This window comes from Siniperca chuatsi, linkage group LG14 (assembly GCF_020085105.1).
Source record: "Siniperca chuatsi isolate FFG_IHB_CAS linkage group LG14, ASM2008510v1, whole genome shotgun sequence".
In the NCBI taxonomy this organism is placed as follows: domain Eukaryota; kingdom Metazoa; phylum Chordata; class Actinopteri; order Centrarchiformes; family Sinipercidae; genus Siniperca; species Siniperca chuatsi.
The window spans coordinates 12,441,307-13,018,022 of record NC_058055.1 but is presented as its reverse complement, the minus strand read 5'-3'; the positions used below and the strand labels follow the sequence as shown (position 1 = coordinate 13,018,022).

The 576,716-nt window shown below is 39.7% G+C and overlaps 25 protein-coding genes, 1 long non-coding RNA gene and 5 other non-coding genes across 84 annotated transcripts in view; 18 read left to right on the top strand and 13 right to left on the bottom strand.

Annotated features, from left to right (window-relative positions):
* si:dkey-71l1.1 (uncharacterized protein LOC569883 homolog) overlaps positions 1 to 1,467 on the top strand; it is a 4,478-nt gene extending 3,011 nt beyond the window's left edge. The window contains exon 10 of the mRNA XM_044222308.1: positions 1 to 1,467. This exon is cut by the window's left edge and continues 62 nt beyond it. Coding sequence (XP_044078243.1) covers positions 1 to 78 — 78 coding nt within the window. The 3' untranslated portion in view covers positions 79 to 1,467.
* Positions 1,468 to 2,807: 1,340 nt separating this feature from the next.
* Positions 2,808 to 8,857, bottom strand: bicdl2 (BICD family like cargo adaptor 2). Of its 3 annotated transcripts, none has more exons than XM_044222305.1 (10): positions 8,723 to 8,857; positions 7,477 to 7,999; positions 6,275 to 6,490; positions 5,895 to 6,011; positions 5,119 to 5,265; positions 4,772 to 4,918; positions 4,447 to 4,521; positions 3,537 to 3,619; positions 3,310 to 3,424; positions 2,808 to 3,191 (listed from the first exon to the last, which is right to left on the bottom strand). In XM_044222305.1, exons 2-10 carry the CDS (start codon positions 7,720 to 7,722, stop codon positions 3,021 to 3,023), a joined length of 1,317 nt encoding a protein of 438 aa, XP_044078240.1. In that variant the 5' UTR covers positions 7,723 to 7,999; positions 8,723 to 8,857; the 3' UTR covers positions 2,808 to 3,020. The 3 variants fall into 3 exon arrangements, with proteins under 3 accessions (XP_044078240.1, XP_044078241.1, XP_044078242.1); XM_044222306.1 differs by lacking the exon at positions 8,723 to 8,857 and adding an exon at positions 8,535 to 8,655; XM_044222307.1 differs by lacking the exon at positions 4,772 to 4,918.
* Positions 8,858 to 8,937: 80 nt separating this feature from the next.
* mia (MIA SH3 domain containing) lies at positions 8,938 to 10,757 on the top strand. The gene is made up of 4 exons (XM_044222311.1): positions 8,938 to 9,467; positions 9,676 to 9,809; positions 9,926 to 10,036; positions 10,117 to 10,757. The coding sequence occupies exons 1-4, from the start codon at positions 9,350 to 9,352 to the stop codon at positions 10,138 to 10,140; spliced, it is 387 nt and encodes a 128-aa protein (XP_044078246.1). The 5' UTR covers positions 8,938 to 9,349; the 3' UTR covers positions 10,141 to 10,757.
* Positions 10,758 to 10,882: 125 nt separating this feature from the next.
* On the bottom strand, positions 10,883 to 14,962 carry LOC122888210 (alpha-crystallin B chain-like). 2 transcript variants are annotated; one of them, XM_044222310.1, is made up of 4 exons: positions 14,828 to 14,962; positions 12,758 to 12,946; positions 12,249 to 12,371; positions 10,883 to 12,164 (listed from the first exon to the last, which is right to left on the bottom strand). In XM_044222310.1, exons 2-4 carry the CDS (start codon positions 12,935 to 12,937, stop codon positions 11,973 to 11,975), a joined length of 495 nt encoding a protein of 164 aa, XP_044078245.1. In that variant the 5' UTR covers positions 12,938 to 12,946; positions 14,828 to 14,962; the 3' UTR covers positions 10,883 to 11,972. The 2 variants fall into 2 exon arrangements, with proteins under 2 accessions (XP_044078245.1, XP_044078244.1); XM_044222309.1 differs by lacking the exon at positions 14,828 to 14,962 and adding an exon at positions 14,560 to 14,690.
* On the top strand, positions 14,550 to 48,437 carry LOC122888213 (cilia- and flagella-associated protein 54-like). Its single transcript, XM_044222312.1, has 58 exons — positions 14,550 to 14,698; positions 15,335 to 15,440; positions 16,024 to 16,173; positions 16,415 to 16,580; positions 17,022 to 17,080; positions 17,289 to 17,432; positions 17,851 to 17,964; positions 18,453 to 18,554; positions 19,034 to 19,226; positions 19,408 to 19,479; positions 19,622 to 19,734; positions 19,888 to 19,999; positions 20,375 to 20,460; positions 20,572 to 20,709; positions 20,958 to 21,105; positions 21,312 to 21,367; positions 21,558 to 21,686; positions 21,873 to 22,113; positions 22,402 to 22,535; positions 23,046 to 23,243; positions 23,356 to 23,448; positions 23,562 to 23,750; positions 24,050 to 24,168; positions 24,269 to 24,416; positions 24,643 to 24,798; positions 24,939 to 25,061; positions 25,150 to 25,266; positions 25,449 to 25,566; positions 25,882 to 25,971; positions 26,061 to 26,187; positions 26,428 to 26,530; positions 27,040 to 27,128; positions 27,247 to 27,444; positions 27,607 to 27,779; positions 27,870 to 28,024; positions 28,262 to 28,471; positions 28,758 to 28,957; positions 29,098 to 29,233; positions 29,586 to 29,715; positions 29,981 to 30,142; positions 30,253 to 30,462; positions 30,704 to 30,791; positions 30,960 to 31,130; positions 31,239 to 31,305; positions 31,518 to 31,703; positions 31,799 to 31,885; positions 31,977 to 32,096; positions 32,476 to 32,523; positions 32,989 to 33,130; positions 33,636 to 33,796; positions 33,962 to 34,110; positions 34,196 to 34,319; positions 35,479 to 35,605; positions 35,931 to 36,088; positions 37,490 to 37,503; positions 45,823 to 45,955; positions 46,094 to 46,205; positions 47,085 to 48,437. The coding sequence occupies exons 1-58, from the start codon at positions 14,550 to 14,552 to the stop codon at positions 47,258 to 47,260; spliced, it is 7,719 nt and encodes a 2,572-aa protein (XP_044078247.1). The 3' UTR covers positions 47,261 to 48,437.
* Positions 37,366 to 37,438, bottom strand: trnar-acg. The gene has a single exon. It is a non-coding gene; the product is annotated as a tRNA-Arg (tRNA).
* Positions 40,032 to 40,104, bottom strand: trnar-acg. Its single transcript has one exon. It is a non-coding gene; the product is annotated as a tRNA-Arg (tRNA).
* trnah-gug lies at positions 43,706 to 43,777 on the bottom strand. Its single transcript has one exon. It is a non-coding gene; the product is annotated as a tRNA-His (tRNA).
* Positions 45,037 to 45,109, bottom strand: trnar-acg. Its single transcript has one exon. It is a non-coding gene; the product is annotated as a tRNA-Arg (tRNA).
* On the bottom strand, positions 45,350 to 45,421 carry trnah-gug. Its single transcript has one exon. It is a non-coding gene; the product is annotated as a tRNA-His (tRNA).
* A 739-nt stretch (positions 48,438 to 49,176) lies between the features above and the next one.
* LOC122888563 (dixin-A-like) lies at positions 49,177 to 60,981 on the top strand. 7 transcript variants are annotated; one of them, XM_044223173.1, is made up of 21 exons: positions 49,177 to 49,486; positions 50,216 to 50,345; positions 51,597 to 51,722; positions 52,116 to 52,347; positions 52,638 to 52,739; positions 54,662 to 54,756; positions 54,870 to 54,973; positions 55,537 to 55,620; positions 55,892 to 55,945; positions 56,103 to 56,153; positions 56,274 to 56,378; positions 56,515 to 56,598; positions 56,709 to 56,780; positions 57,076 to 57,117; positions 57,256 to 57,321; positions 57,631 to 57,777; positions 58,179 to 58,242; positions 58,337 to 58,433; positions 58,673 to 58,781; positions 59,060 to 59,129; positions 59,222 to 60,981. In XM_044223173.1, the coding sequence occupies exons 1-21, from the start codon at positions 49,424 to 49,426 to the stop codon at positions 59,281 to 59,283; spliced, it is 1,959 nt and encodes a 652-aa protein (XP_044079108.1). In that variant the 5' UTR covers positions 49,177 to 49,423; the 3' UTR covers positions 59,284 to 60,981. The 7 variants fall into 7 exon arrangements, with proteins under 7 accessions (XP_044079108.1, XP_044079106.1, XP_044079105.1 ...); XM_044223171.1 differs by having other exon boundaries at positions 49,180 to 49,486; positions 50,219 to 50,345; positions 57,628 to 57,777; XM_044223170.1 differs by having other exon boundaries at positions 49,182 to 49,486; positions 57,628 to 57,777.
* An 803-nt stretch (positions 60,982 to 61,784) lies between these two features.
* On the top strand, positions 61,785 to 69,948 carry dlat (dihydrolipoamide S-acetyltransferase (E2 component of pyruvate dehydrogenase complex)). Its single transcript, XM_044221498.1, has 14 exons — positions 61,785 to 62,394; positions 63,683 to 63,784; positions 63,864 to 63,988; positions 64,431 to 64,587; positions 65,679 to 65,805; positions 65,921 to 66,102; positions 66,254 to 66,383; positions 66,494 to 66,561; positions 67,109 to 67,222; positions 67,548 to 67,655; positions 67,760 to 67,878; positions 68,416 to 68,578; positions 68,714 to 68,850; positions 68,945 to 69,948. The coding sequence occupies exons 1-14, from the start codon at positions 62,161 to 62,163 to the stop codon at positions 69,072 to 69,074; spliced, it is 1,896 nt and encodes a 631-aa protein (XP_044077433.1). The 5' UTR covers positions 61,785 to 62,160; the 3' UTR covers positions 69,075 to 69,948.
* A 2,959-nt stretch (positions 69,949 to 72,907) lies between these two features.
* Positions 72,908 to 77,565, top strand: zgc:165604 (uncharacterized protein LOC792578 homolog). The gene is made up of 7 exons (XM_044221499.1): positions 72,908 to 73,198; positions 74,236 to 74,390; positions 74,766 to 74,832; positions 74,966 to 75,097; positions 76,332 to 76,487; positions 76,963 to 77,085; positions 77,179 to 77,565. Exons 1-7 carry the CDS (start codon positions 73,135 to 73,137, stop codon positions 77,376 to 77,378), a joined length of 897 nt encoding a protein of 298 aa, XP_044077434.1. The 5' UTR covers positions 72,908 to 73,134; the 3' UTR covers positions 77,379 to 77,565.
* A 1,175-nt stretch (positions 77,566 to 78,740) lies between these two features.
* LOC122887868 (pecanex-like protein 3) lies at positions 78,741 to 105,073 on the bottom strand. 3 transcript variants are annotated; one of them, XM_044221495.1, is made up of 36 exons: positions 104,665 to 105,073; positions 103,279 to 103,766; positions 102,579 to 102,787; positions 102,378 to 102,483; positions 100,461 to 100,500; positions 100,197 to 100,292; positions 98,165 to 99,919; positions 94,274 to 94,403; positions 93,742 to 93,911; positions 92,736 to 92,793; positions 92,475 to 92,616; positions 92,164 to 92,321; positions 91,832 to 91,985; positions 91,540 to 91,572; positions 91,245 to 91,416; positions 90,898 to 91,008; positions 90,655 to 90,746; positions 90,429 to 90,538; positions 89,712 to 89,817; positions 89,508 to 89,600; positions 89,239 to 89,389; positions 88,422 to 88,566; positions 87,824 to 88,001; positions 87,428 to 87,536; positions 86,963 to 87,092; positions 86,797 to 86,855; positions 86,481 to 86,696; positions 85,651 to 85,904; positions 84,980 to 85,210; positions 84,644 to 84,747; positions 84,382 to 84,529; positions 84,046 to 84,276; positions 83,681 to 83,955; positions 83,414 to 83,583; positions 82,442 to 82,848; positions 78,741 to 81,889 (listed from the first exon to the last, which is right to left on the bottom strand). In XM_044221495.1, the coding sequence occupies exons 2-36, from the start codon at positions 103,429 to 103,431 to the stop codon at positions 81,737 to 81,739; spliced, it is 6,849 nt and encodes a 2,282-aa protein (XP_044077430.1). In that variant the 5' UTR covers positions 103,432 to 103,766; positions 104,665 to 105,073; the 3' UTR covers positions 78,741 to 81,736. The 3 variants fall into 3 exon arrangements, with proteins under 3 accessions (XP_044077430.1, XP_044077431.1, XP_044077432.1); XM_044221496.1 differs by having other exon boundaries at positions 87,824 to 87,998; XM_044221497.1 differs by having other exon boundaries at positions 92,505 to 92,616.
* A 3,716-nt stretch (positions 105,074 to 108,789) lies between these two features.
* On the bottom strand, positions 108,790 to 224,648 carry nrxn2a (neurexin 2a). Of its 9 annotated transcripts, XM_044223024.1 has the most exons (22): positions 224,034 to 224,648; positions 199,942 to 201,087; positions 198,922 to 198,942; positions 193,231 to 193,260; positions 192,977 to 192,988; positions 187,081 to 187,382; positions 182,269 to 182,430; positions 177,963 to 178,392; positions 176,910 to 177,293; positions 175,836 to 176,039; positions 172,984 to 173,010; positions 168,061 to 168,180; positions 167,588 to 167,969; positions 166,356 to 166,546; positions 165,220 to 165,393; positions 163,979 to 164,098; positions 126,086 to 126,267; positions 119,582 to 119,753; positions 116,398 to 116,487; positions 114,718 to 115,046; positions 112,604 to 112,688; positions 108,790 to 111,355 (listed from the first exon to the last, which is right to left on the bottom strand). In XM_044223024.1, the coding sequence occupies exons 2-22, from the start codon at positions 200,642 to 200,644 to the stop codon at positions 110,553 to 110,555; spliced, it is 4,923 nt and encodes a 1,640-aa protein (XP_044078959.1). In that variant the 5' UTR covers positions 200,645 to 201,087; positions 224,034 to 224,648; the 3' UTR covers positions 108,790 to 110,552. The 9 variants fall into 9 exon arrangements, with proteins under 9 accessions (XP_044078959.1, XP_044078961.1, XP_044078960.1 ...); XM_044223026.1 differs by lacking the exon at positions 172,984 to 173,010; XM_044223025.1 differs by lacking the exon at positions 192,977 to 192,988.
* A 10,270-nt stretch (positions 224,649 to 234,918) lies between these two features.
* Positions 234,919 to 245,243, top strand: pygma (phosphorylase, glycogen, muscle A). The gene is made up of 20 exons (XM_044223358.1): positions 234,919 to 235,276; positions 237,235 to 237,336; positions 237,486 to 237,564; positions 237,684 to 237,787; positions 238,020 to 238,151; positions 238,263 to 238,374; positions 238,467 to 238,549; positions 239,779 to 239,922; positions 240,147 to 240,239; positions 240,490 to 240,636; positions 241,167 to 241,330; positions 241,512 to 241,626; positions 241,715 to 241,816; positions 242,318 to 242,465; positions 242,655 to 242,713; positions 242,819 to 242,960; positions 243,087 to 243,294; positions 243,890 to 244,024; positions 244,281 to 244,347; positions 244,765 to 245,243. The coding sequence occupies exons 1-20, from the start codon at positions 235,034 to 235,036 to the stop codon at positions 244,906 to 244,908; spliced, it is 2,523 nt and encodes an 840-aa protein (XP_044079293.1). The 5' UTR covers positions 234,919 to 235,033; the 3' UTR covers positions 244,909 to 245,243.
* Positions 245,244 to 252,581: 7,338 nt separating this feature from the next.
* slc22a6l (solute carrier family 22 member 6, like) lies at positions 252,582 to 257,473 on the top strand. Its single transcript, XM_044221521.1, has 11 exons — positions 252,582 to 252,956; positions 253,061 to 253,586; positions 253,676 to 253,779; positions 254,050 to 254,204; positions 254,327 to 254,495; positions 254,612 to 254,735; positions 254,836 to 254,951; positions 255,054 to 255,268; positions 255,365 to 255,473; positions 256,549 to 256,752; positions 256,938 to 257,473. Exons 2-11 carry the CDS (start codon positions 253,182 to 253,184, stop codon positions 257,023 to 257,025), a joined length of 1,689 nt encoding a protein of 562 aa, XP_044077456.1. The 5' UTR covers positions 252,582 to 252,956; positions 253,061 to 253,181; the 3' UTR covers positions 257,026 to 257,473.
* Positions 257,474 to 259,325: 1,852 nt separating this feature from the next.
* LOC122887875 (pro-neuregulin-2, membrane-bound isoform-like) lies at positions 259,326 to 334,313 on the bottom strand. Of its 9 annotated transcripts, none has more exons than XM_044221512.1 (11): positions 333,581 to 334,313; positions 299,922 to 300,087; positions 298,591 to 298,709; positions 276,525 to 276,645; positions 272,863 to 272,921; positions 269,430 to 269,453; positions 267,602 to 267,704; positions 267,142 to 267,265; positions 266,870 to 266,997; positions 266,408 to 266,629; positions 260,734 to 262,494 (listed from the first exon to the last, which is right to left on the bottom strand). In XM_044221512.1, exons 1-11 carry the CDS (start codon positions 333,987 to 333,989, stop codon positions 261,840 to 261,842), a joined length of 2,130 nt encoding a protein of 709 aa, XP_044077447.1. In that variant the 5' UTR covers positions 333,990 to 334,313; the 3' UTR covers positions 260,734 to 261,839. The 9 variants fall into 9 exon arrangements, with proteins under 9 accessions (XP_044077452.1, XP_044077447.1, XP_044077455.1 ...); XM_044221520.1 differs by lacking the exon at positions 333,581 to 334,313 and adding an exon at positions 311,983 to 312,000; XM_044221515.1 differs by lacking the exon at positions 333,581 to 334,313 and adding an exon at positions 310,291 to 310,522.
* A 1,871-nt stretch (positions 334,314 to 336,184) lies between these two features.
* Positions 336,185 to 345,639, top strand: puraa (purine-rich element binding protein Aa). The gene is made up of 2 exons (XM_044221522.1): positions 336,185 to 336,355; positions 341,322 to 345,639. The coding sequence occupies exon 2, from the start codon at positions 341,402 to 341,404 to the stop codon at positions 342,257 to 342,259; it is 858 nt and encodes a 285-aa protein (XP_044077457.1). The 5' UTR covers positions 336,185 to 336,355; positions 341,322 to 341,401; the 3' UTR covers positions 342,260 to 345,639.
* Positions 345,640 to 347,872: 2,233 nt separating this feature from the next.
* On the top strand, positions 347,873 to 363,486 carry zgc:100829 (uncharacterized protein LOC445149 homolog). Of its 2 annotated transcripts, none has more exons than XM_044222963.1 (8): positions 347,873 to 348,022; positions 348,734 to 349,312; positions 352,770 to 352,914; positions 353,175 to 353,277; positions 354,314 to 354,352; positions 354,452 to 354,505; positions 355,880 to 356,177; positions 362,280 to 363,486. In XM_044222963.1, the coding sequence occupies exons 2-8, from the start codon at positions 349,126 to 349,128 to the stop codon at positions 362,489 to 362,491; spliced, it is 1,038 nt and encodes a 345-aa protein (XP_044078898.1). In that variant the 5' UTR covers positions 347,873 to 348,022; positions 348,734 to 349,125; the 3' UTR covers positions 362,492 to 363,486. The 2 variants fall into 2 exon arrangements, with proteins under 2 accessions (XP_044078898.1, XP_044078899.1); XM_044222964.1 differs by having other exon boundaries at positions 347,874 to 348,022; positions 354,452 to 354,493.
* Positions 363,487 to 388,106: 24,620 nt separating this feature from the next.
* LOC122888555 lies at positions 388,107 to 407,753 on the top strand. The gene is made up of 3 exons (XR_006380722.1): positions 388,107 to 388,296; positions 388,544 to 388,699; positions 405,023 to 407,753. It is a non-coding gene; the product is annotated as an uncharacterized LOC122888555 (long non-coding RNA).
* On the bottom strand, positions 407,546 to 426,932 carry cxxc5a (CXXC finger protein 5a). Of its 5 annotated transcripts, none has more exons than XM_044223156.1 (4): positions 426,797 to 426,932; positions 426,609 to 426,670; positions 418,314 to 419,332; positions 407,546 to 407,810 (listed from the first exon to the last, which is right to left on the bottom strand). In XM_044223156.1, the coding sequence occupies exons 3-4, from the start codon at positions 419,106 to 419,108 to the stop codon at positions 407,766 to 407,768; spliced, it is 840 nt and encodes a 279-aa protein (XP_044079091.1). In that variant the 5' UTR covers positions 419,109 to 419,332; positions 426,609 to 426,670; positions 426,797 to 426,932; the 3' UTR covers positions 407,546 to 407,765. The 5 variants fall into 5 exon arrangements, with proteins under 5 accessions (XP_044079091.1, XP_044079089.1, XP_044079092.1 ...); XM_044223154.1 differs by having other exon boundaries at positions 426,613 to 426,670; XM_044223157.1 differs by having other exon boundaries at positions 418,314 to 419,126; positions 419,230 to 419,332; positions 426,609 to 426,875.
* Positions 426,933 to 435,263: 8,331 nt separating this feature from the next.
* On the top strand, positions 435,264 to 463,877 carry ppp3ca (protein phosphatase 3, catalytic subunit, alpha isozyme). The gene is made up of 14 exons (XM_044223645.1): positions 435,264 to 435,698; positions 441,441 to 441,641; positions 447,139 to 447,263; positions 447,376 to 447,487; positions 447,946 to 448,091; positions 448,190 to 448,329; positions 454,464 to 454,541; positions 454,670 to 454,764; positions 456,389 to 456,514; positions 457,022 to 457,099; positions 457,516 to 457,600; positions 457,814 to 457,911; positions 458,977 to 459,027; positions 460,862 to 463,877. The coding sequence occupies exons 1-14, from the start codon at positions 435,644 to 435,646 to the stop codon at positions 461,038 to 461,040; spliced, it is 1,569 nt and encodes a 522-aa protein (XP_044079580.1). The 5' UTR covers positions 435,264 to 435,643; the 3' UTR covers positions 461,041 to 463,877.
* On the top strand, positions 463,827 to 472,324 carry dnajc18 (DnaJ (Hsp40) homolog, subfamily C, member 18). The gene is made up of 8 exons (XM_044223646.1): positions 463,827 to 465,967; positions 466,966 to 467,134; positions 467,493 to 467,638; positions 468,449 to 468,655; positions 468,886 to 468,998; positions 469,337 to 469,446; positions 469,565 to 469,737; positions 470,360 to 472,324. The coding sequence occupies exons 1-8, from the start codon at positions 465,841 to 465,843 to the stop codon at positions 470,482 to 470,484; spliced, it is 1,170 nt and encodes a 389-aa protein (XP_044079581.1). The 5' UTR covers positions 463,827 to 465,840; the 3' UTR covers positions 470,485 to 472,324.
* Positions 472,325 to 472,651: 327 nt separating this feature from the next.
* Positions 472,652 to 485,632, bottom strand: brd8a (bromodomain containing 8a). Of its 7 annotated transcripts, none has more exons than XR_006380780.1 (20): positions 485,177 to 485,632; positions 484,639 to 484,735; positions 484,088 to 484,157; positions 483,906 to 483,955; positions 483,633 to 483,755; positions 483,442 to 483,522; positions 483,267 to 483,328; positions 481,658 to 481,800; positions 480,959 to 481,150; positions 479,578 to 479,668; positions 479,010 to 479,159; positions 478,489 to 478,649; positions 477,830 to 478,310; positions 477,667 to 477,710; positions 477,270 to 477,538; positions 476,937 to 477,029; positions 476,750 to 476,818; positions 476,147 to 476,481; positions 474,702 to 474,746; positions 472,652 to 474,419 (listed from the first exon to the last, which is right to left on the bottom strand). XR_006380780.1 is itself a non-coding variant. In XM_044223639.1 (20 exons), the coding sequence occupies exons 1-20, from the start codon at positions 485,217 to 485,219 to the stop codon at positions 474,360 to 474,362; spliced, it is 2,607 nt and encodes an 868-aa protein (XP_044079574.1). In that variant the 5' UTR covers positions 485,220 to 485,632; the 3' UTR covers positions 472,652 to 474,359. The 7 variants fall into 7 exon arrangements, 6 of the variants coding, with proteins under 6 accessions (XP_044079574.1, XP_044079577.1, XP_044079575.1 ...); XM_044223639.1 differs by having other exon boundaries at positions 476,199 to 476,481; XM_044223642.1 differs by having other exon boundaries at positions 476,199 to 476,481; positions 484,699 to 484,735.
* A 3,246-nt stretch (positions 485,633 to 488,878) lies between these two features.
* Positions 488,879 to 490,597, top strand: gng8 (guanine nucleotide binding protein (G protein), gamma 8). The gene is made up of 3 exons (XM_044223650.1): positions 488,879 to 489,010; positions 489,736 to 489,849; positions 490,271 to 490,597. Exons 2-3 carry the CDS (start codon positions 489,766 to 489,768, stop codon positions 490,397 to 490,399), a joined length of 213 nt encoding a protein of 70 aa, XP_044079585.1. The 5' UTR covers positions 488,879 to 489,010; positions 489,736 to 489,765; the 3' UTR covers positions 490,400 to 490,597.
* A 382-nt stretch (positions 490,598 to 490,979) lies between these two features.
* tmem45b (transmembrane protein 45B) lies at positions 490,980 to 495,966 on the top strand. The gene is made up of 6 exons (XM_044223649.1): positions 490,980 to 491,124; positions 493,334 to 493,531; positions 493,622 to 493,834; positions 493,945 to 494,129; positions 494,629 to 494,771; positions 495,728 to 495,966. The coding sequence occupies exons 2-6, from the start codon at positions 493,342 to 493,344 to the stop codon at positions 495,837 to 495,839; spliced, it is 843 nt and encodes a 280-aa protein (XP_044079584.1). The 5' UTR covers positions 490,980 to 491,124; positions 493,334 to 493,341; the 3' UTR covers positions 495,840 to 495,966.
* Positions 495,962 to 505,889, bottom strand: nfrkb (nuclear factor related to kappaB binding protein). Of its 2 annotated transcripts, none has more exons than XM_044223637.1 (26): positions 505,789 to 505,889; positions 505,242 to 505,392; positions 504,918 to 505,119; positions 504,685 to 504,812; positions 504,439 to 504,610; positions 504,018 to 504,122; positions 503,854 to 503,927; positions 503,701 to 503,782; positions 503,411 to 503,606; positions 503,220 to 503,331; positions 503,006 to 503,132; positions 502,833 to 502,910; positions 502,660 to 502,736; positions 502,484 to 502,530; positions 502,174 to 502,237; positions 501,897 to 502,071; positions 501,673 to 501,779; positions 501,369 to 501,492; positions 500,880 to 500,959; positions 500,450 to 500,646; positions 500,067 to 500,337; positions 499,820 to 499,984; positions 498,584 to 499,315; positions 497,830 to 497,936; positions 497,219 to 497,354; positions 495,962 to 496,894 (listed from the first exon to the last, which is right to left on the bottom strand). In XM_044223637.1, exons 2-26 carry the CDS (start codon positions 505,365 to 505,367, stop codon positions 496,754 to 496,756), a joined length of 3,825 nt encoding a protein of 1,274 aa, XP_044079572.1. In that variant the 5' UTR covers positions 505,368 to 505,392; positions 505,789 to 505,889; the 3' UTR covers positions 495,962 to 496,753. The 2 variants fall into 2 exon arrangements, with proteins under 2 accessions (XP_044079572.1, XP_044079573.1); XM_044223638.1 differs by having other exon boundaries at positions 502,174 to 502,234.
* Positions 505,890 to 506,242: 353 nt separating this feature from the next.
* On the top strand, positions 506,243 to 555,872 carry LOC122888781 (ryanodine receptor 1-like). Of its 15 annotated transcripts, XM_044223623.1 has the most exons (109): positions 506,243 to 506,292; positions 507,046 to 507,118; positions 511,050 to 511,169; positions 511,267 to 511,365; positions 511,547 to 511,567; positions 512,300 to 512,374; positions 512,524 to 512,602; positions 512,683 to 512,795; positions 512,882 to 512,981; positions 513,069 to 513,165; positions 513,790 to 513,864; positions 513,969 to 514,125; positions 514,234 to 514,398; positions 514,553 to 514,674; positions 514,789 to 514,975; positions 515,115 to 515,250; positions 515,389 to 515,484; positions 515,897 to 516,015; positions 516,192 to 516,325; positions 516,454 to 516,695; positions 516,963 to 517,155; positions 517,268 to 517,484; positions 517,553 to 517,657; positions 517,764 to 517,867; positions 517,951 to 518,034; positions 518,146 to 518,305; positions 518,438 to 518,585; positions 518,702 to 518,907; positions 518,992 to 519,166; positions 519,278 to 519,486; positions 519,591 to 519,949; positions 520,070 to 520,199; positions 520,458 to 520,618; positions 520,708 to 520,870; positions 520,953 to 521,039; positions 521,166 to 521,392; positions 521,495 to 521,933; positions 522,008 to 522,568; positions 522,665 to 522,865; positions 523,106 to 523,217; positions 523,330 to 523,473; positions 523,959 to 524,232; positions 524,352 to 524,466; positions 524,628 to 524,760; positions 524,850 to 524,944; positions 525,027 to 525,162; positions 525,274 to 525,460; positions 525,587 to 525,698; positions 525,824 to 525,944; positions 526,191 to 526,360; positions 526,470 to 526,690; positions 526,778 to 526,868; positions 526,966 to 527,106; positions 527,195 to 527,358; positions 527,456 to 527,534; positions 527,766 to 527,855; positions 527,947 to 528,087; positions 528,185 to 528,262; positions 528,341 to 528,416; positions 528,522 to 528,645; positions 529,205 to 529,320; positions 529,448 to 529,515; positions 529,599 to 529,720; positions 529,860 to 529,909; positions 530,081 to 530,141; positions 530,250 to 530,376; positions 530,509 to 530,620; positions 530,720 to 530,801; positions 530,892 to 531,022; positions 531,120 to 531,440; positions 531,535 to 531,775; positions 531,918 to 532,005; positions 532,095 to 532,187; positions 532,700 to 532,714; positions 535,533 to 535,703; positions 535,865 to 535,924; positions 536,035 to 536,169; positions 536,804 to 536,916; positions 537,031 to 537,127; positions 537,202 to 537,311; positions 537,430 to 537,481; positions 537,584 to 537,676; positions 540,794 to 540,893; positions 540,999 to 541,078; positions 541,179 to 541,255; positions 541,371 to 541,444; positions 542,634 to 542,651; positions 544,353 to 544,433; positions 544,554 to 544,642; positions 545,058 to 545,186; positions 545,263 to 545,367; positions 546,837 to 546,842; positions 549,696 to 549,777; positions 549,879 to 551,200; positions 551,477 to 551,559; positions 552,009 to 552,168; positions 552,281 to 552,367; positions 552,568 to 552,840; positions 552,966 to 553,096; positions 553,216 to 553,258; positions 553,336 to 553,469; positions 553,567 to 553,627; positions 553,753 to 553,899; positions 553,982 to 554,116; positions 554,200 to 554,356; positions 554,564 to 554,628; positions 554,711 to 554,811; positions 554,901 to 554,952; positions 555,050 to 555,872. In XM_044223623.1, the coding sequence occupies exons 2-109, from the start codon at positions 507,071 to 507,073 to the stop codon at positions 555,143 to 555,145; spliced, it is 15,264 nt and encodes a 5,087-aa protein (XP_044079558.1). In that variant the 5' UTR covers positions 506,243 to 506,292; positions 507,046 to 507,070; the 3' UTR covers positions 555,146 to 555,872. The 15 variants fall into 15 exon arrangements, 14 of the variants coding, with proteins under 14 accessions (XP_044079558.1, XP_044079561.1, XP_044079557.1 ...); XM_044223626.1 differs by lacking the exon at positions 506,243 to 506,292 and having other exon boundaries at positions 506,921 to 507,118; positions 537,584 to 537,658; XM_044223622.1 differs by lacking the exon at positions 506,243 to 506,292 and having other exon boundaries at positions 506,921 to 507,118.
* An 846-nt stretch (positions 555,873 to 556,718) lies between these two features.
* LOC122888788 lies at positions 556,719 to 562,103 on the top strand. The gene is made up of 5 exons (XM_044223647.1): positions 556,719 to 556,833; positions 557,883 to 558,141; positions 558,987 to 559,020; positions 560,226 to 560,400; positions 560,530 to 562,103. Exons 1-5 carry the CDS (start codon positions 556,791 to 556,793, stop codon positions 560,871 to 560,873), a joined length of 855 nt encoding a protein of 284 aa, XP_044079582.1. The 5' UTR covers positions 556,719 to 556,790; the 3' UTR covers positions 560,874 to 562,103.
* A 2,682-nt stretch (positions 562,104 to 564,785) lies between these two features.
* The window catches only part of sms (spermine synthase), a 12,666-nt gene continuing 735 nt past the window's right edge, over positions 564,786 to 576,716 (top strand). The window contains exons 1-11 of the mRNA XM_044222981.1: positions 564,786 to 565,054; positions 567,976 to 568,096; positions 570,211 to 570,298; positions 572,393 to 572,457; positions 572,565 to 572,740; positions 573,007 to 573,161; positions 573,316 to 573,405; positions 573,727 to 573,841; positions 575,017 to 575,096; positions 575,584 to 575,699; positions 576,237 to 576,716. The exon at positions 576,237 to 576,716 is cut by the window's right edge and continues 735 nt beyond it. Coding sequence (XP_044078916.1) covers positions 565,009 to 565,054; positions 567,976 to 568,096; positions 570,211 to 570,298; positions 572,393 to 572,457; positions 572,565 to 572,740; positions 573,007 to 573,161; positions 573,316 to 573,405; positions 573,727 to 573,841; positions 575,017 to 575,096; positions 575,584 to 575,699; positions 576,237 to 576,291 — 1,107 coding nt within the window. The 5' untranslated portion in view covers positions 564,786 to 565,008 and the 3' untranslated portion in view covers positions 576,292 to 576,716. The remainder of the gene's footprint in view (positions 565,055 to 567,975; positions 568,097 to 570,210; positions 570,299 to 572,392; positions 572,458 to 572,564; positions 572,741 to 573,006; positions 573,162 to 573,315; positions 573,406 to 573,726; positions 573,842 to 575,016; positions 575,097 to 575,583; positions 575,700 to 576,236) is intronic.

Here is a 576,716-nt window from a genome sequence, read left to right as displayed (position 1 = left end):
GCCACCCTGATCATGGGTGCCTTCGTAAATCACAGAGGTGACAAGCTGCAAGTGGGCCTAGGCATCAACGTGGGATAATTCTCCAATTACCCCAGCTGGAATCACTACCTGCTGTCAGGACACCCATCCAGAGACCTATTTCAGAGGCTTCATGATGACCTGATCTTCCAAGGTTTATCAGCGTCACTAAAATGCTTACTACAAACACCTGAGTACCGTGGATTGTGTCGGGGTTGGAGCCCAAAATGTTTCCTTAAATCGATGCATCTCATCTTGCAACCTACCTCTCAAAACTGAGGTGATGTTTTCTGATTAGGTGACAATAAGATTAAACAGGAAAAATGGATGAACATTGTGAGAGGCTCAACTGTGACTGGAGATGTGTTACTGTCCCCTGGAAATCAGACTGCACATCACCTTCTGGACAATGGAAACAGAAAGGATAAGAGGCATACTGTACTGAAAATAAATAAAAGTTTTATACTGTAGGTAGTCATAAAGAAACTTAATGTATATTGTATATTGAAAGATAGTAGTGTTTGTCATGTTACAGCCCATTAACTATAATTCTTGTATACCTGACCTTTCTGTCGACCATTTTCTTAAGCACACCATCGTCTGTAAAACTCTTACATGATTTTTCTAATCTTCCTGGCAGCCATTGGTTTACATTCATGCAGTATCATTTGAAACTCAACTTGTAGAAACAGGAAACCTGCTTGGGACAGGTAATACAAATGACCAAATTATTCTTTTCTCAATGTCCATATTGGTTTATTGTTTTTCTTGTGCGTTTTATTCAGCATAGCTCACCAATGCATCTGTCTCCCAAATCTTGAATGTGGGGGCTTCTGATTGCTTGAATGCACCAACATGGATGAGGTTTGGAAATATGGCTGCCCTCAGCATTACCTCATGATACTAACAGAGAAAAAACACTTAAATTGTCACTTATCTCAGGCCAGTCTCTGTGAGCTGATTTTCACACAAACTAATGCCTAAAGGATCAATCTAAAAAGTGGTCGGCAGAAATGTAAAACGAGTGAAATCATGCTAAAACGCCAATATTATTTTTAAAATATTGTGTGTGTGAGTAAGTGATTATGAGTTTGATTGTGTGCACTTTTTTTTGCAAGCATATAAAAAGTGTGTGAGATACCACACAGCCTGTTGACTCTAAGAGAAAAGATGCTGCTCCATATATACTAACCTCCAGCTGAGGGATATGAGAGCAGCTATGCACTGACACTACTGAGCCAGGACTGTACTGTATGTATATAGATAGAAACACTGACCTGTATGCAACCTGCACTACTCACGCTGCTTCTGGGTATTTCCAGTCCTGTTTAACATAACAAATGTTGCTTATGTAGTATTTATACATTGTGTAATATAAGCATAGAGAGAAGTGGAAGGGAGTGACTGTCTTTTTGGACTTAATTTATTAAAGATGTTATTTCTATCATAGTTACTGTTTTAATTTTTTCTTCCCCATTAGTATTTGTCATAATACATTGCAGTTCTATAGATATAACACTGTGCATTCATTGTGTTTTAAAGGAGCTAGGCTATAGGTAAGAATTGACCACCTGTCACATTCATACTCCAAACAAATTAACATTAACAGATATTTACTTTCCAGTCTAGAAGAAACATTGCGAGTTCAGCATCAGACTTCATCGCTTTACTCGTCAAGAACTGTCTCCAGTGGTGGAAAGCAACGCCAGTGATAACTCTTGTTCTTGAGGTATAAAGTGGTATTACAAGACAGGACTGGCCAGGGATAACTGGTTAGCATAATACCTTCAGTCTGCAACACATAGACGTCTTTGATATAACGTCAAAACTGTTACTCTTCACGTTCTGTTGATAATTTTAGTTAATTTTTGAATGTTTTAAACTAAAAATTCTTACATCTAGCTTCTTTAAATTTCTACTAATGAATATTTTTAATATTAACTATGGGTCAAATGACTACATGTAATACGAAAGGGGTCACTTATAGGTGAATCTGAGGAGTATAATGCTGTTTATTATGCCGATAAATAGGCTAACTGTTGGACTGTGAGAGAGCTATGGAGCAGGGGCGCATGCAGCCCCACTCCACAGGCACACCAGCTTTTTAGTTGTCTGTACCTGTAGCGGTGCGTGTCTGTGTGATCGCCCCTTAACTCTGAACTTACCCTCAGCACCAAGGTGCTTTTATCCTCCATCATTGTTTTGAATCTATGTACATAGTTTAGCATCTTGCAAGCTAAACAGCCAGATACATTTTTCTCAGGAATTGTTAATGACCAAAACAAAGCTAAAAGGAGAGTGAATATTGGACATTTATCGGGTGGCCAGAAACACCAGAGACTCCAAATGAATGTTAATGTTGCTCCAAGGCTGCTGGATGTTTAAATAGTTAATAATATCAATAGTTTGCTAATATCAACAGCTTTATAAGGCCATAATATGTCTGTTTTGTATTCAGTTCAGCTTGTTGTGCCTCAAGGTGTGTTCAGACAGAAAGTGAAGCAAAAGTTCACCTTGCGTCATTCGCGCAAATTTGACAGTTGGACTGTTATGATGTGTTTTTTTGGCACACACAGCCAACGTACTGTACAGACATTAGCTGTAAGCTAGCTAGCAATGAACACACCGACTGTGTCCCTGGGGGAGTGTGCCTGTGTGTTTGTGTTCAGGTCAGCCTCTGACTGAACTCAGAACTCACCAGAAGCTGTTATTTTCCTCCAGTTTCTCTCCTTTTGTGACCAAAAAAATAAAACAACCAACAGATTATGAAACACCCAATAGAGATTCAATGGTGGCTTTAAAGTTTTAATACAAAGTCCTAAAAACTGAAATTACTGATATACTGTACATATATATATACAAATATATTCAAATATGAGGTATGTAAACATTTCATTTGTTGATGCTGATAACAGATTACACTGTACATTATCTGGCAGAATAAGCTCACAGTGGCAAAGATAAAGGCTGATACTCCGTTTAACCGATGCCTCTTTTCTTTGTCATTTGTCTTTGAAAAAGGAAGAGAAGAATCCTTTCCCTCCTTCTCCTTTCACTCTCAAAGACTTGCTTCTTTGGAATCCTACTGTGTTGTCTTTCTCTTGCTGTTTTTCCCTCTGTCTCTCCTCCTCCCTTTGCTGCACCTGTTGATTGATCACCAACCGCATGTCCTCCTGCAACAAGATGAAAGGTTCACATGGAAATGCAATATTCTGCTTGTACACTGAACTATTTTAAATGTGTTGCCAAAAGACAAGATTTAGAATTGTATATCCCAGCACACAGACTCACCTGCCAGGCCTCCAGCTCTTGAGACAGCACCACCTTGTGTTTGATGGTGTTGAGAAGCTGCTGAGTTAGTGTTTCTTTCTCCTGACGCATCGTGGCCAGTTCACTCTCTAAAGAACTGGACATTGATATGATGATTAGCAAAACATACTGTAAATTGCCACTGTGGGTTCAAATGAAATGCGATGAATTCAAATCAAATAAACAAATATGTTGTTGTGTAGCGTTACCTGTAGCTTGGCATTCCAGGACTGCTTCTAAATGGCTTGATTTCTTCCCTCAAAGACTCCAGCTCCTCTCGTTGAGATTGTAGCTGCAAAGTGTGAAATTGAAAGGCATACATATTGTAATGATCATGACATTTTATTTTTCCTAAAAATACTCCATTATGTCCATACATTTTAATGATCCCCTCCTGACCTGTCTCATATGGTTTTTCCACAACATAAATTCAATAAATTAGTTAAAAATTCTTACAATTACATATACTCCTCCTTTATTGAAAAATCTAGAATCTATGAATATACAAATATTTTTCTAGTACTGGACACAGGATGTCTCCTACTTCACTGAAATGTCAGTGTATATGATGTGGAAGTTTTACGTTTACACATCACACAGGTGTAAATTGCATACTGGACCACGATTGGCTCCAAACTAGTTGTGATGTCACAAAATAATCTCAGATTTAATGCGAGCACAAAGAAGCTTTCCCCCTTCAACAGATGAAACAGTCTTCTATCAAACTCTGCCCACACATAATATTACACAGTGAAAGTCAAACATCCAAATTAAGTAACAATTAGCATTTTTGAGTGGAGGGGGACTTTAACTGTAGCAAGATGCAAGTGGTCTGATTTCATTGATTAAAATTTAAATATATTGATGTTAGGCTACACTCTGTTCTTCCCCTTTTAAAGTTTAGCCTACCTTTCTAATATATTTAAACAGCTAACCACGCTCCTCGATTTGTCAGGCATGTATATTCTAGATATATAGAACTATATACATAGTAGCAAGGATTTTCACCCATTCCAGGCAACCTTAACCCACTGAAATGGAAACCAGCAACAAATCGCAGTATGTCCTCTAAGTGTGTTTGTGAAAAGCGTATGTGTGGTTGTATACAGTTCAACAGACCTCCTCTGCGAGTGCTCGTATCTCTTCATCTCTTGCTTGCAGGACTGTGGAGTGAGCTAGAAGAGCTTCTTTAGTCTGGTTAGCAGGAGAGATATACACAACAACACAACAGATAGGAAGGTCAGTAAGGTCAAAACACTTATTACTAGGTGTTTGTGCTTTCGATGCAAATTTGGCTACGAAGTGGTTGGGAATTTTGGAGACGGGTTCAGTCTCAAACTATCAAAAGAAGGATGTCAGAAGGCTACAGGGTCAGAATTAGTACACACTAGCACATGAAACTTGTCAGTGCAGTTACTCAGTGTGTGTATGTGTATGTGTGTACCTGTGATTGCTGAATTTCACTAAGCAGTGACAAAGGTTGTGTGTGTCTACTGTCCAGAATGTTCTCTTCTCCTAGGTTCAGAGCGTTCTGCTGTAGAGAGCGATTCACGGTTCTCAACTCAAACACCACTCCCTGCTCCTGCTCTATCTACATATACACACAAACACACACAACCACACACACAGTGAGCAACAGGCACAAGCACACACACACAGATCAAGAGCTTAAAAGCAGTCGTGTTAGTGGCTTCTGTTGAGTAATATCTCCTGCAGCACATGATTCTCCCTCAGGCTTTATCTTTCAATGCTGCAGTTCATCGTAAATAGTAGCCAGTCTCTGATCCTCACCTCTGCTTCTTTCTCTCTCAGTTTCGTTTGTAGTTCTGACAGTCTATCTCTCAGTTGCTCTCTCTCAATGTAGAGTCTATTGCTGTGCTCCTGTGATCCTTTTAGTTGTGCTTCCATGTGCGACAGCCGCTCCAGCAAAACTCTGTTCTGTACGGGAAGAAAAGAAAGATGGATAAACATAAAATACTGAATAAATGGTGCAATGAAAGAGTGGTAACTGAAATTATTGCCAACATTTATAAATGTTCAGCATAATAAATAAATGTCATTTATTTCAGATAGAGTAGAATACATGAATCCTATTTTGATGCTTTATATGGATACTTATGTCTACAAGTCGGGCAGGCGGGCCTTGGATAGCACATCTTGAATATTTAAATATTAGGCATAATTCTTTGAAAGGACTTGGTTTTACCTATATGAAAACACTGTTAACACAGCTTTGTAATTAAAATGTTTAAATGCCATGTTATTTAATGGTCAGTATACAGAGACCTTAAAGGCGGGCAACGGACTTGATCAAGGACATGCTTTGACAGGACTTGAAACTTGACTTGGACTTGCCCCATAAGACTTAAAACCAGCTCTCCTTACTCTCACTTTGTATTATAATTTCATACTATTTGGCCATATTGCAAATGTAATGCTTTTTGTGTGTGACCTACTATCCTGCAGCATTCAAGATAGCATAATATGTTTGTGACTGTCACACTAAAACTGCGGCAGTTACTTTGGCATTGAATTACTTGTGCAAAACAAGTGACTGTTAAGTATACCTCTGCATGTATGTTCTGTAATTGTGTGAAGTTGATATTTCGGCTGAAAGATGATTCTTCCATCTCTTCTCTGAGGGAACGAAGCTCAGTCCTCAAGGTGTGTTCCAGTGTTACAGCCTAGATGGGTGAGAAAAAGTTGAGAAATGTATCTATTGTTCAATGAGTGACAAAGGTGGGACTCCCAAAACCTGCTAGCCTGCATTGTTCCTGTCTGTGTGACAGCGACACCAGACACACGCAGACAATTCCTACACATAAACAACACTCATACGCCTAGATTCTGTTTATTCTAACAGCATAATTGCGATGTTCTCTTTGGTGGGTTAGCAGTTCATTAAGGCAGGGTTCAGGCTGCCTATTCTCTGGTAGTATAAGCTAACCTCTGCTAGCTGCTCCACCAAGCGTTGGTTATGGTTGGCTAACTGAGTCAGCTGTTCACTCTCATCCTTTCGTCGGTCGCGTCCCTGGCTGTGATGTCGCTCCAGCTCAGCCCTTAAGGCAGCTAAATCTGCTGTCAGCTCTGCCTCTCTCTGCCCAGATGTCAGTTCATTCATCTCCAGCTTCCTCTGAAGAACATGCTTCTCCTGCTGTAAAGCCTGAGACATTAAACACAACATTAAGTGGCTTCAAGGCAACATGATAATATCAAACACTAAAATACATGGATCATTTTATGTCTGTATTCTTGTTACTTTGAATGTGAAGTGAAATGTGTCTTGTTGAGGACAAGATTAGATTCAGTGACACTGGTCCTTAAAAACCAAAGGCCCTTTTCACAGCAGACATTTTGACTTGTCATAGTCGTAAAATCACAGGACATTTATGTAATTTATGTTTGCACTGATTACTGACTGAGATTAATTCCACCAGCCTAGCTGTGTGGTAATAAAATGCATTTTCACTTGTTACTAATAACATTAACAATGGCTCTGTTCTATTCAAGTGTCCCTGAAACCGAAGCAGCTAAATGGAATTCAGCCATCATTCATTTTATTATTTACACCTGTGCTTTTCCTATTGCAACAAGTCAAAATGTCTAGAGTGAAAAAGGCCTATCCTGTTAATTTTGACTCTATATCAGGGACAGATTTATACCTGCAGTGTAAGGAATGAATTTAAATAACTTAGAGGGAAAATACTTACAGAAAACCAGCGGTGTTCAAAACAACAACAATAAAAATGCTAACATTGCTGCTACCACTTTTTACAGCTTCTAATAATAAAAATAATATCTAAATACATTTAACTTCTTTCTGCACGATTCTCGTACTTAACTATAGTCCTCTGACTAATTGTTTTATGTTTATGTGATATGCAGAGACAAAAGTGAGGGACTATATTAGGATGGGAGAACTGTAATTTCCATTTTTTAAGGTGGAATAAATTGAACCTTGATCGTTGTTAGTTACAGACTTACAAGTGTTTCCACCTTTATAATGATTGCCCTGCAGGCTAGAATAACTCAAATGTAATTTGCTTGTTCATGGTAAAATGTTTTTGGTGCTCCTTTTGTTCCCACCTCACTATATTGTTTTGTTTGCATAGTTACGAAAAACTGTGTTTACAGCAGCTTTATCCTTACCTCCACCTCCCTCTCCCTCTGCTCCACTGTGGTTGCCAGCTCCTCATTCTTCTCCAGTAAAGCCTGTCCCAGCTCTGCAGCTAGTATCAGATCCGTCTCTATCCCTCCTCCGCTGTCACTGCTGCCAGGGGACGATGTGGATGAGGGGAGAGCAAAGGAGAGTGAGACTGTGGAGGATGAGGAGAGAGGGAAGAAGGAGTCCTCCAGGCACGGGGAGGGAAGACTGTTTTTCTTGGGGGTGAACATTGTTGACAGTTGCAGGCTTGTAGGAGTCAGTTAGAAAGCATCATCCCAGGTCCTTGGACTTGTAATCCACACTCACACAAGTGGCAGGTGGACAGCCATGAACTTTTGTAAAGTCCTTTTCTGTTTCTTGACGGTCTGGTCTGTGGTGGTTTGATGAGTTTATTTTCCAATTTTGTAATCCGGAGTATGTCTCTGCTAAACTTGTTCCTCACTGTGGTGCCAATGATCCTTATGCTGGTATCATTCAAATCGACTTTTCTCTTCTTCACAGATAACTCTGTGGGCAAGAAAAGACCTTCAATAACACAGAGTAAAGACTATAAACAGATTAACTGTAACTGTGAAATTCAGGACATGTATGATAACCTGTATGAATGTCAGGTATGAGTTTTTTCTAGTAATATAATCTCACATGGCCTTTAAGGAGGTCTTTTGTCTGACAGGTGCTTTTGTTACTCTGACCGAAATACCAGCTCCACTATTATCTTTGTTTTGCTCCCCTCCCTAAATTCCTAAGGCATTGTTCTCCACAATTTCCCACAAATACAACAATGTCTTGAATTTGAAGTAATCAATTCTAGCCAAATCATTGAGAAACAGTTACCACCAAGCTCGTCTTAAAAAATGTTTTTTTTGCCCAAAATAAGGCTTGATAAGACGCTGTTACCACACATTGTTATTTCCAGTCACTGCAGGATCACGTCTATATAAATTCTGTGTATATAAACTAAATTTTGGTCACAATATAGTTGTCCTCTGAAATCTCAGTCTCCCATGACATTTAAATGTGACGTCACCATCTGCCATCTCACCTGTTACCTCTCGCTACCATGAAACCATGCTGTCATCCGATTTAGAATGTATTAAAAGCAATGTAAAAGCAAAGTAATGAACTCATTCCTACTTTAACATCATCTGTTTCCATAACAAGAACTAACAGAACCTGTGTTAACTCTTGTTCGTCCTGACTTCGAAGAAACAAAAATTAAGTCTTTCTTACCTGACAGCTCCCAGCCAACTCACACCAAACAGGTAATAGTCTTCCTGTTTGGTGAGTGTGTGTGAGTGTGCAAGTGTATGTGTGTGTTTGGGAGTGTTTGCACAAGAGAGGCTCAGCTGGTTTCCTTGACAGTGGAAACATACAGTATGTAAATACAGCCAGTGGCTCCACCTCTTGAGTTATAAAGGTAAAGAGAACAAACAGAGGGAGGAATACACCGAGAGGCAGAGCAGGGAAGACGGGAACAGTCAGTGGCATGTTTGCAGTAACATAGCAGCTGCTCTGACATCTCGTGACTGAACAAGGCAGGGAAAACACTGATTAACTCTGAGGAATGTGTTGTTAAAAAAGTCTTAACACTCCGTGTGAGAGATGGAGAGAGGGTAAGGTTAGGACACAAGCAGGGGTCTGTCTAATCTGGCCCTCCTCCTCATCCTCCATCTTGTTTACCTGCTTGAAGGGTTTGAAAGGGGCTCTGTGTGTGCTGGGGGGGAGGGAGAGTAGAAAAAGGGACTGCCGTCACTACACCTCCTTCTCAGAGACGGCAAAAGGGAACAAAAAGCCTGCAAGACGTTCACCAAGCGTAAAACAAGGCCACTGGATCATTAAGTGCGTTCACATACAGACATGCCTTGCAAACTCTGGCTTGCTCTTTCAGTGTGGCTTTTGTTGCCAACCTCTGAAGCTGGAAGGCAGATGCCTAAACTCGCTGACAAGAAACTCTGCGCTGACTCCGAATGCAGCCGTAAGTAGCACACCCACCAACTTCTTTTTGCTGCTAAACTATGTTGTGATTATGTTATACAACTACAGGTAGAATTGAAATGGTCATACACATGCTGAACTTTTCGAATTTGCATAAAAGTATGACAAATATTATAAACTGCAAAAGTCCTCCATATGATGCCTTCCTTCCCCAACTCACATCAGTCTCCTTCCGTACTCCTGCACAGATCCCATCTTGATAGCTCGTGCACTGCAGGACTACTACCCTGGAGACTGCAGGTTCATCCCCATCAGACAGGGGCAGCTCATTTATGTCTACGCAATGCTAAAGGACAGAGGGAACCTCTTCTGGGCCGGCAGTGTAAGTAAAAAAAAATATTTAGGGGATAATAACTATTTACTTTGACATAGTTCTTAACCAAAAGACCTGAAGAAGTGATGTTTTCAGTAACTTATGTCTATATCACCTGTTTGCAGGTACAAGACTCCTATTATGGACAGCAGGAGGCTCGCATTGGCCACTTCCCCAGCAGTGTAGTGGAGGAGACGCATCCTCTCATGCCAGCCAGCACCGAAGTCAAGACTACTGTAGGTGAACACACACACAACCACACACGTATGCATTATGTGGTGCTTTCTCCTAATTCTCCCTCTTTTCTTATTTCCAGAAATGGGACTTCTACTGTTACTGATAAAGAGAACACCCTTCTTGTTAACTACATTAAGAGATAACTTCATAACTATCATATGATCTTACATACATTGTTGACAATATATATGTAGGTTTGCATATTGACACTGTAGATAATCTGCACCTTAGAAGATGTGGACAAGAGCTCTACACAGCAACAGCTCTGAAGAAAGAACTACTGTTGCTTAACGCTCCATATTTGAATTGTTTATTCTGTAATAGTCCATCATACTGTTTATATCTGTTTTGAAGGTATGAAACGTATTTGTCAAAGTATTTCCTGGCCTAATTCCCCAATATTATACTGAGAAATTTAAGTAAAAATAAGTACATTTTCATTGCACACGCAAGAATGCAGACAACACAGTCTTCACAGTCTGTTCAAACTATTTGCATGTTTGATAATAAGAAAATAAAGAAATTATATTGAAAATAACATATTTTTCATATTACATTCCTTAATAAATCCACAAATGACATGCTGACAAAACTTGAATTTGCTGCTTTTATGTTAATTCTTCAAGTATGACACTGAAATAAGGTATCTGTACCTATTTTTGACAGAATGATTGTTATGATCTAGACCTGACAAAAACAAATAAAAACCTCTATGCATAATATGTGACAGTTATTGCTGTAAGTAAGAATGCAGCTTGATTCATCAGATGTAATGTATGAAGTTATGTGAAGTTGTTTTGAAAGCAGAAACACTACACACAAAAGAAGAACACACAGCAGGTCTATGAGTTTGAGTTCCAACATTTATTCTATTGTTGTTTTCTGTGTTAATATGCCAGAGAGTTGTTCCCAATATGAAGGAATGATAGAGCTGTAATTCTTGCATCTATGAGCTCACTCTCACATAAATTCACATACTTTCCTTAGCAGCTCAGAGGCCATGCATCCCCTGCAGAAAAGGAGCCCAGTGATAAAAGCTGTCTGTCTCCAAACATCAGTGCCTCCCATGTCCACTACTTTCCCCTCATTCACCCTCTTTCTTCCTCTCAACAAATACACACCTGGTCCCAAGTCCTTTGGTGGCTTTTTCGTTTAGTGAACAAACTAAAAATGACTGTATATGCCTCCAGAGAACTACCTCCTCCTCACACAAACAGAAACCAAGACTATTCTCAAAGAAAAAACAAAGCATAGTTGGCATCTTACTTATACCCACTCAGACAGTACTGAGTACTGTAGATACAATTCAATTTAACAAGTTTAGTCTGTTATCATCTTCTGTGGACAATTTTGAGCAGAAGTCTTTACATTTCCACTCCCTTAAACATTTAAGCATTTCCCTGTCAAACTAATAGGTTCTGCAAGCTAGTTTGGGTTCAATTAACAAATGCTTACAATTCTGTCACTAAACTGCAGGGCCAGTACAGACATTATATAACATTCAAATGCCTGATCCAAGTAAGGAAATGCCTTTCAATATATGATTAGATGTCCTTAATGTGTCATTTACATGCACAGTGGTGTGAACGTTTTTGGCCGAGAGGTATGGTTTAAAGAGTGATTCTGTAGGCTTGTGATAGGGAAATTAACTCTCATTATCCTGCACCTCACCCCGTGTGCTACTCTGTTACATGGGCTCAACATATTAGCCTTTGGTTTTAAAGCACCATTGTCTTACAGAGACATCAGAATAACATTGAGTAAGAATTTAGATACCGGTTTATTAGAAGGCACTTGCACTTACAGACATCTAGACTTGTATGCACCGCCTACTGTGTGTACTGAACTGCCAACAAAACTGTAACAGGTTAAATATAAAAACAGGCAGCACTTGGGGTTAGTAGTGAAACAGTGGCAGGAGCGTCAGACTCTGCTCTACATTTTCTGTTTTGGTGTTCCATCTTCACAGGAAATAGGAATACTGCGCTCTGGGCCAGGAGATGACCGAGGTGCAGTGATTGTAAGCACACCATCAAATGACAGACTGGAGGTGACGTCAGCACTTAACACGCCAGCAGGAAGCCTGTACTTTCTCAGAAACTCTCTGGACACAAATCCGTGGTCGTCCTGAAAACAGAATTAGTGTATCAGTAAAGTGTCAGCAAAATCTTTTTTTTTATTATTTCTACAGATCTCTATAGTCCCCCTAACCTGTCTGTCTTCATGCTTGGCGTGTATCGTGATGAACTCATCACTGACACTGACAGACAGCTCGTCAGGTGAGAAATGCTTCACATCCAGGTAAATGACGTAGCGATCCTTTTCAATGCGCATCTATACAGACAATACAGCTGTTAGGAGCAGTACTAACAAATTTGGTTGCATGCCTGCAGCCTGGAGTCGGCTGCAGCCTGGAGTCAGCTGGTCACACAATAGCTTGTTATTGTTATCTCAGTGCAAGACTCTCTTCTCTTCAAGAATTATACAGAGACCTGCATCAGTGGAAGACTCAATAATGTAAAATCATACATATCTTACATTTTAAAGATTTCTGTGCATCTAATGGTCTGTCACATCATTCTACACACTACAGTACATTAGTTATTAATACTGATTTTATGTTAAGTAGTATTAGAAGAGATATTGGTAATAAGTCAACTTGTGGGTATTTCATACAAGACAAGTTAATTATTTAAAGACACAGGTGAATTTTACTTTACCTCACTGTGTCCATTGTCGGACCAGTTAAACCAGCGCGTGAACGAAGGGCGCATCCAGGGGAAGGACCAGGGCAAGGGCCAGATTAGTGGCCAATCAGTGAGAGGTTCTGCCAAGGCGAGGTCAGAGAGTCGATGTGGGAAGGCCCGACGGTACCAGGGATACTGGATGGGGATGTCCATGATGAGATTCTAGAGGAGATGTAAAAACGATGGGTAAGAGGGAGGTTTGACTTGGACTGAGATGGGTGGTGCTGTGCTCTCCTGCACCACATTTATAGGCCTTTCCCTCCCATCCCACCCGGGCTCTGTCTCTGTTCACGTCCTCTGCATCTCCCTCCCCTCAGCAATCTCCAATGCACACTTGCATAGTGACCCTGCCAACAGGCTGATCTTTCTGGAACAATGATGTCAACTGTTTATCCCTCCATCGCCCTCATTGTTTCATCTGTCCGACTGGGACCGGTTGTCTCTCTCTCTCTCTCCCTCTCGCTCTACAACTCTGTGTTACTGTCTCTCCCTTCTCCCAGTCATGAGGTGACATTGGCTCGGAGTACTGCTGATGCCCCCATACTCATTCCCCAGGAAATGCTCCCGTCTGGATCTCTGTGTGTCTGCGTGTGATTGTGTGTGTGTTTGTTTGAGGGATAGCTGCCAGAGCATTAGCCTGCTGTGCTCTGAGTGCCAGAAGCTTTAGGTTTGTGTGCAGAATGGATGTGAGCTTGAATGGGAATTGATGAGTTTGTATGGGACAGCATTAGGTGACACTCTAAGCATGTATCATTTTGCCATGAGCTCAGTTGTAAAATATGAAGTCTTTTCCAATTGTGCAACAGTTGTGCCAACCAAATTTCTGTCAGTCTCTGCACATATTAAATTAGTGTTATCTGCAAGCACTGAGATTCTACAGAAACTTTTAAACCATCATGCAACCACTGTTATAGTGCCTTCCACCCCTTTTTCAGTCACCAAGCACTGGCATTGTGCCAGACTAGCACATCTCATTTTTACTTTTCAGTACTGAACCAGAGAGCCATCCAGTGGAAATTACTGACTTTTTATCATCAACAAATTGTGTCCTGCATAATTGTCCAAAATTAATGTAAGGATACCGGTCTGTCATTTGGACTGGCCAAGATGAGTTTGGTGACAAAGCAACAAACTGTGTCACTGCAAAGTGCAAAAGCTAGCTTTAAAGCGAGACCTAGCAACTATATAGGTATCTGACAACTATGTAGCTACAGGATAATGGTAAATACTAAAACATAGTGTAACAGTAGCACAAGTAGAGAAGAGTCATCACGTTAGTGAACAGATTTTTAGCCACAGCTAACATTAGCCACCATTGGCTACTAGTCATACCAGACCAAGAATGTAGCAGTTAAACAACCGACTGTATTGAATTGAGCAAGTGTGTGTTTTATTGATTATAAATGCAGCTTTTCATTTGTAATAGGAAGAATGTGTTATTTCTTCTTTCAAAAGTTATAAGGTCTTTTTTAATTTCAAACATGATCGTGCTTTTGTCTGATCTTTGATTTTGCAAAACTCTGCCCGCAGTTAATACTTTTGAGTTTTTTGGGTATCTATATAATTTTGTGTAACTGGGTGTTTCTGCATGTGCTGGGTAACCTTATGGTCCCTAACGTTCCTCCTTTGCTTCCTGTCTGTTTAGCGTTGTTACCATGGTGATGTGCCTTGCCCCAGTCGCTTTGAGCAGTTTGTTGTTGGATATGTAGCTAGTTAGCTATCAGAAATACCATAGTTGGTTAAAATTACCGCTGTGGCAAGAGAAATGGAATTACCGGCTTCATATTATGGGAAACTTGATAAAAGAAACCCAGTTATTTCCGCCTTTGAACGAGACGTTAACTTGTTTATAACACTGATGAGACGAGTCGCTTCTCCGACCAGCCAAGACAACAACGGCTCTTATGCCAAAGGGTGAGGTATTAAGAACCAATGTAGCGTCAGCTAACGCTAATTAAAGTTAACTTAAACTGGCTATCTTAAGGCAGTTTATTATCTGCGAAACTAAACTTTGTAGTCAGCGAAACAGTTAACCTAACTTACTTCAATGGCCGCTGTAACGTTATGTCAGAAGAAAAACGTTGTAACGTTAGTCTATATAGCGAACTACTTATAAGCAATTTGTTTATGTTAGGGCGTTTATTAGTCATAGCAAACAGGCAGAACAGGCTTTCCTTTTGACTGCACGTGCGTAACGTTAGCTAAATTTGAAATTGGGGCCCCACATATGTCATCCTTAACTCCACCTTTCAATCACAGCAATGGAGTTTGTTAGTCATTATAAACCATTAGGGGCACCCATTTTTGGCCAATTGTGAAAGCAAAATTTTTGTTTTCTGAATAATTCAGTTCAATAAATCAGTTGAGTTGATTGCTAAGAGTGCTTGCTGTCTGATAGTGATACACATGCCTACGCCTACGGAACAGGTGCTCCAATTTAGGAATAGGTTTTATTTTACAATCACTGTGAATTAACTATATGTTAGTGTCCTCTTGCCAGTCTGGTTACATTATCAATTTTAACATTAGTCTGCTTTTTTCATTTTGAAGGATTAAAATCCTGGTGGAGATATGGAAAAAGTACAAACATCGACTGCCTTCGAAGTTGTACCAGGAGCGCATGTTGCAGATTGCAGATTTTCTCTTTGGGATAAAGGTAATTCACAGTAGCCTAGATAGGCACAGCTGTAGTTGATTGCTTTTCCCAACTGTATTTTATCAAAAACTAATTCAGTCCTTGCTTCATAATTTTTATCAGTCAGTATAATGAGGGTGGTGAAAGGAACCCTAGTCAGTGTTTTGGGTGCTGTGCATAGTATGCTTACTGGGATATTAGCCAGTCAAATGAAGCTGATGCCAAATGCTCCGGGTTCATAAAACATAATAATAATTCAGAATTTAGGTTTAAACAAATTTAATTAATTAATTAAAGTAATTTATGTCATAATGCCATACATTTAAGAATTCTTTGAGATGGAAAAGAGAAATTGTTCTGTTGCTTGTTGGGTCTATATCATTTGCCTGGTTTATTCTACATTAACAACCTCTTGTCCCTTAATGTTGTCTGACATCAGTGGATTACTGTTGTGGCACCTGAGTGTTGGCCCCATAATTAGCCTATTTAGTTTTTTTACTCCTACAAACTTGACTGTAACAATTGGCCAAGGTGTCCTCTGCCCAACACACATTCACAGTTGCCAATCCATTCCATCTTTCTTCCTTCTCCTCTTCATCTGTAGTTGTACCAACTGGCTCTTTGGCAGGGCTACAGTCTCCACCTCCTGCAGTTCAACTCAGTGAAAATAACTGACATCACAGATGTGGACCACTTCATGACCTGCTTCTTCCCTGAAGGTTTTGATACAGACCAAGATACGTTTTCCATGAAGGTACACTGTACTATGTGAGCTTGTGTGCAGTGAGTCTCTGTTTGTGATGTTTGACTGTTCACTGTCTGAAAGCATGAAAAGCATGCCATGCTTGTTGTACTTTGTTGTTTTATATAACAAGAAGTTTTTTCATGTGAAGAAAGGTCATTGATATTTTGAGATATTTGTACCTGATGTAACTACAGTATGTATGTTGTATATGTCCGTGTGTGTGTGTATGTGTGTGTGTGTGTGTGTGTAGATCCGTGCAATGTATGGTTGTGCCCTGTGTATATTTGAGCAGGAGAAAAGGCACACTGTCCTCAGCCAGAAGGGACTCTGTAAACTGCTGCATGTGTTGAACTTCATCAGGATCATGATGCAGGCTTTTCAGCAACATGAGCAACTCTGCTGGCAAATATATAATGGTATATTAGCACAACTTATATACATTTGTCCAGTATTTGCTTTTTGTCTGACAGAAATTTTAGGAAGAATGAGTTGAGTTGTCAAAGTGTGAGACAGGACAGGAGGATAATTTGAACATGTACACAAAAGGGAGGATGTGTGAGGTTGCAAGGCTCCTATCCACTAAGTTAACTTTGTGAACAAAGCCAATGTGATTTCATATAGTCAAAGTAATAGGTTAACTTCCCAATGGTACCCTTCAATTCCCAGAAATATGTTGGCACTTTTCTTCAAGAGCAAGATTTAGTGAAAATTACATATCATTCATCATCTGAGTATGATAATTCATCCATTGCTTAAAGTGAAGTGAGAAATTATAAGATTCTACTGTATTTAATATTATATTGTAGAACTAACCTCCTACTGTATAAGTTTCTCTTTTTCTTTCTCATCTTTTCCAGGTTCGTTACACATCTACACCATCTGCCGTTACCTGATGACCATGAATTGTAGTGCACAGGTACTTAGAGATAGATGATAGATGGAACTTAAATGATACTACTGCCTTTTCACCCTCAGAAAAGAGAGAAAGAAAACATGCAGCTCCTAAAATTGAGTGGCACTTTTACCAAATTAGCGATGTGATATAACCAGAAATTTGTGTGATTTATAATGTAGATATAATTGTGTGTGTGTTTCTTTATACCACCATTTATGATCCTATCCAGGCACTGGAGTATCTTCTGTGGGCAAGCATCAGTTTAGAGCTCTCCATCCCTCTGATGACTGCTAACTATCTGCCATGGATTGTCACACTCTACTGTGCTGTCTGCCACTGTTACTATGACAACCAGGCTGCGTTGCAGGCGGAGGTGAAAGACACGTCATCTGCATTTAGACACCTACAAACACACAATCATCGGGATGTCAGACTATTCATAGGCTGATCTAATAAGTTACCAGCTGTCACCTGTTGTTAATCTGTCTGCAGATTACCCAGGACTATATAATAAAATTCTGCTTTGATGTTTATCTATTGGCTGTATCAGGATATTACTGTTCCAAACACAGGTTAAATCATTTATTCCTCATTAGCTTTCAATGTGTTAAAATTTAAATACTGGTGACATGTTTATAATGTATGGACATATATGGAAATGATGTATGACATTTAATCTACATATTGAAGTCACATACTGTAGATAATGTTCTTAAACTGAATTTCTGACTTACTCTGAAAGTCCTATTCCTCATTTGTTGTGTTGTTTGTGTGTCTTCAAATGCTTTCAGGAATTTGCCAGGAGAGCCCTTGGAAAAATTAATGAGCTGGCAAAGATGGAGGAGCAAAATGAAGTTCCTACCACCAGAGAGACTCAGAGAGCTTACAAAGAAGCTTCTATAAAGGCAGGGGACTCCTCTCATCGAAATAAATGTTTAATGCTGTAATTCACACATCTCAGTGACACAGTCAGCAGAGAAAACATCAAAAGGATGCAAGGAACATATAGTACATGCAAATATAAAACCACGCCAATCTACATATCTAATTAGTTAAAGTGCCATTTAAAGTCCAATCTACACTGCCCAAGCATGAGAAGCCACATTTCTTTTCTTTAACTACTCGTGCCTTATAAGGAAACAGTGGTTCTACATCATAACAGCTCTCAGTGGAAACATCTCTCAGTGTGTAAGACTACAGCAATGTCACTAATTAGATAGCCACCACAGTGTGTATGAATACAAACACATACAGATTATTGCCTTCTGAAGATGTAGGAATTTTCATGTGTCTTTCTGTGCCCAAATTAACAGTATGTTGTTTTGCCTTCACAGTGCTGATGTGCTCTTATTTGGTTTATCAAATTAAAGGTGATTCATCCTTTTTCTTTCAGCTGGCTGCCATGATGTTCAAACGGGCGGTGTTTGAGGCCAGAAGGAGACCCAAAGCCATGTTCAGAATCAAAACCAAAAGCACCCTGAAGGACATAACCAATGTAATAAGATCCACTTTACTGCCAATCATCATATTCAGTGTTAAATCACATCAAGTGCACTGTCGCTTTAAAGAGAATACACTACACCAAACGCATGCTAACTCATGTTAAATTGGTAAATAAACAGTTTTATTATTGTTAAGTTGCATTGCTGCTGTTTGCTGTGTATAACGGTACACTTTCTGTTGCTGTCTACTTATTTTTAAACTGTACTGGACTTAAAATGGAATTAATTGATATTTGATTTTTATATTTTTTTGTTAGATTTTGTATAATTAATCTAATTGTTACAACTTTCGTTTATTCTTATAATTGCTATTTCCGACCTGTGGCTTATCGCAACCAAAGAGGTCTCTTTTTGATTGTATATCAGTATTAATTGTGGGAGGCTATTTGTTTGGGTGGTCAACTAATTTTGTGAGTTAATGTTGTTCTTGTAACTTTACCTAAAATTGTATGCCTTTCTGTATCTACTGTAGGCGCCATGGCCTCGTACTACAACAGAGCGCATGCTAATGGGCCTGTTTGACAGCAGCGCAGCACAGTTCTTGGGTATCTTGGAAGCACTTTGGGACAGCACCAGACGCCCACTGCAGACGAGGATGCCAGATGAACCAGAGCTGCAGGAGGTGATCCTGGAACTCCTGTCTGCTGGCATCAGTATATTATCTGGTTAGTAAAAGAAACACATAACAGAAATACACTCTGCAGTATTACAGTAAGTGCACAATGAAGAAGAAACATACAGGTGCTGCAAATGCTTTAGAATGTTTAAAATGTAATTGGGTAGTTAAGGTGAGGAATCCTCATTTTATGTATTGAGTAATGTGATTTTATGTTCCTTTGTGTGAAGGAGTCGCAACTACTAGTGAGCCTCTTAGTGCACTGACACCAACATCCACTCTAATAGATTTGGCCATTACAGGTTAGGCACTGTTTTCCTTGTCCTTTTTTTCTCAAATTACAATCAACATGTACACCACTTTATCCTGTGCTGCAAGGTGTTTATTTTGTGTGCAATGGTTTGAAAATCAGTGTGAAGTAATGTGTATGTGTTGTGTTGCTAGGAGAAAACAAAGTACCCATCATGTCTGCAATGAGGTTCATTAAGCTGTTGTTTCAGTACAAGCAGCAAGATGCATTCACTGAATTTGCCAGAGCGATGCTGCAGGTTTTGTCTGTGAGTAGCACACAAGCATCTACTGCAGTTTTCATTATTCAGAAAAGGGGAATACATTCCATTTCTATCAGTTCTCACTTGTGTATTCTTGAGTTTAATGTGTGCTGTGTCTCTGAATGATCTTGAGTGTCACTTTGTGTTTCTCTTTGTCAGGGTGTGGAAGGTCAGTCATTCAGGAGGGCTGAGCTGGAGCTTGCTTTACTTGACAGTTTCAACAGTCTGCTGTCTTCCCAGAGGACCCGTCCTAGAGAGAACATGACTGATGGTAGCAATAGTGAAATTGTGCCTCATATGGACCAATTTAGATCTTCAGGCCTCTAAATCTTTATGTAGATAAATGGATGAATAGATACTGAGTTTTATCCATAAAGGAAGCTATTTATTGATGTTATCTAGACTTCACTGATCCTTGAACAGCCTTCTGGCTTCTTTTCCTTGTTTCCTTGAGGTTGCCTTCAAACAGAAAATACTTAAAATGAACAAAATTATGGACCACTGGTTTTTTCATGTTCATAACCCAGCATTGATTAGATACTAATAAGAACATTTTGGCCTCAGTTACTTGATTACAAAATATCCAACACTGATTTTAGTTATTTCTGAATTATAATGTTGCCGTGTTGTTTGATGTTTCCAACAGAAAGACACAAGTCTTCATTCTCAATAAGTGATGAGTTCATTGGCCTGGTAGACACCCTGCACAAGTCTGTTTGTGGCTCTACTCCTGTAAGTTGTTGTTTGTGTGTATGTGTTGATCTGCCAAGGATTAGGGTTCAGATTAAAGTTAGAGGTAGAGTTCAGAGGGAGTGTATACACTGTATGTGTGTGTTTGTGTAGGAGGCGCAGCCAGATGGGGACCTGGTTTTGGATGTTGTGTTATTTCTGTGGGGTAAAGTGAAGGTGGTGATGCAGAGGGATCAGCTGCAAAACCTAGAGTTTACACACTACCTTGAGAAGGTAGATAATTATGACAAGGTATGTATTTAAAAAGGTAAGCATTACTGAAACTGCTGTGATAGGAGCACATTATTGTCAAATATAAAACTGCCACTTTTATCCTCCACAGTGAGATTTTTGAAGTGAACTGTGAACATTTATTTTGACAGGATAAAACACATACAACATAACATCAACAACATAACTTTTTCACAGTATGTTTAATGTAGATGTCCTACTTATTTCTGTTCATGTGTATGTGTTATTATTTGTGAACATGTTTGCAGTGGCTGTGGTGTCTGTCTATGCTGTGTGACGTGGCCTTTGCCTGTGACCTGGCAACCGTTGACTGCATAATGACGGCAGAGATGATCCACACATTGGCCATACTGCTAGAGAGTGCAGCTGAACGCAGTAATCAAACACAATGTCTAGGTGAGGAATTAGGTTCTACCATTTTTCAGTCTGTAGGAAAGCTGAAATCATGAATCTATTGTACTTGAGCTTGTGTTGTTTTATAGAATATCTCTGGCTTTTGATATTGGGTAAACTCCAGCCACAGTCACATACACACACATACACATGTCATTTTTCCAAACCTTAGCTGTGACAATATTATTATTATCATGTCTTGTGTCCAGCAGCTGCTGAAGCAGACAGTGATGGTGTGAAGTCAAGCTCTTTCTCTCTTCTTGGGGTATGTGAATGGATTGACTGTCTATGCATATCATCAAATGATAGTTGTGTATATTCTAAAGTGTATGCATGTGATGAAAAATCTAATTTCACATATAGTGCCAAAATGTGCAGTACTCTGTCACAGGTATTTCAAAAATATTGCAAACAAAACTGCATTGTGCAATGTGTGTGTTTGTGTGTGCTTGAAGAGTTCAAGTATAGAGCTGCTTCAGAAGGTGTGTGAGGTAGTGGAGAGGGGTCTTAAAGCTCTGGCGAAGGGTGTAGCCACACTGCTGCCCCAAGATTGCTCAGCAATCACTGACTCTGCCTTCATGCAGGTAGGCAGTTAACCTGTCACACATATGTAAAAGAGGTTGGTAAAAGTTCAGTTGCCTTGATTTAGGATCTCAACACTATATTTTAAGATGGGAACACATGCAAACAAATTAACAGGTAATCAGTGTAGATTGAGAAAACACAGTGGCTAAGTGTTGCTAAAACCTGTTTTCTTCTTGTTCTGATAGAAATTTAGTCCCCTCCCTCCATCGACTCATTCCCTATCTTCTCCGACATCATCAGAAGGGGGAAATGAAGAAGATGAATTAAGTAAGAAAGAAAAAGAAGAAATGGAAACTAAGGCATCAGATATTAAAGGCTCTCCGCACACTCAGTCCACACGTGTGTCTCTGCTGGCCACCGACCTTCATCTCGAGCTAGACATCATCCACCACAGGGCTTCCCTCAAGTTACTGCAGCTAAATGCAGGTCAGACTCACTGCCACACTGACAAATTTACTCATTTGGGATTTTTGAGAATGAATTAGCCTTTTGCCTGCATTGAGTTTGTAGTCAACTTAACATTGATAAAAATTGTGAAATTTCCTGATTTCCTGAACTTGCTGATTTACGAACAGAAGTTGAAATCTCTGACAATAAATCATGGCTAGTTAGTGTAAATGTTTCAAAAGAATATTGATTTAAAAGTTTAATGTCTGCCAATAAATAATGCTTAATTATAGACACTAAATATGATGGTTTGTCGGTTGTGTATAGTCGCAGAGTCTGAACTGTTGGATCGGATCAAAAAGAACAAGGTGTCCAAAGCTCTTTTCATGATCCAGAAAGCCTTGCTGCTGTACAACAACATGGAGCCAAATAACAGCAACAAAACCAAGAGTCTGCTAGAGGTAACACATGCACAAACATTCACACGTTCTTAGACACAGTCACAACTATGCATGTCATTTAAAAACTTATATATCTCATCCTGCCTACTGATATGTTATATATTTCCACATGCACTACAGTAATGTGTACATTTATCTGAAAATGTATACATGTATATTTGTGGGAAAACATTCAAAATATGCTAACTTTTAAATAAAATATGATTATTCAATTAATAAAGTATTTAATACTGTATAACATACCTACACAGAGCCAATATCCTGTTAATTAGGATTAATTGTAATAAATACTCTCTTGTTTCTCTGACTGAAGGCAGTGAAACCAACTGGTGTAGTCAATTGTTTGTTTAAACCTTTTACTTCGGACCGCAATGGCACAATTCATTTCTGTACATACTGTATAAGTGAAAGGACTCAGATGTTGCCACTTTTACTGATGACTGGTGATTGAGGTGAGCTTTCATGAAGGGTAATGAATATTCAACTGGTTTGTCCTTGTGCTCTTGCCAGGAGGCCTACACCCTGATAGAGAGAGCAGGTGTGGAAGAGAGAAAACTGTATATCTCCACCACCCCTAAGACCCCTTCTGAAAATGAAGACAAAGGGATTAAGGAGGAAGAAGAAAATCCTCCACCTCCCCCGATCCTACTCTCACGCACTGACCACTCCTTAACCTTTGTCCCAGCACCTTATAACTTGGAAGGACAAGTGAGATTTACTTGTAATTATGTTGTTAATTTACTAATCTAACAAGAAGCAAATAATCCAACGCAACTTCTATACTTTTCATCTGTCTCTTTGCACTTTTGTTTCTTTCCAGGTGTGCTGGTACCAGCTCTGTGGCCGTACAGCTGAGGGCATTAACCAGAAAGTCCGCCTTGGAGACTGCAGCCTGCCAGGAACTGGAAATATGGTACAATTGATCTCCTTCAGAGAAGAGTGTCAGGTCTAGTGGGACACATTTGCGTCATCTCATATGACCTGGTATGTGCCCCTAATATTAGGTCTGACTTTGTATGTTTACAGGTACCAGCAGTATCTGGTGAGTGTGTGCTGAGGGTGGATGGGCTGGAGCCCAACCAGAAGTATGTGTTTGCTGTTGCAGCCTACAGTAGCCAGGGAAAGCTACTGGGCAACACAATAGGGGTGACAACATTTCCACTGCTGGCAACCATGCCAGTACCACTGCTCTCCACGTGGGTTCACTTAGCACAGGTACACTACACACTAGTGAAAACTAGTACCAAGTAAACACTTGGTAACACACATTTGCAAATGGACCTCTGAGCTTGCTAGGCTAAGAGACATTGAATAAAGTTCAGATAAAGGTACTTATACATTTTCTCATCCTTGGCAGGTGGAGAGCCTGTAGGCATTATAATGATTAACACTCACACAGCTTTTCATTGTTGGGATTTTGGCTCATGCCAAACCGATGGACACCGTCATACTGATGCCCACAGAGCCAGAGAAAAAGCAGGATTATTATTGTAGCTTTTTGACTCCTTCCTCAGGTGGCATTTCAAACAGAACAGTATACCGTAGCAAAGAGAGCCTGCAGGGAACTGTGGAGCCACTATACGTACCCCGACCCTGGGTCACACAGCACACAGGATAGACTCGCTACCACAGGGTGAGGCGGGAAACACGTCCACACAGTTCAAGTCAAGGAGTTTGTATTTCTTTGCTTTTGCTAATCTCCTTTTACTCTATCCCCATTTACCACACTGAAGGCTCCGTGTCCAGACCCTGAAACACTCATCTCGTCACCTGTGTCAGTTGTTTCTCACTTCCATCTTCATTGAGACAGAGATCAACATTCAGCAGGGATCGCTCTACTGTGACTCATTCAGTGACAGTGGACCGTTTATCTGGGAACAGGTAAAAAAATTGATCTGGATAGAGAGGTGTGTATGTACAGTCAGTATGTATTTTCCTAATAGAATGCAACATATAAGAAGTAAGTAGTTTGTTGGATAGTTGTTGTTGTTAGAAGCATCACAGCATGGAAGTTTATGTCCCTTTTTTGCTTGTATTGATGTGAATAAAATATCTTCTAAATTAACATGAACATAAATTAATGATATGTGTACGTGTGTATATGCAGGAAGCCAGACTGGCAGAGTGTGAGCGAATGCTGGTAGCCATGGACCTGGCGTTGTGGTTGAATGATGATAGTGCTGCCGTGCAAGCTGTAGTATGCTGTTATGGCCTCTTGGCACCTCTAATCTTCCATCAGATCACTTGCAACCCTGTGGTACAGGTATGCAAAACCTCATCCATACAAGTCTTAATATTCTGTCCTAGGGCTAACTTTACTTTGTTAACAATGTAACATAATACAAACTGTAAATAATTCACAAGTATGTGTGTTTTTGTCTCTGTCTGTGTTCTTGTGTTCAGGTGCTAAAAAAATGCTTGATAGTTTTGGAGGAGAATTCAGGTCTTCTCAAACAAAAATGGACAGGAAACACCTCAGAGTCATTTATGCACATGATAGCCTGCATCACCTACTACTTGTCAAAGGTGTGTCTGGATATGTGTATGTACTGTTTATACTGTTTATGTGCGTGCTCACGTAAATCATTTCTCATCATTCATCCTTCCTGACCAGGCATTACGTGTGCTAAGGGAGCATCAGATGGCGTCTGTGGTGATGGACTGTGGTCGCAGGCTGCTCCAAGAGGTCTATGATGTCCAGCTGCAGATCAGTAGATTTGCCAATGAAGCTGTGGGTATAAGGAACAGTAGAAAAGTGTAGATTTATTTAATGATTTATCCTCACTCTTAGAATGACATTAGATCATGAAATTAAATTAATGATTCCCAGTATATTTCCAGATTTTTACAAGACTGCTATATTTTTAGAAGAATATTTTACTCCACTGTTCTAGTATTTCTCTGTGTGTGTAGTCTAAGACAGATCATGCTGCAATCAAGGGTGAAATGAAGACAAGTCTTCAGCTGAAGGCACTGCACTTGAATAACAAGAAAATAACCACATCTGAAGCAGCTCTCACAGCAGACAATGGTAACACACAGAAACACCCACAGAGAGACATGCACACACAGATTTTTAAAAAATTGTACGTGTGGTGAAAACAAGGTGGTGTGTGCCTTTTTATTAGTAATTAAAGCCATTTTTGTTTACTGGCACTGGCATGTAACACATCTCTTTAGGAAGACTTCATTTTAAATATTTCATTACATTTTTGTTTTAGTCTCATCCATTTTGTGAACAATTACTACACTCTGTCAAGCATAATCGATGATATCGCAGTTACACGTAGATCCAAACAGTATTATTAGTAATATTTTTTCTTTGTATACATTGTATTTTCTGTAGAGATTTCACGCCCACTAACCGGGTGTGATGATCCCACTATATTGTATGATCTGATCTCCAACAGCACATTAAAGGATGCCTATCAAGATGGTAAGTGGCACACACTCACATACTTTTTTTAAATGAATGATTAGTCTTGTTCATTCACACCTGTGTTTTTGTGTGTGCGTTCTTGATAGTGATGAAGCTCAGACGCAAGGCACATTTTATAGAGTTTGCAGCACTACTTCTCCAGAGAACCATGGAAGAAGGCCAACCAGACCTTGTGTTAAAGTGGGGGCAAAGCATATTTGAATTTCTTTCCAGGTGTGCTTTTACTATATACCTCTTTGCTGAATTAAAAAATGGTAAAATTAACAATTTCAGATTTAATTTCATAATCATTGTGTCCTTTCATACTCAAATTAATACTGTTACAGTCAAAACGTCAAACAAAGCAGTACTGTCCACTTACTATGGATCATGTTGCAATGTATTATAGATAGTAGCTGTTTTGCCTACGCTGATAAAGACTTGACAGTATGTGAATGGGTCTCTTTTTGTCAGGCGTGATGAGGTGATGGGACTGTCCACAAAATGTTTGGAGGGAAACGGTCAGAGTAAAAGAAGAAGTAGTGCTCAGGCTCCGAAAGGAAATGAACCACCCCAGGTGAAAATACAAATATGCCCAACACATACATGTAGGTACGCAAGGACATACAGTACAATATCTTGAACAACTATGTATCTGTGTGTGCGCGTGTATGTAAAACTGTTTTAAGAGATACTGTATATTAGCTCTTTTAAAACTGGTTCACACGAAGACACAGAGAACCAGTCTTATTATGTGGAAGAAAGTGTTCTGATTTCTGATATTGTAAGGTAGCCCCAACCTACTGTGTAGCCATATGTTCTACAAATTCCTTGTGGATTGCTTTTAATTTTAGTGCCTTATGTATACTGTAGACACCCATCACAGCTATCTTAAGTACAGCACATAAGGTATGTACCCTAACCCCAACCACAGTTCATAGGGAATTTGAGCTTGAGATAATAAAATAGAATGTACTATTTAATGATAAATGAATTTAATTTTGCAGAAAATATATTTGCACTATTTGTTGCCTTGTCTTTTTATAAAATACAAATATAAATACCTTGTGCTGCTTTTTGAAGCAGAACAAGAACACACCTTCTCTTGATGATACAAGAAAGAAGCTAAAGCAGAAAATGCCACACAGCATGCTTCAGAGAGTGAGAACTAACAGGTATAGTGTCTGTGTGTGTGTTTATCTGTGTGTTGGTGGTGCCTGTGTTTTTGTGTAATTATATGTGTGGATTAACCACATAACCACATGTGCACTGGACGTCTATCTGTGTGTGTAGGGATATGCAGGCTGTGGAGAACCTGTTAACCATGATGTCATCTGTAGTGCAACGCCACAAGAAGCAGCTTCAGCTGAGGAACATGTGCTGTGAGGAGAGAGTGTGGAAGGCTCACCTCAACTATAGCTTGGCTCAAGCCCATTTAGCATTGCTTCATCAGGACCTGGACCAGCTGTATGGAAGAGCCCTGCAGCACAGGTTCACTCACAAGATACCAGCTACTTTACTTCACCTTTTCTGTGTTTTTCTCGGTTTGGGGGAGAATTTTAATGTTGCTTTGTGTTAGTGTTAAAACATAAATTACTGTATATTCATGAGTGTATGCCTATAATATTATGTTCTGTATGTGCTTTGTTGCAGGTACAGCCAGTTAAATCCCCTGTGTTTCTCTCTGGCCTACTCTGGTGTCCTAGTGCGAAGGAACTCACAGCGACAGCAGTCTTCTAAATACGAGGCTGTCTCAGAGAGAGACTCCTCTCACTCCGGTCTTAGGGATTATGTGGCTGTACACAAAGACAGGAGCAAAAAGGAGGGTGAGGAAAATGCCACACACACTGAAAAGTTTGTAGGAAAAACTATCACCTGGTCTGTGTTTCATCACTGGTCTCAACCTTTTCTTCCAGCAGTCAGAGTTGATGACTCTGTTACAGAGGAGAGTTGTGAGGAGGGAGAGGACTCCTCTCAAACTGTGGAACAGCAGATTAAGATGCACAGACGGACTGCTGCCTTGCTGCTGGACTCACTTAACAAAGCTGCTTTACATCTCCGAAGGGCCATGGTACTGTATGCATATACATGGACATACACTCCCACACAAGTACAGAAATGCTGACATTACATGTGACCATACAGTGTAAATCCGGGCTTTGTTAACTTGAAAACCCCAAATCTTTTTCACAGTGTGTTCATTCTGTTGTTCAGTCACATACTGTACAATATGTTCTGGATGTGCTATTGATTTTGCTTTAATAATTTGTGTGTATTATATATTATTTTATCTGTTAATATTTTCCAGGTGTTGGCCCATCGTGGCAGCCACTGGACCACTCTGCAGTGTGTTTGTCAGACTGTGTGGGACCAAAGCTGCTTAATCACCGTCCTAGTACAGAGAGCTGCTCAGCTTGACCCTCCTTCTCCCATCACAGCAGACCAGCTGCATACCATCTTCACCCCAATACTGGTGCTGGCTACTGACCTAATAATGGACATGCTGAACAGACTAGGGGTAAGTATCACATACAGCTATATACACACGTACATATGTATACACATAGCTGCTTGTTTAAAAAACTCACACGTAATTATTCCTTTCTAATAAATTATAAAAACAAAACCTCTAAATTGAAGTGTGTTGTGATCTATAGGCTGCAAATGATTGCTATGGTCACTACAGCATGCAGCTGCATCTTGTCATCTGAACAAAAACACATTTACAGCTACAAATGGAAGATGGCACGGTCCTATTTGTGACTTTCATCTTTATATTTTATCTTCATCTTTGTCCGTACTAGCTGTGGAGTTTGTATGACAGCGACTTGACTGAGGAGGAACTAGAGTCCAGTCTCCACTTCTCAGCCCCACTAGATGACAGCACCCAGGTGGACCTGCGTTTGGTCCGCACCTTGGTGCTGCACACTCTGGAGCGTCTCCATGACAGTGGCAAATGGGAAAGCCTGGCCCACTTTGCCTTGGTTTTCAACTCATACACGCGGTGCATAAGATAAATCTTTTTAATAATAATCTACAGAAATCACATGAGAAACATTTAATAAACATATGAAGTGGATTTTCACACAAAGCACTGCTCTTTTTTATAACTTAACATTGTGTGCCTGCATCTGTATGTCCCAGGGAACGTTATGCCTTGATCCTAAGTCCTCTACTAGTCCATGCTCAGAGGAGGCTGCTTGAAAGGATTAGTTCTTTTGGAGGACCTGCAGTCCCACAACCACACCATGTCAAGACACAGAAGGCCACTGGCAAGGAGGTAGCACATACCGACACACAGAAACATGTTCAAGCATTGTATGATACTATAGTCAAAATCAAAGTGTAACAAGGAAAACCAAGCCAATAAAACTGTTTTATAGAAATACTGTGGGGTATATGATTACCTTGCAAGATAAAAGAAATACCCAAATTGTTTTCAGGCTTTTCTTTGTTTTTTTTTGTTTTGTTTTTTGGCTTTTGTTGGTGATGCCATATAATATGTCATTATTCTTCCAAAAAAAATTTGTTAAAAAGTAAAAAAAAAAAAACTGCATGAAATCGAATGATAATGTCTTGAATATCTCATACTGTATGTGTATATATCTGGTGTTTTCTTTTCTATATTTCAGGTAACTTACAGGAGCTACGGAGGCTCCCAGCTGCTCAGTGGGTGGACCCCTCACCCTGCACAGCAACCGCTCAGTCGTAAAAAAGCAGCACTCACAAACTCCACTCCTCGAGACGCAGTTGATCTTAAAGGTTTGAACAGCCGGCCTCATGTCACGTCATGTCAAAATATTTCAATCACACAGTCACATTGTTTGTTAGCAGTAGAAAATGATGATGGTTGCCCTACAATTTAAATGATCCAAATATAAAAAAAATAACATAGGAAGGATGGAACGGTGTGATACTATGGTATCAATTGTGCAAAATTACCAAACTGTTAGATTTAGCCGAAAATACAAATACAGGTTGTGTTTGCATGTATAATGTTTTCTTGCATATATGTTCTGTGTCTAAGGTGCAGAGATACAGCACTCCATGTTCCTTGTGTGCGTTCCTCTGGATGTAGAAGACACACTGAGCTGTTACCGTCAAGCTCTTGAGCGAAGACCACATTGTCTTCAGGTCTTCCAGCATAGTCGCTCATTGCTGCTTCTGCTCCTGGCATACACACAACCCTGTGAGTTCAGTGCTGATTGAGTGGACACACACTCACACACACACACACACACACTCACACAACAACTGGTTGAAACTCTCACTGTTTGCACTGCTCATGTCTCCCTCCAGGCTTTGCAGCACAGTTGCAACACTGTCAGAGCAGAAGTCTCAGCCATTGTGCAAGCCTGGTTGATTTCAGTCCCATAGTTATGCGCAGTCCAAACATCCAATCTTGTGACCTGACAGAGGAGGACTACAGTACTCCAAATGCTCTCTACAGCCTCCCTGTCAGCCCTGATCACATGCCGACTGTCACTGCTGCATACTCCACCTCCATTAGTAAGAGCACAAAATACTTAAAATACCCAGAAAGACCTCTATTAACAGCACTCTTTACATAAACAAGGCAAGTATTGACAAGTGGTCAATAGGTGGGACACTGAGTTAGATGTGTTATAGAGAGTATCAGCAGACTAAATGACAAGATAATAGCATGGAATATCTGGATGAAGTATGTGTCAGGCTGTCAGGGTCATAAATTACTTACTTTCCTTCCCATTTCCATCCAACTTTTCTTCAGAGTATCTCCAGGCCAACGGTCATGACTCCCTCAAAGTTCTGGCACTGCATGAAATGGGAAACCTACAGTTCTACAATGGAAACACACGGTTAGAATCTGTTGGCTGAGTGTGTATGTGTGTGTTGAAGCAAGCCTACAGGCTTTTATTTGTATGCATTTACCTGCAATTATACAGCAAACGTCTGCAAGTTGAGCTTTTCATGTTTTTCCTTACATTCTTATAATAATTTCATTCCTGCCTCTGTTTTATCTCTAGGGCAGCACACTCGTACTGGAGTAAAGCGGTAGATTGTGCCTTACAGAGCTCAGGCACTGTAGAGAAATGGGATGGCGTGTCCTTTGGGGGTGGCACCCTGCAACAAACCCTGAAAAAGGCTGGCATTTGGGGATGTCTGCAGGCTGCAGGGCTTACTGCTAAGATTGCACAGTAGGTTTCAATGAGGTTTATCATTGATTTGATGTGCTTGTTCGTGTGTGTTGCCCGCATATGCATGTAAAACCTACCTGCTCCTGAGGGATGTGTTTTGATCTACAGGTATATTTTAACTTCTGATATCACCCAGAGGACCAAGTGCTGTCTCCTGTCTGCTCACCTGTTTAAGGTAATAATTCCAGGGGATGTTAATCTCTCCTCACAAACATGGTTTTTACTTTTGTTTCTAAGGAAATGATGACAGAGGTTTTTGCACTCATGAGTGTACAGAACACTGTAAGTTTTATTGTTTGTGTTTGTGTGCATTCTGGCATGCTTGTGTGTATGTGTGTGTGTGTGTGTGTGTGTGTGTGTGTGTGTGTGTGTGACCCACTTTGCTAGTGTGTGCTGTGTTGCTCCCTGGCTCAGCCCCAGGCCGACTTCCAGTACGCCTATCACAGCATCAGCGACGAACTGCTCCCTGGAGTCGACCTTTTCTCTGAACCCCACAGGGCTCACCTCGGCACCACTGTAACCAGCCTTAACTTCATCTGCCACTGGCTTTTCACCACAGGCTACTACATTACGGTACACACATAAACACTGTCTGTCTGTCCTCATTTTGAACTGCATTGCTCAAGATAATTAATTGACTTAGTGTTAAATCATGTTTGTAATTTCAGCTACTGCCCATACTAGCCCTTTACCTATATTTTGTGGGGACTGTGTGCAGAGATTTGCAACGCACTGTTGAGGGCAAAATACTTAAGGTCAGCATTTGTGTGGTCTTTACGTACATGTAAATGTTTTTCCTCTCATGGTTCTGGTGGAGTTTTTAATCTGGCTTGGTGTTTTCTGCAGGTACGTGCCCTTACGGAACTGTGTCTATTCACTGAAGCTGTAAAAGAATCCGTTCAGCTCACACAAGGAACAGGAGTCCTTCGCCCTTATGGACACTTGATCGCCAAAGACAATCTCCAAGTATGAACACACACATATGTTCCCTCTTTGCCTTTTTCTCTCTTAGCCTGTTTAAACTGGTAATGTTAAAAAGTGTTTGCTATTGTTGACATACTCTATATAGACTTCTAGTTACAATTTTGACCTTGTGTTTATTAATCTGTAAATCTGAATCTTTCATGGAATACATGAACACATAGATTGTTGCCTGCCTGCCACCCTCTTGAAGAGATCTGTGTACCCGTTACTTCCGATCTAATTTAAACATTAGTGGCAGACAGACTGTTCAGTATTTCCGGAGAACTGTCGTGTCGGCCTTTGCACAGTATTGAAAGCATTATTATGTTGTTTGTTTATACATCCCATAATTTGAAAGACATAAATTGTGCTTATTGTACAGCCTGTGAAGACATTCTACAGCAACAAGTCTCTCCTGGACAATGCTGAGGTACTTTCTATGTAGGATTTCTTTAGATTTCTGAAGAAGATCTGGGGGCATTTCATCAGTGTAATTCTGTCAGATATTCTAATTTACATGTAAATTTAAACGTTACATTGTTTTTGGTGGAAGATTGATTACATAAATCATTCTTAAAAGGACTAATCATACTTCCAACAGAATCACCTAATCTCCCCAACCCACCCCCTGCTATTCAGCCTTACCGACATATTCGAAAACATCAGTCCAAATCAACCAAATACACTCATATGAGTGCACTGACACACCCTTCCAGCAGTACGCAAAAAAATTCTAGATTGACCTGTTCTCTGTCTCTGTGCTGCTGTTTCAGCTATGTTTTTGACAAATTAACAAATACATACAGTTTATTTCCAAAAAGATTCTTACTAAACTTGCTTAACTAAATTGTTTTTTTGTAAATGTATTATGTGTGTATGTGGTGCTTGTGGTTAGGCTTTGGAAGGACTTGTGAACTGTGACTTTGCTCCAGAGGTCCGCACGCTGTATGGATCCACATTGTGCCTCCGATTCAACCTTGCTCGTATTCAACTAGTCCTGGCACTCAGTAACACCGTAAATGGCCCTCCTGTGCCAGGTCTGTAAGCGAGAGCACTTTCCTCTTATTTATGTTGGGTTTATGTGAATCTAATTGGAGTGTAATGAACCAAATACGTTTCATTTGTGCAATAACATTAGGGTAGGAGACATACTATTAAACTGACATACATTTAATTTACATAGGAACATACGTGTCATGCATGTGTCTTCTTGAGATAGCCTAACTACTTTAAAAAATAGAACCAATTTATCTTTAGGATTGCTTATTTAGTGGGTCATATAGTTTTTGGATGTGAGTAACCACCTTTAGTTCCATAGGGCTAAATGAGTTTCTGTCACTGCATCACAATGATGCATCTGCATAAAACACTGGCCTGTTAGACTAACCCTATTTCATTATATTCATCATTTTCATAACACTGGGCTTTATTTGTGTACTAAAGCTTTCACATTCACTTCAAATACAACTAATTTGATTTAATTCTAAAAGAGTCACTGTGGATCAAACAGCTTTTTTAGTACAAACTGGGAATGTCTTTCAGATTCTGTTGAAGGAGGAGCTTGCATAACAAGTTGTTCAGTGAACTCAAAACACCATGAACAGGACAGACTGGACACTGAGGGCTCTTGTCTAAAGACAGAAGAGCCAAAAGTGCTGACTCTTGATACTGAGAAAGAGAATCTCACTCCAGAAAAGATTAAGGTGAGTCTCTTTGGGAATTTTTCAATAGATCTTTACTTCAGGGGTTTGCCACTTACTGTAATTTCTGCATTGAACTGTTTTATTCTTGGCACCTTACCGTAAATATGAAGCAGCTTTTTTTCTAACTTGTTTGCATTAACTTATCTGTCATCTCCTCTGTTGTAGTTTCTTTTGCTAGAAGGAGCGTCCTCCTTGTTGCACTCGCATCAGCTCATGTCTCAGTCCTGTAGCGAAATGGAGAACCTGGAACTGGCAATAGAGTCCCATCTTCTAAAGGCCAACTTATACCTGCAGCAAGGACATGCTGCACTTAGGTACGGCAGCCTTAACCATGTGTACTGTGTGTGAATTTACATGCTTATGTTTGTATTTCCTAACCATTTTAACATCCTCCTTCAGCTCTGAGATTGCAGTTTCATCCTTGGTGCTGCTGCAGACATCTCCTGTAATCATGAGAGGATCCATACCTGTCTCTCAGAAACCTGCGTCTGAGCTCCCACACGCCAAGACTGAAAGTGAACAGGTAGCATGTTTAAATAAATTAGTTGCAGAATCAAATAAGTTGATTTTTGAACAAAACACAAGCAAATGAAATCCCTATCTGTGTACTGTGTCGTAAACATTACAGAACATAACATTATTACAACCAACATAACCACCTGCAGTGAAACTGCAGACAACAACAACAACAACAACATAAAAGTGGTACCTCTGAATGTTTTAGCAGCTGAAATGTTGCTAATTGGTAACACACATTTCTCTATACTGAGTTCACTTTTTTATAATTGTTCAGACAGTTCTTTTTACCAACGTGCAGCTCGGGGTTAACCTCACATCCAAAATGCACTTCATACACATCTCAGGGTCAACTCTTGTACCAGAATAGTAGTAACACTTTGTTTCTCATGACACAATGACCTAAAAAAAACACTAACAACAGGTAGCATTACAATATGTGTCACTATTGTCTTTGAAGTATCTTTTATTTATTTATTTAGCATAAACCAAGATTCCATTACAACAAAAATAAGATAACACTTCTTTACTGCATGGATTGTGCTAGCTTACAGTATGTCACAGAAATTAATCAGAAATTCTGCAATATGCTTGAATAATTTTGCCATTTTTGCATAGTGTAATTTCAAGTGTACATAATGAAACTAAAGTAATTCCAGTAATGCAAAACAAAACTATACATATTCACTATACATACTTAGATAGGAGAGCTATAGATATAGAAATACAACAGTGCTTGTCAACCATTCCTTCTTGGCCAAGTTCTCATCCACATCACACCTTCTGTCCTCTTTTGCAACACACCTTGGAAAGAATCTTTTTGCATGTCTGATCCATCCCTGGCAATCTTCTGTAGATATGTCCAGACATCCAGCATTCATTCTGTCCAAGAAGGACATCTAATCATGTGGACGGTGGTCATAAACGTTCCATCTCCATGAGGAAAATAATTCTTCTTTGGGGTTGAGGAATGGAGAGTAAGGTGGAAGGTGAACTCAGTATTGATAAATGTGTGTTACCAGTTGTAAAACAAACTGTAAACTGTGCACATCACCACTCTGGGGCAGTAGAATGGTGATTGATTGTACATGGTGTGTATGCATGTGTTTATGTGGGTTATATCCTGTCTATGGTGTACTAAAGATTACAGTGTGTCAAACCCCCAGCATGGAGACTGTCCCAGAACAGTTGAGGCCAGTGAGAGAATTGGAGTTTCTCTGTGGCTGCGTTGCCGCCTGGCTCTGGTCCGTAGCCTGGCTGCACACATCCCTGGCACTGCTGCCCTTTTCCCAGGTCTGGTCATATGTTGTGCTGCACTTTCTTTTTTTTCTGAGTGGTGTATTGTATGCTAAAACAGTTTGACTAATACTAAAAGAATTACAAAAAATTTGTTAATTTTCCCTCCTATGCAAAGTAGTACTGGGTGTACACTTGAAAAATACATGGAGGACTACTTTACCCCGTTCCTTTACATTGTTTCACAAAACAAGGCTTGGTATATTATAACCAATGACATTTGCTGCATATAGGTATATATATAGGCATATATATTTAATCTGTGTGTGTGCGTGTGTGTGTGTACATATAAATGTGTGTGTGGGGGGCTTGTCTTTTTAAGGTAAGAACATTAATGAGGAGACAGCTCGGGTGATACAGGAGGGTCTTGATGAATGTGCTCTATGGGGAGACGTCGATATTCAAGCCCTTTTGATGGTCGAAGGTGCAGAATTGGAAGCACAGAGAGGCAAGACTGATGACAGCATGGCAATGCTGCAGGTACCAACACACACACACAGACACCTTTTTTGTCACTTTTTATTTTACAAAAAATGTAGTATATTTTACAAAGAGAGAGAGAGAAACATTAATAAAGCATGATAACCAAGTGAGTTAAATGTTTCTTGGTCTACTGGTCAGACTTGTGGTATTATTTTGTAACAAATGGAAAATTTTAATTTCTATATAAGATAAAGCAAAGCAAATTAAAGCTTATTCCAAAAGACCCAAATTGACCAAGAGTTAAACGAGAAACCTCCTGATCCGTTATCACAAGTGTGGAGAACAGCGGTCAAATAAGCGTACTACAATTTTATCTGTATGGGTTTCCTAAATGATTTGTGAGTTTATCTAGCACTGCTTTCTATGTCCTTTTGTTTTTCAAAGAAAGATGAGTAGCAAATGACAATAAAAAAAACAGTAGGCCTCATGATTGCTTTGAGGGACTGAAAGTGAAGACTTCAGACACCTCTAACCACATGTTGATTGGCAATTTCTCTATTATTTGGCTCCATTCAGATGTTAATTTACTTTGAAACACAGTATGTAGAGATAAAATATTGGATTTACAAGCTAAAGTACACAACGACTTAGCCGGGAGTCGAACCTACAATCTGAATGGAGCCAGTCAAATGACTGGGTCAAATTGGAAATTTGTAAAAACGTCATATTGGAATCGAGGAACAAGTGATTTACAAGCTAAATATCATATCGAGCTAACCAGGAGTCAAACATAGAATCTAGGACAAGTAGTCAGACGCGTCATTCATTGCAGATGTCAATGTACTTTGATAAGCAGTATGTAGAGATGGAATATTGGAATGGAGCTACAAGTGGTTTGCAGGCTAAAGGTCAAACCGAGCTAGCCAGGAGTCAAACCTGTTGTTCGCTGTTGTAACCAGGAGTGGAACATAGAATCTTGGACACGTAGTCAGACGCGTCATTCTGATCATTCAGATCTTTAGTCTGCGGCCACAACGCAGAGTACTAACCACTATACGATCACATAGAATCTTGGACACGTCGTCAGACGCGTCATTCATTGCAGATGTCAATGTACTTTGATAAGCAGTATGTAGAGATGGAATATTGGAATGGAGCTACAAGTGGTTTGCAAGGTAAATATCAAATGGAGCTAACCAGGAGTGGAACATAGAATCTTGGACACGCAGTCAGACGCGTCATTCATTGCAGATGTCAATGTACTTTGATAAGCAGTATGTAGAGATGGAATATTGGAATGGAGCGACAAGTGGTTTGCAGGCTAAAGGTCAACCCGAGCTAGCCAGGAGTCGAACCTAGAATCTTCTGATCCGTAGTCAGACGCGTTATCCATTGCGCCACTAGCCCTGCACGCTGCAAAGTCTGGGAACAGGTTGGTTCAGACAGCATTGCATACAGAAGGCTGTGGTCTTGTACTTCCTAGACAAGTGTGGAGAACACACTGGTCGTGTTGGAAAATATGGGGCCTCGGAAAATACGGGGCGTCACACAGGAGAATTAGGTTGAGCTTTCCAATTACAAACTATATAAAGTAAAAGAGAGGTTGGAGTACTTTGTACAACAGCTTGAAGCAAAGTTGGCAACTGCTGCCGTGACCCGGATTCGAACCTGGGTTGCTGCGGCCACAACGCAGAGTACTAACCACTATACGATCACGGCCACGTGGTTTACTGGGTGCCTCCTTGTTGTCGTAGGATATTGTGAGCTCTCAATATCAAATGCACCACTATTTTATCTGCATGGGTTTCCTGAATGATGTGTGACAAAAGACAGTCAAGTTCTACAGATGTTTTTCTAAAAACAACAAAGGCCTCATGATTGCTGTGAGTGACTGAAAGTTTTTTTTTTTTTTTTTTTTTTTTTTTTTTTTTTTTTTTTTTTTTTTTTTTTTTTTTTTTTTTTTTTTTTTTTTTTTTTTTTTTTTTTTTTTTTTTTTTTTTTTTTTTTTTTTTTTTTTTTTTTTTTTTTTTTTTTTTTTTTTTTTTTTTTTTTTTTTTTTTTTTTTTTTTTTTTTTTTTTTTTTTTTTTTTTTTTTTTTTTTTTTTTTTTTTTTTTTTTTTTTTTTTTTTTTTTTTTTTTTTTTTTTTTTTTTTTTTTTTTTTTTTTTTTTTTTTTTTTTTTTTTTTTTTTTTTTTTTTTTTTTTTTTTTTTTTTTTTTTTTTTTTTTTTTTTTTTTTTTTTTTTTTTTTTTTTTTTTTTTTTTGGGGGGGGGGGGGGGGGGGGGGGGGGGGGGGGGGGGGGGGGGGGGGGGGGGGGGGGGGGGGGGGGGGGGGGGGGGGGGGGGGGGGGGGGGGGGGGGGGGGGGGGGGGGGGGGGGGGGGGGGGGGGGGGGGGGGGGGGGGGGGGGGGGGGGGGGGGGGGGGGGGGGGGGGGGGGGGGGGGGGGGGGGGGGGGGGGGGGGGGGGGGGGGGGGGGGGGGGGGGGGGGGGGGGGGGGGGGGGGGGGGGGGGGGGGGGGGGGGGGGGGGGGGGGGGGGGGGGGGGGGGGGGGGGGGGGGGGGGGGGGGGGGGGGGGGGGGGGGGGGGGGGGGGGGGGGGGGGGGGGGGGGGGGGGGGGGGGGGGGGGGGGGGGGGGGGGGGGGGGGGGGGGGGGGGGGGGGGGGGGGGGGGGGGGGGGGGGGGGGGGGGGGGGGGGGGGGGGGGGGGGGGGGGGGGGGGGGGGGGGGGGGGGGGGGGGGGGGGGGGGGGGGGGGGGGGGGGGGGGGGGGGGGGGGGGGGGGGGGGGGGGGGGGGGGGGGGGGGGGGGGGGGGGGGGGGGGGGGGGGGGGGGGGGGGGGGGGGGGGGGGGGGGGGGGGGGGGGGGGGGGGGGGGGGGGGGGGGGGGGGGGGGGGGGGGGGGGGGGGGGGGGGGGGGGGGGGGGGGGGGGGGGGGGGGGGGGGGGGGGGGGGGGGGGGGGGGGGGGGGGGGGGGGGGGGGACAGTTAAACGAAACCTCCTGATCCGTTATCACAAGTGTGGAGAACACGGTCAAATAGCGACTACAATTTTATCTGTATGGGTTTCCTAAATGATTTGTGAGTTTATCTAGCACTGCTTTCTATGTCCTTTTGTTTTTCAAAGAAAGATGAGTAGCAAATGACAATAAAAAAACAGTAGGCCTCATGATTGCTTTGAGGACTGAAAGTGAAGACTTCAGACACCTCTAACCACATGTTGATTGGCAATTTCTCTATTATTTGGCTCCATTCAGATGTTAATTTACTTTGAAACACAGTATGTAGAGATAAAATATTGGATTTACAAGCTAAAGTACACAACGACTTAGCCGAGTCGAACCTACAATCTGAATGGAGCCAGTCAAATGACTGGGTCAAATTGGAAATTTGTAAAACGTCATATTGGAATCGAGGAACAAGTGATTTACAAGCTAAATATCATATCGAGCTAACCAGGAGTCAAACATAGAATCTAGGACAAGTAGTCAGCGCGTCATTCATTGCAGATGTCAATGTACTTTGATAAGCAGTATGTAGAGATGGAATATTGGAATGGAGCTACAAGTGGTTTGCAGGCTAAAGGTCAAACCGAGCTAGCCAGGAGTCAAACCTGTTGTTCGCTGTTGTAACCAGGAGTGGAACATAGAATCTTGGACACGTAGTCAGCGCGCATTCTGATCATTCAGATCTTTAGTCTGCGGCCACAACGCAGAGTACTAACCACTATCGATCACATAGAATCTTGGACACGCAGTCAGACGCGTCATTCATTGCAGATGTCAATGTACTTTGATAAGCAGTATGTAGAGATGGAATATTGGAATGGAGCTACAAGTGGTTTGCAAGGTAAATATCAAATGGAGCTAGCCAGGAGTGGAACGTAGAATCTTGGACACACAGTCAGACGCGTCATTCATTGCAGATGTCAATGTACTTTGATAAGCAGTATGTAGAGATGGAATATTGGAATGGAGCTACAAGTGGTTTGCAGGCTAAAGGTCAACCCGAGCTAGCCAGGAGTCGAACCTAGAATCTTCTGATCCGTAGTCAGACGCGTTATCCATTGCGCCACTAGCCCTGCACGCTGCAAAGTCTGGGAACAGGTTGGTTCAGACAGCATTGCATACAGAAGGCTGTGGTCTTGTACTTCCTAGACAAGTGTGGAGAACACACTGGTCGTGTTGGAAAATATGGGGTGGAAAATAGGGGAAAGGAGAAAGGTTGGTTTCCAATTAAAATATTAAAAGAAAAGGAAGGTTGGAGTATTTGACAACAGCGGCAAATTGGCAATGCAGTACCCTTAACCGGGTTGTGGGGAAAAAATCAACCACATTCAGGCCGGGTTTACGGGTGCCCCGTTGCTAGGATTTTGATCCTATCAAAGCCCCTATTTTTCCATGGGTTTCCTGAAGTTGGAAAAACAGTGTTCACAGTTTTTCAAAAACAAAAAGGCCTTGTTTGTATCTGAAAGTGGAGCAAGGCCTTTAAAATGGTGGAATTCGTCAAAGGGATTAAAGTTAAGCCTTTATACAATATTAAAAGAATTTGGAATGGGTACAAGGTTTGAAGGAAATTCAAATGGGCTACCGGATGGAACGTCTTGGACAGCAGTCAACCTCATTCAGCAAGTTTACTTTGTGCTTGTGGAGGAATATTGGTGGAGCTCAATTTTGCAATAAATATCAAATGGGTCCAGGAGTGGAAAAGAACGGCAGGTCAGAGGTTTCTTAACAAGCTTTGATGCGTATGTAAGTGGAAATTGGAAGGGCTACAATGGTTTGAGGCAAAGGTCAATGGCTCCAATCAATAAATCTTTGATCCGTAGTAGGGGTTATATTGGATGCCCTCAGGTAAAGTTAACATTGGTTAGCAGATTGAACAGAACTTGGCGTACCCTAACAATTGGAGAAACCATGGTCTTTGGAAAATATGGGGTGGAAAATGGGGACACAGGGTTAGGTTGAGTTTCCAAACAAACTAAAAAGAAAGGATTGGGAATCTTTGACCGTTGAAGGCCGTTTCCAATTGCGCCCTACCCTTCGCCAAAGGGTCTGGGACATGGTTCAACACATTATACAAAGGCGTGGTTTGACTTCCTCCTGTGGGTGTCGTTTGGGAAATATGGGGCCTCAAAATCGGGCACACAAAATTGGTTGGGTTTCCAATTAAATAAAAAGAAAAGGAAGGTTTATATTTGTTTTTCAATTACAACAAAGGGGGCCTTTCCCAATTGATTTTGGGCCCTTTGTTGGTGGAAACCTAAAAATGAAAAGAGGGTTTTTTCAAAGGAGGGCCTCTTAAACATTTGATAGGCAATTCGTCTATTATGTGGCTCCATTCAAATGTTAATGCACTTTGATGCACAGTATGTAGAAACGTCATATTGGAATCGAGGAACAAATGATTTGCAAGGTAAATATCAAATGGAGCTAACCAGGAGTGGAACATAGAATCTTGGACACGTAGTCAGACGCGTCATTCTGATCATTCAGATCTTTAGTCTGCGGCCACAAAGCAGAGTACTAACGACTATACGATCACGGCCACGTGGTTTACTGGGTGCCTCCTTGTTGTCGTAGGATATTGTGAGCTCTCAATATCAAATGCACCACTATTTTATCTGCATGGGTTTCCTGAATGATGTGTGACAAAAGACAGTCAAGTTCTACAGATGTTTTTTCTAAAAACAACAAAGGCCTCATGATTGCTGTGAGTGACTGAAAGTGAAGAGTTCAGAGGCCTCTTAACACATGTTGATAGGCAATTCGTCTATTATTTGGCTCCATTCAAATGTTAATGCACTTTGATACACAGTATGTAGAAATGTCATATTGGAATGGAGCTACAAGTGGTTTGCAAGGTAAATATCAAATGGAGCTAGCCAGGAGTGGAACATAGAATCTTGGACACGTAGTCAGACGCGTCATTCATTGCAGATGTCAAAGTACTTTGATAAGCAGTATGTAGAGATGGAATATTGGAATGGAGCTACAAGTGGTTTGCAGGCTAAAGGTCAAACCGAGCTAGCCAGGAGTCGAACCTAGAATCTTCTGATCCGTAGTCAGACGCGTTATCCATTGCGCCACTTGCCCTGCACGCTGCAAAGTCTGGGAACAGCTTGGTTCAGAAAGCATTGCATACAGAAGGCTGTGGTCTTGTACTTCCTAGACAAGTGTGGAGAACACACTGGTCGTGTTGGAAAATATGGGGCCTCGGAAAATGGGTAAGGAGAAAGGTTGGTTTCCAATTAAAACAAATATAAAGTAAAGGGGGGGGGGGGGGGGGGGGGGGGGGGGGGGGGGGGGGGGGGGGGGGGGGGGGGGGGGGGGGGGGGGGGGGGGGGGGGGGGGGGGGGGGGGGGGGGGGGGGGGGGGGGGGGGGGGGGGGGGGGGGGGGGGGGGGGGGGGGGGGGGGGGGGGGGGGGGGGGGGGGGGGGGGGGGGGGGGGGGGGGGGGGGGGGGGGGGGGGGGGGGGGGGGGGGGGGGGGGGGGGGGGGGGGGGGGGGGGGGGGGGGGGGGGGGGGGGGGGGGGGGGGGGGGGGGGGGGGGGGGGGGGGGGGGGGGGGGGGGGGGGGGGGGGGGGGGGGGGGGGGGGGGGGGGGGGGGGGGGGGGGGGGGGGGGGGGGGGGGGGGGGGGGGGGGGGGGGGGGGGGGGGGGGGGGGGGGGGGGGGGGGGGGGGGGGGGGGGGGGGGGGGGGGGGGGGGGGGGGGGGGGGGGGGGGGGGGGGGGGGGGGGGGGGGGGGGGGGGGGGGGGGGGGGGGGGGGGGGGGGGGGGGGGGGGGGGGGGGGGGGGGGGGGGGGGGGGGGGGGGGGGGGGGGGGGGGGGGGGGGGGGGGGGGGGGGGGGGGGGGGGGGGGGGGGGGGGGGGGGGGGGGGGGGGGGGGGGGGGGGGGGGGGGGGGGGGGGGGGGGGGGGGGGGGGGGGGGGGGGGGGGGGGGGGGGGGGGGGGGGGGGGGGGGGGGGGGGGGGGGGGGGGGGGGGGGGGGGGGGGGGGGGGGGGGGGGGGGGGGGGGGGGGGGGGGGGGGGGGGGGGGGGGGGGGGGGGGGGGGGGGGGGGGGGGGGGGGGGGGGGGGGGGGGGGGGGGGGGGGGGGGGGGGGGGGGGGGGGGGGGGGGGGGGGGGGGGGGGGGGGGGGGGGGGGGGGGGGGGGGGGGGGGGGGGGGGGGGGGGGGGGGGGGGGGGGGGGGGGGGGGGGGGGGGGGGGGGGGGGGGGGGGGGGGGGGGGGGGGGGGGGGGGGGGGGGGGGGGGGGGGGGGGGGGGGGGGGGGGGGGGGGGGGGGGGGGGGGGGGGGGGGGGGGGGGGGGGGGGGGGGGGGGGGGGGGGGGGGGGGGGGGGGGGGGGGGGGGGGGGGGGGGGGGGGGGGGGGGGGGGGGGGGGGGGGGGGGGGGGGGGGGGGGGGGGGGGGGGGGGGGGGGGTTATCCATTGCGCCACTAGCCCTGCACGCTGCAAAGTCTGGGAACAGCTTGGTTCAGACAGCATTGCATACAGAAGGCTGTGGTCTTGTACTTCCTAGACAAGTGTGGAGAACACACTGGTCGTGTTGGAAAATATGGGGCCTCGGAAAATACGGGGCGTCACACAGGAGAATTAGGTTGAGCTTTCCAATTACAAACTATATAAAGTAAAAGAGAGGTTGGAGTACTTTGTACAACAGCTTGAAGCAAAGTTGGCAACTGCTGCCGTGACCCGGATTCGAACCGGGGTTGCTGCGGCCACAACGCAGAGTACTAACCACTATACGATCACGGCCACGTGGTTTACTGGGTGCCTCCTTGTTGTCGTAGGATATTGTGAGCTCTCAATATCAAATGCACCACTATTTTATCTGCATGGGTTTCCTGAATGATGTGTGACAAAAGACAGTCAAGTTCTACTGATGTTTTTTCTAAAAACAACAAAGGCCTCATGATTGCTGTGAGTGACTGAAAGTGAAGAGTTCAGAGGCCTCTTAACACATGTTGATAGGCAATTCGTCTATTATGTGGCTCCATTCAAATGTTAATGCACTTTGATGCACAGTATGTAGAAATGTCATATTGGAATCGAGGAACAAATGATTTGCAAGGTAAATATCAAATGGAGCTAATAACATAGAATCTTGGACAAGTCAGGAGCTTCATTGCAGATGTCCTTTGATAAGCAGTATGTAGAGATGGAATATTGGAATGGAATCTTGCTAAAGGTCAAACCGAGCTAGCCAGGAGTCGAACCTAGAATCTTCTGATCCGTAGTCAGACGCATCCATTGCGCCACTAGCCCTGCACGCTGCAAAGTCTGGGAACAGCTTGGTTCACAGCATTGCATACAGAAGGCTGTGGTCTTGTACTTCCTAGACAAGTGTGGAGAACACACTGGTAACCTCGAAAATACGGGCGTCACACAGGAGAATTAGGTTGAGCTTTCCAATTACAAACTATATAAAGTAAATGAGAGGTTGGAGTACTTGTACAACAGCTTGAAGCAAAGTTGGCAACTGCTGCCGTGACCCGGTTCGGTTGCTACTGCAGAGTACTAACCACTATACGATCACGGCCACGTGGTTTACTGGGTGCCTCCTTGTTGTCGTAGGATATTGTGAGCTCTCAATATCAAATGCACCACTATTTTATCTGCATGGGTTTCCTGAATGATGTGTGACAAAAGACAGTCAAGTTCTACAGATGTTTTTTCTAAAAACAACAAAGGCCTCATGATTGCTGTGAGTGACTGAAAGTGAAGAGTTCAGAGGCCTCTTAACACATGTTGATAGGCAATTCGTCTATTATGTGGCTCCATTCAAATGTTAATGCACTTTGATACACAGTATGTAGAAATGTCATATTGGAATGGAGCTACAAGTGGTTTGCAAGGTAAATATCAAATGGAGCTAGCCAGGAGTGGAACATAGAATCTTGGACACGCAGTCAGACGCGTCATTCATTGCAGATGTCAATGTACTTTGATAAGCAGTATGTAGAGATGGAATATTGGAATGGAGCTACAAGTGGTTTGCAGGCTAAAGGTCAAACCGAGCTAGCCAGGAGTCGAACCTAGAATCTTCTGATCCGTAGTCAGACGCGTTATCCATTGCGCCACTAGCCCTGCACGCTGCAAAGTCTGGGAACAGCTTGGTTCAGACAGCATTGCATACAGAAGGCTGTGGTCTTGTACTTCCTAGACAAGTGTGGAGAACACACTGGTCGTGTTGGAAAATATGGGGCCTCGGAAAATACGGGGCGTCACACAGGAGAATTAGGTTGAGCTTTCCAATTACAAACTATATAAAGTAAAAGAGAGGTTGGAGTACTTTGTACAACAGCTTGAAGCAAAGTTGGCAACTGCTGCCGTGACCCGGATTCGAACCGGGGTTGCTGCGGCCACAACGCAGAGTACTAACCACTATACGATCACGGCCACGTGGTTTACTGGGTGCCTCCTTGTTGTCGTAGGATATTGTGAGCTCTCAATATCAAATGCACCACTATTTTATCTGCATGGGTTTCCTGAATGATGTGTGACAAAAGACAGTCAAGTTCTACAGATGTTTTTTCTAAAAACAACAAAGGCCTCATGATTGCTGTGAGTGACTGAAAGTGAAGAGTTCAGAGGCCTCTTAACACATGTTGATAGGCAATTCGTCTATTATGTGGCTCCATTCAAATGTTAATGCACTTTGATGCACAGTATGTAGAAACGTCATATTGGAATCGAGGAACAAATGATTTGCAAGGTAAATATCAAATGGAGCTAACCAGGAGTGGAACATAGAATCTTGGACACGTAGTCAGACACGATCACGTCGTGGTTCATTGCAGACTGTCGGGACGGACATGCATGCCACCAGGGTCTACTGTGACACTGGCTCGGGCCACTTTGCTGCTCAGCGACCTGAGAGGAATACGGAGCACCACACTTCTAAAATTGACACAGAAACTACTGAAAAAACAGGTACACAAACACACAAACCTATGCTTGCACACCTAGATACTTACCTTACCTTACCTACATACTGGTACCAGTCCATATTCAAAAAGTAGGCAAAACTTAAAAAATTAACATTTAGTGCTCTTCTTCCATTTCTTTCAGCTGTGTGTCTTTGGTCAGAGTGTGGTGTTGGATGATGGATTCTTTCCTCCTGGACCCAGCAACATCTACCTCCCTTACCTCAGTTTACTGGATCAGACCACTTTGCGAATGGGTAGATAAAGAACTTTATCTATTTAGCCATTTTTGTGGGAAGAGTCTATACCCACTAGTGGCTCTGTGAGGCTGTATCATGGATGTATAATGAGACCTGGATAAGGCGCCGCCGCTCAGCCTTGCTTCCAGTTTTGCCCAGTGGCCACTTGCGATATTGCAGCAAAAAGGTACACGCGGCCCCAAAAAGCATTTTCCCTATAGGCCACCATTATAAAAGAGACGTCTGTAAAACTGTTTTATGACGTTTTGATCCATGGATTTTACATTTTTGTAAAACTTTCCTTGAGCCGAGAAAAGCGATTCAAAAATCTGTGACATCATCACAATGTAAAGTCTATGGGCAGAGCAGGAACTTGTGGGTGGGGCTGCCGGTAGAAACACTACTGCCCATATTCAGTGGGCCGCTCATACCCTGGAAGTAAACCCAGAAGCTAGAAACTTTTTTTGGTATATGCGCCAGGCAAGCAATTCTCATTGGAATGAATGAATGAATAATACATCCATTTTCTTGATTAAGTGATTCATTGTTTGGCGTATAAAATAGTGACAAATGCCTGTCACATTTTCTCAGAGCCCAAACAGTTCAAAACCTGTCATTGAAGACTAAGAAAACCAGCACATATTCACATTTGAGAAGCTGGAACTAGTGAATATGTGGCAGTTTTGCTTTTAAAATGACTTAAATGATTAATCAATTTTCAGAATTGTTGCTGATTATTTTTTTGTCTTATTTTTTTTATTTGATTCATTGACTAATTGTTTAAGCTCTACTCTTGTCAGAAAAGCAGCTTCTCGGCTATAAATTATTTGCAGTGCATACATGCCAACTCAACACCCAGTTATTGTTACATTACTCTATCTTGCATTGTTTCCTCAGGTCACATCCTGGATCTAAGCACCATGGAAATGCCAGTCTCTGCCCAGTCATCACAATCCACTTCCAGGCAGCATTCACACCAGTCAAGCCATATTAAGAGAGACTCTCAAGCACCAATTCTGTCTCTGAGCAACCCAAGCACCTCCAGTCCTACCCCCCCACGCCCAGCCAGATAGCCAGAATAGAATGACACTCATTATGTGTTGCGCTTCGCACTCCTAGTCTTGTGCCTATTGAGAGACATAGAGTTCCTGAGGAGCTTGTTTTATTAAAGCGAGCCAGAAAGTTGTGGGTAACCTGGTACAATGAGACAAGAAACTTAGCAATTAAGAACTGAAGTAGTGTATTTGTTAATAGGGTATTGCAATGGATATTTATAATAAAGACAATTGAATACAAATAATAACTGGACCTGGAATCTCTGGTTACAGTTTGATAGACTGAACGATGTTAATGTAAAGAATGCATATGTTATGAATATTTTCAGTTACTATAAGTTGTCATTGTCTAGAGTTGAAAATGATGATGTTGATGATGATTCTACCTGTTGCACTGCATGGAAAACTGGCCTTTTAACAGTATCTATGGAATCCATTGCATCTTTAATATGTATACCTTTGGGTCAAACAAAATCGAATGATCCCCAACATAAAATAATCCCAACTACACGATAAACTGGGAAAAAACAAACGTCTGTTAACATAGATCTTGAATGAAGGTGCGAATAAGTTAAAATTGGTTGATAGATTCAAATTGCAGTATCGGGGTCAAACAACTCTAAAAATACACACAAAAATGTTTAATGATGAATATGCAGGAGTTCTGTAATACACTATCCATGGTGATCATAATACAGTGACTTCTAGTAAAAGTATTGAGATTTTAGACAAATCTACCCTCTTAATCCTGTCAGATAAGGAATCCTGCACATCTGTGATGTGAAAATTTAAACAGATTTTGTGGACATTGACATTGTACAGTGAAGCCCAGGCAAGTTGTCAGGTTCAGAACCATTACAAAGTAATATATGTCAAAAATAAAATGCTAATACTACAGATAAAATAAATTATTGGGCAAAATACACTCAATGGTACTTAAAACCTTATTACCCCTTTTGTAATTCAATGTTAGTGGGTAGTTTTAAATGACACTTCATGATACACCTACACATTATCCCAATGACATTATTCCATTCTTCTGTTGTGTATAATTATATACAATATAATCTCCATCACTAATGTGTATAGGCATCACAGATGCAAACAAACCATTCACAGTAACAGAAAACATTACTAAATGAGACTTGGCTGCTGTCTAGTGTCAAATTGTGTATTAAAAGATCTGCGAAACACATTTCAGGTTCATTTTGGTGGTGGGGCTACATATTTGTTTACATAATGATAATGGATTGTAGCTGAAGCCTATAATGCTTCATTTTTAATGACAAAAAATTAGATAGCTATGGTTAGTTATAAAAAACAAATCAGTTCTGAATGGTGGCTTTTCACTTACACATGTATGCTACCTTTATAAAACTAAAACTTTAAATCCCATTGTGTGACATAGGCTCATTTTCATTTTCATTTAGACACCAAAAGAGCATGGTGATATGTAAATGCAATTACTGGGGGCACTGTTTTGCTAATTGCATTTGAATATTGTCCACTGTATAGCAGGTTAAGTCTTTGAAAATGAAATGTCAAATGCAGTTTTCATTTTCGTTTTCAAATTGTTAGAAAATTTAATTTCATTTTGACTTAAATGTTTGTCCACTGTACAGTGGGTTACAACTTAGAAAATTAAATGTCAAACTGCTTTTCCATTTTAATTTTAATATAGTCATAGAACCCACATAAGTATGTGAAAATGAACATTGGATTATTGCATTTTAACTTTTACTCAAATAACACATACATATGTGAAAATTAAAATGCTATTGTGGAATTACATTTTCATTTTCAAGTTTACATTATCATTTGAATATAGTCCAGTATACGCTTCCATGGGCTTGTTTATTGCTAACAAAGTTTTAGGCAAAGAGAAGCTAATCTAAACTCTTACGAACTCTATGAATTCCGGAAGTCCTCAAATGCAGTTTTATTCTGAAACCTGCTGCCGGAAGTCATGTATGTGAATATGTTTCGGTGTCTTGACACCGGTCTCCCAGCCAGAGTAACGGTAGTCGTCGCTTCCGATCCATCAATTGTCTCGGTTTGTTGACGTTTGCTAGAGAACAGCAGTAGCTAGTAACTGGTGCCTGTCCGTGGTTTCAGGCGAGTCGTGTGAGAGTCAATGAAGCTAGCCAGCTAGCTAGCTTAAATGGGTTTTCGAGTTAAAAGATGATCGCCTCACTTTCTAGAGGAAGTTTGCTGGATGAGGTTCTTCATGGGGGCTTTAATGAGGTAACGTTTACCTAGTGTTATTAATGTAAATGTTTGTAAAGTTAGGTTAGCTGTAATTTAGCAAGCGGGGGCCAGTTAAATTTGCTAACCATCTAAAAGACTAGCAAAAAATAAAGTGCCATAACTTTAGGTAGAATTTCTGTAGTTTGTCCAACTAAGTTCACGTTGACGCTAATATGTAATCACGACCAGAAACCATGAATTCTAGCTATATAGTTAGGTAGCAGGCGTTAAAGCTAGCAATAACGTTAAGTGCAATGGTTGTCAGGAAATAAGATTACCAAGTAGCTTTATTATGACTTTTAAAAAGCCGTAAACAAGCCGAACATCATTATTAGGTAACGCTAAGCGTTAAGCGAAATTGTCTCTGTTGTGTTCAAAACGGGCGTTCTTTGTAACGTATCCCGGACAACGGGCTGTCACGTGACTGAACGGGACCGGTAAAGGTAGAGTAACTGTGTGAAACACAGGGGAAGAATGCTGAACCACGAACTCTGGGCTGAACACGAAATTATATAATTGACCTTCATAACAAAAGTAACATTTAATAGGCAGTGGGACAATAGACTGACCCTGCCCCCTCTCTCCCTTTCCAATACAATAAACAAAGGAACTCATTTGTTATGCCATGGTCTCAGCCTTATTTGGGCCCCACTCTAAGCTGTGTGTTCGTGCATGTGTTAGTCTGTGGTTTATTGGATTTGTGTGCATCTGATTGATGGATTGCAGCAGCAGCTGGCTGCTTATGTTTCCTGGGTGAACTCTCAGCTGAAGAGGAAACCAGGCCTGAAGGCTATCACAGACCTCAGGCATGATCTGCAGGATGGGGTGGTGCTCACACAACTAATAGAGATAGTTGGTAAGTACACTCATACACATTTACACACACAAATGGCGCACGTGGTGTAGGAATACTGGAGGAAGACTGTCAAACGAAACATTTTGTATTTGTCACCAGTTCAATGTCACGCCAATTTCCATGCCAAAGGCTACATTAGGCCTGGAGTCTGGGAAGAAAGAGCCACCTGAGTGCCTCATCTCCCCATCCACAGCAGTCTTACCATCAACTATTGACAATATTACACAACTCTGTCAAAAAAATTCAATAAGCCCTTATTTACATCCTTATTAATAATGTTTCACCTTTCAGTTAGAACTACCTGAGATGCATTTCCTTCAATGTTACTTCTCTAATGAAATAAAGAAAAATGACCTAATAGCTTCACTATGGTTTTTAAAGCTTTGCTAAAAAATGATGATCTCATGTATGTGGATGCACAGCAAGATGTCAAATTCCATATGGATTAGTATTTCCATTCAAACATATTATGTAAATGTAAGAATGTCCTAACATTGTTGTCCTAATATGAATTGGTTCAGTCATAATGCAGGATACCTCAGCTTGTGCCTTGAATGGTCACAGCATGTCAGATTCTTTGAAGTTGACAGTCTATGGTAATCCGCTGTAACTATGACATTGTAAGAATGAACTAAAAAAATTGAAGTGTGAACAATAGAGACACTTTGTTCATGGAATTCTGTAAATATAAAGAATATTCCCTCTCTTCTTTTTAAATGCAATCATTTATATTTAAATATTATACAGATTAGCATAATATTATGAAATGCAACAACAAGATTTTAAATTCATTTACCAATTATCCAAAATAGTCAGTACCAAGCACACATTTTAAAGAGAACCACAAACTTCTTCTGGTTGTTGTTCATGCTCCTCAGCTCCTCAGCTTTTGATGCTCAGAATCAGAAATACTTTATTGATCCCCGTAGCGAAACTCTTTACACCATTACGTGCAATATTGCAGTATTAGTTGATAATTCCACAAGAAATAAGTGTTTTTTTTACCAGATTATATTGTCATCATTGAACTGATCAACTACAAATCTGAATTTGTCAGGTTTAAGATGAATGCTATGCAGTGGTACCAACTATGAAATGATGTCTGTAACACATTCTCACTCATGCCTGTATACACACTGACTGACATTTGGGCAATAACACAGTCCTGTTATAAAAATGTTCAAATGTAACATTGTGTAAATTTTTCTAAATTATTGTTTTTTTCTCTCTTTTAAATCTTCAAATCGGCAGCCGGGGAAGTGCTGGAGGGAGTGTATGTCGCGCCACAAAACAAAGAAGAAAGCAGGAAGAATGTGGAGCAAGTCTTGCAGTTCATTTCCTCCAGACACATACGTATGACACACATATCTGCAAGAGGTAAATCACAGAAAATCTAGTGTTTTCTTGCTCTCTTTCTCCTCATTTTTAGAATAAGTGTTCCTAACCTTTTCTGGTTGCTGACCCTGTATTGTAGTCAGAGATTTTATTGACCTCAAAGCTTTAAGCACATAAAAATTTTATAGTTCCGATTGTAACAAATACATACAGTATTTCTCCACATGCTCAAGCAGTGTGTCACTTACCAGGGAAACAGTGATCATGTGCATGACAACTTTGTTTCACACCAGATTCTGTGCAATCTAAAAAAAAAAAATCTTCATGTCATGGTTTCTGTTATAAAGCTGCTATCCCATGTTAACACCGTATGTGGCAAATACTGTTCAAGTTTAGTTAATTACTGAGGGACATATGTTCCCTTTCTATCTGCAGACATTGTCGATGGTAATCTGAAATCTGTAATGAGGATAATTCTGGCGCTGGCAGCCCACTTCAAACCCTCAGCCAATAGCAGGGCTGCTTCTGGAAGTGGGAGGGGTTTGTCAAGAGGTTCTGCCAGCCACAACCCTCTCTCCACGGTTGCATTAGCACAAGGTGCCGCTGCCGCCCTGGCATCAGCACGACTTGATGCCTCACAGCCTGCACGTGCCGCACGTATCCACAGGTATGCTGGCTGCAATAATCATAAACATAGACACAAACCCTTGTCCCCCACAAACCCCTGCCACCATCTTTTTGTAATATCCAAATGTTCTCTGCCACAGCTCTCATTTGTTATGTACATGTATATGATACATGTGTAGTCTTTGCTGTCCTCTGGTGGACAAACACCAATTACCAAATTACCATCCTCACAACTGCTGAAATAAGGCTCGTCTATATATCTGTTATTAAAACTGTATGCCAGATCTTATTTATGAATAAATAACCTCTGCTTTATCTGTCATCTTTCAGTGGCTGGGGGCTGGATATGGAAAAGAGTGTGTGTGTTCGTGCGCTGGTTGAGCAGTATGAAAGAGGATCTCCGGATGAACAGGACAATCCTCAGCCTAGCAGGTAATCTTACACAAGCTCAAGTTTCTCATAATAATTAAATAGTCATGCAGTGAATCATAGAATTTAGTAGTTGGAATTGAATTGAAATTGGAATGAAATGGTCTATAGCAAATGCATGTACTGTACATTTCCTTAACTGTGAGATAAAACAGCATACATACATACATACATACATACATACATACATACATAATCTAGGTTTTTTTGTGTCCTTTTCTGTGCATTCTAAATGTAATGTAATAGACATTATACAATATGTTGGTTCAGGTAAACATATATTCAGTGGAAAAGTACATTTTTAAATAACACAGGGCTGTGATAATAGGCTATAGAAATGATAAAACTAAAACCTTCCTTAAAACCATGTTGGCTTTGCTGGCATAAATTCATGAAGGAGGTTGCTGCAGTTTAGTGGCCTAAGGACAAGCGGTATAATTATGTAATTAAACTTGCTATTTGTACATCTTGAAAAAAAGGTATTTTAGCTCAATGTTGTTTGGTTTTTGGGAGAAAACAAACTCCACTTTGTTGCTATTTATACTGTACAGTTTTGCCGGCAGTTAATTTTATGGAAGTTCTCTGTTATCTGCCATCTTATCATTCAAGCTTTGGAAACAGTAGACTACATTCTGTGGTTTATTTGTGCCTGTGTGTACGTGTGTGTGGCTCACTGCCTGACAGAGCATATGACTTTGGTTTTAGTACTCCAAACTTCACCCTGCCGTGTATGTGTGTGTGTGTGGTAGTTCATAGACATCTGGGCAAAACACAGGCAGATGAATGAAAAAAGAAAGTCTTTATCCTCTCCAATCACATGTCCGGTTTGAAGTTATCCTCTGTGGTGTTCTTTTTTAGCATCATTATTTGTGTGTGCTTTAATGTGACATGTGTGACATGTATCTTTTTATAATGGTGCATGCATTGATTATTTGTAGAATGATGATGTGGTTTCGTTTGGATTCAACAGAGCTGTAACGATCTGATGCTGCCATCACATACAGTGTATGTAGCTTAATTAAGTGAGAGATGCTATGCAGTGTCTGCTGCATTGGTTGCCGTGCTAGCTAGCTGGAGGGCGAGGGGCGGGGTGTGTCAGAGGGAGGAGAATCACACACTGTCATGAGTTTGTCGAGATGCTGAAGCCAGAGACCCACATGCGGGGTGGAACTTAGGCTCCTTGGAAGTATTATGCACAGTTTAAACAACCTGTAGCCCACTATGGGGGGGACGCAGATTAAATGGTAAGACCAGACACTGTTAGGCAGTGTGTGTGTGCGGATTCCTGTGCAAGTGTGTGTGAGTTTATGCTTCTTTTACCATAACCATAACAATTACTACGGTACACTAACGTGAAAATAGACTGTAAATTAAGTGTAGCGCCCGTATGCACCGTGCTTTGATTTGCAGAGACATGCAAGGATTAAGGGCTTCTTTTGGTAAGTTAGGATTTGAGAAAATATGTGTCATTATCATGTGTTACTTTTTTCTGTCTGTCTCCTTTCCTTTCCTTTCCTTTCCTTTCCTTTCCTTTCTTACAAGCCCTCCATCCGAGTCAGAATTTCAATAAAAGGAGCATTACTTGCAAGAGACACTGTGTGTCCATTTCCATTTATAAGTTGTTTATGAAAACAGTCACTTTGATTTTGGTGAATGTCTTTGTTTCCTATCACTACTGAGACTGGGCTTCAGTGGGACATGTATTCAGAGTGACAGTTTTACTTAGCGTTCTATATTACTACAAGTATATTACAACAAATCGAGATGTCCAGGTCTCAGCCAGGTCAAAGTAATATGTAGGAGCACATTGCATACTATATTTGCACTGCATGTTTGTATGTGTTTTTGCTTATAAGTGTTTACATGCACACACCCCCATGCTTCTCTGGAATAAATTGATTAATCAGTGTTTTGTCCTCCTCGAGCCTCAGCTCCGTCAGTCCACTGTCATCTCCAACACCTCCACCCAGTAGCCACTCAGACCGACAGCAGGACGACCGGCAACAACAGGAGATCAGTGGTGAGTTCTGTCCGGTTCACAAACCGGCATGTCATTTGATTAGTAAACCTCATGATTTACCGTTGGACTTGTGTAACCCTGTGTTGTGTGTGTGTACATCTGTGTGCATGTAGCCGAGTCATGTCATTCTGTAGCGGAGACGGTGTGGGAAGATTCTCTCAGTGAAACTTTGGAGATGGAGGTGCAGGAGACACGTAAAATGGTGTCTGCTTTACAGGTAAAAGCATATTGAGGTTTGAGTTAGATTCTGGTAACCCATCTAGTGTTGTCCTTTTTTTTTTGACTTCCATATTGAAGTTTAAGTGCTGAATGTATATTATGTATTTTCTCACATCGTGACATAGGTAAAAAAAAAATAGAGCTGGTAAATAAACCGAGCACGAATACTGACGTTAGGAGTCATGTTAGTATGTGTAGTAAAAGCATTCCTCAGGTGTTTTTGAGATCTGTCTTTAAAAGAACTACATGGGAAAAAGCTCCAGGTTCAAGGTTAAATTCCTGTCAGTAATGCTTCTGGTTTAATGGGCAGTGTTTTTGGTTATGGAAGCTGGTGTAAGATCATGTCTGTGTTGCTCCACTGTTGACTCCTACTGGTTGGTTGCAGTATCTGTGCGGGGGGGGATTCAATTCAATTTAATTTATATAGCGCCAATTCATAACATAAGTTATGCTGTGCTTATTATATCATCTACCAACCTACCAGCTTTAACTGCTTTAACACAGCGGGTTCACGCCAAAGTACAAACTGGCATCACATGTTGTACCCTTTGTGTTTTTAAGGCCCTGCTACTGCATGGTTCGCTGCCTGAGGATGAGCAGGATGTGTCTTTGAGTTTGGACCAAGGCAGCACTGAACAGCAACTGGTAGTGATAGTCTCTCCTTTTATTTTTTAGTTTTTCATCCCTTTTTCTTCCCTTCTCTGTCTGCTCTCTCTCTTTTCTGTGTCACACTCCTCTTTGCTCTGTTTCACCAGCTCTTTGTGTTCAGCGCAGATCACATTTCTTTTTCTTAACTGTGGGTTTGTGTGTGTGCATGCTTATGTGTGTGTCAGAGGGTGACACGGGTATCAGTTTCCCTTCTTACTCAGTCCATTGTGGTTCTCACACACATCACCTTTTTTCTTTCTCTTTCCAGGTAGTCATCCGCAGCCGTTTGGATCAGAGTATGGTGGAAGCCCAGGAGCTGAAGGTAAATAATTAGTTTTCTTTTTAAACTGTCAATATATTCTTTTCATATTTTGTTAGGACAAAATACACACTTGTCTTATTACTGACAGAATAAACTCGTGGAATGCACACTGTGTTTGATATTTAAATTAAAGTGTGTTGTTTGCTGTTTTCTTTAGAGGGAACTGTTGCGCTGTAAGCAGGAGATGAGAAACCTGCAGGGAGTCAAGGTAAGACAAAGCCAGATCTGCAGTTAATGATCGTATTACTCCGTTGAATATAATTCTAGTTGTATTGTAGAAAAGTTGCTGGCTATGGTATTGACTTTCTGTTGGTTTGTAAATGTGCAGGATGCCCAGCAGCAGAGGCTGTGCACTCAGGAGGCATCAATACTGCAGATGAAGCAAGAGCTTCTCAGAGCCAGCATGACAAAGGATGAACTCAACAACCAGAACGTACGAAATAGTCTCATACGCAAGTCTGTTTTTATTAAAGTGAATGTAAAATCTTCAAAACACTGTGTTAAAAATTTCACACTGTTTATTTTGAGTGTGTATTGCCCCCCCCCCTGTCTATAAAAATGTGCTATAGGCAGAGCTACAGTGGAAGCTGGAGGAATGTAACAGGCTATGGGGCGAATGCAAGGTGACACACTCCAATCCCTCTCTTTTAATGGTCTGCTTTAACTTAGTCTAATCGTCCCTACTTTTTTTACACAGCATCTGTTTGTTGAGTTTGTGCTAAATAATGAACCTCACCTTTTCTCTTTGGTTGATTGGGTGCAGAAGGAGATCGGACAGAAGGACAGACTGCTGCAGCAACTCAAACACAAGCTTGAAGAAGGCCAGAAAAAGCAGGTATGTTAGCCAACAAACTACAGGGGGCTCAAAATGTTCTGTCCAGCTCAATGCTATGAGGGAAAATCTCAGACCAAAAGTTTTTTTACTTAAGCTTTTATCAGCAAATTAATACCAAATAAATATTACTTTGATGCAGGAGAATATACTTAAAGCACAAGTGTACATTTACTTGTTTCCTGCTTCACTTATTCAATAAACTTTAATAATCTAAGGCATGGACTAGATATATTTTAAGTTTTAAGATCTAGCGGTAGTGTGTGTTTTGATGTCTGATTGTGTGTCTCTTTGGCAGAGTGAATTGCAAAGAGAGTTGGAGCTTAAAAACAGCATTCAGGTAGTACTGTTTCTTTATTGACTCTTTCTGCACTAAAAAAAGTTGACTTTTAGGTTTTATATCCATTCTTCACCAGGCAGTCATGATTTCAGATATATGTTACACAGCTAACACTTTTTTGCTTTGTGCTTTTTTCAGAACCCCATCGGCGCAGAAAACAATGGATATTCTTACTCTGGAAATCCAGCTCCCTCTATGTCAGGCGTAAGTATTGTTTCTATTGATAAGGCTGTTCAGTCAGTGGGCCTATTTATATTGTTCTACATGTTAAGGTGCTAACAAAGCATCACACAGCTATACTCTCGCATTCTCTTGCAGTATTTAGGCCACATACTATAATTTGACCACATGAAACACTAGAATCCCCATTCTAGCTTTCAAGAATAGTAAATTAAAGAAATAACATGGGACAGAACATGCTTAACGTACACAAAAAATAGCACTTTATACAGCTGTACAGCTCGATAAAATAAGCTTTTTGTGTTTAACAGCGTATTTGTGCTCTGTTAGCAGGCAGAGGAGGTTCAGCTGCTCAGAGATGCACTTAGGAGTTTGAGGAACAACTTCAGAGACCACGACCCGCAGCACCATACGCTGGACACCCTGGAGCAGGGCATAGTATCACTCATCGACCGACTGCATGTTCTGCATACACACAAGGTACAAATACAAGCATAAACCCACCTGAATCTTACAATCTGATTTTTCTGTCAGAAAAACTGGAGTTAAAGAGCAACTTTAATGCTTGGGCCCTTTTGTGGGTTAGTAGCCAAAGCCGGGTGGTGTCACATGAACTGATGGTTGAGGCTGCTGTGTAACTGAAATCAGTCTTGAGGCTATGACAAAGATTGAATTGCAAACTACTGACTTGTTAGATTATCAGCCAATAGCCACTTTAAAATTAGATTTGACCATGTAATTGATTGATCAGTGAGCACCAATGAAAGAGTATACTATAAAATTGATTTATACTGTAAAATCTTATTAGACAGGCTTACTTTTGACAAAATGTAGAGATTTAAAATCATGAGTGGCTGTCAACATTTATCCAAATACTGCAGGGAAGGGGGAAATCTCCAAGACGCAAAGGTCAACACACAGACTCTGACACCTGGCCTTGCACAAGTAAGTTGTTCCAACATGTACCCCTCAAATACACTTGCACGCATACACAGAGTATATATGCTTTTATTAACTATGTTTCTGTTGTTCATGACAGAGGTTTGTCAATCCCACAGTGGTTCTTCTGCCTCCACTAAAATCCTTTATTTTACTGGAAAATCCTCAACACCTTCCATGATCAATATACAGAAGAGGTTAGTGTGTGTGTGTGTGTGTGTGTGTGTGTGTGTGTGTGTGTGTGTGTGTGTGTGTGTGTGTGTGTGAAAAAGTCAATTTCGCCACAGACTCCATTGGTTGCCAGCCAACAGTGATGCTGATAATCCTAGCACATACATTTAGGCTAGTAGGCCAAAGGTAGAAAGTTAAATAAATAAAAAATATAAAATGTCACAAGACATCTAGACGAGTGAGCCTTTTTGTACACGTTGTACAGGCTGGGTGAGGTGACTCTCAAGGATGTTAAGGCAGCTGTGGATCGAGAGGGAAACTACAGGTACCACTTCAAGGCCCTGGACCCTGAGTTTGGCACTGTGAAAGAAGAGGTAAGAGAAGGCTGGGGAAAAGGCAATAGCTAGATAATAGGACATTAATAGTAAACTTGGTGCACACTAGTCTGAAGGAAAACTCTGTGGTGTTTTGGGGCAGTAGTTACTGTTACTCACAACATTCGGCACTAACCTGTTTCGTGCTACACTCTGAAAGATGGGGGATGAAACCCATAGTCCTTGTTCAATGCAAAAATGCATTCCAACATACATATGGCACGTGAGTACAGTTATAAGATAAGAGCAGAGTACATGAAGATATTGTCTGTGTGCAGGTATTCCTGGATGGAGCAATCATTCCAGGCTGGGAAGGAAAAATAGTGGCCTGGCTAGAAGAGGACCGAGGTGAGGAAAGGTAACAACATGTTCATTCTGTATCTCTCTCTTCATTTTCCTGACTCTCAGTGGTAAGCAACGCATTATCTTTTGTTTCTTAGGCCATTGTAGGTTCAAGCTGAGGGACCATGACACTTTTCTTTTTTGCTCCTGGTCACTCTGATCCCAGAGGCCCATTGAGACAACTGTTCAGAACAGAGGCACATGTGGACACTTTTTGAGATTCAAATTATTAGCAAAATACTGTAAGACTTGTCAGCAGGAGATTTGGTCAGCTGGTACTAAACCGTACTGATAACCCTACTCGCTCTGGAAACAGTGTTAATCTGTAAGTGATGTCTAGAATATCGTAATGCTCAGTGCCTTACAAAGAAAAGCTATTTCCATCATGTGCTTATTATTGCCAGGCTGTAACTGTAGTATCAAAACTGGACTCAAACGTAGACAGAAACATTGTTTTGAATGAACTGTTTCACAGTAGTGTTGTTGTTTCACTTGTAGTTGAGGCCAGAGATTTGTATTGAGGAACTGGAAAAAATGTACCAAGTCATTTTGAAGCAGTATTGTCTTTAAAAACAAATACCACCAGATTACATGTTAGAAATGTGTATTGTCTATTGTTCTTTAGCCCAGGTCTTACTTCAGTCTTAATTGTGAATGTAAAGTGAATATACAGTGTTATCTACCATAACAAGAAATAGGAAAGAAATGTCTGGAGAAAAAAAATAACAAGATTGATTTTGTTTTAGTGCTGCACAAGTTTTGTCTACATTCTGACCTACTGCTGACAAATACACTGAGCAGATACCAGCTTCTATTGTTATTACAATGGCAGTTACTACTATGTATTATTTACATATAACAGATAACAGTAAAAAGAAGTAGGGTAATGGTCATCTGGAGATGACCAAACAGAAAAGTCTATTGCAAAAAGAAAAAAAACAAAACAGCTGAAGGTATTTCAGACTAACCAGTTTAACTAAATATCACCCAAGTCCCGATGAGGGCTTAAATGTCAGTCTGTAGCACACCAGCATGCATGTAAATAGAGTATGCTCAAACTGAACTGCTGCCGGTGAATAGAAGTGATGCTGACTCTTTGACGTTCATGTAGAAATGCAGATGAGCAGCACTATTGTTTTGTTTACTTTTATGAAATTGTTTTGTACATTTGTGTAAAATATTGTCACTGTACCTTTACATTTTTGAAGTTTATGTCTCTTATTTGTTTAAAGAGAGATTCTTGTGAGGTGATAATGTCTCTGCTCCTGTTAAAAAAAATAGATGCTGTTTATGTGATTTTGACATCAGAGATTTAAAGGAGACTTTTGTACTGGAACAATGGACCATCCCACTATTTATGGTTTGTGTGTGTGTGTGTGTGTGAGAGAGAGAGAGAGAGAGAGAGAGAGAGAGAGAGAGAGGACCTTTGACACGTAAATGCCAGAAGAACAGTGGTTATGACTGTTCTACTTGATGCAGTAAAATACTCAGCTCTCAGTGTTAGGACATTTTCAGACCCCTGAGGTCTGTATAAAAAACACAGACTGAAACTGGCTATCACGTTTTCCTTTACTCTGCTTCTGTCTTCCCATTTGGGATCAATGTGTTTGCCTTCACTAACAAGCCAACAGAAATATGCATCATTCTACTTTTTAACTAAGACCCATTTGAATGCTGTAACTGCCTGTACTGTATAATGTACAATTTGCTGGTGAGATGGTTATTTAGCATTTGTTTTGTTTATTGAAATTTTTACAAAATATGGATACTGTCTGTTTAAGAAAATAAAAATGGCCTTTATTGAATGTTAGAAAAACAGATATTTCGAAATAAAACCTGAGTTTTGTTTTTAAAAAGATATCATTGTTCCAGTTTTTTGGGGGTTGGGAGACAGTGGGGGAAATCAGCTGTTTAGTAGGACCACCCTTTACTTATGAATGACTATGTCACTTCAACAATGAATTCATATCTTTAATAATTATATTAAAAATTTCACCATACATGAAAAACTTCAAACCCTCCGCTGCCTTTTAGAACTTTATTTGAAATTCTAGCTTAGTTTCCAAAGATACCAAATATGTCAGGCTGAATTTTGGGAATGATACAAGAGGCGTCTAGAATATTTCCATTTGATGGAATGGTGCATTCATAAAAACACACAGCTATGCATAAATGTCCATAACAGTTTTTCAAAGCCCAAGGTTTTTCATGTCTTGTTTTGTCCAACCAACAGTCCAAACCCCCCAAAATATTCAGTTAATAATTGTAGAAGACGAAGGAAACCAGCAAAAATTCACATTTGAGAAGCTAGAACCAGAGCATTTTGACATGTATTTCTTAAAAAATAACTCAAAATGCTGATTTGATTATCAGAATTGTTACAGATTAGTTTTTATTTTCTGTTGATCAACTAATTAATTAATTGATTAATCGTTGCAGCTCTAGAATAAACTATGTAACCATCACACAGTGGAGACTAAGTTAATTTTTTCCAACCTTAAAGTTTCTTAAGGTGAAATAAAATGGTAAAACTGGGTGTTAAGGGGCAAATGAATAGGAAGCATAAACTGTATAGTTAATGACAGGCAGCTACATTCACTCTACAATGTGTTCCCACAATCAAATGTTTTATTGCCACTGTGTGGTCGCTGATATAATTGCAGTAAAATATAACCGTGCAGCTCTTGAATAGAGTTTCTAGTGAACCATCAAGCTTTGGATAAATGTCTTATTCTTAATTTAATTTATAAATTTGGTTAGGTTTTTAGTTTTATTCAGAGTGGTGGTGTTTATATGGTATTCGGTAACTCAAATTTGAACGGCCACCGTTTACGACACCTTTTTCGAAGCGACGGCAGGACAAGGAGGAGAGCCGTAAAGCGTTCTGTTTTGGACTGGAGGAGGTCATTAGAAAGTGAGGAGTAAGTACGGGCCGGTTCTCGAGGCACAGAGACATTCGGTACCAGCGTATCTCTGATGCCGGTGTAAGACAAATACATTATTTAACAGCTCTGTGTAGTTTTTCAACCGCTGCGAAATGCTTCGTCTGATCTTGCGGCTCAGGCCGTCCGCCGGGCTCCGATGTCCCCGTGCCCTCCCGACCGGGCCTGCTGCACTCGGCTCCCGCTCCGTGCCCGGAACCGGTTGTCTGAGGCGGCTTCACTGCGGAACGGGGTCCCGGACCGTGTGTTTGGGCTCCGGCTTCAGCCACAAAGGGACTCTGCTGCGGTGTCAGAGCAAGCGTTTCTACAGCCTGCCACCGCACCAGAAGGTAACGTTACCTGACCGGGTTTCCGGTTGCTATAGCACCGACATTACTGCTAGCATGACCTCCCTAGCTAGCGTTAGACAGCACTGTAATGTACCAAGCAGATTTTGTCACTCCATTGAATGGTCAGTCCAGCTTTTGCATGAGATTTAAACTGTAAAGTCAATTCTGCAAAAACCATGTTTCTTTGCTATATTAGCATCAAAACATTAATTATATGTCATTAGTTGACACCATTGGAAGTTGGTCCTTTGGCATTTGAGTTGTTACATCTAGTGTTAAGTTTTAAATGAATTAAAGGCATTCAGTAATGAATTATGAAGTGTCCCCATATCCCAGTAAAATCATTATGGGTGCTGTCATATAGGTCTTTTACATTATTTAATGTCTTTAGAGCTGCAGAGCTGTTTTCTAGCTCTGTCGTACCCAAAAGATGGGCACCACTGGGGGGCCTAGTCCAAACAGAAAAGACAAAACACCTGAATGTATTTCATGCTACTCAGTCTCACTAAACTGGACCCAAATCCAGATGTGGGTTTAAATGTCAGTCTGTACCACAACAGCATGCATGTAAACAGAGCATGCTCAAACTGAACTGCTGTCAGTAAGAATAGAAATTATGCTGGCACTTTGATGTTCATGTAGATATTTCAGGACTCTACATCTTGCTAGATGAGATTTTTATTTTTTCATATATATGTCATGCCTCAGATGTTCCCACAAGTGACTAGTGCTGTGGGTCATTTCCATACCATGTACGAATTTAAAGCAGGTTTTGAGTATGTAGTGGGGTCACTTTGGGAAAGTGACAAAGTATTCTATTCAAGTCAGTATGTATATTAAAAAACACATGATCTTTGAGTTTGCTGTTGATGTGCACTATTGTCCCATAATATATTTCACAAATGAATTGAAGGAGCTGCTCACAACTGAAAAATTAAAACAAATTATAATGAATGTAGATCTGTTTGGAAACCCCTCTCTTAGCCTATTATATCTGTCTCTCCACTGGTAGCACGTGTGTATATCTACTATCAGATGTTACATGACCTTGAAAGCTACTGCAAAGCATCACAGATGTGGTGAAATGAGGTGATGATGATGTAGCAACTGGGGTGACAACACCTGACAGTTGCCAGTATTTGCAGTGCCCTCTCATGAAGCCCCAGTGAGGGTATATGTAGAGTGACAATGGTGATCTTTGATATTTGGTTAACCACCAGGTTAAATATGGCACTCTCTCATGGCTCCTTCATTCTTGAACTCCTGGAATTTGTTTTCTGTTCATCAGGTGGAGCTTCCTGCACTGTCCCCCACCATGCAGACAGGAACGATCGCTCGCTGGGAGAAGAAGGAAGGAGAGAAAATCTGCGAGGGCGAACTTATAGCTGAGGTTAGGAGCCGTGTGTGTTCCCATATTGTTGTAGGAAATTATCACTGCATTATTTTTAAAAATGTTTCTATCTTTGTAGGTGGAGACTGACAAGGCCACTGTGGGTTTTGAGATGCTGGAGGAGTGCTATCTTGCAAAGATCCTTGTTCCTGAAGGGACCCGAGATGTCAGCATTGGAGCAGTAATCTGCATCACGGTTGATAGGTCAGTGTCCGTTCTTTGACAATGTAAAATACAGGCTGAAAACCAAGGTGATAATGAAAGATGTTTACAGAGTAAAATAGGTCTCAACTCCCCTGTCACTCCTTATTCCTCCGATGCTGGAAATCTGTTTACACTTTGTTGCTTTTACAGTGATGAATACGAGCTCGATGGTAGATCACACACTCAAATAATTTTCATTAATTTAGCTTAAACATAACAGCTGGTATTTCTGCATTATGTGTAATTCCCACATGTCAAATTAAGAGAACTGTAGTTTGGAGAATTGGCAGCTGGAAACTGAATTTTAACACTTCTTTTCTCACACTTGGTTTTGTACCAGTAGTTTTCACATGTCACACAATCTCTGGTCCTTTTAGTTTAGATGTGGTTGTGCTTTGCGTAAGTATATGTCTAATAACTGTGTGTATATATTCCCCTGCAGCCCTGATCTCATCCCAGCCTTTAAGGACGTAACATTGGACTCAATTAAAGCAGCTGGTGCTGGTCCTTCACCAGTTGCCTCAGCTCCTCCTCCTCCTCCTCCTGCTGCTGCAGCAGCCCCTGCAGCCCCGGGCAGCTCTTACCCCACACACATGAAGGTAGGGGTGTTCTTACATAAGCAAGGTGCAGTCAGGTGTGGAGTCGTAGCTGAGTCGAGAAGTGTAGAGGATGTTTACAGTCACAGTGTCATGTAGCAACAGCTGTTGTTCAGTCTGATGGTCTGTATGTGACTCGATCATTGTGTGATCAGAGCAGAGAAGCAGAATGGAGTTATTTGGTGACATTTGCAGTTATTTTTTCTTATGGTGCAAGCAAGGTTTTTCTTTAAATTCATCAGCCATCAAGTTTCATCAGAAACCAAAAACGTGAAACATAATTTGTGGTCTTTTGTGCATTTATTAGAGTATGTCTTTTGAGGTTTTAAAGTGCATTACACGAGAATGTTGAAATGTCGGTATTAAGCTATTAGCTCTGTGGAGTAATTCAGAGAGTAGGTTGGATGTCCGTGCCTGTAGCTATTGTTAGTTTTAAGGAAGCAAATCAAATAAATATGCTGCTCTCTAATAGCAACTCTATATTCTTTCTTGCTGAAGTTGTGCTGTCAAGGTTTTTCATATTGATGCAAAACATGATCTTCAGGCAGAGATTCCCATTGTTTATAATAATGTGTTAATGTTAGTAGTAGTAGTTTTTATGGTGAGTAAGTGATCTGAACAGAAAAAGGACAGCTTGTAGCTCCTTGCTTGCAAAAAGTGGAAACATCTGCAATCGTTTGTGGTTATTTCTGTCTGGAAGACCTTTTTTCTAGCTGTATTTGACCTAAGGGCAGCCATGTCATCTCACATTCAGCTGTCCAGGTTGCTATTGTTATCAAGAATAAAACAAAACGTCATCAGTCAAAGTCATTTATTATATTTGGGTAGGAACGGTGATGTTATCATTTAATCAGAAGCTAGGGAGAAGCTTTAATTTGTTAGAGGCTGCTCTAACAAATGTCCCCGGCCACACTCGAACCAGGGATGTCGCAGTTACATCACTTAGGCCCTTTAGGGTTGTTCTGAAGACGTCAATTATCCTGGAGCCTTAACAGTGTTTGTCAGTAGTTTCTTGTACCAAGTGGTCAGACTGGAAGCTATAGAAATTACATCCCTGCCTTGATTTCTGTTGTCCACTTTTGTGTGTGTTACAGATCACACTTCCTGCCCTCTCTCCCACCATGACGATGGGAACAGTGCAGCGCTGGGAGAAGAAGGTGGGAGAGAAGTTGAGCGAAGGAGATCTGCTGGCTGAGATCGAGACTGATAAGGCGACCATCGGTAAACCCAAACTAACACCTCGGTCCTGACACATTTGCTCTGTGCTTTTTTATTTAACTATATTACAGCATGAGAGGAAAAGCTCAACATGTCCCATTCATGTGTTTGTGTGTAGGCTTTGAGGTGCAAGAGGAGGGATATTTGGCAAAAATCATGGTGGCAGAGGGAACTCGGGATGTTCCCCTGGGAACGCCGCTCTGCATCATTGTAGAGAAAGAAAGTGACATTGCTGCCTTCAAGGATTATGTAGAGACTGGAGTCGCAGAGGTTTCCACACCACCTCCAGCTCCAGCACCGGTGAGACACAAATACAGCTTCTACTTTCAAATATAAGTGAACATTGTAGCCAAATACTCACAAAAACGTACTGAATTTGGCCTCCTATTCAGTTGTAAGATAGCTTGTAAAGGTATGATGTGATTTGTGAGCGTTTGTGTTTATGTTCCAGGCTGCAGCTCCGGCTGCTGCAGCACCCAGTCCTGCTCCCGCAGCTGCACCCAGGAAGGGTCGTGTGTTTGCCAGCCCACTCGCCAAGAAACTCGCTGCTGAGAAAGGGATTGATCTGACACAGGTCAGCGGTAAGTAACCAAGAGAAGAGAATTAAGTATTTCTAGTGAAATGTTAAATATAGAAAGAAAGCAATGGTAAAATATTTTACATACTGTACATTGAGCTGTTTACTGTTCAGGCTCTGGTCCGGATGGACGCATCACCAGGAAAGATATTGACAGCTTTGTTCCACCAAAGGCTGCACCTGTAAGTGAAGCTCACACTTTTATAATCCTGTGTAATCATATGTAACAACTTCAATTTCCATAATTCCATAATAAGAATGAAGAAGAATGTAATGCTGAAATTATTTGTTGGTTAACTCATTAATCATTATGTTATTCAGGAAGCAAAAATGCCAAATATTCACTGTTTCTAGCTTCCAAAATGCAAGAATTTGCAGCTTTTCTCCGTTTTTTCTTCTGTTTTATGTTATTGAATTTCTTTGGGTTTTGGACTGTTGGTTGGACAAAATGAGCAATTTGACCTTGAGCTATGTGAAATTATGAAGATTTTTGACTTTTTTTCAGACATTATCTAAAGGTTTCATTTCATTTGGAATTTGGGTTTTTTTGTGGGCAGATGTTGTTAATTTATTACAAAAAGATAAAAGGTTTTGGTCTTCAGGTCATCCACCCTGGCAAAATTATGATTTTTACCACGCTTTTGAACACATTTGAGTGTCATACTGCATGTGCCTCGAGGTTTTGTTGTAATTTGTTTTAAATGCAAATTAAATCATTTCCGTTGGCAGGCTGTAGCTGCTGCTCCCACTGCAGCCGCAGCTCCAGCTGCTCCTACACCTGCTGCAGCTCCTGCTGCACCAGCTGGGACCTTCACAGACATCCCTATCAGCAACATCCGCAAGGTGAGAGCAAAAACACACCTGAATTTTGGTGGTCCATTGTGTTCAATGATGACTTCCTCTCCTGCTCAAACTCCTCTAATAGCAGTCAGGTGTAATTCATGACACGCTCCTTCTATGTAGGGTTTGGGTGCTGGTGTATTGAGTGCTGTGAGGCAAACGTCCGTGAGGTTTTTGTAGCTCTGTTATCTCTAAACTGTACTTCCACATTTTGCCCTGAAGACAGGCACTCACACATTTATCAACACAGACTCGACTAACAACCTCATTCCTGTGCGTGATGGATTATGGATCAAAGCTAAAGTCAATATATGCGTTTCTCCTGCAGGTGATCGCTCAGAGGTTGATGCAATCCAAGCAAACCATCCCCCACTATTATCTGTCTGTAGATGTCAACATGGACCAAGTACTCGAGCTTCGGAAAGAGCTCAATGCTGTGAGTTTTTGCTTGTAAATAGACGTGTAACAGATTGAAAGACGAACTAAGCTAATTATTTCCTGTGTCTTTAAAAAAAAAAAAAACTTGCCTCTTCTCTGCAGGAAGTGAAAGCCCAGAATATTAAGCTTAGTGTTAATGACTTCATCATCAAAGCCAGCGCTCTGGCCTGCCTCAAGGTTCCAGAGTGCAACTCCTCCTGGATGGACACAGTTATCCGCCAGTGAGTAAAGACACATAAACAGGCATATCCACACACATGCACACGTTGTTTGGTTCCAGTATACAGTAAAAAGGAAATATGTTCTCTTGGTTTGTATATCTGCTAATCTTTTCACTCACAGATATGACCTGGTCATAGTACACAAACATTTACTTACCAACCATCCATCTTCATCAAACAAAGTCTTCTAATCTAGTCAACCTGTCTCTGTTGTTTGCTTCTTCACATTCACGGTAACATCCAGACGAATGGCTGCATCAGTGTTCAAGTTCAAGTGACTTTAGTGCACAAGCACACTGGGATTGTTCCACAGTTCACTCAGTCATTTAAAGGAAGAAAAGAGCAACAATGGAGGGGGTACAAGAGAAAAACCTTTTTGTTACATATTAGTCTCTAAAAGTGTAGCTGCATTATTATGCCAGTAGAGGGCGCTCAAAGCACAGGCATTTTTTTCATCTCTTCTCAGTTTAGAAACTCATTCACGTTGACCACATTTTTGTGCTGTCATGAGTATTGACTTATTTAAATTTTTTCCAGGAATCATGTGGTGGACCTGAGTGTAGCAGTGAGCACAGCCAGCGGCCTCATCACGCCCATAGTGTTTAATGCCCACACCAAAGGACTGGCTGCCATCAGCTCCGATGTGTCGGCTCTTGCTGCCAAAGCGAGAGAAGGCAAACTACAGCCGCATGAGTTCCAGGTACACATTATCACATTATATACATTATCTGATTCTGTGGCTACATGTAGTGAGATAGTGAGATGAAATCTGCATAAAACTATAGTGAATCAGCAAACTGACACGGTCCTCTTCAATGTGTGTTTTTTCCACCAGGGTGGTACATTCACAATCTCTAATTTGGGGATGTTTGGCATCAAGAACTTCTCAGCGATCATCAACCCTCCCCAGGCCTGTATCCTCGCCGTCGGGGGCTCAGAGAAACGGTTGATGCCTGCTGATAATGAGAAAGGGTCAGTGACATGACTACAATCCTAGAACACGTTAGACACACTGGATTTCAAAAAATTCAAATCTGATGCAGTGTGTGTTTTGGGGGGTTTGCAGGTTCGACGTAGCCAGCATGATGTCAGTGACGCTGAGCTGCGACCACCGGGTGGTGGACGGGGCAGTCGGCGCGCAGTGGCTCGCTGAGTTCCGCAAGTTCCTGGAGAAACCCATCACCATGCTGTTATGATTGGACTGTACTGCCATTAAACTGCAGCAACAGGCCGAGGCCTCTCACTGAAGTGATCTGACTGGTCTAAACCGGTCTTGATCCTCCTGTGATTGGCTGACCTGCCGCCAGGTCACTCCCAGTTACCCTGAAGGGGAAGAGGCAGAACTCACTCTGCTTACCTGTCTGTCTCGCTGTCTTTCCTGTCTATCTTTCTCTCCTCTCGCTGAGTCTCACTCATATTCTATTTATTGAGGCCCCATCTCATGAAAGACCAGAATTAGGTATAATTTATCCTAGAATAGATACTGGCCACATGTCGCTAAAACACTGATAATATTTTACAAAGGGAAGTGTTACATGTCCAACCAGCGAGAATATTTATCCCAAAACTTACGTGTGTGTGTTTCTACACACTTTCATCTGTGATTTTGTGTGAATGTGATAAAGACAACAGGAAGTGCAGCTTTTTGTGGGTTTAAGGGTTAAAGGGTTGTCACAGAGTCCAGATCTATGCTCACACAAACCTGTCCCTGTTCAGTGGCCACACACACACACACAATTGAAATATTGAGTGTGTTTTCTGTGCGTTGATGCTACAGTGTGTATATTCTTCACTGTGGGATGAACACAGTACTGTGTGTATATATATATATATATATGGTGGTGTGCTCTGATGAGGCCTCACCATATAATGAAAATTCGTGTACAGACCTGAATGATAACACTCTTAAAAGAAATACTGAACGGTTTTGCCAATTCTCTCATAAGTGGGGATGTTTTATTTTCTAGTCTCAGCGTAAAACACTTACCTTTGAATTGTTCTGTATTACACAGCTGGAACGCACAAAGCGCGATGTTATTTGTTGTTTGAATAAATTAGAAGTCAACCTTGTGCCATAGGCTCTTTGGTTTGGGTTTTTATGATTAGACTTATTGTAAAAGTACTTACAATCACAAAACATCTGAAACATTTTGGAAATTTGTTAAAAAAAAAATAATTTAACCAGGAGCCAGGGGTCCAAGAAACTATTGGCTTGCTTCACCCTTGTTTATTAGTGCTGCATACCAAATGGATAAACTAAAGATCTCAGCCTGCAGTCAACCGCCTTGTCTGTATGTTTTCCCATATATCTGGGTCAGCGTTCACTGTGGATTCATGCAGTCCCACACACAATAAAAAATCCACAGCACCTGAGAACAGGCTCAGACTGCCTCCTTATTCATGAACATTTTCTTGATCTGCAAAATTGGCACATTTAAGTGCTGCCTTTAATCTTTTTATCTCAAACTGCAGGTGGAGAAGCAAACCAGCTTGTATCAGTAACAGGAAGATACTAACCTCATTGAGGTGATGTAATAAAAGGTCAAATTTGAACACTTGAAAAGGTCAGATGTTGCTTTGCTGCTCTCACCTCAAGAACCTTTAGTCTTTTTTGGGTCCAGTCTTTTTTAAAGATATTTAATTTCCCGGCTGCTCAGTCATCAAGAAACTCCCAGAATCATCACAATGCTCATATGTATAAAACAAATGTGTTGACTGGTGAAGAGCACTGAACTGGAACATATTTGGATGATCACTGGAGAACTTGGCAGGCAGATCGACTTCTGTGAGTCGCACATTTTATGTAAAATGACAGCATTTTGCTTAGCCCATAGGTCATAAGTGGATGATGTTCTTATCACCAGACAATTTGTTACAAATGCCAAGCACTAATCTTTGAACATTTCCCCACACCAGCGACAGCCTTGGATCTTTGACTGCCTTGAATCCATGAATCACTGTACACAGATAAGTGGAAAACCACCATTTATTTCAAGAAAGAAAGCTGATTTGGGACTCTACCAGGATGGATGGGCATCTGGAGGACTTTTTATTTCATGTTTTTATATCTGTAATACACATTGATGTCAATGTGTCTTTTAGACAAATTATACGTAGTAATCCATTTGAATAGCAAAGCAGCTTTGAGTTTTTAATAATCACACTAACTTAGAAAGGCAGATTGTAGCCATTCAAAGCAAAGTCTACAGCAGCTGATTTTACCTCATCAGTTCCTCATCAGATCTGTAAACTTTTAGCATTGCTTGGAGTACAAATATTAAATTACTTGTTAGTTCACAGTCTTGTAAAACTAACAAGTAGAAGCTATTTTTGTTCAGTGACACAAGCTACAAATGGAAGAAATAAAATGATAGATAAAAAGATGATACAACAAAACATTAATAGGTGTTTGAAACACCTTGTAAACCTCAAGTACATGGAATTAAAAGTAGTGCTGCAACTCTCAATTAATTATCATCATTCAACATATAATTTGTTAGTGATTAATAGGTCAATTCTTTGTATTAATTGATCAGTCGTTTATTCTATAAAATACCTAAAAATGCCTGTCTCAATTTCCCAAAGCCTAAGTTTGGTTGTTATGTCCAACCTACACTCCCACACCCAAAGATATTGAAATTACAGTGATATAAAACAGACAAAAGGATCGAATCCTCATGTTTGGTAAGTTGGAATCAGAAAATGTTTGGCAATTTTGCTTGATAGATAACAAATTAATAATTTTCTGTTGGTCCATTAATCATTCCAGCAATTCTGAAAAATAACTTTTATCATTAAAGCGAGACTATGTAGCTTCTGAAAAAAATAAATAACAGAATCGTCCTCTCAGAAAAGAAAAGTTGAATTCATAAGCAATAAAGTGCTACTCAGTTAATACACTCAGGAGTTTTGCTGCTGCAGCCTGACTTGGTCTGGTATGACCGATAGCTAATGTTAGCTAACTTTTCATATTGTTGTGTAACTGACATCACTAAGCCACTTTGCTGACTTCATGACTCTTCTCTACTTGTGCTACTGTTAGCCTACATTTTAACATGGCCCAGATAAACATTTCAATGATTTCATCACAAAAGCAAGAAGGAGGAAGAAGTACTCAGACCCTTTACTTAAGTAAAAGTACAGAAGTCGTATCAGCAAAATGCACTTAAAGTATGAAAAGTAAAAGTATTTTTTCCACATAAAAATGGCCCCTGTGTGTAATATTCCTGTTATATACTGTGTGTCATTAGATTGTTAATAATGATGCAACAATGTGTAAGTAGCATTTTACTGCTGTAGCTGGTTGAGGTGGATAGTCCAGTGGTTCCCAACTTAGGGGTCGGGCCCCTCCAAAGGGTCACAAAATAAATCTAACATGCCAAAAAGGTTTGGAAAGACTGGTTTAATCGTTAACAATGCATTGAATTTTATAAACTCATCTTGTGTTTTTATGTAAAATAATCTGCAAAGTAACTAGTAACTACAACTGTCAGATAAATGTAGTGGAGTAAAAAGTACAATATTTCCCTCTGAAATGTAGTGGAGTAGAAGTATTAAGTAGCATAAAATGCAAATACTCAAGTAAAATACAAGTACCTCAAAATTGTAAAAAGTTCTCAATCTACTGACTCAAGACAATCTTGGATAATGAAGTGAAATTCAGTCACCCTGTCACAGTGGCCGCTGTGAAGCAAAAGTTACATAATCTTGCTTTAAATTGGAAAAGAAATGTGTGTTTCTCCTATAAAAAAAGCCAGATAGTCATTCATTTTATCGGACATCTTAGCAGCATGAAAGTGTTTCAGCTGATTGGATCAGCACAGTCACTGACACCAGTATATTCACTTGGTGCAGAGTTTGTCAGGAGGGAAAACCTGCAGAACAGGTTTCTGCATCCATGGCAACAAAAGCTAGCTGCTATGCACCACATGCATACATCATGGGATGCTGTCTTATGCCTAATAGGTAATGTTTTATATGGAGCGGCTGCAGTTATTTATGTTACACTCACATGTCCAAATTTACATAGTTAAGTTTAGACAGTTAATGGGACTTAATGAAAAATCCTCCTGCAGTCACTTTAACAGATTGTTTTTACCAAACAGACAATGAGAGGTGAGAATAAAGTGAGAGTGAAAATAAAGGAGGGTGGGGTTGGTTGCATCGCTCAATAGATTAATCATGCATGCCTAGTTTTTTGGCCACCAGCTTGTACACAGGGGGAAGAGAGGGCTGCCTCTGTGTTTCCTCTCAGCTATGGGTTCTTCTGGAAGATGGATGCTCTGGGCCCTGTGTGTGTGTTTCACCACTCTGGAGAATGGTGAGTGGGCCCGTCTACTGTATTAAGCTTTGATACAAATTCAGTAAGACAAGATGAGAAATACTGGTCATTTTGCGCACACTGCTATGGCTTCGAGTTTTTTGAGAGATCTGCTGAGAATGGACGTGTAACACAGTTTCTTTTCGTTAATTCTTTACATGGATTTTGGTGGGGGGGGGGGGATTGTATATTTGTTATTTATATTTTGTTATTCTGTTGTAAATAGCTGACAGAACCTTATAATCTACAGTGTTGACCTGAAGGTACCCACAGTACTGAGAATGTAGTGCTAAAAGTAGGCTGACACGACTCAGCTTTGATTTATTGAATTTTTTTGACAAAATTGTAAACATTATTAACAACTTTTTCCAACTAGAAATGGAAGATTGTATACAAAAAGGGCTTTAATAATACATACATGAGTGATGAGCTTAATCAAATTTATGAGCTAAAGATTACTCTTTTAATCAAAAATTGCTCCTGAAAACCAGCCCCTTTTAAATAAAGCCTATGTTTGTCATATTGAGTGCCTTAATTTGAAAGACTATATAAAGACCGACATTTTAGAAGCTGGTGATCTACATGGAGACAATGCCATGAATTGACAGTATGTTTTCATGAACACATCTCAGTGAAGTGGGCTGTTGTTCCACTCACTCTGTGTTCGGTTTGGCTCATCCTCAAAGCTGTCAAGTGTAATTAACAACTAATATGCATGCAGAATTCACACACACACACACACACACAGACACACACACACACACACACACACACACACACACACACAAAAGGCCTGGGGATGACGGGGTGGGGTGGGGGTGGGGTTGTTCATTATTTCAGTAATGAAGGAGTAGAGGGGGGAACGCTGCAGTCTGCACGTCAACAGGGAAACTAGGGAAGTTAAAATCAGGATAGCAACAATAAAACATGACGGAATTTAAGAAATAAGCCCTTAACTGAAAGGCCTCTCGTATTATGTGACAGATGTGATTTGTCTCATTTTTGTTTGTCCCTTTCTTCCTTGTTAATCGACACAGTTGCACTCCGGGTAACCATGAGAGAATCCAGTCTTAAGGTGGTTCGAGGGGATTTTGTCATCCTGCCCTGCTCCTTCTTCACCTCCAGCCCCCTCTCCAGGCTCAACGTCATCTGGACTCTGGCTCCCTTCTCCAGTCCAGAAACCCCAATACAGGTATGAATCTGAACACAAACACACATCTGAGAGGCTCTCTCAACAACCTGCAGCCAAACTGATTAGATATTTCTGGTATATATCAGGCATTTCATTATAACCTCCATGGGTGTATGAGCGGAAAAACTGAAAAACCTCCTTCAATGTGAATAACGAGTGTTTGGTGAGAAAGTTTTCCTAAAGTTGTTCTGCCTTTTAATTATTTTTAAAATCACTTATTCAACTTCACTGCAGGTGTTGGTAAAAGTAACGGCAGCTTTCCAAAGGGTAACTTTGGTGATTCTGATGCAAACCATTGAACCCACACTCACAGAACAAGTCTGTCTGTATTTTTATGGTCTGAAACTACTTATTAATGGCTGCTCTCACTTCCAGGTGATTGTGTATGACCACGGACAGGTGATTGAAGACCCAGCCCTCATTGGCAGGGTGGGTTTCACAGGTATGACCAGTGAAACCCTTTTTTATCTGAATTGTGATGTTTTTAAATTTGAAATTAAAATGTATTTTTAAGGATGAACTTAGAAATTGAAGACGGGATAAAACCATGATTATTTCGTGTAAACCAACTGCAGGTATTCCCTGGAGTGCAGATATTGTCCTGAATGACACACGTGCATCAGATGCTGGTATTTACCGCTGCATGGTTAATAACCCACCAGAGACGTCAGATCCTGGCATAGGAGAACTGGAGCTCAGTGTCCTGGGTAAGTGTGTCACATATTGTCCAATTCTACTAGAGTAAGCCAGTTCAATGGCACTTACACACTTGAAGCAAGCTCCGTTTAATATACTGTGAGCTAGGGATGCATTAATGTATTTTTCTAGTCTGATACTCATATTTGGTGTATTCCATGTTTGCAATTTCTGGTGTGCATTTTTTGTAGTACAAATAGAGGGACCATACAAGTAGTTTTTAGCAATGCTAGCAGCGTGGATGAATCCTAAATACTTCGGTGATCCTCTTACTTTTCCTTCTAGTGCTACCACGAGTTTGACATTTGTGGTTTTTGAGCAAAATGTTGGATGGATTCCCAAAAAACTTGGTACACACATTCATGTTCCCCTCAGGATGAATTGTAATAACTTTGGTAATCCCTTAACCTTTTCTCTATCATCTGGTCAAAATTTGTATTTTTCCAATGCTTTGGTTTAAATACCTGCAAAACTAAAGACATTTCCATCAACCTCAGTTGCACTTCAGTGCTAATTAGCAAATGTTAGCATGCTATGCTAATACACCACACAAAGATGGTGAACATGGTAAACACTTTACCTGCTACATCAGCATGTTAACATTCCCAATGTGAGCATGTTAGCATGTTGGTTAGATCAAAACACCACTGTTACTACTGTAAGTACAGCCTCAAAGAGCCGCTAGCGTGGCTTTAGACTCTTAGTCTTGTTAACAGTCTGTTAGTTTTGTGTTATTAGAATTTTAGTGTAGCCAATAATGTTGATAGTCTTTCTATATTGGAGCTTCAATTAAAGTATGCACCCAGAAGCTTTTGAGAAAGCAAAGACACAAAAAACATATATTTGTTAAGCAGGGCAAATAAAATCTGTCTCGATGTAAAAATTGAAGTCCTCCTCAGGGCCTGTTGGTAATACATCATATGGATGAAAAAACACTGATGGATAGACTTTTACAGTCCATCCATCAGTGTCTCCCCAGTTTCCTCCCAGACTTCAAAACTGCTTGTAGAGACTAGTTTTGTAGACGTAACATAATTTTAATGGAGAGAGAACAACAATGAGCTATTCTGAAATGTCATTTCAAGTCTGAAGTGCAGGTCAGCCTTACAGTGGAACATATAACAAGACATTTTCTGAAGGAATCTGCAAACGGTCTCATTGATACATACTGAAATGCTTGCATCTATTTGTAAGACTTCCGCTGCATTACATCCTTTTAGAAATTCATCTGATTATTTTTTGCAGTGCCACCCTCGCTGCCTGTGTGCCAGTGGGATGGCGACATTGATATGGGAGGAAGTGTCATGCTGTCCTGCTCGGTGGCGGAGGGCGTCCCCACTCCGGAGATCCGCTGGGATAAACTGAATCCAGAGGAAATTGCACTTCCCATCAACATGGAGGGTCAGTGCCATACACACACTCACGTACAGGCACACAGGGCTCCTGTACATTATGTTAAGTGTTTGTCTTCATTCAACCCAAACAACCCCAGAATTATAATGATCTTACGTGGAGATTATTCTTATTATTTCCATTGAAGATCTCAACGATAGCAAAAAATGTCAGGGAATTGTTTATAAAAGGATGTACAAGACAACAAGAATTCAATAGTGCATGGAAAAATTGTGTTGGATTGTATTGTTTTACTAAATTAGAGAGTGAAGCTTCTCCAGAGCCACAGAAGACATTAAACAACTGTTTTCACAGGCTGAGTAGGACTCGTCGTGACAAGTAAACCAAACTTCATGTGTAAAATCATTGGAGTGCTCCTTTAAGCATTTGTAAGAAGTAATTTACACCATTACACTTTTCTTCTTCAGACACGTTCTCTCATTAGTTCAATTAATGTGACCGTCTGTCTCTCTCTCTCTGTCAGGGGATCTATCAGGCTCCGTCCAAATTGTCAATGTGTCATCTCAGACGTCGGGCCTGTATCGCTGCTCTGTTGCTAACCTCCTGGGAACAGAGAACTGCTATGTCAACCTGTCCATCTACAGCAGTAAGCGCACCTTTGTTCACCCATAATCCTCTCTGCCTCTTTTCACTGCAGCCACCTGAATGATTTTAACAACTGTTTTGTCTTTCTCTGCAGCCCCAGACAGATCCTCAGGCATTCTGCAGGGTGTGCTGCTGACCTTGTCCATGAGCCTGGTGCTGCTGGCGCTACTGGTGCTTGTGCTGTGGCTCCATCGCACAGGACCGGGCGGGAGGTGGAGGGAGGGGAAAGAGGAGGAGGCGTGTTACAATGAGATACGGTACACTCCGTCTCTGATGAAGCGCTCGTTTGTTTGATTTCTCAATATCCACAGGAATTAAAAAAAAAAAAAGAGAACCAGAAATGCTCCAACCCATGTATCAAACAAAAGACTCTTTGTTTCATGTAGATAATGGATTTTCACGGCCTAGCTAGCCCCCCCCTGCATACTACTGCATCACTGTACAGCATCATAAGTTTTGAAATAAATGCCCAAGTTTCCAATTGGTGTGGTATTTTATTTGCAAGGATATACAGTTGTACTTCATATGAGATACTTTCAAGCTTAGGCCATTCAACCTACATGATAAAAACAGGGCTCTCAGGATCCCCTGGATTTAATCATCTATAAGTGCATCGAAAGACAAGCCTCCATCTTTACTTTTTGTATCCTGCTGTTATCAGATGTTAGTACTAAAGCCCTTATTTACATCCAACTCTAAAACCTGATACTCAACTTTGAATTCATCAAGTCTTAAAACAGAATATACTCATCTTCAGTGTTTGTACAACTGATCTTTGTCTCTTTGGGCCAGAAATCAAAGACTAACATGATATCCATCTTTGAACAAGCAAAGAAAATGGTCCAAACCAGCACATGTCCTACAGACAGCATAGTTCACTATGGTTGCACTTACATATCAAATCTGTAATAAAATACCTATTTGGATAAGTACACTCTGGAGGTCAACTGTGTCAATCACAAGTACTGCACGGACCTGCATGTTGTCGCAGCACACCGGCACATAAAGACCGGAAAGAAAACTACACTGTAGACCAGGAATGAGCTCGAGGCCGGTGAGCTGAAGCATAAGGCTGCTGACCCACAAAATCAGCCTGACGTGCTGCAGAGAAAGAGCTCAGTGTCAAGAAGAAACAGACTGAAGAAGGCCATCAGGTCTGTTTACTGTGAGAGGAGAGACATCCCTCTGCCAGCAGAGAGAAAAACATTGACAGCTGCAGAAGGTACAAATGCGACCAACATGCTGTTTGTAACTATTAAAATCGGAAGAGGTGAGATTAAACAGTTTCTGTAAATTTCTGCCATCACATCATTGCCTTTTCCTGTATTTTAAAGTTTGCAAGACTGCAACATAGTTTAGAAAATTACTAGTACACAGAGTCAAAGGTTAAGAAGGTTAATTGCTTGTTAAATGGCAAGTTCACTTAGGCTTTCTGGCTTTTAACCAGCTTTTTCCCCTCCTGTTGAGATGATCCACAGCATATTACTACTGGCTAATTTGACTAAAGAGTATACAGCACTGTAGCACTACTGTAGGGTGCTTAACTATAAATTTTTAAGATTTCAAAATAAGTACAAATTAAGGCAAAGTTTTGAGATTCCATGAACAAAAAACACAACAGGACAAAGAAAATATAAGTAAAATCACTCACAGCAGTTGATTTGCAAATGAAGACACAAAAACCTTTAATTTAAATAGGAGAGAAAAAAAAATCACATAAAAAACTGTACAGAACATTGAACATCGACTTAAAGTTCTTAAATAAAAGACCCCTCTCCCAAAATAACTAAAATAATAAAAACGATAACAAAGTGGGATGGTGTATGATACATTTTTGTGCAAAAGAAGTATTAATTAAGTCTTCCCAAACTGCACATTTCAATGTGAAGAGTGCCTCTCCACTCAGCTCTCCCCTCTGCTGGGTAAACACAAGAGTCCCTCCCCTAAACCTCAACATAGTGTCTTAAATGTAAAAGAACCCAAAATCCAATAATAATAAAATAGATTTATATTTTAAATATATATTTATATACGAAACATGCTGTACATAATTTCAGAGATTAAGAAATCCCTTTTTATTGACACCCAGGTTTGTCTGTGAACTTGTGCTTTCCTCACTCCCAGCAAATAAAAAACAAAACAAAACAATATTACTCCCTGTTGCTTTGGATACAAGATAAATGAGGAGAAAAGAAAAACAGAAAACAGCACTGATCAGAAAGTCTCTGTTTTTCCTGAGTCGAGGGAGTTACTAACGTGTTTTGAGAGGGATACTGATGCACTTTTCACCTGTTGCAGCTTCTTCACAGCCGAGACTGACAGAAAAATCTCAGGGCTGCTAAAAAGATTTTAAAAAGCTTTGTACTGTGTGTGTGTGTGTGTGTGTGTCCCTTGTAAAAAAGATGTAACGAGCTGAACGTAGGGGGGAAAAAACAGCGCCACAAAGACAGTGATTCAACAAATATGTGGCATTAACAGCATGCAGAACATATTTTTATCCAGAGAGAGTAAAACACTGTAAAAGGGGGCATCTTTTGTAATGTCCGTGTGAGCCAGTATTCAACCTGCCTCATAACAGTGACACTTATCCCCTTTTCTGTTTTCTCTCTTTGGACAAAAAGTCTTCCTGCAGAAGAAGTCAATTTCTTTCCTTTATAGACCCTGAGAACGCTGGCCTCCTTTCAAGTTTCCTACAGGGGAACACAGCTTCTGAGAGATTATTTGGTAAGAAAACTAGCATACGAGGCAGTCTTAGGGTACAACAATTAATGCTATAGCGCAAGGTTATTTCAGAATCATTCAACCACTGCAGACGCCTGGACACATGGGGACAAAACCACTGGACCTCGGGAAATATTTGGGGCTGAATTTGGTCGGACTGCCAGCTTCTTTTTCGTGTTGCAGAATTAACTTTAACCCTAAATCGGTGTTTCACACTGGTGAAACACAAGGAGTGCAAGAGTGGGAAAGAAATCAAGTTAAAGTGACTTCTCAAGAATACTTCCAGTTATGTTACACACTTAAAAAAGAAAAAAAAAAGAAAAAAGACAGCCATTGGTGAGATGATACAAATGTGACAACACCAAATAAACTGAGGGAGAGGTGTGGGGTGGTGGTGGGTACAGTTGACAGAAGGCAGATTTCCAATTTGATACATCAGCACACCATATTGACAAACCCCGTTAAAGATATCTGTAAGACAATATTAATCAAATAAATATTCTACCTTTGATTTCAGTATTTATTCAACTTTGTGTATTTCCAACTAAAACGCTGGATTTAACTGTTGTAGAAACAGCAGTAGTAGTGGGTATATTAGTAGTAGCAGGAGATGCAGAAGCAGTAGTATAGTAACAGGAGGGCCCATACTGCAGGCAAAGAAAACAGAGCTCCCCTGCTATTGAGAAAGTCAAGAGCTGAGTGGATCTGATCAGAGAGGACGTCATTGATCGGCCATCCAAAGAAAACAAACTCAGTGCACCACTGAGGAACTTGTGATTTCAAGTAAAAACAAAAAAAGGACATTCCACTCATTAAAAAAAAGGCTTTCAGTTTCTAACACTCCCAGTTTGTAGGTTTGTGATCAACACAATTTTCACAGATTGGATTCACCCTTCGCTTGATGCTGATCCATGGACACCAGCTCTGTTGGAAGTCATCCCACATCTCTGTGTTGCTAGTCAGATTCAGGACTCGTGTCCAGGCCTAAATAGACTGTAAACTAGCGGTAAAAGCACCACGTGTTGGCTGGGATGGAAGGGAGTTGTTTTGTTTTTTTTCCCTGAAACCTGCTCCAAGACAGAACTGTTGAGTGTTGATGTTGTCAGGCACCTCTGTAGGAAATAGGCCAGAGGACAAAGATGACAATTTTGGTGGGATGTGTTTTTTTTTTCTTGTTTAATATGTATAATGTGTAGGGAAGAAGAAGTGGAGGCTCCTGAAATTGGTCAACATGTACTGTTAAATATTGTTTGACACACAACTGTAGGTCCGTGAGGATTGTAAAATGGGGAAAAACAAAACAAGGCTTATAATGGTTTCCACATATCCTTCACCTGCACATACAGCAACATAATGCAGGATCTTTTTTTTTTAAACTGGTTATGCAAAAAAAACAACAAAAAAAACAACTGCTGCTGCAGATGTCAAGTGAGAGAAAGTCAGAGGCGATCCTCTATTCTCCAGTATAGAAAAATAATCAATCCTCAAGCAAAATATCCCTTATAATTGCACTGGCCTTTCACTACTGTTCCAACCAAAAGGTCGTCCATAGAGACACTGAGTGCCTTTGTCAGAAAAAAAAAAGTTACGAATAAGTATATCATCAGGCCTTATGAGTCATGATGAAAGCTGACTTTGGAATAAACAGGTTGGTGGAAATAATTTTTTGATCTGACGTGCATCAGCTCAGCATGCTATCAGATGTTTAACTCCTTTGGCTGAGGAGGAGAGGGGTGGTCTGTGTATAACCAAATTTATCCAGTATTGCAGTGGGCCATTAGAGGATTTACAAATCGCAGTTGCACTGAGTAAGTCAAACGAGGATTGATGGAATGAGTCCCGAAGGCTGGAATGAGTCTGGTCCGGCCCGGCCCAGATCTGACCTGTGCTTTCACTGCAGAGAATGTCACTCGGGGTCTCCCAGTGCAGACTCAACGCAGGTTCTTAAGTAAAGGCAGCTCTGTGGATTCCTCTCGGGGGGTGGGGGGGTCCCCTGCAGTCAGTAGGATTGGATCCATCGTCTGAGTGGCTCCCAGAGGATCCAGTGTCAGACTGGCCTCTTGTAGGGGTGCAGGGGGAGTAGGCTGGAAAAGACAGATTTTAAAAAAATGTTCATTTCAGAAAATCAGCATTGCCATTCCTATTTGTATTTAACTGCAAGAATGTTGAAACTATTCACTCACAGCTATAATAAGCTGATACACCTATTCAACTGTCTGAGTTTGAGTCATGAGCAGGTCAAATGCTATCAATAAAACATGCAATATGGATTCAGTATGTGGGTAAGAGATTCATAATGTTGGTTACTGTGTAGCACTACACAAAATTCTGTTAATAACACATAAAGGCATCCTAGTAGGGCTACAACTAATGACTATTTTCGTTACTGATTAATCTACCTATTACTTGGTTACCTGATTAATCATTTGGTCTATAAAATGTCAGAAAATAGCATAAAATGCTAAACCCATTGTAACGTTCTAAAATGTCTTGTTTAGTCCAAAGTTGTAGTGACCCCAAAATGAGTATCTGCATTTCCTGTATTAACCTTGATAAATTTACTTTTTTGTTCTATGAGCTGGACATGACCCTGACTAAAGTTACATATGAATGAAAAGTAAACAACGCCTCCTCACCTGTGTGCGTATGGTCTGTACTGTTACTCCTTCCCCCTCCACTGCAGCTGGTCCGTTAAAGCCCTTCCTGCCTGAAAAACTCCACTTCCCAAAGTGGCTCTCATAGTGTAGTCCGCTGCCCTGGCCGAGGCCAGCCCGCTGGCCTGACCGATGCCCTGAGTTCTCCAGGAGACTCGCCGGGCAGAAGCGCTCTGGGCCTGGCAGAGGAGGTGGAGCCACAGAGCCGCTGAAGGAGAGCTGGGAGCTGGACAGCTGCTGGCCCAGGAGCCCCTGGATGGAGGATGTACGCTGTAAGGACGTGAGCAGTCCTGCCTCCATCCTGCCCTCTGATTGGCTGAGCAGGGCTAATGGGAGAGGTTGAGGGTGGTGAGGCCAGCTCTGGGTTGGACCCACAGGGTTGTCTGTACCTGAAATGCAAGAAAAGTCATTTCCTTTCCATTTTTACTTTCTTAAAAGGTCTAAATAACATTTACTTGGCTTGCATTACAGCCATGTAAAGGCAAGGCATGAATTATTTCTAACAAATTTAAATCATCTCAATGTCCAGCAGTGTAGCAATCTATAATAACTTTGTTACTACACTGGTTTATAACAGTTTGACTAGAAAGTTGATCAGTTCGTGACATAAAAATAATTTAGAAAGCGTGTAGAGCATGTCAAGACCGCTGTGTATAGGAACCCCACTAACATGGTCTAACATGTTAATTTTAACTCCAGATTGCCAGACTGCCAGAGACCATCTTTGAACAGAGACAGAGGTTATCATCACCCCCCTCGCCCATGATGGAGACTGCTTCGGAAAGTACTACAGTGATCCGCCTGTACTACAGCAGCAACATCTAGTCACCAAGTGTTGCTTTTCCCAAAGCTACAGATCCAGACTGCTCTAAACTGTATGATATGTGTGGCTGTTAGTGGTTGAACAGGCAGTACTGCAGGCTGAGGGAAGCAGTGGTTGGTTTCAGGTCTTACCCATGGACGGCTGCACAGTGGTGATGTGCGGCTGGGGAAGGCTGGAGGCTGGTGTACTCTGGGTGGTGTGAATGGCTGGGTTGGTGGAGATGGAGGTGGAGCCGCCTCCACAGTCCGAGTCCTCAATGTTTCCTCCGCTGTTACAGCCAGCACCACACCCCTTCTGTAACCTGCAGAGAGACATATATTAAGAGTTAAGACGTTCATACTAACATCACTGCCCCTGAAAGACTTGAACATTTATCATATGAAGTTAAGACCAAGTACCTGTCCCAGCTGCTGATGAGCCAGGTGTAAATGTTGTGTGGGCTGACAGGTCCTCCCCACACAGACCGAAGCTGGCTGTGCCCCCCAGCGTATGAGGTGGTGAGGGGGGACACGTAGATGGGGTAGCCGATGGGCTGGTCACATGAGGAGTTAATCATATTCCTCAGGGCCTGTTTGGCGTTTTGAATGCTGCCACGCTCTGGGTTACGATTGCGCAGGAAAACCAGCTCCTGCTGTTGTCCCGCCCACAGCCCACGCACGCACTCTCTGTTCACCTGTAATAACAAAGAAACCAATACAACAATAATCAATTAAACAAGCCAGAGATAACAAGACACCAAGTAATAAACAGGTAGAGCTGTGACCTTGATGACTCTGAAGCTGAGGAACCTCTTGTTAAGCATGATGATCTTGTATTCGTCGCTGCCGTCATCCATGATGTGGCGCAGAGCCAGCAGTGAAGGCATGTTTGCTAGAATAGCGCTGCGCCACACGGGGTCACCCTCATGAGATATCAACATTTTCTCCTCGTTGGCAGTAATGGCGTCGTACAGAACCATAGGATCCTCATACTCATCTGGAGATGTAAAGTGGTCCTGGAGGAAACGCAGATTACAGGGCTGGTCTCAGTTCAGAGACACAAAAAACAGTCATTATTCTAATCTCAGGGCTAGTTTTTCTTCTTCTGTGAGAAATGCTACCTGATGCAATTTGAGGGACATCCGCACTCCTGGTGCCACGACTCGATTCAGCAGGTCCATATCTGCAAACACCCATTCATCCCTGGGAGACGTGATGCGAAAGTCTCCCTTGAAGAGCGCATGGAGGCCATACAGAAACGGCTCCAAGCTGTCAAAACAGATAAACAAAAATAACTCTTGCATATTGCTGGCACATACATGGGTAGTGAAGGGTGGTATTAGCCACAGTGAGAGACATGGTAGTATGGCCTGGGGGTCTTACCTTGCAGACATGCTGTGGGAGGCCGTGCCCAGAGCTCTTCTTCCCAGGATACACAGCCCAAAACAGAGGTTGACAAGTGGAGAATCTCTTTCACAAGTCACCGGCTACAACACAAAAGAGAAGTTAGATGAATGATAAATTATTGTAATTTTTTTGTTCTACAAATACTACTTAGGTGTCATATTAGTTATCGGTAGGGCTGAAAAGGGTAACATATCTGAGTTTGGTAACAGCTCGGCCAAGGATCAGAATATGGATAGTTAGTAGAGGAAAAAGACAACAAAAACAACCCAGACCCATGTGGGATTCTAGTGTAAATGTTGTGAAATGTCTCACCGTTTGACGCCTGCTGTTACAATACTGAATCCAGTCCAGGTAAACCATGCAGAATGACGAGGGGGTAATGCCGGAGGCCCTGTGGTCATAGTCCTCATCGATGTTCAGGTTGAAGGTGGGGTCACTGTCTACATAGTTGGGCCCAAGACAAGGCCGTAGAGCCTCCTGAATCGTCTCATTGGTCAGCCACTCTTCCAGCTTAGAGGATCGACTCACATAGTAGATGATGCTCTGTTCGAGGGAACAAACACGTGATCCAAATTATTCAACCATCAAGCTTATAACATCAAGATCACAGGCTACAATCTCAGTTATCATTTCAATACAACAGGCTGACTGCATAAAAGGGTTGGATGCAAAGTGAGTGCACATTTCACATTGCTATTGGATTTTCTTATTGTTCAGTCCTACTGTGATTGGTCATACCCTGGCCTAAACCAATCAGGCTACAGTATAGGTAAAAGCAATGTGTACAGGAAATAACACATTTTATTACAGCAATGAGACATGTAAACAGACCAAGTCTAGACATACAGAAAAGTCAGCTTATAAAATACAACCTTGAGTCTTCAGCAGCTAGAGAAGAGGCATGTCACCAGGTCAAGTGTTAACAAAGAAGCATGGTGTGAGAACATAAAGCAGAAAAAGAACTCCATTGATCAATGGCTTACCTTGACATAGTATGTGATGAGGATTTTACGGAGGTCGAATACTTGCAACATGGAGGCTGCGTTGTTGTCGCTGATGCTGTAGCCCTCTAGTACATACTTGGTGGCGGCCACCTCCCAGGCCAGCCAGCGCTGTCCAAAGGCAGCATTGAATGACAACATGTGGGGAAGGTGACCAGGTTCACAGCAGCAGCAGCCCTCGTCCTCCTCTACCCCCTCAGTGATGGCCTCTACCTCCCTCTGCTGACAGTAGGTACCTGGACAGAAGTGAAGCAGGTGAGGATCAGAGCAGTGCGAGCATATAGTGGTGAAGTGACAATCTGTGACACACTGAGTCAATTTACATTGAGCATAAATTCAAAAGAATTTTCCATCATTTAACTGAAATAAATATAAGACTACAAGAATAAACATCCTCTGTGTGCAATCCAAACAGAGTGACGCACAACATCTATCTTGCTTTGTCCTGAACAACCTTAAAATAAACCTGCAGCCATGAAACTAATCTTTTTTTCAGAGGAATAAAAATATACTATAAGAACTGGCACAAAAAGTAATATTACAATAAAAAAAAGAAAGTGGGTATATATGAGCAGTACCATTCAAAATACAAGGTTGTTAGATGATTTTAAAGCAATGTTTTTCAAGGTGCACAGTAGCTTGACCTAGTCAGCTGCCATTAACATGAACATTATTGACTGAGCTACAGCGGCCTGATCTCTATAAAGAAATGCTATTCTGTAAGGAACACCTGACAGATACCCAGGTGACATGTTCAAACCAGCAGGTAAAGCCCCAAACACTGTCAGTCCCCATCATCCCCTCCTGCTGACCTCTGAACTCTAGACCCCTCAGCTGGAAGGTGACCAGCCCGTTGCCGATCTCGATGATGTGCACCAGAGCGTTGAGGTAGTCTGAGGCGAGGATGAAGCAGTCGCCTGTGGTGTAGTTGCCCCAGCGGCCGAGCAGCAGGTCCCCACACAGGCTGTGCTGCAGAGAGCGCGTCAGGTGCTCGTAGAAAATGGAGTTCAGATTGTTGTCATCGGCACCTTTAAAAAAAAAAAAAAAAAGGCCATCACCATAGCTACAGAACAAAAATAAATACGAGTCAAAGAGATAACTAGATGGTGAAAAACTGTTATGGCATACCTGGGTTGCGGTCTAACTGAGTGGCAAGTCTGGTGTTGGAATGATCGACACGCTTGGTGCTGCAAACATGACAAACTAGCATCAGAACTAAATGGAAACGCTTTTGATTTTATGAAATGTTTTTTCACATTTGTACAGATTTTTTTTTTTTTCTTCAAAAACATACTTGTAGTCTCGCTCCCAGAATTTTACAGGTCTGGTGTATGAGGTGACAAACACAGCACTGCCTAGGACAGGATTGAGAGGGGTGGAGAAGATGGCAGAGAAGATGGCCTGGACAAAAAGCACAGCAGAGTCTGAAGTAACATGAGTTAAGGATATCTCGTCGACAAAAAAACAAAAACAAACAAAAAACAAAACAAAACACAATTGGTGCAAGGTCAGAGTCCTGTTGACTTATTTTAGAAATGTACATACCAGGTATAGGAGCAGGGAAACAATACCAGCAACACAATAAAGTAATTAAATAAAATAACCCTGCAACAAAAAGTGGCTTATAATATTCACTGTATGTTGAGTCTGTGCCATATTTTGAAGCTATAGTTTGTGCTGTTGTTGTATTAGATTGTATTATACAGTCAAGTGGACACTACATTATTATTGACATAAAATCAAACAAACTGAAGGATACGGGGCACGGCAAAGGGTTGAGCGAAGGCGTGGAAAGCTGAGCCCCAGGTGATCTGCCAGGGTGCGATGTAAGTCAACACGAAGCGCAGCTTGTACAGCAGGTCCCACATCTGAGAATTCAAAAGACAACTTAACTTCTCACCTGGCTGCAGTGATGTACAGGTGTACCCCAGGACCGGATGCAACAGATGCAATGGAGCACACTTCCACACCCAACCACATCCATCAGTGATGCTGGGTGTGGTCTTTCCACCAGAGAGGGCAGTAAAATTCAGCTTTTTAGCCTGGTGTTAAGTTCCTCTTTAACATTACACTGTCAAAATGTGCAGAATAAACTGCTACTTATTTAATATTATATGTGATCAAATTTCTGAGATGATAGGGTGTGAAGCCTAACCTTGCTGAAGAGAATAGACATGAAGTAGTAGTCGATCAGGAAGGTCTCCGAGAAGTGTGGATAGTCAAAGTGGAAGAAGAGCGTGGTGAAGCACAGCGTGACGTACTGCTGAGATGGGGCACAGAAGGACGAACGCAGCAACTTCATGCCTGCTACTGAGATGAAGAGAGCTCGGCTGCTAGAGGGGTTGAGGAAGAGACGAAGAGGAAATCAGTGACACATATTGTCATACACGGCTAAAACCACAGAGTAAGGAATGACGTGAGATCACCAAGCCCAGATGCAAGCGGCTGCTTGCATGTGCTACAGTTTAACTAAGAACGTATTCGTCTTTATGTAGACTACTATACAGACTGGCTGGTCTAAGGGTTGAAGGGGGGGAAGGGAAACGACAGAGAGAATATATTTTATGTATCTTGCGCTACTGAGGACAACCTGCAGAAAGCAATACACCTGGGGGTGGTTCAGCATGTCTATTAACTTTATGTTCTACGGTTCCAACACACAGCTAACAGCACATATCCCTGGGAGCAGAGATGGAAAACAGTATAAAGTATGGATGTGAAATAGTTTGGAGACAGAATGAGAAAAGGCTTACTAGATGTCCAGCTCTTTATGGTTCTGGCCAACAGTTCGAGCTTCTGTCGTTAGGGAGTTAAGCACCACAGCCGGGTAGATGAAATATTTCTCCACACACTGAAGCCACGCATACAGCTTCTCAAACCACATCAACTGAGCAGCATCTGGGGCAAACAGAAAGCAAAACCATCTTACACACTTGTTGAGGAGATCCACATGTCCAAACTCTAGCTGTTCCCACTGAAGTATTTCACAGCTGTGAAATAAATCTGTTAGAAAATTATGTAAACTGAAAAACGTTTTAAAAGATATTTATACAATGGGTAGTATGGTGTACTATTTCCCCAGCTGTTAACAGACTTGAAATGGATCTGCTTAAGAAGACATATGATGCCTGGAAGGAAGGATGTACAGGAGGAGGCAGGCTGCACAATCATTTATGCAGTGTTATTTTACACTGACAAAAATGCCTGGAGATAAAATAAAGCTCTATTGTAGCACTTTTACTTTTAATTCAGCTACTTAAGTACTAGTGTTGATTTATTGATTCTTAGTCTATCGGTGATATTCAAAATACGCAGCTGTTTAATGGTTTAAAAATAATTACATAGTTTGGTGCTGTTGCACTCTGTAAAGCTCCCCAAGAGCTGTTTGAGGCTAAGTGTTCTTCTCAAGAGCACTTCAACTAGAGATCTAACTGTTCTTCATTTACTTCATGCAGCTCTTCCCAATGGGGCTACGTATAATGTTGCAGTTTATTCTTATACTTTCAAGATACTTCCACATGCATGTTTCTGTATATGTGAACGAAGATAAAAGAACAATCAGACACTCACCTCGGACCTCAAACTGACTGTACTCTCTGGAGCGGAGCACAGGGTGAGCTAGGCAGAACCATGGCAGCTGCTTGCGGAGCTGAGGCAGGAGATAGTGTGTAATGAAGCCTACAACTCCGGCCAAGATGTACAAGACAAAGCTAAGAGCAGGCTGTGGATCAAGAGCGAAATGAGGAAAATTAGCATGAAAAATCTGTGGACATTTTTTCACTAAAATCTTCAGAGAAATGTCTTGCAAAAATAGGATCATAAACCCTGCTCCAACTAACTTGAAGAGCGATGAAAACTGTGCTGGCACTGATGGCGAAGGTAATCACAGCCATGAGGGGACACATGACAAGGTCTGAATGAAGGATCTCTTTCTACAAAGAGACAGTGAGAAGGCACAAGATATTAAAATTAATGACCCCATCAAATGGAAAGTGAAACTGTCCCACTGCGGTCTGTGCAGGCAAGCAAGCAGTGATCTTTACCACAGAGTTACGCAGCTTCTCAGGAAGAGGATCTTTGATCTCCACTGGGGGTTCTTCAGGTGTTCGGTTCTCCAACTCTGGGAATAATTTAGACCGGACCAGTGACCTGATGTAAGTGGTAAAAAAAACAAAACAAAAAGCTGAGGTGTAACATCAAAGTCTACAGTAAAGTCTAGTGAAAGTAGGTTGTCAGCAGCAGTCTTCCATCAGTGTCTACTCAGGATGAGTTCAGGCACACTTCTGCGTGTAGGTCACTTGCGTATTGGCATTATTCATAGCCCGTTACATAATCACTGTAGTTATGGGTGTAAAACGAAAGAAAAATGACTTGAAGCCTAAAATTACGCTTCAGATCACACACGGCCCATGTACACAGGCGTACTGATTAAAATTGTTGTTCCGCCAGAAGGAAAACTGAAAAACTCGGCTGAAAGGCCACCTGTGGAGACAAGCCGTGAGACAGTACTTCAAAATTAAAGAGAAAAAACAACTAAAACATATATAGGTTAGAGACAAAATATTTTAATTATACTATTTTTGCAAAATAGTAAAAAACAAAACAAACAAAAAAAACCATATACATACATATATACACACACTGCATTTTATGTTTTAGCTTGTAGCTTTCTTTAGGTGTTAATCTATCATGGACATAAAAAGAAGATTTTTAATGATATCTAAGGCCATTATTAACAATGTGAAACACAAAATACTGACCACAGGATGGTGGGATCGCTGCTTTGGCGGCTGAGGTGGTAGGATAAGGCCAGGAGTAGGCCACAAAACACAGAGAACAGTACTGGCACATGGGCATCCCCCCATGGTGCCTAATGTAAAAAACAAAACAATATTAAATTAGGACTGTCCACATCGATTCTAATCAGAATTTCTCAAACAGAAATACCAAACCAAAACACCACATTCATGTAGTGTCTCCACTTACGTTGATAGCACCGAGGCAAAATCCATACAGCAGAGCAGCCACCAACATGCTGCGTATGAGGCTGAACAGAGATGAGAGGGGGCTGGTAGTGGCTGAGGAAAGAGACGCAAAGAGCAGATCAGGAAGAACCTAAAAACTAATGATTACGTGCAGTTTCTAAACTGACAGTTTTAAGATGCCATAACACCTCCTTAATTTCCTGACAAGTTCATAATAATCCTGCCTGTGTAGACATGTTCTTACCAGTTCCACCAAAAATGTGCATGTCGATCTGCTCCAGCAGACACATCACAAAAGTGTTGACCTGAGGTAGCAACCCAAACAGGAAAATGACCGGGAAACACAAGGCAAACACTGTTGGACAAGAGAGACAAAAATGTTAAAAAGCCAAAAAATATGAAACCACTAATCCATCCCATGCATACTGCAGCCAATGGATAATGAACATGTATTACTAATCATGGCTATTCTCTTATTAAATTACCACTACAATATCAAATACAGACATTGTTGAGGTGGTATCTTAGTAGGAGTGGTGATCTGGACAACTAGTACAATGCTGATGTAAAGAGTCATGTACAAAAACTAACCAACGAGCATATCCCTGACACAGAGCAGAAAGTGTGCAGAGAAGAAGGTGACACCATAGAGGGAGACGGGTTGCAGGCTGCCAGAGCGCCCAGATAGGTCAAAGATCCAGATCATCACACAGCACAAGCAGAAGTAGACCGGCCGACTGTACACAATGATCCAGTTATGGCCCTGTTAAATAACAGACAAAAAAGACAAGCCACAATTATGTGACAATAACAAGGTGAAATTCCTTGTTTTAGTTTGTGCTTTGAGTACATTTTAGCATATAAAAAAGGCGAAACCAGTACTCACGTGCATGGGAGAAGCTGCATCTGGTTGTACACTCTATGAAAAGAAAAAAAAAGGCAGGGAATTTAAGCTTAGATTTCACATACATTTTGCATAAACAAAACAAACAAAAAAACAGAAGCAACACTGAAAGGAGGAATGACTGAAGACATTGTGGTCATGCAGAAAGGGTAACTAAAATGCGTAGTAAGATCAATCAAATCGTACAGTCAAGATGTGTAACTTACACAAGATCAATAATAAATAAATAATAAGATGAGATCCACGTTGCCTATGAACTCAAGAGGTAAGGTACCTTCAGTAAAGAGTACTGGCAGCTAGCAATGACCAGGCAGAACTGGAAAACCCAGATGTCCCTGAAAAAGCCATGGAGCAGCAGTAGGAACCCCAAGAAGGCCACCAGACTGGCCAGCACCACAGCAAACACGTTCTCTCCCACACGGCGGTTCCTGGAAACAGAAAGCAGAGAAATTGATATTTGGATAACTGAACAATAATGTTTTGATCCCACTGTTCCACTGCCTTCTGTATAAATATCACGTTATTTGATAAATATAATTAACATAAAAGAGACCAAAGGGACCAAACATAGTACCATTTCTCCTCTACTCCAACTGTCTGGCTTACCTGTCCAATAAGGCCAGAAGAGCCAATCGATCATATCGAACCCTTAGCCACTTCCCCGGCAGCACCCAAAAGCGATAGTACTGTTTGGGTTTGGCTTTCTCCTCAATCATCAGAGTGTTTTCCTGGGACTCTTGTAGAGACTCGTGATCCAGATCAAACTAGAGAAGAGGTGAGAAATGAGTGATGAATTCAGAAGAAGAAACAACAGGACAATCTGTGATAGTTTCCTCTGAGGTAGAGAGAGTCCTGACTTATTTACACGACATTCTACCTGGAATAATTTATCACATCAAACACCAAAGACTGCTAACCTCAGGCATTTCCAGAGGCACCCTGCGCACCTGCATGCCCTGTAAAACCACAGGTCTGGGCTGGAGCATGGACAGGACTGGTGCCCCTTCCTGGACCTCTGTGGAGGTGAAGCTTGAGGACTGGGACTGTCTCTCCCTTTCCCTGCAAGTGTGACATTTTATGGCATTAATTGGAGCTTTTAGTCATGGCTTTATAACAGCAAATTAACTCTTATAGTCTTGAAAAAAAGGTAACCTGGTAATAAAAACTTTATAACTTACTGAACTGGGTCCTCATAACCGCCTCCAGCAGGTCCAAATGTGTAGGACCTCTTCACTCCTGTTACACAACAAAGAAAACTCAAATGGAATACTTTCGACAGAGAATAATCCACAGACGGATTTGTAGAACTAACAGGTGATACATTTGTATTTTGCGTCTTTTCCCCCTTCACTTTAACAACCTACAAACATAGGAGGAAGAGGCAAACTTGACGGCGAACGGAAACATTTGTAGAGCCAACCAAAACATTAGCTGTTATTAATTTTAGATATGTAGGTCTGGCATAGCCTGTGCAATTAGTAAGCATCTTTCCATGAATTTTGTTTTGAAGTTTGTTTCAATTTTTCTTCTTGTATTGTGTCTGTAGTTTGAGGTTATTGTTTTTTTTGTATTAAAAAAACAAAAAAACAAAACATTTGCACATGCATTTTTGCTACATATTATTTTGAGTCACTTGGTGGCTTCTGCCCTTGAAAGATGCTAGAAACTTTACTTATCTATCCCTGGTAAAAGCCTATTTTTAAAAGACATACAGTATCATAGATGTACGGCTCCCGGAACCACAGTTCAATGATCCTGTTTCGACGTCATCTTTGGATGTTGCCATTGTCACTTAAAGGAATAGGTAGACTTTTTAGGTTTATTCACTTTCATGCCGAGAGTTACATGAAAAGATTGATATCACTCATGTCTGTCCAAGAAATATGAAGCTGTAGCCAGGAGACGGTTAGCTTAGCTTAGCATAAAGACTGGAAACAGGGGGAAAGTCCAAGTCACTGGGCCCGGCCAAGAAATAGTACTGCACACAACCCCCCGCAAAACTGCAACTTGTCGTTTTTACACTTCGGTTTTTGTACGACTACTTAGCTAAGTTAACCATCTCCTGGCTGTATCTTTATATTTCAAAGGACAGAGATGAGAGTGGTATTAATGTTATCATTTAACTCTCAACATGAAAGCGATATCCCAAAATGTTGAACTATTCCTTTAACGCCACTGACTCACCACTCTCGTCAAAGAAATAGTGCACTGCCCCCTCTGATGTGTCGTCGAAGGTGGAGGCCTCATGGATGCCACTGCGGGGCAGTAGGAGTGAGGAGGCAAACTGTAAGGCTGAGGGAAGTGTGCGGGTCCGTGAATGAGAGGAGGTCCGAGCCCGCTGGAGATCCTGAAGGCTGCAGGAACAAAAATACAAAACATGTTGAATAACTCTGTCCAACATTTGCTTTAAAATGTGATAAGCCTAAACTCCATCAGCCCTGCTGAAGCTGGCACGTTCCCTGAGTGGTAGTTTCAATTAATTAATATTCACAGCAACTTTTGGAGAAATTAATAATATAACATTAATTTTGTGGCAAATCCCCAGAAATATTTCCCCTAAAACACAGCAGCAGTTACGAATTCTTACGTCCATCATACTGTAATATTGCCAATAGCTTTGACTAATGCAGGCTTGGTGGAGACTGGGGAAAATAAAGGCACAGTTAAGGCAAGGCGTCAGCTATAACCGTCACTCAGCTCTGCTTAGTCAACTAACCTGGGAGGGGATCCCATGGTGGACGGGGGTGGTGTAGGGTTGCTCCCAGCATTGTGTCTCCTGCGGATGGCCTGGGTCCTCTTAACACTGCTGACTGAGTCATGTTTGTCACCATCCTCTGGAGCCATGGCTGGAGAAGGGTTATCAGTTACATCAATGCAACAGTTTACATTACAGTGTCAATGTACACAATACAAGGCACCATTTGCATCACAAATGGACACCAATATCTAACATCAGCCTATTACTGGATTTTAATTTTGCCATTATAACATCTGCATTTAGGATGTAGTTATGCAAACCAGACATTAACAAACAGGTATCCTGAACTACTTACTAATGAGACACTGTGCAATTGTATGCCCCAAACTGAATAAAGCTATTAATATTAAAACTATTAATCAAACTCTGTTTCCTCAATATCTATCCAGACATGGCATCCCCCATGTTAACAGGAAGAATATGGCTTAATGACACATTAATGTTGATGGTCAACTGTAGTGTAAAAGAATAAGCTATGTTAATAATTACCTCAAATAATTAGAGATTCAAGTACTTGAGCCAAAGATTTTAATTCATATATTCAGGGTTTCCCCAGAAAACTGATTAGTGGAAGTGATGAGTGGCTGGCGGCGCTGTCCTTTAAGCTTAATATTATTTTTCATCAAAGTGTATGTTACTCCTCTGACGTAAGCAGAGGCGTCATTACACTGCGGGAAACCCTGACTTCAATATATACACCTTTGATCACACAATTCAAAAATAGTCCAGTTTTTGTAGAGAGTCATTTGACTTATCTGTTTTTGTTATTGTGTTTTTTTTATTCTAACGGACTTGATTTATGAATTCACTGTTGTATTTCAGTGCATTTTCATTCTGGTTTGAAATTGGAGAAACAAGTCTTGAGTGTTGTTTAATCTTGTTTCTAACAGCTAACATCCTGAATCCTGTCACTTCTCTAATTTTGGACACGCATTCATTCATGGTCCTGTTTAATCCTTTATTGACTTTGGGTGTCTTCCTGCATTCTGGCCTTGAAGGAAAGCTACAATTTTAACTTTTTATTTCAGAACTTAAAAAAGGCACAGGAAACTCAAAATCGTGAATTTGTAGCTTGCCATGAGCTCTTACAAATGTCACCAATTGCTGTAAATTGCTTCTATATTGTTTCTTTATCTAAATTATATTATCTTTATTTCCTGGTTCAGCTCAGTTTCCTCACAGAGAAAAACAGGCCCAAATAGGGATCACAGGAAATCTACCTGGGCACCTTCCTTGGATGCCTTGCCAATTTCAAGTGACAAAGAAAAAGGCTATTTGTGTGGAGGAGTGCAACGTGGAGCTTGTTTTGTCATGTTGGGGGTTGTTGAGTGTATCTGTGTATTGATATCTGGGTTAGTGATATGTCGTCAGCACAAACTTTTCATTTGGTTTCTTGTTGGGTTAAACTTGGTGAAGTTGCTCTGTAGTAGGGCTGGATAAAAAAAAATAAATAAAAAGATCGATCTTAGCATTTACACCTTTTCTGAGTGAACGTGTACACTGATCTGAGCTCTCGGTTTGTTTTTGCTGAAGAGATATTATCTCTGGCTGCGAAATGTGAAGCTGTGGAAGTGGCATGAACAATGTGTGGAATCTAGTGTATTCAGTCTGTCTCTATATATGCGCTGTACTTACTTGAAGCATCTGGTGCTGACAGTCCATGCGTAGCTGTATGAGATAGCATGTATTTATTTTTATTTTTTTTAAATATGCATAATGATGCATAATGACCCTTGCAAGTGGTGCAGGTATTTTATTATTCTTGCTTAAGATGTCTTGAATTTAGTCATTCTGCTTTTGCCAAAGAAAATAAATCCTTGGTCCAAATGTATTTAGCCTATAATGTGCGCTTTTTATATTCAGATAAACACCTTTCTTGCTCACTTGTCAAATGAAAAAGAAATTTAAGTTCCCAGGATAAATTCTGAGAAGCGCTTTATGCAACATTGGTATTTATCTGATGTAAATGAATCATCAAATCAATTCCGAACTTTGTGAATCGAATTGGGAGATCAGTATCGATATTCCTACATATAGATATGGAATAATTCAAAATCAAGTTTCCTGTAACTTTAGTTATCTGAGGATTTTGTTGATTTCTTATAAAGCACTGGATGACATGAAACTACTAAACTGTACTGTATCTTGGAAAAGTTAACTGTACACTGGTCCAGTCTGAAGTCAATATTGTAAAACCATGATACATGATCTTTTGTGTTACACTGTAATTTATTGTCATTTTGCAGTTCTTTTCCAATTATCTTTTTACTTGCTCTTATCTCAATCAGTATTATTACTAGTGTTAAAACAACAACAAATAGAGGCATACAGGACAAACAAATGTTCCGCAGCCAAGTCTGATGGTTAGGCATTGGTTATCAAAGTTGTGAACTCTCTTTCTGGTAAACAAGTCCATAGGTTTTTAAGTTAGGGTTATTGCTTATTTGGCACTCGTACCAACTCTTGAAGCGCATACTGACTTAATTAGACATAACTGGACATGCACCGCTCATAAGAAGTCATGGAAACAACTTCCTTCATGATGCTTTCCTGGGATCACTACTTTATAGAGGTACAAAGATTTATATGTTCCAATATTGTCAAAGGCAATGTTTCCCAGAGCAATGCAAGTTCCTAGTAGAGTCTAGCCCAGTAGGAAGGTTAAAAGGGGAGGTTCAGGTCAAAAGGTGACCTATACTGTGTTGGGTGCATTGCAACCCCATAGCTGGTTGGGGTTCTCCTGCCCCCAGATCAGCAGTGAGGTCAAGACAATAGAGAAAAGAACAGCAATTCTCTTTTTTCACTTTAAATCCATTATCTGCACACATAGCAAAGCTTACTGCCAAGCACCAGTGCTTAGCAACGCAACACCCTAAGTGTGCCAAAGACAGCACACCCCTCAAGGTTGTCACCATTTCTGTTTATACAGTGAGGCATTAATGCAGCTTTTAGCCTGCATTGCCTCCTAATTAAAAGTTGTTTGGTCTTTCTGGCTCCTTGCATTACAAAAATATGACTAATATTTCAAGTAGCCAGGCAGGTCCCTTTTCCTCATCTTAAAATCTGCTTCTCATTTATTTCATGGTTTGTAAACTACAAGGATGAGTCACGAATATGGAAGTAAGCACTGATTTAAGGTCAGTAAATGAAATGTTTACTTTTGTATTTGTGACTCAGACTGACCTTGAAAGGATAGTGACAGCAAATCACAGTCTTTCAAATAACTAAATTTGTTCAGTCAAGGCCGCAAATTTCATACAATGATTATATGTCAGTAGAACTGTTTATACCTTCAGTAAATTTGATCTTTCTTAGTTGCCACCACTTGATTTGTATTAAATTTTAATTAAAAAAAACCAAACTTTGCTGTTGGAAAGTTTAACTTGTTTTTTAAATGCACATCTTCCAATTCATGTAATTTTGCCAATTCTGACCACACATACCCCTATTTTTTCTGCAGTAATGAGACATTCTCCATTGGTATGTTAGAATCTGAAATGCGGTGCAATTCAGAAAATGCTCAACTAAAAGCTGAAGTGGCTATGGTCAAGGTTTGGCTATTTATAATATGACAAGAGACTGCTAAAATAAGGGACATACTTTCTTTGGTATTAACTTATTAACCAAAATAAAATACCAGGTAATATTCTATAATAATCAGAATTTCTTTATCTGTGGATTGCCTTCTTAGCTTCATACTTCAACTCCCAAGGCTGGTTACTTTTCTTAATTAGCTGGATACTCCAAAACATGTTGAAAACACTGCTCCATCCCAGGATTCTGCACCAAAAACTAGGGAGGTGATATAACAAGAATACAAATTCTGATTACAAGGTTACACCAACTCACCTCCTCCCACAGCTCCCTCTTCAACCAGCTCTTCTGCCCTCCAGCCCATTTGGTTGCCAGTCCAAGAGCCTCCAAGAGAATCCAGCCGATGGTGATGAGTTCCAGGAAAGCCGTCAGTATGTATAGTGTGGGCTTCCAAATCAGACTTAGAGATGGTGAGAGTGCGAGGTGCAGGGGTGGAGGTGGAGGGCATTGTAAGCAGAGTAGAAGGCAAAGCCGCTGTGTTGCTCTGGCCTCCACCTGCCCCATCCATACTTAGCACTCTTGCATGAGTCTTAGCACTTGCCGTGCTAGAAGAGCGCTGAGCAGCACGAGAATGTGAGGGGCCAGCAGTTTCAGGTAAATCCCCCTCCCTTGGAGTAGGCAGTTGAGCAGCAGAGGGGAGTGGGGATGTAATGCCAGTGTTAGCGAGGTCCGGGGAGTAGCAGGAGGTAGAGGAACTTGAGTCGTCGTCATCGTCATCATCATCATCATCTGAGCTGTATCGGCGCTGAGAGCCCAGGCTAGAGCCAGCGCTCATGTCACTGCCATCATCCTCGTCGCTGGAATCCTCAAACAAACTTTCACTGTAAGCCTTGGCGCCCAGTCGGTTGCGCACTGGGATGTAATCTCTGTGTTGTCTATGATTGTGGTGACGCCTGTAAGAGCCACAGTCAAAACTACTGCTTCCTGCTCCAGCTCGCCTTCGTGGAGCTTTCCTTCGGCCCGGCCTGTGCCCAACACTACTGCCACTGGCCCGCAGCAGCTTCAAGTCTTTAGGGCGCACAACCTGCTGGGCTTGCAGAGCAGGCTGGTCAGACAGTAAAAAGGGGGTAGAGGATATGGGCAAAGCAGGCTCAGAACACACTAGACCCAGGGCCAGCCCTGAGGGCACTGAATTGGCCTGCCGAGGCGGGGGTAGAGGAGGGACTGGGACATTTCTGTCTAAATCACAAACCTCTGAGTGGCCACTACTTGAAGGGGAGGAGTTCTGGAGTGGAGGGGGCTGTGCAATATGCGCACAGGGTATAGGAGGCAAATCCTCTCCTTCAACAAGTGTCCTGTCAAGGCCCTGGCTGAGGGAGAATTCTCTGGAAGGGGAGCGCAGCAGCACACTGTCTGACAGGTTGTCAGTATCACTGCCACCCTGTCCTGCTGGATCCTCTGTGGGCCCAGGGATGTTGGAGCCTGTCGCTGGTGCTGAGGCAGAAGCCTGTCCATCTGCAGGCCGTGGCTGGCTGAACGAAGGACTTTCCAGCTGAGTGGAATCAGTTTTTTCACTACGGTAACTGCTAACAGTGCTTAGCGTCTCACGGTCTGTGGTGGCTCCACCTGCACTGAAACAGCTGTCCGTGGATCCGGCAGCTAGTGCTACCCCACTGCGGCTGCCTGGGTGCTCAGTCCCAGGTGCAAATGCCACAGGGTCAAGGCCCAAACCCAGGAGATTTTCACTCAGCTCCTCACTTAAGCTGCTCTTTATAAGCGGGCTAAGGGGAGTATCTCCCAGACTCTCAGATTCAGCAGAGGGGCCAAGGGGAGAATAAGCCCCCAACCCATTGTCCTCAGGACTCTGCTGAGACAGCTGTTCTGGTAACTCCTCTACTTCCTGCAACTGTTCTTTCTCGCCTCCATCTTCTTGACTGGAGGGTGAAGGGGGGATAGACAAGCAGACTCCGGGTTCTCCAAATCCAGCTGATACTCCAGATACTCCCATGAGAGCTTGGAAATCCCCTCCCAGAGCAGCAGCAATGCAGGACGAGACCACACTGGGTGCCCCTGTACAGTAAGACAGACCAAAATCAGATTGAAATGCACTAACAGGCTAAAACACTTCTTATCAGGACCCAGAGCTGTTTTATATTATTTTATTATAAATCTGGATGCATGCACTACAGTTCACCCTGATGGACAGAATTAAGAGCCATGCCTAAAATGGGATGCGTACAGTATTAGTATATAGCCCGAGCTCCTGAGCATGATTTGGGACTAGGATTAGACAAGTGTTCAGTGTGTATGATGCTTGCTCCTGGTCACTAAATAGTAGCAGACTTACTAATGGTGTCCTGGGAACACTGGCGTAGGATATCACGGTGAGCTGACGTAACAATCACATTATTGCTTCCTTGTTCCCGCATTAGCTCTCTGATATCTGAGGTAAAAGGAAACAAGTCACTCAAAAAGCAACAGTGCATATTCAACACAGGCTGAACTCTCACCTAGTGCATACATTTAATTGCATAAGGAGGTCTAGGGCAGTGTACGGAAAAACTTCAGATTAGAAATTATATACCACTGTTTTCAGAATTCAGATATTTACCCTTAGTGCCCCCTGTATCCTCCAGCTGAGGCAAGAACTCCTGAAGAATACAATTTAAGAAAAACAAACAAAATATACAGTTAGCGCATTCAAATGGTTAACCCATATCAATATATACAGTGCCTTGCAAAAGTATTCGGCCCCCTTGAACTTTGCAAACTTTTGCCACATTTCAGGCTTCAAACATAAAGATATGAAACTGTAATTTTTTGTGAAGAATCAACAACAAGTGGGACACAATCATGAAGTGGAACGAAATTTATTGGATATTTCAAACTTTTTTAACAAATCAAAAACTGAAAAATTGGGCGTGCAAAATTATTCCCCCTTTACTTTCAGTGCAGCAAACTCTCTCCAGAAGTTCAGTGAGGATCTCTGAATGATCCAATGTTGACCTAAATGACTAATGATGATAAATAGAATCCACCTGTGTGTAATCAAGTCTCCGTATAAATGCACTGTGATAGTCTCCGAGGTCCGTTTAAAGCGCAGAGAGCATCATGAAGAACAAGGAACACACCAGGCAGGTCCGAGATACTGTAGTTTAAAGCCGGATTTGGATACAAAAAGATTTCCCAAGCTTTAAACATCCCAAGGAGCACTGTGCAAGCGATAATATTGAAATGGAAGGAGTATCAGACCACTGCAAATCTACCAAGACCTGGCCGTCCCTCTAAACTTTCAGCTCATACAAGGAGAAGACTGATCAGAGATGCAGCCAAGAGGCCCATGATTACTCTGGATGAACTGCAGAGATCTACAGCTGAGGTGGGAGACTCTGTCCATAGGACAAAAATCCGTCGTATACTGCGCAAACCTGGCCTTTATGGAAGAGTGGCAAGAAGAAAGCCATTTCTTAAAGATATCCATAAAAAGTGTCGTTTAAAGTTTGCCACAAGCCACCTGGGAGACACACCAAACATGTGGAAGAAGGTGCTCTGGTCAGATGAAACCAAAATTGAACTTTTTGGCAACAATGCAAAACGTTATGTTTGGCGTAAAAGCAACACAGCTCATCACCCTGAACACACCATCCCCACTGTCAAACATGGTGGTGGCAGCATCATGGTTTGGGCCTGCTTTTCTTCAGCAGGAACAGGGAAGATGGTTAAAATTGATGGGAAGATGGATGGAGCCAAATACAGGACCATTCTGGAAGAAAACCTGATGGAGTCTACAAAAGACCTGAGACTGGGACGGAGATTTGTCTTCCAACAAGACAATGATCCAAAACATAAAGCAAAATCTACAATGGAATGGTTCAAAAATAAACATATCCAGGTGTTAAAATGGCCAAGTCAAAGTCCAGACCTGAATCCAATCGAGAATCTGTGGAAAGAACTGAAAACTGCTGTTCACAAATCCTCTCCATCCAACCTCACTGAGCTCGAGCTGTTTTGCAAGGAGGAATGGGCAAAAATTTCAGTCTCTCGATGTGCAAAACTGATACATACCCCAAGCGACTTACAGCTGTAATCGCAGCAAAAGGTGGCGCTACAAAGTATTAACTTAAGGGGGCTGAATCATTTTGCACGCCCAATTTTTCAATTTTTGATTTGTTAAAGTTTGAAATATCCAATAAATTTTGTTCCACTTCATGATTGTGTCCCACTTGTTGTTGATTCTTCACAAAAAATTACAGTTTCATATCTTTATGTTTGAAGCCTGAAATGTGGCAAAAGGTCGCAAAGTTCAAGGGGGCCGAACACTTTCGCAAGGTACTGTATTAACAAGGCCATGACAACACTGGGATCCAATGAAAACTTTTGCACAACAGACTGGCAGGATAACTCAAAAATTACTGTTTGTGGCCTACTTGATGTAGGAAATATTAAACATTTTCTAACAAGTAGAATTGGAGAAACGATGGAGGGAGAAGAATGACTGCATGCTGTTACAAAATATGGTAATCCTCACCGACACCTGGTTCAATCCAAACAGAGAGTGCTGGGAGCTACAGCGCACTGGGGGTGTTGAGTTGACCTTCCGAAACACAGTCATCTCTACACCAACATGACTATCTCTGTGAAGAAGTTACACATACAGAAATTTAAAAGGATTTCACACCATTGTGATTTCATAATTTTCTCCAAAATATGCCAGAAAACATCTTCTGACCTGCACTGATTCCCATCATGGGCACTAGAACCTTCATCTCCTTCTTCTGTCTTTGGGGTGTCAGCTGTGAGTGAGGCTTGCTTCTTCTCTACTATCTCCCCAAGGTCAAACATAGTATGAAGCCGGTAGTTCACCACCTTAATGGCTGTGAAAAAGACGGCCACCACTGCAGAGTACAAGCCTGCTACCACTAAGCTAGGAGGAAGAGCCTGAGAGGGAGTGAAAAGACAATGAGAGTAATTTAGACTAAATACATAAATGAGACAATGCAGTCCATTTCAAGGAATGAGTGCCAGGAATTATTTGATAATGGCAGGCAAATTGTAAATCCCAAAAAAACATCAAACTAAACAAAGTGCTATGAAAAAAAAAATATCATGAAGGCAAATGTCCTTTTCCTGCCACCTATTTTGCAAAGGCTGCAGTATTTGAACAGGTCTTCAATTTTGAATGTTTGTATCGTCTCTCATACAGCTTGCATTGTTAGAGAACTAAATGAGGTAATGCTATGGTTTCTCCTTCACCTAAGGTGTCATGTATTGTGTAAATCCCTTGTGCAGTCGTCATGTCTGGTAAATAAGATCAATTCTGCTAGATAATGTTTGAAAAATTGTTTATAAAATGATGTATGCCTGAAGTTAGTGCTTTCTTGATTTATTTGGATACATTGGTGGTCAGCCTGCTGTGAAAATGTGCTTACCATGTACAGCAGAAAGGGGAAGGCCAGGAGAAATATCCAAAGGTAGAGGTGGAAGCAGTTAGAGAACGTGCTCTGATGGGGGTCCACATACCAGCCTCCTGTGAGTGAAGCCCACACACCCTGCCGCAATATCTGAAGAGCTTGGGAACCCATCTCCACCTTCAGGTTCAACCAAAAGCTGGAATGCTTCCTCCAGGGCTGTAGCTCAAAACACCGTGCAGCAGTTCAAGCCACAGTATCTTGTGTCTATGATGGCACTTCCATTGGGCATGGCAGGTTAACCAAGACTGTTTCATCAAGGACAATAGTTCTGTGTCTTGGATATGTATACTTCAGTTGAGGTCAAGAGTCGTTGCATATTCTTGTGCCAGTATGTGCTCTCTCCCTGCACCGACGTTGCCACACTCTAGCCTAATCCTTGTTGGGTAATCAGGAGAGTGACTTTTTGGCACATTGGTAACCCACTGAATGTATGAAAAAACATTCATCTGTAAGAAAGATCAAAACTGGTTTGTTTCCTTGTATGAAGCTACATTCTAAACATGACATTCAGTAGGAAGAAAATTAATACTAGGAACAGCCCCTTCGTGAAATAACACTGAAAATCACAAAATAAGTTTAAATGTTGTAGTAGAAATCTGTCAGCGGTCCACATGCACACATCAGTTGTGGAGATAAGCACCTTAAAGTCTCTTTCTTGTTTGTTTTACTCTAATTACTTCCTTCAATTCCACATGATGGTTATGAAACTATATAATTTCCTCTTGCTTTCCAGCTGGTCTTCAATTAATTTATCAAAAGATCACATGGACTACATGCCACTACGGCAGAGTTGTAGAATATGTTTAACTGATCACTAAAAGCAAAGCTGAGAATGACTTAAACTGACACTGGCACGCAATGACTACTACAATGACTAAAATAAGACAGGATGACAAATCTTAAAACTCATTTTCATGTCTAGGCCAATGCTGTGCCAGCTTGATTAAGTTTTCTGACTGACATTAGCAAGCTAACAGACAATTTAGCCTAGCTTACGAATATCTCTGTGCATTTGTGATCGGTAAAATTCGACCTGTTCAACCACCAACGCCTTCAATCACCTCGGTGAATGTGAAAACATAATAGATTGAAGCAGTAAGTTACACTACTGCAAACTGGCTGACAAACATTTAACACCATTACATTGCTTAGTTACCGGCTAATGCTAGGCCGCATATATCAGCATTTCAACCTGGGTAATGTCCCTATCGTGAACTGGGTAAATGTAACGCCAGCCTATAACAACAAGTTAGCTTAACCGCTGATAGCTAGGTGAACGTTAGTTGTTCGTTACTGGCTAATGTTAGCTTAGGTTAGACTGATAGATTTGATAACTGTGCTCACAGTGAAATGTTTTCCACATTTGGATCCCAGCATAGCTTATAATTAGCATTAGCTCTCCAGCTTGCCTCATATCCTCCTTCCGCATCCAGTCCTTGCAAAATCTCAGAGCTTTCCTTCTCAGGATGCTAGCGAGCTAGGCAATCGCCTGTTCAAAAACTGTAGCTTCACTTTTTGTTGGCGTTGGCTAACTTATCATTGTTCTCTGAGAGTCCATCATCCTCTTTGGCATTAAAGGTTGACAGACGTGCAGCGGGTGCGGTAGTCCTCTCTCATGATGAACGACAGCTGTTTCTTGGCATTAACGGTGTCTATGTTAAAATGTTTCAACAAGCTAGCTAACTGGGTAGCTAGCGCTAGCTAACAACTAGTTGACACACACGCACGGACGCATGCACGCACCGAGAGCGATCAAGCAAGAGAGAGAGATTCCCATGGCGCTGATTGGCCGTGTGCACTGACGTCATATTTTTTTAATTTTATTTTAAAATGATCAAAATATCACAATCATATATATTTTCATAGAAAATGCAACTTAATTAACACCAGAGACCATAAAGCTGTTGAATACACTAAATAAATAAATCAACAAATAAATACAAATACACATACTGCACATGAATACATGACTTTATGCATGTAAGGTGTCCAGCTCCAGCAGTATGTAGACCTCACCTGTGTGAGGTATCCTTCAGCAACAATAACCAATGATTTCTTTTACAAGAAAAAAAGGTGGGGGAAAAAAATTGTTAAATTTTGTTTTAGAAGAAGGCTAGCCTGATATCAGACAGAATTGTCAACTCCTTACACTCCATTTCCATCTTCCAATCAAAATAATCAGTCAACTCAATGGAGTGGGTGGATTCGAAGATCAAATAATAAGCCTCTTAGATAATTTGCTCTGTTGTGCTCGTTGTGTCCCACTTCTGTTCCTTGGACAGTCATGGGAGGTTTTGGGAATCCCAAAAACAAATGTAACCACCATGAGACAACAGTAAGATGTCCACATGAGCCAGATTAAAGCCTAAGAACGCCTTGCCCATCTTGGCCCCATCCTCTGTGGGCTTTGATAGTTTTACACATGGGAAGGAATGATAATAAAATTAGAGAATTTACTTATTTTGTTGTTGCTGTGCTCTGCTTGTTGTCACTCAAAAAAAGCAAATATCTGAGGGCATGTACAACACTTACCATGTCTTGTGTAAGCAAGTCCAAATTTCCTCACTGAGCTTTGGCAACTGCAAACCAGAGACAGAGAGTCACATTTCTGTTCAAGCTCTCCAGCCTGCTGTATATATTCCAAAATAGACGTCCCATAATTTCTCTTATATTTGTGTAAAGCACTTCATTCTACAGCAATGTATGGACAATGATGGGAAGTATTATTTGAGCTAACACCATGGTTGTGGGAACTTGACATTGCTCTCCTTGGCCTTGACAGGCAGCCAGGGGTAAAGGTCATGAGGCAGGATCCAAGGAGAAGCCATGAAACACATTGAAAAGATGTTCTAATGGATTTGACAGAAAACACTTGTACATAAACTTACAGTATAGGTTTCATGATTCTGGGGGTCATTACTGAATTTTTAGGAAATGTAAAAATTCTTTAAAGTTAAAGCAAACTGTAGAGGCTCTGACATATTCACACACACACTTTTAGCTTACACCCAACAATGTGTTTTAATTTGTAACAACCTTGAGCGTAAAGTATATTTTACAATACATAAGCTCAGCTATAGGGCAAATACTTACAATATGAAGAAAACCTGGCTTGCATGTTAGAGGAACAGAGTCAGAGTGGATGTGACATAGCAGTTGTCAGCTGGGCTTCTCTTGTCATAGCTGTTTTGTTGAATTAGGCTCGTGACATCTCAGTGATGCTCGGTAGTGGCTTATCGTATCCTGTAACTACCCTCCTTGATACCCAATGTCAGCACAGATCAGACCTCGCCTACACTAGACCTATACTGACACCACACCTCACTTAGCCCACAGGATTATTCCCCATCAGTCTCAGCACAAACAGGCTAATGGGATGGGTGACCCCGCTGGCTTGAAATACAATCTCTCTAAAGTCTTGTCTTTTGTGATGAACCTTATCTGCTCTCGTAGAAAAATTGATGGCTGCTTAAGAGAGGGCAACTGTAGCCTTTACATCACATCACTCTGGTGTTCAGTGATGCAGATCTCTGAGTTATCCTTTCTCTCCAGCTTACAGTTCGTTATGTTCTCAGCAGGGGGTAGTCAAACAACACAAAACATGTTACTGCTGACAAACATACAACAGATTATTGTTTTTACCCAAGAGATGGTTGAAGAGAATGCTTCATTTTTACTGGAAATAATGAGAAAGTCAGGAGACAAAGCAATCCAGAGGACAAGAACTAATAGAATTACGTCAATACTTTTGGATAATTAGATATTGCGCATTTGACACAATTTCTGCTTTAAAGAATACATATGTTAATGATGTAACATATACTGGACAACACGCACTTATGAAAAACTGATTCATTTGCTATAAACTGAAGTTATAAAATACTGTCAACATCACTATTGATATGGTATGTCACTCTGTGATGGCTGATGTTTAAAATAGTTACCGTATCTAGACTTGCTCCACATATTAAAGGAGTACTCCAGCCATTTAGTATTGCACTTCAGTAAATTTGTGGGACTTGCAAGAGACAGATGGAAAAGAAAGAAAGACCAAAATCGGTGCAGCAGAAACCGAGATATCTTGACTTTTAATCCACTAAAATGGGTCAAGCTCCCAAAACACCTGTGGTGGAAGAAGTATTCACAGTATTCTGCTCATTAGCAATACCACAGTGTAAAAATACTCTGTTACAACTAAAAGTCCTGCATTCAAAATTTTACTTAAGTACTTTAAGTACCAAAAGTAAAAGTACTCATTATGGAGAATGGCCCATTTCAGAATAATATATATAATATCACTGGATTATTATTAGTGCTGCATTAATGTTTAAGCATCACTTTAATGTTGTAGCAAAGGTGGGGCTTATTTTTTTACTGTATATACTGCTGGGTAGCTAGTTTAATTTGCTTAATTTCACCAAGGGATCAATAAAGTTTTATCTTTACCCATAATAATACATCATAATGTATCAGTTGATTTATATTTTGTATCAATGATCTGAATCTGCAAAGTAACTAGTAACTAGTATGTAGTAGTAGTATACTACTATGTTGTCAAATAAATGTTGGCTTCCAAAATGCAGTGGAGTAGAAGTGTAAAGTAGCATAAAGTGGAAATACTCAAGTAAAGCACTCAAAGTAAGTACAGTACTTGAGTAAATTTACTTAAACACTAGCTCCTTCACTTCCCATAATGCAATGTGACAACGTCTTTTGTTAAGACATTCCCTGCCTGGTAGACGCTCTCCTCTTTCAAACTGCACCACAAGTTTGTAACGCAGGTTTTCTGTTCAAAATGTTGTAGTTTCCAAGTCCAGGCCAAGTCAGTCCAGTGATGTCATATTTTGTTTTCAATAAGCTTCATGTGTCCAAGTCAGCCTCGCTGAAATCAATGTTTAATGGCGACCTGAACTAGATGGCAGCAGTAGTGTAAGGTGCAGAAAAACCACCTAAACATTTAATTTCATAATAAATAATGGACATCCAGGCATTACTAACACACCAGAACGACGCAGCACCCGAAAGAGAGAGAGTGTGCAAGAGAGAGAGAGAGAGAGCAAGGTGATGATGAAACTCAAGTGTAAGATGCATTTTTAAAACACATCATGACCTGCAATTTGTGTGAAACGCTGTTTCTTAGCAAAGTGTGACCTTTGTAAAATTACATCATTGTGAGTTAATTGTGTTTCTTTTATCCCAAAAGATTCACAACTCCCAAAGCGTAATCACCCGTAAATAGATTAATGCAATTACAACAATATTTGAAAATCTGTGGCCATGAGAGGGTCACTTGTGTTCATATAATATACTATGATTTATACCACAATTGTTACCTAAAATTCTTATTCATGTCAGTTCACTCTGAATTCCCCTGACCTAGAAACTATAATGTCTGTATTCAATAACAAAAGGTAAATAAAGTGTATTTTCTTTGTGAATCTACAAGAAGCAACACACAACACAGGTGTGTACAAAGTATATAATCAAGTGTATTTTCATCTTTATCCACGTTCTGTACACATATTAAGATCCATTTCACATGAACACTATACAATAGCAATGAGTGAGGAATGGAATATTTTCTGAGCACTGAGCAGCTCATGTTGAATGGCACTTTCATAAAAAAGAACAAGAAATCACAGAGCATGAATAAGTAAATGTAGACATAACCCAACACAGAAAATGGCTTTATATTATCAGATCCATTGAGTAACAGATTCAGCACATATAAAATGCACAATGCAACAAAACAAAACATCCGTTTGTTCCGTCCTTGTGGTTTCTCTGCATAATCTGAACCGTAAATAATGCAAAAACAAAAAGATATTTGCAGCTATCAGAGGAAAGTGTGCTTTTTGTCTGGATTAAAGTAAAAGGCAATCTAAAATGTAACGTGGTTAGAGGAGTGGTAACAAGATACATCGAAATATCAATACAATTCACAAACCTTCAATGATTCATCTCAGAATAGTCTTTTAGTAACTGATAGAAAAAAACAATACATGTTTGGCTGCTTTACAAGGAATATCTATGTCTCAAAGATATGTTTACATTTTCTGTGTGCTTTTGAATTACCCCATGACAGTTTTGAGAAAGGGAAAGATCAAGAGAGAGCCAGCCTCTGGTGAGGTGGGTTGGTTCTCCCTTTCCAAGAAGAAAAACGTGAAAAATGTGATTCTGTGTTCCCCCAAATTCCTGTGAAGTTTGGGCTGCAGTGGTTTTGACGTTGTCATGAAAGCTTTGTGTGTGTGTGGGGGGGGGGGGAGCAGAGCATCTCGGACGTTTCTTCTTCTTCATACCGCTTCCCCTGCGTACACAATGCTTTTTCAATCTGCTAACCTCTATATGTACATACAAGCAATGTTTACAGAGAAATACCTTCACTGGTGTAGATTGACTTGTTCACAATTGGCAAATTGACTGTGATATCTCACATAAATAATGTTTCTGATCCCTCATACTATAAGGCTCACTGGTCGGAGTATGGTGAGTGATTTAATAATCCATTTAAAAATGCTTTATTTTCCACCAGGAGAGCTAAATATCATGCTTTATTTTTGATACTGCACCAGCAACATAATATCATCTCTTGTGGAAAGAGGCAGAGTGACTGGGGAGTTTTAAAACCACATAACATAACATAGAGGCTGCAGAGATGATGTCTTATCCAAATAAAGGCTTTCGTTTTCAGTGTAGTCTGAATTACTGGGCTGCTCTCTGCTCATCTACCATAAAAATTCAATAACTGACCTGTTCTGCCTCATATATCATAATGGGGACATTGAGACTTGAGATAGAGCATTACAAAGAAGTACAAAGAAAACATTTAGGCAAATCTGCTCTGATGGTCTCAGCACTTTCTTCACTGTACCATGCTATATACAAAGCCAAAGTGGATACGCCTCTTCCTAGCTTGTTAAAAACATAAAAAAATTGTACACTAACAAACAATTGGTGAATGTAGACTGAGTGGACGTTGTGACACAGAGGATGAGTCAGATCTCGAGCTGTAGATAAGGATTCGATCACTAATAGGAGCTGGGCAACCTTGACTTTTGAGAAAAATGTAACTGTTAAAAGCAAGATACACTGCTACTTGCTTTGTGCAGTTGTTTTTTGTGGCCTGTGAAATATCTCTGATGGTCGACCCGACAAAATAAGGGAGCAAAACAAAAACATCCTCTCTCATCCTCTTGTTTCAGTCCACACTTGCCTTCTCTGCTTCTCCGTTCTCAGACGTAATATTCTTTGTCTTTGTTCTTTTTTCCCTTTGTGATTGCCTTGGCCACAGAGGCCGTTGCTGTGCTTTTGTCTTTGACCACTGCTCCATTGCCCTCCACAGTAGAATTGTTGGCAAAATTGTGGCTCTGGTCTGACTGGTAGGAGCCCTCGTCCCGGTTGCGGTACTTGTACATGGCATAGAGGAGGATAAGAATGCAGAGAGCAGCAGCAGCCACAATACCAACCACCATCCCCGTGGTGCTACTGGACTCCCTGATCACCTCCACGGCACCGGGTTGGCTCTTTTCATCAGAGGCTGTGGGGTTGGCTGTGGGCACATGGGGAAAATTGGGGGGGTAAGTTAGTCCTGGTGTGTTTCGGGAGGATGGAGGAGCAGGGGGCAGAAGCACCTGGTCACGGGTGTTCATTTTGCCTGCGGGGATGTGGAGCTGGTCAGGGTTGGTGGTGGGAACATAAGGAGGTAAGGGGCGGGGTTTCTGGACTCCACCCTCACCAGCAGTGGGAGGAGGAGGAAGGACTGTCCTGTCAGTGACCATGGGGGAGTTATTATTGTAAAAGTCCTCGTCATCTGATTCCGTCATCTCCCCAGAGCCAAAGGCTGAGACCTCCACAGGGTCACCACAGTCCTCCTGGTCTGGGGGGCAGGAAGGGTGAGGAGGGAGTATCAGGGACTCTTTGGTGGCTTCAAGTGGGGATAGGAGGGTAGGGGGAGGAGGGATGACGGGGTAACGGGTGGCGATGGATGGGGGCTCAAGGGAATCCACTGTTATAATAGGCAACACTAATTCACCTCCTAGAAAGGAAACAGAAAAGGTACGGGACCCTAAATTAGAACAGCATTAAAACGTAAATTCTGGCTGAAAAGTTGTGCTCATTAAAACAGGGGCACAATCTGCTCATTATGTAGAATATTACCAAGGAATTAAAGTAATATTAGCTGGCTTATCATAGGGATATTATTTATAGTGATCACACATATTATGCCAACTTCTATAATATAACTTGTTATTTACATCAACATTTGGCCCATGAAGAGAAAAACAAATTAAAACCACCATGACATTGTTCTTGAACGATGTAATGGAGTTCTTGATTCTTACATGGAGTCAATGTGTGGGTGTGCAGATTAAGAATGTTTGATACCATGAAAATATAATACAATACGGCAAGAACATTAAAGAGCTCACATGTAGACACAAATATACAAGATGACCCATGAAAGGCGGCAGCTGAACGGAGAGCATATAACAAACAGAACACATAACAAACAAAAGAAGAGTAAATTAAATTGCCATGTGGCTGTATGCACATCTGTAGGCAGGGGTTAAGGGGTGACAAGAGAAATCACAGACAGGTTATTATATGTCCTGTATTGGATATAGATTCCTCACCAAATAAATCCCCAATATATGTAGCTGTATATTTATATATATATATGATATATTTTCCTATATATACTATTTATATGAGCTATCATGCCATGCATTGACATTTCACTTTGGTCTGACTCTGAGGTCAGAATGTCTTCTGGCTGAGGAGGAATATTTCAGTCTGCAGAATTGGCCTCTGATCATTATTTGAGTCACACTTTTCACGGCCAGTCAACAACAAACAATTCTGATAAGGTCATATTAATAATTGAGGCAGCCATAATAAGGGCAGACTCCTTCTTAAGCTCCACAGCATGTTTCTGTCACAAACCTGATCTACTGTCTACTGTCCTCCACTCTTAATGAGCTGCAGTACGCTTTTTCTTCCATCCAATTTAGTGAGTTACAGACACAACTTAAAAGCTAATATACAGGAGGAATTGATGCTAGTTGAGCCTGAAACAACTATCCAAATGAGGACAGCTGTTTGCCAGAGCCCCTGAATAAATGAGTGTATGATAGCTGCAGAAACATGAAACTGGAAGGGAAGAGTTGAAAATAATGATGGCTGTCTGAAGTCAGTCAGTGTCTACAATCTTGGGTAAAAGTAACATTACTAGTAGTAGTAAAAGCTGTACGCCCATCTTTTTTTTTTGCCATGGCTGACCCACCTGTTCCTGGTTCACACTCTTCCAGGTCCTCATCATCACTTGGACATTCGGCTGATGCTACCAAAATATCATCAGAGTTCTGCGGCTGAAAGGAAAATGGAGAAAATGTGTTGTTTTGGACAAATACACAGTCAACACATTCCCATCATCTAGATTTGTGCTCACTTCTTTAGTGAGTGTGTTTGCTGGCTGACTGTCCTATTTGAGGAGAAACTGCAGTATGCAGCACTGTGCCACTTTAGAGTTTTTGCTCGGAGCAACACTTGTAAGACTACAAATCCAAAATGTGCCCATATGCAGCTGCTTTTTATCCTTCACCCCTGTGGCTGACTGTGTTTGTGTGTTTACAAACAAAGTACTGGAGTAAATTGGAAAGTAAATTCTCAGTGGGCTAAATGTTGTGCATGTTTTCATTTGATTCTATATAATTTGCTTTTGTACGTTTCTTTTATATTATTATTGCACAAACAAATTCTCAACTGCTAAATCAGGGGTGCACAGTGGACTCAGAATATTTGAGCTGAGCGGGGAATAGATGGTTTGCTAATGGATTACTTGGATAAATTGAAAATACAGAGAAGGCAATATTAGGGAAACTGGACAAGAGAAATGTAATGAAAAATGCACTCTGTATTTTTATGAGGAGACGTAGGGGGATTTTTCTTTAAAACCTCAGGACTCCAAGTACAACTGCTGAAATCTTTCCAGTTTGGCAGGTTTGCAGCATTTGGATTAAAATCAACTCGTTTGAAATGGTGGTTGGTAATGTTCAGCAGTCTGGATGCAATAGTGTGACTGCTCAATGTGTGAAAATCTGTTCTTCAAATGTATTCAACAAAAAGCCTTCTTTGCATAGCTGTACCAGTTCAAAAATATACTGAAGCATGAATGTTATTTTTATCCTCGCACACTTGGAAATATAGTGAATTATGTGATGAATTCAAAATCAGATACGTAAGAAGAGGTAATTATTGCTTGAGACTATGGTGTGTTTTTATTTCAAGCTTTAACAGCAACTTCTGTCTTGATTATGAATAAAAAAAACAGAATAACTTGTGTTCATTTTCAATTCAACCCCTGGACAATACACAGTTCATCTTCCTCTGAGACTCTTCAAATATGAATAACCCTAAAACCAGAAAAAGAAGCTTTAAAGCTTTTTACTTTCAATAAAAAGTTTTCAGTTTTAATGAAGGAACTAGGGATCCTTTCTCCAAAGTTCAGTGCCATGGCCAGTGCAAGTGTAGAGAGGAACTGAGGAATCAGATGTATTATCTGATTGTCCTTGGTTATTGATGTGTTATTTACACAGCATGACACAGTAGGATGTCATGCTTCATGTTAAACTTCGGTGTGCAAAATTACACAACCTGAATGGAAAACCTCCAACTATGAGCAGAATGTAAAAAGCGACATTGGGATAGAAAAATCTTGGAGGATCGAGGTGCGTTATTTTAAACCTGTGCAGGAAACTTTTATCCCTCGTCTTTGGTCAGTTCTGGGGTTAAATGTTTTTTGTTAAGGTACATATAAAGAACATATCAAGTGAATTGATAAATAAAAGGTGAATATCGGCTGAGACCATTAAGAACACTCTCAAATATATTAGCAATAGATGGCTGTGAAGACATGTTCAAAAATCTTTTACTTAATGAAATGACCAAATGATACATAACATGAGGAGTTAGGTGTGTTTGTATGAGAAAATATAGATGGTATTTTTATTCCCTTCTTCTTCTTAAGCTCTTAACATTATATATTTTTTATTCATTATTACTAATATTTGGGTCTACACAATGGACAGAACCATTTTTAATACTTAAAGAAAAACAGACAATGTTTGGAAATGTATATTAAAATATTGTGACAATAAAAAGCATTTTAAAAAACAACACAAAGTCCCCCCATCTCTACAAACCTACTTAATTTTAAAAATGAGTTATTTACTTTGATTGCTAACACTACATATTGTGTTTATTGCCTGCTGTTATTGAACCATTTTAAAATCCCATCACTTTTACCTCCAGGAAAAATAGTGACAGCAACCCTCATCCAAGATATAAACCAATTAACCTCAAACAGTCAATAAATTAGCATCCAGTTCTCTCTCTGACCTTTGAGATGCTCTCCCTCAAACTGGGTGAACGCTGCCTGCGGGTGGTGGTGGTAGCCATAGTGGTGGTGGTTTCCATGATTGTGGTAGACATATCGGACACTGCCAGTGGGGTGGCGGAGGTCGTGTCGGTGGTCAACACGGAGAGCGAGTCTCCGACCAAACGCAGGTTCCCCTCCACCTGTACACTGGGATCGTTTTCTGCTGCCAGTTTGAGCACCTGGAGACCATTGTAGTAGAGCCCTGAAATTTGACCCTGGAAGGGCCGACCCTTGTCTTGACCGCCGATTTTAATGGCTGCCTGGCTGTTAAAGATGGTCAACTGTCTCCCTAAAGTTAGACAGAGACATTAAGAAAGAAAGGGGTGGAAAAAGGGAGAGAATGGTAGAGCAGACATAGAGAAGTCATATGGGAGAGCTTTCACAGGAACATCATTTGAACCAGGTGGGCTTTAGTGATTATAACATTAATAGTTAGTAATTTATATAGAACTTGATTTAGATATTAACTTTAAAAGGGGAAGGTTAGTTTATAATTTAGACTTTACACATGCAGGTTACAACCATCAGAGGAGGCTTAAAGCCTATATTTAGATGCCTATTTAAGTGTTATGATTGGACAGAGATAGTCATTTTGAATTTTCAGTTAGCAAACTGTCTGTAGGGAAAAAATGACAGATGTTTTTCCAGGATATTTATTTATCTCTTAACTCCAGAACAGATGGTGCAAGGATGCGCATCTTATGGCTTCTTTTTACAGAGATGTGGGAATTATTAAAATGGCAGTCTTACTATACTTCAGACTGTGTAAAGCTAAACAGCCCTCCCTCCACTGACTTCATCAGCCATTAGGCCATTGAAACATGCTCTGCTCTGGGTTCCCTGTACAGTTGTTTCACCTCCTGAAAGGGGCAATGATATCTAACAGTACCACTGTCAGTAGCTTCACTGATAAGCAGTGTTACATCAGAGGAGGAGGACTGCAGTAATGGGCCCATCTCAGGAGAATACTTATTAGCAAAGTTAACGGCTGAAAACAGTGATCTATTTTAACAGCATGTCAGGGCTGTTTTGTCGCAGCAAAAAAACTTCAGCTTGGGAGTCTGATGTGGTCGTTGTAGTACAAGGTAAGGCAACACAAGGTTGCGGGGAACAAGAAAGGGAAAAGAAGTTCATTTGGTGCGATCACATCCAGGAGTTATATTTTACAATTTTCAGTTTAGGAGGAACGAGACCTGGTCAACTTATGTCACATGTTACTTTCACTTAATGTAAATGTTACACAGCATTTTAATGATTTTTATGTAGAATAATTACACACAGTATCTAATTACACACAGTGGTTAAGACGGACGATAGAGGGTTAGACAAGGGTTATGTGTTTTTATTTAACTGGTTTAAAATCGTTGTTAAGGTGCAGCTTTTCCACAAGGTGTAAGGATGACAAAGAATAAATGGCAAGTATGCTATACCCCTTTACTTTGACACTTATTTTGAATTCCACTTGAAGCTATGTTGTGGTCATCAAAATTCTTAGCCAATAGAAATTCCAATTAAAATGAAGGTATACATCTGGGTAACTTGAACCTTGTCACCCTTGTCTTCTGGCACTGCACCCCTCATGGGGAAAGGTTATTTACTAGTTATTTCAAGGATTAATTAATTAATCAATTAATTTTTACCTTTATCGAGTAGCCACTCGTCAACTACCCGACCAAGTCTGTATGGGATTCTTTGCCTAGCAATAGCCAGTCGTTCATTATCATAGTGTCCTTCAAAGAATTTGGAGAGACAGATTAAAGGTTAAAGTCTGCAAGCTGAAAGATCACATGGTTAGAAACAGAGTTATAATGGCTAACAGGTTTAACAAGTTATCAATTTTAACCCAGCTGTGAGTTAAAAGAAACTTGTGCTTTACTTAGTGTTATCTAGTTATTACGAGTAACAGTGTTAATGCTAGTTAGAGTAATGTTTAGGCTATTTATAATGTGCTACGCTAGTTAGTGTTATTTAGCTAATTTTTAAAGCAAGGCATAATCTTCAGTAAATACCAATTACAGTAAAATGTCAAATAATTTTATGTACTGTATAAAAAAGAGGTTAATTCAGGTAAACATAAAAAAAGCATTACAAAATCAGCCACTTCAACAAAGACAATCAGGAAAACAGTTGTTGTATTTAGACAGTGATACACATTCTGTAGTTACAGCAGAAACATATATTAGCCTTTGAATATGACTGCAGTCATTATAGAGGGCCAAAGTCTCACCCCGCTTCTGTTCCACAATGTATTTTTATAATATGCTCCATGATATACAACTGCAGCTCCCATGAGATAGCATAGACAGCATGTCTATATCAAAAACTCACGCAGCTGCAGTTGTTGAATTCTGAAACAAATCGTTGTAACATCTTCATAACAGACTTTATTAACAAGTCCAGTAGCGGATAAACATTTAGCTCTAACACCAATACCTCATTTCAGTTTCTGGAAAGATCTATGAAAACATTTTTATGCAAAACTACATTGTGGTATCAAGGCTAATAGGACAGAAGCTGTTCTCAAATGGGGCAGGACTTCAGCTCTCTATTTAACACATGCAAACACAGAAGAGTAATTAATCAAAGGAAAACTACTACAGTAAAAATATACTGTATGATACAAACTTCAACAGTGTGAAGTGCCAGTTTCAAGACAGGAGAGCCCTGTTAGTGCCATAAATACTTTTCATTCAGTCTTGTACTGATCTAGCACTGAAGAATTTCTATCAATCATCAGCCACAAGGTTTCCACAAGGTTCTAACTTGTGGTACATTCTTGTTGGTATTATTTATTAAGAACATGTTATCTGAAAACATGTTTAACCCACATATTTTGTAAATAAATAGATAAAAATGACAAATGACTAAAGAAAGAAATAATAGTTTAAAGTCAGTCATGTTGTTGGACATGGATAGTAATGAATGGATAAAAAGGATTAGGATTACAGCAAAACATGGAAAAGGAGGCACAATACATGACAGTGCATGACAGAGCATGGAGCTTACCTAGACTATGTGTTTACTGTAGGCTTTAATATACAGCAGGTTTTAAAATAAGTGAAGCCTTCATTGAGTCTTTGGAGAGCTGCAGGTGGTGCACATGCACATTTTTGCCTTACACAAATTTTAAGAAATGTTGTATATTTTGCCTCACTTCATGCTGTTTGATGTCCATTTAAAGCCAAAAAAGATAACGTATTGTTCCTTATACTCTTAATTGCCACCCATGCAATTTATTTACAGCAAAAGTACCCTCCTTTATGATTGCGGCAATGCACTTTAGTCATTTACCATTAGAAATGTTTTAAAAACAACTGACTACTGACTGGGAGCTGACATAGAGTGTGCACACTACACACATAGCCAACATCATTACACAATTTTGATTTATGTGCAACTGTGGCATATGTGTGCATGCGTGCTTTGAGTTCCAGCTGGAGGCAGAGAGGGGACCTGGTTTCCTCCCGCTATGCCAGCTGGTGCACCTGTTCTAAATAAGGTTAATTGGTTGATTGGTTCAGAACAGGTTAAAGCACAGCCGGTTGTGATCACATTATGTATGTTTTTTGTTTTTTTGGTCTATGTGTATATTAAGTATTGGTGAGCTTTAAACCTTTTGGACGGTGAAAATGTGTGTCTCAATAAATGGATGGACTTTTGGCAAGATGCATCTGCTCCTTGTGTATTTGTAGATTCTTTATTTTGTTTTGTTTGTCTTTGTGCCTATGCAGATCTAGTCAACATTTAATATGCAATGCCATGAATGTATTTCAACTTTCCAAACGCTATAAGCCAGACTAAAATCTATGGATAATTTTATATGTTGCTAAGGACATGATGACACCTAACACATATACCAAGATAAGGTAACACTTTTATCACTTTTAATTCATTGTTATGTATATGTTTATGTCTATGTGCAGTATTTTACATGACAGCATCTGACAGTTACCTGAACACCAAACATAACATAACATTGAAATGGAAAGCACATGTATGACTGTCTTTATAGAGCTGAGCCCTTTAACTGACAGAATACAATATGAATTCAGCCAAATCCATCAATCTGTTTATGTAAAACAGATGGAAAGGTGACCTTTCCATGATGTTGTTAGCGTTCAGTGGACAGATGAATGTAAAACTAAGCACGTTCGCTACAAAATTGTCAACAAGAATTTATTAGTTGAATTAACAGCAACATATTCACCCTGGTTAGTCAACACTGTCCTTTTAGACCTGGACCAGTTTGGCAGATTAACAACAAATAAATAAATATTTTATTAGACTTATATACTACTTGAACCGCATAAGTATTATGTCTTCTGGAAAAGTCTACAAGATCCTGCTTGGGCCACATATGCATATCCTTAATATACTCATGAAAAGCCTCTTCTAGAGGAAAGGTTAGAAGATCTTTTTCTTATCTGCTACATCCTTCCCCACCTGTCTTCCAAACTGGCTGCAAAAGCGACAGCGGCTGATGAAGATTCTTTCATTGCTAGATATACTTAGCAAGGCATCTTGGGGCAAATATATCAATTTCAGATTATTATATTGTTTATGCAATATGGCATGTCCAATTGTATGTGTGTGGCAACTTAATAGATTTTATGGAGCGATGAAATAACTAGACGGGAAAGCTGAATTAAAATAAGCCACCGGGCAAATTGCCAATCAGTTTTTTGCAAACAGTACATTTCACAACTGCTCATTCGAAGATTTATTTTTGATAGGCAGACATGTAATTCTCTCTCGCTAATCCAAATGTTCCATGCCATCTCTCTATGTATCATATAACCACATAGTTTTTCCCATCAGTCTTACCTGGTGGATAACGCTCAATGACTGGATGGTTGTCCACCTGGAGAGTGGCATTGCCACCGCTGCGTGTGAAGCGTACAACATGGTACTTGCCGTCATTTACTATGACAGCAGGCTCATCAATGGTGATGTCATCTGTCCCCACATTGAAGATGACGCCAATTTTTCCTTGATCCTGCAGGTGAAAAAACAAAGAATGAATGTGACACATTAAATGAATGACAAAACTACTTCTACTTCTACTTCAGGGTTGTCGAGCCAGGAACCTTATTTAAGTGGTAAAAGCATATCTTTTGTGACACGGACAGTATATTTAGTTCTTTCTTTAGGGTTCGGCACCATTCTCCCTCAGCAGCCAGCTCAGGTTTCCTGATGTGGATCACTCTTGACAGAATCTTGCTGCTTCTCTTGTGGTTGACCAACTCCCCTCCCTGTCAGCCTCTCCCTGTTCCTGCCAACCTTCCTCAAAGATTAAAGCTTGTGAGCCAGTCTTTGGGTGGCACTAATAAGAGACATTGGAAACAAACGGTGTGTCCCTTTGTACATTCGCTGCTTCGCAGTCTTTCTAAATGCAACACAAGGTCAAAGAGCTAATGTGGTAATAGGAGACATTGTGATAAACAGCACACAGGAGTACACAGAGTACCCTTTAACTCTGCTGACTATCTACAATGATGTATGATGAAAATACAAATAACATAAAAAAAACAAATTGGAAGGCTCATCAGTCATTACAGTATGACACAGAAAACATTTTGTAGCACTAAAGGTCGGCAAACCAAATTACAATGTAATTTCTTTGTACTTGTTTAATAGGCAGTCAAGTGATTATACAACGAGTGCCTGTTGTACAGTATGTCTCACTTGCACGACAGCATGTTGTGCACATAAGTAAAACCTCATTACCATTACATAATATTAATAATGAGCGGCTTTCAGGCTGTGTAGCTTTCTTAATATAATTTGTCTCTAAGCTGTGTGCTATCAAGGACAAGAGTGTGCAGCTTTTTATTCAAACAACCTCAACTCCAGCAGCTGGTTGCACTACATCACATCTTTAACCAGAAAGAGGAAGTAAACTGAAATTGGCTGGTCTAGTGTTGTACTGAAATGAAATCCTGCAGACTGCTGGTCCTGCATGGCACACGATGTGGACAATATTTACTGGCCTTATAGTAGTGATGTAAATGTCTTCCACAGCGGGTCTTGCATTGCATTTCGATTCTCTGGCTTTACTGTTAGAACTGACGTCCACAGCTTATTACTTGATATGGGCCATTTAATATAACTGATTGTTCCTTTCCTCTCATACTTCCAAAATTGCATTAATGACTAAAAGACCAGAAATTCAAATATGTAGACAGAAATACTTCTTTTCTTGCCTTGACGGTGGCTGCTTTTGTATGATGTAAAACCTGTCTCAGAGCTTTGCTCTCACCCCCTAATCATGAGTAAAATCCTTCCAGAAACCTCTTGAATTTGAAATAATTATTCATGCTGACACAGTTGGTGTTAAGTACAGTAGTCCTACGAGACCTTGAATGTCTCATTTATAATATAATTGTTTAAGTTTGAGAAATCAACTCTCAACTTATTTTATATAAAGGAGCTCTATCTCCAAACAGAGCCTTCATATTGAAGGTCAGCAGCAGGTCTATGGCTCTTTAGATTATCTTTCTGAATCTGGAAGTCAAAAAGAAGATGAAACCCCTTCATGACAATTGTTGACCCACTCACAAATAGTCACTATGAAACTGTGAGTTAATTAAAGTCAGTGTTACTGTTGGTTAGTGGGAGTCAGCAGAGTGTTAGACCTTGCTGTAAAAGAACTGTAAGAAATGTACGAAAAATCTCTTACGTTCCTTGTTTACTTATATTCTGTACATATTTTTCCCAAGAAGCAAACCGATGAGTATTCATTAGGCAACTACAGGGTAATGTGGCCTCAGGTCAAATTCAGCCCATGTCCTCTGTACAACAATTAACATCTCCAGGGCCAAAGCTGTCTGCCGGTGGCTTCATATAGCATCAACAAAAGAGTTGCTTCTATTTTGCAAACTCACTCTTAAGAGCACTATTACAAAACAGCCCTAAAGCAGCTTTTGACAGCTGAAAAAGCAACATTACTGCACCTCAGTTTTAGCAAACAAAAGCTTGGCCTTTCCAGTTCATCTCTTTCTTTTTTTTGCAAAGGGCTACTTAATGCCCATGTGTTTGGGTATAAAGCTGGTCAGGCATATCCTCCTACCACCTAGCTGTTTTGACATCAACTCCGATGGAGAAAGTATTCGCTGTTCCCACAGGAGCTTTCAGTGTGGGATCTCAGTTCTCATCTCAGCTGTAGCCTCCTCTAATTAGAGGAATTAGAGGAAAATGACTGATTAGTATAAGGACATATTATTAGAAGAATTTATCTTTGATGAGATGAAAAATAAAACCCAAAAGGACTATGGCATTGACAATTCTTCTATGATGAGACACCACTGCCACCTGATAAATTTCTAAACAGAGTAGAGTGGACAGATCAATCATCAATCTTTTAAGAAGAGAAGCACATCTGTCTGTCTCAGTGTTTTACCATCCAACAGTTTTTCTCTGTATTGGATGTTTACTAGACTATTGTTTCCTCAGGGGCAGGTGGGAGCTTGCATCTATGGTGTTGGGAATTCAGATACTTCTTATCTTTCCTATTCCCATAGGAAAGTGATAGGCGTATATGACTAACATAAAAGGAACCTAGTAAATATAAACAACTGTAAAGTGCTTTTTTAATCCCGAGTGTGAAACAAGAAAGAATTCCTTTCTTTTTAAAGGAGATTACTGGATGGAAATGACAGATCATTATAAAGAATAAAAAAACTTCAAACTGCTCCGTGTGCTATAACGTAAGCTGTTTTCTAATTCCTTTGAACTTTGAACATTTCCCAAATGGTCAAAGGCACATATTTTCTCTTAAAATATCTAGTTATTACTGTAAAGTGAATTTCAGCTGAGGGAAAAACTCAGATTTGTACCTAACTTATCTATCATACATTTGGAATGAAGAATCCGAACACATGTGTGGAGCACTTACAGTAAGAAGGCAGGTTGAGCTCTGCCTTTGAAAGTGTCCTCCTAAAATATACACATTCATGAGTTTTGTGTGAAGTGCTTCCATTCCTACATAGGAGGAGGCAGAATATTTATTAGGAAAGAATATAATTTTGGGAGCCATTGCCCGATTGATCAAAATGCATAAGAAATCAATTTATGGAATCATCTGTTCTCCTGTAGTTCGAAGCTCTGCTTCTTCAACATTTCTTAATTGTCATCATTTTGCACAATTACTCTCCTATATTTGTTTTGTCTTTCAGTCACTCATTAAAAACATGACCCTTTGAAAGTACCATGAACCTCTCTAATGTACTCTCTGGTGAATATGGTGATGGTTTGTTTCTTTTGTACAGAGTAATTGGTCTTTGAAGCCTGTGTATGTACCATGTGACCATTTTAATGCAGCAATCTTCAGTATGTAAGTAATGTTTTTTTGGTGTGTATGGCATCATCTGTGATTCAGAATCGCTGAGCATTTTAAGCACTGATAATCAGATGCCACATTTGCAGCTGTAAAATCTTTTTCTAAATGATCAGTGGATGGAAATCTAGTGGTAGACTAGACTACTAGAGACTAGTAATAGTGGTAGACTAATGCCACGTTTCATTGTCATTGTCAATAGTCATATCTATTAATCAAGAGTATTTCAAACACAATGAAAGTGCTCTGTTCATACCAGGCGGCCACATTTGTTATGACTTTTAAGGAAGTTTCTTAAGGAATAGTTTTGACTCCTTCATTGCATGATTTACATTTCATGAAGTTGTCATTGTGATTATTCATCATGTTGTGGTTTTGAAGGGAAAGCTTGATATCCGAGGAGGATTACAAAAAGTGAATTCTGTTCTAAGGCACCTCATCTGAAAACCCCAAATCCCTGTAGCACATATAACTCATATATCATTTGTTTCCTTTACTATTTTCAACTCTCCCTTGTGGCCAGTGTTATTTTGACCAGCGTACTGCTTCTCTCTGTCTTCACCTAGTTTTCATTCTTCCTCTTCTTCAATGGGCAAGCAGAAGAAGGAAACAGAATGTGATAACATGTGGAATTAATAATACACGTAAATAGATTACAAGAAATGACAACTTAGGTCTATACAGAACAGGAAGGTGTGATATTATGAAACTTAGTTGGAGAAACCAAAATAGACAACCTCAACACCCTCTGAACCCCCCCCCCGAGCTGTAATAAGGTGTCAAAGTAAGCAATCTGTCAGGGTGCAAGGACTTGGCAGGTGCTGGAAAAAATCTTCTCAGCTGGCTTTGCACGCAGGCAGCAGTCTTTGCATTTACTAGCAACGGTCGAAGGCTGGCAAGGTTAGTTTCACACATTTAAAACTGGAAATACAATTTAAATGAGTGGAGGGGATTTGTACCAAACATGTCTTGTAACTGATAAGACAGCAGTCAAATTCTCAAAAAAGGCAACTTGTGTTTTTTCAAATACAAACATTTCTTGGTAAATGTTACACAATGTATGTATGTTTTAGCTTTCAGTTTTAAAACAATTTTTAGGTATTAGTGTCCATATTATTATACTACCTTAGCTTTCCTCTCTTACATTTTGTGTTTCTATGCTTCCATGTGTTGTCTTTGCACAACTTATATATATTCTTTTATATATTTAATACCTTAAACCTTAGTAGATTTAGATTAGGAGATATTCTACTGTCTGCCATTTTGAAATAGTTGGGCATTTCTGTGCAGATTGGAAATAATTTATGAATATTATATGAAGAAAATTCTAGATCAGGCCTGATGAAAGAAGAATCGAAGATAAAGAATGTACCATTCCTCATGCTTAAAAATGCTTTTGAGGACTGTGATTTTAGGAAGCATATTTTAGGTGGTTACAACAAAATGTCTGCTAATAAGGGTCGAACTCCAGTGCTTTGACAACAGGTGTGATTTTAATTATTACACCACTCGCTGACGTTTGACAGATCTCCCCTCTGGTCTTCATCATGGCACATCTGTCTTGTGGCTACATGCTAAAAAGACTGATTTCCCTGCAGAAAAAGACGCAGTTGCTGGCAGCTGCTGAGGAGTCACTTGGTTCCATCATCAGACACACATGTTTATTACCAGAAAACATCTCTTAGTCTACTGACTCGTGCTCTGTTCTATCTCCTTCTTGTGGTCATAATTTATTTGTTCCTACTTTATCTCAATATTTGGACTCAGATTCCATTAATCAGTGATTCATACAAACTGTGACAAACTCTGCCTGATGTTTTTGTGCAAGTTAGAATAATGGCACAGTCAAGTTAAAACAACAACAACTTTAATTTAAAATAGACCATTAAGAGGTGTATCTATATATCGATTTCTTTTTCATTATATTTAATCAAGATTATAGCACCAGTACCCTGCCAGGAAGCCTTTTTGTACTAATATGAGATTTTTTGCTCGTGCCTTCATCAACATATCTAGGGAGGAATTGTGTTATTTTCCTAATTTTGGATAAAAAATAAAAAACTTTATCTAAAACTTTGTCGCCGTTGCTGTCTTTTTTCCCCCTTTTCAGGGATGTAACATTTACATGACTGCTACTGGAAATGCTTGTATGACACTCAGTTATACTAGCCCAAATTGCTACAGAGCCATCTAAATACTGAAGAAATGTATATTTCTTTTTTTGATTATTTTGTGCTCTTTTTCCCACCAACTTAAAAACAAAGTTTCAATGTTTGTCACCAGCTGCTTACTTGCAAACACTGGAAAATATTACTCATTAATGTTGTTGTTTCCTCAAGCATTATGTAGACAATGTTAGAAAATAATCTAAAAGTTTGTTATCTTGTGTTTGCAGACAGAATGGACTAATTTCCACTGTTCCAGTTAGCTGCTCACTTCACATTGTCCTGATTTTCATGAGATCTAAGGGTTTTGTGTTTTTTTCTGACACTGCATTTATAATCATAAATATAATGTGTCTTTAGGTCCATATTCACAGAAAAACACATTAACTAGCACAATAGAAAGTGCCATTAAGGGTAATTTATGCCTTATTCTAGAATTTGCTCTCAAATACTCATGATTTTTAGCTTGTGGATGTGGGATGCAGTTGGTATGAGTCAATTATCTTGTTGTTAAATCTGAAAGAAACTAAAATATATAGCAAAACATATCTGACAATCTCTCTGTGTAATCATTCTTACATTTATTGTCTATCTACCTCCAAATTTTGGAAATGTAAGTAGTTTCCTGGTTTCCGGATTTGGAAAACAGAAAAGGAATGTGCACAAATATTCACAAGATTGCCTTAGATCATATGAATAACATATTTGATGTTTAATCTCCTTTAAATGTTATCTTTTATCCATCACAGCAGTTTGATACCCCACCAATCTTCCAGTATTTTTGTGACATTTACACTTAAAGCCCCAAACCCTGCTTCCCATCCTTACTATGTGTAACTGAAGATAGTCTCCAAGCCCATGGGTGCTCTCCACTCGCACCAAGATGGCATCCTTCTGCTGAGTGCTGAAGCCCACGGCTAACCGATCGGCTCGGGTGCTTGGCCGCTCATTGGGGGCCCAGGTGAATGTGATGAGAGCCCCCCCTTTCCCAAAGATATATGTGGTCCCAGCTGGGAACAGAGACAGAAAGAGAAACATGAGGAGGCAGACATTAGTCAGAGACATTACAGAGTAAATTTTTATGAGGTAGTATTTATAGTATTAGTAGAATTGCTTTGTTCCAATGTTTATCTGACTAAATCTAGCTTAGTCTTTGCTCTTGTGGTTAAACTGATCAGCTGGTGTTCAGTTGGAGATGTAGCCGCCTTCAAGGACAACTATTCTAACAGTATGTGTTATTTTTAGTATTTAAAGTACCATCCCCAGTATGAAGATGAGATTTAGATTCCTCCTCTCACCAACCCACAGCCAGTCCAACCCCCTCCACCCCACTGCTCTGCACACACATCGTTCATTTTTCAACATAACGCAGTAGACAGAGAGAAGCTCAGACAAGGACGGAGGGAGGAAAGATTTATTAAAGAGGTCAGCTTTACTCATAAATCCCAGCTAAGCAGACTAATTTATAAAGTATGATGAAGCTTTACATTCACAGATGTAAACTAATGGCAACAGTTGAGCGTCACAGTCGCATCTTTTATTTTCATGATTCCACATGGCTCTCACTGCAAATACTGAGGCTCATTCAAAAAATGAGGGCATGCAATGAATTTACAGAATCTAACTAAAAAGGAAGGAGTCTCTGTCTGTCTGTCTGTTTGTCTGTATGTCTGTCCTTCGATTTTCTCGACAACCGTTCATCCACTCGACTTCACACTTGGCATTGCTGAGGACCCAAGGAAGTGCAGAGTGCGAGCTCTTGAGATCTACGGGACATATTTATTAGTAGTGCGTTACTACTGCCAGAAGTACAGATGTCACTTGTTTCAACTGACGTGATTACCCCGGTAATGCCGAGGCGGCAGTGAAGGGGGGTGAAATAATTGCAACAGCCACCAGGTGGCACATGTGAGCAGTCCAGATGCTGTCTCTCTACTGTAGAGTAGTCATGACGACCATGCTCGGCAAGCAGGTGACGGGAACAGAGAAACGGCATGAAACTCTTTGGGAATGAGTCACCGCACTTTGTTAAATTTTCAGCCGGGCATGTACAATATACTTCCACGTTACAGTCTTAATTTCACAATGGACTTTTTTGTTATATTTAAACCAACCATCCGTCAACACAATTTAGACTTATCCTTGATTAATCGTTCAACATTTCTTAGGGCGCACTCTTTGGTGTTCTTTGTCGAGGTGTTTTTAATGCATAGGTTTTTCAGTTATACTAATATGAGGTTTTTAAATACGGAAAAATGAATGTGGGGTGTCCAATTCACTCGGTCAAAGTCGATCAAATAAAGTATGTGCTGATAAAACCATTTGATTCCTATCAAACTTTGATTTGAAGTGGCGTTATACCCAGGGAGCACCAACCGGGATTTCAAGGTTGATTTCTAGGGGAAAACTGGCTAAAATGCGGTTACAACATCAAAATGTCACAAAACACAAATGTATTTAATCATTTTGAATTATTTGTTAAGTTGTAGGTTGACAGAGAGACAATATTGATTAGTGTGAAGGTAAAATGTCAGTACCAGCAGGAAAATGTGGTGGATGAGTGGCATAAACACAGGACCTTCCTTCAAGAGACTGGGTTTTGAGTCCTGAGTTTCACTGGGGACCATAGTCCTTTTTTGAATGTCTTTTCAAAGGAAAAATGGTCACTGGGACCTTATTTCAGCATAGGTCATTATTACTGTAAATATATTGTATAATGTATGAAATTCACACTGTTGAGCCAAAATGTCCCAAAATATGTGCTGGTAAAACTATTTGATTCACAGATCAGCATTATTCCGCAGACTGGTGAATTTTACGATACTTTCAGAAGATAGACTGGCACTTTTCAGGAATGAAGATGTTTGTTTCAATGTAGAGTCAATACATTGTACAATACAATATTTTCCAGTGTTTGCAAGTCAAGTCAAAGTCAAGTGACCTGTTCTGTCCAGTCCTGTCCTACAGTAAACATTCCCAGTTAACAACATGCAAAGTGCATGTAATAACATAAAACTTCTGGTAACAAGTGTGATATGAGTTTGACATCTGTAATCAATCCAAACATTAATCTTTGAAATTAGGGGGAGAAATATTTACTATTTAATGCCGTCTCTCCCCTTTTCCATGAGTCGCTTAGGGATTTGGTTGAATAGTTGAATGAAAATTTTGCACCTCCCCCATGTGCCATGTGTGGCCCTGTGTCAGGCCACATGTTTGGCTTTGTTAATTGACCTCCTGCTGCTGCTGTCTGGTTAAAGTAGGAAGCTAAAAGCTTAAAGAGCTCTCCCAAAAACTCAATACAAAATAAATCACAGAAACCTTAACTTCACTGAAGATCAAGAACTGAACTAATCAAGGCAGACAATAGATAGATTCAAGACATTTACTGAGCTTATAATGTGATACATTTGATGGAGGGATGTATGGAGATTAATTTACATGAAACATTATCACTCTCTCTTGGACGTGTGTATCACAATGTACATGATGGCCCGAAACAGGTCTGCAAGCACGGCCATCAGGTGCACTGTGATACACACATCCCAGAGGGAATGACAATTTTTCATGTAGATTATCACCCTCTCTTGGACGTTTGTATCACAATGAAGTTCAAACCGCTCCAATGCCACTGTGCATTCGTCTGTGAAGAGCACATCATCAAACTTTTCACCAGCACTGTGTAGTGTATTGAGAGGGGACCCCTCTTAATTGTTACACCACCGAACGGCATGCTGGGTACAGCTCACTCCCGCTTTCTACAGTACATTCAAGAACAGATGAACAAAGAGAAACGGGGAGAGACTGGATATGTTACATTGTAGCAAAGTCTTGTAAATTTGCCATTTTGTTTAGCAAAACAGCACATAATCCAGGATGGGACATATAGATTATATCTACAGCTTTGCATATGTGTGGCATTCTGTTTTTTCTTTTCATTATCCATCATAAAAAGCACTGATGCTTTTTTCTTGTCAGGTCAATGAGTACGTAATGTAAGCCTCCTTAAGGGTCACATGACCTCCAAAATCAAGACAAGGCACTTTATTCCTAACGTGAAAAATGTATAATTTACTATAATCATCATTCGCCTGGTCTCTTCATCTGACTTACTTCATTTCTAAGTCAAACACCATCAACAGTAATTACAGCACTTATCAAGCCATTTTGTACATGTGCTTTATATTTTATGAGGCTGCCCAGACTTGTTTACATGTTTTGACCCTGTACCTTTGTTGCTGATACATACTGATGCTTGTCTGGGTATTCTATTTGTGATTTTTTGATCAACATTTTTTTTTACATTTTTACAGACCTTCTGATTTATCAAAAAATCCAGATATATGAGATACATAATAATATTAGCTTTTACTGTCCAATTCATTTTAATATAAAATAAAACTAAATAGTAAGTGATTATTTAAACCTGATTAAAATTAATTCACCTGGTTAGACAGTATGCATGGCAAAGCAATAGTGTCTGCTAAAACTTTTATCATGCAAGATTTTCATCTGCACTCAGAAAGATTCCTGTCTTTTTGAGATGAATGATGCATATAGGTATTAATTCATCATTTACAAGTCTTGCTGGAATTGCTGATACCTGAGAAAATCCATGCAGGCTTGTGCTAAAATCCATTTGCTGATCAGCTTGTAAATCAGAAACCTCTTCATGATACGATATGATTTATTCCTAACCTGTCAGACACCCTCAGATTGTTGATTAAATATAAATTTGCAAAATTCTTTCATTTGTGTGAGAACAGAAAAATCAGAGCTATAATCCATTTTATATAGTCTGTGCAAAGTTGAATCACATCTAAGTTTGCTTTCTCAGGGGGTGAATGTTCTTCTAGAGGAGTTTGGATTGCAGGTGCTGAAAATAGAGAGAGAAACTGCTGTCCTCAGAAACACTGAAAAACAACATGCATAGTCATTATGATACAGATTACACGACCATTACCTTTAATAGTACACCACAAATACATGTTTTTCTGTAGTTGTTTCAACACCTGAAACCTAAGTTTTGTTTTTACAACGGATATTTTTCAATAACAATTTTCTGAACCTCTTAAGTGAAGCACAGAAAAACACTTGAGACAAAATTGTAGCCTCAATTTCAACCATGTATGAAGACTTGAGTACTCTTCTGCTTGCTTTAATGGGCACTCACCTCAAAGGTTTCTTATAGACAGGAACTAACTGCTGGTTGGATGCTTTCTTAACATTAAACACTTATTATGAAGACTTGAAAACACCTTGTACTGTCTTTGAATTTAATTAAAAGGACAGGTTCTTTGACAGTGTTTGTTTCAAACCAAATTATTTCTTACTGAGGTGATCTTAATTACTGTCTGGGATTTGCAGTCAAATGTGAGTCGGTGACATTAGTTACATTAAGGAGTCTTAATGAGTGTTTTTATTGGTTTCTTCCTTTCAGTGAATGTTATCTGCATCTGGCCTCCTAGTCTGCCCTCATTTCTGCTCAATGAAATCACTTTCTTTCTGTCTGAGAGAGTATAGACCTCTTTGATTTTTGGATTTATTTTCAAATTCAATTACTTACTTAATACTTTTTTTTTAACTTATCTGTATCTTCAACATAATATAGGGGATGGACACGACATCATGAACCCATGTATAATCTAATAACATTATAAACATAATAATTAACACTAAGCTTCACACAGGTGGCATGTGTTGAAAGGCTTTAATACTGCATTTCATTATACAACCCTTCATGATTTCTAGCTTTGTTTGTACTTGTGAAAGCAAGCAGAGAAGCAGGCAAGCCATGATGTGGTCAATCACCATATTCTGAGACCCAGTTTCACATCAGGTCTCATTTCAAATATCACTGGGCAATATAGCCTCGAACACCAATTTAAAAGGATACTCAGGAGACTCAAACCTCATGAACTTTTTGTACACAATTTTGGATGCCTAAAAACTGGTCTTGACAGATCATTACACACATTATATTTGGCAATGTAGGGAGTAAAAATGTCACTATTAGAAAAACTGGATAATTTTGACTGTACTGATGAACAGTTTACAAAAACGCACGCAAACCGATTCACATGTAAAAAAATATCAAACATAGACACATGTAGTTTTCAGATATTTCACATGTGAAATGTCAGACACCTCATGTGAAAAAGTATGTTTCATATGTAATATCATGTGTAAAACACACATGTGATAATGCTGCATTCACGTCATATGGTATGGATGGTAGACATGGGAAAGATTCTCATGTTAAAGACTTGTGTGTGTTCATGACATGAAGACAGATGTTGGATTACAGAGTTGGTTGTGTGAGGATTAAAATACTGTGCATTGACAATATAACACCATATCCATTAAATCTGGGTTTAATTGCATTGAACGAAGGTCTTTGGCTTGTGTGAGGCACAGTGCTGTGCAAGTTCACACTTCATAAGAGCTAGCTCAAAGTTCAAATCACACAGATTAAAAATGTTCATAGTTCACAATTTGAAGCGTGAAGTAAGTTCACAGTACCAAAAAATTAACTAGTTCACGTTAATTTCTTCCAAAACACTGGCATGATGGGTGCCGTAAAACACAGTGTGCTCTTGCCAGGAGTGAACGAGGCTTACGTTCACGCTCATTAGTTGCAAATGATACGTTCAGTTCACCGTTCACCAAAAACCACGTTCAATGAATGGCGCTCTTTGAGAGCGTTCAGGCACAACACTGGTGAGGCATACATATGTATTTAGTTTTCAGGGAGTTCCGTATTATTAAGTTCCAAGTCGGATTTATCAGAGTCATAATTATGACTTGTAAGCTGGCGTGAACGCTATTTACAAGTAGAAGTAGAAGTTGTAATTATGATAACTCCGATATGACACAAACGTGGCATAAATTCACATCTAGGCTACATGTGATTTTGGAAATATTACATGTGAAACAATGAATTGCACAGTCTTTTTATGTAACACTGTTAAGAACTTAAAATAATTTCGTAAAGAAACCCTTGACACCTCACTACAAACAGCTAATGAACATGGGAACTGTAGTGTTTTGTGTAGTGCTGTAGAAACATGAGCAGACAAAGAGAAAGTCAAAGGCTGCATAAAGGGCAACATGCACCCATGAAATATGGAATACTAATGCACCTGCAGGAAAACATGGAAGCATTTGTCTATAGATGCCTCAATGATTTGTCTCTTCCTATCTCTTCTTTCTCTCTGTGCATCAAATAAAGCAGGCAGTAAATCAGTCTTGTTAAGATTATTACTATAAACATCACAGTTCTCTCTCTTGAAGCAGCTCTCCTCTCTCTCTGCCGACTATCTCACAGGAGCCCTCTGCTCTTCTCTCATGGCCATACAATGCATCTGTGCTCGAATAATACGGCTCCCTTGGAGATTCTCAAATGCAAAATTTGTGCTGTATAGCACATCATTATTAGCTGGGAACCTTGATGATTAATTATACTGTAAACGAGCATTGTAACACTCCTGGTGCCTACCATATTATCAATGGATATTATATAGGTGGTGTGATAGCACATTCACTGTAAAGATTCAACTGTAAGCATATTAAAGCCTTTTTGTTGGTTTAATACATTACAGAGGTCAGCAGAAGCATAGAGGGATACCATAGATTCATCTGGTTTTTACAGGCATTGTAATGGCGTCAGTGAAGCTCCCAAATTTCTATAAAACAACCACGATTGGCCGTCGTGTCTTAATGGATCTCTACACAACAAATGTAACATTATGGATTGTTTGTTTGTGCCAAGATGCATGCTACCCACTCAAACATCCTGTCCTTTTCATTCGTGCTCTCAGCCAGCTGAATAAGCAAGAGACGAGGCAACATGCTCATAGGACTTGCAAAATACACTGAGACGCTGGAGATAATTTGCATCACACATAACACTTTGGATGTGAAAGCTTGCTGTCATAGAGAATTGGAGAATTCCTGTGGCCTGAGTGAGTGAGTGAGTGAGTGAGTATTAGCTCTCATTACTAATCATGACTTTTAAGAGGCTGAAAAATATCGATGAATCATACAAATGGAAACTAGTATCAGCTGCAACATTATAAACACAAAGCAGTAGAACAAACTGTAAATTACTCATACTCTTATAGCCATTTAAAACATTTCTGGGATTATGAACCTGGCAGAGTATGTATATTTATACTGTGTGCACCTATGGTTGTATATGGACGAGGTTTTTCACAGTCAATAAACATTTCTGAATGGCCTGCCAGCCGTCAGTAGGGCTAAATAACAAAAGTGTCTAAGAGCAGTACAGTATACAAATGCTGTAGGCAAAGACAGTTTGCGTAGGGAAACAAGGGCACTTTACTGGAAAAACAAAGCTGATCGATTAAGAATATAAACTCATATAGATCTCTGAACTGCGAGCAGTTTTGCAAAAATGGAGAGTTTTGGAGAGATATTAAGTCTGAATTTATCGACTGACTTATGGCATCTGAGAAACACTCCTTGCATGGTCTATTAAATACAGCTCAGTGAAATGATGAAAATGAATAGTGCAGGCTAAAGCCTGACAGAGAGTAGTTAAAATATGGTATTCAAATGAGAAAGTGGCATCACATACTTAGTACAGTGAACACAGACTTTAGGAATCAAATTGAATGAATTTGATAAATTAAAAGCCACACTGAAAATCTTGTGAATCTTAAATAACTGCGCATGCAGCTGGCACATGCAGACTTCAGCTGTATTATGGTTGAATGGCTGTTTCTGCTCCCATCAGCAAGATGTATCCAGTCTGTCAGTTCTGAAGCTCAAAGCGCCTCAAACGACCCCCTTATTTTATAATAATGTTAAGGTTTTCTCCCACTCAATTTTCAGATGATTTGGGTCGTGGTGAAACTGATTTGACTCAAATGCAATTCTGAAATACTGCATTAATGCCTCCTTCGATTGCAAAATCACAAAGACATTTCCCATGAATGCAAAAGAATAGCTTTTATGACTATGAGAATACAATGGCCAAGGTTTCCTTGTGGCCTTCATTTTAACAGTGTTTCATATTTATGTCTCTCAGTTTTTACCGCATTATTACTCAAGTATTTGTAAGGCTGTGTCAATTGTCGTTGTTAAAATCAACTGGCGTTTTCTTATATTCCAACATGTGGTCTGTAATTGTATTAGCACAGAAGAGTTGTATATTGAAAATGTATGACATTTAGTTATAATCCTTAAGATTCTCATTAAATCAAACCACATTTTTTATGCTATTTATGGTCGTTTTCTGCAGTAGCCAGTCAGTATATTTACTCATTGATATCGGCCTCATCTTTTACTGTTCACTCTCTTAATGCCGAGTGATGTCACTTGAGTCAGCGTCGGTTGGGGCTGAAGACAACAAGTTTGAAAATGAAATAAATCTCGGGGGGTGTGGAATTAGAAAGAAGTGAGCTTACCAGACCTCTGTAGCCCTCATCTCCGCTTGAGGCTGAAGCAACATTAGTCGCTATTAGCATAACACACCCAAATTTTCAAACGAATTGTTGGTGGTCGAGAAGAATGTGTGGAATAAACTGAACATTTCCTACTGCTGCTGCTCACATTAAAAGCATTCAGCTGGCAAAACACAAGGTGGCATTTGTTGTGAAGCAATCAACCGCAATCATTAATTAAAAATGCATCCATAAAAAACAAAACAATGTGAGTTTGTTTGACTGGGTTGTAAACAGATAGACCAGTTGTTTTTCTGTTGTATTTCTGACAAAGTAGCTGCTCAAGAAGTGTTTGCTGTAGTGTTAAACTACAACTTGCTGTTATCACGGCAACCACCGGTGTTGCCAAATCAACTTGGATCCTTTAAGGATTATAACTTTAATATTAATGAGAACAGAGGACTTTGTATTATATGACAAATTTGATTTCTAAGATCCCAAAATATACATGCGATACTGTGCAGTAATATGCACCTCTATATTGCTTATATACTACAAACAAAGGAACATGCTTGTCACTGTTTTGCATCCTCGCAAAACCAAATTATAACATGAGATTATTTTCTTGAGAACCATGAGGACCTAAATTTTCTGTCTTCACAATGACTATAGAGGTTTCCTAGAAATCATTTTGCAGCAGGTACAATCATTGTTGCTGTTGATGGAGCACTTCTGCTGTACTGCTTACAAGCCAATTATGTATTCTCTTCTTGGCTCAAGATTCTCAGTATGTAACAAGATGACAAGACAACAAAAATATGAGATTATACTTATAGTAGGGAGTTCTCTGTTGCAGCCCCACTTCATGACTTTATCTAGTGATTTACATAAAAAATCTTTCAAAATAAGACAGTGTAGTCCCTCATTCGTCCAAGAGTGTTCTATCGTAGTCACCTGGACACTGTTTTCATAATCGAGTTTCTGTCTTAAAGTGTTGCCTGGTTTAAAGAAAACAGGAACATCGTGCTGTCTAAAGATCCTTTGTAGTTCAAAGGAAAATTAAGACTAAGACTTAAGACAGAAACTCGTTCACCCTAAGGACAAGTTGCCCACACAAAAAAGAGCAATGTAGTCTACTCCATTCAGTGCAGTGAGGAAAACTGCAAAGAACGGTACATAGGTGAGACCAAACAGCCACTTCACAAAAGACTTTATCAGCACAGACGGCACGCTAACTCAGGATTACAGAGCACCATGCATTTGCATCTAAAAGCTACAAACCACACATTTGAAGACAGTGAGGTGAAGATTCTAAGTAGAGAGAAGAGTTGGTTTGAACGGGGTGTCAAGGAAGCCATTTTTGTGAAAAAAGAGAACCCCTCTTTGAACAGAAATGGTGGTCTGAGATTCAATCTGCCCAAAGTCTATCACAGTGTATTATCACCTTGGTCACGCCAATCACATGCTAATCAGGTACTTAACAGTGATGAGGTAGGTGCAGCCAGAAAACAATAGGCCTGATTACTGATTACTGGGCCATCTTGGAAACAATTAGTTCAGTTTCAGGTGAAACTAGCTACGTATTAACAGATACTCAGGTAGATTCCTTATGTAACACAGAGTAGCTTAAATTTCTAGTTCCCGTCCCATTTTTTCACAATTGAGAATGACTTCCGGATGGGAGCCGTCTTGATTCTGAAAACTGTGTCCAGATGACTACGATTAAAACCTTTTCTACGATTAAAAATCTTTCTACTATCTTTAATAGATTTTCATAAAATGGGGAACAATGGGATTAATGTGAGAGTCAAAATCTTAATATCAAGATGTCTGACATGGAAGCAGAGGTTTACAACACAATATAATGAGCAGGGCACCCTATAATGTCCTCTCTGACTTACTGAAAAAAACATGACTCTCTGTAAATAGACCACCATGAATGCCCTTACTGTGCTGGTGTCCATATTCTTCATGCAATAAACCTCAAGTCTGTCCTTTATTATTGATTTTCACTGTATTTGAAGATTGCTTTCAAGTGTTGCATATGAGCAGGTTTATAAGACAATGCTGGTCCCCCATGTACAGTACATCTGCAACCATACTGAACACAGTGCTACTTAATGTGCTAATTAAAGAGTACATGTCCATGTGTTAGAGAAAACAAACATGCAAAAACGGTACCTTCAGAATTAAACTAGTGGTGAGCACACAGTAAGTGATTTTGTTGAGTATTTTTTAATATATCAGTCACAGGGGACATTTTTCTGCAAACCAGGTACTTTTACTTTTGATACTTTACGTAAATTTTGCTGATAATACTTGTGTACTTTTACTTAAGTATTTAAAAAAAAAATTATTTCTGCTTTATTTGATAGCCACAGTAGAGAGAAAGGAAAGGCAGGGGAGAGAGGGGGATGACATGCAGCAAAGTGCCCGGGCTGGATTCAAACCCGGGCCGCTGCAGTAAGGACTCAGCCTTGATACATGGTACACCCTCTACCAGGTGAGGTACCAGGGCACCATGATGGTAGGGTTTTTAATGGAATATTTTTACAATGTGGTATTGGTACTTTTACTTGAGTAAAGGGTTGCAGTACTTCTTCCACCACTGGTTATTTTGCTAAAAATGCAGCCCTCGCATTTCTTTTGTGTTTCAGTGCATTTTTTTTTAATCTATTACAGCAAATGCTTTCCACTCTTCAGTACACATTTTCATTCTCCTGTTTGTTCTGCTTTGCTGCAGATCTAGAGCAGAGCAGTGATTACCTTGGTCTCTGATTTCTGCTCTTCCTTTGCCTTTGTCCACTTGTTTCACCCTCAATGGCAAAAACTCAAAATGACAAGTGCAATCAACATATTTGTATTCAGTTACAGAACTGCAATGGTGATGATGATAATAATATAAGAATATCAGTTATAAAATTCACTAGCAGCATCTGATATTTTTATTGCTTATGTGTGTGTATATATGTATGATTGTACGTGTAAGTGCATGTGTATGCGGGCCTGCATCACTATCATCCTTGAGGGTAATGTAATATGTGACCTGGAGGAAATTGAGCCCTCTCTGATAGACCTCTTGATGCTCCTGTCCCTTCGCTTTTCCTTTCTGCAGCTCTAGTAGCAAAAAATAAACATTGAGTTACATCTGATTGCAGTGAGACACTAGACTAGCATTTTTTCCGCTTAATGGTTTGTTTTGAGGATTTCATTCTGTTGAATTCAGTCTTTGAATATCAAATTGTGCTCAGAGATATCATCATTGAAAGAAGCCGTTTCCCCCACTTGAGACATCTCTCCGGAAGCGTTATCTGCTCTTTGCCTTGCCACAGCCAGACAGTTCTTACACCAACATGGGGGCCTTGGAGAATGAAGTGAAGCAGATTTTCACTCAGTGTGTTGAACATGCGGGTGTGTCAGGAGCACGATGAGGGGTCAGCTACAATGCAATCTTTCTTGCATCGAGTTGAGAGCATATGAGGTCTTTGGCACTGAGGGTCATAGCTCTCTCGCAGTGTAGTGGTTAAGGGGTTAGTTCAACAACAACAACACCACTGCATAAAACCTGTTTTTAAACAACATTGTGTTCAAGAAGCCTGCCCACAACTAGTTGAGGATGATTAGACAAAATCTAAAAACGCTCTGAGTTATCACGGCACTGAATGGTCAGAATATGAACTGAGGAAGACAGTAAGGATGTTAGTTACATAATATATCTCAAGTTGGGATTTGTTTTCCCCTGATATGAGAAATCCTTCAGTCAATGTGTTAACATTCTTAATAATGTCCTTTTGATATCTGGTGCACTCATGTAGGGTATTTTGTTTGGCAAATGGAAACTTAATTTCTTATTCATAACAACCCAGATACAATGCCTAATTGTATAACCCAACTTTAACTGAAAACATGCTGCAGGTTTTTGTGATTAATGTACTGCTGATGTTGAAGGTATGATATGGAGTTTAACTGGGCAGTTCAGAGCTTCATCTGAGGTTCAGTTGAACAAAAGGCTAGACAGAAAGTGAAGAAAATGAAATGCCGAAATTGAAATTACATCAATGTAGAATTTTTCAGTAATTATCTTGATGTATGTTGCTACTGTAACCATTTTCCCATCAAACTGTCAAACAAATTTTGAGCTACATGAATGTCTCAAAATGATGAAATTCTTAAAATTCTAAATTATTATTATTCTTAATAATAATGACTTTATAAGGTAATGGTGTCATATGTCATTATGTTGAAGAATAAAAAACAAAAAAAGTATACTTTGCTAAACTCTCAAGCACCAACTCATGGCCACTGAGCCATAAGAAGTGTCTTATACTTGGACTATTTCTGACATTTTCTGGAGGTGGACATTTTAAAGGTGCATCAGAATTATTGAGCAAATGCATCTGCATTTCAATTTGTTGTGAAAAAAAAAGTAGGGCTACAACAATTTATTACTTTAATTATCGATTAATCTGCAGAATATTTTGTCAATTAATCGATTTATTGTTTAGTCTAAATGTTAGAAAATAGCAAAACATGTCCATCTCAATTTCCCAGAATCCAAGGCGATGTCTTCAAATTGCTTGTTTTGTCTGACTAATAATCCAAAACCCAAAGTTTACAATGATATAAAACAGAGAAAATCAGCAAATGTTCAAATTTGAGAAGCGGGAACCAGAGAACATTTAGCATTTTCATTAAAATGACTTTAAAATCACTTCAACGACTAATCAGAATAGTTGCTGATTAATTTTCTGGCAATCGACTAATCAATTAATCGACTAATCATTGTAGCTCTAAAGAATTGGCATTATTTCACCAACTTTTAGTTACTGTGCATGTGCCAACGTGCATGCTGCCTGTTGCTGTAGTTTTACCTGTATTATAGTGTATTGTATCATATTTTTTGCTAGTATTTTTTCCTGTGTGCACTGACGTAAAGGCGAGCTGCTGTAACAAAGAGTTTCCCTTCGGGGATCAATAAAGTATTTCTGATTCTGATTCTGAATACCTTTTATTAAGTACTAATTCACTGGCAACTGATCCTGCTATTTTGCTTGGTGCGTCTTGATATCATTTTGTACTCATTATTTGAACCTGTCTGTGTGTAAGAGCATGCCACATACTGTAAGCAGTATAGTGTAACAATACATGCAATAACCTGTGTTAAGGATGAGGAGTGTGAGGCACTGCAGCAGGGTAGGTGGCCTATAAATAGCAATAGCCCAGGGGCCTCCAGAAGTCTTTGGCTAGCCTCGACACACACACGCATATCTGTTATATTAAAGCAAGTGTCCAAAAAGGATGTTTGTTGTCATAATTTTGGCATTTATGACAGCTGATAAATTTAAAGTTGGTTTTATTTGTTAAATGGTTTATGCGTCTGTGATAACTGTTACATAACCCAGTACTATAGTGAACATTATGCCAATCGATGTTGACCAATATCATATGCATATGCATTCTACACAATGCATTATGGCACTGTGGACATGACTTGTAAATTCTAAGCACTGTCTGTATCATTTATGTTGCAGTAAATTTAATTTCTTGCTCTGAAGCACATACTTCAGAACAACCTACAGTACAAAATCTACAATAGAGGTAATTGAAAATTTATCAGTGAGTTCTTTGAAGTGTTTTTTTAAATAGGCCTGTTTGATCACAGGCTGTGTCGTGCCTGTAAAAGCCTGGTTCAGAATGATATGGCTATAATAGCAAAGATGTAATTCATCACATTTTTAGCCCTTTTGCAACTGACAAAACTGCTGCGGTGAAAAAGACACTGCAAATCCATCGGGCCTCTTTTTATAGGACATAAAAGTGAGTCTTAGGACAGAAATTTCAAAGTGCAATATAAAATGGAGCAGTGACTCTGGTGTCAGCGCTTAGAAGGAGCCAATTTAAGCAGCATAGTCAATTTGATGTAGATTATTGAAGATAGGTCACTACTTTATATCTCTTAGTTGAACACGTTATTCTCTATCTTATGAAACTGCACGATGAAGAAGAGATTATCAAGACATATTTTATATGAAGTTTGAAAAAAATGTGTTGCCATAAATCCTGTGATGATTATTCTATATCTTAAGCACCCAAGGAAAACCAAAGAGATTGTCTCTATTTCATTGCTCACTCTATCTACGTACATATAATCGCTTTACGTCTGTTGTGATGCGCCACTAATTACAGTGTACTGTAGCAATCACCTGTGACACAAAACCAGGTCCGTTACAGGGAGTGCATTACGTTGCTTAAACAAGAACCTCATAGAAAAAGATAAAGGGGTTTGCAAAGATCAGTCATTACGCCATTGATGTGCATTTGCAGAATAACAAACACAGCTCTAGTGGTGCTGTAGCATCTTGAAAAACAACATGGGGAAAGGGCAACCACTCCTAATACTGATGGCTAGATAAAGGGGTTTAATGATGCACAAATACATAGTTAGTAAGGGATCCATTATCCTACTGTATGCCACAAGAGAGAGCCACCAATGGTGCCACCAATATAAAAGAACAACTAAACCCCTTTTTACCTCTAAAATGCCAAAGTTACCAATACAAATGTGTCAGACAGCAAAAGCATGCTCATATTTAATTCTTATTATTCCTGACCACTGACACTCGATGCAATCAGAGCAAAATGATGCATCAGTGAAGCAGCAAACAGCAAGTTGAGAATGTTGGAGTAAAATGTCTTACCATGGCCCCCTCTGGTAAGAAAAGGCATCCTGTTGATGGCAATAGGAACAGTGCCATGCTTATTGTGAAAATGGTGGACATGGTGAGTGGTACTGAGACTAGAAGACACACGTGCTGTTCCAGTCTGGATGGGGAGTACAGTAAGCAATGTAAACCAGAAGGCTAGTCTTGAACAATAACTTAGGCCCATGCCTAGGCTAAAGCGTGACCAGCTGCTCCCCTGCCCGAGCACAGGGGTGGCTGCAAAGAGTCTACCCATGAATATTAGATCCTCATGGGTCCAGTACAGACAACCTGGCCAAGCTTTGGCCTCTGACGGTTCAACTTGAAGACCACAGGGCATCTCAGTGACAATAAGGGCCCATTTCTTTCATAATCCCTTGATTTGGTTAGGGAGTTAGTAGATGATGGAAAAATATCCTTTGAATTTGTGAGAAAAATAACCAAAAAATGGATTTCAGGAAAGCAGTCAAAATCCAATTAATGTTCTTGTAGAAAAAAGTGAAGAAGCAACCAACTTAATTATTTTTGGTTAACATTTTGCCATGATAAGATGTCTACTGCACAGAAAAACCAGTGTTAAAACCTTACTGAAAACCATCCCAAAGCACATTCTTCAGAAAGTGAGAGTGTATCCAAAATGCAAAAAAGGATACACATCCAAATAAAGAATGGAGACGAATCCTCCCGTAATTTCAAACAGGCATGTTGCTCAATCATGATATTTAAGCATGAAAAGTGGCAGGACGGAGCTTCATGTGACAAGAATTCTGATAAGAGTCTCCATCGCCCACAGGTAGAGCTTGAGGGCAGCTGAGCCTGCCCACTAAGAAGAGTGCCCCTCCACCGCAGTAGAAAACATAACACACTTCTGTGGGAAACTGGATCATTTCATTAAGCAAAAAGGACAAGGAGATAAAAATATGCACAAGTAAAGATGTAGGGTGATGCAGGAACCAGCGCTTTTGTTCCCCTTTAGCCAGGGAAAGGGAAGAGAACAGAGATAGGGAGGGGGGCAGTATCTGCAGCAGCACGGTAAAAGAGAAAATCCAAAAATAAATAAATAATTTCTCAGCAGCGCCTCATTCACTCTCTCACAGAAGCAGCAAATCCAGCGAACGGTAACCTCTGGTGTGGCAGAGATCCACCAGAATGCAGCCGCAGCACAAGTGTTTCTATTTCAAATGAACGTATGATCCTTCTCTCGCGCTCCACCGGCACAGTCTCATGCAGTAAAGGCTACTGCTGCATTCCCCACACTGCTGCTCCTTTTTCCTTTATCCTCTCCCGTTACCTTGTCCAGATCTGCTGTACTGTCTCTGACTGAGGACGGTTAACGTGACAGCTGCGTGTGTGTGTCTCTCGAGGAGGGCAGGTGATTCTCCTCAGATGAGGCTTGGATGGCAGAGACTGAGATGTTGCCTTGGACTGCTGCAGCAAAAATTATGCTAATTAAAAAGCACCGACGTATCATAATGAATCCTGGATGGGTGAAATTCCAGGACAGCCTGGACCCCAGTAAAAAATAACCTTGGCTTGGAGTTGTGCTCTAATGAACGCAAGATAAAGGAGCCCTTCTGAAGGCATACTGTAGTCAGAGGCTCCGATCCAGCGAGGCACAGCATGTGCCTCTGTGTGTGTTTGTGTGCGTGTGTGTGTGAGAGAGTCTGTGAGCAAATGAGTGAGGCGGGGGGGAGAAAGGGTGTGTGAGCGATAGCAGGAGGGAGGGAGAGACATGAAAAGACAGCGAAAGAGAAAACAGGCAGCCACGCCGCAAACACACAGGGAAATAGTGAGACAAGAAAATGGGTTGTGTGAATAAATACATGCTACAGATTCACAGCACACTGGCTTGCAGGTCCTAGCACTAACACGTAGGAATCATACTGCAGAGGAGGAGCTTGATTTAGGTGAGCTGTCAGAGCTGTTACAGAATGAACACAAGGGTATTGGTATGGATGTGCTCCTAACATAAAGACTCAATAGCTACAATAGGCATGAATGACAGAAACACAAATATCTGTCAAAATGATATAATACAGCTCACTGCATTAGGCGGTAATGTAATGTAATCCAATTTTTGAAGAAAATCAAGATCTTGCATCAAAATTCAATCTTAAGCCCCTCTTTTACCAGCATTACATTGCCATACCTTTGCTGTTTTTACATTCCAGATCAATTTGCTCCGATCCCCCTGCTTGCTGTGTTCACCTCATATCTGTATACAAGTCACCCCTCTGTTAGAGAGCGCAGTAGTTCTCTGCTCTCATGCTGCTTAACCATGCAGAACGTATTCCTAGCTATGAGTGATCTCAGTTCAGAGGTATTCTGACAGTTTCAGAACTGCTCTGGTTTTTGTGGTAAGAGGAAATGTGACGGTAAGATAAATTGGAATATATTGACATATAGAGAGGATGAACACATTATCAGAAACAGAGAGACAAAGTGGGGAGGGACTGGAAGTAGAGGAGATGGAGCCAAACAGGAGAAACAGAGAGGGAGCGAGAGAGAAATTGCAGGGGAGAATTAAAGGGAGACTGCAGCGATATCAGCTAAATCACGGTCGATAGAGATATCAGCTGGGATTGCCTAGTCGGTTGAAAGGACACGCATGGAAACGGGGGACAGAGGCAAGCCATGCAGCACCAACTCTCATAGTGACAAGAAGCCGACGCAGGCCATTACTCAAGCAGGGGAGGGGGTGGGGCGTGTGGGGGAGCGAGGCCTATTGAACAAAAAGAACAGAGGAGGGGTGAGTGCATAACACTCTGGAATGGAAGGTGCCCTAACAACATGTAGATGTTCATCTGCTGGTATTACGAACATAAATAAACTGAAGCAAGCTGACTCACGGGGTGATTTAAACCCTTTATGTGTATTCTCTTCTATATGTTTCTCAGTAGATCTTTAAGCCAGCTTAATCAAACAGACAACAGCGATGATGCAGAGCGCTGCTTGGCTTTAACATGTACACACATTTACTGTAATGGTTATTTGGCATGGCAACGCAATGACAAGCATAGAGAATAATCCTCTGATGACGTCAACGGAAAAGTCTGTTTTATTTCTACTGTCTAAGCTTCAGCCACTCTCAGTTTTACAGTCTAACATCACGGCAGTCATGACAAATGATTTTACACGCAATCATGTCCAAATAAAACTATATATTATAGTATTTCATTTCCAGTAAATGTGAGTACGAGAAGTTGGGAGTGGGATGATTTATAGCCAGTGACTTGAACTGTCAGGCTCTCCAGAATGTGAGCATTTTTCTAGGCAGCGATGATATCTTGGTGAGAGCTGTCTAGAATAAGACGCTTGCAATCAGTTGAGGTGCTTGAGGGTTGCTCAATTTGATGAAAGACATGCTACCTGGACAACAAGAAGGGGGAGGCTGGGTGATTGTAACCTTGTATTGTCCTTGGTTATTTAATAAGATGGACATCCCACACAGCTCTTCCTATTAACAAACACCTAAAAACACCTTATAGGATATGTACGTCAAAAACGCATTTGATAAATTAAATCCAATTGACTTATCTTGGATTTTGAAAATGGAATGGGCGTCCTATATCTGCTACTACTACTGCAGTTCCAGTCCAATACACCTTTGATTTGCATTTTTATATCTTCCTACAGGCTATTTTAAACCCTTTCCCCCCACTTAAAGAGCAGTTTGGCAGACATCTATGCATTTACATAATCAAATAATTTTTGCATGTATGGAATAATATATAGTTTATAAACTATGAAAATGTTTAAATTGTAGCAAAAATGACAAGTCAAGGGGCCTGCAAACTTGCAAATGACATGATGTGAGAGGACGTGTACAGCGTTTTAAAGACTTAAGAAACCTAAATGTGCACTGTTTGTTCTCAGGAGGATTTGTGAGAGAAGATTTTTCACAGACATCCAGTCTCGCCCCAGGGGGTAAAGTAGCAGGATTAATCATAGCACTTTCAGATTAATTACTCATAATGTGAGCATCCTCTGAAAGGCATGGCCTGCAGTTGTGATGTTTGGTTGATTTCATTAGGCTAAAAACGACAACACCTAAAATAAGCCTGGCTAACAGGGCGTGAGGAGAGAGAGAGTGAAAAATATGGAGGCACTGAAATGCACAACGGTTCCACCATCAGATGGAAGTAGATGTTGAAACTGTACAGCTGGCAGAATTGTCAGATAATGAGCTAGCAGCACCAGAACAGAACTGCTCACTTATACCATTGTTTTTTATATTGTGTTGTGAGCTGACAACTATTGTAAACTCATGGAGATTTCAGTTGTGCACTTGTGAGAAAAAAGAGGGGCATGAATGCTAAAGGAGATAAGGTTCATCCAGCTACACAAAAGGTTCATACTTCAGTGGTTTAAGGAGAGAGCCTCTGGATGCACAGCCTTACTCACACAGCATTTTCTCCTCCAGATTCACACCTTGATTAAACATGACTTTCCGCTTTTTTTTTTTAGCAACTTTGGTGTCTTGGCAGACTGTATGCACTCTCCGCTGAAAAGACACTGCATGTGACAGTAGGTTGCATATTGTTGGCTGCACATGGCGCAGGCAAAAATAGATTCCATTTGCTCGTTTAGCTGAGCTTACTAGCCACAGCATGTCTCCTAGAAAGGAAGAGCAGCAGCGATGCTTATAATGTGGAGAAAGCCCCCCAAGAGGAAGAGGAAAAGAGCAACAGTCTCTTGAATTTGAACAACCACAATTCCTAAATGCTGTGCTTTGGATTGATACAAAAGACATGAGTGCAATAGGCACTGCTAGAACTGTCTACCCCCCAAATCCATGGTCTAGCTGTGGCTTTCAAAATTAAAAACCTGAGCCAGAACCTGCAAAGGCAGTGGGACATCACTACAGAGGACGATACAATTTTTGCTTGGTTGAGGTGTTTCCGCTCTTCACTCTGGGACCTAAGTTTGATGATTTTGAGCCTGAAAAGGCATCAGCAGGATAACTGGCCATAGAGGAAGCCCTGTCCTTGTTATTGGCTTGTGTCGATCTACTTGTCTTGCTCATTATATTGACATTAGAGAAAGCACCAGCAAAAATGCATGATGGATTTTACTGTTGCTATGACTGCAAATTGTGATGGACATTTGGGCTGTGTCCAACAACTTAACCTCTGTAGGAGAGCCTTAAAATGTTGAGAATGATGATACTTCATGCTGGACTACAATTATCAAGCTTTGCAAACCAGACTCTGCATATTTAGGATTATATTATACATTTAGGCCTTGTAAAATAATGTGTGCCAGTTAAGAAATGGTCTGTTTGTTTTGCACACTGTGGATTTTCTATAGGGATTTTTGCGTGCCTTTTACTGTATATCCACTCAATCCAGAACCTTGGCTTCATTTTCCGTTTGGTGGAAAATTGGGTACTGAGTTCTTGCTTTTTTAATGTCTTTCTAGTATCTAGTCTTCTAGCAAGTTACTACTCAATGATACTTCATACATAAATTATTCCCTTCATTAATGATTATGTGTGATATCATCAGACTAGAGATTTCAGAAATCAGTAGGTCAGCCATTACTGTGAAAAGTTGTACTATCATCTTTGTATCAAAGCCATTTGACGTTTTGCCAGGCCCTTAATGTGAATAAGAAATAGTTTTTGATTGCCATGCCTGATTAAATGAAAGTTGAAACAAAAATATAAATAAATTGACTAAACCAATTTATACCTTTATTACCTTCATTGAGTGATTACACAATCTTTGTAACTTCTTCAAAATTCATCAGTCAGACTTTTAACTAAGACCAGATCATCTGCTTATATTACTTTTGTTTGAGCCTCCTTATACTTGCTCCAAGCATGTTTCAGAATTGTTTTTAACAATCACTTACAAGGGACTGCACACAGTGCCCCGGCCTATATTGTGGGCTTCCTGAAGCCTTACTGTACCTCAAGGTGTCTGTTATAATCCAAGCAAGGACTTTTAGCTGTATCCCCCAAGTAAATTGAAAACTGGTCTTTGCAGCTATGGCCCAAAAGCTTTGTAGTAAATTACCTTATTATGACTGACTGGTTGAATAGATATTTTCCATTCTCATCTACAAAACCTCTTTTATAACTCGTCTTTTTACTATTATTATTTCTGCCGAGGTTATGTTAGTTCAGTTTTTTTGTTAACAGAATATCTCAAAAACTACTGAAAGGATTTCAATAAAAATCTGTGAAAAGTTAGGGCCATGGGCGAAGAAACACATGATTAGGTTTTGTGCAGATCTGTACATGGCATTCCTTGTATTTTGCTGGAATAATTAAACTGGGGAGACTTAAGAATATATTTGAATACTGTTGCCTTGGGTGATTATTTCGGTCATTACTGCATTTGGCCACTGGAGGAGCACAGAGAGAAACATTTATACACAGTCCCTTGCCTTGGTGCTTAAACATTCAAACCATTGGCTATGTCTGAAATCACTCCTCCGTTCACTCATTCAGTATCCCCTAAATAATAAACTCTCAGTAATTTACTCGAAAATGAGCAGTAAATCTCTCTGTGTGTCTCTCTCCATGGTGCTGAAACTTTCAAAGCTGGTCTCTCTTTGCCTCAGTCTCATTCCAGGGTTCCCCAAATTAAGCGCTATCCCAAACCTGGTAGTAGAGAAGGAAAGTGAACTATAAATATCTCCAACAGTACTCCCTAACGACACTCCAGAAACCGCACATAATATCATAGCAACCACCTAAAAACAATCTGGAAATACCCTAAAAACTATGCTATAGACTGGTTAGCAAACATCTAGCCGTACCCTGCCAAACACCCACGATACCATTGCAGCCACCGAGCAAGAACCTTAGATGCAGATCCGGATCCAGATACACAATGAAAATTTCAAATGCTTTACATTAATATCAGATTGTGCAGCCTTGACAGAGGTGTGTACCGCACCTTTAACCTGTTTTACTGTCCTGCTCTGTTCATTTACTGTTTGTATCACAGTGTATGTTTATGTAGGGCGGAGGATGGGTTTATAGAGCTGATCCATGGTAAACTAACTCTCCAAACAAGTCGTCAAGTTGGGGTGTGAAAGTCTTTCGGTCATTGCCTATTACATGTGATAGTCACACTTTTGCACACAATAGAGAAGCCAAAGATATGTAACAGCATTCTACAAAACGTTTCACATAATATACTTTTGGGTGTGTCATTGCATCTAGCATGGTTATATATTGAGTTTATAATGTAATAGCCCGCAGCAAAGTAAAATTAGATACACGTGTGTCCCTAGTCAATTGTAAAGATATGAGACACCCTGCTGTGAATTGACTCTCATTGCAATGAGCACATCTCAGCATACTTTTATATTCCTCTCTGTTAGGTATGTGAATGGTGCATAACAATCCTTCAGGCATGAAACATAGCAGCACTACAATTATTTTTGTTATTAATGACATTTCAAAGGTGAGTCTTCTATCCAGATCCCCAAACACTTATAATGTCATCCAAAACGGCCCCTTCTCTAGCCTGTATATGCTTCAAATGTGGTCATCAAGTGTATTTATTGAATAGATCCCCTAGTTAAGCTCTTCACATAGGGTGAAAATGTAAAAAGAAATGTATATCTTACTGTAAAGTATTTATTGGATGTGGCTAAAGGCACTGCTACTACTATCAATACTATTTATTAACTGGCTTTGGGATAGTCTATATAAACAACTGAGTCGATGAGTACATAAAGTATTGTTCACTGTCAAACAACAAAAGTGTCCACTGTGTACTGAAGACAGACTGTTTATAGAATCAAATCAAATGAGACATGAATACATACATATGTCATTAATATATCATTATCTGCATTGCAGTTGCATCTGAGGAAAAATGTATAAAGGACAGCGTCCCATCTTACTTCACTATAGGAAGGAAGCTTAGCAGATCTTTTTATTATTCATTGAACATAGAGGAAAGTGAGTGAACAATCTATCAAAATGAATTGGGAGCAAAGAAGTAAATGTAAAGGTTTTCTTCTGCTCAGCATACAGAGACTGGGGCTTTGTTGTACAATGACTAGAGAGTGAGCCACGAATAGAGTGGAGGTGACAAAGAGAAGGAGTAGACAGAGAGAAATAAAAAGGAATGGAGAGTTTGTTTGTGTGTGCAGGAGCGATATAGGAGTAGAGAGATCACCAGTGCATTTGCAAAGCATATACATCAAATGCAAAGCCCACTTTCTGAAAAGCCCACATACACTATTATCATGTTGTAAATTAACTCTAGCTTGTGTACTTGCAGATACAGTTAGTGGGGTTGCAAGATAACTATTACAGACTGCATGCTGCAGTACATACAGATTGTAGAATAATGGACAAACACACTAACTCTACTGACCCATGAAGAGGGTTAAAATTGTACAATAATAACAATTAATAATAATAAATAAGTGGTAATATTAGGCCAAATTGCCTAATATATAATATATAAATATAAATAATGTATTTAGGTGGGTGAGTCTCTACACAAGCATATTAATGTGTGACGAGGTCCATATCTCATGACTACCTAGTTAGTCAACATAGGCTTTTAGTGTCACCACAAAATTTGACATGCATGTAAAACCCTTTATTTATCTAAATGTACTAATTACATGGCTTAGTTACAATGGCTATGACTATTACTGCTACGCAGAACATTGCAGCCGTCTGAGTGCCTTGTTATGCTATGTTTCCATCAACTAATCTGCTGAATACCAATTTTATATGGATTGTGAGCTTTAATAGGTTACAGAAGTGGGCTGGGGAGAGTGAAGGATTAGTACATAGGCTTTTATCAGGCCACAGAGGCAGCTTCAGTAGCTGAAGACAGCAGCCAGTTGCTCTGACTGAAGGGAAAAGATGACAGTTGTGACTTCAAATATAGAAATCCATCTTACATTGAAATATATCAAGAATGATGTATAGTCTGCGGTTTATAGTATGCCAAGCACAGTCCCTTTGTATCGACTGCATGTGAGGCTGTTTTTTTGCTTGTGTGTACCATGTGAGTCAGTATGCACAGCAATAATCCAAGGTGACATTGCACAAGTCACACTAGGAAAAAAAATCTTTATGCTACTAAATGTACCATCACAATATAGTATGCAATTGAAATGACTTTTTTTTTTAAATATAAATGACTTACTGTAGGTGCCTGACCTTAATTACATGGCAACAGAGAATAAGGACTTTAATTCTAAAGTAACTATATCACCACTATACAGCTACAAAGGTGAGCTACAATTGGCTGAATATATCCATTAACCCTGTATGTATCTTATGTATTGTGCATTTCTGTTAGATTCAACTTGATCCTCGTTAGTGATTCAGTTTGGTATATATTGACTTCTTCCTGTAAAGATATTAAATCATTTTGTAGTTCCAATGCATCTGTAAACTAAGCACATATGGCTTCAAAGATCTGTAAATCCTCTCATGTTGCTTTAAAAATGTAGCAAAGGTGAATGCCAGACCTGTTTTAGAGCTGACAGATTATGCAAAGAATCTGATATGACCCACCTCTGGAGCAGTGCATGTAAATTATTTTAGAGGTGAAGTCCTATATATAATATATGTAATTCAATCTAAACAATAATGATGATTATAAAGTTGATAATGGACTTAAATATATGCTACCAGTTGTTGCTGATGTTATGTTGAGTTTGAAATGATGTGATGTTGTGTATCCTCAACCCAAAGTGTAGACACAGAGTGTAGTGTAGACAACCACAATGACAGCCGCATTGCATGCACTCTCTCTTCCTAAATTCTTAATTATAGTGGGTTATAATTTATCACACACAAAACAGAGAAAGCTCTGACTTTGTGAGCAAGTGAATGATGTATAAGTGAGTGTGTCTGTGAGTGTTAGAGTGACAGAAAGACAGAAATGAAGCCAGAGAGAGAGAGAGAGAGAGATACTCTGCATCTGAAGGCCTCTGTGTGTGCATTTAGCCTTTATGATGTAAACTGAATGTAACCTTTCTCCTCTCACACAGCCCCTGCAGTAGGGACTGGGAAGCCCCCCCTCAGGAGAAGGCATAGACTAGCATTCATCTGAGGCTCAGCTGGTGCGTGGTCTGGGTGTCAAGTGAAACCCACTATGTTCCCATGCAGAGTGGGGCACAGAGGGACAGTCAGAGTGAGATGGGGGCTGTCCACTTGGTAATCAAGCCTTGCATATTGTTAGTCCCAAGACTAGACAGTGCCTTAGAGACACTGGAAATGGGAAAATGAACATTCTACTTTATCTTGTATTTCTACACACCCACAGCATACATTGTGTGCAGAAGCACCGAGCCTCATGACCCCACTTTTACACCATTTATTGCCGTAATTATATGTGCTCTTGGTTACCGCTCCTGCAGGCATATTATGATTGCTGTTACTTCTTTGGATAGTGACAAAGTGATTTCAAAAAAGCATTCTTTAAATAAACAGCCTTTATATAAATATTATTTCAAAATATCCTCTTTAACAAATTGCCTGTTATTATAAAAAGAAACTCTCCTCTCTCATTCAAATGGACCCTCTATGGATATGACACTCTGTTCTAGCTGCAGATGCAGCCTTCTGACCAGCTCTTATCTTTGTTATTATGGAGTCTGAAACTGCCTATGGCTGTTTAAATCAGTCATCGCAGCAAGGCTATTTCAGGCTGATATACAGCCTTCCTGTTAGCTCTTTTAAGGAGATCTTTCAGTTTTATTGTTTGTTTATGATGCTGCAATAGATGCTTTCCCCTCAGTCTACCTCTGACACACAAAGTGAGATGAAGCAGCAGAATATTCTTCTATCTGTTTTTTCAAACCATTTCAGTTGCTTGAGATTTTACACTTTTCCTATGTAGCACTTGTGTATAATTTGAGGTTTTCACCCAGCCATACCCTTATACATGAATGCATTGGATGAATGGACAGAGAGCTATCTATCTATCTATCTATCTATCTATCTATCTATCTATCTATCTATCTATCTATCTATCTATCTATCTATCTATCTATCTATCTATCTATCTATCTATCTATCTATCTATCTATCTATCTATCTATCTATCTATCTATCTATCTATCTATCTATATATATATATAGATAGATAGATTTACACATAGAAACCTTATTCACACGAAAACGTGTACAAATTACAGTATGTTGCAGATACTGCAAACACTAATGAACAATTCTGAAAACAGTATATACTCAGCAAACCATATAGACTAACCACGACTTACAGTAACTGTGTCATAAACCAGTAATCAAGTTCTGCATTATTAATTCACATAATCTCAGCTAGGAAATAATGAAAATTGCTTTCCAACCAGAAGCACATCTTTTCTGGGGCATCTCTGAACCGGTAGCCTAAATTGCCAAGTCTTGTTATGAACTTGATGTTGCTTGCATATAATTTTTTTATTTAATAAATTGCAAAATTAATTTGAAAGATGGAGAGCTTCTTCACTTTTAAATATGAATTGCACTCCTGATATTGCACTCCTCTGCAAACTTAACATTGTTTCTTATTATTTACCACACACTTACGTACTCTAGAGCCCCTTAGCGAAGAAGGCAATGGTCAAGTACAGTTTTATATTATAATTTCATTCTGATTATTGTTTTCACTTACAGAACTCTACCATGCAACCCATTTAAAGCACAATACTGGTGGTTTTACATGTCTTAATCTATTTAGGGGGATGGGGAGTGAGGAAGCGGCACTCTGTGTTTAAATGCACAAGCGCTACCAGGTATTCTAATTGGCACAGCTCTATCATAAAATAAGTATTTTCTGCTTGGAGGAGCTGTCGAGGATGTTGACGAGTCGAGTTCCACAACAGAATAGAGTCAGTTACTTTGAACAATGTAGGCATTTAATACGATGTGTGAAGATGACACTCAAATCACAGGCACAAAATGAGTAAGTCCTTAATGAGTGCTCTCACTCAATATGTGTCATTTTGATGACAATAGAACATCTTCTCGGAAGAGATGAATTCTCCTAGCGGAAGTATTGAATAAAACTTATATGAGGCAAAATTAGACCAGGGAGAGGATTGATTTACCTGAACAATCAAGTGTATTTGATTTAGCCGTGCAATGATACTGATGCAGTTAGGTTGTACAATAACTGCTAAAATTAAATCTTCCTGTATATACCAGATTATGAGAATCTGGATGCCTACAATAACAATAAAAATAACTATTATTATGGTATGGATGGACTTCACATACTAGTAGTGACAGGATATATTAGATAAACACACAACAACCGATGATGATCTGAACTCTAACTATAAAAAGACTTCTAACCAAATCAGCTAATCACATGCTTCATAGAAAGCTGAGAAATGGTTGTTGTTATGGATTTAGTAAATTGAAGCAAAGTGTTAGGCTTGCTGACAGATTGAAACTCTTGACTGAATATATAGGAATAGAATGGCTCAGCGGAAGATGTATTTAATGTACTGTAATTACTATGTGCTGTAGGCTCAGCAATACAATAAATAAATTCCACAATGTATATGGCATACACAGACTTCTTAGATGATAAAATGACTATGCAAGTACAACTCACATAGTAAACAAGAAAGGCCAGCCCAGCAAAAATGACTGCAGAGTGATGTTAGATTGCATCCTGTAACTTCCAATCTCGGACAATGTAACTGTGGTTTGACCTCCTTGGTGAACAGAGTGACTGAAGTGTGTTTCCTAAAGGTTTGGATATTTCTCTCTAACTCTGTTAGTCAGTGTGACATTGGCAGAAGATTGAACTCCCTCTCCAACTGTCAGTGTTTGCAGGGTGAGTCATAAGAGACCATAACTAATCATGAAATAACCTGTCGCATATCTGAGTGAAACTGGCAGTGTGGCTTGTATTTTCCAATCTGTTAAACATAGCTTAGCACAGCCCGTGTCTGTTTGCATTCTAATGAGCTATCAGCTTGCATTAAATTATCCTGATCCGTGACACTTCACCCATAGGTTGCGGGAGGTCAGGGAAGCAATGTCTTGTGGCTTTAAATAGTGAGCAGGTTTAGTCGTGAAAAACAAATTACTGATTGCTGATGATGTAAATTCTTGAGGCTAATGAGAGCACTAGGTACTTACACTGCGAAAAACACAACTTCAGTCTTAATCCTGAAAATAATAAGGCAAAGTGTCAACAGCTACACTTGTAGCTCTGTGAGAATGTACAGTAATGTTCATTGTAAAGAAAACTAATCTATTATATAGATTAACCAAAGCATTGGACAAATGTACATCTTGACCTGATGATGGTGCTAAATGAAAGTCAGGAGATCGTAAAAGTTCACAAGTGGAAAGAGAAAAAATAATTACTTGTAAGTGAAATTACTGTTTAAAAATCAACTGAGGTAAAAGAAAAAAGTAGTTGATAATAATAATAATGTAGTAACAGCATACAATATGATCTTTCCAATGCAATGCAACAATAAAAAGAAAATTCTTAAATAGCGTAAATGGATATTTTCTACTCTACTGAACAAATGTATTATTTATTTGTGGGATAAATCCGGGCATTTTATGTTTACAAATGTGATTTCAAATGTATGGAGGAATAATGCTTCTGTGGTATTTAAAGCTCCATCATGGAATAGTTTTTGTATATACAAGTGACTCACTCTTATGTGAAAGGGTTACTAGTACTATGAATCCCAATGTGAATCAACACCCCTGTTTGCAGCTTTATGCAGCTATCACCTGCTTTTAGCAGATCAGCAGAGTGTCAAATCGCTTAACACAGCTTTAACCCCAGGGAAGTACAAAACCATTCAGTAACAATAATAAGACCACAGAGCCTGGAAATCTTGCCTTTGCTACACACTGAGTGCCTACAGAAAAAGTGATTTAACATCTTACTCTAGTGCCTTGCTACCACTTTTGAGTGAGGTCAAAAGTGCAGTATGATTGAAACCCACAGAGTAACACTGCCTTTTAGACATAAACGTATGGTGGTAATTAAGTGTGTAAGTAGCGTGCAACATTTTTCTGAATATTGTATTAACCAAGAGGAACACTAATATACTAAAGTGTACAAAAGCATGAGCAGTTCAAGCATTTGCAGCTGAACAGAAATTCATTCAGTCACAGTTTTCTGTTTACCTGAATACCCAAGGGCAGCGAGAACATTGCTATCTAAACAACAAACAACACTGAGTATAGAAGAGACTGCGATCAAACAGTGGTGCTCACACTGAGGGACTTTGTGAGTGCTTGATTAGTAATACTTGGTGGTGTGAAAGGCTCTAATTGCATCTCTGTAGTCTCACGCAGGTTTTGAAAAGGCAAATCATGTATTTCCTCTGTCCTGCTGTTAACTGTTGTAACATTTTGTTATGTCAATGGAGCCAAAAGTAGAAACTGAAACTTGATGACTTTAACATCTCATTGAGTCTGTTAGTGGTAGTGTTTCAAATCTCACCACAATTGCTCCAACGATCTGCAGAGAGTAGGCTAATAAATATGTGTAGAGAGAGAATGTTTCAAATGACACTAGGTCAGCTGGTGGAAACCTCTGCCCAGCACAAGTACATATATTAAGAAAGCTTGAACTGTCATATGTCAAGATACCATAGGACAAGTGAAAACACATAACAGCTACTACCACTACTCAACTGTGACATCACTGGGACAACAGGATTTGTTTGAGATAATCAAGTTTACGGGAAAAATAAGTCAACGATTTCATTTCATTTTGAGCTCCACATTAAACAGGTAATGTACACTGTGATGCAAACTGAATATTAGAAAATGGAAAAAAAACATGTGCTAGCTAATCAGAGAGAAGTATTTGCTGTGGCACTGGTATAATGTCTTGTTTTTTGCTCTTTATGATTTCTTATTTATTCCAAAACTGTAAAACTTTGAATGGCTACGATTAATTCATTACCATTAACCAGTCAGGTGACATAGTCTAAATGCAACACCTGTTTTGTCACATGACTTCACTTGGTCTGAGGTTAAACTTGGTATTATATTTAATCCAGTAATGATTATTTAATTCAGTCATTTTTCATTTCTCTTAATGCCATTCTCTGACATTTAAAGGAGAGGAATTCTCAAATGGCTGAGATCTAATTTGTTGTGGTCTCTGCCTGTTTTGTGTTAGAACAGTTAGTACATCTATGCTCTGTTAAATACCAACCACAAATGGCAGTAAATTTGATGTTTTCAGTTTAGTAAATTGGTGGAAGCAAGCTACTTCAGTAATCTCTTCCCCTATTTTGTGCCTGACCAATGCTATTTATCAAAAATAATTGTGTCATATGAACTCAAATCTGTTATTCGGTTCCTGAAATTCTTATTTGCACAGTTAGTAGAGCAGAATCATCAGTTTTTCTATATACATACGTACTTACAACTACATTAATTCCTTAATAGTGTGTAAGTGTCACTATGAGTCTCTCAACATAATGTCCTATCAAACATTGCTGAATAGATTGAAAAACTAATCTGAACTGATAGTCCTCTAAAAATTGGTAACAAAATGATAAGTAAGAATAGGAAATTATAGATTATATTAAGTTACTTACTAGTGATTTTGGTGCTGCATAGTAATTCCTATGACATAATACTGCCCTTTAGAGAAAAACCCTTAAAATACAACACAAGACAACAAAGATATTTTTTAATGTGAGAAACTACAAGGACAGAGAAGCCAAAATAAGTCAAAGCGGGCATTATTCCCTCAGGTGCTTCACTTCCTTTCACATCTATGTAAATGTCAAAAGTTTTCCACTCATGCCTAAAAGGCTAAAAAGTTGTAAATATGCTGTGAGTGGTCAGACATTGACTGTGGTGTATTTCACTGGATGACAAGTCTGTGTGATTTTGGCAAATTACAAAAATTAAAGCAATGCTTCTTGTAAGTCACAGGTTCACTTTTATAACCACATAAACTCTGCACAGGGCTCAAGCTTTTCTACCTCTGTAATGTAGCTGTGGGGAACTGAGCCATGCAATCTTGGGCTCAGGCTATCCATATGACTCACACAAAGCAGAGATTTGGCAGAGATGAGCATTTATGGGATACACTGTCTCTATGTTGAACAAAGCTGACAAAGCCAGGTGGCTAAGATAATGGCGATGGCAACTAATGGAAAAAGATCTTATTTCATAAGATGTCTGGAAAATGGTGCTTGAGCATGCAAGGTTTCTATATGCATAAATTAATTATGCATGTTGTTTTGAACAGAAAATCAGCTTTGGTATCATGAGTTATCCATCTATCCATCATCGCTTACTCCAGCAGGCACTGTGCAGTGATCTGTGTTTTATAGACTTTTATCTACTGCACTGTTTAGTATAGAAATCCCACCAAGAAGATTAACTCAGATGAATTACAAAAACTGAAAAATAGATGCATGTATCAAAGATTGGCTTTAACTCCAGATTTTACTGTTTGAAATTAGAGCTAACCTATGGCATACAATCTGTGTATACTGGCTCAAAATGGAACCTTTTTATTTACTGGACAATGATAAAATGATGGACTTTGATGGAGTCTAGTACTGTAATCAGTCTGAAAGGGCACCCTGGGAACAAAGAGAGATGATTTTGAGGTCCAGTTGCTAGTCGCTTCCTTAGAGCCTGTGATCCTACAATGTGTTAGTTTGAAAAGTTAACAGCACGATGCAAGTCTGCAGCCAGCAAACACACAAAATATCTTAATTGCCCTCAGAGGCCTTATAGTGCTAAGAAACAGAGATTCTACAGACTGCAGTCACTTCAGCGTGGGTGTTAACAAGGTGAACTCGGCCACCAACAGTAAAACCCTGCACAAGGGGCAAAGTAGACATTTGCCCTGAGGAAGTTAAGACGTTTCATAATAACAGTAACTCTCTACCTAAACTGCATTACAGTAAGTAGTTGATAGAAGTATTAATAATTTCTATATCCAGCAGGTAAGTGTAGGATGTTGTGTAATGGTAGGTGGGATATCATTATGTGATATTAAGCAAGCAAGAGGCCGAGCTCAGTCAGGACTTTGACTTCACCCCCTGAGGTTAAGAATATAGAGAATCAATGGAAGGTCAAACGCTCTTTCATGATGAACTCCTGCATGGACGGCAGTCAAATATAGAGGGTGTTTACATGCTAATTTATAAAGACTGCCATCCAGGTTTCCAAAGGTAAAAGTTGGTTGGGACCGTGAAATGAGTACTCCAGTCTACACTGTGTCTCTACCTCCACTCCCTCATACTTGCTCTTTCAAACACAGTATGGTCTGTTTAATGGTGACAATTCCTAATCAGAAATCCTTAAACTGATGTGAAATATTTATATCCTTTCTGTTTACAAAGTCATGTGCATTTAAGGGATTTAAGAGTATAAGCAAATGACGCACATGCTGTAATTACAAAGTCTGTATACACAACTAACACGTGGATGAGAGCAATGGCTTTTCATATTCCATTCTGTTCAATATGTCAGTCTTAAAATGAATATGTGAGGTCCTGTTTAAAAAGATAATTTATGTTGCCATACTGTACGTCATGCAAGTTTCTAAAAGTCATGTCTGCTTGATCCCAAGTATGGTCCAGTCCAAAGACTTCATATGGCCCAGACTCAGAAGAGTCTCACAAGTCTATTTCGGGTAGGTCACCATGTTATGAACAGCACTGTGTTTCTTGAGCCTCGGTCCCGGGGCGCGAGATTAAGTCTGAACCTCTATCCTGGATTATCCTTGTGGCCTTTGGGACACACTCATAATCGAGAATGACTCCACCTGAAGTGAAGGTCAAAGGAAAATGGGATTTGATTGAGCACTTGTACTTCCAGTTTTGTCACCCTTTATAGTACATTTACAACAGTGCTATTTCTCGTCATGGTACACATACATAGTTGTTTTAGTTATAGATCTACAGAAAGAACCTTTAATATTTCCAAAAATGTACAATAATAAAATAATCTTTAAAAAGTTTCTCATATTTGTAACTGAGAAGAATTCTAAACTAAAGTTTGCTTCATCTTACAACTGTACATATAGTCTGCATACAGGTTTACATAAAGCCTCTACATATGTCCTCAAGTTTAGAATCCTTTGTTAATTACAACTTCTGCTGGATAATACAAACTTCATCCAGCTCTTTTGAGGGAATGGAAAACCATTGTAGTTTTGGAACAAATAAAATGAACGCTAGATACAATGCTTGCTAACGGCCAAGACAGCTGCTGTCTAGTGCTGTGTTACTTTGCCTGCATGCCTGGAGGCTACAGGCTCAATTTACAGTCTGCCTTAACTTCTGTGGGACTTAAATAATTCAAAGAAAATGTTGACTTACAAATTACTGATGAAGGTGGGTTCCACTCTGCAGATAGTTGATGTGCTAGCACTATGGTTAAGTTAAGTAAAAGCATATGTGGACTCACATGGTTTCGGATGGGGTGGGAGGACATAGAAGCTGATTAGAGAAAAAGATGCAGTCACATCAAGTTAAAATCAGTGGTTGCCTATTGTGCCTTTTTAACACTATAGTGTTCACGTCATGTCATGGGAAGTAATACATTTGTCACAGTTGTCGTTTTTTATGGGCTAAATGGACGTTAAGTGAAATAGCTGTTCTGTGTTATACATTTGGTTACGACAGGAATAGTATTGGTATTAGCACAAAAAAATACATACATAGTCACAAAGATACACTAACACACACATTTACAAGGCCGCGCACACACACACAAGCAGGTAACAAATATGCCCCAGACAATCATCTGTAACTGCAGAGGTTAACCAATAATTACACTCTCCATATGTTAACAGAAAGAAGCTCTGAAAATTGAGCACAGAACATCATTATATATCGCGGTATGATGAAATGATCACCTAGAGGTAATTAGCACAGATGTTTGTAGCATACTTGGTAAATTGCTTTCTGTATATGAATATAAATGTACTGAGGCACAAACTAACTAAGCAATAGTTGTATGACAAGCTTCTACACTTCTACTTTGTTTCTTGTGAGGTTATAGTTTTGAATGATAGTCAGGCAGCCAAAAATCAGTAAGGTACACCACTCTCCTTTCTGTTTAATGCTGGTTTCTTGGAATTTGTAGTTGACCTTCTGGACTGGTACACAGACATAGAAGAAGACAACGGTGGGAGGATTATTTGTTAAGCTTTAATGTTGGCAAGATAAACAAAGCAGCAGATTGTGGTATGGATGAGACAGGATTCACCAACTAATACTGATGATTACAAAACCATCATATTTGTTTGTGTTTTCACACTATTGTCACATTTTCCATTTGTTTTAACTATTTTTAGGATGGCGCAATGTCAAAAATGAGGCTTGTTATTTCCTCTGCATCGGACTGATGTATTGGTTTGACCTTTGATATCGGCTAGCCATGCTATTTACCACCCACATGATTGAGATTCCTCCCTGAACAATGCTAGACGTAAATCAAAATGCTGCAATGAAATTATATTTTTCTTGAAAATGTTTTTTTTTTTTGGCTGTAAATTGTTCAATCAAAGTGCAGGAATATAGAGTTCCCCCTACAACTGCAAAAGCACTGCTTTAGTAGGGCCCTGTAATCTTACAGTAAAAGTGTCTCTTTCAGGGCCTTTACAGTTAGAGGAATACATTTCAAGAAGAACTGATAAGTGAACACAGAGAATTTGTGGGGTATAAAAACATTTGCTGTTGGCAGCTTCTGTCCAAAGATTTGGTATTTAAAACTCTTATCGACGGAACCATACTGTTTTCAACACTGAAATCAACAAGGTCGGCATTCAATATCCTTCAAACAGCCAGATCTTGTGTCTCTCTCTGGCAACCAAATATTACTGTACATGTACATGTGTTCATGTCTGCAATACTTTTAATAAAAGAGTGCTGTGAAGGGTTAGCCTTAGGCGGCCATTTGCAATTCTGGCTTAGATGATGTGATATGCATCAAACTAGCTGCAACTACAGAAAAGAAATTCCAAGATGTTTTTTATAAGATGTTGGAAACCGTTTTTATGGTGCAGCCTTTGAATGTATGACTGGGGTTGAACAACTACAAACCAACATGTAATCTGTCTTAGTGGGAATCTTTATATCTTTATCAAGTTCAATAAAAGGTCAACAACATGTTTTTTTGTTTTTTTTGTTTCTTGCTTTGCTTTTACAAACCACAGCTGACAAGAACTATTATCTGCATGGAACTAGACATGAACAGTATAAAAAAAAAAAAAGCAGAACACAGCTTGAACACCATAATATACATTTTATCTGGGTGCAGATAGGGATGTAATGGCTAAAAACTGCAGAGGACAGACTATTGATTTTCAGGTTAGATCAATAGATTACAGTAGCAGGCACATTTGGCTGCGTGTGTAAGTTTGTAACACTGGAAGCAAGAAAATTAATGAGACAGCTTGTTGAAACAAATGGAAGAGGAAAGTAGCCTTTTAATACCAAGCTGATGTGACTGCCAGTAAGTAAGTACTGTACATCTACTCGAGATTTCTCTAGTGTCTTAACTTCCTGAATTCTCTAATTAAACTGTTACTCAAAACTGTAATCAGTCTAAACAACCAAATAAATATGCTCATAATGATCAATGATGAGGTCTATTTTCTTCAAATATTTAGATTCTCCGTACGTATGAAGCTACATATACTGTACAGTAAATGTCAGATATCTTATTCCTGCAAACATGACTTTCTTACACTTACCGTTAACATCAAATTATCCTCAAATAGCCCCCCTACAGAGTTTCCAGAGTGTGATGTCCTTTTCTCTCTTAAAACAATACTGCATAACAGCACATTTCAATAATGATTACCACAAATGCACAAATCTTGCAGTTATTCTAAATGGCTCTGCAGCAAATGAAGCTTAACTCGCCATGACCACTGGGCCAATAAGCTTAATGTTAATCTCTTGCTATTATAAGTATGAAAAGCTTCTGGTAGAAGTCAGGTCTATTATTTTGGACATAGAGGGCTCTTTATAGTGGAAGCAGCAATCAGACTACAGGTTTTTGACATGTGGTGCCATCAATGTGTCCTGTGCAATTAGCGTATTTGATTCGAAGTTAGACATACAGTAAATCATCACATATTCAAATGCAGGCACAATATATGCAAATTTTCTTATTACAGTTAACATTTTATGTCAGTGTTTGAAAATATAGGGCCAAGACATGCAGACATGTTTCCCATCACATTCAGTCTTTCTTTTTGAGTACACGATAGCACTCAAACTACACAATGTCAGTGCTGAAACTATGATAAACAGTGAGTAATACTGTGTGACTCAAACAAAGGCAAGTTATTGTCGTTGGAAAAGAAAAGCCATCATATACTGAAGAGTAGGGCTGGGTATTGTTTAAAAAATTACAAACCAGTACCAACACCAGCACTCTTATAGTGATACCGTTAACAATTGAGTACTTCATTCGATTGATTGTGAACATGGTGCAGCTGTTCACCCTGAAGTTGGGTCCATGCTTAATGAGGTGCTTTATGTTACTCATATTCCCAATTTTTCCTGAAATCCTTCCATATTTTATGCATTTATTTTTATCAGACGCCACAGGCGTGTAGTATAGCCATACTTTTGAACATTTTGGTGGCAAATACACAGAGCTCGACTTCACTGCACAGTGCCTTCTACTACTTGGTACTGGGTTATTTCGGTCAATACTTTAAAGGTATCGAGTACTGATACCCAGCCCTACTGAAGAGTGATCAATCATTAATGTTTTGTATGTAATTGTTGTTTTTAATTGACTATTTTAGTAGTGTTTCGCATGCTTTACTCATTGACTACAAATCACTACTTTGAATCCCTGTAGATCATTTTCCAAAGCATACCATGAGTCTTTACAGGGATTTCCAACCTTCGAGGCAGCAATTGGTTTTAATTCATTTCCACACAGTGAGTAAACTAACTTGCAGATCCTAGAAATTTAAAAACTTAAAATGGGCACAGTGAACATCACGTGTGCACCTACTGTTGTCAAAGTTATGTCACTTTTGTGTGGTTTTGTTGTTGTAAGGGCAGATTAAATGGTTTAATCACAACAATTTAGATCAGTGTTCCCATCCAAAGGGTCCCAATTAAATATAAGAATAAGGAATAAGAAAGTAATATTTCAGCTACACAAAATAATGTTTATGCTTTTTTGCCTCCCTCCCCCCAATTTTTCACTTTTTGTTTGTAAAAAACTACAGAATTTCACCTCTTCAGGGCTCTACCACCAGCCAGAGAGGCCACCAGTAGTAGTACAAGTAGGTATTGTTTAATTTTGTTGGAAACCACTGAGTTAGATAAGCTGAAATTTCTCTGAAGATAAAACAAGACTCTGCTTATTTCTTTAACAATTCAAATTTTGGGGATACAATGTTTTCCTCAACACTTCTGACAGACTGGTCAACCAGTTACCACCAAGCACTCACTGTGAGTGGTTCAGAGCGGGCACAGTTTTATCTACAATGACATCTAGAATGTTCTTTAAGGGAATTTATATTTTGCGGATATTTTACCATTGTCGACCAGTTACTCAATTGTGGCATCTGAACATTATCATAATTTGCCCTGTAGTGACCAGTGAAAAACTAAAGTAGACTTTCCCCACCATTTTACCCATTCAGGCGTAATACACCTGCACTTACGGTCACTGCAGAACGGCCCCCCATAGGTGGTCATGGTGCAGTCACAAGAGAAGCCCTCCCACAGCTGCAGACACACTCCCTGGTGGTGGCAGGAGTCCTCTGTGCAGGTGGTGCTGGGACCTGCAGGGTGTTGACAGCAGATTTACCAGGTGCCTTCTCTCCATGTTATTTATGCATCTTCATTACTATCCAAAAGGAATGAATACATAATGGTGAGCCAGTCATTACTGCAAAATAAGACTTAAGATCTCAATCTTTTGACAGAGAATATTAATGTGAAGTGATTTTATTACTTGTACATGTATAATACAAGCTTCCAAGGAAAGGAGGTTCAGCAAGATGACCATAGCAATTTAAACAAGGCAGTTAAGACTGCTGTTTAGCCTTTAACCAGCTATTGTGTCATGCAACTGATTACTGGATACTAATTACCTCTGCAAAATATCAGAGGTAATGTGATCAACTCTGTCTGTCTATGTTTGTGTCACTGTGACCACCTCATCTAAAAATCTACAAAAATTAAAACATTTTAAAAAATGAATAAACTGACCTTTTCTATTGCGCTCCACCAAGCCAGACATTCTATGACAACAATGTCTCCAAAGTAATAATCAAGGAATTTGCTGTTCAAAATCAGACTCTCAAGAGGTGGATTAATACTTTTTGTATTAATTTTGGAGACCCTAAGACCACTATCAGGTCTTAGGGCCACTAATCATCAAATCTCCTCACGATAATTCATACTGGCATAAAATTGACTTTGCTCATTCATGCTCCAAAGAGGAAGCTGTCTTTTGATTTTGGAGACTCCATGACCTTTATCCAAGTGTCACCCTCGAGCCAAACTTTGGGTACACTTATATAACTATTCTGTCATAACCAGAGTAATGGTTCCTGTAAAAGTAATGGCTACCTGGGGAGGTTACTTGAGATTGTTTAACCTTGGCAGAACTCTACTGAGTGCTTTCTTGTTTGATTAGAACTCAACAAAAGCAGCTGATAGCAGAGTGATATTATTACATGTTAGCGTGTGTAATCAGAAATAATAAAACCGCAGAATGTGTTGACTGGCCAGTGATAATGGAGCATTCAACAAAGCTGTTTAATACCATAACAAATGTGGTGTAATTAGTATTCAGTGAGCAGTCACTCTGAGTTCCTCTGCTTGGAAATACTAGAAAATCTGATTATTGGAATGATTCACAGGTGTTTCATACTTTCCAGTGTGTTCCCTGCCTCACCTCCACAGCCGTGCTCCACCTCTCCCACCTTGTGGAGGGCGTCGGCCAGCAGGTCAGGGAGTCTTCCGTTCAAGTCCACAGATGCCAGGCAGCCCTTGTATCCTTCCCGGGATGCTATTAACCTGGGCAGGCTGCTGTACATGCTCTTCCCGACACCACCAATGAACAGCTCCCCTGTGAGATACAGGAGAAATTCTCTCTAGCGAAATCACTTAATTTGCCACAACCAAGTAAATGTTGGTGTATGTATGTCCTAAAACATAGGCTGACTAAGAATAAAAATAATCAGTAAATTAATAAACAATGCAAAAATACTATATGAGGGTAAATATGAATATGCAAATATGAGTATATCCACTCAGCGGCCACTTTTTTAGGTACACCTGTACAATGTAATGCAATCCAATACAATTGTTCTGCCATAATGTCTACTTTTATGATGCCTTTTATGTTTGGTTTTTGATGACACTGTCACAGAGGTGTTATTTCAATTTTATGTTTTAGCATTAAGGTCATAGTTAGTGGTGTTGTTGTACTGGACTGCGTTATAATCAGAGATGTTTCTAATATTCTGATTCCCTCATGTAGAGGAAGGACAGTACCTTTAGCAACACCTCTCAATAAAATGTAAACCAGTGACCTCAGTAATAAACATATAATTGAATTTACACGTCTGCCAATGTCAACAAAAAACTGAACATTATAAACTTCTTAAAGGTGGAATTTAGAAAACAGATCCCAAATCCTAACACCTGGTCCACCATTTTCAGAGCTACTGATTGTTGCCCGCCTCTCAACTCTAGTTGTTGGTGCATGCTAAACATATGGAGTAAAGACTTCAGTCTTTACACTACAGTCACAGTGTACATTCTTGATAGCAGGATATTAGAACAAAAAAACAAATCTCCACACAAAAGAAGATTGAGATTCACTTTCCAGCCATAACAATTCATATTTCATCATTAAATATTGTAATGATCACCTTCAATAAAATAAAAAAATAACACAAAACTGTGAAAGATAATGCAGTGAATCTGACAGAACGAACATGAACACTGAATGCTCTGTGTTAGTACCTGCAGCAAGTATTCACTGTGTCTTCTAATAAAATGCTTTTGAGTGTTCAGATAAGTTACCTTTTAAATCCAGGTTGCGGGCTCCATTGGCGTGCTGGGTGACAGTGCGGTAATCAATCTTGAGGATGTGCACGTTGTTGTTGTCACGGGAGATCACCACATTGTGCCACTGGTTGTCATTGAGTGGCTTGTCTGAGTTTCCCTTCATTAGTGACGGCCCATTTCCCAAGTCAAAAACATAATGAATGTACCTACAAGACAATGCAGATGTTTACATTCAGTATTTCTTATTTAGTATCATTTCTCCAGTTTTAGGTGATTAAATAATTCTACACCATTATGTGTAGGACTGTTATGTGATTATAGCATGTTTCAAGTTATTCTGAGGGCATGATCTTCCAGTCTCTTTTATGATACTACCACAGAGGGGGCTCAAAGTCAGAAATGTTCAAGAGCTTTATTGACGTTCAAACAGTGAATATATGTAAGCACATACAGTAATGCTCAAGGCATACCATCATGTTGATATTAAATTTGATCAGCAGACAGTGCACTGTCAAAAACTAAATCTTGTTTGAATCAAAGTTAAGCAACATCCATGACAAAGCTGCTACACTTCACACATAACATTGAGCAGCCTGAAAACTATGACAGAAGTGTTGGAAGACATTTTCGTTTGTGTTGTCTCTGCAAGCTTCTGCTGCAGGCTCCAGAGCTGAACACGGCCTCCTGCTGACTAATTGCTTACTGTGAGAAAGTCTGTGCAAGCTTTGACAGTAGGAAGATACAATTGTTGCTTTGCTTGCAACAGCCTTCTTGGACAGCCTTTCTCTGCTATTCTCTCTGTAACAACAATTATTTACAATAAATAAAATATTTGGAACACATTTGCTGCCAAATGTGCTTGAGTAGATGTGAGTGTGAGAAATGACACTGGTGCTTTGGTAACAGCAGCTATCGTTTTAACACACATGCTTCCTCTCTCTGCTTCTCTCACTTTAACAAAATTATTTATAATAAACAAATGATTTTAAAGCTATTTTGTGTCTCTCTACGGTGCTGCAGGCTACTGGTTCATGATTTGGTAATTTTGAGCGCAAGAAAAAGTAGAAAAGCACTGTTCATATGCCTTCAGTTTTGCAAGACAGATATTGCTGCACTGAAACAAAAAACTATACAAGTACAAAATTAGGTATATATAAATAGTTTGTACCCATCTCAAATAGCCCCTTCTATCTTTCCTCAGCCTAGGCCTGTATGTAGATTATAGCTCCTAAAACCCCAGCACTTACCCTTTGACCAGCTCCACCACGATGAAGTCACTACCATCTCCAGAGTTGTAAAGTATCAGGCCGTCGGGACTAGTGGTCTTGAACTGGAAGAAAAGGTGCATGGAGGCATAGGCCTGCAAGGTGGAGAAGGCCAAGTAGCTTGCTTGGGTTAGAAAAGTTACAGGATTGGCCACAATGTGCCTCATGCCGAATCGAGCATTCAGCTCGCAGTAGGAGATGTCTCCGTTCTTGCACTGGTCCAGGTAGAGCATCCCGTTCAAGGAGAGAGCTTGCAGATGGCCGATGAAGTTGGAAGGCATCACAGAGATGAAACGCCGCTCTGTCATGATCCCCGTCTCAATGTTATTAAACTCCAGACGAGTGTGGGCGCCGGTCATCTGGCCTAAAGGAACAAAAAACGCAACTTAAATTGCAAATACCTTTCAATATCTATACCTTTGTAAGCAAGCACAGCTCCTTCGCCCTTACTATACCTTCCACTGTCACATTGTCCACAGAGAGCTGCAAATTCTTCCCACGCCGCACCACCTTCACTGTGTGCCACTCATTGTCATTCAGCTTCTCGCCTACCAGGAGTATCTCTGGGCCCTTGCCTAAGAGGAGGAAAGTGTCAAGTGACTATCATACCACATCACCTCAGTATACACTCTTTCCACATGAAGCTCTCAAGATGACAAGCACTCTCTACTTAGGGTGCATACATCCATTTACTTACAGAATCACTCACACACATACAGCCAAAAACATGTACCTCCAACCAGTAATTTGCAGTCACTCAATACACAGTTAAAGGAGGAATGAAAGAAACCGCAGTAGCAGCTCCAATTCTGAAGGACATGTGTAAATTGATTTCTGTACTGAAACAGCATGAGGCATGCTTCCTCTTTGTAGGGTCTTTTAATTGATGTCTACTGGGGAAACATGGTAGGTATTATCTAGAGGCTTGGCTCAAACGTGCAGCTTTATGTTTCAGAATTTCTGCACTATCCACTCTGCTGCTTTTGCTGGTTTCAAAATAGGTCACAGTGCAGAGACTTGCCACTGCAGCACCGTCATCCCGAATCAGTGCCTATGCAACAGGCCGACACGGCAGTTCAAAGGAGTTCTGACATCGCTTGGGAAACTAATTGGCCATGCCTAAGCTGACTGCGCCTTTAGGGGTTTGTCTGTCTAATTGAGCTCAGGGTGCAGGAGAATTACAGGGGACGTACAGAGGGCAATAAATGGAAAACATCAACTGGTTTCCAAACACTTCACTGTCCTCAGGGAAATAAAACTGCGACTGGAGACTTTGTCCAGGGCTGCATATTAAGTGTCTTTACAGCACACCGCATGATACCACCATCCACCTGCAGAATATCGACTACAGCACACAAGACAGATCAATCACGTCAAATCCTGCTCCCTCTATATTTGATGGATTGGCTTAGATAATGAAAAACAAACCACTCGCCGGAATCCTGTCCAACACTAAAACAGAAATGTTTACCTTGTAAATCTCACAAAAACAGAGGTAGGACAAGATTTGCTGAATGAAAGAGGAGATAAGTTAGTGGAGTGCTGGATAGTGGGGACTATTCATCTTATCTGCACTTCTCAGAGGGGAGCTTCCCTGCTATCTAATGTCAGCGTCTGAACCCAAACATCCTAATACCAAAAATAGAAAAATAGGAAAGTGAAGTATTGTCTTTTATTTTATTTAGGGCTGCATGATATCGTAAAAAAATCATATTGTGATCATTCTGACAGATATAACGATTGTGATATGATTCACAATTAGTGGGAATAATCATTTTTGCATCACAATTTTCATTTTCACTGAAAAAACTATTAGAATCATGATGATGTGACATTTGTTGGGGTCTGTACCAAACAAACATGTCTTCTTACATCCGGAGAACAAGATTTGTAGGCCAGGGCATCTCTGCAGCACTACAGTATTTCATTATAATGCTGTTTTGTCAAACATTTTACCTTTATCAAAAAATTGCAGCTTCTGCGATTTGGATATTGCGCTTGGCTATACTGCGATTTTGATAATATTGCGATTAATTGTGCAGCCCTAGTTTTATTGTATTAAGTTATATATTAACTGAGCACAATTTTGTTTTATTGATACTTGAAGATTAAAGACACATTAAATGGTTGGAACTCCAACTATTTTACAAATTAAAGTCTGTTTCAAGGCTTGGAGAGTACTAACGTTACTAAGTATGAGAAAAAAAAACATTTGTGGTTAAAGAGGGAGCTACGTGACGTCAGATAAATAGCCTCGAGTGATGTCACTTGAGTCAGCGTCGGTTAGGGCTGAAGACTACAACTTTGAAAATGAAATAAATCGGGGGGGGGGGGATTAGAAAGTTAGAAAGAAGTGAGTTTACCAGACCTCTGTAGCCCGCTCCTCAACTCTGCTTGAGGCTGATGCTACATTAGCCGCTACTAGCATAACACACCTAGATCTCCGACCGAACAGTTGTCACGTTGCATTGGGGGTAATGTAGGTGCCAGGTTTTGACAAGGAAGAGGAAGGCGTGGAAGAAAAAAAACTTTTCTTTTGTAAAACTGTCTATCGTGCAATGCTAAATCTGGTGGAGTATTTATTTAATAAAAACATTTAATCATATACAACTAATAGTATTTGTTTCAGTAGTCTTTGATTTTAAAGAGGGGTCATAATGAATTTTGTCTGTGTTTCATATCCGTGGTAGTGATCTATCGCGAACACTACAGTGGGTAGTAAAATGGTGGAATATAATATGTATTCACACAGACATCTGGCTGTAAACCCTTTGAAAGTACCTTCGCTTCACAAGCTTATCTTCCAGAGGCTCCAGAACAAGGCGCACACGTAAAGGGTCTATTTTGTCTAGTTTGATCCTCAGTTAAAATTTAATTTGATTTTAAACAAGGATAACTTCAAAGGCATGGTGCGGTTATACAGGTCAGCATTATGAGTGAGCTGAGACTTTGAAGACAGGATGTGCGTGTTAATCAAAGCATGTTATGGTAATTTTGGAGAACAAATGCATCATTTCAAAAGTGTATAGGGTACCATTATTCCCCAGATTCCAGAGAATTTATCAGGAGCACTGCAGCAACATTTATTCTTACAACTATATTACCCTCCCACTGACAGCTTCCAAGCTGCTGCTACAGATGGGCTGTCTCTTTGATTCCGTCAGAAATAAGCTACACTGGCGAAATACCTCACCTGAGAAATCTGAATTCTTCATCCTATAATCACGCTGTAAGATAATCCTTTTAAGTAGTCAAAACAAGGATGTTTAAAATTCACAATGAGTTTATGGTGCAAACTGTAATTCCCCACAATGATAGCGCTCACTAAATGATGATCATTTAAATCATTTAGGTAGATAATTCTGCAATTTAAAATTTGGCTCCATTTTCTTTTATCCAGCATAAAATCCATTAACAAGCCATCCATCGTTGCATCTGCACTATTAAACTCTTCAGAGGTCACTGGCATAGCATACATACAGTGTAATTGATCAGGAAGACGATTCATTTTGCACACAGAGGCACACATACAGTTTTTCTGTGGACCGTGCATGATGGTACATTGCCATCTGCTGGTAGAGAGGGACAGTTCTTTTGCAGATATCTGATGTGATACAGCCTTTCTTTTAATAATCCATGTTCAATATATTTTCTTTTCTATTTGCATAATTATTTATCTGCATATTTTACTTTCTATTGAGTGCAATGAACTATTTAAAAATGGCTCTAAATTGCTCTTCTGCAGGTGGGTTACTGAACTGGTTTACAGAGACAGTACATGCACACCACACTTCTGTCCAACCATCCACACACCCATGAATGCACACATACTACTCACCTTGATCAGTTCAAAACAATTCAACATAATGGACTGTTGCTTAGGCTTGTACATGTGTCCTAAATCTGTTGCAACAGTAAAGGTGTCCCTCTTAGCTGTATAGCCATTAAATCAGCATCTCTGATCAATAGATTAATATGAGACAAAATTACAGTACTGACTGCAGGTTATTGATTTTTCTATTGTGCATGCTTAAATGTTAAAATATGTTTGAGAGAACATAAACAGTTGTTTATGCATTCCTTTCATCTCAGGTCAGCATAAATACAATATAATGACTTATATTCAGGCTGCTCTGCAAATCATTGAGAAATTGAACATAAACAGTTATATTTTAGAGAATCCAGGAATTATTCATACAGTACACGAGGGGTGGAAATAAGCTTTCAGCAGGCACTCGATTTTAGTGATAACTTTTATAAACATTCGTAAGCCTCCTCTGTATTGGATGATCTATATCAGAGAGCCGTTCATCTCTCCACTGGCAATAGCTTTTATCTATTTCCCACACCGCCGTAGTCTGAACCAAAACTTAAATTGCCGCTCTCTCTTGCTATCAGGTGAGAGCAACAATCTACATTCCAACATAGCCGCGGTACAACCTAAAATACCACTCCATTTCACAAGAGTATAGAATACCAGAAAATCAATTCTGTTGATACAGCGGAAGATCTGCCTTTGACATTCATCTGCCTTTTAATCAATGGAATTATGTTTGCCCATTGTTCATGAAAATGTATTTGATGGATGCTCTTCTCTTGTCTTGAGAGTTTATATCAAGTCATTTTTCATGTTATAATTGTATTTTATTTATCCAGTTTGTTCATTCTGCATTTTATAACGCATCTGGTCCAGGATTCCTCTTACAATTTAAATCTTGAGAACTGGCTGCATCAAACTGTAATCTCTCTAATATGTTTCAACATTTCAGCAAAACAATGCTTTTTGACAGCTGACAGGTTTGTCTCATACTCATCTATTGATCAGATATCAAGCTAACCTTTAAATCAATCTCAGCTCTGCAAATGCAGTGTGATTGCCCAGTAACAAAATCCCAATTTTTTCTAAACTGTGACTGAGCGCTGCTTTTCTCACTACAGATAATTGCTGATTGTACTTGAATTGTGCCCAATTATCAGCTATGTGAGCAAATTATTCACAGGCAAATGAATGACAGACTAACTGGCAGCACAACAGCAGTATGTCAAATTTTGCTATATTAGATTACAACATTATTACATTGCAATAATGAGAAAATGTTTAATTTAAATTGGTACTAAAATATGGATTTCATGAGTGTGGAGCAAAAAGATCCAATTATATTCAACCGTACAACTGCTTGCCACAGTGAAGTCTCATTCTTGGTCTTTTCTTTGTAATGATGCTTGTGAGTAGGATAAACAGTAAACAGGGAGAATTTTGGGGCAGAATACAGAATTATGTTCTGTTTCATAAAGGAATAGAGCAAGAGGCATGTGATTATACCACAGTGCATGCTCTCGAAATCATGGTACAGTAAACAATCATAGGAGACACTTACTGAGATTACAGTCTATCCTGATACAATCTGGTGAGAGAGAGAGTGAGATGGTGAGATTAAAAGAAAACAGAACAGCACAAAAGAGGAGAATATTTCACATCCTTCAAAGGTACATTCTGCAGACAGTTCAGTGCTTTTCAGAGCCCACCATCCGGGGACAGCCTCGAGAGTCTAAACCGCCACTTTCCTCCCTGTAGTGTACATAACATTAGGAAAAGGAACAGTGAGTCAAAGGAGAACCTCAGCATGTGTCTGACACCGCTGGAAGCACAATAGACCAGATCAAAGTTGGGATCAATAAGAGCTTTATTGACGATAAAAGTAGAGGTGCACCAGTATTATTTTTAGCATCTGTATCGGCTCTGATGCGGCTGCTTACGTTCAGCAGCGCCAAATGAATTTGACTGCTTCAGATACCGCGACTGCTAGTTTTACTGACATGTGCTTTGGGGTAAAGCAGATAACAAAAATGGAACCCGTGCTAGATTTAGTTGAAGATTTGAAAATGTGAAACCGAATAAACCATCTTAAAGTCTGTCACCTAAAGGAGCATAATAACTTCACTTCAAAGAACAGGTGAGAGTGGCTACTGAACAGTAGCACTCAAGTTATAGCAGGTACTGGAATTATGCAGAGTTTGCAACTAGTTTCCTGACCCTTCTGACACATATCGCCTCTTGTATATCTTTGCGTGTGTTTCCTGCATGCTTTCAAAAGTGATTGATTGTGACATTAATGTTATTGATTCATTTCACTCAATACTACTGAGAAGGTCATGAATGTGTAATTTGATAAGTTTAGGGGTATCATACTTGGCAGGTTTGGAAAATTTGACCTACTGTACCAATGCACCTCTACTCAAAAGCCCAACGCTTGATCTGTCTTCACTCTTAAACTCAAACTGCCGTTAAAAGAAATGCTGCTTGTTCTGCAGGCCTGATGCTAATATATTTTCCAAGTTAAATACAGAGGAAAAGGGCGATTTGCACAACCTGTAGCCACAATGAACCTTACACTGTGAAAAAAACAACAACAGCGCAAATGGGATGCTTTGCTAATATTTTCTCATGTCTACAACTGATAATATCTTCTAAATCCATGTGCAATATTCACATTTTTGATTCACCCACTCATCATTTGCATGTTCTGAATAATGAAATCAATTTATCCAACTGTATGTAAATATATTGGTTAAAGTCATGTGGCTGAGGGGTGCTCTCAAGCTGTCAACCATCACAGAGCAGTGGATACAGACAGCCAGAGACCAGGGTGACTTTCCTCTGCAGGTGGATGTGTGTGTGTGTGTGTGTGTGTGTGTGTGTGTGTGTGTCCATCACTGGCACCCTCTGTTCAGTGAAGTGAATCTAAACTGGACAAGCCAGTAAATGTGAGGGGAGGGAACTACAATGGTCACATCTACGGCGTGAGCAGTCTAAGTGGTCATATCTCAGCATAATGACGGATCTGGTCTCTGACTGCCTTCTCCTTGAACTGCAGACAAGCCATTGAAGGGCTGAAAGAGCCGAGATGGTCAGATGGAACCTGACCACTGGATAAACCGAGAGAGAGAGAGCGAGAGAGAGAGAGAGAGAGAGAGAGAGAGAGAGAGGGCAGAATAAATACACACCTACAGTTGCTTAAAAAGGCATTAAACCCCTTACCTAGCCGAATGGTTAAGGTGCATACCATATAGGGCCGGGAACCTTTGTTGCATGTCATACCCCTCCCTCTCTCCCCATGTTTCCTGTCTGCCTCTATTCTGCGAGCTTTCCAATAAAGGCAAAGATGTAAAAAAACCCAAAACAAAACAAACAAAAAAAAACCCTGGAAAAACATTTAATCGAGTTTTACCTTAGCTTTTCCATTTTACTTCAAAATTTAAAAAAAATTCTGGTAAAAGTCTTGGGAAATACACTTCTTGGTGGTTAGTTAGATGAGAAGACCAATACCACTGTCATATCTGTATAGCAGATATGAAGCCAAGACTGAACTATTCCTTTAAATCCCATCCATAGATGAACCACTTTTAAATTCCAAGTGATCTTTTTCTAAAATCCAATTGAAAAATGTCATCCGCATTTTATTATGTTGTAGAAAAGGTTTCAGTCGTAGTCATCTGGACACTGTTTTCAGAATCAAGACGTTTCGGCTCCCATCCGGAAGTCATTCTCAATTGTGAAAAAAATTGGACGGGAACTGGAAATTTAAGCTAATCTGAGTTACATAAGCCCTGCCCTCAGGAGGGAATCTGCCTGAGTATCTGTTAATAGCTAGTTTCACCTGAAACTGACCTAATAGTTTCAAGATGGCCCAGTGATCAGTAATCAGGCCTATTGTTCTCTGGCTGCATCTACTTCATCACTGTTAAGTGCCTGATTAGCATGTGATAGGTGATTTTTCTCATGTGATTTTTTTCACAATTGAGAATGACTTCTGGATGGGAGCCGAAACGTCTTGATTCTGAAAACAGTGTCCAGATGACTACGACTGAAACCTTTTCTACGATAGAACACTCCTGGACGAATGAGGGACTACACCGTCTCATTTTATTATGTTATTACTTTGATTTGAAACTGACCATTCATAATTTAATTCACAAATCTCTAGTTAAATAAAACTACACTGGATTAATCTGACACAACCACCACAGGAAAAACTGCAAATAAACTCAAGCAACATGCAAAAGAATCAAGGGATGTGTTTATCTTTTTTTAAGCAACTGTAGTTATTGTGTATGAGGATGGGTATGGGAGAGTTTGAGACAAAACTGATATCATCAGAACTCTAGCTAGGTGACACGTCCTGAAAGGTCAACTGGTATTATCTGCTCGCATTTGTCGCAGCAGCATTACCCAGGTTCACAGTGAGTTTCACTCTGCCTCCGTCCAGCTCCAGACGCAGGGTGTCCGCTGACTGCTGAGAGGTGGTGGCCATCAGCAGCCCAAAGGCCCTCTGGGACATGAAGCGGAGGGACACATCCTCAGCCTCAGTGTGTATCGTCCTTGGCAGCACCACCTTCAGATACATGCTGCCATCATAGCTCACCATGGTGGCCTCTACGGATTTCAGGAAGAGAAAGTGTTAGCAGATGCTGAACCCCAGAAGGAATCACAACACTAAATTAAAAACACAAAGTGGCATTTACGGAATGAAACCTGAATTCTATTTGAGCTTATCTCAGGCACTGCATGATATAATTTTAGATTGCAGTTTTCATCAGTCGCACCAGATGGCAGAAAAAGCCTGGAGCATACGAAGACAGCGGCGAGATTGCAGTAGCAATCAAATTTCTGGAGGATTTATACCCATCATAGTGCAATACAAAGGGGATTTTCATATATCCCTCATACTGTTAGCTGCCAATGGATCTGCGTAATTTGGCCTCTCTGTGAGAAAACCATCTGCCTGGGAAATGCAGAGTGATTCAGGCCGAATCACTCTACCGAAGTAGCACTGCATTTCTAATGAAACACTCATAACACTGGCAACCTCATGATACTGACAATTCATTAATTAATCACTATACTGTAGGAAAACTGTAATGTACTTTTGAATGGCTTAAATGAAAAAAAGCAAAATTTTCTTTTGTCCTTTCGTTGTCAACTAGACTGCATTGTAGATGTGGAGAGTTATTTTAAGGTGGGAGCACAGCTCTCATTTGAATAGATATGATATTATACAGTATGTAGATAAGCATACTGCAATTACAAATTAAATTATTATTGTTTAAGAGGCCTGAACATTAAGGCCTGATAATGAATTTTCTTTGTATCTATATTTTTTCCATCTGTGCAGGCACTGTCCAGCCACTACACAGCAAGTTAATAAATAAAATACCAGCCAAAGTGTGTTAAAAGCTTTGCAGCAGCAATTTAAAAATCACTTATCCTCCCCATCCACCACCATCCGTCTCAGAAACCCTATACCTTTCTCACAGCTGGGACCTAGGTAGCCAGTACTGTTGCAGTCACAAATGTGGCGATTCCAGCCTTCTTTGCAGTGTCCACCGTTGGCACATGTGTCTCTGGCACACCTGACGTGAGTCTCTCTGGTGCAGAAGCTGCTGACACCTGTGGCGCTCTGAACCTCAGCCAGCCTCCACAGGTTACGGCTCTGTCCGTCAATAAAGAGGTCCCTCACACAGCCCACGTAGCCAAGGCTGAGGGAGGCCGTCCATACCTCAGGGGGGAGCATGATGGTTTGGCGATCCTCAGGTAAACCTCCAAGATACATGTCCCCATCTAGGTCAAGGATCTCACTGCCTTCATTAGCGGAAAAGGGGATGCTCTGGCTGTTCACGGAGACAAAGCCTGTAGGGCAGGCAGTGAGTCAACTTATACAATGTTTTTGTTGGAGAAAATGAAGACAGGTGTGTGTGGGATGTGCTAAGTGAGAAGTGAGAACAAACTGTGAGATTGAGGAAGTGGGCACTATTCTTTGCTTGTCTTAAAAAAAGTGCATGTTAATTAGGAAACTGTACTGCCAGTCCTTAGGAGTTTATTTTGTGAGCAAAAGCAGAAGCTAAAACTAAAACCTGCTCTGGAAAAGTGAAGAATTATAAATGACAAATCTGACCTTGTTTGAGAAGGAAGGAAATGTATTAATAGAAGTGTGAAGGAAGAAACAGTGAAGGAACTGTGTGTATTTTTCTGGTTTGTACTAATAAGGCAGACATTTGGATTGTACTAATAAGTGAGTGACTGTATAATTGGCCACTTGCGAAATAGGTTAACACAGATTTCAAAATGTCATACATAGATTATAGCAACTAAAATATCATTGTAATTAAAATCTAATATGCATGCATGTTTCACCGCAGTGAATAAAAAGCAAGAGCATGTCGATGTGACTGTACCCATGCTGGCATATGGCGATTTCACAGCTTGGAACATTTTCTACTCCACATCTCAAACTGGAGATACAGAGTAACAGAAGCAGAATGCTTCCCCTGCCTTTACAAATGCACATAATTCTCTTACCATTGCGCCCTTTCCTCTGGAAGTCCACGTGGCACCACTCGCCATCATCGAGCCTCTTGTTACTGGCTTTCATCTTGATGCTGCCAGAGCCCATATCCATGACCAGGTAGAGAAATCCATCCAGCAGCTCTATGGCGAAGAAGTCAGCCCTGGGCTTCCTGTCGGGCTGCATACCCTGAAGGCTGCCGTGGCTGAATAACAGCAGGCCGCTGGGCTCTGTGGTGCGAAAGTCAAAAGATATGGCGCCCGTCTTCTTTGTGTTCCACCTGGGCAATGTCAAGTAGGCAGACGGCGTGTCGAAGGTGACCGGCTCCAGCGCTTCCACATTCTCGCAGATGAATATCAGGTCACCATGGATACTGATCTTAGGGTCTCGCTGTTCAGCCAGCCGTGACAGTTCCAGTCTAAACTCATTATTCTTGTAGACCACCTAATAAATGAGAGAGATGTCGTGGTGAGATGACAGCTGGAGACAGCAATAAATTCAGTGCAAAGGTTGAACATTACTCATCAATAAATAGTAGAATCGATGTGACACAGCAGCATTCAGCAGAAAACACGTCGAATAATCCCTGAACTCAGAACTTGGATTTCATTTCATTTCCAGAGTTGTGTCAAAGAAACTGGCATCTGTAATTAGATGTGGAACAACTTGATGCATTAATTCCTGACTCGTGCTGTGTATCCATGCAGAGATGGAGGAAGCATGTAGAACTCAACACATTGTATTTTACTGGTACTCAAAAGCTGACTGTTTTTCAATTTGTGAGACCAGAGATTCTTCCTCACCACACCAAATCTGTCTGGTTTGTGATCTGGATGGTTTCAGGCTTACCATACAATTTATTCATTAACTACAAAATTGTTATAATAAAACAAAAAGGCAGCAAAAGCAGAGAAGTGCATTTAGATTTTGATGCAAATGCAAACATTTACATTTCAGCCATTTAGCTGACTCACTCAGGAACGAACAATAGGTCTGACGGTAGAATAATCTTCAAAATTCGGAGTGGAAGATTCCCAGACATAGCACCTACACAATGACAAACAATTATGCGCGTTTATACTAAGTAAACTGAAAAGGATCAAGTCCAAGCAGAGATGATGAGTGGGAGAGACATGGACTCGACCCTTTACAAGCACACAATTTATTGTTTAAAGATTTTTGGTAAATGTAAGATGGCATAAACTTAGACCTCCCTCTGTCTTTAAGGAATGTCTGGCTATTGATTGGATAGTTTAGATCAACCACAGGAAACAGAGAGAAATACAGAAACTTTTTTTTAGGATATTTGCTTATACAAGATATACAAAACCCTGTTTAAACTGTAAGCATACTTTGAGAGAATGCCTGTGAGGGCTTCTTTGTACTGTTATTGTATTATTTTCTACTTTCATTCTGGGTTCATCAATATGCACAGCAGGACACAACAATCCTTGTCTCATTTTGTATCAATTGTAAGTCACCCGGAGCCCACTGTTATCTGCCACATCACTCTGCAACCAGCCACTGCCTGAGGTGACACACCACACTGCACAGAGGACTAACAGCCGAGCTGAGAGGCAATTTGAGCCAATATCACACTTCGCACTGCCTCAGTGTGACTAATTAAACAGCGAAATCAGATGGTGAAACTGACCATCGAGAAATGAGTGTAACAGGCAAGTTTTAAATGGGAAGACGGTCAGTCAAGACAGTGACTTATACAAAGTGGGAACAGTGCGTTATAGCAGTTAGATACAGAAACTGTTTACAACTAGGAACACCACATCTAACAGACATGTGTAGATGGCTACAAAAAAGCACACTGTGACCTCTGCTGGGCTATTTTATAAGCCAAAGGACAATACAGGAAGTGGAATCCTATTTCACCAATTCAGACGCCTGTTGTATGTGAGAAGGATTACAGACTATCCCAAAACACAAGAATAAAACTCTTCTAGTTTCGACTGACAAAGCCCTTGTGTCTTTCATGCTCAAGTGGGGAAGAATAACAACAGTCTGAGAATGAGGACCTTCTCTGCTGCTAACAGCTGTGTGAGCACATTCTTCATAACCAAATCAGGTACAATCTTTGAAGCATTAAAGTAGAGGAACCTAATCATGCGGTGTGGGATATCCTGTGGGCACACATACTACAAACCAATAAGCTGGTGACTCTCTCATCTCTCCTTGCTAGTTGTTGTAGTCGTGACATTCGTCTGAAAGGGGCCATTATTTTTCCTGTACCTGATGAACCTGAAGGCCTCTACCCAGTAGCACTCACATCTATTATAATGTAACCTCTAGAGAGATTAGTCATGGCCCCAAACCTTCGACATTCAATAAAATAAGACAGATATCCCCCTAAATAGACCCGCTGCTTATACAATAAATGTTTTAGTCACTGCTCACTTTTCTTTCCCACATGGATTAAGATGAATATTTATGCGTGAATTCTTCCCATTCACCACAGAGCTTTGTTCCTCTAGTTCATCACCAAACTCAGAGCTCTGGCTTGGACTGACCCATCTCTGAACCTGCCTCTGCCACCACTCACCCTCATTACTGGTTTGTCATCCCATCCTCATGACTCTTTATCACAGAGTCATACTCTCCCTGCATGCCTACAGTGCATCTGTGTGACTACGCACAGCAGTAGTAGGTCTAAACACCACCACCAGCAACACCACCCACAGAGCGGAGGTTGCAGCATTGGCAGCGGTGCTGGGACAATAACCTGTCCATAAATAACATCTCATTTTCATTTCAGTGTATTCACACTGCAGATTAGTTATGTCGACACTTCATTTAAAAATAATCCAGTTAACGCTTGAGTGCTTTAAGATCTTGATGTTATGTACTTTATTAACAAATACTACCAATACTATAACAAATACACATTAATTTTAAATGTGTCTAAACTACTGTTTAATCGGCAAAATTACATATCTGCAGAGTGTTTGGACTATGAGATTCAAAATGAAAAGTAATAACTAAAACTAAACTAAAACATATTTAAACAACATGCTAGTGGCTCTCTGAGGCTGTACTTACATTTGATTTGTCCATAATTTGTGCGATGGGACTGAACTTTGAAGCACAGATTACTTGTTGTGGACACAAATACATCACTCTGAAGATTTCAGTTCTCCGCCATAAATACATTCTGTCATGATACAAACTGGATCCTTTGTGGTCAGGACTTGGCAAATGAAATTGCTTTTTCGACTGGATTCCAATTAGGCAAATTTAAACGGAAAAAGAAATATTTTCAGGTTAGTTCTGGCAGAGCATTGAAGTCACACTGTCTCCAACAATATTTAAACAAGTCATCAATCTACTTTTTACAAGACAATATGACAGTCTTTATAATCTGCCAAGCTGTCACTCTCACACATAAGGAAGCTGGTGCTCGTTATTCTTTGCTCCAACTTGCCGCTGCTGTTACTAGCTTAGTCAGGTTATTTCTACTCTATTTGCCCTGTGCATTTTGTGTATCACATATCTAAGTGATGTGTCTGTTCTGTCCTTGGTGCATTGTACTCCCAGCTGAATCCCATGCAGCTGAATTTAATGGGGATCAAGAGCAGAGCCTAATAACAGTTTATAAGCATTTATGGAATAAATGGTCTTATATTCTTTTTGGTAACTGTCTCTGACAGAAGAAAACTCATTTGTTTGAGGTGGGTATTGACCCCAAGAAAATATATATACACCCACCTGCCACCCTGGCGCTTATGCTACTTTCCACTTCACTATTTTAATTCAAACTACTGTCTGTTTTAGTCATGTCTCCTTCCTTGGTACATTTCTCTAACTTTTAATGCACATAGCATGTCATTTGCTTTTTATGAGATTACTTACTTCATTAAAAAATGTTAAGACCAGGCTGAAATTGGGCATTTACTCATAATTCACTGCTTTGTCTATACTAATTCTAATGCTGAGTACATGATCTTAACTTGCTTGCTCAAGATAATCAATATGACAGGTACAGAGTTAAACATTTTTAAAAATTTGGAAATAGTGATGAAAACTGAGTTCAGACTGTGTTTCAGGAATGAACAGGATAAGATGCATCTGTTTCTTATGTATATTAGTGCTACGTTATGAAAGGGATTCCCGCAGGAATCTATACATGCATATACTCTGCACAGCGCAGCCTCTCAGCTAAGTGTTTCTCCTTCAAACACCCTACAACAGGAGAATCGATACAAATGTGAGGGGTGATTTTCTATACGCAGAACATAGGAAGGGGTAGTGATAAGGAGGGTGGGATAGTATTTCAGTCCTCTGCTGGGACCGAGGTCAAGCTGTACTCACATCTTTCAGACAGCCCATAAAGTTGTTGCTGACTGGGGAGCCTGGCAGGTCAGCTGTGTTTAGGCTGCCCCCTATGTAGAAGAGATCATCAGAGCCCAGCATGGTGTAGTCCTCCTGAGTGTAGCCGGTGGTGGTGAGAATCCCATCCACCAAGATCGTCACCTAGAGGAGCCGTTGGGGGAGGAGGAAGGTAAATGACAAAGACATGGAGAGATTTTAAGTCAGACAGAAAGAACTGGCCTAATTATTTCATGCTTCATTTCTTGATTCTAGTTGAGCTTGTCTTAATGTTGGATATTGAAGGCAATTACAAGAACAGCTTTGAAGGGTTCACTAATCTCAGCTGATCCCTGTTTCTGATATATTAGCAGGATTGCAGTGGCGTCAATATAGCATAAATGTTCCTTCCACTGATATTTTTGCTCCAAAGCAATATGAATGCTACAGCATACTCAATTAATTTGAGATTAAAGATATCAAGATGGAAAGCTACGTTACTTGTATAGTGGCAGCAACAAAACAAGATTATTCTCATATCAGTCTCATCAATACACAGAGACAGGAAATGAATTACTGAATAGGGCTATAGGAGAAAAAAAGATATGCCTGTTGCCATGACAATAAGCTTACAGTTAACATGTGCACAAATGTAACAACTCCCACTTTGGGAAAGTGAAAACAAATACGATTTTTTTGTGGGTGAAAATTTTCAGGAAAGACTAAAAGCTAATAGTTCTTTGTTTTGCTGCCTGGGATCCTTAGATTTGAGGTCAAACATGAAACATGACAGATTCAACATGACAGGGGACATTCATGTTCAAAATTTCAACTAATTGTTCTAAGTTTCAGGTCAATTACAATCACTTTATAAATGCAGGGCTTGGGTGGAAGTTTGTAAAATATCAGAGACCAATTCATATGGAAGGGAGAGGAAACTGCTCTCTCAGTTGCACAATTTAGTCTTATATTCTACACGATTGATAGCGTATGATTTAGATTAATCTTTTTATTTTATTTTGATATTTCACAGAGAAACATGAGCATTTAAGCACTTGCAACATGTATATGTTTAGGGAACAACATTACAGATAATAATGGGATGATTTCTATTAAAAGAGAAGGATGACAAAGATGAAGGAGACACTGAGCTACATTTCTGGACTCGAGTATGGATAACAACTCCACTACCACCACCACCACCAGACCCAACAGACCTTGACTTAAGTAGATAAGAGTACTAAATTGATCATAATCACCCAGCCAGGTCTCAGTAAGCAGACACAAAGCAAATCATTTAAAATGTGGGACCTATGATCAAGCGATCAGGTTTTTAAAAGGTAAAGTCTTTAAATTGTATCTTGAGAATTTAACTTTGTGAAATCTGTGGTGTCTATTTTGTAAAATCACTGTTATGTTGAAAGCAAGAGGATAAGAGACAAAAAGATTGACCTGACATGGTGTGTTCAGGTGTCAGGTCCTGCCTCACCATTCTCTGCTACTGGCAGATATTGATTTCTGTCTATCTAGTGGTGAAGCCTTCAGTATCTTTGGCCTAGACAGTGGACAATGGCAGGGCTTGACTGTGGGTTGATGATACTGCATGCACATCAAGAAACTTGATGCTCTCTCTTTCGCTCCACAACGTCTAGAAAAGCATGACCAATTTCTAATAATGGGTATTACTCCCCAGATAGTTACTTTACATTTGCATTTCAAAATCAGAAGTGTGGGATGAATGGTTCAAAGATAATTATTGAAGGCAAAAACATCATTAATTACATGCACACAGCAGGATAGCATTCAGGCTCCAGTCCTGGTTGATACACTTTGAGACTGATCTTTCATAATAATTTCTCCAGGATTTCTACACAGCTAGTGTTACACTGAACTGACTAAAGTGAAACATATATTTATGACTGTTAGTGGAGCTCAAGAGTTGCAGTGAGGATTGAGAGCATTGTTTGGGAGGAACAACAACAAATAATGTGTGTGCATGTTAGTGTGTTGTGTGTGAGTGTGGTCTGTACAGACCCAGAAATAAGTGAATGCATCATGACTAAGGGTCAGAAAAGGAGAGAGAATGAGCACCAATCAGTTTACCCACGACAGTAAAAGAAAAGACAGATGGATAGGGAGATAGTTATAGAAGGAATTCTACCCTGAAAAGCACCACCGGATCAAATAAAATGTTTCCACCAGCACTCTCTCGGGAGTTACAGTTCTCCCTATCGACATGTCAGTGAGGTAACTTATCTGAGGGGAAAGCAATTTACCCAGGGATCAAATGCATGGCTAAAAGCATAAGTGACGTTGTAAGCATTGAATTGCCGCTCTTCTGGAAGCCAGGGTAAGGAAATAGATGTGGAGGAGGATGCAACTTTATATGCATATTAATGTGACAGATTCAGAATATATTGGTGATGATGAGGGCGTTAGATACAACACGAGTCCTACTTTAGCAAAGAAATCAAACATTTAAATGCATTGCACATAGCAAAGCACATTGTAGAGAAACATGTTCTGTTTAGTTATGGTTCAGGTAAACTGACTAAATGATTACTTTATTTGGCACAAAAAATGCTTGGACCCCTTTTGCCTTTCGAAGCCCAATTTCCTTAAGGTTTCAGTATTGTGCTAGAAATGATCCACAGGGATCTTGTTGGACTCAATGGTGTGACGTATCTCCTGCAGATTTTTTAAATGGACTTTGAAGGTAAGAATATTATGTTGTACCTCAGCTCAAAGGAGCTCTGCTTGAGTCAATACAATTCATGCCTCAATATATTGTACACATTTCCCAATATGTGCCAAGCACATTGGCAGATTAAAGCACAAAAGACAAAAGCAATTCTAGAAAATGTGGCGACACACCGAGTAAATGCTCCAGCAATATTTAGTAAGCACAGCTATAGCATTTTAACATTGGTATCATCAGGTACATCTGCTGAAGATGTCAAAAAAATAAGTCGGAACATATCAGCTGTGCTTAAAAAAGATTTTGAGAGCACTGGCTTACAGTGGATGTACGTTTTGCTAGAACTGATATTAGTGGCCAAAATGTTTGCTGTTTTCAGTGAAAACTGTTGTACACCGGCTCATCACCAAATGGCAGACAGACACAGTTGACTAGCTAGTGCTAAAGAGCCAGATGTTTTTATCAGAGCTAAAACAGAGCTAAAAGAGAATGAATATTGGACTTCTATTTGCCAGGTGGCCACAAACACAACTCCAAAGGAATAATAATGTTGCTTTGTAACTGCTAAATGTGTAAATTAGCAACTCTTTGTTAACATCTTTGCAATATCAACTTAACAGGTGATAAAATGTCAATGCTGTGTTCACAACTTGTTTCAGCTGCCCCCAAGTGGCCAAAACCCCCCAGTTATTCCAGGTTTAAAGTTGCACGAATACAATACTACAAGCTGACAGACAAGTTGTTATAGCTTAAGTGTTAGCAAACAATTGTTTACACACCAGAAAAAGAGGAACATTAGTATTTGCAGTTGTGTTTAACTACATTTGTCAGTTGATACCTGACAAAATGTTCGAGCTTTTAAAAAACTGGGTAATTATCTGTGGGTTTATCGCTGCAAGCAACCCCTTTCACATTACACTTTTTACATTATACATATATTCAGTGTTAATATAAACAACATTGATCAGTGGAGCTTTAAGGTATGTATGTATGAATTATGGAATGACTGCAGTCAAATAAGAGTGCCAGCAGGGTAACATTTAATGTAACAGACACATCCTGGCAGTCTGTAAATTAGTTTGGGAATTCAGCACTGTGCTTTGTCCAGTGGAAAACATTAATGAATATGAAACGTCAGTGCCCAGCTGTCCTTAGCTGGAGTACAGTACAGTATGTACAGCAGTACAATGTCGGACACATACAATGGCTGTATTCATTATATAAAAGCTCTGTTCTTTCTTGCATGACCTCTCTGATATTGCTGTTGCATCGGTGGCTGCAGCCACAAAAATCTGTTTTGGTCTTTTTGTTTAAGTGGAGTTTGTCAAAATCTGAAAATCTGTATGACAATTATTGTTCTGTAAAGGTAGAAAAAAGACCAGGCTGCAGAGATTTCATCTATACTGCAGGATAGGCTACATGAATATGATGGATATTGCTGTATAAGTTGAGTCTTTTTTTCAGTAAGGTAAAAAGACCTTTACAGCAATCTTGTGGGTGCAGAAAAACGCAAGTTGCCTTATTATAAAAGGACTCCACCAAAGCAATCTATTTCATGAGAAAGAGGGCAATGACCTAATATGAGCTTGTAATATCTATCAGAATGTGGAACAAAGGATATCAGGAGTCCAGCTGAGAAGAAATATTGTTGTTTATATTTTTGGCATTTTTGCTTTTATTGGACAGTGACAGCTGTAGATAGAGACAGGAAAGGCGGGAGAGAGGGGATGACATGCAGCAAAGGGCGCCGGGTTGGAATCGAACCAGCGCTGCTGTGGTAAGGTCTCAGCCAGGTGAACTACTGGGGCACCACAGAGCAGCAATATCAAACTCAACAGAAAACGACACAGTATTTGTTAGTGTTTACACTGACAATGGACTTTATCCTAATTATATTAGGCCTACCTAAGCCCTATTAGCATTGGACTGGTATTACCTGGACCACATAAGAATCTGATCCAAATGTTAAAGATAATTACGTATTTATTAAGTGTACCTGACAGATACACCTTCAACTACAGTATAAGATGACTATACTGTATACAATGATTGATTTTTCTGCGACATACATGATTTTAGACCCTTTCTGCAGTCACAGGCTGTGGATGTATACGCACCTGGCGGCGGTTGCGTGTCACTCGAACATCATGCCAGACATAGTCATTGAACTTCCCACTGGCAGGTTCCACAAGGGCCTCGAAAGCACCAGAGCCCAGGTTGATGACCAGCCACAGAGCTCCATTCCTCAGGGACAAGTTGACATAGTCAGCTGACCTCCCTGTGTGAAGCAGCAGGCCATTCCTCTGCAGGGTACGGAAGGACAGCGTGATCTCATCCAAACTGCTCTGAATGGGAGTCTGGGACAGGTTGTAGCTGAAGAACTCATTGCCTTTGAAGGTGGCCACTGACTCCTCCTGCCCTAAGAGGGGAGGAGAAGCATCTTAGATAGTTGTTTCAGTCATCAGGCTTAAGTTTGATATTTCTACTGCACAGTATATTCACTACTTTAGTGACATGTTAAGATAGGTAGGGCTTTGGTGAGGGAAACAAGACTAAAATGAGTAGAAAATATACAGTACATCATTCGACAAATACTTTTTACTATCACCAAAATGAACTTGAACAGACCATGTACGTATCTGTGGAGTTATTCACATATGCTACAAAATCACTGTACAATCTGAAGGACAAAGGTACAGTCAATGGGAGATCACATGATTCTGCATGTTGTTTGCACATTAAAGGATAAGTTGGGTGATATTCTGTATTTTTATTATTGTTAGCAAATCCCATGAAAAGACCAAAAACCAGCAATAAAATTATCCTACTAATAAGTACTGTGTGTAGCCAAGGCCTAATGTAGCTTATTCCTCTGTTCCACAGACATCCATAAAAACACATCAGAGGGCCACAGTGTTACACTGGGTGACATGTTCCTTCATTATGATGAACATGGGCACTGTAGTTTGAGTTGATCCCACATACCTGCTGCTGTGAATACTCACTAGCACACCAAATACTGAAAATAATCCGCAACAAATACCCAACTGACATCTATTAGAGTTAAGTTTGCTAAAAACTACAGTGCCCAGCTGTTTATTTGGCCTTTTTAAAAAATGAAAATATATATTCATGACCCGTTTAGATTTACATCTTCAGTAGGAAAAATTGAGCTCAGAGCTGAGTGTCAGGGTAGGGAAGTTGTAACGTACTGAGAGACTTGTTGGTTTTGGTGTTTGTTGACAATAGGAAAAGTATAGAACAACACCAGCCTTATCCTTTATTCAACAGTGACATTTTAAAAATGCCAATATAAATATGCCAAGCTTGGTTAAACATTTAATTCACACCCACAGTCCAAAGAATCTAAAATGAGTATGTTAAATGTACAGTAAAATCTGATGGCTCAAACAATTTCCTCAACTGTTCCAATGAAAGCAGTTTTCAGGTTTATCGAGAGCAGAAGGAAGATGTTGGTCGTTTCTTGGAATTGAGCAACATAACTTTTTACAAGCTGCACTAATGCACTGATAGGGTTCAAAGTACCTTTGGGGTCAAACATCTCTACAAATAACACAAAATCATTCTTGATATTACAGTTCATTTAACAATTACCAATGTAAGCTGAATGATAACTGACAAAATGACAAGATTTTGAATAAATGAATAAAAATCAATACCTTGTACATAGATAGATAGATAGCTAGATAGCTAGATAGATAGATAGATAGATAGATAGGTAGATAGATAGATAGATAGATAGATAGATAGATAGATAGATAGATTTACACATAGAAACCTTATTCACACGAAAACGTGTACAAATTACAGTATGTTGCAGCAAATTCTTGAAAACTGTACTTGACAGTACAGTGGCAAAATGTCAAACAGCTTTGCGTCAAATATTGTATTGTGATTTTGCAGGCTACTCCTGTGGGATATTTGTCTTGGCCCTATTGTATACTGAATAATAAAACACAGTCTATTTCACTTCATAATTCAGGGTTTGGGCATTTAGTTATTGCTTTACATTGAACCACAGAAGTAATGTTACTATTGTATAATACAGTTGTTGAGCTCATGAATAGGCCGTTTCAAGCCAGTATAGACACCCCTTCCTTTGCTTGTTTATAAGATACAGCCTCGAAGCTACTGAGCAAGCTGTTTCAAGCTAGACAGATAAGCTGTCCCTTAAGCCTATGTTTGCTTGTACAGTAAATGTCGGCTTCTGAACTCTGGGGCCAATTTAAGCCGGCAGGATCAGTGGTCCCATTAGTCTCTATTGTTTGCGCAGCATAGTTACTCAACTACTGCTTGTTAAGCTAGTGTTGTTGAGCCTAAATGTGAAGTTCAGCATTTGACTGATGTTGTGGGTGAAATGTAAACCTAAGTGCAGGTGCAGAGTTAATATAGTGAACACTGAAGGCAACTTATACTGGTTGAGAAAAAATTATTATGAGACACCACACTAGAAGTGTTGTGGTCTAATTTAGCAAAACATCAGTGCTTACGTGTCCAGTTGATAGGCAGCCAGCTACCATTTAGTCTAATATCTAAGAAAGGTTTTCTCATGAGAGATCAGTCCATATAACAAGAGGATTTGCATCATATCCTGTGCAATCATCTTTCTGTCATTACCAGCCTTCTATAAGGAAGACTAGTCACTAGCAGATGACCCTGAAGTCCTATTGAAGGTCTTTGAGGGTCAATGGAAGTGTGTGGGTGGCAAGAAAGGTGGGCCATATCTCTACTCTCCTGCTTATACCAAGGAGGTGGCCCATTGTCTGCAGCAACAATGTTTAACAGCTTGTGGATAAAAATGGCAATACAGGCTGCGTTTGCTCTGACACCAGATAGACTTTGGCACTAACTCTGAGGAAATGCCATCAGAGACACTGGCTGCAGTCAGTACACCAGCTAAGAGATGCTGCTGGAGCAGTTTAGCACTCTATGCATGTTGCAGCTGACTGGGGACAGAGCCATCAACCTTCTACCTTGGCTGCAGTTATAAGACAATTGCACCGAAAGCCCATTTCAGCAGAAAAAGAAGGATCAGCAGAATATAATGGCAGCACCAATAATCTCTACATGTCTCTCCTGCTTCTCTTCTCATTGTCACATCTTGCTGCTTTGTGCTGCTACCCCTCCCTCTCTCTCTGTCTCTGTCTTACTATACATCATCCTATCTCCTTGCACCCCATGGTTTGAAACCATAAAAGGTCCCTCTAAATTCAGGATACTAGTGAGTCCTTGGGCGCTGCTCATGGCCAATCCAATGAAGCATGCAGCAACAAAATATGGAGGGAGCAACAGCATCCTGGGTGTCACTTGAACATTGGACAATTTAACTTTAAAATAGCTGATAGCAGCCACTGCTGCCCTTATGCCCATGTCCAAAAAGTATTATCTGTAAAGGTACTGCCCATAGCTATACATTAGCTGCTAATTGTCACAGCATGATGCACATCAAACACTGTAGAGGGAGGGGGTCTTGCCATCAAGTGGCATCACATTATCTGCTTCTACTACCTGTTCCAGCCTCTGTTACAATTACACTATGCTGCAATGGCTGCACCGACATGAAAAATGCCAACATATGGATTGCTTATTAATATTAAGCTTAACAGCTGATTGACTTCAAAGCGGTCCAACAGCCCGGGGCACAGATGGCAGTTGCTGACTTCGTCTCCTGCACAGGGGCGGAGGAGTCAGTTGTCGGCTGGTTGCACCTAAACCTAAGTCAGGCAGTGTGGGCATGTGCATAGCGGGGCAGCAGTTTACCACTGGTCTGGAGGCAGAGACGTGCATTGGCACTCTAGGTGGTCAGTGAGCCACACCTGTGCCTGAATAATCTCACCATTCACAGCCTATCTGCGTGTACACAGTAGCAAAGCATTCTGGGACTGAAGCACACACAGAAGCAGCCACTCCTGAATTTCCTGAAGTGTGTGAAAAGCTTTTAATTCATTTACAAACTGCTAGACTCTTCCCAGAGAGTGACAACTGTTGTGTATGTTTGATTTGGAATTATTTGTGGCCAAATAAATACAGATCAAATCAGACTGCTCTCTTGAGCATCACCTCAGGCTAAAGGTAGAACATTGTCAAATTTAAAAAGTTATGTTGCCATAACATTAAATGGCTGAATAAAACTTTGTATGTATATCCCATGAAGTCAGATGTATGGTACATTGTTACTAATTGAGTATTGCTTGAAAGCTTATTTCTGTAAATCTTCATTCCACAATTAATTACCAACTTCTCCTTCTTATTGATGCATGAAATGGAGCAATTACATTTAGGCCTCATTTCATGACCGATCACATTGTGGTTGGCCTTTAGGACACACTTACTGTATGACTTAGTAAATATTTGATATAGCAGTTATTCTAATACAGCAAACAGTGTTAATCATTGTTGAGGCAGTAGCTGCATGCAGTATAGCCAACTGCATTGTTCTGTCAGCATACCCATCAATGGCCTTGTAAAGACTGATTGCTACTTCTGTACATGAACAAGTTTGTCCTTAAGCGAGTAATCAAAGAATCCAGACCTTAATCTATAATGTCACAGTCATGTACGGCCTCAAGCTGCACCATTTGTAGTGTGTGAAAAATCATACTGTGAAGTATTCGCTTAAGTCTTTTCATCTACTGTAATTGACCTTAATATTAGTGTTATCAGTTCTACAACAGAAAATGTATATGAGAACGCCCGGGTTCTGCCACACACTCTTTTTTCATCTTCACCAATTTGTGCTCCATAGGAGCAGGAATAACATAATTCAAAGATGAAATATAAAGATATTTCAGTTTACATCTGCATATAATGACATCTTATAATTAATTACATATAGATACTTTTCAGCACTGATTAGGTTGAAAATAAAAACAGAATCTGCTAATGAATGAATGTAGTTTCTATGAACCTTTAAAAAAAAGTCACTAATACAGGACCTGTAATGATAACCAAACGAATATGCTTTTAAGATCAGATCAGTCACGTTTTTAGAAAACCGTGTTCATTTTGTCAAAATTCAACCAAGAAAATATTTTATCTCTAGTTAATAGTCTATGTAACATTTTGCTGATGAGGAAATGAGGTGTGGTGTATTATACTGTCAGAGTGGGTCATCAAAGCCATGTCTCTATGCTTAGAGACAACACTGATTGCCATGGAGACAGGATGGTGACTTTTATCTGAATCTCACAACACGTGACAGAGAACACAAAGCATAAACACAGCAGACTTCAAGTGCCACCCATACTATTCAGTCAAAATGCCCTTTTTTCTGCATTGTCTGAATGTTTTACCTAATACTGCATTGGATGAATGTTTTACATCCAGGGTTGTACATCACAGTACTGTACTTTACTATAATTCAGATGTTATTCAGTACTTGAGTTCAAATCAGTTTAGAGATTGTGCAAAATATATCCTAGCCTTGTGTGCATTCCTGTTTTTTTCTGAATAAGAACAGGCCATCGCAGTAGTGTTTCTCCCTAACGCTTAATTGTTTACATGCAAAAACCTCCTATGTAAAATATCTCGTCCATCAGTAGTTTAAAATCCATTTCCTTGAATATGTGCCGAAGGAACATAATCATAATATATGAATATTCAACACATTAGGCACCACTGCAATGTAGAAATCATTTGAAGGGAATGTTATTTGCAACCCACTGATCAGTGATTATAAACAACCCAATGATCACACATTTGAGAAATCAGTATCATCTTGTAACTTTCTGAAAATCAAAAGTTTGTATGCAACAACCTCGAGAATGCAAAAAATGCAAAAGAAATCCCTCTAATACAGTTTGTTTGTGTATATTTCTGATTATTTTAACAGGAAAAGTCAATAAACTGCTTTCTGTGCGGACCTGAGAGACATCTTTGGTCTGAGATCCCTTTATTCATTATTCCTGACACCTGTGTATTTCCTTTGAAAACACCAAGAAACCAAACCGAAGAGAGACTAACTTGAGAGAGCTATGAGCATAGATGCATTACCTTGGCGAAAAACTGCAGAGGTCAAAGGTGATGTTCCAGTAGCTCAGTCAGTGGTCAGGACAAGGGTTTGACGGACAAAAATTGAGTGAGTAGTGAGCATAACATGACAGGAAGCAAAAACGAATAGGCAAGTATATGAAAAAAGAGGAGAGGAAATATTAGTGCAGCACAGTTAACTAAAATGATTTCAGGGGAAAGGGGAATGCTGTGATCAGGTGGCTGGGAAGGAGAAAGCAAACCAATAGACCCCATACCTTGGCGGTTTAACATCAGGTGCGCCAGACCTTGAGGGAAAGAACAGAAAAAAGGATACGAAAACAGGAAGTTCATAAAGAGGTTTGGGAGAACAAAAGCATTGTCACAATGTTGGACTGCAGTTTGTGACAGACATCCTGGGGTAGGTACGGATGTCAAAGTTGAAACTAAAATATAAAGGGGAAATCAAACTAAAAACAGACAAACATCTCAAGGGAGGAAAGGGAAGGCAAGGAAAGAAAAAAAACATCTTGATTGGTGCAACCCTTACAGGTAGTTGCTCACACAGATGCTTTTTTCTAAATGGAACACATACTGTATGTTTACTTGATGCAGACAGCGTTCGAGATATATCAGATATCCATAAGTTTATATTGCAAACACCTAATGTGAAAGGTAACACATGGTAACACTAGTTCGATGATCTCTAACATCCCTCAGCCACTCATCTCTACGCACTGATATTTTCATGTAAGTGGTCAGCCAATCCAGATGAGCCTATTGAACCTTCTATATGACAGCATTTTATAAAAGGGCAGAAGTGACACCATTCCTTATCCACTAAATCTTTCTATCACTCCATTTCCAGGATTTACCATCTAATGGAACTCACTAAGTTTTGGGAGTTGAACACTGACATAATGACATAACCATTATGTAATATGTCAGCCACTAAAGATCTGCCACACCTAACCTTTTAATTCTGAATACAAAAGCAGAATGGAGCTGCGACCCGTTGCTGCACTGCGTTAAAGCCTCACTGACTATAAACTATCATGAAGCAGGCCAGCAAAGAAGAAAATGCCACATCCCATCTCCATATTCTGTCAAGTTGAAGGTGGAGGGGTTAGCCCAATACAATGGTTGCTGTGCTGAACACTGGGGCTAACTGCATTGGCCAACACATACAGGACTATAGGAGCAAACTGATAATACACTGCAACCTATCAATCACATGATTTTGCTGAGCAGTTGCAGGTGATGGTGTATAAAAGTCCAGCTGGTCGGCCTGCACGCACAGCGGCGATCAAAGCCAAATTTCATTTCGTTCTGTCTACACCACCAGCCTAAGTCTCTCACTCCTATGTCCTGTGCTAAGCACAGACACAGAGAAACAGAGACAAATATCTCAATAGGTCAGCTAGAAATTACATGGCATACCTCAACTGCTCCTCTTGCCGAAAAGGAGATGGGGATGACACAATGCAAACACTTCTGCTGAGCACATGAGCCCCACTGTGCTAGCCAACACAAACAGCTCTCATCAGTGCATCGGCACTCTAAGACTCATATAGCAAGTCATTTGCCTACAGTTCAAGTCCCAGTTCAGTCATTAGGTAAAACCTTACGAAGGAGCAGGTTGGCACAAATCTCCTCCGCACGTCCCACTGAACGTGGCTGTTGATGCTGCAACTCTTGCTGTGGAATGGACACGATTACCCCTGGGAAGGTCCTTTCCTGCCAACACGTAGGCTTTTAATACAGTGTGTCACTGCAAAGCCAGTGACTGAGCCTCTGCTTAGACAGGATTCAACCACAACTCTGTCTACATAGCAGACAAAGAGCTGCTGTGTGCACCCACACTGTGGCTATACATTCCACATGACAAGCCAACATATGTATACACAAGGCATAAACACTACCATTAACCACTAACGTTACCTCCCCTTCATCTTCTTCTGGTGTCTGTATCATCTGCCCTTCTGCTATAAAAGAGAAAGCACATCACTCAGCAGAACTATGACATGGCAGTGGCAACAAGAGGCTAAAAGGGAGGCTTGTTTATCATTAACAGTGTCAAAGACACACCCAGCAGCGCAAGGCTGTAAGCAACCACCAACTGAGACAGGAGGAATAGCTGGTAAAATCGTTTTTTGTCCATTTGGGGAGGTGGAGGGATAGGTTTTCTATTATCCAACTAATAAGAAGAAGCAGTCACAAAGCCAGAGGCCATTGCTCCATCAAGTGGGGAATGCCCAGTCTAACCCTGGTGATTTCTGTGGAGCTGGAGAAAGGAGCTTTGACCCAAAGAATTCACCGCTATGATGACTCCACACACTTCTGATTTTTTTTTCAAGCACTGGGGTGAGGAAAACTGACCAGCATGCCTCACTAACACATCCCTGACTAATGGAGACTGATGCTGGTGACCAAAACAAGCCAGGGCAGGCAGCACTTAACAAGTGCCTCAGCCAGCAAAGTAATCTTTGACTATGTAGTTGACATTCGAGGAGTTGAAGAAAAGTGGATGAGGAGTGGTGTTGTTGCTGCCCTTGTATAGGGGCAGACACCCACTGAATATGCTCATCCTACTTGGCTACTTACATCCAAATCTCAGTGTGTGGAACTGCAGAGATAACTGGCTAGAACCTGTAGAGTCCTATTAGAGGGGAAAGCCTGTATGAAAATAAACTGCACTTCCTACCAGTAATCTATTTTTAAATAAGAGACGACCTTAACAGTATAAGACGAGTTTCAGGGCAAATAAAAATGTATAACCAGGTGATGGAAGCTCATTTTATTCAAATGTTAGCATGTTGCTTTTAGGATCCTTTTGACTTGGCCTTGTTATTTAACAATATTTCAGTATTCAGTAAACAAACACTCTGTCAAAAGCCCACTATTCTAGTCAGGGCTGCTTAGAATCTCTAAATTGGCTGATTTACCTTTGTTAATGCGATGTTAATGATAATTTCATCACGACACTCCATAAGGGATTGTGAACCACAATCGTTGATTAGTAATGTTATTTGCTTTGTTTACATGCGCCTTTACTCATCTACATCTGCTGACCTTGAGTAAATCCATACTGAATCGACTCTTTGTGTTTTCAGACCTTCAACCGTGTTGCACTACTGGCACACCCCAATTAATGATGATAGCGCTGGTTTGAAACCTGAATGATGGAGGTTTGAACCCATAGAGTCCTATGTGAATCAGTGTGGATTTACCCAGTAAAAGTTATCACGAGGAAATTATGACAGATACACTGAGTACCATGATATTCTTAAGGGTGCTGCCATCCCAGCACAAAATAAATTACTTTTGCCATACTTGAAAAATGTTTTTATTGTGAACAAACACTGCTTCAGAAAGGAAGCAAACACTGTGTTGATATATTAACAGGCATGTGTTTCCTTGTGATATGATGATGACCTTAAAACCTCTAAGCCTTCTTCTGCCTTCTTTTTCTTTTCAATGATTTCATCGTTATGTATACCTCTTACACATTTCTAGAATTGTTTCTGAAAGAAACTAGCATGATTTGAGGGTATGACATTTTCTGAAAATAAAATGAGGAAGAGAATTTATGTCAGTGGGGCTACTAAACTGTTTTTCTGTAATTGCTTATGACAGTATGAACTTTTGGAAATACTTCTAACAAGACACTGCTATCTAAGAAACTTTAATTGAACAAATATAGTGAAAAGACAAATGCAGATGTTGAAGGACCTCTCAGTCATTATTGTGACATTAATTAGTGAACATCTAAGAAGAATGAGCCATTGCATGAGGATTAGGATTTGCCTAAATTTGTTTTTCCATGAAAAGTACAGTATTATGGGGCCTGTTGTAATGAGGGATTAGACCAAGGTCACTGCTGCTGAAAGATGCAAGCCCACCAGGACCAGCTGTGTCCTTTCTTTAGAAGATTTCTATGCTTGCTTTGTCAACCCTGTAGTATGTAGTGTGTCAATACCATGTGCTTACACATGAAAATCTGAAGGAAAACAAAACGATGACAATGTATTTACACTTGTGTGTGCTGTGTAATGTTTTTCTATACGTTTGAGAGGTTTCTCTCTGTTCTGTGTCTGCCTTGTGAGGTGGCTGTCCTTATCTCTTGTTCACAGACCAGTCTCTTTTTTTTTTTTTGCTCACAACACATCAGAGGATGCTGCACCCTTTTGGCATTAGAGCATGCCCCACCATGGCCTTTGTCCGCACAGATTGACGGGAGCCCACGTGCTGCATACTGTAGATGAACAACTCACCTGCTGTGAAAAAGGTTTTCACTGCCTTAAAGCAGTTCCTCAGACAAATAAAGATAATTCCTGCACCACTTAAAACCCACAGCCAAAACCAAATATAGCATATGGGTTACCATCTTTGCCATCTCTGGGGAGGAGGCGATTTAGCTAACACATACAGTAGATTCGTCTATTTCGATCAATGCAGCACAACAAACACTTGCTGCCGTATAGCACATGGAGTTGTTTGAAGGATAGAAAAAAAGGCATCTGGTGAGTGTGATTTTGCTGTTGTCATTGTTGTTTTCATGCATTCTGCATTGGGGATTGTCTCCGTGTCAAGCTTTAATCCAATAAACATTCTGATGTGCTCTCTTTGCAGCATGTCATTTAATAATGCCTGCCTTTTTGCTGTGAGCAGAGCCATGCCATCTTTGCTCTTATTAAGAATGATTAATGCTTGTTTTTGGAAATATTGCTGAGATGAAACCTATTAACTATTACTGGAGCGTACAACCATATACCACAGTCACTAAGTCTGACTTATGTGCTGTTTTAACCACAAAAATGAAAATCTATTCCAAAACATGTATCATCTTTAAGGAAATATTACATCTAATATTACGTCTACCAATGTTATTGAATATGTTTTCAGTGTGTTGTCATAAAAGCCATTCTACACTCATGTCTTTCTACTTGTACTCTGCACAGCCACTTTATATGAAGACAATAACATTTTGCAATCTTCAGTCTATTTTGCTGTCATACACCAAATGTAAGTGTCAGATGCAGAATTTGTGAAAGCAGGTGTGCATGGGTTGGTGCATCTTGAGTCAGTAACAGTGATTTATAATGTGCAGTGGTTCGGTGCACCTTGTGCTGGTCTCCTGAGCCTGTTGGCTTCCTTTTCACCAGAACCAGCAATCCTTACTGGGGAGATGGACGTCTCGCTCTGATGCCAACTAAACAAATCTCCCTCCTCACTTTCAATCTTCATTTCACGTTCAGTATGTGCACCTCATTAGAAACCGATCCTGCTTAATTGTGGTCAGTTAAAACGTTGCCAATGACGAGAGTCTCTTTTTCTTTTACTGCCAAAGGACATTTGTTCCTCTTAAGAAAATAATTTTAAATGCACCTATGAAAAAACATCATTGTGCAAATAATATTACAATTTGATGAATGTCAAGTTCTCAGTAATCACTCATGTTATGCCAAAGGATTTATGCCATCATGTTTGAGTTTAATCCACATATTGACCTTTGAGCATAATGGCATACAATGACTTAGTAAAGCTTAACGTTAAACATGAGGAAAAAACGCACTGAAGAGAGAGGAAAAATACAGACGTTATGAATAATAAAACAAAGTACAGTCATTTTCCCTGTGATGCAGTATAAGAATGCTCCCCATAATGTGCGACACCCACGTACTCTGCAGACCTCTCCAGTCACCTTGAGCACACTGATTATATATACAATAAGCATTCAGCATATTAAGCACTTTTTCCTTAGTGACCTCGTGACCAGTGATAGTATATCTCCTTTCAGCTTAATTTGTTGGATGTCAGAACTGCAGTCCAAACAGACAATAACAACCTGATAACAAGCGAACACACTCTCACACGCTGATGCTGTGGTAATAGCCTATGCAAATAAGAGCATCTCAAAAAACTAATTACGCTCATCATTATGCTCATTATATAATGCATTGTCTTACCTTCCACTTCTTTCTGGACAGCTGCAGGAGAATTAAGAAAAACAGACATATTTAATATTGACCTACAGGATATTAAGTATTAAACCACTACCAGTCCACTATCTACAACCAAAACAACACAGATTTGTTATGTTAGTTTAGTTGCAGCATTAACATTACTGACAATAATGGTGGCATTGTATTACATAAATAGTTTATCTGTGACATATAACAGATAGAGTCACAGTCCAGTGTCTTTCAACAGTTTGTTGGTGAGTGTTGCTAGCTTTAGCGATCAAATGAACCAGACGGAAAAACTATTTCAGATTCTCATTAAAGTGGTTAATTTTATGGTGTACAGGTCAGCAATAATCTGTTACAATGCATGCAATGAAAATAACTTTTGTCTTGCAGGTTGTGAGTCCACTGTTTACATGAAGGAACCCCTGACAGGCCCCCTTTTGTCTTTTTAGCCAGAAAGGTAGTCAGGTGTCCCATGACCCCTTGTCGAAGAAGGTTGCAGAGTGTCCAAGCCAAACGTGTATTATTATACGAGGGAAACCTGAGGTCTTTTGGTAAAGTGGAAAACAGCTTTAATTAATCACTTATTTTCTTTTCTGTAAGTAACATGGAGTTTCAAAGCTCATTTTAAAATGCCAAGTTCTGTCCTGACAGAACAAGAAAATAACATCCATTTGGTGGCCTATTAAATGTCCCTGTGTTGAAAACATGCAAACATCTGTCATATTAGGATGCTGTTATCCTCTGTGACTTGAGAAGAAAAGATATTACTGTATAAATCACATTACTGAGTTATTTTGCATGATATGGCTCTGCTCTGACTTAGTGACTCTTCCCTACTTATGCTATTGTTTCACTACATTTTAGTATTTAGCATTATCCTGTAGTCACAAGTCTCAAAAAGCCCTTAATATTCATAGAAAGCAACACAATTAAATACTAAAATAAAGTCTGTCTGTCCAAAAATCATACAGCAAAAAATACATTTAGCTACAAATAGAAGGATGCTATTTTCCTCACCTTCATGGCAGTACCTCCCCCTGTAGCTGGAGTTGATACAGTCACAGAGGACCTCTCCTTGGCCGACCGAGCACAGGCCTTTGTTGCTGCACGGAGAGTGTGTGGCACATATGTACTCCAAATCACTATGAACAGCTTGACCATCCAACAGCACTGGTAGTGCCTCCCCCACTTTCAAATTGGCTATAAGGCCCTGGAATGGCGGCTCATATTTAACAGTGCTGGACGTCAGGGCAGAGAGACGCACATCAGGTGAGATTCCGCCTACGTAGAGGTCACTGGCCACTACCATCTCTTTTCTCTTGGACTTCACCTCGGCCACTTTCTCCTCGTTGTCCACCACCAACCGCGTCTCTCTGTAATCGCGCGAGAGAAGGATTCTGTGCCAGCGCTGGTCGTTGATACGCGTCTCTGTGTGCAAGGAGGCCGGTTCAGCACAGTGGATGGTGAAGCGCATCTGGAGCCTCCCATCTGCAATTAGAAGCTCCAGGAAGTCGCAGTTCCCTCCATCGTCCAGATAGAGCACCAGGGCTTTGCTGATGTTGGTTTTCAGAATAAAGCTGAGCTCACCTGTTGCTTTGGCATCCCACTGGCCATAGCGTGTCCACTGACCAGGAACCCCCTCATATTCCAAAGCTATTCCTGTTAGCACCAACCCAGCTAACAACAGTAACCAGGAAGCCCTGCCTATACACCTGCCCATGATGGTTACTATCTACAACTACTGGATCCCCTGGGGTCTCTAATTCAAATGAATCCAACAGAGCTGCGAGGAGGAAATGTTATCTAGTGTCTTCACTTTTGTTATCACCCTAAAATTTGCAGAAATAAGACTGCAACTCCCACATGGAGTAAAATAGTTTCTTTAGCCTTGACTGCCTATCCTTTTTATTCTTTTTGCCATCTCTCCATGAGGGACACGTGACAGAGTGAACAAATGAGGCACATTGCAGAATACTTTGCATCTACTTTGGATCGGCTGAGAAAGAGAACAAACAACACAAGTGATCCACAATACTGTGTGTTTCCTCGTCTTCGCCATCCAGTGTCTTGGCCTCCATCCAGCACTGTTCCTGTCAGTTCCCCATGGGTTAGCTAGGCACGCAGCTTAGGTACAGCCTCCATTCTTCTCAGCCTACCAACATCCTAAGACATAAAAGAAGAACATGTAATGAATAGCTGGAAATTACTAACAATTGATTGTACAAAAAGAGATAAATAATCTACAGTCATTATGAATAACATGGCAAATGAATTACAAATTTTTACAAATTATTAATCTTACAAATTCGTCATTATGGCAGAGGGGGAAATATGGAGATGAGAGTGATAGAGAGGTTTAATTGTTATGCAGAATTAAGAATTCAGCAGTGGTTCACATTTTTATAGGTCATTTCCAACAACTTGTTGTTGACTGCTGGTTATCATAAAGCCTAGAGTTCCAGCAACAGGCCCTCATCAAGATATTAGGGCCAAGCAGCATCTCAATCCTGGTGTCCCACCTCATGTCTTAGCATTCAGGTAGGAAGGGAAACAGAGGATCTCACTAGTTTGTTGAGACCTATGCTTATTTCCAAAAGCTGGTGGAAAAAAGTTTCATAAGCACCCCCACAGATGTTTTGGTACAATCCATGGCCTCACTAACTTCAGTGATGTTGAGCTCCTTAAGCCCTCTGCGCTCCTGGGCTCAAGCTAAGACATTACAGCTTAACAGCACATGCTGGCCAGAGGCTGGGTGTGATGAAAAGGAAGAGGTCTGTGTTAGAAACAAACAAACAAACAAAAAATTCAATATGTTGTGTTAACAAAAGAGGGTGCGTCTCCCAGGCCTGAGGACACAAGCAAAGTTATGCACCAATCTCTGAATGGGAACCTGCCCTGGCTAATTATTACCATTTACAAAGGCTAAAAACTACAGCTGGTGTCCAGTCATCCTGTAGACAACTGTCCGGGAAAACTACACATATTCTAAAAGAGAACATTTGTATTTAAAAGATAACTGTGGCGTTTATTGATCTTTTCATTATTAACAACAATTTCCCTACAGATAACAAAGCCAATAATGAATTTATTCTAGAGACAAGTACTGTCTGTGTAGTCACAGCTTGATATACAGTAGCTTATGCCTCTGTGCCAAAGAACTCTATTGCTGTCCAAAACCTATTAAAAACACATAAAAGAGCAATATTGTTGTGTGATCCAATTATAAGTCATAAAAAACTAAATCAGCAGCTATAATCTACACAACCAATTTGCACAAAAGATTGGAACAACGCTGTAGATCTCAAGAATGCCTATATACTGCATGCCATACTGTACATCACACATCTGATCAAAATATGTTTGACTTGTACAATGAATGTTGAGATTTCTGCGCTTAACATTCACAAAATGTACCAATGTCACCCTGTCTCCTCAGAAAGAGAAAGGAATACAGAGAAGTTATCATACAAGGTATTGATCCACTCAGAATCATCAATCAGTCTACAACAAATACAAACTACTGTAAATAATTTCTCAAGTTAAAGCTCTATGGTTTGCAATAAACCACAAAAAGAGAAAATTTGTCTGAAAGCAATAAAAAATCTTCATGTTATGTTAAACTGAGTTCTTTCTCATTTATAGGCATTTCTCAACTAGGAGCAGAGGCACCTCATGCAAGTTTGGCCCAATTTCGTCTCTGCCACAGAGAGAAATATAATATGTGTGAGTCTGCAGGGAATTACATCCTCTATTTGGTCTCCTACTGATGAGTGACTGTCACATTTGGGTTTATTCGCTAAAGGTAGATGTTGCAAGAAAGAGCGCATCACAGCAAATAAATCAAAGTTTCTCCCCAAAGTACCAAAAAGCTCCAGGCTGGGAGAAACCCCTTGTGATAGACGGGTTTATCATGGGAATAGCTATATCGTGCAAGGTCATAAAAACTGACACCCTCCTCACAGGATGAATTGCAATTTGCCAGGGTCAGGTATGGTGTGTGAAATGCTTCTCAGCAGCGGTTGCAGCTGTATATACGTGGTCGACTTCAGCTTGTTTTGATTTAGAAAAACAACACATAAGTATTTTTGTATATAAAAAGACAAGGAGGCATGTTGTGCTTTCAGCTTCATGGCCTCGCCACATGATAACTGTCTCACTCATTAAGAGCTACTTGTGCTCCAAGACATCATTGTGAGACATATAATATGATAAAAAATAACATATCCTCTGCAAAGAATATTTTAATATATAGCATATAACAAGTGCACAGTGTGGCCAACCGTATTTATAGACGATTTCACTGGAATTGCTAAGAAAGCTTAAGGACAAGTTTATTTCCTATTTTATGTCGTAATGAGCTTGCATTAAAATATGAAATAATAGGGGCCATTATAAACTGTGAAATATTCTATGTATACATTAAGACACTTGAACTGCATAGCAGAGTCAGCAAACCTATAGCTGGGCAAATTTAGTACGAGCGACATATCTAAACAGTGCATAACCTGACACCTGCAACATTCATATAGTTAAGAAAAGGAGTTGTTTAAAAGCTGACATAAATAAGGTCTAATTAACAGAAAAAGAAAAAGCGTAGATGACCGAGGGGCACACTGACTGAACATCTCCACTGAAGACTCTAGTGTTTTGTTTGTTCAGTATCCTTTATTCTTCTGTATCTGTTTGGTTTTTATCTTTGAAATCCCCCATCACCCACTCCTACAGTAGAGAAGCCCTACAGTTTTTCCCAGTGGGGCTTTGTGATGCTAGTCTGGCAATGTTGTTTCTCTGCACTAAAACAAGTAGGCCTTGTCTTGGGAAATTGGAAGGAAATGTTTATTTTCAACCCATACTAACATCCTGATTTTCTAAAGGAAATCTATATCACAGTAACATTTTGTTTGCTTTTGTTGCTCAAAATTACATTTAAAAAAATTCTATTAAAGTAACTTTACAAAACCCACCAAACATTCACCACTGTAGAAGGGAAAGGGAAAAAGTTGCATTGTCTACAACCTTTTTGATGTTTTCTGGCTTTGACAGGATTGTTTAGCCTACTGAACTGATAGCACTGGTATAGTACTAGGAATAACAATCCAATCAAGTATATGGTAGAGAGCTCAAATTGGGGCCCGCGGTATGTGTGGACTCAGGGTCAGCTGCTCCCGTGTCCACACAGGACCCAATATTGATCACACAATAAGCAAGTATCAACTTGTGAGTAAGGTGTTTACAGTTAAGCTGGTTGTAACATTGCCTTTTCTACATTTAATGGCTTTTCTCACTGGGTGACATGCTATTTCTTCATTTAAAACAACAGGCCAATTACCCATCATGGTCAGGACACTGTACACCCTTGATACAATTACCAGTACCAATGCAAAAGGACAGTACAGTACAGTGTCATTGTATATTCTTTATACTATTCGAGGTTGTAGTATATGAATGATGATCTTTATATCATATACAAGAACTGTGATACATTATTTGTATTGTAAAATGAAATGCACTATGGTAATATACCATCCATATATGATCACAGCACCGTTTTATGTGCAGTATCCTGATCAGTACAAACAATGCAATAGAAAGGATGGTTAGACATACAGTAAAATCTACACTGGTCACTGGGCATGTTACAAAATGCTAGTGCTACTGTAGATGCTAGGTAACTGTGCTTCAGGGGCACGAATTTAATGACAAAACAGGCAGAAGTTGATCCGATCTGATATGTTAATCTATAAGATATGCAAGGTTGTATTGACGCACATGTGATACGACCAAAGTGTAGATGGACAAATAATACAACGTGTGCACACCACTTTACTTAGCATGTGTGCTACAGAGTTATGTTTCTCTGTTAATGTAAATTTAAATATTTTTTAAATGTTTATGGACATTATTACTATACAGCTGGGGACAGGAATTGATGAAGATGATTGAGAAGACACTAGAGGCGAGTGGGACGCAATGTCTACAGGCTCTTCTACAGCTACAAGGAACAATAGCTCCTTGTAAGTGCTGTGCCAAAAGGGAAGCATAGCCCTCACAGTCATAGGGCTGAAAAATTGAGAGGGAAGGGCTCTCCACCTAATACCATTTCAAACATCCAACTTTCTCCGCTCAATCAATATATTCTCTTAAACGGAACATCTTCAGGATCAATCTGTTCAGGACCAGCATTACACTGCTGAGGAGATTCAGCATGAATGAGTTGCTACTACTATAAGAGTCAACCTGTTACCCTGGGGAAGGACAAAGAGGCTGGCAGAGGGGCTGGAGGTCCAGCAGATATCACATAGACTCAACGCTGCAGGGAAAGGGAGGGAACAGTTTTTGCTTGATTTCATGGCTGACACCGAACAACAGGGATCGTACTGTGTAACGTTTCAGTGAACACAGTGGTGGTCTTAAAGAATTACTACGTAGAACCAAGTGGATAAACAGGTGAAAGAGCAAAACAGGAGGTGGACTGTGAACAAAATGACAAACTCACGCAACTGCTTTTGAGGGTTTATTGCTCTAACCTGAAAACCCCCTTGTAAAGAATACCATTGTCCACAGCATATCTTTATCCCGCTCTTACTGATTAAAACACATACAGACATTTATTCCAATGTTCCAATGAATTAGACTGGAGTATGCTCTGTCTATTTTTGTATGTAAAAATATGTAGAATACAGAACATTTACAAAATGTCTTATAGGATTTCATGAACATATTTACAAAATGTCTTATAGGATTTCATGAACATATTTTCTGGCCTTGCCACCCCATATTTTACTAGAGCTATTAGAAGTATTTTACTTGATCACCAGGATCTCCAATGCTCTCTAAACTAGAGCTTTTGGGGTTAGACCCCTACAGAAAAGCACTCTCTTTAACATGTTAAAGATGAAACTCATTAACAATACCATACACATATCATTGGTTGAAATATTAGTTTTTTGTTTATTGGCCTACTTCCAACTTTAAAAAATGCAGAATATAGGCCTACATCACATTAAATTAATAATGTAGGAAATGGTTTCTTGATCATCATCATAATGCTTCCCCTGCTGGTAGTCTGACTGAATCCTACTCTGTAAAGTTGCGCTCCCCTTAAATGCCTCCCTCAGCTCTTTCTCTCGCTAGGTTAGACTACCTATATGTTAGCCAGCTACCTAGCTACTAGCTAAGATTGGTTCATGTGATAGCATAATATAAGGCAATATTGTGCAACGTGATGCAAACGTAACACGCTGCGCATTGTTTGGAAGCATATGTGGAGATTTTTATTCACAGGGCATCCCTTTGGTTATGCCATTCGTCTTTAATCATGTCCACAACATGAAAAGACTCACCGGAGCCCTCACACAACAGCAACAATACCAAGTTTGGATGCTACAATGTCACATGACAGGGGGCATAGGGCTGCCCTGTGGAGGCATCCCTATCAAAAAGTAATAAAAGTTTGGATAATATGGCGATTTAATTTAGTCTAACTAAGGCAGCTCAGCCAAAGAGGGCGAATGGGCTGTTGCTCAGGCAACTTTAGCTCACTCTTGTGTACCTCCTTGCTGGTAGTAACTGAATGTATTTTATGTTTTAACACTGTTTAAGATGCCTAGGTTTGTTGGATTTAATCGTATATGAGATCTTTAATTGCTTGTTGCAGAGGCCTTTTACAGTATGCTGTTTGAGTCTGTGTAGGAGATAGAGCACAAGGTCTTCTTGTCTCGGAGCTTGCCTCTGTTGCATGCATTGGTTTCTGTTTAATGCTTCAATTAACTGCATCATCCTTCTTATCTACAGTTTACCCAAACAGGTTCCAGGCTTACATTGTAGAAGAATGCAACATTTGTACCCAATGTACCACATGGTTACTGTTCCCCAGCTGTTTAGCTCTATTCTTTTCACCCATCAATTTTCCTGTTAAAGGATCAGTGGAGGTTGAATACCCCGTCATTCTCTAAATGGAGCCTGCAAGAGTATGAAAGCAATTCCAATAGGCCTATAGGAGCGAATGTAAGGAAAAGCGAGTTCAATATGCACGCCCAATCAACTAGAGGCATGGGTCTGTCACGGGTCTGTGCATTGAGTAAAGGTTGTGCTGCAAGTAACAACTTCTCACCCCACCTCTGTAATCTTTTACCTCCACAACCTTAATGCTCATAGTCTGAGTGATGGTCAAACCAAAACAGGACATGTTTTTGGGTTGTTAGTTGCCAAGGTGAGGTACACATTTCTAATGAAGTATCAGCATTTGGGCAGTGCATTTATGTGAGCATTGACTGTGTCAAAGCACCTCCCCTAAAAGTCAATGTTACAGCTCTGTTCTTGTTATGAATGAAACTCCACCTGAATTTTCCATGATGCCCTGTGAACTTACTTTTGTTTTCCCAAAACCAGAGTGATGAACAATTATTTTTGAAAGCAAGCAAACAAACAAACAAACAAAACAAGTAATGTTTCAGTGTACAATTTATCTTACTAACTTTGAGCTAAATTGGTTGACTTTTTTACTTTGAAGTTTAGGTCTAAGTAAAATGTTTGTCTGAGAGCAGAGCTGCAGTAGATGGGAATGATTTCTATTGGGTTTGGCAGTACAAGCATACCATTCACAGTCATTTGATTCCATGTTACCGCAATATAAAAAAATACTGCTTAATGCAGGTTTAACTGTCAGACTATTCTGTTGGACTGTTTTTGCTTTTAGTTGGACAAACATGAACATGACAAACACGGCCAATCAGTAAACTTTCAACAGTCTGTAGTCTCTTATCTTCACGTGCTTATAATATTGGATTAATACTTGCTGTCATATAACTCTGTGTCTGTTCTACCCTTCTCAAGTTCACAGCCCTTTGTATGATTTACAGAATGGAAGAATCTTCTGAGTGAGACATCACAGACAAATGGAACAGTCTGTCAAATCATCGTAAAGCATTTCATGTCAAACATGAAAAGAGCTGTAAAATTATTGCTGTTAATCATAGACGGAAACAGTGACTACAATAATGATATGAACTTTTAATCAACCAATTTAAAAACTGAATCTCATTTGGCCTGGTTTGATTAGAGATTAAAGACATAATACATAAGGGCTGCTGCCTTGTCTCCAAACTCAACTGTTTTTTTTAATGTATTTTTTTAATTACATTTTATTTTTTAATGCTTTAACAATTTTTAGTTAATGCTTTCATTAATGGCAGAGCTGCTGTCTCATAATGAATCATTTATGCATCTGTCTAGTTGCATGTTTTTGTAATTACAGAGTGTAACTGGGAATTGATTTCATCAAATAACCCAGAGGCACAGATACATGCATGTTTTTTTTTTCAGAGAGGACAAAGTGTAGGGGCATGTAAGAGTCCTGCTGATAATTCAGAATAGATAACAGACAATAGTTTGGCTGTTAGAACATTATGCTGCCTTCAAATGAGTTCATAATTTATTCACTTCTTCATATTTAATCTGTGTTCCCCAGGAGACAGTACATAGGTTACATCCCAGTTCCCTTAATTGCATCCACATTTTCCTCCTCTAAGGAAAAAAACACATGAAAGTAGTTGAGTAACTCTGTAATCACTTTGGAGGGGTTTTCAGCTTGTTCTCCTCCAGAGGGACCACAGGAGACCCTGGGTCAGCACACTGGGAACTACTGATGCATAGCAGAAAAAGAGAGTGACCAGGAGATTTTCAATGCTCCACCAAACCTTAAGTCCACAGTATGTCAGCACTTGTCAGTCAATTTTATTAGAGATTTGCATAGTTTGGACTTTGAAATTGCAATGAAGTACAGTGAGAATGCTAATAATCTTTCCAACCACCTTTCTAAGTGACTATTAAGTGAGTATTCTTTTTTCATCATGTTGTGTTATACATGCATTGTATTATTGTATTGTACCAGAGTAGATAAATACAGTAGCTAGACACACACACACACACACACACACACACACACACACACACACACACACACACACAGACACATATATATGTATAGATAGATAGATAAACATGACTGGTATAAGCCCATCAAGGCTTTAAAAAGATAAAAGATAAATACCAGGGTGAAGCTGTGTGATGTCATAAATGTGATCTTAATCATGGCAGGTCACAGTTTGTGTGCCTCAAGGGATGTGCCCAATATGTCTTCCCTGGGTCCTGCACTCTTCTCCATGCAACTTCTTGTTCCTCTTACACCACCATATTCAGTCATCACACAAAGTCACAACCAGCAAGAATTTGCATATGACACTATGATAATTTGTCTATTAGTAGAAGGAATGAGAAGGAATATTGCAACCTGGATGAATTAATAATAATTCTGAAGGAGTACCAGGAGGCAGTGATTGCTATGTTTGTTTTTTTTGACATTTTATAGACAAAACGATTAATGGAGAAAATAATCAGCAGATTAACTGACTATTATAGCAATTATTATTAAAATATGACCTACATCTTTAAGGATTTCAAACTGCTTTCACAAATGTGTGTATATTAATGCAAGTTTATGAAGATAAACAATAACATATACCATACATTGAAAAAAGCTGACTGAGAGCACTTTAATATAGCACTTTCTTTAATATATATAAGCTCAATGAGCTGGTCAGTTGAAAAAAAAAGCATGAATTCTGCTGCATTAAAAGTAGAGTATATAAATAGGATATGCATGCAAATATAAGTGAGCGAAAGGCAGCAGGGGGTTGTCACTCAGGCACTGATACTGCCTGGGGACCTACAGCACAGTTACAAGGACAGCACCCGCCCTACACCCTGTAGCACACAGGACAGAGCCACAGAAGGCTGCTCAGCTGTGTGGGATCACTCTAACAAGCTGCTGCCTCAGTCTGGCCCAGTTGAAGCTTCTTACACTTTTTACTAGGCGCCAATAAAAGCGACCTCAGTGAGCTGTTGTCGCTGGGTTTTGGGCTGGAATAAATTCTGTCTGTGTTCTCCATGCCAGCGACTCCTTAGTGAATCCTAACCAGCCTGGAAGAGGAGTTTTCTTTAGCTTATTTCTATCAAAGACTTGAATTGTGAGACATTCAACCTCTTATTTTCCCTCTACCATTTAGATTACCTAAAAATATATACAGTATATGAGGGCTGCAAATTTACCCAAAATACTGCTGAAGTTATGTTATGAACATGGAGCTGGATGGTGTGGCTACAATCTCTATCACAATATAGAAAACATTGTTTTTCTGCCATCATTATGTATCACAATATGACAGATGTATGCAATATATATATATATATATATATATATATATATATATATATATATATATATATATATATATATATATATATATATATATATATATATACACATTGCAATGTAATGCATGCACTGCATTTCATTGTTATACATCACATTAGACAAATCTCTTCATACATCGTTAACTTGTTTGTTACATTTGATTAGTTTGCTTGGAATCATTGATTTAGATGATTCCACTAAAATTTGATATACAATAGTTTTCACATTTATCCAATTATTTATTTTTGCACAGCTCTGTTTGCACATGTACAAGAAGCTGTGATTTGTTTTGTTTTACATTTAGTAATCTCATTCACACAATACCAATTAAACTCATTGGACTGATCTGTCTGTTACGGTATCACAAGCTGTGTCTCAGGATTCACTTCTTTTGAAATCCACATTTCAAGGCAGAATATGTCATATTAGATCAACCAGGCTGTCTCAATCCAATGATTTATCTGAATAGGGCCAAAAAAATGTGGCCTTTAAACTGAATTTGGAGAACACAATATCAATTGCAAGTTACTCTCCTGATAATTTTGTTGAACTATTGTTCTTGTGTGATACTAAAAATCTAACGGGTTTGTACTTTTTAAAGAGAAGAAGTCATGAAGCTGTGAAGTACGGAACCATGTTTGAAGGCTGAAATATTCCATCTAAAATTCCTTTAAATGTTTCAACTGCACCCTTTCAAGTTACACCTGCTATTTCTATATGTCTGCATTTTGATTGCATTGCGTTTACTGGGCGCAACATGCAATGCTGTGTGTAGGTGAAGAATTGTAATCGTCCACCATACTTGCAAGGTCATTTTATATATTATTATAGACTCTGCATTAACATTTTTCAGGCTGAACAATAGTTTTCAATATTGTTGAATGTGAATGCATCAATAGAGGATGCATATGGAAGCAGATTTAATACTCTACTACTATTAAAAATAAAAAAAAAATAAATGCAGCATAAGTCAAGTTTTGTAGCTCAAGCAACTGGCTGAGTGCAAAAGACCAATGCTTGGTCTTGGGTGAACTAATTCTTTGACACAGAGTTTAGGTTAACTAGTAATGTCATAACAAGAGTCTACAGTCATGCTAGCTGCTCTGTGAGGCTGTATTTAGACACAGTGGTACTTTGAGCTAAATATTAATGTCAGCATGCTAACATGCTCACAATGACAACATGCTGATGTTTACCAGATATAATGTTTGTTTCCCATGTCCCATCATCTTAGTAAGTTAGATACAGTAACTAAACACAAAGTACAACTGAGGCGGACCATGACTGTCTTTACAAACTTTCATGGCAATCCATCCAATAATTTTTTAGATATTTCAGTCAGGACCAAAGTGGTGGATGGACTGACCAACCAACAGACTGGGATTGCCATACCTAGAGCCATGCCGCTAGCCTGGCTAAGAATAAAGCTACTATCATTTTTGAGACATTTTAATCACAGCCACTTTAAAGGGGCAATATGAAAGAATTGAGACTACTCTCTAACTGTCGAATTCATACTTCAGATCAATAGGGGGCAGCGTATCACATATCAGGTCATAACTGCTGCTAACTGCCATTAGCTAGTTAGCTCAGTTAGCCATGCAGATAACTTAGTGGTCCTAGCTGACTGAGCACCAGAACCAGAGCCGGGCGAGCGGGCAACGGAACTGGGATCAGCAGCCTCCCAGTGAACATGACCAGACCAGGACTGAACACAGCCTCTGGGACTGACGGAGGCCAGTTTGACAAAAGTGAATATAGTACTGACAGCGGCTCTGACCAGGACTCTGACTCCAGGGACAACGAAGATACGGCGCGTTCAGACAGGGACAGGAGAGGCGGCAAGCGGCAGAGGACCGAGAGGACGGTCGGGCATCAGAGGCAGCGACAGCGCGTAGAGCCAGAATATTTTTCACATCAAACTCTGTGGATTATTTTGACCAAACCAGAGTTGGTGATTGTTGGAACAGTTTAAAGACTAACCAAGACGTACACCAGCTGGAACTACCTGAGTTATACTATTGGAATATCGCCTCTTGAGGTACAAGTGGTATTACAACACAGGACGGGCCGGGACTAGCAGGTTGGCATGTTAATTTCAGTTGATATCTCTGCAACACATGGCATCATAACTGCTACTTCTCCACATTTTGTTGATAAGGTTAGTTAATTTTTTTGAATGTTTTAAACTAAAATTCTGGCCAAATCTTACATATTGTCCCTTTCATTTATTTAATATTGTGGGTTTTATTGCAGCTCTTCAGATCTAAAAAGCAGAGCAAATGTCTTATGAATTTCAACTGTGTTAAACCATTACTGTGTTTGACTGGAACCACCCTTGATTTCATGGTAAATATCAGGTCTATTTCCTTTCAAAGGTCAGTTTAAGTAATTTGCGATATTTGTTTACAACAGTCAATCCAGGTTATTTGTGATTTGTGCCACGCAGTAATTTGACAAGGATGTTGTTTGTTGACCCATTTCTTTTCTCTTACATCTACAGGTTAGGAGTTCTGTAAAGAAGTCTGCATCTTTTAACAGTAAACGTCAAGCTGTCTAAATTTATTTGTGTGATCATTTGCTAGTTAGTTTGAATCACAGCTTAAATCCAAAACATTATAGAAAGTTGGTATTTTATGGTTTAAGAAGAAGAGCATGACAATAAGTAAATTAAAAAGTGCAATTAAATGTAGTATAAAATGACAATAATTTGTGACATTGTTAGATAACAGCATCCACCACATGACATATGCTTTGTTAATGTCATTGTCTATGTCATTCTGTCACTTTATTTTAGTTTGATTTTGTGGTTTACATTTGAGGACATCTTTGTATTTTGTCTTTACCACTTCCACCCTCCTCAGTTAGAGGACATTACAGATTATTTGCATTGTCATCCCTTAATGACGGACTCTTTTTAAACCTTTGGACAGAGAAAGGCCAGCTGTTTCCCCCTGTGTTCAGTCTTTATGCTAAGTCTTTTGTCAAGTAGCTTCTGTTGTATCCTGCGATTCACTTAGTAAACACTACCCCCTTTGCACCTGAGATGTAGGAAAGCATGATTATTTGGCAGAAGCCGTAATTGGAACATACTGATGTTGTTTCATGATTCCTGTGGGCACTTGCCTTGCAGTACCAGGCTCTCAGTGCAAGTAGAGAGACCCATATTTTCCACAGTGCATGACAGTGTCCCAACTTCAAATGTATGTCATGTTGCAAACAACACTCTTCTTCTCTCGGCTTTATGAATCTTACATTTTATTCCTTCAGCTTTTTCCTCTTTTTTGGAGGCAACTTCATTTGAATAACTCAATCTTTTATGATGGGCATGCACTCATCTATAGTGGCTGGTGTGAGACTTGAAACTTTAATTACTTATAGATGACATTTAGTATTTATTTTTTGCTGAAAATGTGTGTTCCTTGATGGGTGGGGTGAGGGAACTGGCTAAGTTGTTCCATCAGTGATGATGGATTGGTCATTTTGTGTGTTACTCTTAAGTGGTGTCAATATTACAGTATGAGTTTTTGCAGTTGGCTATTGCCATTGTCAAATAGAAAATAAAACATTTGATGCTACTCTGGTGGGATCTTGCCCCATGGCAGGTGGCATGTGTTTCTGCATCTGTTTAATGGAAAACTAATAATTTTATACAAATGAACACGGTCTGAAATTTTCGGATATTGAGAATCTTATTGCTTGATATTGAACCTCAAAACTTTTGAGAGCAAGCAAAATGTGCTATATTGATCTAATACTAACTTTAGCGGGTATTTTACAGAAGGAGAGCTCCTATAGTTGCTTCTGTTAAGAAAATACTTAAAGGTGGGGTATGCGATTCTGGAGAAATCCAGTACCATGACAAATACCATGATATAGAGTGAACAACGACACAGCAAGTAATGTAACTAAAATTAGCTTGTAGGTTAGCTTAGCTAGGTTGTGGGTTAGCACACTGGCTAAAGGCCAGAGAGGACGAGACTGTTTTCCAGAGCCAGCAAACCAGCTCCAGACAGCGATACTTACAACTCTCCTGCTACTATAGCTAACAACCATATCTTGGGAAACTAGAAAGTAAGCTGAATGTCTGTGGGCAATTCATTTGACGTCACCTGACACTCAAATCATGGCTGCAATAGTGTTGTGTGGCTCGGTCCAAGCCACTTTGTTAGTTTCCCATTTACAGAGCCAGGGCTGTGTACAAACAGATTTTTTTCAGCGCACACACAGAACGGACAGCTAGCGTACTGTGAGGACATATTCGCTGAATGTGACAAAAGGACATGTATTGGAATCGAATACCCAACCTTTAAAGGAAAAGTTAGACAGTGTGGGCCATATGCTTATAAACTTTCTTGCTGAAAGTTAGATGAGAAGATTGATGGCACTCTGCAAGTCTGTATGGTAAAGATGAATGTACAGCCAGCAGCTGGCTAACTTAGCTTAGCACAAAGACCGGGAACGGGGAAACCAGACTATTTCTTGGTTGGGACCAGTAACTTCCTGGAGTCTCCACTGGTTGCCAGGCAACCGGTCCAGATTTAAGAGAAAGTCTGGCACATAATCCCCTGTAAAACGATGATTTGTCCAATTTGTTTTTCCACTTACGAACAGATTAAATACAATGTGGTCAATTAGTGAGCTTTAGAGGTGCTGGTAGGTGAATTCTGTTTCCTCTGTACAGAGCCAGGCTAGCTATTTCCCTCTGCTTCCAGTCTTTGTGCTAAGGTAAATTAGCTGGCTTCTGGCAGTTGCTTCATATTTACTGGGCAGACATGAGAGTGGTATCAATCTTCTCATCTAACTCTCAGAAAGACAGCTAATAAGCGTATTTCCCAAAACGTTTCCTTTAATACTGCTGCATTGGGACTTTGGCCTATTTTGTTAAATAAAAAGGGTTTTGTAAAAACATGTTGATGTTCCTCAAATGAAAATAGTGAAAAATATGCCATTTTGGTATTGGTACCAAACAAATGTATCTACAGCTCCCGGGAGGGGACATATGGACGTAATTTTTTCATAAAATTCATGCACGCTTTACTAAGGTTTATAAAAAAATTACGTCTATGTTCCTTCCCAGGCTCCGTAGGGATCATATTAGCACCGCTAATGAAAGGTTTCAACATTTGCTTTTAGTTGTGATTTTCTCTGTATTTCATTTTCACAGATGTTTTGCATTTGTGGAATGCTTTTTACTTCAGCTGTAAGCTTAAGAGATATAATCACCGCCCTCATCAACATCTGCATCAGCAGCATCATCACCCCTGCCATCAGGCATACAGTCTTCATCATCAACACAGCCATCATTATCATCATCTTCATCATCCACTTGATCCTCTTCTTGACCTTTAACTCATATCTCTGCATCAGCTGTTATCCTGATGATTTATGTTGCATAATTCACAGAGATGTATAACCCTTCCATTATCTATAGTGCTGAAAATGAGATGTTTGTACCTGCACTCTCTTCACACGATATGCTGCACAAATTGTTTTTATCAGTGACATGAAAGTAGCCTATTGGATTTTAATTGTAAATATTCAACAATAACAATCGTGTAAACTGTTTTTGTAAGATTTATGTACAAGGTTGTGCTGCTGGTGTGCCTGTGGTATTTTTCTTCCCAAACTGCCAATTTGTCTTGCTGGGAGAGCTCTTACAGATACAGATAGATACAGAGAAAAACAGTGTTCTTACTGTACCTGTAGATTTAAGTGTAATAAATATGAGCAGATATGGTGTGGTGGCTTGAACTGCACTCAGGCAGAACAACCAATTTAAAGTATCTATCTACATGGTGGAACAGTATGTAGGCCATACAGTGAGTGCATGTCAACTCCTGTTGATATGAGTTTCTCAGTGGCACAGGGCACTGTAACAGCTGACATTTTCACAAACCAGCAAGCCAGGTAATTAGGTAGCTAACTACATAACACTAGCTACAAGCATAAACATGGTACTGCACACAGTACCCTCATTAAGTAAATGTAAATGTACTGTAGGCGTAGTAAAGGGATAAATGCATGCACATCTGCTTGCTACATAGCTATAACTGTAATACCATTTGAAATGCTTTCCTCAGAGATGCAATTTGGTTGGGTTCCCACAGCAAAAAATGTGATTTAAATGACAAGACAGCAGGCAGCATCCCACTTACATGTTTGCATGCTACAAAATTAACCTGCTATAATCCCCGTTTCCAACCAATCCAGCAGGATCACAGCACCACCATTATCATACTCATAGGTGGAGGTCGGGTTGTGGCTATCATGGGCTCAGCTGAGGCACAAAGGCTCCCAAACATCATTAGAAAGAGCTTAGCCCTGGCATATCTACTGTCAACATTAAATGTATTCACTCATACTTCAGTGTTCGGGGAAAACAGTATGTTTTTAAAAGACTGAGATTGTCCGCATGCCACCCACTCTCACACACTGATATGTGTGGATGAACAGAGGATGGCGTGAGCGCCATTTAGTCAGACGCTGTCAATCTCACACAGGTAAGTCAAAGTAGGAATGAGTGGAAAAATCTTTTGGCCTCATAAATGCATTTGATATTTTGATGATACAGTGTAATCTCTCACTGCATTGATATTTTAGCAAAATGCTTAATTTCTAAGCGGGTGTTCCAACCAGAATCAGCACTGCGTTAAAACAAAGAAAGTATTGGTGGGGGTGTGTTGCTTCAGGTACTAGTGACACATGACATACAATTCAGGAAATTTGAGTAACAGACCCTTGAATTTGAAGGCTTCTCAGATGCCAAAACACAGCACAGTGTTTAATAATCCTTTGAGACCCTATTTTACACCTCTGAATAACTATGACTGTTGCAATTATTTTATCTTTCGTTGCAGGTGAGGTAAACAGTAGAAATAGGGCGTCTACGTCACAAAGGAATCCACCAGAATCCACCACGCTTGCATGTATGTGATTGGCCAACACAGCACCTTTCCGGATGACAACTTTTTTGCCAGATCACTGAGGGTGGTACCAGAAGAAAGGCCATGTTGTTAACTAAATCAAAATGGTTTATCCAGGGACATCTCAGACTCAGTTTGACATGTCTGTACCAAGTGACTTCTTTTTCCTGACCAACAGTCCAAAACTTAATAATAACTATAATGTAAGACTATGAAAATCAGCAAATTCCACATCTGCAACTCTAAAATTTTGGGCACATTTTGAAGAATGACTTAAATGATGAATTATTATTTCAGATTATTTAAATAGTTGCCCATTAATTTTCTGTCAATGGACTATTCGATTAAACTGTTGTAACTCTAATTGAAATAAATATGTTGACTATAATAGTTAACATGTAGCAGAGGTTAGCATATGATGCCAAAAAAACAAAACAACTTAATCAAATGTAATCAAAATATTTTAAAATATTATACAAATATACAGCATTTATTAAGTCAGTTAACATAAGTGTGCTGTAGCTCACAGAAAGCTAGCGTGGGATAACCTCTCCTCGGAAGATTCCTGAAACTTCTAAAAGATGAACTCTCTCTCTCTCTCTCTCTCTCTCTCTCTCTCTATATATATATATATATATATATATATATATATATATATATACACACACACACACAAATTTTTAACTGTAAACATACACTGATCCAAAAGCAATAAAGAGAAAATACACTGTCACAAAGTTAACATTTACTTTACAGATATCAAGTTCAATAAAGCTCTTCTGTAACTGTGAAACTTCATAAATCTGCACATCTTTCAGACTGCCTCTTAAGGACGCTGATTATGCAAATACTCTAAAACATAACCATCATGAAAGCAACTCAAGTGATTTTTACTATAAATGACAGTTCCTTCCCCCTCATATCTCAAAGAAGACTTCAACTGCCGCTGAGATTTCGTCCTTGGCCAGAACACAACGTATCAATGCATGTTGCTATAAATTAGCTCCTCATAAAGACACTTCCTAAAATGTGTGCACAAAAATTTTAATGAGACTAGTCCCTCCTGTGCTTAAGTGACATTACCAGGAGCCATCATTCAGCACTGCACTTGCCCATTTATACAGTATACTGCTAATGATGGAAATGTCTGCCCTTGAAATCTCAGTTAATAAGCAGCTATGCTATGACATCCATGATTAGATCATCCAGTGCTGTCACATCTCATTCTGAGGAGGGTGCCACCAGACAAAACGGAGAGTGGGAGCAAGCAAGCATCCTACTCTCTGATTCCCTTCTTTTTCACACACACACACACACACACACACACACACACACACACACACACACACACACACACACACACACACACACACAAACACACATCTCCTCTTCAGCAGCTATGCAACAGAACAGCCTGGGTTAATCTTGGGTAACAGCTTCTTGGCCAGGATCAGAGAGCTCCACTGAGACCCAATGAATGCTGACATTGATACGGCATGGAGCCTCCTCACACAGGTAGGACACACAAGACAAATGCCTTTATAGATGAAGCTGCCTCGGGCAAGGATAGGATTGATTTTGCAACGCGGTATTAGATGAGATTTCCAATGCATACTATAACGTATTAGCATGAATCTTTTCCCCACGAGAGACGCCTGCAGACACAGAGTGAATTGAAAGAAATGACTGCCCCAGTGTTTACCACACTATCCCCCTTGCTGCAGTCAGTTGGCCATCTAAGTGTAACAGGCCCAGTTCAAGCACAGCAGAGATCAGCGTGATGGATGGACAGCCAAGCAGCTGCTAAAAATCTCTTGATTCACTACCCAGCCTGATATGCCACTCACTGATCAATTGCATCCACGTAAATCTGCCGTCTGACTTAATGTGACAGGATAAGGAAGGAGAAAAGCTCACTGGGCTGTGTGCCTCTAACCTCAACTCTTATAGTGTAATGCAATTTACAATGGCTGACAAGCCCCCCCCACACACACACACGCTGCTTTTCGTGAACTTTCACATGCCTCCCATGCGAGAGTCCTGTGCATATTACCTCGAAAAGATGAATGCCTGTACCGGTGAGAGTAACGTCTGGAATGAAAGAGAAAGATTCATCGAACGATCTGCAACTAAGATAATGTAAGGCCTCAGCAGCCCCATCATGAGTCTCTGGCAACAGATTTGATGCAAGTTCAATCAAAATGTTTCATCTGGCCAAACTATAGTCAGGATATTTTTAATTTTGAAGTTGGCGGCTGCTGAGGTGATGTAGAAAAAGTGCATTATCAGGCTGACAGTCAGCCAAGGTGAATGTTTGACCTTCCTTGTGTCACCTGTGTTTTAGCAGAAGAAACTGTCTTATGCACACGTTTCTTTAAAGATGACACTGATGTACTGTAAAGGAAGCTGCAGTGCTGTCATGAATATAGCTCAGTCTGTTGTTGAACTTGTGATTTATTTTTTTCGTTAACATTCATTACTAAAGCATTATTTGCATTTAGGGATTACAAAATCAAATATAAAACTTGACAAACCCAAATATCACCATATTCTTGATCAAATACCTTACCATAGTTGTACAGTATATCAATATACAGTAATGTGATGATATTTTAGGAAAGACTGGTTCTTTCACAGTCAATTAAGCTCCCCAATTTGGGCCACTTAACTGTAATTTAGCCTTTGGGATAAGGAAAATACACACCAAGTATATCATGATGTTACTGTATGACTACCAAAATCTCAGACAATATCTAGTCCTACATCCCATTGTAAAAATGCATATTCTAAATGATACAGTAACTAGAGCATACAGAGTAGTTGTTATTCTTTACCACCTCTAGATTTTCCCTATCAGCACTGTGTAGTAGATTTGGGCCTTGTTGCGTTGCCGTCTTCTGAGCATAGTAACTGCATAATGTATATCCTGCCAGGGTGATATTGTGTTTTATATCTCTAAGGGCACTGATTATGCTGCCTGGGCACATTTTGGTTAACAGCTGGTTGCAGTTTCAGCTTCCTTTTCTCTTGCTGTCACACAGTAACAACAATGGATGAGCTGAAATACTTACATTTGCAATGTAATGCAACACTTCTGAATGTGCAAAAGACACCTGAGCAGAAAGACGAACCCGCTTTCTTTAACTGCTGGGTCACATACCTTATGTTTAATGGTGAATGCTTATTATAAATATCACCTTCAGGGGCTTTTATCTGCGCTCTAAGAACTCATTATTCTGTATGCTATTTTGGTCGAACTACAACAGAACTGTGCAATGTTAAACTGTGTGATTATGAACACGTACATTACTTAATTTCTGTTTTTCTTCGTTGTTACTGGCTTACAGCCTCTTCTTGTTTCTGCTGTAACCAAATTAACTTTTATCTACAATAACAATGTCAGTTAAGCAGCAGAAAATGCACCAATAGTCCTTAAAGAAAAACCCTGGATGTGCTGCTCTTTGAGTTATCACATGTGAGCCAGATCTTGACTTCATAACTAATAATATCACAGGTTTTAGTTCCCCTCATTCTACTTCCTGCACTGTCCTGGTATTGGGCAGCATCGTACCAGTGAAAAATACTGGGAAAGGAATACACAAGAACCTTCATAACTCCATTCACTTCTTCATAATGGCTGCATTGTCTCAAACTAAAATTTCATCTGGTACATGCACATGCTTAATGAATCACAGCTGAGCTTTTCAAAAAACATTTTTGTCACCACGTCTTCCATCATGACAGGCTCCAATGTAACAACCTTTGCTGAATCCTGAGTAGCACTCTGCTTACAGAAAATTATAGACCACTGTTCGTTTCATTCCACCTACTGTACCACCTGTGGTGAAAATACCTGGCAATTTCCCTCACTATTATTTCAGATATATACCAATATCAATCAAGCTTTCCAAATCAGTTGCCACTGTATATGCAACGTTTATATTTTATTTGTTCAGAAATGTCCATATCTGGACTTTTATACTGTTTTACAACCTAGTTTTACAAGTAGCACAATGTCCCAGATTGTAACCAACAGTGTGCTGCTGGTGTCACTACTGTGACTATAAGGCTCCCAGCTATATGCTTTGTATTGTGTGAAGGATTTCAGTTATTTAAGGATTTCGTTTTCATTAGAAATAATGCACAAATAATTAAATAACCCAAACTCGCCAAAGGTGTACAGAGATAAAGATCTCAACAATGACCTTTTTTTTTGTCTTCACCATCCAGGGACATAATCCTTGTTTGGCTGTGCAGCTGGCATGCAACTGAGTCACGCGTCAGCCCTGATTAGAAGCAGCAGTGGTCCGCGGGCCCCATTCCTCTGCCAGAGCCAGGAGTGGAAAAGGCCAGGGCCACCACTTTCAGTCTGTGGATATGACCTTGATGGGGTATGATAGAGAGGAAGCGACATGATTCGCAATGCCACACAATATCTGTAACCTTCCACTTCCCCAGTACACATGCTGAAGCTATTGAGCTGTGACACACACACCATGTCAACTCTGCCCTGTCGTTATTTCATGCAGTCTCCTCCTTCATGTCATCCAGTCATCCATCTCTCTTTGCATATTGGCTGGTGCTTTGTGTGAGATGTCTTAATTCCAAATATTATTTGCTTTTCATACTCAGCAGCTGCCATGCTGTAAAAGTGCAGCTTTAAGAGATAGATAATTATGAAGCTGAATGTGAAGTAACATGACGTACCATGCAGCTTAATTCTGTTAAGAGCCATAAAATTTTTTGAAAATATAATTTTCAATATTATTACCAGTAGTATCATGTTAGTTGTTGTTGTGGCAGTAGTGAAACCATTTCCTTTAAAAACAAAATGCTAACTGTACCGAAACCCTTAAATCTAATTGGAAGCAGCGATGGAGACAGATGTCTTGTGAGTCAGACCACAGCAACACGAGTGTGGTAAAAATGACACTGAAGGCACCAAAAATACTGAGTGGTGAGTAAAATCTTGGCAACGGCGTAGCCTGTGTCAAAATAGAGCTGATCAGAAATAACAATAAACATGTGAATTGTACTGAGCCGCAAATATAAATGCAGCAAGACCGAGGGAAAATAAAACGCAGTATAACAGAAAGAAAACAAAAAGCCAAGACTGTGACACACCCTGCCGTTGTATAGCTGCATAAAAATATCACCATAACAACACTATATGCACAAAAAGTCATGCTCAGCATTGCATAAGTTCATTGTTCATGTTTTGAGCATTGCAAGCCATGACTTCCTTGTTGTCAATGTGACTCTCTTACAAGAAACCAAGGGGCTTACTAAAGAATGCAACAGTATTTAAATTAGTCTGTCTGCTCAACCAGCAGGGATTTAAGAGTGCAGCCAATGATGATGCGGTAATGAGAGAACGCGCGATGGATCTGAGACGCAACACTTGTGTGCTGTCCACAAGTGAGGTGCTGAAATTTAGCGTGCAACAGCAGCCCAGCGGAGGTGGTCACCTAATTCAGGTGAACTGGAAACCTGAGCTAGTAATGCTCTTGCCTGTTCTCTGAATACATAGATTTCAGTCTCCCTACTCAGAACTCAGTAACAAAATGGATCGTGTTACTGTTGGAGTGGAATTTGCAAAGCAAATAGGTTTACAGGAGGTGCAGGAAGGGCAGCAGTATGTATGCAAGATGTACAGGGGTGTACCTCAGAATCCGAGGCACCTCCCCTCTTTTTTGTTTTGAAAAAATAATCAAATTATTGTGGGGAATATCATGGTGTGAGCCCCTAGATTCGTTGCCATGTAGTGAATTACCATTCAGTGTCAGTACTGAAGACAGTCAAAAAATAAAACAAACATCTTTAATTAAAAGTAGAATATTAAAATTCCATACAACATCAGTTTATGCAATCCAAGAGCAATACATGATGATTAAATAAACGGTCTCCCTCTGTTCATCCAGTTAGAGTGTTCTAAATTAGTGTGGAGGATTGACTTACATTTGTGTCTTTTTTTAAAAAACATTTTGTATTCTGGAGCATAAACTTTAATTTGAACCGCACCACCTCCTCAGTGGTCAACCCTGCTGAACTGGTGCCATATAATCTGCTGGATGGAGGCAGCAGCTTCCCATGGGGGCGTGGATACAAGGGCTGCAGGTTTTAAGAAACATTATCTTATCACACAGGTAAGAAACCTTTTCTTTCCAGCTCTCAACTTTCCCCCTGATTTTAAGGGATACAGGTGAAGATTCCTCTGTTGCAGATGATGTGGCAGCTGCTTGAGTCAACTACTGTTTCCCTCCCTGTCTGTCTCTCTCCTTCCTATCTTTAAACTGGACCAATCCTTTGCCACAGAACATGAAATCCCTCTCAATAATAAATAGGCTACCTCAAGCATTTCAGAGACAAGGGCCCTGCATGCTGCCTGACTCAAAGACCACATTAAGTTCACTTTTATTTATATAAAAAAATTACCAAGGCAACCCGGCATGTGGCGAAATCAAACAATAGGTTATGTAGCTCGTTTCCATATTTCTGCAGCCTTTATTTAAAGGAAAAGCCACCACTGCATGTGCTGTAGCCCAACCACAGGACATGTCTTCCGGCACGCAATTAAGCGACCTCATCCGCAACCGTGTTGAATTTGGAGCCCATACCTCTCCTCCACCCACCTCAACTAACTGTAAACACTGATAATAAAGATGGTTGGTTTGAAATCTGATGATCTCTGGTTACATCAAGTGGAATCTCCAAAAGACACCTCAGGAGAAGTGTCAATAAGTGGCGAACAGCAGCCCAACATCCCTGAATTGGAAATACAAACAATTCCGAACCACTGACATTGAAAAACACATACACATACATACGCCAAGGCTTATCTTATAGCTTTCTACCGCAGCACCCTTTAAAAGCTAATTACCGCCGTGCATAAGGTCGTTTCTGTGTAGGAGGTGTGCGGTGTCATTTACCTGTGCATCAGCCAGCGATCCGACACATGGAGACAGCAGAGGGGGTTTGATTATTCCAGCCAGGCACAAAAGAAGGGGGGAAAAAGAAAAATCCTAGAGCACAGATGAATGCGGCAGATGAATATGCGACCTCTGTCTTCAGAAAGGATAGTCTTCTTATCTTCAGATGCTGCTGTGTCGATGGAGGCAGGCAGGCAGGGAAGCCCGGAGCTCCTCCGTACAGACAAAGATGCTTTCTCTCCTCCGCCGCACCGAGAGCAGCAGCAGCAGCGGCAGCAGCAGCAGCAGAGCCGTCATTCCCCCGACACTTGATGGTAATAGTTTGGTAGATAGCTTATATGGGTTGAGGGCGCGGTCAGCTGCTGTTGACCAATCTTGCTCCCCATCAAACTAACAGCAGCGTTGCCATGGAGGATTAAACGCCGTTTAACCACAGAATCATAAAGCAGGTACATTTTTATTTCCCATCCCAGATATCAAATTAGATCTCAATATAGGAGTGGCATCTCATTTAAAGACAGCAGGCTGGGGACCGAGTGGTAAGAGAGAGACACAGGTTCAAGCCCCCATCAGCAACCCCACCCTGCACGCCTCTTCATGCTGCCGAAGTGTCCTTGAGCAATGCAAGAGGCAAGCTTCACCAGCCGCTGGGATGCTGTTCAAAAACCTTCTCCACGTTTTGAACGACAAATCCATTATTTTTTAATGACTCCTATTGCCAATTGTACAGTGAATTGTAATCTCAACCTGTTTCACAAGGTGTGTCTCCATGATGTAGAGCTGCTTACTCATCCGGTTACCACCTTTGTTTCATCATGCAACTCAACAAACCCACAGTAGCAGTAGCCTGCCATATTCGGCTTGTGTAACTGAGAATTCATTCATGGCTCTGGGGAAATTTTATGTTGATTTCAAGTTTATATTTTGTTTATTCATTGAGACTATAGTTTATTAGAACATTCCTCAACATTCTAAAAATGAAATTACACATATCTCTAGCTGCCATCATGTAAGTGGATTTGTATTTGGTAGAGCATCACATTGGGAACTGCCATGAGACTGTATTGCACATTAATTGTAATTGTGGATTCTGCTGTTTGTAGTGGCCCCTAGTTACAAAGTGTTACAAATGCAGGAACCTTAAGTACTTCAGCCACCCCTGGGGCTCACCTATCACAATAATGGCAGAGAAAAGGGGACAAGGGGATGCTGAGATTAAGAATTGAAGCAGTTAATACATTAATTGATTTAATGTTTTGGATTTTTGATGGAAGTTAGTTTCTTTAGTGGAGTGGGAATCTAAAATGGGAAATCTGAAATGGAAAACATTTTAGGACCAGAAAAATCATGTAAAGGAAGTCCCAAACGTCCCTTAAGATTTATTATTCTTGTAATCTATGCTTAAACTCTAAATTATTTATGAAACATTTCATTCACAAAAGCATTTCTAAAGGCTTTACAATGCAATTAGAAATAAGACATTTAAAACACACACAGAAAGGAAGGATAGAAAGACATTTTAAAAAGAAATTTGACAGATGAAAATGCAGAAATAAATAGGAGAGAGTTCAGGATGTAAGCATAAATCTTTTAACCTGTTGGAGAATATATGTTTTGGATGATTGTTCCAGCTTAATAACTAAGCTGTTCTATGTTTAGTTTTGAACTGTTAACATACCTCAGATGACTTGAGAAGACCAGTTCAAGTGGTAAAAGATAGAGAAACATTTCATACATATTATTACAAACTATGCTTTTACATCCACGGTTATTATATATATATATATATATATATATATATATATATATATATATATATATATATATATAGTCTATGCAATAAAGGGATGTGGATGTGTAGGATATGCTGTGAAGTCAATGTAGAATATTTGACTTATCAGTTGACTCACCCATAAACCCATAAAACCCTGTTAAGGTGAACCGGCACGGGTCTAAGCCTTCCTTGCAAGGGAGATAAAATCAAAGCAATCTTGAATCTGAGGATGACATATGAATAATGTATGTTCTGAAATGTTTTTGCCTGTGAAACAATTCAGCCTCAGTGGGTAAATGGGGTTGAATACTTTTACAGCTACATTTCAAATTCCTAACTGCCAAAAATGAACACTATACCAATGTTTATAATTTAACACTGATGAAAATTTAGTAATGTATTTTCATTTCAGTATGATAGAAAAGAGTGCTTTGTGTGGATTTTTGTATATGTATAAAAACCTACATAATTTATGTACCAAGTAGAAATATTTAGGGGTTCAAGCCCCGAAGGGGCTGAAACCCTTCTATGTATGTGCAGGATTATAATAATTATTATTATTCTTATTTGTATTATAATTATTATTATTCTTATTTGTTGTCTGCCGCTTCGGCTTCGGCTCAAATTCCTGTGAGCTGGAATGAGCTAGAAACATGAAACTTGGCCCAATAACTGGAAATGATGTGCATGTGCTTCCACAGAAATATGAGCCCAATCGGCCACATGGTGGTGTTGTAATGAAGGCCCAAAAAAAGCAATTTTGAACAGGCCATGCCCTTCACACCGTAAGTCCGAATTACTTGAAATTTCTCTCACAAGTTGCTAGAAAAAAGCCTCTTGGACCACTAAAGTCTGCCTAACTAGATTTTCCGCCATTTTGAATTTTTGAAAAAACATCACCTCCTAAAACGCATGTCCGATTGCTACCAAATTTCTGGTGGATCGTTGTTGGATGAAGCTTATGAAAAATTGTATAAAGCTTGTTGATATCTTATTTAGTTTTCAAGATATTGACCAATGAACTTCAAAAGGGGCGTGGTTCAGCACATAAATAGACCAAAGTCAACAGCTGTTGGCCCAGTCATTATAAAACGTACAGGATATGTCCACAGAAGTACCTGAAACATACCCTAAATGTTTCATTTAAATCAACCACTAGGGAGCACTACAAATAACAAAAAATGGGCGTAGCATAACACGAATCAGACTATAAGTCAGAATTTGTTTGTCCAATAATCACAAAAAATATAGCATATGTCCACAGAAGTACCTGAAACATACCCTGAAAGTTTGCTTCAAATCAACCACTAGGGGGCACTACTAGGGCAAAACATGTGTGTGCCATAACACGAATTAGAAATTGTTTTTCTCATTCTGTTTGTGAAAATGCAAAAATTTTTTGACCAGGTCCAGATCAAAATATTTAAACTTCTAACTGTCTGTGTTGGCTTGAACCCCGGAATTGCTGCTTGCGGCTATATTTCAAAATGTTTTTGTAGCATAAGTGTATAATTTTACATACTGGTATAAAAAACAAAAATGTTATCGTAATAACAAAAATCTGGAAATCAAGAAATTCAGGAAACCAACCCAAAGCCAATTTCTGAAGTTAAAGCATGTCCATAAATCACCACAACGCATCTGCCTGCCAGTCACATAGCAGAGACGGTGCACTGAAATCTAAACAATGTCCTCATCAGAGGGATGATTGTTTCAAACCCTCATCTGAAGAATAAAGTTCATACACATTTTAGAGGTTAAATGTCCATGGATGGTTTGCTGCTGCTTAGCACAGAGGTCGAGTGGTTATGAATTTCTTGCTGTCATCTTATCTTACCTTCAGCTTTTCTCCTCAGCCTTTTGCATTTCAATATCTGGACAATGATTCAGCTGTGACTATTGGCTCTGTATTACTATTTGGCAGTGCAGAGGTTTGACTAAAAGAGAATATGTTATGCAATTACAGTACATGCATTGAATTATAAGTTTGAGTTTGTTATCATTTCAAATGTTTTCTCTCTCAGCTAATTGTTAATAGAGTCTAAAAGAGAAAACTAATCAGTGCCACATAAGCTAAAGTTTCTGAACTGCGTCAAGCTGTCAACGACTTTGTCGCAACTAGATTTTAATCATCACATGTGCAGCATGTTGCAGGTACAAATGTGGTAAACACACTAAGCAAAAAGCTGACTTCCTGTGTTAATGTGGGTGTATTTCAGAAGCACATGTGACTTTGCATAAATTAGCTCAACACTCACCGTCTCTGCTGTACTTTTGTCGATTTGCTAAGCAAGTTATTATTCAAAACAATGCACAAATGGTATGGAAACAGGCAGCAAAACATATTTCTAAGACACTTCTCTTCATTTAAAAGCAAAGCAGTCTCAGTCATTTTTGGCCATCTGTCACCTCATTTTTAGCCACGCTAGTAGTGTGGCTCTGTGGATGGCAATGTCAGTATGAGAGTCTGTCACTTGGTTAGTCGGTTCACCGCTTTGGTCCAAACTGAAATATCTTGGCAGCTAATGGATGGATTGTTATGGAATTTTGTGCAGACATTCATGTTCCCCAGAGGATGAAGCCTACTGTAGCATTTGTGATCCCCTGACTTTTCCTCTAGTGCCACCAGCAGGTTGACTTTTTTGGTTTTGAGTGAAATATCTCAAGTATTTGGTGGATTGCCATGAAATTTGGTACATAATTAATATTCATGTTTCTCAGAGGACCAAATACCAGCAAAACTAATGACATTCCCATCAGCCTCAACCATACATGGTTTTTAGTGCTTTTAGAGCTAGAAAATGTTAGCATGCTAACATGCTAAGCAAAGGAGTTGAACATGGTAAAAATTATACCTGCATAACATCAGAATGTTCGCATTGTCATTGTGAACATGTAAGCATGCTGATGTTAGCAATCAGCTCAAAGCACTGCTGTGCCTAAGTACAGCCTCACTGAGCTGCTAGCGTGGCTGTAGACTCTTAGTCTTAATGTTTCATATGATGCCTTTTGCAGTAGGTGATATGTTTAATACAAAGGGTACATACAAAGAGTATACAAATAGGACAGAAAAGTGTACTTTACTTTAATGCACTAAATTATTATTATGTAAGTCACTGTTATCTTTTTGCCCCTCCTTGTGTGTGTGTGTGTTTTAGTGACCTGTCTAAGACAGTTATTGATTTTTGTTCTGGACTAAGGCAGAGTGAAGCTCTGCGGCCTCCATGAGGAAATAGAGGTGCTCATCTGTTGTGCAGAGAGATACATATCCACAATTGCAATAAAATGTTGAGCAACATCTGTATTATGAGAAACCCCTCAGGACTTTCAGAAAGCACGCATGTTATTGAATGTGCTTTTTGGGATTCCAGGAGCAAACTGCAGGTTATTCTTTTGATCTGAAGAACACTCGTCCACCAGCTCACAACATTCCTGTGGCTTGTGCAGTTCTTCTGATACGCTCTGTTGTGCAACTCAAGCAGTTTGCTCAGTACAATTAGCAGTTCATATTCAAAACAAACCAGATAACATACAGTCAGCAGAAGTGTGGTGCAAGTAAACAAGATCTGAGCTAAACTGTGTTTATATAAATTGCTTTGCAATAGTGTGCAATATTATTTAATGGGCAGACATGGATGAAATACTGATGAGTAATCAGTTATTTATGTTAATGTTGGATTTGTGTAGCAAATCAAATTTTAAGTAATGCTAATATATGGTATCATTCATACTATAACTATATTGTAACAATCTTTTTAATAATGTAGTAATCAATCAAACATAACAGTCAGTATTAGCACTGACTCATCTCATTGCATTGGAGATATATATTATGATATGTGATAATAATATGTTCATTCATCAAAGACAAATTAAGATAAAAAATCTTCTTACTGACATTTCACATTTTCACTTTTTTACAAGACATTTTGATATTTCACAGTAGGAAAAGCACAGGTATAAATAATAAAATGAATGATGGCTGAATTCCATTTAGCTACTTCAGTTTCAGGGTCCTGATATTGTGCATTCTGGCTCACTGTCACACTGACATGACTTACTGGGACACTTGAATAAAACAGAGCTATTGTTAATGTTTTTACCTGTGTCATTCCTTCTATGCCAAGTCAAAATGTCTGCTGTAAAAAAGGCCTGTTGAGCAGAACAAAATATGTATTAATTATATTAATTATATATAATATATAAATTATAATATATATGTATAGATATAAAAGGTGTTAGAACCAGCCCCAATTTTGTAACTTATATTTAACTAACTATGTTAGTGATGGACTAAAAGGCCCTGCACACCCACACCAGTGTTTGCAGTTATTCTGGTTGATTAGACCTTTACCTCATTAGGTGGTAAAGGTGTAAGTTCTCCCGCCTCAACAGGTGCAACAGGTGAGTGAGGGATCTGTCAATCAAGCATAATCTGTACACGCCCTCACAGTCACGAGAAGAGGTCTAATCAGGTAAAAGTGAAAACACCTGTGGGCATGCAAATCCTCATCCGTTCCCTTCATATCCAATGAACATTTCCCTGTGCTTCTCTGACAAAAATGCACAAGAGAATTCTATGATTGTCATAAAGAGGAAAATGTACTTTTTCTTTGCAAAAGCTAGAAAAAACTACTAATAACAATGACTGTTTTGGTAAGCTTTATGAAATATTCTGATATCTATAACACATTGATAACTTCCCCTTGTGTTAAAGGTGTACTCCAGTGATTTAGTATTGCACTTTCATATTGTTGGGGGAATCACAAGAAAAAAAAAACAGAATGGTCAAAATCGAAGCAGCAGAGGCCGAGATATCCTGATATTTAGTCCTTAGTATGGGTTAAAAAAACACAGGATCCTACACTTTCCATAATGAAATTCAGTAAAGTCTTTCATTACACATCATCAGGGTTATTTTTTCAAACTTAAGCTCCTCCAGAGCCACAGAAGACATTAGACGTCTGTTTTCACAGGCTAAGTAATACGTTTAAACTGAACTTCATGTGCAAAATCCATGGAGTGTGTCTTTAATTAGTTAATACATCTTGTGGTAATTAGTTAATATATTTAATTAGCTAATAATGCTCACTCCTCATATGTGCAGTTGCTAGTGCTGTTTGTTCCTCTCCAGTCTACTTACTGCAGAACAAAGCTGGTGGTTTTCAATGTGTATGTATCACCAGATGTACCACCAGGTGACAGTATTCTTCCTGTGTTGGCCTCATGTTGACAGGTTCATAGACAAACAAAATGAAGCATTTGATCTGAGTAAAACACTGCAACTTAACAACATCCCTATGAACCAACTCTGCCGTGATTCATCACCAGCAAGAAATACAATGCAAATTAGATGATTAGTATTCTGCACCCTTTTAACTCCACACAACAGAAATGTTCAGTGTGGATGCAATTAAATGCCTTTTTCCACCATCAGAGATAAAACTGTATTACACACACAAAAAAATACAATAATACTTATCTTGTCCGTCACTATTAGAAATCATTACAGGGAAACGAGATAAATGATTTCACTGTTTATGAACATGAACTGAACAAGTTCAGATTTTACAGTTTAGTACAACATAATTTTTAACTATGTAACTTATTTAAATTCAATACATTATAATGAGAAAACACAGATGCCTTGTAACAGTTGCATGCTACAGCCTAATGTGCAGTGATGATCGTATGCCAAGTAGGAAGTGGGATACCTTAAGCCAGAACTTTTGGTGAGATGTAAACAAAGATGCTCATTCTCGTCAGGCAAAGGAGAAAAAACAGCTTTCGCAACAACAGACTGTGTGTAATAATGTGGATGTCTGGGAGTCAATGTGTGAATGAGGCAAGAGAGAGAGTAAAATAGAATTACAGCCAGATCAACTTGAGATGTAATTATTTGGTTGCTGTACTGTGTGGGCAACGGAAGTGTGCTTATGTTGAATGTAGACAAGTGAAAAACAGTTAACTGGCACACAGTCTGAATATCCTTCTGACCTTATTCAAAGTGTTTTTTACAAGTTTTCCCTGAACCACATGCCCTGTACTACCTATTAGTTTGTTACTGTGTTGACCCATATCAACTTCTTTTTTTTTTTCTCATTACTATTTGTTTGATGCTTTGCTTCATCTGGAGCCAATCCCATGGCTCCTGAATCCTGATGTTGTGGAAATAAAAAATGTATTCCTTTCTTTCACCTGGAAAGCAAGCCAAAGTATTCACCAGCAAGCCAAACTCAAGGATACCAAGAAACTGAGAGAAATAAAAGATGCAAGAAAAAAAACGCATTAAACAAAAATCGAATGTTTATGAAAAGAATGCAGTGCAACATGATGTTTAGGACACGGAGGTGTGAGACATAGATTGCACTTGTAAATGTAACACATTATTCTGTGTAACAGCTTTTGGATACATTTACGACTGCGTGAAAGGAGGTTTTGCTGTAATGTCCTCTTCATATTTTGAAGAGTAAAGTATTGACAGAACAAAAACCTCCCCAGTTTTTGTTGTTCAGTGCCAGAGCTCTGGCTGAGCAAAACAAAAAACAGACCTGATCAATACATAATGTAGCCAAAAAAGATTTTAAAATGTGTTTTAAAAACTCAGTTACATATATGCCCAACATACATAAAGGATCTAGATAACTTTATACAAGACACATTTTTAATTTTGATGTTTTTAATGTAGTCATATGCTGCATTATGCTCACCAAACTCTAACTAGCAATGATGGTAGCACAGTCAGAGTTTAAAAAAAAAGCCTGCTATGAAAATGATTAAATATCTGGAAACTCCTGTAAATTCCACACCAAATCTGCATATTAAAGACAAGAAAAAAAAGTGAGAAACTGTAAATTGCCACATAAATCCCAGTTTGCAGCAGCCTGCATTGCTCTTAACAGCCACTGTCAATCAGTTGCCTTTTGCACCCTTTTCTAATGCCTACCAGACAACACAGGCACCTTAATAACTGTAGTTACTGTTGGCCAATCAGAGCATTCATTAACATCAGAGTTAATTGACTTAATATTCTCTAGGGGATAAAATTTTAATTTTAATTAATTAAACATTCATTCGTCTTCCTGATTATATGATGGAGGTTTCATAAATAACTGAAAAGACAGACAGACAGACAAATTAGCAGATATGTTGATAAAGAGATTATTTTTAAAAATCTGGTCACGTTGTGCTGGCACATGGACCTGGTTCAGTGGTGAGACTGTCGTAATAATCCATTCGTTGGTGAAAATTTGCCTTCACATCAAGAATATTGTCTTCTATTTTTTTCACAGTTTCTATCAGGCAGTGAATGCCTTCAGTGTGGTCTTGAAATGCTTCATGTACCATTTGACAGAACAGCCAGTAGACATGTAAGAACATAATTTACTCATCATAATGGACAAATCGGGGGCATGCCAGCTTCAATCTTTGTCATCTGTTGTGTGATGGTTCCTCTATTCTGGGGGTCATTTGACACATAGGAACATTAAAAGAAACATAACAGGAAATGGTGTTGAAAGCATTTATATACTGAGCAAGTTCTAAAAATTCTTCAAATGATGCAGAAATTCCCATGAAGCACGCCAACCACTTCAACTACGACCTGCAAATAGATTTCAATTTAGCTGCTGTCCAACTCTTGTGGTGTTTAACAGTAGCATCTTTTTCTTTTTCTTTTTGCATCTTGTCCAATCATGCAGCAGAGTGGCAAATGGTTGGAAAGACATGATAATTGTACTCCCAGTTCTTTTCCTGTCAACATTTATTCAAAGCACAGTGCAATACAGTACATCATGACACTAAAGTCGCATCCACTCTTTCATCCAGCTTTAAACCAGTTTCAGTCCAAAGGCAGAGACCCCCTCTTAACAAGATAATAAGTGTGCAGTACTGCATCTCTCTAAGAACAGCTCAGCAAACACTGCCGTCCCCTTTATGCTGTGGTCCGACTCATAGTAATATACTGGTGTTGTCTGCCGGCTCTTGCTGACATTAACAAGATATGCCTTTCAAATATCATGGCCTTTGGGACTGGGTCAGAGTTACTATTTATAGAAGGGCAAGACTTCATGATAGTTTGGCTTGCTAGAGTGATAACTGAAAATAGAGCAGGTTTTAGTAGCTCTGCTGCAGCTGATTTTGTGTCTGTTGTTGCTCCAGGCTCTTGAACAGATGTGATCTACACAGACTCTAGAACACTGGTTTATAACTACTTACTGTACAGTACCACTACTTACAGTACTTATGAAGTAATACAGTAGCATGAAAATGTTATACAATGCATACTGCTGTTTGGGTTTTAGAGCAGGCCAAGGTACAAGTGAGTCCTGATCCAGTTTCTGCAGTGCGGTTTGCTAAAACAAAATATGTCCTGTAACTTCCCCCAGAAACTTTTAAATATAGTGTCACTTTACTTACACATATGCTAATTAGCAGACTTTGCAGTGCTTTGCGTTTTTAGGTGTGACAAAATACATTTCAAAATTTGATATACCGTTACTGTTATCTGCTGGCCAAGGCACTCCTGCCAACTATGGGGAGGAAAACAAGTTAGCCACTGTAGCTGCCAGATATTATTACCAGCATGTGTCTCTTCTATAATATCAGACAATACTTTACACAGGGCAGTGGAGTAATTACATGTTGTGAAAGAGAATATTCTGGTTTTATGTCATGTTATTATTATTTTAATGACAATAATAAATAATGCTCACTCAAATCATTGTTGGTTGTCGGCACTGTGAATGTCACATTCATTCTGTATAAGACAGTGAAATACAAGCAATACAAGCATTTTCCCCATTTTTCTAAATAGGAAGATTTAGAATGATCAGTCAATTAGTGGTTTTAAGTAGTGTCAATCAAATAAGACAACTGAAAAGTAGTTTGAACCTTATTGAACCTTCTCATACTGTAAATGAAGTCATCATGTAATGCTGCCAATCTTATCTTTGATCCAAGATGAGTCCCTTAGTTATTCATGTGTCTCATAATTGAAAAGTTACAACCTCTATTCTCAACATTATGCCCCACCCTTTACCTAATACATACAATCTGCTCCACCCTCTACTTAATATTCATAGCTGTGCCTTTAAAATGATGAACCTGAGCCTGTGGGGTGGGTGCGTCTCTTGCCGTGTCTCTGGGCCTGGTGGTGTGCGCCTGCTGTCTTACTGTTTACATTCTTCCAGAGTCAGAGCCCTGAGCTGCTGCAACTTGTGCCACCATGTCTAAACCCTTGTCTGATCACGACAGAAGGAAACAGATTTCAGTGCGAGGCCTCGCTGGCATCGAAAACGTTGCAGAACTGAAGCAAAATTTCAACAGACATCTCCACTTTACGCTGGTCAAGGACAGAAATGTGGCGACCAGAAGGGATTACTACTTTGCTCTTGCCCACACTGTGCGGGAACACTTGATTGGCAGGTGGATCAGAACCCAGCAGCACTACTATGAGAAAGATCCCAAAGTAAGTTCAAGTCATAACAGCACCAAAGACACAAGACTTAAAGTAATGTGAATTGCCAAGAATATATACATTTATTAATTAACTGATAGACTTATTTCTTAAAGGGCGCTATTCTTTTAATGGCAATAATGGCATAAACAGTATCACATCTTGTATTTGTAATAGAGAAAATAACAATACTACATATAGTACTCTATTATAGTTTTCCCCACATAACAGTGGGTCACCTATATTTAATCCAAGAACTGGTTTCGACCTTCAGGACATTTATGGAAGTCTGTTGCATTGTGAACTCATTGCCTGTCCAGTACACAGTGGTCAGTGTTTTCATTAACATTCTGTGCTGCAACCTTATACTGTTTCATGAAATAGCTCTGTTGCTTCTGCACATTGAACACATTTTAAACAAAAAACATGACTAATTTTCATAAGAGCAGGGGCTTAATATTCTTCAACTGTGCTTTCAACAGCCTGGTGTCAGTGTAATGTCAAGTCATGACATTTAAACTTCACCGGGGCTTCTTAGCACTCTCCTGGTATGCTGCCGTTCTTATAGCGTGTTGAAACATTAAACCTCTCCATGACCTTCTGTTCCTATCCTGTCTGACCATAAAGCACATAGCCTTGTGTCATATGAGCACATGCCTCCGAGGGCATCCGAGTTCATATATAAGCATCATCTGAAAAATCTCAGTAATTGCAGTGTTACTGACTAACAGCTAGAGAGAACCATTAAAAGACCAATAGGAAGCTGGCGTTACTAGAATAAAGCAGCAAAATTGCAAACCACACCACATTATTGCTTGAAAATGTCACACAAAACTGTGTGTAATTACAATAGAGGGTTCAGAAGCAGAGTGAAACTCTCGCCACAATTGCATTTACTTAGCAGGGGAAACTGTTCCTTGCAAGATCATTAATAACTCTACTGAATAAAATCGTTTTTCTTTTCTGGCTAACTTCGCTGGGTTATTGTTCTGTAACTTAAGTGCCAAAGCCCTTATGTATTAATGTCAGCATAGGGAGACATTTACTTTTCACATCAAACTAGTTTTCAGAAACTGTTTATTCAGATGTTGATGGGCTGCAACCTCTAACTCAGAAACCATCTGACCTCATAACTGTAGCGCCTTGTTCTGGTGCTCAAGACTGAAAGGTCAAAGGTGAATCTCTCAAAGGTCTTTACAGAAACCCGAAGGAGGGAGGATATCCATGCTCAGTCTAAAGTTTTGTGCTGCATGTAAGATCACGTACTCCGACAACAAGATTCCCTTTTCACATTGCTGATATGCATTATTGGGAAAAAACATAGCTAATCAGCATAATGAGATGAAACAAGGATTGAAGTCAGATAAGATCTGGAACATACAGTCATATATAATTCAAGAGATCCTGTTGGCTACTCAGTGAAATGATGTTTACACATCTATCTGAACCACTTCTCCTATCACTCCAGACTTGAAGTCCACAATGAAAGGCTATCAAGCTCAGGCTGACCTTTACAGCGACCTCTACAGGAGCTATTTTTGCTCCGGCCAAAATGTTGGTGTTATGTAATACCCAAAGCAATCTGTCCCCCAGTCCCTACTCTTCTCTCCTCCCCTCTGCCTGTCCTCCTCAGCCCCTTCATGTCAGAGGAGAAAAAAACCCCAACTAAATGGCAAAGGCTAAACACAGGCTCAGGTGGCACATTTCTATGCACCCCCTACCATGAAGTTAAATAATGAAACTTTAAGATTTCTTTGACAGGCTGGGGTGGATGTTATTGTGACATCTGGCATATAATTTTACAGGTTTTTGGTTGTTGTTTTGGTAACAACCCATCATGCTACTGTGGAGACCTTTCGGTAACCCTGCATGATGCAATGAAAACTAAAATATCTCATGTTCATAAGACAGTTTCTGGCTGTTCATTCAGTATGATATTGATTATTTCTCCCCTTCTTCCCAAATTTTAGCGTGTGTACTACATCTCCCTTGAGTTCTACATGGGCCGCACCCTCCAAAACACCATGGTGAACCTTGCTCTGGAGAACGCCTGTGATGAGGCCACATACCAGGTGAGATAAAGACGCTTCATTTATTCCTTTTATAACTGTGAAATTTCCTTTTCCAACTATTGTAAAAAAATTAAAATTAAAAGGTGGGGGGGCTGCATCTCAAAATTACTATTTCGTTAGTCCATGTTGTGTTCTGTTGTCCTCTGTAGTTGGGTCTGGACATGGAGGAACTGGAGGACATGGAAGAAGATGCTGGTTTGGGAAATGGTGGTCTGGGCCGCCTTGCCGGTGAGCATCCCCCCGTCATATTTGATAAATTACATATTTTTTACCCCTGTTAATGCATTATTTTATATAAGAGCCAGTCAAAGTTTGATGTTTTTCCATGTGCTGTCTCTGGTTTTCAGCCTGTTTCCTGGACTCCATGGCTTCACTGGGTCTGGCTGCCTATGGTTATGGTATTCGCTATGAATTCGGCATCTTCAATCAGAAAATAGTCAATGGCTGGCAGGTTAGAAATGAACGACTTCCATCTTTATTGCTGTCTTCATGTGTAAAAAAACTTTGTTTATTTTAGTGAGCGTGAATGGCTGCTAGTGTTTCACCTTAAATCACCTGCTGGATGAGTTTCCTTTATCATTATCATAATATGATGTTCCTTTTCTGTTTCTGGTTCAGCTTAGACATCACCTCACCTGTAATGTGTTTTTTTCCCCTCAATATAAATGTATGTCATTATCCAGGTTGAGGAGGCTGATGATTGGCTGCGCTTTGGCAACCCCTGGGAGAAGGCACGTCCTGAGTACATGCGTCCAGTGCACTATTATGGCAGGACCGAGCATCACCCCGATGGTGTCAAATGGGTTGACACTCAGGTGAAAACATGATTTTAAATAAATGAATATGAATCATAATAGAAAGATGTTTTCTGAGACGATACTTTTATCTGTTTCAAATGTCTGTCTCTTCCTGTGATGTATTGGCAGGTAGTGCTGGCTCTGCCATATGACACCCCTGTCCCTGGCTATAGAAACAACGTTGTCAACACCATGAGGCTGTGGTCTGCGAAGGCACCCTGCGAGTTCAACCTTAAAGACTGTACGTGTCTGGCAGAGCTCAAACATTCAAAGCATGCAACAGCTGTAAAATGAGAATGAATGAAAGGAGTTAATATATTTTTTTCTTTACAGTCAATGTTGGTGGCTACATTCAGGCTGTTTTGGACAGAAACTTAGCTGAGAACATCTCCCGTGTGCTGTATCCCAACGACAATGTAAGAAAATATGACTATATTACCTTTTAATTCACCAGAACCGCACTCATAGGATGATCATGCATATGTTAACCTGGATTAGAGGACATAGCTGAATGTTGAATGTTATAGGAGCTGTGGACCGTATGGCTCTTGTGTGACTGGAGGGCTTATCTTAACTCAGCTGAGAGATGGATTTCCATAATTTGGACCCCAGCTGGTGTCCTTTGTCTTCAGCTAGAGTCACTGTGTGCTCTTTCAGCTTCCTCTGAAGCTGTCTTTTATAGCTGACATAAGAGCTGACCACCATGTGTGGACTCCCTAAAGGCTCAAGAAGGAGGATTTGGGAGATAACCATCTAGCTCCAGCTATAACTCATGTCAGGTCTGGTAATTTATGTCTGTGCAAGTGAGAGCAGAAACGGTGGTGGTCCTGATATTACTGCTTTGTTTGAATTCAGTTCAGTCAGTGTTACACTGCTGCTCTATCATGTTGTGTATTTCTATTAACAATACAGAGGCACTGAAATAATTAGGTGATTGAATTTCACTCATTAAAAATCAGAAAGGTTCCAGTTCCTCAGTTTCATATCATTGTTCATATCATTGAAGACATCACATTAGGGTTTGGTAACTTATCAGATTAATGTGTCATTATTTATTTTTCAGACTTGATTGATTCCTTAAAAATAACTCATAGATCAATTCATTATGAAAATAAGCAGCTTTACAGTTTCTTTGCAATAACTGCAAATATGCCATAACTGCAAATACACAAAGATGATATTTCCTCAGCTTTTTTCTGTTAAGGGGATTTTATAAAAGACAGATATCACCTGAATACAACTGATAACAAAACCACTGCCTTAAACACATCAGTGGTTACTTCTACTTTTTTGTGGCTTAATAAATATGAAATTAAACATACATTTCAGAAGAAGAAAAATAAAAAAACGTTTGCATTGGTAACAATGCATTAACATACAACTGTATATTATAGATGGGTGTTTGATGTTACGCTAAAATGATTCTAATTGCATGATAATTTCACTACAGATGTTAGATATAGAGCTACAGCAGCTGTGCTACCACTTGAAGTTTGTGTAATTATTTTATTAAAATGAAAAGATTTCATCTGTCCATGAGTGAATACCAGTCACTAACATGCAAAAGGCTATGTTTAAGGAATAAAAAACCCATTCATGTTTGCCTGCAGAACAGAAAGAGACAAATATGTGTCTTTATCCCCAGTTCTTTGAAGGAAAGGAGCTCCGTCTGAAGCAGGAATACTTTGTGGTATCTGCCACCCTGCAAGACATCATCCGTCGTTTCAAGGTCTCTAAGTTTGGCTCCAGGGAGATTTCTCGCACAGACTTCAGCAAACTGCCTGACAAGGTGAAGCGAAAAACTCAACAAAACAGTTTCTGTCAAAAATGAAAAGATTTCCCCCTGATGTGCTCTCTGTGCTTTCATTAAATTGCTTCTGTCAGTATGTTGAACAGGTTGTAGGTGAGTTCTATTGTATCTTATGAGAATAGTTGAAATGAACAGTATCTACAAAGCACTTTGTGGCGTATTCTAATTCTGTATTGACATTTAATAATGTTCTGCATATTCAGGTTGCTATCCAGCTGAATGACACTCACCCAGCCATGGCTATTCCTGAGCTGATGAGGGTTCTGGTTGATGAAGAGAAACTTGAATGGGAAAAGGTGAGGAAGAACAACTGAGAACTGATTCTTCTAATTTAGAGCTTAGTTTAGTGTTTAAAACCTTGACACTTTTGTAGTGTTTTTGTTTGGGACATCACCATTCTAGTGCAGATAATAATCCACCACCACAAATAGAAATTATATGGCATAAAGTGATTATTTACAATGTTTCTCAAGTCTGTTATTATTTTCATGAAGGCTTTGCTCAGTAAAATATATGTATGTATGATTTTCTCTTGCTGGTGTTCAGGCCTGGGACATCTGTGTGCGCACCTGTGCCTACACCAATCACACTGTCCTTCCTGAAGCTCTGGAGCGCTGGCCGGTTGACCTGTTTGCTCATCTGCTGCCTCGTCACCTAGAAATTGTCTATGAGATCAACCGTCGCCACCTGGAGGTGAGTACTGCTCACTGCAACATGTTATCGTTTCCATGATGTGTTGCATACAATGTGTATTTATGACTCCTCCTTACTTTATGTGGCAGAGGATGCACACACTGTCAATGTTCCCTGGTTAGGTACTAATATAGTTATAAAGTCAATCTTTCTGTATTTTAATCTGACCTGTTGAACACAAGGTACACGTTAACGAAGGTACATAATGTCAAAGCTTAGCGCAATCAATGAATTACAAATGAAGTTAGATGGCCCACGTTCCTGCTGAATGGAAGGAGAAATATTTGTGACATGAAGTGGTGGGCAGGTTTTATGAGTCTGTTGCTCAACCAGACCTGCACAATAATACACTGACTTTCACTTATCTACTGATGAAAATTGTCCTGTTGCTGCTAATTTGATGTTATTTTAGAATAGCTGTGTTGACCTACTTTAATATGCATGATGATAGAAATGTATGATTCAGCAAGCAAAATAAAAAAGATGACCTACGAGTTATTTTTTGTCTCATGTTCTTTTTAACTTTGCAGAGAGTTGCTGCTAGGTATCCTGGTGATAATGGTCGTCTGGCACGTATGTCCCTCATTGAGGAAGGCGGACAGAAAAGGATCAACATGGCCCATCTGTGCATTGTGGGTTCCCATGCTGTCAATGGTGTGGCCCAGATACACTCTGACATCCTCAAAGCTACTGTGTATGTCCCTAAAATAAACACTAATTTCCTGTATTACTCCGTAGTGGTAAATCATAGTTAACTCCATAATACAGTACATGTATATGTAGTAGTATCTGTTTCATAAATCCCCAGCCTCTATGATTTCATAGGCTGCTGCATCATCTGTTCTGATACAAATGATGCTTCACTCTGCCTGCAGTTTCAAGGACTTCTATGAAATGGAGCCACATAAGTTCCAAAACAAGACCAACGGCATCACTCCTCGCCGCTGGCTGGTTATGTGCAACCCCGGGCTGGCTGAGGTCATCGCCGAGGTTGGCTGTGTTTTAACACACATACTTCACACAAACAACATTGGAAACTGAAATACCTTTCATTGACTTTTTGATTTTTTGTTAACAGAGAATTGGTGAGGACTTCATCCGTAACCTCGACCAGCTGCAGGGTCTCCGCAAGTTTGTGAACGATGAGGCTTTCATTCGTGATGTTGCCAAAGTGAAGCAGGTGAAGTAAAGGATTTTATCTTAACTTTGCAGTTAATGCGTCAGTATGGAATTATGTTTAAGAAGATACGTAGATGCTTGGGAATAGGTAATTGTGCTTTATTATAGCTGGATATGTAAATACAGCTGCTGAGAGAAGAAGTGGCACATATTTCACATCAAGAAATCTGTGCCTTTTAAAGATAACATACACATAACATCCATGATACACTGTACATACTTTCAGGCAGCAGCTCTTTTAAAATATATCACATCCTCTATTAACAGCTTTTACAGCCTCTGCACCAGTAATCAGCATATATGAGTTTTCTGTGACCCTTGGCATATGTTTTCATTCTTAATATTGTTGCGTCTTTTTCTGTTGTACCTGATTGTGGCATTATAGAATCGTTTTACTAAAATTGTGAATGTGTGTCTTTATACAGCACGTACAAATCACCACACAAGTTGACGTGGAACTTGTTGTCTTTTATATAAAGAAGTCGATGTTTTGATAACGCAGGAAAACAAGTTGAAGTTTGCTGTGCACTTGGGGGAGCACTACAAGGTGAAGATCAACCCCAACTCCATGTTCGACATTCAGGTCAAGAGAATCCATGAATACAAGAGACAGCTGCTCAACTGTCTGCACATCATCACCTACTATAACCGTAAGCACATGTTTAAAATCTTCTGCCCCACACGTTTTCTCAAATTCAAATATTTTTATATTCATGACATGTTGTGTGTGTGTGTGTGTGTGTGTGTGTGTGTGTGTGTGTGTGTGTGTGAGCCTGAACATAACTTTGCTGAGCACAAACAGACACCTCAGTCCTGTAATCGCTTTATATCTCCACCAGGCATCAAGAAGGAGCCTAACAAGCAGTGGACTCCAAGAACTGTCATGATTGGAGGAAAGGTTTGTCGTTTAACGGCATCCAACTGGGCTTTAAAAACGAACTCACTGTCACAACTCAGGTTAAATTCATCTAACACTATTTCTTTAACTGTTCCTTTCATGCAGGCTGCTCCTGGATACCACACTGCCAAGATGATTATCCGTCTGATCACAGCTATTGGCGAGGTGGTCAACAATGATCCTGTGGTTGGAGACCGTCTCAAAGTCATCTTTTTGGAGAACTACAGAGTCACACTGGCAGAAAGAGGTAATCATGCTGTTCATTTCCTCCTCTGCAGATGTCTCCAGTCAGGATTTTTTTTCTACACAGCATAAAACACAAACATAAAATGCTTATTAGAGCCATCAACCTTCTACTTCTGTCATCTTTCAGCCATCCCCGCAGCTGACCTGTCACAGCAGATCTCCACGGCTGGCACTGAGGCCTCTGGCACCGGCAACATGAAGTTCATGCTGAACGGTGCTCTGACCATCGGTACCATGGATGGAGCCAATGTTGAGATGGCCGAGGAGGCCGGCGAGGAGAACTTTTTCATCTTCGGCATGAGGGTGGATGACGTTGATGCAATGGACAAGAAAGGGTAAGGAATGAACCCCAATCTGTCCAAACATTGTATTTACATTTTCAATCTCAAACATATTTTGTTCTGTAGCCAATAAAACCACTTCACCTTGTGATATTACCGCTTGACCGCACATTTTTCACATTTAAGTAAGGTCATAAACAGCTGTAAGAATAATTTGACCATGACATAATCCCACAGGGGGGCGTCAAAGCGAGCAGAGGCAGGAAAATGGTTCATCCTTGTCTTTTTATTTGTGAAACTACAGTGTGTAATGTCTTTGCATATAAGAACACAGTGTGTTACCTGTTGTCAGATCCATTTGAGGATATACCTCCAAGGTAGTCCAGCTGTCAAGACGTTTTGATGTCAATGCAGTGAGCTTCATGTGCTCTGACAATCCAGCAGCTCTGCAGTCACTCAGAGGTTTTGGTAATGATCACTTTCACCAGACTCAAGCTGAGGTTTTAAAAGGTGTGGCCTTGGGGAACCTGCTGATACTCCTGTATAGGAATTGACTACTACTCCTTCATTAATAGGCCGGTTACTGCAGCAACAAGCGTGTGCTTTTGTTTTTCTGAATGTGCATATTGTTTATTTTCATCCTGCTCAGATACCACGCTGAAGAGTACTACAACCGCCTGCCTGAGCTGAAACAGGCCATTGACCAGATTGCTGGAGGCTTCTTTAGCCCAAAGCAGCCTGACCTGTTTAAAGAAATTGTCAACATGCTGATGCATCATGACAGGTAAAGACACATCTAACATTCGCAGCCTGAGGTGCACGCATGCTGCACACATACAAATAAGAACGTGTATAAACTTGCATGCTGGTGCAAAAAAAATAGAGAAAACTAAACAACACACAGCCTTTCGCATACACACCAACATTCAGTACTCAACACATGAAAATACACACACCAACACCATATGCATTCACATTGTACTATATATCTGCTGTATACGTCTTTTTTCATTGAGTTAACTGCATTATTTTCTGCACAGATTCAAGGTCTTTGCTGACTATGAAGACTATATTAAATGCCAGGAGAAAGTCAATGCTCTTTACAAGGTATGTTTATTAAAAAAGAACGGTTCATAAAGGTCTCATGCATTCATAATATGATTTTAATTAGTATTATTAGTATAATAGTATTAATTAGTATATATATATATATATATATATATATATATATATATATATATATATATATATATTTTGTCCTTCACCCTCCGCTGGTGGTCTCATCCTTCGAGCTCGGGTCCTCTACCAGAGGCCTGGGAGCTTGAGGGTTCTGCACGCAGTATCTTCGCTGTTCCTAGTACATAGTATAGTATATATATATATATATATATATATATATATATATATATATATATATATATGTATATATATATATATGTATATCTACATGAGACTCAGAGCTAATTATCTTAATAATCACTGATCTTATTACTCACTTTTCAATCATTTTCATCCTCACATCAGAACCCCAAGGAATGGACCAAGATGGTGATCCACAACATTGCCGGATGTGGCAAGTTCTCCAGCGATCGCACCATTACCGAATATGCTCGTGAGATCTGGGGCATGGAGCCCACGCTTGAGAAACTCCCCGCCCCTGACAAGTAATAAACTGTCCATGACGGCCGACACCACAACTTTCCCTGCTTGAATCACAACATGAACGCCTTAAGAACCTACATGGTAGATACTGTGCGTCTGGTAAAAGCCCTCACAAATCTGCGTCCACAGATATTAGCAACAAATGCTTCTTGCGTTACTACACTGTATCTCACACAAACTCTTGGACTGGCTAAGTTTACATTTTTCATACCTGCACACAACATCCAGCTTACAGACTGGTTTAATAAAACTGTTGTACTTATTGTCAGGGATGCAGAAATGGCTATTTTACAGTAGCTGCTGTAAAGTGGATTAAAGAGCTTTGTGGTGGGCTTTGTGAATTTATTGGTGATATTTTTTTATTCAAAAATATAAACTCTTGTATTTCCACTCAGACCCATTCTGAATAAAATGTGTCTGAAATACCATAACAGCCTGGGTGACTTTTTCCAGCTGTTCCCATTCTATTTCAGGGAAAGTCAGGTATTTCCAGATAATTCACTAAAGTATTGTAAAGTGTAGAATAAATATGCACATAATGGACTTTGTTGCAAAGACAATTATAACTGGGTAATAACTGTATTATCACAGTACATTTTGTTTGGTGTTAATGATTGATTTGGCCAAATTTGAAAACAAACACACAAAGGACAGTAAGGACTTTTCTATAAGTGTTATTTACTCTCGGCTTGGGTCGTAACTTCATAGCGTGAGGACAGTGAACTGTGGACTGTGAATGTGATCAGATCCAGGAATCAGGTTTGAAAAACAGTGAATCAGCTGTAAATTAATAACCTATTACAAAAAATACAGCAGAAAACCCTCACCCTAAAACTGAAATGCTTAAGGTACATTAGTTAAATGTGGGTTTTGGTTGCATTTTGTGATCAAATTTTGAATGAAATAAAATTGTACTATTCAAGAAGCAGAAAATGTGTGGTCAAATCAGGCTGCCTGAGCTAAGTGTGAAGTCAACATTCATTCAGTATCTCTATAAACTTCAGGTACAGATCAACCTAATAACAGGTTTATGTTACCATAAGTAAGACATAAACACATTTCATTATGTATATGTCAGTTACAGATTCTGACATGTGGTTTCTTCTAATCCATACCGAGTGGGAAGCTTTGAATAAAGCAAATAATGGGTAGAGCAGAATTAAGTGGGGCAACTCAAACAAAAACAAAAAAGAGGGATAAGAGTGTTTGATAAGGCCGTGCCCCCACAGTGCCCTGGATGACAACACAAGCACAAGACCCAGTTCAGCTGCAGTCAGGACTTTGGCACTGTGTCAGTGAGGGCATCACTCTTATCCACTGTGCTGGTGATGGGATGCAGTCATAAGCAGTAAAATTAGTATGAATACCAACTGTTATCATGGGTTGTTCCTGATAACACACCAGTGTTTTGTTGCAGCACACTAGATCCACCCAGGGACTTTACTCCAAAACAGTGAATTACAACATCACCATAAAGACCTGCAACTCTCTCAAAATTATGTAGTTCAACAAACATTTCTCTTCTTTTCAGGATTCCCTTGCAGCACTTATCTGCAAATAAATACTGGGATTGCGTTACAGCCTATTTGAGCCTATTTTGTTGGCAAAGATGTTTACCAAGGTTATCACAACATTTTTCGGGGCCCTACCGACACTGCATGTTAGCCCAAGTATTAAAATACATTACTTAAAATATTGTTTGAATTGTTTGAATTTATTGCAAACACTTTAAAGCATATATCTGCTAGTGTGGGATCCTGAAATCTTGCCAGTGACCGAAAACTACTAGAAACATTCCCATGTGATCTGTTGATAGGACGCTAATTGAGTGAAAGTTGAAGTTCCTTGAGTCACCTGTTGGGGAAGCTGTTGCTGATAGTGGCAGGTGAGAGGAAGGAGAAAAGCCAACTGTACCTGGTGAGAGGTTCTCTGTCCTGCTATCCAGCTGTGCACACTTGTGACTTCATTTTAGTCTTCAGTGGTACCTTTGGTGACAATTAAACATGGCTGATTGTCATGTTTGACATGATGTCCCCTTGTAAATAATGAACAAAAACCTAGTAAAGAAGTACTTACTAAGATGGAGATATTTTCACGCATCAAGTTTTTTTCAGGCCCATGCAGAAATATAGAGGCTGCACCTTAGGAGGAACAGTACATCTAACAAGTATACTACAGCAGCATCTGCATTCAAAACACAGAAGTAGTGGGAAAAAAACTGAAAAGTGAAGTCAATAAAGAACGCTTGTATTTTGTTGACGTTGGCTTTACTTCCTTATTGTTTGGGAGCTCACTGACTCCACTGCTGTATGTGTAAAAAGGATAATAATAATCCTAAATAAATCAAACAATTTTAAAATAGTTTTTGCTTTTCTTCTGACCCAGAATGTAGAATAGGATTGAAGTGGTAATCCTTGCCTTTGAAACAAACTGGGCATGCATATTTTATTTATCTACTTCCCTTTTTATTTTCTCAATGCGACATAGTACAAAGAGGTGACAAATTAGACAAATTAGACAGACAAAGGTGTAACAAAATATACAGACATTAACACAAGACATGAGTATGACGATAATAATTGAATTAAATAAAAAATTTTATTAAAAAAAACTTGGGTTTTACAGGTGTTCTGTACAACCCAGGAAGGAGGCGGCTGGGGAGGACTAACGGAGTCCAGCCACTTTTACTTTTATTTTTCCTCCTTGTATTTAGTTTTCTTATCTTTCTCTTACGGGCGTCATTGCTTTGGGCCAACCCCTGACCCTCTGGGAGGGAGCCAGCTGGGCATATTTGATGAAGGTGACAAAATACAGAAATGACCATGAACTATAGTTATTACACCAAATACAGAAATATTGTTTTATATTTTGACTATACATTAAACAAATATATATTTTTTTATTTGACAAAAAGTCCTTCACAGACAAAAAACAGTATAGTATGTGATCTTACATAGTGATGTGACTTATGCTTGGGGTCAGTAACTCCCTGTTAGACCTCAAACTCTTATAAAACTCCAATAACATTAATCCCAATAGATTTATTTGGGATCTGGGAGGGGTAGAGCTGCATAAAAAGTACAGTAAACACCAATCACAGATATAGAGCAAATAAAATCCATTGTATTTAAGTTTTACAGCTGGGGTCACACGCCAAGGACATGGCTATTTATAGCAAATGGTTATACAGTGAGCATTGAGGATTCTGCTGAAAGAGCTAATCCCCCTAAAGAAGACACATTAAAGTTAAAATTTTAGTTAAATCGACATAAAATGAGTTGGCTTGAGAGCAGAGTGATAGTGATAAGTGTCAGGTTATAATGGCTGCACTGTACAGCTGCATAAATAGGATTGGATGTTACTAACTACACCTGTTAATGAGTTTGGATTGAAGTACACAATTGCAAATACTGAGAAACAGCATTACAGCACTTCAGCAGTAGTGTATTTCTGAAAAAGAAGCAACAAAAGAGAAACATTTATAACTTTTGGATAAATATAAAAAACAGTTAGTGGTATTGGACTTAGACTTTTGGACCTGCACTGCTACCTGAACTTTTTTGTATTTTACTTTGCTTTGCACTGAGACAAAAGGTCAAAGTGTTATGTGTTCACATGTGTTTCTAACTATTAACAGAGCAAGACAATGCATGTAATGTGTCACTGTTGTCAACGTCAATTGCATCATTTAACTGAGGGTTTAGTGGTGCAATACATAGTAAGATAACTCTTCAGGACCTCTCTCTGAGTTTAACAAGTTTAAAGTCCAAACTTACATCAAACATTTAACCTTACCTTCATCTCTAGCTTTAGATAACTGCAGAAGTTAAAGAAACCACAGCCTTAAATTGTTTAAATTGTCACTGTCAAATCTGTCTTTCACATCACACTTAAAAAAAGTTGCATAAAAAATGGTAGACTCAATCTGGCCAGTTTTAAATTAACAAGGAACAGTATGTCCACTAATGCAGCCAAAATGTTCATGAATACAATGATCCTCCCATACATCATGTACTGTCTGACAAGTTGGGGACACATTAATAAAGCCACACTAAAGCCAATAGAATCCCTGTACAAACAAACAATATAAACCCTAGACAAGAAGCCACTAGAATACCATCATTGCAATATTTTTGAAAAGGTCAACTTACTAAGCTGGGAAAACATGGTTAAATACAATATACTAATAATAGACTGTGTCTTGTTTTCAAGGTATTACGCAATGTGGCTCCTCCATCAATCCGTACTTACATCACACTGAAAATCAGTCGAACTAGAAGAGATTGTCTTACTCCTAGAAGACAAAGTAGTTTAGGCCAATCTGCTTTTTCTGTCAGAGCCTCCCAGGACTGGAACAACTTACCGCAACACATAAGAAACTGTGCCAACTACCATTCCTTCTCCACAACATTAAGAGCCTGGTTGATTAGAAATCAAACTTGAGAACACTAGAACAGAGAGGTGTTTTCGTGTTGTTTGCTGTCTTATTTGTCATTATTATGTTTAGTGTAAGAGCTGCTCCTGCTCATCATAGTCTCTGTAGATAATATCCACACTTCACCAGGACTAACATTGTGTTGCTATTGTTGATTCTGTGTGTCATAAGAGCTGTGTCTCTTGTATCTATGTAGTGCAGGCTCTGTTTGTATCTGCATATTTTTCACTAATTTTATCATTGATTGTATTTTCAGTGCTTTTATTCTTAACGTGTTGCTTTCAACTATTGCCTGCCCGGGGCCTGCAGATGGAAATTAGCCTTTCTGGCTTACTCTGGCATATTTTCAGAAATGTTATTAATATGCACTGTCCCTGTCAAATAAAGTAATAAACTAAACTAAATGGCACACTCCTACACTGTAGGTTCTTTGTGAGTTTGTAAATGGATTCTTGAAGGAATCTCTTTCAGTATTTGGGCCCTTGAGAGCTGAAATTTTGTAGTGGAGAGTTACAATGGTTTACACCAAACAAGTTGTTCACTGATGGCAGGTTCTTGATGAAAGTGGTATTGTCAGCCATTATAGGTGTTGTTCAGTTGAGACCAAGTATGCCAGGAAAATAAATGTACTTCATATCTTTAATTATTCTTAGTACCCAACAGCTACTTAATGCACAGGCTTCTAGGGGCTCAGGTTCAGGGGCCTCATGTGTTGGGGGCCCCAGAGAGAGGAGACAATAGAGGTGACATGCCCTTCTTTGCAGATTGAAAATGTTGTGGCTGCCTGGGTTTGTCTGCAGCTCAGTAGCCACTTTAGGCATTAGCAAAAGGGAAAATGTGGGCATGGGTGTGGGTGGTGTGGCTGAAAAAAATTGATCAGTTGTTGGTCAGCGCTGTTGTCAAGTCTGTTTCCTTTGTCAGCCACTGACAAATGAATTATCAAATGATAAATCTTTGTTGTTTTATTGATGGAGGTCTAAGTTTATCATTCACCCCAAAGCAGGTGCCTTTTTAGCCTTGCTAGCAGCGTGGCTCTCTGGATGCCAATGTCCCCAGAGGACGTATCCTACTGACTTTTCTTCTAGTGCCACCATGAGGTTGCCATTTGTGGTTTTGAGTGTCTCAACAACTATTGGATGGATCGCCATGAAATTTGGTACAGACATTCATGTCATCCTCTAGATGATTTGTAATAACTTTGGTGATGACCTGACTTTTCATCTAGCAGCATCATCAGGTCAAATTATACATTTTTCCAATACATTGTTTTATGATTAAATATCTTGGCACTGATTAGCAAATGTTAGCATGCTAACATGCTAAACTAAGATGGTGAACATGGTAAACATTATACCTGTTAAACATCAGCGTGTTAGTATTGTCATTGTGAGCATGTTAGCATGCTGACATTAGCATTTAGCTCAAAGCACCACAGCCTCACAGAGCCGCTAGCTTGAATATAATAGAATAGAAGAAAAAATACAAAAGTGGATACCAGAGGCAACACTTTTTTTAAATGAAGTAATATAAACTTAAATAGTAACTTAAAACCCTCTGAAAATCTTGCTTTGCTGACCTCCACTGTCAGCTTAGCTTCTTATCTTGCTGCAGTGATATAAAGGTGTACTTCAGGGGCCGCATTCACAAGATATCTTATCTTACAACTCCTAAATGGTGCTAAAAGCTCCTAGCTAAGAGTTTCCTCCTAAGTGCTATTTACAAAGCTGCTGAGAGCAACTTTTACTGCAGAACAGAAATTAATTACGGAAACATTCTTAGAACTGTGATGCACCTAAGACCAAATTTTTACTCTGAGTGGTAACTACTAAGATCTGTGAAGATCCAGATCTAAGTGATTTAGGACTCTTCTAGACTACCACAGACTTAGGAGCAGGTTTTAGTGGTTAAAATGTTTCGCACATTACTCTTAGACCAAAAACGTTGGAGTTCCAGTGTTAGGATGTGTTTCTAATTGGGCTCAGTTAGAAGATTCGGACTGACCACACCCAACCACATTAGTTTAGCCTGGTCCTAAGTTACTCTTCAAATAACATTTGTAACATTTAATTTGAAATTTTTGCTTTCCCCTGCTGGCTGCTTCTTCAGCCATAAAGTTATACTACTACAATATATCTACACCAAACCAATTTGATTTCTATCCACTGGTTGCCCGTACATGCCAGAGCAGATTTCTTAACGCCCACCTTGACTTACAAAGCACCTGATCCCATTACATTATGTATTTTGTACATACTGTTCTCTTGTTTGTAAATCAGCTGGTTCAGAGAATTGCCCTTGTCCTTATCCTCCTACCTTTTTGTAAAAGTTTGTAAAACTTATCTGGTTTCACCCTCTGTAACCTATGTGGCTGATTTTACATTTGTGTCTGTTTCAACCCTCACCCTCCATTTTACTGTTTCGCTGTTGTCAGCATTTCACAAAAAGCCCAGAGCCACTGGGAAGTTTTCATTTTTCTAAAGTTTTTCATGTATTCTGTGAAATACCTGTACTTTTAGGGCTCAAACTACAAAATACCCTGAAGACGGAGAAAAGGACAAATCTTTTCCCGATCAAAGTCTCACAGCTGAAAAAACAGAAAGTTTATTGTTTTGCTTTGGTGCACCTGCAGTTTCATTCAGCCTGACATCTCATGCTGACAATTACAGCACACATTCCTCAAAGCTAATCACCAGGACACAAACCAAGTAGAAATGTCTCAAATTTGAGCTACATGCATGTCGTTAACACAATACAAATGTGAAATACAAATTATTACACAGAAATACGAATTATTGGAGTGCAGGGTTGTAGTTCTTTTACTTTTTATTCTTGACTCTCTCATTACTCTCATTCAGCATAATGTGACTGAGTCAGAACACCTGCAACTGCTGCTGATTGTCATCACATAGTCACTTACTGACTACAAATTCTCTTTTATAACACAAGGATGAGAAATAGTTATAGTTATAATATTTATCAGTATGTTTTGAAATTTATTTGAAACATTTATTGATTTTATTTTTCTAACTGGCTGCTGCTGATAGCTTTAATCCAGTAAACCAATCCATGCTGATTTATTATGAACAAACCAAAAAAGGAAACAATTACAGAAAACATTAAAGAAACGGACAAGAAAACCAAATTAGTTTGGTTGACCACACATGTGACAGACAAACCCAGAAACACAGATACTGTGTTACCCTGTCCTTCATATTAAGTAACCAATAAAAGGCAGGGAAAAGAGCTGAGCATAGTAATGCTCCCACCCTTGATGCTGGAGCTCACTTCAACCACACATTGTTCCTGCACAGCAAGGACTCAGCATTCTACCTCTGTTCAGTGAATGAGCTAATACGTCAAGAGGTTACATTGCACTTCTAATAATCCAAAGTTCAGAAAAGCCGTAGGAATTTGAGAGCCGATTACTCACTTTGACACACAGAAGGAACAAGACGACTTTAACTTCTTGTTGATTTTTTTGGCCTTTTTAAGGACTCTTTCTAGAAAACTTTGCCAGGATTTTATTTGTATTGACGATATCAGGTGATTTATGAAGGTGTGACATTTTGTGAGTCAGGATTCTCATTACATATGTAATGGGAGAAAACTAATTCAGCAGGTAAGTCTATCACATTTGGTATTACACATTTATTACACATTTAAATGCATGAGACAAATGTCTGCAGTGGTTAGTTCTTGCAACTGATATCAATATTTTCACAGGTGCTAGAACAACGTATTTTTTTTGTTTTGCACATACGAGTATTCTGAAGGAACCTTCCAACAACAGGATTTAGTGCCATTAACATTAAGCCACGTTGTGGAGTTCTGGTTGTACAAAACAATGGCATTTGGTGACCTCCTAGAGCTGGTGGGCAGCACGGGACGCTTCCAGATCCTGCATGTGACCCTCCTCTGCATACCTGTCCTGATGATGGCCAGTCACAACCTATTGCAGAACTTTGTCGCTGCGGTGCCTCATCACTACTGCAGCGCACACACAAACCTTTCTCAGTCCCAGCTGAGTCCTGAGGAAACCCTGCTGATCACAGTGCCGCTAGGCCAGACAGGGAAGCCAGAGAGGTGCAAGCGTTATGTTGCTCCACAGTGGCACCTCCTGGCTAAGAATGGGACCTCCAGTTCAGGGGAGCAGGGAGACACTAAGGATGGTTTGGATGTTGATTTGCAGGGATGCACAGATGGATGGTCCTATAACATGACTGAGAGGAGCTCCACGATTATATCTGATGTAGGACTGCATCTTTTTTATCAGTCAACTTTTTACACATTTATATGATGTCTTGCCCTGTGTGATAAATTGTGTTACATTTTTGTCAGTGGCATTTGGTGTGTGATATGCGCTCTTTGAAGCAAATGGGACAAACCGTCTACATGGGAGGTGTGCTTGTGGGAGCGCTTGTCTTTGGAGGCCTTTCAGACAGGTAACATTAATCTTATCCCTACTGATTTTACAGTTATAGTATGGTTTTGTTACTAATAAGTCAGTTATCTTAACGTTACAATTAATCATATTTGTAACTTGTCTGTTGCATTGTTTTATTCACCTCTTAAATATGAATAAATGTCACATGAGGAAACTTGCCTCTTGCCCTGTCTTCATGCAGTATTGTTCAAAAATTGTAACTTATTTAAGTCAAATAATGGGATATAATCCGACTTCACTTCACTTTGCAAATTCACCTGGCTCCTAGATATGGTCGACGCATCCTCCTGCTCATCTCTAACCTGCTGATGGCAGTGGCAGGAACATGTGCTGCTTTCTCGTCCTCCTTCCCCCTCTTCTGCCTGTTCCGGTTTGGTTGTGGCATGGCTCTGTCTGGCATTGGGCTCAACAGCTTCTCGCTCAGTGAGATATTTAATTGGATAGAGAACATTCAGTGTATTCTGTGACAGGATGTAATGTTAAAGGGTACTAATCATACTAAATTCTATGAAATATCTCTTTTTCTGTGATTCTTTCATTTCAAGTTGTGGAGTGGATCCCCACTCGTGTGCGAACTGTGGTGGGGACAATAACAGGCTACTGTTACACAGTGGGACAGTTGATCCTGGCTTTATTAGCCTACTTCATCCGTGACTGGAGGTGGTTAACCCTGGCTGTGTCTTTGCCCTTCTATGTCTTCTTCCTCATCTCATGGTGAGATGCCAAGTATTGAACAATATAGAAATAGAAGTTAGGGCTGTAAAGAGTCAGTGTCCAAAGATATGGTTATTGCACTATAAACAAATAAACTAAACAAATATCTTATACAGGTGGTTTCATGAATCTTCAAGATGGCTAGTCCTGAGTAATAAGTCTGAGAAAGCCATTGAGAACCTTAAAAGCGTGGCCAAATTTAACGGACGCCATGAAGAGGGAGAAAAAATTGACATTAAAGTAAGGGGACGCGGTGTGATTGTGTTATTGCACCATCTATCTCTGTTTATAATTGTGTATAAAATCAATTTGAATTGAGAGAACTCTCTCTTATGCATAGATGCTGCAGGAGTCCATGAAGAAAGAGATGTCCTGTTCGCAGGGCTCCTACTCTGTCCTGGATCTGTTCCGCACACCCACAATGAGGACGACGACAGTCTGCCTCAGTGCTGTCTGGTACACTGTCTTGCTCTTGTTGTAGAAAAACTCAGTCACAGTTTTTAAGCACCTTCTATGAAATTACAATGACACAATGCAATTTTTTAAATACTAACTTAGGTTATCAACGAGCTTTGCCTACTATGGTCTTTCTATGGATCTGCAAAAGTTTGGGGTGGACATCTACTTAATCCAAGTGATCTTCGGAGCTGTTGACATCCCTGCTAAAGTTGTCATAACTGTATCTATGAGTCTTCTTGGACGGCGTTCATCACAGTGTGGTGCTCTCATCGTTGCTGGAGTCACTATTTTGATCAACCTGTTGGTACCTTATGGTGTGTTAGAACACATGCACACAAATGAATAGGTTGAATACTATACTACAGGAACAACAAAGTGACCTGACCAAAGCATGTTTCGCTCCTGTGCAGATAAACAGACTGTGCGCACCTGTCTGGCTGTAGTGGGTAAAGGTTGCCTCGCTGCCTCCTTCAACTGCTGCTACCTTTACTCTGGAGAACTGTACCCAACCATCATTCGGTAAGTCATATTTGGCAACAAACGCACATTTTTTGAGGAAATTTAGCTTATGTTATTACACAATCCAGTCTAGTTTTTATTTAGGAATTCAGTTTATTTTGTTTATTGAGGAAATCAGAACTCATCTCTATGTATGTATGCGCTGGATGAGAGTTTCGCTACTGGACTTAGCCTGATAAACAGACTGAATTGCTATTTCGCTCAACAAATTAGAAATGTGGGCAGTGCTTCAGAAGTCTGGAACCAGGCTACCCATATGTTTTATTCAGAAAATAGGTCTTACAATTAGGCTGCAGCTCCTGGAGAATTGCAGTTTATTGTTTAAATAAATACATGCTTGGGGAATAGTTGGATCTACTTTGTGTTGAGACAGAAATCACTTGTAGCAAATAGTAAAATCTACCAAAATAAAAGTTCACTGCAAACTACAGCAAATACTGGCAGTGTGGTGTGTATTTTGTTAGCCTGCAGTTCATTGTACAGACCGGTTCTACAGCAGGAGAGCAAATAAAGGTGAGAGGGCAGATTGGAAGATAAAGAGTAACGGCGTCACCCAGATGACATGAGGGCTAAACAGTAAAGGATCATTAGAACATTTCTGATGGATGCCACCTTTGCCCTTAGCTGCTATTTGCACACTTTCTTTATGTTCTAAGACTGCATGTCTTTGTTTGTTACACCGTTCTCTCAAATGTTCAGTTAAACAGTAACTCAAAACTATTGTATGTTCTTTATATATTGAATTGCAGCTGCATGATTATCTGTGAAACACGCACTTGAATATTGAATTTTCAGTTTAGAGTTATAAAAGTTTTATTAAATGTCCATTTTCCACCATTTTATGCTACAACTGTGATATCTGCTGCACACCTTCAGCAATGGTTGTACTATTGCCCTTTATAAAAATCAAGGTGGGGCCTCTAAACCCATTTTTAAGATCTTTCCCAAATTATAGAATAATAATAATTCACAAATGCATTGATATTTTCTCACCAGCACCACAATCACTGATTTAAAGCACAAGTGTATTTAAGGCTGTCTGGGGCATTTAACAGTTGTACTTTTTCGCTTTCAGTCAGAATGGCATGGGCTGGGTATCCATGATGGCTCGTATAGGAGCCATGGTGGCCCCCATGGTGCTTCTCTCAGGGGACTATATACGTTGGCTACCAGGTTTAATCTACGGAGGAGCTCCAATTCTCAGTGGAGTGGCTGCAATATTTCTTCCAGAAACACTTGGCTCACCCCTTCCTGATACAATACAAGACATGGAGGACAGGTAAGCTCGAGCTCCAGGAGACAGGATGTGTTCCTTTTCTTATATCGCTGCATGTCCCAAAATCAAAACATCACTTTTAGTAATGGAAATGCCCCATCATCATGGTTTAATCAAGAAATAAAGCACATACAGTTGAAGAGAAAAAAACTGATGTATCCACATTTGCATTTTCTATTCAAACACAGAGGTTCTGGGAGACGCTCCAAAATGCCACCAAAGGAAACAATAATCTTGCAAGACACGCAGGCAAATCTTCTAAAGCAGGCTGCCTGAGGGCATCTGTATTGTACTCCTAATGTTTTTGCTGACATGTTAATGAAAGTAAAGTAGGTACTGCTTTTTTTCTGTCCTGTTTAGTTGTTTGATTTCCATAAAGAGTTTATTGCATCTCATGACTGCTGGACAAATGGAGTTGCAATGTTATTTTTGGACAGGTCAATACAGTGAAATTTATAGCAGCAAACAATCCCATGTTAGCTTTGAGGACTTTAGTCTGACTTTGGACCAAATATGTTTTATATTTTACATATCTGAGCCAGTATATATATAGCGCCAGTTCATAACAGAAGTTATCTCATTGCACTTTTCCAATAGAGCAGGTCTAGGTTAATGGCTATGCTATGCTTTCACTGGTGTTTTTATAACTTTTTATTGCTTTATATACAACCCTGTATTTGTGAACAAAAATGTACTTTCTTTAAAATCAACACCTCTTCATTCATGTCTTGTGTGTCTCTCCTTTCTTATGGTCTGTTGAATCCAAATACTCAGTATTATTTGTTATCAATGAGTAAACCCAAGCAAAGTGTTACAGAAACATTCTAAGTTCTACTCCAGTTTTAATTTTACTTTACTTTTTAACTTTATGTTCACATGACAGCCTCTGGTTTCCCATAAATAAGGCCAGAACTAGAACCACTCTTTAAATATTTAACTTTGATTTAAAACAACAGCTTACGCATAAAAATTTGACTTTGATAGTCTAACTAATGTCTCCAGGACTTTCAATGGACAAACTGAATCATGGATATTTATACTGTATATGGTCACTGAACACATGTGGGCAAAATCCAATGAGCGGAATGTTTTTTCATTTCTGAAAGATTTAGTGAAGTATAAATATTGGATTGCTGCTGAATTAGACTTACTTTTGAATATCATTCTTACTATAAGTGGCTGCATTATGTCAAAGAGATTCAGATTCAGTCCATTTTCTTTCTTTTTTTTTTTGACGATGTTTTCACTTACTGACCTTGTTTCATGCTCTGGAGATAACATGGCGGACAGTTGCTGTCTAGATGTGAGCTTTCCCATATCATCTCCACCACAGAGAAATACCAATTTAGGCCAAAACTAATTTCTAATTGTGAAAACAAAACTTGTGTTTGATACATTTGTGCTGAAATATACAGCAGTTGATAAGCAGCTGGTGGTCAGTACACTGACCCTAAATGCTGAAAATAAACAAATAAAAAAAAACTAACACCTAATGGTTAATGTAATATTTAATATGATAAAATTAAGTTGCTACTGTACTTCAATGTCACAGTCTTGTGACAAAAAAATAATAAACTGTATTTTAATTATGTATTTCTATTCCATATTTGCTACGATGGATGTTTGGATCTTAAACTGCATTCAGAAGTAAAGTAAATGTTCAGTCAGCCCTGCAGCTCAGTTACACTGCCAACTCTTCCCATAAACACCACTGTTATATCTATAAGGTGTGTTTCTACTGAATGAGGAAATATTACCACTAACATCTTGCAAAATGTGCTCTTCTGGTGCGTGACTCCATCTAGTGGTGTATCCATGCTAATGCAACTAAACAACAAACTGGAATATCTGTAGATGATAAAAAGGGAAAAACTTAAAAGGTAACATTAAATCTTGACCTGTATTTCTTACTTCATAAAGATTCTTGTTCTTAAAGGTTTCAATCTGCTGGAGTTGCATTTCATATATGCATTAGGGCCGCTCCCACTTATTTGATCTGTTCACCAACTGTCAATTTATCATTCAAGATTGTTTTAAATATGCATATGTCTTTTCATATGTTACAAATATGCTTTGGTCTTTAATAAGCCCTGTTTGTTAAGATATTATTCTGCACAACTGCATTAATCTGAGGAGGGACAATAATGCTGGAGAAACAATCAAGAATCAAGAAATAAATCTTGTGACAGTCACCTAAGATTTTTTTTTATTTGAGGATAGCCCCACACTTTTTTCCTTTTAAATGGTTTTTAAAATATATAATTTTACAATGTTCAGCTCTCACGCAGGATGTGTGTTTTTATGTGCTTGTGTGTATGAGCTATCACTTCAGAGAGCAGAACTACCATGTAAAACAGTTTTGTTATAATCTATAAACCCCCAATCACCATATTAAACAAATATTATAATCGGATTCTATGTGTGTACTCCTGAGACACACTGTGTATGGTATGCAGTATGCCAGACGAGTCAAACTTTAAGCCAAGATAAAAGATGAATCAAAATGCAGAGCAAAGCTTTCTACAGAAATAACTGCATCGTAAAATGATATGAATAAAGATTTATTTTCTCATATGAACAGGTGGATTCATTTTTCATTTTATTTTACAATCTATGACAATCTCGCATTTTTTCTTTTTTTCTAGCATATTTCAGGAATGACATGGGGAAAGGTTCTTTTTTATTGCTGAATGTTAAATGAAAATACACTTTCACTGACTGGAAAATAATTGTCTGCTGCTTTTTTACCATGCACCCATCTAACCGTGACCACAAGGACATGCAGAAGAGAGGTGTTCAAACATTTCAAGCGAGGGTGGGGTCAGGTGGGGTGGGGGTCATAAAATTAAACAGTAGAGACTGGCAGGGCAGTGCCTGGTAGCATCTCAATTGGGTGAGAGGACTGGCAAAGTGAAGGGAGTATCACATTTAAACTAGAGGAGCACTGTCTTCTTTTGCATTTTTCAGACATACAAAATTAGACCCAGAGGTGAGAAACTCAATGAAATATCTAAATGAGTTGTGACCTAAGACCTTTCTCTATAACAACACCACTGTGCATTTACCATATAGCAGTTTGAACTGCAGATCAATCTTTTTTAAAGCAATAATCATCTGATAATACAGCATTCAGTTGTTTGTTTACGAGGAGTAGAAACATACGAACAGTGATGAAAAATCGTCAACTGTTCTTTCTCACTGAGTCACTTTTAATGGGTTTGACATTTCTTGAATTACCTTTTAAATATCTACTTTTCCTTCAGTGGAGGACGGCTTAAAAGATTTTATTAACTTTTATAATTATTATCATTTACAGACTAAATTTTAAATGACTAGATCCCTCAACAAGACAAAGCAGTACACAGTGCTATTGGAGGAGACCCTATTTGAACGCTATCTGACATTACCTGGAAGTGTGCATGTAAAGTGGGGTGGTCTAAACCAAGTGATAATATAATCCATGGACACAGTCATTCAATGGATGTGAGTATGTGAACAAGAAAGGCTGACAACTTGATAGATGGCTGCATAAAGGCTTTAAAAACTAACTCATGTAAATATGCATTTATATCATGTTATTTCATTCTACACTAGGCATCACATAGATTTTTTTTACACACAACACACTACAGTCACCTCTTAGAAAATGATGTAATCAAACAGCAAAATAGAAAGTTTGCATATTTTTGCATTGTATGATCCTCCAAAGTTTCACAGCTATTTCATTTATATTGTCTAGTATGTACTGTTCTCCACTGAGCTGCTTCGCTTGGCTTGCCTTCTTTCTGTATTGGAGTGTTCGGGGAACTGGTAGAGTGTTGCGTGATGTTAACATTTAGGCATTCATTATCTGAGAACCTTAGTCTTGGGTAGACTTTAAGTTGAGGAAGATGAACAGGGTTGGGGGCGCATGTGGAAATCCTGAGACACTGTGTGGCCTTTAACATGAGCCACAAAAACAGAATGGACACAGAAGGATGATGAGCCATGGGATTAGGGGCTGAGTTGAGTGAAAACAGATGCAATCTTTTTGTTTTGCCATCACCTATGATGGCAGGGGGTCACCCTGTGCCAAGCAGCTCAGTGTTTATTGGCCTCATAACAGACTAACATGAGGAAAACCTGCTGGGGAATAAAAGGGACTTAACTGGAGCAGGCTGGGAAAGGGGCAGAATAGCTGTAAACACATCAAGCAATGACCTGCATAACATACAACCCTACATCAGCCTTACTGTCCACCTACACTGGGGGTCACTGTTCTGATAAAGCACTATTCTGTGGACCTCTGAGACACTCTTCTGTCAGCTCTGCAGAGACACCAGTAGACCCACTTGTTTGATGTTACCACAACAAACAGTGCTATTCATCTAACAATCAAAAATACATGCAAGCAAACTGACATGCGCTCTCTCTCACACACACACACACACACACACACACACACACACACACACACACACACACACACACACACACACATACAGGCATTTACACACACACAACCTCTCACCATCTCTCTCGGTAGACATTAGTCAGAGGGCAAAAAGGATCTACATTGTATTTATCAGGCGTTCTATTAGATCCCAAATCATAAACCCTACAGGCGAATCATATTAATGTAAACATACACTTTATGTTGAAGTGGTTTATATTGCGTGACATGGAAGGGGTTATGTTCCAGTGGGGCTAGACTCCTCAAAGAATGCAACTTGGAAAGAAAGTAAAACAGGAAACCAGTGAGGAAAACAAAACATAAACGTGTATAAAAAATGAGGCGTCCATATAAGAAAGGCTACAAAAACCTCCACTGGCCCTCTGGCATCGGCATACAGCAAAAGGCACCACAATATTACTCTATTTTTTACGTTGTGAAAAAACTGGCACATCTTTTTATGCTGTAAATCAAAATGTACATATAAATAGAGTTTTCCCTATAAAAAAGTCTTTACTGTTAACTAGTAGACAACTTTTGCTAAAATGAAAATAAATATTTCATTTGTTTAGAATATCTGTCAGTTATATAAAATAAAAATATTTCTTATAGATGCAGGTCTATACTATATTGATTTTTGTTGGTTCATTTTCACTCTTTAATGGGGTGTATTGTCCGGTTTGGAGCGTGAGTGTGTAAGTCTTGTATGCATGTTCCCATGCCCACTGTGCCGCCCCGATGAGTGAGAAGTCCGACTGTCCACCGGCCTGTAGATGGTGGAGGGCTCGGCATTCATGTTCTGCATACTGAGGAAGGGCGTGCTCTCACCGTCCTCCTCTGACTCACTATCTGTTAGGCAGCTTCGAGACCCATAGTCCCGAGATGCCTCATATCCACGCGGGGCCACGTGGCCATTCAGTCTGGATCTTCGCCAGCGACGGCTACCAGTTCCACTGGACCCACTTCTCTTTGGTTGCTCCCGAGAGGAGAGATACTCCTGGGTGGTCTCATAGTCTTCCTCCTCAGCCAGCCGGTAGGGGCTGGAGGGCAGGCTGCCCCTGCTATCATTTAGATAGGTACGACGCTGCTGCCGGTAGGGCTCCTGGCACTGGGCATCATGTAGGGGCACCTGGTAGCGCCGCAACAGAGGCTGGTCATCCGCCAGAGGGTAGGGGTTGTGGACAGCAGGAGGGAGAGACATGGCATGGCTGGCATTGGGGGATGTGATCTGGAAGGTAGGCACCTGCGAGGGCAATGAGTAATGGAAATCCACTGGCGAGAGGCGGGCTGGTGTTGTCAGGGCTGACACATATCTGTAGTAAATACAGAGGGGAGTAAATAGTTAAGTAGAGAAGAGCAAAGAACAGAAGTGAGAAAGTGTACAAAAAGCAGTTTGAATGTTTCATAGGCATCCTGCTAACTGAATGAACATTGGATCTTAAGTACCAAGTTACTAACAAGCTGTAAATGGGATTTAGCTTAGATTTTCACTTGAGCTGAACTGCTGTAAGATAGGTTGCACACTGGGCATAGTGACTTTCATATACATTGATGTACTTTCAATCACAATAATGATCTATTTGAGAACATTTTAAGATAAAGATTTTTTTCCCAAGGTTGTGTTTTAGTTCCACTAATCTTCTGCAGTGAAGAATGTAATATCTTGTATACTGTACTTTAGTTGTACAGTATATTTTGTACCCTTGTACTGCTCAAGACTGATTTTCTTCCTGTCTGCTGAACTGAAATGTCTGTAATAGGAAGTTAATGTCACCACTGGCAAATGCTCCCTGTGATGTCCAACAGGGATCTATTCTGGATCCACTTCTTTTGTTAATATCCTTGGGTCTTATAATATACAAACATAATATTAGTTGATGGTGATGACTTGAAAAAGTGAAATTAATATTATTATGCCCATTAATATTGGTAACCATTTTCAAACTATCTTTAAACTCCAATTCAGACATGAAGAAGCAGCTGTTTTGGCTGCCCATCCATATAGACTCAAAACTGATGGTGACTAAACTGTCTTTTTAGTGGCTTTTACTAACACTTTGCTGGTCTTTTATTTATATTAAGCATACTCTGAAGCAGCACATTTGCCACTGTATCTTTTTTTAGCATGTTAGTGTATATGCTGATTGCCATGTAGACCGTACTATGCCTAATCCTCTCTGATACCTTAACCAGCGCCTTATCTCTGCACAATAAGCTGTCAGCCATTGAGTAATGTTATGATGCAACCTGCCAAATCTTCAACCCCCTGTATTACTTTTAAATGAACTGCTATCTACACAGCTCAAAGTTACTATGGTTGTCATCTTAGGAAGCTTTGTTCAAACATGGCCACGTGGGCACCATGGCTGAAATAAACGTGGAGATTCTTGAAGATGCAGAACCACTAATGACTGGTACATTTTGGAGTGTGTTTTCTTGACTGACATGAGTCTTAGCCTCACACTCGGTTGTCATGGTTGCCACTTTTCCATCCCTCCTCCACTTAGGATTAAACCCTAGTAACCAAATTTGGATTGTCTGGATTGTCAAAACATCAGCAACTTATGGGTGTAACCCTTACAGTCCTACAGCCATAATACCATAAAACTAAACATTCATGTCAATACATTTGAAAAGCAACTCAGAATAGACAAATCACTGATGGTGAATCATTGTGGATCAGAGTGTTTGGATCGTCTGTTTTTTGCCTTGAGGAAACTGCAACAGGCCGTGTGAGACACAAGCCTGAGATATTCCCACAACAGCACTGCTGATTCAGCTGGTGCAGAAGCTGTCGCCATGATGGAAGAGGTGCTTGTTACCTGGAATGACTCTGAGGGGATGTTGGTTATGCAATCTGGCTCTGCATAACAATTCAATGGCCAAGTCCCTATTCACACACACAAGCTTGCTGTATGCTGGCATTGTTGATACCTTAGAGCTCAAGCACATTAAAGGCAAGACACATCTCGTCTGATTAGTGTTTGACAATTTATATGGCACCGGTCATTTGCTTTGATATTACTTTGATACTTTGATTTGCTTTGATACTACTTTGATAGATACTATTTATTAAGAGAACAATTGCCAGCACTGCATATTTAAGTTTTCACTGCAGCCAGCGGCTGATGTAGGACACTCTGTCAGTCATGTAGTCAGTTCTAGAAATTTTAAAATACTTTACAGATACATGCAGCTCTAAACACTTTAGGAACTTCCTTGCTCCATTACTTTCATTTTGGCTCAGTTGTTAAAGCATGACTGAAGCTGGACATGTGCTGATTTGCATATTCAACACCTCAAATATGCATTTTGCAGGAATAGCAGGCCATGTATCACCGAGCATAACTTCAGTTGTAGAATTAGTTAATGTGTTAAAAGGTCTACCTCTGGTCCTAAGTGTTCCTTTGGTAGGCCTGAATGTTATGTACTTTAAAACTGTATAGCTAATGGAACCTTGTTCAGCCAAAAGTAAGGCAGGCATCAGTTGGCTTATCCAGTTGCACCTTTGCTGAAGATGATCTGAGGTCATTATGCACACTGATCCAGTGGATGCTTCTAAACTGTACACAACACACAACTTTTTTTGCTCTACCTAACTGGGCCATCAAAATAAATGTAAGTATTATGCATTTGACCTAGATTTGTTTTCATTTCCAGGCTGCTTTTTACCTTTTACACATTTAAATAGAGGATACTTGGGCTTTGCACTTGCATAATCAAGTGTTTGCAGTGTAAGGGTTTAATTACTTAAAATGTCCCCCTCATCTGAGAATGTGAGAATGAGAATGTGCTTTTGTGTTTGTTAAAAAGTAATCTCAGTGAACGATGTCTGCTTTGTAGCCACCTTGGCTCCTTCTCAGATTTTGTGAGATTTTGCCATCTGAAAATCATACTGTCCTATTCACTGGGAACTTTTTCTTTGAGCCTACTGCTCAGGTTCCATTGAGCTATCATTGTACAGTACCTTTTCTAATGGTGAGCCATCTGATATGGATTGGCTGATGGTGTGCATAATCAAGGTTCCATGAATGAAGACATTATGGTTAATAGTGATTCTGAGACTTTAAACAAAGGTCAATGAGGGCCTGTGTACGAAAGGAAAGGGCAGGGCGTTCTCGTGTATAGCAACTTTTAGCACAAGGTCTTCAATTACAGGGTCAACAAAGACAGACTTGCTCTACCTAACTGGGCCATCATTCCCTTCCTGCAAAACATGTGTGTGCTATTAGAAAAAATACCTAACCAACTGTTTTTATAGGTGTTGTGTTGATGGTTAAATATACACTCCATAATTTTAGTATAGGGACCAATCGTGCTCGCATATCCCAAAATTTCCTCCCATCTCACTGCTAATGTAGGCTTGTTGAGCGACGACTGCTTAGCTGAGAAATGTGTTGGAATTCAAAACATCAGCAATGAGCAAGGAGGGCATTTGGGGATTTGGGGAGGGGGTCACTACTGGGCCCTATAACAAAATCAGGGAGTGTATCTTAGGCACTTAAAAAGCAAGTTCAAATTCAGGCCATGGGTGACATTGAGCACTACTGAAATAGAGAGCATGTGGAAGACCTGAAAGCACATTATTTAGAGTGAATCAACTGTGTTTGAGCCGTCATGTTCTAGTTCATGTTAAAGGAACAGTCCAACATTTTGGGAAATATGCTTGTTTGCCATCTTGCTGATTGATATCTCTGTGCTTTCAGTACAGAAATAGGTGCAGGATAAATATAGACCGTTTTTGGAGCTGTTGAAAGGCATATTTCCTCACTTCTGACAGACAGAGCTAACTGCTTCTTCCTGCTTCAAGTCTTTGTGCTAAGCTAGGCTAAACCCATCCTGGACCTATCTCTGTGACGCAAAGATGAAATTGATATCTTTTTATGTGTCTCTGGACAAGATGGCAAGCAGTGTATTTCCCAAAATGTCACATTGTTAATAAAATTGAAGGGAACACTTTAGCCAATCAGAATTACATACTGGCCAAGGAATAATGTTACAGTAGCTGTATGCACAGAGTTCCCATTGAAATAAGCACTGTTTTTAACTCTTGCCTACCTTAGCGAATTTCATCATCATGCTTGCTGTGTGTCAGTTTCCACTGAGTCTCTCAGAGTGCCCTGACTGGCCTCTCGAGGCTGAGAGAGAACCAGCAGAGAGAGGAAACTTCTCAAAATGTTCACGGCAAACCCAGTGCCATATGTGCCACACAGGCCTGTTTCCCACCTGTCGCTGTGCGGAGAGTCTCCCAGCGAGTCGAAGGAGTCTCCGTACTGTAGGCCCGGCCGATGGGGGTCAGAGTAACCACAGTGTGCAGCGCGCCGAGCCCGTGCCTCCATGCACGCAGGACTGCTGCACTTACTGGTCCCCACGGATGATGACATAATTCCCGGCGAGTCAGAGAGGATGCTGTCAGAATGTTCCAGGCTCCATGTTCGTTCCTCATGTCTGACAAATAAAAAAAAGGTGTTAACATGCACACACCCCAGCGTGTCCCAGTGTGATTTTTTTCTATAATTTTTTTCAAAAAGAATTACGCCTTTTGAAAAAGAAGCTTGACAACTGATGCACTTGTTTCCAGAGGCAGGGCATTTAACCAATGTGAGATTCTGTATTTATATAAAATGATAGTGCTGAATGTAAGGCAGGCATGAGGGCAAACACACGTACTGTATGGTGCATGCTTACCTGTGAGTTGATGAATGAGCTCGTGTGGAAGAGTTGTGAGATCTGGAAGAAGCATGGCTGGCAGGGAACGATCCCTCTGTTGCAGGCCGTATGACTCGTTCAGTTGCAGGAACGTTCTTTGATATGTACTGTGTCGGGAAAAAATGGATTTGGCAGATGGAAAAATGAGAAAAAAAAGAACAGCTTTGATTATATAACTAAGCATAAAACCATTTGGTGTACATCTGTGTGCGTATACTTTAATATCGTTAGGAATCCTTTCAGAAACTCACATCTACCATAGGGATTTCCTCTGGGCCTGGTCCTGGGTGATTGGGTCCATTAGCAAGGTTACGATTGGGATGTTCTGGACACATGTTTTGTCGCAGATGATTGTGCATCTTCTTTCTTTGTTTCCTGTTGAGCAAATCTCTGTCATTCCCTTTCACTTTTTTTGTTAAGATGCCCTAATTAATGATTTAACATTACTTGATTATTTTTTACTTGATGCAACAACTAGATTAACTTTTTTACCTGTAAACATGTCTAATAATATAAAAAGACTACATTTTAAGACAGCAAACACAGCCATCTATTATTCCCATCTATGCTGCATATTATATGCACTACCAACAGAAGAGAGTATACAGTTAAATGTTCTTTTATAATAAAATGCAGGTGGTAATAGCAATCTGAAAAGAAAGGCTACATGTTCAAAAATCATGAGCTGATCCATTTATCAGCAGGACTTACTTGGTTTTACAGTAGGCAACCACACACACGATGCCCACCACCAACAGAGCCACACAAATACCCGTGATTGTCAGGACTCTTTTCTGGTAGAGTTCCTCTGCCTCTGTCAACATCACACCCACAAATACACAGGCGCACCCACACACACCACATGCACACAGTGAGAGAAATAAAAGAGAAAAAAAATTAGTGTCTTGAAGGTGCAGGTTCCCACTTTTTCACTGTATATCTACATTTCTTTCTTTGTTTTTTTTTTTTTACTAAATCCTGAGCAGTATAAAGCTTCATCTTCATCTCTCTGACAACTCACTTCACAGTCAAACCTCTCCTCTCACATAATCACAAATACAACAGATGCTGTTGCTGCCTGTGCTGTAGTAAGGCAGCGTGGGTGGGGGCAGGGGCTCAGCAATAGTTAGACTGATGTATTTTCTAAAAATCGAAGTAATTTCAAATTACATATGATACTATAATGGTTCAGGCCTTTAATTTATGACCAGTAGAACCTGCAAAACTGTGCAGTATTGCACCACTGCACATGTGAATTGGAAATGTGCAATGTTTGTCTAAAGTTCTATTACTCCATTAGATGAGTCTATCATGGTGCCTGCGTGATCAGCAGTCTCAATCACTTATAGAAGTCTTCATCTACTCAGGCATTCAGTAAGCACAATGATGAGATCTTACTTTACAGTAATTTATGAAACAAGTAAATTTTGAGATGAAATATCATTAAATATGAATCTGGAGAAATCTTGACTGATGCTTTTTGCTTTTCCAGAGAAGAGATTGTGTGAGGTTGAGGTAGGCTCTTTGTGTTCCAAGGGAAAATGGTGGAACAAAGAGGTAGCGTGGTTGCTGATAAATAATGTAATAGAAATTAATTGAATTTGTACAACTCCTTCCATCTGAGGTTTTTGTTCATTCACCAGCAGCCATTTTACATCGGCATGCCAAATTGTGTTAAGTTTCTGACGTAATAAATAAATCATATTAATAAATTATATTGGTGTTGGTATAACAACACAGTGTGTTCATGGTCCAGTACATAAATGTACTTGTCTAATTAAATTATTTCTGAAAAGATTAGCATTTATTCTACACTCTCAACAACTGAAGCACTTTTCTGGAAAAGGTAACAGAAAACAAGACAATAATGAAGGAGGATGGAATAGCGGCAGATAGAAGAAAAACATATATCTAAATATAGCATTGCATGCTCACATCACAGCATCTACTCCTTGAAGGATAATTCAAACCAGTAACACAGGTATTATATTTCTTACTTCAAAGTTACATTTCAGCTATACTAAAGACGGGGTGATGCAAGAAATATGGACAGGATCACACATAAATAAAAAGAAAAGAGATGGCATATCAAAGGAGAAGACAGACACTAAAGGCATGAGACTAAAAGGAGTGGACAGATAGAACTGAAGATGGAGGAAAGACATCTGGTAGCTACAAACATGATACATCATGCTTGTTACAGATGGAATGAGGAACCAAAAATCAGTCCAAAATGGAAAATATGCTACCGTGAGTGAAACAGAAATTCAGTTAATAGTTCTACTTTTCCATTGCACATGTATGAGAGGTGCAGGTGATTGCATCCATGTTAATGATGTTTGATGGAGGATCAGTTGCATTAACTGAGGGTTTGTCATTACAGCGAGTTATGGTAGGATTGATCGAGAGATTGATTGGTTAATCGAGGGACAATATGATTTACAGTTCACACCACAGATGGAACGGGAGCAAGTCAAAACGAAGGACATCTATTTAGAAGCTATGCTAGTACTGTGAATCAAAATGGATTGTTCCATACCCATGAATTCAATCCCAAGATGCTCTGCCATTGCAGAGGGTTGACAGTTGGAAGAGAAAAGAAACAAAAGACCGGATTAAGAGGGTGGCACCTTCTAACATATAGTGGAGCGAACAAAAATAGGCACAACAGAAACTGAGACAACAAACACTTGTCAGTAATTGTCAGAATGACGTAGTCAGTAACATCAAAGACGAGACACCAGAGCACACTCAGAGCATGCAAAACACACAAACTACACTACATAAAACTACAGGACTACACAACTACAGGTTTAATACTTTGATTTTAAAGTTTTTTTGATTTTTATATTGTAATCAAACTTCAACATTTCAGCTCTGGCTGTTCCTCTCATGTGAAATTTCTATCTACCGTATGTCTCACCACAGTCCAATGTTCAGAAGAGGCACCTCAGTTCTAGATTTTGTGATATACAAGTGATTTTTGATTTTCAGGTTTGCAGAAAATGCTTTTTCATTACATAACTTTAAAAAATCTCCTAATGGGAAAAGGACATATTAAGCGCATAGTGGCGCTCATCAATGCTGTGTTGGGAAAATATGCGTCATCTGCTGAGATTACCTGTGCTTTCGGTTTTCTGCTTTCCAAAAAACGTTACACTTTCAGTTCCCGAACACACCCATCACATGAACAGGCAAGTTAAAAGGAGTGTATCTGTACAGTATATAATCAGTAGTAGTAGAATAATCTCGCTGAATAAGAAGAATTATAGTTGGACTTTATATTATATGGCAGCATGAGGCCATAGGGAGGCTGCACCAACCAGCTGAGTCCATATCTCTGGCAGCTCACTTGCTTTACTTGGGTTGAAGCGGGTCCCAGCTGTTCTTATGACAACATGCTCTTGTTAAGCCAAGCCCTTATGGCTGAGGAGCAGGAGCCATCCTCCTTCTCTCTGGTATCTCCTGGGGATGGGAGGCGCCCCTTCCAGGAGGCTGGTCATTAAGTATGGAATGGATGTGTGTGTGTGTGTGTGTGTGTGTGTGTGTGCACATGTGCCTGCTCTTTAAGAGAAAATTTGATTTATTCTCCTTAATTGAGAGCATAAAATGTGAAATATGTGAGAGGCCATTAAAGATAATTTTAAAGGTTACATCCATTACATCTATCATGTCTGAATGTGGCTTTCATGAACCTGATTTCTACTGTGGATTTGCGTTTTTGAACCAATGAGAGGTTAATGGCCATATGCAGAATAATTATATAACATCTTACACTTGGATTGAGTGGAGGCTTAATCTTTTCTATTTTAAATGCAAATCTACATGCAAGTGTGTCCCATTATAGTATCATCATGGAAAGAGAACACTTCTTATGTTTTTGTGATGTGCGTGTTAGCAGGTATGAATGCACCCTTTCTCAACATTAGTTTCATTAAATCTGATTGTTTTCACCCTCTTCTTTTAAGCCTACAAATACTCAGGTCATTGATTTGAACGTATAAGCAAGTAAACCAAGTAATCAAAGCCGGGTCTGTGTTCATGTGGCTAGATGAGAACTGGAAAGAAATGCCGTCCTTGATGCAGTCGCACAGCTGCATCGAAGTTGAACAGAATGCAGAAAAAGTGAGTGAGTGTAGGAAAAAGGGCTCCCACACACCACTGTCTACTCTGCCAAAAAAACAAATAATTTCAGCACAGTGCATTACGACTTAATGTGAGATGAAATTACTTGTAGTTAAGAAGGGGGTTTTCACATTGTACTCTGAGCCAACATAGAACAAACAGTATGTGTAAGCTCCACAAGTCAGACTACAGGGATGAGACTATGTAGGCAGCATCAGTAATTTTCTAACAGTAATGTTACACTGAATTGCAACCACATGAGCTTTCAAAGACATGACGCTGACAAATATGTAGTAAGATAGCAGGAGATTTTTTGCTATCATGTGACATGAATTACAGGCTTTGCATTTAATTCTATATTATTATTATACACTATCTGTAACCTTGTGTATGTTTACTTTACAGAACCAAGTGCAAGCTACATTGTTGTTTATGTTTCATTTCAGGTCACTCACTCGTTTCAATATACTTTAAGTAATCAACCAACAGGTAATTCCGAGGTGTGAAACAATGAAGACTGCAGTTGTTAATCTTAAGAAGCACGATTCCAGACCAAGTGGATGGTTTTCAAATTAAAAAAAAGCCTTACGGGCAACATCTATCAAGCTGTAGTTCTCCACAAACCTTCATCTAATCTTGATATAATTCTGCCGTTGATGGATGTGTTTGCTGATATTGCCGTGTGATGTGGTGCAGGGTTGACTTCTCTTACCCCAGGCTAGGAAAGCTGTTTGACACGGCACTCTTGTACAGTGCACAAACTATGCTGAGGACATCTGCTGTAAGAGCACCATTTTGTTGCTACTTCTGAAGCAATGTGTGCTAGCAACAAATGCAATTTGCTGAATGTTCTGTGTGGACTTAACAATGTTCGGTGTTTACTAGAGACTGGTCTTAAACAAGTTATCGGTTGATTTGAAAGTGAAAAAAACTCGTGCCTCTTTTTTAACAGCTTGGAATATCTTGAAGTAATGTGTCCAGCGTGCATGTGTATTCTACTTAAAGCAACTGTGATCCACAGAGTGAGAATGCTAACATTTAATGTATTTGCTGTAAATGATTGGACCTTTGGGAAATCCCCAAGTATTATTAAAATCAAATCAATTTAGTCAAGAATTACATGAAAGCTAACTGGAATTTTGTCATGTTGGCTCATGTACAACCTACATACTGATAGATGAATAATGATAGAGAATCGTACATGTCGTATGTTGTTTGTCTGGAATACATAATAAAGGGACTATATTAGAAACAAGACTACATTTTGAGCTTCAACTCATCAGATCCCTTCATGTGATGGCTTTCTTAATCAGTTAAGCCAGTGCACTTCCTAACACATTCAATCATTTGGCATGCATGTTAGCTAATGCTAATTGTTCAGGCCTGGCTTTCCATCCATCAGCTCTGATAGGATCATACAGGCTTGTGTTTGCAGCTGATTGCATAAATAAGCATCATTAGTAAGTGAGCTAAAGGTAGGGTTTAGTAATTGTTTTGCCATTAGACTGTGTTGTTACATGCAGCTGACTTTGTGTAAATCAACTTCCACACAGCATCTAAATTCAGCCGCCTATTGCTATCAAACTACTATGTCTTACTATGTTATTACTAAGCTTGTATTCTAAGCGTGCACATGCAACACACTGTGAGTTAAAGGGCACACAATATCACATGCAGACCAAACACAACAACAGACTCTACTGAACTATGCCAGCTTGTGAATGAGTCACCGGAGGAGGATCAGACACAACTATTAATAATAACAGGAAATTAATGCAATCTCTCTACACATAGCATGCACACATGACACGAGGACAGTCTGACAGAGTGACAGGAAATTGACATACGGTAGAAACTGGCCATAACGTAGGTTTGACAGCGATCACCAGTAAAGTCATTTGGACACCTGATGGAAAGAAACAAATCCACAAAAAGAGAGGGAGGAGAAGGGTGGTGGATGAGTGAGAAAGAGAAAGAAAAACAGAAAGAGAGAGAGGGCAAGGGTGGAGTGAAAACGAGAGTATGTGTAAGAGAAAGTGAAGAGGGAGGGAGGGAGGGAGGGAGGGAGGGAGAGGCAGAGAGACACAGAATTAGAACAACAGCACAACTACAGACAGCAGAAGCAGAGTTATCCCATGGATGACACCACTGTGTACATGGTGTAGTGCACAGCTCATTGCGTGTTGACCTGAGAAGGAGAAAGAGGAGGAGAAAGAGGAAGAGAACTGGGGGGGGTGCAGCAGGAGTCCACAGAGGTAATCCAGTAACAACTGTGTCTCTGTTTTCAGCTGCTCATATCAAGTGAACATACTTTTGAAAGGATTGGGCACGTACAACCGCAGTGGCTTAGTCTGTAAGCATCGAGGGCCGAAGTAGTCATCCGGACATCTGGGAAGGAGCAGACAAGTGTTATGAAAAGGAAAACACACGAAGTGTGATAATAATAACAATATGTTACTTAGATAGCAATTTTATAAATATAAGTTAAGACACATAACAACCAACTGTTTCACCATCCAGAAATTCAAAAACAATGAAAAGGAAAACAATAGAAACAATTAAAACTGCTTCTAAAAGTTACCCACAGTATACTACAAAAGAAGAAAAAAATAATTAAAGAATTATATATAATAATCAAAAAAGTCAATAAAAGGAAAGTTTACAAAAACAGGTTTTAAATCATGATATAAAAGGTAATATATAGGCTTCAGGGGCTCCGACAGCAAAGGCCCACTCTCTTTTTGACCTCAGTCTGTATTTTGGGGGATGAGAGAAGAGTGACATTCATGAGTATGGACAAAAAAAGTGGACTGTATCTGGGGATGAACCGTGCGCTGCTTTGTAGGTGATCGATAAATCAATCCTAGGAAACCTGTGCAGCAAAGCTGAAATTGGTGCCTGTTGGGAGTCTGGTAGCTGTGTTCATAACCTGCAAATGTGACAGTTTTATGACCACAGGACAGTGAGTCATAAAGTAGTCAAATCAAGATGAAATATAATCCTACATTTGTATATCTAGTTCTAAAAGAATAATTTGAATATGTAGATTTTCTCAAGGGAAACTAGGCAACTTTATTTACTTGTGGTTTGAAACATAAGTCAAGAAAAGATTTCTGACATGTTATTTTAGCTTTATATTTTTGTAAATGAAGACAAACTACTGTATCATCACCATCAGGTGTTTTGGGCCAAACCATATTTCCTCATTATAATCCCATTAGGATGAGCACTAGGTCTTTAAGGGGCACCAACATTCCACTCTTAGTCACAACTAGACCACCAGTCCGACAAAGGTCATTGCTCGTGATTTACTGGTTTCACACAACGCCTCCCAGGAGCACCATAAATTTCAGCATTAAATCACTCATCCTGAGTGATGGTGTTTAACTGGGGGATAGCACCACCTACACCAAGGAAACTTGGCTGAAAGATGAAAGAAAGAAATTGTCACTACATAATTTAAATATCAGATGAGAGTGCAAATATCCACTGTGGTGCAGCTGCAGACTCTATTATCTTTAGTTTAAAAAAGGGGGGAATAAATAATTGTTATCATTCATTATTCAAAAATAAACGCGTAACATTTAGGAGGAAAAAATGAATGTTATGTGTTAGGAGACATGAAGCAGGACCTGTACTGTAAAAATATTCTACATACTGTATAAACAATAGACTGAAACCATGTGTCACATCAATTAGTCGTTGGACAGAAAATTAACATGCAATACAACTATTCTGACGAATCATTCAATTTGAAAACATCACCCAGGGCTTTAGGAAATTATAAGAAGCATTTTTTCACAATTTTCAAACATTTTATAGACTTAAACAATTAATCAATTGATCGAGATTTTTTTAAAATTGAAAACTATACTCTTATTCAAAAGTTAAATTAATAATGACTCTCCTGACTATTGTCACACTGTAGACACGGGTAGATGTTACATAGCCTATATGATAAAATAGATGAAAAACATCTAACTCATCCAACCAAAAGCACCAGCAAACTTAATATATTTCAATATATCATTATACAGATTGTTATTATATTATTTTAGATTTGGCTGAAAATATGACATCCTTATGTTTATGCTTTATGTGAAAATGACATTTATTTATGATTGATATGTTCAAAAGAGGCTAAATTCCCTCTTTACAGTAAATTTATGTGAAGGAAATCATCAGAAAAATATGATTACTTTAGTGAGTTACTTACTGTGGGTCATTTATTAACCTTACCTCTCCCCAAAACAAAGTTTATACCTCAAAGTGAAGGAGCAAGGCATAAAAGTAGGGCTAGCTGTCTGCAGGACTTGTTTAGCCAGTGAGTAATGCCCACTGAAGCCTGGCCTATATTGAATGAGATGGCTGTGGGGCAACAAATCCCTGCAGGCCTTCACTGCATTATCCAACTTTTCTGGACCCATGCCCCAGCCGTGAGTGAATTAGCTGCAGCAATTGAGTTATTGCTGCCTCCAATTTGTACACAGCGTATTGAAAGGCTGTTGCAGCCATGTCCTCATTGCTTGTCAAGCATTCTTCCTTGGGCCAACTGGGCACAGAAGCCCCACCAATGTTTGAGCTCTATATCAAACCAGCCAAAGGACTTATGCTATGATGACATATGGTCGAACAGAACCTGCAACAATATTTGACAACCATGACAAGAGACAATGTGTATATTTTGTGTTATAAGTATAATATTAGGTTTTACTGGGTGTAACAGTGACTGTTACAGCCTCTCAATATTCATATTTGAGAAGCTGGAATCAGTGAATGTTTGACAGTTTTGCTTAAAAATGACTTAAAGGATTAATCGATCAAAATAGCTACCAATTAATTTTCTGACAATCGACTAATTGATTCATCATTGCATCATCTACACATAAAAACTTGTCAGTGTTCTGAAAGACAGAAAAAAAGCAAGAAAGATAACTGTTTATTTTAAATAATAACTCCTCCTTGACCTCGAGTCTTATAATAATAAAACTAAAATGTAAATGTCGAAGTAAAAAAAAAAAAGGTTGTTTCTGTGGTAATGAAAAGCTGAGATACGTGGTTCCTCCAGAACTCTTTACACATGGGTCTTGATCCCCTCTGCCAAGGACCTCAAATGTAAGCAATGATTCTATTTACATCACTGGGGGCCTCTAACAGGCATAAATATTTGCTCACTACTAAACCAGTGACTCATGACATTTTGAAAAGGCTTTTACTGTGCAGCCCTCCTGTACACTAAACATGACTTAAAAGGATGAGCACACCACTGCCTCCTTCCATTATTAGTGTTAAAATACACAACAGGTGGGTAGTATTTTCCTGTGATGTGTTGCTGCTGCTGCTGAAAAAAAAAGAACGGAAATCAAGTGCTATCAGGAAAATAAACAGCAGGATACAAATTTGTAGTAAAAAGAAATGTTATGAAAGGAGTTTTCATTAAGGGACAGAGAAGGTTGACATGAAAATGTAATTTTTCAAGGTGAATCCAAAAACAAAGAAGATAACTCACTTGCAGGAGAGCTGATTTATACCACGTATAAAGTAACAGTCGCCGCCGTTCACACAGTAGGCCTTCTCTGTGTCGTTGCATCTTCTGGCGTGGCCTGAGCCTGGAGATAGAGTTGTGGTTACTGAGAAAAAACAAAGACAAAAAAAAAAAAAAAACACATTACCAACAGCTGTAATGTAGTGTAAGCTGAATAAATGATGATTTAAAAATAATATTTGGAGTCAAAATAAGGCATCATGATACATGATCACGCCCAAGAGTTTCATTTGATATGAACTTGGTTGTTATTTTTATCAGCATGATAAGTCTCGCTTCTCTACAAGTATTCTCAGCTTTGCTCATATTGTACACTTGTATTTCCACGAGAACTCTTAGTTTTCCATCCACAAATGTAATTGTGTCTCTAAGCAGTGTTGACACTATCTCAAGAAGTTCTATGAGCAAAGATAAATATTTTCCTGACTTAGCGTAGGAGTTGTTTACGCATTGACTCAGGTCCTTGGAATGGCCCAAAATGTCATCTATCTGCACTTAATCCCCCCCACTGAATAGATAGAATAATATGTTTGGGATGAAGGCTGCTTATTGGGATGAAAGCGGGGACGTTTGAAGGAATGGGAGTGCTGAGGGAGGTGCACAGTGGCAGGATTGGTCTTGAGAAGGGAGGAGTGTGCTTCGCATATCAGATCCTGACACGTGATTGCAACTGTATACCTGCTGTCAGACGCTATTAGCACCTTAGCAGAGTGTGACAGTTTGTTGGTAGGAATACAAAAGTTTCTGATTGGAAGACCTTTACAACTACAATGCATAAGCTTAAGCAGTCATGTCATGCAGAATGTTGTGACAAGAAATTGCACTAGGATTTTATTCAGCTGGGTCTGGCTCTGACATGTAGTAGGCTGTTTGCCACCAAGAGTAGATTTCACAACACCAATTTGTTACACAGTTGAAGAAGTCAGTTTGACTCTCTCCTCTGGTTGGAGAAGTGTGTTCTGTCTTGTTCAGAAGCACGCTTCTCATTTTAACTAAAACAACAGAGGTTAATTCCCATGCTAGTTAGCATAACAAAGCAAACGGATGACATCAGTCTGTGCTTCACTTGCCAGTATGAGTCTGTGAAGAATGAGTACGAGAGAGAGAACTGTGAATGAATAAGTCAGCACTTTGCAAATTCCAAAGCAAATATTATAACTAAAACTAGACATGTTTTTTAGTTATTTGTTACCAAAATAGGATGTCATCGCTCTGCAAAAAACTACTGTATTACTTTCCGACTTCAAACATACGGTCCAGACACTGGAATCTTTCAAATATCTTCCTTTCAGAGTTACTGTAGGCATGTATTCAGGTGGTTCCCATGCTCTGGCAGGCATAAAGCTTTACTATTAGGTTTACTAAGTCATAAATCTACAGCTGGTTAATATATAATTGATAAGTTGTGATTTATAACTAACCGTTCATTTTTGGAGTTAAAAAGGAATTAAATTTAGGCTTAAGGCACATATAAGCTGTGATGTTATTGTTCAGCCAAAGATCCCTAAAAATGATTTAATGTTTCCTACACAACACAGCCAGTATAATGTGAAAAAATTTCCAAAGAGCATTTCCAGGTTTACCAGTTAATCAGAACTACCTCATTGTCACACCTGACCTTTCACCCTGGTGTGCTGGCATGTAAAACACCTCATAAAAAAAGATCAGACAAAGCTGTCAGGAAGAAGAAAACTCAAAACATTGTAAAAAAAAAAAAAAATGAAAAACACACGGAACAAAAGGCGGCAAAATAAATCGCACGAATCTCTATGGGGCAGCGGCCTATCCCAGAATGCATTGGTGGGAGAGAGGGCAATGCACTGGACAGATCATCAGTCCTCTGGGTGGGCTAACACATAGACAGTCATACTCACACATAATCTCCAGCCCACCTGGCTTACATGTGGGTGGACTGTGGGTGGAAAACATACGACCCAGAGAAAACCCACACAAGGAGGTGGAGAACAAGTAAACTTCACACAGAAAGGATCAAGGCTGATATTTAAACCCTGGACGTTCTGCTGTTAAAATTTATTTGACTACTGGTCATACCAAATCTGTTTCACTGTACTCAATTTTAAAAAAAAAGAGATAACTTCTATAATCTGTTACTTTTTGAGAATGCAGTTTAGTTTAGGTGATTACTGCCCCAAATTAGCTTATCGCAGAACCTCATAATGATACTATGTACTTTGCTCTACTTTACTTTCATTGAGAGATATACCTTTGTTTTTTCTGGCCCATTAGCATGTATGAGTTTGTTTTCTGTAAATTCAATGTTCAGAGGAAGTAAGATTTGTGGCATTGGTGGAGCTCAGAGATTTTAAAATGCATTTGTTGTGATATTTTCTCAAATGTACTCATCAAATGTGCCAAGTGACGATCAAACATCAGACCAATTTAGGCTAACTGCAATGAGGGCAAATGAATCAAATCCCTCTCCATCACTGTAAGAAAGACTTAAATCCTTATTATGATGATGACATGTTGGTCTGCACATATATAGGATAAATATAGGATAAATATCTACAGTCTAAGAAGAACCTCAGAGCTACAGATTTGGTTTTAGACCCACACAGCTGTAGCACCATCTTGTTTTGCCATCCAGCTGAACGCTCACAGGTGGAGAGCCCCCCGATGTATGTTGCCTAAACAATAATCACCTGCCTGTATTCAAAATCTTCTAGGAGGAGCAGAAACACATTCCTGTGGATATTATTTTACCCTCAATGCAGTAAAGAGTCTTCTTTGGACAATTCAATGCTCTCTATCGGAAGTTTCACACTCCGACAGTATCTCTCTTTTAAAGGCATGATATATTGTAAGTATCTGTACCCATTAATTTGTAAATCTTCTCATGAGGGCTTAAAAGTCACTTACTACTAATTATGTACTAATGTACTATATATAGATCAATCCTATATTCTATATCATATAAAGGTACATCTTTTCATAACTGAGAAAATGATCACAATTTTATATATGTAAAGTGTCACGCGGGCATGAAGGAGCCCCAAACTTTTCAAAACACAAGATAACTTTGTGAAGATTTTTCCCCCCACAACTTATCAACATTCAACTAACTGCTGCAACTCAAAGATGGCATGTGTCCCAATACTAAAAAAACATCTATTTGAGAACATTTACTGGCCTGCACTCATCAACTGATATCCAATCTATGATACTCCCAGTAAGTGTCCCAATTATCATCTCCTCTCCTCCTTTTCTCTGCAGTCCTCCATTCTTTCCTTTGTGTCCTCCGATTACTCCCCCAGAGTGAGACAAAGTTCTGGTTTCAGTACATCTTGTATAAACTTAGTGTCAGTCCTTGTCCCAAGCCTAGAAATACTTAATTATAAAGCATACATACACTGACTACTAAATCATATACAGTAATATAACTTGCTGGTCATGACAGCATACAGGACCTAGACACAATAAAACTGTCATCTGTAAAGTAAACACAATTCAATAAAATATCTATATCAAATATTGATCATATCTTTTAACTTTAGTACATATTGGAAACACACTGACAGCTTGAAGGCACTAGGAACTATCAACAAGTAGAGATTCAACGATTCAGATTATTACGCCCACGTTTAAAGTTTAAAGTACATGTATGGCTACTTTGATTCAAACAGCCAAAGCGAGGGAACTGCAACTAAACTGATGCACAAGCATCTATAAATCACACATGTGCATCCACTTCAGGTTTTATAATAAACTTGTAAAACCTTAACAAAAGTATGTAAAAACCTGCTGAGCAGCAGTAAAATATCTGGGCAGGACCCTGAGATGCCATGGACTTTCTGTACGCGAGTCCGTTACTGCTTCCCATCTTCACCTGCAGGCAGCGGTAGTGTCAGGCTGAATGCCCACGTCCTTATAACAAATAGTGTAACAAGCCACTGTATCTGTCGTGAACAACCCATAGGTCAAGATGAACTTAAGTGCATGTGTCATTCATACATTTCAAAAATGTATGAATGTGTTCACCATGATGGTAGCAGTAACCGATTAGTTTGCTGGCATTTCCATCATCAGGTAACAACACTTTTTTCATTATTGTGCAACCCTAGAAATTATGTTCATATACTACTAATTTGAAACAGCAAATATGTTATGAAAGAAATGTAATGCCGCCTGGAATATGATTTTGTATTAACGTAAAGAGGAAATGTTAATTAATGTGTTTTATTTTTCCCTACAATATTCGCTCGCAGCTACTAAAGCACAATTAAACTTTTCATGGTTATGTTTAGGCACTCAAAGCACTTAGTTAAAGTTAAGGAAAAACTCAGTTAAATATTGAAAAAGTCAAAAATGACTTTGAGGATGAGGCGTGTTAATTTTAATTGCTTTTAACCAAATCCACAATCTTTCCCTAACCTTAACCAAGGTGCTTTTGTTGCCCTAAACATAACCACACAAGGGACTCAGGATGCGAACCCCGGTCTCTGATGTAAAAGATCTGCACTTTGTACGCCTATCACCCTACAATTCACATGGGTTACATAAATGTAGCACTTCCTACACTTGAAAATACTTTGCTAGGGAACACAATCTGGGCAGCAATAATATTTCACTTAAAAGTGAAAAAAACTTAGATTCGAGAGTTGTCCATTGTTGATTGGATTATGTACTATCCAGTTACCTAATGTGTGCATTTTAAGTAGTGGTGAATACTTGCATTCGTATTCACTAAACACACTTCTCACTTCCCGCTCAATATTTTCACTTAAAAAGGCTTTAGTCTCGCCAATGTCACAATCTAACAAAGGATCAACAGCAACAGTTGCTTCTTTTGGCCCCCTGACTTGAGTCTGACTGCATTTTAATATGACAAACCAGAAAATTAGAAGAATGACAGACCGGACCACCACGGATATCACTGAGGTAGTAGTTCTCACATTTATTGGAAAACCCATACAAGGAGAGGCACATATGGACCCTGTCCCAGTGATGAAACAAGAACAGTGTTTTCTTTCTGCGGTGATCTGGTTCAGCCAATGCACTGTTTACTCAGGCTGCACCACATGTTTACTCGAGATTAAAACTAATGACAAGGCCTAAAATTTATTGATATGGTTAGAGATACATATACAAACAACAGAGGAGCATCTCATTTAGGGGTGCATGATGTGGATAAAAAATGATGGCTGGCTGATGATGGCTTCTAGCTAAAACACATTCGTTTTTGCCCACAATAAACAAGAAGACTATTTATCTGTGAGTGCCGGTATTCTGTTTGTTTTGATCCTTGCTACGACTGTGCACCTGATACAGTGTTTAAGATTTGGAGCTGTGCGTGCTGCTACTTTTCACTAAAAATTATATTCAAATTATTGTACTAGTGGTTGTAATACGGTTACAAGATAACTTCTGACAAGACTTTGTGGGAATACTTTTCCACTATAAATGAGTGCAGACCTATGGTGATACAACAAATCTGCAAGCATGCCAGTACATTTTGTCCTTTGATAGGAGCAGGTATTATTTCACTATTATTTCATGACACATACAATAAGAATAAATTGTTGAACAATTTAACAACAATCTTAGTGTGTTTAAACAAGTGTTGTCAAGGACAATTGCTGGCTTTTTATTTTCAATATATGGTGTTGGTTTGACTACCAACTCTAGGACAACTTTTGAGTTTTGTGTTTGATTTTTATGTTATTTCTGAGGGAACCTGGGTTACATACATAACCACTGACTGCGATCTTTGAAAGAGTCATATATGTCTTTTCTCAATCTGTGTTTGACTGTATGTGGTCAATGAGAGGCTTTATATTGCTCCATGAATAATGTTGTTTTTATGTCTTTCATTTCATTAGTTTCAGTCAACTGTTGTCTGAGGAGGACAAAAAGTCTCAACACAGTATTGTGCAAACATATACAGTAAAGGAGGATAATTAAGGTGATGACATGAGTTTTATATGTTACCTGCTTTTGTATTATATTGTATTGTTTTGTCCAAGCAAGTTATTGTATGCGAATAGTGTTGAATCCGAATGGCTGATCTGAGGTGGACTCATATGTAATCATCCAGTGAGGCTGCGGTGAACAGACCACAGCAATTTCTGTTGACTGGTGGTATAATAACATGTGTAGTGAATGCTGTATGTGTTCATCTTTGCCATGTAGAGCAGCTGTTCAGTCGGGTTAGAGTAGCAGTGTTTTTGCATGTATCAGTAATATGTATTTGTTTCAAACCTCCCGAAAGCCACGGCGTAATTCAAACAATGTATTTTACAAACCAATCAAGAGACATATTCTGTCACTTGAGAGCTCCTCTGTTCCACCTGCTCCAGTTAGTCCTGATTGTTTTCTCTATATAGTGTTTGAAGTGATAATTAAGGGAAGGTCTACAATGGACAGCACTATTAACAAAAATAGCTTTGTCTTATTTGGAAATTAACAGTTTTGTTCCAACTCCCCTTTTGTGTTTTTATTGGTTGTCTTCCTCTTTTCGAAGACAGCACTTTTACCTGCATCTATCCCCAGAGACAAGACGGTAATGGCGAGGCTAAAAATGGTTGATAAAAGAGAGACCTTATCCCGATAATAGCAATCTGGATGTTTTGTAGTCGTCTTGGATTTGAGTGATCACCAAAATTACATCAAGCTCTATTTATTAAAATCTTTACTTGTAACAAAGAATCCATAGATAGCACGAAGCACAATCCCCCACCTCACAAAGGGGACCAGAGTTTAGGTGTATTTTTCAAGGTTGACTCTGCTTTCCTGGAGACAAATTCCTTTAACCCAAAGAGGAGATCAGCCGTTCTGCTTAAACAGAGTTTGTTTATCTGCACTTATGTGGCCAGGGTTTAGTTAAGTTTGCTTGGTTTTGTAACCTCAGGTTTCAACTTTCCTCAGTCCTGTAGCCCACAGGCTGAATCTGAGTTGGAGTTGAAGAGGGGTTTCCTCTAGGTTAGTGAGGGCCACAGTGTTTAGCCATCAGCCCTCGCCACTGACTTTGATTAATCCTTCATGGACCAAGAACTGAAAAGAAAAGCTGGGGGGTGCAAGCAGGACCATCTGGAAACCTTCATAAACATGCCTGTCTTTCCACGCTCTCCGAAGGATTCTAGGAAAATCGTAAAAATGAAGAGAGGTCCCAATTGCACTGTTTTTTTTTTCCTCTTGAGGCACACTGTTCACATGCAGCAAACAGAAAAGCGCTCACACTGAATCCTAGCCCTGTGCTGCACCTCACAACTCAACCCGAATTGTGTAATGAAATACATTTTCAATCGGCCTGTCTACGGTGCAGAGTTATACACATGCCTCCCTAATTTATGACAAATGCTGATAATTTACTGCAGCTTGGCTTAATCTTTTTCACTTCTGCGCTGCAATTGAACAGAAAGCCATCTCAAAAGACAGAATCTGATTCTGTGCAGGGAGAAAGCCAAAGCAGTTATTCAACCAGTGGTGGATCGGTTCCATCTGGACTTTGTTATGGCTTTGTGTTTTCACTCTTAAAAGCAATGTTATCAGGATAAAAAGTATAAATTATGTAGCCTATTTGGGAGTATGTCAGTGTGCGAGAACAGTGTGCAGACCGGGTCCGTCCCTGGTAGTACTACAGTACTAGATAAAAGGACGTGAAGGTCCAAAAACTAAATTTCATATCTGACATTGAGAATTTTAAACTTTTCAGTCATGTAAATGATTAATTATAGTATGTTACAATGTAAACTAGTTTTTTATGGCCTCAGATATATGCAGAACTCTTTTAGTCACACATATACTTGACAAAAAAATCCAATAAATAAATAAATAAAGTGCTAGCTGGGTAGTATATTGTCAACAGGTGGCACCATACTGCAATACCACACAGGGCCTTTAACTCTTTTATCAGATAATGTAAATCATCACAGTTCAAACAAGGAGAAAAATTTAACTCAGGTCATAAAAATCGGTCGGATTGGAAAGTGATAAATGTCTTAAGTACAGACCCTTCAGCAGACACATAAAGAGGATGGTATCTGTAATAGCTCTGCCACCCAGACATGCTTTTCCACAAGTCAGTTTTATGTACCAGAAAAAAGCTCTGAGTACCCCCCTCCCCTCACCTCCCGACTCTTGGCAGGGGATGTCTGACATGTCTCCTGTTACAGCTGGGACCAAGATCTTTTATCTCTATACTAGAGGCCAATTCATATTGCATGCATTCTTGCTACACTTGTGAAGTGCATTTTGTTCCTTTCTGTAATGCTGAAAGGACTGTCTTTTCTAGATGGAACGAATAAATGAGATAAACAGATAAGATTTCGGTTCAATGTGAAGTTGTTGACAGCTGGGTGTGATGTGATGAAAGAAGATATGCAGTGTTAAGATGATGCATGAGAGCAAAGAGGAAAAGACTTTGTGTTTTTCTTTTAGCTATTTATATTGTAGGAGTGGTATAGTGGTATTATAGTTCTGTAAAAAGTGGAGACAAATGACACCAATAACAAAGCAAGATAGATGTCTGGACCTTGCTTGCAGACACTGCTACAAGGACGATCAGCTACATGTACAAATTAGCTTTTATATTTATGAAAGATTGATACTTTGTTATTTGAATTTTGCTAATTAAATATAATACATGTTTTCATTTTCAGATTTAGAACCACAACATATTTTGACAGGAGCTCAAGTCCAGACAAATGTAGCAGCAATGAAAGAACGAAAAAAAACAGAAACACATGAGAAGAAAGGCTAAAAAAAGAGAGAGATGGATACAGGAGGAACCAGGGAAGAGGAGGGTTGAGAAAAGAAGGTTTGTCGACAGGATCTTAAGTTGGAAAATATTTCAGCTTGCCAAAGCCAACAAAAAACAAGCACGCACCTACTTCCACACATACAGTATAGGCACACCCAATCAATGGCAATATCCAGCATCAGTGTCTTCAAGCATTTTGTAGACTTCAAAATGAGCAAGAGAGATTTCATGTCAAATACCAAAAGAGGAATTAAATTAATATTTACTCTAGGTAGGACGCACGAAAGAGCCCATTATGAATGAAAGTGCACTTCTTTTCAATAGAAAATTATCCACAGTTCAAACACCTTCAGTATGAAACAGGAATGTTTAGAAATGAACAAAATGGAGCCTGCCAGGAACATTAATCTACTACCCACTCTTCAGCAAGACTGCCACTGCCACAACCAGTGTGTCTTCTTTCATATTCTTGTCTCCTATTACCATTTTCAGTCACATAGCTGATATGCCTGGTCTTGCCTGCCTCAATCGTCTCAGCACTGAAGCGAAATCAAAGAGCAGCCCAGTGTGTGATTGCACAACAGCTGCTCATGCACTGCAAAGAAGCAAAGTGCATTTAGGAAAGGCAGGGTATGGTTGCGAGCGCATAAACGGGCGCTGGTATGGATGCTGGCGGGCACCAGAATGTGTGCAGTTGGCAACAAAGTGACACATGATGTTTTCCACGGCACAGTTCCAGAAAGGGCTGTTCCCTGCTCTGTCGTTCAGAAGCAGCTCAAGATCAGCGTGGCATTCCCGCTGCCGTAGCTTTGAGTGTGAGGACGCCTGTTGCTTTCATTTTCCCACTCTGACCTGAGAAACTGTTGTTTACTGCATCCTTGTGCTTGCGTCTTTGCCAACTAGTAGGTATGCTATATCTGTACAGTCAAAGATGAGCAGCGAAGGATGAGAAGGAGCAAGAGGACGCCTCTGCAGAAAGAACTTTCAGTGACACTGTCAATTTATTCCTGCAGGGACGTATGCTCGGAATTAAATCACAAATAACACTCAGTTGCCAAAGATTCAAATCACTGAATCACTTTGGTAAAAGGGAAAATTCAACACATGTTTCCGGGACATATGTTCGTCCACTTAAGAGCCACTCAACCTGATGGCTTCTTTTGTCTAAACTCACCTGACAGACGGCACCACTGGTGGTAAAAGTCGGAGGAGCAGATTTGTGACTTGTAGGTGACACATTTGAACCTGAGGGCCAGGAGGAATAATCTGTGAAAACACTCTTCTATTCCTTCAGCATGTGCTGCTTAAGAGCCACTTATGAAGATGTTTAAACACCTTCGCTCAGCTGAAGCAGCTCAGGGTGGGGAGTGTACACACTTAATAAAGTGACATAGTCTGACTGATTTAAGATTAAATGACAAATCAGTTTATTTTCATGAAGTTAGCCTGATTAAACTGTGAGCTGCTTGTAAAAATGTTCATGAACTGTGTTATAGATGAATCCGGTGACTGATTAATGTGTCAACTGAACACATTTACACTGACAGCGGAAGCAGATATGTTTGGGTTAATAACAGTCTTCAGTCACCCCCTCCGACAGATGAAGGTAGTCTGTGTAAATGTGGAAGTTATTCAGTCTCAAAGCACTAGCCTGATATTGGTTATGACACAGAATTTGGGATAAAATAACATTAACGTACTGCTTCTGTCCGACCTCCACAGTCTAGATGTGAAAGAGCAGTGAAGAGTAGCTAATTAACCCCAGCAGGAATTATCGAGTTTATGATTTAAATCATCAGACTTCATGATTTCTTGCATTAGAATCAGAAGAAATGCATTATTTAATAAAAATCAGAAATACATGACACTGTAAAAGTGGAATTTTGGTCAGGAAACGTTGTACCAAGCTAGCAACACATAAGCGGGGTAGTGGGCTAAATTTCATTGAAAAGTTTAGGTTTTGTAGATTACAACCTTTATTTTAATGACATTTGATGACTATATTTCCAATATATAACTGGTTCTACAGGATCTTAAAAAAATTGAATCCATTACATACATTACAGTGTTATATGCGGGTGTATAAGTTAGATGCCACCGCAGTAATGGCAGCTTGCCTACTTCCACCTACAACTCGGATTCGTCTACTGGATACAAAAGTTAGGACACTAAAAGCAACAAAAGTAGCTGGTTTGGAAATGAAAGAAGAAGTGAGCTATGAGAGCCACCAGGGCAGGAAAGACAAGAAGACGTTTACCTACAGTAGGTCAAACTTCCTCAACGACCATATACAGCAGGTAAAATAAGTATTGAACACGTCACCATTTTTCTCAGTAAATATATTTCTAAAGGTGCTATTGACATGAAATTTTCACCAGATGTTGGTAACAACTCATGAAATCCACACATGCAAAGAAATCAAACCATAGATTTCCATAAATTAAGTTATGTGTTATAATGTTAAATAACACAGGGAAAAAGTATTGAACACATGAAGAAAGGGAGGTGCAAAACGGCATGGAAAGCCAAGACAATCAGTAATTAGAAAGCAATCCTGCCCGTTGTCAGTGCAAATGAATATCAGCTGGTTCAGTCCCAACTGATGGCCTATAAAAAGGTGTCTCATTACCAAGGTGTCACAGAAGAAACATCTCATGATGGATAAAAGCAAATAGCTCACTCAAGACCTTCGCAACCATATTGTTGCAAAACATACTGATGGCATTAGTTACAGAAGGATTTCAAAACTTCTGAATGTTACAGTGAGAACTGTTGGGGCCATAATCTGGAAGTGGAAAGAACATAATTTCAGCATAAACGACACGACCAGGTGCTCCTCGCAAGATTTCTGACAGAGGAGTGAAAAGAATTATCAGAAGAGTTGTTCAAGAGCCAAGGACCACTTGTGGACAGCTTTAGAAGGACCTGGAATTAGCAGGTACAATTGTTTCAAAGAAAACGATAAGTAATGCACTCAACCGCCATGGCCTGTATGCACGCTCACCATGCAAGACTCCATTACTGAAGGAAAAGCATGTTGAAGCTCGTTTAAAGTTTGCTGCACAACATTTGGACAAGCCTGTGACATACTGGGAGAATATAGTCTGGTCAGACGAGACCAAAATTGAACTCTTTGGATGCCATAATACACTCCAACACCACACCAACAGTGAAGTTTGGAGGTGGAAACATCATGGTGTGGGGCTGTTTTTCAGCATACGGTACTGGCAAACTTCATATAATTGAAGGAAGGATGAATGGAAAAATGTACAGACATTCTTGATAAAAAATCTGCTGCCATCTACCAGGATGATGAAGATGAAACGAGGGTGGACATTTTAGCAAGACAATGATCCCAAACACACAGCCAAGGAAACTCTCAATTGGTTTCAGAGAAAGAAAATAAAGCTGCTAGAATGGCCCAGCCAATCACCTGACTTGAATCCAATTGAAAATCTATGGAAAGAACTAAAGATCAGAGTTCATAGAAGAGATTTGAAGACTGTTTGTGTGGAAGAAGGAGCCAAAATCACACTTCAGCAATGCATGCAACTCGTTTCTCTAAACAGAAGCCATCTTGAAGCAGTCATTACCAACAAAGGCTTTTGTACGAAGTATTAAATTAATTTCAGTAAGCGTGTTCAATACTTTTTCCCTGTGTCATTTAACATTATAACATAACTTAATTTATGGACATCTATGGTTTGATTTCTTTGCATGTGTGGATTTCATGAGTTGTTACCAACAGTTGGTGAGAAATTTCATGTCAATAGCACCTTTAGAAATATATTTACTGAGAAAAATGATGACGTGTTCAATACTTATTTTACCTGCTGTATTGCAAAAAACAATATATTAATTACAAAATTGTTCTAGATAATTATCACTTTAAAAGGTCAAAATAGGAGGCATCCATATCTCTCCGTTGCCCTTTATCTTCAACAGCTGGCCCTCATTTCTGAGGAAGGGCAGACTTTGCAACCGTGTTCCAGATACAGAAGACATATACCACAGCTCCATATTTGGGTCTTGTGCTCACAGCTGCAGTAGTGGCCAGCTGCTAGGACTAAAGGTTTCCCCTCTGATATTCCCCAAAAGCCAGAAAGCACACAGTCTGCTTGTTTGAGTGTGCTGCAGCCCTCCTTCACTCATATACACACACACACCACCCACACTCGCTCTGTCCTGAAAACGGGCAGTAGAGCACTGCTGTTTTGTTAGGCTGCAGGTCCTCTGTAAACTAAAGGATGAGTTCACTGTGAGTGTTTCAGTGATTAAAGTGAGGCCTATTCCATCATCAGTTCCCACCTAAACACTCAAAGGAAATGGCCTCCACACTGCTGACGGTAAGCCCGTACTCGCTCCTCATACAGAATCCTTAGGAAAGAACTTACTCACCCAACTGACATGACGAATACAGTTGCAAAATCACCAACAAAAGGAAGGAGCGTGATGGAGTAATGGGAGGTTTTGAATGCGAGACAGCTGTGGCAACGAAACTACAGTACTGCGTTCCTGAGCTATGGAATGGAATACCACAGTGTACCATAGCGTACATATACTTACCATTCCAATGGAATGGTAAGTATACACTCCTCTTGTGCTCAAAGAAAACTTTAAAAGGTGTGAAGATACCCAGGATTGCTCATGTCCAATTCTGAAGAATACAAAGTAATAGGAGGAGCAGGGATTTTGTTTGATGTGAGTGAATAGTTTACTCACAGACCAGTTTTCAGTGTGCTGGCTCTGTTCAGTGGACTCCCAAACAACTGCAAATTATAACTGACTCAATACAAGCAAGCCTTTATGACACAATGAATCATTTTTAGGCAATATTTTTTCCTCTTTGAAAGTATTAACAAACACTGCAGTGCTTGTTAGTTATTTGGCAAGTTAAAGCAGAATCCTGCACAGTCATCCACAGTTGAAAGGGAAAGACCACCAGGACAGCTGAGGGGGCCTGAAAGGGATTTTTTTATTATGCTATTAAATGAAGTCTCAGATAAGTTTTGTCCTGAGCCATGGAAGAGTTAACAAAGGCCTGCACACAGCAAAACCTCATGTCACCTTCTGCTCACATCACTCAGCTCTTCAAGTGTAACAGCTGCTTCCTTCCACACACATAGCAATATCCTCACTCATTCACACTGAGGGCTTAACTGTCCCACATAACACAGTGAGATTACTGGATACCCTAAGAAGTGAGATGTGTTTTGATTTTCAATAACTTTGTTGTTTTTGCAAAGATTTGATTGAGGGCGCCCACTTATCACTTTGGATTAGCGGGATTAAAGTGAATCAAGAGAGCAAGCAAAACATAATGACGCTCAGAGAAACTTTTCTAAGTCGTTTTATTTAATATCTTTTACTCATTTTTCTCTGATTCTGATAACAACAGGATTCAACAGCTTCCTCTTCTCTAACACATTAGCACATACATGTCAAAGCAAACAAACAAAGCAAATAACTCATACCATGCATAGCCCTTGTTAAAAAGCGATGAATTACTGACATATTAGGGAGCTGATTTATGTTTTATGTGTCAGCCACCAAACATTACTTATCTTCTACCACATTAACTGGAAGTTGTCGGAGATGAAGGACTGCTCAATAAACTGTGCTCCCTTTGCTATGTCAGAAAACACACGGATACAAACTTACGTGCCTCGTAGGTTTTTGCTAAGGTATACATATAAGTGTTACTAAATATAATTATTACACAAATTATCAAAAACACACGTGCCCAGGCTTAAATGCTTATGAAAATATGTACACCTAGATACCAAAAGAACAGCCAAAACATGGAGGTGTCTCTTTTCTTACAGGCATTACAAGCACGCAACAACCTAGTTGTTATCTCATGCTAGAATTTCAGAGCCTCAGAGATTTCTGGATGCTATCAAGTTGCTTGGTATTCATCATGAATTAGTGTTTCCCTTTGATTTATTATTCCTTTGGATGATATTTGAAGCGTGGGGTTCAAGCCCTCCTCACTCCTGTGCTGTATGTATACACTGAACCCATTCGTAACATCACATGCCGTGCCCTGACGGCTCAGTGATGCTGCATGATGTGTGCTTACGATGCTGTGGGTGTTCATCCGCTCATGACACAAACTCTTCCATTTACTCTGGATCTTCCCATTGTACCGGATACTGCCCACTAATACAGAAAGGCCCTAACAATAAACAAAAACAACATGCAGTGTGGGTTAAGTGACGATTTTGCGGCTGCCTCTGGAACTAAACATTGTGGGTGAACTTCAAAACAAGGTTTAAACTGTGACACACTCCCGCTGTCATGAGGTAAGATGTGATGCCGGACAGAATAACAAACATTTGTTTCAATTGATAACATTTTAGCACGGACTGTGAAAATAATTAATTGAGTGAATTTTAAACTTGTTTTTTGTGGTCAGTGTTGGGCATTTTCTTAGATATTGTTCTTTTGACATTTTGACCTTTACACATTGATGTTTTTTTCAACTTAATTTTCTTGTTTGTGCTGTGGGAAGCTGATGTACACATATACATATTTTTTCAACAAAGCTATAGCAACATAGCTTCTGATTTTTTATTTTTATATCTCTGGAATAACATCTTTTGTAAATTTGCTTGTAGGCTGTTATGAATACCATACAGAACTAAGGACTTCCAAAAGCCAAGATCAGGATCAATTTCTTGCATCATTGCTAATTTTAAATGGCACACATTCAGGAGCATTTCAAAACCGCAGTGTCCATGCTAACAACTATTTGTTTCGTGCTTTGTTCGTCTTTCAGATTACAACATCCTATTTGCTCCACAGAGCAAAAACTGGATCCTGATTTTGTGGTTAAACCTGGGCAACTGACAAGACCTGAGATTCTGGTGCAATGAGACGGCCACCTCGGAGGAATGCCTGTCCAGACCCCAGGACTGAGGATAATTTTGAAAAAGTGGGCATGACTAATAGCACAGCGGCTTGATCCACAGAACCCGACAGGCTGTTCTCCAGTGGCCAGTAAATACAGAATGCTTCGCAGATGTGCCTGTTCCTCTCAGACATGGCTGCTGCTGCTTACCCACACCAATCCATAGAATTGGCTGGTGTGCAGATACTCCACATTCAACAAAGACCACAACTAACATCCTGTAGCGTCATTACAGTTGAGTTTATCTTGTTGCTTGCGTAGCAAGAGTGAGTATGTTTTGTTTTTACTAGATAGAGACATAGAAGGAGCGAGGGAAGTTGTTGTTTATCTAGTTCAAAGTAGCACTTACTGTAATGTTTCACTTACGTAGGACAGATATGAAAACTTACTGGAAGAAAACAGAAAAAGCTGTGGGAGTATTTTTGTTTGGTTTATGGTTATTTGTGTGTTCATGTTCTCTGTAACATTTAATGTGAAACTAAAAAACAGAAAAATAATGGCTTTCCATTCCAAGGCTAAAAGATTACTGAATCTGAATCATACTGTACAAAACATGAGTCAAAGTGTTTATCAACATCTTTTGATACGTTTTCTCTTGCATGTCCCCAACTATCTTCAGCAAGTATGACAAATAAACCCGACTATAGGACATTAAACATGATTTTACCTAAAATCAGGCTAAAATGTCAAGTGACAATTAGGCCTCTAAAAGCATTTATTTAAACTACAACTATACTAAAAATAATTACAGTAGGAACTGACTGATTTAAATTATCATAACAATAAAATCTTTTTTTTTAACTTAAGATTTAGGCCCAGGATGTTTGGAGTGTAACATATCTGCTTTAACAACTGAGCTTAATTTGAAATAGTAAAATACAAAAGACTATTTGTAGCTGTCAAGGCAAATGCAGTTTGTGTAGCACAAATTTATGAAATCTTTGATAATGGCCAATAAGATGAGTTTACTCCTTAATAAAAGTGTAAAATCATCTGATTCTTTACCACTTTCAGAGGTTTTTCTGGCATACTTTAGGTCCCTCGATAGAGCGACACTGTAGTGTCAAATCACTACTAATCAGAACCATCCTGTTATACTTTAAAGGAATGCATCAACAAATACTTTTGAATTGATAAATGAATAGATTTTCTGTAGCTGAATGATGTGCAATGCATTGTACATGAGACAGTGAGTTCAGCTTCCTGCAGTGGACTCTTTGTGATGGGGGGGGGACGACAACTGTATTTGACTTCAGGATGGGGAGTGAAAACATGTAAAGGTGTGTGCACATTTGTGCATCTGTGTGTGAGGGTCAGCGCACATGCTTGCGCAAAATTGTTGCTGGTGGCCCCAGCCATGACTGCTGAGGTTGGAGCAATCATATGTTCAGCTGTGATTTCCATCAGCACATTCCTGGACGCTCACACACTCTCTCAGTGGAGCTGTGCACATCACCCCCCAAGGATGTGACCTGCAGCCTGCAGACACATGGCTGCCTCACAAGCGCTTATCACAACACAGCAGCCTGTAGGATAATGGGAGGCCTTAATCTGAAGCCACGTGGAGCCAAGCAAACTTTGACGAGTGTTGCTCCTTCACACTGGCCTTATAGAAAACAGTCGATGATATACTACACCGTTCTGCAAAAGGCCAGCAGGTCTTACCATGCCAGACTGATTACAGGGTAGAGGTCAGACCACATGGACAACAAATGGTCCCCGGTCCTCTACACTGGGGGTTGGGCATAAGGCTGAAAACACCACTTTGGAAAAGGCAGCAATTGTTATAGAAACTGCTAAAAGGACATATGATAGTTCAGACCACCAGGAGACACACACTCACACACATGCTGTGTACTGTTATGCATTCTGTCACAATGCCAAAGTGGGCAAAATACAAACAATAAAACATGGAGGAAAGTCTTGTGGATTCAGAAAAGAATGTCAAAATTCCTCCACTGACTGATCTCATGTTTCAGCTAAAATGCAGCCGCAGTGAAGGAGAGAGTATTAAACGAGTCTTAAGGCTGAAACATCGATAACAAGCAACTTAAACATTCAACGTTCGGCAGAACATCCAACCATCTGTGCTGAATAATTATACAGTAATTGGCACCTAATATCAGCCATCAGTGTGCGTTTCACTTCTACTAGTCAAACAAAAAGACATGAGGAAAACACTGGTCCAATCATTCAATGTTATTGGCAAACCGCATGGCTGGCATGAAGCCACAATGTACTGTGTGCTTTACAATGCATGAGGGATTCACTTTGAGTTTTGGTTCAGCCTTGAACACACTGGTTCTTTTTTCCCGCCCAAGGCAATTTGCACACCATACTCCACATCTCGGCTCAGAGTTACAAGGCTGTCGCATTTGTCTCGCTAAACAAATATTGATATGGGTTGGCTGGGCTGAGTAATGACCAGCTGTTGTGAGTAGTATCAATAATAAAGGTTTCCATGTTTTTGCTTTTTATGGCAAGTGGCAGTGATTCTTCCCCTCTACATACTCCTTCATGATAAATTGAGCTATCACTTTTTATTAAGGAATGTTTAGGAAACTCCTCATCACACCTCAGGGCTACGTGTCAGGTTTGTCTGGCACTGTTTGTGTAATTGATGCATATCAACTCAAAGTACCTTTGTTAAAACTCGTTTATAAAATGTTTTGCTCAGCTCAATGCTCAATGTTTTGTGTTTGGTACAGCTGAAATTTCATAACCAAACTGTTTAAAAAACAGTGCAAATGCAAAAGAGAAAGAGTTTATTGCATTTACTCTGAAAAAATAGGAATGCAGAAAGATCCCCCTCCCTGCAAAATTAAGAAAAGAAACCCAAAACAAATACATAAATAATTTAAAAAATAATATTAATCAAGAGCTACTTCCACCTTCCACCTCACACAAACACAACAATGAGTCAAATCAATGACTGGCACAGTGCAGGAGTCTGTGTGAGCTGCTGAGCTTGTGGTGGCCTGTGTTCACCATGTGGTGGAGCTGAGTGATGGTTTCCCAAAGTCTGCCTTCACCAGAACAGACAGCAGGCAAGCACAGCCATGTGCTACATCCTTTCTCACTGCGAGGGTTAGAGTGATATGCTCCAGTGCTGAGCTGCTCTTGACTTTATCATCTATGATCGTTAGCTTTCCCTTTCTGTCTGTGCAAGTCAGTATGATGGCAGATGTTTATAATGAATGCATTTTCCTCAGAGACTTCACATTGATAAAGCAGGTTCCAGCTGTGTTAGCATGCTTGCATTTTAGATACCGTCAGTGGTACAACAGCTCCAGCACCTGACTGTAGACATCAGATATGGTAGGAAGGTGCTTCGCACAAAGCTAGCAAGCACTAACTGCATTCTAAAATGGGTGTGCAAGTCTCCTCTGCAACACAGCGGGCTCTTGTCTTCCTCCTCTTCATACTTTTCTCTCTCTCTCCCTTACTGTTTGTCTCTCTTTCCTCTCACTGTATCCCCTTCTCGCTCTGTCCCCCAATGTCTTTGTCTGCTTCCTGTCATGCATTCCCTCATTTTGTAATCCCCCCCCTTTATTCACGCTCTCTTCTTCTTTTGCTCTCTCTGTCCATCTACATCTGCACCCCTCCCCTTGCTCTCCCTCTCTAGAATACACACATACACAGATAATACTGCGGCTACATGCTGCTTCGGCAACATACTGCAGCAGGCAAGCATATTCCACTGCAGCCCTTTAACACAATAGCCATTTCTCTTATGACCTTAGGATGAAAAGCAGCTCTCGGTCTAAACGAATTATATGTCCTCTGCATCAAAATCAAGCAAATAGCACATTTGGCTCAAACAGATGTTTTTAAATCCAACCGGTTTTATAGGCAAAGAAAGCCCATTATTGTCACAAACATTTCTCAACCTCTGCTGATTTCAGCCTCTCATCAGCATATGATAATCACAGCAACATGCACTGTTTGCTGCCATTTCCTTTTATTGACGTATGTAGTTTCAGCGAAGCCCTCCCCCTGCCTATGGACATACCACCCCTGATTCGCCCTGTCTTGCCTTCTCCCCCGAAGCATGACGAAACTAGGCGTGCTGTTGTAACACAATGGGACTTCTTTATTGAACAGTGAACAAGCACATTCGCACATACACAAACAAAAACACATGGAGACAGACATCTGATGATCGCGGCACATGATAGGACCTACAGTGATGCCATTGTTTGAATATCCAGGAGTGATTTAAGGAAAAGGCGGTGCTGACAGGCAGCCTCGCAAGGCACATACAGGGATGCATTTACACAAACGCATGCACAAAAATGTGCAAATGTGTATGAGATTCAAAGCACTGGGCATAAATATGCACAAATGTGTTTTAACATCAGCTTTAACTATTAGCACCCTCTATCAAAGATACATCATATTTTGCTCCAGATGTTTGGATGTCATGTTTTTTCTTGTTTTTAACAGTGTTGCTATGAATGAAAACACTGTCTAGTGTACCGTATCATTGCTCAGTCATGTTTTATCCATTGTGGCTACTGTACGTCTCAGCCCACTTGTTCACTGCTTTGTAATATTATATTTTCTTTGCATTACAAGCACTTTTGCCTGCTAAGATCATCATATAGAGTTTCATGGGCCACCAGTCACATGTTCATAAGCCTTCATTAAACACTGAGTCAAACAGGTGCTACCACCAGGGATTCCCCTGACCTTTGCAGGGTGTAGAGCACGATTTAACCTATTTTATTTAATTGCCATTAAGCATGATTGTTACAGTGATTACCGTTTATCAAATGAATTTTTCATAAATGTTAGCACTGGCTTGGAATCTTGAGTCTATGACCCTTTTAATAGTGCATGCTCAGGAGTAGAAAGAAATACAGTATATCATTGCACTGGATTAAAGCCAAGTGTCATAACAGGCATACAGTATAAGTCACACGATCTGGCTATAAAACTCAACTGAAGCTTTTTAGATGTCAGAAAATAAAAAGAGGCAATGTGCAGACCCATTTAAATACAAGATGGATGACTTATATTCCGCACAATTGTTTGCTGGAAATGAAACTTGCTTGTTGGAACTACTGAGAATCTCTGTGTTTTCAAACACAATGGGCCATTTCTTTATCTGAAAAGAGCTGCTACTCTAATAATGCAGCTCAGCTTAAGTCTGCTAACCGTAAACAATAGCACTAAAAGGTGGCCTTGACAAATATAAAGAGAGAAGGGGGAGTGATTATTGTGCTTGAAATTTAATACAAGGACACTGAGTGATGGCTAAACTCCAGTCCCTCCCTTTTCCTTACCAGCTATACCTCTCATTCCCTCATGCCAGTGTGGGATGTCCACAGAAATCATCCTGCTGTCAAGGTCAGCAATGAGAATGAGAGTATCTCCTCTGTAGTGCGGTATACGGAACGTTCCTTGGCATCACATTATTTTTAACTCACTGATTGTCCAAAAGCAGTGAAAGTATAGTGACATGGTTCACTTGCAATAGCATGAATACGAATATGTCGTCATGCCATAGTAAGTAAAAAAAAAAACACTGTCTGCACTGACTCTGTTCAACATCACAGTACAGATAGAATATACAGTATAGATAGAAAGAACAGCCAGGTGAATTCAATGTGCCAGCAGGAAGTTCATGGACATCAAGCAGTTTCTGACTCATGTGTGCCAGACAACCTGCTGTATAGTTCTCTGACAGTCCAGAACCAGATAACATCAAGTCCTTCCTTGATCGAGGCAGAAGCACAGCTACATGAATTGTATCTGCTGTGTAAGGTCCTTATATTTTTTCTGGCTCCATCCACTCAGACAACAAGCGACCCACAGCAGTCACACACTCACTACCCGCACTGCATGAAACAAACACAAACTCACCACCCCACCAAATGGAAGCAGCTGTTATCAAAAGTCTTTCATCTGCTACAGTACAGTGCAAAACTCAGCAATGCACACACACCACTACTGAATAAGCCTGTTAAGATTCTATCACACATTCTGAAGATTTAGGGACTTTTTACAACTTTCATATTCTGTCGAGCCATGTTTTAGGTTTTTTACTCTATAGTCTGCTGCTTTTGTTGTGTGCTAGTGACGGTCAAAGGCACTGTGCTGTGTAGTTTTGTGGGATTTCACATTGCCGGCAGACTGCAGTGAACAGAATAACTGAGAGATCACACCATACATTGCATTTAAATTCCATTCACCTCCAAGTATGATGTACTGCTCCACTGATTAATGGACCACAGCCACACGTGTGGACAGTTGTTCTTCATGCATGTTACCATTGTTACATGCCTGTTTGAGATGGCTCCTTTTGATCTCTCATTTGGCAAGAGAACAGTCATAATAACAACAACAGTGTACATCTGTGGCACTTCACTTGTTGCTTAGGAGTCAGTACTCACTGCTTTGGACGTTAACAGTGCCAGTGGAGTTGTCCTTTCCCACTGTGTTCTCCACCACACATGTGTAATTCCCAGAATCCTCCAGTTTTGCTCTGCTGATCTGGACTCTGGAGTTTTTCCTGTGGGAGACAACACTCGCAAAGCTGAGTCAGGGGAATTGGGGCAGGGAGGAAATAGCATGGAAACACAACAAGTGGAAACATGGGGGACAGAGAGGCAGACAACAGGGCAAGCAGCAATATGGCAACAACTCTCTGCTTTGACAGGGATACATAATCACTTACTCTGGGGCCAAATTTGAGGGGGAGAAACTGCTTACAATAAGAAAGGATAGGACCAAGTGTTACGGCTATCAAGCGTACTGTATTATAAAAGGGGTTCTTGGTTTTAATATCCTTACATCAGCAGGAGGTTTTACTACTATGCTGTCTACTTAAGCTCGTTTTTACTATTTGGTATTTTCTCCTCAAAAATATCTAACATTTTGCAGATATTCTCTTGAGTTAGTTGCCGTAATTATGTCATCATTAGCCGGCCTGATTGAGAGAAACCTGGATATGGCGGCGCCAATCAGCCTCGCTGCTAATTTGCCCCAGTGGCTGACTGTGAACTGCAACAAAAAAATCCCCTGCAGCCCAAAAAGAATTTTTCCAATCGACTGCTATCATTAAAGAAACGTCTGTAAAACTTTTGACAGAACACCTCGAACTGCAAACAAGGTCAATTATAACTCTTTGTGTTGTGAATTTTGAAAGTGTAAAAAAGCTAATTTCTGTGTGTGATGTCATTCCAATGTAAAGTCTATGGGCTGAGAGTACTCTTGTGATTAAATCGCTGAAATGTTTAACTGCAACATGCTAAAATGAAGTGTAAAAGTAGCACAAGTTGAGAACAAGTCATGACCCTATAAGGTCAGTTTTATACACAGCAATGTCTAGCTAAAGTTAGGAAACATCAGCCACTGGTTGTACTCCATCAAGCAAAACTTGACTGGTAACTTACATTGAGGGTGGATGTGTTTTAAATGTAACTTTTTATTTGTATGAAAAAGTTATATAGGCATAAGAAGGGATCATACATTTACTTGATTTAATATAAAACATTACATTACATTTCAATGAAGGAATAAGCCTTAATAATACCAAATACTAAATAAATGTTTTTATTCAATTTCTATATTGATATTGATTTTTAAACAGCTGGTGTCTGAAAAACTGCATTAGCACAGTCTGCTGATAAAAGCAACCTTGCTTCGACTTTGGAGTAACTCCGTCTCTTTTCATCTTACACTGTTTGTGTACGTTTACAGGACATGGGTGACTTGTACTCACTGGCTGTTCCTTATTCTGACTTTTTTGCTTTTCTTCAGCTCGTTGCCATCTTTGAACCATCTGTAGGTAGGGAGAGGGTTCCCTGTGGCCTCACACTTAACTGTAAGCTTGCTTCCCTCGTCCACTATTATAGGATTCCTCATCGGTTTTAACTTTGGAGCCGCAGCTAAAAAGAGAGAAAGAGAAAAAACCAATGTTATTAACCACTATAGACACAAACTTGATTATAGTTTGGTTTGCACAGTTCTGTTATGATTGTGTGTTAGTGTTTTAGGAGAAACAGCGAGACAAAGAAGGACAGAGAGACAGCAATGGAGCCAATCATCATCTCTATGGACTGAGCCAACAACTCTCTCATGTGACCACCAGATGTTGTCACTAGAGACATTATCAACTTTGCCTCAGACTAATAAACAGGCTGAATTTCACTCTGGTTTTGCTGTTATAAAAACACCTGAAGCAATATTTAGCAAACATCCACCAGCTGATGAAGAAAATCTGCAAACACAAACTCATGCGCAATTAGAGGCAATTGGTAAACAAGAAAAGCCAATAACATTTTGACACTATAATAATATAATAACTAGTTTGTTGTGATGACAATATCAAAAAGAAAACGCTTTTATCATAACTCTTTTATCTGCTGCAGTACTTTGCGAAACTGCAAAACCTGTTCAATTCTATCACAAACTTCATTCAGTCACTTTTTACAACTTTTATACTCTGTTGAGCCATGTTCATTCAGTTATACCGTAGTGTTTATTATATGTGAAGATAATCATTATCTTGGTATATTCCATACTTTCTTGCAACTTTTTTTCCTCCGAAGAAAAAGCTAATTGAAATATGAAAAATGATCTCTGTCCAAACGCACACATACATGCACACACACTCAACACACACTCACACAAACACTTGCCAGCTGACAGCTGCACACATGTTTAGGAGAAGACTCATCCAGGGTGGAGCAAGAGAGAAGGGGTGAACAAGGGTCACCCAGAGGCTGGCCAGGATGCCCCTATCTCTCTCTCTGTCTCTCTCTTACACACAAACTCTCTCCGTGTGTAACATTTACATTTTTATGCATGACATGCTAAACTGAGTAGTCCTACAAATTACAGCTGTTTACTGTGCACCACCTCTAAAGGGTGACAACAGAATGAAGACAAACAAAGCATGACAAAGCAAAGTGAAGTATACATAGGTAATGACTTAAATCAAACAGTGAAATAGAGGTGCACCAAAATTATCCCGTCGTCCTCTATTTTGAGAGACTGTCCTACTTCACTGATCTGATAAAGGCGACGCGTCTGCACAGAAAGAAAAACCTTAATGATACTGCATTTTTCATTTTCTTTGTGGATTTAAGTGGATAAGTAAGTGTGATGGATTTGGGGTACAGTTAGGTTTGCGTCTAAAACAGCATTTACACACGTCAAATTTACCATCAATTTCTGCAGTGTTTTGAAGGAATCGTCCCATGTCAATTCTGCAGATGTCACTGTTGGTTATTACTCATCCTAACTCAGCTCACCATATCAGCCACACACACAAGTATTCACATACAAACAGCAGCCCTTTCTTAAGCTTTGCAAACCCGGCAGATGTGGATATTCAAGAGCTCTGTCGACAGCAAACCAAGCACCTTGTGAGTACATCCTGTGTGTTCTGCCACCTCTGGTCACTTGGCACTATTACTCCTGATAGGAGCCAGAGGTCACAGCTCTCAGTTCCAGCCATGGATCTCTTTGGTACCAGGCATTGAGCGACTTCTCAGTTGATGTTGATGACAATTACGCAGCGTAGATAAAGTCTACTATCATCCAGCCTTGTACATCCATTTTGTGTCTGACTTAAATGTCTGAGGCCCATAGATGTAGATTGTCTAGATTATTTTAAAATTAAATCCTATCACTGTAATTAGCTTAATTTGTACAGTAATCTTGGAGAGATCATTGACAGTGCTGAAGACCTTTGACATTTTCCCAATTTAAGGGGCACCAATGACCAGTTTTGAAATACAAAGGCAATTCACATTACAAGAAGCCATGATTATTCCACGATACTGAATAGCACATACACTAAGAGAGTTGTTTGTCTGGCGTACACTTTGTGCTAATTTCCACTGGAATCACAGATAGTTAAATGTCAAATTCAAAATAGCTCACAAACAGCACAGATCAATGGAAAAGCAACTATTTTTAGTTCAAAAGCAGCTATTTGTTACTAAAATTACTCTGTAGCTGGTAAGACAGTGGACTTTTATCTGTGAACAGCTTCCTGTTGGAAAATGTGAGTGATGATATTCATGGTATTTGGAAAAGAAAGACGAAGATTCTAACACAAGGCAGATGTGCCTTTGTACCGGGGTACTTAGTAACCTTAATGAGCTTATTCTCAGGATGGATCTTTGTGCTGCGATTGCTTGGGCAGTTAGTTCAAGATTTTTATTGTCCCAAAAGGGTTTGGGACAATTGCCAACCCTCATTTATGCAGCAAGGCATAAATGTGGTTTTGCTGAAAGTCATAACATTATATAGGCTGAACATATACGGTAAATCACCATTTAAAATCAGCTCTTCAAGTGGTGTAGGTGGGTTTATCAATAGCCTCCAGCAAGGCCATATACTGAACATGAGAGTCCTGATGCTCCAGATGTTCTTCATTAAACATTTTCTGTTATTTAACCAATGCAATGTACTATATGAGACTTGATGTTAATAAAAGATCAGACTGCACAATGCCCTGTTTTCATATTACACTGGCTAATGGAAAAATACCAACACTGTATCAGTTGTACTGCACGTAATGACACAGGGTTTTGTAATTACATGTCACATTGATGAATGCTATAAAATGTGTACATATGTGATGTTTGATAAGCAGCTTCATCACACATTTTCATGAGTTGTTCTTGTTACAATTTGGCAAGAAAACTTTTATTGGAATCTAATTAGAAAGACTGTTTGAATACTGCTGTATCTGATGACTGATACAAAACCTTACAGAACAGAGTACAACTTACAAAAGTCTGCATGTGTACATGATTTCCATTTTCACTCTGCCAGACTCAGCCCAGCACACTGCCTGAGGAAAGCCTTGTCAGTCGTAGTCAGAGAAAAGCAGGAATGAGGCTGCAGCATAAAGAAAAATGTTTAGTACTTCGGCTGGACACAGGTTTGTCCTTGCCAAGCAAATTAAACAAGCTTTGTCCTTGCCTGGAAAAGTTACAGAAACACAGGACTGTACTTCTCATCAACCCAGCGAACCAGATGTGTAAGAGGGTCTGCTCCATCTACAGGATACAGCTCTAATGAAGACACAGTCCATCAGATACTCTAGCTTTGAGATACAGATGTTTAACATTATACTGCATAGAGAGTAGTCTTCACATCCATGTTAAATAATGTCTGTCTCTGAAGCTCTTTTATCTGTGTAACACAAAATAAATTAATCAACAAATACCTCTAAAATCCATAAACGTCTAGAAATCATAAAAGAACATTCTCTGACAGCTTGGTCAGTGATATACAGCAGTTGCTCATGTTTGGAATGACAGATGTGAAAAACAGTCATACAGTAGATAATTGATGGACACAACTTTTTATCAGTTATAATTAATGTTTTCCAACAAGAAAATAAGGAGGCATTATCATTGGAAATAAAATAATTTCTTGGAGACAAATGGTTATCTCATTTCCCATTACACCAGTGGAAAAAAGTGTCCGGCAGCAGTGATAAACCCTTGCCTCAACAACAGCCTGATTCTCTCTTTTTGAAGCGGAGGGGCAGCTGCAGACATGGACTATAAAAACCAAATTCGAGAATAGAAGCTTGACCGGCGTGTCAACAGCTCATGCCTTGGGTAACAGTTGGAAACCTCAGCCCAGAAAGAGGTTCAAAAACAAAGTCACTTCATGAATTAACAATGCATTGCTCGTATTATTGAGTTAACATTTCTGTTTTACTTCCAGGAGCTTAGAAAAGGAATCTAAGGCATGCCTTTGTATTTTCCCTTGTAGACAAAGTATCCCTGATTACTCTGGTGTTATGTCACTTCGCTGCACGTTGTCAAAAGACAAATTACATGGTGAGACAGCTAGAGAAATGGGTCTTGCATGTGGGAATGGTCTTCAGACACTGCACACTAGTCACTGTAACACAACATCTGTTCAAAGAGATCATTTAACAGCCTCTCACCACAGCCAAATGCACTTTCACCAAATGATTATCTGGTACATTGTTTGTATATGACTCCAAACCCTCTACTTCACTCTCATTAAACTCGATAGGCATGCTACAAATAGGGTTACTTTTCAAATTAATTAAATATGTTTTATGTTTCTCTGTGACAGTAAAACATATAAAGAAGTCCAACATTGCATGTCAAACTTCTATTATTCTGATTTGGTCAACATTTTACCCACAATCCAGACAACCAAAGACTTTTGTGCTATAAGATGATTATTTTATGGACACTAATGAAAAATTATTTTATGATTAGACTTTTACAGAAATGGCAATGGCTACTTCAATTTTAGTAAATCAATTTTTGGTTTTTATCACTTTTCATGTCTAAAAATTTTGCTAGCAATCCATCACTGACTATTGATGTAAATCTAGTAGGGTTTCTGCACACAACAAGCCTTCAAAGCAGACACAAAAGTACAGTAAACAATGTAAACACAATGCATGGGCTCCTCGTTTTCTACAAATGTGAACTGAAAAAAAGTTAGCTAACTTTGTTTTTTGGGATTTTGTTTGGTTGCACAGTGAAAAGCACAAAATCACCAAAGCACATTTTGCCACTGTTTCAATAGTTTAAATTATGTAGGCTAGCAAGATATTTTAACATGTCATTTGCAATAAAAGTTCAAAAGACAGTGAGGTGAAGGTGGAATGTAAACATTTGTTTCCAAAAAGAGCTGCTTGTCAACCCCCCAGAAACCAAAAAAAAATCAGTGGAAAGAGCCAAAAAGCCATCATAAATGCTACTACTTTGGGTGAATTAGGACAAATCATTCATATTTGCTTACAGGGAGCAGAACTGGCCTCCATTTACAGTTTCACTGCCCTGAACATATTGAAGCCAAACTTTACCAATTGGCCACAGTCTCCGTTCCTGCCAGAGAACAGGTTTTCCTCCACAGTGAGTGATTGCAAATCTGTGTCTACGTTTGTTTCAGTGGTTTAGCGATCCAATATTGCAGTTTTTACTGTAAACTGTTTTTGCGATGGTTCTGAAATATACAAAACATTGAAATATTCAATGTACATTTGGTGCTTTTACATAAACCTCTACAGTTCATGCATATGGTAACTGGGCTACTTGTTTAGATGTCTGCAGTACGGTATATACAGCATACATTATACTGCAATAGGACATGCTGCCAATTAACAGAGTCTTGATTTTGTGATACTTTATCAGTTTTATAGCCATTGCCACGTAGTTTCATATCAACCAAATTTCAAATTGTATTGCTGACAATAGTAAATTGTGTACAAGTGTCACTCAATAGCTTACTGTGTATGTGAAATAGCTGGTGGGTATAGCAACTGGATGACAAAAAGTTCCTGCAATTAACAAAGTGTGAACATCTTTGCTCACAGTCAGCTCTATGACCACCATGTCTTGTAGTGCAAAAACCACCAACAAGGAAAGCCAAAAATGAGTCCAGAGTCACCTCTTCACAGGTTATCTGCTTCAATCGCCTTCACAATATCTATATCTATCTTACAGCATATTAAATAAAAATGTGTCAACATTTTCAGTGGAAACTGTCATACTGAAATAGACAAAACAAAATTAAAATAAGATTACTTTTGCACAACCTACACAGTGGAAACTCATCCTGGCTAGAATGCTTTAGTGGTCTCTGTGTTACATTGCTCTTTTGCAATAATGATTGCTGTGACTTCTTATGAAGAACAGTGTATTACTGTTCTTTAACTAGTTGTAACTGGATAGTAATTATTTATTTAATTTTCAAATTTATTCCCTTTCAATACTAGTTTTATGTAAATCTAAAAAAATAAAACATCCTATTAAACCCATTGCCTGCTCTGTCCTGGTCTTACTGCTTTGTAAATTACTTTTGTGTTCAGGACACTTTCATAGGTAGCTGTGCTAAAAAAAAAAAGCTGGATGCAAATACTGTATGATCATTTCCTTGACATTTGCCTCTCAGTAGCAGCCACATGATGTACAAATTAAAATTATTTTGTTACTCAAGTTACATGAACAATTCCAACAAAACATTTAGATTAACAACTAAGAGTTTGTTCCACTAAGCAATATTTCTACATTAACCATCAATGAAATGACTATGTGTAATGTGAAAGTGTCATTAATACTACTGATTCCACTGACAATCACCACCCCAGTATATAGCTCTACATGGTTGGGTCCTTCTGCCTCTCCCCATATAACACTGTGAGCAAATGCTCCCAACACACACACTCACACTGGATGTTCACTGCCTGCCCATGCCTGAAATGGTGAGGAATCAACATTAAATACAGGCTGGTGAAGAAAGTTGAACATTGAGCAAGAGATATGATTCTCAGGAATTTGTAGATAAAACCAGGGCAGACCAGATCGAATACTGTATTGCACCACAACAGCTATATAGAACTCCAATGGGATACCCATGTGACTCTGTTTCTGCTAGATGTGTAATGCCTTTTCAGACAGACACAGTGATTTGGGTTAAACATACATCTGCCCTCCTCCTAACCTGGGCTACTCAACGTTGGTCAACAGGCATTTATATAAGGGATGGGAATTCTGCTTAATACTGCTGCTGCGCTAGCTGACTAATTTACAAAGAAAGCAAGACATAGAGAAAGAGGGGAGAAAGATGGAGGGAAAGGGAAGTCATGCACAAGTGGGCACACCAAAGACTGCAAATGTTACGTTTGAAGTAGTTTCTTGTAAAATATGTCCATTCATTGGTATAGCAAAGTAACTAAATATGAAAGCAAGAAGGGCACTTGTAAAGTATTTGCCGAAAATGGTTAACACTATAACAGCATGGCAAACTATAGTGCATAACATGCACTCACAACATTACATGTAAGTTCTTTGGTAAACCAACAATTTCATCTGCAGATTGCTTTCAGATTAAAGATTTGTCATAATTTTTCTCTAGACATTTTCTTTGAGAACCACCCTTCAAAAGACTTCTGTTTGCTTACCAATTTGTGGTTTTGTTTTATCACGGACAGTGAACTTAACACAAAAACAGAGTTTCTCTATGCACACATTTCCAGGTGTTTTATAGGCACTATAATGCTGTACATATAGGTCAGTTGAATGAAGAGTGAAGTTGTATTAGCTGGCTTTCTGATTAGTTTTCCTGTTTCCAGTTGTTGTTTGTACCAGCACACCAACAAGCTATTTTGTAAGAGCAATTATATGAAGCAAGATCACATCAGGATTGGAAGCTGAGGTTGTCTGAGGATTCCCCATCACCACTTCCTCTGACTACTGGTCTCTGTTTTGTTGCTGAATAATTTAAGTAGCTCTATTTCAGTTGCAAAGGTGTGGCAGGTGTTAGTACATGATAAAAAGCATCTGGCACAAAATGAAGGAGCCAACTCTTCACTTCCATAACTAATTATTACCACCCTCACTACGCACGCAAACCCAGTCACACAGAAAGGAACTTGTTGTGTTTTGTCTTGACATAAGATAAAACGGAGTTTACGAATCATAATGTCATCACCAGCAAAAGTATGTAGGTCAGGCAGACTGTACAGGGATTTTTAACTACTACTTGAAAAAAGAGAGACATACATTCATGTTGTATTGTATTGATGACAGATTTGATGCCTTAGTATTTTGCTCTCCTTTACTTATGCTTAAGAAAGACAACAAAGTTGCACAGTTTTTCCCTCCCTCGGGTGTCTTTTCTTTCCAATGAGGACCAACATTTTGGCACAAATGTCTTTGTTAGGGTCTGCAGAAGTTTTTCCTTTCTAACCCTGGGCCTGTTTCATTAGAAAAGTCATGCAACATTCTTTAAAGAGTGTTAACGTTCAGCCACATGGCTTTCAAAAAAGAGACCTCAGAGGAAATCATCATGTAACATTGCAGCAGCAGAATGTCCTAAATCAACACTTTCTGGTCCAAATGCTGGAGACGTCGTAGCCAGTGAAAAGGCAGTTATAGCTGAGAAATACCTGCTGTGGGGTAATCTCCTTCAATAAATGTGGAAAACTAAGTTCTCAGGGAACTTGGGGTACAATACTGTCTTGTTCCTGTGATGTCGGTGATGGTTGAATGACAGTCCAACAACCTCAACCTCAAGAGTGCTCATGGGCTAGATTACATACAATTATATTCTGACACACCTCATCCACGCAAGCATGTGTACACATGCACACACACTGCTGTATACATTTCTACTCATTTAATATTTTTTTAATTAGTATATAGATCACGCATAGCTGCACCTCAGGTTGTGCAGACTTGTTCCCAGATTTTCAAATGATTACTTCTTTTAAAGATGATTTATTGATAAGCTGCATCCTCAACAAAGTGATGTCAGTCATGGATAATTACAAATTGGCAACATGTATTAAAGAGCTAGATCAGAGTGAAGTAGTGGGTAGAGGATCTATCTCTAAAAGTGTTGTTTGGTTCCTCTCTTTTTATCTTGGATGACCCATTTTGGAGCCTTTTAGGCCCAGAACACACCTGATGCGGTGTGTGAAGAATCATTAGTGCAGACACAACACGCATCATCCATGAGCGTGTCTTCATTTTGACCTACTTTGAAGCTCCATTTTAGAATGGGTAAGTGTATGGTTTCACACAGGTTACCCATTTACCCAGTTCTGTGATAAATCAATAACAGATCTAATTTTTCATTAGGAAAATGATGATTCAAGATCAGATTATCACGCTCTGGATACATTTAAAATTGACAAGACACAGCTGCATGTATCAGTGAACAACAGCAGCAAATACACTTACAGTTACAATGTTAAATGTAATTTGATTGAATTCAACAATAGGCAAGCAAAGTTTATTTTCATTTGTGTCATTTTGTGAAAGGTAGAGAAAATAAACCAGAATATGTCCATCACACGCAGCTCTTCTCTATGTGAATGGCAGCTGTGCGCTTTGGTTAACAAAGGTGCCAAAAAATATTCGGCAAGCACCCTGTGTCCAGTGTAGTTTGGGGAGCTGTTTATCTTACATGTTTATAGATCACAATCAAACTTGGAATGAGGACCAGTAATTATTTATATATTCAACTTTTCATGGGTAATAAAACGAGAAAATTAACCACAGATGCCAAAAACAATGACAGTAGCACATTTAAGCTGAAAAAGGCACAATTTGGATACCTAGAAGGCCTACAAAACATCTTCTACCAAAAATTAGTCTTGAGGGTAATCTGTTGGAAGTTGTCAGGAGTGACATCAGCAGGTACAAAATGGCTACCAACATCAAGAGATGCTGCCTAAGATACAGTATCTGATCAAACCAAGAAAGACACATTCTGTAGCAGCTACGATTAAAATCATGGTATTGTCTTAAATTGTCCTTAATGTTGGGCTTCCCCATGACCTGAGGTCAAACTACAGTGACATGCTGTAGCTTGTAGGATCCACCACTGAGCAAGCACATTGCTATGTTTGTGACTCTGAAAGACAAACAGCTCCCGTGCTATTCCAATGTCAAACTAGCGTCCTGCTAAAATATAGGCAGACTTTTATGTTGGATGACTCACCACACACAATTAAGATGAAAGCACTCTAGCAACTGTTGAATTATTAACCCTGTCAAAAAACGCGTAATGAAACATCGTATTACGCGATACAAACATCACTTTTATGATCAATTTGTTAAAAAGGCAAAAAAAATATTCAAACCTGTGATGTGTGGCAGACCATTCGTGAAAACGTGATCGTGATAAAGCACAGTTATTCCCAGTCATTGGTTTTCAGAGAGCTCATAATACAGCTGTACTTTAGCTCTGTGAGGTCCAGAGCTTGTTCAGCTAAAACTAAAGTTTTTGTTGATTTTGTACACAAGTCATATCATTTGACTTCCTCACAATTCCAAAATGCTGCCAAAACCAGATGTGCCTCTACACGTTGTTGGAGACCAATCCATGTGACAACCTAGCAGCAAGCTTTGACAAGCCAAGGGGATACTTACTTTGTACCACACTTCCGTGATACAGTAACACAAACTTAATCTCACTCTTTTTCTCTCCAAGTCTGTCTCTCTTTCTTTCACACACACACACACACACACACACACACACACACACACACACACACACACACACACACACATATATATGTAAATACATACAATGCTACACAGAAACCACCTATAATTTCCTTTTACCTTGAGTGGGATCGCCCTCTTTCTCCTTTTGTCCTTTCTTACCCCCCTTCTTTCTCCCTTTCTTATCTTTCCTCTTGCTCTCCGTCATGCTGTCAGAAGTAAGTAAATCCTCTCAGGAGTAGACACAGTGAAAAAAAAACAGGTAGTCCTATTGGGAACGTGTGGCAAGTGGGCACCACCAGACTCTGAGCCTGTTAGAGCGTCTCTCCTCCTATATAGACTCACACCAATCAAGTACAGCAAGGAACCACCTACTCACAGCAGGGCAGAGGGGGAGGAGGGAGGGAGGGAGGGAGGGAGGAGGGAGGAGCAGGGAGAAAAATAAGGAGAGAAAGGTAGAGAGGCACTGCTCAAGAAACTAAGAGGGGAAAAGTGAGAGAATACAGAAGGAGCGAGGGAAGAAAGAGGAAGGGAGCGAGGAAGGCATTTCCCATTGCTTTAAGGCAATCAACTGTTCCATTACTGGATTTATCAGATAAGCAGTGGCTCTTCCAGGCCCTGCAGCCACGATGGAGAGAGACCAGTCCTAAGGAGTCCACACAAAAGTCTGAAGTTGGCCCATTCAAACTCCATGGCCACGCTTTGTAGCCAACTCTGTTTCCCCTACCTCGGGAGCATCTTCTCCTTAGTAATGACCCATGCAAAAGTGGAGCGAGACCACTTAAGTTGTCCCCTCTGCACCGCTGACCCCACCCAGATAATTCAGAGACCTGCCCTTGCCAGGTTGATGTCGGGGTCCCAAAACACTTCACATCTGGTTCAGATTTGCTGAGCACAGATTCTGTGGATGCGTGTAAGAAAGCGATGTGTGAGGTGCCGAATATCAGATCACAATCTGTGAATCTGAGACTGCTTCTTGAAAAAACACACCAAATCATCTTTGGCTTCCCTAGCTGCTCCCCTTCCTCACCTCTCTTGTCTGTCAGTCACCCTCTCAGTACTACAGACGAGTTCCAGCATGTCTCTGGTTGTGTCTCTCCCTCTCTGTCGCTGTTACCCAGGTGTCATCAATGTCCATGCAGCAATAAGGCTTTAGAACCATTAAAAGATGCCTTTATCTTTGAAAAACTCAGCTGTGTGCATATGACACCAGACCCTGGTCTTCTGCAAATTAGTCAAATCCATGTCTTTTATTTGTGAAAGGTGAGGAGGCATCTCACCTTTGCTTACCTTTGGTATTTTCTATTTATTCAGTAGAGAGTTTGAAAGCACAGAGGAAAATAGGGCAAGGGGAGACACATAAGATAAAGGTAGGACAGGACTGAGCTGAAGGCCAGCAGGGGCACATGTGTGGCTCCTGAAGTAGCACAGGGAAAGTACAGAAGTGTCTTGGCAAGCGACTCCTGATTTTAATACAAGAGGTTTGTGAGAAACAATATCTAATTCAAACATAACTTCAACAACAACAATGCTGCAACTAATCTGTTTATCTTCATTTGACATAGTCCAAACTGTGACTACATGATAATCGCAGTATTATCTTAAGCTGCTATATCAAAGTAAGGTTTTCTAATTTCATGCTGACTGAACTCCACTGCCCTCCTAAGTGGCAAGAAAATAAAATTTGTTAAAACAACAGAAGAGTAACTCTCAATGAAACTCTGTGTTAAAAAAAAAAATCTGCTGATGAGTCATCTGCGGGGCCCTCCCGGGGTTTGTCTCAGTCCAGCCCGCAGAGGATTCTTGACGTACCTTGGGAGGAGGCAGCAGCAGCAGCAGGGATTGGAAGGGGGCAGCAGAAGGGTCATGTCTTAACAGGTCAGCACACTCAGTAGCATAAGCCTCATCTGTGCGTAAGAAGAGGTCAAATCGAGGCCAAGGTTTGACACGCCAATCAGGTCCAATGTAGTGCTTTTCCTACTTCAAAAACGAATTGCTCTTTCCACTCTCCTCCCCTCTCCTCTCCTCCCCGTCGTTGTTCCCGATGATCTAATCTGTCAGCAGAGGTAACTGAGGACTGGCAGGGGCTACGGTGTGTCAGAAAGCTGCCCCTGCCGCCCCACCACCCTATCTCCCTCCCCAACCTCAACACTCACTTCCTCCTCTACAGTTCAACAAGATGAGACTCGTTCCCAGGCCTGTGTGTCTGTGGGTGGGCATGCGGTTTATGTATGTGTCAGAAATGCGAGTATTTGTGACGTAAGACAAAAGAAATGGGAGTTTCGGGATGATGGGATGTAGATTTAGAACCGGCTCCTTCAAGATCCCACGATTGTCTTCAAGCAAAGCCACACAGGATGCAAATTAGTGCAATTTATATATGAGTAATGAGGGTGCACTGCACATAACTGTAGGAGCACTGGGAACAACCTTGGGGATAGTCATCAATATGTAGCTCTGGTCTCAAAGTTTTTGCAAACTTGTGAACTGCTGCTGAACTGTGAACAAACTCTAAAATGTTCAGTGTATATATAGAGTTTTACGATCACTACTTGCCACAACTGCGTCCCACTTGGCAGACTTAAACATGTATATGCAAATATTGCACATGAAAGGGGAAGGAAAGGGAGTCATAGACCACACACTGTAAGAAAATTTGGTTCGATTTCTTGTCCACAAGACTGTGTGACGAGCTCTGAACAAGGTTGAGCTTTTGTATATGAGATTGTGGAAGAGTCTGAAATGAACTCCATTTTTCACACCCAGACACAAATATGGCCATGGACATGTGCATCTAAATCTCTTTCTCTTTTTTCTAGTAAAGCATCTGCTGTTTTTCAACAGCCGTGGGCCGTCCTTGGATCAGGGTCTGGAGGTGGAGGGGCACAGTGGGCCAGTGTGGGAGGAGCATGACTTGAAGAGCACATCAAAAAGAAAAAAATGGAGTCAACCCCTAAAAGTTCTGACATGGATCCTTTGTATGCCCTGCTCATAAATGCTTCACAGGCCCCATTTCCGCCTGCCTCCTAATCCCTCCTCGCTGCCCCTAGAAGAGGGGAGACAGTTTTCCTGTATGATGGAGCTGAGCAGCTCCCTCCTAACAATAGCATACCTGCACATCATCACATTGATTCCGCTCAACCGCACTCTTGCCCTTTCACAGACACGAGGGTTTATCTTTTTAGACATAATGGCTTTAAACAGCCATTAGGTTACGTTTTTTACATCTGTCTGCTTTTTTGCCAACAAAGTGTATATGATTGTGGGGGGCTTAAAGTAGGGTATACTGCCTGCTTTTAACACACGTCTGTAGTCTTGACTGTCAGAGGTAAGGCAAAGGCGGGGGGAGGACACAACCTCTAAGAGCAACAGGAACAAAAGAGGATAAATGGGAAGGACGGAAAAAAGACGAAAGGAGGGAAGGAGGGAGGAAAGGGGAGGACAGAGGGGAAAAAAAGTGCAAAAGAGACATTTGGGAGTGAAAATAATGTCCTCTTCATTAGATGACAGAAAACAGCCCCACCTGCTGATATTCACCTTTTAACAAGGCATCTGCTTCCTCAGCTGACCATGCACTGAGGTGTGTTGTTGGAACAACACAGGCAGGCTGCTGATTACTGAAATAAAAAGCTGCTCATCCAGCAGCAGTATTTGTTGTTGGTACAGACCAAGGAGACTGCGTAAAACACATTTCTGAGCATAAATATAATCTGGTTTATGCTGCCAGTCTTGCTGCTTTCAGTCAGGCATAAGATGAGAAGCATGTGACAAGACAATGAAGACTTATGTCACTGGGCGGGCTGGCGAAGCCCCCTTAAAGGGAGACATGACACAAATCAATGTCAGTGACATCTGGAGGCCTGAGGAAGGGGCTATTTTCTCAAGGTCAGCTGTGCCAAGGTCAAATGAAATTCCAAATCTGAGTGTTACTATTAACTCTGCTCAGGAACAGCTGAGATCAAGATCACAGAGACCAGAAATAACATTCACTGCCTCATTTACAACATAGCAAATGAATGGATGAATTCATATCAAGCATGGCTGTTTGGTATTTACGGAGAGCTGCTAGAAATCAAAGAGAAACATCAAGAAAGAATTTAAGTGTTAAACAAGGAAGTGATCCTGGGTGGATTCAGCTCTTTGACGTTTCTGCAGCACATAGCTGTCACCATGGTAACCACAGTCTTAAGGGTAGCAACTAGAGTATGTGAGAGAGATGTGGAAGGGCGGAGTGAGGATGAGAGACAGGGAGAGAGAAACAAGAAAGGATGCAAGCGCGAAAGTAGGAGATAATGTGTAAGAAATAGAATGGGAGGAAAAGTGAGAGAGGCAGGAATAAAAGAAAGGTAAGACAGGAGAGTGATGAAGAGAGGCAGAGCTAAACCGAGAAAAAGAGTGAAACAAAGAAACACAGAGAGAGGTATCCACTGAGCAGCTGCAGCCTGGCCACTGTATCGCTCCATAAGAGAGATGTCCATGAGTAAGCCTGTGCCAAGCCTGCTGGGAAGCACTGCAGTAGCATCTCAGAGAGCGAAAGATGACAAACATCAGCACTGAGCATGCTCCACTCTCAAGGCCACTGAGAAAATGAGATTTCAGCTCTTTAGCCTCTCAGTTTGTTCAGTTCTCCAGCTTTATTCCAGCCTCCATCTGTCACTATCCAGCTTTCATGAGCACATCACACCACCACCAGTGTCTCTCTCTCTGCTTCAGATGTGGCTCCACATTGGATCAAATCTGACTGATGTGTGTGATAACTGATTGATCTAATGGTAAGAGGCATATTTCCCACTTATGGCCACGCTGACTAATATTGTGACAGGTTTGATTGGGGCTGAGAGGAACAAGAGATGAGCATGGCAACTCATCAGCCAATGGGGCATGATACTGCAATAACAGGCCAGCAACACGGCAGCCTCGCTCACACACACACACGCACACATCCCTGTTGCCAGATGTGATCTCTGTGCCTCCGAACTCTTACTGATCGTCTTCTTTAGCTGGACGGCTGCCAGAGCTGCACTGTAAATGACAGCCATACATTTGTGTCAGACCTGCAACTAAGCTGAGGTTGATTTATTTATTTTTTGCTCTTTATGCTTGTTCTGCAGGCAGACAGACAGACACACCCACGCTAAGATACAATTGTGTGCTTTTCAGTTTCATGACTGAAAATTGATGCCTCTTTTTGACATCAGTCACGGTTATATGATGCTTTAATGCATGTGTGAGAGGGACAAAGTTTGTGTGTGCACTGTATGTATTGTATGTGTGTGTGTGTGTGTGATGACACAGTTTAGTTGAAAAAGAAGCTGCAGAGGACGTCAAATGCCACTCAACTTCCACTGTGGCTAAAGTACTGAACACTGTAAAATAATTTTCTGCTTGCTGATAACATTGGTCATAAAACTTTCAATAAAAGTTGAAGTACTACATCGTCACTGTCTATATATCTTTCTTCAACAAAGAGCCTCTCAATTGGACAATAATAGCTTATTGCGGTGATACTGAAATAGCACAAATATTTTTAATGACAGATGCTGTCTGAGCATTACTTTGATGATCCTCTTAAACAAAAATCTGCTCTATCTTCTTAAGGCTGCCTGATTGAATCTCTCTTTCTCCCTCTCTCTCTGTATTTTTCCTCTTTTTAAACGTATTTATTTTTCTGAGTCTCTGCCTCTCTGTCTGTCTCTCTCTGCCTGTCTCCCTCCCTTCTGTCTAAGGGAGAGATAAAGAGGTTTGTGTGACTGTGAGCAGATTGACTTGAAGATAGAGGCTGGAAGCAGATCTCTTCCACCTCCTCATTCTGCTCTTTCTCTCTTGCTCTCACCCAGATGAATAGACAAACAGTCTCCCACACGCTCTCACAGTTTATCAAACACACACCCACATAGAACCAGGTCTTCATGCAAACACATATGTGTGCTCTCACCAGAGAGAACAACACACACTCAATCTAAGTGTCCTCAGGCCGACAAAGTATACACTGTCACACTCAAATACAAACATACCCCCTCAAACACGCACATACGCATACGCATACAAACACACAGGTGCATCCACATGTAAATAGAAGAAGCACATGGGTCATTGATGCATTCAAAATGGTCCTGTTTTCCACTCATAGTGTATCTAATACAAACCATTTCCCTGTATAAAAGCATACTTCATTTACGAAATGGACTCTTAAGACACCACATCTGAATCACAGCATAACACCAGGCTTGTGTTTTTTTCCATTGCACACACATTTTTCCACTCTAAAACCAACTGACTAAACTTTTTAAACATCTTACATGTCATCATTGCATGTCATTTTGAATGTGTGAAAAAAAATGTAAAAATCCATTAAATGAATGAGTCTTAAAAGAGAATTTCCAATATACAGTATAGCCTTAAATGTTATAATTTTATTGTCAGTACATGCACAGTTATGCAATTCACAATCTTAATCTCAGGAAAGATTGAAAATGATTCCCCAACCTTCATAATTTGGGGAAAACACGAGCAAACCCATGACTGCAATAGTAAATAAACATTTGAATCGTGTATTTAAATAAATGAATGATATATGAAACCTCACTGTAATTGAATCAATTGAATCAATTCACTTTTCAGACATGGTTACTTTAAACTGCAGAAATGTAAATTTACACAAGGGAAAACACGGGAAGGTTGTGCTCTTATCAGCAACCGTCCCCCTTCAAAAACATGCGTGCATCCGCTCTCTGCTTTTGCATTCTTCGCATCAAATCAAATTCCTTTTGTGCTCTGCACTTGTCCTTTATCTCCAGAATGTGCTTTTAGAGCAGCACAAACATGTCACATTGAGGACACTGTGAGGAGTTTCACACAGAGTGAAACCAGCTCCTTATAATAATTTGCATTTCTGCTTTTGCCTCTCATGGCTGAGCATGGGCTTATCAAGAGTCTGTCTTATCTCTTTGTTTTTCACCAATGTAGGCTTTTCCTGGAAAACAGGCCACTACGCATGTGTAAGCTTAGATCATGCTTTGAGGGTGTAAGTCCAAATCAAGGCAGTCTTAAACTGAGTGATGCTTGCCAAGTGGGCAAGTGAGTGGCCCCAGTTGACGGTGCCAGGATGGCCACACACTGTGCTATTGGCAAGCCAGACATGGCTGACAGGAAGCCAGGACTGTGGTTGGGTCATCTCAGAGCGACAAGATGACAGCACAGGCCCACAAAACGCTCTCCACCCATCTAGAAGCAGTTCAATCCATCACCAAGCACACCAGTGACTGACAACTCCAGTACTAAGAAGGAGGTCAAAGCTAGCTGAAGCTGTAACAGTTCTAAATAGGCAAGCTACCGCCAGCATGAGCAGCTTAGTGATGGAGGAGCAAGTACCAAAGCTTTAGCCTAAAATCTAATAGTTGAGTTTTAGCCAACAGAGTATTAATTGTTGCTCAAAAAGCCATGTAGTAATACTATACTAAAGCATGTTTGTGTGGATAAAGATGAAGTGCTAAGACAAGGGAGCACAGGTTAGTGTCAACGTGTTGACCGCAGTACAAAACTGAGGTCAAACTGTTTACCAATATTTTTATCAGAATGGCATTGAAGAGTTTTGACAGGATAAGAAGAGAAGCCATCCTTTGTATCATTTTTCATGGTACATTTTGTGTTGCTTTGTAATACTGGCTTGCCTACAGTGGTTTCCTGGCCCATGGCCATTTGAAGTATGATAACTGCCTGCTTGCAAGCCTAATGTCATGGAGACAACAAGGGAATGAAAAGAAACATGCCTAGACAATGAGTAGCAAAAGTACACATCCCAACAGATGTGATGGAGAAAAAGCGGAAACGGGGCTACAGGGCTCACACTACAGGGACTTTCTGTAACACTGATCTTGCTGGCTTTTACAAGTACAGCAAACCTCTGTGAGGAATGTTGCTTTCTCATTTAGGGTAAATCACCCCCGGAGTTAAGGGGTATCAATATCACAAGGAAGATATATTCCTCTTTTGTCTGCATTTGCTGCAGTGAGGTGATGGTTAGTGTGCTGGTCTGTGGGCCAGCTGGGACACATCTCAGTTCACCCGTGCACACACACGCACCCACACACACACAAATACACGCACGCACTGAAGCTTTCTCTACGCTGCTCACTATCTTTCAACAACAAGCTGAGCAGGGACCAGACGGAAAGAGGTCCTATTTGTGCAGGAAGATAAATACACTTCTGCACCCAGTCCTGTCCCCTCCAGATTAGAGCAACACAATAATGAGCAGGAGCACTGGTGGAAGGTCAGAAGAAAGCAAGGGTAAAGGATAGAGTAACAGCTTACTACAAAAACACACCCCCGCACACATACATGCAGGAGTAATCACAGACAGACACGCATGATTTTATCTTTAATTATCAGAACATAATATTTAATAATTGTCTAAATTAGCAACAATATTCTGTCCCTTGTACTGTATTTTGCATGTGAATTTAACCATTCAGGTGTGTTATTTGTGAAGTTAAAGTATGTCCCTTATGAATATGAATGAAACCCCTGTGGGGATTTACTATCTTTTGCTATCTTTCCCAAATCATTCACTCTGGAAAAGCTCCAGGATTTACAACTTGATGGCGTCACAGTTTTTAGAAACACAGACAGCACACAAGAGTAACTGTGGGTGTGTGTCAAGTATCTGGCCATCTTATAGTGGGATGATGGTGACTTAAAATCTGTCTAAATATCCACATACATACTGTAAATATTCAGGAATGCGTGTGTCGAGTTGTTTACAAGTTATTCTTCTGTGAGTCAGCAGTGTCATAATCTTTTATCAGCTCCTCCTCTGTTCAGGATGGTAACACTCAATCACGGGCCACAGAATTAGGCAATTCATCTCTACTCTGTTACGAACGCATGTTTTCTCTAACCCTGCTGAAACGAACCTCTGCCTAAGTAGGAGACCCCTTCACTGTTGTGGGAAACATGATTTACTCTTGGTCCACTTCCAAACACTGCTAACAAGCCATTCCATTCTGTTTAAAGTCTTTTCATGTTAAGACACACATCAATCCACACCTACAACATACCTGAGGAAACAAACCTTCTCTCAGGATATGTATGTGTGTGTGGGGTGAACATGGCCGGACACGTCCCTTAAACACACCGGGAGGCGCCCAGCGGGAGTGCCGGCAGCCCCTCTTTTCAACACTTCGGCACGCTGCACACAAACGCAGTTGCCCTTCCCATGGTCCTTTTGTTCCCTATTGTTTTGTTGAAGTTCCTGTCATGGACACTGTCAGCTTACTTTGGACATTTATAACCGACAGTTATATTACACTTTTGGACAAACACGCACTTCGATATATGATATTTTTTCAGGACTACATGGCACTACTCATGCTTGAATCACTGTGCAAATGCAGACAAGCTTCTGAAATTAGCCATCTTACAACTGACGCAGGAAAACATGCATATGCTTGCTGACACAGAACTATAGCAAATGTACTTTACAGAAATTCAGACAATTACCCAAAGAATAACACTCCCAAGCACTGGCAAGCATATAAACAGACCTGGGAAGAAATGTACTTAAATTGCAAGCATTCCCTACGATACTCTCTGAAGGTAAACTCAGTCGACTCAATGCAGACAAATAGAGTTGGAAGAGGCTTGTTATCGTTTATGTAGGTTTTAAAAAAAGGTTGTAAAGGTAATACTTTGAGAATATGTGGGTAAACATAGTTTTGTAACTAGCATGCCAGTCGCAGTTTCCTGTGCTGGAACAACAAACTTTATTACCAAAACATGACCTAAAAAAACATCCAAAAGACTGTTGTTTCTGCTATCAAATCATGACATAACATAACATGCTCAAATCTACAGATAAAACCAGGTGAGGACTAGAAACTTGTGCATGATGAGATTGAAGCAGTGGCCTGGGGCCTATAGTAAATGAATGCCAGAGAGTGAGTCTGCAGTGAAAGGTTATCTCCTGCACTGTCCTTCAGTGTCATGCTGCTTCCTGTGAATCTACCTGACACCTTGGTGAGGAGACACTGCAATGAAGAAGCACCCAGAGCAACAAATGAATAACTGATGAGCAGATTTCATGCACAAACTGCTGTAATAAATCAATTCTGCAAGCTGCATATTCTAAACAGCACTGACTTACATGCACTTTTAAACAGACTCACCAAAGCACCACTGAATAACCAGAAAAAGATGCGCACACACAGACATACATAGCATCACAAATGACATGTAGACATGTAGCGTACACTACAATACTGCTCAATACTACCTGCCTTTAACTATTTGGAAACCCAAAATTAAGTAGTAGTAATAGTTGAGTAATAAATAGCTGTACTAATTCTGCCAACATGTTTGGCACCCTTTGTTGGCATTTTACGTAGACATTTTCCTTCCATCTTCCAGCTAAAACACATTGCCTTATTTTTCGGAACATCATCGTAAATTCATAATTCTCCATGAAAAGCGATACGTGTTGCTTTTGTGCTGTTTTTCCAGGGTTATCAGCAGGACATTTGAATGTCCTGAATTGATGAAAACTGCGACATTGCTCAGGTTTGAACTCATGTCCTCCACTGACATTGGAAACAATGCACCTATTTTTTAAGATTTTGTGTGACGTTGCACAATAAAAAACTGAAGCTGGGGTTGACATTGAAGACCTTAAGCTGTTTACACAAACCTTTGTTACCCTGTGATTGAGGATCCTTGTTGTCATCTATAAAGCCGTTTATGGAATATTATGGAATGTGTTTTCTGTGGTGCTACGCCCACGGCTAGAAAGATCTGCAAGCGAAAGAACACAGAAATTTGTGCCCGCCAGCTTCACCCTCCCTCTTTGGACTGAGCAATAGTAGGATTCTTCTACAACATGCCAAAACAATGTTGATCTTAACAGTAATTTGTGTGATCTTGACAGTCCTGACAACAAGCCTGGTGTTACAGCCAATTATACTGTTCATAAAAAGTATCCATCAACTGTGAATCGAACCTTGTGTACCAGAAGTGGGTAGAAAAACATTTTACATGCCACAGTAACCAGTTTAATATTGGAGGGAGCCAAGCAGCTTAATCAGATTTCAGATCATTGAAAAATGAGCTTACCTGGGTTATGCCATTTACATGCATTGATCCAGAGCTGGATTACTGGACTAAACAGGGTTAATAATGGAGCTGTCAATAGGTGTAAACAAAGCCAAATGCATATGAAATGAGGCTAATAGCCCTGAAACAAATTATTGGCAGTTTTTTTCTCCAAAGTATTAGTCATTTTGTTGGCCACATATATGTAGTACAAATTGAGGGCACACAACTACACTCTTTTCTGACATTCCAGACTCCATGCCAAAACAGATGGACAATAATGTTTTATTAATGATGGTGAATGATTGATTTGTTTTCTGTACAACTATATGTGTTGTACAGTATTGTGTTTAGATTTCATGTTTTCCTGTTACTGATGCAGTTTCTTTTTTACTCTGGTCACTGTTTTTTTGTTTAATGCTGATACTATTTGTTACTTTAAAGGGTTAATTTTGTCGACAACCTTTCATGCTGTGCACAGAAAAAACATTTTAAATATTTAATTACATGCACTGGCTGCAGCCTGTGAAGGAAGAGTATTGCAGCCCAAGATAGCTGCAAATTACTGAATGATTCAAAAGGCAGGGAAAACTTAAACTGCCTTCACAAAGCAGTAGGATACAATTCGTAAAGAGCAGGCCAATATAAACACATTAAACAGTGGTGAAATGAATAGGCCATATTATAAAGCAGGTTTGTGTCCTGAGTTTTTGTGTTTTTCATTTCATTGTAAATTTTGTGTTTGTCATTATTTGCCTTATATTGCCTTATATCTTATATAATGACTAATGAATTGTGACTCAAATAAAGAAAACTGTACCCAGGACACCATGTTTGTACGGTATCAATCTTATCTAATACTGTTGTGTTTAAAATTTACTGTTTCTTTAGATTTTTGGGAATATCCAGCGCTGGGGGCAGCCATGGACGTTTTTATCTACACAACCGCTCAGAGTTATTACCAGGCCATCTTTTTGACCTCGGTCCAACACTGTACTTGATTGCTTCTCCTTGAGGGACACCATTACGGTTAGTTTAGTCAAAAGAACACATCCGCTTGTAGCAGACTGCAGTATTAACAGCATGGGTCTAACACTAGAAAGATGGCTTCCTTTAGTGAACAAAGTAAAATCCAAATGGCACTGACTTTCACAGTTGTTATCCTGTACATATCTCCCGGACTGTGCAATGACTGTGGGCTTTTGAGTGTTTTTGACACAGCTCCAGGCGCAGGGGCAGGGAGTCTAACAACTGCTGTGACATTCCCAACGGACTCATCCCTTTCAACTTTTCGGTGTTTCTCCTGCTTCCTGATCCTGATCATATACTGCCTCATTGTGGTCAAGGCAACATTCTTCAGTGGGTTGAAAAATTCAGAGTCCTAATTGTTGGAAAAGTAGAGAGGCTGGATGCAAACTGTGATTACAGAGGCTAAAGCCAAAATACTGCTGTTTTTTGTTAGACTGCTGTTTTGTTTAGTAGGACATTTACTGTAAATTCTTCTTTTTCATGTCAGATTACAGTTATAGTTATTATATATAAATTTGGTTATTATTATTAACTATTAAAGAGTTATTTCAGTTCTGCAACTAGCAAAATATTGATCATTATAGTGTTATTTCATTGCGATTGCAACTTTAATACAAGTGAAACTGTGACTGTGACTGTATTGCAGTTTATATGATGTTGAGATTTAAAGAAATGAATGCTTGATGTAAATAAAGTTTGATGCTCTAGATATTATAGACATATCATATACACCTTAAGTCATTCGGCAAATATTGCAACTTGTGACATCTGTGATTTCTATCACATCTGCTTACTCATAGCAGTAATTAAATTTCTAAACGACCATCCAATAAAGAAGCTAAACACCACAATAAAATTTTCACAAAAACGTAAGATCTTAGTAACATGGTATAATTACTTTAAGATGTTTACACGACCCATGTCTTCATCAAAGTGCTCATAATAAAATTAAGGTCATCTCTTAAAGTCTGCATCATTTGAGCTCATGGCTTAATACTGATAGCACAAGACAAATGCAAATGAAATTCTACCACCAAACCCGTAAGACATATGTGCATGTCCTCTCTGAAAATAGCAAAATTCTGATCTAAATAGTTTTGCTGTTCCAAAAGCAGCTTTCATCCCATTTTATGAATTCAAGCCAGAGATTAATGGAGATTATTGGTTGTGACATTATGTACTAACTGTAAAACTAATCTGCATTCACACCACCAGCAGCCGACTCAATCCTGCTCCTCTGTCTGATGGCTGATTTCAGCTGCAGTGGTGCAGGAGTACTCTAGGTGATACACGCACCAATGATTTTACAAAAGAGGTTAAGTGTATATATAAAACACCAATGTTTCTGTAATCATACAAAGAAAATGGTGACTTGTTTGTTAAATTTCTCGTAATGCAAATGCACGTAGCGTCGGTTGATAAATGTTGGTAGAAGGAGCCTTGCTCTCGTGCAGCGGAACTTGCAGATGAACCAACAAAATATCCACCACTTAATGATGCTAAATGCATATTCATAATCGTATCTTTCCACCCTCTCTCTAGAAAACAGTATATTACCAACCTGACATTGATACAAACATTATTATTATTGATTATTAATACAAAATGTCAATACTGTAAGGAGATAAAACATGTTTTAAAGGTCAGATGCGCAGATTTTCCCTAATCAGGTTTGAACTAAGAAAACAAACAATCTGCCCCCCTTTTTTTTACCACCTCTGCCGACATGCCATTTTGCTGGCTGTTACTTCCCCAACCACCCCAGTCTCAACATCTAACAAATATTTTAAATTATTTGAATATCTGAAGCAGTTTACAGTTATGTGGAGGATATGATTAATTTGATATAAAATTACGAGTCTTAAACTGCATGGCATTGCAGACTTGTTTTCATAGTTCTTATCCAGCTGAACTTAGAGTAAGCCCATTATTCTCCATGAGCCCAGACATAATTCTGTATTACAGCATGGAAATTTGTAATCATCCAAAGCATTGCTTTGGTGTGTGTGAAATTAAAGGGCATGTTAAACAGACATTCAAAACTGTGGAAAATATCTGTCACAGTAGAGTGGTTAAACCACTCATGTAGAACTAAACTCATGTTAAACCACTCATAATGGCTGGTAGCTCTGTGGTGCAACACAATACAGCAGAATTAGGAAGTGATAACTTAGTTTTGTATCAAGTCCAGAGCTTTCACAAACAAACTGCTATACAGCTATAGCTCATCAAAGGGAGTCCTATTTCATCAGATGTGGGTCTTTTTGTTGAGATAAGAGTATGTACACTATAATCCAAGGTTTTTGGTTTACTGTAGTCTATCAAAACACAACTGTTTTCACTCACTAATTTTTGTATTTGTGTAATCCTGAAAATCTCCATGCACACAATTCCTGTAGTTGGAATTCGTTTAGCTCAGTATGAACTTTGGAGGAATATAACTAACATTTGAATGAGACTGAAAGAAAAAATATAATCAAATTTCAGTGCTTTTTCCACACCCAAAAAGACACTGATGCATCTCAATTATTATTATTATTATTATCATTGTTATTATTATTATTTACTTTTTGCGTAAAGTGGTCATATTATGCTCATTTTCAGTTTCATAATTTTATTTTGGGGTTGTACCAGAATAGGTTTACATGGTTTAATGTTCAAAAACACCATATTTTTGCTCATACTGCACGTTGCTGCAGCACCTCTTTTCACCCTGTGTCGTGAAGGCTCCGTTTTAGCTAACGAGTGAGGCATCCCACTTCTATTCGATCTTTGTTGGGAGTTGCACAAGTGCAGTACCTAAGTAAGGACTACTAGCCAATCAGAAGCAGAGTAGGGCGGGTCCTAATTTATCTTTCATAGGTACCGTTTTAACTGTGCACTGTCTCTACATCACAGGTTTCTCCTGTATTTCAAGGCCAATCGAAATATTGGCAGGTATGAACTTTATTGACTGCCTGTAGGGTATTTTAATTTAATTTTTAGGTGTACTTGTGGAAACTGCTCAATTCATGCATTATGACGCGTGTTACATAGTGAAGTAGATAAGTTACAGAAGTAAAGGCTGGACTACAATCACGCTGTTTTCAGGCAGTTCAGGAGCAGTGTTTTCCGTGGGAGAGGGTAACTCCCTTTGGGGTGGACTTTGGGCTTTTTCACTTTCCAAACCTATTACATGCACAAAAAAGATATACAACACAATAAATGAACGGGGAAAAGCCAAAAAGTATGACCACTTTAATTTTCTTGAATTTGGACATTGGCAGGACTAGTATGGAACCTTGTCACCCTCCCATGCTCATGATCTTATCTGTGACGTTATCACATTCTGGATATATTCGTCAGAGGTCTGCTAGTGTGAAATGCCAGACAAGCTGCTTAGACCTCTCTCTCTCGAGACAGACATTTTGTATAACTAATAACCTCAATAATGGCTGCTTTCCTTTTAGGTGAGCACATTCCCTGATATTGCTCAAGGGTACCTTGTGCGTCTGTATACAACGCCGAGGGGTGTGACGAAACATCGGTATTTGATGCCCTAGGAATGAGAACGGGCTGACTGTACACGTTGAGAAAAGTCTCCTGTCACTCCGGCCAATATCATTGTAATATGAGAGTGAGTCCTCATTGCAACACACAGTTAATGCTACTGCTAGACATCAAATACAGGTATTTGATTGGCAATAAGTTTGAAAATACCTGCCGTCAGAAATGGCAAGTTAGTTCTCTGTTTGAGCACAAATTAGTTCTCTCTTGTATCATTTTAATAGTGTCAAGTAGAACTATAGCTCACTTTCTAAAAAACTAATGTGCCATCAACTCTCTAAACCACTGTGAACTTAACAAGACAGAGGTCTGGCTACATGAGATTAGCTGTCATAGAGTTGACTTGCCTGCCCTAATTAAGTATGTGGCTAATGGTGAACAATATGAACTACAGAGGGTTTGATGTAAAATTCACATCACTGGTCCACTTGACTGCTCCAGTAGCACCAGGCAGCTGTTGTTACCGAAAAAAGGTTTAAAAAAAACTGAATGTACACCACCTGCCCAGAACTAAATGGCAGACAGAAAGTTAGCGACTAGCTAGCTACTGAATAACCCCCTAGCAAGCTAAAAACCCAATACTGCACTTGCTAGTAGCACTTGAATGAATATTGGTCTTACATTCATAAGGTGGCCAGAACCACTACTCCAAATGAATATTAATGTTGCTCCGTGTTAGCTGTATGTATAAGGCAGCTGTTTGCTAAGCATAGGCCTATCTAAAAGTGCTAATTCAAAGACAACTGGACTTGCTTTAGATTGTTGAGGATGCTTTGTCATCCAAAAACGCTTCTTCAGATCTGACTGTTGACCTAGATGACTTCTTCACAGACATATTGTTGTACGTACAATTTTTAAGCAGATAATAATTCAGGTTTATGTGTCTGTCAGCTTGTTGTGATGTTCCTCTGCACTGCAGTGGCCAAAAAGGGATGTGATTTCTGCCCGTGCACTCATTGCGCATGAAAATTTGGTTGGAGTGAGGGAGGCCTGAAGGGCAAAAGTGGATTTTTTTTGGATACTTTCAAAATCTAGCTGTCTCTTGCTAGTTTCTCCAACGTTACCTACCCTAGCTTTAATGAGTATAACATGGGAGAATTCGCTGTGAGAAATAACATAATCATTGGGATTTCACTCTAAAAAGAAGAAACTGCCGGTAATTGGGGTTTGCAGCGGAATTATGTACGCGTTGTTTGGTGTATTTTACAAGACGAAAGTGAGCATGTGTTTATTTGCCATGCTGTGCTTGTACTTGTACTGTGCTTGACACGTGTACTTCACAGTACAAGCAGACACCTGAGCCGTCAGCTAACGACACAGGTGTGTTGCTAGGGAATAATGTATTTATGTTTACATTCAGTTTGTTTGACTATTTGTGTGACTATCTGCTTTGCGCAAGGCAGAAAACTTATTAAATGTTTAAGTTGCACATATATATACAAGTTAGTTAAAGTGAAACTACATAGTTACCTGCGTCTAAAGCGCCAATGGGCTAGTAAAAGCCAGTAAATAGTCGCTGCCATCAAGTGGGATTAACTAAATTAGCCACCAGCTAGCATTACTTGAAAGTAAAATTATACATTTTCTAAAATGGTGGACAGCCAACCTACCAGGACCCACTTATCACAGAATTATGTGCACATTGTTTGGTGTATTTTACAAGGTGAAGTGAGCATGGATATTTGTGTTTATTTGTCATGCTGTGTGAAAAAAGTATGAGCAGGTTTTGACAGGCGCCTTGTTTCTGTGTGTCTTAGATACTTTCTTTTGTCATGGGTAAATTGTATTTCTTATCCACCATTCTTGATCAGCACTATGGAGCAAACTTGTGGCCCTAGTAGATTTCTGGAAAGGGTATGAAATGTCTCTGTGTGTGTGTATGTGTATTTTCCTGCTTTTTTGCCCTTTGCCAATCACATGCCTTATTAATTAAACTAAATTTAAAACCTATTGTGTCCTTTTCAAAATATTGATATTGATTGTATTTGCAAATCTAACACTTACTCTATTTACAGTTGTGGGATTTTGCTTTGGTATGCTGGCTTTTATATTAGCTAGCACAATGTTAAGTTAGCCTGTAACTGAAGAAACACAGGTTAGCCTCGGCCAAAGCTCTTTACTAACGACGACTGTATCTTTGGTTTAAAACTATTTAAGTGTTAATTTGCCTCATTTGTGAAGACTTTTATATGCCAAAGCTTGTGTTTCCACATTAAAAAATCCGATGAAATCAAATGAAGGAGGTGAGTTATTCCGACAGCATGCAACATTTATCAGTATATTGTTATAAGATACTCGTTCATTGTAAGCTATGGCTTTGCATGTACAATTCCAAAATCGTGTGTGGAATAAAAGAATGGAGAAACATAAATTTCTGTTTTGGTATAATATATGGTTGTAACTGAAGTGGCTGTGTTTTGCTGACAAAATGGGATTTTTTAAGCAAGTATTTCAGTAAGAACTACAATGAGCTACCATTGGTGTGTTCGGGTAGGTTAGGGTGATATGACCGTGAAATACAGCTTAACTAACTGCATAGCTCTTCATTAGACTAGATCCTCTTAATACACACCATGGCTTTACCCTGATTATTGCAGGGCTGTATTAACTATACAGCAGCAGTAGATGTTGCACACTTAGCTAAGCACAATGGGACGGTATAGCATCTGCACTTGTCTATATATTTTTTACATACAAAAAAGTAAGAAAAATCACACTCAAGAACACACAATAAACATGCTACAGCAATTATACTATAATATCAAAATGAGTTTGATGAAATATTAAGATAAATAATCCTCACTCCTGTATTAGTCATGTAACCTCAACAAACATGCATCATTCTTAAGAGCTTCAGTGCTTTACAGATTAAATGAATCAACTGACACTGTAGTGAAATAGACAAAATATTGCCTTACACAATTCTACTGCCAAATATGTGGCAATCATGTCTGTGCAAAAAAGGAATTAATTTAGCTAGTAATCTTCTTCTATCTCATAACTGTTATTTCTGCTGTACAAGGCAAATATAGTAGATTATTTGAATCTTTGTTGCAAGTTAAACTGTGAAAAGACATAGGCTGTTTTTTTCCCCTACACATGCTATAGAATAACACTAGGCAGCAACCACCTGATGAAATCCCCCTGATTTGATATTTAAGGGGTATTAAAGCCCAATGACTGAAAGGCTCCAAGCACACCACTTACTCTCATCACACACCTGCTTTGTAACAGCTGTGCTCTGCAAACAGGTATCAACCATAACCTGAATCAGCAAACCTCAACTCTACCATGAAAACTGGTCTGTCACTGCAGAATTGTGACTTTTGTAGACACAAAAGACATAGACCCAATATGCTCACTCTGGCATAATGATAGTTTGTAAAATTATGCCTTTAGAAATGTGGAGTACAAATCTGAGTAATTGTGAGAAAGTATCTAATAGGAGAGGAAAATGAGGGGCCAATCACTGAAAATGGCCGTGCTCTTTTTTCACACATCTTATAAATAAATATACATCAAGCTGTCTTGTTGGAGTAGAGAGGCTGAGTGGAGATTCAGAAAGGCAAGAAGTCTACATAATGACCCAGTGAACATAGAACACAGTCCACACAAACGCACAGCATAACCTTAGTCGAAACAAATCCATGCTTCCAGTTGGTCAATCACATTAGCCTGTACCTCTGCCCTGGGCTAGAGACACTACAGCATTGACAGTTGAAAACACTTCAATCATTCTTATCTAAACAAACACACATTCTGTACATGACAATCATCTCGGTGGTGAAATACAGTAAATCAGCACCTCACAATAAACAGCATTTTGCAAAACTGACCTTGAATGTGCTATTAGGCTGTAATGACCAGCCTGTAGATGCTTGTTGATTCCTACTGCCGCCAGACAAACTTGTGGTGTAAGAGCAGAACCCAGTAGCCATCAACAGCTGTCATTCATGTTCTATGTCTAGCTCTTCTAAGGAACTCTCTCAATTCACCGAAAGATGCATAGCTCGAGGCAAAATTCTGCCTGTCTACCACCTCAATGCAGCAGCTGTGACCGGCATACAGTGGGACTTCACAGTGACAGATTAGTGACAGCGTGTGCATTCACAACAACATTGTTACATTGATTTACTTCAGAGAAATAAATGGGCTCAATGAGCAATGAATAAATACTCACAAGAGTGAGAATGATTTGCACATTTGTTAATAACAAGTATGAAGGCGGTTTTAGGGCGATGTGTTACTCGACTCAGATGACTTTTTTTTTGTGCGTAAGTCTTGCACCGATTTGTACTGTCTTTTACTGATGCAATGCTCCCACCAGTCTGCATACACCCACACACATGCACAAGCAAAACGCAATTATGTAGGTCTCCTCCATGGGGTCTATGGACAGACAAAAAGCTAGGGGCCTGACTTACCACATTTGGTTCATTATACAGACTTTTGATTTAGACTGAGCCATGAAGGACAAAAACACTATTGTTATGCTAAATAGTACGAGCTAAACAGATGTGACATACTTGAAATTACAGTTCTAAGTTGAGCAATGTCAGACTCCATTCCAATTGAAAACATATCCACTCTCATTAAGGTAAATGTCATTTCATCTCATACCCTCAGTTGATAAAAAAGCAGTACATAGTATATAACACAGCACATGGTGAACAAAGTTTGGCCACAGAAGATAATCAAGACATGCTGACTGCTAACAGTCTTCTGTCATAGAAAAAGACTCAGTTTCTGAATGGATTAGATTTCACTTGGACAAATAGACAGAAATGTGTATGTAGAGATGTCGGCCTCCTAGTTCAGTACTTACATACCAAGCCTACTGACATATACTCAACAAGCTAAAAAGAAGAGTAAATACAAAGTGTGCACTGAGGAATAAGTCAGAAGGCATTTATTTCTGGCAGCTGCAATTACACTGCATATGGTCTGTGAATTATTCTGTGAAAAACAAATGTGTGAAATATGCATGTGCCTGTATTAAATGTTAGGCAAACTTCCTCTTAAAGGCGATGGTGTTTTGTCATCATCAGTGACTTGTCACAAAGCAGCACTGGACTTCTAGGAAATAGTTGCTGTTATGTGTTAACGCTAAGGTACAGTACTTGACTGTGATGTCTTTAACATAGTCTTTCTTTTCTTTACAGTACAATAATGTCAGAGACAATGTTGCTGTTCCAGTCAGATACAACATGATCTGCTTGAGGGACAGATTTGATAGCTTAACATGAACCTGTGTTTACATACAGTATGTTTGTTGTACTCTATACCAGAAGAACAGTATTTCTTGCTCTTCTCTCTTCTTCTTTGGCAGGAACCCAGAGCTCCCAGCTGACTGAGTCCTGAGGAAGGGGTGCAGGTGGTAAGCTCTGTAGGTAGCCTGTTATTCAGGCAGCCCTTAGGAACTGGAAGACAACAACTGCTTCACTGTGAGAGCTGTACAGAGTGTATGTTCTGTCCCCTGGTTCACACACTTGGGAGCTTTTGTACCTCTGCACACGAGGGATCCAAGGCAAGTTTGGGATGTGTGCTAATTGGGCCTGGAATCAATGTTTGGGCCCAGACAAAGCTGCTTATGCAGCAGTTCAAGGTTCAAATCTAAGACATAATGGTCCATAATATACAGTAGATGCACTGATTAGGTGTTAGGGAACTTAATATGAGGGCAAGAGGCAGTCAACAGAATGTAGTTGATCTTGAGTCCCTGCTGAATGAAGAAGGGAGCTCAAAGGGACAAGAGGATGTCAAGGGGCTGACTGTTTATCTGTCTGTATGAAAGGCTATGTTGAAATTACATGATTGGGGAGGAGGCAGGATCAGAAAAGAAACAGTGATGAGATCAATTACACTGAGTAAGAAGCCACTCAATTACAATGGCCCACCAGAGCAACACCAGCTACGTTGTTGGGTACTTTGAACTAAATATAAGAGATCTACAGAGGCCCAGGAAGCGGGCGTGGCAATTCTCTCAGGTAATACAGTGAGGTGGCTGTGCCAGTTTGATCACGTCACTGACAAGCTAAGTGGGGGGTTGTTTGGGCTGTTCAAAGAACTCAGGAGGTAATAAGTTCCATTTTGTGTTACCTCTCTAATGGGATGATGAGTTTAAAAGCCAGAGCGAGTGTGGCAAAATCAAGAAGAGAGGAAAGCATTTGTGTCTCATGAGAACAGGCTAAGAGGATTAAAGAAGGCGGCAGTACAGGGCACACATCATGTTCTAGGCCACAACACTTCAGTGGAAGTACACATTTTTTTATCATATGTGTGACACATCCTCTAACTGGTTCCAATCATTCAAAGTATGGAAGACAAGCTGCCTCACATTTTGAAGTTGTGTTGCAGGCTGGCCAGCATGGGACATTAGTTGTAGACACAAGTAAAGGAGTGGCTCGATGACAAGCACTGATAGGTGTTTAACATCCCGTTACAGACACTGACACTACTTTATAATTAAAGTAGTATTTTACCCTGGTGAAGAGCAAGACAGACACTCTCTTTGGCATTTAAGCTGTTGAGAAGTGGCTCTCTAGTGAGAAGAGAAGGCTCCATGAAGTCTGTCACTAAACAACACACGATTTTTAAACAAAAATGTGTGTCTGTGCATCCATGTACACATGCATATTACTGAATGTACTTGTGTGCAGCCTGCTGCATCAACACCAGTGCAACAGTATGCTGCATTGTTCTTAATCAGTAACTTCCATAGCCTAAACAAAATGATCAGCCTTGATTTTCATTTTACATTAAGCCATCTGGGAGAGAGAAAGAGAGAGAGATAGACCATTGCCCATTGAAATAATATAAATACACTTGAATATCATCAGTGACAATGAATATAGTAAAAAAAAAAGAAAAAAGAATAACACCTTATTACAACTAAAATGTGCCTGATGTGATTTTAAAATTACTCCCTAAGGGCGACATCTACTGACCAAAGTCCATTCCTGAACTACTTGTGCCACAATCTAAAAAAGCGAAAACCCTTAAGTGTTGCGTGGTAAAGTTGATGATTTTTCAACAACAACCCCTAAGATTCCTGGTTAGGACCACAACACACACACTGCTAGCCCTCTGCCTGCACTGAAGACGCATGTGTGCATAGAGCACTTGGACTACGATAGGCTATGCCAAAGTGTGGGGTATTAAAGCATTAAAGCAGGGCGGGAGCCTAAATATATCCTAGGAACCAATTTGCTTAGGGCAGCGTGATTTTCCACACGTGATACCGGTGATACAGGCCGCTGTCCCTGGTCCTGAAATTGTACCGGGTCCATGAAATGCATGTGCTCTATGTTCATATAAGGAGCCGCGACAATTCTTGGAAACAGAAATCCGCATGTGAAGCCTAGGAAGTAAAAGATGCATTAGAAGGTGCCTAAAACCTTTAAAGTATAATGCGGGTTTGCAGGATGCAGATAGTTCGATAAGCTGCAATTCCTCATAAAAAACAGTGCGAGGCGCATGTCTGATGCAGTTCAGGGGAAAGAGAATGGGAGAGAGAAAGAGAGTTTGATTGATCATGTGGGCTATGGGAGCCTGCGAGAGTTGTCGAAAATTGCTGCATAGACGCCCCTTAGGCACCTATCTGGTACCCACTGACAACCAAACCATGCTGTGGCCATAATAACCACAATTCACCAGAGTGCCTGTTACCAAAAGCCCTAAGCCAGGGGCTAACAGACCGCTCATTCTTCCGGGTTGGACTTCACCGGTAATCCACAATACATTAACTTACCGCAGTCCTCACACAAGATCTTCCCAACATCCTTTTTTAGGTTCTTTGCACTCGTGTCCAGAGGCGCAAACGATGCCTTGAAAACCAAGGGCTCGTCAGTGGGGTCCATGAAAAAAATGTACTTGTGGTTCTTCTTCACTTTGGTGCACGGAGCCTCAGATCCAAATTCCCCCACGGTGACGAGCTGTTCTCGCTCCAGACCCCCGCTGTTTAGGGGCCAAACATCCAGCACTTTGACATTCACACGGTACGGCTCCGCGGAGACGTTCACAGGCGTAGACTGCACCTTGCCCTCGATCACCACGGCGGATTTGTAAGCCTGGTCCTGCAGGGAATTCAAACTCGGGGAGTAGCAGGCGAATGAGACCCCGATGACCAGCATGGATAAATGTACTGAATCAAGCCTCATGCCGCCTGCTTTGGCTCGGTGGTCGCTGGTCGCGTTGCGGCAGGGCTCTCTCGGCTGCGGGGCGATGGCGATGGAGCTGGTTTGAATGAAGAGACAGCAAGTAGGCTCCAGTAGCACGGCAGCGCGGCAGACCTTGCATAAGTGTCCATGCCATCGGGATCCGCTGCTTTTTCGAGTGATTTTCAATGGGTAAACAGCAGCTTTGAAACGGGGAAACCGCGGGATGATGCTGGGTTTCAAATCCAGCCACTGCCTTCTGCTAATAATAAGGCATTGTAGATAGGTTAAGCAAGGAATTGGCGGATTCTCCCCTCCAGAAGAAGCCCCCTATGCTGCCATAGTAGCCTTAACTGCAAGACGACGCCACTCTTATCTTTGCCCAAAAATTGCAGTGATGGGGTACCGCTATGATGCTTTTCTGTATCATCTGCAGCGGAGAGAAAAGACGCAAAATGCTGCAGTGAACCACAAGTTTGGTAGTCCGGTCGCAAAACATAAGCCGCGTTTCATTCCAAAAAATAAAGCAGTATTTCTGGTCGGCAGCTGTAACGCTAATACGGCGCCTTCCACCGCGTCTCTCTCTCCGCCTCCCCCACTAGCCACAGACGGAGAGAAAATAATGCCGATTGCCAAGGGGCTCCGTCAACAAAAACGCAGGATTGGAGCACTGAGATACAGGCAACCGACGGACCAAAGGGTCGATCTCCTCACTCCCAAAACCCAGTTACTGTATGTCAATCACTCCATGGTGTTTTATCAGCGGTGATCTCACGTTATAATGAAACAAACGAAATCCTAAATCCATAACTGTCCCTCCTCAAAATCGCATCTTAAGGCATTACTCCACAGAAAATGAAAAAGATTCACATAAAAAAAATGCAGCCGCATATAGTCCGGTGGGCCTAGAAAAATCATATGGCTGCGATGACTAAGGCTGCGAAAGCATTTCAGATTCTTCAAGAGACTGTTTTGAATGAGTTTTGCGTCTCAGCCCATTAAGTCATGCCCTGCATTCAGGTCACATTCGCTGCTCTGCCTCTAAAAAAACTGATGTTGAAGCACCGCATTAAATCCATACAGCTGAAACAGCTGCAATATTGGGGTCCAAAGCAGAGAAAAACTATTTGAATCACCTTAGAAGGAGAATATTCAGTGAAAGTATGCTTCTCTGTGTTTTTACAATTATAATTTCATTTGCTCACATGATCACGTAGAGCACTTTGACAAAGGACTACAGACGTAACTAAGAAGCATAATATAGGAATATTAACACGTTTGATCATCATCTGTAGCAATGTTTAGGTCAAGTTATGATTGTAATTTGGTTTGGTTTGGTTGAGCCTAAATGCCAAATAGAATGCGGATACAGGATGTTGTACTGACAGTATTCACAAAGAGCGACATCTGCTGACCACAGTGTAATTATGAGCAATTTGACACATGCTTGCTGTAAATGCTGCTGTAAATCACACAGTAAAGGTACTAACTTAGGAAAAGCAGGGAACCAAGCCTGAATTCTGCCCAATAAAATATGCTCGTTGTGGCCCATACAGTATAAGGCAATACATGTTTATATTGAATTAGGCGAAAACAGGGAGCCCATGAGTTTCAGAACAAACACATTTGTATTGTACATTTATAAAATACACCTCCACCTCCACATTTACTTTTGTTTTCATTTATGCGCATGTCGTGCAGATGTGACACAGGCTTGGCTGCTCTCCGTGGTGCTGAAACTGTACAAGACCTATAAATTAGGCCTATAGAGTGCTGATGTAAGACACAGGCATAAAACTATTTATTACTGTGTGAACTCAACTGAACTCCTCTTTCCTGTAACAAGAACTGCCAATGTGCTTTTCAAACAACACTCTTAACACCAACACAGAATAGACGCACAGGGCATGTGCACGGGAAGGATTCAGCCAAGCTGTAAAGGGAGAAACGGCTCATAATACCGACCCAGACTTGTGCTTGTAACAAGGTGTTGATAGTAGCAATGCTCACGTACTTCTTTACTTCTATTACAGTTGCAAAAAATAAATAAAAATGTTGCCCTACCTGTTACCACCAGAAGGCAAAGCTGCAGTTCCTCAATAACACCAAGGGGTGGCGCGTGTCCACTGAGTTCCCACAGTGCGTGTTGACATCAGAGGTGAAGCGTGCGGCGTTGAACTTGTGCGTGTGTCGCTCTCCGTGCCACGACTCGCCGTTTCTTGTCCATCTTGTGAAGCAAGCAGAAGCGGTCCGCTGTGCTGTCATAAAGGCCTCCGAGCGTATTCACATGTGTCTTTTGCCTTGTCTCGTCTCCTGCGGCACGCCGTCGAGGCTTTGAGGCGCTCCTGCTGTAGACTGAGCGGTGTAAGGTAGGTTATGGGATCTCGCTTGGTGGAATGACGCTTTATTTACATGTCATTCGGATGGTTACTGTCCTGCAGCATTCAAGTGTCCTAACGTGCAGCCAAGCATATGGCATTGCTTCGCAGAGTTTACAGAAGCATAACATACAGCATACGGCCGTGCGTCTGATCTGAAATAATAATGGAGCTGCGTTTGGAGCAGCGCCACAGCATTCTTGTGTCGGGATGTAGGGCAAAACTTTGTGAGGTGATCACAGCGGCTGCCTTTTCCAAACTGCGACGACACCTTTTTGAGGCTGAAATCTGCGTTGGACGTGGCCTCGACATCCGAACAGAACTGCTTTTACTGATTCATATTCATGATTAAAAATTGGTCTGAAATATAGGCCAAAGTAGGTTACTGATTGATGACAGATTAATTAAATTGACATGTTGTTTTTTGTCTGTCGGAGAAGCTGACAAAGCACGGCACTGCAGAGACATAGTTCTATATAGCTTATTAGGTAAGTAAATTAGACAGAAATGTAACATGCCTCATGGTGAGATTTTGGATTAGAAAGTGAAATTCTAAATGGGGATTTTTTAATTTATTTATGGGCAAGTAAGGCCCCGAAAATAAAGGAGATATTGCATCTACGCAGGAGGGTAGAACATGCATATCTAATAGGCTACCAAAACAAGACCTCGTCTGAGTTTCAACAGAATAAGTTCTATAGGAATTACTCCCATATTTTGCATGCATCCAGACTCGTGTTTATCACATATATCTGACTGGTTGAGAAAAACAAAAAAAAAGGCCTCTTCAGAAAAGAGTGACACAATAAGATCAGCTGCAGCTTTGCTCCAACAATAGCAATAGAAAGAAATTAAAGAGTTAAAAGCTTGGAGTCAAATAAACGAAATAATGTAACAGCAAGGAAAGTTGAGGATTAACCAACCAAACGGCGAGCACGCATATATTTCTGCATAAATAGCCTATAAGCCTGCATCATAATGAACATCAGAATGAGACAAGTTGTACAAATGTCCATCTTTTTATTATTTAGTTTTAATTCCTTTTCGCTTACGTGAATGCTGGTTTGTCTTATTAAGATCACTAATTATTTCCTCACCTTTTTACTTCCCCAAACATGACTGGATTCTGTTTTGACAAGAAGTGATGATTGCTGTGGAGCTGATAAGAAGGCCGACCTTTGGGGCATATTTATATGAGTTTAGCTATACTATAACAAATCCTAACGTAGATAAAGGTTAAATGAGAAAGTTAAAATAGAGAAAAACACCTAAACTATGGTAACCCCTGTAGGCCGGCATGCTCACCTCGCCTCACATGCAGGTAGACAGCAGCTGAAATTTGAACTTAAGAAGTGCGCACAGCAGCCTTTATGTTTTGGCCCAAACGTTATTTTGGACTACTGATTTTCAGTAAATGAACGTGACTTATTTCTTAGCATGTTTATTACCGCGTTTTAAGGCTAATGATTGTTATATCATCAATAATTAATTAAAATATTTTACATCTCTAAAACGATAATATTTTTTACTTTATTTCCCATTGATTTGGCATAATAATTACGAGCATAAAAGGGAAATAATTACTTCACCTTTGCTTTTCTTCAGGATTCTGACTCAGTATCACAATCTATAGGCCTACTCGTCCATTTGATATTATTTGATGTCATATGCTCATTAACATTAAGATTATTTCAGTGTTGTGCTCAATGTATTGTGGAAAGCATTATTATTTACAAAGGGTTATTCAGTATTTAGAATTTATTGATATACAACCGCAAAGCAACATTTGACATATAAAAACATTTTAAATAATATGTATATGTCTTAATTGTTCACTGTGTGACAATAATCAAGAGTAATAAGTGTCTATGAATAAAAAGGCATCTATAAATGTAAACATATTTGAAGTGTTTTAGTTCCTGGGTTAGGCTACCTTTATTTGTATCACTGAACTTCACTCAGGCCTTCAGACAGCCATTAGGACGCCAACACTGTCCACGTTGAAAAGTAACTTAGTCTCTTGTTTGTTTTGAACAATTCTGTCATCTGTGTGATACTTTTTCTTTCTTTTTTTATGAAGAAAATTAAAATAATATACATGTTGAAACAATAAGATCACAAACCCTGAAATAAACTGCTCACAGATCAAATGACATAACTGGCCCATCCATCATAGAATATTCGACTTGTTTTAAGCTAAATATAATTACAAGGATCACTGCTCACCCTTTTAAGATACATATTTGTGAAGAGAATAACGAATATTGACTGAAAGAGTTCTGAATGAGCGTCCAATTTAAACAGAGTTAAGCTGCTGCCCATCCTTTTTATTTAGACTTTGAGGAGTTCAACGCACATCAGCACTGAACGCTGTTACGCACACAAATAGTCCTCAAGATATGTCGACCTAAAAAGGGAGAAGGCATGCGTGGTTTAAAATGAGATTCAGCATCAGGACAGTCATATGGGTGTGGCCTGAAACATAGCTGCTTTACAATGCTTGGCTAGAATTATACGTGAAATTCTTATAAGCTAGGTTATATTAATGTAGACATTGTATTGTATTTATTTCACATGCAAAGAAATTGCTGGTTTAATGGCTCATATAAAACAAATTATTTTCAGCCATTTTCAAACTAGAACAATAGCCTTATTATCCTTTTCTTATGGCATATGATTTACAAGGAATGTAAAAGTTGTAAGAAATATTAAAACGCTCAGAAATGATGTGCGGGGATTCGTACACAGCAATAGCAAATTGGCACGAAACGAATTTAGGCTAAATAAAAAAAAATCTAGGCCTATATGTAGACAATAGATGCTTCAAGTGAGAGGTCTGCGCGGTCAAATTTGTTTCCAGGTGGACAAGAAGGAAGATTAATTACTGTGGAGAAAGTATCGCCAGCATGGGAACAGCATTTGCCCAAGTGACCAATGACAGGTAAATGTTGTGTATAGCATATACAATGTGTTGATTGAGTACTTTTTTTTGGATTACAAATAAATACAAAACTAGAATACTACAGTTCAGTTTTGAATTTCTCAAAATTTCAGACGAGAAATGTTTATCAGCTACTTGTAAGCTTGGAAGTCGCCATGGAAGTGAACAATACACCACATCATCGTCTATAATAGCTTGTGACTGTGCAGGCCTACATTTAAACATGGGCATGCTTTGCTCTTTTCATACAATGACAGCCTATTGCTATAGACTACAAAAGTATAAATATGCGAAATAAGACCACAGCAAATTACGGGTATTATTTTCAGGCCTAGCCAACATAGATAGGCTTAGAGTTCTATAAATTCGGCTACTGCTTTATGATACGCTGCTATAGAAATAAAGCAGCTCTGACATAATTAACATCACTTGTCGTTAACGGCAGCATGCAGTCAGTTGGCCTGGTAGACAGTGTGCGGCTAAACAATTAAGAAGTAGTCCTACTGTAGGCCTACGGGCAGCAGAGCCCCTCCACTGCAGCATAGCACGGTGACTATCCTGACTAAGTTGTGGACTCAAGTCATAAATCAGATGACTTTGGAGATGACTAGTCAAAAATAAGTTGGCTTGATTATCTCCCCAAGGCCACATATTTAAATGTGCTTATTATGCTTAGTGCTATTAGTGCTATTATTCCATTTGTGCCGCTCGTGAGAACGCTTGTGGCAGACTACAATTTTAGGCCCAGACGGACCCGCCGAAGGCCTACAGAGCGTGCAGATGGAGTTGTTTTAAAAGTTTCTTATGGACGTTTTGATACATTTTTTCCTCCCCTGAAAAATTTTGCATCTCAAATGACTTCACGCTGACCATAACCGCGGTTCACCGAAGGAAGAAGCTACCAGGTTTTACCCGTCACCTTTCAAACCTTGAGTAATACTAAAAAGATGGATATTTGTATCGCTTTTAATCTGGGCAGACTTTGCTATCACGGCATAGTTGACACAGTGTGGTGAGGTAGGCTAATCTTTGCATCCCTAAATAGTGTTCCTAAAACCATTAACATAGGTTAAACGGTCTCTCTCTGCCCGACATACTTTGGCAATACTTCACTTGCCATGCCGGGAAAGCAAACCTGATTCTGAGTTGAGAGAGAACAAATTCTAATATAGTCCTTATGTTTAAAAATAAAGGGTGAAATTGCCTAATTCACACGAGAAATATTAAGTTTTGAAATAAATTATAATGCTGTGTCATTTCCGTGTATGTTATTTACTACCTTAAAGTTGATAAAGGTTAAGGTGGACTATAAACAAGATCTAGTATGGATCCTGTGCCAATGGCTGCACAGGGTTGGTAGTGGGCAAATAAATGATTCACTCATGGTTATTAGTTGGTTATTAGTCTTATTGTTAATATTATTGTATTACTAGTAGGCTACTAATACAATGCCGTTAAATAATAAAACAATATATATTTCATTTGGTGATGAGGCCTAATGACTTGCTTAGGACGCGAAACGGAAAGTTTAAGAATTAGACTCGAGGGACTTGATCTCCATGACAGGATTTTATGACTTGAATCATTAGAAATCAATGCGTTTGGCCCAATTTTGGATCCGTACACAAGACTCTTACACTTAAAATAAGCAGTAAATTTTTATGTAAGGTTACCACAATTAATTCATCGATTGTAAAATCATTAGCACATTAAACCTGCACAGAGGCACTTGTGATATAACCAGTGCCACTTTGGAAGGATAAGTATTTTCTCGTACTTTCAAACAGAGGGCAAGCTTGGGTCTTTTCACGTAGCAAAAACACCATCATTTTCAGAGGCTGTATCGACAAATTGAAACTTAACCAGTCTGCGGGAGATGTATTTCTTCCGAACAACCGTTGGTTTCGTTTTCAATATAAGTGACAGCTCATGACATTACACCTTGCGGGAGAAAACACAGCGTCCTCGCTCTGCATTAATGTCTCTCCCCTCGCTTTTTTGTACATCTTTGTGTAGATCTCGCGAGAGCTCCGGCGTTCGCTGTGGCTGGCCGTGGCTTTGCAGCAGACAGAGGGAGAAGGCAGGCAGGCAGCATCATGGCGGACAGAGACAGTGGAAGTGAGCAGGGAGGAGCAGCCACGGGCCCAGGCTTCGGTCCCATGCACCTAGCGACAGGAGGGGCGGGCTCGGCTTCCGGGCTCCAGCATGAGACACAAGAGCTGGCGTCGAAGCGGGTTGACATCCAAAACAAACGCTTCTATTTGGACGTTAAGCAGAACGCGAAAGGCCGCTTCTTAAAGATAGCTGAAGTCGGGGCCGGTGGAAACAAGAGCCGCCTCACTCTCTCCATGTCCGTGGCGGTCGAGTTCCGTGACTACCTGGGGGATTTCATCGAACATTATGCCCAGCTGGGTCCGAGCAACCCGGGACTGGTACAAGATGAGCCCAGGCGAGCACTCAAAAGCGAGTTCTTGGTCCGAGAAAATCGGAAATACTATATGGATCTGAAAGAGAACCAGAGGGGACGGTTTCTGAGGATTCGACAGACCGTTAACCGGGGGCCCGGTTTGGGATCCACGCAAGGCCAGACGATTGCTCTGCCTGCCCAGGGACTTATTGAGTTTCGTGACGCTTTGGCTAAACTTATTGACGATTACGGTGTAGAGGACGAACCTGCAGAGTTGCCCGAAGGGTCATCATTGACTGTGGACAACAAACGGTTTTTCTTCGACGTCGGATCCAATAAGTATGGTGTGTTCATGAGGGTAAGCGAGGTGAAGCCAACGTACCGCAATTCAATTACGGTGCCCTACAAAGTGTGGTCCAAATTTGGGAATACTTTCAGTAAATATGCCGAGGAGATGAAGAAGATCCAGGAGAAACAGCGGGAGAAAAGGGCATGCGAGCTGCAGCAACAAGAGGAGATGCAGGCGGACGATGGAGACGAGGATTGATATAGAGAGCAAAAAAGATGCAAGAGTAATGAAAATAACAAGAGAAATATAATTAAAAACTCTACTGTATAAAGAAAGAAATCTAAAGATTTAACTGTAATGGTTTAACTCCAAGGGAGCATCACCCACAATATAAGAAACCTCCACAACCTGACAGTTATGACATGTTGTCACTCATCGCTGGATGTTACCCCACTTATCCACCATTAATACAGTAACAGGCTGCTAAACAAAGTAATAACATTATATTTGAACATTGTTTCCTACTTGACAAACAATATTGAACTGAGTGTTTATTTCCCTTATTAACAGAAAACTTTTGTACCAGTTAAAGCTATTGTAAAAAAGTGTTTGCAATGTTCAAATGGAATTATTGCCGAGTTCCGAGAAAAAAGCCTTTCCTTTTCATGTGAGCTAATGACTTCAGCACAAATCAGATATTTTAATTTTTAAACCAAAATTCAAAAACTTTGTAAAAGGTTGTCACATGTACTTGCCATCCTATTTACCTTTACCTGTGAGTAGAGATGTGTTTACACATAAATCATTATGAGGGCTAGGCCTGCTTCGAAAACTGGTTAGATGTCATGCAGTATAAAAGGAACATATAGGCATTTTCATCAAATGAAATAAGTGCTCTATTTGTTGTGCAATATGCATTGCATAAAAATCAAATATATTGAACTGGTCAATGGATCTTGACATGTTGACATTTGCCAGAGGCATTCAAAGAAATATTAATATTGTAATTTTGTTTCAGTTGAAATTGTTGCCATGCAGATGGATATATTATAGACTACCTTTGTGTCTCGTTGTTAATGCAATGTGTTCATTTTAAAGGTACTAAATGTGTACTCGATAGAGGAAATGCAGTGACAACATGTAGCAAATGGCCTGAATTGCAGATTACCTAACAAACAAGACAAACACCCTACACATACTGTGCTGATTGGTTTAGTGGTCTGAAAGAAGAGGCAAAATTCAGCAGAGCATTATTGGTTAGTACATCTGAAACCGAAACATTTTGTGATCTTGTTCAGTCATAAAAGTCCAAATGGTGCCAAGGAGTCCTGTTGCTGCATGTTAATCTGCACTAAGATAGATTTCGTTGGTCTCCCAAATTATTGTCTCAAGGACCCTTCCATATGTATCTTTATCTGCCTATAGTGTACGAATCTCAAGTTTGAGTACCGAGTGATTTCCATCCAAAGGCTTGGTGTAGTTGTAGTGGAAGTTGTTTCAAAGCGTGATTGTAAAAGGAGCGACCTTGTGAACTGTTATCAAAATATCACCATCACACAATATGGAGGGCCACTGAGGAGCACGCATGGATAAGCCAAGGTGACGAGTGCTCAGTTCACCTGTTGATGAACCTCCAGTAGTGTGTCGATGGATGTGCCCATCCCTGCAAGTTTAAGATCTGAAGGTGTGAAGTTCAGTGGGGCTACTTTGAATACATACTCATAGCTCCACTTTAGATTTGTAAGCCCAAATATCTACCCGGGGGTGATAAGATTCTGTTTAGGTCTAATTGTAAATATTTGGGCTGCCACACGGAAAACAACTGGTTCTAATCCAGTTCAGTCGCATCTCATAGATGTGTGATAGCAGTTTTATAAACTCTGTCAGTAAACTCCAGAGAAACTGGCAACAATCAGATAATGTCAGATTTACCTCAGCATTGAATTAAATGATTGCTCCCATGTTTAGATTGACTGGAAACCAGCAAACTAGACTGTCCTTGACCACCTATTTTTGGAGCCTCTGGTATAGCCTAAACGACACCTGATTGGGAGCATCCTCTTCAGCATATAAACAACCTGGTGCCTTACACACTCCGCATGCTTACACGCTGGCCTGGTGCTTTGGATCGCAGTTTGGCTTCTCTTTGTTATTGTTTTTCTCTTTCTTTCTTCCATTTTTGTGTCTCAGCCCCCTTGTGTGCTAGTGCACGACTCGTGGTGCTAAAAGGGTTTGTTACAAACTCTTCAGAAAAATTTGGAGCAGAATTCGTAACTTTTTTCTGCTACCTTCCTTCTTCCCTAACTTCATTGCCATCCCCATTCCCCAGCCATCCAGGTATCGGCCTACATGTAAACATGGAAGGGGGTGGTCACCTAGATGCAAGATGATGCAGAAGAGTTGGCTCTTCACTAGCCAAGCGCATTAGCAGGGAGAGCGCAGGGGCTGATTGGGAACATCGGTAGTAGCCTGAAATGATATAAATTATTGGCAAGCCCCCCTTTCAAATGCTCGTTTTTTGGCTTGGGTAGTTATGTGTAAGTTGTAAGTTGCTCAATTAATGGGGAGCAGCAAGCATGTCTTGTTTTGTTTTACGTAGTTTTACCTTTTCAGCGTTATTCCACATTATTTGTAATTTTGGAATGTTTTCGCCCACAAAAAATATATCTATTTTTTCTGTGCAACATTTCATCACTGTGTGCAATATCGTATGTGCCAATGGTGGCAATATATGTATATCAATTAAATATATGATTACTATTTGAAAGCATGTGGCTGAATTCCATGTTTATTTCTCATGAAGGAGTTGTATGCCTTTATTTGCACTCAAAGCTCCATCCTAGAGGAAAATATAGTAAACCAAGGTCTTAGCAGCCTGTTGAGTCAAGCAGTTCACATAAGTACTTTAACTTGAAATAGAACAATGTCACTGCAAGTATGCCTCTCTTTCGGAAAAGGGTAAACTTGGCTTATGGGTTGTTGAAGGTAGACTATAAACACACAATGGAGTTTTTGTGAAAAGGAAAACTTAAAAAAAAACAGTGAAATCTCCATTTTAGCTTTAAGCTAAGAAAAGGTGCTTCAGTCCAATCCTCATTAAGGTGTATGGTGAACTGTCTTCAGTGGTTGTTGTGTGTAGCACTTTGCTTTCCCAGGTTAATGAAATGCCTGACCAATACTTGTTTAAAATAATCTCAACAAAGAATGTCGTTCTCTCTTATGTTGGTTCTTTTTTTTTTTTAAAGAGGCTATTTGATTTGCTCATTTGGTTTTGATGCATTAAATATAATTTATGTACATTTGACAAATTTTAAAAAATAAATATAATTTACCCATGAGGGAAAATCTACATTCAAAATGTATGTTTTTTATGTTTCATTTCTTGCTGGAAAAAAAAACTTCCCAAAATGTCTACAATTCACTGATGAAAAGTATGTTTAATTTTGATGTAGTGTTGTCCACAATGTCTGACTCTACATTTGTAATGATACTAATTACTAAAGCTTAATTTTACAGCCTTTAAAATGCAAACTTTGCAATGACAAGTACCTGATGACTCATGTCTTCTTAGCGATTTCTACATTAGTACTGTATGTATAATACCAGGCTGTAAAATAAAGCATTACTTTGTTCTCTAATCATTCTGACTATGCAATTTGTGATCATCTGTATGCAGCGATTGCTCTTCTGTGAGCTTTATTGCTCATATAACACTAAAGAAATGAGAGCTTATTGATCACAAACCAACAGAACCCTCATGTCTTTTAAGTTTTGAAACTGCAAATAACCATTTTTTTATGATGTGAGTTTTGGGGTTTGCAATATTGCTACAGTGATTAACACAAACAGCAAAAGCCAGAAAAAAAAAGAAAAGCAGGTCACAAGTTTTTAGGTTATTTATTGATACTTTTATTAAGTGTATAGCTATTTACAAGGTAGATGGATTTCTTGTAACTAGTTAGATTTCTGATTTAATGCATGTTAATACAAAGGTATGATGTAGATGTTAATTATTGTAAATATTGAAAATAGGCCAGGCATCATCCTTCACCCCATCATCAGCAACCTCCGTGTTGTTTCTGCCTCTAAACACATGGCAGAGTTGCTATGACATAGAGAGATGTTGCCAGGGCCGTCAATGTTGAAAGGATTTTTATTACTTTAAACGGTCCTGTACCTTCTCCTCGACCACCTACCGAAAGAAACCACATTAGAAAAACGTCAATATAAAGATGAGTTAAGTTTGTACCTCACACCACAAACACTCACTCTCCTGGGAGGTCGGAGTGCTGGGTCTGGACAAGCTCAAAAGCATTTCTGCAGGACATATGTCTGCCTGGGCTAAGTTGATGGCCTCTCAGTTTCTTGGCCCCCCTGCTGGCCAGGAGGAAGGGTGAAAAAACTGAAGGGGATGTGCTAAATTTAAATGGACTCCAGCCCAGATGCCAACTCAGACTCTGAGGTTGCTCTTCATCCAAGAACCCACATAGAGGATTGGTTAAGGTCATCATGGCTTTGGAAGCACAAGTGCAACACATCGGAACTGGTGATAAATTGTATTTAGTCAAACCAAGACTATCTTTGTGAAAGCACAATGTATTGTACTGATGAAAGCCCATAGAAATCCTTTTACTTTTAATCATGATAGTTTGTCAGTCATGCTACTCAGAAGCACAATGGCAACAATTGCTCACAGGAATGCTGCTAGGGAAGATTAATAGCAGGTTTAGTCTGGTCCAGCTGCCGCACTGCTAGCTGAGAGAGAACTACTTGATCAGATTTTATTGCTGCTGCAGCATGGTCATCATCACCTGAGCACTCCCTGACAACACAGAGTATTATGAATGGCCTGCTACAATGTGCAACATCCTGCCACTTTATACCTTTTGCGTACAAGCATCTGCACACATGTTTGTGGTGTGGTGTTGCTGAGCTTTACAGCATATGTTTGGAAATGCCTTCACTTTAATGTTGCTTCCATTTTTATTCAACTTGTAATTTAGTGCTATTTCTGAAACAGTTAAGCATTGGCTTTGGGGGTGACGTAATTCATAGCAGGCTTCTCTGGCTTTGGCCACTAGAGGATGCTCTTTACCTATAAATGAAAAGGGAAAGGAGAAGAATCACAGAGGAGAAATCTGCCTTTTGCTTCAATGTGGTAGAATTAACAACAGACAAGTAAACAGCTACTTCAATAAATATCACTAAGGCACATGGGCGAGTTTCCCCAGCTTCTACCTACATAGAATATGTACATACAATTTAGAATCACTACATACAATTTAGGCCACTATTTATGGTTTATTGTTTTAACTTTTGCTTGATGGATTAAAAGTCTGTGAACAAAACATAACATTTACACCACCCGAGCTCATGTTTTAATGTCACAGTACCTGGCATTATATCAAGACATCCGTTATTCAAATTTCTTAAAAAGCCATTGTTTAAAGGAAGAACACACAAGAAAGTGTGCGTTCAGTATGTGTAATAATGTGCCATATATCAAATGACTAATGACAAGCTAATGAGGATAATGATATTGATATTTAAGCAATGATTAACTATTAAGTACGCATATGTATAAACTATAACCTTTTTGAGGAAATAAAAGAACAACTGTTGGTTATGCCTATTTAAGAGTTAGTGTTGTCCCATTTATGTAGCAGTTTTATTTTTACATTCACAATTGATTTAGTATTAGTTAGTAATAAGCATTTTTTTGGTGGGAGAGCAGTGACGAAAAAGGAACTTTAGGATTTTCCGCTCATATTTTACATTCATTTTTTTTAACAACTTCTTTAATGTGTGAGATCAACTTCCTGAATTGTTCTCTCTTCCTCTTTTTCAAATAAAGTGTGTGTGAGTGTCAGAGAGAGAGAGGGAGAGGGAGGGAGAGATTATGGAATGCTGTGATGTCATCAGCCCAGTCATACACACAAAGACGAGGAGGACCCACAGGCGCTCAGACTCTCTCAGCTTAGTTAGCATACTCTGCTGTGGAACGGCTGTCTACATCCCACTGTGAGTACTTCAACATATTCTATCCTTCTCTTACAACTCCCTTTGGTTTTGTATCACGCACTTTCTCTGTTCACTTTCCCTGGGTTTCTGTCTCTGCACCCTACAACGTGTTTTGTAGACACCAATCTGTATTCCACCAGTGTGATAGTTCTCAGTCTGAGACAAGCTTTCTTTCTCTCCAAGTGCTGCTTATGTGGTAGCCATTGTTTAACTACCCACTGTGATTGGAGGAGTCCATTTCAATCCCCTTGTTACAGAAACCGGCTCATGCTGTCCTGGGCTATGACCCTGTTTTGTTTTTTATCCTCTTACAACCAGAAACTGACCATGTTAAAATGGAGCCGCTATCTCGTGGGAGTTTGGGGGAGAAAGGAACATGGGTTTGGGAAGGGATGTGTGGTGAGGAGGGGGAGGAGGGAGGTGGGCCACTGATGACAGAAACAGTCCCATTCCTTTGGAATCTCCTCCCATTTTGGGCTACAGTTTTTCTGTAAGTTTAGAAACAGGGTTTGGGCTCTTCCGTATTCATGAAGGGAGGGACAAGATAAACGACTGAAACAGACTAGAACTAAAAAGTTTCTGAATGTGACAAAGGTGGGATCAAGAAATATATAGAACATTGCAACTTTGAGAAAATGTAGAATCTATAGGGCACAACATAATCTTCCAAATGTTTGTTTCAAGTGTTGTCTGTTTTTTTCTCTCTTGTAGATTGTCTCAATATGACCTCCAAAGTCAAAGGAAACTGACAAAGGGTGTAGAGGAGGGGAGGGTGGGGAAGCTGTCAGCCCAACACGGAAAGGAAACAGAATTTTGTGTGTGCGAGTGTGTGAGTGAGTGTATGTATGTATGTGATTGTACAGTATGTACAAAAGTGTGTGTGAGGATGAGCATGCGCCTTGATACATGAAGAAGAGTTTATGTGTGTAAATAAGAGTGACTGTAGGATAAAGAAGCTTCGAAAGTCGTCTTCTGACAACATGAGACTATAAACCAACACCGTCCACCTCAAGAAGCTGCTGGCCAAAGACAACTGACAGCACCTCCTCCCTCTGACGGCTTGGCCAGGTGGTACCAAGTTAACCCACCGTTCAGCCGCCAACATGCTGCAGCAGATTTTAAAGGACATGTACATCGACCCTGATGTGCTGGATGCTCTTAATGAGGACCAGAAAAAGACTCTGTTCCTGAAAATGCGCCAGGAGCAGGTGCGGCGCTGGAAAGAGCGGGAGGAGAAACTAGAGAGAGACGAGTTGGACACTGAGTGCAAGCGAACAAAGCCAAAAAAAGGTAACCACACTAACCCATCACCACCACCTCACCTTTGTTAACTTTTCTTCTTCCTGTTTATCTAGTGCAACAGGGTGCAGCTTCAGGTTTTTCAAGCAAACTGGCCATCACACTTTCAAACAAAGCTTTTGACAGAAAACTCTGTCCCCTTTTCAAGGATTGCATTCTGAATCCTTTTTGTAATGATGTTTGCAGTGTGCTGTGAATTACCTGATAGAGAGTTACAAAGCTTGAGAAGTGCACTGCATTTGTGCATTGGTTGTGACAAACATCCTGTGCTGCTGGACACACTGTCGTTGCTGCAGCTCATGTTCCCCGTCATCTCAACAGCTGTTTGCCGAGACAGGCACAGCTTTTACCAGAAGTCCATTTGGCAAGTTTAAAGTTTCCTAAAATACAAACTTGGGCTAACAAACACCAGCTGCTCCACATTAATGTGTCTGTAATGTTGTAGAAATTGAAACTTGGAAGAGGATATGAAGACAGACAGAAACTTAAGACCATTTATACTTCACTAACATGAAGTTCTATTTATATCCGAAGTCCTAAACAATTACAGCAGATTGACAATGTTGGTGAATTGATGTTAACAACGCACTCACAGATGATGTTAACATTTACACAAGCAAAGTAGATGTCCTGGTAAAATAATATTCACCCTATAAATAAGTGTATTATAAGAGGCATATATTAATAGTATTTTAGAAGTGCTATTATGCTAGTATTTCCATAATAGTGAATGTGAAGTATGTGGCAGTGTGTGTATGTGTTCACATGCACATATTTTGCTGTCAGGCTCTCATTTAGATCATTTTGTTCCCAGTCGCACCACGCAACGTGAGCCCACGAGCGACAGAGAAGAATATTCACTGGGTCAGAGATGTCACTCAAGTCTGGAACGCGTGTTTGATGAAATAGATGGCAACGATGAAAACATCGGCATGATAGACATGAGATGATCTGCTCAGAAGCGACAGTTGGAGTGAACAGTATACATCAGCAATCAAACAAAACAAAACAACCAGAAAGTCAGGAGGCCGCAAGTCTGCCCTGAAACTGGTTTGAGCATGCTACAGAATCTTGCCTGTCTACATTCTCTCTTTGGTGGTAGCAAGTCCTAGTATGGGAAAGGTGTGGTGTAATGACTCTGACATAACAAATTTCTCTATTTTTATAATACAAAGAAGGACTCCTAGATGACAAATCAAACTACAGAGGTTTGGAAGGATACAGCAATATGACTTTAAGCCAGTTAACAGCACACTGCAGTTGGTGCATTAACTCTGATTGACAGTAATGTGATCTGTCTTGTCTTGGCTAATAACAAAGCACTTTCTATCAACTGTGGTGCAGAGTGAGAGAACAGTGCTCTTTCTATCTCTTAATGACCAATGCAGCTGTTCTTAGGAGGCTGGATGGAGACTGCAGGCTGAGATCACATGGTCACAACTCTTCTCCACACAGGCTCCTCACCTATAGTGCAGAGGAAATGGTGGATGGTTTGTGTTTCTGTGTAAAAATAGGAAGTGAGTCAAGACTCAATCCTTCAAACAATTAGCAGGGGGTGAAACAGGAAGTATGCAGGAAATGTATGTGTTTGAAAAACAAAAAGAGAGTCTGATTTTGAGTTTGATCTGGATGGCAAGCTAACATGCTTGCAAACAAGTTTGTTTTTATGCGTAGAATGAAGCAGGCGTCTGTCTCGGCTGCTGTTAACAGCACAGTTTCGGCCTTCATCCTTTACTGATCATGGGGCTTTTGCTGTGGTTAGGCTGGCTTTATGGTAATTAGTGCTCTATGATTATATGCTGGCGTGTTTGTGTGCATGTGTTTATGTCGTATGCAGACTGGTGACATTTACATGAGGCAAAGACAAACTGCACGGCTCAGCTTAGAGTTTCTGTGACTAAACTTTTTTTCAGATTAGTAACCTTGGTCTTGTTCTTCAGATATGGAAAACTATCATCTCTCATTTTAGAAACATTATTCTGTTAACTTGGACAAGGCAGTGCACCACATTGTTGTGTTTTAACACTGCCTATTAAAGTAGGGCCTAGGACATATGCCAACAAATAAATATGGTGTCTTCTAAATGCCCCTATACTCAGCTGACAGGATTTATCTCACCTGCTCCTGACACTAGTGTTGTGGTTTTTCGCTGTCTGTTTGGACTAATAGTTTGTTTACCAAGCTATGTTCTGACTACTGTGTTTTCGGAGTCATCCTGTTATGCCCTACTAGAATGCGATCCACAGGGCAGGCTGGCAAAACCAGTTCACTATGAAAATATGTTATCCTGTTTTCAACCCAACAGGCTCTCACCCTCTGAGCCCACGTGAGCCGGTTTATCTCTATGAAGTAACTTCTGTATGCTCCCAAATATAGTCACAAGGCAGTGACGCTATGTTGTGAAAGCGTGTGTGCCCTATTATACTTGTATGCTTATAAGGACTCAACGCCTCACAAATATTGACCGATAAGGAGAAGCCGTGCGAGGGTGTTAACACCAGATCTCATTTATTGATACTTTGGTTAGAGATTAGGATTGGGTTTAAGGTGGGAATTAAAAGATGGTTTCATGTCAGAATTAGACAAACCCATTGACAATCCATCCAGACAATTCCATTGTCAATGGAAGGTTCTCACAAGTATATTTTTACAAAATGAGGACAGACGAGTCGACTCTGTTTATATCATCTATTTGAAGGTCCTGTCACATACATTTGTGGTCTGCTGTTTGGGCCCCACCAGCTGTTACTCCTGTCTGTCTATAAACAAAAACAGCAGCCTCAGTTCATCAGATTCACATGTAGCAGAATGACTGCTATATCTGATTTACAATGATTTACAGTATTTTCTCACGGCCAGCTAGCTGTTTTCTGTGTGTGCGCTGAAAAAAAAACCTGGTGTTTGTACACAGCCCTGCCTCTGTAAATGGGAAATAAAGTGGCTCAGATGAAGCCACACAACACTATTCCAGCCATTCCAGCCATGATTTGTGTGTCCTGCGGACATTCAGCTTACTTTGTAGTTTCCCCAGATATGCTGTTGTTGTGATGTTAGCTATAGTAGCAGGAGAGTTGTGAGTATCGCTGTCTGGAGCTGGTTTGCTGGCTCTGGGAAACCGTCTCATCTTCTCTGGCTGTTAGCTTCGCAGCAACATTTGTAGCGACAGTTTGCTAACCCACAACCTAGCTAACGTTTGTTACATTACTTGCTGTGTCTTGTTCACTCTATATATTGTTATGGTATTTCTCCAGAATCGCATACCCCACCTTTAAGTGTGATTTCAATGTCTTTCCTGTGAAAATATAATTTTCTGGTTTCACTGTTCATTTATTTAACCCTTCTTTGAGGAAAGGATCTTTGCATAATTTACATTTATAAATATATTCAAACTTTAACTCAATAGCCAGTTAACTCATATTTTGTGTGTTTGTGTGTGTGTTTCCTCCAGCTAACAGTAAGAATGTGAGCTGGCTGCTCGGCCGGGATGGAGATGTGGCAGTCATTGTGATCGGGGAGGTGGATGAGCTGAGCTCCAAATTCATCTGCTCAGGAATTGGAGAAAAGAAGGCGCAGAGTCTTCAGAACAATGCATAGTAATACACCTTTGTTATATAACAGACAGTAATTTGTTAGATTACAGGCAGTGGACAATATATAAAAAATATATACATTACAATACAATATGTAAAAAACGTATTAGTGTATTAGTGTTGTTTACAGACTGCAATTCGAGGGGTTATCAGGCGGTTGTACATGTAATCATTATTATCGTATTATATTAGTATTATTATGCAAGATAATGTGTATACTGTATATATAAAGATATATGATGTGCTCTGATTATGTCTTGCAGCCATCAAACTATCCTGAAGAGCATAAAAACCACAGAACCTGTAATAACAGAGAGAAAGAACCTCCCTCCTAAAACACAACCTGGAATCTCACTCAGTTCAAAGGTGTGTAGCTGTTTGTCTGTGGCCCTAAGAAATCAAATCATGTTGTCTGTCATAGTGATTCTTAAGCAGGGGAACAAAGGTGATTTAGAGGATGATAAAAAAAAAACAGATGTCATACTCTTGTTTCTGTTTTTTCATGTGAAATGAAATGTCTCTTGGCTTTGTTATTATTTGAACAAACAAAACTAAATGAAAACCATTACTTGGTTGAATTATTTACCACTCTATATATGAACATAAACATATAAAGAGATTGATAGAAATTAAATAGATTGAGATTGAGAATTGCTGGTCTGTCAGACCAATTTATACTGAAGTCCTATAATATCCGTTTGTCCTTTAATCTTTGCTTTTTTAACTGATTCTTTGTCTCATCCCCTCAATTCAACACATCTATCTCAAACATAACACTTCCATCACTTCGTTTTCACTTCTCTTGCCTGCAGTGCAGTTTGTAAAAACTATCAATTAGGCTTTTGAGCATTGTTAGTGAAAATCAATCCTCCCCATTAAATATATAACCCTATTAATTTGAGCCTCTATTTTGTGTCAAAATAAGCACTCACTGTAGATTATTTCCAGGGGGTGTGTGTTTGTGTGTGTGTGTGTGTGTGTGTGTGTGAGAGAGAGCTGTTGATTTTGGAGTTAGGGGGAATGTCTCCTTTTTTCACACTATCTTTAAAAAGAGATTTGCTGCGTTGTCATGGCAACCTTGCACACGCTGAGCCAGAGCGGATGGCCTCATCTGGCCTGACCACGATGGTTCTCTGAGCTAAAGCTGCGCGCTGCTCACTCAGTGGAAACACGAGCATCCCCAGCCAGCCGCTGGTTTTCCTGCAGTCACATTAGCACACCCACTGTGTAGATACATTTTAAAATGATCATTTGCAATATTTTTTTTTATATGACTATCTCTAACTCTTAAACTCATGCTCTGTTTATCCCCACTCATTCCAAGTACTGAACTGACTCACAGTTAAGGAGGATGACGTGTCGCCTCTAGTATAATCTAACATGGCACTGTCTCTCTCAACAGGGGAAATGTGAGGAGACGAGCTCTTTACCCCCTCTGCCGGTGAGTTGGAGCAACTGCCTGCTATAAGAATTGTGCTCTCTGCTCTCGGGTTGCATCATGGCCTGTAACAGTCATGTAATGTCTTTGTTAAACCCACAGGTGTCAGTGAGTGAGCATTCATCACCTCCAGCAGCAGAAAAGGTACTTGTGAAAGTAAGAAAGCAGTTGTATGCTCTTATTTATAGTTGCTGCAATCTAGTTTTAGCTTATTTTACTGCTCTTGGTCAACATTCTAGATGGTTTATAAAGAGGAGAACAGTTTGTTTTCTAGTGTCATCTGCACCGAACAACACATTTTAAGACACAGCCTCACATATCCCAGCAAGGTGTGATTAACAGTATAGCAGTCCACTCTTCGGCTCTTTAAAATGTGGCTTTAGAGTGCCTGCGTGTCTTTTCATGGCAGTTCCACCCTCTGTGAGTAACAGGAAATGGTGGTTAGGCCAGCTGTCCCCTCACTCCCAGCCTCTCTGCAGATCATCTTTCTCCCAGCATTCTCCCTCTCTGTGCTCCCGCTCGTCTGAGCTGCCGCACCCCTCGTAGCTCTCTCCGGGGAACAGCTGAACTGAACTGTCCTCCCACTGGCTCCATCATCGCTCCAGCTTTGGGTTGTCTGGGGAGTGTGTGCTCTCCATCTCCCCTCGCTTTCTTTCTCTTCATCTGTTGCTTATGTGCACGCAAATGTGTGTGTGCAGGTGACACGCGCTGCGAGGACAGCTGAATCACAGAGGCAAGGCAGGCTTTCTGGACTGCCCTAGAACAGATGGTTGATGAACTTGATCAGGGAATTAAAACGCCAGAGATGGAGAATGCGTCAGTCGCAGATGGATGGGATTGTGGGATAGTCTCCTGAGGTTTGGGCGCGTGAGCTCTCCTCTGTTCTCTGTTTTTCCTTCCTCTTTGCCACAGAAGGAAATGTCTCTCCCTCACTTCTTATATCTATACCAGACTCTCTATATGACAGGCCCCAATGCATCTCTGGCCAACCCATGCTGATGTGGCAATGAACATACACACCTTAGGAGGTTTGGTCGGTCTGACAGCCAAGAAATCACAGCCTAAGCCAGCCTCCCCTTTACAAGATTCATTATTTTGTTGAATGTCTTGTTTGTATATAGAGTGATTTGCGTCTGGAAACAGGACAGGACTGGTTTTGGTGCTGCAGATGTAGCAGTGGCTGTTGCTAGCGCTGCTGCAGGTTTTCTCCAGTTGATTTAGAGAGGGAAGGAGTCAGCCTGAAGTGAGATTGTTGATTAAGAAGGCGTGAGATCAGGAAGGAAGATTAGCGAGGCAGCTTGATTTCCAAGTCACCTTATAATTTTCTCTCCACACATCCTTAAACTCTTAATCAGCGGTCATAGTTCTGGGTGTTTCATTATGGCGCAGTGTAGTCATTGGAGAACTGTAATTTGGTGAATCATTTATCCAATGATTTAATCAAACATGACAGTAATTCCACTGTATGTGAATTAGCTGTCAACACTGATAGCACTCCTCTGTCCTCTTTTGTCACTCTTCCCTCTGCAGCCCGGGTTAAAATCAGCCAGTGCGACTGAGGAGAAGTCAGTTCCCCAGCCCTCCATCTGCTCCAGGCCTCCCATAAGAGCTAGCCCTGTCAACGTGAGACCAGCTTCCGCAAATGCAGCACCAGGCTCTGTCAACACGAGACCTGGCCTCGCAAATCTGAGGCTGGCCGCCACCCCCACTGCGCCATCAGCTTCCCCCAGCGGCACTGTCAAAATAGACTCTGGAACAGCGTCACCCACCAGAGTTGGCCTGTGCTCACAGGAACCTCAGAATCCCCAGGAATCACAGGGCGGGAAAGGTGAGTGAGCATAGCATGGCGGGTAAGGGTACATGATGGATCTGATGTCAAAATAAATAGGTAAATAAAAATGTATTATTTTAGATATGTTTATAAAATGTTCCTCTATATCCATTAAATGAGCTTTTTCCAGTCCTTGCAGTGTTTCACTTGCTGGCTGATTAAGAGAAATACATAAACAGCAATATCAATGATGGCTGTTGTCATCATAGATAAACACAGCCAATAGAGACATCCCTGAAATTGGGATATCCATATCTTCTGTTATGTTTTGTGTTATGTTAGATGTTACATACTGGAGAAAGACTGGACACAGATGTGGGTTGAAAATCGAGTCCACAATATTGCAACTAGCTCACATGACAATCACCACAAGCCACTGAGCAAACAAGAGAACCCTTTTCCACTGCTTCTTCTCTGAGAGCCAGCCATTATTAGCTGTGGAGAGCTGAGAACCAGTCTGAGCAAAGTTCATACTAGCTAGGTTTCTCAGTACTGCAGCAAGGAAGAAGGATTTATTTCCTCAAACCTAATGTGCTCGCCAAATAGTGCCTCAGCTCACTGGAATCTTTATGGACTGGCAGAGCAAAAAGAGGCCAGCTTAGAGGGGGAAAGTTATGTGACTGGGATTTGTGTCGTGGTGCCACATCTGCCCCCACACACCTGCTTGTTTGGTAGCTTCTCTATTGTCATGGGTGCATGTCGGCAGTGAAATTGTCACTCTAGATTGATTGAGGTGCATGATCATTTGTCCAGATCATGTCTGATGCTAGAGGATAATGGAACACTGGTCCTTCAGCGCAACATTACATGATTTTATTTGTTTAATGTGGGCTGAAATGAGCAATAGGACACCTCCAAAAGTTCATGGTCATACGTGTTAGTGAATGACAATATTTAAATAAAATCTCAGTTTTCACATTTTATTCAGTTTTTCACAAACCAGTGGGATGCTGTATCTGTCTTTTTCTTTCTCTCATTATGTCTGTTATGTGGTCTGTGCTCCTTGCCTTTGTCCATGCAGATGTTCATTATGTAGATAGTAGGGATCTTTTTCAGGCATTTTCTTCATAACAGATATCTAACATGGATATTATTGTTACCAGGTCTTAGTAGTATAGTATAGTACATTGTGCAGATTGCTTCTTATTTGAATGACCATTGTGATTCCTACTGTAGACTTCCCATGTGAACACAGCACCCAATTTCATGAATTGACCAAACACTCATTCACCATACAGTGACCCAGTTATGCAGAAAAATGGGAAGTGCAAGGTTGAAGTTAGCACCATCCAGTGGAAAACAAGGATACTGTAGGGAAAAAAAGTCCAGTTGGATACACCTCATCTCCATAAGGTCCCTCTGCTGGAAAAATGTTCATCCTACAGCACATTCACACTGCAAACACACTGCAACACTTCCTGGAAGTTGAGTTCCTGCAGATAGAAATCAACACACAAAGTAATGGAATGAGTGAATGGCATCACTCAGATTAAGAGCATGTATGTTTTCTAGCACTTGTTAAAGACAGCTGAATAGGGGGGGGGAAATCAATCCTAAAACTATTTCTGGTTTTTTCCTCCCACTCTTTAGTGTCTGGTTCATTCTGAACATTCCTGGCAGTTCATTGTAGATTTTGGAGGCCAGGCAAGTCTCTCCAAACGCCAGACACGAGAGAGCTAACAAGCTCTTAATAATGTCATCAAGAGACAAAATCCTGGAAATATTTGTGAAATCATGTTTGCAGATATTAACTGAACTAGACTGAACTGAACATAGAATATCATGATCAAATAGCATTTTAAGGGAATATGTGCTCTGCTACCGTCAAGTAAGAAATCTTTTTGGGGAGGCATGTGCCGTGAGCTCAGAGCGTTTAAGGTGATTTATCAGTTGGATCAGAAACTGTTTCACAGAACACAAATGACTCAAATCTGGATAGAACGAAGAAACCAAAAGATACAATTCCAGTAAATCGTGGTTGCACGAGCGTGTGTATGTGTGTGTGTGTGTGTGTGTGCCTACACCCACATTAGTGGCTGGATATGAGATCAGTGGGCAATGCCAGGGCAGCGAATAACAGACGAATGTAGGGAAAATGAAAAGAAAGGGAAAGCAAAGGGAAAGGAACAGCTGGTGTGGTGGGAGTTGAGGTGGGCTGAACACAGTGCTGAATAAATGTGTCTGGACAAAAAATACTGACAGAGTGTCTGTCCTTGACAATGGCAGGAAACTCGTTCCAAGGGGAGGAGGAGGCCGACTAGGATAAGGCTCATGCCTCAGCTGTTTTCTTTTGAATGTTGGTAATGACAAGGATTTCTGCATCCTGTGAGCAGAGACTGTGGCCCACACAACAGTTGTAGAAGATGAACTTCATAATCTGCTTTAGTGACATTCATTTGTAGTTACAAGGACCCATTGGAGCCGGTCTAAACTTGTTCTGACCTCCAGAATATAATACTTTTGAATTGAAAAAGTTGTATATGAGATCGAATGCTGTGACAAAAAAAAAAGAAAGAATGACGACAGGATAAAATGTATCACCAAATTGAAAATATCAAGTTCTTGATATTTTTAAGATGCAGTTATCAAATGTCAGGAAAGAGATGTGAGGTTTTTTTAGGGTTAGGGGACAGAATAAGCTTTTAATTTCATCTGAAGTCATCTACTTTATTGTTGTCTGAAATACAGACATCTTATCTTTAGAAATGACTATGTTTACTTTTCATTTAAAGCAATTATTATAAGATATTTTGATTACAGTCAGGAAAAAATCTAATTAAAAATATAATATAGTTGTAATAATAGTATAAGAAATTTGTGTGGAGAAATAATTTAAATACTATTTTAAGCAGAAACCGTGTTTGGTGATTAGTGCAAATGATTTGTTATTTACTAATCCCTCTTTCTCACCATTTTTCTCTTCAGTGTTTATTACCTGAAGCATTTTCTGTGCTGTCAATGTCGCAAGGGGACCTAATTTACTGCAAACTGCAATGATCGGGAAACAGGAAACATAACTGTTTGGGAATGAGGGCGTATAAAATCTGGGTGAAAATTGGTTTAAACCAATCTACTCCTAAAAAACCTGCATATTTTTTATTTAAAATCTGTAATAACTGAAAATTATGAGGCTAAGTGATCACTTGATGCTATGTTAAAGTTATGTCATCTGCATCAAATCGAAAGTGAGGGACACATTATGGGTAATATTTGAGATAATGGGGGAGCATGTAAAGTCAGTGTAAGAGTGAGTCTGGAACTGAACCTAGAGCTGCAGAAATATGTGTTTGTGTGTGTGTCTTATGACTTGAGCACATGTAAGCATGAAAGTGTATCAATCTCCAGCAGCTGGCGGTATGTGTTCATATGTGTGTGTTCGTGTTTATAAACCCATCTCTGTCTGTTGGTCGGCTTTCCTCTCCTCTCTCTTCACCTTCAGAGGAAAGGACACACATTCCAGCGCTGCTTCCCAACTCTAGCCCTGGGCGACGCTCAGCCAGAGCTGATAAGTGACAGGGGCCCCAGCCCCCACACAGGACCCCCCCCCCCCACTTGCTTACACACACACACACACACACACACACACCTCCTCTCCTCCCTGCCCTTCAGTCCACAGACATGCTGCTCGGGAATTCTGCCCTCTGCCCCACTTCTGCCCCCACCTCCCCAACTGACCCCCTCCTCTCTTTCAGCCAGAGACGTGGAGGTCTTTAAAGAGATAGATTGGTCTTTAATTTTTGTGGTAGCCTGGTCAGTGACACTGCCCCCCATTGTCCTCCTGTACATTTACGAGCTGGACTGAGATGTGAGGAGTGGCGTCACGAAAGCTCAAATGGGAGATTAATCAATCTTGACGAGTGATTTAATGCAGAGATTCTCTTCCATTTTAATAGGTGTTTTTTCGCAGGTAGCTTTAATGACTCTTTCTGCTGACGGAGCTAAGAGTGCAGCTGTTGAGGAGAGTTTCAGGCAAAAAGGCGTGGGGTTTGAGCATTTTTTATTGGGTGTGTTAAGACAGGTTAGTCAGGTTACCTGTGGGAAGGTATTAGGGTTTAGCTTCAAGACATACTCTCTCTCTCTCTCTCTCTCTCTCTCTCTCTATATATATATATATATATATATATATATATATATATATATATATATGTACACACACATACACAGTATACATTGAGAGAATGTCCATAACACCAATTCTCCCTCTCCTCCTCCTTCTCTTTCTATCTCTCTGTTTCTCTATTAAGCATTCCACTCAGACCTGCACCAAGGCTCTGAGCTCAAAAAACTCTCTGACCATGAGTGTGTATGTGCCTGTGTCTGTGTTTGTGCGTATCTGTGTGTGTGTGTGCGTGTGTGTGTGTGTGTGTGTGTCTGCGTGTGTGCTCGGTGCGTGCCTGAATGTGTGTCAGCCTCAATTGCTGGAGCCTATCCAAGGTTTCCGTGGTGACCACACAACACAACGAGACAATCAGAGGCAAGCCCACGCAGCGCGGCGAGAGGACATTAACACAGGAACCGAGGGTCAGGGGGCAGAGGAAGGCAGGGCAAGACAGGGGTAGAGGAAGATAAAGAGGAGGGTGGAGGGAGGTGTTAGAGCCATGGGGAGAGGAGCGAAAGGAGAGTAAACAACAATAAACAGTAACACAACCTTAAAGGCTACTTTAGGTCCCTCTCTTTCATGCCTGCAAGACATCAAGAGCTTTAAAGGTTTCCTGGCCCCAGGAGTGCCTGTGTGGTTTTCGCTGTACCCCATCTCTGTGTGTGTGTGTGTGTCTGTGAGAGAGACTGTATGCTATGCCGTGGTCTTAGTGAGAGATGGCTGCATGCGTGACTGAATCCATGAGCAGGACGGCTGTGTGAAGGTTCATGTTTGTGTTTGTGTGTGTGTGTGTGTGTGTGTGTGTGTGTGTGTGTGTGTGTGTGTGTGTGTGTGTGTGTGAGCATGCACGGACCTGAATGTAACATGAGAACGTGCGTGTGTCTTTTAAAATTCAACTGTTAGAAACTGCGTGTACGCTGGTGCATGTTTTCACTTTATTGTGTGTGTGTGTGTGAGAGAGAGAGCTTGTGTGCGTCTGTAGCTGTGCACGCAGGCGCTCTCACATATCTCTGTCCCCCGGGGATGACGCTAAAAATATGTGGCTCCTCAAGCCTTCTGGTGTCTGAGCAGCGTCTGTCTGCTCTCCATTGCTGTCCCTGTGGCCCTCCCTCCCCTCCGTTACTCCTGTTCCCTCCATTCCTCCCTCAATTACATCCTCTTCCAAACACAGTACCTCAGCAAGCGCATACACACACACCAACTACACCCAGCTGTGTCCCTACTACACTTCCACTGAGGATGACCTCTGCTTAGCGAGAGTAAAGGGAGGCGAATGAATAGGAGAAAAAAAAGGTAGAGAAGAGTGAAGGAAAATGTAGGCACAATATTTGGAGGGGGGAAATGATCGAGTGGTGTGGGAAGACTGGATTCCTGCTTTTACAACAATAGCATACATGTGTTGAATGTGTAACTCTCATTGTTTATGGTTTTGACCAGTTTCACAGAAGTACACCGAGTACATCAGTTTAAATTGATTTTCACCTGGATTTTATGTTCTCATGCTCCCAAAAAGGTGTTGTGTTTCCTGCTGCAATAAGACACTAACTGCTGTAGTTTACAGTAAAAAAGGTCCCCTTGTGACAGGCACAGCCCAGAAAATCCACAGTGAAGAGAAAAAATGAGTGAAAATGCAAATGAAGTGATGATTATGTTAAAAAAAAGTTTGATAACAAAAATGTTTTACCGCAGATACAGAGTGTATCACTTAAAACAAAGAAACTCCAAGTGCCATATAATAAACCTCAATACCAACAAAGGTACAAATAAATGTTAAAATCTACTTATTTATATTAAATTTTGAGTTTTGTATTATTGCTTTTAAATCATGTCAACCAATTTTGATATATTCATAATATATACTCCCAATATTTGATTTGTTTACATTTTTTGGCAATACAAGCCTTAAAATAAAGAATAAATATTGATCACCCCTCTGTATATGGCAGGTTGTCACCCATATGTTAGAGCTCTTAAGGAAATCTGACCCTCTCTTTTTTCAGATACTGGTGCATCAGAAGCGTCTCGGAGGGCTGCCTCGGAGGAGGCCGGGTCATCGGGGAGCGCACCAACCTGCGCAGGGCGTGGCCGGGTGGCTCAGCTGATGAAAACCTTCAGCACTGAAAGCACTACAACCCCCTCTCGCGGCATCAAGCCTCCTCTCCCCACCAAGCCTAGCCATTTGCGTCTAACGACCACACCTACTGTCAGGTAATCCTTACACACTGATGCACAGATGCCCACCCAGCTTCACGCATCCCTGTGATTCAAATAAAGCCACACTGGACAATGTCAGACACCTGATGTGGAGCCTCAGCCAGTGGGCTAATGGGATGGAGAACTCCAAAGGTGGCTCTCAGAAATGGTAATGTTCACAATGTTGCTATCACTCCCAAAGCACAGCAATGGAAATGCTTGAATGTAATGGTTTTCTTTTATTTTTGGATGCTGCAGTACTGTAAACACTCCTTGTGGGAAAGAAATTCCAAAGCAATTGATTGCAATGTATATGTATTTGCCAGGGAATTGATCACTATCACATGTATTCACTTTGTTGTTGATGCTTTTTTCCACTTTGTGTAACATGTGGAAAAATACACCCTCATTCCAACACAGTGTTTTCAGTCCAATTCCCAAACCTTGTGCACCCAATATTGTTTACTTACCAATGCCATTATTTTTTATCACTTATGAGACAGTTTGCATTACCTTTGCAGACGTGTGGTTCAGTATTTGTGGTTCAGGACAAAAAGATAGGTATGGGAGGGCATAGTGAGGTGAAATAAGGCACGTTAGGGTTCTCCTTCATCTTGCTGTCTCCTCCCTGGGAATAGCGTAGGGTTGTTTATTTCTCACAATGCAATGTATGTCTCCTTCTGCCACCTGGCAGGAGCCTCACTGCGACCTGTTGTGGACCAATGACAGTGCCAAATGCCTTGTCTGTGGATAAAGATAGACAGTTGCTGCCAAATAATCCAGCTCTTTGTTACTTTTCTTCAATTTGTTCAGTAATATTTTAGAGATGTGTGGTTGTACTTTTTGTTTTTGTATATTTTCTATAGGGAGAAAGACATTTTGTAATGGGATATTTAACATTACTACAATGCTCACTTGTAAAATGAGAGACATTTCTATCTTTAATGTCAAGCTTGTTTGGTGCAATCAAAGAAACAATAAAATTGTGTGACTTGTGCACCTTGTATCTTAAAAGTCTAATTTTGCTGTGTAGTTTTTTTTATACCCCCCCCCCACTCTTTCCTTGTTTATGTAGCTAACTTCCATCCTCATAATTCAAAACTGAAATAAAACATAATTTCTTTTTCATGTCTTGTGGCAAACATTTTAAAGTCAAACATCTATAACAATATTATAATTCTTCTTCTTCTTCAACTGCTATAATCACAATTGCGTACATACATATATATAAATATATATATCTAAAGTGTATCACTTGAATTAGCAGAATGCAACCCACAACACTGACATGCCGCACAGTTTATAGCTGGTTCACTGAGAATATATGCAATTTTTAGATGTCCGGCCTTAGCAAATAGACCTTCATGCTTCAATAGGACCAGTGTAAAATTTTAATTTTAATTTCAGCAGGGCTACACACATCCACCCCCACACTTGTTATTACTGTGCTCACACATTTCTTGCTTCATTTCCAGTAATGCTCCCTACGCTTGCAAATGAAATTGAAATGTTTGCTGATGCTAAAATTGTAAGGCATATTTTCACATTTGTATCTAAAATTTCCATTGCAGATCGCGGATACCTCGGCTAATGTTTGGCAGCTGGCTAATCTGTTTAAAGAAAATCTCCACTGTAACAAATCAGCTCACTGGGGTGAATAAAAGCAACACTCCAACATTATATAAGTTGACGCACCACTCAGTGATTAATGATGAAGTGAGAAATGCCTTCCGCTGCTGTACAGTATCTTCATTACTAAAATTTTAACGGCAAGTAGTGTTTTCTGGTTATGGGTGTTGAAGCAGGAGTAGCACCTGTGTCGTAGGAGCTATAGGATGTCAGATGAAAGTAAGATAGCCTGGGAATTTAAGATGAGAGAGTTTATGTAATTGCCACATGAGACGTTTCCTACCTGTGGCTGGCTTTTCAAAGGAGATAAGATGGAAAGTGAGATCCATATACACACACATACATGCACACGTGTACACAAAGACGTGTGTATGGTGGGGATTCATTGCAATACAATGGCAACCATAGACCTGTAACGCAATACACTAATAGAGTATAATAGGGCACTGCCATCACTGTATTCTCTACAAGGTATACAGTGTGTATTTGTGTGTGTGTCAGAGCATGTGTTATGGAACTGCTGTTGCAATAGTCAGTTGTGTAGTCATTTCAGAGAAGTTCATAGGACTGTGATTCATCAAGACTCTTTCTTTTCTCAACAGGCTGCATTCACAAACACACACTGTACCATCATCATCGCTGTATTTTTCTTTTGAGCAAACGTTTACAAATATCATTACCAGTTATTGTTTTGGTCGAGCTGAATGGGTAAGTGTTCTGCATCTGGAACCAGATGTGTCTCCACTCGACCCTCAGGTCAGATCTAAAAGAGATCCCTCTTTGGCTCTTGCTGTTTTCAAGAAGACATTACAAACACCTTGCAGAGACAAACTGCCACCTTGTTGAATGTAACTATTGTTTTATAGTTACATTAATAGCATGTGTATTGTAGCTTTTCAAAACATTTAGAACATCACAATGACTGAAGATGTATGAAAACTAGTTTCACTATGCTTTTTTTGTTTTGAATATTCATGCTTGCATAAAAATGGCACAGAAGAGAAAGAAGTGGACATACTCTCATTAGATGTAATAATTAGTTGTACACTGTAGTTAGGAAAATGTCACTGCACATACTTCATACATATATCATGTTCAACATGGTATATGATGGACTAGTCAAGATAGTAATATATAAATATTGAAGGCAAAATTGGGGAAACCTGCAGTACAACAGTTCAATAGCTTGGTGTGTTTAGACTTTTTAGTGACATTAAAGTGAAACTAAATTATAATGAATATTCTTTAAATGCTTTATCTAAAACATGTTGATGGTAGCTGTTACAGAGGGTGAAAGTGTGTCTTGTTCACCTCTCCAGTACACATTTCCAAGCAGGGGAAACATATTTCAAGTGCGTTGTGGTTTGACAGTCCTCAGGGAAGTAAAGCACACATATACATGTACTGTTAGCAATCAAATTATAAAAAGTTTTTAAAATACAGAATGCTACTCATCTCAAAGACTTACAACATAACACATCATGAAACATTTAGGGTTCTACTGTTCACACAATGTAGGTGTTTGTGCAACACACTGCAAAATGCTGAAGCATGCAACTGTGCGATGCTGCCTCTGTTTCCCAATGAGCCCAACAATGGCTGTGGCTGTTCTCTGATGCGCAGAGACATCGTCGAGCAGTTTCCAGGAGATATCTGTGGTGAGTCCCTTGGTATGCCCCCCACCCCCTCCTCCCCACACACTTCTCCTCTTCATCCACCGAGCCTGGCCACTGCTGTCGTCAGGGCCCTCCGACGGGAGATAGAAAAGAGGCTGTTGTTGCGTCGCTTCACACTCACAGAAGGGGAAGTGAAGGGGGAAGAGAGGGGGAAAAAACAACAGTGTGGAAGAAAGAAAGAAAGAAAGCTATAATGCGTGCTGTGGCGTTCCACCACACCACCAATAACCCCCCACCCCAGCCCCATCCACAGCACCCCCAGTAGAGAGAGAAAGAGCGAGAGAGACGAGAGAAGAGAGAGGGGCCGGGGCCATGTGATACGCAGAGCATGCGGGCACAGCTTCACCCCCAGGCAGAATGAACGGGGGCCTGCTGTGTCTCTCCTGCATGATTAATCTGGCTGAGGGGCAGGAGGACTGCCACAGCCCTGCCTGCATTAACTCCCTACTCCCCAGGTCCGCATGAACACACACACTAACTCACACACCAGTAGCAGACCCATGGTCAGACACAGGTTGATATACAGACAGTGCTGTGTGGGTGTGTTTAGTTAGTAGAGAATGGTGACTGGCAATGAAGTGGATTCCTATTGAGGTATCAGATTCTGGCCCTATTAAGTTTAACTGTATACTTGTCTTTTGCCAAGGGCACCGTCTCACTGTCGTTTATGCACTGACACGACACTAATCCTTCTGCATGTTGCAGAAGAAGGAACTGTAAAGAGCACCATGATGTGAGGCCGTTCAATAATGTTGGTTTCTAGGTAGTTCTGGGTTTCTGTGAGTCATCCTCTCATGTGACCTCTGTCTCCCAGGCAACATTGTGGATGTTTGCTGGTGCCGGTCTTGTCTTTTGTGTAATTCATATGAGGCAGATGGTCCAGGAAATGTGGCTTACTCTTCAAAATTCTCCCAGACAAAGAGTATTTGGCATGTGATGGTCAAATTTTCAAATCACTATGACAGCTTCTGAGGATTGCACAGCAGGCCTGTCATATTGTCTCACAGTATTACACTCAGCTAATGTCGATGTGATACTGGAAAATAATGTATACTTTAGCTGTCCCTCCCACGTCTGGCAAGACTGATTTCTTCCATAGACTGTCCTGGAATGTTTTAGCCTTGAACCGCTGTAAAGCAGGAAGTGTTGTGGGGACTGGGTATTGTGCAACAGTGGAGACCAAGCATCAAAAGGCAGGCAGAGGGTTAACATCCTGCAGTCCGCTCCACATTAACTGGAAAGGAATGAAGTGTCAAGCATGTTTTCACCACAGCGAGACGGTCAAAACCCTACCCCCTCCACCTCCCACCAACCAGTTACCCCTCAAACCTTCTCCCCCACATCACCCACACACCTCCCACTCCCAACAACCTCCCACAGCCATGACCAAATTATTTTCCAGCCTCCTGAGATTCGCCTTGCCAGACAAAAATCTGCAGCGCAGTCCTGATTCAGTGTGCTAGCACACTCAGCCTCCCTCGTCTCTCTATGTCTTTCTGCCACCACCAAGAAAATAGGTCTTCTTTTCTACCGACTTGGCCTCTGTTGAGATGGCTCTTTGTGTGTTTACTTGACACATGTAGATTGCTACCAGTCAAACAAGTTGCCTTTCTGTGTGTTTACTTTCTTAATTTGAACAGCGACTTGTTAAAGTGGCATGTTTTGCAAGAATGAAATGAATGTAAATCTAAATACAGGTATGGAGCTAGTACAGGTGTTCTGGTTTGAAGAGGCTGAATGAAAGTAATGAATGAGCAACAGAGACAAGGAGAGGGAGGAAGCACAAGACAGAAAAAAAGGACAGACACTCAATGATTGAGAGAATAAGTGAAAAGGGGAGTAGAATGAGAGTGAGGAGAGAAGAACGAGGGAGGGAGAGAGAAAATAAGCCCCACCAGTGAGCAGGCCACACAGCCCTGCCAAACTGCTTGAAAAAAAGCCCCCTCTGTTTTATTTATAGTGCGCTGTATCCATGGCAACCAGAGAGGTCAGGCAAGCTGGGCCTGCGCTTCACCCTGCTCTGGGGATTAGGATTTCACAGAGGTTCTCAGATGTGAGGAAGGTGGGCTAGAGCAGCTCGCTGCTCGCCAACGCAGCCCTCCTGCCTTTTGGTGAAGTCTGGGCCCTTCGAGGGAAGAGAGGGGGAGCAGAAGAGAGTCATGGGAATACTGTGGGAACGGTGGTTTGTGGTGATGGGGCTGGGAGGATGGGGACTAGCACGGAAGGGAAACGCACATGCACGTAAGCAGTTGCATGCAGAGGCTGTGTTGATTAGGTGCCTTCTGTCACAGGAGTTTATTATTTTTTTATCTTAGAGTAGAATTAAAAAAGGTCATGCAAGGTCATGGTAAACTTTCTCTTTTGGCAAGACACATTAAACTGTATATATTATATATATCTATCTATATATATATATATATATATATATATACACACACACACACACATTAGATTAATGTTCATGGTACAAGTACAAGTGAATAAAACTGAGAGAATGATGACCAAAAAATAACTGAAACGATAACGATAACTGAAATGTGAAAAAATGTTGGATCTTCGCTTAAGTTATATCCTTTTCCCTGTTCTCACTAATAATTACACTTTGCCAAACAGTTTCTAAGAACTGAGGCTAATTTACTTTCCTCCCTCTTTTTAAAAATGTTGTGGGCTTGTTATTTTCATCCCAAGAAAGACTCCTTCCAAAACAGCTAAGCCAGATGGAAGGAAGTATTTGGATGTGAGAAGCAAGGAGAGGTAGGGCAAGAGCTAGGGAGTTAGAGAAGAGATGAGGAAAAAGCTGATTGCCCTCCAGGAAATGCATGGTGTGACTACAGCAGAGACCTCCAGATTCCTCCTGGGGCAGAGGACGTGCGTTGCTAGGAGATGGTTGTTGGGCTGGTGTTGCCATGCGTGGATGCTGTTGCCTGTCATGCTCTGATGTGCAGAAGGACAAGGATTCACTACTCTTTCAGGGAGCATGTGTGAAAGGACCTTAAGAGCCATGACAAAAAAAACTGTGGTCCATCATCATCATCATCTGGTACGAGTAATGACTTCCTGCATCTCTAGGGGGCACTCCCAGCACCTGAGTCACAAGACCAACAGAGCCAACTTTTCCTCATTTGAACTGTGACCAATTCAACATTTGTGGTTACCAGGAATAGATATCACAGGCACATGATCATTGTAGCTGCATTGTAGGTGGTCAGTTCGTCATCCTCCTTAGAGCTGAGTATGGTTTATGAGGGGGATGAAGGACAAGGTGTTGAGGTGCAAAGGAAGCAAGGCGTTCAAGTCGCTTGGAAATAACGGGCTTGATTGCTAGAGAGTGGGAGATTGAGGCATGACAGAGGAAAAGCTAGCCAAGTTTGTGCAGCACCAGTCATCAGCAGCACTGGCTTAGATGGTTTACTGTTTGGATTGGTGTAAAACCAAAGTAAAATAAGTTCTAAAAGTTTTGAAGCTTATACGGTCAGAAAAGCAATTCCGAGTGTATTGTTCCAGCGACTCAGCAGAGAGACAAAGCAGGAATATCAACACTTCAGAGATCAGGCAACAATGATCGCACCAGATTACAGAAAAATGTTCCCACACATACCATTGCATAATTGTACACACAGAGTGTGAGATAACACCGAGTGACAGATAAGGGGGTTGTTCATTCAATAAAATAACCATTCAGGTGAACGAAGACCTTGAGATGTGAATCTGAACCACTTTCAGTTTGTACAGTTTTGCCTACCATTTGAAGATGAACTGACATTACTTTTAAATTACGTGTATTAAACTCATTTTTATTATCAATTTATGAATTCTGAGCTTTGAGTTGTTAAACCCATAGATCAAGTAAAATGCGCTCTTGTAACACCATTCAATTATATTTTATGGTCCATCATATTTCTGTAACTCAAATGAAAATGAGTGGTAAATCTTTTTTTCCGCAACCATCTTAGAGTGTGCAAGTTTGCAATTCGATGTCTGCATTTCCTTTGATTTGGCTCTGCTTTTTACTGCATTTCAATGCATTCGAAAACACATGAAAACAACAGACATTTTACAGTATAATAACCTAAATGTTAGCTTTAGTGGAAACTGGGTGGGCATTTCTGAAATGAGAAATTTGAAATAGGGGAACTAACACAGTAGTGGAGTGGATGATGAATATTTAAAAACTTCTGGGACTGAAAGAAATCACTATTACCCACTATTTGTGTTTGGGAATTACCAGGGATGTCATGCCCTATATGAAATGACATTGAGGTAGCAACATAATTACTACAGTGCCCAGTATATTGATACAGTAAGGCTTTATATAAGGTGTGACGTTATGTTCATCTTATTTCTACAGCATGAGGCAGCCTGGCAGTATACTAATCTGTCTCTGTACCATACTGTAGCTATGCAGATATAATATAGTGTCTCTGTGAGCAACAAGATGATTATATACTATAGGTTGTAATGATATTTACACTCACCCAGGTTCACAGGAACTGAATTATATTGCACATTACTGCAAATAGGTTTTCAGGGGAGTCTGCGTGTTAGAGTAAGTAGTGAGACAAGTTCTCCAACCCGAGCAACCAGGTTCAAGCCCCTCCATTGACTCACTGCCCACCTGCTCCGGGCTGCTGTTCTGCAGCCGACCCCGTAGTCTGACCTCCCTGTGGAGGAGAATTTTACTCTAAAATCCTCTACATTCATTTATTTATTGAAGACGGTGATGTAGAAAAGAAAATGCCATGTAAAATGATATCACTATAATTGCTTGTACAAGTAAAAGTAATCCTCTGACATGCATTTCTGTTTTGTAGTTTTCAAAGACTCATTACTTTAACACATTAACAGCCAGCTCAAGGAAGCTTTAACAATAGTTGTTTTTGCTGCTGTGAACAGCTGGTAGTGGGCCTACAGTAGATGTTTATTCCTGGGAATAACCCTCTCTGGTGCACAGGAACTGATACATTACCAGAAGCAACAGCAGCGGTTTGTTTGAAATCAATACAAGAAGAGCTCAGCAGTTAGCATGAGCGCTCACAACCACTTTGGCTGAACAAATGAACAGACTGGTTACCTGCAAAAATTTCATAAAAAAAAAAAAGAGTTCTCAGATATTCTTTCAAAAGCCAATCAGCAGCAAGAACCTTTGAAAGCTTTGTGGGGACAAAGAACAAGGGCACAGAGGTCCTATTTGTCCAAAACTTTTACCAAGTGTTTCTACTCTGCTGATCCATAAAAGCTCAGAAGTGGTGGTAAGACAGAATGACGGCACTTTTATGTGTGAATGCTCAGATGCACAGGGGGATGAAGCAGTGGTTTAGGGTCTGAGGGGCAACAAGGTGATGCCGATCCAATTACTGAAATGCATACAAGGTATTTTGTGCACCAAACCTTTCTGATAAGTGGAGCCCAGTAATATCTACTCTTACTGAACACACATAACTCTGTGGAAGCAACCTGATACAGATACTGTTAGCAGTGGTAGACTGATTCTCCAACATTCACCTCATTTCATTTGATTCAACACCCAACCCAAGAGTTTTCTTCACTCATCTATCACCTACTTATTTCTTCTTCAACTCAGACCAACTTCACTCAACTACAAATTCTACTTAACTATCTGAATATTTGTGATCTCTAGGTTAAGATTTTAGTTTGATATTTTTATTCTTAATCCTAATGAATTTCATACATACATTATTGGGGGACTAATATTTGGAGTTGAGTAAAGGAGGGTACAGGGGATGAGTAATGTTGCAATATACAATGCTTATTAGCATTGTTTTGTATTGTTTTAACATTGTTCATAATTCATTAGATTACATTGCTGCAATAAGTTTCCATATTTACAATTATATTTTCATATCTATCACATATTTATATTTACTTCCTTACTTTGCACTAGAATTTCCAAACCAGTGTTGTATGCTATCCAGTTGTTCATATCAGACGGAATGGAACAAATACACCTGATTTTATTCAACAGCTGTCTGCACAGGCCGTGGTGCTCCTTGGAAAATGAATCTATTGATTTAATATTATTGTGTTGGTCTTTAGCACAATAATTCACTCCTTTGTTCCCTTGGGCAAATTTCTTTCCATTCAAAATAAGACATCTTGTGGCTGCACAACTTTAGAGTGAAATGTCCCCTTTTTCTGTTGTAGTTTTGGCCACACTCGTCTGTGTTTTTCCTTCTGTCCATCTCACTCATTGGTATTGTCCAACCATTCTGTTGATGTCTCTCTCTGTTTTGCTCATTTTTCTTTTTCCTTTCCCAGCACTGGGTGATTGGGGACTTGTGTTGGTCTGTGGAGGCAGGCTGTAGCCAAGGCTGTGAGGGGCTCAACTTGGTTCTGCTCTGGTTCTGGTGCTGGCTGACTAGAAGGCCCCGCGGCTCAGGCCCAACTCCAGGACGGGCAGTAGTGGAACGGACAAAGGACTTCATTCTCTATGGGGGGGAGGAGGGGGGAGGATGGTAGGATGAAGGGGGCGTTAGGAGATGAGGAAAGCGAGAGAGGGAGGGGGGCTGGCGAGCCAAGCGCAAGGGGTCTTATCCTCCCGGCTCAAACACATGCCACCAGCTGCTGCCCCCTTCCTGTGCTTTCATTAAAAAGCCTCCCTGTGCTCCGCTGGGTAATCCACATGCTTTACTGAAAAAGTGTGAGGTAAATACAGTATGCCTGTCCATTTCTCTGCCTCTACCATCTTTGTTTTGCCATCTTTTTCCCTTCGTTGCTCTATCTTTCTCTTTTTCTATGATGTGCTCTGCTGGGCAGTGGAGAGCAGACCATTCTCTGCATGTGTGTTTTTCTCTGTGTGTGTGTGTGTGTGTGTGTGCATGTGTGTACCTGTACGTGCGCCCATAGAGTCTGTCAGACCCTCAGCATTTCCAGCACTCAGCCCAGAGCCAAGGCGGCAAACATTGCCAGAGGGAGTGCCTGCAATGTAGGGCACCCAGCAAGCTGGACGCAGGCAGAATATCAACGCCACACGGCAGACACTCCTCCCAGCAGCCCACCTGCTGACTTACGTGATCCAAATGTGGGGAGGAGGGGGGGGTTTAGGTGGAGAAGGTAGTGGGGGAGGATAGTGGGGGAGGATAGACTGAAGGAAATTGCCAGGTAGTTTCCAGACCCACTTCCCAGTGTTGCGCCCAATTAATCAGGGCTACATCTGTGTTGGATGGACCTCTACCCCAAGGGGAGGGGGTGGAGGAGAGACGTTTGTGTTTTTGTCTGTATTCATACACACGTTTTGCGTTTCAGTGCATGTGAGCATGAGTGTATGAGTGTGTGCTACCTGTGAGAGTGCACAGTGTGCGTATTAGATGGTAGTGAAGGGAGTGAAGGGGGTTTGTGTGTTTCGTGTGTTTTGTGAGTATAAAGACGGGAGGAGGTTGTTGATGCTGGGCTCATTCCAGCCTTGCAGTCAAAACTAAAGTCATTGACAACCTTCTCTGATCCACTGTCCTCCTCCTTGTCCATATTATTCTCCTGGTTTCAGTGTCAACTAGCCCCCCCACCCACCCAACACACGCACACATACACTCGTACACACATACACACACATCCCTTTGTGCTTTGCTGGGCCTCGCTAGGAAAAGGATCATTTTTCAGCACCTGTGTAGCTCAGTGTCTGTATGTTTACTTCCTGAAGCTTCTGGCACACCTGGACCTGAGCTACCCCTCCTTCTTTCATCTCTGTTCTCCAGCTTTTTTTCTTCTCCCCTGTTTGGCTGCTCTGTCTCCAGTTTCTTTCCAGGTCTATTCATATGAATAACAAATGAAATTGAATAATATGAGTCCAGTCAATGTGTAAGTTTCCACAGAGAAAACAGCAGCTTTTGCTGGTTTCGCTCATTCTCACAAGAGTCTGATTGGATGCACAAACATGTTTTCATATTACATCATTATTTTAACTATCTGTAAAATTTGTCAACCCCATTTGTCCTAACATCTCTCACCTTCTGAATAGTATAAGATTTATTTAGTCCAATATGTCGTGAGAAGGCTTGAAAAAGGCATGACTGTCAGTTTGACAGGATGGCGGTATGAGCACATCTTGCTGTCATTGGGGGCTGTTTATATTTTTAAGAAACACCAAACATACATGAGCGAGATTTAGTGAAGTTAATAAGTGTATTTCATTTGACTGCAGTCTTTTGTAAGACAGTGTCTGCAATTTGGGTAATTCAGAGCTCTAAATCAATTGATTAAATCTGGCTTTTCAATTTGAGAAAATCTTTTGACTAAACACAATAAAGCTATGAGGCCATTGCGTCTTGCTGCGTATTAATGCGCGTGTGTGTGCGTAGCTCACAATCCTGTGTGGAGGCCTGGCATAGTATGGTGCAGTGCAGAGTGGAGAGGAGAGACAGCTGCCCTGACAGATGCCGGGAGGCAGGACCCCACTGGGAAGCAGAGGGAGGGAGCTGGCACTGTCTCACCCCAGCGGAAACACCATAGGCTGCAGAGGAAGTGGGCAGGGGGACAAACCAGGGGCTCAGTGTGTGTGTATGAGTGTGTGTGTGATCTGCTTTAAGAGGACCTTAGCAGTTGCTCATGTATGTATGTATTTACATATGAGGCACACACCTAGCAGTATGTATATAGTATATAGGTCCAGTCAATCAGGCAAGCCACGCACTCCATGCTGTGCCCATATTAGTATTCTGATAATGTGTAGGAATAACAGATTTAAGGGTCAATTTACAGCCATGCTTGACAGTGAAAAACACAAATATAAAGTAAGATAGAAACAAATATTTTTGCTAACTGAACCTGCAAAAGCTACACTTTAATTGTTTAATTGTCTGTCAGTGCACATCTTTCATCTACAAAATGGAAAAGTACTTTCAGCATATTTCTTCCTTAATGTGATATATTGCATATCTTGTTGATTCAGGAACGTTAGGTGAGATACAGGGAATTATCATTCAAGTATAAACCAATAGGATAGGGTTAGAAAAAGGCCAGTTAATTCGATTGGAGGAGCGTTGGGTTTGTTCAAAATTGGAAGTTGAGACAGCTAAGTTAAAACATGAATAAAACCTGGTATGATACTTCCATGTCAGACATGAGCTACCCAAGGCTCCATGAAAGCAGGTTATCGAACATTATAAATAATACCAACTTAATTACCTCATCTCAAGAAATCTTTGAGCAACAAATATAAGCATCCTCATGGTTCTCGTCCATAAATGGCTGAATGAACTCAAAATGAAAAAACTTTGATACTGCAAACCTGAGATTTGAAGCAGCAGTCCTGTAATTTGCATCTCACTGCTGTGATGGGTGACATTAGATCATACCTTCTTTGCAATGACATAAAAAATGCAGCATGGCTTGATCTGTAGTCTGCTTACCAGCTAGTACACCAGCACAGTGTACATTTTTGGTCTATACAGCGGTGGTTCTAGTTGTTACCTTATTTGTGCAGCATACACAAACGCATTCAGTAAATATTACTCTTTTGACTTTTTCCATGTTTTGTGGTGCACAAATGGACTGAATTGTTTTTTGTTTGCAATTTACTGTACACTATACTGTATACTCCATAATCACTAAGACATAGCTTTTATAGATTTGGCAAATGTATATTCTGTAGAGTGAAATATTGAAATATCTCTTTTAAATTGCTATTCAACCCTAAAAATGGACAAATTGTCAGAGCACCTGCCAGAGATTACAACGTTGGCTCTTGACTGATATATTTGCAAAAATTACCTCTTTTTCTCCCTTGTCTGTTTCCTTTGAACAGCTCCTAACATGATAATGTTTTCATAGGTCATACATCTCTTTATAAATGACACATTACAACACATTATTGACAGTCAATTAAAACTCGACTTTGACAAAGTACATGAGTAGACATGATCAAAATTTATTAAAAACATGTAAAATATGAGTTTTCCTGACAATTTTATACTAAAATATACTTTCAGCATGGGAAATATATAGTGATTCTTCACTAGTCACTTATGTGTCTCACTTGCAAAAATGGGTCAAATTTCTTTGATACAAATTACACTGGTATTAACCTTGCAGTCAGAAAAACACATTGTGAGCCATTTGCTGCACAAAGTTTACATTTGGGTGCAATGTGTTGTGCTCTCCAGGATGTTCTCAATATGAATCTGAACAGTGTGTTAAAAGTCTGTAGGAACACCATTATCACCCCAGACCTTTAGAAAACAAAACCTAGTAGACATTTTTCATCAAGATTTTGAAGTTCAACTAATAAGCCCACAAACATACATGTGTAATCACATTATTGATTTATAATAATAAGGAAGAAAAACCAGTTGGTGGAGGGTGTAAAGAGCACAACCATTAACAGCCATTTGTAGCACTTAGGATAGCAGGAATGACATAAATAGCCCACCTGTCTTTTCACACCTGTGTTTAAAAGTGTTTGGTTATATGACCTGCCTGAACTACCAAGAGGTTCAGCTGATTAACATTATGAATATACTGCATGATCTTTTCAAGAATTTTCTAATTGCACACTTTTTACTGAGACTTTTCATGTCTAATTAATACATTTGAGAGCAGTTTTAGGGTGTGGGGTGTCAATAAATTCATTATCATCCTTCCAGTAGCCTACTACAGGTGAAAACAAAAGGGGCACTTTCCAGTATTTCACTCTGTGTCAAATTTCTTCTCTTGATAGAAAGGTGTCTCTTTTGCAGATGTTGCTTTCAAATGTTCTTATCCAAGTGGAAGTGGTCCAATTCACAATGTGAATGAATTATATGAAATCTAGACACAATCCAGCAACAATACAGTACAGTGCATAATGAGAAAAGAGAGGGAGAGTGTGAAAAGCTACTGTGCACACAGATCTGTAGCCACAGAAGATACGTATTTGATCTGGTACAATTTGATCTTTAGCATAGTGACATAGCATTGCATATCACAATGATAAGTGTAACCAAAGTACTTTAGGGGTGCCCTCGCTGCTCATCAAGGTGTTAAAAGAGTAGACTATCCAGATAGCAGCAGGTGGCTCCTCTGGTCTGAACTGCAGAAGCAGTAGCCTGGCTTGTAGACAGCTGCTTGCTCAGTGTCACTGACCAAAGACCCCAAGTACTTTGAACAAAGTACAAAGCATTGATTCAACTCTTAATCCTTCATCTTTGATAAAATTAATTCACGAGATTCAACAGGAGATCGAAACACCTAAAAACACCTTTTAAAAGAACTGCTGTTGTTTGTTTTGTTTTTTTTAACCTTGTTAACTCTATGAAATTATTGCACATAAATAACCACTTCATGCTCATAATAACTTCTGAGTAGTGATAAGAATGGAGTTTTCTTCTTTATGAAAAGAAGTTATAGGAAACAGCTGTTTTGGTGTATGTGCCTAGATGCCCATGAAGGGATGTGTTTGTGGGTGTATGTGTACTCTTTAGGGGGTGTGTATGTGTTAGGGATGCTGGAGACCTGGTTTGCATGTATGTTAAGAAGACTAATGCAGCTGCAGGGCCTGCACAGTGGGAAGTGTTGCCATGGTGAGTTGGTGGGCTGTTGGGGCCAGAGAGACCATCCTCACAGTCCACATAGTCATTGCAGCTGTCTTTGCAGTATTGGTGTGTTAGTCCATCATTGTGCACAAGAACAAAATAGAAACTATACAACAATGAACATAACAGAACTGTGGTTTAAGTCCTTGCAACAGAGTAACAGCTGTAGTGGTAATGCACAAACTCAGTGGATACCTCGAAATATGCTTCCTCCTTCCCCCTTTCCTCAGACACAGCAGCTGACAGAGTAAGAAGTCCTCAGAGATCATGTCCACTGGGAACAGTGGCACAGAGAAACACAGTGACACTGTCCGAATACAATGTGTCTGTTATAGTCATCCATGTGTGACGAGCTAAGGAAGGGGGATCTCATGAGGTTTTTATTTCTCAGAGGGGCGTCAAAGAAGGCAGGGTGCCGGGCAATTACTTAAAGGAATAGTTGGACATTTTGGGAAATATATATATTATTCACTTTCTTGCAGAGAGTTAGATGAGAAGATTGATACCACTCTCATGTCTGTATGCTAACCACTGGAGTCAGCAGCCTGTTAGCTTAGCTTAGCACAAAGACTGGAAACAGAGGAAAACAGTTAGCCTGGCCCTGTGCAAAGGTAACAAAATCCACCTACCAGCACCTCTAAAGCTCACTAATTAACACATTACAGCTAGTTTGTTAAATTGGAAAACCTGGTGCTGGTAGGTGGATTTTGTTTTCTTCGGAGAGAGCCAGGCCAGCATTTTTTCCCATTCCCAGTCTTTGTGCTAAGCTAAGCTAACCAGCTGAAGCTGTAGCTTCATTTCCAAATAGACATGTGAGTGTTATCAATATTCTCATCTAACTCTAATGCAAATAAGCATATTTGCCAAAATGTCAAATTATTCCTTTAATAGTTGATGGTTGGTTTGTAGAAGCTAAAGAATTATTACACAGGATACCCTTTCAGCATTACCTTTATCATTGTAATAAGTAAGCAAGTAAACGCTATCACCTTTCTAAATCAGACGCCACAAAGTGCTTGACAATAAATGACAAAAGCAAGACATAAAATAGAGCAGAATGCAAAATAAACATAAATAAAACTAAGCTGGCCAGTCTTAATAGGTGGGTCTTGGGCTGCTTTTAATCCAGTTCAAGAATGTTAAATTATTTGATGGGAAGCCAGTGTAAAGACATCAAGATTTGAGTTACATGAGACCTTTTAGAGGACCTGGTCAAAAGCTTTGAGGCCGCGTTCTGGACCACTTGTAAACAATCCAGGGATGTCTTGCTAAGACGAATGAAAATGGAGCTACAATAGTATGGATGGGATGAAATAAAAGTGTACATCTCATCTCTACATCAGCTTGTGACACAATAGGCCTAAATTTAACAATTTCTCAGCTGGAAAAACATAGAAATGAATCCAACACTTCACATGTCCTGAGATGATTCTGTTACTATGTGAGGTTACACTTTTGGTTAGTCCGCCTACAGATAGTTTAAAGTATTTCTAACATTTCAACAGCTTATCAGCTGAGATTCAACAATTAAACTGTTTCACAAATAAAGGTTTGGTTAGGTTTAGGCACAAAAAAAATCTCAATCAGGGTATGTTCATGAATTGTCACATATACTTTTTTGATAATCTGTTAAACATCTACAGACAACAGCAAAACAGTTGAAATGTTACAAATACTCTATAACCTATGTGTAGGCGGACTATCCAAGTGTTACCCTATGTGATTATGTGAAAATACACACCTGGAGATGACTATTTGAAATTGTACTAACCAAGCACTAACAAAGCAACACCCCTGGCTATCATACCTATTCTTTTCTTAATTTTTTGGGGGGTTGGGGTTGTTTTTTTCCTTAATAACTTTCTGTTACAATTTTTTCTTTGACTAGCACCCTCATGAGATGTTGGGTTGGTGTTGGAATTTCAAACTTGGTCTACTGTTTAATTGTTCCCACCCACATTTAAACTGAAATAAAACTTACATTTTTACCTACATAGCAGCTTTCACCAGTGTATCACTTACAATGTCATGTATATTATCTAGCTGGTGCTCTCAAGTCCCATCACTTTACAGCAGCCTTTTGTTGTTGAATTTGTTAGGTAAAAAGGGCAAAAAGTTTCTTAGTAAACCTAAAACGTCAAGAAAATATATGTATCCATAGTCTATTGATGAGGATAACTGTAGAGGATAAAATAATTAATATGGGTGGTAATATTTTAAATATTGTTTTCTGATAACAAAGTGATAAATTCAATTACTTTTAAGTAGCACTTTTATTTAATGCCAGAATTATAGCCTCATTACCTTTCTCTACTCTGTGCTCCCCATCTGGACCATTGTGGTAGATGATGAATGTAGCAGCTCATAGGAAAATGAGCAAGGCAGACATTTTGAAAATCCTATGGGCTAACAACCTTAACTTTGCATTAGTTACAAGGTGCAAAACACTTAAAGTGTTTCTCTGCATGCTGATTACTTGAAACATTATAGCCATAGATGCAGAAGATGAAATACAGTATATCAATGTAAATAAGTCTGTCTCTCAGCAGCCAGAATGTCCCTGTGGAAGTTTGGTGATGAAGATTGTGTAGGTATTTCTACTTCTGGTTTCCTCAGTGACTTATGGATTTGAGATAAGCCGTTCAATAAGGCCAAGAAGTATGTAAGATTTAAAATGCCATAATAAAACCAAATCAAACAAAGAAATAAAATACAATACACATTGTAATATGAATTTACTGTATTATAATGAAATGAAAAACACATGTTAAAAGGACAATTATTTTGATTATTGTGATTTGATTTTAATGTGGCACAGAACATTCATGTTACAATGAAAAACAATTAATCTAAAGCTAAATAATTGTCCTTTTAACATGTGTGTTCATTACATTATGACACAGCTAATGCATTCATAAAAAGGAAATACATTTCTCAATCTGTTATCTATTTCACTTTATTTTATTTATTTACATTTAGACATTTTAAATCTTCTAATCTCTAAAAAGGGAAGCATCAGGAAAAAAATAAAATGGTAGCATATGCAGCAAATGAGACTAAAAGTATTTCAGAACTTTGATAAAATAATCTTAACTCAAGGTACACTTACTAGCTTTTTCCAAAGCTTTCAACCACAACACAGGGCCTTTATCAGCAGATGAAGTTGGCTCACTTGTCATCACATCATAATTCTGAACTGCATTGTGGATTGTTTCTTGTCAGCAGTGGCAGATGACCTTTTGTCCTTGAGTGTTATTAAGATTGATGTTGAGCAAGGAAATTATTGGAGATGTTATAGTCTGAGTGTAAGAAAAAGTGTAGGTGTAGTGTTAATGTGTGACGGCGTAATAATTGCACCCTCACCCAGCTTTTCTCTAATGTTCAACCTGGATTCCAAGCAGGCTCCCACCTCAGTTTAACAGCATGACGGTTTGTGTGCTGGTGAACAGCCATGATGGCCAGCGTGTCAGACTCAGACATGGTATGACAAAGATGCTGAGCACTCAGTACATGACATTATAACAATTTCAGCTTTGGCCATCCTGGCAAGATTTCAAAGCATGACTCATGCTGACTCATTCTCTTGCCTCTTTATTGTCTGCAGATGTTTTAGGCCCATGCACTGTAGAAATCTACAGACATGGCAACATTGTCATCAGTGTAATTTTATTTTACTTTTTTATTATGTAATTTGACAGGTTTGTGTCTAATCTTTTCCCAAAGTCACTGTATTAAATGTAAGCAGCTACATGCTATGGATAACCAATGCCCTAAAATAGAATTTTATTGGAAAACGTTATGTGTTATATTAATTAAATATATACAGATTGAATTAGTCTATTAACTGCACCAGTTCAGGTTATTTAAGTCCAGGCACACCAGACTTTACTTCAAATCAGGGGAATTTGTTCCATTGAGTTTCATGTCTCAAGCGTTTCTTTCCCCCAAGTCTGTGTACAATCTCAATCAAGCTCCACCAATCAAATCTTATAGGTTATGTATAAATAGTGACTGTGTGGTTTGGCTTGTGGGTCATAGACTGCCAATCATACTAAAGAGGTGATTTGTACACAGCAGACCTGATTTCAGGAGAAATTAGCACATATGACAATAAATGCCATGTTTTTATCGCTACGGATAAATACAGAATGTGTGAACTCAGCCATGGTGATTTTTCATGTTGAAGTAAGAGAAAAACATTTGTTACCAGGGTAACTCTGGTTCTCTGAGAACTGGAATATTTTAAGGTTGACTATATTTAACCGTATGCGTGTGGTGTTAATTTGAATGTCACTCTTCATAGGATATGACAAAAATGTGGTGAATTTGTAAGATATACTTTATATAAACCAGAGTTAATGGCCAAGATGCAGAGAGGACCTATGCTGTGACATGTGCTACTGAGTGACAGCAGGGAGCATGTCAGAGACAGGACAAAAAAGATAGCAGAAACCGTGTTTATTTATTTGGCCCTACACACACGTTTCTCTCCACATAAAATCACAGTAACCGATTATGACTATCGCTGAGAACAGAACTGTGTGAAATTCTTGATAATTATTTTGTCAGTTTACACTTTATTGCTCTGAAATGACATAAAAAGTGATATTTTTGGTGACCACTGTCCCATATGTGACAGCTGTCCACTTAGGAAACTGTATCTCTGTATATCTAGAGCTGTGACACATGAAAGGATGTGAAGCTCTGAGGTGATGGAAGAGCCTGAGCAACTGGCTTGCACCCAAGTCTGGAGTTTTCTCATGCATAAAAGTCAACATGGCATTACTGCTACCATTTGCAAAAACGCACAGTATGGTGCAGTTGGACTGGAGCAGGTAATGGCTGAAGGCTCTTCTTCACTGAGGGGACACCTCAGACAGTCACAGAACATAAAAAAGGCAATATAAGGATCAGGCAATTTTTTTACTTTATAACAATGTAGGTTTATGACATGCCAAATGTGACATTTTCTGATATTAATTAATGCTTTCTTGAGGAACTCTTATTATAACATATGATCATGGTCAAGTGGTCAAACTGATTGCAATGAGTCACTGAGCACTGATGGCAGCTAGAGCTGTGTCTGCACATTTGTGAACATACGTGGATCAACCTGTATCAGCCAATCATATTGCTGCTGTCAAACTTTAAATCTGTTCTCCTCTCTGCCTGCTGTCAGCTGTCATTTCAGTGCAAAATCGTTGCGACCTTCCTCCACCCTATTCACCTCCAGTGTCCAGGTTGAGCTCATCAGAAGTCCACTCCTCATCACATACAGATCTTCAGCCATCCTTTCATCACCACCACCAGTGTCTAGACTGCATCCCCTCAAAATACACAATGCTGTCAAATCGCCAAAGACTCTTCACATTTCTCATCTTTATTGTGCACGTCAATAACAATATTTGTTCACTCATGATGAAGTCTCTCCTGATTGAAATGATGACATGAGTGAAACAGGAAACAGACTCTACAAACCTCAGCGCATAGCTGAGATTCAAAATATGCATTGCACACCATGAGGCCCAGCAGTAATTCGGCATCACAGAAGAGTTTTTATGCTAATCTGGACTGGAAACAAAGAAGACGTTTGTCCCCCTTGAAATCACAGAAATGTCATACACCCTGCTGCACGCATCAAGGTAGCCATTGTAACTTAATGGTGCCAATTGTGATGTAAAGTTTCCCATTGTGATATAAAGGTGCATACTATGGTGTATGGCCATTTGTTAGTGCATTAGCATATTCAATATTTTATAAGAATAAGTACATTTCTTTGTTTTTGTCTTTGCACAGAATGAAATATAGCCATCATGAGCCTGCACAAAAGAACAATATGAACAAAGCAAATATGAATTAATTCTGGAAAAATATTTATTTCCACAATGACTTTTTTTCTTTTGTGATGTTCAGAGAGCCTTTTTATTCACTTCAACTCAGTGGTGGGTTGAAGGCACTGATTGAAAATTGAATTTTCTCAAAAGTACTTACTCAAGTACTATACTTAAATACAATTTTGAGGTACTTTACTTGGGTATTTCCATTTTGTGCTACTTTATACTTCTACTCCACTGCATCTGAATGAAAGCATGACATAAAGTTACAATGATCATGTAGTAAGACACAGAGAGGCTATGTAAACAGTTTACAACATTACATTTAGTGTCCTTAGCACTGCCGTTCATATGTTTGTCATAGCCGTCATGGGGAAAAGACATACTGTATATTCATCATATTAATCTGCACAACTTTGGAAATTTCTCATATTGTGAAAAAAAGTTTCTAGATTATTGGCTTATGACTTTAGGTGTATTCAAACATAAAATGAATCCTAAACTAATTAACAATTTTGAATTGCCTCTCATATGTAGTGAGCTTTAGTGGCTTGGATGAATATTTTTAGTATTGGATGATGCATCCAACTTTAAGGAGGATCTCCACCGATTGTATGCATCAGAGTCTGCTTACAAGTCTTGGGGAGTACTACTGCATATGTGAAAACAGTTGTATAAAGCCTTTTGTTTGTTTTGTGCAAAATCTGATACATTTCCTTAAGTGATGTCACTTGAGTCCGTGTTGGTGGTGCTACAAGTTTGAAAATGAAAATAATCTGCAGGTGTGGCGTTAAAAAGAAGTGAGCTTACCAGACCTCTGTGGCCCGCTCCTCATTTCTGCTTGAGGCTAGCAGCTCGAGGCTACATTAGCATAACACACCCGAATCTCTGACTGAATTGTCACCAGTCGTGTTGCATTGTGGGTAATGTAGGTGCCAGATAACAATATTTCTGGTTCTGCTGGATCGATTTTGATCTTCTTTTTTTATACACTGTCCGACAATTTTATAGGAGTGTAATGCTAACTCAGTTTATGGATTATGTCACATTACATCATGAAGAAATTTTACATCACTGTCACTGACAAGTTCAAGCCAATAAAGATAATGACACCCTCCCACAATCCGATTGACAATGTTTATATATTCCAAAATTGTTTATCCATATCTTGGCCTGTTTTTGGATGTTGTATCTGTATATGTACACGCTCGGATACTCAAATGTTGTGTGAGAGGACAGACTGCAGCAAAACTATTGTAGGGACATTCACACACATCTCCTCCCTGCACTCCTGGGGGAGGATCCATTCCCTTCCGAACACACACCATCGCCTGAGGGGCAGAGTGACCGCTCAAGCAGTGCCTGCCCCAACACACACACACACACACTAACACTGAAGCACGTTCATGTTGTGCCATTGGAACATTCTAGCCAATTGATCAGAGAATACTGAATGCCAAATGGACTGACCACCTACTAATGATTAGCAGCTCACTGGGATGCGTGAAAGATACGCTGCTCTCCAAACAAAGGGTGAATTTAGCTCAACTGCTATACATGATCACATAAAAAATGTTTTTACATTTTAAGACAATACCCTTACTCATCCATCATTTGTCCATTTCAAATTAAGACCACATGTTCCTGCTGTCTATATTTTTTGCGTGAACAGAGCTGGCAGCCTCATTTGCAAAACAAAAATCCACACCTACTGTAAAAACACATGCGTAATCTCTTTCATTGCCCTACTGTTTATATGTTTGTCTTACTCTCACTTTGTAGTTCTCTCTCTTACCTCTGCCTCTCTCTTCTTTTTTATATCTTTTTTATACACCTCCTCTTTTCGCTGCCTCACGTCATCCTCACTGGCTCCTTCTCTCCGGTCTCCCACTCTTTGCAGGCCTTGTGCTTGACACCTTCCCCAGCCCTTTGACATGCTCCACTTCATGTTACGAGCATCACATGCCACCTCGCTGAGTTGTGTGTGTGTGTGTGTGTTTATATGTGTGTACACATCTACAGTGCATGTGACCGTCGTTTTGCGCAGGAGGTGAAGACAGGAGAAGAGAGAATGAAAAGGAGGGAGAGTTTACGCATTTAGCCCGAGTTTGTTAATAATTAATGTGTCACAGGTTTGCAAAATTGCCTCACGCTCCCTCTGCTCAATCCTCCCTTCTTCCTCTCCCCCTCTGGCTTTCCTTTCTCTTGTTCACTTTGTCTTCTTTCCACCTCCCTTGTGGCGTGGGCTACCTCACCTTCTCCATCTCAATCTTTCCCCAAACACAATGCTCAGTCTGGTGTTGCTGTGTGCTTTAAGGGAAGAAGAAATGGTAATATACTTGTGGAGAAACAGGCAACAAGCGTCCAGCCAAGATGCCCACCATGACTCCGTCTTCCTGACCAAAAGTGTGGGCAGTCCTGGTGACAGTGTGCTGCCATAACAGCAGGGAGATGTCAAGCTCACAGCGAAATTTGGTACCACTGTCAGTGAAAATTTAGGTGCTTTCACTGGCTCAAATATCTGTGTTGCAGACGCTGCTGATGAGCTGCTTGTAGCCTTCCAATTATATTTTTGCATGAAATAAACCATTAATTTGTCAAAATTTTAAAAGCCTGCTAACACAACTAAATGAAAGACATTATGATCATGTCTCTCTCTCTCTCTCTCTCTCCTCTCACTGCAGTGCCCGTCACTATGCCAGCCATCTAATGCTTCAGGGTGCTGGACTGCGCAGGCGGCAGGTGACACGGATTTCAATAAAAGGGATTATAGATGTGGGGACTGCAGAGAGGAAAAACAAATGCATACATGAATGTGTATGCATTTGGGGCAAAAGCATGCCTGTGAATATGCAGTAGGCACATTGAAATGAATATTGTGGTGCTGGATTACATACATTTTATTATATTGTGAAAACTGATTTAAATTGTAGATGTCAGGAACAGAACATTGTAATGTAATGCAGAATCTGTAAATTTCTCAGCAATTACATATTTTTACCTGAAAAAACAAAACAATCTGGATTAAAAGTGCAAAGAGAAAGCAATATGAGATGGTAAAAGTCTTTACAAAACCTGAAAGATAATTTCTCTTATCACTTGTTGTTTGTAAAATAGTAATGTTTTCTCAGCTGAACCAGGTCTTAGACCTTTCTGTGGACAATTTAAGTGCTAGTGTTGGAAGAATCAATTAAAAGCCAGGTGGTGTGTGATCAAAATGCAAAACAAAAAGGTTTGTTTAAACCAGTCATTTTTTAAAAGGGGCTGTATTTCATGGGTGTTTAATTATTTTCAGTTACAGTTCTCAGTCAGTTGAGAAATGCAAAAATGTGCATTTTCCATCCAGCAGAAGCCAAACTAGTCAATTACATGTGGATATTCTTGTAATATATATTTTCAAAAAATACACATTACGCCTTTAAATGACTGACTGCAATTATGCTTGGACACATACATGTAGAGGTCAAGTGACAGCAATTTAAATTAAGAGCCTCTCAAGATTTTCTTGAAACCCTTTACAGTGTGTCCATTGCCAGGTGCTGGACTTCTGGGTCTCAGTAGGTGGACAGAGGACCACAGTGTGACTCGCTCAGGACAGCTGCTGACATAATGAGGCCAGTAAACAAGCATCTGTCTCCCCCACTGAAAAGCGAACATACTCAGACCAGGTCATTTCTCTTCCCTTCTCCCTCATTGTCAGCGTAAGCCGGGATGCTGCAAATGGTCAAACTGGTGACCATAAAAATAAAGAAACTCCTATAAGATTATGGACATAATGTAATGGCATTTGCACTCCTCTCTTCTTTTAATACCCACTTATACAAGGAAGAGTTTTGTCAAGCACACATACAGTATGTTCTTTTTCAGTACAGATCTAATACGTAAACAATTATGTTTAATTTATTTCCACCTATGATCTACCCTGTCATGTCGGCAAATAAACACAAACATTCAACAACTCTCATCCTCCCGGGCAGACAGAGCCACTGAGATCCCAGTAGATTATGTTTTTATATTCACCAGTTTCAAGTAAGCCAAAACTGAAATCGCAGTGGACACCCATGAGTGGAAAACAGTGCATTATCAATAAATAATTTGTTACAAAGTTGGGTTTGATGATCACAAAGCAAAGTAACAACCCATACACAAAGTGGCCAGAGTCTTTTGATGTACTGTTATTGTTATATAAATACAAAGTATTAAGTTTGTAAATTTGTTTAAATGCTATTGATTCAATGAGACAGCTGGATATGTTTTTTAATGGCAAGTTCTCATTATGATTACAGTATCTGTTTATTGTATTAGTGAACACACTGTCAGGTATATATTTTTATCATGACTATTTTTGAACCTTATTAAGAGTCGAAAACGCCCGCCAAACATCATTACACTTGTTGCACAGTTTGCATTCGCGTATATGTCTAACAATAAAAAAAGGAACCATAAAGACAGAGGCATACTGTATATTTAACAGTGTGTTCTATTCTCTCCTATATTGTCACTGCCATAGGAAGCATCCCACAGTGCTTCTTTTAAAAGATCATTTTCGCTGCACCTGGGTGCCTTTGTATCACAGCGACACCACCCTTCTCAACAGAAGTGAATCAGTGGGTGGGAAGGGGAGTGGATATTTTTAAAACTTTGACATATGATCCTGATATAAACAAATGTTACCACTAATGACACAAATTACATCTTCTGAGGTAAAATAGAGGAGTTCTGCTTTCTGTAGGGGGGAGGCTGAGTGAGGGAGATTTATTGTGCCTGTAAGACAATAAAGAGGGTTGAGGTTGTTGGGGAAGGAGAACTGTTAAGTCTTTTCCTGTAGTATGAGTCATTGTTGGCAACCTGACTCTCCAGTCTGATTGCCTTGTTGAGCTGGCTTTTGGCTTGGTGGCGTTCTCTCTATATCCTCTCCTGAGCGCCTGCTCCATGATATTCTTGAGGTTCCTGAGCTCCCTACTAATCCTTGATGCAGCAGTGGTGAAAGTCAGATTTGTCATCTTTGGAATATATCACTTGCTATCAAATATTAATTTAAAAAATGTCTGTCTCACTAGATTGACAGTCTGTTTGTCTTGAAAACATTTCATCATAGAGGAAATTTAGTTGCCTTTGACCTCGCAGTTCTGGACATCCACCATGGAGCATTTTATATTTAAGGTATTTAGTTGATACTTCTCAAATTTGGCCTAAATTTGATACATATGTATATATATTTTAGAACGGGTTTTTTCAGTTAAGGGTAGGTAAGGAGTGCTCTATGTATAATGGCATATTAATATGAGTTTAGAATGTGATTGTAAGAGAAAAATGAGCTATGATTAGATGCAGGTAAACTTGTGAACTTGTGAAAAACAAAGCCTTATACAAGTGTAAAGTAGAAAATCTAAGAACTAAGGTTTTGCAGGGTGTTCAGGCTGTAGAGAGAAGGTCATTCCAGCATTTGGGAGGTATAGCGTAGAAGAGTTGGGTGGAGTGCTAACCGGAGAAGGAAGGGCCAAGCAAGAGAGGGAAGCAGAGCGTAGAGTACGAGCGGCGTGCAGAGCTGGAGCATCGCCTGGAGGTATGTGGTGGGGGGGGCAGCGCTGTATGCATGCACCAGGGTTTACAATCCATTACGAACAACCACAGGCAACCAGTGGATGGGGCGATGCACAGACATCAATAACACAGCAAGCAGCAAAATCTGTCGGTCTACGTTGTTACCAAAATGCCTTCACTGGTTAGATCATTATTGGGTGTACGTCAGAATTGTGATGACTTCTTCACATGTAATATTATATTGTATTGGTGGCAAATATCACACAGATTTTCTGCCTTTTCATAAAATGTCATCTTTATGAATAAATGTAATAGCCTTTGTTTTGTGCTTCTGTTGGGTGCATATTATAAATAAGCTTTAAGCATGAGGCCCACAATCCAGCAAAGTAATGACGAACTCCTCACAAAATCTCACACTTGAACTGAACATAAAATTTAATGCAATTTGAAAATTTCTGAAATTCCATGACCCCTTCCTGAGAGTATCTGAGATTCTTTTGGCAAATTAATTATTTGCTCAGCTGAAACACAAATATAATGTGATAGGATGCAGTAATATAGCAGTAATATCAATCAATTTGATGTAACACACAACCAACATGAACTGTCATGTATTGGGTGATGATATTCGATATTTTTCATATTGTCAACAAATCCTATCAAAAGACCAAAACTACAAATGAATGTATTCTACTAATGTTGCTTGTGTAGCCAATTCCTGATATAGCTTATTCCTCTGTGCCGTAGAGCACTGTTGTTTTCTTCATTAACATAAACATGGTCACTGTAGATTATTTTTAGTCAGTCCCGCATACACTGTCCTGTTGCCATATATACTCACTGGAGCACCAACGCTGTGGCTGAAAACAGACCCCAAAAACACAGTATATTCTCTAGTTTATGAAATGTCTGCTAAAAACTACAGTGTCCAGCTGTTTTAGGAAATTACTGAGGCATTTTTAAAAATGAAACTATATTTGCACCTGATTTATGTTTCAGAAGGAACCAATGGGCTTTGGGCTGAGAGCCTTATCCTTTAAGACTATCACTGAACCTTAGTATGCATGGAAGTACAAACAGTAGGTTACATAAGTTACAATAGTGAGTGAAAACCGCTTTTGATAATCATGCATCAGTGTGTGTGTGTGTGTGTGTGTGTGTGTGTGTGTGTGTGTGTGTGTGTGAGAGAGAGAGAGAGAGAGAGATGTGTGTACTTGTGCTTCCTACATAGTGAGGACCAGAACAAGTTTTTAGTTTTTAACAGAGTGAGGACATTTGCTTGGGGCAATCTCAGTGTGCTTTCTTAAAAAAAAAGTTGTTTGGAAAACAACTCTGCCAGCTTGAAGCACCACCACACACACCAACATAATCCCATGTACAGTAGGGTTGTCTCTTTTTATTTAAAATTCAAACTACCATTCTAACTTGGGGGAAAAAAATGTTTTGTCTGTAATGATTTTATATCATTCACAATGTTTAAGTGCAATAGGCAGTGCCTTGTACTCAAATGGGGGTGCAGGCCTTGTCAGTATCCCTAAACTAGGCAGTATTGTTCTATTTGTCAATGCAAAATGGAGGAAATGGAAGTGAGCCGTGCTGAACGGATAATCATGACACCAAACCATCTTAGAAGTGATGTGTGGAAGCATTTTGAATTTGACATCATAGATAGAAAAATCATAGAAAATGTTGAGGCTGTTTGTTGGCTTTTCAAAATGTAACTGAAATTAACTAAATTTTGAATTTTGTAAGATGTGAGTACCAGCAGTGCTCAAGCTAAATGCTAATGTCAGCATGCTCGCAATGAAAATGCTTACATGCTGATGTTTATCACGTATAATGTTTACCATGTTCACCATCTTACTTTAGCGTGTTAGCATACTAACGTTTTCTAATTAGCACTAAACACAAAAGAAGGCTGAGGCTGATCGTCATTCATTTAGCAGGTATTTGGTCATAAAAGTATTGGACAATTTGAAATTTTGACATGATGGTAGCGCTTGATAAAAGGTTCAAGCAATCACCAAAGTCACTACGAGTCATCTTCTGGAGACCATGAATGTCTGTGCAAAATTTCATGGCATCCAATAGTTGTTGAGATATTTCAGTCTGACCAACAGTCTGACATTGCCATCCCCATGCTGCTAGCATAGCTAAAAATGATGATCCTCCTGTCCCTCCTGATGTTGTTCTTGTTATCAAAATTACACAACCTGGTTCTTAGCAAAGAAGATACAAAAAGCCACAATAGCCATGGGATGCTAGTTTTACACCTCAGCTACAATTACAGCAAACCTTTATAGGTCTTTCTTCATTCTTCAGAGAGGCAGAGCAAGAGTTGCACACCCGGAGAAGGTCAGAGATGCAACACAGTGTTTTCCCATTTGACCGAGACCTGGAAAAATAAGTCAGACGGAATAAGAGAGAAAAGAGTGGAAGCAAGATAAAATAGAATAGAGAATGACAAAATCCGGGAGGGGACACGAAAGGGACAGGGTGGGGGGCATCTCAACTGGACATAATTGGCAGTCTTTGTCGGAGGGGGCCTTTGATTTAATAGGCGGGTCTGGTGACTAAACCACTGGAGTGCAAACAGTGAGGAAAGAGCTGTGGCGGATCTGGAGTCTTCTGGCTGGCCACCCTTCCCCCTCTGTCTCTGTAGACAACTGGCTCACAGCCTGTTTGCCTGACTGCTTGCCCCCAAGCCACAGTGCATACTTCACACCACCGTGGACAGAGCACACTGCTACACACACTCACATCGCCGAGGCATTATCAATTCCCCAGCATATTAAGAGTTCATCTCGTCTGATGACAGATGTGAAAACTGCTGGATAAAGGTTCTCCTGGAATTTTTGTGACAACTAGTCCTGGGATATCTCTATTTATTTTGTATAATTTTATTTAACCACCTTTCCAGTTTACTTCTCCAACCTATTGTTTATAGCTTAAATGTAACCAGCGGCTGCCATTTCACACTGTTGTGTTCTGACTACTATGTACAGAGTTGATATTTGGCACTTAGGTCTGACTGACTTACTGTAGACATCCTACAGGTTAATGAAGGTATGTAGGTGTTGCTAATGAAATACTATATGAGCAGCAGCAGCGTTTGCAGCAGTGTTACAGCAACGCAAACAATTGATAAGTGCAGCAGTGCAGTGCAAAACATTGACGCCTTAAATAGACGTCCTTACTGTTGGATATATGTTGCACTGCTCCAATTCAGTGAGCCAACTCACATAGTATGGCATTACTTGGTGAAGATACAGAGAGTTTATTTGTCTAGGCTTTAACTTTGTCATTCCCTAGATTTAGCACAGCAGAGATGAGGGAATAAATTCCCCTTAAAACCTCCTCAGATACAGAGCACAATACCAGCTATTAGCTACTATGTGTGGGCGGGGCAACGGCAGAGCATCTCCAACCTTTGCAGGGAATATATAAGACCCCCCACAGACGCTCGTATCATACAGTAAATGAAAAAATGTGTAAACAGTTATTGCGGGGTTTATAAGTGAAGCAGAACACTGCCGGAACACGTACAATACATTGGTCTGGAGATGTGGTGGTGCTATCAAAATCATTTGTTTGGTATAGTTTGATATCTTGAGCTAATTAATTATTTTGATACATGCACAACATTCATACTAATCAAAACATTCAACAAGCAGCACAAAAGTAGATATGCAGCATTTCAAGGAATATGATGCACAAACATGTCACATATATTCCAACACTCCTGTCCAAAATTGACAGATATGCAGGTTAAAAAAAAAGAGTGTGGGTACCAGGTATCTCTGGTAATGTCTAGACAGCATTTAGGGGGTTAAGAACGGATGTCTATCGATTACATCACATCAACTGTTGATCAGACATCATTGACAACTGCACACTGAGACTTATCTGAACAGACGTTTTAGAACCACCCACAGGTTATGGAGTCCAGGCCAATAAATAAAAGTCTGAGGAATAGAAGGAAATGATAGGCTGCACTTGAACTGACCCACTGAAGTTACAAAACCCAGTGATGGAGGATATATTCAGATCGTTTGATTGTCTGGTTTGTAATAATTCTGGAAATAGTGAGAAATGCTGTCACAATTACCCAGAGCCCAAAGTGACACCTTCACAATGCTTTGTTTTATCCAAACAGTCCAAATAAGAAAGAAAAGAATTAAAAAGAAAAGCAGAAAATCTTCACATTTGAATCAGGAAATGTTTTTACATGAAAAATGAGTTGCCAATTAATCTTCTATCAATCAACTAATTGATAAATCCACTAATTGTTTCAGCTGTACTTGTATAAATTGTTGTAGTTTAATTTCTAACAAACATTTTATAAGTTCTTCACATGTTTTGTGTGTTACAATTAAAAATTATTAACTTTAATTTGTAAAGTAACTAGCAACTAAAGCTGTCAGATAAATGTAGCGGAGTAAAAAGTACAATATTTCCCTCTGAGATGTAGTACTTAGTAAATGTACTTATTTACATTCCACCACTGAAAACTGAGCTTCAGCATAGTCAGCCTTTTTTATAACACAGAATTCAACCACACCTTGAAAAGCTCTTCTGTATTGTACATTTACTGAACTTTATATAATGTAAGGCAGTGTCTCAACAGATTTACATCAAATACAGTATGTACCTGTAGTTGTTAATTATGCAGATAATGCTTATTTGCAAATAGTATGCTATAACTTACAGTACTATCAGTGTTACCTAAGGGTTTATTATAGCAATACTATAGTATCAGCTGGTCTCTATATTTTCCCTGTATGTGCATGCTTTGCCACATTATACTATATACTGTATATCTATTTGTTTAAACCAATTTTGCCATTCAGTGCTGGAGTGAAAAGGGTGCTCGTGCTCTGGTAATAAGGGAGCTAAAAGGTGGAACAGAGGAAGGGTGGTGGGTGGCAATGGGGGGTGGCAAGGCATGAGGCTGTGTCAAAGCTATGATTAGCGCCCACCAAGATACACTCACTTATTGATTGGCACAGTGGAGACTCTAATGAGAAGCCCTGACCTCCACTAGTCAGTAAGGTCACCAAAGCCTACTGTAATTGCACTTTCTCTAATGGCGTCAGTCACGCACGCACTCCAACCCCAGTAATGACGATTACCATAATGTCACTGGGCTCCACAGGGGCCTTCCAATCATCCTTCACTTTGGGAGAGGGGATGTTAGTCAACTGCTACTAGAGATTCAAAGGGTTCAACATCGTATCTGACAAAATATCAACTTTATTTTCATCATTAATCATGGTTTCTTTCTATTATTTATCCTTGGTTTGCTTCTTTGTTTGTTTCGTTTCTTTCTTTCAGGTACAGGATCTACCCAGTGGAGGCTTTTAGGTCATTTTCATACTGTTACTTTCCACAACAAACCTATTTTAATAACAGTGCTGACTTTCAATGCAGAAATCCCACTAATAATATCTATGAACAAGCTCAGACATCAAAACGATGTATAAAAGTACAATGCCAAAGATGACTGGATTTACTGTTTTACTCTATCACTCATCCAAGTGGCTTTGTTAGTTCTACTGACTGGTTCACACACCTGCATTTTACCACTGTGGTGAGTAAAGTTGCTGCATCTGTGGAAAACGTGAGGTCAAGAGTGGGTCAGGAGGTGGAGATAAGTCGGGGCGGTCTGATGTGATAATGAGTGATTCCCTTTAACGGGTCAGTGTCTGTCAGCTGTCAGAAGAGAGAGATGCCAGGGAGAAAGGCTATAGACTGTGTGAACTATGTCTCTGCCTTAGAGTACCATAACAACGGTATTGAAAGTTTTATCCCTTCACTACAAATAATTTGAATTTCAAATGTCTGCTGATCGCCACTGGCTTCCTTTTATTTCAGTATGCTGCCAAAATCAACTTGCAGAGATTGGAAAACTGCATTTTGTCACCTTTGATTTCTTTTTGTCTGGTAATGCAGTTGGAAGCAGGAAACTATTTTTAAAAGTAATTTTGTGCATTTGGGACAATAATTGGATATCTGACAATTTTTGTGAGTTGACTGCTGAATCGCAACATTTTTAATGCAAAAAAAGTAAAGTAACAAAACAAACAATTCACTCAATCCTTTTTTTTTTTGCCACGTCTGTGTAGGCTTATATGTCCTCTGGATAGTTTGAGATTGCAAAGCCTTTTGGCAGCCAACTAAAAATGTCACGTTGAAACAATTTGGTTCTGTTTGGTCCCAGTTTCCCTAAGAGTTACATTCAGGACAATTCTACACCTCATGATTTGCGTCCACTGCCAACATTCAGTACCAACACAGGAAGTAGTGTGCCGTCCATGTAGCAAGGCAGAAAGTCAGGGTGTTGAAGTCGGGTACTTTTGATGCCTAACCTTAACCACACTATAGTTGCAGACTGCATAGTTGCCATGTACATATATTGCGGAAAGTGAAAATTTTAAAAACACTGGCATTGAACGTAAAAAGCATTCTCATTGAACGTAATCCGGGGTATTGCAGAACTGTCCAATATCAACATTCTGGTCTGGTGATAGGGTTGCAGGTTATTACACAACTGCTTAAACTATCAAGGAGCAGATGATTCAGGCGTCTGAAAGGCATCTGAAACTGCATTTGATACTTCCAGCACATTTGTGCTTCTGGTTCAAATCAGTAAGTGTGACAAAATCTGACTGTAACATCACATGTATTTGCCATTGTCCTCTGCACTATAGGAAAAAGCTTTTATCCTTCAAGATAGTTGCCTCCAATGTTATGCAAGTTGAAATTAAGAGGTGAGTTTTGTTATTCTATAAAAGGCTATGAAATCAATCATGAATTAACAGGAAATAAAAGTTGCAGGTTATGTTAGTTTTAGCTAGTTCCTGTTTGTAGGAGCACAGAGATGATATTGTCTGTGATGCAAAGCAGCTCCCCCGACTCCCCATGAGTACAATCAAATAAATATTATCTTCTGAATGTTGTCATTGTCCTTTGGTGCTCAGGCCTACTGATCCAGGAATTAGTTTGGTGGTCATTGTGGCCACATGTTCAAAATATCTATCCGTCTTGATGGCTCAAGGATAGTGCTCAGCTCTTTTGCGGGAGACCTGGATTCAAGTCCCAACCCTGCTGCTCATCGTATCTGTGAGTGGTTTAGCATTATTACCTGCTTTATTACCTTGTAGTTACCATATAACTAAATGTAACAATGGGAGAATTAACAGTGCTTTAGATTACAGCCCGCATACCCTGTAGTTATGCTGTAACTAAATGTACCAAGAGGGGAACTACCACCGCATATACTGTAACTATAAATTCTCGTCCAGATTAAAGTCTGGATTATTGCTCAGTAGGTCTTCCATGCCCTGTAATAGTAGAATGAGTAGGCTACCCAGTAGTTAAAAAAATAACTACAGTAAAAGTTATTTGTAAGATACCAAATTGTTGCCCCCTTATTCCATGACTTCACATCTTGTTCCCCTGTACTTACAGTATATATAGGTATTGGTACGTATTGTACTGGTACATCGTTAGTACAAAAGATTACACCATAACTCCGGAGCAATTACGCTGTACTTTGCAGGCTGTAATCTACAGCGTTACTGTCATTTCAACAAATTTACACCAGCAGTTTGTATCTGTGACTCAGTATGTGTCAGACTGGGAGATGATTGGCCCAAGAAGCTGTGAAATAGATGAGGTTATGGAGTGTGATTGTCGCATTTTTATAATCACCTGATTACATTATTTCAGTTGTTCATGTACAGTCGTGTCTGGTCTCATGCTATTGTTTTGTTACTCTTGATGATGTTCGGCTAAATTAAAGCCAGTGAATGTATTTTGGAGCTAAAGATAGATACCTTCAGTTAAGATTATCATTAAGAGGACAACATTTGGTCAAAATACAGTTTTTAATACAGTTTGTTTTTGTTTTTTTTTCCCACTTGAATTCTTTAGTAAATAATATTAGGTTTCTAGTAGAACAATGCCAAATGGCTCTGTGGGTGTTTTTAATGGCCGAGTGTGTTTGGCTTGTGTGTGCTATTCAGTTGCTGTTGAAGAATCCATTTTTCTCTTCTATTTTTTTTCCTGATGTGCCTTACCCTGGATCATGGTCATTCAGTTCGTTATAATGAGAAATTTGAGATTTTGAATAAAACACAGTTAAAATTGGATACTGTTATTAAAGTTACTCTAGTGTTAATTCGTTGTAGGCCTGTATGTTTGATGCAGTTGCTGCGGAACAATGATCAGCCTGTTGGTCTTTCTCCTCTTCTGTTTCTTATGGTACAAAGAGCGTGAGTTGTTTTGTTGATCAGTGGGGGAAACTAGTACCGTAATAATGGAATAACAACAGATGTCACACTGCCATTATTCCACAGCAATTTTAGTCTAATAACAGCTGCACCACTAGTGCTAATGATTTCTTTCAAGAAATGCTCTGACAAATTTCTTTAAATAACGTGACCAAAGTATTAAGACCATGGCAAGGATATTAGTAGGCCAGTCAAGTAAACACCTTGCATTCTCTACTTCTGGTCCCTGTATGCTGACTTGAATCCTCCTGTATTATTTAACAGTTATAGTAGTTATAGTTGTACTGAAGCAATTACTCACATTTGAAGACACAAAATGAACTTAAGTCAATACTTGGCACAATTTATAAACTCTTTGTCAGGGTGGTCTGCCTAAATGAAACCAGCAGAACAATATTTGATTGTTAGGGCCTTGCAATGGCATAAACATTTCAAGGATGTGTTACAATGTTGGCCTGCCAGACTGCTTTAAAAGTATTTTTAAAGTTTCAGTACCTGGGTTATTTTTGCGACAGGATGATCTTTTTGAAAATGACCAAAATGACCAAAAAGATGTTAGTCTACTCTTTCAGTACATATATGTTCATATTCATGTCTAGCAGACTCTGAAAGCATCCCAAGGGCAGAACAGTTAGTGGTAAAAAGTTAATAAACTTGTTTTTGTAAGGAGGAGCACACTTTATATAAAGACTAACCCAATAAATGTAACAAGTGCTAATAGAGTTATTTTTGGCATTGAAGGCTCTACTTCTCAGATTTCAAAGAAGCCAAGTTCAAGTGTGCTAAGGGACTGCACGAAAAATATTAGTGGGGGGAGGGTTATGTCTTTTTAATTTTTGCTCAAGGGAAGGTAGTCTATATTTGTTGGGAGAGCAGGGAAGGGTGTTACAACTTTTTTGTCATCCCAGAAGGATGCAGCTGCTCTTTATTCAAATTGGTTGTAATTTCACTATTTTGTTATATTTGCCTTAAATATATTATTTTGAGATACTGAGGGAGGGCATTGCAATTTTTTCAAAGTCAAGGAGAGGGTGCAGAGAAAATATTAATACTGTTGTGGAGGGCCTTGCTTTTTTTATAATAAAATAATATTTAAGATTCACCCCTTGATTCATTAAGAAAGAGTTTCTGTGTAAAACCACAACCAGTAAAGACGGAGGGAGGAGTGGTGCAGGAAAGCTTCACAAACACCAATCATCATCATCAGCAGCAGCAGCAGCAGCGGCGGCAGCAGCCGTGTGAATGTGCTGCAGGAATGAGTGTGAGCCACCTCTGCATAAACAGACCAACTTATTGGCAGTCTGATTGTCACTTGCGTGCTCATGGGTCAGCTGCTTGCATGCATGACTGAGTGTCTCCTTTATGAATTGCTGCATGCTCCATTATGTTTGGACTTTTTACACTTAATCTAGCCCCATCTACAGGTGAATCAGACTGAGTTCATTATGTAGTCAGCCTTAACCTGGCAAACCATTAATTAAAATCTTTATCATTGAGGCAGCTGGCATAACTACAGTGTTAAGTTGACATTTTCTTTATACTAGCGTGATTCATAGTTTTCTCTGAGTTGAATGGACTGTTTTCTTTTTCTTTTAACTAATGAAAAAGGTGAAAAGACATTTCTGCAAACAATGGGCCACCATAGTCATGGGAATGCCTGATGAGGGGCTAAGGTTTATGCCATTTGGCAGACAACGTGCGCTCTGCCCCTCAGATTTACTGCTGTGTCTCTAATTTCAGCAGGTTCATGTATTTAAGTGAGAGCCAGGGTCATAAAAAAACAGGGATGGAGAAAGAAAAAGTAAAAAAAAGATGGCCTGGGTAGGTGGTAGCTAAATCAGTGAGAGCACAAAGAGGCAGGCGTCTGAGAGGTATTGACCCTCCATTGATCGTCAGAAGCTGCGTGGTGGTATTGACCAGATAGAGGAGAGACCCGGGGAGGCAGCACACAGCTCCACCACTGAGAGAGAGAAAAAACAGAGAAAAACAACCCTCTACACTGCCTACTCTGACCTTGTGGGCCATCGCTGTCCTACAGCCCACACCACTCTACCCCCACCTCACACGCAGAGATATATGTATGTGTGTGTGTGTGAGAGAGAGAGACAGAGACAGAGACCCCTGCAGAGAACTATGTAGAAAGCTCATCTTTATCTTACTGAGGCCATTTCCTATCGTGCCTCTTGCAAAGCTTCACTGTAGTGCTGGTAAACACTGCGGCAGTTAACCATCCACAGGGCCTTCTGCTGCCTCTGCTACACACACACACACACACAAGCCACAAAGTCCCAGACATGTCCATATGTAGAGCTGCACCTCTGAAATCATCAGGACAGGTCAATATATTTGTTATGATCCTGACTTTATGAATTATTGCCAAGTAGACATATTTCCACATTGCAGACAAAAGAATCATTTCCAAAACAAAGCTTTACATATTTTACAGCATAGTCCAGCGCAAAGACTAATTCAAAGATCCTTCAGCTTGACAACAGGTGTAGTGGCCATTTTCTCAGAGAAAAGGTGGTGTTCATACAGTAATTGGCAAGCAAACATAGGTAGCAGAGAGTTGGATTGTTGATGGCAGCATGGTTGATTGCGGAGGTGGAGGAGGGGGTTGGGGGTTGTTGTCTGTTGACAAAAAGGAAGCAAGGAAAATGCATAGAGGGAGAGACAGAAGGTGCATACACTATTTTGTCACTAATGACCTTAATGGCGGTCAATAAACAAGCATTATTTATTTGTATGCATGCATAAAGAAGATGTGTATCAGCACCATGCTGCCATAGGAAACTGAGCTTGCAGCTCCAAACCCAGGAAAGTCATGGGGTAAAAAGCAGAGGGAGAGGAGGGGGGGTCATTAAAGTGAAAACCAGGAGCCACATGGGAGGCAGAATTTTAAATGACTCCCCTTGTAGCAAGACCAGCCCAACAGAAGGACTAAACCTCTCTCCCTCTCTCTTGATCCATCTCGCTCTCTCCCTCGCAGAGATGCAATTAATTCGGATAGAGCGTGCCAAGTGTGCAGAGATAGCGGGATGCGCCCTCGCACATGCCGCAGGGAGGACAGTTTCGCATTCCCCAGAACAAATACAGATTCGGGGCTTTTGGTCCAGCACGTCGTGACCAAACTTCATCTCATCATTTCCACCTTGTGTCTCAGAGTTTTTCAGCGAGAGCTCAATCCTTCAGCAGCCCTGACAGAAAAAAAAATCTCCCTTCCTCCTGCACTGCTGCAGTAACACCACCCAAACTTTTTACACCTACCACACTCACAAGGCAATCAGTTAAAAATACTGCATTAACCCAGATTTAAAACTGACTCTGAGAACATGGAAGTGGACACATTTGTGTTTTTCGATTGCTTGTTTATATCCCTCCTCCGACACGCAGTTACCCAGCTGTTGATATTTCTCAAGGCCAGGATCTGGGAACTGCAGGTGGGAGTGGCAGGGGTTGTGGATGGTGTGGTGGAGTGTGAGTCATGTCATGGTACACAAAGCACGTACCATGCAAAGTGCAGGAGGGAGTGTAGCTCAGGGCCAGGGAGGCCATCGATACCAGGGAAATTGATCGTAATCAACCAAGTTACAGAGACTGAGCAGGGATTGGCCGACTATCATCTCCTCCTACTCCCTCCTGCTCCTCTTCCCTTTCCCTCGTCTTCTTCCTCCATCTTATACTGTGTTTCCTGATGCAGTTTTCATCCAGACTGAAAACAAAAATGTGTTAGAAAGCTATTAAAAAAAGACTTTGTGGGATGTAAATACATTAAAACATGTAGTGACAGGTGTGTATGGTTTGCTCATCCATTCACACAAAGACTTGATTTTTTTAGCTTTGTTACTTCATTTTGTTGAATACAACTTGTCTGAGAGAATTATCTTGTGTCGCATTCTCTCTGTATACGTCTGTTTGATCAAACAAATCAAAAAGGAACCACACAGGAAGAAAATCGTTCTTGAAAATCGGTCGTATCTTCTCTGCTGTGGCTCCACTATAATTTCTCATTTGAAGACAGTGGCATACCTGGCAGTGCAGCTGCACCGTTAAAAACGCTGGCCCAATTATAGCATAACACCTAGCCTTATGGTTTCCATGGCTGCACGGTGCATTTTCCCGCGGGACGCACCGTGGAGAAACGAGTGTCTTATCAACCATCACCCTGGTAATAACACTCCCTCCAGCCTTTGCCGCATGTGTCAGACCTTAACGAGAACCCTGGGTGAAATCTCTCTCCCAGTCCAGCCACAGCCATTGATTTGGACTTAATCTGTTCCCACGTGTCCTTGTGTGTGTCTGTGTGTGTGTGTGTGTGTGTGTGTGTGTGTGTGTGTGTGTGTGTGTGTGTGTGTGTGTGTGTGTGTGTGTGTGTGTGTGTGTGAGAGAGAGAGAGAGAGAGAGAGAGAGAGAGAGAGAAATACAGAAAGGGAGAGAATGCATGTCTGTGTTTGTTCGGAAGTGGATGCGTTTATGTTTGTACATGTATATATTCAAATTTCTTGTTCTATTCATGGTGTGTGTGTGTGTGTGTGTGTGTGTGTGTGTGTGTGTGTGTGATCTTTGCTATATAATTTAACCATGAGTATTATATTTTTATATAATATTATATCCTGCCATGGTAGGTTCAGGAGATTCTATCCACAAACCAGTGAATGGGAAAAAGAACTTATACTTACATTTAATTTTTGCCTTTTAGGCTTTAAGTCAAGTATAGATAAAGACAACATTATCTAAACTAGAAGAGACTTCAATACTCTTGAGGTTGAAAACGATTTATTGAGATTTATTTAGTTTTAGCGCAGACTCAGACTCAATGGCTCTTGTAGTCCAAGGCTGGAGCAGATCTTGGCAGTGTGCACTGCAGGAGTACATCTCTGTCCAAGCATACAAACAAATGTATATTAAATCAGCTATTTAAGCCCTTCATTGATGGCCTCCTGGTTGCCCCGAGGCAGTGTGCCTTTGATTCAGAGTTGCATCAGGTGCTTCGACCCCAGTATACCTGCTTGCAGGTCTAGTGTATCATGATTTTCATAATTGAGTAATTTCAATAAATTCTTATAAGTTAAGATGCAAATTGTAACTGGTCGTGTATTAACTACAATTATGAAGTCATTACCAACTGTTATTCACAACGCTTTACATGTAAAAATTCTAATCTGTTACTTGTAAATTGTGCTGATCCTCTGTAATTTTCTTTCTGATGAATGTGCCCTTAGCCATCCCTAAAGCACTGCTGGCCATCAATAATATATTCCAATACGAGAAACTGAGGGTGAAGGAAATCTGCCAGATGTAAGTTTTATTTCACTTATGAATTTTTATCATGTATGATGATCTAACAGCCAGTTCTTAACTGTTTTGCTTACGATAAATATTACACCGTTATGTTGTGTTACAAAGGAATAGCATTAACAAAAATCATAAATCATAAAAATATCTTTTCCAGAAGATCCCAAAGCCAAATTTCAGATCATTTACTGCCAGTAGTTGTGGATTGTGCTTTACTTTAACAACTTTTCTAGTTACTGAACATGTATTTCATTGTAAGAGCTAAATATAGTATAAATGTGGTTATTTGTCCATCTAAAGGCAGACGATTGAAGGTCGATTATAAGTACTATATGGCATCGCCAATGAAGGTTTGAACAAGAAGTAGTTATACAGCTTCTCACAGCACCAGCTTTTATTGTAATAATTTCAGTAAAACTGCCAGCATGTTTTTTTTTTACAGTTAATAGTTACCACTTAGAACTAGAAGTTAAAAATACTGAAATTGAACAGCTCTCCACTAAAGGCAGATTGTCACCGGCTCATATTTTTAATGGCGTTTTAGGAAAAATACTCAGAAAAAGCCCTTTCCTGATTCCATCTGTTTAGTGCTTCTGGTTAAAAAGGTACAGATCTACAAATGAGAGCTCAATGTGACTCTAACCATTGAGACACATGTAATTCAAATATGGTTTTAGATATATTGTGCAGTATGTAGACATGATGTTTGGCTTTTATATTATTAATTTACCCTGTAGCGGAAGTACTTTAAGTCTTTGCACTATTTTTTGGATGTAATTAAGTATTTCCATGAAGTACACACTGGTGTTACTGCTGTGGTAATAATGAGATGCTCTAACAGCTAAAATATTTAAATGAAACTATGACACAGATGGTTTCTTAAAATGACAGCACAGCCAAAAATAGTGAAGCCTGTGTTAGTTACTGTATGTGTCAACTATATGCTACTGTTTGAAAGAATGACAACACAGTGACTTTGCGCAGGTGACAATGATGAGTGTTTATCATAAATGAGTGAAATACAACACATTTGTAGTTATATACTAACAGCTGACAGTTACTTTGTCTCAACCAAATATACATGTGTGTGGAGAGGTGCGTGGGTGGGTTATGGTGGTGGTGGTTGGGAAAGTAAACATTTTATTCATTCATACCCAAAGTGAGATTTATCCTTTGCTATTTAGCACATTTACCTCAATATGAATATCTGATCCCTGATCTCACTGGGAAATTCATACACAGTATATTCGTATGAAATGAAATGCCATATGTTTCTTTGTTAGATTTGGACAAAAATTTGTGTAATATATTACCTCACTCAGGGTGGTTTGTTAAAGTAAACTAAGTGAAGCCACGCTCAAAAATGTACCGTAAACCTAACTTAACCTGAAGTAATTAGTCAAAAAATACAAATGTGTAATAAGTCTAGTGTAATGAAAAAATGGCCAATTAAAAAGAGTGCATGAATTTTATTTTTACCAAATTACATTTACACAATGAACCACAATGTGTTGAGCATTAACAGTGCTTTTCCTTCCTTTGTTAACTTTTATCTTCTATCCTACAATGTACGATGTAATTTATACTCAGTTATCAAATCAATTGAATAGAGAATGCACCAATTTCAAAAGATCAATACGCAACAGGATTGGCTACATTGATTTCTGTGGTTCAGTGTTTCAGCCTGTGACATCATTCACACAAGTGAGGCATTCTGGGAAAGTGCAATATCACTTTAAGTTAGTGGATTAGTCATCAGTATTTCATAATGAAATGAAAACTGCATCTACTGTAAGTGTAGATATTTTAACCTAAGAGCTGTAAACAGACAGTGTTAGTATAATGTGTGTTATCAATAATATCCACATAGTACCTATTTACTACTGTTGTAATCTGCAATATATCTATATCTATAGGCATAGATAATCACATACTGCATTCTAAGGGAATTTAGGCTTTTATACAAACGTTGTTGATGTCAAATTATATAATATTTATGTTACTTTATTCACAATAAAGAAAAGGACCAAATAGGAAATTATGCAATCTGGCTACCTTCGTTGCTACAGCAGCTGGAATAGCAACCAGTACCACTATCTTTTCTTGATGAGAAACTGGAGTCTACCTTTGAGCAATTAGATTACTTGAAAGTTAATTTTGGATAAATCAGAGGAATGTTGTAAACACTTTAACCAGTAAACCTATTCAGTCCAAAATGAAAAGACTATAATGGTATAGTATAGTGGAAAATACTAATTTTAACACAGTTACATCAAATATGACCTTTGTTTTTGCTGCTGTAACTTCTTTGTAGAACATGTGGTGAGACCGATTGAGAAATACTAATGAGACAAACTTTTTCACCCACTTTCCCTCATTGCACAGAAATAAATGTGATAACCCCAGACAGCTACAATTCATTTACTAATAAAATTTTAAATTCCCACAAAATCTAATCAAATCATATTATATTCATATTAACGGGCAGCATACATCCTAGTCTTTGCCCATGTAGTTTGTATGACACGGAGAGGTTGGTGTATTTTTATACAGTGAATCTAAACCTCCTAAAACAATGTTGTTTGGTAAGATTATGCTTGAAAACAACATGAAAATCTCTCTTTGATATTCACATATACCAGGTTATGTTCCTCACTGTGACTTGACTTATGGTCATATAGTAAAACAAGGGTCACTGCTGACTCTTCAGCACTCTGGCCCATGTACTCACTTGCTTATGTTTTTCTTCCCGTTAGTCACATTTAACAAGCAACATTCCTCCCTCCTCAACAATTGGACTGCATCAGTTCCTGCTATCTCCCCATCCGAAGAAGGTGCCGAGCGAGCTGAGAAGGGGCCAGCCTGTGCACGGGCATTTGTATGGGGGAAGGGCATGTCTGCTGGCAATGAGGGTGAGTAGATCAGTGCTGCTCAGTGTCTGTGAGGCGGTGATAAGATTCCAGGATTTTCCTAGTGTGACAGGCCTGATCACCAAGCCGTACACCCCTCTGCATGAAGACAACTGCAACCACCACCACCACCACCTGACATCCCTGAACCCCTGGGCTGCTACACCTCAGCAGGCAGGAGCCACAGTCACCTGCAGCCACACCCAAACCCTCCTCACTCAAACTGAAAATCTTAATCTGACGAATTTTTCTGTCTCGGGTGTAAATGCAAAATTAAAGCACATGAATGAATTTCTACTTTACAGTCGTATGCGTCTACACTATACACTAGTCGTGTTGTCTCGTTCTTTCTCTCTGGCTCACTTCTCTTTCTTTATCTCTGCCTCCTCAGTCCCCCCTCCCCACTCCCTCTCCCTTGGATGGCAGGTCAGGCAGTGAGCTGTGCGGGCTCAGAGGAGGTAAGGACGCCGCGGTGCACATTAATAATGAAAGGCCTCAGCCACCCCCCCAGACACACACACACACACACACTCACTCACTCCCGCACACACTCCCCCCATCGCCATGGCGATGGCACTAGCCCAGCACTGTCACCGGGGGGGAAGCTGGGAATATAGCTACACTCTCCAACCCTCCGCTCGCCAAGCTGATCACGAGCTCGTACACAAGCCCACCATACTGGGCCTTCCACCGTGGATATTCACTAATTAAAAACACTCAGCACTACGGCTGTGGCAGAAATCTGCATCTACTTCCCCACCTGGATATGAAAGAGTGACTATGGAGCTGTGAAAAAAATCATCACTTAGCAGGAAATGGAAATTCACTCTATGTGTCACAGACCTGAGGCATTAGAATCAGTAATTACACTAAGACCCACGTGAGATTGACCACATTTTTGGAAAGGTTTTTTAAATCAGCACTGCTTTCACTTATCCATGTCTTTGTCCAAACTTCACTCACTTCTACTCCTTGCACGCATAACACATCCAGCCCCAAAACACACACTTTACCCAGGCTTCTTCAAGATAGCCTTGACAGCTCTGAAGACAAAACTTCCCTTCAGTAATCCATTACTATCAATGATTTTCTGCTTGTGTTTTCTGACTTTAAATGTCATGGAGTATGGTGAATGTCACACAGATCTTGGAGGATTTTCAGGAGGTCTCATGCATTTTGAAGAAACACTGCAACCAAAATTGTTCTTATTCAAACATCTTTTAAATCATTTTGGTTACATTTTAGCATAGCAAGGCTCCATCAGTCATTCCACTATAGGAAGATATTACATAGGCAGTGAGAAAAATATCTCAGTCAAACCAAGGACATCATGGTGATTCATACCACCGCCTGATTTACTTTTAATGAGTTCTGCTCTTGTCAGAATCTTGGAGAATTTTCCTACACCATCCAATTATAAAGGAAAATGACCATTTTTTCATTTCATTCATGGAAAACGTATACTTAATGTTTCTTTTCGTCAAACCAGCTGTTTTTAAAAACAAAACATGCAAATAGACAAGTAGACAAACATCAGAACTGTAAATTTTGACACGAATACATGCATTCCTTTTTATTCACAAAACCAGTCCAATTTTCTAAACGAATACAAAGATCGGTTATTTTGAAAAGCTGTAGCTACCCAGCAACATAACAAAATCATGAAAATATAACAAATAAACAAATAAAAAAAAAATTTCATCTTGTCTCAGTGCGTTCAGTAGGGTAGACTCAGAGCAAGTGCTGTCTCTTAATGCTATTGCCCTGAGCAATATTGGCACATGCTCAGTAGGGCCACAGTAACATAAGGCTGCCAGTTTCACTAAAGGAAAAGTTTGGAAATGCAGAAGAGGGCTGATTTAGGAGTTTACAGTAGTGACGGCTCTGGCGAACAGCATCTTCGACCCAGTGAAGAGTCCCTGGAGATCTGCCCAATAACATGACTTCTTCAGTTTCGTTTAAATCCGAAATTGGCAGCTTCACAATTTGAAACATTTTCTTTGTCTTTCAAAGACAACCACTGATCTGTCTGGAAACTATACTCGTCAACGAAATGAATCATGAAATAGACAAGGGTTTAAGTAACATAATGGTGAAGAATTACAATAACGTTTTTGCCATTAGCCACTAGTTTTGAAATATAGCTGTAAATTTACATTCTCTACACAAGTACTGTATCTTTCCACACATGAACAACATTAACACCAAACACAGAAATTTGTTGATTGTCCACACTCGGTCCGTCATTTCTGTTTCTGGCAATGAACAGTTCCATGTTTAAGCGACAGAAAAAAACCTGCTGGAAAAAGGACAAAAGGTACCAAAATGGAAACATAGAAAAGGGAATGAAAATTGCCATAGATGCTTTTCTTTACGCTTCATTTTTGGTTCAAGGAATAAGTAGGTGCATCCATTACCCGATTGATTTTTTTGTCGTTGTTGTTCTGTTTTGTTTTTTTGTTGTTTTTTTTTTTCCTATAATTTTTTTTGTTGCTTGTTTGTTTATTAGCCAGTGTCTGTTCCGGAGACAATCCAGGAGTTGGCATTGCACTTGATGGCAGAGCTTTGGGTAGGGAGTGGAGGAGGAGTCCTACTGGAACCACCGGAACGCCGCTCCTGTAGGAAGCATCACCTTCTTGGAGAAACAGAAGACAAGGAGGGAGGGGAGGGGAGAGAGAAGAGGAGGTTGGAGTTGTTAATGAAAAGCAGCATATTTTTACAAGTGTTTGTAAATATAATCACAAATCAACTACTTAGTACTACTGAGAAGCTTCTTCACATCTTGTCAGAGAGGCATACATAATGTTGTACTCCTGTTCCTACATTCTCTGCAACTAATGATAACTGTCATTATTGATTAATCTATCAGTTGTTGTTTTTTGGGTTATGTATGAACAAGAAGTTATCAGAGCCCATGGTTGAGTTCAAAACATTTTCAATGTGCAGTGTTATACAACAGGTAGGCAAAAGCAGAAAATCTTCAAATTCAAGAAGTTGCAACCAGTGTATGTTTTGCATTTTTAGTTGACAAATGACTTAAATGATTGATGTCAAACAACTAATCAATGAAACGGCTAAACTTCTATTCCACTCTTTATCCCTAGATGAGTATTATGTGTGAAATCTCTACATCCTCGCCTCAGCACCACCACAGGAACGGGCTTCAGTCCTGGCTTCACACAAAACCCGATATGCCACATTTATTATTTAGCCACCACACGCATTGCTCTCCCACACCATCATCACTGATTATGCTGCTTTCCCTCCCTCACCCCTCTCTCACTGTGGTTATCTGTGTGTGTCTGATTGCACTGAGCAGGAGTGGCACGCATGCATGCAGCTGCAGGGCTCAGCAGCGGCCTGCCAGTAAGGAGATAGAGAGCCGCTCGGGGTCCCCGGAGCTGCAGCACGGCTGGCGTCCTGCAAAGTGCAACTCGATTCTGCAGCACAGATTCTTCCGTTAGCCAGCTCTGCCTGGAGCGAGGCAGGAGGAGCTCGGCAAACATTTATGCACCCACACACACTCTCGCACCGAACCAATATGTATTCAAGTACAGTCACACACCTCCACACACAGTGGCACGTTAACTGACACTCACAATACACCCCCGAAATCACACCAAACAGTGAGACTGTTAAACTAAAATTCTCATAAACGATGGATTCAGATTCACTTTTCCATCAGTACTCGACAGCAGAAGGTTTAATAAGGAATCCTACATACTGTGAGTACAAACACAAATACACACACCCATGCGTAAATACAATCACACCTATCTAATGTAAAGGAAACAGAAGATGAACTGCATGTAAGTGTCATGCACCATTCACATATTTGTATTGCCCTCTGAAGACATTAAAAGTATTTGTTTAAATGCTTTTATTTAAAAGTATGTCCAAATTCTAATGAAAAAATAATGTATAACCTGAACATAATCAGACTTTAAATTTTGTGCATCTTGTTGCGCAGCTCTCTTGCACAGCTGCAGTGATATTATGATTTTTCGGAGGCAAATGGCCCATTAGTTCAGATAAGTTTGATTGAAACCAAAAACAATACCAGCCCTAATTACTTTTCAGGCCCACTTAAACCATTACTCTACCCTTGAATCAGCTGTAGAGAGTTCTTTTGAATGCTATTGTTCATATCTGGACATGAAACTGAGTGACTGTGGGGTTTGTGCTCCACAGGTTTAATTTACTTTCATTTTGAAAGTTAACTCCTGCTGACAAAACTGAAACATTTATGCGCAAGTAAAAAGACTTCAAACACGGTAATTACTCTTGTGATCTCAGCCAAATATAGCCCACACTGTGCTTTATTTGTTAAATTGACTCAATCAGGAATAATCTGACAGCAGAGACACTGAATACCACAGTGCTGTTCATAGCCCACATATGCATTGTGCCAGTTCACATCAACCTCTCAACTTTATATCAGTTTCTCAAATATGTAGCAAATGTTGTTTGATGAAAGCAGGTTTGGATTGAATATATGCTACTTAATTTTTTACCTCACCCTAACTTCCAATGAATATACACAAACTGTAGCTTTCAGTGGTATGCACAGTACATTGTACATATTTATGAGATTCTTTTTGGCTCAAATAAATATTAATAGGAAACACAAACCTGGAGGTTAACAGCCAACATATTGCAACATTATTTCATGGTCTGTGTGTTAAGCATCATTAGCACGTCATCCATCTCTGTGATGACCTTTCTACAGCAGCACTGAGAAGACAGTCAGAGGACAGCAACATCTGGTGCTGCCACAGATGTCAAAAAACCTGGTGAGGGCTGGACAGACCATGACGTAATGTGTTGGAAGAAAAACAACACATCCCTCAATTGAACTGTAAATGCAGTTTTTCCTCATTATCAAACATGAGCAATCAATGGAAAAATGGCAGCAGTTCAGGAATAGAAAAACCCTTCCTTCACCAACACTGATTGCAAAGGTTCAAACAGATGGGATCTGTGGGTGTGAAGTGGCCAATCACTAAAATCAATGGATGTGTTTTTTTCACACAAGGCGAGCACATTTGTCTTAGCGCAGCAAAAACAATTTGTGTGTTACATATCACAAAAGTAGAGGAAGGAAGCATCTGTGATTTTTCAGACTAACTGCTTCTTAAATGAGCTAAATCCACCACAACTTATAATGGCCCTTCAGAGTACAGTACATGTTGTTAGGTGTTACTGATGCAAATTCCTGTAAGCCAGTTTAAGTCATCATGAATTAAATTTTTGCCCCAGGGCACCGCTGAGCGTTCTGGTTATTGTTTTCATGGCTTCACCATCAACAATTGTGAGGATTCCCTTTTGGACACCCACAAGAAAAAAGAAAAACACAAACTGACACAATGAACGCAAAGCAGCTCCACATGCAGGAGCAGGAGTGGGATGTAACACTGTCTGCTGTTCACAAGGAGCAGAAAAGTAAACTGTATCACAGCACCAATGACACTCACTGTTTGTCTGGCTGAATTTGGCATTTTCCTAAGGCAGCACTCCCTTCCAGTAATCAGGTGTGATTGAAATGTAAATATATTGTAGCAATACTGGACCTTATTCAATTTACAGTCATATATGACAAAGAAAAACATTTGAAAATGAAAAATGATTGAACCGATTAATTGACTTTCAAAAGTCACCAATTAATTTTTGCAGATCAACTAGTTGTTGCAGCTCTAGCTGGAAATATGCCAGAGATGATACTGGAGATGTGTACGTAGAGAATACTAAACCTGATGATCAAAATCTTTCACGCTAATCCTCAATACTCATGCCCAGAAATCACAGGTCAAAAGACATTGGGGCATGTAGGTTAAAACTGAAATTTGGTTGAAAACTGAAAGATTTTTGGTGGAAAGGTTACATATAATGGTTGTTTCAACAGCATTTAAATGACCTATTGAAATGCAGACACTGAAATGCTGTTAAAACAACTGTTATATGTAACATAGACATCTGAAAAACAAGTTTTATAGACATTATCTAGACATCTTTAGAGCTGTAAATGACAAAATATTACTGGGTGGACTACACCCTGTTTTAGTAAAGGGCTGTTTGCTTAATCCAGATGTCAGTCTATACTACGACACCTTGGCTGCCTCACTCCCTTCTCTCTCTTCCTGTCTTCCTTAGCCTCCTCTGTCCACTCCAACTTGTCGCTGTGTCTGCCCAGCAACTTGCCCACACATCCATGTGTCTTGGTGTCAGTCTGCATGCCTGTCAGTATGCATGAGCCTCTTCTGTCCTGGCTGTCTGGTGTACGGTGTCTGGGAGGCAGGAAAGACCATGAGGGAATATGCTTCTCTCATATCAATGTATGATACTGGTAAAGTGGCCCCCAAAGGACAACACTAGTATGTTTAGGTGTTAGCTGTGTCTGATGACAAAGAAGCACAGTCTTTGACACAACTACTGAATTTCATTACAAAATATATTATTCTATAAGTAAACAAAGACAAAAACTCAGCTCCTGTCTTATCTATTTTCAAATATTACCCACCGGTACACAAGATACGCTACAACTTCCTAACCCCGACTCTTCTTCTTTCTGTCTGTGTTGAACAGCATCACTGAGACTGACACCACTGAAGGGTATTCAGACATAGAGCAGAAAGGAACTGCCATCCCACTTATTTCTCTCAAATGTAGCATTCCCAGAATAAATCCAGACATCTTCAGCCAGTGAGCTATGAGGTGGCAAAGGCCTCAGCATGCTAACTCCCCCTCGCTTGCCAATTTTACGCTCCTCTTTGAGCTGCCATGAGCTTTCAATGGAAAGCGTCAACACCCTTAAAATAAGCACACTGCTGCTGGACTGCACTTGTGTACCAACGCGTATACACTCACAGGCCGGTACAAACATAACCTCCAATGCAAATGCAGTAAAACAAAGCCAAAACACTTCATCCAGTCTTTTTTACTCACATGTGTGTGCACACATGGACGTGCCGAAAAGCAGTCAAAACCATCTGACGAACTGACCGCAAGACACATGTTAAATAAGACGTCATGCCCCTTTAGAGACCGCACACTGAGTGTAACAGCCACAACAGACGGGGATGTGCCGCTTTATCTTTGATTGGAGGGGAATGTGACACGCAGGGGCTGTTTGAGCTACAGCTGAGGCTCACTGCAGTTCACTTTGGACGAGCTTCTCTTCTGGCACAGGTGCTGCCCAAGTCGCTCTGAATATGCATTATGGGCATTAAGCGGAAGCAGGAATTTCTCTCACAGAAGCCTTGTTTAAAGACAATAAAAATATATACAGTCATTTCCAATATAACATCATTTACTCATTATTGACATTTGGGATTTACTGCTGACTCTCTGCTGCACTTTCTCACCTGACGCAGCACATCCTCCATGACTCTCATCCTATGACATTTATCTCGCACTGATGACATCACGCTCACTGAAAGTGCAGCCCAGGCTTTATTCTCTGATCTAATCACCTGCTGAACAAGAGCTGTTGACTTAATAAGAAAGCTATTTGCGACAACTACTAGACTGTTAATGGGAATGTATGAGGACAAATAAAAAGCAGGCAAAACTGAAAATGATGTACTACTGTCACAGCTCTGTACGGGGTATTTTGGATGAGAATGATTGAATAAGAATATTGCTCTCACTTGGAGTTAAAGCATTTTGTCATTTGTGTTGCAGTGCATTCATGTTGAGTCACTTCAAGTCATTGTTAAAATACAAACTTTACAGTGTCAAAATTAACTGTATCATATAACAAAGATGTCCAAATTATACTGTAAGGAACATGAATAAGAGAATTAGGTTTATAAGGCGACATCAGAGGAATATTGCAGGGATTACCTTGTCACAAAGATTTTATTTCATGTGGTGGGTTGTCAGGTGATTGAGGTCATGGTTTGATTCATGCTTTCGGTGTGGGTAGATGTGCAGAAGCTGCACACTTTGGCATGAATGTTTCTTGCCTTTCCCATGCATGGCAATCTCGTGCCTAAGACCTTCAGCACGTCTGTGGCACAGCAGAAACTTTTAGCTCTCTAAAAAAGGCACAGCATCTTTGTTCATATAATATCACATTTCATCTGTTGCACGCCTACAATGCGCCTGTTGTTTTGGCAATTAATGACACCCTGACCATTCATGTATTCACATCAATTTCTATTTGGTGAATGGACCAACTTTAGTGTAAAATAATTCACATTTCGGCCAAGCGAAAAATATCAAAACTTAATGATGACTCTGATGTCTGATGGACTAGTTCAGGCAGTGTTTATGTCTGAAAGCTGTTTTTCCACTGTTTGACAGCTACACTGATGTTGTGCAGACCCCATCAGGAATGAGGTTATAAAGAAGTACAAACTTTTAAAAACACTGATATTATCCGTTAATAATATTCATTAGTTTAATATTGTCACACTTTACAAGTAAATTAAGTTGCAAGTAGAGATTAGCCTTCTCATTTCTGATCTGAAAATGGGAAATTGCTTGACAGACAGATTAAATGAATAGTACATATTTTCAGATGTCTGGAGTAAAACATTTGTGCAAGGTAATTACAGTACATACAGTTACTAAAGTCAATAATCAGACTGCTATTATACTTGGTACTTGAAGGCTTGGCAGGTTTATGGTACCCTGGAGTTTCTTTCATATGAGGTGGCCACTGGCAACATCAGCAGACTGTGACGTTACGAGCAGCATGATGACCTATATCAACATCAACATTCATGAATATTCAAGCCCCCTTGGGTTTGGCATCACTGTGTGAACGGCTGGTATTAGGCTAACTGCCATGACAACATCAATTGCAGATTATAAAATTAAAATTACATTCCTTTCTGTTACAGACATTGAGTCGTACCACCTACATAGCAAGATGACACATTTCACCATTTGGGTGAATCATCAACAGAGACGAATGGAGCCTCTCATTAATTTGCAACCAAACAATACAACACTGAAAAACAACATGCTGATATTCAGATACATTAGTCTGATTCTCAGAAGTCAAGTTATTTTAGTCACAATGGCCCATGATGACCAGCGTGTGAATTCTTCAATTGCAAACAATCAAATGACCATGTCACGGTTCTTGAATGTTTGAATTTTTTACTGTCATACAAATCCTGTGAGATTTTGATTAGTGGCAACTATTTTCCAAATTTTACCATGCATTTTTTAAGCATTTTAAGCGCTTTTCTTTGTGGTCCAGGCAGCCATTGGTTTCCATTTGTTTATCTATGGTATGAAAGCGGTTGCATAGAACATTGACAAAGTACAAGTTATAGTTGTGTGATGAAGACTTTTCATCCCAATCTGCGCTTACACCTGCCTTACAACTCAAAGACAACACACTTCTGACAACAGTTAAGCCAGACATGATCTTCACTGTGATAGATTACCTAACACAAGCCAACAAGTCCTCCAAATTATGTTGTTTGTAACTGCCCTTTAGAACGACACATATAAGCATTTTCTGATGTGACGTCCCTATCAGCAGGACGACACTATTTGTCTGTGCCTTCCAAAACCCTTACAAATCACTGTATTGGTATTGGGAAATCCATTTTATGACATGACAATGATCATGAGCAAGGTTTGGTTAGGCTTGGGCACAAAAGCAACTTGGTTAGGTTTAGGGAAACATCGTGGCTTGAGGTAAAGTTACTATTTTCAATTCAATTCAATACAATTCAGTGGGCTTTATTGGCATGGGAAACAGATGTTAACGTTGCCAAAGCAAATGTAAAATAAAAACATACACATAAACAGAAGAAATGTGCTTTTAAAATATATACCGATAAGTAAGATAATAATAATAAAAACTGTAGACTTGCAGTTAAAAGATACAAATCCAAATAAGTGAAAACTATATAAACACTGCAAAAAATGTTTTATGAGTGTCTGTGTGTGTGTGTGTGTGTGTGTGTGTGTGTGTGTGGGTGTCTAGGTCACTCACTGTCCCTCGGGTTGTCTCCTTCTCCTAGGAGTATTTTTAAATTTGAGAGGACATTTAGCTCTTTGAAATCTGAGATTACAGTGTTGTACTTGCAAATGTTCCTGATTTCATTGAATGCTTTACAAGCGCATCTCTATCTCAACCTCACCTGTCGAACAGTGACCACATATTCTGTTTTCTTTTGATTGTCATGATTTTTTGTGTCTTCTTTTTTCTATTGCCAGTTTGTGGTCACTGAGCCTGTACTTGGTTAGGATCTGAGATATTCTGCCAATTCATAATCGCTTTTTAGGGACAGATAACATTCTGATCTACTTTTCTTTACATTGCGTTATAATTTGGTTTACTCTAATTGGTGTTTGGAAAGCAGTGCTGTTGTGAGACTGGTCAGAGCTGGATTTAAGGTGATTAAAACATTTGAGCGCTCTCTTTTGAATGTTAATTATCATTGGGTAGCTGCTCTACATGCATTTGTTGGTGTTTTTCTGTGTACGTGTAAAATGTATCTGCAGAATTCTGCATGTAACGATTCTCTTGGATTGGTTTGTCCCAACAGGTATAGCTATGATGACTGAGTGGATCCCATACTTCACTACAAAACAGCGCAATGGGCTGGATGACACTATCAAATATTTTGAGCCAAATTTTAATTGGAATTTGGAAATTATAAAATGTTCTCTTAATTACATTTAGAGCTCCTCAAGCTTTTTCTTTTAGTGCATTCACTGCCATGTTGAAACTCCCTGATGCTGTTATGGTTATACCAAGGTAGGTATAGTCATACTATGTTCAATGATATGATTGTTTATTGTAAACAACTTGTTTGTCTTTGGAATTTGTTCTCCTGCAATCTAGGGCGTTTATGAAAAATCATGACATTAGTTTTCTTTATATTTACTGCCAGGACCCAGTTCTGACAGTACTTTTCTACTATGTCCAGCTGTTGCTGTAGTACTTGTTCAGTAGGAGACAGTAGAACAAGGTCATCAGCGTAAAACAGAGACTTCACCTCTCTATCTAGGAGGGAGAGGCCAGGAGCAGCACATTGATCCAACGGTACAGAAAGTTCTTTAATATACACATTAAATAAAGTTGGGCTTAAATTGCAGCCCTGACGAACACCTCTTCTGTGGGTGAAGAATTCAGTTTATTTGTCTCCAATTTTCCAAATACATTGATTTAACCAACTTCATTAAAGTTAGGGGCTGTATGTTGTCATGATTACAATAATAAACATGTGGTTAATGTTGGGGAAAGATCGCGGTCATGGTTAAAAGAACACGTGTTTCCCCAACCTCCTGCCTACTCGGACTTTGTCGCTCTAGAATAACCGCTAGAGGGCTTTGTCACTTGAACGAAAACATATGTTGTTTTAGACATTAGCTGAAACAGCTTACTGTGTTGTTTTTCTTGGGAGGACAGTCCCCGCAAGCAAATATAAACTCTGTGCAAGGTGATTGCTTGGAAGTTGAAAAAAATACATTAAATAAGAAACACTATGGTTTTGAAAAGGGTCAGTAAATCATATGTACTTCCCACATGATTTGCAGTAAATTTGCTAAAACATGCAAAAAACATTGATATGGCAGTTTAAAATATCTAGGCTTGTGTATGCACAAACACGTAGTGAATATGTGTAGTTATCTTATCATGGTGATTGGATATTTTGGTTTGATGTAAGGAACCCCTAAACTCTTAAGATAAAATAAAGTAGAATTTGTGGCAAAAACATGGCATTGTCCAGTCAATCTTCAAGCTCCATGGATATCCATTAACTGAGCTAAGCTAGGATAATCTTACATTCAAGATGATGTCACACTGTGCTGTGTTTTTAGTTTGCATCACTCAAAATTCTCTAATGACCAAACTATCCCTTTAAGGAGCATTTCACTACGGATGGACAAAGTCAGCACATGGGGACTGAACAACCAACATTTCAGCCTACAAACAAGAGGCCAAGCTGTCGCCCTCAATCAACATCAGAAAGAGAAAAAAGTAAAGCCATTAGCAGTTTGAAGCACACATCCAGTTTGTTTCAATTAGACCAGCGGCCTCTCCACTGGTTCATGTTTCACTGGTTCACAGTGTGTTACATATCTATCAATTTATTATGTAATGCCAAAGTGACACTATTATCCATTGATCACCAAAGTTTATATTCTTTGAGATGGAACATCTGCTGAAATTGATTTCATGATTGGTCGTTCTGTCATCACAGCCGGGGTTGGTTAGGTCACTGAGTGTGATGGAGGTAACAGACAGTAAGTTTGGAGGGCCATTTAGATGAGCAGGAGTGTCACCGGAGAGAAGGACAGCGGCAGCAAAAGGGGGGGGGGTGCATGTGCCACACTGACACCTGGTGCTCCAGATGACATCTCAGTGGCCAGATGGACCTTGTTACATGCACACACATATACAAACACACCCACACATGTACACTTACACACAAACACATACTGTACACATATTCACAATTACTGCCACTCTGCCTCCACACACACATTACTACATTACTTTACGATTACAACATATGCACAAGCAAGCACAAGGAGGATGTACATGTGACCAAACAGCAAATGCTCCACTGAAGGGAATACACTGTGTAGCTCAATGCGAAAAAACATAAACAATCTTGTGTTTTAGCTAGTGAATTATCCTTCCACTTGAAAGATTGGGTGACTGCATGATTATGGTGGACAGATTAAAGAGACCCCATGGTGCATGCTTACCCTGCACATACCCACCGCACTCCTCACCACCTGTCATTTCCCTGCTTGTGGAGCCATCACCCCACCAAAAAGCCCCCTGTACTAGCCTATTTCCCTTAAAGGGGAATGACATTCAGGTATGAAACAAAAGATCTTCGATGTGCTTTCAGGTGTGAAGCTGAAACTTGTTTGTGATGTTTGCAGATCTCTGTAATATTTTTTTTTAATTTTCCAGTTCTTCTCTTCCTCATTCAACTCCAAATTTTTGATCCCACAAAGATAAACTTATGGCTTATTTCTCTGGTTTCTCACTTGGGCGTAATGGTTAATGCACCCAAATATTTTTAGTGTCTGTCACTGCATTGAAGCTTTGTAGTAACTCTTTGGATCAAAAACCTTTAAGCTTATTTTTTGGGGAACCCTAAAGAATGATCCACAAAGCAATGACATATTATAACCACCGTCTTCTTACCTCCAGAGCAGCTGAGGGCTTCTTCTTCAGTTCCTCACATTTGCGAAACTTGCAGATCTGGTGGCCTGTTTTGCGATTCCGGCAGCTGCTGCATTGCTCGCAGTTAATCCGCCGTCTGCAAGGTGGGCACATGCCGCAACGTTTTCGCTTCTTTTTACCGGAGTTGATAGCAGAGGCCAGCTCGCTCTGCGCCGGGTACTCGGCCAGGCCGGCCATGTGTAGCGCGCTGTCCGCCAGAAACACTCCAGCCGGCGTCATGATGAAAAGCCCCGGGTTGAAGGGGAAACCACCCCCTATTCCATATGGGAAGTCAACAGGACCACCTACGGCATCCGTGACAGACGTACCCTCCAAGTCGCTAGCCCCCGAGCCTGCATCTCCACCGCCAACTCCCACTCCCATGCCCCCAGGCAGGAGCATGTGCTCCATACCGGCCCGCTTTAACAGTGCTGCTGCCTGGGCAAAGTGCAGCAGGCCATTCTGTCCCTCCAGAACCTGTTCTAGGGTCCGGTCCAACTTGGCTGCTGTCAGTGCTGAGACAGTGGGCTGGGGTTGCGGGGGTAGCTGAGGCTTGGCCGAGTGGCTCTTAGTTTCACTATTGCCTGTGTGTCCATTGGTGGTGGCAGAGGAGACTGCTGTATACTGGGAGAGGGTACGGGAGTTCTTAAGGCTCTTACTGAGGGGCTCACTGATGATGCCACTGCGGTTCCTGCGCTCTATAACAGGAGAGTCCTGTTTGCAGCTACTCCGCTCCTGGTCCTCTGTCCGGTTCCCCTCCGACAGCCCGCTAGACATGGTCCAGAGCGTACGTGCCTGGGTTGGGGGTGAGGGTGGAAAGGGGGCAGGGGTGAGCGAGGAGGGGGAGCAAAGACCTTTTCTCGGTCCGTTCTGTGCCCCGGTGAGAGTGGTGCCTCACCTCAATGGACCAATCCGCCAGCCGACAACAGGCAGGCCCCGGAGCCTTCTGCCCGCACTACAGCTCAGCCCTCATCCACGTTCTTCCATGGGCCATCTGGAGACTTTACACAGGGAGAGAAGAGAAGTAAATGACTCATCAATGATTACTTCACCAAAACAAACCGAGACATTCAAGAGAAACATTTTCCATTTTTGTGAAGTTGTGGGTCAACTTAGGCAAATTCAAGAAGAACTAAGACATCTTAAAACCTGCAATGACTGATTTTTTTTTGGCTTCTTGGGTTCAGTAACAGTTTGTGAATACAGCACTGGCATCTCATCACCTTTTAAGTTGATATGGCAAACTTGTTTACACATCCAGCAGTTACGGATCATTATTAGTATTCATTTGGAGTCGTGTTTCTGGTCACCTGGCAAATGTAAATCCAGTATTCACTCTGTTTTAGCTCTGTTTTTGGTCTCTACCAAGTCCCGAGGGAAATATCTGGCTCTTTACCTGCGAAATGCTCCATTATGTTCACCAGCTAGTCACTAACTGTGTCTGTCTGCTGTTTGGTGCTGAGCAGGTAGTGTACAGTGGGTTTTTGGAGCTTTTTGTTCGCTGAAAACAGCTGCCTGCTGCAGGCGAAAACAACACTATGAGAGAAGTGAAAGACTAAATAGAAATGAGTTTTACAGAATTGAACAAAGACATGGGCCACTTAACATTTGAATTTATAGCCCTGAAAACCTTAACCAAGATATACTGATATTCAATTAAAATTCAAGCACAGAAATCAAAAACTTTCATTCTCCCTCTAATTAATAAATAAATTACTCTGTTAGGACTTTTGTCCATCTCCAGGTAGAGGTATATGCACATTTCACTCCTTATGCTAAAATGATCAAACCAAGAAACATGTGATTTTGTGAGCAATATTTTCATAAACAAACACACAGTTTTTGCTGTAATTACAGAGGTGAAAGTTCTGTATTTATCTCTTACTTTAGTACCTGCTTGGAAATGGTGTCCAGGTGAGCTCTTGTAAGACTTCTTTGATCAGTCTGTTGTACCGATTGGTCTGTGTAAGGGCTATAACCACTGGGTTTTCTGTCAGATTATTTTATATTTTTAAGTGAAGTTTGTCATTCTTGAAATGTATTTTATCAGTATTTATCTGTAATAATGTCCATTTTAAACACATAACCCTGAGACTAACCTGATTTGAGTGAATGCTTTATAAATAAATTGTATTGCCCTGACTCCAGTTTAGTCATTTAAGAAATGTTGCATTTATTGACTAAGAATTACATGCTCATTGATCTGAGTGTATAACCTTGTGAAACAATATGTGAGAAAATAAATATATGTCCCTTATTAGAATTTCACACACAGCAATCTGGGAAGCTGCTGAAAATGTAGCCCAGAGACAGAACAAAGGAAGCTCATTTTCTTTTCGTTAACTTTGTATTTCTTTTAATAGCTATAATTTGATTGTGTCTAGAAATTATTTTCTATTCTATTAGTTTTAAAGACCAAACCTGTAGAGCAATATAGTTTGGCAAAATATAAGATCAAATGGCATGGTGTGGCTTATGAAGAGGGCTCACTAGGCTAGTAATAGGAGACTCCCCACTGGACAGGTATGCATGCATCCACCAGCTTTTAGCGTAAGATTCCTGTGACTGCTCAGCTATGAAAAGAAAAACTATGCAACGATTCTCCTGACCTGTCCATGTTCACAAACAAGCCTACCACCTCCCACAGAAAAGCTGAGGAAATGGCTGGGCCAGTCCTTATAAGGGAAACAAAGGGAAAGGGAGGGGAAGAGGATGGAGGGGGGGTGTCTGTGCACTGTGTGGAAATTGGAAGGCCAGAATTAGTGGGAGGTAAAGCTTCAAAGGCAAGAGCACAGCCCCCACATTCTCACCAGCTCAGGGGGATGTGGCGCCAGCGAACCAGAGCCAGCTCCGCAACCCCTCAGCCCTATAGTTTCAGTTTCTCCTACTACAGCACTGACCAGGGTCCGGTTTCCCAAAAGCATCTCAAACTAACTGCATCTCTGCTCAGTTTTGGTTGAATGCACAACAGCACTGCAAATCATCAGACTGATGCATGGGGGTTTTGTGGTGCTATGGAATATTGGACCTGAAAAATTCATTTAGTGGTCAGTTGTGAATACTTTAATGTTGTTAAAGGTGATTTTTTTTCAATGACATTTTAAAGTCACATTGTCTCAAGTGAGCTCGATTGCAGCTGTGCATATATAAAAGTAAATCTTGGTATCTACTTTTGCAACAACACTATTTCCTGATTAATCATGGCCTGGGAGAATATCCAGCTCTGATCCAACTGCCTCATCAATGCTCTAAATACAGTAAATGTGATAAAAGACTTGAGTATTCCACATAATTAATGAACTGGTGCATTATCAATAACTAGAATAAATGAGTTCTCAAGTCGGCTACAAAGTGACAAAGTTGGCAATCACGGCTCATGAAAACAGTTTCAAAAATATCGCTGATTAGTTATGACACAATTTTTCTACTAGGAAACTATTGTCTCACCAGCCTCACAACCTGCTGATGACACCACTGGTTTAAAAAAAAAGGCAAGTCTTTCAAATGAAAATGACATGTATTTCAACTGCTGTTCCTCCAAAGTGTTGATGATCTTGATAGTTATGGACGTGACACAATGCTTTTCATACTGATGACTTGCTTTGCATCAATCCCAGCAACACCTATGAAGATAATGCATGGACACACATGCTCTTTTTGTTTCTTCAGAAAAAAATTAATAACTTGACAAATGACTGGGCTTTTTAGGTCAGCACAAGTTTCATTTGTATTGTAGCTGAACACATCAGTGTGACAAGCATGAGTTTGAGCTAGAATGCTTCAGTCATTAAGGCACTTTTCAGTGCACTGTTGGAAAAACATTTGTAGACAGTGATTATGTAAGAATGTTTGGTATGTTTTAATTTCTACACATCAACAAAATTTTGTTACCTGACAAAAATTGCAAACTGTACTTTGAAGTCACAAAGAAAATACTAAAACTTCCGCCAAACCAGTCTAGAATGACAAACATGCGTACGCAGATTTGTATGTTGCATGTTTACAGGTTGTGTTCAGACTGTAGCCAAAGCTGGTGCACTACGCCACAGTTGCTGCTTTGGTCCACCACAATGTGTAACAAATGAAAGCAGCTGCACCTACTTTAGGTTCACACTCACCCTCGTCTACATCTGACTTCCATCCTACTGACCTATCAGTCACACTCTTTCCATCATCATCAACCCTGAGCATGGCATATAGTCTTTGGCTAATCGACTTCCAGCATCATGGCTCTTCGGATCCCTTCACCACATCATTTACAGAAGAGGTACATGTCCTTATGTGAACTGTCTCCTAAACCACAACTGCCTCTGCTCTCTGCTACTGAGAGTGTCAATGCCATAATGCTGAAATCAGATATTTGGTGTTGTTATGTCCTTTAAGCATATTTACTCAATTTCCTGTGATGTCACAGACTTAATGCTGTTGTTCATTTAAAGCCTTACACCTCAGGTTTCTGTGAATTGGCCTGACCAGACCGCTCATAAATAGTATTCACATATTAAAGCCTACAAGAGTCACATTTCTTGCACCTCAAGCTGTCTCAGCATAAAAATAGGTGTAAATATCATCTCTAATATTTCAGTCTTTCTTGTTTTTTTGTTAATCTATCTGCACACAACGTGCTGCATAGGATTAGAGGTCGGAGATAAAGATCTGGATATAAATGGTCCATATGATCAATACGGTCCAACAACTACGTGTGTGAAGCCTTTCTCCGATCGACCAGTGAGCTCAGCTGTGAACCTGCAATCAAAGCATCCACAAAAATACTTGGTGGCCTCTTGTTTCGGTTGATTCAGAACTGCAGCAGGAACAGTCACTGTGCTATTAGTATGACTTTTGAACTGTTTCTTTGGTGCCTGATCTTCATTGTAGGCAAAATCAAATCTGTTTTGTTATAATGTAAATCTGAGTGCTTGACAATTACTCTAGTTTTAATGGTCAATAAATCATTTAGTGTAGCCGACAAAATATTGACTAGCCTGAGGAGGTATAACTCAACAGTCTTAATGCAATTATAAATGTTGCTGTTCATTCAGTAAAGGCACTTAGTGAAAATCTTGACATTAATGCGAGCCTGTTAAATCAGCTGAGTGACATCAGCTCAGTAACTTTGTGGACACTTTGTCAACAGCAGCTGATCTGCAGAACCTGAGAATTTCATTCAGAATTTAATGTTTGAATGTGGTTTACAAAATGCCACATAGGTTAATACATGCTATATGGGTATTCATTTGTGGGAGGTTTGATTTTGATTAATCAACTAATAGCTTATAATTGAGTCTGGGCTCACATATACTTTGGCTGCTGTGTCAGAGAGCATGTATATCAAATTTTGTAAGAAATGTAAAATTTAAAGGAGCCCATTTTTTCCGCACAGAGTGTCATGTGAGTGTGAAATGTGGTGTTTTTATCCAGATATTCTGGCTCTACAGAATACTGTATTGATTCTTTCAGAGAAATTCAGTTTTTGCTGTCTTTATGCTGCCTGAAAATAGTCTCCCCTTGCCCGTGTATAGGTTTGTTTATATCTAATAATTTGTATGAAGCTTGCAGTTCACTATCAGTGACCTGAGACAGACGCTCAAATTAAAGGAAAAGTTCAACATGCGTTTATTTGCTTTCTTGTGAAGAGTTAGATGAGAATATCGATATCGATGTCTGTGCGCTAAATATGAAGCTGCCGCCAGGAGACGGTTAGCTTAGCTTGGAAACAGCTAGCCTGGCTCTGTCCAACGGTAACAAAATCCACCTACCAGCAGCACGTCTAAAGCTCACTAATGAACACATTATATCCCGTGTATATCCGTACAAAAACCAAAGCATAAAAACAACAATTTGCTGTTTAACAGGGGGTTATGTGCTGAACTATTTCTTGGCCAGTTGCCAGGCAACCAAGGGACTCCAGGTCTTTTTTATTTCCAAAAACTTTTCTCTTAAGCCATATGGCACAAATATGGTGAGTATATTCTGTATACCTGAAGCAAGGCTGGTCATAACATCTAAACTGTGTGTCAAAACATTATAAAACCATTCCAAAGGTCTTCATTTTGTGTGGAACATTTACAAAATCTTTCAAGCTGAAATCATTGGTGAACTGAGTAGTACTTCAATAGATTATACTGCATTCACAGCAATAAAAGTGATGAGTACTTCCTAACAGCCACAGTGCTGCTGGGTGAGTGCTGTCAGCACTATGATACTTGTATGAGCATGAACAGCTCATTTAACATTCATATGAGGCTCTCAGCTTGTAATAACTTTAACAGTTACCTCAGACTTTTTTTTAAAAGATTTTTATTCTCAGATGCCTGATTTTATACCAACTGTTGTGATACAGATGTGTGTATAAAAATGAACGTATGACCACAGTATAGTGACAACTGACTGATGGATGAACGGCTGGTTTGTTCAGTCTTTGACCAGTTCGATCAATGGGTGATGGAGGAAAACATTTAGGGCCAGTGTTTATTGATATTCGCCATTGTTTTGGGATTGTAGGCATATAATATTATTCAGAACAAAAACCTAAACATGAGAATAACCCAAAACTACCAGGAATCTGGGATGTAATATTCATCACACATTGACTTGGTCCCCACAGTAGCATGATATCACCGGCCAGGAACACTTATTACTTACTTATTACTTATTACGAGTTCAATTAAATGAATTTAGTTTGGGACTTTAATGTACGCATTGAAAGGATAAACTCTAGGTATGACTCTTTCAGTAAGCGATAAATCCTGGTTTATTTACATTTTTTTAATTTAATAAACAAATTGCCCTGCTAATTGAAATCACAGATCAAGTTTGACTGGACAATTAACCTCCTTTTGAGCGCATTGAAGTAACTCTTGAATAAGTTCCCTTCACTGACGTCACTGCATGCGCAGGTGGCAGGTAATCGCAGTCATCTTTTTTTAACGGAGGTGGGAAAAATATTGTCTAATTTCCTGCAGGGTTATGAGGCATTTGGTCCGCCACGAACTCTGGAGCAGCTGACGACACCTCTAGCGAGAATACTTAATGTATTAGTTCAAGCGATGCACGATGCAAATGCAGCGCCCCCCCCCCCCTAACCCTTCCAGTCCAGACTCGCTGTCTGTGGACTCTGTACTTGTCTACGGTGAGCTACACATTCTCTATTCCTCCCACCTCCTGTCGACTGACGCGCGCACATGGACACGCACACACACTCACGCATACACACGCAGAGGAAGTTAAAAAGCCTGGTGACAATAATTAGACTCAAGGCTTCATCCATTGTCCATAACCTGCTGCGCTTTCTTTCCCCTAATTAGGGCTATGCACACAAAAAGTTAGAGGAGAAAAACAACCAAGCCGCGCATACTGTGACTTCAAATTATTTGCGAACATATGGAGCACTTGGAGCACTGCGATACTGGTGGCGGATAGCAGGGAGATGACTGTAAATCTCTGGGTAGCGCGGTGAGAGGTAGTGTACCTGGGAACTTTCTAATGATGCCCGGAGAAAAAACACATGAAGAAAATATGGCATTTGGAATATATATATATATATATATATATATATATATATATATATATATATATATATATATATTTAAAGCAGATGAATTCTTCACCTTTCATCAAGAGGAAAACTGTGATATCTATTTGTTAGTTTATGTTTTTGGGATGACAGCGGATTAAATAAAAGTTTGAGTTATACAGGGTGACGATCAGGAAGAGTCTGTTGTCAAACGCAAGCATGATCCGACTCTAATGCGCGTTAATCATTTCTTCCACGAACTGGAAGCGTCAAGTTTAGTGCGCGTCATTAACAGCTGATTCACAATAAAACATCGGGCTTTTGCTTTTGTGCCGATCCGTATCAGCGCTGGCGGCGACTTATTAAATAAAGCGAAATGAAGATTGTTCTTGAAAAACTGAGAGCAGCTTGTAAAAAATCCCGTTCAGCATTATATATCCAATCACCGGGTAGGTAATAAAACAGTTGTTTTTGTTTTTTCTTCCAAGAGTATAAGCAGATCAAAATAGCTGGCTTTTGTCTGGACTCAGTGATCTATGAGCACGGTAGCCTATCTGCGGTACCAGCATATGGTCTGCAGTCGCACATTTGAGGATATACAGAAGAGCCTCCGGTTCACCCTGCTATAACTTGATCCTATAGGAAGATGACATCCCAACTTTCAGCAGACTTCAACAAAGTATGATCCCCCCCCATCCCACCCCCTCCCTCCTCTTCCATGTATCTGCATATTTGCAAACACGGGCCCATTTTATTCGCACCTACCAAAGCAGATCCGAGCAGAGGGGAGGGCTCCCACAGTCCGAGCGGTCCGTCTCTCAGCCTGCCGTGCAGAATGGTGACAAAAAAAAGAAAAGGGCAGGGGGGAAAAAGCTTATTCTCCGAGAACACAATCCTACAGAGTCCCTGCCTGTTAATGATAAATGTGAAAAGAAAAAAAAATATTCACCGTCAGTTATTTTGGAAAAGCGTACTTTCTCTGAGGCTGAACGCGTGGGTTCCCCCAGCTTTCTCGGTCCTTGCAATCCCACCTCTACATCCCCGCTTGCAGAGAGGAACATGCAAACACATTTCATAGATTTTTGGAGCTCCGCGGAAAAACCGAACTGGACTTTTCTGCTGTGCGCGCGCTTCAGCTGAGGCAATAATAAAGCGGGAGAGGCCGCGAGGTTCAGTGATTTCAGGACAGCAGAGGAGAGAGGTGTTGTTTCAGAATAAAACTGTGGGCTAATAGAAGATGACTGTACTCTGCCTGAGTGATAACTGGCTGCATCTTTCTTTAATGACGCTGTAATGACGCTCAAATGGTGATAGTATAATTTATTCAAAATAATGTCATGCCGTTTATTTTTGTGTTTATTTATTTTTATGTTTGTTTTATTGTTTAAGCGACACAAAACTGCCTGTATGAGCGGTTATGTTTTTGTTTTATAATAATAATAACTAGAGGTAAAATAAATATAATGCCTAAATCAAATATTTTTAAAGTGTTAATATCTGCATTATTACATTGTTGTGACAGGTGTGATTTTAAATATTGTGTTTTCTTGTTTTAAGGAGTGACCGCTTTGTCAAGAGGGATGCAGGGTGGTGGACGGTAAACTCAGCTCAGTTCACCCATCAATTCATTTTGGAGAGCAGAGGTTATCCACCATGCAAGGCTGACAGAAATCTCATCCCTGGTCGCTCCTGCTCTCGCTCAGCCCCAGAGTCCACTCCACCTCTTTCGACTGGCCTGTCTGCTGGCAGGCGGCCAGCCCAAGTGTGTGGAAATGACACCGCCAGGGCGGCAGAGATTTTCCTTCATTTCTCTCCTTCCCGATCGCAGACTGGCTGACATTGGCTAGAAAGTGGAGCAGCTCGTCAGGGACAATCAATGCGAATCGATCGAGCTGTGCGGTTGAGGCTCCAGAGCTGGAAAATATCGCGGCAGCTGAAGAGAGAGAGAGGAAAGAGAGAGAGAGAGAGAGAGAGAGAGGAGGGGGTGTTCTACCAACTCTGTCAGTAGCCAACCAACCTGCCTGCAAACAAATATGCTCTGGCTCTCATAAACGTGACACTCACTTAGTGAATATTAAAGTTAAAAAAGCCCCCAAATGCGTAATTACGCACAGGGTTTGTGTTCCAAACGCATAAATAGTACAGATAGCCAACCAAAAGTTATTTCATGTTTTATTGAGTGTAAAATCATTTAAAATAATGACTTAAAATACAATATCTTATATACAATATCTAGATAAAATATATCTATAACTTGTTTCAGGAATACTTGTCTCAAGATAAGATGACACTGAAAATGAGATTCTTTTCAAGCTGGAAAAACCTGGTTGCACTATTTCATATGATGCTGTAAAGCATCATAATGACTTGACTCTGCCTGAATGATTTGGCAGAGCATCATTAAAGCCAAAAATGTAGTACAACACACATCATCATTAATGATTTAGCATTAAAATCCTCCCTTAAGATATGTTTGGTAAATCTACATGGCTGTGGGTTACTTTGACACTTCCACAGAGCTGTTCCATGACAGCAAAGGAAAATGTGACAAATGTTATTTTCGTTAGGCTTCATCTTGCCATATTAGACGTTTCTGTTTTCTTACACCTGTTGCATTGCAGGCTGTTAAACATTTATTGTGTTCCCTGAAATCACCACGCAACCGCACTGACATCATCACAACCAGGAAGTGATTGGCAAGTTAGTTACAAAACAAGTATTCCAGTGTGGTCAAATAATGAAAAAATGTTTAAGTGAAAAAAGTCAGTGTCATTAGAAGTTGGTTAACACATTCCACAAAGAAGGTCAGTTTCAGGTGAAACTAGGCAGGGTAAACAGCAGACACTCAGGAAGACTCCTCCCTGAGGGCAGGGCTTAAGCAACACAGAGTAGCTTAAATTTCGGAATTCTCAGACCATTTTCACAATTGAGAATGGCGAAACATCTTGATTCTGAAAACAGTGTCCAGATGACTACAACTGAAACCTTTTCTACGACATTCCACTTTTGTTCATTTAAAATCCACAATAGATACTTCAATTCTTTCTTCAGTGGAAGTAGCACAAAAACATTGCATACAATTCTCTACTACTCACCATATCTATCATATATTGTAGACACACCAATGAAGTTCCTGTGTTGGTGATGGTGATACAAAAATTTCTCCATCAGTGGAATTTTTCTTAGAAAAGCTTCTCAATGGCTAAAAATCCTCAAAATTTCACTTTTATGTATATTCAGAGTACAGTATGTGTCTCATAAAATATGGGAAACACTGTAATCAACGAGATCTAGATCAAACAGTAGCTGGAAACACATTTCATGTTTATTTTTGTCCAAATTATGTCACCTGGACAGGATGGTCACTCAGGTCCCCTGTGTGTTCACTGTCTGCCTTTTCACGCCTGTGTTGGGTTGTTTTGCAAACCAACCCCTTCAGTCTCAGGTTAGATTACCTTTCAAAACGATGTGGTTGTGGGTGTGAATTTGATCTAACGACACACTTCCAAGTGAAAAGTTAAATAAAAATTACACTGCTTCACTGCTATGTCTCATTCAATTGTTGTTGACATTTCACTCAAAACCACAAATATCAACCTCATGGTGGCACTAGAGGAAAGGTCAGGGGATCACTAAAGTCAGTAGGATACATCATCTGGCACCCATGAATGTTTGTATAAAATTTCATGGCAATCCATCTAATCTGTTGAGATATTTTAGTGGTGGACCAACCGACTGACAGAGCGAACGAGCGTGCTTTTGTTTACATGTGAGTCCAGAGATACTGTATGTTTCGCTCTTTTGTTCTTTCTTTTAGCTATTTTACATTTCATTTTGGTGGCATTAATTAGAGTTTCACTTTTGTTTCTACATTTTCTGTATGTTTCCATTCAGGGTTTTAGACTATTTCACTTTAATTATATAGTCATATGGAATAATTTAGTCTCCATAAAACCCACTCTGACCACATTCTTTTGCTCTTTTGTAGTGATTTGTCCTCCCTTTTGACCTTCTAAAGTCCTCTATCTCTGGTATGAAATGGAGGAATATTACATTGTAGTCTGCAATCATACGTGTCTTTCACAGGTTGAAAAGAGGGTCAAAGAGAGAAAGCACGAGAGAGAAGGAGAGTCATGCATGGGTAGATGGGTAGGAGGGAGCAGCAAGCTGTGACTCTTGGACATGTTCTGGTGGGTGCACTGAACCCCGGAGGCTGCAGCCACACTCAGCTCTTTGTTGTTTTCGTTCTGCACAGGGAGGCAGGGTACTTTCCTGAGCTGGGGAGGAGGATTAGCGTTGCATGGCCTCCATCCCCAGCTGCACACATGACCAGCACTGTAGGAAAGCCCCCGAAGACGGCCCAAAAAGAGGTACGTAAGGGATGAAGGGAGCAGGGCGAGACATGAACATCAGCTTTCTCCAATACTGAGGAATGTTGCAAGCCCTGTAACCCCTCCAAATGATCACTGTAACACACATTCAACATCCCCCTTATTTCAGAGAGGTTGTCTTCTTGCTATGCTGCTTGTTTCCACAGTGTCTCTCCCGGCTGACACTTTGAAATGTTCTTTTTTCTCTCATTGTTCAGAAGCACAAACAGAGACATTCATTCCTTACACTCTAACCCAGTCACCCCCAGGCCTTCCCCACATTTAGCTCTATTTATCTATCTATATATCAGCAGTGATTTCTAATTTACAGTCTTTTACAGTCTAGAAAGATGCCTGCTGTGATTGGGATGAATTATGATTTAATCCCTTTGTCATCTTGTTACTGGACATTTTGAGTCATGGGGAACTACTATCTAATCATGTTGTTAATGATGAAATTGCATATACAAAATTAACCCACGTTATCCCAAACCCAAACATGTGAAACATGACGTCTACTGGCAACAAACAAGGTTCTCGCCCTCTCCTATTGGCTGGTCTTTGGTGCCAGGTGATGTCACTTCCTTCAGAATACCATAGATCATCAGTCACCAAGATTTACCAGCTGTTGGAGCAAAGTGTTCCAGTTGCTGTTTCTTTTCACAACCTCCCAACCTCCAGGAAGTCACTGCCTGGAGAGAAATAGTTCCAGCCTGTAAAAAACCACAAGGTGTTGTTTTTACACTTCAGTTTCTGAACGGATAAAACAAACTAGATACAATGTGTTATTTAATGAGTTTTAGAGGTGCAGGTAGGCGTATATTTTTTAGCCAGGCTAGCTGTTTCCTCTTTTCATTTCTTCCTGTTTCTGGTCTTCATGCTAAGCTAGCTAAATGCATCCAGGATCTGGCTCCTCAGTTAATCACAGTGGTATCAGTCACATCTAATTCTCTGTAAGAAAATGAATGAGCGTATTTACCAAAAAGTCTAACTGTTCCCTTAACAAAATCAAAGGCAACTGCATAATAAAACATTATTTGTGTAGTTATGTGTAACCAAAGAAATGAGATTCTTATGCTGTGGAACCCAGTGACTTTCTGCCATTAGACAGCACATAAGATAAGCACATAAGCACACAAGATTAATGTATTCATGCTCAGTATACTTGTGAATTGAAAGCATTACAAGCCAAGACATTTTGCTTGTGATATACTTGAATCGCATACAACATGGCTTGTGTTTTAATTAATTGCTTGAGCTGTTGACTTGCAAGTGTGAGTTCGTTATGTGGGAATGTACAGCTAGATAAGCTACAGTATATAATGTTGGAATAGACCATTTCTTAGTGCCATTTTTCTCCTACCGTTGTGCCAGGACAGCATGCCAGCAACAACAGTATTTAAAGGAGGGGTCAACAAATGTAGCTGCCAACCGGTCACTGCCACTACAGAAATACTCTACACTTGAGAAACAGATTTTTTTTTAAGTAAATCTCATTTAAAATTTGGTTTGCACACTTTGCCTCTATACATGTGATAGTCACTTCCAAGAACATGTCATTTCAAAACAATGCAAAGCTTTTTAAGGCAGTAAATCAGACTTGGCAGTTGGTTATTTTTGTTTATTATACATAATTAAATACGGCTCAAGAATATTGTTCATTTTGGTCTCAATACTGAAGTGACAGCAAGAGCACTAGCACAAAATGCAGCAAAGTTTCCCTCTACTTTCATCACCACTCTCTGGTTTGTCTCTCTCAGCAATATTGGCAACTTCAAGGACATACCATATGCACCCAGGACTGGTATTGGACACTCTGCTATCAATTGAGTCTCTAAAGTGCTAGAGAATTTGTGGTGTGTTGTTTTCCCGTCCCAGTGAACAGGCCTTAGTCAGTCACGCCTTGTGTGAGCCTCACAACTCCACGCTGCAAAGGTCTGCTGCCTGATGAGCAACACTGGCTCCATTACTAGAGATTTATTATTTATCCTGCCACTAATCACATGCTCAGCCTCATCTGTCAGGAAGCAAGTAGTTCTCTTGTCTTGACTGACAGTAGGACAAAAATGCATGGCAAAATTACATCAACGACTGTTCAGCTTGTACCCCTACATAAGTAGTGGCATTGCTTTCTCAAATTATCATGTCTCCAAATGTAAAGTAGCAAACACTACCCCTACTGTAGCAGTACCAGCTGACCAGCTGTTGCTGCTGTTTCAGTTAAAATCAGGGTTAGGGCCCCATCTAGTGGCAAGTCTTCACAGAAGCTGTCTGAGAAATTGTACTGTTCCTAAGAGTCCAGCTGGTCACCAAAAGTTTTGGTTATAAATCAAAAGGGTGCTAATGTTGGTTTTCATCTAAATATCCATGCATCCAAGATACATTTCTGTAGTCTGAACATCTTCAAGATATTGTTCTTATTTATTTGTTAGTATTTAGTAACACTGAAAGCCAAATGAAAAATATTGAGGGCATACATTTAGGGCACCAAAAGGAATCTGAAAGACAAACTTTTCAATTAGAGGTACAGCATGTAATCAGAATCAGGCCTACATTAAGTACCATACCCATTATAGTCATAGCTTTTTTGTTTCTTGCACTGCACCGTGTAAGTGTGTTTCTGAGACTCCAAAAAAATCAAATCAACTATCCTGCTGCTCCATTGCTGATCACCTGGGGTATCTCAGTGTGAAAACATTTGGCGCCAGTTTGCATCTTTATTCTTGTTTAACAGTATGTTTCCTCCGAACAGTGTGCCACATTGTACTTCTGGGATCTGTTTGCTTGGGTGCATTTTGTTGAAATCTGAACACGGCAGTGATGTAGGCCTACCGTGTATTAAAATCAGATTATTCCAAAAAGCCACCAATGCATCATTTTGAACCATTAAACACATCTTGAAAATGACACAAAACTGCCTTCATTCACTGTTATACTAAAACTAGCACCAATCTAGTACCATTGCTAATGTATGTAATTTTATGCACGTGAAATTGTCCCAACTTTTTTGTTCCATGTGATGTCCTGCAATTCAAGGCCAACAGTGTGTCATCCCTGTGTCACATGAGTGTTTAGGCACCAACTCAACTGGGTCACACTCCTTTATTTTAACACAATGGATGACACGAGCAAAGATTCCTACATCACATGGCTGAGAAAAAAACTCATCGCCTTGCATTGTGTAAAGTGGGAGAGCAAGAAGGAAGCAAGCAAGAAAGCAATGTTAAAAATGAAAAGCCACCATGCATCACAAGCACTGACATGAGACATATTTCAGACCAGTTGCCATGACTGTTGCTGATTGTAGTGATAAATCTAATGATGCTAAAGATGCTGGTGACCATAACTGTGACAGCAACTCAGTGATCAATACACGCAACTCAAGGAGTAATCAGTAAGCAACACAGATACATCTTTCAGTTATTATTTTTATTAGGAAAGAAGGTGATGAAATATGAAACAATTACAAGTCACGAAACCTGAGATGAATGCATGGAAGGATAAGACAGCAATAATTCTCCTTATGTTTTCACCTCCGACTCCACACACTGACTGTTTGGCTTGAAGTAGTTTACATTTGCTGTAGACATAAAAGTGTTAAATGGTGGGAACACACATATTTAACCTGCTGGACCAGGTGACACAAAGTAATTAGGCTTTTATGGTTTTGTTATATTTTGTCAATATTTTTCTATTAATAGCATTTGTATAACATTTTAGCTTTACTGTAATAAGTGTCATTTTGTGTACACAGTTCTGTTGTGCAAAATAAACAAAAAAACATTTTAAAATACACCCCAGCAATATTAGACTATTTGTTTTTTTGCTGATAAACAGATATAGGTGTGTGCCTTAAAATAGGGTTATTAAAATTAAATTTTAAATTGTATTTTTCTTAAAGGCTGAATAATAAGAGGATGGCTGTGACATGAAATAATCTATTTGAAAATACAATAAGTGTATTGCATAAACATTAAAATAATAGCAAGGCTGTATTTCTGTTAAAATGTCAAGAGCAGAGAGTCACCTGCCTCCATTGGTGGTCAGTAGGAACTGCAGCAGACGCAGGGCTCTGCTCTCTGGGTATATTTACAGATGCATTCATTACTACAAACCGTGGATTCTCTGAGCGAAAACATTGTACTAAAAATGTAATATAATTGTTTGACTGAATATTTCGCCAGGTTTTGAGTTGTGTTCAAAATCCTTAAATTCATGCTCATTTTGAACTGTGACTTGTTTCTAGCAGTTTAGACAAGTTAAATACAATGAGTTTCTAAAAGAGTATTAATCTGTTAGAATGAAATAAATTAAGGGTTATGGTTGTAGTTTGTGAAGTTCCCCAGATTAGATGTGTTAGATGTGGATCACTGGCTGACAATTGATGAGCAAGGTACAGAGCTGTGTCTGTCTCATGGTTGGCTAAATGAGTTAGGCATTTGCCTTACAGTCTACGCTCAGGGATTAAAAATAAAATTACATGAACTTCCACAGTAGGCCTATTTGGAGTTGTAGATGGTAATAAACATTTGTGTATTAATATTTCATTACTATGCGGCCAGTGGAGATCATTTCTGAACACTGAACCACAATCTAGTCCATATATTTAAGTAACAAATGATTGTAAAAATCATAAATCATGTTTTCGTTTTACAGCAGACCGTACAAGTATTTTGATGTGAGGTAAGTGGAAGTGACCTTTCTTGTGGCACAAAGACAACATAATGTCACATCATTACATCTCTAAATTGCTCAGTTTAAAATATTATTTCCTGAATGTGTGCTAGATTGCTAGTCCGTTTAGCTTAGTTTGTTCAGACCCTGATGATTTGTCGCCACCTTCTCTGCTATCATTGCAATTATCCAACTGCCTGTAATGTTCGCGTGCGCGTTCCGCGCGCGTGTAATCAAAACGAACCTGTGTAGTTATCGTGAATGTTACACATGTCTAAACCAAGGCCCATACGCTCTCGTATTTAGGCGTACCGAAATTTCGAGAATACCGAAACATGGCGCGCCGTGCGTGCGTGGGGGCAACCCCGTCTCAGCCTCCATCTGATGGCAGCATCAGGCAGTCCCGTGAAACATTTGCGTGGGAGTTCCCTTCACCGCCATGTCTGGACAGTGCACATCTCTCCCTCCTTCTCTCTCTCTCGCTCTCTCAGTGCATCCTCCCCCACATTAACAGCTTAGCACAGCAGCAGCGGCTCCTACAGCATCCAACATCCATCCATCCATCCATCCCTGCCTGCCTGCCTGCCTGCCTGCCTGGGGAGCAGCAGTATACCCGGCGCAGCACCGACGCACGGAGGGGACGCATCATCTGAGTGATGCCACAGCATCAGTCGCATTTCGACAACAAATACTGAGAGTAGATCCTAAAGGAGGGAGAGAAAACGCTTCAGCCACGAAGACAGCAACTGCCCATGAAGATGTCTAACGCTGACATCGTCTTAAACGCCACCGATCGGATGGTGAAATGTAAGTTAGCCTACATTGTGCGTTTGGTCGTGGCTGTAGATATTACATAACATCTCAAGTGTTTAGCTACTCGTGGTGTGGCAGACTATGGCCTTTATTTTCATGTGGTAGTATTAATGGTGTAGGCTAGTATACGCAGCCATCAAGTTGTGTTCACGGTGATGTTAGTGGGCTGCTGGAGCTTTGATGTTGATAAACAATCCGGTTTTCTTTGGTGCACAGCCCCCACGAAGAACGGGCAGAAAGCGCAGAAGCAGCAGCAGCAGTGCACCGGAAAATATGGATTTTTCATGTTTTATTTTTTTATTTTTTGTTATTGCACAAATGTATTTATATTTAATGGTTTGCCGTCACGATTTGGCTTCGGCTCGTGTGGGCATGAGAGGAGAGAAGGAAAAACAGCTGAATTGCCGAGCTTGTGGCAGAAGCTGGGGCAGTGATGCAGCAGGATTTCACAGGCTTTGACAGGGCCAGTGGAAGAGGAAGAGGGCATGAAATTGACATTTAATGGGGTATATTTTACCAGTAGTGAGTCATGTGGTAATTTGATTAGAAAAGGTCTATAAGGAATCCCAAAAAGCTGCACCAGTAGATGTGGAGAAGGCTGTTCTGTCAGAGAATTACTGAGGATACAACTTGGATCAATGGAGGATGATGAAGTGCTCACAGTTGTGCCATCACTCATTTAGCCCTGCTCATTCTGACCATGGATCAGCTCACAGTCAGTGCCTGAATATATTCACATTCAGTATATTATCGTAATGGCTGAGCAGCTCAGTCAGCATTAACAACTTTGCTCTTTAAGGCTACAAAGTTGTAGAAATATGGAGTAATCTGCACTGTGAGATACAAGCATGTGAAAATGAATGCAGACACAACTAATGTCCTGCATGTATAAGCTGTTACAATTGAAAAAGCTTTATTGAATAATTATACTAACAGGTCTGGACCCTCAAGAAAGGAACTATATTGTCAGAAAATCAGCCAGGTCCTGAGGGACCTCAACCATCTTTATTTTGGAGCACTTCATTAGTGTGACATAACAAACAACGGGCATGATCACTTAATAGTTCCCTATCACAAACTGATATCAAAGTAACAAATAACATACTGTGCATCCTAAATTCTGAAACATAACGTCCATAATAAGAGAAAGAAGTTGGTCTAAAATGACACTGATATTAGTTGTATGTTTGAACCTCACAACCAAGATACAACTATTGTGGTTATATCTTTGGCAAAGCTTTACTGACATCCAGGCATTCAAAAATATGTCATACAAAAGGTTTGCATCAGCAAACGCAGCACAGCCAAGAATTCTGACTCCGTTTTTTGCATTTGTAACATGGTCATGTAACATTTAGGATTTTCGTACGGGGTTTGAAACACTCAAAGCATTTTTTCTAGTTGAGTAAAATCATATGCATTTGTTTCATTTATTATATTTACGTCACCTCAGGCTGTGTAATTTAGAAACCATAGAAGCTAAATAGCTTCATCAATGACTTCAATTCCCCATTAGTTTGGTCTTTTTGACCGTCGAAAATGGATCATCATTTCAACAAACCCTCATTTGTCTTGTTGGTCAGATGCTATTATTGTTGTATCACAACTCTTATTTATATTAGAAATATTAGATATTGATTAACTAACATGAATATTCATTTTGTCACTTGTATATCTCCTATTCTTGTTCCACCAAATAGTAGTAAAAGCCTCTTTTTTTTCCAAGCCCCAAAAGGCTGAAACGTGAAAACAAATGAGATGCAAGAAACTGAATCATGCATCTTTCAGGTGATCAAAGGAAGCTATCAAGACAACAGCGATTTTGATGAGTTGAGACTGACATTTCTTACAGTTACTGCATGTGGTGCATGTAGCAAACTACTGAGTTCTGATATTCCAAGCTACTCCAAGTTATTTTTATCCCTGTATACATATCTCTAACTTAACCCTCAGCAAGTTTCTCACCAGTTCTCTTTTCTCTTGCATGTTTTAATCTGACAGCATATATCTTAAGAGATACAATAACTGCTGGTCTGTGCAGTTTGTTTTCCACAGCACTGTCGCCACTGTGCTGTAGGCATCAAGAGGCATATTCAGGTCAGTTATTTCAAGGATGAGGCCATTAGTGCACCTGTGAACTATCTTACTTTATTATAGCTCCTTAGAATACAATTGTCTTCATATTATTAACTTTAAGAATATTTGCACTGATTTCACAGACTGTCACAGTTGTTGTATTCCAAAGGAAATTAACTGTTTCATCCATTGTTTGAAGTTATAAAAACAGTTACTTTAAATAAATTATGCAACAATATGAGAAACATAATATGTCAGCTTTAAACTCAACAGGCCTTGCAACAGGCTATAACATTCACTCCAGCTCTCAGCAGCAAACATGCAAATTGGTTCCAACACTTATGTTGACATTAATAATTTATTAATGGGTACAATGGAGCAATATTTGGCTTTGGCAGATTAGCTCTGCTTTCATCCACATGTTTAAAATTCGTCAGGAGGTACTTAACCCTTCAAACATCACATAAAGCAGATCGTAGCTGGTGGAGCTGTAGGATGTGGGTGAAAAAAAGCAACAAGACTCTCATGACATTATGTTAAAAGCTTGACACTTGGGCCTGTGTACTGTATGCTAATTGGACCTCTTATAAATGCACACTGTTGAGTTAATCCAATCAGATGAAGCAATTCAGCATTTCCTGACTGAACCCAGGGTTGCTCATTAGCAACACAAACCTACAATACACAAGAAACCCCGCTCAAGAAAATGTGTTTAAGCACAAAAATGTGTACAGTACAGGCTCATACCGAGTCTCCTCAATATGATCAGACAATTTCGACGTGGGTTTATTGCATGAGCATTTCCAACAGCATCTAAGTGAACCTCCAATTCAAATTGCAGTTTTCCGTGGCAGCACTGGCTGTACTCCAACAGTCAGCTGCTGCTGCTGTTGCCCAGCAACATACAGTATTTCACAGTTCAGCTCTGATTGGGTGCTGAGCAGAAGTCAGCTTTTCATCTCATTTCATCTCACCATACATCTATATCAGTGTGCTATATGTGTGTCTGTAAACTGCGTTGTTGAAGATCATTTGGATCTGGGTTGCTTTTTTGGATTTCTTTGTTATTAGTGGGCTTAATCCTGTGTTGCTCCATTCTGCCTAAAAAAAATGCTAAGTGTAATGTCCTTTTTAAAACATCTGCATGTGGCTCCATTTTAGTTCATTTGAAAAAAAAAGTGAGTATTGTGTGTCAAAGAGTAAAATCAGCTGAAAGAACAGCTGGGTGATTTGCATTTGCAGCTTCTGAATCACATTTACCTTTTTACATTAATGTAAGGTAAATTACAGTACCTACCAATGTATTTTGGCAAATGCCTTCCAGTTCTGATTTAACATATTTTTCAGTCAGTGTTGTTTTAGCTCATGGGTTCATTCACTTCCTCTAAATTCCCAAAAAATCAGTCTGTGAAGGTAATTCATTACTTCATTTGAGACTTATTTGTTGCTGTCAGACCGTCACTGTACTGTTAATGTTAATGCCAAGAATCAAAGCAAAAACATTGCAAATTCATCAGTGCACAATGACATTAACTAAACTAAAAGCTTGAGAAAACTTGTATGGTGACTGTGCTGAGTTTGTACTAGCTGGTAAAGTGTCAAAGCACACATCGCCATCACAGATACACACTGCACACTGTGAAAAATCTTCCCAGTCCCATTAAATACACTTGCTGGGGCTCGCCTCATTATCCCAGGAGCAGTGACTTTGAGATTTTAGTCAAGCATTCATTATTAAAGAGCATGTTGATCATGTTCTCTTCCTTTGTCGTCTCTTCACTTGGCACTGCTGAGTGGCCCTGTTTGCTATGCACTGCACAAATCTGGCAAGCATACCCTTACTTCTGAATATACTACCGCTGACGGCTTGTGTTATGTGTACATATGTGCAGGGATGGAAAGAGTACTAGAATATTTTACTCAAGTAAAAGCACTGTTACTTGTGTAAACATGTCCTCAGATAAAAGTAAAAAGTAGGTCAGTTAAAATGTACTCTGAGTAAGTATAAAACAAAACTCAGACAATTATGCAAAAATGACCAACAATAATAAAAAGAGCTCTGGACACCGCAGCAGGTGCAACAAGCATTATTAAGCTACATAAATTAAATAACCTGCCACTTTAACAGAATAAAGCATCACCAAGGCAGCCAACACAGAGATGTATAACAATATAAACTCGACAGCAGCTACAGCCCTCAAACATACACATTAAAGCAAAGAGAGGGCCTGCACAGTTTTTACACACTGCGTAGTGCACACATACAACATTAGGTTGCTAAGCAACGCACTGGTTGTTGACGTCCTCCTCTGTACAGTGAGTTACATCCATCAGTGAGTTTGCTGTTGTACTCACCTGTCTGATCATCATTATGTGAGTCTTGTGCACCGTGAAGTCTTCCACAGTCTTCTCTAGGTTAAACTTCTCTGCTTGTTCATTCTCAGTGCATATTATAACCAGTCCACTCAACCTCTCTGGTCCCCTCCTCAAATTCTAAAAGTTTTGAGCTGAAAGAGGCTCTGCAATCACAACGTGACAGGGATTATTGTCAAAAACTGCCTTACACACCTCACTGAAGGTAGAACTTCCTAAGTAAATGTAGAAGTCACTGCTGGAGGATCCACCATGAGCATATTTACATTTGGTATTTTAGCTAGAACCAGCGTGCACCTGTGGGTGTGTTTGATTTGGGTCATTTATCCTGCTCACCAGGTGGTGCATTAAATCAACGATTAATGTAGATGCAACCATTTTTTAAGGTCTTTTTTTTTTACCTATATCGAGAAACAATATCTTAACCATAATCCATAATGACATCATCCTTGATTTTATTGCATTTTTGTGCATTTTTTGTGTCGTTCACAAAATGTTTGGCCCGGCCCGGGACACTGTGACCAGTGAACGTACACATTCAACATGTGTTTTCCAGAGTGTCAGCTGAGTGCAGAGCATCACCCCACAGACACACTGGCAGTTTAGTACACAAAAATATGACTTTCTTACACTAACGAGAGTAAATGTAATTCGTTACTTCCACCCCTGCATATGTGAGTGTGTGTTTGTGTCTAGATATTTTAACGAATTTTCTTTTCATCTGAATTATTTACAGCTCCGACACTTAGAAAGAGTTTTCTGTGTTAAACCAGATGATCTGTAGATTAACGTGGGGCCATGAAAGCTTGTAGTCACAGCACACAGAGATCAGCACCAGATCTAATGAATAACCTTTGCTGCCACTGAAGTAATGATCTGTGTTTGGATTTCACAGTTTCACAGGCAGTCTGTTGGGTAGGTGACTGGTGCATTTTAATGGCCACAGGCTTTAGCAATCCAGGGAGAGTGCTGAATGAATAGAGTGCTTAGATGTTCGCTGAGTTTTATCCAGCACTCAGAAAATACTGATGGTTTTCATGTCAAAGATGTACAGAGTACAAAGATGGATGTGAGAGCACAATAATGCCTGCTGGCGAAACATGGATGGGGTTTTCTCAAATAGGATTTCTGCATGAATTCCTTGATGATATATTGTTTATATCATTCCTGAGTGGTGTTTGCGATGATCCTCTCACAACAGTATTCTTGATGGCATTAACAGTAGCCATAGTTACTGTGATGTCCCCTCTGTTTAAAAGTCAGCATGTGCCTGTGCTCTGTTCTCAGCTGTCCCCTTCCCCCTGAGCCACCGCCTTACACTGAAGGAAGTGTTTGACTGCGAAGGGAAACCCCGTGTTGATCTCCTGAAGGCCCACCTCACCAAGGAAGGCCGTGTAGAGGAAGCTGTGGCACTTCGAATCATCAACGAGGGAGCAGCTATCCTGCGTCAGGAGAAAACTATATTGGACATCGAGGCACCAGTCACAGGTATAAAATCATTTACCTGGCGCTTGTCCAGCAGCAGGACACCACACCTGGAAATTGTAATGACTCAGCGTTCTGGTTAAAAGTAATTCACCTGATCCAGTATAATATGACATGGGGCTTGAATTAGAGATGGTCACTGCTTCAGTTTGCAAATGTTTTTGTCTGCCTATTTTTCACATAAGTATGTTTTACAGTAGGCAAAACTGACTTATACATTGACTTTTAGAAATATAATATGTTCACACCCTGTTTCAACCGGTGCTTGGTGAGAGACTGTGTTAGTCTTTATAGGTGAAAAAATACTTGTTCTTTTGCTACAGTTTAAGTTACAACAGTCCTGGAAGAATAAGTATAACCATATCATAACCCAGTGTATTGTCAAGAAGAGTGACCTCTTTACCAAACTCCTCCATCTTTCATCAGCTTCTTGGCCCAAATGTTTCAGTGTTAGCATTAGCAAAACCTAATGAATTGAACAGACAAAGTTAGCAACTATGTGGTGAAGAAAGTTGAACATTCAGTAGCTGCCTCAATACTGAAGTAGCCACAGTAAACGTAATAATAATAATAACAAACTTTATTTATATAGCATTTTTCTTAACAATGTTACAAAGTGCTTCACAAAAAGATCAAATACAATAAAAAAATAATAATAAAATAAAAATAAATAAAATGAAAATCAAATAAAATTCACACAGACATAAAAAAAGAAGAGATTTAAAAGCAGTGATAGATAACAAACCTAATCTCACCAGGTAAGTAATTCCAGAGTTTGGGGGCCGAACTGCAAAAGCCTGATAGCCCTTAGTCACCAGTCGGGCTCTGGGAACGACCAAAAAGCCACTATCAGCTGATCTAAGAGGGCGCCCAGATTCATAAGGGGTTAGTAGATCTTTGATATAATTAAAAAGTTGAAAGTTGAAAGAAATGTGACTGAACAACCTTACTTGACCATCAAAACAAAGGCCAGAATCAAATAAAACACCCAACGTAGTCCCCAAGGAGGTTATTTTAAAAGACATAAAGATATTTCTTTCAGAAGTGAATATTGGACTTACAGTCATCAGATGTTCAGAAACACAGCTCCAAATAAATGCTAATGTTTGTCTGCTGGATGTGTAAGAAGGTAGATGTTTCCTAACACGTTAGCCATAACAACTTTATAAGGTGGTAATATGCCAGATTGTGGGTTTGTTAGCTTATTGTGGAGTTCTCAGTTAATGCAGTTTTAAAATAATAGTTTAGTTGTCTATGTTTAGACTAATTTAACCTTTAAATTGGTGAGTTCATGCTCAATATTTTTACAAAATGTTGACTTTCATGTAACAACGTGGGATATATATGATTGCTATGTACCATTTATCCTTCGTATGATTGACAATAAAACAAGACTAAGAGGCTACCATCCATGCTTGCGGCTCTGTGAGGCTGTACTTGAGCTAAATACTAACACCAACATGCTAACATGCTCACAATGACAATGCTAACATGACGATGTTAAGCAGGTATCCAATGTTTACCATCTCAGTTTAGCATGTTTGCATGCTAACATTTGCTAGTTAGCACTAAGCACAAGGTACAGGTGAAGCTGATGTCATTAGTTTTGTAGGTATTTGGTCATTAACCAGAGTATTGGACAACTTAAAATTTCGACCTGATGGTGGCGCCAGATGAAAAGTCAGAGGATCATCAAAGTTATTGCAATTTATCCTGAGGGGGACATGAATGACTGGACCAAATTTCTGAGTTTTATGATTATTGTGTTTTATGGTCATATTTCCGTAGAGAGAGTCTAGACGAGAGGATGACAAAGGAAAAAGATGCATAAGACTCAAGAGGAAGTAAGAGGATGTGGACCTGTAATACAAAAATAAACAAGGCACCTGACTAGAGCACAAGCTGAGATGAAACACAGATAAGAGGAATCTATAAATGTAAATTATTACAGCAGGAAACTGTCACTTTCAGGTAGAATCATCATTATTTTGTCATATAAGTAAAATAGGCCGAAAATATTTCAGAAACACTGTATTTCATCATTATTAAGTCCTCTCATCAAAGACTAAATCACTGGTCTGTTATGGGTGAGATTCTTTTAGTAATGTAGACTACAGTAGTGCTTTGACTGAAGCGAGCATTATTGGGTCTGTCTTTTTAAGTCACCTAAATCAACAACATTCTGGCTCAAAGTAATCCTGCTCAACTCATGTAACTTATCTGAGTAAAAGCACTAGTTTAAACAATAATAGCATGTGGATCAGGATTTTAAAACTCGTTAAGTTGCAAAAAGGGTGTAACATCTTCATTGTAGTAAACCAGCAACATTAACATACATCAAGGTAAAAATGTATCAAAGTAAAAAGAAAATATGAATTGCCTTGGCAATATGAATTGCCAAAGCATCTGTACATGCAGATAACGCTGTTTTTCAGTCTCTCCTTCTGATCAACCTGCAGTGTGTCCTAGTTATGTGAACATGCCTGAACCAGACAAAAAACAGTTTTTATCCAGTGTATTCAACCATAATTTCTCATCAAGAGATTTTTTCCTCAAGCTGAAGGTTTTTTGTTATTGCATCTAAAATAAATATTTTTTTTTACAACCTGAACAAAAATATTTGCCAATATTAAGCCAATGAATGTATTAATAAACTTATGAATTCAGAAAATTGACAAACTAAAAGGTGCTAGTAGCTTTTTTTCTACCGAGTGAAATGCTTATCTATTTGAGTATCGAAAACTGTCAAGTACTGAAAGTTGGCATCAAAATACCTGGTCAGATCCGTAGTTTACTTATTCTTTGATCAGAGATTTAATCAGATTGATTTTATTTAAATCTAAGTTTTGCCAATTTTAGACTATTTAATATAGTTATTGTACAGCTGCTTGTGTTTCAACAACATTTAGGCTATTATGCTTCTTTTGTTAAATTAATCAAAGGGTTTTATTGGGGTGTCCTGTGGCCCTGTGGTTACGATACATACCATACAACCTCAACTTTCTCCGTTTGATTCCAGCCAACTTTGCAACCTTGCATGTAATCCCCCTCTTTCTCCTCATGTTTCCTGTCTGTATCCCTACTCTCACTATTAAAAGTAAATTACAGTCAAATCAAAGAAAAATATTCCTGTTGGGACCAAAACTCAGGTACCATATTGGCAATAGTATCAAAGAAATTCAAATGGGGTATCCTGGCAATGGTTGGGATGCATACCACGTAGCCACAGCGTCTATGGTTCGATTCCAGCCATGGACCTTTATTGCATGTCGAACCCCTCTCTCTCCCATGTTTCTTGTCTGTCTGTCTCAACTGTTGCTATCCAATAAAGGCACATGCCAAAACATGATCTTAAAAGAAAAATTCAACTGATACCCAATCCTTGGTGCTAGACACCTTGGTATCATCAAAAGAGTGTACTAAGCAGAGAGAAATCTAGGTCTAGTCTGAGTTACATATTTGTATTCTTTGATATATTCTTAAAGTCCCCATAAATATTTTGCACCGTGGACATTTGATTTTGGTGTATTGTAAAGCCACAGTCTTATGTTCTGTTTATTTTTAGTCATTCAGTTTCCCCCAAAACTGCGTGACATTAAATATACATGTAATAGTCTTAATTGTCTTACTTGAAAGCAAGTACAGTGTTTAGCCTAAGCAAAGGTGACAAATGGATGAAATGCACATTGACTTGAGGAGAAGTCTCGGGCTCCTCATCTTGACTGGCGTCAGGAAAATGGAGGCTTTATGTATTAAGCATGAAATATGGATGATGAAGTGAGTATTGTGTACGGACATTTGTGAGTGTGGAAGTCTGTTTTATATCTTTGTAGCTTGAGTTACGTTTGAATGTCTCTGCAGCTGTGTGTGTGTGTGTGTGTAGTCGTATATTATGAGGCAGTTATGCACTTGTGAATCTTTACTTGCATGGATGTGTTCTACTGGTGTTTGTGTATGCGCGTGTATGTATGTGCGCATATGTGTGTTTGATTGCTTTAGTCACACAAGCAGTCTCCCACTCACATTGCTCTAAGCTTTGAGTGGGCGAAGGCCACTGTGGAGCTGATAGGGGAGACAGAAAAGAGAGAGGAGATGGAGGATGAGTAGGAGAGAAGGAAACAGAGGAAGATTATAATGAAAAATTGAAGGCAGTGAGGAAATGAGATGGAAGTTTGCACTCCAGAGCCATAGTGTTCACTGTGAAAAAAAGTATGTATGTCCCTGGGGGCTTGAGCTTTTTCTACCTCTTTGAGGTGAGAGCTTCTCATTTCTCTGCGGAGGACAGAGGCCTTTCAGCCAAAGACCAACACGGTTACGACCGTGGAGAAATGTATACTATTATATTCTCAAATCCAAGTATTATTTAGCTGTTTTAATACTGACAGTATGGCTGTAATTGTAGATTTAATATATATTCTTGCTGCAGGAATATGCATATGCAGGAGTATTATTTTCATAACTCATAGCCTCTTCTGCTGCTCTGCTGACTGTTTAAGGTGAAGTCCATCTTGTTTCTACTTGACACAACTTATAGACTTATTTGAAAAGCTAGGCAGTTAATATAATAACAAAAACTTTTTTTGAAGTGGCAATGTTAATAATTGACTGTGTTGGGGGACGGTTAGCCTCTTGCACACATTCATCCAGAGTGATAAGGAAGAAATGTGGACATGCAAATAGCTGTAACACATTTTTAAACTAGCATACAACATTCTCTGTTTTTCTGCTTATAACATATATAGCTAGTGTTATTTATGGCAGTGTTTATGGTTACATAACACCTGTGTAAGTGTATTGCTTTGATATCTTTATATCAATAGTGGCAACAGCAATCATTACCACAAACACAATTTATCACCTTTATCAAATATTAATTATTGAGACTGTTGAGATACAGATATGAACACAAACTGTAGCATCTCCATGCAGTTGCACTGCCTGCTTGCCCACCTGTCTGTCTATTTATAAAGTTAACCTGTGAGCAGAAAAAGAAGATACACACCTCTGATACAAAGTGCACTACTCTGTACTGCCTTGAGATCCTGCCAGAATATTCTTTACAGTCTCTCTTGTTTTCTACCTTCGAACCTAATAAATAGGAGACGTGGATCTCCTGCTCTCCATACAAATGCACATCTACATGTGCAAAGACTGTATCTCCAGAATCTTTTTCTGGAAGAAAAAAAAACATCTTTGATTTGTAGCTTCATGACAATACATTTACAACTGTATCCAATTATTTTTGAGTGGGTTTCAGAAACAGGTTTGAGAATTTTGTCAACCCGTAGTGAGGCTACTATAATTGTTTCACTGAATGGAATTCGCCAAAAGGACCAAATGATAATACAGACCTGTGCTGAACATGAGGAGTGTGTATTTTTTGTCCGTCACACACGAAAAGAAAAGATGGATGTGCACACATACACAAAGATGCAGACAAAGATATTCAATCAGATGTGTTGATCCTTTAACGCTGGCTGTGCTTTGTTTTCTTTTCCAGTGTGTGGTGACATCCATGGGCAATTCTTTGATCTTATGAAGCTGTTTGAAGTTGGAGGATCACCAGCCACAACACGGTACTTGTTCCTTGGGGACTACGTTGACCGTGGCTACTTCAGTATTGAGGTAAAACCATCAGAATAACATTAAGTATGTCATGGGGAGGAAACAAACTGCAGAAAGCTTTTTGTAGCTTTTTGCATGGAATAACACTTTGTTTATGTGTTTGTTTTGACAGTGTGTTTTATACCTCTGGTCGCTGAAAATCCTCTATCCAAAGACACTATTTTTACTTCGTGGAAATCATGAATGTAGACATTTGACAGAATATTTCACCTTCAAACAAGAATGTGAGTACCTGTCAGTGTTTATCATATTGTTTTGTTTTTTTTCACTTTCTATTTTGCTAATGTCATGTGTAGCCTAGGGCACTTTTGGTAACGATCACAATTAATGTGCCTGACTGTTAATTCTGTATGACAGCACAAAAAAAGGGGATGAAATTGTGTGTGAACAATTGAAATTTTAGAGCTGATAGCAAAAGACATGAATTCACAGTATGTGTACATATAATAATTTCAATTTTAAACTTCATTTTTGATATATTCATTCTTATTGTGGTATATACTATGTGTGTACTGTATAAACAAACACTATTTGTATCCCTTTACAGATGTCCTCAAAAACTGTGCTAGTTTTGTAATTTTGTGTTGTTCTATATCAAAGGTGACTCACAGGAACAAACCAACACGTCATGTTCATTTTATGTGCAAACGATGCAGCTGATTACATTTCTGTCTTCTGTCAGGTAAAATCAAGTACTCAGAGCAGGTGTATGACTCATGTATGGATGCATTTGACTGCCTTCCCCTGGCTGCACTCATGAACCAACAGTTTCTGTGTGTCCATGGTGGACTCTCACCTGAAATACACACCTTAGAAGACATTAAAAAGGTAACAACCTCCTGTCTCAGCACTACCAGGTCTTACTGTACTTTGGTTGTTTGATGTTTGAGTTTTTACAACCTGCATTTCTGCTTCTTTATGTTAAGTTGGATCGGTTCAAGGAGCCGCCGGCTTTTGGGCCCATGTGTGACCTGCTGTGGGCTGATCCTCTGGAGGACTTTGGCAATGAGAAAACCCAAGAATATTTCAGCCACAACACAGTGCGAGGCTGCTCCTACTTCTACAGGTGAGCTGTTTCTTCTTCTTCCCTGCAGCAGCTTCAGCCGTCTGGACCTTCTGGATTATTATAACTTGAAAACTGTTGTTTTCCATCCATAAAGGATACAGTGCAGTGTTGTTTTCATGCATCAATAGTCTGAAACTATGTGTTTATGCCATCTTGCGAGCAATCACCTAATTCAAGTGCATATCACATGCTACACTGATTCCATTAGCGTGACCCATGTGGCCCGTTGAAGGTCTCTAATTACACTTTAGTTTTAAAAGAATGAAAGGTTGCAACTCAAACTGTGAATCCTTCAACAATAAATCCTGGCTCATATATACAGGGTAAAAAAAGGTTTTTACCCAATGTTGGTTGATCATGAACTAGGTGACTAGTCATCAGCAACTTTTCTGCTTCATTAGACATCAAAGGTCTAAATCATCAATGTTGATGAGATCTAATTTAATCTTTCAGGAGAACTGCTGGAGTAAAGGGTGAAATTTGACTGCTACACAGAAGCCTTGCAACTGAACTCTTTATATCAAAAATAGATGTTAAGATTATAAATTATTAATAGATATCAAACATTTATTGCTACCAGAGCAAAACAAACAATAGACACACACTTAACATCCCATAATGGGATAACATGGGAAGGAGTCTGCGGTTAATGAGACTGAATGATTCAATAGGAATAGGTAAACACATATTCTTAAAGCCTATAGATAGTGTCTATGTCTATGAGTAAATGGGTCATGTTGCCTTGTGGTTAACAACGGTTGTCTATTTGACTTACAGAACAGATTGTTACAGACAAAGGATTTGCTGGGTGAACCTGGAGTCAAATAATAATAGAGTGAGGGGAATCAAATCTAAAACATAATAGCAAGGCAAATTGGGAATGGGTTTGTTATGCAACTATTCAACCTCCACAACCGAGCACGTAAAAGAAGAGTGCGCACTGTCCTAATGTTGTGAGATGGAAGAGAGCTGTGGAAGTAGGTGGTGGGAGAAGAGATTAGGTGGCGGTTGTGGTGAGAGTTCTTAATGAAGGTTCAGAACAGTACAGACCCCTGCGTGGGAGCTGCACTTCTGCTCCAATCACAAAATGTAAAGTCAGGGAAGATTTATTCCTCCACCGAGGAAATGACATTCTGGACAGTGCGTGCAGAATAATTGCAGTTCAGATTCACATTATAACCCAACTGTAAATCTCTTTTTCATGTACTTGCGGGTACATGGAGAAGTGTCAAAGGTGTCATTTGCTTCAAATGATATCAGATGAAATAGTTCCACTGAAGTGCAGACGTTTCTGTTTCACAATATATTTTCACATAGGCAAGATTACCTTGTTACTTTGAGACCAAACTTAAAACCATCCTGACAGTTTTGCACATTTTAGCCTGTTAACTTCCTCTGTGCACACTGTTTACATTACTGCTGAAAGACACGAAACTTGCTTGAGAACACACTGAAAATTTAACAACTTTTTGTTTTTATATTTTATCAAAGTTATTACATTATTTTTGTGGAAAACATGCTACCTCATGCAAGGACTTTGATAACTCTTCTTGTTGGTCATCTCAAGGACATTTAAACATCTGAGACAACTTTGCTACAGTAAAAGCAACAAATATTCATTGTGATGGATTAGCTTTATCAAGCAAGTTTATATCACCCTGAGATGAACTGAAACCAGTGATTGCCTGAAATGTATAGCATATTATTCTTTGGAAACTTGTCAGCAGTATTTCAAGCATTGAGTTAAAACAAGCGAAACCACAGCTGACACCTGACTGAAACCGATGAAGAGATTAATGGTGTAATGGTATAATTTATCAGCACCCATGGAGACTATCTGATACAGAAAAAAAGAAGCAAGTGATGGGTCTTAACTTCCCCTTTCACTGTTGTTAAATGGTCACGGATAAAAAACCATCTATTCACAGTAAGAGAGGAGCTTAGTGAGTATTATTCTGTAGATGTGTGGAGGATGCTGCTATAATAGTCATCTATCTCCCCATGGCTTTGTTCTGCCTTCACTCTCAAACTTACCTCTCCATCATTATGACTCTTGCCAACTATACAGTATGTATGCAGCACAGAGAACCACATTCTCCTGGGGAGTTTTGGGAAATGCAAGAAAATCTCTATCTGAAATAGAAATAGGTATAAGCAGGTTGAGAAAAAAGGAGGTACATTACAATCCAATCAAATATAATGCCGTTATTTGACTTTAAGCTACATATTGACTATGACTGATTGTTGCAATACATGAACTGTACACACAAACACACACTGATGCATTGGGTAGCGTTATTTCACTCCCTAAACGTGTTTTCCATAAAATCAATACTGAGTATTTTACACCAGTAGCCGTACAATTGCTTGCTCCTCCGAGCTGAGCGGAATGTTTGAAATAGATGTAACTTACTAGCTCACAGTGTTTTGTACAGTAAATGCCATGCATGCCTCATAGTTATTTTGGTAACAACGACCAAATGGATGCATTGTAGAATCATTGTTCCCTCATATTAGAATATGACATTTTTTGCCCCCTTTTTTGATGAAATCACTACCCATAAAAAATCCAATCCAAATCTCGCTTTTATATATTATCTCTTATTTATGGCATCCATTTTGATAATGTGAGATAGTAATACTTTAACACATAAGGCTTTGTATTAAATCTATTGTCATATAATACTGGTCACACTACTACTGTTAAGTTTTGTTACATTTTGCTCTTAACCTCGTCAGTACTGTATTATTACAATATCGAAGCAATAACTAACCAAGTCTAATTTCTTGTGCAGTGATTATAATTAGAAAAATGTGATTCTGTTTAGTGATTAGGAATATGGTTATAAACACGAGTTTTTATATTGGGGGAAGTGAATGTGATGACCACCAGCTCGACAGATGGATTTTCTTAAGGGAAAGAAAAAACCTCTCAGTTTCACACTCACAACACAGCAGTTCCATCTCTCTCTGTCTCTTTCGCTCATACTCACTTGTCAGATTTCTCGCTCTCTCTCACTCACAGGCTCACCGACACATAATTGTGTGTTTTCACAAAGAGAGAGAAGAGAAGGAATGCGAGCCACAGGCAGGCAATGTGTGTACTGTGTTCCCTCGCAATAATCAATAGATACTGTTGGAGTGGACAAAAAATAAATTAGTACATAGTGTACGTTGGGATCTTTACTTTCATGTTATTACATGACATTTGTGCCAGATTGTGAAACAAAAAGTACTGCAAACATAATCTTAATAAGTGTGATGAACTGAACTTATTTCTAAGTTAGAAATGCATTGTAGATGTGTGTTTTTAATAAAATCAGTTATATAATATTTTTTGAGACCAGCATTTTGCAGTTCTATTACGGTGCACTGTAGCCATAGTGGAAAGAGTTGCAGCATATTCATGTTAGTGTGTAACACAGCTAATTTCATTTATATAGTGGCCACCAAAGGAATGTTACAGTGTGACCTAGATATACTGTACATGTATGAGGCTGGTACAGTTACGTCAGGTGCTCACGGCTCCAGCAGTCTCCTTGTTTTTCTTCAGGCACAAACCTTTGAGCGCTTAAATATTTTAAACACTTCTGAAAGTTTGATGGGTCCATGGATGGCAATGACTGTAAGAAAGTGCCGGAAGAGAGGATTGTTGCCGGGGAGGATGTACTGTATGTTACTGTAGGTCTCGAAAAAATAAAAGTGATTGACTATCAGTATCATTATCAGTTATTATTATTTTGATCATTAATTTGCTGCTTTTCTCTAGTTTGACTATATGGGGTTTTAGACAGAAACAAACAATTTTAAGATGTCACCTTGGGCTTTGAAATTTTGATGGACATTTTCACTGTTGTCTGACATTTTATCAGCTAAAAGCATAATGGATTAATAAAAAAAAAATTATTAACAGATTAATTGATAACATAAATAAGCATTAGTTGCAGCCCTAGAAGTGGCATTATAATCTGATTATATCAAATACAGCAGATAATGGTAATAATTGATAAACTAGGTTTACATTGTCTACTGGGCTTCATGCAATCTGAGCTAATAGGTTACTTTTTAGGTTTTTGCACAGAAACTTCTAAAAGAGCAAATTATCATAATAATAAATTCAGATGTGTCCCGTTGAACTAATTTAAGTGAACATTGGCGTGCTTGTAGTAATCGCACAGTACAATACCACAATACCAATCAAGCAAACCTTTGATAACAACATAATTTGTAGACAGGTTGGTACTTACAACTGATTGGTCAAAGGATATTTTTTCCTGTCAGGTACATGTCTGGAATACAGCAGTTAGAATAAATAAAGAAAAACAAAAAGGACTTTTCAAAACTCACAACTCATAGGGAAGTGACAGATTGAGGTGGTGCTGAATTGAGGGCATTTTAAAAAAGCTAATCAAACTGTAATCTCTAATCTTTTTTTTAGCCCAGGAGACACAGTTTGAAGGGATGATACAGTTTCTGAATGAAATAACATAACCTTCTAGGTATATAACAACTGTGGTGAGAGCTGCTAAATGGTAGGCTACATTCACACTGCATCTGGAAGTGTCCCAATTCTGATTATTTGTCCCTCCTGTGTGACACGGGTCTGATGTTTCCCGTGCACTGTGCAATCTTATATTTTCATTTTTTTCTTTGGAGACAAATTCTGGTCCTAAATCTGCTGCATATCTGATCCGTGCAACTCTAGTCTGAACTGTCACAAAGGAAGTCATGTGGTTTTTTATCATCTTTCTCCGTGGGACAGCTCATTGTCCATCTGGCCAGAAAAACGTGGAGGACGACATCGGCATGCAGCCAGTGGAGAGATAACAATACCACAATTTTAATTTGTCTTTGGGAGAGGATTCAGTTATACGCAGTACAAGAGAGGTTGTATTACAATGAAATCAGTGTTTGAAGCAGGTAATGTTGGTGGCTTTAGTAACAGACTGTTAGATGTTGTTCATTTGCACATACAGCTTTTTTTAAAAGATGGAGACCCATTCAAACTGATATGTTATTGGTCACTTTAGAAAATGAATGTCAGAATTGAGCACATAAGTGTGACGTTTGTGTGTAGGGAGGTTTGACATGTTGGACTTTTAGATGGAAAGAACTCATAGATGCAGACAGCAACACACTAAAATCATTAATTTATTCACAGTTGAAAAAATGAATTAATCTGTACCCCAGTATAAGGGGTTGGAACTCTCAAAAACCACAATAAAAGACTATGAAACTGAGAAGATAAATAGGATCAAATCATAGGCAGACACCAAGGCATCACCCAGCAGCAGCAAATAGTTAGCTTAGTAAAGTGAATCAGTGATCACCAGGATCTTAGTGGGCAGTACATTACTAGTACTTTGATAACAGTTGCTGTGTTCCCAAACTGTCAACAGCACAAACAAAAATGTCCACATCTGGCCTGGGAAATTTGGGCAGCAGCAGTGGGAAAGGTTAAAAATTATTCCTCCAAGAAGTTGTCCTGAGGCAACATAATCAGACTGTTAAGCAAGTTTGCAGCACGTGTTTTTCAGCAGTAACAGAGCAAAAGACCGGGGGGAGTACTGACAACTTAAATAGACCACCTTATTGCAAAGGGTGAATTGGATACACATGGTAGCAGCTACTTTATACCATGTGTGAGTGTAGCAGCGCACTCAGTTGTCTGCCTGAGCTTGCTCGGAGGCTTCACTTCCTTTCAGGCATTTTCCTGTCAGGTTAGAGCTGGGGGGCAGGAAGCTGTGACTGCCGCTTACTGGGTTAGTTTGTTTTTTTACTGCAACAGGTAGCTATTGGATTGGTTTTTCACACTCTTGCATCATCCTCAGCAAGGCTTTCATAAATGCACTTACTGTATGAGTAAGTGCATTTTGTGCAATGAATCTTTGTTCATTTTCTGGTGAGTGAAACTGTATGTGAAATTAGTAACCTGCAGCTTAAATGCAGTTCTGTTGTGTGATGGAAAAAAACTCTTCAAAATTCTGTCAAGTTATGGTAAGATTGTGTGCTTAATTGAATTGATTTGTATTCTGTCATACTGTGTTGCTAGCTCTGGTCTTTTATTTTACAGTACATTAAAAGCATTTTCAGTGATGTCTCTAAACCCAATTTTTTTATTCACTCGTTTCCAGTTATCCAGCTGTATGTGAGTTCCTACAGAGCAATAACCTATTATCAATTATCCGAGCGCATGAAGCACAAGATGCAGGGTATGTTATCGCTACAACAAACATAAAAAGACACACATACCCACACAAACAAAATAGATACATATTTACATATATAAGAACAAGCTCTGCCTTTTTTCTGTCTTTACCTCCACCTGACCGCTTTGAAGCTACCGGATGTACCGTAAAAGTCAGACCACTGGATTCCCATCCCTCATTACCATCTTCTCAGCACCAAACTACCTGGATGTTTACAACAACAAAGGTCAGAAAATCTCTTCATTTTATACCCGTCTTTGTTTCAGTTTGCAGTTTCCTTTGCAGTTCTGTCATTCGTTTATGTTTGCACCTGTATCATATTTTTGCACAGTAACAGTATTTTTCTGAATTACAGGCACGGGCCTGAGTGATATTATGTAAAATAAATACATTCCAGTTGAAAAAAATGCATTATTCCCATATATCATATCATTTCTATGGTTATGTAAAGTAGGCAGGCAGGCCTTGAGAAATTCATTTACTGTTAAATTAACAGTAAACAGTAAAACTTGGTGCTGTGAAAGAGAGGTGCCCCAATTTCAGTATCTCTGGAGCACCTGCACCTCTGGCATTTTAACCGTATCTGGGTTAGATTTTATGAAAAACACTTCTGACAAAATGACTACAATGAGCTCCTCTGACGTTCCTCTGATGGTTTTAACAGCACGGACTGGAGTGTATGGGTTAATGTAACCGCATTTAGCTTGTGAGCAGGCATAAGAATGCATCAGGGAGCCCCCGTTTGTTTGTGTTCTCAGATCTGTGTCTTGGTTGCTATGGGCAATGGGAGATGGGGAGCGTGGGAGGGACTGTCGGCATAGCTGACTATCTCCATGTGGCTTTATCCCTCTTGATGTAACAGTGTCAGCCATCCCTGGCCTCATATTCAGCTGGGTAACATCACAGAACATGAATACATTTGAAGAGAGCATATACGAAACATTGTTGTGTATATGGCTATGACAGTATGCGATGGAAAGATCCTGCACAGTGTGCGCTATAAAACAAAATGACAGTTTGTGTAATGTGCAGTCTACCATTGCTCTGAATGTTTTTTGTTACATAAGTATAGATTTGTATACCACATTATAACTTTTCCTTTAAGCAAAAACATCACATTCTATAAACATTTCTTACAGTAGCAGTAACAGTAGCCTGGGGCAGGCTATTAACTAAAAATGTACCTGCTTTGGTCATTCAGAGTGTGAATGTAGCTACAACAGTGGCTTATTTAAGTTAAATGGCACTAAGGACTACAAGTTAGATTGAAAAGAGAAATATGTCAAATAAGCCACAGCATCATTGCTGAGATTGAGTTGTAGTTAAGGTATGTTAAGTTTGTTGTCATTTAATCATTCTCATCACAAGTGCTCCGTTCTTCAGTTATTATGCTTTGGCAAACACTAGGTGTGTATGCAAGTGTTTGTATGTGCCTCTGCATAATATGCCATGAAAGGACTGACACTGCCGTATTGTAATGATGTATCGCCTATATCGAATACTTACTTTCATGTACTTGTCAGTGTTCTCTTTATCTTGCAGAAAGGCTTCATTTATCTCAACTTCATCGTATACTTAATGATGTTTCATGGGCCGAGCAGCAACAAGACAGACTCTGGCTCTCTAGAACTCTAATCCTTGAGTTTATCAGATACAACAATGATTGTCTGGATCAGGAAATCTAGATTTACTTACTATTGTTTAGTCTGCTGAGCAGATCACTTTATTCTACTTTATATGATTATACTTAACTACTTTTTGTATGTATGTAAGATACATCATCGGGTTATAAGACTCTGCAAGATTTAAGTGGAAAATATTACTCTACTGTCTCTCTTCTGCTTCCCCAGCTGCTGTACTGAAATATGAAAATAATGTCATGAACATCCGACAGTTCAACTGCTCACCCCATCCCTACTGGCTGCCCAACTTCATGGATGTCTTCACCTGGTCTCTTCCATTTGTTGGAGAGAAAGGTATTAAAGGTCCAGTATGTTACATTTAGGAGGAACTATTGGCAGAAATGGAATATAATATTTATGTTTTCATTAGTGTATAATCACCTGAAAATAAGAATCATTGTGTTTTCGTTACCTTAGAATAAGTCGTTTTTATCTACAGAGGGAGCGGGTCCCCTTCCACGGAGGTCGCCATGTTGCTCCGGCATGTTTCTACAGTAGCCCAGAACGGACAAACCAAATACTGGCTCTAGATAGGGCCATTCGCGAGTTTCGCGACCACTGTAGTCTCTCCTACACGCTTAGAAGAGGAGGGTGATGCGAGCGGTATTCAAATGGTTGCAAACTGTAATTTCACCACTAGATGCCACTAAATCCTACACACTGGACCTTTAACAGTTTCTAGAGCAAAGTCTTCTGATATATGTCAGGTGTTTTTAATACAACACCATGTCCTAATCTGTGATCTCCGTGGCTTATTGCTCAATGATTTTATCTCTTTCCTACACTCTATTTCTTCCCCAGTCACAGAAATGCTGGTGAATGTGCTGAGCATCTGCTCTGATGATGAACTCATGAATGATGAAGATGAAATCTTTGATGGTAAGAAGTTTTGTAAATAATGATTTAATAATTAATTATTTGTATTCATCATTAGTGCATCGTGGGTTCAATTCAGACTCCATACACTGAACTAGGTCTTTCATGGAATGAGATCTGCACACTTGAGCTGTTGACATCAGAACTATTCACACTCAGGATTTTGGGCTTTTAGGCCAAATTTGTTTGAAAGTTTGGTTTTTTTATCTCACCAACAGGCGTGGTAGAAAATCAGGCGTTAAATTATTCTTTCACATGTGCTAAATACTGACTTAAATTCAGTGTTACAGGACATGTTGTAAATTGTCACTTGATCTTGATATGTTAATTACATAAACCTTGAAAAGTATAGTAGTATAGTTTCTCATGCATCTATTGTATCAGAGAAGCCTATAATGACAGCATATATTTCTTTGCAGCCAATGCAGCTGCAGCACGCAAGGAGGTGATCAGAAACAAGATCCGTGCTATTGGCAAAATGGCCAAAATGTTCTCAGTTCTCAGGTAGACTTTATGTTTGTGTGTGTGAATGTAAGTATAAGGGTATATTTTCAAAATTTGAAACTGTATTAGGTCTTTGTGTGTGTATATGTGTGTAGAGTGAGTGTGTGTCCAATGTTCACTGTTGTCAAAGTGGGGGCATAAAGTTTATTTTCCCAGTTTGATCAGGGTTCAGTGAAGTTTTCTGACCTGTTTGCCTGTCTGTGTTTCCTGCAGAGAGGAGAGTGAAAATGTGTTGACGCTTAAGGGCCTGACGCCCACTGGCATGCTGCCAAGCGGGGTTCTCTCTGGAGGCAGACAGACACTGCAGAGTGGTAAGTAAAAAAGGCACAGCATAAGCCTTTTCTCTATCCTTTACTCCATCTTTTTGTTTAATTTCTTCATCACCATTCTTTGTCCTGCCGTCAGTCTTACCTCTCTCTTTCCCTCTCTCCTTCTCTGTCTTTAATGTAGAGCAGCCAGCAAGCTTTGTTTTTAGCATCTTAGTGATGCTCTGGTCACATTTAAGTTACGAAAGAAGAACCTAATGTTACAGACCCAACCAGTTTTTCGATATTTCTGTCTACAGTAACACATTACAGCAGTCACATAATATAATGTAACACCTGCATCACAATGTTTACTAGAACTTGTTGCTACTTCTGCATCATAGATCCCATTATAGTACCAGACAAAGATGGAAGTCCCTCCCAGATCCATGTCTTGACAATATAATTTTCTTCACCAGCCTTTATCTCAGCACTCCACCAGTTGGCATGAACTGCATTCAGCTGAAGGCTGCAAAGAGCTGTAGACTTCAATGTTGCTTCACAATGGGAATGGCAGAACAAGCAACCGCAAAGAGCCATTTGATTCAGTGTTGAAATCTTGCTTATTTTGAAATCAAGGTTTTAGCTATCTCTAACCCAATCATTGTGCTTCTGCTCAAAACCTGGGTGGGATCCATGATTTTTTGTCACTGCCGGTGTGCTGACAGCAAGAACACCCTTTAGCTAACAGAAAACTGCAAATATTTAACACTGACTTCAAAATGTTTGAAATTGTAAAATCCTTCTAAAATATTTAGTGCAAGTCAAGAACAAGTCATTTCTGTCTTTTTATTTAAAATCTATTACAGTCTCAACTCAACCTGTTACTCTTTATGTCTCAATATCTCCAGTCACTCTCTCTCTCTCTATGGATCTATCTCGATGCTATTCTATACTGACACTAATTCTCTCAGTATTAATGCATGGCACTCCTCTGAGTTGGGCTGCATTGCCAGTTAACATGTATACTGTATGTCATCTGGCCTAACATAAGCCGGCTTTTCGCTGGGGCTGCATTTTACATTTGCATGGCTTCATCAGGAGTAACGTGCTCCCCTCCTCCCCCCTCAGCCACCATTGAAGCCATTGAAGCCATCGAGCCACAAGATGAGGACGGAGAAGGTAAACCTGTGACCCCTGTTCCGCCCCTCTCAACAAATTGTCATTGTTTCCTGCTACAGAGGCCACTGACAGTTCATGCACACAACAGCTCACACAATAATAACTCCATCAAGCAACATTTCACAGGACAGCTTGATGCTGGTATGGCTGGCACTTTACTTTGCAGTACAGTTGATTAAAACATAAATCCAAACAGATGATTGGATTTAAAATTTTAGAGAGACAGGATCCATTTAGAACTGATAAAGATATTTTATAAAAGACCAGGAGTTGAAATGAGATAGATGGTTATTTGTAATTTTTTTTTAAAATTTGTTTTCTAATGGGTGCCTGAGTGGTGAAGAGGCAAAACATCTCACAATTGGCAATATTTGCAGGGTGGGAAGCTGGTGAGGGATCATGTTCTTGTCACTGTTTGGTCGAGGCACATATACTAAGGGGGGATGGAACTGAGGAGAACATGAATTGATGCACACTTAATACACTCCTGTTCCTTGCGAACAGATGAAAAGAAGTCCCAGGTTCCTGCATATGTATCAATCTACTCCTCGCTCTCACCCCCACCCACTGTCTACACCAACATAGAGAGGCTTAGCACCAACAATGACTGTAGCACACATTTGGAATTGGTCATTACAAACTGGGAGAAAAAGAGGACAAATGCTAAATAAAAAAGGAATAGCTTTTTAAGGCATGTTCATGATTAAATAAAACACTGCAAAGTCAAGTGCTGCTAAGAGATGCATGACTAAAATTACTTCATTGTTTTGGGTTTGGCTTGTAAATGGCCTCCATCTGGTTCTGAAAAGTGTTGCATGCACAAGAACAAGAAACAGACCAGAGCATCAACATGAAATATGCATCCTGAAGCCTCAGTTCCTCGTGATATCTCTGAGGTAATCAATACTCACTAACCAAGAAGCTTCAGACAGCAATTTACAGCACTAGCACAAATATGTATTTTTTTATTTACATGTATATCTTATTTGAAATCAGTAGCAGGATGGTAGAAATGTGCATTGATTGTTTAGAAATGTGTGTGGTGTTTTTTTTACAATGAGGGTAAGTTAATTGAGTCTTAGTTGGCTGCATTTTTGCAACCATATGTGTTTGGATCATTAAAATGTATTGGAAAAGCTTTGAGTCACAATGATACAGGACTTTGTGGACTTCTTTCTTCCTTAATTTGATGTGTTTTCTTTTGTAACTTGATACGGGTGGGACATGTAAAGTGAGGGACTGTGTAAAAACAACAGGATATCATTTGAGGGACGGGCAGTTTTACTTGGTGAAAGACTCAGACCAATTCTACATGTCAACCTGCATCACCTATTGGAAAGTAAGCAGTAAGCAGTTTATACATGCAGATGGCATGTCCATGTTGCCCACTAAAAACTCTGAAGAAGCTGCTTTCCTTTTAACACTTGCACCACCTGCAGGCAAGGACTCTTACAACTAAAATGTTTACTTTTTTATAGTGTTTGTGTGTGGTACAAAGTGTTACAGCTGGTGCAAGTGTCACAAGGAATCTTTAAAAGTGTCAAACTGCAGCAGCTTCTACTTTGTCGTGTCACTAATGTCAGAGATATGCAGAGATAAATGAATAGCATATTTAACATTTAGTACATTCATCAGTTATTGAAATAGGCTCCTTTGTTGCTAATTAAGGTTGACCCACTAAACATATGTCTTTTTTGGTTATAATGCCTGGGAAATCCCAACAGCATTTGATATTTTTGGGGAAATACACAATATGAGATGATAGTAGGAATATTCTGAGGTTGTGCCATTACAAGGTGAGCCTGATCCCTTTATGTGCATTCTCTCTTTTCAGCTATCCGTGGGTTTTCCCCCCAGCACAAGATCACCAGCTTTGAGGAGGCTAAGGGTCTAGACCGCATCAACGAGCGCATGCCACCTCGCAAGGATGGGGTGAACCATGTGGGTCACTCCATGGGAAAGATGAATATGTCAGAGGCAAACGGCACGGATGACAACAGCAACATCCAGTGATGTGCTGTCTGAGCCTCAGAACCGTGCCGCTGTTGCTTTGTGCAGCAAGACATTGCCAAATCGGGAATTCAGGCCTCAGAACATAGAAATAAACCAGGCCCACAGACAGAATATGAAATCTGCAGCAAATCTAAAACGGGCGAAAAGGTCATTTTTTTCATGACAGTATGTCATCGCACAGTTGGGGGAGGGGGGGCTGGGGTTCACAGCAGAGGGCGGGGATAAGGAGAGGCCAGCAGGCTGCAGCTTGACTGAAAAAGTGTGGTTGAAAGTTATTTCTGCCTGTTGTAGCCCTTTCTCAGTTCAATTACAGACTGAATTGTTTGCGGTTGTGTTGTTCTGAGTGCTGACAAATGTCTGCTCCTTCATTACAGGGCCTGACATAACTGCAGTATCCATGCCATACAAATCATTTTACTGTTTCATAAAGTGTTTATTATGAATCACTCACAAATTCACTTCATGAGGAAAATTCATCTTGTTATTGCTAATATTAACAAGTCACGCCACTTTGTGAGAAATTAAGCAAAAAGAAAGGAAGCAAAATGTGAACCTCTTAAAACTTGTAGTACAATCTCACCAGTGGACTTAAATTTATTGATTGACCTTGTTGTAAGATGCCTCATGCTGCGAGGGAAAGAGGACAGGGTGCTCACCTGTGCTCACAGCTCTAGCCTAACCACCAAAGCTACTGCCGTCTGAGATCAAATTCCATCTTGGGTATATCTCAGTACTCTCCAGGTCTGCTCCTTTCCTCACCTCCCTCCTTATCAGTCATCTCCTAGCAAGAAGTAACTTGGAGGGGATGAGGGAAGAAAGGGAGGGGATGAAAGGAGCATTCCACTGCTTACTGTAGGCACCTCAACATCACAGATTAAACCAAGATTTAACATTTGAAAATAGGTGAATCTCAAACGGTTATATTTTTATCTAGACCATTCTTAAAATGATTTTCTTCCTCTCCATTAAATGTTTAAGTAGTTCACATCAGAGAAGCATTTGATCAAGCTGTACCTCACACATCATGCAATTCACTTTCTGGAAAGTATACACTTCAGCATCCCCTGCTAAAGGAAGCTTTGGATCTGGGTTTTCTCATCTGTCCTCCATTACTATGACTGGCAACAAAGTGGCATTAACACCAGTTTCTGGATCACAGAAGAAAAGAGAAGAAGTGATTTTGAACTTTGGGACTGGCCCTGCTGTCACACACTACCTGATTATATCTGCTGCTTGTTGCTAAAGAAAAAGTAAAATAATATGTGCTGTCACTCATTAGCACTGTTTGCATTTTTTTTGCTGTGCTGCAAATTAAGTGAGATTTCATGCCTTAGAGCTACACAAAGTACTATATCAGAGTGAGAAGGAAATTCTACAAATTTGTGAACGCATACAATTGAAATATGTTTTGTTTAAAGAGTATTTAACAACCACACACACCACTGTGTCATTAGGAATAAGCAGGCTTCGATCCAGCCTGAAATTTATTTAACGGATTTGAAGAATGTATCCTGACCAGAACTCAGTTAATTAATGCTACTTTTGAGAACAAATGTAAAAAAATGTTTTAAAAAAATCACTAAAACTGATCTTAGATGAAATTAAAGTTGTCAGAAGTACTTCCTTCAGGATAACTGAGCACAGTGTAGACCAGGCATTTGGTTTATGAATTCATCCATACTGCATCTAAGTGTGTTCATCATATATAATTTCTTGTTTTTCTATCAATTTTTCTAACCTTATCTAATTTTACTGTGGAGTACAGTGGAGAAATAGGCCGAGAAAATCTTCACTGACAAGTGCACCCACACTGTGATTCAAATAAATCATGTCTAAATATTGTGTCAAAATACTTTGATGAAAAGTCCATTTGTAACCTCAAATGCCATGTTGCACTGAAGAGAAAAGAAACAAAATATAAACAGGAAACATTCTGGTTCTTTCAAAATACATAATTTGGGGAAGCCGATACCAGTGAAGCCCCAACCTCAAGCGACACATACTATCACATAAATTTCTAGAATTTCCTTTCATACATTAATATTTTTTCTACTCTATATTTCATCTTTCTATTAATGATAAAGGTATGTGGATTAAGGATGGACAAGAAGTGATTTTTAACACAGCATCTATGGTACTGAACGCATCAATGCATGCAATTAAGTTCCTAATTGTTATGTGAGATTATAATTGTGATAGTTGTGTTTCAAATAGTAAACTTGAATTCTTTTATTTTTGAATTATATTTGTTTTATTTGTCTTGTTTTATAAATTTTATAAATAGGCTTCCTTTGATTGTTTTTGTCCATTTTTTTCATTCTGTTATTTATTACCACTGCTTTTAATTTTATATTGATTTATTGTATGCAGAGATGCCCTTATAAGGTGTTAAGCCTTGTGTTTATTTTTTTTTCGGTTGTACTGATGTACAGAAAATGTTCTATAGTGTGAATGAATATAATCTCAGTGAAAAGCAACTTTCAGGCTGCCAAAGCATGATAGCATGGTTTTCAGATGTAAATGAATTGGACACAAAGAAAATCATGTGTCGCACTTAAGTTTAACAGGAAACATTGTATTCTGGTTATATTTACTGCTGATATTATTATTGTTACAATTTAGCTTATGGTTATTTTCCTTCCTCTGTTTCTGGTTCTTGTATGGTCTACATGCATATTTCAACAAACAAATATAATGGATTTTATCTTGCAACATTTTTTATTATCTATGGAAATATGTTTTCGCATTTGACTTCCTAAATGATACACACATTGTAAGCATGCCCTATGGGACAAATCACATTTTTTACTCTTGAATAAAATATGCATGAACAAAAATGTGTTGCATAACTAATTTTAACTTTCACCCTGACTTACATCCAGATACAACCCCCTGTCTTACTCGTGTACAATGCAGCCGACCAAGACTATTTACTAGCTTAAAGTAATTTTTGTATCAGAATCATTCCACTAGTGTCTTACATCTAGCTAAATCTACCTTAATGTCCTGTCGAAATGTGCCTAATCATGTCAATGGCCAATTGTTAGAGACGTAAACAGTCTGTCATGTCATATGATGTTACCATAATTCATATCAGCTAATTATGCAGTTTTGTTGGTTGTTTTTGTTTTCACTAGGCTATTTAAGATTACATTTTAAAATAATAATTCCAAAATATCCATTGCATCCTGGCTGTCTTCTCATTCTGCCACTGCAGTCAAAAGCAGCAATGTGCCACTAGATGGCTAAAATAAAAATCACCCACCAACAAATCTTAGGTCCATTTTGTATATTATTCTCCATCATACACAATTGAATGCATCACAAGCAAGTATCGGGGGTACGGATTTGATCAGGGATGCTGGAAGTCAGTCAGAGTTGGGGGTGCTGAGAGAAAGTCTGTTTAATCACGTCATACAAAATGCTGCGCGACATTCATGGTTTTTGCATTAATGTGAATGGCCAGGATCATTTATTTCTAATGCAGGGCTATCTAACAAACAGCCCATTCAACCAGCGATGGAGCCGTTCATATGAGACAGCTGTCACTCTGTTTGCTGTTAACAGAGTGACAGCTGTTAACAGAGACTCAAGTCTGCAGTGTAGTTCATACACTGATAAACCTGAGTATTATACAGTTACATCAGGCTTCATGATCAAATGATCAGTTTCCACTTCTGCCTACATGTATGACTCTCTCTCTCAGGGAGAGAACAGCACCTTTAAACATTAAATTAGTAAATCTATAACCAAATCACACATCCTGTTGTACCAATGGCCTATATGTGTCACTGTACAGTGGCAGTAAGTGCATTCACCTTATGTAGCCTCTCTGGGTCTGTCTGACCATGTGCCCTGACGTCTTTGGTTACTTTGATTCACCTGGGACACTCTAAACGCCCTAAAACACCTCAATGTGTTGCATGTGATAGATCCGACCTGCCTTGCCTTGGTTGGCAATGAGGTGTATTATAGACTATTAATGATAACCAACGGACAAAAAACAAAGTCAAACCTCTTTCCTACCACAAATAGGCTACTAGTGCACTACGCATATAAATCCCAGTAAAAAAGGAGAAAGTCGTTATGAGTTTAACTGATGTTTTTATTATGCCTGATTTTAGAGGGTGCTGCAGCCCCCTCTTCGAGCCCCCTCAGCACCCCTACTTCCCTCGTCCATGAGTTTAATGAAAGACCCTGAATGCAGCATCACTGTACACCTGCTGATGTTACTCAACCTTCAGGGTTTTCTAAGTACTGTTAGGTAATAGACAGGAAAAGCAATGGGACAGGATAATAACTAATTACCCAACGTGCTAACAAACAGGCAACCAAGCAAATAACATTTTGACTAAATATCAACTGAGGTTTTCTACAGATTTCAGCGATCACTCCACAGGATATGACGTCGCCCTGTCCTGCCTCCACCTCTCGTCCATCACAGCTCAGGGGAGTCTAGTTTAATTGAACACCGTGGCCCTTTAAAATCGCTAAAACACAGACAGCAAAAACAGTCAATTTTCCAGACTTTCAGCTTTAAAAATGGCACAGCTGCAGGCCTGTTTGCAGCCTGACAACAGCCGCCATCGTCTGCGAATCGGATACTGCGAAGGACTTTGAGTGACTGCAGGCTTGCACCTAGCTAACGTTGCGCAGCTGTCTGAAACCAAAGCTAATCGGCTATCTAACGTTAGCTGTAGCGGCTCGCCAGGCCTTGCCATATGATATTGACGCACATTACACAGGGACAAACCTCTACAGACAGCGATTGGATCAGCAAAATCACCCCGTACCGTTGAAATGGATAAAGACGAAGCAGACCGGCTGATAGAGAAGGCGAAGCTGTGTTTACGGTCAGGACGGAAAGATCGGGCGCTGCAGCTGTTATATGAAGCCCAGAATATTTACCCCAGCACCCGGGCCAGAGGTAAAATTAGCTGACGCACATTCTGCAAAGGCAGTCAACTGGCTAACTTATCCCAGTGTATTAGCTAACTATAGAAAATGTATTTTCAGATTGCAGGATGGGTGCGCAGAATTTCTATTTTCAGATGGGGACAAAAGTGAGCTATCTAACTTTAATACTTTATGTCAGCTCAGGCTGCATGCTGAAATTTAGGGCTGTTCAGGGCTCCCTTCCCCCTTACAGATCATAGACTCTGAGGCAATCTGACTGTCTCCAGTTAGTTTACCTTTCCTAATTGCTTTTGCAGTACTGGCATCCTAACCAGGATAATTAAGTTGTCATAGATTACTCATAGCTCTTTGAACACAGCGTGCACGAGGCAGTTAAACGCCACAGGGTCCATCTTACAGCAGTTTGTATTAAATTGCACGTGTTCAAGGAATGAAAAACTTTTGATGCAGTCAATAACACTACTGGTATACAAATGGGTGACAAGTGAAAGGAAAAATCTGAATAAATGAGTGGAGAAACATGAGCAAATGCTTTCAGACAGAACACAAGGAGTCACTGAATGGTCTGAGTATGACGATGTGAATCAAATACTATGGCCTTCAACTTCACCAGGTCTTAACACCTATGGGAGATTTTGGAGCAATGTGTTTGTGCTCTCCACCACCACCATCAAAACACCAAATAAGGTGCCTTGGAAGAATGGTGTTCATCCCCCTAACAGAGTTTCAGAGCTATTTAGACTATTCTATGTCAAGGAGCGTTGAAGCTGTTCTGGAGGCTTGTGGTGGCCAAACACCTTACTAAGATATGTCATGTTGGTTTTTCCTTTTGAACTTGGTGCTCATCTGTATGTTTAGGACCTGCCATGTAGATTTTTGTTGACCATAATTTCCATTGTGATTTTGACTGAAGCCAATACTTCTCTTGTTTAAGGTTTCACCATGGTCTTTCCCTATTTACACCTGAACTGTCAGTTGACCTCTCTGACTCTGTGTTCTTGTTTGCAGTGTTGATAGATGCCATAGTAAGGAATGGAGGCACTGCTGCTCCAGAGGCGAACCACGTGCCCCCGCCAACGGGCTGGAGAGATGAGGACATTGGAAACAATGAAAAAAGTAACGCGAGTGGTGATGAAAAGAAGAGCTACACCGAGGAGCAACGCCAGGGTGTTCTCAGGTGCACAGTGACTCTTGACTCTTTTACATTTGTTATGCAGCAACAGACTGGCCGCTGACATTGTTCTTTACCATATAACTTTGGCTCTGTTACATGTTCTGAGTAACCTGGCTATTGGTCATACACATTGGTCATACGGGTTGTCCTGAGTTACAGTATAATGCTTACTCGTGTCTTGGCATGTAGATGTAACACTGACTGTTGGATGGAGCTTTCTGTAAATGTACGTTACTAACTATTGTGTGAACAGTATACACCCTGAATAACATTATATGAGTTTGAGAGAGACAGAGTACCTCTTTTATCATAAAAGTTCACGCTTGTGTTTTTTGACATCCATTATGCTTTGTTGTTACAGGATAAAGAATTGCAAGGACTTTTATGAAATCCTGGGTGTTTCCAAAAATGCCAGCGATGAAGATTTGAAGAAGATGTATAGGAAGTTGGCTCTCAAGTTTCACCCTGACAAGAACTTTGCTCCAGGAGCCACAGATGCTTTCAAAGGTATGAGTTTTGGCAGGAGAACTCACAAGCTGCTTTTTTCCCCCTGTGAGATACAATGGTGACGGTATATTTTTATTGTCATTGTGTCTAAAAGAAATCCTTTTTATGGGACTGATTTGAACTGTATTGCTGAGCACTGCTCTTGCATAATGACGAGCCGCTACTGATCCAAAGGAAGGAAGTTTATCTCAATTCCAACCAAAGTCAGAAGTCATGGTCAGTTCAAGAACAACACCCTCGCACTGTTAGTGTCTTGTTTAAACAAACTTCAGCAGGGCAGAGGTTTGGCGCTGGGTCCTCCAGTTTTACCAGTTTTAATTAAGTTCAGAAATTCTTTGTTGACCTGTTTGTATTCATTTATGGCAGGGGTTTTCAAACTGTGAGGCGCACAGCAGCAGTAATGGCTGTGACACACAGCTCATGAAGGCAATTTAGGTACGTTAAAACCCAGAGCGTCCAATTGCGTCAAAAATAGTACTCCTTCTCTGAGTCATAACTCAAATCTGAACACACAGACAGGAAATCAGAGAACGTTCTTTGTAACCCCAGAACTTAAGAATCAGCACGTTAAGTTTTCTTCAGTATCAAAGTAATCCAGTGATAGTTGTCTGCACATCCATGGGTACATATGAACTTCTAATAGCTAATTCAGCATAATGGTACCAATTTGCCAAAATGTAAACAAACATAGGCTAAAAAATGAGAGCCACAGCTAGCTAATTGAATCCATATATATCGAAGCATATTATTATATTTTTGCTTTGGGCTTATGTTTTGCCACAATCAAATGTTTCCCCCCACTCCCAACAGCAATAGGCAATGCATATGCAGTGCTGAGCAATCCAGAGAAGAGGCAGCAGTATGATCAATATGGAGATCAATCTACAGCTTCAAATGCACCCCAACACTCCAGCCACAGTCGCCATGGATATTACCGAAGCTTCCACCGAGACTTTGAGGCCGACATTTCCCCCGAGGAACTCTTCAACATCTTCTTTGGAGGAAGGTTTCCCACAGGTGAGCGGTTGTTTATGAGCATCTGGTTGGGTGAAGTATTCTGTCAACAATGACTGCAGTTACATGAGCTCCACAGACAGTATGGGGGGAAAAAAGAAGGTTTTTGCACAAGAAGACCAAAGCCACTACAAGGTCACTATTTAATGTGGCATTGTAGCATCAAATAAATCCATAAACTAATTTTGGTGGGTCATTTGGAAGATGCTATAGAACTGTGTGTGTCTCTACAGGAAATATCCACGTGTACACCAACCAGGGAGCCTCCTACTCTCAGTTCTATCAGCCTCGTCGTCGACGTGCTTATGAGAGGCGCGAGGAGGTGGTGGAGGACAACCAGAGTCAGGTCAGTGACTCACAAAACACAAAGACATGTCCCTGTTAAACAACCACAGTATTATGTTGTGATCTTCTTGTGGAGATAAGTCTGTATTCTAACATCATTAACATGCAGTGGAGAACCATAGTAAAATGAGACTTTTGGGGATGCATTTATAACATGGCTGCAGCCCCTCCAGTGACTGTTTCCCAAAATGATTGATTTCATGTCTGAAGTGCCTTTATTGTGTTGGAAGATCGTGGTTTGCTTCAAAGACACAAAAGTACTGTGCTGGCATGAGTACAGTATATCCTACATACAGTATTATATGCTTTGTAATCTGTGCTGATTTTATCTTCCCACAGAACACCTTCACAGCGTTCCTGCAGCTTCTCCCCGTGCTGGTGCTAATCCTCATATCAGTGTTTACTCAGATGATGGCCACTAACCCGCCCTACAGTCTCTTCTATAAGCCGTGAGTCTGTCGTACCGTCAGCCTTACTACAGTGCCATTTTAGCAGATCCCTGGGTTCCACCATGGTTGACATCGCAGTTTCACTGGATACATTTTTATTTTGTGTTTGGGTTTTAAGGGCCATGGGGCTGGTGGTGTCCAGGGAAACGCAGCACATGGGTGTACCATACTATGTGGATAAAAGTTTTGAGAAGGAATACCGTGGCGCAGCGCTGGAGGAACTAGAGAAAACCATTGAGAGCGACTATATCGAACACCTGCAGAGCAGCTGCTGGAAAGAGAAACAGCAAAGTAAGCGAGCAGCTCATTTGGCTTAGACGGGGAGTCTGTTTTAGTTACGTGCCGGTATAACTATAACTTCGATAAAGCTCAGCTCTTGATTTATATAAAATCTTTTATATAAAAAAGGAATAGTGCAACAAGTTGGGAAATATGCTTATTCACTTGCTGGTGGAGTTAGATGAAAAGATTGATACTACTCTCATATCTGTACATTGCTACAGATATGAGAGTACAGGCTACAGCCAGCAGCCTCCACTGGTTGCCTGTCAATTGGTCCTACCAGAGAAATAGTCCAGCACATAGCACCACCCCCCTGTGAGTGAATTGTTTTCACAGAATTTTTTAAGCAAACAAGATATTACGATTTGTGATGTTTAAGGGCGCTGGCAGGTGGAATTTGTAACTGCTGGACAGTGCCAGGCTAGCTGTTTTCACCTGTTTCCAGTCTTTATGCTAAGCTAAGCTAACCGGCTGTCGGCTGTAGCTTCAAATTTACCGTACAGACATGAGTGGTATCAATCTTTTTCCTCTACTCTCAGAAAGCAAATAAGTGTATTTCCCAAAACATGTAAAAACCTATTATAAAAAGTTGTGATACATCTTTCTTTTGTCATTCTGTTCTCCTTTTCAGAATCAGACTTGGCAAATCTGGGACAACTGTACCGAGATGAACGCTTAAAGCAGAAGGCAGAGTCGATGAGGCTGGACAACTGTGAGAAACTGCATCGATTGGTGGGGCGTCAGAGAGGCAAATGAGGACTGTTTGAGAGGAGAACACGTTTCTTTAGAGACTTTACAATAACACATTTTATTGATGTGTGTAATTTATCCAATCTGGCCACTTTGTAAAGAAATCTCTTTTAGGTACAGCGCAGTCAGTGGGAGATTATGCCGCTGGAAACAATGTGCCTTCTCTCCTATTTGATGGTAAAAAATAGAGTTGCATGTTAGCTGCCACCCCTGGCTGTTGTGGTAGCAGCATCACGTGCAAACTCACTGTGGCAGTGTGATGTCTCAGAGCCTTTAAACTTTCTTATAGAAATGGCATGACATATGGAGTCTCCCTTTGGGGTGATGAAGGCAGGTATATGTTCACACATACATGTTTTATTTGTTTTAGGTTTTGTGGTTTACCTGTATTTATTTTCTTGAATGTTTGTGTGTCAACGTTGACATTTTAGGTGTATTTATTTAATAGTTTATAGAGTGAATGTTACTATTTTTGTTTTCTGTAGGAAGTAATTAAGTACAGTGACTTAAATAATACTGTAGACTTTGGACAAATCTGAGCTTCTGTACTGTGAAATAACAGAGGACCTTTTTATTTAATATTTAAAACATAGACAAATCAGACATTAGAAAGGACATCTATACTGTGGTTAATCTGTCAATTTGACCTCTGGCACTGTAGCAATAGGAGGCACAGTAGAGTACAATTTTACAAGACATGACCACAGTTTTCTTTTCTTAATGTGCTTATTATAAAAGGTTGTACTTGCCAAAAAATGAGCTGTCTCCTACAGTAGAGCTTCCCGCTCCCTGCACTACTGCTTGCGTAGCCGTTTATTGCATTGGTCATTGAGCTTCTGCCATTGAGGAACCAGTGTTTTTGCTGCAGGCATATGTTTGAGCTGGAAGTGTGAGAAATGACTGTTGTGTATTGTAAAAAAGAGGCCATATTTTTGAAGAAGATCTTTTGATTTGTCACAAGCAGGGAGTCCACTTCAACCAAAAAGACCATTCACAGCCCCGCACAGTGTTCTGGTGCACCTGGTAGATGTGGGAAGCTCAATTGTGAGCAATATCTGTAAGGTTGCCGGGGCTGACATGGCATACCTTCTTTTCTTAAATCATGCACAAGCTTAAATAATTTTGTTCTCAGAAAAATGCTTTTCGGCCAATATTTAAAAAAAAAAAAGTTTTATAAACCCTGCTTTTTTTTTTTTTTTTTTAAGTTATACTGATCTTTTCTGGGGGCAAAAAAGAAGACATTGTTTTGACATTGTGTTGACATTTAGTTTTAAAAATCTCATCTTAAACAGAATTATCAATTTTTAAATATTCTAAAAAATATCTGTGGACATGAGCCACTTTCGTCCACCAGAATTGTGACTTCTACTTGTCAGGTCTCGTCATGAATAGGACACTAACTTTGTGGAGTTGTTTAAGTTTAATTGTTTATACCAACCTCCAATCATTGAAACCCTATACAGACATTGATACTTGTTGCTGTGCACTAAGACTGCCAAACTGCCTTAGCTGTTCTCATACTTGTGAAATATTCAGGTTCATCTCAAGCATTTTTAAGTTAATATTTAATCCTATGTTCCATATTGTTACTGATGCATGCAACCTAGTTAGTGTTTTATTAGTTACATATTTATTTTGTGCGAACACATCTTCATGACTAATGACTACACTAAATGATTAGAGTATTCAGATCCACACTGTAACTCACAAACATGTAAAACCTTTACTGTGATACACAAATATCAGGTTTTGGTGTCAGTCAGCGTGGCAGTACACTTGAGCAACACTGCAGAATTCAGATTTCAGCCACAAATACCAGAAACATTAAAGATGTAACCAGAACATGTTTAGGCCTGTCTGACTCGTTCATTTGTGATTTGATGGCGGTTCGAGTCTTTGATTGTGTCGTGTTTTGGTCACATCACTAAGCCAGCAAATTAAAGATGAAGGTGATAAGGTGATCGGTATGTGCAACATATTTACTGTAGTGATAATCTCAAAATGGGCTATTAGTCAATCAAGGACTTAGTCTCTTTAATTCAAGGCAATTAGGCAGTGAGAGTGAATCGCAAATATTTGGGTTATTTGTATTTAAAAACTTCATGTAAAACACTGCACCAAACATTTACTGTGTCTGAACTGCTCGCTACTGTCTTTAGAAAAACATCACACATACAGTAAAGCGTGCCCGAAGGCTTTAATGTTTCTGTACATTTGCACTGTGGCCTTCACGTGATCTGTCCAATTGATTCCTTGAACATAAGAGTTGGTAAGATATTTGACTTATTTCACAGACTAGATGTACAACTTGAGATAGTATCTTACTTTTTTTCTGTTTGACAGCATTTAGTCAACATTTGAGCTGTCAAACTAATACACCTTTGCTTGATGCCAATGAGAGATGTCTGAATTTAACAGAAATAGAAAAACATTCGTTTATCCTTTCACTTTGCAAAGTCAGTGGAGGTGGTCCTAATGAAAACATGAACACAATGTATTTGCACATTCAACAGAAATGAGCGAAGACACAACAGCAACAACGTGGCATCCTATAAATGAGATGGCTCTGGTTCAATAAAAACTACGAATAAGTTTTATTGATCAGGCCAGTTTATATAACACTGAACATAACAAAAGCCAAATGCAAAATCTTTCATTTTCATTGGTCGTACACCAGAGTGGGTGCTTTGTGGAAGATGATGTGTCCCATCGCTATGTAACAGAGAAGTTCTAGGAAACACAACAGTGGTAACTTATTTCACTTGTAATGCTCACTCTTAACTCTTAACAGCTTCGTGCCATGTGGCCTCGGCTGCTTAAACCCATTCCTGAGAAAGGTTTTCCTACTGACATACAGTACATTAAACATCAACGTCATGAATTAGGCAAAGCAGACTTTTATATTTCAAAAAATAAGAATATGAAATGCCAACAAATTTTTCTCACTGATTTTTGCACACAACCCCTGCTTGAACGTTTTTGATTGGACAGCTCTTAAACAGCACGGTCAGATTTGAGAAAGCAGATGAGCACTTCAACAGTAGCAAATAACTGCCCTGGTTACTGCTGTGGTGTGTTTTGCGTTGGTATTGTGAAATAGTTTTGTGCAAATTCAAGCTTAACATATTGGGTTGAGGGCTCTTTATGAAGTTTTATTGTTTAAACATCCACAAAACAGTTTATTAACGTGACGTTTTCTCAAAAATACTGAAGGTGACTCGAATATGCATGTAGGTACTGTTTCACAGGAAGTGTAGCATAGATAAAAATCAATTCATCACAAACGATACAGCCATATTTAAAAATGATCTGAAAGTTTTTAAAATTAGAAAACTAAATAAAAAAACTCAACTGATTTTATACCAGCAATGAAAATGTTTCTGTTTGAAATTAGTTTGTGCCCCCCTGATCATTCAGAAATTCTAGATTAATCAGACTCTTTGGCCTCTGATTTTGAGAAATATAATATGTAAAACCAACCACACTAATCTGAAGTTCAACCAGGCCCACTGTAGGCTTCATTTCAGCCTGTTTGTAGGCTAAGAGTAACTTTGATCTTCATTTATACAACCTGATGTAATTCAAAGCAGGCTAAATCTTATTGATCTGCAGCTACGTCTATGAAAGGTTTGACCTAGTCTTTCTGAATGCCCCTTTGTAATCTGGGATTATACAGAATGTAATCCATGTCTGTATGTCTCAGAAGAAATGAGCTTCTCCACATTAGTCTACCTATTCAATGTAGAGTGCAAGTGAAGGTTACACTGCACATTACGCAGAGTGAGAATCTGTGCAACTGACAAAATAAGTTCAGTCTTGTGTTATCACACCTTTCACTTCAACTCGGGGACACTGTCGGATACATTTTTTATACTGCATGTTCATTTCTTCATCTTGAGGTCAGCTTCTATGGCACAACGGCGCCCTCTGGTGCCTCCATCCTACAGTCAAAGAAAGGAAGAAAACTATTAGACCACATTTAGTCTTCAATCAAAGCATGTGACTTAACTGACACCAGTGCTTCACTTAACAAACAAGTTGTGCTTCAAGATATTGAAGTCACGTATGACTTTCCTCATATTTGTTCAAGTTCAGCTCTACATTAATGAGTTTTTCCTTTGTTTTGAAATATACAGCTATTGTAGTTTTTATTCTGTTTGCTTCAGGAAGAAAAGGACAAGAAAGAGGGGGAAAGTTTTAAAGGCTGTAGGATGGGTACTTACAAAAAGAGAAAGGAGGAAGGCAGGAGAGGACATGGAGACAGTGTCCTGTAAGAGGAAAATTATGTATATCAGAGCTGCAAAAGTGCAGAGGAAGCAAAATAATGCCAAGAAAGATACAACACAAAGTATATTCAGCAAAAGGAAAGGTTGAAATGAGCTTTAGGAGAACACATCTACATAAATTGGTATATTACTGCATGGCCATTTGAAACGTTTACTATTCACTTCCTCGCTGCACTGCAATTGCACTACTCATCCATATTTTTTATTATCTATTATCTTTCTCTATATTTTTTAAGGAACATGCCAGCATGTTTTTTTTTACTCATTAACTACATACAACATATACTACAGACATAGATTCAAGTTTTACAATCGTCTCCTACCTTCCAGTCAACTACTGGTTTCAGTGAACATCAGTACACTATGAAATATCAACATTTAACATTGCTTCACATAGGTCATTTGTCATCAAAATATACTTCACCAGGCAACTAGGTGTTTACTAAAGCGTTTTGGTGCAGGGCCCTCATCAGGGTGACTTACAGAATATAAAGAAATCTAAATATTTAGTCAGTCTTATTTTGTTTTGTCAAAGTGACATTATTGTGGTATGGTAATGTAGCTGTAATGTAGGTGTTCCTCATTTGTTTCTGTATTCAAGTTCTAGTACAAATCTCCAACATTAACATTAGCAATTCTTCACTCAGTCACATCATTATCATGCAAAAAAAAATGCATCTTTGACAAATATATATATATATATATCAATTGTGATTCATCAGGCCAATTATCTGGCAGTTCATTTTCATTCTGTCGTGAAATTAATGGAAAACAAGAGCTTTCTTGAAGGTAGAATATCAATGTAAAAACTTACTGTATGCTTTGGTAAATAGTTGTCAGTAATGGTCTTTACATTATTGCATCATACATTATTGCCTACCATTTTCCAAAGCATAACGTGTTTTTTTGCTTTCTGGTCAACCGTTGGTTTGAAACTTGTTTGAGATACATACAGTACCACCACAGTGAATGTAGTGTCTTTTTTTTGGTATAGTAATGCATTCAAAGATAATCCGCCATCCAAGATTAGAGTCGGCTAAAAAAGGTTTTCCGTTTAAATAACTGCATTCATTAACTGATGTCTGAAAAGTCACAGCCATAAGATAAACAATAAACAACAGCATTGTGAAAAGGACAATATGAATTTGGTTGATTCTTGCATATAAAAAAAATGTTGACCTCTGAGAAAAAGATTTTTACTATGATGGATTACCTATTACATGAATGTTTGAAGTCTCTGCAAGTTGATTTTGAGAGCATACGAAACCAATGGCTACCTGAAAGGATATCATTCTAAAATCTAATGTCATGCTTTGGAAAATGGCAGGCAGATCTACTTTAGAATCACTTTCTTCTACTTTTAAAACAGCCTGTTGTCTCACCCTTGTCTCTTCTTCTGTACTCTCTGCTTTTGTCAAAATTCTAGTGAAGCACCTTGTCAGTAGAGTCCTGTTTGCGTGTGTTCTCACGGCCCCTCAGGCTCTTGGCGCTGATACCAGACTCTGATGTCTCCATGATGAGCTGGGTGGCTAGAAACTGCTGGATCTGCTCCAGGACATCACGCTGCATCTCCAGAGCCATGTGGTACACGTCATGATCCAGGCTGTTGTACATGACCGCATTCTGAAACATCAGCATGATGTCCCTCTGGAACTCAGCGGTGGTCCGTATCAAACCAGTCTCAATGTTCTTTTTTATGGAGGCCAGGTCCATGGGCCTGTAGAAGTGAAGAGCAAAGCGGGGGTTAGAGTGATGAAAAGACAGTCAAGTCTGTGTGATCTGATGAGCGGCTCCTGATTGGAGAATGTCAATAAACCAATGTCATCCAGCAAAAACAAGGTTGTTTTTTTTAGTGTCTGCAAAGTCGATATTTTTGTGATGTAAGATTTTCACTCTGCATGAGCAATATGACAAGTAACCACTACGAAAACTATAAGTGAGATGAAAATAGCCATAAAATATGACCACAGCAAACATGGGCTTACCTGTGCACAATACCGTGGTACCCAGGTGCAATTTCATCTGTTACTGGCTGCAGGAATACATTTGCATACCTACAACAGGTTCACATAAATAACATGTTTCAGAAATGATACAAAGAATAAAAAAATGGAAATAAATCAGAGGCTGAGCATCAGTGGCTAGTGTTCGTATTAAGAGTCATATTCTGACCTGTGATTGGCTGCTGCACGCCACACCAGCATAATGGCTTTCTTCCAGATCTTGTGAGCCTGTAAAGCTTCCAGGTCCTCACTGCACACAGAACTGCACAATAAGGGTATGTAAGAAGGAAGGTAGTACAAACATAAGCATCATAAAAAAAGTATTATCAAGCAGAACCTGATCTGCAGCATAACACAGTGAAACATCCTGTTGCTAGTTGACAGAAATGAAAGAAAATCTGCTTACACAACATCATTAGCATCATCAAGGGCGCAACTTCACCACCATCGCTCACAACTGACAACTTTCCTTGCTGTGTGTGCCTGAATGTGTTTCACTCACAACTGCGATGAGGCAGGGCTGCTGGGGATGGAGTCGGCGGTCGTGTGGAGCTGCAGAGACGAGGAAGCCGTGTGGAGGCTGTATCCATCCTCACTCTCGCTGGCTGCAGGTTCTAGCTCCATCTCCCCATCTGGCTCTGACAAGAATCCCTCTCCCCCATCACCCTCTTCTTCTCCACACACTTCTGGCCCGTTGACCTCCATGTGCACTTTAGTCCCTGAGGCATTCTGTCCTCGCCTAACACTTATTCCATCCTCCGTCTTCATCTCCTGCAAAGATGTAGAAAAATGCAGAGAGGTTCAAACAGAACTTACAGTGCAGGAGTACTGTGGAGCTAGGCACGTCAGTACAGCAATTGCAAGCATCATGTTCGCTCTGTCCTCGTTGGGTGCTATACCTTGGGATGCCTTTCTGTCAGTGGGCTATCTTCTAATACTGAGTCTGCCAAGATAGTAAAGATGAATAATAAGAAGGAAATGGTTATGCAAAATGCATAGTTGCATGCAAACTGCATGTTATGAAGCAAGTGAATACTAGTATTTATGCATGGGTGTGCATACCTCCATGGGGTTTATCAGGTCTTTGCTGTGCCCACTTCTCACTCTCACATTTTATGGTAACATCCAATGAAATTTGGCTATTCTGGTGCACCCTCTCTCCAGTCTCTCTCATTGCCTCAGGCTGTGGAGGTGCTCCAGTGTGGCAGTGCTCCAAACTCTTTGAGTTGCATGAGGATGAGGAGGTGGGAGGAAGGCTCCTTAGTCCCCTGGGGAATGCTGCGAGACAGTTATCTTGACTGTTGCACAGAGAGGAGAGTGAAGCTGAAGTCCCACCCTGAATGTCTAACACTTCTGTCTTCCCCTCCAGGCTACTGTGAAGAGATGAGGACTGTGGGACCCCTGTGGGCACTGCAGGGTGAGACTCATGGTGCTGGAAAGGCCCAGACTCCCAGGCACCAGACAAAGCATGGCCGTTCTCCTCACACAGTGACAGAGCAGCCTCAACTGCGGCTGCATCCAAAGCCTCTGCACTCTCATCTGCCTGTAGAAGAAGAGATGACTCACCATCTTAAAAAATCTAAAGTTAAATCTCAGCAGTGATGTTGGAGAGTAAACTGTTATCATAACTCACTAGATTAATGACCCAAATGAAAATACCCACATTTTAAAATAACTTAATTTTCCTTTAAAACCTCAAGCAGGAATTATAGATTTTGCACCTTGTCCTCAATGATGGCGATAATGTCCCCCACCGTCTTCAGGTCCAGCTCATCCCCTATGTAGGACGCAGTCACATCCTCCTCACTGAGCTGTGACCCCTTATCCTCTACAGAGACAGGATGGCATCCAGGGTGCACAGACAGCACCATCACATCCACCTCTGCAAACAGACAACTGATTTTCAATTTTTTTTCCAAGATACATTTTTAAACTAGCAGTAGCAGTTTGTAAAAGCATTCATTTTCTATTTCACAGTATACTTAACCTTTATCATTAGCTTGTATTTAAATTTTAACCACAACGCATCTGAACTCTTGTTTGCTTTTATTTTGGTAAACATTTACTTGTGACCTTTAACTGCTGTGGTTATAACATTATATTACATCTTTGAAATGGCCAACAAAGTGAAGGTCTGAAATGAAATTCTCTAGCTACAAAGCAGGTGACATTAAGGATATGGGGAGGTTTAGGCTGTGGATTGAGCACTGAGTGGTTTGGATACAATATAAAGTGGACAGACCTGTACTTGCTGAGGCAGTAGAGTCAACAGGAGCAGGAGTGGCAGCGGAGAGAGGGGTAATGGAGGCTGAGTCTGCACTGACCATGAAACCTAACGGGGCAGAAAACTGGGTGGGACCTGCCTCCAGGAGACGAGACAACATCGGGGCACCTGCCATGCAAGCATTCATACACATTAACACACAAAGTGCAGAGTAGAGACAAAGCAGCAGAGGCTTTCAGCTAGCCAATGTATGGGCAAACAGCTTAGACAATAGTAGCACTTTTGTATAGAAAGCATACATACATTTAAGATTCAAGGAGTAAAACAAATATAAAACATAAAGTAAAGACAGAATGCCTATAAACAGTATTCAACCCTCTTGGACTTTTTTTTCGGTGTCAAAGGGGGATTCAACTAAATATTGTTTTGATTAGCATTAAATCTTATGCAATCAATTATAGTTTGAGACGTTTGTTTTCACTTTGCAATGAAGTTTCTGTTGATCAGTGTCAAGAAAATTAACTGTACACACTGTGAGTCAAATGGGGTGAATACGTTTTATCAGTCATGAACACTGTATCTGTACCTGTTGCCTGAGAGAGTAGTTGACTAGGCGGAGCCAGCTGCAGGTCATGTACTCCTGTCATATTAGCGGTGGACACGTCACCCTCCCCAATCTGGGATATAAACACATACATGCATGTCAAACATTTTACATGTATATTTTTTGTTTTCTTGTACATAAAGTGCACATCAAGTATCATTATTTGTGTTCCAGCCTATATTAAAAAAAAAGTTAAATCAGAAATTTTGTTGGCAATTCACACATAATAATCCATTTTGTCAAAGTGAATTTTATATGTACACTACATAGTTTTTATAAATAGTACAAATATTTCTACAATTTGACTGGAATCCCTGTGTGTATGTTTATACAGTGGGCCCTACAGGCAGCACTTCATGTCAGAGCAGAAACGTTACAGAATGTGAGGAGATCTACTGAAGGACAAACTTATTCTGACATGCTGGGATTTCACAAGAGCATAGTAGGATTCATCAGATGGAAATGACAACAAATGAAACAAGCCGAACAACTCCAGGAGGTAACTGTCCAGCAACCATTCAAGAAGAACCTTGGTCAGGGACTGACTGAATGACAGCTGCAATGGGAAATCTTGCCATGCAGAAACTACTGATGACATATGACAAAAGGCTTGGCGGTAAAAAAAAAAGTGCATGACCAACAGAAATATAGCCTTAAATTCATAAAAACAAATGCAAAATAGATTTAGCGATGTGATAACTCTTCAAATGATACATTATATTTTTTCAAGTCAACTAATTTCAAGAAAGCAAGGCAAATTATTTCCTAATTGAATGTACTGTTTCAGGGGCACAGCCTCTTAGACTTTTAAGGGTAGAAAGAACAACTCCTGTTTAAAAAAACAGAAAATTTGTTAAGGATAGGCTTCAGAGTGCATATGACCACAGATAGAAGTCACAACATAATAGTCACAACAGGAATGCAGTGCAATGGCTTCAAACAGGAATATGAATGACCTTGTGTAGCACAGACTAAGACAACACCTGAACCCCATTCAAAATGGAGTGGAATTAACTAAAGAGAGTTGTTCACACATGCACCCCATCCATCTTTACAAAGCTTGAGCAAATCTACTGAGTGAAAATCCTAACACGGAGGTGATAACAGACTGGGTGTCAACAATATTTCTGTATTCCTAATTAAATACATTTGCAAAAATGACTAAAATCTTAATACAATTGGCAAAACAAACCACAACTACCAAAACCACTAAACAGAATAGAAGACAAAATTATTAAATACTTCCTAAACGTACAGTAACACTACAAATGATGAGATGAAGATGGGATGCCTTGCAGACTTGAAAATATCAATTACAGAGCTTGGCACTGTTGGAAAAATACAGTAAGTCCCCTCCACATACCAGTCTGGAATTTGTGGCCAAGATACTGCCTTTCTTCAGTAACTCTGACAGGAGTGGAGATGGTGGTGGTGTGGCTTTCTGGCCCAAGAGCTTCTTTTGGGTGGGGTCATCCAGAAGTGATCCGTGGCTGATGTCATCATTCCCAAGTCCAGAAGACTCAAGAATTGTCATTAATCTGCCTGATCCTGAAGCCTAGAGACAGAGAGCGGGAAACATGGAGTCATACTGCCATTCCAATCTAGGAATGCTTTCAATGATCAACCTGTAATCAACTCTCTTGAGTGTCTCCAATGTGTTCCCTTTTAAGGGAATGGTCAGAAATATTCGACCCCTTTCCTAAAGATAATTAATAAAGTAATATACTAATCCTGTTTTTATGCCTTATAGCAGTGCTGGCAAGTTACTTTTAATCGTTAATACGCAGGATAATTTACACATTACCGAGTCTAACAGTGGGCCACAGCCATAGCACAAAGTTTCTGGTTTTTACAATAACGTGAAAATAGCAAATTACTGAAGCAAATCTAAACATGAGGCACAGCTTAAAGAGGAAAACTGACTGATCTGCAGTAATCTTGAGAGAAGTACAGATTCTTAACATAAACATTACACCTACTAAAAATACCAGCAAACAAGAAGAGGTATGATTATTGAAAAGTAGGGCAGACCATAAATATCTTTGGACCTTCGGTGACTTACATTCTTTGTCGATACAAGATCCAATGTCAAGCACTCGAGTGGGTCACCTGGTGAGAACTCCTGGCTTGGGGAGCTACAGCCTGAGGGCGAATGCATGGTGATGCCGGGCACTCGCTTTGCTGTGTTCTTTGCCACCTGTCTGGCTGGAAGAGTGAGGGGCAGCGTAGACAGAATTTTCTTGTCAGTCACACAAAAGCTGATGTTCATCATTCATCTTCATCTATTCACTCAAAACATGAGTGAAATATTGGACAGATTGCTTTGAAATTTGGTACAAATTTTCATGGTCCCCAGAGGATGAATCCTACTGACTTTGGTTATCCCCAGACTCTCGCCAATAGGTCACATTTTTCACTTCATGACAGAATACTTCTAAAACAACTGACCAAATCCTCATCAGCCTACTGTAAGATTCATGCTGACACAGTTTACAGTTAGCATGCTTACATACTATACTATACTACAGCATGTTAACATGATAACCGTATGCACGTTACACTTACATGCTGATGTTAGCATGTTACCATTTTAACAATCATGCTAGCTGTGGGCATGTTGACATGCTAATGTTGAGGCTGACAAATTGCTGAACCTGAGTAAGTACACCTGAGGCTGAGAGCTCAGACTAGGCATGGGACGATTTGAAAATTTCATGTCACGATTATCCTGGCCAAAATAATTGCTATTCACGATATTAACCCAATAATCATCAAAATATGCTTAAAACTATTAAAATGGCACTAAAACATACTGGAATCACTTTACCTTAAATTTAGTTAAGAAAAATATTTTTATTGCATCATAGATAGGACACATCTTTTTAGTGAGCATCCTTTTTAGTGAAAAACAAACAATCAATCAATCTAATTAAGGTAATCATAAATCAAAAGGTCCCCCTGCATAAATAAAGGATAAATAAATAATTAAAAAATAGAAACATTGTGTGAGTCTGTCCTTTCTTACATGATAATAATCCCTGTATTTTTTTTAAATCAGGCTCTATTTTTCACTTCTTTACCATGATGTCAAATGGTACAGACAGCAATTTCATCAATTCCATCAGTATATATAATTTACCCCTGACTTAAGAAATACAGGAATTATCCTTTAACAAAAAAAGTCCAACTGGCATTGGCATAGGGCTTTTCAAGGATATTCATGATTATCCCGATAATGGAAATTTACCACGATCAACTTAGCTGGGGTGTTTTTTTATCCCGATCCGCGATAAAATCGTATATCGTCCCATCCCTAGCTCAGATTGAGGCCAAAACTAGCAAAGTTGAGCTGAGCCTGACAAGTTAAATGTGAGATGTCGTAAAATGGCCACTGTACAGAGAATGTACCCTTTTGATTTAGGTGGTGCTGGTTTATAAGAGGATACGCTCAAAGTGAGTGTTCAGTTCCAACGAATAATAAATATCTAAGTTATTTTTCCAGTGCATTTTTTACCAACTCTACAATAAAAGCACCTTAGCTATACAATGTTATCAATCAATCTGCCACCTCTAAAATTTTTACACTTTCAGGTGAGGTTGAATGGTGGATAATGTCTACAGAAAACGGGCCAAGAGATCCACAAAATACCCCTTAAAAGTGAAGGAGATACCCTGATAAGTAGCATCTGTGTTTTTTCTTTTCAACTCTGCTTCTTCCTCCAGTTTCTTCTTCCTGACAGAGATACACAAAATCATTTATTTTGCTTATTATTAGTGTCTAATGTCTAAGTTGATGTACTGTATCATTGTATAAACAGGTCAGACAGAACGTTTGGTGGTTCTTACTGCAGAATTTCTTCCCATAACTCTTCTAGTTTTGAATCTAGATGTCCTGCTTGAATCAGTTCAGCTTCTCTTTTCAGCTTCCTATGAAAACAGCATCAATGAGATTGGTTGACGTTTACAATGCAACTACTTTTATTTGTTTTCTCAACGATGGTGATGTGTTCATACTGTTAAAAGCTATGCTTGTGTACCTGTGCTTCTCCTGTGTTTCTTTGATCAACTTTTTTAGTTCATCAATCCTGTCAGCTGTCAGCCTGCGTACTATCACATCCTCCACTGTCTCCACCACTTCACCTTTCTCACCACGCTTCCGCCTGAAGGCAACAAAGGCATTATTAGTTTAAGACATTGCTTTCTGGCATATACTGTCAGTGCATGTGTCAAACAGTATAAAGCTATATAATCTATTTTAGCTTGCAAGTCTACAAAAGCATGCTCGAGGTAAAAGTCACTAATGCGCTCACTTTGGGGCCTCTGTTGTTTCCAGGAGCTCAGAGTACTTGGATGCACAGTGCTGTGAGGAGCCAAAGGAGAATCAAGAACAGCTTTGAGACAGGACAAAATATAATGAGGCAAACCTACTGCAGAGATCATGAATTTGGTCTTTGTGTTCTGCAGTATAGTGAGCTCAGATTTTGTCATTTACCTTTTGAGAGAACCAGTCAGGTGGTCGCCCAGGTTCTGCAAATGGTTTGATGGCTCGACTGACAGATACCCTGTTGAGATGAAGACATTTTGTAAGACAATCCAAGATGAAATACACATTAAAAACTACTATTTCTGCCCTGGTTTATTATAGTCTTAAAACCATGTTTTTTTTTCTCCCCCAGTCTTGAATCTATTGTGTCCATTTGTTTGTTATTATTATTTTTTGGAAGTCTTTTAGTTGTAAATACATGCAAAATGTATGCAGAACAACTACATGCCTACCTATCGTAGGAGCAACAATGCTAACAACAGAGCCGCCCTTATTGACAATATCTAATCGTAAAAGGTAATCTCAAGTAAGAGGATAAATGTGTAAAAAACTTTACTCTTTATGCACTGCCGTATAGCATGTGACCTCTGACAAGTTTAACATATTCATACATGTTCAAACTACAAGTGACTGCGTATGACTATGTCATAGACCTGTGACATAAAATTTTGTACACAACAAAGAATTACAGTGGCAAAAACAGAACAGTAGTACAGCACCAGTTCTGGTCGCCACTCTTCATGACAGATGTGGCCAAACACAGCTTCTCCCTCACTGACCATGGCTCTGTTGGTCCAATGACAAGCAGCTTGTGTTCTGGAGATGTGGGGGGAAATGGACAAAACATGATACATGCTTTATATAGTTGAACAACGCCTATATGTCATGCATGTTCAAATGATTGCCTGCTGCCGTTCTCAGGCCTGGTATCGACAGCATGGTTAATCTCTTGAGCTTGGCTTCATTTGTATGCCACCTAAAGCTGCCCACCATGCCAGCAGTTCACTATGTTGCACATGCAGTAACTGCTTGGAATCAGCACACAAAAAGCATGTAGTTTATAGTAGTGGTGGTAAACAGAAATCCCCACTAGTGTCAACAGAGATGTCAACCCGTGATGACAGCCATTAATCTTTGCATGCTCCCCTGCAGGGAGCGGAGGCTGCCGTGCAGGAAGTTAGCGGCGATAATAGTACGACACACTCACAGCTAACGGATAGCATGTCATGACATTTGCTATGTACCAACGTTACTCACTTCCAACCCCGTTTGCCATCTTCCTGTCATCCCGACATCCCATACATCTTGGTAGACAGAAACCCAACTATTGATAACACTGGCGAGATCCGAAAGCGATATACATGAAATGATGGACGTCAACATCAATGAATGATACGTTATGGATGTTGAGGCTTTCAAGATTTATCTTTCTAGCTAGCACGCTGAATCACCGTTGTCCGTTAAAATCAACTGTCTCGTGTGTCTTAGCTATTGGTAACTTAAAGATTAACTAGCTAGCTCAAATGCTATATAGGGCTTTATCTGTAAAGACTTGCAAAAACGGTTTCATTTCGCGTTAACCTTATCAGAGTCTATGCTATAAAGTAACAGCCAAACGAGAAAATTTAGCTTACTGTAGTCACTAACGTTATTTATCATTTTAGCTAGCAGCGAGCTGTTCGTACACGCCCACCACAGTAGCTTAATGATGGTACAACCCTGGAGGCTGTTGAATACTCTTAACTAGCTAACTCGCTTGTTTTTCAGTTTTATACAAAGATGCCCCTTTTATTATGGCTGTAGAACAACAAAAACAACAATAATAATAATACATGTATAAATATTAGCTCAACAGACCTTTTTTTTTTTACCTTAGAGGCTAAAATGTAGGGAGGATATTTAATGCCACTTTTGTGGTTAGGCAGTTAAAGCCTAAAGCAGTAGCTGTGTATATTTGTGTGCCAGACAATTAAAATAAAACTTATATTTAGCATTATTATATTGGAAAAACTGCTGTGCAGGTATTATAAATTAACTATAGCCAATTACATGTGGACATATGGAAGATTTAAAATGCCAAATAAGTCAAACAAAGAAATAAAGTGAAATAATAGACATTCTTATATGTATTTTTATGTAGGCATTTACTGTGTCATAATTAAATTAAAAGAACATGTATTTAGCATTTTGACTAAACTAATTGTTTTAACAGAGACATGACTTTTCCACGCCACATTGAAAGTAAATCAGACCACAGAAAACAAAATAAAGCTAACGGTATTTCCAGTAACCACCTTTAAATGGTGTTCTGACTTTGTGAAATGCTAAGTGGGCTTTTTCATATAATACACAGTCTGTCACATTGAGCAGCCGGAGCTGCAGACTCGAAAAACTGGTTTGCTACCAGGATGATACGACCAAAAAAATAAACAGGACATCCAGGAGAACTGGGGACTCTGTGTTCCCTGCAGTGAACATTTTGACATGAAAAGCTTGTAGTGTCAGTATGAAATAAGTCTAGTTGCCACCTTTATGATTTTATGAAGCAGAAACACAAATCTTTTGATAGTAAACATGTGTTAAGGTAGTTTTGACTGTACCATAACATATTGCAAAATGTTGTGGTTGCAGCATTTGCCCACGTGCTGCATGTTGCTGTATGCTGTATGCTGCCTGTTCTTTTCTATTTTGTAATCTCACATTACAACCTTGCCTGGTGAGTTGCAGCCAATGGTCTACACAAGAGGAAGTGTTTACTTTTCTTTCAAATTATGCCAGAATTGATCATTTCTCTTTATAAACTGCTTACACCAAAGTATATCTTTTGTGTTTTGTAGATCTAGTAATACAATCGTAAACAGTAGTAACACACTTTACAATCTATTTTCTGCGTATAAATTAAAATTACACTGCAAATACCAAATCATTTTGAAATGTGTCACTTTTTCGGGCACATTGACTTCAGTTAATGCTACTTACAGAAATATTGTTGTATATAGACTTGACAGCATGACCCATCTCAAGTATCTCTGTGCACCCACACAATCAACATTTTCCTTGATCTGAGAGACTCAAGTCATGAAAACAATTTGCAATTAACAAGGAGACAACAGGAACTAGGCCACAACTTTCTACATAATTATTCAAATATGTGCAGCATATTTTTGGCAGGCTCCTTGCGTTTCGTTAGCTGAGATGGCAGTGATCCTGCAGCTGTTTAAAGCTGGGTTAGATATGTTTGTTAATTGTTTTACACACTTTTTCTAACTCTAAAGAGAGGAAATAAAGTATGGCTAAAGACAGATATCTGTTAATGTTCACATGAAAATAAGAGTTGTGCAAAACATGTGCACACCAGTATTGATGGGATATGTAGCCACTCTGGCCTCCCCTCTCTGGTCTCATCGATCTATGATGTAGCGTCTGTCATAAATGAACAATATGAAGAGGAGACATGCTGGTTGGCTGGCTGCATGGATGGTTAGAGTTTATATTGTCAAACATGGGCAACATTTTTATGCAGGTCTCTCTTGAGAATGAGACCCCGTGTCTCAGTGAGATTACGTGTTTAAATAAAGGTTAAATAAAAAATAAAAATAAAAGTGCTTACTAAGTAGGACCACAGAATCTGAACATTCCCTGCTTGAATTATGCAACACAAGACTGGGCAAATTATATTTTTGGGCCCTTGGTGATAGAGGTTGGTTAGGTGAAGCGGCAGCTCTTTCTACTCATATAGTCCCGCATCTTCCACAGAGAGAGACCAATTACTACAGGGAAACAAATGTTAATGAGGCACTTGACATTTAACTCCATAACACTGCCATTTGCCCCCTGCTGCTGTGTGGAATAACTGTCAGCTCTACAGGAAAGAGTGGCAGCCTTGTAGAGGATGGCATGAGATAAATGATTCTGTTGTCTGAGAAAACTCACACCTTGACAAAAACTCAGTCACGTACCTTGCAAACTTACCATTGGATATACTGAATGTTATCCAGTGTTCTTGTGTATTTTCTTGTAGGAAAGAATTAGGCTCTTAAAGTACTTGTTTTGAGCTTGATAAAACCCTCTTGAAAGACATTAGCCTATTACCTGTGAACCATTGTGCAATTTAGTCATTGCTTACTACTGTTATACTGTAAATCGGCACAATGCTCCATGTAACTTTGTCAGAGAAACACCCTAGGGTTATATCTGACCTTCAGCTAAAATCATATAATACAAAAAGAACAACATGTTAGAAAAGAAACTCTATCAGAACCCAATATTAGTTTCCTTCCTGTGTCAGACTACACCTTGCTGATGTGCAATATGTGTCTGTCTCTGTGTAGCGACTGAGCCTATCAATCTTCTACAGTTTTTACAGCAATGCATCACTGTAACTGTCCAAAACCTGCAATTGTTGTCTAACTGCTGATGGCAAAATAATTTGTTACAGTATAAAAGCACATGAAACAAAAATGTATGTTTATGACTTTTGACTTATGGCTTTTATTTTGAATCCTAACATTCAATTGTGCCACATAATAAACTTGTTATAAATACTGATTATTCATTATTGAATGAGCTGTCCTAAAATAAGCCCAATGCACCTAAAATGAATGCACTTGGTAAATATATATCCAAGTATTAGAGATTCAATATTTGTCTAGGAATGAATTACAAATAGGAAAATTAATTACAGCCATGTAAAACAACCTTGTCTATTCTCTTGAGAGCTTCCTCATTATAGTAGAATGTCTTTTCATGTTGTTGTCAGGTGTTATGAGAAAACAGATTTAACTATTTAAATCAAATTCCTATTTAGGCTCTTTTAAAAAACTGTGTTAAATGTACATTATCTCTGGTAAGCGAGTGACAGAGATTCAAGAGATGAAGGTCGCACCACATGTTGCCTTTAACTGCTGCACTGAGCCCATCCTGGGGGCAGAACCACAGCTTATTATTTGAAGGAGGGAACCTATTGAAGCCTTCCTCCTCATCTTTGCCATTAATCTCACTTCATTTGTTACTGTAAGTTGGTGCGGAGGACCCTGTTGAAGACAAGCAGACTTTCATTCCAGGAGCCCAACGGTTGCTGTTGCTCTTGTGGTGAGTGATGTTCTGAATTATTATTTAAATTAAATTGCACAATTTATTTATTTTTTAATCTAATTAGGTACAGATTCATGGAAACAGCTAATATGAGATCATATATCTCTGCATGTGTGCTGATGTTGGTAGCATATTTCACAAGTTTGAATTATGTTAGTGTGCAGAAATTATTTATATTGATAGAAAGACAAGTGAATTTCACACTCACAGACACTGACAACATAAAAAGTATTTTGTTGTTGACTAATGATGCTTTTCATTTACTGCTCTCTGAGAGGTTCAACAAGATTGATCTCTTGCATCAGTCTATGCAGCTGAGCAGCTGTGTAGAAACAACAGTGGGGAGATTAATAACATTAATAGCAACTGTCTACATCTGCAGTTTTATACAAACCTATTTTGAAGTAACAAGTTAATGGTAATGTTAGGTGTATTTACATTCTCAGCTAGCGGATGGCATCCCCTGGGGAAGCTGCTCTGCCTCCCCTGCCCTGCCCTCCTCCTCTGAGACCCTCCCTGTGCTACTTGCAGCTGAGACCCAGGGAGCAGAACTAACAAGCAAATTGAAACACTCTTAAACATGGCACAGACACCTTCAATAAATTGTCACACACTGTGTTTGCTGTGTGTGCACTGTAGAAGTGTAACCATGTTTGTATTTTTTTGGTTAGTTTCTGTTATTTCTATTGTCTAAAAACTCAACATTTGATGGTTTGCTGCAGGCTGGCTGACTTTAGTGGGAAAGGCGCAGGATGTCCAACAACATGGCCAAGATTGCAGATGCTCGAAAGACAGTAGAACAATTGAAACTGGAGGTCAACATAGAGAGGATGATGGTGAGTCAGCACATTATGGAACTACGCAACCAATGATAGTATTTAAAATATGGAGCTGAATTAATGTAAAATGCTCTTCTCACTTTTCTGTCTCAAAAGAGATTTACTTTCATGTATATTTAAATTAACGCCGGTTAAGGTAGGTTATCATGTACCAGTTCAATCTCGATTTTCTGAACAATCCAACCCCTCCAATCAAATTAAATTGACTTCCTTTCCTTTGTTGATATCAGTTTTACACTGATTACTGATTGATGCAGGATGAAAGGTGTTCTTTGGGTGTTTTAATAAATGATATAAAAAAATGAATAAACTGAATTTTAGATGTTTTGTATCCTCTTCCCCTCCCCTTTTTGACACACCCACTCAAACACACACACACACACGCACACACACACATTAACACAACCTTTTTGTACAGATATCCAAAGCAGCAGCTGATCTGATGGCCTACTGTGAAGCTCATGCCAAAGAGGACCCCCTGGTGACACCAGTACCTTCTTCTGAGAACCCGTTTCGAGAGAAGAAATTATTCTGTATAATACTATAACCCCCCATGTACAAGACAAGACACTTACAGCTATTTTAATGTGTGAATTCAGTTCTAGCTTTAATGACAAACACAATAAGACAACCTTTTTTACAGCATTCAGTTTTGTAATTAAAGTAGCTCTTTGGTGACTAGCTGTACCTGAGGAATGATCATTATTTGAACATGATAATGACGGCAATAAAGATTTATTGAATATGGGTGCAAAGTTCATTTAAGGCCTGCGCTGCTGCCTGTCCTTGTGCACACAGTTTGTACCTGAGCTTATATATTAACTCCATTGTATAGCTAAGTTCTCACTAAATGTATTCTGTGCTCTTTAAGTTTTAAAGCAAATATAACAAAACTTTATTTACATTTTAGCATTATTGTTTTAGATTGACAAATTTTACGGTATTAAAAGGCCAAATAAATTAGAGATTTTTTGTTATATATTGCTCTACATCATATTTTCACAACATGCATTACCTGAATTAACAACATGATCTTTAGTCAGGTATTGTTTTTCTGCCTGAATGTCACAGCTGTTTCCCAGGAGGATGTCCCCTGGTCACAGAAACCAATGCAAATGATGGGTGGGGCTATGTGATTATGTCAATACAGGTTAGAGTTGCAGACAACAGGTGTGCACAGTTTATACAGACCAGCGTGCTCTCGCTCTCTGCCAAGATTCCCAGATTTCCAAAAATCCCCCGAGCCTTTGGGAATTAGCATCAGAGAATAAGGTATGTACACTCTATTAGCCATCTATTATAACTTTGATAGGAAAGGCTCTTTTTCACATTTAGTATCTGCTTTTGATGAGCAGAGACTTGATATTTGTAGTTACATTTTACAAGCAATCTATTGGGTGCAAACTACATCTACCTATAGGCCCGTGCCTCCTGATAATTTATGTGAAAATGTGTGAGATTATGTGTGTGTGAAAGTGTGAAAGGCAGAAATGTGTAGAACCATGATGTGTAGTCCCATCAAGTCAAACAGTCTAGTCAAGAAAAACTTGTCTGACTGAACATACAGATCTTGAACACACCTGTGCCTCGTGTCCACTGACACTGAGGACAACAAGAGGAGATTAGAAATCATCAACTTTAAAAGACTTGATTCAGCCATGAAAATGAAAAAAAGCCCTAATTGGCCACTTTAATAGTGACCATGCTACACAAATATGTGTCTCATTTTTATTTCACATAAATAGGTCAGTGGCACCATTGTATTGAAATCCCATTGCTCAGCTGATTTTTTTAACACGTTCATTTACCTAACAGCCCTGCTTGGATGATGATTAGAATTTCACTTTTGCAAGACAAATGAGCAGCTCTTGTCTGGATCAGGGCATACTATACTATTGCATCAGACAAAACACAGGATATAGTACTAAGTAATTAATGTTTGCTTATTTAGTGGGATTAATTAATTAATATTAGACAAGACTAATGTTTTGGCTCAAAATGAACTCCATCTTACTCTCACATAAGTATGGAAGACCTGAAAGGCAAGTGAGAAGATTTGTTTTTTATGGTGATCCATTTTCTAAGTCTGATCAAAATAGTTTTCTCTCCTGTGTTTATGACTTGAACTTGAACAGATGAAAAAAAAATTCCCCAGGATAATTGTTCCTTTAAAAAAGTATTTAATCTGTGAAACAGGCAGAACATTTTTTTCATCTGTGAAATCCCTGAAAGGCATGTGACAAATTTTTTTTCAGACTCACATCGGGACTGTATCACTTCAGCCTAGTGGTGCAGTCCAGCCTCTTGTGGCCGAAATTGGTATTACAACAACAAACACTTGCCATTTCTCAACAACATTTCTCATTTGCCTTTCAGGGCTTTCACAGATTTAAAAAAAAAAAAAAAAAAAAACTTTGAAAAATGAGCCTGACAAAAAAGAATTTTCACCTGTTCTTAAGTCTTAAACACAGGAGAGAAAACTATTTTGATCAGACTTGGAAAATGGATCATCAGAAAAAAACTTTCTTGCTTGCCTTTCAGGGATTCCTTATATAAGTGACGTTTTCATTTGAAAACATTTTCAGCCTTTTTGTTTATGCTTTACATACATATCTGGCAAGATTACACTGTTATATAGTGACAATGACTTTGCAATTACCTTCATATGCAAGCCATCTATCATACCGTGTGGGTATCTCATTGTCAGCTGCTCTTTTTATCTTTTTTTTTATCTTTTTTTCTTAAATGACACTTGATTGCTTGTAACCATTACATGGCTTATAACACCATAAAATAAAGCTATGAGCTTGTACTTTAACCTCAAAGTTGAGTCCTCTCACATTCAAGACACACACACACTTTGAATGAATTCCTACTTACTCTTACTTACTTTGGGCAGTGCTTTTGCCCCATCCCATGCTTGTCTTGTTATGGATCTTTGGAAAGAGAAATTCATTCATAAACTACTCCAAAACACATTTTTGTCTAATAGATTTGAAACCCTGTTCAACCAATTATCCAATGACAATTGCACACCTGGTTTAGGTTGACTATATAGGTTGTTTGCCTCATGCCTGTGTGCATTTTGATTTTGATGAAGATGCAGTAGTGTTGAAATGTTAATTTGTTTGCACTATTAAAAGCTGTGAATTAATCGGTGTGTTCTAGTTCCTTTTGTCCTTTGGTGTTTTGTAGATTGTAAATGTTACTGTATAATACATGCACTCTTTCAAATCTAGACAACATGATAGTAAACATATATTTTTAATGCTATCTGCTTAGTGTCTGGGCCCCTATTATCAGGGTGTCCCATTTCACATATCTCCATTATGTCTTATATAATTGTACTTTTATTTTAACTGTTTTGTGAATAAACTGAACTAAACTGAAGGAATAAGAGGATTGAGCTAAATTAATAAACACTGTGTTTCCCTCAAATGTATGTTACTGATTACTAAGGTATATTTTATTATGTTTTCAGGGTTACCGATGGCCAATTTTGGAGGACATGCCATTCCTGGCTCTTTTTTCTTGTTCTATGGCTTTTGGCTAACAGTGAAACACATTCTCCAACACTACTGGAGGACAAGTCAGCCTAAAGCAAGACAGATTATGCCACCTTTCTTTAAAAGAATGGACTACGTTGAGGGAGGATTTCAAATCTTCGCTTCATTTGTTGGTCAGTCTTCCTCTCAATCCATCTGCACACTTCAGCTCTCTAAAACCTGTTCTTGACTCATCTCATTTGTCCGATGTTGTCCTGTGCCAGGTATTATGGTTGAACAGTTTGTGGTGGACGGGCCACATGCCCACCTCTACGACAGAGAGAACAATTCATGGGTTAAGCTGATGAACTGGCAGCACAGCACAATGTATCTTTTCTTTGGGATCTCTGGAATAGCATTGGTTGCCAGTACTACATCCAAACTGGTGCCAGCTGGTGTTGACCGCCTTGCTCTCTCCTTGGCACTTTTTGTTGAAGGTAAGCTGTAAGGAAGCTAGGTTTTAGTTACATTTTTCCTTGACATTACAAATATGTCCCTTTGATGTGTATTTGAGCTGTTTTGTGTTTGACTCTTCTATATGATCCAGGGTTTCTGTTCTATTACCATCTACACAATCGGCCCCTTCTGGATGCTCACATCCACTCCCTGCTGCTAGTGGCTGTGTTTAGTGGATCGGCCAGCACCATGTTGGAGGTGTTCATAAGAGACAACATTATTTTGGAGCTGCTCAGGGCATGCCTGTTCATCCTGCAGGGCTCATGGTTCTACCAGGTGATTAGCAAAAGGAGACGCTGAGCACGGCATAACGTGTTAAAATAAATGTGGAACACAGTGTGAATGTGCCCATAAATATTTCTTGAGCTTTCAGAGCCACTACCAACTGGTACCACACAGCACCAGTGTGTACAGTATACTCAATACCCAAACAAGGAATAGTTAAAGGACCATAGCACTGTTTGTTTGAGCCCATTTACTACAACTTGTATATACTTTACATTACTGTTAACCATGTGCCAAACGTTTTACATTTTTTATATTCTAGACAGCCAGTAGAGTTCATTAATCTCTTTTCATAACCAAATTAGTTTAATCTTGGCCTGTTTGTAGAGACTTGAAAATTGCTTGAGATTTATCATCATTCAAATTAACCTCAGACCTGTCTCCTTTTCAAACTCAACATCTGTTTTTATAAACACCTATACATTTAACAGAATATTTTGCTTAACATCACAGGCAGTTGGCTCCTTCATCACACCATTTGTCATTTCAGATTGGATTTGTTCTTTACCCATTGAGTGGACCAGAATGGGACTTGAAACTGCACGACAACATCATGTTCATCACAACGTGCTTCTGCTGGCATTTAGCTGTGGCCCTGCTTTTAGTCGCCTGCACCTCCTCTGTGGTTTGGTTGTAAGTACCCCACCCTTTTACCTATACAAGTCTTAGAACTAAAATTAATAGTGTACCATAGCTATAGGTTTGTTCAGAAGAGGGTAAATACATAATAAATATTAGGAATCAAGTAAATGAAGTAAAATTTAATTATATTAATATGGTATATTATGCACTTCTTCACTTTCATGATACCTACACCCCAGAGCAATAGATTAATGTGAATCTGTTTTTATAAACAGACACTACATTTACTCAAATTATCCTTTCCTGTAAAATGGTTGAATATTTCAGCACATTTTACCCTGTATGTTGTGTACTTATAATATATTACGCTGAGAAAATTATGGAAAAGGCTATACTCGGTGCCTTTATAATGCATGCAACACTGAACAAATGCTGTACAAGTGCTTTCCTGCAGTCTTGTACAATATATCAACATATTTAAGATTAAGAAATTGGATCACATAATGATTTCTTCAGTAGAGTGTTGGAAACATTTAGCTATAACAGTAACTAAGTTATAGTCAACATGGTTTTATTTACATTCAACACCATCCATAAGGTCTACTAAACTAGGAGTGACTAAAATGTTTAATAAGCTTTACGCGTATTTGCAAAGCCAAACATTTGTTTTAACAACTGTATTTACATCAGGTTGCTGTCTCTTCTTTTTTGTTGGTGCATTATTAGTCAGCAGAATGTTGTATCACATTACCACGAGATGCACACATACGATTAAAAACTGCTCTGCAGCAACAATAGTGGTCAAAACTGAGGGCTTGTTTTGGGTCTTCTGAGTGACATTTTGGAAATATGGCTTTCCCTGCAAGATACTGCCTGTAGGAACACTTATGAAATGAACATATCAACAAAATTAGTTAACTTTGAGCAGGCCGGGACAGTTCTTGTGTGGATGTGTAATCTTCATGTTGTTCATGTGTTTCCTAAAGCCTTTTTTCTTGCTCCTATAGCACAGTGAAACGATTCTCAGGAAAGGGACGGGACATAGAGATTGGAATGCGAAATACATTCTCCAAAACAAGCTCCCAGAAAGCTTTGCTTGAAGCGTCAGATGAAGAGTGATTGGTTATAGTTATTTGAAATTTTACTTAAATTTGATTTCATTTTCCATGTTGATCGTCTGCTGTTTGGTACAATGTACTTTTGATTTTTTTGTAAATAAATAAAACACAAATCTCTTTAAATATGATTTGTTATACTGGTATGTATTTTTAAAACACAAAAGAACAAGTCACATTAATAGTAACCTGAAATGCATAGCTGGAGTTTGTGGCCTGCTATTAAATACAATAAAACACCTGATGAGAGAACCAATAATGTATTAAAACAAAAATCAACAAGTCACAACATTCAAATAAATCAGACAGACTTAATTCTCACTCACTTCACATTTGCTAATATTGCATTACATCACACATTTAAAGAAGTGACCAAGAGAACATCCTATTGACAGTCATATAGGAATTTGAATTGGTAGTTTAATATGAATTGACAAGTTGTGATTTGAGGTTTTATTAAGGAGAAACATCAACAGAGCAACAGGTCTTTTGTCAACCACTGAAAGAAAAAGTAAACCAGAATTTATATGGAAAGACTGCAATCTACCTCAATATGTTTGTAGTTGTCAACAGCCTGGTGAGTTGTTTTATATTATATTTTGGCTATAACAATGTGGAGGATAAAATTCATGAGATGAAATTTCGTAGATGAATGACGACAATTTTCAACATACTGGCGATACTGGTAACTTTGCCCATAGCATTTACAGAGAAGAATTATGTCTCTGGCTTTTGTGGGTATTATTCACATTGAAAATAAATAAAGGCATATTACACGCTGTATTAACAATAACTTGAAAGACTAGAAACAAGTCACATGACTGAAAAAGCTTGAGAACAAAAGTACTCCAACAACCAAACAAATGCATGTATATTGTGCACTGGACCTACAATTCATAGCTGGCTGACGAGATAGTATCACTGTTGAGGTGCAGGCGGGGGATCGGGTGCATATTTGGGTGAAGGTGCTGTTGTGACTACAACTGTCGAAACAGATTTCGGGGAGCCTGTTGCCATGTGCTGCTGGAGCTGCTGAGCCTGAACCGTCTGGATGCGAACCTAAATAGAAGAAAGACGGATAGTTAGCTTTATAATTCTCTGCTTTGACCATAAAGCAGCATATGAGCGATGTTCAGTCATAACACACTGTATGAGAAGTTAAAACTCAATTGAAGCCATCAAATAACATGAGTGATTTTTTTTTGTAGGTGTTGGTGGCTAATTACAATGACTAAACCATTCATTATAACATAGCTACGTCTTGTATGATCACAAAATGATGTACTAGATGAAAACTTTTGATTGAACAGGTTATAAAATACATTATTCCCCTTTCAATACTTTCTCATTTGCGACATTAAAAAAAGGGAAATGTAAGCTTACCTGTGTGGCCTGTCCTTGCTGCTGAAGCTGCTGGAACTGCTGTGCTGTGACAAAGCTGACTGGTTTGTTCCCTGCGATCAGCTTCGTGCCAGCAGGCATGGTGGTCAGGATGATGTTCCTGCCCAGACTGCTGATACTGCTCAGAAAAGAGAGGAGAAGGACAAAAACATGTCAGTCTACCAGCCCAATTTACAGCTGTAGAGAAGGACCCTGTAAAGAAAAACAGACAATACATCAATAAATAAATATATTTAAGAGGCTCCAAAATTGATACTTCTGCCACTTCAGTGTAAACAAAATATACAAACAATACAAATAAATAGTTGCTAGGTTGTTGCTGTTATTCGACAAGGGAGCCCAAATAGGGATTAAACCTTCAAAGAATTTAATTTTACAACACATTAAAATAAATATAAAGTGAAAATCTCAAAATAATACAATCTTTACAACTAATCTTACATTTTGAGTTTAATTTCATCTTTATTCTTTACAATCAAATTCTGTATTTATTCTGTCTGAAAAAGGTCTTAACAAGAGAAATATTCTCAATAAAAAAAAAATCTCAATTAAAAAAAAGGAAAAGAAATAACAGTGCAGATGATGAGACTTACTTTGTGTTAAGACTTCCTTTCACAATTGGTGTGGTCACAACACTCTTACTCTTCAGTGGTTGGTTGAGGACAGAGAGAGGCACAGTTATCCGTGCAGGTAACTTCCCCTGTAGTGTCAAAAAAAAGATGATTGTTCCTGAATCATGTGACTTTCAGAAGGTCTGGTTAAGTGAGGTGGTTATCAGAATCAGAATCAGAAATACTTTATTGATGCCCGAGGGGAAACTCTTTCGTTATAGCTGCTCTCTATCAGGTCAGTGCACACAGGAATAGAAGTACTAAGCGAATCAAAATTTTGAATTTTCACATACATGTAAAGACATGTATGTGAAGCGTTATAACATTTATTATTATAACATATTGAAATGCTGGCTCGTGCCAGCTGGGTATTGAAGGAGCACATGAAACATACTGTTCCCAAAGGAACCAACAAAGTGAAACAAGACAAAGAGTCTAACAGTCCAACAGTGGCCCCTAGAGGCCATACTGCTTCTTACATGTACATCCTGAAAACTGTTTGATCCAACTGACTAAAATTGATTGAAATTGAAAATTCTTAGAGCTAGACACCCTTACAATTGGGGCTAAAAATATTAAGATTAAAATATTAAATATTAAGATTCTCCGTGTACTATAGCTGTAATCGTATTAAACTGCATACCTGCGATGGGAATGTTGGCCAAAGCTACACAAAAAAAAAACAAAACCTTGCAATGTCCTTAAAATATGTACAGAAACTGAACAATTCTCTTACTGTTTGTGTAGTAACCACTGTAGCAGGGACCTGCCGCACAGTGGCTGTAGCCGTTCCTAGCGTCAGAGGTGAACACGAGACTCCAGGAGCTACTGTGATCCCTTTAGCACCAGCCACAACACTGGCAGCCATGGTCACTACATTAGCACATGTAGACGCTGTGAGTGGTTTGCCGCCAGTGGTGGTTGTCATTGTGATGGTCTGACCCTGTTTCTGTGGAATAACACCAAGGCCTGGCATTATCCGAATGGTGGCGCCACTCTTGTCAGGGGAGCTCACGGTGGAGAAGGTCCTAGATTTTTGGTCAGCCACAGAGACAGCCAACGTGGGCATCAGACGTATGGCTGTGTCTCCTGCAGCCTTCAACAAGGTGGAGGCAACAGGGCCTGCTTTAGTGGTCTGTACTTCCCCTGTACAGGATATAGCACTGGAGGCAGAGGAAGGTGAAGGGTGGGTCGGCGTCACATGGAGAGTGGCTGATATGCTCTTGCTGCCTGTGGTGGCAGTGCCCAGGAAGTCAGGGGTGAGTTTAACAGTTGCAACTGGGGATTTGGCAAGAGTTGCCATCATGTCTGGGGTGATCCGCAGCACAGTCTGGCCTTTAGCGTCTGTGGTGATGGAGGATGGTGGAAGACGTAGGACATCTTTACCCTGGATGCGCAGGTTTGTAGCTGTTATTGGAATTCCTGCTCCTCCTGGAGTCTTCATTCCCAATTGGCCTGTGATGGACACCTTTAAAGAAAAAAATTTAACATACCAGCAAATAAATGCTGTGATCATTAACATGGCAAATTATATTTGTTACTTATTTAAGGATTTGGCAGCTCTATAACCTGTAGACCTTTTCTGTTGAAACCTAAAAAACTAAAATTTCCCATGTGGGACAAAGACTGAACTAAACTGAACTGAGAGACTTATTTCTGCATATGTACTCCTATACCATGCAATAAAATATTTAGTTTTATGCTTGAACTGGTCATTATCATTGAGTGTTCAAGGAGTGGCATTTGTTTATCTATCTATCTATCTATCTATCTATCTATCTATCTATCTATCTATCTATAAAAAGCCTCTTGTAGTTTGAGGGCACAGCACCCTCCACATATTTTTGATCTGTGTAATAACTAACTTCCAGCCTGTTGGAGACACATTCTTGCAGTTCAAGACTGTTCAGAAAGGCCCTACTAGTAGTCGACCTAACTGACCAAATATCCCAGTTGAAACAAACTGGTTCACCTGTTTGATATTCGGGCTGGCGACTCCTTGCAGCACAGCAGGGGAAGTGGGGTTGTTAGCCGGGCTACTAGGTGATCCAGTTTGAGGTTTGGCCACAGCAACAGACAGGGTGGTCGGCACCTGGACTGGACTACTAGCAGTCCTCAGAGGCACAGAAACCACTGCCTATAGACACAATAAAGACAGACAGAATTAATCATACATTGCAATATGCAAAATAACAAACACGGCTCTTCTATCTAGTTACCTGTGAAATGCCCTTTGCTGCCACTGACATCGGCATCCTGATTTGGTGAGGGGTCTGATGTACCAGTGTGGCCTGCTGACTTCCTGCCGAAGAGCACAGACCAGGCTGAGCAGAAACAACCCGTACCTGAGGGAGGGAGCCTGCCGCCAGGTGACTCACTATCCGAGCTGTGTGTTGGGATGTGACTGGCTGTGAAGCTGGTGGAGCAGCCTGACTACTGGGTAAGATGGCTCCCAGCTGGGGCAATGAGGGAGGGGACACAAGAAGAACACTGGGAGAGCGAGAAGGGGCAGAAGCAATAGAAAAAAGTCTATTTCAAATTACACAGACGAAACATGGGTGTATGTATTAGAACAGAACAAAAAATATTGTGTCTCACTGACCCAGGGCTGCTTTTGATTGTATCCGGGACTCCAGTCTTCGTTGGTGTGGTGGCTGTGCAGGGTAAGGGTGACTTAGGGGGTCCAGGTGTGTTTGGGGTGGGTGTTGTGGGGGTAGGTGACATTGGATTGGAGCCAATATCCTGTCCTGTCTCCAGACATCCAGGGGTTTTACTGCCTCCGTCTTTAATTCCAGACTTCTAAAACATAAACAGGTTTTGAGACTCATAATCAACAGCTATAATGTTGTTTCAGACACTGATAAACAACAAATTAAAACTCCAAGTGGGAAAACAATAACTTCCACTACAATAGCACAACTTCAACAGCGTTTTCCACACAGTAAAAAAGCTAAATAGAAATAGTGTATGTTTTACATTGTGTACAGCTAGGTGTAGTTTTTTCTGCAGTAAAATGGAAGCAGTGGACTCACAGGCTTGGATGCAGGTTTAGGTTTCTGCTGGAGGGCTTTTCTTGCTTTTGCAGCAGCAGCTTGAGCCTGGTGGATCCTCTCTGGATGGGAGAAAGAAAAAACATGAGAATTAACATTTTTCCACATGACAGTGATCTTAAAGACTGAGAGCATATGCTATATGAGACACTTTGCTCATCTACATGTGAGTGCAATCATAGTATGGTACAGAAGAGATGAAGGCCATAGAAGGATGAAGGAATAAAAGGCACCAAAGCTGAACATTTAAAAATTCCAAACTATTAAAATTCTATGTGTCAGGCAGATCTACAGGGGTTATAGGAAATGAAGTAAATCTTCTATTCAGACAATAGTTGATAATCAAACTAGACAACTGGCTCCTTATTGGTTGCCTCCACTCAAAAACTACAGGATTGGAGATCATTACACTTCCGAACAAACTACTAGAGTGGACAGCTAAACCCTAAAATCAACCACACGGTTTCTTACCAAACTCCTCTTGACTGCGACTGCGGTGCAGGTAAATCCAGAGTTTGCGGCCAATGTCGTACTTCACACAGGGGTCTTTCTCATAGTGAAGTCTATCCAGAGCCCCACTGACAACTGTGTTCACCTAAATGGCAAAGAAAGCTCCTTACACATAGGAAATGTCATCATAAGACAACAACGTATAGGTAGCATCTGCCTCTGGAAAGTGGCTCTTACACAGGCCAATGTAAGGTCCACACAAAACTAAATCACTCTGCCAGAGTAAGCTGAAGGACTAAAAGAAAAAATGCAAAATCTATCACACCTGTGCACTAGTGACATCTGGAGCAAGAAACTGCGAGTCTTTCAACAGTTCACAGATCTCTGCCCTCGTTCCTTCTCCATTGGGTAACCTGGCTGCTGCATCCCGTACTATGGAAGAAAGAGGGTAGAAGTCAGAATCGTGTGATCGGTTTCCTTTGCACACACTTAAAAGCACTGTTTCCCCACAGCCTGACAGTGGAGTCAGAGCAAAACAGAAGTTCTAACCCAGAGAGAGAATGGTGACGTATGGTGGTCGATCTGAGCGGAGCAGTGTGTGCTCCCTGGCTTTGTTGAGAGACATCTCCTTATCGAACACCCCTTTAACGGGCCCCACCACAGACTCAAAGCCGTGCATCCTAAAGGTGAAGGCTTTATGTGGCTGGTTGTATCGCTGCTGCTCCTAATAAACAAACAAAAAGTATGTCGGCTTAGAAAGTTCATGTCCAGGCGAAAGAGGTAAAATGTTATAAATGAGAAAAGTATTCCAGCAGCACAAACAAACCTGGATTTGAAACACTTGTCTCTCATCTCCTGTGCTGGGCCGCACCACATAATCAGTTGAACTGCTTGGTTAGAGATATTACACTGTTAACTTCAACAATCATGAACTCAAACTACTTCATCATGATTTTTTGATTAAGCAATTAACTATATGCTATTTAAAATACACAAAATTAAGTCAATAAAAAAGGCATGCTTAGTCCAACCAGTAACCCAAAAAACAATGATCAATTAATGAATTATTAATTCATTTGTTAAGTTTTCAGCAATTATAGCATGTTTGCAATGCTTTATGAATCACTGAATCTTACACTCTTGGTGTGGGAGAAGTAATCTCTAACATGTCTTCATTTTCTGTCTGTAGAAGACAAAAACAGCCTGTTTGTTTGTTGTCACAAATAAAACAGTGGTCAACATAGTAAACAGAAATGTAGCATAGCACAGAGTCAGTGCTGAAACTGTATTTATAATATAATAATTGTACTACCTTGACAACTAAATCTTTGGAGTCCAGCCACAGCTGACAGAGTGCACTGAGATCCTTCTCTGTATCCTGAGTCGGGCCTAAAATAAGTGATTGACTTAAATCTTAAAGAATACAATCAGTCTGAACACCAAGCACTGCATCAATAAGGAATTTCAATAGTTGATCCCTCTTACCAATCCACCTCCACTGCTGAGATTCATCAGCAAATTCCACAAATGGAGAAAAGCCACTGGGTAGTGCCATCATGCCATCTGATCAACACACAGATGTGGGGAAAAATACAAGATTAACATGGGGTGGAAAATAAAGTCTGACCATTTCAGTGTGGGTGACCACTGCTACTTACCTTTAGTCTCTCCAGCAAGAAACTGCAGGGCTTGAAGAACTAAGTCGGACCAACATGGGACAGATGAAAACCACACGTTGAGGGAGCTGGCTGGAGAGGACTGCCACATTTGAACTTTCTCCTCCAACTGAGAGATCAAAATGTAGGCGTTGTAATGTGTAGTCAGAACTGTGACCAACTTTATAATATGTGAGACTCTGTAATGAGTGCATACCACTGAAGTACTGGCAAGGTTTTCTGCCCTCAAGATGGTCTCTAACAGGCTGAAGAAACTGACAGCTATTTCCTCAATGGAAACCGGGCTGCTCTGAGACTCCTCCACAACTCTGCAATAATGATGGTTCTTTACATTACGCACACACAAATCTGTAAATATTCTGGACACCAGCATGGCACTAGACTCACTCCTCCTTGATGTTGGGCAGTGGAGTAGATGGTGTGTCCGGCAGGGAGTTGATGATGTTCACTGGTGGAGCTGATGGGGTGTCTGAAGGTGCAAGAGTTTCACAGGGATCCTCAGATTCCACTTTTATTGTCCTCATTTTCTTCTTCCTTCTCTCATCTTTTATCTTCTTCTTAGGTAGAGACAGATCAAATAGTGCTGGAAGAAAAAAGGAAAGAAACATATCAACTGTGCGTCATGAAATCAACAAAAACAAGACTTTGGTCAAAGATATATCAATTAATTTACTCACGCACAGTCCCCTTCCGACCAATATTCGTTCTTGAAAGTATGTCTCCAAGGTGGATATCAGAGGTCATCAAGTCTGGATGGTCCTGAGTAAATCAATCATTAGTGATATGCTGTACAAATTAAGAATAAACCATATCTGTGTTATTTTTCTTACTGGCTGTCGCTTCCTCTTCTCCCTATGGTTGTGCAGCATGGCTTTCAAGTCCTGCTCCCCAAGTTCTGTTTTTTCTGTGAAGAAATAAAAATGTCTTTAAACATTATATTCACTGTGCTCAAACATTTGAGGAACATCATCTGGATATTGCAGAAATCACTGACGAGTAGTCTTCATGTCTTGGGTGGAGAGGCTGGGAAGAACTCTGAGCGAGACAGTAGGTGTCAGAGAAGAAGGTGATTGTGGTGCTGGAGTCCATAATGATATGTCTGCAAGCATAAGTAATAATGATGATAATAATAATAATAATTATAATAATAATAACAACAATAAGACAAAAGCACTGGAATGGTGAGTTTTATAAATTTGCCTTTCTGCACTTGAATGTCTGATAATCTTGTAATGTTCCTAATTAATGTTCAAATCTATCTTTATTTTACATTTTTTTATTGTTTTAACTTTTTTTTCCATCTTCATATTGCATATTCTAATATCTGCTGTTATACTACTGCCTACACCAACATCTTCATATTTGATAAGTGAAATAAAAGGTATTATTTTTGGCAGTGATACTAACGAACTGACCGTCATCATCAGATGAAGCATTGCTGTCTCCACACTCAGTTTTGACCTCCTTTATTATGCGGCTCAATCTTCTTCTCACCCTTGGCTCACGCATTTCAGCATGAGTCTTGGTAGGTAATTTTCTTTTTGGTGGAAAGTCCAGACCATTTTGAACTGCAAACTCCAGCAGCTCCTAGAACAAGAAGACACGTTAAGACTAACTGCAAGAGGCCATGTGCCTTGTACTTAAAGGTTTTACAAAAATACCTTTCTGGAGACGAGGATCTGCTTCAAAAGTCTGTGGTAATACTGCTGAAGGGAGTACAACTGTCGTTTTCTCTGGGACTTGGCACACAATTGTCTGTACTTGACTACCTCAGGATTGAAGTAACCATCTAGGTTGAGATAATAAGAGTCATGATCAAAAAGTGCTTAAAAAATTCACTCAGCATGATATAGTTGTGTGTTGGTGGGTTAATAAGTGGATAACTAGGAAGCACCTCTGAATAGTTTTTGTGCAAGATGAAGGGGATTTCCAAAGTGAAAGTTGCTGTTGTTGAATAGGTCACTGATGGTGCTGTCCTGCTCTGCAACACTGTTTTCGGGAAACCGTGGCAAAAACTGACGAAGGTGCTGCCTCTGGGAATCTGACAGCACTTTACTCCAGGTGCTTTCGCTCATCACAGAGAAGAAAATTTCGGGCTGTTGCCAACAAAAGTAAACAGCAAAAATGAATGCATCATCTGCATTGTGTATTACACATGTGAGCAATCGAACAAAGCAGGAAAGAGCAGCATTTAATCACTGAGCGACAGATAACTCACGTCCTCAAGTAGGTCCTCTGGAAGGTTCACTCTACAGTTCCCCAGCATGCATTCCTCTGTTATTTGTCCATCGTTTTCGTCTTTTGGATCAAGAGGATCTGTCAGCATGTGAGTGAGGGCATCCATTCTTCTTCTGTACCAACCTTTAAGTCTTTAACACAGAAAAACACATATTACTTCAAAGTCACACAAAACCTCGTTTTAATCTGCGGACTGACGGCAACTGATGCTTTTGCTTCCAGTCATTCAACTTGCAAACGTTGTTGGGTTTATAGTCTGGGAAGAGTCTGGTAGGTCAGTGCTACAAACGACTAACATTGGTAAGCATTCACCAATGTCAAAACATTAGCCACTTTGTACAGTAACTTAACGTTGCGCTGCTTAGCGAGCTAAGCTACCAGCTAAGTTAGCAAAAGAGACTGTTATAACGTTTGGATTCGTGTTTCAACTTTCGACGCAAACACACTATTTCTGTACGGTATATTGGCAAATATGCATATTATGACTAAGTTAATACTGCAGGTTACGAACTGCTAATAACTCTTACCCGACACTGCTTTGTGTTTTGGAAATGAAGAGGGAACTGTTTTACCGTCGTACCGTTTTCTTCTTCTACTGAAATGGATGACAAACATCGGCCGCCGCTGGCCTCTGGCGCTTTGCTGCCCTCCACAGGACATGAGTGAGTATGTATACATGGTCATTTACGTTAATAAAACTGTAAAATTATACACAGCACTTCGTTTCTTTTAATATTGTACTTGGTACTTATTGTACTTAGTATTATTATTCATAACTTTGGGCCGGAGAAAGGCATAATTCTTGTTTAACACATTCAATCTCACATCCTAACGTTAGCTATAAACGGGGCTAACGGTCGCCTGGCTAAAGTTGTAACTTTGGATGTACTGTTAAGCCACAGCTAACGTTATTGCTCTTAGGTTCTCTTGAATTTTATATTCTGCTTGTTTTTTGGATACGTCTCTACATTCCTTTAAGTTCTTTTCACGTTTTTTCGCAGGGGATTGAGGGGCTGACTACAGCTGGGCAGGTGAGCTGTAATTCTCAGAGATGTAATGTGTAATGATGTAAGAACAGCTAACTAGGTAGCTTTAGTGTTTTTATTTATATATGTACAACAAACAAGCATTTTATGCTGAAAAAGCTTATTTGTTTATTCTTATTGCAGTATATCTGCAATAAGAATATAATAAAATACATCTAAATAAATAATTAATAAATAAAATAGATAATAAAAATCACAAACACTAACAACACAACCTAATATTACTTTATCTCCTATGTGTCCCCCAGCCCCTGTAAAATAACTCAGTTTTATCAAACAAACACAAATAATGTTCTACTCAATAGATTCAATTCCTAATAATTGAAAATTCATGAAAAGACTACTTTAAAAAAACACGCAAATGATAGATTTCATACGATCAGCCTCTTTTTTAACACAATTTTTTTAATTGTTAATTGCATTATGAGAGTTCTCGCTTCAATCTAATATTTTACTTTTGCGCAATAATTTATAATGTAACAACATTTTGCAAAACGGTGGTCTAGATACCATAACTTAGGACCATTTGATTGACTGCTTGCTCCACCTCTTTATGATGCTGTAATGAACAGGAATGAACAGTCACTCCCTCTGCCTCATAACACTTGCCAGAGAGAGGCACAGGACCCACAGTGCCCTTCAGAAACCTTCACCAACATTGTCTTGCCTTATGTATTGGGCATATAGGCACCAGGAGTTACAGAACTGAGAGACAAACATTTTCCCATTTCTCTCAAGGTTTTGCTTTTAATGCCTTGGGAGGATGGCAGAAGGTGCAGATGGAGAGGAAGAGATTCAGTTCCTGCGAACAGTAAGTGATGCTATCTGCCTCTTCACAAATAGTTAGCAACTATTAGTAAACCTATTCAGTCAACAATGAAGAATAATTATATTTTGTATATTGAAATGTTGCTTCATAATAGATAATAGACAAACATTTACTGTGTTGAGTTACTTTCTTTACACGGACTGATCACAGATTGACAAGGACAGGTGGCTGGTTTTGTCGGCATTGTTATCTATTTATATCCCAACGGATACTTAATATGTTACTGTTTTGTCACAGAGAAGAAAACTTCTGGTGCCAGGTGACAGTTAACACATGTACAGATTCCGAAAAGCAATTAGATACAGTTACATGAAAGAATTACAACAGTTTGACACTTACGCCCCCACATTTACTTTGATGGTATTTAGGACAATCAAATGTTTTTTTAAAGAGTAAATACATACTTAATTTTCTGTAGTTTGTATTTGGGTCACTTTCATGCTTTAAGCAGGACATTGCACCTGTAGCTGAGGCAGAGATCAAGATTACAATGGCTTCACAGAGTTCAGTGTGAACTACCGGACTCAATTGTACCATACCTAGTGGGAATGTGGATGTTTTTTGTCTTGGCTTGTATGTCGAAGCTCTACAACATAATAATGCTGACATGGTTGTAAAGCTTCAGCAAAAATTCTAAGAGACCACAAAGTCCTCTAACTTCCTGTTAATGCAGTATCACCATGTTTGTTGCTTGATGTTATTCCAGATTAAATATTGAATGAAAATAGGAACAATTGAAGTATTCTGGGTAGTGTGCCATCATTTGTATTTTTATCAAGAATCTATGTTACCTAGACTAGGCCTTTATCTCCTAAGGAATAATCACCCATTTCCATCTACCTTTTTAGAAAAACTAACTATGCATGATGTCAGTGACCATGTCCCACACCAAACTTTAATATGAGCGCATGGGATGAATCCACAGGGTGTCACTTCGTTCTCAGGCCTTTGTTCTACTGCAGCCCCAATTTGTGATTTAGGTAACATGTGTTTTCAATATAAATATCTTGCTTACAGAGGTTTCAGTACATTTTGAAGTTTTGACATGTTTAGTTCATGTTTAGTTATTTTTGCTGCATTACTCACCGCTGAGCTATCAGGTGTCCAGTTTAGACACTGTGCCAAAGTCTGCAGAAGGGCATTGTGGCCTTGCAATCTGACAGTGTATGTAACAATAAAACACTCTCTATTTGGATACTCAGCTGATTATACACCGTTTATATAGACTGCATTTTGTGTATCACTTAAATCTCAGTTCCTTGTAGCCACTTGATTATAAGTTGTGAAGCTTGACTGCAGTCTGCCTTGTTGCTTAAAGATACTTTTACTCAATATTTTGATCAGCATGAACACATTCAAATGTTGTTTTTTTACATATTTAATCTGGAAGCTACATAAATCTAAAAAACACATGTTTTCAGTTGGCATTGTCTCGTGGTTTGAAACACAGCACTAAAGTAAAATATGTTAACAATGTGTCAGTCTGCTGCTGTTCACCCTGAACTCAGCTGAGTTCTATATTTACTGTGTGAGGATTAGCAGGTTCAAAGCTTGGCCCATTTCTGCAGCTGCTTACTTCAGTCCATGTGGGAACTTTAATAGTAAAGTAGTACCAGCACTGTTTATTATCAGATGCTGGTTTCAAAACATTTTGTCAGATTTCTTACATGGCAAATCTTCTATCAAATGTAATTTTAGATTACCACCCAGCTGCTAGCCCCATGTTGTCATGATGGCATCTGTCTTTCAGTCAGCCTGTCTGCCAGTCTGTTGGTGTGTCTGCCTGTAGACACATTCTTGTGCACACAGTAACTTAGGAACAGAACCTCCCAGAAACTTAATACTTACTTGTGTCATATGCTATGGTAGGATTGTCAATTTGTCCGATGGTCTCTAATATTTTGCTGAATTGTTCTTAAGTTGGCAACACTGTCAAATGAAAAAAACTGTCAACAGCCATTAGATTGCTTCAGTCTAATGGCTGTTGTAAATTATTGGCAAACTACTGATTTGACTTTTATGTCTACTGCATAGGATAGGTGTTTCATTATTATTGTTAAATAAGATATTTAAGTAGTCCATATGTTAAGGACATGAGATCGATGAAGAGGAAACGGACTGCACTAACTCCCCTTTACAACACTGCAAACTCACAAACTGTTACACAGGCACAAAAAACTTTGAAAGACTTTGAAAACAAAGTCCACCACACCATATCCAACTTGTGTCATGTTGACACTTTGAGTATATCAGTATAATGAAAATTCCAGGGTTGGATCTCAGTTCGGGTCCTTTTTGTCTGGCGTTTGCATACTTTCCTCGTCTTTGCACGTGTTTCTATTCTAAATTGGACACTCAAAAATTCCCATAGATGTGAATTGAAATGTGGTAGCAACCGGTAGCAGCTCACACCACAGAATTTTAACCTTGTACATACCTGTGTAAATTAAGAAGTATCAATTAAGAGATTAACTTTTTTACATAATGTCAAAATTGATCACATTAATTTTATTGTCAAAAACAGCTGACATCTAAGAGCTGTTCAAATCTTCAAACCTATCAGCAGTTTATATTTTGCAGTCTGTTGCCAGTTTACAGCTTCACAAACAACTACAATAAGGCACAAACTATATTAAATGACATAATAGTTATTGACACATAATTCACAACTATGATGAACTCTTTACTAAAATGACATTTGGTACTTAATGGCATGTGCTTTGATTAAGGGTATGAATGAACCAGAAGCATTTGCAGATAAAAACACAAACAGCTCAGCATGAAGTCTTGAGCTGAGGTGAATCAAAGTGAAAGTTTGAATATTCCTCTTGTCAGCAAGCTGAATAATTGCAGTAGTGAATCAATGCAGTGCAATGTGGATAATTTTTTTCCCCCTGGCAGTCAAATCCTAAACATCTGTTGCTTTCCAGAAGGGGATGTGTGAATAGCAGGTGCAGCAGCCTGAAATAGAGAGCTGGCGGGGGGGAGTGGCTGGTGTCGTGGAGGCGGACAGGCGGGGAGATTAGAACCAGTGACAGGCACAGAGAAATACATTAACTAGACAAAGTGAAGGTTAGGAAAAGTTGTGCAAAGAAACAGCTGTTTTTGCAGGTTGTTTTATTTAGTCCCAAGTTTTAGATATTTGTCTTGGCCACAATGTTGTCACTCTGATTAAAGGTTTGGTGGCCAAAAAAACCCAACTTCAAACATCTACACTATCTGTGTTCCTTTGGTATGTAGCCACCTCTAAATTAGTTTTATTTGTAATGTCACCCCTCGCAAATATAGTACAGTATGGGTCATATGGATTTAACCTATCAAGTCAGAGTCTGTGAATGGCAAGTTTAATATGTTAACCCATGAAATGTAAGAGGCATAATGTAATCTAAGATTTGCAGAATACAACAAAGGGGAATTCCACCAATTTTACACATCAAAGTCTGTTTACAGGTCTTGGAGACAGGTCTTGGTATGTGTAACATATGTGGGAGAGGTACCAAGTCTGATGAATTGCCTCAAGTGATGTCACTTATCAAAGACAATGTCTGTAGTTCTGCTGCATCTATTTTTGTTACTTTTGTTTTAAACTCTTTATTGTGAGTCTGACAATGTTGTTTCAATGCTGAAACGGTGGAGTATTCTTTTAAGATTAACGTTGGGTAGCATTAGAAGATATGCAGTTTCAGTTCAGAGTTGGTATAACATACGTGTTTACATGAAATTTAATTTGATACATGTTTTAGTTAAATGGTTCTTTTGCCTGAGAGTTAACAAAAATCCAAAATGCCGGCTTTCAGACAATTCTTGCAGCAGATCTTTGTTACATGTCAATCCCTCTTGCTCTGCCCCCATGTTTTCCTGCAAAAATGCTCCTGAAATCCTCCTTCACTTTGGACTTGTTTTGTCTTTGTAGGATGATCAGGTGGTGCTACAATGCACTGCCTCCATTCTTAAGGAACAGATCAAGCTGTGTCTGTCATGTGAAGGATTTGGGAATCGTCTGTGTTTCCTTGAGACCACCTCGAACGCTCAGGTAGCAGAGGACACAGCGCTTAATGCCTTTTATCTAATTTGTTTGTGAATTTTAATTGCTACTATTCACCATGTTTACTAGTTGTCCTGTTTTTCAGAATGTCCCTCCAGACCTTGCTATCTGCTGCTTCATTTTGGAGCAGTCCCTGTCTGTGCGGGCATTACAGGAGATGCTGTCCAACTCTTCTGTGGATGAGGTACGATACAGTTAGGGGGGAATTAGTACTGTTTGGTTAAAAGGTGCCTCTTATCCCTGGGATGTACTCATGATACAATAAACAAGTGCAGTGTATTGTTCATTCAACAACTGAAACTTACTTTGTTTCGTTTCCAACTTGACGCCACATGCTCCTTCACTCTCCCACCTGCCAACCATAGGCTGTCGACTTGGACAAATGGGTATGTTTGCTCATTCTCCCCTGTCACTGTCCCATGAAATCTCTGTCCACTGCTTCAGCCTGAAAGTTTGTGTCATAACTGCATCGCAGCTACCTTTCATAACCATTTAGTGTTATCATAGAGCAACTTAGCTTACAATACCTCTACTGATTCATGTCAGTCACCCAAGATAAACCTCAGCTTCAACCTCTTTTTTTCTATCTTTTTGAATATGTCCTGTCTCTGTCATTGAAAATCTGTGTTCAGCCTATTTTTTTTTCTGTTTCTTTTTTAACATCCAGTGAATAAATAACAATAATTGACAATGAACATGAAAAACACTAATGATGACTTAACATAATAACCATAAAAGATTTGAAGTAGTAGTTATGTTTGTATGTTGTACATAACCTTTCTCAGTGGTAGAATGAAATAGTTATTGTTTTGCTAATTTGCCTCAGCTGTTCTGAGATAATTTTTTTGTTTGTTTCCTTACAAGGTCTAAGTAATTTATTACCTAGACCTTGCTTAGTTTTACAATTGTAAGACATGGCTGTGGTTTTTATTCCTCCTATTGCTCTAAGCACACGCTTGGAATCAGTAGACTTGCCCTACTGTTATTTCAGTATTAACTAGACAAAATTGTCACCTTGAGGGTGTTTCAAAGGGAGAACCTTGAATATGATAACCTCCTTTCATCCTTTGTACATTTAATTGACTCTGCCTCTACCTGTCTTTACCTCCGTCTCCCAGTCGTCACAAGGCGGGGGTCACCGAACCCTGCTGTATGGACATGCCATCCTCCTGAAACACACTCACTCCAGCATGGTGAGCGCATTTACAATCAAGTATGTGGCTACTGCTGCTCTATCCTGTCCTCTCCTCTAAGCAACATTTCTCCTCACAATCTATTATTCTCTGAATTGTTTGGAGTGCATGTCATCTCACGACTTGTTATCCCTCTCTTTATGTTGCAGTACTTGAGCTGTTTGACTACTTCACGCTCACTGACAGACAAATTGGCTTTTGATGTGGGCTTGCAGGAAGACTCCACAGGTGGTTATACACTTTACTGCCCATAATGTCCCACACGCTGATGTAGATTTCTGTATTCTAAATCTATTTGTCCGTCACAGGAGAGGCCTGCTGGTGGACCATCCATCCAGCCTCCAAGCAAAGGTCTGAAGGCGAGAAGGTCAGGGTGGGAGATGACCTCATTCTTGTCAGTGTTTCTTCAGAGCGATACCTGGTAACCGTGATTTTATTTACTTGAAACGTAACTGAGAATTTGTTATCAATTAATCTTACAAATATTTCCACCTGCACTCTTTTCAGCATCTGTCCTACGCCAGTGGTGACTTGATGGTAGATGCCTCCTTCATGCAAACACTGTGGACCATGACCCCTGTGATGTCTGGATGTGAGCTAGCTGAAGGTCTGTAATTTTGTTGTCGCAAAAAAAAGTCTCTTTTGTCCGTAAACCTGTCCACTCTCTCTGAACAATATGACTCTTTTCCTTTAGGTTTTCTGACCGGAGGGTATGTGCTCAGGCTGTTCCATGGTCACATGGACGAGTGTTTGGCAATCCCAGGAGCTGACCAAGGGGACGACCAGCGCAGGTGACCAATATGTTTCATTGCTGCACAGATATTGGTTGTTTTAGTTTTACACTTTATGTCACTCTCAACCATTTTCCAAAGCAAACCATATGTTTTTCGATGTGTTCCCTACATTAGAAAACATGCCTCTGGTATTGCATGGTGATGTAGGGATTGTCTTGAAAGCTCTTCCACACCTTGACTTGACTTGGGTTTGGCTGACAAACAGCCAAGTGGCAAAGTTTTTAATGAATAAGACAGCCCCTAATCCTTATCATAAAATGTTTGCACATATTTTTTTTTTGCTTGGTTAGATTGGCAACATTGCTTGTGGATGTTTTTCAGCAGCTACAATCGTAGGGTCATAGGGTCCTTGAACACACTGGAGTTTTCAGAGTGGTCCCTGCTTGCAATCTGCATTACCACATAGTGATGGAATAACTGACAAATGTTCATTGCAATGTGCTACCTATCTGAAGAAAGTTTCAAGTGTCTGCAAGTTGATTGTCATAGTGTACTGACATAAACTGAAACCATTGGCTGCCTGGAAGGTATGAAATATATCAAAATATTTTGTAGAATTTGTCAACCTTAAATATCCTGATACATCGTGCATATCATTGACTGGCATGTTGTTTTTTTCAGAGTTGCTCATTATGAAGGAGGGGCTGTATGCAGTCATGCTCGATCCTTATGGAGACTTGAACCACTACGTATCGTGTGAGTGTCTTTATTCCTTGCATTTAACAACATGTGTATTATAATAATTCACTTTGAGTGACTTTACCGTGCGCTGATGCCCATTCATTTGTGCCTATTGGTAGTTGGAGCGGAGGTCACATTAAATGGGGCCAGTCTTTCCGGATACGTCACATAACAACAGGCAGATACCTTTGTCTGGATGAAGAGAAAGGACTGCTGTTGGTGGACCCTGAGAAGGCAAATTCCAAGATGTCAGCCTTCTGCTTCAGAATTTCAAAGGTTATTGTTATGCAAGGTCAACTGTGTTGAATTGTTTGAGACTCCTTTGTGCACTATAGACATTCTTACCAACCTTAATGAAGAACACACCTTTTATTTAAACTACAGGAAAAAATTGAAGTGACCCAGAAGCGAGATGTGGAAGGCATGGGCACACCTGAGATTAAGTATGGAGAGTCTATGTGCTTTGTACAGCATGTTTCATCTGGCCTCTGGCTTACATATGCTGCTGTTGATGCCAAATCTGCCCGTCTGGGTCCTCTAAAGAGAAAGGTAAAGCAGAATTATACATCAAGATGGTCAGCAAAATATAAATCGGCAATGTGCTGGAGCAACAATAACAACTCAAAACCATTTAACTCAGCATAACTGTTGGTATGTATGAAAGTATACTTGTGTTTTAAGGGCACCTGTGTTCAATTCTTAGGCCATACTCCATAAAGAAGGTCACATGGATGATGCACTCACAGTGGCTCGATCTCAGACTGAAGAGTCCCAAGCTGCCAGAATGATTCACAGCACAACAGGCCTCTTCAACCAGTTCATCAAGTAGCACTACTTCAGTTATATTTTATTCAAATCTTTGCTAAAAACCATGTTTTAGTTTTTTCGATACAGCATCTTTGTTATGGTATTCTCATCATGTTCTTTTCATGTCTCCAGAGGTCTAGATGCTCTGAGTGGGAAAAACAAATCTGCCAACCCCCCATCTCTGCCTATGGATGCAGTGGTGCTGTCCCTGCAGGACCTCATTTTCTACTTCCGACCCCCCGAAGAGGAGCTGGAGCATGAGGACAAACAGTTCAAGCTTCGCTCCCTCAAGAACAGACAGAACCTCTTCCAGGAAGAGGTTTGTCTACCTACAGAGGAATGACTATTTATGAAATTGTATAACAGCTGCATATTTGGATGTAGATTTAGTTTGGTTGATTTATTTTCAGTCAATATATGTATTTCAGATATATACAAGTTTTTATTGTTTTTAACAGGGAATGATTACTCATGTCCTGGACTGTGTTGATCGGCTCAATGTCTACAACACAGCAGCCCACTTCTCAGAATATGCTGGGGAAGAAGCTGCAGAGTCATGGAAGGAGATAGTAAATTTACTGTATGAATTGCTAGGTATACCCATCTGGTGATTTGTTCTATGCATTCATGGTGATTTTAGATTAGCCTTTTATGTTCCCCATATCTAGCCACCTTTCCTGTTTGTGAATGTGATGTATTAACAATCTTGTCTGCTTCTCTTCTTTTGTGAAGCTTCTTTGATCAGAGGTAATCGTGCTAACTGTGCCCTGTTCTGTGATAATCTTGACTGGCTGGTCAGTAAATTGGATCGTTTGGAGGCATCTTCAGGTATCTAAGACATATGGAAGCTCATTTAAATGTACAATGTACATTTAGTTTCTTGTTTGTTCTCTCTCTCAGAAGCCAACATAACTGTGAATGATGAAAGCTTGTGTTGCTCACTAATATAAGTGAACACCTTGTCATTTGCCCTGTCATTGTTACAAACAGCATACACAGGGGGATCAAAATAACAAGAACATCTGACAATATGATGCAATTGAAAAGAATATTCCTGCAACAAACATTAACAATGTGAAGCTTGCAATTCTTTGTAAAGACTGTGCCAATGAGGTATCGATTAAACTCACTAAATTGCATTATATTTTGAATGTGTTCCTGTTATTGTTTCTAAGGGTGTGTTTTATTTTATTGTGCTTTTCCACCATACCATATAAACATGCACTGCCACTTATGACAGGAATCCTGGAGGTGTTGTATTGTGTTCTGATTGAGAGTCCAGAGGTGCTGAATATTATCCAGGAGAATCACATCAAATCAATCATCTCTCTGCTAGATAAGCATGGACGCAATCATAAGGTCAGGAACATTAACACTGTTTGCTGAACATGTTGGAAAAACCTGAAACTTGTTGATTGAGTTGATTGCAGTTCATATATTATTTAATATGTATAATATAGTAATATATCAAATCTCGAGCTACAAGGCAGTACCAGAACAATCTTCTTGGATTTCTGTCTCCATTTTTTGGCCAGGTCTTGGATGTGCTCTGTTCTCTCTGTGTGTGTAACGGGGTGGCTGTCAGGTCAAATCAGAATCTCATCACAGAGAATCTGCTTCCAGGTCGTGACCTCCTACTTCAAACCAACATTATCAATTATGTAACCAGGTGGGTCAATTTATATGAGCACACTTCAATACAGGCTGAAAATGCTTTGTGCTCTTTCTTCTGTGCTGAAACCCAGTTATCTAAACATCTGCTCTGAGATTGGTATTTGTTTTGTAATCCTCCTTTAGCATGAGACCCAACATTTTCCTTGGAACTTGTGAAGGATCCACTCAGTATAAGAAGTGGTATTTTGAGGTGATGGTGGACCACGTGGAGCCATTCCTTACAGCTCAGCCATATCACCTGCGTGTGGGTTGGGCTCTGACGGAGGGCTACAGTCCTTACCCTGGTGGAGGGGAAGGCTGGGGGGGCAACGGGGTCGGGGATGACCTCTATTCCTACGGTTTTGACGGACTTCACCTCTGGTCAGGTAAAGTAAAATTGTATGACATAGACGTCATTCATTTGATTGGCACCGCCTCAAATTTGGACAATTAATTTTTTAAGAACATATCCATGTATTTAAAACTATTTTTATATGTATCTTTTTTAATGAATTAATTCATTAATTCACTTGTGCTTTTGTGGCCATACCACTTACACTTTCCCACATGATGCCTACAAGTTATACAGATAAACTCCTTAAGATTTCATGTATATTGACAAACATTGGTTAATTTGCTATATGTGTTCACAGGACGTGTTCCGCGTCATGTTGCCACACCCAATCAGCACATCCTGGCAGCAGACGATGTAGTCAGCTGCTGTTTGGATCTGAGCGTGCCCAGTATTTCCTTCCGTATCAATGGGCATCCTGTTCAGGGCATGTTTGAGAACTTCAACCTGGATGGCCTGTTCTTCCCTGTTGTCAGCTTCTCTGCAGGCGTTACGTAGGACATTGTGAATTATAAAATGAAGTATTATGAATGCATCTATTCTTTAATAAGTGAGGTACAGTTATGACATATGAGACTAATGTCAATTTTACATTCTAACTGCAAGGTTGCGATTTCTTCTCGGAGGGCGTCATGGGGATTTCAAGTTCCTCCCACCTCCAGGCTATGCTCCATGCTATGAAGCAGTGCTGCCCAGGGACCGTTTGCGGATTGAGCCCATCAAGGAGTATAAGCATGATTTTGATGGCATCCGCAACCTGTTGGGTCCAACTCAGTCCCTCTCACATACAGCCTTCACTCCTTGCCCTGTGGACACTATACAGGTAAAATCCTATTCCATCTCTTTTTCATCTTCATGTTTTCCACTGTACTGAATTTATTATTGTTTCAGATTGTACTTCCTCCTCATTTGGAGCGCATTCGAGAGAAGCTTGCAGAAAATAGCCATGAGTTATGGGCTGTTACACGCATTGAACAAGGGTGGACCTATGGACCAGTGAGTGTTTTCAGTGTTGGTCATCTTTCCCGTAGAAAATGTTCTTGTGTACACTAACAATTTCCTTAAAAAATCTTTGCACTTTACTTTTTAAATTGATGTCAAGTTTCGTGATGACAACAAGAAGCTGCACCCCTGCCTAGTAGACTTTCAGAGTCTACCTGAACCAGAGAAGAACTACAATTTAGCAATGTCAGGAGAGACACTCAAGTAAGTCAATGCCTTCACTTAATTAACAGCACTGTGATTTCATTTCTTTTTATTTCTCATGACTTGTGTGATTCATTTCAAAGGACTCTGCTGGCACTAGGCTGTCATGTAGGAATGGGAGATGAGAAAGCAGAGGAGAATCTGAAAAAGACCAAGCTCCCCAAAACGTGAGTTGGGCATTCATTTATTTTGATTCATTTTGTGACATTGCTTCTCTTTTATCATGTATGGCCTTGTAAAGGTTCTCCAGGATCTGATCACAAAGCATTGTCCATTAGTTACATGCAGAGTAGCGGATATAAGCCAGCCCCTCTGGACCTCAACCACGTCAAGCTGACTCCTAATCAGAACACTCTAGTGGAGAGACTGGCAGAAAACGGACACAATGTGTGGGCAAGAGACCGGGTTCGCCAGGGCTGGACATACAGTATTGTGCAGGTACCACCATACTTTTTATGGAGAAGTCCCTATGATAATGGTTATAGGTATGTGTAAAGTGTAGAGTAGGTTTTATACATGCATAAGTTTATTCTATTACATTTTCATGTTTGATATTATTGTCTTGTATAGGATATAATGAACAAGCGCAATCCCCGTCTGGTTCCTTACAACCTACTGGATGAAAAGACTAAAAAGACCAACAGAGACACAGTTTGCGCAGCTGTACGCACTCTCATCGGATATGGTTACAACATAGAACCACCAGACCAGGAGTGCAGTAAGTTTGCACTGCTTTCTACAAGCAGAATGGCAGGTCTTTTTTATGTAGTCCTACAAGATTCGTTTTTAAAGCTTTTCTATTAAGTGTTCATTACAGTGTTTGTGTTAATGTAGGCGGGGATGGACCAGGCAGCTCCCGTGGAGATAAGATCAGAGTGTTCAGGGCAGAGAAATCGTATGCTGTCACACAGGGAAAGTGGTACTTTGAGTTTGAGGCTGTGACAGTTGGGGAGATGAGAGTGGGCTGGGCCAGGCCCAGTGTTCGCGCAGACACTGAACTTGGTGCAGATGAGTTGGCATATGTCTTCAATGGCTTCAAGGTGCGATCAAGACCTAGTTTGTGTGCTTGTGATTCCAAAGTCTCTGTCATACTAAACTCTAAACTTGACAGTTTTCTTTTTCAGGCCCAACGTTGGCATGTGGGAAATGAGCCATTTGGTCGTCAGTGGCAGTCTGGTGATGTGGTGGGTTGTATGATTGACCTCACAGAGATGAACATCATGTTTACACTCAATGGAGAAATGTTGATCAGTGACTCAGGCTCAGAGATGGCCTTTAAGGATATCGAGATAGGAGAGGGTAAGTACAGTAAAAACTGATAGCAAATGTTTTCAGTTAGAAACATTGGATATTAGTACATGTGGGTTTGTGTTTCTGATGCATGTTCATGCATGTATTGAACATCCCTAGGCTTCATACCTGTGTGCAGTCTGGGCCTGTCCCAGGTCGGCAGAATCAACTTGGGTCAGAACGTCAGCAGTCTTCGTTACTTTACTATCTGTGGCCTGCAGGAGGGATTTGAACCCTTTGCTATCAACATGAAAAGAGATATTACCATGTGGTTCAGCAAGAGCCTTCCCCAGTTCATCACTGCGCCTACTGATCATCCTCACATTGAGGTATTGTGCTTTTTGCAGTTTTGATGAAATATTTATTTTTTCGCATTATGAATAAGTTCATATTTTCTAGATCAACACCTGCCCCACTTTCATTTATGCTCTAGGTGTCCCGTGTTGATGGGACAGTGGAAAGTGCCCCTTGTCTAAAAGTGACCCACAAGACATTCGGATCTCAGAACGCCAACACAGATCTGCTATTCTTCAGACTTAGCATGCCAGTTGAGTTTCATGAGACCTTCAAAGTCCCAGCGGGGACCACCCTTCTTACTCGTACCATGACCATCCCTGAGGATGAGGTGGTAGAGGTGGACCCAGACTCTGACTTTGAAATACTCAAGAAGTCAGCTACTCGCAAAGAGCAGGAGGAGGACAAGAAAGAACCCTCTGTGCCTAAAGAGATCCCTGCCATTAAAAATGGAGAGAATGAGAAGGATGCCTCAACTGAGAAAAGCAAGAAGAAAGGGTTCGTATAGATTCATGTAGGGCGACTTGAGAAGGAGTGTATGGGGTTTGAGAAGGCTACAGCTGGGATACTGTGTTTACATTTTCATATATAGTGAGTAATTGCTGCCATTATTTACAGATTCCTTTTCAAGGCTAAGAAGGCTGCATTAATAACTCCACCCCCAGTTGTTCCCACCATGCCCCGCTTAGTTGAAGATGTGGTGCCAGATGACAGGGATGACGTCGACATCATCCTCAATACCACTACAGTATGACCATAACTTATATTTATATGGCTGTCATATTCATAACCATATAAAATTCATCACACTTTGCTCATTTGTGCTCATACTGTTAACTGTGAATACATTAATTAGCATACAATATAAACAATGTTGCGATTATTACAATATTTTTTATATTGAACTTGTCTGTCAGTACTGTTAAAACTTTGACATTTGTGTTGAATCATCTTTACCTGAATCTGTACTAATGTTTATTTCCCACCCACCTCCTCCCTTTACCAGTATTATTATTCTGTGCGAGTCTTTGCGGGGCAGGAGCCCGGTGGTGTGTGGGTGGGCTGGATCACACCTGACTATCACCAGTATGACCCCCATTTTGACATCAGCAAAGTGAGAAATGTAACAGTCACTGTAGGTGATGATAAAGGCAATATTCATGACAGGTATGTTATTCTTGTAGACAGAAAACAAAAAATAGTGTGTTTCATTTAAAATGACAAACGTGCAGTAAATATGTTTCTGTCTTCCTCAGTATAAAGCGCAGTAACTGCTACATGGTATGGGGAGGGGAGTTCAGCAGCTCCCAGCAGACCCGAGTCAGTCAAGAGGATTTTGTGATTGGCTGTCTTATTGATTTGGACACAGGGCTCATGACTTTCACTGCTAATGGAAAAGAGATCAATACATTTTACCAGGTCAGATGAGCTTCAATCTGGTATTCTTCTAGTTCCTTATAAAGGAAATTTAATGCAACCATGTTTTGTTCTCTTCTTGTAGGTGGAGCCCAACACAAAACTGTTCCCAGCTGTCTACGTCCTTCCTTCCAGTCAAAATATGATTCAGTTCGAACTAGGCAAGCTCAAGGTCAGTCACAGAATCACTCATTCTGCACCAATCCTCAAAATCGAGACAACAATTACACATTACCAGCTTTGTTATGTAACTGTCTTCTCTAATACATAATTTGCCTTCCATTACTTGTCTTTCAAGAACATTATGCCCATCTCAGCCGCCATGTTCCGGAGTGAACGCAAGAACCCTGTCCCCCAGTGCCCCCCTAGACTGGATGTCCAGATGTTAACCCCAGTCATCTGGAGCCGCATGCCCAACCATTTCTTGGCTCCAGAGACGGGCCGTGTTAGTGAGCGACTGGGCTGGATAGTGCAGTGTCAGGAACCACTCACCATGATGGCCCTCCACATCCCAGAGGAGAACAGGTCAGAGCTGCATCACTCTGCATTTATCTTTTGCATTGTTAGGAGTTGCAAAAATGTGTTGCTTTTTTTTTTCAGCAAAATTAACCCCTTTGCATCCTCTAGGTGCATTGACATCCTGGAGCTGTCCGAACGTATGGACTTGCTGAAGTTCCACTATCATACTCTGAAGCTGTATGGCTCAGTCTGTGCTTTGGGAAACAACCGTGTGGCTCATGCTTTGTGCAGCCATGTGGATGAATCCCAGCTCTTCTACGCCATAGAGAACACCTACCTACCTGGACCAATGAGGAGCGGCTTCTATGACCTGCTCATCAGCATGCACCTGGAGTCTGCCAAAAGGAACCGGCTGGGAACCAATAAGGAATTCATAGTTCCAATGACAGATGAAACACGCAGTATCACTCTGTACTCTGACAAATCTCATGCTTTGCCCGGGGTTGGCCTTACTACATGTCTGCGTCCCAAACTCCATTTCTCCTCTATTGGGTTTGTGGGAACAGATCAAGACATCTACACATTGAGTCCAGTCATCCCCTTACAGGTGAGGATGAACAGGTTTGGCATCATAGGAAACTCTTGAGTCACTAATAATCATAAGTTTGCTTGTATTTCCAGGTGCTAAAGACCAAGGCCCTGAACATGCTGATTGAGGCTGTGCAAGATGGAGGTCAAGCCATGAGAGATCCTGTGGGAGGCAGTGTTGAGTTTCATTTTGTTCCAATCCTCAAGCTCATCAGTACCCTCCTCATCATGGGTGTGTTTGATGATGAAGATGTCACACACATCCTGAAGATGATTGAGCCCACAGTCTTCAGTGGGAAGAAAGCAGAGGAGCCTGCTGAGGAGAATACCAAGTTGAAAGAAGAGAAGGAACAAAAAGCAGGAGCGGTGAAGGAAGAAGAGCAGGAAGCTGTGGGGGAAGAAGAAGAGGAATATGAGGATGATGGCTTGGGTGAAGAGGAGGAGGAAGAAATGGAGGAAGAGGAAGAATTAGAGAACACAGAGTCCATTATGCCTTATGAAGAAACTGTGGATGAGACAGAGCAAGTAAATGGCGAGAAAGGAGCTGAGGAAACAGAGAAAGAGAAACCTGTAGAGACAGGTGGGGAGTGTAAAGAAGAACACCTAGAGCAAGGACTTTTCCAGATGAAGCTTCCAGAGTCTGTCAAATTGCAGGTATGGCAGGTCTTTTTAGAATATAGAAAAAATACTATTCTTTCCAGTGATACTGTTATATAGTATTAGAGATTCACTTTGCTTTTTGTCCTTTAGATGTGCACTCTACTGCAGTACTTCTGTGACTGCGAGCTACGTCACAGAGTGGAGGCCATCACTGCCTTTTCAGACCAGTTTGTCAGCCAGATACAGTCCAACCAGAGGCAGCGCTACAATGAGCTAATGCTGGCCTTCACCATGAGTGCAGCCGAGACCGCCCGCAAGACCCGTGAATTTCGCTCCCCACCACAGGAGCAGGTACACCCAGACAAATGCATACAAAGAGATTAGAGTACATTGCACGTTCGTCTTTCTTTTTGGGACAGAATCCTCCTCCTCAAAGAACAAATATCACTTACTCACTCACTCTCATTAGGTCACTCATGTGTTTTGAATGAGTTTGTAATTTTTTTCAAACCTAAGAGCAGCCATTTTTGGCTTTAGAAAATAAAATTAAAATGAGCATACTTGCTTGTACCTTTTCTTGCTGTTGTGTAGGTCAACATGCTCATGAACTTCAAGAACTGCACTGAGGATGAAGAGTGTCCTGTTCCTGATGAGGTCCGCGAGTCTATGCTGACTTTTCACAATGCTCTGCTGGCACACTGTGGTCAGTCTTCATCTACAGAATCAAGTCTACTGACATCAGCATTTAAAATTAACACTGCGGGTGGCAGGTTTAATTAGAAGTTACAGTATCTTATTTAAAACTTCACTTTCAGGTGTTCATATTGAAGAAGAAGAACAAGAGGAAGAAGTGGATAATTCTGTCCGTGGACGACTACTTCGTTTGTTGGAAAAGGTGAAACATTTCCGCGAGAAGAAGGTAGAGGTGGAGCCTGAGCCACAGGAAGATAAAAAACCAAGTGAGCCTCTCATCTTTTGCATATCACGTACAACTGCAATAAACTATTTGTCTGGAGAAAATAGAAATATTTCACTTGTTAAGTGATCAAAGACAAAGAATATCATAAAATATATTACAATCTTAAAAGCATCAGTAGCCACTTTGCTCTGCTTTTCAAAGTGAAATTCATTGAAACCGATGATGAACAAATGCCAGTGACTACATAACTCAAAATTTACATAAATTATAAAGACAAAAATCACCAGACATAATTGTATTTATTGGTCATATAGCAACAACTTACCGCTTGTTTAGGAACTACACTGGCAGAACTATTGTGAATTATAAATAGAGGATTTGTTGAACATTTGTGGTCTGTCCAGTAATTTTAGAGTAGCTAATTGAGTTTTTGCATCCCCATACCAAAAGCCTCTTCCACAATCAATTTAATACAGTACATAGTATATTTTGTATTACTGCTTAACTCTTTACTCTGTTTACCAGGCACATTGCAGGAGCTGATTTCCCATACAATGATCCATTGGGCCCAGGAATCATTTATCCAGAACCCTGAGCTAGTGCGTATGATGTTCAGCCTCCTCCACAGGCAGTATGATGGGCTGGGTGAGCTCATGCGTGCCCTTCCCAAGGCCTACACCATCAACGCTGTGTCAATTAACGACACCATGGACCTGCTGGAGTGCTTGGGCCAGATCCGCTCACTGCTAATTGTCCAGATGGGTCCAGAAGAGGAGAGGCTTATGATTCAAAGCATCGGGTTGATATAATATTGAATTATTATTGAATATTTATTCTGAATAACTTGCCTTGGAGTGAATTCTTTGACAATTGCATGTGACAGAAAATATACATAAACATATTTTTTGTCTTCCTTAGGAACATCATGAGTAACAAAGTTTTCTATCAGCACCCCAACTTGATGCGCGCTCTGGGCATGCATGAAACTGTCATGGAGGTCATGGTTAATGTACTGGGCGGTGGGGACTCAAAGGTATATTTTTTATTCCACTCAACTATATTGTAAGTATGCTCAATTTACAGATAGACCTTGCTTTTTATTACCACCAGGTAATAGACAAAAGTAGACAATAAGACCAACATTATACTGTATGTTACTTAACTTTACATTTGTAACATGCTTTCTTCCAATAGGAGATCAGATTCCCTCGAGTGGTGACAAACTGTTGCCGTTTTCTCTGCTATTTCTGTCGCATCAGTCGTCAAAATCAGCGTTCTATGTTTGACCACCTCAGCTACCTTCTCCAGAACAGTGGCATCGGCCTTGGTGATTGTCTTTGTTGAGTTCCAGCATCATTCTTGATGATTTATTCTTGAAGTGTGAACTAAAGCTGGACATTCTGCGCTATTCTTTAGGAATGCGGGGCTCCACCCCCTTGGACGTGGCTGCAGCCTCTTGTATCGACAACAACGAGCTGGCATTGGCTCTCCAAGAGCAGGACCTAGAAATGGTAAAATACAATCCCATATGTACAAAACAAGCACTGTGCAAAATTCTTCATCACTTCTTTCAGTACACTGATATCTTTCCAGGTGGTGAAGTATTTAGCTGGATGTGGACTTCAGAGCTGTCCAATGCTACTGGCTAAAGGCTACCCTGACATTGGCTGGAATCCTTGTGGTGGAGAGAAATACCTTGACTTTCTTCGTTTTGCCGTTTTTGTCAATGGTCTGATTTTTTATGTGCTTTACAATGCAATATTTCATTCTAATGCACATATTGTTTGTCTTTTCTCCCTTATTAATTAACAGTTAATACATTTTTCTTTCCCCCCTGTAGGAGAGAGCGTAGAGGAGAATGCCAATGTGGTGGTACGTCTCCTCATCCGCAGGCCTGAGTGCTTTGGTCCAGCCCTGAGAGGGGAGGGTGGTAATGGTCTGCTGGCTGCTATAGAGGAGGCCATCAAAATATCAGAGGACCCTGCAAGGGATGGCCCTAGTGTTAAGAAAGACAGACGTTTTCCCATGTAAGAACTCTTAGCTTTGGTTCTAAGGCCCTCGGATGATATTTAATGAGACACCAAAGAGTTAATTATCTCCAGCAATGTTGCTGTAGCAGAAAGATTTAGAGCCACTATCTTTTTTTCTGGTAGGTTTGGAGGAGAGGAGCAGCATGAGGAGAACAGGGTACACCTGGGAAATGCCATCATGTCCTTCTACTCTGCCCTTATTGACTTGCTGGGACGCTGTGCTCCAGAGATGCACGTAAGTTGTTTAGTAGCTGCCACACTGGATTTATCAAACAGGCTGAGAGAGAAAGAAAGATACAGGAATAGGAAAAAAATAGTTGAAAATGTCTTTATAGAAAAAACAAGCTTTTGTCTCTACAGTTGATCCAGGCTGGTAAGGGTGAGGCTCTGAGGATCAGGGCCATCCTGAGATCTCTGGTCCCTATTGAGGATCTGGTGGGAGTCATCAGCCTTCCTGTTCAGATTCCTTCTTTTGGAAAAGGTAACACTTGGGAGAACATACTGAATTTATGAAGTTAGGTGGCTTTAATCAGTGTTTATTAATCAACACCCAGAGTATGATGTTAGTGTCCTGACTAGCGCTCATTAAAGGTTTAACTAAATGTAATTTTACTATACGTTGTATACAGTTCTATGCTGAAAGTGTCCTCTGCCATCAGATCACTTCTGCCCAACTTTACATATTGTTAATTATTTTTCCAAAATGTTTTCTTTATGTTGTGTTTAGACAACAGCATCATAGAACCAAAGATGTCAGCTAGTTTTGTGCCAGATCACAAGGCTCCCATGGTTCTGTTCCTGGACAGAGTGTATGGTATTGACAACCAGGATTTCCTGCTCCATGTGCTGGAGGTGGGCTTTCTGCCTGACATGAGGGCGGCTGCCTCTCTGGACACGGTGAGCCTCAAACAATTTACAAACATAGAGTCGTATATGGTCCTTGGGGAGAAGTGCAGAGCAGGACTACTGTTGGACTTAATTCACTGCTCGAATTTCTTTCCAACAGGTTGCTTTCAGTACCACAGAGATGGCCCTCGCCTTGAACCGCTACCTGTGTTCTGCTGTGTTGCCACTCATCACCAAGTGTGCCCCACTCTTTGCTGGCAGTGACCATAGAGCCATAATGATTGACTCCATGTTGCACACAATCTACCGGCTGTCTCGTGGACGAGCCTTCACAAAGGCCCAGAGAGACATCATTGAAGAGTGCCTCATGGCTTTGTGCAAGTGAGTTTAACCTCATGGCAAACTTTTCATGTCATTTAATATTGCCAGGTTCATAGTTGAAGTTAACTTTGTTTATCTTTAATTCAGACATCTACGTCCATCCATGCTTCAGCACCTGCTAAGACGGCTGGTGTTTGATGTTCCCATTCTCAATGAGTATGCCAAAATGCCACTAAAGGTATGAGGACCTTTTAAACTATTAAAAACTAAATTTCCCTTTGAGTTCACAATCTGGTATAAATTTTTTACTTTCACTTTTATTTAATTTTTTGCAGCTATTGACCAATCACTATGAGCGGTGTTGGAAATATTATTGCCTCCCTAATGGTTGGGCCAATTTTGGAGTCGCATCAGAAGAGGAGCTGCATCTGACCCGCAAACTGTTTTGGGGGATCTTTGAATCGCTAGCACACAAGGTGGAGTTCCTGTAATAGGAGATTTTTCTTTTTCAGTAAATTAGATGGTGTATGGGCATATTGTAATATCTTGTTATTGTGATTCCAGAAGTTTGATGCTGAGATTTTCAAAATTTCAATGCCATGCATCTGTGCCATCGCTGGAGCCATTCCTCCCGACTATGTAGATGCCAGCTACTCCTCCAAAACAGAGAAAAAGGCATCAGTAGATGCAGAGGGAAACTTTGATCCTAAACCGGTAGAGACCACAAAGTGAGAGGATTTCTGTCATTATGCCTTTCAAGACATAAAGTATCTCTCTTTAAAATAATTAAAGCTAAATGTAATCTGATTCTTCCTCTAACCACAGCACTATCATCCCTGAGAGACTGGATCCCTTTATCAACAAATATGCTGAATATACACATGATAAATGGGCCTTTGAAAAGGTAGACCTTTTGTTTTCACTCACTGTAATCACTGACAATACTATTCTTCAGCTAATTCAAGAGCAACATATTGGGTTAGTTTGATCATAACAGCTATACATTATGTGCTGGAAAGCACAGGCATTATAATTCTAAATGGACACGGACTTACTGCAAGACTGCAAGACGTCATTAGATTTGTAAGCATGTATGACAGCTGTAAAACATATTGCATATGCATGTACGTTTCAGATCCAGAATAACTGGTCGTATGGTGAGGTGCTGGATGAAAATGCAAAAACTCATCCCATGCTCAGACCATACAAAACCTTCTCAGAGAAGGTACGTTCACAGTCACGCTGTGTATGGACTCTTCCTTTACATTTACTTCATCAGTCTCTGCTTCTGATCACACTGACTCTTCTTCTGGCAGGACAAAGAGATCTACCGTTGGCCAATCAAAGAGTCAGTCAAAGCCATGCTTGCATGGGAGTGGAACATGGATAAAGCTAGAGAGGAAGAAGAGTCAGAGAAGAAGAAGGCAGCATCACGAAAAATCTCACAGACTGCTCAGGTATAGAGCAGTTGGATGAATGTCCTAATACTTAATAATGTTATCACAGTAGTATAATTTATTGAACAGTATATAATGATAACTCTTTCTGTTCTAGGCAACCTATGACCCAAGCCATGGCTACAGTCCACAGCCCATTGATATCTCACACATGGCTCTTTCAAGAGACCTGCAGGTATGGCAGTAAATATTTGAACCTTCAGTGCATAATCTTAGCATCGGATCAATCTTCATAGTTTATATCTGTTCACAGTCTATGGCAGAGCAACTGGCGGAAAATTACCATAACACCTGGGGACGGAAGAAAAAGTTGGAGCTGCAGTCCAAAGGTAAGATGTGTTTTTAGAAGAGGGAACCTAGACATATTGAAAATGAGAGATTTGGCTTTTGACCATTTTCTTCAAGAGTTTTGATTTGTGCTTCTGTTTGTGTAGGAGGTGGAACACATCCTCTGCTGGTGCCCTATGATACTCTGACAGCAAAAGAAAAGGCACGAGATAGAGAGAAGGCTCATGAGCTGCTCAAGTTTCTGCAGCTTAATGGATATGCTGTCACAAGGTAATAATGCAGATTTATTGCAGAACAATTATATATTACATTAGGCAGATAATTGTATTTGTTTCATACTATTAAAATTTATTTTCATTTATTCTGCAAACATATTTTCTATTTAATATGCTAATCATGTGGCCGTAGCAGATAGTATCCTCAGATCACCTGCCTATTCAAACGACACAAATGTGATTAGAGCACAGCAGGTTACATCTATATTGATCAAGCTGAAAGCAATTAAAATAAGCTGATGCAACACACAATGATTGGATGTATGTAGCTGTGCCATTCTATAGCAGTTTCAAGTCATAGCAGTGCTTCAAAATTCAACCAAATATAGTTTCTAAAGAAAAACTGAAACATAGCAAGCAAAGTATTTTTAGTTTTACATAATACTTTCTGTTTAGAATCATAGATTATCTGACTATATGGGAACCACTATTGAACTTGCATTATAGTTTGAAAGTAAACTTGTGTTTCATGATGTGCCTCAGATACTCATGTGGGGACTCTTTCATTAAATTCAAGCATACAGTACAAAGAGTTAAAGTCTGTTTCACTTTAGGGGCATGAAAGATATGGAGTCTGACATCTCATCCATCGAGAAGAGATTTGCTTATGGTTTCCTGCAGAAGCTGTTGAAATGGATGGAAATTGCCCAGGAGTTCATCGCTCATCTCGGTATTGTGGGACAAGGATGAAGAACAGATACCTAAACATCTGATAGAATAGTATTGGTGTAACTTAAAGTAGATCTTTGCTGCGAGTGTTATTGTGATACTATCATATTTGGAAATGTGTTTCACAGAGGCTGTGGTAAGCAGTGGACGAGTGGAAAAGTCTCCTCATGAGCAGGAAATCAAATTCTTTGCCAAGGTGAGACTATTGTGTAAAGCTAGAGTGGTCACAATTTTGAAGACCCAACTCGCTGTACTAAGTGTGAAAACTCTCTCTTTCAGATCTTGATGCCTCTAATCAACCAGTATTTCAAAAATCACTGCCTCTACTTCTTGTCGACACCTGCAAAAGTTCTGGGTAGTGGTGGACATTCTTCCAATAAGGAGAAGGAGATGATTGCAAGGTGACCTCTCATGATACATTTACAACACACAAAGATGTTATATTATTTATTATTTTCATATATCACTTTCCCCCTTTTATTAGCATTTCCTTTTTCTTGCGTTTTCCTTTCTTTCCCTTTCCTTTCCTTCTCATCATAGTATCTTCTGTAAAATGTCCGCTCTGGTGAGACACAGAGTTTCTCTCTTTGGTAAGATATCACTTTCTCAACATCAATCTTTCTGAATATTTTCACTCTTTTCTGTGTTTCTCATATGTTTCCCAGGTTAGAGCAAGCACAGTTGTATATGTGTATACAGTATGTGGTGATCTGAATTCTATAAAAGCCCTCATAACAACAGAACTGTATTTGTATGTGCAGGAACGGATGCTTCAGCAATTGTTAACTGTCTTCACATTCTGGCACGGTCACTGGATGCAAGGTTCAGTATTTTTTCATTTTCTCACAAGATGCATAACGCCGTTAAGATGAATATGTTTTTTGTTTTGTTTTTGTTTTTCATTATAATCTTTCTTGTTTGCTTTATTAGGACAGTAATGAAGTCGGGACCTGAGATTGTGAAAGCAGGGCTGCGGTCTTTCTTTGAAAGTGCTGCTGATGATATAGAGAAGATGGTAGAGAACCTCAAACTGGGCAAAGTATCCAAAGGCAATCAGGTAATAGGAAGTACACAATATTTGAAGTGGTCTTTCACATATTGCTATCCCTGACTGCTGCAAATGATCTGTTAATCATTGGACCTTTAATATCCCGAGTCCATGATCATGTGCTGCTTCTCTCCTTTAAAGCAAGTGAAAGGCGTGTCCCAGAACATTAACTACACAACCATTGCTCTGCTCCCTGTGCTTACCTCCCTGTTTGATCACATCGCTCAGCACCAGTTTGGAGATGATGTCATTTGTGAGTGGTTTCACATCAGTACTATTACATGGTTTACATGGTGTTTATTTATTCATTTATCCTGACACTGCTGTACCTGTCACTGTCGCTTGCATATAGTGGATGATCTACAGATGTCATGCTATCGCATCATGTGTAGCATCTACTCCCTAGGGACTGTCAAGAATCCACATGTTGAGAGGTAACTCTATATCTGCATACATTACAATCTGTAAAGTAATTTAGGAGTAGATGCTTGGGAGCATATTTTTTTTGCACTTTACTTTTACAGGCAGAGGCCAGCTCTTGGAGAATGTTTGGCTCACCTTGCAGCAGCCATGCCAGTGGCCTACTTAGAGCCCCATCTAAATGAATTCAACGCTTTCTCTGTCTACACCACAAAGACACCCAGGGAGAGAGCCAGTGAGTGCATTACTCTTTCTTCAGATTTGTTTTCTGTCTAACAAAGTCTTGTTTCTTAATTGTATTTCTTTCACTACTTCTCTTGTGAATGCCAAAGTCTTGGGCCTTCCCAATGAAGTCCAGGAATTATGTCCAGACATTCCAGAGCTGGATGCTCTGCTAAAGGAGATTGGGGACTTGGCAGAGTCAGGGGCTCGTTATACTGAGATGCCTCATGTGATTGAAATCACTTTGCCCATGCTGTGTAACTACCTGCCTCGCTGGTGGGAGAGAGGACTTGAGAACTTCCCTGAGATGGAGGGCCGGATCTGCACTGATGTCACATCAGAACACCTCAATCAGCTGCTGGGCAGCATCATGAAAATTGTAGTCAACAACTTGGGTATTGATGAGGCCTCTTGGATGAAGAGGTTGGCTGGTGAGCACTGTTTTAAACTCTGTTAATGTGTCACAGTGTACACCTGAGTGAGTTTTTGAAGAAGTGAGATGACGCCATTTGTTTTCTCTCCTAGTGTTTTCACAGCCCATTGTCAGCAGGGCAAAGCCAGAAATGCTCAAGTCCCACTTCATCCCAACAATGGACAAGCTGAAGAAACGCACTTCGAAGGTGGTGGCTGAAGAGGACCATTTGCGGATGGAGGGCAAATCAGAAGGAGATGAGGAAGATGGCACTATACGTGATGAGTTTGCTGTCCTCTGCAGAGACTTGTATGCCCTCTACCCTCTACTTATTCGCTATGTGGACAACAACAGGTACAATAAAGTTACAAACACCAACATAGTATACATTTTAAACCATGAATCCTGTCTGGTACTGACAGAATCGCAACAAAATGCACTTATCTTTTCATATGTTGTTCATTAGCCAAACTTAAAGTAATTTGTTCTGCTACAGGGCAAGGTGGCTGACATGCCCAGACCCAGATGCAGAAGAGCTCTTCCGAATGGTTGGAGAGGTCTTTATTTTCTGGTCCAAATCTCATGTGAGTATGTTCATTTGGCCTTTTAATGCCGCCATTTGTAGCAGCTCACATCCTTTATTGTATTTTTGCCTTTTCTCTCTTTATTGTAGAACTTCAAGCGAGAGGAACAGAACTTTGTGGTGATGAATGAAATCAATAACATGTCATTCCTCACTGCTGACAGCAAAAGCAAAATGAGCAAGGTGAGTTAATGAAAGGCGGAGCCAGTGCTGCAGTGAGGCTGGTATAGTGTCAGATCTCAAATCAGGCATACTGTGTAACAACTGTGTTCCTTTCTTTGTGCACTCGTTTTTTAGCATGATTTTAAGATTCAGTTACTTTACCAAGTATTTTCAGCCAGTTACAAAATGGTAATTTATTAAACTCTATATTATCATTAGTATGGCTTTAGGAAACTCAAAATATTGTATCACTGATTATAATCCAACAAAGCAATCTAAAACAGAAAGACACTTATGCACCGTCTTTACCAGGTACAGGATCTTCAAAGTTTCTGGCAGTTTCTTATTTTGTATATGTACTATTTTTTTAATATTCTTGTCTATTGGGCTTGGTTAAACATAGCGAAGCCTGCTATAACTTTTGGAGGTTTGATTTTAATTCGCAATTTTGAGAACCATAGCAGTTGTGTTAACAATATTCTCTCTTTGGCTGTCCCTTGTCCTCTTCTTTTGGGTTGCGGCTGGGTTTCCAGGGCGGGGACTCAGAGGTTAGACTTTGTTCCTGCACGACCGCTGTGCTGACCGCATGGCACCTCACTTTGGGGGAGCTTTTCATCAACCTCTCCTGCACACTGGCACATCTGATCCACACACTAACACACACGTACACAAGTACACTTACTCACTCAAGACATGCACATTCCATTCAAAGAGACATGACCCGAGACAACTAATTCAGTGCCAGTGACAAATGCTTTTTCTGTACATGCAGCTGTGTCTGCTTAGTCATGAATACTTTGCAGCCTATTATAAGTGGAACAAAACTCAGTTGAGAATTCCTCATTGCTATAAATATACAGTTATTTATATTAATAGAAAGTGAAAATCCTAGCTAGAAGTTTCTTCAAAGGAGCAACAGATGGAGTTTGGATCCACTTACACTGTCATTAGCATTGCTATACCCCAGTGTATGAGCCTCTCCACTTGTGCACTGACACACAGTCTTAGATTGGATCACTCCATGTCTTACACAAAACTACTGATTTATTTCTACAGTCGTGCAAAATTACACATAAGGAAAAACTGTAATAAATATGCACTAGGGAGAGACACTCACATAACATTATTCTCATAAAGGATCACTGGACAAAAGGGCAAGCCCCATCTGCGGGCCAACCCCTCAGTCCTGCCAGTGTGTGAGGGGGGGAGTCTGGAGGCGCTTGATGAAAGTACTCAGCTGTAGAGTTGGGCTCATGGCACTGGGCTTTACACCAAGCCCAAGGCGGCAGTGAGAGCACAGTGCCATCATCCTGTCATTGAGTTTGCTCTTTTTTGATCATAGTTGAGTTGGAGTCTTCTAGTATGTCGTTTGTTTCTTTTCGTTGAAGGATGGTTGACCTGTAGCTTTTGTAATGCAGCTTGTTGCCACTAGGGGATGATGTTAGTCTTCTCTGTGCTCTTTCTTCTCTCCTCCCTGGAAATGCAATGGCACAACATGGTTTAGTTTCCTTTACACTCCCTAGTATCCACACTAACACATGACTTGATGCTTAACATCACTGAAGCAGATTTTTTGAAACATTTGTTGGGTTCCCTCTTTAGAATGTGCTCAAAATGACCATGAACCTAACCAAGACATTAATTCACTCTTATTATCTAAATTATTCCCCGAAATGCTTTGCACCCTGTCTCCCCTAAACTAGTCATCCATAACACACTTGCATCTGGCACTGGATTGAAGCAGAAGCAGTGGTTGATGCATTGAGTTAGTACACCTGACACTGATAGTGTTTGTTATTTAACTTGGATAGGGGGGCGTAGAGCCTCTGGGGTTGACTTAATTGTACATGTCTGAAAATGACACCCCAACAAACACCTATAATGAAAAGATTACTGTTAGAAAGCCTGTAACCGGCCTTTCTATTTGTTTTTACATTTCAGCCTTAATGTATGTGTCTGAATTTGTCTGGTTCCAGGCAATTAATGAACAGACCAACGTGTAAAATCTAGCCATTATTTTCACAAGGCAAGCTAAGTGCATACACACTTGAGCCACTGTAAACAACACCATAATAACTGACTTCGGATTTTGTAAAGGTCAGTGGACCATATTAGGCAGCAATATGTGTAATGTCTGAGTGGTAATGAGTAGTATCAATATCACTTATCACTACAGTCGCCCCCAAGTTAGATTTACTTATTTGACAGTTTGTTCAGTAACTTTGCACCCTACGCTTTTTTGTAAGATGACCGTTACTGTGTGATCCTGTTATCTACACTTCTATGGCTCAAATAAAAATACCTTGTGACCTATTCATAGAGCATGCATTTAATAGACTAAACATTCATATTACGAAGTGCATTTTTATATTGTAAGCTCTCACATACATTTGCACATCTTGGAGGACTCCAGAAAGAGCAGATAACAGAAGGACTGAACTCTCACAGGAACAGAACAGGAGTTCAGGAGGCGAGCATAGGGACATATCCCATAAACAGTTTGCTTTACAGTAGTGTGATTTTAACAGCCTGCTACTAACAGGTCTCACTCTAATTTCAAGAGTTTTGTTCTGTAACTTCATCTAATATTTGAATCTTTCACCAAGGGCTGCAAAATTTAATTCACAATTAGAAAAAAACAGTGAAAAGTGAGTTTGTTTAAGCTATTTATCCAGTTCATAGAATGCTGAATGGGCTGTTACGTGAATGAAATCTGTTTTCTGCTGCATGTTTTGTAAATGCAATTTCACTGATTTACTTTCTTATAAGACCCATTCCTTTCAGCTTCCCTTTCCCAAAGCCAGCTATATCCCCACTTTGCCCTCACATTTTCACTATACCCTCTACTTACCAGTCTGAGCTCAGAGAAACAAATATTTTTTATTTATTATTTTTATTTACACATTGTTGACAGTAACATGTCTAATAAGAATCCTCAGTGAATGTAGCTGGGTATTTCTACATGGAGAGACCTACTGCTGTTGCGTAATAAACAGCTTGCAGCACTGTATAGTGCTCAGTCATTACTAAAAGGTAGGATGATGTTCAGTAGTTAGTATTTAAACAAAGTTTGTCATGAATTTTAATGAATACTGACTGTGTTGACAAACTCATTTTATGTTTATATTTACTTTGTGTGATGTACGGTAGCATATACATAGAATCAGTATTTTTGCTCTTGTGGTGTCGTTGCAGTCAAAAAATGTTTTAATTAGTAATGAGGGCTTATATCCATGAAAGTGACTGCCTGGCGTTGAATCAAGGCTGTAATATGTTTGATACAAAGCAGTGATAACTGTGGTGTCATACCTCTGGCATTTTATGAGATACTGTGAAAGCTTTTTGGTTTATTGTCCCTTTTCTCAGGGTGGAGGCTCAGATACCGAACGTACCAAGAAGAAGAGACGGGGAGATCGTTACTCTGTGCAGACGTCACTTATTGTGGCTGCCTTGAAAAAGATGCTCCCCATAGGCCTCAACATGTGCTCCCCTGCCGATCAGGAGCTTATCAACTTGGCCAAGATCCGATACTCTTTGGTAGTTTTTTTTTCTGACTCTAAATTAACTTGATTCTGGTAAACATCTGTTGTCTGATTTGTATCATGTTAAATACTTTAGTATAATAACCATTCCATAACAGTTTTACCTCCCAACCCTTTTTAACAGGACAATGGATGATACAACTTTTTACTTTACAGAGAGACACTGATGAAGAAGTAAGAGAGTTTCTGCAAAACAACCTTCATCTTCAGGGCAAGGTATAATTCCTGGTCCAATAGTGTTGTACTTCCAAGGAATCAAATTTGTGATAATAGATAATTAGTCACAATACATTTCAGAAAGCTCTGTGTCCTTATGTTGTGGAAAGGTGGACAACCCATCCATGCGCTGGCAGATGACCCTGTACAAAGAGATGGCAGGGAAGGCAGAAGATGCTGACGCTCCACTGAAAGTGGTCAAGAGAGTGCAGGAGGTTTCTGCTGTCCTCTACCACCTTGAAGTGGTGAGTGGCCATTCTCAACCACACTAACTGTAGTAGACTTACCGGTATACTGTTTCTCCAGCACACAGTATAAGAAATGATCACTGACCAAAAAACTTTGAAAAATAAGATTGTACTCGACTTATTACATATATATTATTTGAATTAGATATGAACGTTCTACTATTGTGTGTATGTGAAAATAATATAATAACAAATTGCTCAATATTTTTGAGTTTGGTAGAGGGACAAAATATAGCAGATATGTTAAAGAACAACAAAATTATGCTGCTTTACAAGCACACTAACAACACAGCAATAAGTCCCAACTAATTTTCTTGGAGAAACCTTAGTAATTAATGTGCTGTGAACCAATCCACTTTTTGCCAGACAGCAAATAAAAACAACAAATCAGAAGTTAACATCGGCAAAGCTTAACTTCAAGCTTCACTGTTATCAAGTCTTGTTTTAGCTACATGTTTCAAAAATATGGTTTAGTACCCCTATGCTCAAAATATTAGACTAATATGCAGATGTTGGAGGGAAATAAGTCAAAAATCAGCAACTATGACTTTAGACTTTTCCTGCTGTACATAAAAAATCACCATAGAAACTATTTTGGCCACTTTGCCAATTTCTACCTTGTCTGGTATAGACGGAGCACCCGTTTAAATCCAAGAAGATGGTGTGGCACAAACTGTTGTCCAAGCAGAGACGCAGGGCTGTGGTTGCTTGCTTTAGGATGACACCACTATACAACATTCCAAGGTGAGAAAGCTACATCTATGTCAGAACTGGCATGTGCAGTATGGGGTGTAACTACAGCAGATGTATGAAAACGTAAATACAAGTTGTTTTTTGTTTTGTTTTTTTGCATTGAAGGCACAGAGCTTCAAACATGTTCCTTGAGGGATACAAACGCAACTGGCTTCACACTGAGGGTTACTCATTTGAAGACAGGATGATAGACGACTTATCTGTGAGTGTTGTTTAACATCTGTTTCATCTGTTTTCTATGCCATTACTCACCCTTCCTCTCCCTGTGCATCCCAGAAAGCAATGGAGCAAGAGGAAGGAGATGAAGAGGAGGAAAAAGAAACAAAGCCGGATCCACTCCACCAGCTTATTCTGCATTTCAGTCGTACTGCTCTAACAGAAAAGAGGTTAGATATCTGTAGGTCCTCGCTGATACATCAACACTGAAATGCACAAATGTGGTTTAAACACAGGACGACATGTTATTCCTAGTTCATCAATTGTCTTCTCTTGTCCCCATTTCAGTAAACTTGATACAGATCATCTTTATATGGCATATGCCGACATTATGGCAAAGGTGAGTCATTGCAGAGGGTTTTGGCTATGAGTTGAGGTTTGATATGTGCATAATGTACTTTAAAACGCTTACATTCTTTTCTTTTCCTCTCCATTTATTTAGAGTTGTCATATTGGTGAGGAAGAAGAAGGGGGAGAGGAAATGTTGGAAAATGCTGAGGATGAGATGTCCTTTGAGGTGCGACAGTCAGAACTGGTAATGGGCGGCCAGGGGCTGGGGACCAGGAACACAGTGGAGCGGTAGCTCTCAACGCATTGAGTGACCTCATCATCAGAACATTACTTCACAACCACATCTCTCTCTCTCTTTCTTTGTTTTGTCTCATTACCTCTCTCTCTGTTCTGTCTGTGCCCTGTCTCTTCTGTTTGTATGTCGTGCTTCATTCATTGTGAGTTGCTTGATTTAGAAACGCAAAGCTCCAATCCAGAAGTTTTTTTCACTGTATCAAATACTATATGTACCCCAATCTTTTCAAATCCCACTACAACTTGAAACAAGAAGTTATTGTACTCCAATTTTAATAAGCACTGCAATTATTTAAATTTATCATTTACTGTTTCAAAAGACATATTAGTCCTGTTTATACTTTTTTGTGCCTTGAATCTGGATTGGGTCTAATTTGATTAAATTTATTTAATGTAATTTAACATCAACAATAATAATAATGATAATCAAAATAATCACCACACTAATAATAATTCACGTTTTAAAAACAGTTATCAACTCAGCTTGATGGACAATGTAAACCACTTTGGATCAAGTTAAGAAAATCAAGCAATGTCTAAGAACAATGTAGCTCAAAGGTTTTCCTGTTACACCACATTATCCATTCCTCTAGTTTTACTCTGGACAGCTAATAGAATTGGACTGGCAGGGCTTTTTATACTTATACTATATGGTTTACTTTAAAAAGCAACACCTGCTGCCACTGTGCCTTTACCACATTCCTTGTGTCAAGTTTATGAGTCTCACACACTCATCGATACACACAGTACTGACTTCAGTGTTAGAAGCAACTGGAGCTGAACTATTAAAGAACTTAAGTGAGATATTTGTTTGTTTTACCATAAACAATTTTTGTGCTTTGTCAACACATATTGAAAATTAAACTACTAAAAAATATTTATAAATTCAAAAATGCCTTAAAAATGTGTGAGAGCTTATATCAAACTGGGGAGTTGCTAAAAGACTGTACAAAATGCCTTGAGATGATTTTGGATGTGCTATTAAAGGCGATTCAAATTCAAATCTCTACTGAAAATGGTTATGTATGTCATTTAACACAAACCTATTGACTAGTAATGTCATCCCCCCCAGTTTATATAGCTGTCCCGTTTGTCTTTCTCTCTGTCTCTTTCCCCATCGCTCCATGTAATCCCTCTCACCCTCATAACTGAATGCTACTGATCAATGTTCCCTTCCCCCACTCACATAGCGTACTGACAGACTACAGTGAAAGCCAGTATAGAACATGCAACATTAAAAGCTATATATTCATACGCATAGTCATAGTTTTAAAAGTCAATTCACACACATCATATAGTGCATAGTTCATAATCAGCTTTCATTAGATAGTCAGGGACTGCAGTATAAGTTTGAGGTCCAACTGCCTGACACATAGTGGGTAGAGCATGGCCAGGCATATGAGGGTGGGTGGGAGGGGGGTTGGGTGTGGGAAGGGAGGGAGGGACGGAGGCCAGGGGTGGAGGGTTGGGGGTTGTTTTAGGGTCAGGATGTGGGATGCTACAAGTTGATTTGTGATGTGGCTGAACAGAGGAATGTCAATTTATCCTCTGGATTCAGAGATATTCATTTGAGTGCCATTTTCTTTCTATAAATGGCATTTCATTCCCAGTTGGCTCAATACTATGAATAAAGAATTGTGCATTAGCACAAGTAGAGATTAAAGGCCATTTAGAGCCAGAGCAATGTTTTGCTTTAAGAAACGGTTCAAACCATCTCTTAAAGCAAAGGTACACTACTATGAAATACCAAAGAAATATCTCCGATACAGAGGGATTACAGCTCTGGTCCAAAATATCTTATTTGCAGGGCTGCTGCAATAAAGATACTTTGGTAAGCTATATGGTCCCAAATGCTTAGCCAATGGTGCTGTTTCCTGTAGTCTAACGCTTGCTCCAGCCAGCAAACGTGAAGAAGTAGTGTAACAACTCCATGACTAATAAAGTGGGGCGACAGACTGTGTGCAAGAGTCAGACAGGTACTTTAAATGGACAGTAACAACTATACTGCAAATGCTTGTAAAAATAATATTACTGTACATAGAAGAGAAACGAAAATTAGTAACAAGTGGCAGAATATTTTGATATAAAACAAAGGGGAAAAGCATGACATGACATTGATTTCATTAGTGGGTAATTCACAGAACTTACCAATTAATAGATACTTTTTCTTAAAAGATCACTTTATGTATAGATGAGTAATGCTACAGTTATGGACCATTTGAAAAAAAAGGTAAGCTGATTAGACAATAATAAGGTGAAAAGTTAGGGACTTGAGTGAAAAGAGAGTGAATGTGAAATGAAAATGAGAATATGAATGGATAGAATGGACAACTTTTTTAACATTTAAACACCTGGAGCCAGTTGCACCAGCTGTTCATAAGTTCAAACTTAGCTTAGTTCTAGCGTAAGTGTTTACATGACTCGTTTGGATTGAAGAGTAAAAGAGATACAGTAATAATACGGTCAACATATCTGACCTGAAAATTGATAAATGCTACTCAATAATGATGTAACTCTTTGAGATTTTAAATTACTTTTCACAAAAATAACACAACATACCTCAAATTACGAAACATTATGCCAATAACATTTTACTGAATGAGTAAATAATGTCAGTTGGGTGAGCATAATCAGACATTTCCCTCGTTCTAAACTGTATGAATACAACTTTTCTGAAACACATTCTCCCTGTTTGCAGACACAGATAAAACAAAACTTACATTTACAAAAGATCTTTTGCACCTCTAAAACTGTAATTTTTGGAAGTTATGCTAGCTTGTGATGCTACAGTAACTTCCTGTTTACATAGTTCATTGCTCTTGATTGGACAGCAGTATAGATGTTCCTTAGGTTTCTTTAAGTGTTAATGGTGCAATCTGATTTACTAAATTACTAGTTTGAAACTAGCTAGTAGTTGCTAAGAATTTAGGAGGGACTTTATGTGAATATAATAAATAATATGAATATTTCATCAAAATCTGACCTGAAAGAGTCCACTCTATCTATTTAAATTATCTGTGAGAAATATAACAGCACCAAATGCTCATAATGTTTGTGTCCACCACAGGAAAAAGAAATGGAGAAACAAAGGCTCCTGTACCAGCAGTCCAGACTTCATAATCGTGGTGCTGCAGAGATGGTCCTGCAAATGATCAGTGCCTGCAAAGGTAGTCTTGCTCCCTATCTTCCTATCACTGTTTGCCTGGAAACCTGCCTGCACTGTGATTCAGTATACCCTTGCCAAGTTTATGACTTTGTCTTTTTTCATGTAGGTGAGACTGGCCCAATGGTGACTACAACCCTCAAGCTGGGTATATCTATCCTTAACGGCGGAAACAGTGAGGTTCAACGGGTATGTGTTCTGAAAACAAACCCTTTAGATAATGTAATTTTGAATTTGAAGTTACCTTTAAAGGAGCCCTTTTCATCGATTACCCCCTCTTTTTTGTTAGAAAATGTTGGAGTACTTGAAGGATAAGAAGGATGTAGGCTTCTTTTTGAGTGTCCAGGCATTGATGCAGACATGCTGGTCAGTTTTAAATCAATGAACACAATTTTCAACTTTTGAATTGTTAAGTAACTTAGGTGTATTCATTTGAATAGTGGGTAGGGCATATCTAAAAATTGGTTTATGTTCTCTGCAGTGTCCTGGATCTAAATGCCTTTGAGAGGCAGAACAAGGCAGAGGGGCTGGGCATGGTTTCAGAGGAGGGCACTAGTAAGTCTCCATGCTCTACAAACATCACACCGCAGCTATTGTTAAATATTGTCATGTAATAGATTGTCTGCATCGTTTGCAGGCACAGATTACATTGGTGAATACACTTACCTCACCTATCTCATTACACAATAATATACACAATCATCAGCTATGGGATACAAGTGAATATGGCACACATGTGTCTGAATCAGGAATGAAATGCATATACTGTAGACTGCTTTTTCTGTTCCTTGTATGCCACAACAACATTCAAAGCAGATCTGAAAGATCTATAGGAATGATTTGCAGAGACAATTCAACAACTCAAAAATAAGTCAGTTTCAAATTATACCATTATTCATTGTACAACAACTTCCAACTCAGCAGCACAAATAATGACAGCAGCACTCCTAGTGCTGATTTAACTTTGTAAAAATCAAAATCTTGCTTATTTGATATGGTTGGAAAATAGGTTCTACATGTGCAAGATATGTCCAAAAAATCCCAAATAGGTTAATTCTGTGCATCGTAGATTAGAGACAACCTATGCCAAAAACAGGGGATTTTATATTTTTGAGCAACATCATAAACATTTCGGAGGGATAATCATGGAGCAGACAACTCTCTCTTTCCAGTATCAGATTTTACAGTATAGTAAGACCATAGTAAGGATGGTCAAAATGAAAAATCCAAATCAAGAAATGGCTGGTCAAGGGATGTTTTTGTTAGTGACTGTAAATGAGGTATCTGCCTCATCACCATTAACATAGATCAATCAAAATAAGATAATGATTTAATAAATACATTTAAGACATTCTGAGCGTCTATTAATTCATCTTCTTCTAAATGTTTTCCATCTGTCATTTAGTGTACAAATTTGAATTTAATTGAATGATTAGTTTCCTAACATTAAATATGATTAACACTTGGATAACTGTTAAATGATTCAATTTAAGGATTTTTAAGTTTTTTTCCTCAGTATGTCAGTAGTTTGACTTGTTGATTGGGCTTCACCTACTGTTTTACCAACTTTTGTCATCTAATGGAGGTTCATTTGAAATTCTACCTGAATGAATTTGCCATGGAATGTTGTTAATCTCCCCCTCCTCATCTCTTAGTCCTCTACTGTTGTCAACACACTGATCCTCTCTCCCTTCCCCCACGATCACTGCCACCTCTCCCTTGTCCCTCCTTTCATGGTCCTCAGACTTGAACCTAGATCGGGGTAAATCATGTTTCTGTCCATCTGCCTCTCTGCACTCTTATTCCTCTTTCTCTCCCCTGTCCCTCTTGTTCCATCACTTCTTTTTCTAACACTGAATTTCCACCAAGAGAGGATTGGATGCCTCTGTCCATCTTTCATGTTCATAGCTCGTGCCCTTCCTCACGTTTCTTGTTCATTTCAAAAGGCAATGAATGGAATCTGGTCTTTTCTGCTCATGAAAAACTACTAAAACTGTGGGTGAAACCTTCATGAAAAATATTTGTTATGAATAGTTTCACAACTTTAATAACTTTTTAATAAACACATTTTTCAGTTACATCATTTATAGGGAGGCTGTTCTTATCTTGAAATATGGCTACAAACGTTGTAACTGCAGTTAATAATGAATGTGCATCAAGTTTGAAAAGACTTGGCACACACAAATCTATCAGAATATTATTTTTAACACTATTCAAACACAACATTTTTAAAGAATATTCTGGTAGATTTGAGTATACCAACTGTTGAACTTGCTTATAGTTAATTGATAATTAATTTTAAGGATTAAACAATTACATGGCACATCCAAGTACAAGTCTGTTGGAAGTCATAACTCAACTCTGCTCAAACTGTAATTTTGATAAGACTAAAGAATGTGCTCTCCTTTTCTCTGATGTACTATATCATGCGCTGGATTCCCTTCGACATTTGGATGGACAATGCCCCAACCTCTCTGACATTTATCTCTATTGCATTAGAGCAAAGTTGGTGTGTGCTGCATGATTCTGTGTCTGTGTGTGTATTCATTACAGCCACTGGTGGACTGGGATTTTAGAAAGGCAACAAAAAAATCAAGTAATATTGTACATATACAGTATACAGCCCATTTTTGTAGAATATTTCAAAATGGTGCAGTGATTTTATATATGGATTGATACACACTTAAAAATCCTGATTTTCCCATATCTATACAATTTTTGACACTGTTTATTGGGTCTCTGTAAAAAATATTATAAAGAGTACGGTCTAGACCTGCTCTATAGGAAATGTGCAATGAGATAACGTCTGTTATGAATCTGCGCTATATAAATATTGAATTGAAAGTTTATGCATAATTTTAAAAAACGTTTAAAAAAATGTACAGATTGAGCCCACCAGTAAAACTCCAGATGACCAGTTCAAACCTGAACACTGCAATGTTTTAACTTTAATGCTGAGTTTGTACAACAGTGCATTATTATCGTCGGCTTACTTTATACATGTTGTTAATGTGACTGTACCGTATATCTCATATGTTTCTGTGTTCATTTTTCACTGCACTCACTTGTTTTTTTGTTAACTGTACGCATGTGCTGCTGATGCTTCCTGTATGTTGCTTGACATTTGATTTTTTGTCAGACCATTGTCAGACCACAGACATTTGTATTTCTTCTATTAATATTATTTATACAATTTACTGTAACTCATTCTTTAATTTATTGTAAAAAAAAAAAAAGCAACACTCAGTCAGAGGTGGCTATTGAAGTGTCTGTTACTAAAATCCATTGAGAGATGATGGTAAGTTGAGAAATTAATTTTCTTTACGATCCTCACACTGCTTATACTCAAGCAAACTGTTTGAATAATCACCAGTAAGACTTTTTACCACTGTATTTAGTCTGATCTCAACCTGATTTTAGGATGTAATTTAACACTTTCCTTCATTTCATTTTTTTTTTTTAGACGAGAAAGTGATGTCTGATGATGAGTTCACCTGCGACCTCTTCCGTTTCTTGCAGCTGCTTTGTGAGGGTCACAATAATGGTGAGAATGACTCACGTTTCAAATGAGAGTAAAATTAAATTCAAATCAAGTTAAGCATTTCATTAAAGCAAACATTGTCAAACGTTACTACTTTTCAAAATGATCTCTATTTTGCTGCAGATTTTCAGAACTACTTGCGGACACAGACAGGCAGCACAACTACCATCAACATCATCATCTGTACCGTAGATTACCTCCTCCGACTCCAGGTGCAACTTTTAATTTAGCCTAAAGATGGTGCAGTTAATAAAGATTCAAAATGAAAGTTTGAAAGGCCATACTGGGGATTATATTGTCTCAAAAACTAAATATGTAATGGGATGTGTGATGTAGCTGGTTAGTTGGATGTACACATCCAACTTTGCTATGCAACTTTGCCTTCAATCATGGATTTTCAGTTATTTTATAGTTCCCAAAAGTATTTTATTTGGTAGTTCAGATAATCAAGAAAGTCAGATGATCGGGACACTAAAGGTACTCTGTATATAATATTTTAAATTGGTTAAGAAGGGATTTATATGCCAAAAATGCAGATCTTTTACACTGATAAAAATTCTTATTTAAACACAAAGTATTTTTATGGTATTGGAATATTCTTACTTACCTCTAATTTTTTTAATCAAGGAGTCTATCAGTGATTTCTACTGGTATTACTCTGGCAAGGACGTCATTGATGACCCAGGCAAAAAGAATTTCTCCAAAGCTATGACAGTGGCAAAACAGATTTTCAACAGTCTAACTGAATATATTCAGGTAAAATTTGAACAAATCAGGTATTTACACTAGCTGGTTGTTTATTATGTGTGTAACACACAGTTTCTCTCTTCAGGGCCCATGCACAGGCAACCAGCAGTCCCTGGCCCACAGCAGGCTGTGGGATGCTATTGTCGGATTTCTTCATGTCTTTGCCCACATGATGATGAAGCTGGCACAGGTATGCACATACGATTTGATTAATTATAATTTCCAAATGAAAAATATTTATTTGCTGTAAACATGTACCTCAGTGTTGCCTTTCTGTAACTTTATGAGTGAACTGAGCTCCCTGACCTCAAATCTACACTGATCAATATTGATAGAATAGATCTGTTATACAACTTTGGTCTCATGACATATTTTATTTTCAGTGACCATGACAGAAATCAATGGAGACCATGAAAGGCACAATGCTCTTAGAGTCAAGTGTTACCCCATTTGTACATTGGTGCTCATTTTCTGTTTCATTTTGGCTCTCTGTAGTTATCATGAGTATCAAAAATGAGGGTCAACATAGCACTTATTGTGCATTATGTTAGTGGAAGTTCAATAAATCATCCCATAATTGCCAAGACTTCAGGAATGTCTTTCTGTGGATGTTCAGTAGAGTTTACCTCTACTGGGTACATATAACAGCATAAAACATACAATGGCTCCTTACATGTGCATGAAAAAAAACTATGTTGTCACAGGCCTTATAGTAAACATACTTGCAAACCTTTGTTTAATAGGTGACCAGTTCACACTGCATACAATATCCCTGAATATTACATTTAGAGAGAAAAGTCACTTTGGATTTCTTGATTCTATAAGTATTTCAACCATTTATTTGTACCTCCAGTATGGGCTGGTTTTAAAGTGATTCTTTACATGCACATTAATTCTGAATGGATGCCTTTTCATTTTGACATGTCATAGTAAGAAGGTGTAAATAATCTAATGAATGATGACTGAATTCCATTTAGCTGTCCTAGTCTCAGGATCCTGGTATAAAGGATAAAATGCACTTAAAGGTCATTTAACTAATTAACAAACCAACCCGATCGATTTCAGATTATATGGTGCAACTTTATTGCTACAAATGAAAAGTCAAAATACTTTGAGGGAAATCACATGACTTTTCCACTCTATACAGTGCTGCAGTCATTCTCTGTGGATGACTGAGGCTAATGGCACACCTTTATTATTAGCACAGTGTTTTGCATGCCTAACCCTTTAATCATACATTCAGGTTCAGAGCCAAGCCATACTTCATCCCTACGTTCCCAGCTCAGCATACTCTTAACACATATGATGCACCTAACACACAGTTACTTTCCCATGCGCTGTCCTCCTTGACCTGATATTTTCACAAGTATCAGCTGTTCTGTCTTGCAGTCATTTGAAATACTATGGTAAACCAGTGAACAGGGGATATTTTAAATGTGTAATTCCAAAAAGTAAACTCTAATCATAGTACAGTATGTAAAAGATGTGATGTATTATTAAGTGTGTAAATCTATACTAGCCCAAACATTGTTTTACTGTCAAACGAAAGAAGATATTTTTCATACACAAGAGTATTTGAAAATGTAATAATGTTTTAAATTGTTTAACAACTGAATAATTTATGTATTATTTAAACTGTCTTCCACATGGTCAATGCAGGGTAAAGTATGTATCCATTTTATTTATCTATTGATGTGATATTGTGTTTACTAGTCTGTAATTTATTCAATGTTGGTTTCCCTTATCAGGTTGTTTTATACCCACCTGTTTTTAAAGATGAATTAAGAATACTTGATTTGAAATGTCTTAAGTAGAGGTTTGTATATTATGGAAGATCTAAAATGTCGAAATTAAAACAAATCAAACAATGAAATTAAGTTAAATACAATACACATTGTTATTTGTATTTTCTTTTTATGTAAGCATTAATGTGTCATAATTAAATGAAAAACAAATGTAAAAGGACAGTTATTTAGCTTTTGTCTTTAACAACTGTTGTTTTTCACTGTGACATGACTTTTCCATGTCATATTAAGCTCAAATTACAACACAGGAAACAAAGTGAGAAGGTGTATTGCATTTCAGTGTTGTCCAGCAAAGGGCATGTTAAACCTGCCAATACTAAATGCAAACTGCTGTCCTTAGGTTTCAAGAAGAGATGCAAGGGAGCTTTTGTTTTAAAAAAAGTCATGTCACAATGAAAATCAGTTTATTCAGTTAGTAAAGGACAATGCTAAATAATGGTCCTTTTAACATGTGTTTCTCATTTAATTGTGACACACTAAATGCATACATAAATAGGAAAAATACATATAACAATGTGGATTGTATTTTACTTTATTTCTTTGATTGATTTATTTTAATTTAGACATCTTAAATATTCCACAGTAAAATAGGAGTATGTTTTTGTAATACTAAACTCAATATCTTACAAACAAACCTGAGCACAAGGTAGAAGGTGAGCTTTAAAAGACAGATACTTCAGCACCTTGCTGAGTCATCGTGAAGTCAAAACAATCATACCCCATGTCATGTCAACCAAGACAAAGCTTTTTCAAGTCATTTGATTAAATACACACTTAGAAAATGACTGATATTTGTGAGAAATCTTGTTGAAAGGCTTACTTTAGCTATATGAAATCATTTTTGAAAAGTCACTAAGATAACTGGATTTGCAACCCGAACTTATGTTCCATTTTTTCCATTAAGTAAAAACGTAAGGCAATAATGGAAAAACCTCTCAGAACTTTTATATACCACTCAGGTCATTAAACCACATATTTGACCTTTTTTAGTATATTTTGGAATGTGTTTTTCTCCCTGAAACTAGTTCTTTCAATATGACCACCAATTACTTATTTGACCTTATAGCCAGAATCTGTCTTGATGTTGAATTTTATTTTTGATGGCTTTTCAAAGAGTATTAAACTGAGGTTCAGCATTTTTAAAAATCAGGTAGACATCCACTTGTGTGTCATAAATCAGACAGAAATAAGAAAATAATGTATTCTGTGAGACCTAAACCTTTCCCCACTCTGCAGTTACACATTACTGTAGCTAACTCCCAAGGCACACCAAGTTACTGTATAATTCTAGTACAAATGTCAAATCAAAATGGAGAAATTATCACACACGAACACATCCTAAGAGAATACTTGGATGAAGGTATGATCACAGTAAAATCTTGAGGCACGCCTGCCTATGTATGCTATACCACATTAGGCCACAAGAATAACATATTGAACATATATTTCCAGACACAGTAGTATTCTCCTTATTACAAAGCATTTTGCCTTGTTAAGCAATTATGGGTACTATGTACAACACCAGGAATTTTAAAACCAACAATATTATAATTAACAACAAACATTGTTTTTGCTGAATCAATTAATTCATAACAAAGAAGCAGGTGACTACAAAACTTCCTGAGAGTGGGACCGACTTTTAACCTCCACTGTTGAAGTACACACTTTAATATGAGATTATTTGGTGTTGGAATATACATTTTAATGTGACATCCACTTTGTGTGCACACATTTAACAGGGGTTACAATTCTGTTGCCATTTTCATTCACTAATAATTAACCTGAAGGAATATGCCTTTCATTTGTATTATGTTGCTTTGTGGCTTCTGTGTTGCTTTGGTTATAACACTATTTAAGCATTGATATAACATTAGTATATAATATAACATTAGTATTATTTGTATAGTGTATATATTTGAACATGTATTTCATGTAATTCAATTCATCTTCCAATTGAAATTCTGTTACGGTTCATAGCAATCCATGGCATATTTAGGATGAGGCTATGTATGACCAAACACAAACCATATGAAGAGAATAAGATCAGGTCAGTGGCATCAAAAAAGTTCCTGTTTCTCTGGATGAAGGATTAAAGAATTAAATAATGAATTAGCAGGTGGTGCAGTGTTTGTTTACAATATTTTCGTTGCACAGGCGGAGACAACAGTGTTGCACATGTAATCTTTATTGATGTCCCAAGATGTCCGTTTGTGTCATAAAAGTTTCAGCTATTAAATCTAATGCTCATTTAATTACTATTTAGATAGACTTAGCTGACATTTAACTTTTGTTTACATATACAGAAATATAGAAATAATAATATGAGAATTATTAAGTAATTAACAAATGCGTTGAAACCTGAATTTATGTAAAGCTGGAGGAGACATTCAAGTTTTTCTAATCCATTTTTACAAATTCTCTCAGCATGAGGTTATTTAACTTCTTTTTGCAGCACCCTCTTTGTTGTGAATGTGAGTGTATGCAACACACATTATCTTGAATGTACACCTCCTATCATAACAAGTAATTGGATTACTATATGTTGAAATAATTTTGTGTGATAATTCTTGACACTTTTGACTTGTGTTTTCCACTTCACCAATGACTATTGCATCTCTATAAATCTATGTAAACCCCTTATATTTTATATTTTAAATGATATAAGATCTGTTGTCATTACTGTAAGATCTTGTGCATCTTTTTATGGTCACAGGACTCAAGCCAGATCGGTCTGCTGAAGGAGCTTCTTGACCTGCAGAAAGACATGGTTGTTATGTTGCTCTCGCTATTAGAGGGTAAAAGTGTTTTCATCTGTTGTTTAGTTTTCAAAATGTTTCATCTCTTTCCATCTTGTCCTTTTCAAACCTCTGTTTGAATTTTACTCTGTATTATTCAGGAAACGTGGTAAATGGTACAATTGCCCGCCAGATGGTAGACATGTTGGTAGAGTCCTCCAGCAACGTGGAGATGATCCTGAAGTTCTTTGACATGTTCCTCAAACTGAAAGACATTGTGGCTTCGGATGCTTTCCGTGATTACGTCACAGACCCCCGAGGGCTGATTTCCAAGAAGGACTTCCAGAAGGCCATGGACAGTCAGAAACAGTATTCCCCTTCTGAGATCCAGTTTCTTTTGTCCTGCTCAGAAGCAGATGAGAATGACATGATCCACTATGAGGAGTTTGCCAATCGCTTCCAGGAACCTGCCAAGGACATCGGGTTCAACATCGCAGTGCTACTCACCAACCTGTCTGAGCACGTCCCCCATGACACCAGGCTACAGAACTTCCTAGAACAAGCAGAGAGTGTACTGAACTACTTCCGCCCCTTCCTGGGCCGTATTGAAATAATGGGCGCCAGCAGAAAGATTGAGCGCATCTACTTTGAAATCAGTGAAGTAAACCGCAAACAGTGGGAGATGCCCCAGGTCAGAGAGTCCAAACGACAGTTTATCTTTGATGTTGTCAATGAGGGTGGTGAATCAGAGAAGATGGAAATGTTTGTCAACTTCTGTGAGGACACCATCTTTGAGATGAATATAGCCTCACAAATTTCAGAGCAGGAGGAAGAGGAAAAGGGGGAAGAAGATGACGAAGGAGATGAAGTTGGAGGTGAGGGAGGACCAGGAGGGGGGGCAAGTGGAGGAGGTGATGAGGATAGTAATGGAGAGGAAGGGCAGCCTGAATCAAGCTCTGCCTTTGCAGACTTCATAAACAGCATGTTATGCTTCCTCAGCATTTTCACCTTCCGTAATCTTCGCAGACAGTATCGCAGAGTGAGAAAGATGAGCATCAAGGAGATTGTAGTGGCTTTGTCCACTTTTTTCTGGACCATCCTAATGAGTATACTACACTTCATTTACAATGTGTGCAAAGGCTTCTTTATGATCATCTGGCAAACACTGTTTGGAGGTGGCTTAGTGGAGGGAGCTAAAAATATCACTGTGACTGAGATTCTAGCAAGCATGCCAGACCCCACGCAGGATGATGTGCATGGAGATGGACCAGGGGAGCCAAGGACAGGGGAAGAACAAGACACTGGAGGTGTAATGGACACTGGAGAGACTGGGAGTGGAGAGGAGGAAGAAGAGGATACCCAGGAAAAAGAGGGTGGGAGGATACCAGGTATTGATGCTCCAGGTGGACTTGGAGACATGGGTGTAGAGTCACCTGTTGAACCTCCAACTCCTGAAGGAACTCCCATAACAAAGAGGAAAATGGTGAGGTTTTTGCACCTTAGGTGAATAAAATGTTATATATTAGCTAATTCTTTGGGTGGCTATTAATCCAGTTCCTCAGTGGTTGGATATCTAGTTTTAAATGTACACTACTATTGACAGACATCTCCCAAAAATTAAGACAGAAAAAGAAAAAGATCAAATCTTGTACAGTATAGTTGTTAAACTAAAAGAAAGAATGTTTTTAAAAAATAAAATAAAAAGGGAAGGCTAAAGAGTGGCTGGCTATTGTGTGTGTTTGTGTTTATTTTGTTACAGCCACCAGAAGAGACTGATGCAAGCCAGAAACCACCTGAACCTGTTCCTGTAGAGGAACCTCCTCCAGAGCCTGAAAAGGCTGAGTAAGAGTCTTGAGCTATTTTCTTGTCTACATTTACTTGCTCTCAACATATCTTCTCTCTGTCACGGTTCTAGATAACAGACTAGACTTTTTAGCCAAGACTGTAGATAAGAATATTTTACTCAAACAATTTGGGATGGTTTGATGTTTGTGTTCTGAATTCACAGCTTTGGTACATGCCTTGGATCATTTTCATGCAGCAATTTCTTGTGCTAACTGCTAAAATACTGCACCATCAACATTACTACCAGCATATAATGTACAATACACTTGTAGTAGTATGACTATACAGGGTAGAATTGGGCCTCTCTGTAGGGGATGTGAGAGACATAGGCAGACTGATGGCAAAAAGGTTTGCACATCTGCAGCAGTGACAGCCCTAGTGTGTGATGATTTGATTTTGATAAAATATAGAAATGAAACAATAACCCTACTGTGTTTGGTTGTCAGTGTTGAAATTGGAGAGAAAGCAGAGAAAGAATCCCAGAGCAAGGAGGAAGAAAAGCCAGAAGAACCAAAGAAATCTGCGAAAAAAAAAGAAAAGAAGCCAAAAAGGGAAGGAGGTTTTCAAATCTGGACTGAGCTGGAAACCCAAAGAAATAAATTTATGGTGACACATTTGCTAGTATTTGTTTCAGAATTGATTTGCTAGCATAATTTCAATGTCACTCTGCACTTACCGACTCACTAATCAGCTGAAAATATTCATCTCCCTTTTGTAGAACTACCTCTCCAGAAACTTCTACAACCTGCGTTTTCTGGCTCTGTTCCTCGCATTTGCCCTGAACTTCATTCTGCTGTTCTATAAGGTAAAAAGATCATTTTGTATATGAATGATTACATTGTACTCAACTACTCAATAATACACTCTCACTAGTGTTACATGCTTGTATTAAAGGAAATACCCATAATTAAGTACTCTTTTTTTTTTTTTTGTCTGTGAGGTTCAGTCAAAGAAAGTTCCGCTGTGCCAAGCTGTCTTGTCTCCACATTGTTCTGTTTTGTTTAGGTGTCTGACACCCCGCCTGAGGGAGAGGACATGGAAGGATCTAGACTGTCGGAGGGAAGCGGGCTGTTCGAAGGCTCTGGGTTGTTTGAAGGCTCAGGGGAAGAGGCTGAGGGATCTGGAATGAATGAAGGAGGAGATGAGGACGAGGAAGACGTCCCAATGTATTTCTATTTAGAGGAGAGCACTGGCTACATGCAGCCCACATTGGCCTTCCTTGCCGCCTTGCACACAGTCATCTCATTCATCTGTATCATTGGCTACAACTGCCTCAAGGTATGATTGACAGATTTTTGAAAAACTGTTGTTTTGCACTATGAACCATGTTCTGCCTTATACCAGAAAATGATTCCAAAAACTTGCATACCTCATTTAAACAGCATTTGCAATTGTTTTGTCAGATTCCACTGGTGATCTTTAAAAGGGAGAAAGAACTTGCAAGAAAGCTGGAGTTTGACGGCCTCTACATCACTGAGCAGCCTGAGGATGATGACATTAAGGGCCAGTGGGACCGACTCGTTCTGAATACACCGTATGTATATCATGCTTCTTAATAGTGTCAAGATTAAGTAGGCACACGGTAAAACCATTTCAAATAACAACAGGTTTTTTTCTTAATTTAATTAATCAGTTATGTCCCTTTTTTCAAAGCTCCTTCCCAAACAACTATTGGGATAAATTTGTCAAACGAAAGGTGAGTTGTTCGATTTTGGTGGTTTTAAAATGGGCTCTGTAGAGCATGTTCATGTGTAATGTAATGTCTGTGGCCAGGTTCTGGATAAGTACGGAGACATTTATGGCAGAGAAAGAATCGCTGAACTCCTGGGTGTTGATTTAGCCTCCCTGGATGTGAGTCAACAACATGAGAAGAAACAGGAGGGACCAGACAACTCTGTGTTTGCATGGTATAGTACATATTTAACTAACAAAGATTAGATATTGTTCTTCAAAATTCAAACTAATAATTTAAAATAGATATCAACCAATATTGTATCTTTTTAGGATGACCCCCATTGACATCAAGTACCAGATCTGGAAATTTGGCGTTGTGTTCACAGACGGTGTAAGCAAACCCATATTTACTTGTATATTGCACAATACATTATACTATACAGTACTATACTATTTTATATGAACATGACCTTTTCTCTAAGAACTGAAATAACCTTCCTTGTTATCTCTTTGTAGACTTTCCTATATCTCTGTTGGTACACGATAATGTCTTTGCTCGGCCATTACAACAACTTCTTCTTCGCCTGCCACTTGCTGGATATTGCCATGGGTGTCAAGACTCTGCGCACTATCCTGTCCTCAGTCACACACAATGGCAAACAGGCAAGTGCCGAAGAAACTCAATAGTATGAATTTTGCTTCAGTTTGAGTGTACTAACGCCTGTTTCCTTCTTCTTTCTGCTAGCTCATGATGACAGTGGGCTTGTTGGCTGTGGTGGTGTACCTTTACACTGTAGTTGCCTTCAATTTCTTCCGCAAGTTTTACAACAAGAGTGAGGATGAAGATGAACCAGATATGAAATGTGACGACATGATGACTGTAAGTTACAGTTGATATAAAAATGTGCACTTTGATACATTCATGTCTCCACCACTTAACCAAATGATTTCTTTAATTTACAGTGTTACCTGTTCCACATGTACGTGGGTGTGCGTGCTGGTGGAGGCATTGGAGATGAGATCGAGGATCCTGCTGGAGATGAATACGAGCTTTATCGAGTGGTCTTCGATATAACGTTCTTCTTCTTTGTCATTGTCATTCTGCTGGCCATTATTCAGGGTAAAGACAGTGCTGGCCTGGAAGACACTTTTCAAATGTCATGTCATGTCCTTGGGTACTAACATTGGAGTGAACTTACAAGTAAGAAAAAAAGGAACTTTTGGGGACTTACTTGAAACTGTTGATATAGGAAAGGGATTTTAAGGTATGTTTGGGACAGATTTTAAAAACACCTCTAATTATAATGTTACTGTACAAATGCTCTAGGTCTGATCATTGATGCCTTTGGAGAACTCCGAGACCAACAAGAGCAGGTCAAGGAAGACATGGAGGTACAGTATAATATATTAAGTTGACACTTGTACCTAATGTATGCACAACGGGACTTTAATCCTCATCACTTTTTTTGTGCAGACAAAATGCTTCATATGTGGCATTGGAAGTGACTACTTTGATACAACACCACACGGGTTTGAGACCCACACTTTAGATGAGCACAACCTGGCCAATTACATGTGAGTGTACCTCCACTGTGTTACTGTGTGTGTATGCATGTATGTGTGCATGTACAAATGAGAAGATATAACATGTGAGTCCTTTTCAGGTTCTTCTTAATGTACCTTATCAACAAAGATGAGACAGAGCACACTGGGCAGGTCAGTCTGAATTGTTTTATTACAGTTTTTTAATTGTTGTTTTATTCCCACTGATAACACAGAGTCTGCTGTGTTCTCCTTACATCCTCTGTTTTAGGAGTCGTATGTGTGGAAGATGTACCAGGAGCGTTGCTGGGACTTCTTCCCTGCTGGAGACTGTTTTAGAAAGCAATATGAGGATCAACTTTCTTAGCCAACAAGTACTTTACACATACAGAGGGAAAATGAAAACTATTGAACTGCTACTTTTGTTCATCATTCCTGACAAAATTTCACAACAAATTGATTTTGTCATGAAAAATGTTTTTCTTGAACTATTAGCAACATGAACATTAAAAGAAACTTTGGTAACTTCCAAGCAAAGCAATTTTCATTGCAAAAACATCATCTTTAGCAGATGGCAAGAAATTGCAGTGTCCTTGAAGTGGCTGGCAAGAAACTGTCAGAAAAGAAAGATACTTTTTATATGCAAATGGTATTCACGCCAAGTTTAGTCATTTATTTAAACATATGTCAAATTGCTTAAAAATGTTGCCTCATTCACCAATTTAGGGACATTATGGGTTTCCATAAATTAGTTTTCTTTTGTTGTCCATTGAGAAGGAGAGGATAAAACCACTGTTTATGTGAGAATGTAATAAAATGCCTAAGCAGTAACACAAGTTGCATCAACAAGCACACGTAACAGAATGTAGTTAGCTAGAAAGTTAGCTTTACACTTTGCCTTTCTGTTTTTATATGTAATCAATAGTTTTCTTCAAATTCATCATATATTTCTTTTGTGATTCTTATGTCAGTTTCACTTTAGCATATTTATGTCTCAGTGAGTGTTTTTCTCCTATGTTTAGTTTTCTTCAGATACTGTAGCATAAATATATATTTGAATTTAAATTATTTTATTTATTGTTTTTCAAGACAATTTAAAGTCTGAGATGATGAATAAATTCTGTATAAGAATGTGACATTGATTTGATCTTGTACTCATTAGCATCATACTATATGTATAATGTATTTATGTGCTCAGTAGTGATGTGATATACAGTGTCCTGTCTGTCAATCCTTAAATGTGGGTCCTAATTTGCATTATTTAGAGTATGGATTCAATTATGGTTCAATAAATATATACTACTAAATAAAGTGGTAATCAAAAGGTATTTAAATTAAATTGTCAGTTGGCACTTTTGCACAGAAGGTTATCTACAGTTGAGCTACATTTACAACCCTGGTATGTTTTAACAAATCTGCAATTTTTACAATTAATGTATTTTCTCTTCAATAAATGTTTATGTTAATAGTACTCAATATTGTAGTCTGACTGGATAACAGCTAGCTAAATGTGCAGGATTACAGATGACAAGACAATAAATTGCACAGGAAAGGACTCAACATGACCTAATCTAAATGCAGCCATTTCATCGTCTTTTCATAACTGCTGTGGAACTATTGAAAGATAAATTAGAGCGAAAAAAAATAAAGGTGCATATTGGGGCCATAGTGATGTTCTGGCTACTGTTGACAGTGTTCACAGTGATGGATTGATCAAAATTACTTTTAATTCTGTGTATGTAAAACTGAATTGATTTTAAAGAGAAATATTTAAATTAAAAAAAAACTGTTGAATCATGCTGATAAGTCATTTTACACAGTAACTCTGGACACACTACAACAGTTTGTGTATAACATCTCATCACAGCCCATTTTGGCCCAGTGGAACATCCCTGCTGAATGGGGATTAAGGCTGAGCATTAAAACTCACATTGAGCCTCGTGCTTTTCACCCATCCTGTCCTCAAACATTTCTCTCTGAGCCTGTGAGACTGGGATACATCGACCGTTAACATGAACGTCTCGGGGATCCACCATGGGATGCTCAGGATGTATGGTGAGTGATGATCCTCATCTTCACTGAGCAATCATCATTACAGCTGCGGTGACAAAAAATATTGCCTCTCTTATAACAAGCTATAGGATAGTTTTGCAGTTCTCAGTAGATTTTATAGTAATTTTCAAATTAGATGTCTGTTCACTATCACACTTAATCACCTAAAATTGCTGACCTTGTTTATATTGCCCTGTTAGAATAAAAACATTGAGCATCATGGAGGTGTGATTATGTTGAATAATTGCTCAGTAGGATGATAAATGTATTTTGTGTTTGCTCAAACTCATTAGAGCTTTGTTCCTAAAATGACACATTACAACATGTTATAATATTATTAATAGAGTTAGCAATGCTCTTAAAACCTAGTATGGTTTTGAGAAAAGAATCTTAATGATTTTCTCCTCTAAATCATCCATTATCAGGATTTTTTTTAAAACTGAATGATATTTTTTCCAAAATAAATATAGAGCATTATGAAATGGTTTGCACTTAATAACCACAGCTGTGTGGCAAACCATGATAAAAACATAATCTCAAAATGTAGCTGAAAATACACTAAAAAGATTAGTATAGCGGACTAAATCTCAGTTGCTCTTGTTTCTCTTGCTCTTTTTTCACCAGCTCTTGCTATTGTAATTCTGTTATGTGCTTTAATATAGTGTGTCCATGTGTTTTTTACTATATGTACTGTATAGAGAATGAGTAAATCCAGATGTGTGTGTGTGATTATGTTAGATCTAGACAGATGTACACACTGGTCAACATTGTCTGATTGGTTAAGCACCACATCCACAGCCCCTTGATCCTCCAACTATCTGACTGCCTATAATCTGTGGGGATGATAGAACCGAGTGTTCGTGCTTTAATCCATCTGTACACTGCTCCTACTGCTATCATGATAAACTGTGATCATGCTTAATATTGTCAACAAGCTTTTGGTGTTGGGTTATTATGATTAGAAATGTTTATCACAGCATCATTTCTCCAACAAGTACCATTGACTATTCAGTACTATTGTCTGTTATTTCCAACCTGCTTCTCTTATCCAGGTGGATTTATTTTCAAACAGTGGAAGAAGAGGTTTCTGTTCCTAACAGCTGAGGGCAGTCTCCTTGTGTGCCATGATGCATCATCTCCCCCTGACCAGCTTGTACTATTGCAGAGCAGTTGTGAGGCAATTGTGGAAGGCAAGGAGATACTAGATCTGCCTAAGTTACCCTCTGGTGGATGCAGGGATTGCTGCTTTGCTCTGATCCTCCCTCAGAATAAATACCTGCTGCTGCTGGCTGAAACTCCTGCAGACTGCAGGTCTGGTGGTCACTGTGCTTTCTCTACTGATTATTTTGCTTTGTTCCAATATACTGTCAACATCTTGGATTCAACTAAAGTTTGTGGTGCAATTTCTCAAATTTACCACTAGTTAGTCAGGGGAATAGTTCCAGTATTTTGAGAAACGCGCTTTTTCACATTTTGCCAAGAGTTAGATGAGAAGACTGATACCACTCTCGTGTCTGGTAGTCTGGAAACAGGGTGAAACAGCTTAGCCGGGTTACACCGAAGTGTAAAAACGACAAGAGGAGAGTATGGGAAGTCACTGGTTCCAGCCAAAAATAGTCTGGCACATAGCCTCCGTAAAACTGCAACTTGTAGTTTTTACTTTTCTGTTTTTGTACAGAATAAAAAAAAGATACATTGTGTTAATTAGTGAGCTTTAGAGGTGCTGGTGGTGATTTTTTAACCTTTTGACAGAGCCAGACTAGACTTCATTTTTAACGGGACAAATATGAGAGTGGCACCAATCTTCTCATCTAACTCTCGCAAGAATGCTAAAAAGTGTAGGTTATTTCCCAAAATGTTGAACTATTTCTTTTATTTAATCACATAAAGCCCATCTACTCCCCCACTCCTCTATTTACGTATTTGACAAGAAAAAAAAGCCCAATCCCAGATTTTAATTTTTTCATTTCTGCTTACCTTCGTCTTACAACAATACCCAGTATTGTGTAGCAGAAAGTGTGCTAGCCTGAGAGGCACAAATACAGCACATTCCATCCTGCAACCTACAAAGTTATTTCATTGGTATGTACTTTAATTGATGTACTGATGGATGTATGATTTGTATGGAGGTAATAATATTTTTTATCACTTTTTAGTCAATGGCTGAATATGCTGAGAAAAGTGAAAAAGGTGAGTTATTAAGACCTACTGTATTTGTTGAGGTAATTGTTTTGGAAGAGTTTATAGACATGCTAAAGGATCTGTGAGGATGTACTTAGACACAGTGGTGCTTTAAGCTAAATGCTAACATCAGCATTACAACATGCCTGACAATGCTAACATGCTGATGTTAAGCAGGTATAATGTTCATCATGTTCACCATCTTAGTTTCGTGTGTTAGCATGCTAACTTGCTAATTAGCACTAAACACAAAGTACAGGTAGTTTTGCTGGTATTTGGTCATAAACTAAAGTATTGGACAAACTGAAGGGTGTAGAAGAAAAAAATATAACTAGAATAGAAAATAATATTTTTCAGAAGATACAGATGGTTATGATGAGCATTTCACTGTGTAGCAGAGAAAGAGTTCACAGCAGTCATGTGAACTCTTCTGCAGATCGTCTTTCAGAGAAGGTTTTTTTTTTTTTTTACATTACTTACAGTGGTAGCCTAAAACAATAGGTTGTGGGCTGGGCTAATCAAGAGGTCTGAGCATACCTGCCAACACTCCTGGGTTCCTGGGTTTCTTGTATTTCAAGGCCGTCTACCAACACCCTACCGTTTTGTTGTTTCTCCCGGGAAACTCAATTTACATGGCCCTCAAACTTTATTATGAATACAGGGATCCAAGTTTTGGATGTTTGTCTGACGTCACCCAAATTGCCAGATCGTCTATGAAACACAATCTGCACACACAATCCACACACTACATACAATTTCAACCCATCTGTCACCGCAACCTGGCAACCCACAACCCGATCCAAGGGGTGTGTGCGCAGCTGCTCTCTGTGCAGGCAGACAGGCCACCTTAGAATCTAAATACACCAATACAAATCTAAATTTAAGCAGAGTTGGACTGCAAAGTTTAACTAACAGCACCCCCCCCCCCCCGAACCAAATTTCATCGCAATACATCCAATAATTGTTGAGACATTTTACTCAAAACCACAAATGTGAACCACATGGTGGCACTAGAGGGAAAGTCGGGGGATCATTAGGTTACATCATGTGGGAACCATGAAGGTCTGTACAAAACCTTGTTCCAATACATCTTGTAAATGTTGAACAGAGAATATATTTATCATTTAGAGATTTCTTAGTCTTTTAATCAATCACTGTAATTCTTAGCAAACCCATATTTTTCCTTAAGAGAACTCGTATTTTATTTTCTACAGAGTCTCTCATCACCTCTCAATCCTTGTAAGCGACATTATGTGCCACCACCACGCATTACTCTCCAAGATCTGGTGCCTGAGCAAATCCTGGACAAAGATCCACCAACTCCACCAGTCAGCGACACAGAGGCATCCTCCCCCGGACCCATGACCTGTGCTTCCCCAAGGGAGAAAGGTGAGTTTAGGGTGTGTGCTCAGGGTAAACAGTTAAACAGTTTGCTCTGTGAGCTGCACATGTTTGACTTGTGTTAATGACATGTCAAAAAATTATGTTTGTTTTTTCCCCAACCTCTTAATCCAACAGGCAGGAATTCTCCACGTTCAAAGTATTACAAAGGAGGTGCACATTCAGTAGGGTGTCTGCGTCATGGCACTATCAGTAATGCCCAAGCAGTGAGGGCGGTTTATCTGCTGATGGGAGGGGCTGCTGCTTCCTCTGCAATGGGTTACCTCGGTGCATGCTCGCTCTCTAATCTGGAAGCCAAAGCTCCTGACCTGCCACTTGACACAGATTTCTCTGGCATGGGACCAGCAGGAGCGTACCACACCGGTGGCCCCGCACTCGACTCCCCTCACTTTAACAGCTTTGACTTTGAAGTGGCAGACTCTGATTTTGATGCTTTTGATTGTGGTGGATTTACTTTTTAATTATGTGCTGCTTGGAAGCTATGATCAGCTTTAATGATGCTGAAAACTTACTTCATTTTCATCATGATTTGTCAAAATAACAGAATTATATGAAGGCCTCCAAATCAAGATGCTTTTTGAGGAAAAAAAGTTGTTCAGTCAATTCAGTCAATACTTCAAATCTGCAATAATTGATTCTTTGGCCCTGGGAGGCAGCGGAACACAACATTGACATATATCCTCACCTTTTAAGCTGACATAGCAAGCTTGGGTCGCGCTTTATTTTACTGTACACTAATAAGACGTAATAAGCCGTACTTTGTATTAAATTAGACAGAAACTAGAAATAATATGTTCTTTATTAACAGTAAACAAACACAGTTATACCCTAATTAGACACCATACACCTAAATTATGCTGTAATTAGAAACCGCATATAATGTTGTATTAGACCCAAAAGATACTAAACTTAGACACTATTGTACCAAAATATACTATAATTAAAAACCAAATAGACAACGCATCCCCCTGCATTGTTTTAATGCAGGGCTGTTTTTGGTCTGAATCCCTGCTAAGGGTGTGACATATTCAATACTTGAGAACATTTCTTTTAAATTACATATTAATATTTTGTAACATTTGATTACATTTGACGCTACAGTGTGACCACCAGTATAACTTTTTAGTAACAAGGCAAAGTAAAAAGTTGAATTCTTTAGTATATACTGTAACACCTATGTTGTGATATGGACACTGTGATAATTATGTGCTTATTGCCCACCCCTTGTATGTGCATTATCAACACTATCAGTGATTGTGAATGTGATAAGAATTTGTGAGAATGCATAATATGCTATGTGTTTTAAACTGACACAAGTCATGAATGGAACATATATGTTAACTATGCCATGGGTACTGTATATAGAGATTTGCAACATGACACACTTGTGTACCATTTCTACATAATGTTGTAGGAGCATTATGCTTATTTTATAACCTTGAATGGATTAAAATAGATCTGCATCAGATTTTTCATTTAGTTACAGTTACGACCTTTGACTGTGGAGAAATTAGCTTGCTATAGCACTCTGCATCATCTCAGCATCATCAACTTGTGTGCATGTACTGTGTTTCTTTCAAATATCCAGCTGATACTGATCTTTATACCTATGTTAGGTTAAAAGCAAATGTATTTTATGTCTATTTGAGCCCATTTAACTAAATAATAATAATAAAACTGAAGTGAAAATCTGTCAATTTTACTTGCTTTTCTTCATACTTTTTCATATATTCTCAAACATAAATCAGTTACTAATAACCTAGACTACTTTCATACTTATACTATACTTACTGGTACTGTACATACCTATTCTACTGCACTGGCTCCATCTGCTTACATACGTGGTTACTTACTGTTTACAACCTGTTTACATCTCAGCATATATATATATCTTAGCATATAAATATATATATTTATTACTACATGTTTATACCTGTACACATCACAGTGTGTGTATAGTAAAATATTCAAATATTAAGCTATTTCAGTTTAAGTTGTCCTGCTTCACAACAGAGAGAATAAATGTAAATGGATAAAAGTGATGGTTATCAAAGAACTTACATTGAACCACCTGTATGTATGGAATCACAGGAGTGCCATAAAGAATAATAAATCTGTAAAAGAATAAGAAAATAAATGTAGAACTATAAAGAGAAATAAATAAAAGAATAAATAAGTAAATAAAATAATTTTGAAATATAAAGAGAAATAAATAAAAGAATATATAAATGTGGAAATATAATGACAAATAACAAAATCTAAAAGAATAATAAGCATTTTCATATATAATTGTTAATTTATTTCTGTATATATTCTCTATTTTGTCTGTATGTTTTTATTTATTTATTTTTATATAATGTCATTTATTTATTTTATCCCTTTATTTGTCTTTATTCTTTTACCTATTGCCTTTTCTTTTCCATATTTCTTTTGCTGTCAATTAAACAGGTAAGCTAACCGGTAGGCTGTAGTGTGGTGAATGTCAGTGCCCAATCCATACCGGCTGCCCAATGAAGAAGGTTTCCGCAAATGTGCCTGTTCAAAATTATATGTGATGTGAATGACTGATCATAAAACAATCCTACGCACACACAAGATAAGAAAATAGTTTTCAGTCATTGGAAATGTAATAGTTCGGTCCGTGTATCATTGGATAATCTGTACTTCATTTGTAATGAAATTGAAAAAAACGTAATTCTGTTTTGTTTAATCCTGTGTCCATTCAATACAATTAATTCAATATATGAAAAATACATTTTCCAGATAGTATGTCATTATGAACTTTTTTGAAAAAGATTTTGTTTTAATATTTTGAACAGGCACATTTGCAGCAACCTTCTTTGACTGCCAGAACCTACATACTATATAGTAGATTATTAGAATAGAATAGATAAAATAATTTGTATTATTATTATTATTGTAATTTATATGGGCCCTGGCCCATTACAAGTATGAATAAGTGGGCCTTGAATTAGAAAAGGTTGAGAACCCCTGGTTAAGGGTGTCCTCAAGGAAGTGGCAGAAACTCTACAGTAAATTACCAGCGCATGAAAAAGCAGTCCACATAAACACTCCTACTGGAAGTGGCAGAATCAACAGCATTCCCTGATACATGGCACAGGTGTTGATGGCCAGTTCCAAAAGGAATTCCAAACACACATGGAAAAAAACATGGCTTTGTTGGAAAGATTATTAGATGTACCGCTGTTTTTAGCATCTAGAAATCGAGCTTTCAGAGGGGACACCAATGAGCTTGGTGATGTTCATAATGGACATTTTTTAGGGCTACTCGAGCTTATTGCAAAATATGATTCTGTCATGCAAGAGCATGAGCGAGGGGAACGGCTCTTGTGGCGCTCTCAGAATGAATTAATTGAACTGTGTGGAAATCACGCTCTCAACACCATTCTTGGGGAAAGACGGCAGTCAATCTATTTCTCTATAATATGTGATGCCACCCCAGATATATCACATGTTGAGCAAAACGTCCTGCTTCTGAGGTATGTGTCTAACGATGACGCACATGGCAAAGGATGGACAATAAACAAACATTTTAGTTATTTGAGTTTGTAGACTTTGCAAAAAAGACAGGAAAAGAAAACACCAGCATGATAGAGGAATCTCTTCAAAGGCATGGAATCGACCTCACTGACTGCCGTGGACAAGGGTATGATGCTGGAAGTAATATGTCGGGAAGAGTTAAAAGTGTGCAAGCCCAAATTATGCAAGTAAATCCTATGGCCACGTTTCCACCCTGCGCATTGCATACACTGAATCTAGTAGGTGCACATGCTGTCCAGTCATGTAAGGAAATGTCAACTTATTTCAGATCATCCTGTTGACTGTTTGGTCAGAACCAAAGTTTACACACTTGTGTTCTCCGGAATTCTCTCGAGTGGACTTCTAAATTCCTATTGGTTGCCGCCAAACCGTTTCATAGCTCATTACCATAAAGTTGCCCAGACTTCAGCTTTCCTTGACCCCCACACCATCCTAGATGTGGCACGCCACTGCTTGCCACTGGCTCACATAGCATAACAGATACAAATAACACATACATAAGTGGAAAATTATAATGCTATTGTGGAATAACAATACATTTTTATTTTCAAGTTTACATTATCATTTTGCATAATTGTTTTTAACTGTGTTGTGTTGCTGTCCTTTTATTTGTTTTCTTGTTAATTATTTTTTGTGTGTATTTATTCTGTTTTGTACTCTTGACATCATTGAAAATGAGGGCATGCCCTTAATGATTCCTCCAGATTTAAATAACGGTTGAATGAATGAATGAAAATTTTAACATAGTCCTCTATAGGCTTCCATACCCTTTCACCAGTCCGCGTACTGCGCCAGTGCAAAGACGAGGAAGATATCTCTCTCGTCTTATCTTTTACGCCCGTCACTGCATACTCCGTTGGCGTGGCCAGTAGCCACGCCTGGTTTGGTTATTGTAGTGGGCGGTTTGGTAGCTGCAGTGGTAGCAGTGTAGTGGGCGGTTTGGTAGCAGCAGTGGTAGCAGGGCCCTCCCTCTGTCTCTGCAGATATTACTCGCAGCCCGTCTATTCCAGGCATGGATGACGGTTGCACTCAGACATGGCACTGCGACATTACACTCTCGACTTCAACCTCTCTACGGCAGGTAAGATGAGTGCGATGAGCGGCTGAATACAGTCAGTGCGTTCAGGTTACAGTCACTGCATCAGTGCTGCATGCTAGCTAGCTGGCTAGCCTGCTAATAATAACCTGCTAACGTTAGTCTGTCACTGCCCTTCAAAACAGTAGCGTTATATTGATTTGGGTGAAACATGGCTGATAATGATATATATATATATATTTATTTATTTATTTATTTTTTGACAAGTTGTTGTTCAAAACTGAAAGTTGTTGTAGGTGAAATATTTAATGTTACTGTCATTTGCATGGTCGTGTGTTGTTAGACGTTACAATTTTTTTAAACTTGGACAGCGGCTCAATACCTCTCTGGCTAACAATGTGAATAAAGTATGTTCAACCCAGCACTGTCGCACAGGATGTGGCGCAGTTTCCGCCATTATTGTAGTTTTATGTGTTGAAATCTAACGACCCGAAAAGGCGAATAGTGGGCTGATGCTGCCGAGGCTGGTTCAAGTGAGACCGATCTCTTATACCGCAACCTACGGAGTGTTAGTTTAGTCACTGATGATGAGATATGTGATTATGTGATGATAAAAAGTGAACTAACGTTACATCTAGGTTTTGAATTACATCTCTCTGTGTTAGTGATGGAAAAGTGAAAGTAGTATTAGAAAATTTTAACTGCTTCATATAGTTTAGTTGTAGTTTAGTTGCCTAGTTGTTACGTTGCAGATTAATTTAATTTAATTTTTCTATTTTAAAATGCTATAATGAGCATGTAAAATACAATGCTTTGTGTTACAGTACATTAAACTACCCAACTGTATAATAGTTAAAGTTATAATTAGCTCAGCCATGACCAGCTACAACATTAAAATGCTGCTTACATGTTAATCCATCTGTAATAATTTAGTGATAATCAAACAGTATAAAGTATAATGATATAATAAATAAATAAAACTTTATAGAGCACTTATCAAAACAAAGTACAAAGTGCTTCACAACAAGAAAAATAAAATAACACAGTGCATGACGAAATATAAAGAAATAAAACACATGAAATACAGAAAAGCAATAAAATAAACCGTAAAATAAACAGCCAGTTCAGGTAAAATCAGGATATGCTTTCAGATAAAAATGTGTTTTGAGAAGAGACTTAAACGAAGACACTGACTCAGACAACCTAATTTCTTCGGGCAAGTTGTTCCAGAGCCTCGGGGCCCTGATAGCAAAAGCTCTGTTCCCCCTTAGTTTTCATCCTGGACTCAGGAACAGACAGGAGACCCCTGCCCGAAGATCTCAAACTACGTGAAGGTTCATAAGGGATTACAAGGTCACATCAGTAAAGGCCCTCCTCTTGGCATTCAGGATGTCTTTGATTTCCTTTGTTACCCACGGTTTGTTATTTGGATAACAATGGACCATCTTAGTTGGGACATTGCAGTCCACGCAGAAGTTAATGTAGCCAGTAATGCACTCCGTGAGCCCATCAGTGTCCTCTCCATGAGGCTCACAGAGTACATTCCAGTTTGTCACCTCAAAACATTCCTGCAGTGTCTCATAGGCCTCCCCTGACCATCTCCTCACTGTCCTTGTGGTCGCAGGCTGCCTTTTAACCAGAGGCACATAGCAGGGTTTAAGGTAAACCAGGTTGTGGTCTGACCTACCCGGGGGGGTGGGGCTGTATGCGTCCTTGACGTTGGCATACAGCGGGTCCAGTGTCCTCTCCTCTCTAGTAGGACAACTCACATACTGGGTGAAATTAGTCAGTGTTGTTGAAACACTGACATGGATGAAGTCACCCGAGATTAATATGAGTGCAGGCGGGAGTTGTGCTATGGCGGTGTGAATGGCGTTGCACGCCAATGCCGGGTTAGCAGAGGGGGGGGTGTAAACAGCCACAACAATAGCATATGAAAATTCATGTGGCAAATAATATGGCCGGAGTCCCACAGCTTACAGTTCAATGTCCAGGCTACAGATACTCTGCTTGATAGCAACGTGACCAGGGTTACACCATCTGTAGTTAACTAGAACAGCAAGCCCGCCGCCTATCTGCTTACCGCTCCCGGTGTGATCCCTGGCGGCCCGAACAGTCTGAAAGCCGTCGATGGAAACGTTATGATCCGGGATATCCTGGTGTAGCCATGTCTCTGAGAAGCACATCAAACTACACTCACGGAACTCCGTCTGACTCCGGGCTAACACCGTTAGCTCGTCCATTTTATTCGCCAGTGATCTCACGTTGCCCATGACGAGAGAAGGCAGACACGGCTTAAATCTCGTGTTCTTAAGTCTCTTTTGTCTGCACCCCTCTCTCTTCCCTCGCCGCTTCGTTCCACCTCTGCATCCTCGGTGTGTCCTCCTCCAGATCTCAGTGGGGACATCGGTAGTCCCGGGTGCCATGCCGCTCGGCTTCAGCGCGATCAGCTGTTCCCTGGTCTAAACAATGAGGCCAAACAGCTGATCTGCAGCGGTGCCCTGACCGAGTAGCAGGAGAAGAAGTTCCACGGCAAAAAAAGTACTAAAACAGTTTCTACTCTCATTTTCGTAAAGAGCGTAGTTTAAATTACACTTACACACAAGTTACTCAAGTTTGGAAGAAAAAGGAAAGCTAAAAGTTGGAAAAAGTAAGACGACGAGACGGAGCTATGGCAACAGGCAGCATGCGGGCTGGCGCATGCGCACTAATCGACTAATTCTACCTGCATAATGAGTACTTTTACTTAAATACTTAAGTACATTTTGTTAATAATACTTATGTACTTTTACTAAAGCATTACTTTGATTGTACTGTTACTTGTAATAGAGCATTTTTTACTTTGTTGTGTTGCTACTTTTGTATAAGTAAAGGATCTGAGTACTTCCTTCACCACTGATGCAGAGAATGTATACAGGGATTATTATTTAAATGTTTTCATTGCTCCACCCTCTGTCTTTTCCCAGTTGACTCTGCTTCGACAGTTCCTGGTCTACTGTCCATATTTCATGAGCAGGAAATGACAGAGACTGTCCATGACACAAATGGACATGGATATCTTGCTACTCTTGTAGGCAAGAATGGCCGGTAAGAACAACATTTTCTGCTTGCCAAATTATTTTTGTTTTGATAAACAAAAGCTTTGTGTGTTCTTTGGTCTGTGGTACAGATGCAGGAATTTCCAGAAACATCTCATAGTTGTGTAGTTTATGAATATTAGTTTCACATTTTGCATAAACATGCACATTAGATTTTAATACTGCCACATGGAACCTAGAGTTTTATTGTAAATATCTGAGAATTTAGTGAGTTTACCCTCTGGAAATAAATAAGTTATCCATTTAAATCATTGGGGTTTGTTTATTTCCATAGGAAGATGTTAAGTGAGACTACATATAGTGTCTTTTGTTTCCCATATAGAACCCGGTAGTGTTTCCCACTAATAGCAGCGTAAGGAAAAAAGTAGTTTACCATAATCTGATGTGAATGCTCAAACATTAAGTTTCTCCAGAATTTATCTGTAGGCTGCATATATTTTTTTCCACATTGTAGCAACAAAGTAGCTTGCCCTGATCACACAACTGAAGTAGCTGCCTTAGCTGTGTCCATTACAAAGTCGGTACTGATGTTGACAAGCTACCTGGGCTTGTTTTTAAGCAGCCTTCCACTAAAATTCTGTTATCGCTATAGACAATTGGTTTAGTAGAGCGATTGGTTTCTGTGGCTCTGTTTGCTAATGTGCACTGACTAGCTGGTTAAATTCACTAAGCCGGACTGGAAGCACAGGGGCCAGATCCACAATGGATCTTATCTTCCTACTGGGAGTCGTCCTAAATGGCACTAAAAATTCCTTACTAAGAGTTTTCTCTTAAAGCTATTCACAAAGCCGCTAAGAGCAACTTTTAGTGAGGAACATATTATTTTATAAACTGTGTCAGAGATTTCATACATGAAACAAAGTAAAATATTGATTTGTTAATCAGCATGTGATATTTTCCCATCTTACAAAACAAGTCAGACTTTGTGATAATTCTACATATAGCATAGATTTTACTGGATAATCCAGCAATGGCCATGCAATCATTTTTATGTGTGTATTTATTGCAGTTGGTGATTATTTAATGTGCACTTAATGAACTGAGATCATCAGCGCTGCAAACAGTATTTTTCCGGTGCCCAAGTAGCATAGAGTTGTGTAAACTGTCATCTTTGGTGTGATTGGATTGTTTCCATTTATTGGTGAGCCGATTGAATCCTTATTAAATGGCTGCCATCAAAATATGGTTTAAAAAGTTTAATATCATTCTATTTTTACAAAACACTGACACGATGAGGCCCATTACCTGCAGCACATTACTGACTGTGACCAGGTCTTAGTGACTTAGGAGTCCTCTGGATCACCTCTAAGCTACTTTTAGAGCTAAAATGCTTTGTTAATTTGTTAAAGGTAGGACTGATACGCCCCTTATTTTTAGGAGTTTCTCCTAACTCGGCCAGTTAGGAGCTACTCTCAGCTTTAGGAAGTTTTGTGATATATCGGCCGAACATTGATCTTGTGTTGGTTATTTGTATTTGTTGTATAGCAGGCTAAAAAGGCTTTTGAAGCCTTCTTCTTTTTCATGTGAAAGAAGGTTATATTAAAGTTTGTTTCATAAATTTGTATGATTGAATTTATGCTCATTCACAGATAGTCTAATGAAGGGCTGAATGACTTTAAAACAGTTCAGTTCTTTTTTTATAATAAAGATTTCTTTGTTTCCCTGGCACAAAAAGGGGAATAAATAACATAAATAACAACAAAAAACATCGGCATCGGTTATTGTCCAAATTGTTATTTTAAACATCAGTATCTGCCCAGAATTTCACAATTGGTGTATCCCTACACAGAAGCAATGTATTTAGCTGTATCTAGGTGAAATTAAGACTGTTTAGTATACACTCAGCACACTGATGGTCAGCAGAGAGGTGGATTATGCTGCAGGAGTGGTTTAGTGGATGTATTGTTGCTTTCCACTGTGAAAACGTCAAAGTTCTTTGCAAAAGAGGAAACAACAAAACCTTTTACAGCCACCTTTCAAGGCAACAGGGTGTGAGTTTTAGAAAATATAGATTTTAGGTAGAGTTTCAATTAAATGAGAAAATGTTCTACTCACTTTATTGCTTTGTGTTTATCTCTTTCTCTTTACCGCTTCATTTCTCAGGCTTGTTATTCTGCGTGTTCGCTCCCATGGGTTGGTCACCATTGATGTGCAGTGTTATGAAGAGGATAACATTGCACAACTAGACAATGTAGGTTAGATAATGTTCTGTTACCTAAAAGCCAAAACACACAGGAAGTTCCACAGTGCAGCATGTCATGTGATGTTTCTAACATTTTCTCACTCATAAAATAAAAAAACTTGTTAGCTGTATACACCTTGACACTGCGGCTCCAACTCCAATCACTACTGCGCAGGCTCTTGCTCCAAATGACTTCACCAGCACAAGATGGCAGCTCCCGTATCCAGGATATTTTGGCTTCATTTTTGTACAGTACATACAGCAGGTAAAATGAGTATTGAACACGTCACCATTTTTCTCAGTAAATATATTTCTAAAGGTGCTATTGACATAAAATTTTCACCAGATGTTGGTAACAACTCATGAAATCCACACATGCAAAGAACTCAAACCATAGATGTCCATAAATTAAGTTATGTGTTATAATGTTAAATAACACAGGGAAAAAGTATTCAACACGCTTACTGAAATTCATTTAATACTTCGTACAAAAGCCTTTGTTGGTAATGACTGCTTCAAGATGGCTTCTGTTTAGAGAAACGAGTTGCATGCATTGCTGAAGTGTGATTTTGGCTCCTTCTTCCACACAAACAGTCTTCAAATCTCTTCTATGAACTCTGATCTTTAGTTCTTTCCATAGATTTTCAATTGGATTCAAGTCAGGTGATTGGCTGGGCCATTCTAGCAGCTTTATTTTCTTTCTCTGAAACCAATTGAGAGTTTCCTTGGCTGTGTGTTTGGGATCATTGTCTTGCTGAAATGTCCACCCTCGTTTCATCTTCATCATCCTGGTAGATGGCAGCAGATTTTTTATCAAGAATGTCTCTGTACATTTTTCCATTCATCCTTCCTTCAATTATATGAAGTTTGCCAGTACCGTATGCTGAAAAACAGCTCCACACCATGATGTTTCCACCTCCAAACTTCACAGTTGGTATAGTGTTTTGGGGGTGATGTGCAGTGCCATTTCTCCTCCAAACATGGTGTGTATTATGGCATCCAAAGAGTTCAATTTTGGTTTCGTCTGACCAGACCATATTCTCCCAGTATGTCACAGGCTTGTCCAAATGTTGTGCAGCAAACTTTAAACGAGCTTCAACATGCTTTTCCTTCAGTAATGGAGTCTTGCATGGTGAGCGTGCATACAGGCCATGGCGGTTGAGTGCATTACTTATCGTTTTCTTTGAAACAATTGTACCTGCTAATTCCAGGTCCTTCTAAAGCTGTCCACAAGTGGTCCTTGGCTCTTGAACAACTCTTCTGATAATTCTTTTCACTCCTCTGTCAGAAAACTTCAGAGGAGCACCTGGTCGTGGCCAGTTTATGCTGAAATGATGTTCTTTCCACTTCCAGATTATGGCCCCAACAGTGCTCACTGTAACATTCAGAAGTTTTGAAATCCTTCTGTAACAAATGCAATCAGTATGTTTTGCAACAATAAGGTTGCGAGCTCTTTGCTTTTAGCCATCATGAGATGTTTCTTCTGTCTTCTTGGTAATGAGACACCTTTTTATAGGCCATCAGTTGGGACTGAACCAGCTGATATTCATTTGCACTGACAAGGGGCAGGATTGCTTTCTAATTACTGGTTGTCTTGGCTTTCCATGCCTTTTTGCACGTCCCTTTCTTCATGTGTTAAATACTTTTTCCCTGTGTCATTTAACATTATAACACATTACTTAATTTATGGACATCTATGGTTTGAGTTCTTTGCATGTGTGGATTTCATGAGTTGTTACCAACATCTGGTGAAAATTTCATTTCAATAGCACCTTTAGAAATATATTTACTGAGAAAAATGGTGATGTGTTCAATACTTATTTTACCTGCTATATAAAGATGGACGTGTCCTCCATCTCTATATACAGTCTATGGTCCAAACATGTATTTTCCCATAAACAGCACATTTGGCAGTCCTCTAGAAATACAACCGTGCCACTAATTACTGTGGAGCACCAGTAGACATAGCACAGTGAAACGATATGGCTGCTGCATAGTTCACTGCCTATAGAGTGCTGCTTATGTAGCACTATAAAGTATCTCACTTGAAAATTGTTGTGCACTTAAGCTTTTATGGTCTCAGACTCAACTGTTTCTCCACAGCTTTTAAATGCACTGGAAAAGAAGCTAAAGGTTCTCTTAAATGGCAATATTACAAGGATTAAAAGGTAAGTATCTGGAGGTTCATGGCTTTGCTCATGTTGATGAAAGGCGACTGCCGTGTTTAATGGAGCTTGCATTTTGCAGTAATGTTGATTGTATTGTTCACCCCAAGGCTCCCAGCCCTCGTACGAGGAGCAGAAGTTGACCGATACTGGCCCACAGCTGACGGCAGACTGATTGAGTATGACATTGACCGGGTGGTGTACGAAGAAGATTCTGAATACCAAAACATAAAAATATTGCACTCCAAGCAGTATGGAAATATTCTAGTTCTCAATGGAGACATTAGTAAGTGTATACAACACTACAGTACATGACATGTTTGTCATTTTGAGCCACAAGATACAGCCACTTTGGCTTCATCAATTGATGGTAAATAAATAATGTTTTTTTTTTAAGTACACTGTTAACAAGTGTGTTAATGTGACATAAAAGTGTAATGTACTAGATTAAACTTGCATCAGTTAATTCAATGGTGATTATTGTATTAGTTTGTATTATGTAAAAGAATGAATCAATTATTATAGTGTGTAAATGATTCGTTTACCTTGCAGACATGGCAGAGAGTGATTTTGCCTACACCCAAGCCATCATTGGTGGCGGAAAAGAGAATTATGCTGGAAAAGAGGTGCTGATATTAGGAGGAGGTGATGGAGGCATCCTTTCCGAGGTGGTCAAACTAAAGCCAAAGATGATCACCATGTTGGAGATATCCTTTATAGGTTCTGTTCTGCTGAACCTTTTTTATTCCTGTATTGTGCCTTTGTTTTTTTTGTAAGGCAGTGTAGTTTTCTCTCACTGCGTTTTACTAATGTGTACAAGTGTACATCTGCACCTGATTGATCATTCCTTAAAGTGTTTACATTGACCAGAAGGTGATAGACGGGTGCAAAACGCACATGAGAGAAACTTGCGGCAATATCCTTGACAACCTGAAGGGAGACTGTTACCAAGTGAGTGCTGACTAAATATTCTTACTACTGCCACAAAATCTTCTCTGAGCCTATCATTGGTGACCCTTACCAAGGGGAGAGGAGAAGAAAAGTAGTTACTGCCTGTTAAAGTCACTCTTTATTAGTTGTCAAGAAATCATTGACTGTCAGATTTACAGATGTTTACAGTTTGAGATTTTACTGAATTTGAGACGAGCAGGATAAGCGTGCATCTTGAACATTCTTGTATAGAGCAACTATGTTATGTATGAACCATATTTTCCAAATGAAAGAAACTTAGGAGGAAAGTTGAGTGGATTCTCCTTGTCTCATGCATTACAGATACTAGTTGAGGACTGTGTCCCTGTGCTGAAGAAGTATGTCCAGGAAGGAAAGACGTTTGATTACGTAATTAATGACCTCACTGCAATCCCAATATCCACGGAGCCAGAAGAAGGTTTCTGTATTTTTGTTTGTTTGTTTCACTATTCCCGTGGGGGACAGTCATTGACATAATGCTTTCCCTAGTCCCTTACCCCTACCTTAACCATCAAAACTAAGTGTCTAACCTTAACCCTTACCCTCACAGGAACCTTAACCTAATTGTAACCTGTACCCTAAAACTAAGTCTTAACCCATGGGTTAGTGTGCATTCAGGTTAAAGTCCCCACCGGGATATAAGAACACACACACACACACACACACATATATAGATATAGGGATATAGATACAGTGGTGTGAAATATGTGTTTGCCCCCTTCCTGATTTCTTATTTTTTTGCATGTTTGTCACACTTAAATGTTTCAGATCATCAAACAAATTTAAATATTAGTCAAAGATAACACAAGTAAACACAAAATGCAGTTTTTAAATGAAGGTTGTTATTATTAAGGGAAAACAAAATCCAAACCTACATGGCCATGTGTGAAAAAGTGATTGCCTCCTAAATCTAATAACTGGTTAGGCCACCCTTAGCAGCAACAACTTGCAATGAGTCTTTTACAGCGCTGTGGAGGAATTTCGGCCCACTCATGTTTGCAGAATTGTTGTAATTCAGCCACATTGGAGTGTTTTCGAGCATGAACTGCCTTTTTAAGGTCATGCCACAGCATCTCAATAGGGTTCAGGTCAGTTCTTTGACTAGGCCACTCCAAAGTCTTCATTTTGTTCTTCAGCCATTCAGAGGTGGACTTGCTGGTGTGTTTTGAATCATTGTCCTGCTGCAGAACCCAAGTTCGCTTCAGCTTGAGGTCACGAACAGATGGCCGGACATTCTCCTTCAGGAGTTTTTGGGAGACAGCAGACACCAGTTATTAGGTTTAGGAGGCAATCACTTTTTCACACAGGGCCATGTAGGTTTGGATTTTGTTTTCCCTTAATAATAACAACCTTCATTTAAAAACTGCATTTTGTGTTTACTTGTGTTATCTTTGACTAATATTTAAATTTGTTTGATGATCTGAAACATTTAAGTGTAACAAACATGCAAAAAAATAAGAAATCAGGAAGGGGACAAACACTTTTCCACACCACCGTAGATATATGGTGTTAATTAAATGCACTACAGAAGAGTCATTGTTCATGTCTGAACCTGTCTGAACCTGTCTGAACCTGTCTAACTGCTTGTTGTAGACTCTACATGGGAGTTCCTGCGTCTCATCTTAGATCTGTCAATAAAAGTCCTGCATCCCTCTGGGAAATATCTCACACAGGTTAGTCTTGTCCTTTTAGTAACTGCTGAGCATGATTAATGCAAACTGTCATTAGGCTTCAAATGAGATAAATCATAGGTCATAGATAGAGATTTTTTTTAAAATTCCCCCACCTTCATTAAATACTAGGGATGTAATCACCCAAGTGAAACTGCATTTTCAGAGGAGCTTGCTTTCTTTATTTAAAGTATTTAAACAGGATATCTGGGCAGGAAATACTACAAGAAAGGAACGCAGCACAGTTAAACCAGTTGGACCATCAGTCAGAGACAGAATGGCAGTGTTATTTGATTGCAGGGATGAAATTGTTCTTAGATCTAAGCTTTATGACCAATATTTTAATATAAAAGTTAGTTTCAAATAGTCAAACAGGAATATTTTATGGTATGGGAAATCCGCTAACAAGGGAGAAGTAATTTTTTGTTGAAAAAAATCATTACCTACAGTATGTGTCTTGTGACGTTTTTTTTTTCTTGGGTTTTTCCAGGGTAACAGCGTGAATCTGACAGAGGCACTGAGTCTGTATGAGGAGCAGCTGGGAAAGCTCTCGTGTCCCGTGGAGTTCTCCAAAAAGGTGGTGTGTGTGCCCTCCTACTTGGAGCAGTATCCTTTTATCAGATCTAAGGTTGTTGCTAATGTTGTAATGCAGATCAAAAAACAAACCACAGTGACTGAATTAATTTACAAAAATGTGTTATTCATATCCCATTGACTATTTTGGTGTGCATAAATTCAACCATAAAAATGTTTTTATATTATAATATTTTACTGTCTTATTACAATTTGGATCTTATTTTTTGTAGATTTGGCCTTTATTTTAATTGTTGTGATCTGTTTGCCTTTTTACAACCTGTCTGATCCTCTAAAGGCCCCAATTGTTTTTGGGTTTTTTTGCCTTGTCAAGCTTTGTTGTAGCGATGTAACCATGTTATCATTTCAGCTATTACTTTGGTGAACACCATGTTATCATAATTGATAGAAATGATGGATAAAACTACAAAAATAAGACCCAAGTTGTGATAAACTGGAATTATCCTTTGAGATCATTTGTTCATACATTAATGGGGGTCATAGGAATACTGTACATTTTTGCACGCTATCATATTTTGTTGTGTACAATCCTTAATTGTATTGTGTCAGATGGGTTTTCTACACCGTATGGAAGAAGGAAAGACCTCCAGTTTTCACTGCTTGAATCCCCAGCGGCTGGAATGTGAATGCTCCTCCCATTTCTGCTGTGGCCTAAAAGGTGTGTTCAGGCTGAATGTGACGTGAAAATTAGAGGCAAAGCAAAGTTTGGATAAACACATTATGTCAGCTTTAAAATAAAAAAAAAAAAGGGAATTGATCTTGAGAAATATAACGAAAATAACTTCAATGTTCCTGCAATGTAAAATGAGTCTGACTATAAGTCTGAGTAGTTCATACTTACGGAAGCTCATTGTACACATTCATGGCAGTCTATGCCTATTATTAGTGAACTACAGCTAACATCTGTACTGTAATTGGCTATTTTAGGTTTACAAGCATGGACTTGACAAAACTTTCCAGTGGTCAAGTTAGTGTGAATAAATCCAGATGAAAATTGATTTTGTATTTAGTCTGAAAACCTCTTTAGGG

Bases quoted from the DNA above. Each gene is read 5' to 3' on its own strand.
- LOC122888563 (XM_044223170.1), top strand. From the start codon at position 49,424: ATGATCGCCTCACTTTCTAGAGGAAGTTTGCTGGATGAGGTTCTTCAT. The intron at 52,348-52,637 runs GTATGCTGGCTG...GTCATCTTTCAG, and splicing joins CGTGCCGCACGTATCCACAG to TGGCTGGGGGCTGGATATGG. The intron at 59,130-59,221 runs GTGAGGAAAGGT...TTTGTTTCTTAG, and splicing joins CTGGCTAGAAGAGGACCGAG to GCCATTGTAGGTTCAAGCTG.
- LOC122888213 (XM_044222312.1), top strand. From the start codon at position 14,550: ATGGAATTACCGGCTTCATATTATGGGAAACTTGATAAAAGAAACCCA. The intron at 27,129-27,246 runs GTATAGTGTCTG...CTGTGTGTGTAG, and splicing joins CAGAGAGTGAGAACTAACAG to GGATATGCAGGCTGTGGAGA. The intron at 29,716-29,980 runs GTTTGAACAGCC...TCTGTGTCTAAG, and splicing joins AGACGCAGTTGATCTTAAAG to GTGCAGAGATACAGCACTCC.
- LOC122888788 (XM_044223647.1), top strand. From the start codon at position 556,791: ATGAACGTCTCGGGGATCCACCATGGGATGCTCAGGATGTATG. The intron at 556,834-557,882 runs GTGAGTGATGAT...TCTCTTATCCAG, and splicing joins TGGGATGCTCAGGATGTATG to GTGGATTTATTTTCAAACAG. The intron at 558,142-558,986 runs GTCTGGTGGTCA...ATCACTTTTTAG, and splicing joins GAAACTCCTGCAGACTGCAG to TCAATGGCTGAATATGCTGA.
- gng8 (XM_044223650.1), top strand. From the start codon at position 489,766: ATGTCCAACAACATGGCCAAGATTGCAGATGCTCGAAAGACAGTAGAA. The intron at 489,850-490,270 runs GTGAGTCAGCAC...CTTTTTGTACAG, and splicing joins TCAACATAGAGAGGATGATG to ATATCCAAAGCAGCAGCTGA.
- cxxc5a (XM_044223156.1), bottom strand. From the start codon at position 419,108: ATGTCTAGCGGGCTGTCGGAGGGGAACCGGACAGAGGACCAGGAGCGG. The intron at 407,811-418,313 runs GTAAGAAGACGG...TGTTTCTCCAAG, and splicing joins AGCCCTCAGCTGCTCTGGAG to AAGGTGATGCTTCCTACAGG.
- ppp3ca (XM_044223645.1), top strand. From the start codon at position 435,644: ATGAAGATGTCTAACGCTGACATCGTCTTAAACGCCACCGATCGGATG. The intron at 441,642-447,138 runs GTATAAAATCAT...TTTCTTTTCCAG, and splicing joins CATCGAGGCACCAGTCACAG to TGTGTGGTGACATCCATGGG. The intron at 457,100-457,515 runs GTAAGAAGTTTT...ATTTCTTTGCAG, and splicing joins TGAAGATGAAATCTTTGATG to CCAATGCAGCTGCAGCACGC.
- mia (XM_044222311.1), top strand. From the start codon at position 9,350: ATGCCTTGCAAACTCTGGCTTGCTCTTTCAGTGTGGCTTTTGTTGCCA. The intron at 9,810-9,925 runs GTAAGTAAAAAA...ACCTGTTTGCAG, and splicing joins ACCTCTTCTGGGCCGGCAGT to GTACAAGACTCCTATTATGG. The intron at 10,037-10,116 runs GTAGGTGAACAC...TCTTATTTCCAG, and splicing joins GCACCGAAGTCAAGACTACT to AAATGGGACTTCTACTGTTA.
- dlat (XM_044221498.1), top strand. From the start codon at position 62,161: ATGCTTCGTCTGATCTTGCGGCTCAGGCCGTCCGCCGGGCTCCGATGT. The intron at 62,395-63,682 runs GTAACGTTACCT...TCTGTTCATCAG, and splicing joins GCCTGCCACCGCACCAGAAG to GTGGAGCTTCCTGCACTGTC. The intron at 66,562-67,108 runs GTAAGTGAAGCT...TTCCGTTGGCAG, and splicing joins TTCCACCAAAGGCTGCACCT to GCTGTAGCTGCTGCTCCCAC.
- zgc:165604 (XM_044221499.1), top strand. From the start codon at position 73,135: ATGGGTTCTTCTGGAAGATGGATGCTCTGGGCCCTGTGTGTGTGTTTC. The intron at 74,833-74,965 runs GTATGACCAGTG...AACCAACTGCAG, and splicing joins TGGCAGGGTGGGTTTCACAG to GTATTCCCTGGAGTGCAGAT. The intron at 76,488-76,962 runs GTCAGTGCCATA...TCTCTCTGTCAG, and splicing joins ACTTCCCATCAACATGGAGG to GGGATCTATCAGGCTCCGTC.
- bicdl2 (XM_044222305.1), bottom strand. From the start codon at position 7,722: ATGTTCACCCCCAAGAAAAACAGTCTTCCCTCCCCGTGCCTGGAGGAC. The intron at 6,012-6,274 runs GTTAGCTTATAC...TCACCCATCTAG, and splicing joins TGGTGGAGCAGCTAGCAGAG to GCTGTAACACTGGAACACAC. The intron at 3,192-3,309 runs GTGAGTCTGTGT...ATCTTGTTGCAG, and splicing joins AAGAGCTGGAGGCCTGGCAG to GAGGACATGCGGTTGGTGAT.
- LOC122888210 (XM_044222309.1), bottom strand. The intron at 12,372-12,757 runs GTAAAGTAAAAT...TTGTCTGTATAG, and splicing joins CCGACAATGGACACAGTGAG to ATGCGCATTGAAAAGGATCG. The intron at 12,165-12,248 runs GTTAGGGGGACT...TTCTGTTTTCAG, and splicing joins CCAAGCATGAAGACAGACAG to GACGACCACGGATTTGTGTC.
- dnajc18 (XM_044223646.1), top strand. From the start codon at position 465,841: ATGGATAAAGACGAAGCAGACCGGCTGATAGAGAAGGCGAAGCTGTGT. The intron at 465,968-466,965 runs GTAAAATTAGCT...TCTTGTTTGCAG, and splicing joins CCCCAGCACCCGGGCCAGAG to TGTTGATAGATGCCATAGTA. The intron at 467,135-467,492 runs GTGCACAGTGAC...TTGTTGTTACAG, and splicing joins CAACGCCAGGGTGTTCTCAG to GATAAAGAATTGCAAGGACT.
- pygma (XM_044223358.1), top strand. From the start codon at position 235,034: ATGTCTAAACCCTTGTCTGATCACGACAGAAGGAAACAGATTTCAGTG. The intron at 241,817-242,317 runs GTGAAGTAAAGG...TTGATAACGCAG, and splicing joins ATGTTGCCAAAGTGAAGCAG to GAAAACAAGTTGAAGTTTGC. The intron at 244,025-244,280 runs GTAAAGACACAT...TTTTCTGCACAG, and splicing joins ATGCTGATGCATCATGACAG to ATTCAAGGTCTTTGCTGACT.
- brd8a (XM_044223639.1), bottom strand. From the start codon at position 485,219: ATGGGATGTCGGGATGACAGGAAGATGGCAAACGGGGTTGGAA. The intron at 483,756-483,905 runs GTGAGCGCATTA...TGTTGCCTTCAG, and splicing joins GAAACAACAGAGGCCCCAAA to GCGGAAGCGTGGTGAGAAAG. The intron at 478,311-478,488 runs GTGCAAAATCTA...CTTCTTCTACAG, and splicing joins TCGCCATCATTGAGGACAAG to GCAGATGAGAGTGCAGAGGC.
- zgc:100829 (XM_044222963.1), top strand. From the start codon at position 349,126: ATGCTGCAGCAGATTTTAAAGGACATGTACATCGACCCTGATGTGCTG. The intron at 354,353-354,451 runs GTGAGTTGGAGC...TTAAACCCACAG, and splicing joins GCTCTTTACCCCCTCTGCCG to GTGTCAGTGAGTGAGCATTC. The intron at 356,178-362,279 runs GTGAGTGAGCAT...CTCTTTTTTCAG, and splicing joins GGAATCACAGGGCGGGAAAG to ATACTGGTGCATCAGAAGCG.
- LOC122888781 (XM_044223623.1), top strand. From the start codon at position 507,071: ATGGCAGAAGGTGCAGATGGAGAGGAAGAGATTCAGTTCCTGCGAACA. The intron at 511,170-511,266 runs GTAGCAGAGGAC...CCTGTTTTTCAG, and splicing joins AGACCACCTCGAACGCTCAG to AATGTCCCTCCAGACCTTGC. The intron at 521,040-521,165 runs GTCAGTCACAGA...TTGTCTTTCAAG, and splicing joins TCGAACTAGGCAAGCTCAAG to AACATTATGCCCATCTCAGC.
- nfrkb (XM_044223637.1), bottom strand. From the start codon at position 505,367: ATGGATGCCCTCACTCACATGCTGACAGATCCTCTTGATCCAAAAGAC. The intron at 502,911-503,005 runs GTAAGTAGCAGT...TGTGTTGATCAG, and splicing joins TCTTGCTGGAGAGACTAAAG to ATGGCATGATGGCACTACCC. The intron at 497,937-498,583 runs GTAAGAGAATTG...TTGACACTACAG, and splicing joins CAGTGGTTACTACACAAACA to GGGAAGTTACCTGCACGGAT.
- slc22a6l (XM_044221521.1), top strand. From the start codon at position 253,182: ATGGCATTTGGTGACCTCCTAGAGCTGGTGGGCAGCACGGGACGCTTC. The intron at 254,496-254,611 runs GTGAGATGCCAA...TATCTTATACAG, and splicing joins GTCTTCTTCCTCATCTCATG to GTGGTTTCATGAATCTTCAA. The intron at 254,736-254,835 runs GTAAGGGGACGC...TCTTATGCATAG, and splicing joins GAGAAAAAATTGACATTAAA to ATGCTGCAGGAGTCCATGAA.
- nrxn2a (XM_044223024.1), bottom strand. From the start codon at position 200,644: ATGGGCAGGTGTATAGGCAGGGCTTCCTGGTTACTGTTGTTAGCTGGG. The intron at 193,261-198,921 runs GTAAGACAATGC...CTTTCCCTCAAG, and splicing joins TGTCCAGAAAGAAGTGGAAG to GTCTGGCGCACCTGATGTTA. The intron at 111,356-112,603 runs GTGGGTCAGCCA...TTTCCTTTCTAG, and splicing joins AGAGTGTGAACCAGGAACAG to GAGGTGAATTAGTGTTGCCT.
- LOC122887868 (XM_044221495.1), bottom strand. From the start codon at position 103,431: ATGGGTTCCCAAGCTCTTCAGATATTGCGGCAGGGTGTGTGGGCTTCA. The intron at 92,794-93,741 runs GTGAGTCAGTGG...GTTGTGTAACAG, and splicing joins CTATTTCTTTGACGAGAGTG to GAGTGAAGAGGTCCTACACA. The intron at 86,856-86,962 runs GTATGTTTTTGA...TCATGTTTGCAG, and splicing joins TTCTGGGAGCGAGACTACAA to CACCAAGCGTGTCGATCATT.
- LOC122887875 (XM_044221512.1), bottom strand. From the start codon at position 333,989: ATGAGGCTTGATTCAGTACATTTATCCATGCTGGTCATCGGGGTCTCA. The intron at 269,454-272,862 runs GTATGTCAATTT...CTGCAATGGCAG, and splicing joins CGTTATGGCCAGTTTCTACC to AGCATCTTGGGATTGAATTC. The intron at 266,630-266,869 runs GTAAGCATGCAC...TTTATTTGTCAG, and splicing joins GCTCATTCATCAACTCACAG to ACATGAGGAACGAACATGGA.
- puraa (XM_044221522.1), top strand. From the start codon at position 341,402: ATGGCGGACAGAGACAGTGGAAGTGAGCAGGGAGGAGCAGCCACGGGC.
- tmem45b (XM_044223649.1), top strand. From the start codon at position 493,342: ATGGCCAATTTTGGAGGACATGCCATTCCTGGCTCTTTTTTCTTGTTC. The intron at 493,532-493,621 runs GTCAGTCTTCCT...GTCCTGTGCCAG, and splicing joins AATCTTCGCTTCATTTGTTG to GTATTATGGTTGAACAGTTT. The intron at 494,130-494,628 runs GTGATTAGCAAA...TTGTCATTTCAG, and splicing joins AGGGCTCATGGTTCTACCAG to ATTGGATTTGTTCTTTACCC.